The 576716-nt window shown below is 37.3% G+C and overlaps 2 protein-coding genes across 8 annotated transcripts; one reads left to right on the top strand and one right to left on the bottom strand.

The window, feature by feature from the left end:
- Window positions 1-118178: 118178 nt before the first annotated feature.
- DIAPH3 (diaphanous related formin 3) lies at window positions 118179-368118 on the bottom strand. 4 transcript variants are annotated; one of them, XM_072850118.1, is made up of 29 exons: window positions 367599-368118; window positions 358146-358178; window positions 344320-344493; window positions 337493-337597; window positions 329635-329765; window positions 324082-324156; window positions 323929-323998; window positions 323407-323543; window positions 322844-322949; window positions 306869-306979; window positions 306321-306439; window positions 306054-306170; window positions 304702-304820; window positions 304502-304566; window positions 303777-303881; window positions 301132-301467; window positions 300059-300173; window positions 259511-259606; window positions 258468-258562; window positions 251961-252062; window positions 230561-230800; window positions 224997-225126; window positions 211707-211831; window positions 202264-202428; window positions 196092-196227; window positions 178045-178140; window positions 177565-177624; window positions 124739-124784; window positions 120737-120964 (listed from the first exon to the last, which is right to left on the bottom strand). In XM_072850118.1, the coding sequence occupies exons 1-29, from the start codon at window positions 367752-367754 to the stop codon at window positions 120871-120873; spliced, it is 3459 nt and encodes a 1152-aa protein (XP_072706219.1). In that variant the 5' UTR covers window positions 367755-368118; the 3' UTR covers window positions 120737-120870. The 4 variants fall into 4 exon arrangements, with proteins under 4 accessions (XP_072706218.1, XP_072706217.1, XP_072706219.1 ...); XM_072850116.1 differs by lacking the exon at window positions 124739-124784 and having other exon boundaries at window positions 118180-120964; window positions 367599-368116; XM_072850119.1 differs by lacking the exons at window positions 120737-120964; window positions 124739-124784 and adding an exon at window positions 157799-157821 and having other exon boundaries at window positions 367599-368117.
- An 86565-nt stretch (window positions 368119-454683) lies between these two features.
- Window positions 454684-573793, top strand: TDRD3 (tudor domain containing 3). Of its 4 annotated transcripts, none has more exons than XM_072850111.1 (14): window positions 454684-454943; window positions 499320-499404; window positions 502638-502703; window positions 512067-512227; window positions 514380-514521; window positions 520261-520332; window positions 520887-521036; window positions 521736-521876; window positions 532489-532645; window positions 532997-533122; window positions 545665-546503; window positions 548463-548588; window positions 567046-567182; window positions 573549-573793. In XM_072850111.1, the coding sequence occupies exons 1-13, from the start codon at window positions 454903-454905 to the stop codon at window positions 567163-567165; spliced, it is 2226 nt and encodes a 741-aa protein (XP_072706212.1). In that variant the 5' UTR covers window positions 454684-454902; the 3' UTR covers window positions 567166-567182; window positions 573549-573793. The 4 variants fall into 4 exon arrangements, with proteins under 4 accessions (XP_072706212.1, XP_072706214.1, XP_072706213.1 ...); XM_072850113.1 differs by lacking the exon at window positions 454684-454943 and adding an exon at window positions 454957-455066; XM_072850112.1 differs by lacking the exon at window positions 454684-454943 and adding an exon at window positions 454960-455084.
- Window positions 573794-576716: the final 2923 nt, after the last annotated feature.

Here is a 576716-nt window from a genome sequence, read left to right as displayed (position 1 = left end):
TGGAAATGTTTGCTGTTTTTATACTTGTCTCTGTGAACAATCTTGAGTGTGCTCTCCGGTCACTGTCATGTGCCACACCATGCAATAGTTTCCTTGTGTTTTTTCGTTGAGATCACCACATACATGAGCCCAAACCCACTTTTTCTTGCAGTTTAAGCACTTGACAGACTATAGCTTTAAACAGTAGCCTTTCTGTACAAAGCACAATTTCTGATTTCTCCAAAAGGTACAATGCATATAGAACAATGGCAAAAATATATGCTTAGATTTTCTCTTACTTGCTTTATAAGTTCTCAGCAGAAAAGTAGCTTTAGCTGGAAAAAACACACTATCTACATGCCTGGATTTTAGAAATAGGAAGGCATTCAGAAACATGCCTTTCTTCCTTGTTTCTTTATGGACTGCCTCTAAGACAGCATCTGCACACTATGCTACTTACTGTGAATGCATTCTTCAGGTGTTTGTCTCTCCCTACACATTGCACAAAGTGCAGGTACCTCAGAAAATCCTGGATTGCAATCCAGGGTCTGAGACATAAAAGTTAGGCATTGTAAAGCTCAACTAGCCCCAGGCATGTTCAGTCTGCATCAACACCTAACATGTAAGCCATTGCAGCATCTCAAGCAAGATCCTTACAGCATTTCCCCTCCACTACTTTTATTTCTTGCCTGCAGCATCCCTATTCTGTAACCGATCACGTAACCGTACGCAGAGTACTGCCTGACCTCGGACAGCAGGAATTCAGCCGGACTTTTGCACTTCACTCTGCAACACCCTTTTGACTTGCTTCTTGTGCTATTGAAAGATAAAAGATTGCAGATTATAGAATCATAGAATCACAGAATCATTAAGGTTGGAAAAGACCTCTAAGATCATCTAGTCCAACCGTCACTCCAACAACTCCATGCCTACTAAGAGATAAAGCCACAAAAATTAAAACCTGGTAGGCATTTTTTTCCCCTCTCTAAACCTTTCAGTAGCAATGGGACAGAATTTCACCTTTCACTTCTGAACTTGCTGTTACTTGCACTTAAAGAATTACATGTAGGGATGTCATTACCAAACCTCTTTGTCAGTGTTGTTTCCCAGGACTGTGAAATTGATACATACTTTCTGAGGCAATAGTACTGAAACTTAAAATGTGAATTTCTTAGTTTGTAATTTTTCCCAGGTTTCACATTTTCTTTTGCCTATGCTTCTGTTGTTCTGTATGTTGTTAAAAGGAAACAAACAAATGAATCTTCAGATTGTTGATAGCAATAGATCATAATAATTCATATGTGTTATTATTAAGGAGAAACTACGGGAGTTTTAATCTACAGTGTATCAATATCATACATCAAACTACCACCTTCAGAGCAGTTGCAGTCTATCATCACAAAATAATCTACAATCAGTATCATACACCATGCACAGGCAAGAAACCTGCATATTAAAGCTTCTATTAATGCAGTCACATTGTATGCAAGGAGGCTGCTTGATAGGTCTCAGTATCCAATGCATTTACTTTTCCAATAAAAATATTCAAACTTTCATCATATGTTCTAGTACAGGGAATGCTTTGTCTTAAGACAAAAATCTGAGCTGTAAAAATACATGAAAATAATGTTTCACTTCTGTACAGCTTCTGTACACTTTTCAGACAAGGATATTAATGCTATTTACAAGCACTAATGAAAACTTTCAACACCTCTGTTGTTGTAAGACTGTAAGACAGTAAGATAAATTATTGTTAATGCATGGACAGGGACTGTGAGCTGCAAGACCAGCAAGCACAGTAGATCTTGAATTATTATCAAATCCAGATCTGGATTATGGCATTATCCAGATCCAGATTATTACCCAATTATTACTGAATCCAGATCCAGATTGGTCCAGATTATTGAATTATTACTATTGAATCCAGATCTTGGATTCATACTTCTTTTTGTTAAGATAAATAGCTTCCTGACAGGGTGGCTCTATACTGTGATCAGTAAGACCTTACAGAACTCTTGTTCCAGGAGGTTATTGGTAGGAAACTACAGCTTAAGTAAAGGAAGAAATAAGATCTGGAGGCATCACTGGCTTTCTGCTTTGCTCGTCTCTTTCCCCCCGCCTCCTCTCTTCCTCTTTCCTCCTTGATCACTTTGTACCAGAAATGAATTCCAACAGAAGTGTAAAATCAGATACAAAAAGAACAAGAAAAAAAAAAGGAAAGAAACTAGGAGAAATAAAAGGTCACAAGTCAGCTGCATAAGGAAATGAGCATGAGAACTTCCCTGACTAAGTAAGCAATCTTTATAGCCCATACAGGGAAAACTGCAAAGTAATCCGTTTAAAAAGGATACAAACTAAAACTTTCCCTAGATTGGAGGCCAAGACTATGCCACCTTGTCCTTTCCCTTGATTGCTCAAGCTGGAAGACAAAACCAAACCACACCATGACCCTCTTGCAAATGCAGATTTCTTTCATATGGGAGCAAGGGCATGGAGAAGGGGAGAAGACAATGTCATCTCAAACTGGAATGCCAGTGCAGCAGACAGATTCATCAGGGCCCAGACCTGAGAAGCACTGTTATACTCCTCAGTGTAGACAAGCCTGAGAAGATATTCTATAAATTGCAATGCACACCCCAAGCTCTAATGGAATTTACATATTTCAGTGAAAATCCCAAACAATCAAATAAATCCTCTCAAAAAGCTTTATGTGGACACAAAGATGTTATATGCATTTTCTCAATAGTTTAAAATGAAGACTGATGAAATAAAAAAATATATTGCTAAACTAAACAGGATGGCTGGTGTGTGATTCACAAATTTTAAGAATGTCCTGGGTCTGGTTGGGATGGAGTTAATTTTCTTCATAGCAGCCCATACAGTGCTGTGTTTTAGATCTGTAATCAATACAGCGTTGATAAAACACCGATGTTTCATCTATTGCTGAAAAGTGCTTGCATAATGTCAAGGTCTGCTCTGTTTCTCACTCTGATGCCCCCCAGCAAGTAAGCTGGGGTGTGGGCAAGACGTTGGGAGGGCACACAGCTGACTCAAACTGACCAAGGAGGTATTGCATAACATATGATGTCATGCTCCGCAATAAAACTGAGGAGGGAGGGAGTTTTTCCAATGTAGCCATTGCTCAGAGACTAACTGGGCACCAAACTGCTGGTGGGAGGTGGTGAGTGATTGCCTTTGCGTCACCTGGAGTTTTTCTTGGTTTTTTTCCCTTCACTTATTAAACTGCCTTTATCTTTACCCACAAGTTTTTCTCACTTTTGCCCTCTGTTTCTCTCCCCCGTTCCGTTGGGGGAGGGGGTGAGTGAATGACTAGGTGGGGACTTACCTGCCAGCTGGGGTCAACTCAACACAAGGAGATAAATTTACCTGTGATAAATCAGTAATAAAGAGGAAAGATACAGCAGCTGAAATGTAAATGCTCAGGAATCCCAAAGAAGCTCTACAGAAAGCAACAGGTATGTGCAATCCAAAAGATTAGGCACAACCAAGTGCAGAGCTTTAGTGGAGCAGACAGATAGATAATTTACTGATCAGCATTGAGAAAACACGGAAATAGAAATAAGGAAGAAACACCAAAATCCTCCCAAAATAATAAAAAAAAAATAAAACTCAAAGAAATATTAAGGCTACAAGGAAGACTTGAAAGCTCAATGGTGGAAACGCTTTGCATATGAGGACATATACAACTGTTGTAGTAAAGACAAATCAGCCTGCTAAATCAAAAAAGCAAGTATTGATTCAAAGGATCATCTTTCTGCACATATATCACACTAATGCAGTGGAAATTAGCAAAACTAAATGGTTTGCATAGTGTGGACTACCATCAACTACAGAGACAAGATAGTAGAAGATATAGGAGATTTAAGGGCAGATAGCAAGTTCACTTTGTGAAGAGTTCCTCAGCATTACATAAGCAAAAAGAACTGCAATGAGGCTAACCTATTTTAAAATCACATGATGATATTTGCAATAACAACTGCAAGCACAAAACCAAAGAAAATTATAAATGTTGGGATTTCAGGCGTCTTGTTTAACAGAGGAACAATGCTTTCAGATAAAAGAAGTTAACTGGTAAATTTAGTAGAGTTCAGGCGGGGAGCAATGATTCACACTCTAATAAAAATTAAAAAAAAAAAAACAACCAACACATAGAGCAGGGAACCCACTGTGGTACCTGTCTGCTAAAGGTTACCATGATGTTTTTGAAAATCTGAAATGGCTTCTTCTGTGTTGCATATGTAGATAGCAGAAGCAATGTTGCTGGAACAGTACCTGCCTTTCAAAGTGTCCAGCGTGTTAGAAGAAAAAAATATATGAAGAAGAGAAGCAAATAAGCACATGATAGATAAAGATGTCTTTGTGAAAGTCACACAGCATACATGTTGGCTAAGTAGTGTGGGAGATATTGAAATGTCAGGCAAGAAGCGCATTTGTATAGACTCAAGCTATTTAAATAAAACACAAAAAATGCTCACTGCCAAATGTCTACAGTCATGAAATATTACCTGACTTGGCAAAAGCAAAAATTAAAAATTACAGGAAAAAGACTAGTGCCAAATTCCAAAATGCAAAAGATAGATATTGGCAAGTATTCCTGAGTAGCAAAAGGGGTTACCTCACCACATTCTGAACAACAGAAGTGTATCCAAATTGTCTGAGGATGTTCCCTGGAATGAAAGTTAGTCCAACTATATCATAGCAGATGTTGGACAGACACACTATGGTAGAGAGTATAGCAGACCTCAATCATAGCTTCCTTTGCATGATACAGGAATCGGAGAAATCAGTCACAAACTGTGTAAGTACAAGATGACTTCATGATGAGCAATACTCACTGCTGTACAGGTCACATATAACAGTCCTCTTTTTTCCCAATACCTTAAATCTAAGAAAGTAAACACAAAGTGAGAAATGTCCATAGTTGAGATAGATACTAATTACTCAGAGGCTACTAGTAATTACAAAATACATTTATGGGAAGGGGGAAACCAACCTGTGTGCGCAAATTTTTGAAGCTACTGCTGAATGAAGATGTCATAGGACAATTAGTTCAATAAAACATAGCCATCTATAATACAGGGATGTGAATAAAGAAACTGCTGTCAGTGTGATGCTAGTGAGATGGGACACAGGGCAGTACTCTTACAGAAGAGTCAGCCTGAAGTTGTCATGTCTAGGATTACTAGCATCACCCAAATCCGAATAAGTCAAAATTGAAAAACAGTTTCTTATAACAGTGTTTGCATGCAAAAAGATTGAACAATATGGTCAAAGATAGGAAAACTATCCCAGTAGAAAGTACCCATAAATCACTTGGGAGTGCTTTTTAAAAAACAGTCAGTCACAGAAAGCCTTTAGTGTATGCTACTGAAACTGCAAAGTGTAAGCATGAAAGAGACTGACAAATACATTGCTGATTTCTTATCCAGAGCAGCCTTGCAGTGCACAACTACAGCAACTTAACAAGAATGTGAAATCTGTAGCCTGATATTAATGCAGAAAATGCAGAGAGACAGTAGCATCAGCTAAGTCTGTTATGTGCCAGTTTCAAGGTAGGGGCTACAACATATCTGAGAACAAATGATACAAGACATAGATTTACAAGTGCTTGCATCTATCATTCTGTCACACTCTGTCAAGACAGCCAGACGCCGTGGGAGAAGCCTTGTCTGCTTCCCAAGAATACTGGAACTGCCCAGATGAGCTGAGAATCCAAGATAGCAGCATATATAAAGTCAACTGAATCATAAACCCAAGGTCAGTAAAAATAAATTCTTCCAGGTATACACTGAAGCCACATAGGAATAGTGTCCCGTTCATCCAGAACGCAGTGACATTGCATACTCTGCAGCAGTGTTGCACCAAGCCAAGATATTTAAGACCTCAAGAGTAGCTTTGTGATGCCTATGATGAAACAGAAGCTAGGCTATAGGACACCATGCTTGCTAAAGGTTTTTATTCTAATGACAATAGTTGATAAAGGGCAATGAAATTACATAAAACCCCAACAGGCTTTGGAAGAGCCCACAGTCATAATTATAACTGGGCTTTTTGTTTGCACGCCAACACAGATTATTTCTTCATTGCAGTGTGCTATTTGGGCATCAGTGGCAAAATTCAGATTCTTTAAATTCTGTTGTCTGCAAATGTAAGCATCTACATGTGAGTTAGAAGTGTAATATCCTATTACAGTAACTGGAAATATAGCCAACACAGCCAATGAAGTCCTTAGGACTGTTCAGATGACCAAACATATATGCGTACTTTACAGGGGATAACTACTCTCCAGGCTGATGCATTGACAGGCCACTACCTACTATGGTGGAAATGTAGATAACTGGTGCACATATAGATGTATAGATATATTACACACAACTAAATTTAGATATTTTAACCTTGAGCTGAATCCCACTCTAGTGACATCATTCACGTCACTTAATTTCAGTCATCTAGAATTTAGTATTCAGCCAAAGCATGTTGTGAGCTTCTTTCTGTAGTCAGCAGAAGCTTGAGAGCTAAGCCTTTCCAGAGGATGACTCATCACACCTGCTAAGGCACCTCTCAAGATATCATATGCCCATTAAGAGGCTTATTTCTCTCCACTGACTACAGAGGCAGTCTACTGAAGGAGACTACGGAGAAATAGTGTGCAGTGAGACAAATCCCACCCCAAGACAGTACCATAGTCACTATCAATGCTGTAGTGAAGTATTTTAACAGGCATTGCATCTTATATCATATCTAAATACATCAGAGGAGGAGCAGAGCAATTTTGGTTCCCTGCCATCCTCTGTGCCCACGTGCTCTCAGGTGGGACATGAGGGCTTTGCCCCATGCGTTACATTTTTCTAAGCAGCAGAAGGAGAAGAGGACCCATAAAAGGTTCCTAGGAAAGAAACAAATGAAGGCAGAAAAACGAGAGGAGATTATGTTATTGAGCCTTGATGGCATGAATTGTCAAACTCACTAGGGAGAGAGGTTCAGAGCAAAATTTTCAGGGAAACAACATCAAAGAGAACCTAACATTCCACTCTGGGAATCAGACACTTAGAATATACTAATTGCAACATTCTTTCATTCATTAAAAATGGATAAATAGTTTGCAAAGGTTTATTAACTAAAATGTTTAGTAATTTTTTAAAGAATCTAACAGAATAGTAGAGAGCTTGTATCTATCAATAATAACTTCTAATGAACAGATTATTGCCATCTACAAAGTATTTATTAATAGTTTGCCAGTATATTATGGACATTAGTACCATCTGTTGCAGATAGTTATAACCATGTTGATAGGTGTTTGAACTGATTATAAGACACATATGACTCAGTTAGACTTTATTATAAATGATTAACCATTTTAAAGAATCATTTTGTAAATTCAGTATAAACTATTCATAAATGAATCTTTAAAGGATCACAAGCTTCATTTGTTTTTCACGATCAGATGATATACATCTAAATGCATGTTTTGCAGTTAAGAAAGGCTGCCAGGTTAAATGATAGCCATTTAAAATATATATTAGGGTAACACATTGAATAAAAATTGCCACAAATACACATAAAAAGACTGAATTATGGAGTAGCTTTTCATGATATGTGCAATCTGGTATGCCGCTCATTTAAGTGATTGCCATGACTAATTTATGTTCACATTTAGCTTTTGTTGGCATTCTGGAAAATATGCTATTAAAAAATTACACAAACCAAGGGCATAAAAAAATGCCTAGGCTGAAAATATTTATGCCAAGCTTTGTTCTGGATTAAAAAAAAAAACAAACCTCAAATTAGAATCTTCAGTTCAATTACATCACGAAAGCAGTAAAAAAATAAGGTTTTATGATAAAAACACTGACAACAATGGCAGGGTAAGTGAGCACCTCTAAAATATCCCCATCTATGGAAGAAAATGTTCATATACAATACATGCTTGTACTACAGATGGACACAGCTTAGCAGAGACATGCTCGGTGCTTTAGCTGTTTACTTAGGCAGCAACAGAGTTCTAAGAAATAGTTGCTATGCCAACCCATCACAGGACTATATATATACATTCATGACCAGGGCTTATTTGGAGAGCTCTGTTACCCTTTCTTTCAAAAGTTTAAATACACTACTGCTATATTGTTTCCATTAAGGCAAAACTCTGTAGTCTGTGGACAATTCTCAGCCCTGATTTTTTAAAGGTATGGTGTGGAGTACATAGAATAACACGATGAGATTTCAAATAAGGAGCAGAACAGCCTTTTGACGTCACATTTCTACAGTCACTGAACAGACTGTTCTATTTGCAAGCCTCTAAAGATTTGGTGTTTAGATGATAAAGGGCACTGCTTTTTATAATCTGTTATTAACTGTCATGTGTGTATTACCGCAGGAGTTCTTCAAAGAGAAAGCAAAGCATGTTTTGGTGGTGCTATGATGAAGTACTTTCTTGTACTATTTACTAGAACAATTTTCCATATAAACTCCATCTAGTTAGTCTTCTTTTTGTAATACAGGAACAATGCATAGTAATCTACCTCTGGAACTTAGAAGTGACGTCTTCAGATAAATATGCATTTAAAAAAAATAAAAAATCATAGAGAGAGCTCTTTAATTACCTTTTTCTGTTTATGTTACTTTAGGGGCTGTTTTTTCAAATGCATTTGAATTTTCAGTCTATTTGTTTCATAATTATTGGATGACTACATGCAGCACTGCCATTTCAATTAGATTTTGATGGCTGATAAAACCATTGTTGACAGCAAGTGCGCAAACAAATGAAGGGAAACCAGATTAGCAATGTTTGTGTCATTGCATTTAAATAAAACTAAATGTTCTGGCAGCAATGTGATCAAATCTGTAATCTGAAGAGAGAAGAAAAACAGTAAATGGGATGGGAGGGAAGGGATCAGGTCAGAGATAATCATCTATCTTTAGACAGGGTTTTCTGAAGAAGAGCTATTTCCTTTTGAGACATAAGTTTAATTCCTGGAGAGTGTAGCCACTTCATTTTCAAACAGATCAGAAACCCAAAAACATTTATATAATGTCTTCTAACAAGAGTTTTGCAACTAGACAGACTTTTTGAAATGTGAGAAAAGCAAGAAGATAGGAAAGATCTCAATGCAGATACAGAGAGCTCAACCCACTAGAATTGATAAGGCAAGAAAAGCCATTGTGATAAATTCCAAAGGTTAAGACTTTCTGTCTATTCTAAAGATCAATGTGAAGGGGAGAGGAGAGGATGAGTGTGATAACACCTTAATTTCCATTTAAGAATGACGATATACATGCCAGATGAGAACCTGCAACAGACAGTTGTTCTTTTTAAGAATAAAACAGAGCATCACTGAAGCACCTGTCTCTTGTGTCTCCCAGATTGAAATGAATGACATATTTTGTATTCATTCAAATGTCTACAGAGAAGATACATGAAAGTGAGGGCAAGCAAAAAACCCCCATATTAAATGTTCTGAATTAAATTTGATACAATGGGGCTGCCACGGGCTGAATGCAGTTCTCTGCTCAGTCTCAGATTCAGTCAATCTCAGTCTCAGATTCAGTTCAGTGTTTTTAGTTGCTACAGCTCTTTTTAGAATATTTCTCTAGGAAGCAACAAATTAAGCCCTTTTTTCAGTGAACTAACTTCATTTTAAAGGTTAGTATATTTTGATTATCAGAGAAATCTTACATTTCTTGCTGAAAGTCTATATAAAAATCTAAAATGTCTTAGAATTAATTTGCTTTGTTTACATCTCATACAATTTCATTAATTTCTTGGCTTTTGGACTTTTTTCTTCACATATTTTCTACACAGCATTGTTCTGTTTCTTGCCCTCCTTCCATGAGGCCATACAGACTCTTTGCAATATGGATCCAAAAGGGACCTTACTCATTGTCTAACCTAGGTCCATCCTGTATTTCACATCCAAACCCAGTTCCCAGTCACAATCTGTAGATGTGCCTCCTCACTTAGAAAAGGACATAACACAACTTTGAGGAGCATTAAAGAGAAAATATACAGAATCTCTCGCATAAAGTGTGGCACATCTCACTAGCATAAAGTGTGAGCTTATTTGCACGGTAAAAGGACAAAAACTCTTGAAGGTTACTGAAATTGACTGCAGCACCACCACAAAATCCAGTCTTCATTTGAGATCCACGGATGTAGTCTGTCAAAGGGCAAATAGAAAGGACCATTGAAGGCTTGCTGTTCAAAATGAACATGCCAGGGCTATTGCAGCTACAGATGTTCCAACAGTAGCAATACAGAGAGAGAGGAGCTAGCTCAAGGAGCACATCACACCTCTCATCTGGCCTGCTAGAGCCCGTTCAGACTGTGCCATAGTAACCAGCCATTGTCCAAACATGCTAACCAACACATACCTTTGGCTGTCAACAGCATCGTGGTACTTGGGTTCAGAGCAGAGCAGCCAGTGAGAATTTCTGTTGCAGAAGTGTTATATATCTTTGAGGTGAGGAACAGACAGTTTAGATATTGAAGTAGTGAAGAGGGATACGGTGTTTTTGTGATTAGCCTTGACCTTGAAAAGAATCCTAAAGTCTGGATGACTCCCAGGGTAACTGCAGAGCAGGGGAGGAAAAGAGGGGTGACCAGTTCTGAAGGACATCATAATCCTCTTTACAAGATAACAACAGAATAGATTTTAGACGATGTCATCAAAATGTATATATCCATCCTTAGTTTCTACTTGACCTTTGCATTGCTATTAAAGACACAAACTTCTAAATAAATTTGTAAATTTCAAATGTGGTCTTAAAGAAATGATATCTTTTAAGGTTACCACTATTATTTTATTAGATAAAAAGTAATGAAAATTTTCTGTGCATTTTTTTTAAATGCAAAAGAAAAAAATTCCTCCCTACAGTACATTCCATCAAATGGTCAAATTCAAAACAGTGTGCAGGACCTCATCCTAAAGCCAGAATACAGTAAATCAACAATGGAGCAGAATTACTGCAACACAGGAAGTGGGTTTTTTTGTTCCTCCTTTTTAAACTTAATATAGCTGACTTTCCTAAATGATTTATGGGGCTGGGAGTCCTGCCTCTCTTATCCTTTCAAGAACAATCACGGTAGGCTGGAATGGTTTGAAAGGCTGAGCTAAGGGAGAATCTACACCCTTTTCCCTATAACACTCTGGTGCTCACAGATCTGTTTTCTCAGACTTCTATTCGCAACAAAACTGCTGATCTCAAACCAGCTGCATTATTTCTGTTTTAGTGCTCAATCTGTAAAAAGAGAAAAACATGAGAGATTAATGAGATCTTTTTCTTCTCATGTTGCTCCATTTATCTCATAAACTATTTCTTGAGTCTTTCTTTCAAGATCTGCCTGATATCTCTTTGTATCCTCCAGCACACCTCTCCAATTTCTCATTTTCTTTTCCAGTGCTTCCTCGGCAACTTCTCAAATTACCATGTGTCCTGGTTTTGGCTGGGATAGAGTTAATTTTCTTCCTAGTAGCTGGTATAGTGCTGTGTTTTGGATTTAGCATGAGAATAATGTGATAACACACTGATGTTTTAGTTGTTCCTAAGCAGTGTTTATACTAAGTCAAGGATGTTTCAGCTTCCCATGCTCTGCCAGGTGTACAAGAAGCTGGGAGGGGACACAGCCAGGACAGCTGACCCAAACTGGCCAAAGGGCTATTCCATACCATATGGCGTCATGCTCAGTATATAAACTGCGGGGAGTTGGCCAGGGGACAGCAATCACTGCTTGGTGACAGGCTGGGCATCAGTCAGCGGGTGGTGAGCAGTTGTATCACTTGGGGTTTTTTCCCTGGGTTTTGTTTCTCTCTCTCTCTCATTGTTTTCCTTTTCATTAAAATATTATTATTATTGTTGTTGTTGTTGTTCTTGTTGTGATTATTATAATTAGATTTTATTTCAATTATTAAACTGTTCTTATCTCAACCCATGAGTTTTCTTACTTTTGCTCGTCTGATTCTCTCCCCCATCCCACCGGGGGGAGGAGGGTGAGTGAGCGGCTGCGTGGTGTTTAGTTGCTGGCTGGGGTTAGACCATGACACCATGTTATGGGAGAAAAGGTAATAATCTTACATTTCCTGATAGATTCTGGAGTCACAAATATCTAACTATGAACTAAAGATGAAGTAAAAAAAAATTCTGCTGGCCACATACACCAAGAAAACTCTTACAATTAACCATTCTATGTCAGTAATTTGGGTTTTTTAGTTACTCATAAAAGCAGTGGAAGTCAATATGGTTGAATATGAAAGTCTCCTGAAAAACTCATAGATGTGTAAAGGACATCCTAAAATGAACCTAAAAATAAAGAAATATAGTAATATACAGTCATTCTATTCCCTTTTTTTTATTATTCTGTTATACTGAAAAATCGATAGCATTGCTGAATTCTACTAACCACTGTGATTATCCATAGTTCATATATTCCTATGAAGTAAATACCAGTGAAGCTTATTGCATTATTGCACAGTGAAACTCCTGTGCTACTGTAAATAAGGGAACAATACTTAAAAACAATACACACACACACATACACACAAAACAAACAAACACAAAACCAAAAACAAACAAACAAGCAAAAAAACCAGCAGGTCTACTCTGGAAGACAATATGTTTGAGTAAAGCTGTCTGTGGTCCCCTCTCAAAGTACAGAAGGAATTCCCAGATACTATGATCATTACATGAATTTCAGCAGCTGCCATTTCAAATCCAGTAAGTGTTTACTTGATCTTACTTTCAATCACAGATATCCATAGTATCTCAGGCACTAATTATATAAATATATGCATCTTCCTAGATCAAAAAACTTCAGAAAATTTTCCACTTGAAGGAAAGGAGTTAGAATAAGATGTGACAAATGCTAGTCACATCAGTTAATGATCTTGTGGGTTATACTCACATATTACACTGGTGAGGGCTGTATAAGAACCTGGGTAAAAGAAAGCAGAAAATTCCAATGTAAGTAATTACATTCAAACCAGATTCCCTGTTACAGCTTTTCAATTAGATACAACAATCTTCGCTACTCCCCACTATGCATTTTTGTAGTGGTGTTGTGTGTTGTTAGCATTTACTGAATTTGTAATACAGATGTGACTATGTGTCTGCAGTTAGTCAAGCTATTTTATATATTCATTTTATTGAATTCATTTTTAATCTTTCTGGATCAAAAGTATGTTTATACATGTAAGTCATTTTTATTCCATCTATCTTTAGAATGCCTAAAAGTAAAAATAGTGTGCAATATGTTATCTGTATAGATTTTCTTGTAAAGCTGAGAAATTGCATAAGCTATTTAATAGAGCTGTCACAAACTGCATCCTGTTTTCCATCCCAACACAGTTTTGGGGCCATTTTGGTAAATTAAAACTGGCTTCCAATGGCTTAAATGGTTCAATGCATAAAATCCAAGCAGGACTTTGATTTTAATTACAGTGCAGCAAATCACAAAAAAGAATGGGGTTTTTTTTGTAGAATAATTCTAGATTTTAAGTGAGATAGCCTCGGTATGGTTAGAATCTGCCTCTGTGCTTTTCCACCCAAATATGTGTCAATGCTGTTTTATTTCAACAGTCAAATGAAATTACTCTCACATTTCAGCTGTGCATCTTCTAAAATTGCTGCTGTGAAGTCTTCCCTCAAAAGCAAATTAAGGGGAGTTTGAGGTGTGGGGAAACCTCAGTTGCCACTATTTGAGTTTCATATGAATTAGTGTATTTCACTTATTTGATTCACTGAAACAAAATGGATTTGTTTTCTTTAGTGTCACTCAGAAGCCTAGAATTCAATTTTAAAGAAATACTGAGATAGAAACTGTGTTAGCCTGCTCTAAAATACTTACTGAAGATACTTCTTTGGTAAGCTATGCTCATGTCAACAAAAAAAGATGCACTAGAGATCACACACACAGCAACAGGAGCAGAAGAAGGATGGAAACCTGTGGTTCAACTGTCCCTGTAGGTGAGTAAAATTTTATTACAGATATCTCACACAGCAACTGTACAGCTAGCCCCACTTGGCACCAGCAAAATCTTGGCTTGTAAGGCATATAATTCCTGTCTTCTATAGAAGTATGGGCAGCTTTAGCAGCCTACAAAGCCTTTGAATGTCAACACAAAAGCTTCTGGGAGTTGCTTCTGATAGCTGATTAGGAGACAAGTAAAATGAAAATCCTTGTTTTATTACTAAAAGTGTGATGTTTAAAAATATATGAACTCAGAGGAGATATTTTTAGGTACAATTTTTTTTTTTCCTGCTTCTTTTTTCTGTATTTGAGCATGCAAACTTAATAGTTATATGTTTTCCATACATGGCAACTATTATATAGGGGCAAATTTGTCTTGGTCTCCATGCCAAAGACTGGAAAAGGCAGTATTATATTTTCGTCTATCTTATGATGGATGGCAAGGGAATCTTTGGCAGCAAGCTGGCCTTGTTGAGGGAGGCTTTAAACTGACAGCCTCGGGGGGCAGAGTCCAAAGTGGCAACACTCACGCCATTGCAACCAACTGGGGAATAAGCCAGCCCAACCAGAGCAGGGACAAACGTTCCTTAGCTGCCTCCCAAGATGAGAACCAGAAGACCAATCACCTCAAGTGTATGTATACCAATGCCCACAGCCTGGGGAACAAATAGGAGGAACTGGAGCTCCGCGCCCAGTCAGAAAGTTATGATATCTTAGGAATAACGGAAACATAGTGGGACAACTCACATGATGGGAGGATGGTGATGGATGGCTCTAGGCTGTTTCGTAAAGACAGGCAGGGAAGAAGAGGAGGAGGAGTTGCACTCTATGTTAAGGAGAACCTTGAATGTATAGAAGTCAACTACAGCGATCATGGAAGCACTATCGAATGCCTCTGGGTCAAGATCAGAGGAGTCATCTCTCAGGGGGACCTTAAAGTAGGCATCTGCTACCGACCTCCAAATCAAGATGATAAGGCCAACCAAGCAATACTTGGGTCACTTAAGCAAGCTTCAGGTCAACAGAACCTGGTTCTCACAGGTGACTTCAACTACCCAGACATTTGTTGGAAGAACAATACAGCAGCTCACATGCCATCTATCAAGTTCCTGGAATGTATAGAGGACTGCTCCCTCATACAAATGTCAGATGTGCCAACCAGGAATGAGAAACTGTTGGACTTGCTACTTACAAACCAAGAAAACCTGCTTTGTAATATCTCGGTTAGTGATGGCCTTGGCTGCAGTGATCACAATATTGTGGAGTTTGGGATCCTGCTGAGCGCACTGAAGATTAATACCAGGACAAAGGTTTTAGATTTTAGAAGAGCAAACTTAGCTCACTCAGAGCTCAACTGGGGAGGGTTTCCGTGGGAAGCTTCCATGGAGGATAAAGGAGCTAGCAAGTGCTGGGAGTTTTTCAAGAATGCTCTCCTGGAAGCAAAAAAACTGTTCATCCCCTTTAAAGGTAAGGGAAGTAGGTGGAGCAAGAGACCCCCTTGGCTTAACTGCAAGCTTCTGAGTCTGCTCAAAACCAAAAGAGAAGTGTACCAGAGATGGAAAAGTGGATGAATACCCATTGAGAACTACAAGGGCATTGACAGGGCATGCAGAGATGCAGTTAGAAAAACAAAAGCTCAGCTTTAATTGAAATTGGCCAGAGATGTCAAAAACTACAAGAAAGGGTTCTTCAGGTACGTAAACAACAAGCAGAAACAGAAGGAAAATACTGGCCCACTGTTAAACAGGAGAAGTGAATTAGTCACCAACAATGCTGAAAAGGCAGAGGTTCTCAACACTTTCTTCACCTCTGTCTTTACCAACACTGTTGGGCCCCAGGCCTTGGGAACAAAAATCCAGGTTGATGCAAACACAGACCCACTGTCAGTGAAGGAAGAGTTGGTATATGAACTATTACAGGAGCTTGATCCCTACAAATTGATGAGCTCTGACATTATCTACCCAAGGGTGTTAAGAGAGCTGGCTGACATCATTGCAAGGCCACTCTCCACAATCTTTGAGAAGTCACGGAGATCAGAGGACATCCCAGAAGACTGGAAGAAGGCTAATGTCACCTTCACCTACAAGAAGGGCTTAAAGGAGGATCCAGGAAATTATAGGCCCGTCAGTCTTACTTCAGTCCCTGGGAGAGTTATGGAATGAATCCTCCTGGAGGCTATCACAAGTCAAACAAAGCACGTGATTGGGAAAAGCCAGCACGGATTCACCAAGGGCAAATCGTGCTTGACAAACCTGATTGATTGCCTTCTATGACAAAGTAACCTGCTCAGTTGATGTGGGGTGAGTGGTGGACATTGTCTACCTGGATTTCTCCAAGGCTTTAGATATGGTTTCCCACAGCGTCCTCCTAGAGAAACTGATGTGTTACGCTCTAGACAAGTGGTCTGTGCGGTGGGTGGCTGACAAGCCGCACCGAGAGAATGGTGATAAATAGCTCCTTTTCAAACTGGCAACCTGTCACAAGTGGGCTCCCCCAGGGATCAGTATTGGGCCCAACACTGTTTAATATCTTCATAAGTGATCTGGATGATGGGATCAAGTGTACCCTGATGAAGTTTGACAATGATACCAAACTGAGTGGGGAAGTGGACATTTCGGAAGGGAGAACCACCCTGCAGGAAGACCTGGATAGGCTGGAAGAGTGGGCTAACAAGAACCTTATGAAGTTCAACAAAAATAAATGTAAGGTCTTGCACCTGGGAAAACATAATCCAGGAGTGCAGCACAGGCTAGGATCTACCCGGCTGGGGAGCAGCTCTGTGGAAAGGGACCTGGGGGTCCTGGTGGACAACAAGCTCAATATGAGCAAACAGTGTGCTGCTGCAGCAAAGAAAGCCAACAGGATGCTGGGTTGCATCAACTAGGGCATCACCAGCAGAGATAAAGTCATTATTCCACTCTGCTCAGCTCTTGTCAGGCCACACCTGGAATACTGTGTTCAGTTTTGGTCCTCACTATACAAAAAAGATGTGGAGAGGCTGGAGAGGGTCCAGAGAAGGGCCACAAAGATGATCAAAGGACTGGGAAGCCTGCCATATGAGGAAAGGCTGAGAGAACTGGGTTTGTTCAGCCTTGAGAAAAGAAGGCTTAGGGGAGACTTTATCACCATGTTCCAGTATTTAAAGGGTGGCTACAAAGAAGATGGAGACTCCCTTTTTACAAGGAGTCACATGGAAAAGACAAGGGGTAACGGGTACAATCTCCTGGGGAGATTCCAACTGGACACAAGACGAAAATTTTTCACAATGAGAACAATCAGCCATTGGAATAATCTCCCCAGGGAACTGGTGGATTTCCCAATATTGCACACTTTTAAGATTCAGCTGGACAGGGTGCTGGGCCATCTTGTCTAGACTGTGCTTTTGCCAAGAAAGGTTGGACCAGATGATCCTTGAGGTTCCTTCCAACCTGGTATTCTATAATTCTATGATTGTATTATTATCCTGCATAAATAAAAAACAATCAATCAGAATTGTTAGGTGTATGGACTATCCCTTCTTTGCTCCTCCAGGAGCCCCAGTGCTCTTAAAGGAAGAGATATGAAGACAGGGATATAGCTAACTCCCCCCACAAAATGAATCCTATCTAAGTGAAGGCAATAGTCACTTTCAAAGATGTTGCAGTTACAACCACATATTCTATGCACACACCGAAAATTTTGAAGAGTTTTGCAGAAAACCTTAAAGCATTTCTCCTGAGGTGGTGTGGGTCAGTGTTTTTTTCAGCGTCGGTTAAAACAGAGTCACAGTGACATTAGCAGAAATTACAAAGAGGTAAGAGTGAATTAATGGGAGAGTGGGAGGAAAGAATTTCATCATGCTCCTGAAGAGAATGCCTTTGGCATTGTACAATAATTAGCCCTAATTTGCTATATTGCCAAAAAATGTCCTGACTCAAATTTTGAAGCTTTGGCAGATTTTGCTTGGGTCTTTCTTTTCATGTTATTTTCTTGATAACAGACAAATGTAAGTAATATTATAAAGACAAATTTAAATAATATTATAATCTGTATTGTGGCCCTAGTCCCTCATGCTCAGACAGGATGCTTATTGAAGGAATGAATGAGTGAGCCCTTAGTATCAGCACACCAGTGGTACTAGACAAGCAGAAGATGGTCATTCATTAGAAAGGCACAAATTCTGCTAGCAGGCACTCTATCTTACCCAGTTTGATTTCAAGATTATTACTGAAAGTAATATTCAGCTTACTGTCTTGTTCTAATAATTTTTTACAGTACTTTCAATGCTACCTTAGAATCTCTTGAATGCAATTTATTATAAAAATCTAAAGGGACTGAAACTCACAATTTCCATTGAAAAGTAATAGGACTCTAAGGTGCTGTGAGGTGCTCCTTAGCATTCTATCTCTGGCTGATAAATTTGATGAAACTTTTCCTGCACCAATTGTAACACTGGGAGAAAAGCTCCTGACTGGGAAATTACGAGGAATCTTAGCCTCGGCAATATTGATACTTTATGGTGGATATGTGCTCAAAGAGGAGTCAAATTCTTCCTGAGGGACAGGATTTCTCACTAAGCTGTAACTGGCTAGTAATTACACATCTAACTGAAGTTTGATTTCAGAGTCAAAGAATAGATATAAGCATTATTAAAGAGGTGAAATTCACTATTAAAAATGAAATTCAGGACAACTAGCCTAAACCTGTTAGGATGGAAGAAGATGCTCCAGAGATAAAGTGTGTTGGCTACAGAGGATGGCATCTAGTTCAGACAAAATATTTAATTTTTCCCTGTCTGAAGTATATGAGATGAGTAACAGCTCTTTGCAAGACTTTTGATTTTTGTCTTTGTTTTTGTGTCTAAAGAACATTGGGGTAGAAGTCCTAAGCAGCTTGAGGTGAACTGCAGTGAGGTTGAAGATCACAGAAAGATCTGAAGATTTAATGATTTGCAGTTTTCAGGTATATGAAGTTTGAGACTAACTTTACTTTCATAGGAGTCAACAAAAGCCCTTTTGTTTTCAATAAAAGCACAATCATGACAACTATATCCACTTTGGAAAATTACATGATAGGAGTAAAACTGTTGTTGAAAGAAAATACAGATAAATTGGATCAAAAAAATAAAAAGGATGAGGACTGACTGAATTAGGACTGTTGACTACAAGCTTATGTGTCCAGGCAAGGTTACAGGACTGCTAGAGCAACCAGACCATGGTGCTGTTACAATGGGACAAGTGTGCACATTTACACTACTGTATTATTGATCTGATGGGTAGTTCTCAGAGATAAGTTTGGTAGCTATTTTAATAAAGCATTTCTGAAAGAAACCATTTGGCAGCTTGTTTTTCTCTCTTACCTTTTAGGGAGCTTTAGTCAACATTACCACCTCAAGATAACAATGCTATTGTCTGCCTTTTTTTTTTTCTTTTTTCCCTGATCAGTAAAAATGCTCTGCTTAGGATAAACAAAGAGGAGGAACCAAATAACAGAAATTCTTTCAGTATGTCCTCTGAAAAGAAATGGAAATCCAGCCTTTTTTCTAGTATTCCCTACCTTTCTTCTATTGCTCTATCAATCTTCTGTGTTCCAATTTTGCCACTTCTACCTTCTTTGCACTTTCATTTCATAGTAAAATCGATGCTGAACCTACAGAAGAAGATTTGTCTGCAACAGATTGGCAAAAATAAAAACAAACAAACAAAAAAAGCAAACATTTTAAAAAGCCTAGGGACCCTGGCATGGTAGCAGTGGTCTTGTCACATCCTTGCAGTCTCTTAGCAAATTAATTGACATACATCTTCAGAATCTACTTTCTTCTTATCTTCTCCTATTTTCTTCTCTCTCCATCTGTGTATATATCTTGTTTTCTCCTAAGAGGAAATGTCAGATTTCAAAACAAAAAAGCTAGGAACAACCAATTTAAATTAACTCTATTCTTTTCTTCAAAATGGGGGTCAAAAAAGACCATTTTTCCCTAAGCACGCACTAGACAGAGATTATATGTACTAAAACAAAGCAATATAATGAAGATATCTTCATTTCTTATGTCTGCAATATAGTATTAATAATAACTTTGTATGTTCAGTATAATTTTTTCCTTGATAACAAGTCAGAGAATGTCACTGCTGCTTGATATAGACCACTAACAATCCACAAACAAAAGCAACTTTAGAAGCAAAGATGTAGAATAGCCTCTGTAATATTAGAAACTACTTCACACAGAGGTTTATCAACAGATAGAGTATGACATTTTCATTAATTGAATGATCACTCGGTCAGTCCAAATCTGCTGAGGTTTATGGAAATAGCTGAGTTACAAGAAGTTGGCTTAGAGCTTAATGCAAGTCACAGCACAATGACTCTTACATTATCATTACATCACTTCATTTACACAGTCACTTTAATTGACTTTAATAGGTTTGGGATCAGAGCAAACACACAGACAAAAAGATTGATTATACAAAACCAGAATGTTTTTATTAAACTTTCCTCAAGAATATACAATCTCACAAAAATCTCTAAATCAGCAGCTAGAGGCTTTAGGAATTTGTGACAGCCAGCACAGAGACATTTTGTCAGCTCTAATTTAATTTTGAAAAGATAAGGCTTCCAGAAACTTCTTCATGGGATGTGTTTAAACATAGAATCTGTCTCATGGACTACCCTCTGCTCACACTGACCACTCACAACTAACCAATGTTTACACACAGTAGCAATTATTTGCATGAAAACATAATGTTATGAAATTATCTGAACACCCTTTTTACTTTTTTTTTAAAATATGACTTTATAAGAAGAGAAGAAAAATAAAAGGGCTGGACTATGTGATCAGCAACAACCTATATACAAAGCAAGTTTTTTTTGCAAATCATAGGAATTCTACAAGCTACAGTTTATGAAACTGTTCAAGCTGATCCTCTGCTACAAAGCATCATTTCATTGCTCCGTTAGGGGAAGCAGATGTAAATCATAGGAAAAGCAATACAGTCTGTTTTGTGAAAAAAAAAAAAATGTTGTAGCCCATGCTGTGAATCAAAAATCACCATGTGTGTATTTTTGCCACAAAACGCTAAAAAAGTGTGTGTGGGGAAATTTAGATCTTCATAGCCTAATTTTCACATTGGTCTCTGCTTGTATCTAAAAGACTTTGCATCTATGGACACCTGCCTGGATGTTTTTCCAGTATCAGTTCTGCGGAGGCCCAAGGACTAAATTTGCATGCATATGCCCATATATGTAGATATGTTTTACAGGTGGAAATTCTAATTCCAGCAACTGTCAGTGTTAGCATTTATCCATCATGCAAAAATACTTATTCCGGAAATATGAGAGTACAAAATTCTAGGTGCATGAGTGAGTGCTACACTGAAATTTTCTTTCAGTCATAGTCTTAATTTCTGCATATTGTAGTCCTCTTTTATCTAACCATGCAAGCATATTGTTCTTGTACAGTTAATATGTAAGTGAAAAAGAAAAACGTATTTGTAGAATTAACTACTTTGTAGAATAAATTGGTTCTTGTTAGTTGTACCTGTACATGTGACAGCAGTTGATCTTGGAACAACCATTCCTCTTTTGTTTTTGACATAAATTTCTCAAGGCCTATTCTGCTTGTGCAAACTCATCTAATGTATTGGTAGACTCAGAATATATTCCTCTCTCACCCTCTGCTCCACCTTTTCCCTCCTCTTTCCATAACCATTTTCTGCCTGTCAAGGATTTTTCTCCTATTTCTTAAGATGTTGTGTTGTTTTTCTTTTTTTTATTGGGCTCTGCAACTTCTCTGATTTTTAAAGACATGAGAAATGAAATGAGATATATAATCAAGACAGTTTTCACTTCGCTTGTTTCTCTACGAGACATTTAAAAAGAGATTTTGATGAAGGGGAAAAACAACTCTACTATGTAATGATCTTTTCTATGGTAATACACCCACAGGGGCATTTTAATATGTAAATCACGTTATTGTCTCACACATGACAATCTGATGGATTTTAAATTCCTCATTTGTTAAAGTATAATGAACAGCGCTTTTGCTGTTTTTATTGATGCAGTAGCACTTTGTTCACACAAGAAGGTAGAGTTGTGCCAAGTTACATAAGGTGATACTATTAATGAATCATTTGAGAGCCAGTAAATATAAATAGTAAAGAGCTCATTTCCATAGAAATATGCTCTAACCCCATGCTGGCAGCAAAGAGGTACAGACACATTTTCCTGTCAGCAAGTAGGTGTCCTCTGGCCTGCCCAGGCAAAATAATCCCCTTACTAAAATATACACACGTAAGTAAATATGCACAAACACATATATTCTTATTGTATAATGACTTCTAGAAGCCCAAAAAATAAAACCAAAACCAGGCAAAGCTCTATGGACTGATGAATAGGTATCAAAGCTGTGGCAATAGAAACAAACTCTTCTTACACACTGCTCTCCCTTAACAACTCCCAGGTATATAAGCAAACAGAAACAGAATGAATCTAAAGAGGAGATAAAAATAACTGGAGTATCTCTTAGAAAGATGCTGCAAATATACTTTGGCATGTATTTATTTGGATGGCATTTTCTTTGCCCTCTCTGTGTCTTTTGGATAGTATACAACATATTCTTTTTTAAAGATGTAAACATGAAAAACACAGGCTCAAAAATTGTGTGCATGTTATATTGTGATCTTAAAAACCCAGCTCTATTTTCTATAAAGGGCAGAAGTCTCAATACTGCTAATATCAGCAGAAATGAAGGGGTATAGAGTCAGAACAAGTCCATTATTGACCTTATATTGTCTAAAACTTATATTGTCTAAAACACTAGAAACCAAAACAAAACAAAACAAAACAAAACAAAACAAAACCCTTCCACCAGATCACTGAAACTGTGAGACTTATTTTAGAAATATCAAGAGCATTTAAAGATCATGAATAAAGGTCACTTCTTTGTACTGTCACCACCTTTTCATACACTACAATTGACCTACAAAAGATCCTTTAAATTATTTCAAAAGCTATACCATTTCTTTCAGGTTCCTTTATGGGCAACTAGAATTTGCCTAGAAGTTGATGGAATGATAATTCACCCCTGCTTTTGTATTTTTCACTCTCATTTTGGAGACTTAGAAGTGTGAACATTTCTGCAAGAAAACTGAAGATGTGCATAGACAATTTTTCAGGGTAGTTAAAAAAGCCATAATGGATTTAAGAAGAAACGGATATCCTAATAAAGTCGAACTCTAAAGAACTCTAATGGAAGGCAAAAAAATATCATTCTCGGATGGTTTATCAAATCTTTTGCAGCTTTGTCTTACAGCAGAAGGGAAACCACTAAACAACTGTGGAAAAATGGTGGTTTACTAATATTATGACTTTGCCATAAGTATCAGGGAAAAGGGCACAAAATATAATTTTATTGTGTTCTTAGGCAGCACCTAGCAAAACAGAATTGGTCGTCACCAGAGTAGTACCATACAAATGCTAAATGAAGAAACTAACGTACAACACAAGAGTTGGATGGCACATTAAATAGTACTACATATTTAAGATTACTATCTGCAGCTAGTGATTCTCAAACATTTCAGAATACTTCATCACCACCAAAGCTTAAATTTCCACTGGATGTTGCACTTATCCTCAAGCTGTTTATTTGAAAATGCTATGCATTTTATTGTTTAATTGTAGCTGTACATAAACTGGTATGTTAAAGAGAGGGAAAAATGTCATGCCAGGAGCAGCCAAAACTTGGCAACTGTGAATTTATTTGTACCCTAACAATCATATTTTCAGGTTATTCCCTAATCACACGTTGCACATACAACAACCACTCTATGCCATTAAATGTCTTCTGCTTTATTGCAGTCTTGCATTTCTTTCTGGTTTTCCCCGTGCTTGCAATTAATGAGGTGAAGAAAGGTCTGTTTCTTAATAGATGTCATATTTTCAGATAGGCTCCGTCTAGAAAGTAAGTAGTGCCAACTGTGCTGTATGAATTAAGGATACCAGAAAAAAAATTCCCTACAGACTGGACTGAGTGAATTGATTTTTTTTTCTGCTCTGGGAAGCTAAGCAATTTTGACATTGCCCTGTTCTCCAAGATACTATAAATACAAGGAAAAACCTTAGGTGGGATTCATTTGACTAAATGCAGGCATCTAGGATATAAACATTTATGGGTATGTCAAGGTAAGAAACTGTGGCCTGGCCCCCAAGACTAATCGACACTGCCTATTCAGCTATGTACAGATAATTACTTCTCTGGCAAGAGAGCACTAGCTGGAAGAGTCCAAAACAGAGCCAAGAACTGAGATGGCAACTAATTGGTGTTCAAAGGTTTGTTCCTTGGATCACTTATGGTGAGCAATGTAGAGTTGCCTTATGACTGAGACTGGCATACTAAGTTTCTTTCTAATGAATGACAGTAGGTACTTCTCAGGAGTCATTCATCTAATAGGAATTTAATATTTAATGTTAATCATGCCTTGAAACACCTATTTCTCACCACTGATTACAAAGGAAGGCTATAGCAACTAGCTGAGCTACAGAAAATTGCAGTGGTGACACCTACAGTTAGATAAGTCTCACCTCTGTGGATGCTAGACCACAGAAGAAAAGGTTCTTTGAAGATTCTGTTTGCTCCCATTCATGTGGGTAAAGCTGCTACTTGGAGAAAAGGAGGAGGAGGTAAAAATTCAAACAAATTTCTTCTAAAAGTAAAAAAACATAGGGATGCCCTGTCAAACGTGTGTGCAAGTTCAACCAATTTCAGAAAGAGTACTATGGTATATATACATGTAAGTTCTACATTTGGTCTTTAGCCAAATGTGGGAACAAGTCTTTGTACCATAGCAGCCTTTAGAGAATGATTAATATAATAATTCACCTAACCTAATAATTTACAATTTTATTATTTTAAATAATAATTTTTAAATATGTTATATTTTTAGCCTAACAGAAAGATGTTACATATACTTTGATATACTTGTATGACAAGTATGAGATGATAATGCAACTTCAGCTTCATAAAAGTATTTTTCAAATGAGTCATTTCACAAAAATCATTTTGGGCAATATACATTTCACCTCATTTTAAACATCTGTGGTGCAGACAACTACAGTTGAATCAGTCACCTGAAATTGCCTTTTCAGTCAAAGAAGAAAAAAGGGCATTTGAAGGCACAAGTCTTTTGACCTATTTTAGAAAGAGATGATTCATACCCTACAAATGCCTATTTCCCTTCCTAAAGGGAGATTAAGATGACTAACTTGGATGTAGTCCTTCACATTCTATACTTATATTCAGTGAGCTGGCTCCCATTCCTTGAAGTGTTTCTGCAAAACTTCGTGTTGTTTTCTTAACGTGGAGAATTAGAGGAGTTCTGAAAATTAAGTATTGTGGTTTTGGTTACATATGACTAACAGGTGAGAGGAACTATTTCTGTATTTCCAGGGAGGACAGGGCACAGGGGCAATGGTGCATATGTATACATATATAATTCCAAAGATTATTTGGATTTTAGTTTTACCTGGACTTAATTTCCTTCTCAGATGGTTTGAGCACAGAGATTCTCAGAAACTGGTATATATTTTTAATTCTTCTGGCCTGCCAAGCATGTCAGGTCAGATTCTTTTCACTCATAAATTGTTTACTGATCTCCTAAACAGCACTGCACCACATTTTTGTCTTTAGAAAAAGGAAGACTTCAGAAAAGGCATGTTGTTGATTTTGATAGGCATTTTTTAAAAGGAAGTTCTTCCAGTGCTGAAAGAACTTCTTTAAGTGATGAAAGAAGTTACCTTACAATTTTGTACTGTAGAATAGTTATATTGTACTGTAATCATTAAAACTATAGGCTTAAGTATGTTCTTTACAACCAACCAAAAGCATCTAGACCTGTCATATTTCTAAAAAACAACCTCTGTCATGTGTCATTCTTTAGCGTAAACAGACACTGCATACAGAATAAAGTACAAATTTAGGTGGAAATTAATGTGATGAACTTTTTTATTATAAGAACCATACAGTCAGTACGTTACACTGCAGACAAAGAATATGGCTAGAACCAAGTGTGCAGAATTCTACCATTTTATCATGTGTTTCTTTAGGTTAAATTTCAGTTTTCTGCTTAAACCAAATAAATAAAATCAAAACAAACCCTCTATTTTCATGGTAAAGACAACAGTCTACCCTTTCCAGAATAACACATTCATATTGATACAGCCACATGCATAGGATCAATTGTCTGTGAGCTTTCTCTGACAAGTACAGTCCTCAGGACTTCATTATCTTTTGATATCAGTTTGAATATCAGTTGTTTTTTCCCTTGCAAACCCACACATTCTCCTGCTTGAATTTTCACAAAAATTTTGGGTGAAATAATTCTGCTAATTCCTTTTATACACCAGGATGCATATTATTCAGAATCAATAATTTCTATCTGTTGAAATTTCACAAGTATTCCTTTATCTAATTTTCTCCTATTTAGCTTGTCCAACTCTTTTTATATGTCTGGTTTTGTACATATATTTTCATTTGGCGAATCTGTTCTCTTCTGACTTGAGAAATTTTATATTTTTTCTTTTTTAATGTGAAATGTCTTGGATTCAGTTAAAAATATTCAGTAATGTTTTCTCACAGTAGTTAGCATTCATTCCACAATGAAAGAATAGTATCATATTCTCAGTCAAGATCCTAGACCACTGAATGTTTTATCAGGATTATTACTTTTGGTACATAAAAGACGAAAAGAAATCTTTATCATAGATTTTTGGTCCTTCTCTCTTGTACTCCTAAAAATATGAATGCTGTATTAGACTTGGTACAGCACTGCCACTAGGTACTGGAGATGCACCTAGTGTAGTAGTATATGTTAAATAAGTACCATTCATTACTTCCCCACAGACAAGGAATTTAAAATCCATCAATTCCTCACATGTGAGGCAGATTGCGATTTACATGTTAAAGTGCCCCTGTGAATTGATTTGCATAGGAAAGACTTCTGGGGCACTGAAACAAAGGATTAGTGAGCATGACAAGAGTGCTATTAGCATAGAGAATACAGATTTTCCTACAACGCACCCTTCAAACAATGTAAATATATTCATCATGAATATATAGATCTTGGTGGGTTTCCCAGCCAGGAACAAAACAAAGGTTTTGTTTCAAAAGCAGCAAGTCTAAAAATGTAAACAGTGGGAGACCCTCTAAGCAGAGTCAGAGACAGGGATCTGTGGACAGGCCTTCCTTACACCAAACTCAGCCAGGCTTTTGGGTTTGCTTGAAGTGGTAAAATGTAAACATTTACGTCTGAGCTAATTTGCTAGATTTCCTTTTATTGACAGTGTTTGGAAACAGGAACTTAGTGGTGTGTTTCATCTTATCCTAGGGCAGACCTCTAAAATAATCAGAAGAATTTCCTCTTACTGTAATTGCATATTTCTCTTCACTACTTTTTGTAATAGAAAACAACTTAAGAGACAGTTACCGAAGCTTATATTATAGACAATGTAGAACTCATTAACACAGTCACTGGAGCCTTTTGGGTTATTCACCCTAAGACAGCTACTTGTAGGAACCTGCAGTCCAAACCTGAACCCCTGTGTTGTAGATACCTCCAATAAAACTCAACTGCCTAAACAAAAACTTGTGGCTTTATATGGCTCTGTGGAGTATCCTTCCTCCCTTACTGCTAACTCCAGCAGGGAGCAGGTTTCCTGCATGTCATATCTGCCTGTCTTGGATGCCTGGGGAATCTCACATGGCACTAGGTGCCTGTGTTTCAGTACCTAACTCAAAAGGTAGAGTCACACTTTGCAGTGAAGTAATACTGAGAAAGTCTTTAAACTATTTAAACTGTTCTAGTTCACCCAAGGAATGGAATCTAGTATATAGTGTGCAGTAAGGCTTTCTTATTATTTGTAGAGTTCAGTGAAGTCTGTGAAGGAAACCTAGAGGAAAAACACAGCCAACTTCTAAAGTACACAACAATTCCGAAGGTGTGAATATTTTCCTACAGTTCCACATGGCTGCTAAGTTCAATGGACAGTTCCTGGCTGTGTGAAATAATCTATGAAATATATAGGTGATTTCTTCTAGGCAACAGAACTGCTGATCAGGAATGTTTCTCCTTCCCTTTTTTGCCTTTATGTATGTGAAATAAAATACTACTTATATAATTCTTCTCAATTAGGTCCCATTTTAATACAACTTTAGTGATATCCACTTGACTTTCTTTCTAACTGATTTTATATTTTATTTTTATGCGATGGGAATATTCTAATATAATGTTCTATTAAAGTGGACCTCTTGTGTACTTCACAGAGGAGTTACAGTGCCCAGTGTAATGGTTGTAAATTTTTATATGTGTCATTCTAGTCTTGCTCATTCCACAATCCTTCTTGATGCAAATGTGTACTGCTTATTTTTATTTCAAATGTATGAAACATCTGGCCTGAAAAGCCTTTATAGATCAAGTATTTCAAGCGTTTAAAATTTGAAATTATTTTCAAGGCCTTCAACAGCACAATGAGCACTTTCCTGTAAGAGATAATACACCAGCACAGAGTAAATAAAACCCAGTCCTACAGCCAAGACATCCAAATTATAAGTCTTAAAGAGGAGAGGAGACCGTGCAGAGTATTCACAAAGTCTATCTTTAGCGTTATCAAGAGTAGTTTGTGTAGGCTTTGTCTACAGTCAGTAAAAGGGGAGGTTTCTCCTGTAGTTGATTCAGAGCAAAAACCTAATTTTAGATGCTCATAAGCAGCCCCATCAAAACTGCTCCACTCCACTGTCTGTACAGGCAGCCTTGGTAAAATAGTCTCACTCAGCTAAATCTAACCTTTGCAAATATTTCCATTTATCTTACCTCAGATGATTTGAAGCATTATACATAAGTGATAATGAACACCTATGCCAAAACGCTAGCAACTCAATGCCACTAGACCAGATTCCAGTTCTGGAGTGTCTCCTGCAAGGTCTAGTCCCACCTTTCACTGCTGTGGTCCCTGTTGTATATGATGGGCAACCATTTAAACCACAGGGCTAGGAATATGCTATAGCTAAGGTAAAGGAATCTCAGTTGTGGTCCCTCCTTGGTGACTTAGCCCCGTGATATCTACTGGATCACTCACATTTACAAGAGAGGTGCTTTCCGGCTAATTTATTACTTCTAGCCGGAGTGGCATGGGTGGTAAATACAGGACTATGCAGGAGCGGGGAAGACACTGGACTGTTACACATGTCTTTTGAGGAAAAGGTGGGCAGAGAAAAGTAACCTTCAGGCTGTAGGCTTCCAGCTGTGGGGAGGCAGAAATTAATTCAGGGTCTTTGTACACATGTTATGCTGATTGAAAGTTCATTCTGGACTTTACCTAACCCATCTTCTGCTGTTTCCCCTCCAGGAGGTCTGAGTATTAAATGGCATTGATTCTTCCTATGGAGATAAAAGACTGCAAATAAATTAACATTAAAAGGGATATGCCCTTGAGAAAGCCATTGTCAAAACACTGAGCTAAAGAACATTGGCTTTAAAAGATTTGGCTGAGGTTAGTGTTCTTGATGTCTTAGTATTGTGGCACTGACTGCAAAAGTGAAATTCTTTGTCTTCTGTAACATATTGCCAAAGGCACTAACGCTAACAGGATTTAGAACAGAAGTATCTTTATACACAGGCACAGTCCCACTAAAGTCAGGTTATTTCAGGGTTAGGTCCCAGTTTTCTCCTTTTTGAAACGATGCTGCATATCCTTACATGTGCTGTTGTTCTCTTTAACTACAAAAATATTTTTTTTTAAAAAGCCCCAAATATAGTTATCTAATGGACATTTGCAGATGCTTCATAGCAAATCTTTTGACTCTTAAAGATTCTGCTATTGAATGTGCAAGAAGAATTGAGGGAAAACTTTATATTCATTAAGTTATATTAATTGCCTATTGTATATGGAAGACTGTTAGCATACTTATTTGTATTTTAAAATAATAAAAAGCTGCTCTGTATTGCTCTTCCTCTATTTAGAACACAAATTAATTGAGGTCATGTTTCTGTTAGGGGAACACAGTCATATTTCTAGCGAAAACACCATGAAAATTTAATCTGTGTCTGAGAGACTTTTGACCTTTCAAACTTGCAGGGTATTTATTATTCCTATTTTATTTTATGTTGGGAGTCCTCACATTCATCTGTTCTCTTTAAATATTTACATTGTAACTTCTCCGGGTAAAGTACCAGGTGCTTAGCTTATACATAATGCTCATTATTTGTGCTGCTGCTCTCCTTGACCATTTTCCATTTTGTCAAGGGGTCTTCCAAAATTACGAGTAAAAAAAAAGTTCATCTTGACTACTGTTTATTAATTATATATTATAAATTATCTTTAATAATTACTTCAATGAAGTATGAAAAATATCTTATCGAATGCAATTGCAACCTTCCATTTTTAATATATTAGTCTCACCTTCCCACTTTTGCCTCTATGATCATTCACTTTCCCCTTTCTCAGGAAATAAATCTAAGTCTTCCAACCTCATTTATACTTTATATTTCATATTTTATTTATAATCTTTGTTTCAATTGCCTTTACTGGCAATTTATTCCACTTGTTCATTTATCTTTTTATGAAATACATAAATTCTGGCCAAGTTCCCTGATTTTCCTGGTTTGTTTATTATGTCTTGTTATATCTTCTAGATTTTAACCCCTTCATAGCATAAAGACATATGTCCATGTTCTGCATTGTTCCTTTCTTCCCTACACACAATTTGTATTTCCCTTTCACTGTTTTGTATTTTATATTCAACTATCTTCCAATGCTTATTAGATCACACTGAGCAACAGTGCTGTAGTGTTACAAAAAGGGCTAGTTATGTTAATCATGTAGGGGATGATTTGAACAGATTTCTTACCAATGACTTTTAAAAGACTTAAAGTTCTAGAACAGAATATTGTTCAAGGTCTGATTATTTAAGTAGACAACCTCTTTAAAGCACTGGAATCATATGTACAGTACAGTTACTGACATGAACCATTATATTCCAGATTATTGTTTTTGAGATGCTGTCTTTATTCAATAAATAAAATTATCATATAAGAGTTTTCCTTCATTTGTTTTCTCTTACTACGTATTCTCTGATTCTTTTCTAGGTTTCCTAGCTGGCCCAACAGAGATCATATAGGAACAGGTTTTCACATCAGTTTATCTAAAAGATTCTTGTTCTCCTTTTTGAGGTCCTGTGTGGATCTTTTGTGCTAAAGAAGTATAAGATAACATCTGAAGAATATATTTTAAACACAATAGATATCTGTAGGAATTATATTCAGATCCTCTGGATTCAGCCCTCTAAAATATAGGCAAGTGGTCCTAACTGGTCATTTATACTCCTTCATTAAGGAGTGGAAAAAGACAGGAATGTCCACACAGGGACAGGATTCTTCCTGTCCTACGACAGGAAGGCTAAGTTGGGGATAGGTATGTGCTAATAAGGTAAGCAATGCACAGGAACCCTTTTGGGCACTGGCACCAGACCACTGGTGGTGTTAACCTGCTCAGACTTTACCTGGCATGATTTTGGGCAATGTCAATTACCACTTTCCCAAATAGCTCCTGTACACAGTTCAGGAACTAGAGTGTACTAGGGTCTATTCACAACAGGTATATCACATGTGGACACATGGTCTTGGGGCCACAACAGTTTACTAGCAAAGGTGCGGGGCATTATGAACCAGCCTGCCCTGCCCTACTTCCTCAATTCTGATGAATGTTCTGACAAATATAGCCTAGATGTCTAAACTTTAAATTATGAGCAAAAGGTTATCTCATGGGCACATTTTGCATTACAATTACAATCACACAGAGTCCGCTCTTCATGAAAGCAATTGCTAAAGTGACAGCAGGACTTTATTTTAAACATTTGTATTTTCTTTAATGAAATTTAATGAATAAAAACAAAAGTACCAGCAGCCAAGGCTCAGATGCACCATGTCTGGCTTCAGTTACTAACTGAGCCATCCAAGGTAGAAGATGACTCTCTACAGCTAACAAGAAAAGGTGTGCTAAATTATTTTCAGTGACTGACTCTGTGTTCAACTTTAGCCCATAGACCACCATTTCAAAATATTTCTAATATGGTAGTTTTCTATTTTTAATAACTGAACAAAAGGAAAAAATGTACCAAGCATAGTTTCTTCTCTTTGGGGACATCTTAGAGCTGGCTGTAATGTCCTTTCATCATTTAACAATCGGTAATAATATTCAAATGGCAAGAAATCCTCTTTAACTTTCTTATTTTGTTATCTTTGCGAAAATGTCATCAGCTGTGGAAAGCAAATGTATCAAAATTCTTTACTGGCTTTTTTCTTTGTATTATACTGTAGCAAGATGATAACTCATAGCAAAAGCTGAAATGCATAGAAAGTATTATTGAATTTAAATAATAGCAATTCTACCCTGTCTGTGTAATTTTTCAGACTCTTTTTGCTATGTCTTACTAATGGCTCAAAGTCTGGGGTTTTTTTACCACTTTGCCAATACAAATATCACAATAACACATTTTCAAAGTGGGGGGGAAAGAAAAAATATACTTTTAAGACAAAAATATATTTCACTTTTTATAATACACAAAGAAGTAAAATCTATAAAAAAGTCAGGCAAAGGGCCAGACTTTCAAAGGGTTCAATACACAGCAGGTCTACCTGAGAAAAAGCTTTCTGAAAATTCACTTATTTAGGTGTTGTAGTAGGAGATGCCAGGTTTGAAGTATTTTGAAACTCTGGACATTATTTATGCTTACTGTAAGAACATGAGAAATGCCCTAACACACCAAAGGCTCACCTTACCCAGTACTGTCTCTAACTGTGGCCAACAGAGTTGCTTAGGGACTATTATAAGAAACAGGCTATATATGACGAGTGATCTCATCTTAGCTAGGACTTCCTAAATGTCAATGATTTAGGGCATTCCTTATAGGGGTGCTATTCCATGGGTCCTGTAGCATGAACCAAAGCTCACTTATACACTCAGACATATATAGTGCAATTGTTAATACAGCAAGAGCAGTGTATCCTGCAGCAGTAAGAAGCTGTCCAGAAAAGGAGGATTCTGAGGAGAAATATGGTATTGGTGTTGGCTGCAAATGCACAAATATCTAGATTAGCTGCACTGTTACACAGAAATCACATGATTTTGGTGGCATTTTCTCTATTTTGATTTATTTTACAAGGAAATATATTATGAGTTTGTCTTCTCATTTTATAAATGTAATGGAATCTTTATATAGTTCCAGGTCTGCATGTTAATCCTTTTTTATTATTATTATTCTACTGGAATATTTATGAAGCAAATTCTGGTGTTTTTTTAGACAGGGAAGGAAATAGGAAGAAATTCATTCATCCCAAATTAATTAACACAATAAAGAACAGATCCTTCTGCACAATGAGGGAGATTATGAGGTAACTGCCTTATCAGGCAATTATTACCAAACCTTCTTTGTCAAGAATTAGATTTATAGAGGAGAGTTAAGGGAGTGTCCATGTAAATATGGACACCTTTACAATATTCTTCTTTTAAAAAAGAGGAAAAGCAAATACATGCACTCCAAGCACAGCTCCCTCGATGACTCAAGGGACTGACTTTGTTTTCCTTTTACTTGCTCCTCTGGGGTACTTTATGGACCAGTTCTCTCATCTCAAGTGTCTGATCCCAAGACATAAATTAATTTTAGATGCACCTTTTATTCTTTGTGGCTGCTAAGGTAATATTCACTATTTGTTTTGGTTGCCATGGAGATAATTGACTTCCTGTGGTGGCAAGAGCCTTGTTTGGGGTATTAAAGGGGCTTGGGTCCAGGGATTCTTTAATTTTCATGCAGTGAAGAAAGTAATTTCATCAAAAAAAACCTTTGTAAGATTTCTCTCCCTCATAATTTGAGTCATTCTTATTATAATCTTGTGAATATTTGGGTTTTTTTTTCCTTCCACGTTCCTTTTGTAGCTCAGTCTGCACATTCCACAATGCTGACTCAAACCACAGGAAAGGGCAGATAGATAGCCTATTTATTAGTGTTGTACATTGGTCAGGCACAAGCTCCCAACAGCATATTATCTGATAGAACATCAACAGAAACAAAAATAATAAAACATTTGATTATAACACAGCCTTCAAGATGAACTGTTTAGGATTCAGAGACAGAAGTTTCAGACAAACAATCCTGTACTGAGGCTGTCAGTAAAGAACAAAAAGCAAAGGCCATTCAGTTTATATTAGCTGTCTTACACAGCACTAAAATTTGGTCACCTCGTATCAGATCTTCAAGCTAGACACCTCAGCATCTGTATACTCAGCAAACAGAGTAAGGCATATTCCAAAAGTACAGTCTGGTAACTAAAAAAATGCTCAAAAGTACCTTCTAAGAAGTTCCAAAGGTAGACGTATGTGTGTAAATCCTTGAACCAAGTGCTTCCAACCAGAAAGGACGGCAAAGAACTTTACGAAACACTCAGTTGAGTTTGGGATATTTTTTTGTTTGTTTAGTATTTGAAAAAAGATACTTCAGCAATCTGGCTCTGGCCATAAAGGTACAAAGTTGGAATGGTTAACTTTGGTGAAATTATTGTATGTACTATCCACCCCTTTCCTCACGTCATTTACAACAGTTACCATCCTGTCTTCAGAGTACATGCATTACCATGTTAACTATGAACAAAAACCTTAAATGAGCGAAAAGAAGCTGGGGCTAATGTTAGGTGTCCTGTTCAAATAGTATTGAGCCTATGTATGCCTGATCAGGATTTATACACTCTTCAGAGTAATTTGGTGCAGCTCAGCATAACTCTGTGACAATGGTCAGGAGCCAGGATGGATGGCAGCATGGGACTGGTGGCAAGCACTGCTCTCCACATCCATGTATTCAGCTATGGTCTTATCTGTATCAGAACAGAATGCAATGTGATGTGACGTATCAACAGATGTGCTCCCACCATGCCTATCTTGAACTTGAGATGGTACTGCAAGTCCTTGAGGAATAATACCTCTAAGTCCTCCAGCTGCAATGGTAAGCTTATGCATTTCCCCAGCACAAGGCTTCTACTGAAGGCACAATAAAGCCTTTGGACAAATCTTCATTAATAACAAGAATTAAAAGGGGATTTGTCCTGTTTCCACACTAACAGTGGATAAAAGCATATAAACACAGGAGGGATTATAAATGAAATCTACATTAATCCCACGATTAGCTCTCTGCCCTCCAACCCCCACCTCCTTTGTTGAGGGTTATGCCCTTTAAAGCAGCAGATCTGTTACAGTTAACAAAAAAACACACAATAGCCATTGCAGTTCTTTCCTAATGCATTGGGGGTTTTGGTCTGGTTTGTTTTAAATTTGGTGTACAACACCAAAATACTCACAGGTATTACATTCAGGAGTATACTTTTGCTCCATGGAAATGATGTCATTTGTTCCTAAAGCACCTCACAGCAAAGAAAAAAAAATTAAAATCAATAATAAAAATGGAAATCTTTCAGAACAAGTAATAGTAAAACAAAACTTTAGAAATCTCCTTTTAAGTGTACAACACAAAATCAATTTGCCATGACCCTGAAAGTCAGCTATTCTTGCCCTTGTGACAGCAGAAGAAAAAAGAAAAGAAACAAATTAAAGCAGTACATAAAAGTCTTTTGCTTCCCAAAGACTTTGGAGTGCTTTTGAGCTAGGAGAGCATTTAAAGCAAGCTTTTGAATTTTTATCAATATCATCTTATAATATTTTTTTAGTGTCTGACATAGCATTAACCCTCTAGTGTATCTGTTACTTTTCTCTTCTTTTCTTTGCAGGAACATTGTTCTTTAGGTAGACTGTAATCTGAGAATCACTATTGCTCCTGCAGTTATCCCGCCGCCTGTGTTTATAGTCTGTCCACCTATCCATTATTGTTTGCTTATTAAGGTTCCTTTTTTATATTTATCAAAATCTGCATCTGAATAATAACTTAAGATATAAATTTGAAGATATCCAGAAAATATTAAAATACTCATACTGGACAAGAGGATTGATCATACTAGAGCAACACAAAACACAAAATAGCAAGGTAGTCTTCAGCAATCATGAAAAAGCAATTTTTAAGCAACTGTCTCAAGGTTTCTAGGCTGCTTTTGTGTTCAGCTGAAATTTCTATTAATCTCTTTCCTTAAATTAACTGAACTGAAGCATTCAGGGATTCTTTCACAAAATGTTCATTCCTCTGCAATATTTCCAAAAGAAGAGCCTAATACAATGCACATGTGAGAGATATGAAGAGGAGACAACAATAGGAGTACTTAATTTTGATTTCCTAAAAGAAAAACTTAAATACAGCTTCCTTACCAGTACTGCAAATGTAGTTACTGTAAGAAGTGTTTAAAACACTATGATGTCTTTCTCCCCACATCTGCACTGATACTGCATTTAGAAATCCTGAATAGAAAAATCCTGTTTTCTTATTATAAGGTCGAGTTATATCAAGTAACTTGCTAGTAGAAAACGATCTTTAGCATTCTATTGGAATGTTAATATATCTAAAACCTCTGAGACTCAATATTGTGATCTTTCATGATGATTTACTGCAGATAAAACTCCTGTGCAGCTCCAGCAGCACTTTAAAACACAAGATTTTACTAAGTAGAAAAAGATTTTCAAGTTAAAGTAACCATATGAAAAGATTCAATCTAATGTTACTGAGTTTGGAAACCTGTGTTCTAAAAATCCAACATGCAGAGAGTGTTCAAATATAATATCAGCTCTTTCCCACACAGATATGGTAAACGTGAACTCCTTGCATCTTAATATAGTTCAAGAGCACAGTACAAATTTTATAGTTGCAAATAAGGTACCCAATAAAAGAAATTGCTAAAGTCTCTAACCCTTTTTTCCATCTTACCCACTTCATATTTATTCATCATCTGCTCTGAACTGTGAACACAAATATCAGGTTTACAAACTGCAATCAGAGTTCCAATAAAGGTATGGGATTCCCATATTTTTGACCAAATAAAATATGTGCATAATTTCTGCAGGGAAAGATGAAATTGCCCTACCAACAATGTAAAGTTTGAGCTTGGTAAGGGACTAAACTCGAAGCAGTAGCAGGTGTTTGCAATCCTGAATTTGTTAATACTGAGGGTTAATAACCACAGGTGGCAAATACATTAAAAAAACAATAAACAAACAGCCTTTCAAAATTGAACATTTCCAGTTCTTTCACTGAAATATTTTGAAAAAAATGCATCTTTCAGATATCAAAAATATACTATTTTAGGCTTACAGTACAAACACAGGGAACCTGACACTTTTCTGATGAATAGTGATGTTATAGCTTGGTGGATTTTGGAAAACTAGGGATTGGATTTTCTAAAACAAACCTCATTTGTGAGTAACCTTAAGCATGCATCACTTTGCAAAACTACCTAGTTAAGGTCTGCTACTTCTCTTACTCTATCTCATTAAAAGCTTTATTAACTCAATGGATGTTGGAATAAATTCTTTAGGATTGTTTCCAAATTACTTCTACTCCAGCTAGTACTGTATTGCCACACAGAACCATGGTAATAAATCAGCACAGTGGAGTAAAATCTTGGTAGTCAGTGATATGTTGGGGCTTTAAGTGTCAAAATTTTAGATTTAGTTTTAAAAGTATTTCTGAAGTATATTTTTTCAGACATACCATATCAAAATCATGTTTCCCCTGTTTCCCTTCCTATGCATTCAAATAATACTGAGCCCCAGAATAGGCAATTCTCTCTATCCCATAAGTAACACATTTAAGGGCCAATATCTTACAACCACATAAGGCTATAAATGTGAGCTTTACACCACTGAAAAGGGGACTCAACTTTTCATAATGGAAGGTCAGGCAACATCAAGCCATAAAACAGTGACATTATTATGTATAGAAAAGCTATTTTACAGAAGGTAATTTTTAGAGGCTTCAAAAATTTATTAGCTATCATTTTCCTCTCCCTCTGTATCCCATGCTCTGGAGGGCAAGGTAAAGAAGCCAACCTGACTCATAGTAGAAGGGCATGAAAAATAGTAATAATAATAAAAAAAAGAACTAAAATATTTCTAAAACTTTCTTCTTTTTTTTTCTAACAAATGCACAGCATAAACAACATGTATAATAGTATAGTGTGGTCTGTAGGATTTATGGCATATGATAATGGAGTAATAAGAGCAACTAAATTCTCAGCTGGTAAAAACAGTTGTAACCGTTGTAGCCAAGCTATACCTACCATCTCAGGATCCTTCTCTCTTTTCTGCTCCCCCCAGATATTCAAGCTATCAAAACTGTCAGGATATGCTAGCCCCCTGATATGCATAGATTAAGTCACATTAGTTATTTATGTGCTTATACACACTGATTCTTTTTTTATTGTTATTAAATTCCTACCTCCTTCAGTTAACCAGAAGGACACAAGGAATTGGCAAGCTAACTACTCACAAAGATCCACAATGGGACTTCTACTGGACATGGGATTTAGCTCTAAACTCATAACTATTGAATGCTATTTTATATTTGAGTCTTTACGTATGAATCCCCAAATCACATTTATCATGCATGATTCTTTTTAATTTTCTTTTGGACATTGCTCTTGTGTTTCAGGTATTTGAAATAATGTATCTCCAAAATACAGATTATGCCGTTGACCAACTGGACCATTAAGCTAAAATGAGATTTAAGACTTGCCTACACATATCCTACACTGCACTACTGGGAATGTCACCTGGTGCAGAGGCTCTTGAGCTGATGCCAGTCCAAGCCAATGAGCTGTCATGTTTATTGAAGAGTGTATGGAGGCTTGAAATTGCAAAGATTCCTTCTTTTGCATGCATAAATTGTTTCCAGAACTAAGCTGACACTTCCACACAGCACAACACAAGTGTCCATTAATATTTTGTGCCACATATGAAACATCTAGAAACTGATTTTCTATGATCAAAATGCAGCTGCTTTTGATTTCACTTGCAATTTCTAGGTATTAGGATTTCTCCAGTCATTCTCAAGATGGAGAACAAGAGAGGTGAGGGGGATGACAATCTAGTAACGTCTATTCGTTTCCATTGTCCCTAAAGGAAGATGAGTTCAGTCATTCAAAGTAAATTAGAAGAATTCCATTCCAAATACTCTGAATAGGCAATGATGAGAAACATTTATTGCATCATTTTTCATTTAAGGGCACTTGTGGCAGAGGTATGTCCAGGGTGACATTTGACTACATTAACAAGAAAAAACCTCTTATGCTCCTCAATTCCCTGCTGAATTCACTACCAACACACCAGTCTCTGCAGTAAACAAGGTAGGGGGCTTACAGGCAAAACCTCATTAATTTTACCAGTCTGATTCTTTCAGGTAGTCTCAACAATATCTAGCTCTGTAACAAATGAAGCAAGGGAACCACCTGAAAAATATAATGTGATCTCATATCAAAAGGGTACACTGAAAGAGAGGCAGATTTAAGACTGCTTAGGCACCTTAGATAATACATTTGATAATTTAAGTGCTTGACTTTGCAGCTCTGATAATCTGGTAGTTTAAGAACATAAAAACTGTAAAAACAACTCTGTAAGATCAGATTTTCAAATCCATAATAACCATTTTCTAGTAGAATCAAACTGAAAATAAGGTCTATTTTCTGCTACAGAGAACTGCACAGACCACTCAGAGGAGCCATCAGGAGAGGTGGAATCTGCAGCTCTGCAGTGCAGGTCTCTGTCCCTTGAGATAATGGAATAACCACAGATGCTGCCGCACAGAGCCATCCTTCATTTGGGACACATATCCGAAGGGGAGAAGGCACACATTTTGTGTGCTTGTACACAACCCCAGGGGGGTTTCACAGAAATTGGCTGACAGTATGATACCGCAATTTTGTAGTCCTGCCTCCTATTCTCAGCAACATCTGCTATAAGCAAAGCTAGCAGAAAAGTGACAAGGTTCAATTGAAATATATGGAGAGAAAAGTTTATTTTAAAACTTATAAATTGTTCACACAAGTAAAGACCAAGCATACACTCTTCAATCAGACAAAACTGAAGTCAAAAAGACTGAACCTCGCAGAGAAATTCATGATAAGGCCTTAATGGCAAATTGTAGGGAAATAAGTGAAGAGACCTGCTCATGGCATGTGTAAGATTGATGCATATGATGGGATTACTCACTGGTCTTTCTAAATAACCCTTTGTTACCAGCTTGCCCGTCGTAGCTATTAAAAATATTTATATTTATAAAGGTTATTCACCCTGAAAACAACTTAAGGCTAATGTACTCTGTCCAGATCAAGCTTTTCATGAGATTAAAGCTTTTAAATATGTCTGCGTATTTCCTTACTGAACAATATGTTTATATTCCTGAAAAAGAAAGATAATCTTTCCAAACACTATTAATATGCTTTATTACACTGGTTTTTTACACACATTTTAAACAAATTTTACTTATACCTAAAGTGCAAAATATTTGCAAGAATGTTTGTGTTTCAGTTCCATCATCCTTTTAGGTGAAAAATTCTTACTAAACAAGCTGACTAGAACATCATTAGAATTTCTTCACTTTTTAAGTGAAGTGCATAATTATTACATGTATTATTTTTTTGCAATACATTAAAAAAAAAAATCTACAAATGTCTTCAGTATAATTCCATGAAGAGTGACCATCTGTTTGCTGTCATTATTTTTAATCATGTCTATATAATGCTTGGTGCTGAAATAAAATGTATCGCCAAGCTTCAAACCAGCTGGCTTAACATGTTATTTAGAAATTCTCCTGCTTGCATTGTCTGTCTTCGTCAGGCTTCTTGAAGAAACATGGCCAGTGCACTTTTGGACTGATGCAGCACCCCACTACTATAATGGTTCCCCAGGGCTTTCTGAAGCTGTTTTGCAGGACTGGCCTGATGCCTCACAACATTTACAAACATATGTGCACATAAAGAAAGTAGAGATAGGATTCATTTCCATTTCCAGTAGAGAATTTTTGGCATGAAGAACTGACACTTCAAAAGGCATGTAATGATCAGATAAGAAAAATATTGGGAAAGCTATCTGAACATGACTGATCTAGTTTGTTGGAAAGTGTAAAACTGTTAACTTAGCCGTGCACACATGCTAGCGAAAGGATTGATAGCAGAGGTTGATCTATATTGTCAGCTTCAAAAACACAAACATTGAAACTAAAAATAAAAATTCCTTTAGTTAGGAACACAGGACTGAAAAGGACCCCTTGACCCTCTGAATTTATTCTCAGGCAAGCGACGGTTACTCCAGAAGACTTTACTAAAGGTCTCTTTTACATATTCTTTTACCATAGTCTATAAAATGCTCCACACATCTAGAAATAAAACTAAACCCAAAATAAAGTTAAACTCTATAATATAGTTTCACCACAGCTGTGTAACATTGGCAGTGAGCTAAACACAGACCCTGGGGTATTCCCTCTGGCTTCTAGATGCTAGCCCAGAAAAGTGTGGGTCTCGTGTTTCTTCTGGTCCAAGTCTCCCAGCCTCAGGTATCTCCCAGATATCCTAGAAAATTTTGAATGGCATTCAATAATTATGTTTAGGCAGCTGAACAGAACCTAATGAGACAAAGTAAGTGGGATTTAGCTTACACGTTGAGAAGACCAAAGGTAGGTGTCTATAGGTAGAGGTGTACGTGTAAACTAGCTGTCTAAGTTTCCACTATACTCCATGGTAATCTGTGGCTTGATTCAACAATCCATACACAACATCCAGTGCCATTTAAGCTTCTCTATTATTTCCTTCCTGGCCTTTCAGAAGGACACAGGTCTACCATAGGTCTTACATCATATCTGTCAGCCCCATGTGGATATCTTAGATACCCTAGGGCACCTCAGAGATTGAGATATTTATCCTGCTTCTGGTCAATACAGTCAGAGGAGTCTGGAGAGCCATCCAGATAACAAAATGTACATGACTAGTGTAGGATAAACTTGTGTGTCACAAGATAGCTACAGACTGAAGTCTTTCACCTTAATTCTCCATACAGAGTCAAACACAGCTATATTAGTGGCTGTATTAGTGGCAACTGTGGTCCTAAGCCAGGTGGCCCAGGTGGACAGAAGAACAGCAGAAGCTTTAGTCCACTTTATGACTATGTGCTCTCTCTTGTGGAGATTATGTATAACAGGTTTTGGTTCCACTGTGCTCTTTCCTCCCTCTACAGAAAATCTCAGCATCCTTGACATCTACTCCTTTCACCCTTTGACACTAAGAAGAGAGACTATAGCTTGATCAGTGGAAGCATGAATGTTCCTTTTCACAAAGGATGATCTTTGTTCACTATCTTTTAAAGTCAGGAAATGCAGGATGCAGTAGACCTAGTGAAGTGGAAAATCCATTTCTATAGGTTCTGTAGAATGAAATATAGTTATAAAAAAACTCCTTTAAAAAGTTAAGGAATTTAGCAAGAAATTAGGTTCTTTCTGTTCAAGGTTTAATCCAGTCTATAGAACTTAATAGAGAATTACATCCTTGCTATACGGAAGTTTACAGTTCCTGGAGAAAGGTGATTATTCTCTATTTAATTCTCCAGATCTTTTTCTATAAGGGTAATTTCAGATTCATTCAACGGTTACGCTTCTTCTGCCACCTTGGAAATTCTCCTGCTTTCATGAATTTGGCATGGATCCATTAACAGAACCAGAAACATGAAATTTCCATTCCTAATATAAAAATGCAATGCTATACTGTTTCATAAGTTCCCACTTGATAATTCATATGTAGCAGTACCATCATCTTCCATTAGATTTAGACTGTAATTTTTAAGTTTTATTCAGAGAAAGGGCTAAAATGATTTGGAAAAAATCATGCTAGAACTCTGGTATTTCAGGCTGCGGTACCGCTATGCTAGTATCTTACTTTATTCAGCCAACGTACATTCCATTTTAGTCCTAACTTAGCCTTCCAGAATATATGAGGCACGTCATCTCTTACACAGCAAGTGAAATATTTGAATTATTTTTGTGTTGCAGGTAAAAATCTTATTTAATTCATAAATGTATATGGATTGCAAGGTCATTAGGACAGAAACATTCCCTCCTTATGTTTCGGTAAAATGCTGTATTGAGTTTGTGTGGCAAGATTTTGGTAGCAGGGGGGACTACAAGCGTAGTTTCTGTGAGGAGCTGCTAGAAGCTTCCTCTATGTCCGATAAAGCCAATGCCAGCCAGCTCCAAGACAGACCCACCGCTGGCCAAGGCCAAGCCAATCAGTGACAGTGGTAGCACCTCTGGTAACATATTTAAGGGGAAAAAATTGTTGCACAACGGCAACTGCAGCCAGAGAGAGGAGTGAGAATATGTGAGAGAAACAACTCTGCAGACACCAAGGTCAGTGAAGAAGGAGGGGGAGGAGGTGCTCCAGGCACCAGAGCAGAGATTCCCCTGCACCCTGTGGTGAAGACCATGGTGAGGCAGGCTGTCCCCCTGCAGCCCATGGAGGTCCATGGTGGAGCAGATATCCACCTGCAGCCCCTGGAGGACCCCACGCTGGAGCAGGTGGATGCTTGAAGGAGGCTCTGACTCCGAGGGAAGCCCGTGCTGGAGCAGGCTCCTGGCAGGACCTGTGGACCCGTGGAGAGAGGAGCCCACGCTGAAGCAGGTCTGCTGGCAGGACTTGTGACCCCGTGGGGGACCCACACTGGAGCAGTCTGCTCCTGAAGGACTGCACCCTGTGGAAGGGACCCACGCTGGAGCAGTTCGTGAAGAACTGCAGCTCATGGGAAAGATCCACACTGGAGAAGTTAATGGAAGACTGTCTCCCGTGGGAGGGACCCCACGCTGGAGCAGGGGAAGAGTGTGAGGAGTCCTCCCCCTGAGGAGGAAGAAGCAGCAGAGACAACGTGTGATGAACTGACCGCAACCCCCATTCCCCGTCCCCCTGCGTTGCTGGTGGAGGAGGAGGTAGAGAATTCTGGAGTAAAGTTAAGCCTGGGAAGAAGGGAGGGGTGGGGTGAAGGTGTTTTAAGATTTAGTTCCTATTTTTCTCATTATCTTACTCTGATTTTGATTGGTAGTAAATTAAACGAATTTCCCCGAGTTGAGTCTGTTTTGCCAGTGACAGTAATTGGTGAGTGATCTCTCCCTGTCCTTATCTCAATCCATGGGCCTTTCATTATATTTTCTCTCCCCTGTCCAGCTGAGGAGGAGAATGATAGAGTGGCTTTGGTGGGCACCTGGCATCCAGACAGGGTCAACCCACCACAAATGCCATGCACATAGAAACACATAAATAGTAAGTAACAATTCCCTGTGTGTTTTGTTCCATACACAATGGCTTTTATGAAGACCAATGTGTATCAGTCAGTGAAATGCAGTACAAAGCAGGGGGGAATTACATTTGGACAATCATTAATAATTTTTCACTAGCATTATGAAAGTCTTGTTCATATAAAAAATATTCACATGTATCTTCTGTATATTTCAAAATCAGGTAATCCCAATATAAGTCACTAAATATATTCTACATTCTGTAACCTGAGAAGTATGAAAACATTGAAAAATAAATAAGCGAGGGGCCACTGGATTAGTACACAGTTTTAACTGAGTAGACTGTAACTGTAATACAGAGGTGCAAATGTAACTCAAACAGGACAAAAGTTATATAAACAAAGGTAAATAAACAATGAAGTGCAATTATATCATGTAACATTAAGTGTTTCTGCTGGGGAATCCACCCCTGAGCTAATGACCTTACTTTTTTTTATTCAGAAGAGACAAATGTACATGTTAAGGTTTACATCGGAGTCATTTGGCCTAATTAGGATGAGAGTGCATGTCCTATGTACACCTGTGTCTCTCGACTGATTATAAAGACAGTCTGTGGCAACTGGTTCACCAATACTGTAGAGGTCAGCCTCTAGACAGATGAATAACACCCTCTGTGTCTGATTGTTGTAAAAAGAAACAAAATAGCCATCACCAACTATCCATTTCTTTAAACCTATGTCCCTAAAAATATTTTGTGAGGAATCCAGAAGAGCTGATCATTTGTGTCATAAAGCATTGCTTTATATTAATGTAAAGGAGATGCGGTAAAGCTGGTGCTTACTAGCTCCAGTGAACTGTATGCTGTTAACCACAATTTTTCTGCCAGTGTTCTGCCAATGTTTGGGAGATTGCACTCTTAATGAATTAATAGACAGACATGCTGTGTAGTTTCTTGAGCAAATATTTCAGACTCTGCCATATCAAATTCAATTTGGATAGCAATTAATAATAGCTTTCTGTAAAGTTAGCTCTGATTCTAATAATACTCACTCACTTCTGCTAGAGATGGTTGATTTCTTCACAAATTGGTCTCCAATAATCTCAACAGATTTGTTGTTATACCTGTATGTAAAAATTTCTGTGAACTTGCAATACATTTAGTTCTAGGTTCCCCTTCTTTCTCAAGGCATATGTGAAACATACATCTTTCCAGTACTGTGTTCCTTTTTTTTTTAGGTTTCAAATTGTTCATTTAAGGTGAATCCGAGGTAACTATAAAATTGCCCTTGAGGAGAAGCATTGTGTAAATACTTCTAAACAAAAAACTCAGTGAAAGTTTTGTTAAGATCATTATGGAGTCACCAAGTGTCAAAGCTTACCTGCCTTCACCTAAACTTGTGCTAAATTCAGTTTTTAAGGTGCTACTTGAAATTTAAAGTCTGAGTACAGATTTTGATATTTCCAAGATACCTTATGGTTTTAAAAAAATAGTTTTAAAAGTTGTTAAATTACATGGTTTCAATCTGTACTTTAAAAATTTCTTATACTTAAAAATTTACACACTGCAAGAAATTCACATTAATTGAGCAAAACAGAGTACTGCTGACACCATAACCACACAGAATTGACTGCTGTAGATGCTAGTGAATGAAAATAAGTTTAAAAAAAAAACAAAACAGAGAAAAGATTAAAAATAGCAATAAAGCTAAAATTTAAAATACAGCACTACAGCATTCTCCAGAACTATATAAGAAGAAAAACAAGCAAAACAAGATAGAGAAACTAAAAAAAAAAAAAACAACAGAAAGGGAAAGACTGAATTCACCTTCTCCTTAACATATATGACAACCAAACACTGGAAAAATTCAGTGCTTTTGACTTAGCTGATAGAAAACTCAATATTGTCAGAAGAAAGAAATTAAAGAAATACAGGGGAGAAAAAAGTCACCTAGACTTGCCAGCTGCAGTCCAAAATTATTTTAAGAAAAACTGAGTATAAGAGACTACTAAGTGTGACTGTTACCTAACATGTCTATATGTGACATTTTTCTTCAAGCAACAAACTTCTGTAATAGTATGTGCGTGTATATGTTTGTGTACACTTCCGGGGGGAAAAAAAAAAAAGAAAAATAGAAAAGGGAAAAAGAAAAAAGGCTTCCTATAAGAAGAAAATCAGTATGTTTTTTTTTTTAATTCTTGAAAGTTGAAACATGTAAAGAAAACCAGAAGCTGGTTTTACTGTTAACTAAGTGCTAGAGGTTCACTTTGCTGAGACAGATATGAAGACAATAATGCTAGTGCTCATGAAGGATACAATCCATACCTGAAATATTTACTTCAGAGAAATTCACGTTGGTAGAAACTGTAAACAAGCCCTGGGAAGCCAAAGCCTTCATAAAGGCTGGATTTTGCCTTTAGGTTCACATATGGGCAAAGCAAAATTTAGTATAAATGAAAAATATTTCATTTTGTTTCCATTTAATAGACCTGAGGAATTATTTTAAGAACAGCCTTAAAACAAATACACAATTTGTGTCAGCATTTTAATAGAGTCTATTTTTTTTCCTGGACATTGCACTTTGAATGTGTCCTGATATCCTGCACAACTCCTCATCGAGATGCTAAAATCTCAGTGTGAACATTTATCATGAACAGATTTCCCTATTTCAGTACAGAACTCTTTTTTTCTGCTGTAATGATATTTTCTGTATTATCAGTCTTAGTTTATAAACTAATCAAGTCCATCTTAAAATGAAAAACATTTTAGGGGTTTTTTTTTACACAGCCTCTGGATGAAATTTTGTTTGATATATCCTTTTTATTTACATTAATACTGTACTCTATGGTTTTTAAAAGTGTATTCTTCTCTAGTATTAAAACACCCTGGCTCCTGGTGTAGTTCTCTGTGCCCACAAGTAGTCTCACTGAATCTCCCAAAAGGAGGGATTCCAGGCCTGCAAATAATTGAAAAAAACAGATTCATAGTCTGCATGTTAGGATATTAATTCAAGGGTGAGGAAAAAAAGTGTAACAAGTATTGCCTGCCACAGAAATAAACTCAAAGGAAACTGAATAAAACAGTCCTGCTAAGTCACCAGATAATAGCTCTATATCCTCCGATTTTAACACAATTTCTCACTTGGTGGGGAAAAAAAAGAAAAAAAAAAAAACAACTAGAACTCCCAAACCAACCACTATTTAATTTTCCTAAACCTGGGAGAAATTGGTAAGTTTTAAACTGCTTCCTAAATTTTAAAAAATTATAAATCAACTTAAAAATTTATGTGTCTTTCCCTTATCTTATTTAGCAATTTCAAATATGTTTGCTTTTCATTTCTTGTAATGTGCAGTTATTGTGTTATTTTTATGGTGTCTTAGTTGGTTTATGCTTTGTAACACAAATAAGAAGCTTATGTGGACATATGTGATATTTAATGTATACATTAAGTCTGAGTTGATTTATCTGCTCTACCTTTGTTTTCAAATTACTGTTCTGCAGAGTAAGAGGATAGGGTGTGTGCTGCTTGTTTGCAGTAAGTATTTGAGAAGGAAGCCTTAATTTAGAATAGCTTCATTTGCATTAAAATCTAACTAAACTTATTGCTATTTAAAAAAGTTTCAATGAATCAAGACTGAGGTTTTGGCAACTGAAAATGGTAAATCTCCATGAATAGTTTACACAGATTTTGTTTATGCTAATGAAACCTCTCATTTATCTCTATTTTGTGCAATTATTACACAATTGCAAAGATTCAAAGACAATAAAAACTAAAGGAGAGGATCTGGAACAGTTTTGTTGAGTAGTGTTTGGCAGGTCTACAGAGTTCAAGGTTATCTTTTTAGCAAATGTTACAACTCAGCTGCGGATTAGATTTGGGTACCCTTCACAGATGGAAAGACTGCATTATGACCCCAAGAAACACTGTCAGAGAGAGAGTGGCAGGGCAGAAGAACATCTCTGTGTATTCTGGAATTCAAAAGGTGGGAGTGCTGAGAGCAAATAGGACAAAGAGTTATATCTATACATACAATTTTCTTTTAAAATGGGCTGACATACTTTAGGCTCTTCTGTATCATATGTATTACACCTTTAATTAGATTTCTCTGTGTTAAAAGCTAAACACTGAAGCAAATCAAAATGCATACATGATTTCTTTTTGGATTAAATTTAGGAAAATATATGATTGGTAAACAGAGCAGCAAGTTATTGCTGCTTCTCCTATTCTTGCTAAAATGCTGTGAAGAGAATGGAGGACATGTGAATCAACAAGCTAATTTCTCAGTATGGACTTTTGCTACAACGTTCAGATCCAGACCTGATCTTATCAAGTTTCATGTACAGGCTATACTAGTAATAGTTTTTCAATGGAAAAAAATGGTTCCATCTTTGTGGTCACAGAACCCCCCTAAAAATACAAATTAAGTATCATGATGACTCAAAAATCAGTACATCATCTCAATAGAATCTAAATGTATTCTATTTTTTAAAATGTACATTTAAAATTCACATTTAATTATTTTTTTTTAAGGTATGAAAATGTAACTTTTGAAAACTTGGGTGATAGATAAGCCTGGACACACAGATTTGATTTTCAGTAGGAACAAAACCTAAAATAAATCTATTTTAATAGAGGTTACATGTTTAGACAGCAGGGATTTGGCACAGCTGCTTTTGAATGTCAAAAGCAAGTTTCTGGGGCATTTCCATTCCTCCTTTTATCTTCTGCCACATAGATCGGAATAAAAAATTATCAGGAGGACCCAGCGCCATATAGGTCTAAACACAAATGAGACAAGTGAAGTCTAAAACAATTCTTCCAATTTCAGCTTTCCCTCTGGCTTTATTCTTACTACTCCAGGAATATTAAAAAGAAATAGGATGTTTTTAATGGATTGTCGGCAGCATTGTTTTCATTAACAAAAGGGAACTCAATCAACTGCTCTGCCAAACCTCTCTGTCTGTTCTTTGATGGGCTTGATAAATGGTGCCAAGCATTGTCAGATCCTGCCAGATTAAATTAAAATGATAGGTGTTCAAAATCTTTTAGGACTAAGCCTAATGTAATTTTGATCGTATTTCATCTTGAAAGAAAAAGAATAGTAAAAAAGTAAGCAAGAAAGACAATAAAAGTTTAGAGATAAAGTAGATTAACGGAAACATTCTATCATTAAAAGTTTCTTTCCAAGGCATTGATAGAGATTGACTGAATCCAAAATATGTCTATTTACTCATGACTGCCAGCATTAGTAAGAACAAGATGAAAAATGGTAACTCACAATGGCATCACAGAAATAAATTTTAAAGAAGTGACATAGAACCAAAGTGTGTTTAGTGAATGCTTTAAAACACCCCAAAGTTTATCAGAATTTTAACCAACTATGTTAAAACAGTAAGATTCTGCCTGGGATTATTGTCAATCCTAGCAAATAAGGGAAAAATGCAAAGCGTTTTTTAGGAGACAAGAGGTTAGCGTTTACAGATACAGGGTTAAACAGCAGTAATAGTTCTATTTGTACTAACATGAAATAGTCAACTAGTTTTAAAATGTAATGTGTTTAAAAAGGCAAATTCCATTGAATCTTTCAAACCAGTAAACTGGTTCTTCACACAGCCACAAGTTAAACCCCCTGGATTCAACGTATTCACTCCCCGCCTCTTTAAATTTAGAAGCCTGCCCTGCTGTCCCACTTCATTTTCAGAAGAGTAAGCATCCTTACAAGTTTCAGTGTGAGTGGTATATTACCTGAATTTGCAGGTAGTATAATCCAGACTGTAAAAAAACCCAAACCACTGTTACCACAGTAGTGATGTTTTCCAATACAAATTTCAATGACAGAAATGATAGTTTCAGATAATGACTTTGCATGGCTGCTGTTCTTGGCAATGAGGGAAAAGCTCTGGGCAAGTGGTACACCCTGAAAGTGGCTCTTATACCAAACAAAACATTAACACAATGTGCAGGATTATATTTTGCTTAGAACTAAAGGTTGGCAGGAGCTTTATAATAAGTCTTCAGGAAGTGCTGTATGATTTACCACTATTATATTTATTGTTGGTGGTCTTGTGGGCCAGCGCTGGATAATATTGAAGACATTTATGAAATATTCTTTACCTTTATAACTCTATTTTATGTCAGTAGTTCAGACAATTTACAACTGCTGTTATGTGTACAACTGTACAGTGAAATGGAGCCCATTGCAGGAGCTCCAGGTCTCATGTCTCCTCCTATATAGTATGTGTCTTTTTAATTTGCAGCGCTGTTGACACAGTATGCTTGATTAGGGACTAGTGTTGAAGATAACTCTGTAGGATAAAATGCTTGCTCTCTTAGCCGTGTTGTTATATAAATTCTGCCGTGTGTACATGCCGAGAGAGAACTCGAGAGATATAAAATGTAGCTTGGTGCAAGTAGGAATACCTCTATTGCTTTTAGTAGAGTTGCACAAAAAAAAACCCTCTCAAGACTTTGACCCAAGGCATTAATGAAATTAATATGGCAGGACGATGGGGGGGTGTTATATATCCTCCGTTACTGATTATGTGACAAATCACTGTTTTATTTTACGCTAGGACTGAGGCCTTTGTAGATAAAGGGAGCAGTCCCATAGCTGGACCGAAATGCAGGATTTCCAACATCTGCTCTAGTGAAGTAAACAAAGACATTTTGAGAACTGGGGGCGGGTGGTGTTAGGGCTAAAAGAGGTGTATATTTTAAGACAGATGCAATATAGATTATTCTACAGCATGCTCTTTAGAGACAGAAGAGATCAATTATAGCTAAATTGAGATGTGATAGAAGGAGATTTAGTGATATGAGGAAGCTTAAATTAATCCCTCCTAAGGTAATATCGACAAACGTTACTTGTTGGTGTTGTCAGTCTAGTGCTTTCAGCAGTCTGTGACAAAGGCAAGAGTACTGCATCGTGTGAAAGGAACAAAACGGTTCATTGGCAAACAAAACCACTTCACCAGATTCTCAAAATCTAGAAGAAAAACCACCGATTAAAAAACCCTAAATGCTGATTGGCCTTAAGGACTGAATTTTTGCTTGTCTTGTCTGATTGCCCTTGAACTCCATGCCTTGCTTTCATTCAAGGCCAAACCAGAGTGGCCTGCCACAGCACAAGCCCCTCTCAGTGACACTCTCCTCAGAGACCTGACACATGGTGGAACAGCTGAAGCTCAAGCCCACCTAGACCCACAACCATGCCTAGAGAACTGCCTGGATAGCTCAAACAGCATCAAGCCCAAGAAGCCATCTTGGCTTCTACCAGCACTCAGCCTCTTTGCACACACCCCCTACCATGGAGGGTTTCCAGGTGACCCAAATCCGCCTAACAACCAGTGATGACATACCCTGCACTGACTGCAGCCAATCGCTCGTTGCCAGGTAAGCCTCTTGCACGGGGCACGCCCATCCTCTTAGCACTACACCTCAGCAGCCCCTGGCCTGTGGAGCTCCATTCCCTCGTCCTCCAGTCTCTCCTCGGAGCTGGAGGTTACCAGTAAGAAAAGGTCAGACAGGAGCAGTCTTTTGTTTTCCTGTCCCCTGTTTCACTCCTGGCCCAGGGTGGCTGCGGTGGGGAGGAACAAGATGGCTGCAGGTCCCCATGGGGTGTCCCCAGCCAGTGCAGCACAGGTGGCAGCTGCTGCTACACCCAGCCCTCCTCCAAGAGCACCTTCATCATCTGTACCTTTGCTCCAGATACTGCTATCTGAGGGCTAAAACTTAAAAACAGACATTTTCTTTTATTTTTCCACAGGGAAAAGAAACTATGGAAGCTGCCCATCCTACCCTATGTGAAGGACCATTCTGCTTTTCACATATACCATGATTAAACACTTGTTCTGATATCACTGTGGTTCAGTTCCTTATGTGATCTTCAAAAGTGAAACCTAAACTCCCCCAAGCCCTCTAAATACAATGGAACTCTTCATCCTTTGATGGTACTCCACATAAAACACTTTGAATATGTGGGACTTTAATTTGATCTGATCCTAAAAGCCATCATACTAGAGCAGACCAAAGGTTCGTGTAGTCCCCACAGCGGCTGAAGGCTTCATGGCTCTCAGTGGATTTCTCTTCCACTTGAAGTCTCCCCTTGAACCCGCTCACTGTCTAGATAACCTGGCAGGTTGGCACTGAAATCTGCCTGTCCACAGAATAAACAGTGCATTAATGAGGCAGGATACTTTTTGAGAGAGGAAACAGAGGGAGAATGCAGAAATGATAGGTTGTGGAACATCAGATATTGTCTGGAAAACATCTGAAACTGCATTAATGAAAGTTGCTGATACAGTTTTGGGGTGGATTGAGGGAAGGGAGGAGAGAAAGGAGCTGCTGGTCATAAACTTCAGGGAGAGTTCTAAAATTAGAAAAATCCTGTTTAAACAGCAGCTTTGAAAATTATAAATTGAGCTACCTTTTAAGGGCAGTTAAATGCTAATCTCAGGGGACTGTGGGCAGAACCTGACAGACTTCAAATGGCTAAAGCAACATTTTCTTGAAAGAAGCAATAAAGCTCGTATGCTGCTAGCTTACAGCCTCAGACAGGGAAAGGAAAAAAAAAAAGATGTATTTTAGCAATTAGGAACTGTATTGAAGCTATGAAATATAAAACAAAAGAAATTTGTGAACTCTTTGAAGATTTCTATTAACGCCTTTTTACTTGCAAGAAACAGGTCTCTGGAGATAAAAGGTCAGATTGTGAAGGCTAATATGTCTAGTTACTCAGCAGAATAAAAGGCCAGGTTGGACTGTCCTTTTGAAGCTAAGGAAATTCAAAAGTAATTTAAAAAATATGCCAGCAGGAAAAACTTCAGGGCTTTTCCAATTCCCTTGTGATTTTTCTTTTTATATTTTCAGAATATACTGGGTAACACACATAGCTTAGAGGATGAATTTGCCTTTCCATTATGATGGAGGAAAATTTCATGCATTCCTATAATTCATAAACACATTATAAAATGTAGATATTATGGATCCACTTTTCTGTTTGTCTAGTAGAGTATTTCCCATTACTACAGCCACAAGAAATAGAAATTGAGTTTCTGCATAGATGTTTGTTGAGACGTGCTTCAAATTTGGTAAATGCAGTCAATTAGGTAAAAGTGGTGAATTAGGAGAATGAAGGTAGAAAGGAAACTGGATATTGCACGGCTGAGCTCAGTTTGAAGATGGGTTTCATTTTTTATTTGGAGAGACTGAAGCCACTGACTGCAATAAATTCAAAGCTGAATTTATTGCTTTTGAATGTTGTGGTACCTTGGTTCATCCAGGCGTACATTACATTGTTCTTGAACTCAAAAGAAGCACTGAAATTGTTCCAACTACTGTCTTCCACAGTGGAAGGCTTTGCCTTAGCAGGCAAGATCGAGCAGACTCCAGATTGCCGGGCTTGTGAGCTTGTGTAGTGGGCACCCACCTATCAGCTATTTGATGTCTGACAAAGCCATTCAGTAGAAGCTCTGCTTCCTCATCTTGCTCTTTCTTCCTGCCTCCTGAATTCTGCATTAAAACCTTGCTGCTGATCTTCAGCAGACTTTTGGCTACAGTGTGATCTTGCCCAGTGGTTTTGGATTTTCCAGATTCTGCTCTCAGCTTATCCTGATCATGGTACATGGATCTAGCTCCAACCCCTGACTCCGCTGAACCTTAGCAGTTACGTATGAGTGCTCACATCCAGACATACATACAAGTTCAAATCTTGCATATGCCTTTATTAATATTCTTGTTTCAGATAAGCAGCAGAACTATTATACTGGGGCTGGAAAGTTATTAGTGTAAGGCATAAAGACTTCCACAACACACTAATGATAAGATCAATTCTAACTTTGCTTATAGGGCAGGGACATTATAATGATGTCACAGAATCACAGAATAAACCACAGAATGGTTGATGATGGAAGGGACCTCTGGAGGTCATCTTGTCCAGCCTCCCTACGCAAGCAGGGCCACCTAGAGCAGGCTGCCCAGGATCATGTCCAGGCGGCTTTTGAATATCTCCAAGGATGGAGACTCCACAACCTCCCTGAGCAGCCTGTGCCAGTGCTCAGTCACCCTCACAGTAAAAAAAGTGTTTCCTGATGTTCACATGAAGCCTCCTGTGATTCAGTTTGAGCCCATTGCCTCTGGTCCTGTCATTGGGCATGACTGAAAAGAGCCTGGCTCCATCTTCTTTGCAGTCTCCCCTCAGGTATTTGTATACATTGATAAGATCCCCTGTGCCTTCTCTCCTCTAGGCTAAACAGTCTCAGCTCCCTCAGCCTTTCCTCATAAGAGAGATACTCCAGTCCCTTAATCATCCTTGTGGCCCTTTGCAGGACTCTCTCCAGTATGTCCATGTCTCTCTTGTACTGGGGAGCCCCCAACAGGACACAGTACTCCCGGTGTGGCCTCACCAGGGCTGAATAGGGGGGAAGGATCACCTCCCTTCACCTGCTGGCAACACTCCTCCGAATGCAGCCCAGGATGCTGACAGCCAACTTTACTGCAAGGTCACATTGCTGGATCATGTTCAACCTGATGTCCCCCAGGACCACTAGCTCCTTTTCTGCCAAGCAGCTTTCCAGCTGAGCAGCCCCCAGCATGTATTGGTGCCTGGGGTTGTTCCTCCCCAAGTGCAGGACTTTGCACTTTCCTCTGTTGAGGATCTTATGGGAGATGGTATTGATAACCTGTCAGTGGAATTCCTTCACAAGCATCTTCTCTGGAGGCCTGTAATGTGATATTTGACTACTGCTGGCCCCATGACAGAATTAAAATATGGTCCCTGCTTGGTTCTCAACATTCTTTATATATTGCTATATAATCTTCATATATTTGTGTTGGTCACTTCACGATTATCTTAGAAAATTAATCTTATTTCATTGTTGCATGACTTTAAAAGACCATATTAGGTTGGCAAAGATTGAAAGATTGACTGTGTTTGCTCTAATGAAAGCATCTCTTTCATACCTTTAAAAAATAATTTATTACTGTTTGGAGTTCTGCACTGATTGCTCTCTAAATACTGCTAGCGTTAATAAAAATCTTTCTGGCACAACCCTAATAAATGTTTTATCAACTTGGGAACTTCTCAGAACAGATGACTTTGAGACTGACATGAATAAAATTCAACTAGCGAGATATTAGCTGTAACAGAAAGAAGCAAAGTACTTTTTGGAGGACTTGCTAATAACCTGTTTGCCTTACCAGAGGTAGCAGCTCTTCTACAAATTAAAACTACTCAAAATAACTGAATTTTAATATAGATCTTTACTTCCATTTTATTTTGCATGTATACCCTCCCCATTCATTTTCTGTCAGTTCCGTCCAAGGATATTAAGGTTTATGTAAAGTACAGTAATGTCAAAGTGGAGCAATAGTCATGAGAGGTAAACTCAGATGTCTTCCCCTCCACAGAAGTGCTCTCATTACAGGGCTACAAAGTCAAGCTTCTTCCTTTTTCTCTCCCTAATGCACAAGTTGACATTCCTTTTTATGCATTAGTGATGCAAAATGATTTGGAAATCACAGAATCATAAAATAATTCAGATTGGAAGGAGACTCAGGAGGCCATCTAGTCCACATTCCTGTTCAAAGCAGGGTTAAGTACAAAGTAAGGTCAGGTCGCTTGGGCCCTTGTCCAGCTCAGTTTTGAAAATCTTCCAGGAGAAAGTACCCAACAGCTTTTCTGGGCTCCTTTTCCAGTGCTCAACAGACCTCACTGTGAAGAATTTTATCCAGCTTATCCAGCCAGAATTTCCCTTGCTGCAGCCTGTGACTATTGCCTCTTGTCCTTGACTGTGCACTTCTGAGAAGAGTCTAGCTCTGTCTTCTCCGTAACTGCCCTTTTAGAAGTTGAAAGCGGGAACTGGATTCATACTTAGCCTTCACTTCTCCAGGCTAAACAAACATAGCTTCCTGTGTCTCTTTCTGTATATGAAGTGCTCTACACACCTAGTCACTAGGTGACCTAGACAGGCATCTTACTAACTCTGGACTGGATCGTTTCCAGTTTGTCAATGCTTCTTTTGTACTGGGGAGCTCAAAGCTGAACATAGTGCTCCAAACCTCAGAAGGGTGGAGTAGAAGGAAATAAGCACTTCCCTTCCCTTGACCTGCTGTCTATCCTCTTGCTAATGCACCTAGTATGTAGTTAGCCTTCATCTGCAGGAAGCCTTGCTGCTGATTTATGTTCCATTTGTTCACAAGGATTGTGCATCCTCGACCAGTGCTATTCTGCATAGCTGCTGCCTGTCCACTCAGGCCCAGCCTATACTACATGAGCTTATTCCATCCCAGGTGAAGGACTTCTAATTTGCCTTTGCTGAGTTTCCTGAGGTTCCTGTTTGCTCATTCCTCCAGGCTGTGGAAGTATCGAAGCCCTGCCCTCCAGTGTATCAACTGCTTCACCTTGCCTAGTGTCATCTGAGAATCTGACAAAGATGCTTTCTGTCCCATTGCCCGAGTCATTGATGAAGACATTAAACAGTATTGAGAAGGTCGCTAGTGGCTCAGCTGTATAAAAAGCTTGCAGAGGTAAAGTGGAGGATGGTTAACTGCTCATTTCTGAAGCATTCAGATACAATAATAATAGATGCCATAGGGAATACCCATGCGGAAAGTAATAATTCAATCGTCAGAATGACATTTGAATAGTGTGCAGCAAATAGGGCCTGAGGCCACACATCAAATACTAAGGATAAAAGAAAAAAACTAGCATCTGCTCATTCTTCGAGCATTATCTATCTATTGCATTGAAAGGGCCAGGGGTTCAGTGAAAAATAACCAGTGATCATGTGATCATGAATAATAATCGGTGGTCATTTACTTATGTGCACAAGGGGGCTGAATCCAATATTTCCTATTTTATGCATGCTTATCATTGCAATCTGAAAAATAATATTTTGACAAAGACATGCATGTTTGTACTTGGGATGGATTAAAAGGCTGTATCCTGGAGCAGAGAGCTCCAGTGAAGGGACACATGTTCCTGCAGCTTGGTCAGGTCTTGCCAGTGGTATCCTACATGAAACTACTGCTCTGAACAATCTTCATTTTAGTTGATCACTTCTACAATATCGTAAAAGGAGAGGAGGAGGAGATTTAGTTAAGCTGAGAAATAAGAGGAAGAGGAATAGTATGGCAGAAGAGAACTAGGTATGCTGGTTTTCATATTTTGTGGAGAAACTGAGCTATACTCAAATGTATTAAGCTACTGCAAATTTATTAATATATCGTCATCTTCTCTTGCAAGGTGTGTACACTGCTGCTATCATCGGTGTGTTCTTCATTTTGCACATTAGCTGTCTAGGAATTTGGACCAAATTTCAAACCCACATCTGTCTTTAATCATGGCTCTTACTGAAACCAGTACCAAATGTATCTTTGGTTATTGTATAAATATCTAGGTGTTGAAATGGGCTGCTGATATCGCACACCAACAAATCAAATATTTATTTGCACTGTCTGCCAAGGGGAATGGTGTGAAGAAAGTAATGTTTAAGATACTTTAAAGAATTCCCTTTCAAACACTGTTAGTGTGTTAGTGTCCTGCACACGCAAATGTGTATACACAAGCACTGGGCTGAAACTGGAAGGTAAATAAATTATTGCTACTTGTATTTTATTACACTTAATTATAGTTTTATTTATCAACTATTTTAAAATCCTAGTTGAAAAAGAACAGCAAATCGTATTGCATAGGTGTAAAAATACCGCCCTTTAATGATATGTCTCTGATGCATGCTGCATAGTTTATGATTTTCCTCTAGCCGGCAGATACTTAACGGTTATTAAAAAACTGCACATGATAGGGGAAGTGCAGAAATCTGGAATGTATTCAGATGCTGAAAAATACACGGCTGCTCTTAGTTGAGTGAAAATATGATTTATACTGTTATGATTTCTTCTAAAAGAGGAAATTCACTAACTTGCTTGAAGAAATAGGACCTGCAAAGTTCCTATTTGTTTGCTTTTCGAGCAGATTAGTGGTTTTTCTCTTTTACAAGAGAATATGAAGGGCACAATAAAGAATGTCAAAAGGAAATTTGTTCAATTTGAAAGGTGCTGAAACAATTAATTGGAATGTCACCATTATAATGAGGCAATCGTATTAACAACTATTACTTTTATTAATGATCTGCAGAAAGCTTGTATTTGCAGCTAGCTCAGGTGGACTTTTTACTCCTGAAACTTTGCATATCTCCCTGTCTCTTTTTAAATAGTGCTGTAACTTGCTTGGAAATTTAATTTTCACCTGAGCAGTAGAAAAATCATTATGTTAATGACAAATATATTAATAAAATCTTTGAAGAATCATGAAGTTGCTTGAACAGCTGCATAGATTTCTTTTACTGTGCAGTCCCCAATCAGGGGGACTTTAATTCTGTTCTCTTTTATATGAAAAGATGTGCATTTCTTTTCACTGGACATTGTAATTGCCTATATAGGTGGCTATGGCTTCATAAAAGTGCCAAACCTATAAATAGTTTTTTCCAGCTATCATATCTATCTAGATGTACAAATTTTTTTTTTACTACTACATCTCACTTCCAGAAGAGCGTTAGTGTTAAATAATGCATTTTAAACAACCGGAAACTGTAAATTCTAATAGAAGGATTTTTAATCTCTTTCAAAAGACAAATCTGTTACTGCTGACTTTAAGATAACAGTGGGGAGATGCTCAGTGTTGACACTGAAGAACACTTTTAGCTATGTAAAAGTAAATGTCATATTTTGAGGTTATATCCTGAAGGAGTGGGAGATTTTTTTTTTTATTTAAAAAAAATGAAATGCCTATAGTCTTTTTATTCTTTGTTTCCATGTAATCAGCTTCAATGCTTCACAGATCCTCTTGCCCAGCTCTTTAGGAATTGACCTCTGTGCCTCTGCTCTGTTAAGAGATAATGTAATGTAGTGTGCCACTTCTTGACCTACTGACCAGTGCCACTGGTTGGCACAGGCTCTTGACAATGGCAGACAAATTGGCTTTTCCCCAAGGAAGCTCATAAAAAAATGGAAACTAATTCTAAAGTTTTAGTTTTTAAAGTTGGATTTCAGTGTCTTCTGCATAAAGCGTCTCAGAAAGGTTTACTTTTACTCCTGTTGCACTGCTGTACAGCTCTGATGTGAAGTGGGACTGTGGAAGCTTGACTTAAAAGATGCAGAAATCCTTGGCTAGCTTCTTTGAATCCAGAGATGTACAATGCCAAAGTTCAACTAAGGTGTGGACAAAAAGTTTCATATGTGATGAACAAGTAAAATGTATAGGATATAATATGCAAAAGCATTTTCCAAAATTCCTGTGAAAGGGGTTTATATTCTTCTTTTCAATTTTTAACTAAGCATATTATTTATCACACAAGTGGTTTCATGTCAAGTAGGCAGAGGAATTATGTGAGCTCTAGTGATTAAACACAGACATGTTAAACCTTGTCATAGCCTTGTGTTTGTCTCTGGGGCTGTCACTATAGGAGGTACCCAGCTACTGAGGCCTGTCAAAATCCATTAAATGTGATCTGCTGCTTAATGCCCTGCATATGAAGACAGGATAGGGAATCTGACAATACAAGAGGAGCAGGTAAACAAAACAGCGCACATAAGAGAATCCCTGCTGAAGTGCGGAGAAATTTTCATCACCAGTTTCTGAAGACTTTTTTTGAATAAAAAACAGTGGGGAATTTTAGAAAAGGAGTGGTTCATAACTGGAGAGGAGACACTGGTGAGATTCTTCTTTTTTCTCCAAGAAACAAATAGGAAATACCTATCTGGGTCAAGCTAAGCAAGCATTGGTCTTCTGGTGATCAGAAGAATCTGAATATTTTATCTAACTGGGAGGGTCCTAGCAGTCCAGACCATGAAGGTTATGGATAAAAATACACTTCCCAGTGAGGGCACAGAGATGGCACTAGAAGCTGGGACACAACAAGGAACAAACTCTGCATCAGATTGTCATTCACTGCTGCTATATGTAAAAAAAAGAGGAAAAAAATACTTTTTCCAGTAATTTCTTGGTGTTGATTACGCACATCAGTGCACAAAAAGAATTTGAGCCATAGCTTTCTGTTTTTCTGTTCATTCACTTGCATTCATATGTGTGTGGGCAGAAAAAGTACTGTGAATTACACAACGCCAGGGTCCTGGGGGCCTGCCTCTCCCTGCCCACCCCACGGGGCTCCCCCAACTCTGCCCATGACCCAGGACCCCATGTCAGCCCCCAGGGCCATCAACCCCTGCCCCAGCGATGACACAGCAGGGTCGGTCTCCAGCTCCCCACAGCCCTGCCCTGCCCAGCTATGGACCCCCCCATGCATAAGCCCATGTCCCAGCCCAGCCTCAGCCTGTCTGTGTCCCCGTGGAGGTGCCTGATTCCAGGGGCTGGGGCTGCCCTGGTGGCCCCCAGCTGCCCTGCTCCTGCCTGGGGCAGTGGGATGGGCCCATGGGGAGTCCCTGCATGTTCCTGTCCCTTAGCAAGCCACAAGCCCTTGCTGTACCCCTGATTTTGAGAACCTGAGGCATAAGGAGCTGTCTTCTTGAATTTGCTATGAGTTGATGAGTCTCCAGTATTAAGTAATCTAGTGCCTGTTTCTGTTACTTCTGTGGGGAGATTCTCCCCAGTCAAATGAGTCTTCACTAGTAAGATCACTGAAATGAAGCCTTCCTGGTTTGCAGAGCTTTGTCATTTGACTGAGAAAAGCCTTACCCTTTATTTGGTCGAAACCAAGCAACACATTTAAAATTCATCACATACACCCAAACACGATAAGAGGGGACATACAGTAGATTTGAACCGGAGTGGCACCTTTACTATACTGAATGTTTGCTCGGTGGCTGAAACATGAAATGTTTTTCAGTGCTCACAAAACAATTATGCATCTTGCGTCTTTCTTGGGGAATTTTTTATAATCTTGCCAAAAAAATTCTAGCTTCAGAACTGCTATAGCTTTTTTGATACTTACTGGACTATTAAATCTGTCCCACATCCTGAATTGATAAATGTACAGGCAAATACACAAGAATATTAAAACCCAGGGAAATCTGTCCCTCAGGGACATATTTTTATAGCCATGAGATGCTTGTGTTTTACACAGGTCTGAAAAGAATCTCCCAGGTCATAAATCAAGAGTTCTCGTTTTGCAAGCAACCACATTACATGACTATAAATTTATCAAGTGCCATATTAGAGACTGGGATTTTAATCCCATTACTACTACTCGATGGCTGTTCAAAACCTCATTTCTGTAAAAGTTAGAAACCCTTGCCTAATTCACAGCTTAATTATGTTTACACAGTTTTTGTGCCAGCCTCATGCTTTAATTTAAATAGTTTTTACTTCCCATTTTTTGCAATGCACTTTTAGAAACAGGTGACATTGCCTCACAGCTTTCATCTTGCTGGGCTAAAGAGAGCCAGCCTTCATTGGAAGGGTTTGCATTTTCAGTCCTTATCCTAACACCTTATGTCTAAACCAGACGCAGTTTTTCTTGATTACAAATGACCAGAATAATTTACTGTGTTCTAGGTAATAACTTACAGATCAAATCACTGTTGAAGTATATTCTGTTTTGGTAATACAGTACCTTGCCCTTTTAGAAGATGCAGAAAGTGCTCCGCTCTCATTAGGTGGAAACGTGGTCCTCTTCATGGTAGTTCAGGTGCTGACTTCAGTAAGGTCAGTATTTCAGCTATTCTTTTTAGCAGATTTAGGAGTCACGGACACATCTCGACATTTTGTGAGTAAAATAAATCCCTTTAATTATAACAAAATGTTAAAGCTCCACAAATGTTCTATGGATATTACACAACTGGGAAATGAGGCAATGCTCAGAAAAAAACCCCTAAATATTTAAACTGAAGAAGAGATGGACTGGGGAATACTATTGCTCTCTTCATAAAAGTGATAGTGGAGTTATATATATAGTTTTTCCTTTCCACTACCTCCAGCAACTGGGGGAGCTATCTGGTTTTAATGACAGCTGTTTCTTTGGTCAGTGCATGCATCCTCTAAGCACACAGTTTGGACTAAGAAAGGCTGTGTATGTCTAGACATGTGGCTCAGGTAATAATTAGTGGCTTATAGTGTTAATCTAGGCTGAATCAAAGGTGACTCTTATTTGCTGTATAGCAAGTTCAAGTTCATCTTTCCATCCGTTCCAGTATTTTCAACTGTTGTATTGTTAGGTATCAGTCCGTACCATCTCAACAGAGCTGTTGTACCTCCAGCACAGTGGTAACCTTTCTCTTACTTGTTTTACTAACAGGCTGCTGGCATGAATAATAAAGAACTGTCCTGAGACACAGACTCCAGGATCTGATAAAAATTAGCATTATATCCTGATGGCATCCTATTGTATGTCTTTTCTTCAGTAACCTCAATATCAAATTTAATTAAGTAGGTCAAGCTTTTTAGACTTGTCTCAGGATATAAAATTAATTCCTATAAATCTCATGGTCTCCTCATTCTGCTCTGTGCAGAGGTTAGTGAACAAATGTCCCCCTTCCTTGCTGTTCAAGTGGGCTTTCAAAAGAGCCGTAGTCTTAGGCATAAATATTATTGAAAGACTGACAGACTTCTGCAAAACTAATTTTCCCATCCTCTTATCAAGGATTTGTAGACAAGCAGGCACCTAGAAACTGCTGTTTAAAAGCTGGACAGTGCAGGCTAATGCTTCTAAATGGAATTGGCTGCCTTAGGTATATTTATTTTTTATTTTGCCTATTCCTATCCAGATTCATTCTCCCTCCTCTCCTCCCCTGGAGTCTTAATGAATAGTTATTAACTTTCAATTGGTTGAAAAATAAACCAGCAGAGAAGATGAAAGCTCACCTCAGAAGCATAAGGAGGAATTGCATTGCTCAAGTTTTCTGCAGACTACCAGGTCAGTTCTTCACTGTGTTGGAGACTTGTCCCTCAAAAAGGTATCGAGAGAAGGACAGTGTGTTGCAAGTGTTAATCTGAGAGTTAACTGTCCCCAAGACAGACTGTGAGTGTGTCTTTCAGGGAATTGTTATCACAATTCTATATGTTTTACAGCATTTGCAGGGCCTTCATGCACTCAAATTTTTAAAAGACTACAGCAATTGTGTTATACCACAAGGATATACTCAATGGCACTTTCAAGTATTGTCTATAGGAACACAAAGAAATACAGAAGGCATTTGTGGTATAACATGAGAACAGAATGCATATCCAATAGCATCACCAGGGCATTTTAGTAGCATCTTGTAAGCAATGTACTTAACTCAGCACTTATGTGCAGTATATGTATAATTCGTCAGCACAGTGGTAGTCTGTTTAAAATATAAAGCAGTGAGGTTATAGTTGTCATAAATAGAACTGGCCAGGATTTTTCCAACAGGAAACTTTATTTGATGGAAAAAGTTATTTTGCAGGTAATAATTTAAAAAATGCAGTAATACATACCTTAGTTTCAACAATGGTGGAGTTTACGATCAAAACAGGAAAGACCTTTATCCACCAGAACAGCTGGTAGCCCTGAGCTCTTGAGGATGAGGTGGGAGATCAGCATGAAGATGCTGTTCTGTGTGATTCAGAAGAAGGATTTAATCTGCAGACTTTCCATTCTTAGATGAGTGGCCTGATCATCACACATTTCAACTACTATGGATGTATCTTTCCTTTTGGAGATGTTCCGCTTTGTATTAATAATGCATTGAGGGAGAATGAAAGAGACGAGTTTCAGCATTGCTTTTGGGTATGGGAGATGAAAGATCAGATACCTGTTCTGAAGGATATTTATTTATAGAGCAAGTAGCAGCTCCAGCAAGAGATACTAGAAAACTCTTCAATTTCCTCAACTGCTTAGTAGCCTAGTGGTTTAGACATTCATCTGGGATGTCAGACTGAAGTTTCAATTTCTGGACTGGATCATCTAGAATAAGTACTTGAATTTTAGTCCTTCTTGTCTTAGGTGAACACACAAATATGAGTGTGTGAGGGTCTCCATATTTTCTGGTCTTAGCCTCAACCTCATATGTCCTGCGAAATTTCATGGAGCATAAGGGATCCACAGCACTCTGCACTTTGCACATCCTCACTCTAGCGTTTGAACCCACAGTACCTATCAATAGCAGGGTAGAAGGGGTTTCCTTCTCAGTGGTACCATCATGTGGCTGTATCAAGTGATCAAGCAATTCCCTTTCTCTAATAGTACACCAATTGTAACTGACAGCTCCCAGGACATATTTTGTAGTGATAAAGAGATAACTGTAGTAGCCTTGCAAGAATTCACCTCTCATTCTATCCTTCAGACATACGTATGCTCTCTAATATCCATAAGTTCTCCAATATTGTCAAATAAATTACCCATCTAGAGCATGAGCTACTAGATATAACTTTTACAAACAGCTTTAGGAAACCTGGGCATTAAAAGATGTGACACAAAACCAATTTTCATTCCTTTCCACATTAGGAGGGGTTTATGCTGTTAGTAACGGGAAAAGCATAGTTTTGTTAGTTAGGTTTTCCAAAGATAGGTGTCTTTTTTTTTCTTTATAATAATCTCAAAGTGACAAAAAAGATTTACACTTCTAACAGAAAGAAAAAATTTGCACACACCTAAAGCCATTTAATCTGAATCATCTCTATTTTCTTCTCCTTTCTGCTTTCATCCTACTACATTTATTGTTGTTTTTGTTGTCAGTGGATAGACATAAATGCTGTTGCAGGAACAATTGGAAAACAGGAACATATATTTATGTAAACTCGTATTGATTCAACTTTAAAAAAAATAAGGAAAAAGCAACTAAGGCTTTCAGTGCTGTGCTGCAAATCATTATGACCAGGGCTGCCTGTGTGCAAAGAATGCATGAATGAGTTCTGCTGATGTTGCTTAGGTCTACTATGAACTTAGCGAGTTAAAAATTAAAATTGTTATATGTAGTTAAAAATCTCTGCACAATACTCATCATCAGATGTAGGTCCTTGTGTTGTTTTATCTTGGTCTCACAACAATAATGGCTGTTTTATTTGTTTATGCAGCTCTGTGCTCTGTGGTTGACAGTTCCACATTTGGGAACATCTGAAAAAGAGGTCACATGACCTTTCCAAACACGGGAAAACTCTGTTCTTCTCAAGATGACCTGAAATGTTCTAATTATTGGTTATTCCCTCTAGTTGGTGATGCAGCCAACAAGCACGTAAAGTTCAGTGAACCCACAAGTGTACAGCTGTTATCTTTGACTTGTGGCCAAAATAAAAATTGGGACAAAATTTACCCAGACAAGTATAAAGTCTCCTGTTTAAAGTAATTATTTTCTAAGCCAAATAATCAGATTGAAACTAAGAAGGAATGAATCCTTTTTCTAGAAATCTTGATTCAAACCAGGGTCAACATTTCAGAGATGAGATGTTAACACGGATTACTGACTTGACTGCACAAGTCTCCCAAAGAATGCCCAAGTCTCAAATCTATTGATATGTGTGCAGTTTTACCTTGTAATCTAATTGGTTCCAATTTCATCATATATGCCATCTTTTCTTACAGATGTGAAAATAAGTTAGTTTTATTTGTCTTCTGCATAATCAAGGTGAAGGTTGAAAGATGCCAGTGATAAATAAGTAGGCTGCTTTAACCTTTGACACACACCAGTGATATCTGCTCTGATATACCCGTTTGGAGCAGCCAGAAATGAGAAAGCAATAGTTCCCTACTATTTTTGCAATTAGTGTTTCTTAGGAAATTTCTGTAATTAACTAATCTGAGCCTTCTTATGCGAGGTCAAAAAGGTCTAACGGAGATCAGAAACATAATAGAAATTGTACACACTTCCTCTTCCTACTGCTTATCCAGACACTGCTGTCTGATCTGTTCTTCAGATCAATTTTGTATTACCCAAGACTATAGGGAAGGGAGACAATGTAATCAGAAATAAAGTTTCACGGTGCTTTTCATAGCTGTGCTTGCCTGTGTTGTACAGCAAGTAGATATAAAAAAGCTGATTCCTGACCGTATGTAAGTCACATCCATAGTAAGCCAGAGGAGAGAGGTCTTTCCACTACAGTGAATGTGCATATCAACTCATCCGAATGGATATTTGATTTCTGTTGAACTATATCATGAGTTGCAAATCAGCTTCTACTTTCCAGGTAGTATAGTCTGCTTGACTGATAACAAGGCTTAATTAATGTGCATCTGAAAAGCTCCTTCCTCTCTCTTTATTTTGAGATGAGGCACATTTGTACAGGAAAGAGTACAGGTCTTACTAGCAGGTGTAATTCTATCCAGAATTCTCCCTGCACTATCTGTTTGCAACTATAACAGAAATGCAGCAGTTCACTGAGATAAGACTTTTTTGGAATAGAAAGCACCTTGTTACACTGGATGGCAAAAACAATTGTAACTACAACTTCTTACAGTAAATTCTAAAATAGTTCACATTCAGCTTTCATCAGGCAGTCAGCTCAGTAATCTGTGATCAAGGACAGTTTTCAGAAGTCTGTTGAACAAATGAATGGATTTTCTCAAACTTACATGCATTGTACACCTCAAAAAAAACAGTAGCTGACTGTTCAAGTAATACTTTAAAAGGACAGGTTTAAATGTGAAGTGGTTTTAAAGGAGCACTGGTTTTGTATTGGTGGGAAATTGGACTTTTCATCAAACAAAAAGGAGATATTTCAAGGTAATGTTTGATAGACCGAGAAATAAGTGGCAACTAATCAGCGGTTGGACAAATCTGTCTATAAAGGCAGTGTTGCAGTCAAAAGTTTCTACAAGCATAGGATACCATCAAAACATTTCATTACATCTGTTGTGCATTTTAGGGAGAAAAGTGCTAGCAAAATGCATCCCCTCCTAAACTGTCTGTTTCCTGTCTCTAAGTAGCCAATAACTTCTTAGCCAGGAAATGGATTTTCTCTTGTCTTTCTCCTTTGAATAAACATTTATTTGAAAGTATTAAGCAATCTTTCTACCTCATTAAGTTCTTACTAAGATGTGTCCCCACTCTGCGACCCAGCCATTCAACAAATAAATTGCTGGATAGAGTAATATATAAGCAGTCATCTCCAAGCTGTAGGTAGTGAAGTGGACCTGGTTCTTATCAGTGTTCCAGGTATTAAATGCTTTCTTTCCTGTTTGACTGTTCGATTGCTTGTCTCTTGGATTTTGGGGTGGTTTTTTTCCCTCCCTCCAATGGGTGCTCTTTGTTGTCTTATCTATCTGATGTTTTACTTGTGTTATTTAAAGTACATTTTTCCTAGAAGACAAATGGATAGGAAAGCTGTTACCAGAAGGCAAACACGATGGATTAATCTCTATGTGATAAAGTAATCAGATTTCAAGATAAAAACAGAAGAATTACCACAGAATGTTATGAGAGACAGACAGACATACACTACACGAAGGGAGGAAAGAGTATCACACCAGATTATATATATTTAAATAAATTTGCCACACAAGTCATTTGTCCTTTTTAAAGTACACATTATAAGTAAAAAATATACCAATAGATTATTTTAAGATCAATTACAAAAAAAGTCTTGTATCATGAACTCATTTTTTACCATCAGGGTTGACTGATGTTTCTTGCTCCTCAGATCCTTCTGTGCCTTTCTGGTGCAGTTTCTCTCTTCAGCAGGAGGACTGAGGCAGAGTCAAGTGCTTGGGTTAGGGAATGAAGGCATTTCTTGCTGCTTCATCAGAAGTCAGTACTAGTGGGAAGGATATCCAGATGGGGAAGCTTGGTCTGTTGCCCAGAAACCCTGCTTGTGCATGACATGAGTGAGAGTTTGACAGCCACAGAGAATATCAGGTTGCAGCTCAGGTAGGTATGTGTGGCACGGTCCCACCTGATGAGCCATTCAAGCGACCCTGCTGGATACTTTGAATCTTCCTGCATCCTATGGAGCTGATAAGATTTGTTATGTTTTGAGAGCAGAGAAGGAAAGAGATGCCCATCAGGCAGATTAACAAGGAGCTTAAACATTAGCTGGAAGGAATGCTGGAGAAGAAATATTAATGAAAGGAGACAAAGACAGCATGGTCTTAAGAATTTGATGTGACATGGTGGGAGCCATAGAGGAAAAGCAGGCATAGGAAATGTGTGGATAACCATCAGTGAGGGGATGGCAGAGGAGAATGCTTTGAGTATATAAGAAAGGCTAATATGCTAAGGAGAGGGTTGGGTGGGGGCAATACCAGATATTTATGGCAAAGGAGAATGAGATGGGGGGGTTGTGAATAATAAAAAAAAGTAGTTCATTCAGTGTGCAGGAAGAAGCCAGGCTGTTAGAATGGCTGCAGAAAGATAAGTGCAGTGATGTTGGATAAGAGGAGGAAAGGGGAGAGGCAGGAAGCAGACACAAATATTGGTGGAGGATAATGAAGCGATGCTTTTGGGGGTCAGAAATTATATAGTACAGTTACAAATCAGGAAAAATGGAGTGAGGTGGTAGCTGGCACAGAAATGAGTGAAGGATTTATGGAATAATCTAGTTCAGGTAGCTGGTGACTTGCAAGACAAAATGGTGATACTGAGTGGGGTGCATGCAGTGTGTGTGCTCAACTGAGGTAGACTTGATGCTGCTGTCTTATGGCTACTGAGAGTCTTGCTGCCCGCACACTTAGACCTCTGACTGTTAGAGAAGGAGATTCACTAATAAGAGCCAAACAGGGAGATCCTGTCTTCTGCTCTTTTCTTTATTGTGCCATACCAGCCTTAGCTAAACAAGTTTAAAGAGCGTTTGCTGCAGTCTGAGAAGTAAAGTGATTTTAAACATTTAGTGTCCTAGATTTGCAGTTACCCTCTGCAACAGTACAGAGCATCATTAAGGTTCATGACATCAGACTGTAAAATACAGAACAGTAGAACTGCATGTACAAGAGGTTGCAAAGTTTATGATTTTAAAAAAAGGATTATAAGCAGATTGAGGGGCTCTTCTGCTATAAACTATGGTAAAAACAAGATTGTTGGTTATATGGTATAGTTGTTCTGTTAGTCAGTTAAACTGTAGTCTTGTTTACACTACCTACAGGTAAATTATTCTGTATTTTAAAGAAAAAATATCCATAAATGCATTAAGGAGAATATCTATCACCATTTATCATCTGAACAGGGGGACAAGGTCTACTGTACTTGTGACATGAGCACAAAAAGATCGTGTTAGATTTATGAAAATCTCTGCTAGAAAATGAAACTCCTCTATCTCCTGTCCTGCAGAGCCCCCTATCTATGGGCTTATTCTGTGCAACTTAATTAATTTGGGGCTGTCTTGTAAACTCTTTTGATTTCCCCTCACATAGTGAGATTTTCCTTGCCAGAAAACAATGTTTTGTCTTCCTTATAGAGCAGCTTGTTAAGATTTCTTTGTTTTGCTATTAAATAGAAGGTTTTATTTGAACATCATAGAACTCTGCAATTTGTAAATTGATGCAGTTGCCATGTCAAGGGAGGGAACTTAAAATATATAGAAACGTAATGCAACAGGTCCTTTTGAATAGTTAGGCACTGACATGAACTTAAGCCAGATAGTGTTCACTGCTGCAGTTCTATAAGATGAGAATGATTTTTAATGAAGCTGGGAATCAATGTCTATTAGTCTTGAGATGGAGTGAGTCTATTTCTTCTAAATGTGACTGCTCCTAGTTGTTGGCAAATCATTTGCCAGCAAATGTGACACAAATTTGTGCCAGGAAAAGCACCAACAAAGAACTTCAGGGAAAAGTTAGTCTCCTGGCTGAAATGATAAAGTGATATTTTCCCCTTCCTATCTACATTTTAAAGTGTGTGTAAGGAAAAGGGGACATACACGGTAAATTACAGACCTAGTGAGTGACCTCAGTGGTATTTTACCTCCTTTTCTGGTTCAGTTTTTATGATGTGCTATTTTACCTCCTTTTCTGGTTCACTTTTTATGATGTGCTTACGCTGAAGCCAAAAATGCAGTGCAACTGTTGTAGGCTGCCAGCTCTGCTACAACAAAATGTAGTAACAAACAACACAGAGCTTAGATCTTGCAGAAGAAACCTATATGTAGACCGCAGGTATGTAACCATGCTGAGCTCCCATCTGCCCTCATGACACTGCTAGCAGGACCCAGCTTAGCTAGTGGTAAAGCAGTCTCTGATACATCAATGTGAGCCACTCATAATTTTGTAGTTACAAATATAGCGACTAGGGCAAAGTCATTCTTTGTCTGGCCCCATTTCAGTGGGTCTGATGAAACAATCCAGCACCAGTGGATGCATGTCTGTTGTTATGCATCCACAAAAGTGGGCCAAGGAGCAAGCTTGAGGACTAGACCTTGATCATCATTGTGTTAATTATTAGCTTTGTCCTTTTCTGTGCATTGGACTGCTCCTACTAGCTCTATCCAAGATGGACCTTACATGATCATTTGTAGACAGTTGAAATGCAGTTTTACTTGTAGTCCGAGTCAGACAAGCATGGGCCAGTGTCAGTATAAAAGCCATGCTGTGCTTTAACTCAGTTCTGTGCTGGTACCACTCAACATCACCAGCATTAGCTGTATTTGTTTTCAATTAACTAAATTCTGTCAGCATCTGTTAGATGTTTTTCAGCTCGGGCATCTATGATTGTATATGAAACTTAACCATCTCTGCCTGGGGCTTTGGGACTTTGGCAAGAGATGGGCACCTGTCTCCCAAGACAGGATACCTCTGAGCGGTATCTAACTTCTGTGCGCCAAGAGAATGTGTAGAAGGACCAGTATTCTGTTTCTGAGAGTGGTAAAAAAGGATACTTTCTAGGGAGAGCACAAGGTCCTGGCTTCTTTCTGTGTTCCTTCCCTTTATGCTCCCCTGGCATCTACAACAGTTGTATTAGAGTTGTTAAAGAGTGCATCCCTGTCTAGTCCTTTTAGTACCCCTTAACAGATGTGCTGTCTATGAATTTATCTAACCTCTTTTAAATGCTGCTGATACTGTCTGCTTCCACAGCCTCTGTGGTCAGAACACTGTCTGCTGCATAAAAAAAATACCTTATTTTATTCAGTTTAAACTTAACTCCTACAGTTCAATCCAGGTTTAGTATGTGAGATTTGGTAAATAACAGTTCTGCATTCAGCTTATCTATTGCCTTCATTATTTTGCAAACCTTGGTCATATCCCCTCTCCTGCTTATCCTCTCCAACCTGAAGAGTCTCAGCCTCTGCTACTTATAAAGCAGCTGCTCCTCACCTTAGACCATTTTAACTGTCCTTTTCTGTAGTCTCCAACTCCACTACACCCTTCTTTGAGATGCAGAGAACAAAATGACACACAGGACTCAGTATGTGCACAGCGGAGCTTTTGTATAGCAGCAGTGACACCCTTTCTGTCTTGTCCGCAGCACCCATCCTGGTGATGACCAAGATTTTGCAGGCTTTTTTGGCTGCCACTGCACACTGACCCAATGATTCAGAGACCTGTCAACTCTGTTACTTTAAAATCTCTTTCATTAGTTTCAATATCAGTTCTGAAGTCAGCACCATATAGATAGGGTTTAGATTCTTTTCTTCTAGATGCATTACTTCATGTCTATCTACACTGAAGCTCACCTGCCAACCTTTTTGTCTTAGGTGGCCTTGCTTTCTGCAGACTAGGAAATGTCACTGTTTATTCCCTTCTCCAGAACTGCTGAAGATTAAAAATAGTTAAAAGTGAAGTGAAGGTAAAAATAGTTCCCATGCTGATCTCTGGGAGACTCCACTGATGATTCTTCATTTAGAAAAGTGACCATTAACCCCTCTGTATAGCACCTATTCTTTAACCAGCTTTCAGTCCATAAAAGAGCTTTTCCACCACTTCCAGTGACAACTTAGTTTCTTTCATAATCTTTGACGTAGAATCTCATCAAAGACTTTAAAAAAAACCAAATATATTATGTAAACAGATTCCTTTTGTCCAGGTACCTCCTGACACTCTGTTCAAGTAGCAGCAGATTAGTGTTGCAAGATTCCACTTTACAGAAGCTGTGCTGACTCTTTTCACAGTAGTCCATGTTCATCTGGGCTCTCAGTGACCTTATTCTCTATTATAAACACTACTGTCTTAACAGCAATGGAAGCCAGAATCGCCAGTCCAGTCTGTAGCTCTCAGGATCTCTGCTAGTGCCATTTCTGTAGGTGGGGTTTACATTGTTCATCCACCTGTACCTTGGCACAATGACTGTAAAATAGACTTAATGACTTGGCCAGCATCTCTACAATTTCACATTTGAACAAATAAAATATGTACTGGTGGAGGGTCAATTAAGTATTTTGGTACCTGGCTAGACATCCAGCTTTGCATATACAGTCTGTTTCTCCAGTAACACACATAGTGCACATCCTGCAAGCCTTAGAGTCTCTGTGTAAAGCTGATATTGCCTTTGGCAACTACAGAATGTCTCTCACTCTCAGCTTCCAGGAGAATGGAAGATGCTAATACACTCATGCTGTTCTTCACCTTGTACTTGCTGTTTCACTCAGTATGTCAGTACTTGAAAAGTGCCAGGCATATGTTGGTTGCTGCATGTCACTCTTGCTGTCTTGGAGTCTCGAGACACATACATTAGATATGTGACATATGCTAAGAGTGAACTGTTAATGTTTGAAAAGTATTTCCATTGCTTAACATCAACTTTGTTAGTGTTAGCCCTCCAGCTTCTCATACCTAATTCTGTTTGTGTCCCCTGACTAGTTAACTCTGTGCTCTTATGAGGCTGCAGAGTATGTGGAATTTGCAACATAACTATTCAGTGAATTTAATCAGTTGCTTATCAACCCTTTCTTCAAGCTCTGCTTTCGAGGGATGAATTGGCAAATCCAAAATGTTTCCATCCACTGCCCTACCATGCATTCTTTCATCTTTCATCTGCTTATTTTCCTCTTACCATTTAATTCCCTTTTAAAATTCTTGTTTAGTTCTTTTGTCCTTATTTCCCCTCTTCTCTGTATTTAAATAATATGTTTTAATGTATCTATTGACTCCTTCCTGTTTGATTCTTTTCTCTTTGCTGTCTTTCACTCTTTCCTTTCTCCAACTCATTTATTCAGTCCCTCACTCTACAGAGTTTGGCAAGCTAATACTTCAGAACCAAATGAATTAATGACTTGGATCAGAAGGACTTTAGCCTTATATAATCAAGGAGAGATGGATTAGAACTCTCTGGCACACAAGGATACAGTCCAATTTATTGTTAATAGGTCAAAATCCTGGATATCATCTCTTCAGATGTTCTAAACTAAGCTTCATTTGGACTGTATGGTTCAATGGCATTTATACCAGTGGAGAATTTGGCCCTTGAATATTCTTTAGTGAATGCCAGTTGTGCTGTGTGCTGTGCTTTTTGTCCACTCAAGCAAGTAAGAAATCTAAATAATTATGTAATGGCTGTATCACAATGAAAATAATTTTTTACAGGTACTGCACATACCAATTCAGACTTAAGCATAATCTTAATCAAGCCTCAATAAAGATCAGAGAACTCCTTGCTAGCATGAACATAGTTGAACATAGAGTCATTTAACTTAATTTAAAGTGTTGTAACTGGGCTTTTTACTTCATCAAATAGAACTTCAAAACACATTGGAGATGTAGTAGCGTCGTGGTTTAGCCCCAGCCGGCAACTAAGCACCACGCAGCCGCTCGCTCACTCCCCCCTGGTGGGATGGGGGAGAGAATTGGAAGAGTAAAAGTAAGAAAACTCAAGGGTTGAGATAAAAACAGTTTAATAGTTAAAGCAAAAGCTGCGCATGCAAGCAAAGCAAAGCAAGGAATTCATTCACTGCTTCCCATGGGCAGGCAGGTGTTCAGCCATCTCCAGGAAAGCAGGGCTCCATCACGCGTAATGGTTACTTGGGAAGACAAACGCCATCACTCTGAATGTCCCCCCTTCCTTCTTCTTCCCCAGCTTTATATACTGAGCATGACGTCATGTGGTATGGAATAGCCCTTTGGTCAGTTTGGATCAACTATCCTGGCTGTGTCCCCTCCCAGCTTCTTCTGCACCTGGCAGAGCACGGGAAGCTGACAAGTCCTTGACTAGTGCAGCAACAACTAAAACATCTTTGTATTATCAACACTATTTTCAGCACAAATCCAAAACATAGCCCCATACCAGCCACTATAAAGAAAATTAACTCTATCTCAGCTGAAACCAGGACAAGTAGGAAGGACATACCAGCTGTCTGCTATCTTTTATCCAGGAGGACCAAAAATGCCTGGCTTGCATGTAGAAATAACCCTGTAGCTGTGATTATTCAAGGGTTATAAATGAGTTAAGTTTTGCAAGGAGATGTGGCAGGTTTGATTAAACTTACTGATATAGCTTGGGAAAAAAAAAAAAAAGGCCAGCTTGACGAGTATTTTAGGGTGATTTAGAACAATTTGCATAGAGGCTGAGTATGATCCAGTTTTGCTTTCTTTCAGTCACTTGAAGTATATATTTGTTTCTGGTCCTAGTGTATTTTGGGGGGAGATGAACAGATGAAGTGAAGAAGGTGGTTTTTTGCTGATTCTGTTTTGCATGTAATGTCATTGTAATAGTCTGATAATCAGGATTATGCATTATATCTTTTCTGAGGATGATGTCATATTTCATAAGCCTCCAACAGAGATGATACAATCATTTCACAGAGGGAGCTATATGATGTAATTGCCAGCAACACCACATGGATCAGTGGCCCAGCAGGTTACATTCAATTCACATTTCATATGATGCTAATATGTCTTTTTTTAGGTGTTTTTCCATCTGAAGATGTCACAGTGAATAAAATTCTTTTTATGTTCAGATGTTTTATTTCAAGTCTGATTTTTTGTTTGTTTTTTAAATAGAGTCTTTAAAAATGTCATAATACTTTTTACCTCTTGGGGTTTCTACCTGCTTTACTGACTTTATAAGCTGATACTACTTGGGTTTGCATGGCACGGGTTTGGTAGCAGGGGGACTACAAGGGTAGTTTCTGTGAGAAGCTGCTAGAAGCTTCCCCTGTGTCCGATAAAGCCAATGCCAGCCAGCTCCAAGACAGACCCACTGCTGGCCAAGGCTGAGCCCATCAGTGACAGTGGTAGCATCTCTGGGATAACATATTTAAGAAGGGGAAAAAAAAAGGCGCAAAGGCAGCCAGAGAGAGGAGTGAGAATATGTGAGAGAAACAACTCTGCAGACACCAAGGTCAGTGAAGAAGGAGGGGGAGGAGGTGCTCCAGGCGCCGGAGCAGAGATTCTCCTGCACCCTGTGGTGAAGACCATGGTGAGGCAGGCTGTCCCCCTGCAGCCCATGGAGGTCCATGGTGGAGCAGATATCCACCTGCAGCCCGTGGAGGACCCCACGCTGGAGCAGGTGGATGCTTGAAGGAGGCTCTGACTCCGAGGGAAGCCCGTGCTGGAGCAGGCTCCTGGCAGGACCTGTGGACCCGTGGAGAGAGGAGCCCACGCTGAAGCAGGTCTGCTGGCAGGACTTGTGACCCCGTGGGGGACCCACACTGGAGCAGTCTGCTCCTGAAGGACTGCACCCTGTGGAAGGGACCCACGCTGGAGCAGTTCGTGAAGAACTGCAGCTCATGGGAAAGATCCACACTGGAGAAGTTAATGGAAGACTGTCTCCCGTGGGAGGGACCCCACGCTGGAGCAGGGGAAGAGTGTGAGGAGTCCTCCCCCTGAGGAGGAAGAAGCAGCAGAGACAACGTGTGATGAACTGACCGCAACCCCCATTCCCCGTCCCCCTGCGTTGCTGGTGGAGGAGGAGGTAGAGAATTCTGGAGTAAAGTTAAGCCCGGGAAGAAGGGAGGGGTGGGGGGAAGGTGTTTTAAGATTTAGTTCTTATTTTCTCATTATCCTACGCTGACTTGATCGGTAATAAATTAAACTGATTTCCCCAAGTCGGTTCTGTTTTGCCAGTGACAGTAATTGGTGAGTGATCTCCCTGTCCTTATCTCGACCCACAAGTCTTTCGGTATATTTTCTCTCCCCTGTCCAGCTGAGGAGCGGGAGAGGTAAAGCAGCTTTGGTGGGCACCTGGCATCCAGCCAGGGTCAACCCACCACAATGTTATAATACTTTTTAGATTTTGAGGTATCTACCTGCTTTCCCCACTTTATAATCTGATACTACATTGGAAAAGTTCTAGGTATAAAGATTTTTTTTTCTCCCTTTTCCGAATTGTTAGTAGAACCTTTGGCTTTTCCTCAGTTACATTTTTCTACTGATCAATCTAATAGGTAAAGCATGGACATCTACTCTGAAGAGTGAAACATTCAAAGTATTTGAAGGATAAGGAAGAAACCCAGATACTCAATCGATAAACATAGAGCCCACCTGGCATGTCGTATTAGCATTGCCTTCTGCTGTGTTGTATCTCCACTATCCAAAAGGCTGCACTGTTTCAGTCTCATAATGTAATTTTGGTAGGAATACAATTCCAAGTCACTGGGACATGAGCACCTAAGAAATTTATAACTCATTCAAGTGCTTTAGAAAAACCCATTCTGAAATGGGAAGGTGCCCTGCCGGGAATGCCACAGACCCTCCTGGCAAATGGTGTCTTCCTACAGGTTTCCAAGTCATTCTGTCAGCAAATAACATATCTAGTCTTTGTGAAAATAAACTATTGCAAATGTTAGTCTACCTTAACTTCAGCATGGTATCAGGAGAATGAGTGAGAACCAAAGAGTGAGGAGAGGATATAAATGAATCATGGAAAAAACATTAAAAACTTTTTTTTTTTTAAAGAAAGGTTTCTAAAACAGAGACAGAAAATGTATAACAGTACTCCTAAGGTTCTCAGCTGGGTGTGACAGTTTTCCTGATTTTGTATTCAGGTTTCTTTTCTTCTGATAACAGATTAGGTTTTTGAAAAGAAGGGTGTTGGTAAAATGATATTACCTTTTATCCAGATATCTTAATATTTAAATTTTTTTCTTAAGTCTGGAAATTTTGCTTTAAAATGGTTAGTGGATGCTTGATGTCTGACCAGTGGGGGCAAGTATAGAGAGATACAATATTATACGGAAAAGGAGTTCAGTAATACTGAAGGATCCTTCAGCTGGAAGACGAAATAGGAGGACATGCCAGTTATTTCTTTGCTATCTTTGTAAATGCTGTCTGTCCATTTATTTTTCAAGGATAAAAGGCAATCCATTGCAGGAGTCTACCTGGGTTTAGTGAAATAATTATTAATTGTGGTCTCAGCAGGTTCAGCATTCATTGGGAGAGAAAACAGTCTCATCCTTAGTCTGCTTGAGCTGAAATATCAGATGGTGCCCTGTCCTATCACCACTAGCCAATTTTGTGTGTGCATTGCTCAGTGAAACCATCTTTCCATTGTATTAAACTTTTATTGCTTAATTATCACAGAACCTCTCACCTATTGTTCTTTTCTTTTCCTGTCTAACTTTTGGGTTAATTCAGTGCTCATGAATGTGAAAAGCTACTAATACTTCTCTGTGCCAGATGTGGGGCAAATAAATACCATGAAAACATCCCCACACATCTCTGCTAATGCATGGCCGTTCTGTTCCATTGCCTTCCTTCTGTCAATTAGCCACTACTAACTAGTAACTAGTCGTAGGATGTAAGCAAACATAAGATCACATCATTATTCCATCGCTCAGTTTTTACTGAGGCTAATTGCTCTTTGAAGTCTTTAATGGTTTTGCCTAAAGATTAGGTTAAATAAGATTCGATCCTCTGGAACTAAGAACAATGGAACTAAAATTGCTTCCACATGCAAACAAAGTAGAGATTGAATTTAGACTTTTACAAAATTGTGTTGGAACTTTTATTTTCTCGTCCTTCCTTACAGTCTTGCCTCATGAAGGATTGTCGAACAAATTCAGTTCTGCCCTTCCAACTGATCCCTCATTACAGACTCTTCTCTTATTACCAGCACCCTCTTCTTCGCGTGTACATTCAGAGGACACCAACACCTCTTCTCTGTACATGTTCAGTTGCACTGATCTGTTCTTTTTGCCCTCTTTTCTTTCTCTGGGTATTTCCCCCCCTATCCCCTGTCTCGTTTATTTTCATGCTTCCAAGCTGCCCTGTTTCTAAGATTCTGCAAACAAAAATATAAATCATTCAGGCTCTTTCTCTGAGATGATTGCTGTTGTGATCCTCTGCATATTCTTCTTCAGGTTCCAAACCACAGAGGCCTAGAAAACAAAAATTTTATTTCACATTTAGCATGTGATCATAAAAGAGGGTACCTGTGCTGTGTGGGCTTTAGAAGTAGATGGATGCCCATTTTAACTTCTCATTACATTAAGAAAAAGATCAGCAGCATGTCTCAGTGCCACATTTCAGTGTTGTGCATTCTTCTTAAGTGCCCAATCTCAGATTAAGAGGCTTTGCAAGTGTGGAGTATTTCCAAATTACTTAATCCCCGATGTCCACCAAGGTTTACTTCTTTTAGTGACTAAACAAAAAATGGAGTCCTCCCCTAATAGGCATCTTCCTGTTAGACTACATGTGCATCACGAGACAGGTCCCAACTTCTATAGCCCTCATTAAAGCTTCAACGGCAATGGCTAATGCCAACACCCATTTTCCTAGCAAGCCATTTTACCATAAACATGGGAGTAATGCTGCTCTTGTTGCATTCTTGCTCTCCAGCAATACACGGTCTGAGTACACAATCTGGTTCCAGTTTGGTAGACTGGTATGTGCAGCTTTCTGTAAAGTCCCCTTAGATAACACATGTATTCTCTGAGCCCTGAGATTACCGTCCAGTAGATATTGCTCATGCATTTTGGGTATGAGAATGGGATATATGTTTGGCAGGAGTTCATACTCTAACATATGAAAATCAGCACAAGTTTTGATGAAGTGGCCATTGCTTTGCCACTCAAGTTTAAATGCAAAATGCCATAGGAACAGCTGTGGACACAATCATACCGATTAAAATACAGATGCAAGTTTTTTCTTCTTCTCACTTACAGGAAGAGAAAGATTGGTTTTCTGCTTCTATTTGTATACACTGGAAAGATACTAGTATTACTCTGGTCAGATTATATATGTATTTAAAAGATACAGATCACATTATTGGATGTTGAATCAAGATTAAGGAAATTCCAAAGATACAACAATTAAAAATTAAATTTAAAAATAAAAATATAGAAAAAAAGTGGAAAAGTAGTCAGTTTTTTTAAAGTACTCTCATCAGAAGCACAAGTTGTGAAGAAACTCAATTTTAAAAATGTCATCAGTCCAAATGATTTTGAAACACAAATATTAATCCAGCTATTTTAGTGCCCACAGTATCATCCTGTTATTCAAACTGTACTTACTGTTTAGTAAACTTGTTCAGTTATACTCAGATGTGAAATAGATTTGACATCCATGTTTCAAAATTGCCTCTCCAATTTCATATATTTGTTTTAGTTGTTTAAAATTGGGACCAGTTTGACACTTTTCACTTGTGAGCATATTTACTCAGAAGTAGATTCATTTTCTTATTTGTTATTCATCTTTGATTGCTCAAATTTAGGTGGTCACAGTCCTTTATGAAGTAGCTGGTTTTCCTGGATAATATATGTAAAAATATTGGAAAAAGCTGACATTCAGATCTGTCTTCATCAATATTTATTTATGATATTTCTGGATATAAATGTGTTTCTTTGTTATTTTTACCCAATGGTCCTTCAGGCAGTCACTGTCCATTACCTTGAACAGAGCTGGACCCTAACCACTGTTGCTTTAGAAACTGATGGTTAATCAACTGCTTTAAAATGCAATTAATTTGTTTCCACATTGAATAAAGAATTATCCTGTTCATTTCTTTCCCATTTTGGCCTTGTCCAAACTTTTGTGTTCATTTAGATAGCCCTCTTTTCTTGCCCATGGTCTGTCTTGCCCAGTTGTAGTGAATTTTCTCTTTAATGATAAGAAATAAAAATGGCTTACTCCAGAGCAAGGGGCAAGAACAGAAATTAGAGGAATGTAAGGATGTTGTATTCCATTTGATTTTTATGATGAAGTCTCTGATTTCTTTAGGGGTGATTGCTCAATTTATGCTTTTACAAGAACTGAAATCAAGTGATTACTTTGAAAATATGTCTTGACAGATACGGCTGTGCAAAATGCAGTCTCCATCATTTCCTCACACCTATTATCTGTAGTTTGTTCTCTTCAGAAGACAAAAAGGCTATCTGCTGTTTAGATAATGATATTTTTTTTACCTCTGATCTTTTTTTCAAGCAGAGACCATCAAATAGAGAAAATGGATCTACCTATAACTACAGACCTCCACTTCATGAAGCTCAACGATACAGAGCAGTGTATACGGTATGAAATTTTCTAGTCGGGCCTGAACGTAACAGCTAATATAAGCCACTTAACAACTTCTGAGACATTTTTGAAATTTCTTAAAATAGTTTTATTATTTGCTTACAATTAGCAATTTTAATACTACTTCCTTCTCCTTTTATTGTGACATACTTTCCTTTAAAGCCTTATTATTGCCATCTTGTTGATGTTTTCTGGTCAGGGCACTAATTATAAGGTAGAGGTATTCTTCCTTCATTCAATAACTTACAAGAAAATGTGATTTAAAGAGACAAACATTTAGCATAGAAAACTCATAAACTTCCACCTAAATAAGCAGTTAGAGAACAGCAGATGGTTTTAGATTGCATTGGTAAATGGTGCAGTGTTATAGACCAATCAATACAGTTAATGCTAATTGTAATGCACTTTTGTCAAAATGATGCTTTTTCTTAAAGTTAATTTCTGATTTATTTCATTTTCCATAGAGTAATTCTGCAAACCTGGTGTCTTTTGCATTTCATGCCTGCTAATGGAAAGCTGGATTCCTTTGGGTATTAATCTGTCTCAAGTATATTAAAACAGACTTTAACATGCTTGATGGAAAAGCATATCAGATATTTACGGAAGACTTGTTTTTTACTTTTTCATGGTATTATGTTAAGTTACTTGGCTTGGTATAAACCAAGCAATGTTCAAGAACTTTCAAAGTCTGAAGTTCTTGAAATTCTAATCTCATGCACTTCATAATCTCATGCACACATCTCATGGTCACATAATGCTGTTGGCTTTGGAAGCTTAACTGTTGAATTAGAAAGCAAATTGGATTTTTTGCTATAGAAAATAGCATGAATTTTTTGCCATTTGATTTCTGAAATGCTTTAATTTAAAATATGTGTTTCTAATGTGTTGTTTAAGCTTTCTCATAAGATCTTTGGGACAGAAGCAGTGCTGTATTTTCATTGTGTACAGTACCAGGGAGAGTGGAACATTTTTCAACATGAGAGTGCTGCTGCAATATCAATTGTAGCTGTTCTGTGAAGGAAAATGGTTGCTTTTTAAATAGGTCAGTTTATCCTACTCTGCTCTTCTGGTGTCTTAAATGCCGTTTTGTAGGCCATTTTTTGTTCATAATACAATACAGTACAAAATGCGGTAATATAATAAAGGGGCTCATATGAAAGACCAAAAAAAGGCACCAAAAAATGCCTGAAACAACTGTGATAATGAAAGCAAAATGTAATTAACTCATTTAAAATATTAAAGAGCTACTATGCTTATGAAGTATCAATATTTTCCTCCATCCACAACACTGAATGTATACCTATGCCACACATACAGAAAGCAAGTTTCTCATGCCAGCTGCTCAAATTTAAAAGAAACCCAAATGCATTTAGTCTGGGCCTACATCAGTCTAATGCTTCGCCCATTGATTTAGCACACCTGTATTTTATACACACACTTTTATTTACATCTGTTCAGACAGGTCTCCCACTATTAAAGTCTAACATTTCACAACCTGTACAACAGGACATTTATTTTTTTCTGATAAATACTTGTTCAGAACACTTCCTTTTCTGTCCTCTTTTCTTGGAAGAAAATAGTATTATGCAAGTGCCTACATCCATACAGCAGTGACAGAAATAGAGAATATTGCTGTGACTTCAACATACTCCCTGAAAAATGAACTGAAAATATTCTCTTTGTGAGACTGCCAGTCTGACTTTTTACTGTTGCTTGTACAAACACTGGCTCTGACCGAGGAAGGCTCTTTCTCATACCCCCGTCATCAGTCTGAAATCATCTCATTAGCCTAATGAGGGCAAAGATGGGCAAGAGTTAACAGAGCTGATTTGATCAGCACGCATTAGAGTTGTTCTTGCCTGGACAGTGGTCGACAAATACAGACTGTGTACTGACAGGCAGGTCATCTCCAAATTTCAAGATGAAGGAAAAGAAAGGTTCAGTTCAGATTTTCACCTGACTTTTTAACACTGCGGCTCTCTGTGTTCCCTTCTGAAATCTTTCTTAATACATTCTGATACTATTTAGATTAAAAATGTCATTCACATTTGGATACAGCTAAACCTCCAGCGTCCCTTTCTGCCAAGTGTTCAGTTATCACAAACATGGCTCTATTGACTAGGATGAAAAAGGGCTTTCTTATATTACTAGGATTATTGGTAAAATGACCCTCTGCTATTACTGGAATTGCTTCCCTTTGAAGTACTGAGAGATACAGTATAAAAATTTTTGAATAGTTGAAATCTACAATACATTGATAGGTAAATTTTCTCTCCCTTGGGCTATACCAGGCACTTTAAGCCAGAAAGGGGCTATTTTGTCCCACACCAGGACTTGTGGGCAGGTGAAGATGTAGGGAATGACAGATGCCGAGTGAGGTGCAATAATCCTGGGACAGTGTTTGCTTGGAAAGCTTCCAGATTAGTCTTACTTTTTTTAAAGCCTGAGATCATCAAACTTGAGACCAGGGCTAAACAGAGCTCCCTTCTCTCTCAGACAGTAAGTACAAGTTGTTCTTCTTTTCTGTCAAGACAGTGACTGGAGCCAGACTGCCCTTTAGACTCTGGCAGCTGGGGAACGTGGCATGAAACTGTTATGTCTCCCTGACGTGGCCTCCGACGTAGGAAAGGAGTGAGTACCCCTGAGCCTCTCCACCTCCCTGCAAGGAGAGACACGGTGTGGGAAGGGGAGGTGGGGAAGGAGCTGGGTATGAAAACTTGCTCCAAGTGCTCTATATTTGAAAGGCTTTGCTGAAAATCTGAGTGGGTCTGGGAGGAAGGAGATTAAGGGCCAGGTTTGAAAAGCTGGGTCAGAACTGTGTCTACAAATCTCACTTTTTTTTATTACTTCAGACCTGATTTTACTGTAGGTAGGGAGGGAAATGGGGTTGTCAGGCTTTTGGTTGCAGAGCATGTTATCGGTTATACAGCTGTACACCCATTCCCATTCTGCCAGCTACATATTTTCTGCTTACCCATCCATGTACATGTCACAACTAGTGAGTCAACGGCACAGATCAAAACTCTTTACAGAGATGTTGATTCCAATCTCAGTTTTCACATAAAGTTAGATATTCACAGGCCACTCTATACCAGTATATTCCTAAGTATATATTTGCCATGATCTTTTCTGGAATGGGGTCAGATCCAGGGCACACCTCCTTGAAGTCAGAGAGACAATGTTACCATCAAGAATTTATCATTTCCTAATAACAAAGTTGATTTCTGTGCTTTTCCTCAAGAAGATACTTTCTGAAGTATTTCAGGATTCAACAGAGATTAAATTAATCTAAAAATAATAGAATGTAATAGAGTATTACACTATCTCAGTGATGCAACTTCACAGCAGTCACTTCTTTTCAGACTCTAGGATTTTTCAAAAACCCTGAAATGTCTGCATTTTAAAATAGTTTTCTGAAAGGAGTAAAGAAAACACACAGGACATCAATGACCTTAAATCTTCATATGAATCTTTGTCTACTGTCTGATCGTGGCGGTGTGGTGACAAGCTGCTTCATTTTTGCCCAAGTAATTAAATATTATTCCAGCCTTTTTGAGCTCAACCTAATGATAGAGGATTGCATCCAGGAAGAGAGCTTGTGTGGGAGCCTGTCAGAGATGCTTTGCTTGCTTCAAGAGTATACAAGCGCTCAGTTCACAGAAACAAGATAACTAACCCTTTTTTCCCAGCAGCAGCTTGTTAAAGAGAAGTTTTGCCCACAGTGCAGAAGCGCTCACATGGTGCTCATACCCGCTAGTGTTCCTATTCTGGCCAGACTGGTCCAGGACTGCAAAATCCTCATGAAGATGCTTTCTATGAAGGTTCCCTGAGGAAAGTGGGTAGGGAAACTTTTGACAGCATCAGCCTTCTCTGTTGTTCCTTCACAGATATATGTCTCTCACAGCTGGAATTTCGGAGTTAAAAAATAAAGTAATAGTAGGAGAAACTGATGTTAATCTCCATAGGCCCCATTAGCTCAACAACTTGCTTAGTCTCTAATGTGTGATAGCAGGGTGCAAGAGAGGTTGCTGTAGTGTTAGCTTGGCTTCCTGTGTATCTTTTAGTCTTAGCAGCTATGCAGAAATGCCAACATAACTCAAAAGTAATTGTTGTGCTGTGATAATCAGAATTGCTGCACTTTGTCAGCTCATTAGGAAGGCAAATATATCTCATTTACAAAGGAACTTTTTGGCTGATGATTAAAGTACAGGACTGAAAGTCAGTTCCCTAAGATCATGTTTCCATATCTGTTGTGTTTGGGGTTTTTTCTATGTCTTCTTTTTTTATTTCTGTGAAAACTTTGATTAATCATACTGTGCCTCAGTTTCCTTTCAGGTACCAGGAAGATAATATGTTGGAAAATTTTGACTGACAAATTTAATGTTTTTCAGGTGCTTTGCAGTGTTTAGATAAAAGGGTCTCTTGAAGTGCAAATTACAGAGGTAAGCATGGCTGAGGTGGAAGTGCCCTATTCCTATTTTAGTGTCAGCAGCTGCCAGTCTTTTAACTGATTTTTTTGTGAAAGCCTGTCTGGCAGCACCTGCTAATGTTCTGTTTCATTTCATTTATGGGCAGAGAGCCTTGTTTTGCTAGGAAGCCATTGATTTGTCTCCTTTTCCCCATAGGAAACTTATTTTTATGGAGTGTTTAAGGAACTCTATAAGTGGGACATATAATACATAGTGTATATGAGTAGTCTGGGTAAAGTATTGATATTTATTGAGGTAACTTTGCTACATGGAGGTACATTTCAGCTGATAAGGGTCAACTGGTTAATGTTTAAGCTCAAGTGCTTAAAGCTCTAAGTATGCTAAGTCTATACCTAGCTATACTTCAGTCAAAAGTCATTGTAAAGATGACCTCAAGATGTATAGTTAAGGTGTCTTTGCCCCTCTTAAGCCATTCCCTTTCTCAGGTTGTCAGCTGTCGCCTTTGTTGGGTGGATCCTCTTTCTCCCTTCGCAAGAGAGGTCTAGGAAGGAAGTTGTTCAGTGATTCCTTCTTTCTGACTTGGCCATTGTGAGTTTAGCTTGCTGTTTGCAGCTCTGCACACACACTGCAGCAATAACAAAAGTGTATCAATCAGGGCGCTTGGTAGTTAGAGACTTCACATTATCCTCTGCCCTCATACTAGCTTCTGTTTCATGGGTAGATTCCTTTGGCATTACCCCAACACAAATGAAAATGAATATACCTACAGTAACTCTTGGAAAACTGAAAAAGGCAGATATTTTAAGGGGAAGGTCTTCATAGGCTTCATGAATGAACTCTTCATTTTTAGAGTTTACACAGCATTAGAGAGAAAAAAGACTTTATCAACCAAAAGGGATTTCACATCAGGGCAGAGGAGATATAAATTAGTCTTAGCCTGCTTTATCAGAGGCTTTTTCATCATATCTGCATGATATTGGGAGAGGTTGGCAACTGGGGTAAGCTATTAATCTTGCGTTGTTTTCACTGTACCATGTCTATTTTTGAAAAATTACCTTTGATTTAGGTGCAATACTTTGAAGAAATAATTATAATTTATTCACCAAAACCTTTTCCAACAATCTACAGTGATGAGCATATCCGTGTGCATGTTTGTGTGTACCCATACAGTCTTCTATTTATAAACCAAACAGGCTTATAGCTTCTGCAGGATAAGTTCAACTTTGTGGACATCATCTGCCTTCTAGCTAGAGGTCAGCACCTTGTAGGAGTAAGTCAGCAGGCCATCCCCCCAAGTTCACAGGTCATATTGACTTTTCACTGTCATATTTGAAAGGTGATAAGTAATATTTATAGTATTAACTTTAAACTGTCTATTTAATATCACTGTCTATAATAATTACTGTCAGTTAGCAATATCTCATGGAATGCAACTAGTGATTTCCTATTAATTATCATAAAACCTTGCACTCTTCTACTTTTGTACCCCTAGAATTTATCAGGGAGGTGTTCAAGTCTCAGGAATCTGCCTTAACCTCTAAAAATGAGGCAGGCTAGGGGTCCAAGGACACTTGAAGACCACTGTATTTCAAAGCAAGCAAGGAAAAAAGTAGCTTTATCAGCAGCAGAGATAAGGAAGCCTGGTATCCAAAGGAATTTGGTTTTCTCATTGAATTATTTGATCTAATTCACCTGAAGCTTTTAGCTAGTTGAAACATTCCTAATATGCTTTTTTCACTGCAGAAATTTGTTGTTGAGTAATATCTGCAGCTTTTCCCTTGGAGGAGAGGGGACAGTAATGGAGATCCTTCTTTACTTAGTCACTTAATTTTGTAAGTAAGATTTTGCTGAAATGCATCTCTATATTCAAAAAATGTAAGGGGGAGGACAGAAAGATGTGCATGCATACTTACACTTGCACACATTTTTATCCTAAACACCCCATAACCTAAGGAATCCAGGCTAAAAATTAAACCTGCAGCATTAACAAAAAGTGTTCTAAAGCAACAATAAGGTCATTTTGATGGGAATATGCCTAACATGTTTCTTGCAATCTCTGCTTGAAAAGCTTTAAGTTGGTGTGAAGATAGGAAGTGCTTCCACCTTCCATTGTCCTTCCTTGCCTTGAGAGCACACAAGACCACAGAATAGAAGATTTGGTCAAGTACTCCTATTTCACCTATTTGCCTTGTTCAGAGGCAAAAAGCGTAAGAGTCTGTTGTTATTCTATTTTGCTTTTGCAAACTCTAGTAGGAAAAGTCAGCACTGTTATGAAATTCATTATAATCGCAAGTGTCAGTGTGTCTGGAGTAGCTGTGGAAACTGTTGAGTCCTCTAGGGGATGTTTATTTCAGTTGTTTCATTTGTTCTAGCTATTTAGATTGTCCCTTGTCTGGATTTCTTTCTCTATTTGCTGCACCTTCAAAGCAAATACATATCTCAGAGTCTTAACAGCTGACAGCTCTCTTGGGCTTAACAGAAGAAACACATTTTTCTCCCCCACCCCCACCCTGTGCATAACTTAAATGCAGTGATACGCTCTCTTGGGCTTTTGTGTTTCTAACTATGTATAAATAAACCAGATGCAAGTTCTTTAGAGCAGGGTTCCTGTCATTTTGCATTTGTCTCTAAAGTACCTTAGTATCTATCTTTGGAATTAAACAGTCTTATATCTGATAAAGCACAGCAAATAATAATGATTAATCAAAAAAATTGTAATCTTCAGTCTAGCTTTAAGAAACATCTCCAGCTGTCTCAGGATTTCTAAAATCTGTTTCTTCTTTCCATGTAAATGAGTTGTTTACAGATACTAATTTTAAATCACCAGATTTTCACACAATTTTTGTAGGGTTTTTTAATGTCCTGCTTTAAAATGATCCCAGCTATTCTTGTAACCCTGGTGAGTAGGTGGATTTTTTATTTTTGTCAGTGAGATATTTATTTCAGTGGTGTATTCTGATATCTTTCTGGGATTTGTAGGATTTTATGTTTAGTTGTACTATTCAGTTACAAGGATTTCCTTGAGGACTTGTATCTTCAGGCAATAAACAGAGTCCTTCAGTGTTTCCTTACCAGCCCCTGAAAGTGTTAAGAAAGAGTGCTACCTGATTTTTATTTTTACCAAGCTGGTACATGACTGTATTTCCCTCCAATACATCAGCAAAAGGTTACAAGGATTGCAGGATGCTGAAATTCATACATCTAAAAAGGGAATTTAGCTCAGTTTGTAAGGGAAAACTTGATTTTGCTCTTATATTCCCTAGTAAAAATGCCATGCTCTTCTGAGCATGAAAGTGATGCAACCAGAGACAAAATTTGCATTTATAAAGCTTTATTTGAGTATCATTTCCACCTTTTGCCTGATAGCTTCATATCATACGAGTATGTCCTTACAGGTGAATACATTAACGCTACTCACAGTCCGATATGTATCTGTGATAAGCTGAGAACAAGGCTACTGCTGCCAGTCCAAAACCTGAGGGTAGAACTGAATCTCCCAGTGACTGGTACCAAACAACACCATATATCCTCAAGGTCAAGCATCCTGACTGCAAAGGGTAAATTTCAAATTTCATTTCCAGCTAGTAGACTCAAAATCAGCCTTGTAATGTATATAATTCTTGAGATATTGTCTCTTTTGTTAGACATTTCTTCCAGACAGATCCAAGTACTGTTCTAAAATACATGGCCCTCAAAAATGCAGTCTTTCTGTAAGTAAAATCAGGGAAGATTCCTCTGTTGGTTAAACATCCAAATCCAGTCCTTAGGAAGAAAGGCAGTGGTAGTCATAACTTCTCATTTATTGACAAATGCTGAGCAGCATAGCTCATAGCATATTCTCATCAATATGGGAATCCATCAAGTTATATATTTTGAATGTTTTTTTCTTAGCCAATTCCATTTTTAAGCAGAAGTTTTAATTTACTTTAATACCCAGAGCATTTGGTAATTTTTTTTTATATTGAACACTATTTCATCCTGGTATCTGCCTTGACAAGTAAAAATGACTGCTACGAAATGGCCAGTTTACCTACTTTAGAGAGAAGAGTGGGAAAATACATCCAAGTTTACCTGTAAACTTTCATTTTTTAAGTATTAATATCCCCTGATTCAGGTGACATTAAGATAAAAAATGATCTAGAAATAAAAATGGAGATTGATATCCAAGGAATTGTGTTTGCTCTTATTAGGTGAAGTTTGTCAGGCTCCATCATATTTTACCTGTATAGAGCATTGCTTGACTGAAGGCAGAAAATTCGAATGAACCTGGACCTACAGATTAAAAGGAGATGGTTATTTTTTTGCTCTCAGTGGCTGGCAAAGCTGGCTGCATTCCAGCATGCGAGCAGATTTCAATGTGCATTATCAAACACAGGAATTTAGTTATTTTTCAGGTAACAATGTTTAATTTTCTGCTTGAGGACAGAGCTTCAGTTTTCAAGTTGGCGTTCACTGGTTTAGCATGACAGCTCCTGCCTAAACATGTGAGCTCTGCATTTGCTGTTCAAGTCTACATTGCCTATAGAGTTATTAGGCCAGGCTATAGCTACGTAGGTGGTTGTCCAGTCTGGCAGCCCTGGGAGAACCCATGGACTACCCTGATGGACCTGGGAGTTGCCACATCCCTCTCTCATCAGCCTGCCCTCCTTATGATGGGAACACATGAGCTTTCTTGTACCAAGCCCAATCCTGTGCCCACCTCCCCCACTGCCTCCTGCCAGCCCCAAGGTGTGAGGTGCAACTAAAGCAGCGTGGCAAAACAAGTTGAGATGTGCAGAGGCTGGTTCTCACTCTCTTGCTCTCTCTCTCAGTATCTAAGGACCTAGTGCTGACCCTGAGGTTAAGTACCACTAATGGGGTCCCTAGCCCTTTCCATCACAGCGTTGTCTTGGTGACACCTAACTGAAGAAGTGTAAGGCAGAAGCATGGCAGGAACAAAGAGTGGGATGATGAGGGGCCCACTGCTGTGCCTTGCTCCTTAGACATCTTTTTATTCCTCTATTTTTATTTGAGTCCGTTAGCTGGAATTTTGTGTACGCTCCTGGGAAGAAGAAAGGGAGGGTATAGATGGTAGCATTTTAGGTAGTGGCCTTTCCAGAAACACTTTTTAAAGTATTTTTTTGAGACCCCCAAGGTGGCAAAATTCAGCTTTGCCTACAGAGATGAGAAGTCTTGAACCAAGCATGCTGACTGATAAAATCCATAGTTTCTTGCAAGCAAGCAGAATAGGTTAGTTAGTATTTACATTTCTTTTCAAGCTTTTCAGTTTGCTCCTGGAGGTCATAGGAAAAAAATCCTTATAACAATCATCTCATTGATTTTCACTTATAAATCCTGTTCTCAGAAGTAATTTAAGAGCAAAACGACATTAGCTGTCAAGGAGACTTCTGATCCAAAATGTCTGCCCCTTTTGAAAATGGGCTTTAGCTTCTAAACCTGTTACTTTTTGGAAATCTAAACTAGGAAAAACAGACTACAAGACATTTTTGGATAAAGACCAGATTTTTAAAACTACAAGACAAATGTATTGATAATTATGTATATATGTTGGTAAATATCCAAAAACATTTTAGTTTTTCTTACAACTGTCTGTGGAAATTATTTCATTTTTTGAAAAAGAACATAAAGTAACTGTTCGTCAAGTAATAATAACCAATGCTTAGCACCCTTATATGTTGAAAGGGAAAAAATCCTCTGTTACTGAAAATGTTTATCAGCAATTAGTTCTGAGCACTTTTTCTGCTCTATGTATGTCTTTGCTACAGTTATCAAAATGATACCCACCCAGGGTCTATGGGAATAACAACTTACCATCCGCTGCAGAGAGGGCTTTTTTAAGGAAAAAAAAGGCTTCTTTTTATTCTTTTCCTTTAACTCAAAGACTCTGGATAAATATAGGAGAGAGATAATTCTTCATCTTCTCTGTATACTTCTTAACAGTTTCCCCCATTTTTTGAGACTTTTCATGAAAAAATGGCATTACCAACCAAAGTCTCTGTTTTTCATAACAAATTCAGCAACAAAGACTCACAAGGCAAAATCCTTCTTTGTCCTGCATAACCTATAGTGTGTGCACTAGCGTGTCTGTTATCAGTGCAGTGCACTATGCGACTGCAAACAGTAATACAATCAGGTTTTCATTTATATTAATGTGACTAAGCTCTGTGTTTGATCATGTTAAAAGATACGCACTTTCTAAATGTAATTCCCATATATTAATATATTACCAACAAAAGGCCATTGTTTATGTAGCGTGACTCATATGAGGATTCTGAATGAAAATTTATCAGTGAGATTGGTAAATACTCTCATTTAGGTTTAGATTAGAAGAATTTTTTTTTTTTGAATAGAATTCACATGAAATCTGTAAATTACCATCAGCAGCAGATTTACCATCAGCATTGCAAGACAAAAGTCATTATTATGTATAAAGCCAAATTCTACAGTCCTGGTCAGGAATACATCCATTATTATTGAGTTAAAACTGAACTTTGCATTCCTGCTACGGAGAAATCACCCTCATTATGCACAGGGAACTTTGGCAAAATAAAACATAGATCTCAGTGCTGTGGCCCATCTTTATATTGCAGTTAGGGCTGTGCCAGTAATTGATTTTCCAACAGCTGATATTCATAAAGCTGAAAGTAACCAACAGCCTTTTCCTGGGTAAAGCAGTGGTTAGAGAACATTCTCGAAATGCAAAAAACCTGGCTCAGTTCCTTCCTTTCCTTGAAGGGACTTGAGCTCTCATTTCCCAAAGGGAAATGTTAATTGACCATGAACTGGAACAAAGACTTAGATGCAAGTATTCAGGTGCTGAGATATCCTATTCTCTGTTATCATAATCTTGCGCTTTTCCTCACCGGACAATTTTTTGTAAGGTACCGGCATTGGCTTCAAACCCCTTCAAAGAAAGGGAGGAATTTAACCTGAGCCTAACCACATCCTAAATAAGTGCGGTCCCCACTGAGGTATGAAGTAAAAGGGGATTATATGCACATACTTATAGTCATCTAGCTCTCCTGACAACATAGGAAATTGCATTCTTCTGGATACTTCCTTATGATTTCTTTTCACACAGCACAGATGCTAAATAATGTAGTAACTGGAGCCCTGTTAGTAAATTGAAACTCCGTTCCCATTTACTTCAAAAATTTATGTGAACAGCATTTTATATTAATGTCACTTGGCAGAGAATGAAAAGATACCAATATCTGATTGCTTATCAGTACCCTATACACTTCCATTTACAGGTAGAGATTATCCTGCCTGCCTAGACAGAGTTAAAGGGTTTAAGAGGTAAAACCAGGAGAATAAGGAAAGCTATGGGAGATGGACAAGATACAGCATTACACTATGGGGTTTCCCTCTGGAGAAGTTAGTTATTGAGGAGTGGTTTAGCTAGGCTGGGAAGTTTTAGTCTGCCAGGCTAGACCTAGTTTCAGAGGAGATAATGAAGCCTTAAAGATGGCAGGGTTTACTGGGAATGAATATTAATAATAAGTTGTTAGCTGGATAAGAGTCTCTGACAAAGAAGGGGGTGCATAAACTGAAGGAAGCAGACTGCATGTACTGGGGTGACTGGATTATATCAAAGCTTCAAGGAAAATTTACTTTGAGGGAGGAAGGGAGTATCCAAAGAAGGTTATTTTATTTTTAACTCTGCTCTGCATGTGTGCACCTTTGAGAAAGGGAGTGCTTTGTTCTGAAAAAGCCATTCTGAAAAAGCTTCAGTCAGCTCAGTAGTCACAGATCCCTGAAGGAACAAGGGTTCACAGATGCCAGATGCACTTGTCATGCTACTAGAGTGGAGAAATGGGAATGTCTGGCCAGTGATCCATTTCAGGTTTCATCTTTTGAGAGAGTGGCCTGGTCACTGACTACATGGAAGAAAGACAGAAACAGTCCAAAGGGAAGCTCTCCCAAACACGATGATGTTTGGTGACCATTTTTAGCTGGTAACAAAGACAGCTGAAGAAATCTCTGTCCCCAGGCGCTTGTTCTACAGCTTACTAGCCCATCAGCTTTGCAAACATTACTTTTACTGGGGCTGCACTGTAACCTGGAGCAGCAAAACCATCAGGCTGAAAAGAAACCAACCAACCTGGACTGGGAACTTCTTTGAATCTTAGCTGGTGGTCTCCTGACCACCACGTCAGCATGGCCACTCGGATAGATACATTTTGTCATTACAAAGAGGGAGACAGAGTGCAGTGTTATGCTCTGAGGGAACAGCTACAGATGGGGAACAGTGTGGGCACACTTTCAGCCCGCTCAGCCAGTGTGGTTTATGCACCCCTATGATGCTCACGTTGCTCACAGTGTGCAATGGGGCTGGCTATGTAGTGCAAATTGTTGCATATGTTTCTAAGTTACAGTATATACTGGTTTATGGTTTGTCATAGTTGTGGGAAGATACGGTTAAATGAGCATGGGATCAATGTGGACACAGCTTAGATTTGTCAGGAGAGCAGAGAAGTTTTCTTTTTCTGAAAGCATATAATACTCCTGATTTTTTGCTTGCATACCACAAATCAGCATTTGTTTACAGAAAAGCTCAGAATAAGAGAGCCGACTAGCTTGGAGGTAATTAAAATCTTATTCTTATCCATGGGTAGGGGAATGACCTGGATGTACCTTTTACATTATATGAAATACAACATAAAACCACTGAAGCAATATCAGACGACTCTTTGACAACATATTATGTGGTGCCACCGCATTACTGAAAAACTACTGACATTTTTTAAAGGGAATGCTGAGGTGCAGTTTTCCATGACATACTGATTAATATGCTGTTGAGTCTATAAATAAGGTGCCAACCAATGACAGTTGTGACAGCATTTCTGCACTTTGCTAGGATGGGACTGAGATCAGTAACTCAGTTCACATAGGCCAGTTAGCTACTATCTAACAGTAATGAATGGTGGAAGGCAGGATATGAGTTGCTATTTAGAGAGAAAGTGTTCAGAAAAATGGACAAGATGAGAATTTCCTCATACAACTTTAGCCATATTACAAACATACTCAGACAGAAAAATGAGAGAAGTGTCTAAGTGCAAAACAAGCAATAAATCCAAAGATAATAAAAAGCAGTGACTGACAGTCCAAGGCCACACACTGCATTTCACCATGTGTGCAAAAAAAAACCAGAGAAAAAAAACCCAGACAGCCCTCTGGTCTTTGGTTTAGGCTTAAGGTAGTTAGTCCTGTAGGCCTGTGTCTTTTCTTATTCACATCCCTTTTTGATACAGCCTCAACTGATTTTCAACTGAGCACATAAATAACAGCATAACCTTTTTTTTCTGTGTTCTGGACCAGATTCTAATTTTGAAATATCTTTATGGACCTCTTGGAGGTTTGTACTGTGGAAATAGTGAGGCTGCAGCAGAAATGTTGGTGTAATGAGAGGAACCATTTAATGAATGAGGTCCCTGGGATGCTCTGCTTTGGGGAGAACTCAAACACATGGGTTTGAGTAGGCATCTCTCTGTGTGTGCGGTTTGAAATTTCTAAACTCCGTTTTTCCTAGGAGACTAACGAAAGTCCATGCAGTCATTTTGTCTCCATTAGAAGTAATGAAATGGGGTAGTTTCCTTAATATTACAGCATATAGTAGGAAATCTAAAGCCAATGGAGACTATAAGCAAAACAAATCTCACACAAAGTATTGATATAGACTATTGAAATAATATCTTCAGTATCCCAGACAGTGGTTTGTAACTACTCATACATGTTAAGTTTTTTATGGCAGTTGTATGTCCTAACCAACACTAGTTTATAAAAAGACTTATTCATATTGCAACAGTCTATATCAATAATTTGTGTGAGGTTTATTTTGCTTAAAGTTTTGCCCTGAGCCTTCTCTTCTTCAGGCTGATCTTCCTCAGCTCTCCCAGCCTCTCCTCATATGACAGATGCTCCAGTCCCTTAATTACCTCCATGGCCCTTCACTGGACTCGCTCCAGCATGTCAATGTCAGTCTTGTACTGGGGAGCCCACCACTGGACCCCACACTCCAGATATGTCTCACAAGGGCTGGACAGAGGGAAGGATCACCTCCCTCCATCTGCTGCCAATGCTCTTCTTGCTGCGAGGGCTGCCTTTGGTTTCCTTGTTACTTAAAAACCCCCACCCTTTCCTTTGACGGATCTTTCAGAAAAATTACATTTTTTTTCAACTATCAGGAACAATAAATTGTAAACTGTAACGGAATGTAGATGCAGAATACTAATTTAGGAATTGTCATACTGAAGGTATTGACACTGATTGATTTTGGACACCTGTGTGTGTTTGGAGGATAGTCTGCATTACATAGCAGCTAGTACCAAGTGCTTGTAGGATACCAAATGCTGGTAGGATATCATATGGTTCCTAATATGTTTTGTCCTTACAGGTCAGCCCTGAAACTTTAAATTCCACATTTTTATTTTTGTTTGGTTTTGCTGCTTGGCATTATAGCTGGACAATTTTATTAATAGGATTATGTGTAGACTTCCTTTAATTTTGCTGGTTTATTAATCTCAAGAGCATCCTGTGACAATCCGTTCCACAGGCTGGTCACACTTTTTTGTTTTGCCTACTCAATCAATCTGTTCTTCTTTATTCATATTTGGATTTTCTGTCTTTCAGTGTATCTGTATGTCATTTTAGTCTTATCCTGAGAAAAGAAGAAAGAAGATAGCAATTATCTTTCTTTACACTATTCATTATTTATGCTGTTTATTATTTCTTGCATCCCTTGTGATTTAAATGCTTTTACATGAAAAATCCTATTCTCTTTTTGATATTTTTTTCCTGTACGAATCATTCTTTTTGCCGTAAGGGCTTTGTTTTTGCAAATTATGTCAACAGAATATGGCATTTTAGCTTTGTGCTTAATGGTTGCATAGTAAAGTATATAATCACTTATGTCTGATGATTGACTGATTACTGTTTTCTGCTGTAAACATGCACACAGGTATCTCTCTTTGTATTTCACCTCGCCAGTAAAATTGGGGGAGATTTTTCCTTTGGTTAAAGAAATACAAAAAACTGTTTGCCTGCTTTTTTTATTTCTTACCTTTCCTAAGCAAAAATCCCATTCTGCTCTTCATGATTTCCTTGCTGTTTACCAGAGGGACGTCAATTAAAAAGATCAGGCATTATGAAAAGTCATTATTGCTTAAAGACTTTAAAATCCATGCTTTTGTGACTCCCTTGTTACCTATATTCATATAACCTCTTCCAAATTCACTAAGATGATACGAATTGAGATAAATTAGATCATTTGTAGCCTAGTCTTTACTGCCAAATTCAGATCAGTAGTCTGTGTGCTTCACTGTGCAGAGCATGGCATTGTACGCTGGGTTCTCTTGGAGGATGAAATCTCAGATTTAGTCTCAGTCCAGACAGTTATTTTGCTTCCCCAGAATAGGTAGTAGTCATTGCTTTCCACATTTTCTTTCCACAATTGTCAACACTTACCTCCCGTGTGCTGGTTCTGTCCAATGCTTTCTATGCCACAGAAAATGCCAGCAGGTTTGATTACAGTGCCCCATACCTCTTTCCATCATTTTAAAAATACATAGTTGAGAATACCCCTGCAGATGCTGCTAGCTAGCATTCTCTATTTCATAATGACGACAAGTTACTTCATTATGCTCACGTTTCTTGTTTACAAGGAAGGTGGGAATTCATTCATCTTCAATTACAATCTTGTTGAAATCTTACTGAAACATTACCTTGACTTATTTTGCGCCAAATAATAGTAATTTCCAATTTGAGCATCTAATGAGACTCACACAGGGAGAACATTTGTACTTGTGTGAACTGTGGCTGACTCAGTAATGAAATAAGTGTTTGATTCTGCAGTCTTTAGACCTTAGTTTTGGACTTAATTTACAACTCTTAAGAAATATGTATATTGTAGAGTTCAGTTCTGCCTATAGTACTCTTTGGAAGAGTGGCATTTCTGCAATGAAAAGCGGAGCTTCAGTAGATCAAAATTCATTTGAATCTTTATCTGAATTTCCGAAACTACAGTGGTTTTGAATAGAATCTGCCTTCAAAAATGCCCCCAAGTTTGGCTTTGTAACAGTTGACAAGATTTTGAACAGGAGAAAAAAGCTGTTGTAGATCAAATTGTCCCTCTGAAACCTAGCAAATGTAGATTTGGAGAGCAAGGTTGGGATTACATTAGGAGTCCTGGCAAGCTGCTGGGCATACTTGTTAACTCTGGAAAATCGGATACCTTCCATCTCAGTTAAGAATTCGGGAGACTGACAAAGTTGCGATTGTTTAGAGACCTGGTCCTAGGCTCTGTTTGCCCAAGACTTCATTGACCTGCTTAAAATGGTAAGTCTGGTTTTACTTACAAGACCCCTGTCTGCTTCTAAACACCAGAGGTGCTCCAGGGAATAGGTGTGAATGGATCATCTGTGGTTTGAAAGGATGTTAAAACTTAATTGATAGAAACTCTTCCATGAGTTGTCTTGCAGCATGTGTGTTGAGCAGCTGTTTTAAGGTAGGTGGATCATGGCTGCAGAGGCCACTGTTTGGAGGTGGGTCACATTTGAGGGAGTAAAGTGCTGCTACTAATAGGCTTCTATATTAAGGATTGGTCCACACACAAAAAATGAAGGATTTAAGAACAGGATTAGGAATCATAAAATGTACAAGAATGATCATGCAGACCAGCTGTTCCACCAAAAGCCAGCTGTAGTTCACTGGCCACATAAGCAGAGTCACTGAAGGAGGTGGAGGAGGTATTCACATTGTGCTGGAGCTAACCTGGTTTACAAAAGTGTTAGCACAGCTACAGTACTGAAGCCTTACTATGTGGCTGTATTCATATAAATAATAAACAAAATAAAATTTTATTTTAAAATAATTTTTAAAATAAAATTATTATTGTGGTTTTGTGTATTTCTATTTTTTTTCAGCCTTTGGAGTGTGTTTAGGACATGATTCAAGCTTGTCTTCACACACACAGACTGTGAACCTGCTCTCTACTTAAGTTAGGGCTGAAGCACTGAAAAATCACCAAGAGTGATTCAGGACGGCGTAGCCCTGTACAGATCAGAGTCATAAAATGCCACCCTATGTGATGTAAATTCTCAGAATTACCTTTCCTGGGAATAGGAGTATGCAGTTGTCATTTGTTTATTGTCATGAATTCAGGGGAAGATGGATAAGCACCTCAACCAAGTCACCTCAAAAAAACCCTCCAAAAGTTAGGCACGGTTGATATTACACCTAACTTCAGCTGAGGAGGCAGTGCACAATTTATGCCTTCAGAAATGACCAAATAGGACGTATCCAGGAAATAGGTAAACCTCATTCTAACCTTCATTCAGCCAAAAATGGCTTGCACACTAGTCTCTGATAAACTATGAGAATGCTCTGCATCAAGACTGTGGGAGCATTTTGGGTAAGAAGACTTAAAATCACTCCTTTGAATGTGGGCAACTGTATAGCCAGGCATGCAAGAGTCTGTGGATAGCTGGCAAAAAAACCTAACCAACCAAAGCAACAAAACCCAAAAAACAACAAAAAAAAACCCCAAACCAAAACCAAAACAAAAAAACCCCACCCATAACATGGAGAAGCCCTTCTGTAGCCTTGTGCCTAGGGCACCTAGCTAAAGCGTTAAAAATCAGCTCAGGGGTTTATGTGTTACACTTATGTTAGACCATAGCTAGGTAAAATGAAACAAGGAGCAGACCCCAAAATCTCCCTGTCTAGTGGAGTGCCCTGAGTTAACACTGGATTGCCTTTCCATATCCACCAGCAGATCTAATGCCTTTTGCAATCCTGACCGCACAGAAGTCCAGCTCCAAGAGGTGCTGAGAACACCCTGCTAGTGACTAAACCTCTGGGGGGAACTACATTTCTTCATGTTAAGTGGAGTCTAGAGTCTGAGGGCCTCACCATCTCCTTGGAAGTGAGACCTTGGTGCAGAAGCTTTGTACTCCCGTCACACTGCTCTCCTCCCCTGCCTGCAGAGAGGGCTGCTGACACTGAATCCTGACCAAGGAGGGTATGGAAACTTGCTCTGCACTGGACTCACAGACACAGTGTCTCACCCCATCACCTCTTCTCTCTCCCATCCCTTTACTCTACTTTTTCCAGTAGTTGCTGTGGACCGAGCAGTGGGTGACAGCACTCTGTCTCTCTCTTTTCCTCTCCCTGTCCTTTACTTTCTGTGGCTGACAACCCACAGCAGGCAACAGAGCTGATGGGCTGGAGGATGCTGTGAGGACTAACGGGAAGGAGAGGTGGGGCTGTGCTACCAGCGGCAGCAGAGGAACATCCAGTGAGACTCAGAAAATACCGAAAAGGTAATAGCCTAGATTGTTATAGTTTCTGCATTATGCTGGCTGCAGCATTCAGAGAATTTCAGTGAGATAATTTCTTCTGTGAAATGTGGGATTTCACAGAAGAAATGTGGGATCCTCCTCCAGCATGTCAGCTATCACCACAGATGCACCAGCTCCACTCTGAAGTATAGTGTACTGTGCTGAACAGACCTCACCAGTGACATGGTGGTCGATAGGGAAAAGCAGTATGAAAATCATTGGCATAAAGGAAATATTGTAAAATAGATTCATCTGTGCTATTCAGAAATAAGACTATTCTTGCACAGTAGCTGCTAGAGGGGAATGTGATCTGTGCAGTTCTGCTTTGGTAGCAACACTGGAACGGAAGCAGCATTGGAAGACTTAAGCTTTACAATGTCTGTTCACAGCATGTCAAACTGATGCAAATAGACAAAATGGGAATATTGGCTGACAAGAATTCTTGCTTCTGAGGAGATCATCCACCACAGATTTTGAAACCAAAATTACTGGCCAAAATGCCTAAAAACTGGACACTTTGGGGAGGGGGAAAAAAAAAGCAAAAATATCTTTTGAACACTTTCTGGAGCCAGATTGGAAGAGGAATAAATCAGATGGCTCTGAGGAAAATGAAATGCACATGTTGCGTTGCTCAGAGAAGATGGAACTGAGGCATTACCATGTACCAGTGGAGCTGAACGATCTCCACAGCAGATGTGAGCTGCTATGATCTGTGAAGATGCACTGTAACAGGGCAGAGCAGGACTGAAAACTCTAGTAAATAGGCACACCCTTCATTCTTTGCGTATATGTTAGAAGAGCTGGTGATACATGCTTTCTCCTGTGTAATAAAAAAAGGCAACATAAAAGCATATCTATCTTGCTATTACAAGGGGAAAGGCAGAGATTGGTTGCCAGAATGAGAATTGAACTGGGATCCTGTTTGCACCCACAGTCTGGAAAGTCAGTGCCAGCTCATCCATTTGTTCAAGCAGGGTTATGGATCTCACAGGGTGTAAAATGTAGAGTGTATATTGAGGAGGGGATCTAGCGACAAGACCAATTCTTTTTGTCCTCAGGGTAAAATCAACCTAAAGACCAATTTAGACCATCTGGGAAACAGGATATGGCTTCCTTAGTGTGGTTGAGTGGATGGCACTTTAGTATAATAATGTGTATATTGTTAATTGGCCGTGAGTTCCTTCATTTAACAAGAACCCTCTCAGGGTACAAAATGTAATAAATCGGTCAGGCAGGACCACAGAGGAAGCTGGGGGACTGCTGGAAGGATTGGACTGGTACAAGCTCCTGGAAGTGTTTTTGTCAGTCCTGTGCAGTGCCACATGGTAAATTAGTGAGATAAATATAAGTCAGGAAGTGTGTTCATCCTCCTGCTCTGAAGAAGGGTCCACCATACCCAGACTACCTTGCACTGATGTTTGTTTAACCTTTTCCTTGAAAATCCTTGATGATGGGTGTCATGCCTGGGGGTGAAAGTGTAGCTGTTGCCTGCTCATTGTCTGATATTTTTCATCTCCGAGGGTGAAACTTGCAGCACAGGCATCCTGTGCTGGCTCCCTGCAATGTGTATTCGCCAGCCTCTGAAACTCTTCAGGGACTCAGATCTCTGCAAACTGCCTTAGACTGATCTGTCATTTCCACAGAGGCAGTGCATCCCAGTTTATCAGCTCCACCCTGGTTCGTCCCATGACTTCTGGCTCGTCCCATGAAACTAGGCTGTCTTTTTAATGAAACAAGTTACAAGCTTAAGTACCCAGGCTTTGTATGTCAAAGGAATAGACACAAAGGCTGAAAGAAAAAAGCTTGCAAGTGAAGTAAAATTCAGCTTAACAATGGGATACATCCCTTGTTGCACTACTGGCCTGGGATGCAGACTGCCTCCTGTTTCCCCTCTTTTTAGCAGAAGACCACTACGTTGCAGGATTAGCTGCTTCTCTGCTCAGGAGAGTCATACTTGTCTTTAAAATGTCTTAGATTTACAGCACCCCGTGCATGGTGCATTGCCAAAGTGTTTGTTGTACGTATGTTCGGTTGTGTCAGTGCCCTGCAGCATATTCTCAGGTTTCCATTATTAAAAAGGTACCACAGGAACAGATACTGTCCCTTGACTTGTCTCTAAAGGAAGGCTGTTCCCTCACCTCCTCTGGTGTGGGGGCACATTGGGAACTCCACCACTTCCATCATAACCTAATAATTTGGTGATACTCAAATCCACTTTTTCTGTGCCGTGAACTGAGTGGATTGCACCCTGTCTTTCCTTTTAGTGAATTTGGACAATGACTGGCATTTCTCCCTTTGTGTGTGTGCATGTGTGTATGTATAAGAAAGCATAAATTATATACATACATAACGTGTGTGTGTGTGTGTGTGTGTGTGTATAAATATATACATATATATATGTATATGTTATTTCCCCTCAATCTATTCTCTTGGACAGAGAGTCCATTAACCACTCCTCACAGATCTTATGTTTCCGAAAGTGTTGTCTCTGTTGTTTCAACTGTCTGTTTTCCACTGACTATTCTGCATTCTTTCCAGCTCTCTACTGAAGTGTGCTGCATGAAGCTGGACGCAGCAACCTAGGTGGAGTGCAGTCACCTATGGTACAATAGTTTGTGTATGGTTACGTAAAGGTTACTGTGAATACATCCCAAAATGCAAAAAAGGGCAAATTACAATGGTAATTTGTTGTCTCAAATTAGGATTGCTTGACAGTACACTACTGGATTAATAAAGCTCTCCACATTTTTATTGTTATATTAATTCTTTTAAGTATTACCCTTTGTTGTTTATTGAATAGCATCATGCTTATTTCATACTATGTCTCCAATTTACAGAGTAATTTAAGACTTTAATCCTATTATCCCACATGCTTGCAAGGCCTCATGGCCAGGTACCATCTGTACATTTTCCAAATGTAATCTCTTCTGTAATCCAACCAGTTCAGAGTAAACCTGGCATAGAACTGGATCCATGATCAGTCTCTCAGAATATGGTGCAAAATGTTCTCCCCATTTTATCAATGAATTACTTACAGCTACTCACTGGCTGAGGCCTTTTTGAACAGCTATGACAATTTCTTTTAGATAAAATTACACGGAGTTTGGTAAAAAAAAAAGTCATCTGGGTTAATGTCAGAAGCCCTAGTAAAGTCAGAGTGTCTCAAGAGATCTGGCTACCCCTTCTGATCCACCAGATCCCATCAGAGAAATGAGATAGATCTGCCACAGTTTATTCTTCACAGCTCTATGTTGGCTGTCCATCCCAGCCTCAACCCTTAGGCCAGTGTCTGTCAAACTGCTCGTGGTCCAGGAGGCTGTTGTAAGTGGCCTGGAGCTGGTCCGTGGTTGGCATCTACTCCTAAAGGGACCACATCAGTTTGCTGTCCTCTTCCCACCATCCAGCCTGCCAGGTGTCACCTCAGACCTGCCTGCTGCATGAATATGTCTAAGGAGGTAACAAGGGTCAGGAATGCTACTTTCAGTGCTTGTAAGTTGCTATGTAGTAATTTGTTCTTGTGTGTCACCATGTATAAAAATTAAACTAATTAATCTTGGTTCCCCATGCTCTCTTCGTTTAATCAGATGGAGGGTATATTTCCCGTCCTCTTGATCACTTGGACCTTCCTTGTATCCACAAGTTCTTGAAGACCATTAAGACTCCAGAACTTATAGTTTAGAGTCTGCTTTGACTCACTTCTTCAGTACCTCAGGAGGCATTTCTTGGAGGAATACTGACAAGAATTTGTCTAAACTGTTTAGGCATTATTTCTTTATTCTATCCCTCTCCTAGTCCATGTTTCTATCTCCTTGTAAAACCATTGCTCTAAGTAGCTGATCACACATAATCATTTTTATAAAGACTGATACAAAAAAGAGATTAAATTTTTCAGACGTCTCTGTACCATTAGTTATTGCTCTCCTCTGATTTGAATAATCAGCCTATATTTTCCTTTGTCTTTTTCACACTTCTATTTTATTTGTAAAACCTTTTCTAGTTTCCTTTTACTTCCTTTGCTACTTGTAAACAATTTTGGAAACTACTTTTTCTGATTTTATCCCTGCATGACTTGCTGCTTCCTTAATATCAGTGTGATCAAATAAAGTGGTAGCTTCTTGCCTGTAGTACAAGAACTAGGGTGTTACTTCTTATTACCATAGGCAAATGTGGAAGTCCACATCTAAAATCCCATCTCTGTAAGATGTTGAGATGGAAGTCTTCAACCCTGACCTTTTCTCAAGAAGCACCGAATGTCACGATAAGTGTGATCTTTAATGCGTAAAGAAAATTGTTTTGGATCACCTGGAATTTTTTTATTTCCTACTGATACGATGTGGACTTAATATACTGTAGCAAAAAAAAAAAAAAAAAAAAAAAGCTTCCTGAGTAATCTTGGAAAGTCAGCTATTAAATATCAAATGGAATAATCTTTACATTATAATTTTCTTAGAGTTGCTGTGAGTTTACACATTACCTTTCCAAAGCATAAAAGTATAGCACAACTGAAATGCAGCCAACTCTGCAGTGAAGGGCAATAGTCAGGCAGGCTGTTGATGAGGCAGAGAAAATGTTGGTGAAGGACAATGGGGCAATCTTTCTTTTCATGAGAAAAGTGTCACTCATTCTTTAATGTCCTTGCAGAGCAGACAGGGCCTCATTTTTTACAGTCTCATATTATCATAATGCCTCTCTGTTATACACTGAGTCGTCACTAACAAGGCTACCCCCTGCCCTTTCTTTTTAATTACTTCCAGGTTAATGCATCATGTTTCATTCAGGTTCATTTGCCCAGGCCACATTTTTCCCTTCTGGATGCCCATTCTGGCCTCTCTGTGCCTCAAACACTGACAATATGAATATCAGTCTCAAAGCAAAAAATATCTCTGCCTATCAGACAACTCTGTAATTTACATTTAGATTTATTTCATTTCTCAGACTCTGCAAGTTACAGAGCTGGGAACATTTTGGCCTGCAAAACCTTTTTCAAATAGCTGAAGCTGCATTCTCATCCTCTTTTCAAACTATCAGACACCAGGTGCTGACCCAGTCCCATTAACCAATTACTCACACGTCACACAATTAATCTTTCATTACAATTCGATCAAGTTCATTCCCATCTCCATATTATTCTTTACAATCCCACTGTGTAAAACCTGCACATTTTTGTCACTGTTCATTTTGCCCTGGTCTGCACTGCTTCAGGCTGGGAAATGAAGTGACTGTAAATGTAATTTATAGAATCATTGGCTGTATGGCAACTTTTCAGGCTGACCTGATACGACACGTTGTAATCGTTTCTTTGGAACCACTCTGGTTTGTCAAGTAGACAGGCTTTTTTCTTAAAATATCCAAAAAACCAGATTTGTTTGAGCAGGATTAGGTGGCATTCAGAGCTCTATTGCTGTCTTATCCTTTGTCTCTTTTGTTTCACACAAACCCTTTTTCTTGCAGACTTCCGCTCATACTGAGCTTTGGAAAGAAAAGGAAGGCAACACTAGCAGGCAAAAATTAGGTATGGAAATTGAAAGCTCCACCCTCACCTTCAGGTATTTGAACTGAATTCAGTAAAAGCCTTTGCCATAGCTCGGGTGTAGAAGCATGTGCTGCCTCTTCTGACAGAAATAAACCTCCCTGTTCCCATTTCCCTCCCAGGATTCACATACCATGGGCAGGGCTCTGCATTAGCATTACATCTGCTCAGCGCAGGGCGGTCAAATATCATGGGTTGGTTCCAGAGAAAGAAGAGCATGTGGGCCACACATCTTGGTGTCAGCACTGGCAGATTGGCTTAGGTGTCAGAGGATTACTCTGACTATCGTATCACGAAGGAGGAGGATAAAAGTCCTGTTTTCTCAGACGGACAAAAAATTAGAGGGCAAGAAGGGATCTTAAGAGATTGCTTACTTAAGCCATCACCCTGCCATAAGGCAGGTTCAACTCTAATTATGGAAATCCTGATAGATACTTGACTGAGCAGTTAAAAGACGTGCAATGTGGGGACTGCACATACTCTGCCAAGGAGGGGTGCATACGGTGGAAGCAGGATATACAGTGGAATCACTGCCCTTCTCCATATGGCTAGAAAGGTTTATTTTCTGTCTGAGTCACTGTCACTTCAGTATGACTGTGATTTTCATCCTGACCATCAAAGGCATCAAGAACAGAGTATTCCCCTTCTCTTTGTGATCCTTTTCCCTACTTTATTTTGTGTCCCTCCTCATTTTTCTTTAGGTAAACAACCCCAAATCTTTCAGTCTTTCCTTCTAGGTCACATTTTCTAGATCTCTGATTATTCTCCTTGCTTTTCTCAGGATTTGTGCCTGGATTTATTATTGAAATGCAGTGCTGGAAAACTGGACAAAGATTTCCAGGGATGTCTTACCAGGGCTGAATAAAAAGATTTGATTACTTTAAGGGTGTGTCAAGCTGTACTTTAAGCCCCAGTATGATGATTACCTTTTTTTGAGACAGTGTGCTGTTGTTCACTTGTGTTTGCTTCATTTCTACAAAAATCCTCACTACTTTTTTCAACGTAGCTACTTACAGTTGTATCTTTTTTTCTGTTTGCACAACAGATTATTTCTGCCTACAACAGAATACATTCTTCTAACCAGTTTCATAACCGTTTGGGACTGGTTTTGTGTAGTCCATGTTTTCCTGCAAGAAAGTTAGGGAGCATGGTGTGAAATGCCACATGGATGCCAGGGTATATGACATTATAAGGCATTGCTCTATGGCTTCTCCCTCTTTTACATTAGGCACCATGATCGCTGTTCCCTAGCCTTTTCACACCTCCTGAACCCTTAGGGGTTCTCAAGGATGGTCACTGAATGAACTGGAATAAAACTGCTGAGACTCAGCTGATCCAAAATTTTTTATCTTTATGCCTTTAAAGCTCCCTAGCCTATGTTTCCCTATTAAAAAATGAGGTCTTGTCCCTTAACCACATCTATGAACTGTGACAGTCAGTTGATTATAGAATCATAGAATCATTAAGGTTGGAAAAGACCTCTAAGATCATCTAGTCCAACCGTTCAGAAAAAGACAAACAATCAGTTTCTCTTTTTAGTGAAGGCATGCAAGAAAGTTATTAAAGAGCTTTTCCCGAAGCTGTCCTTGATAGCTTTCCTTCTCCACTGAATAGCAGACCAACACTTTTCTTAATCTTTGTGTTAACTCCAATAATCTTACCAACCAATTTTCTGAATTTCTTGCTATCTATCTTCTATGTTCCTTGCTAGTTGAATCTCATGTTGCACTTCTTTTTGGTTTTTTTTTTGGTGCCTTCAGTGTGTATTGGATTTGTGTGGCAAGGTTTTGGTAGTGGAGAGGCTACAGGGGTGGTTTCTGTGAGAAGCTTCTGCTAAAAGCTTCCCCTATGTCCGATAGAGCCAATGCCAGCTGGCTCCAAGACGGACCCACCGCTGGTCAAGGCCAAGCCAATCAGCGATGGTGGTAGCGCCTCTGGGATAACATATTTAAGAAATGGAAAAAAAAAAACCCTGTGCAACAGTAATTCTAGCAGAAGAGAGGAGTGAGAATATGTGAGAGAAACAGCTCTGCAGACACCAAGGTCAGCGAAGAAGGAGGGGGAGGAGGTGCTCCAGGCACCAGAGCAGAGATTCCCCTGCACCCCGTGGTGAAGACCATGGTGAGGCAGGCTGTCCCCCTGCAGCCCATGGAGGTCCACGGTGGAGCAGATATCCACCTGCAGCCCATGGAGGACCCCACGCCGGAGCAGGTGGATGCCTAAAGGTGGCTGTGACCCCGTGGGAAGCCCACACTGGAGGAGGCTCCTGGCAGGACCTGTGGACCCATGGAGAGAGGAGCCCATGCTGGAGCAGGTTTGCTGGCAGGACTTGTGACCCCGTGGGGGACCCACACTGGAGCAGTCTGCTCCTGAAAGACTGCACCCTGTGGAAGGGACCCATGCTGAAGCAGTTTGTGAAGAACTGCAGCCCATGGGAAGGATTCATGTTGGAGAAGTTCGTGCAGGACTGTCTCCCGTGGGAGGGACCCCACGCTGGAGCAGGGGAAGAGTGTGAGGAGTCCTCCCCCTGAGGAGGAAGAAGCAGCAGAGACAACGTGTGATGAACTGACCGCAACCCCCATTCCCCGTCCCCCTGCGTTGCTGGTGGAGGAGGAGGTAGAGAACTCAGGAATAAAGTTAAGCCCGGGAAGAAGGGAGGGGTGGGGGGAAGGTGTTTTAAGATTTAGTTCTTAATTTCTCATCATCCTACTCTGATTTCATTGGTAATAAATTAAACTGATTTCCCCAAGTCGAGTCTGTTTTGCCCATGATAATAATTGGTGAGTGATCTCCCTGTCCTTATCTTGATCCACAAGCATTTCATTATATTTTCTCTCCCCTGTCCAGATGATGAGGGGAGTGATAGAGTGGCTTTGGTGGGCACTTGGCATCCAGCCAGGGTCAACCCACCATGCAATGTTTTTCCTTTTATCCTTAGAAGCCTGACTTAAATTTGTCTCATTGTGAAATCTTTCTGGCTCTCAAATCCAACTTACTCATATTTGTATCGGACAACCTTTTCCTCTACAGATTTGTACCTGTCCCCATGGTTTGTTTGGTTTAGTTGTTTGTTTTGTTTTGGTGGGGTATTTTTTGGGGAAATGCCATCTTTAACTCCTATTTTCTTTGGGTCAGACCCACAAATGATTTCACCATGCAAATCTCTGAATTCATTGAAGTGTCCCTTCCTGAACTCTAATATTTTGTTTTGTTATTAATCTTCTGCTGGTAAGCATTATCCACCTGATTTTGTTATGCCAATTCAGTTATGAACTTGATCATGTATCCAGCTTTCCGTTGTCTCCTGTTTACTTGCATTAGGATGCACTAACTGAATTGTTCTGGGGTCTGTTTTAGCATCCTCCTCTATGGGAGTATCCTGATCTTCCCTCATTTTTAGGGCAGTCTGTTTATAGAATCATAGAATCACAGAATCATAGAATAGTTTGGGTTGGAAGGGACCTTGAAAGGTCATCTAGTCCAATGCCCCTGCAACGAGCAGGGACATCTTCAACTAGGTCAGGTTGCTCAGCGCCTGGTCCAGCCTGACCTTGAATGTTTCCAGGGATGGGGCATCTACCACTCCTCTGGGCAACCTGTGCCAGTGTTTCACCACCCTCGTCGTAAAAAATTTCTTCCTCATATCTAGTCTGAATCTACCCTCTTTTAGTTCAAAATCATTACCCCTTGTCCTATTGCAACAGGCCCTACTAAAAAGTCTGTCCCCATCTTTCTTATAAGCCCCCTTTAAGTAATGAAAGGCTGCAATAAGGTCTCTGCAGAGCCTTCCCTTCTTGAGGCTGAACAACCCCAACTCTCTCAGCCTTTCCTCATAGGAGAGGTGTTCCAGCCCTCTGATCATCTTCATTGCCCTCCTCTGGACACGGTCCAACAGGTCACTGTACTGGGGACTCCAGAGCTGGGTGCAGTACTCCAGGTGGGGTTTCCCTCCTTTCACTATCCTCTATTAAATGCAGACACACTCCTAAAGTTAACTTAGTCCTCTCCCAGCTGCTCATTAAACAACAGCCCACAGATGAGAAAGCCAATACTCCAGTGCCACCTCCAAAAGCCTACTCAGTTTTTACCCGAAACACGATTCTTGTTAGGGACAATTGGCACATGCAAGTTTTTCCACCCATGCTCTAGTTCCTTATAGTCACTATTGGTCTGCCATGGTCATTTCTGTCAGTATTATTAATACCATATGGATGAGCAGTAGAGGGTAGCAGTTGGTGCTAACTTCCACTGGATGCCATGTCTGGTTGACTGTTGCCCTTAGGAAAGAGGCAGCAATCACCACCAGTGCTCTTCTGCTTTTTTCTGGAAATGATGATGAATTGCTGAGCCTTTGGAGTGTGCAGCTCTTCCTAAACTGCCAGTGAGGTTGGCGTTTTACCTACAACACGAGAATTAGGGCCAGCACATGGCATGGGTAGGAATCAGGTTCAAAATAAACAAAAGGAGATGCAGTGGGGGAGTAAAAGAGCTTAGTTCCTTGCCTAAGGATGCTGTGTACAAGAGATGTTAACATGACTGTTCAAACAGCAGAAAGAGAGATCAGCTGTGTGGTAGACATGTTTACAGAACTGAATAGTTTCCATAGTACGTAACTCTTCCTGCACTGGAGTATGTAGCCTGCTAGATACAGGTAAGTCCCTGCATTCCCCTCCAGGGATCAGGGGTGGTTTGTTGTTGCTGCTATGTTCCCTTTACAGTATTCCAGTTGTCTCTGGAAAATCTCATGGGGCTTTTTGTGAGCTGCTGGAATAAAGGTTTTCTGCCTTCACTAATACAAAGATCTTTGCTTTGTCTCATTGCTTTTTGTCTTGATGCCATGGTCTGCAGCAATCTTGGAGAATTTTACTTTTCCCATTATTGTGGGGGGGAAAAAAAAAAAAAAAGCATATCTACACTAGGTATTTTGCTGTCTGATAGCAGCTGTGCCTTTTGGAAGCCCCCTGCACAACAGGGACACTCTTCAGCCTTTTGGAACATAACACTAGACAATTCCCCTTTGCTCTCTCTGAGACAGTGCAAATCTGCCGCAAAGCCAGAGGCTTTCGGTGTGTTGCTGCACCTGTGATCTACGAAGCATCTTGGAATACTGTGGCAGGGGATTATGCAGTTCTGCACATTGATATAATTAGGTGAGATAAAGGTGAATTCTGGGAGGTCAACATTCTGAAATGTCCTTGTTTTTGCAAGCTTAAGTAATTCATCCTGTTATGTTCACAGGGTTTTCTGAGATAACGTCTCTAAAAAACACAGATAGCAAGTCCTTTGCTATGTAACACTTAAGCTGTATCTTCTTTTTATTTTTATAAAGAACCTAGAGTCATATTATAAACCTGCAAGATGAAGTTCAAGGAGTTGTTCTTGTCATCAAAAGCCTGAGGTGAAAATACAGCCTTGCATTGTACATTTTATATATATTATTTTTAAGAGAGAATTTTCATAGCTGTAGAATATGAGATGGCAAACAGGTTTTACAGGTGACTGCATGCAGGTGTTGCCAAAGTTGCATTTGCATTTGCATTCTGCATTTGCAGAAGTTGCTTATTACAAATTGTCGTGGTTTAACCCCAGCCGGCAACTAAGCCCCACACAGCTGCTCACTCACTCCCCCCCAGTGGGATGGGGGAGAGAATCAGAAGAGTAAAAGTGAGAAAACTCATGGGTTGAGATAAAGACAGTTTAATAGGGAAAGCAAAAGCCACACACACAAGCAAAGCAAGGAATTAATTCACTACTTCCCATGGGCAGGCAGGTGTTCAGCCATCTCCAGGAAAGCAGGGCTCCATCACGCGTAGTGGTTACTTGGGAAGACAAACACCATCACTCCAAATGTCCCCTCCTTCCTTCTTCTTCCCCGGCTTTATGTACTGAGCATGATGTCATATGGTACGGAATAGCCCTTTGGTCAGTTGGGGTCAGCTGTCCTGGCTGTGTCCCCTCCCAACTTCTTGTGCACCTGGCAGAGCATGGGAAGCTGAAAAGTCCGTGATTTAGTATAAGCACTACTTAGCAACAATTACAACATCTCTGTATTATCAACACTGTTTTCAGCACAAATCCAAAACATAGCTACTATAAAGAAAATTAACTATCCAAAACATACTAGCTAGTATAAAGAAAATTGACTCTATACCAGCCAAAACCAGCACACAAATATAATCCAGGCCGTGAATAGCTTCTGTACCTGACAAAGGCTGATTCAAGGCACAGACACATACAGGAGAAAGAGCAAAAGAAGACACCTCCTTGCCATGTAATTGCTTCAAAGTTTATGCTGCTGTTTTCTTCAACCTGCAGTGCCTGCTGCTTTTTTTTAAGTGAACTGTTGTTTTGCCATAGGCTTAACGAGTGAATGTTGGAGGACAGGTCGAAGGTAGGCATTTAATTTCAAGGGCTACACTGAACAGAAAATCCACGAGACAACAGACAACACATAGTGCTAAGGTCCAGATTAAAATGTACTCTCTATTGGATCGTGGTTAGGGTTTCATCCTTCGGGTTGTATATCCAGCATATCGTCAACTGCAAAGCAGATAGAAGGGCCCTGGGGAAGAGAATTGTCCAGGTATTTTTTTTTTTTAGGTTCTGGAAGGAAAAAAGTTCTGCTAATAACATTCAAGGAGAGAATTTTCTGGCAAGAGGACTCATTTCACCTCGTTCTTTTGAGAGCAGGAGAGACAGCTGCCGTTTCAAGTCTGGTAAGAAAGAACAAAGCACGTGAAGTTCGTGACACAATGCTGAGCAGGGCTCCATCTTCCCTTTATTCTAGATTTAGGTATCACACTGGTTTCTCTAATCATTTGCAAATATTCAGATTCATCTGCCCACATCTGAGCTGGTCCCCTCAGGCTCTCTTTCTAGTCAAAAGAGGGAATAGGCATGGCTGCAGACTGGTTTCTCTCTTCCTGACGTTCGCAGTTGAAAGAGTTCAAATCGGCCTATTCTATACAGGAGGAAAGTCAGGATGAGTGATAAAGAAAAGCCGGGATGAATGATAATCTCTGTTGGGGATTTTTACATCAGCAACATCTGAAGTTAGGTGAGATGAAGCCTGCACAAGAGATTGTGTATTATTGCAGGGAAAAAAAGAGCTTCCTTTCAGTTTTGTTATTAGCAAGAGCAATTTGTATAAAATGCATTTTGCTCTCTGTTATAGCTGGACTGTGTGCAGGGACCCTAGATTTCAGTGGCAGTGCCCTCCTGCAGCCCTCAGTCTGATGTTGCTAACAATAAGCAACTTCTTTGTGCATGACATCTCCCAGGGAATCAGAGAGGTGTCATATCACAGACTTCTGGGCCTCATTTTTATACAATTAACTGGTTTGCCACCTGAAATGTTGTAATTAAGCTTTCATGTGTAAAGCAGGAGCATATGCCACTGTCAAACAAATGTGAATGAGACAAGTCAGGCATTTCATGTTAATTTAACTTTACTGTGATTAACTTTCTTCCACTTGTTAGTGGTGACCGTATGCACAAACTACTGGTGGTGACTATTGCTTGCAAACAAACTTGACAGGTTTCTTGGTAAGGTTATGTACTGCGTGGTGCACTAATAATTTGACATATGTTAAAGGTAGGAGTTAGTTCTGTCCAGCATGACTAATCTCAGTGATACAGAGAAAATTTCACTCGGAGATTTCTTACTCCTAGTCAGTAATGTACGTCTGAGCTTTGGATGGACAGAAGCGATGTGTTAACATACTTTGTTTTTATAAGAATGCTAGAACAGTGTCAGAGTGTGTTTTTACAAAATTTATCAAAGTATCTGACCATAATAGTGCTCTATGAGGGGTCATGGCATGGGCTGAGGGATTAGCCCATGATCACCCATACTATATAATTGTTAAACTGTCCCCAGCACAAGTTTGACCCATGCCAACATGCCCATGCACAGTTTGTGGGGTAACATAACAGGCAAACATGGAAAACCACATGTTCTGGGACATGGCCTTCAAAACTACTTGCCCATTGCTTTGTCCCTCAATTGGTTCAGCCACTAACTGGAATACTGCCTTGTAGACCATGTGTCTTCTGTTGAGTGGACTTAATGGCTGTGGCTCATTTAAGGAAAATGACACACAAGATCCATCCTGACTCTTGCTTGACATCCTTTCTTTTCTTTCCTTGAGAAACCAGTGTGATGGCAAGACATAACTGTTAAGTGAAATCTGATTGCAGGATCATTTTTGCTCGTTAAAATTTCAGGCAGGAACTCAATTCGCCTATTCAGCATCATATTTACTGGGCTGGCGACTAGAAAATAATAATTATACTTACAAACTGCACAGATTGGAGCTGGAAGCAATGAGACAATAAAGCCCCACAATACCAGCTGTATAGCTGCCTCCAGGCTAGAGCCGCACTTTGAGTCATCCCATTTAGGAGCTGTCTCCAGCAGTCACTGAAGTCAACAGGAGCCTTTGATTTCTTCTCAGAGGGTGCTGGATCAGATTGCTATAGTCTCCTTTTAAAGTCTACGAACAACGGGGCAAAAGGCAAGTTTAGTGAGCTACACTGTATGGATAAAATAATATCACTTTAAGAAGAACCATTGCCTTTGGAGGAACATTAAATCTGCAGGGGGATAAAAGTTCAAGGTACTGCAATTACTACATAATAGTAAAATTTCATCAGCGAGCAAGAACAAAGCTGATTTCTGGGGTAATGCTTGATGTGCAGCATAGGGGACATTTGTAAAAAACAAATCCATGGTTGGAAAATGGACATAATTTAGCAATAAAAACATAACAATTAACAGTGCAGTTTGCATGCAAGATGCTTGAAGTTAAAAAGGTATTATACACTCATCTAAAACTTTACAGTGATATGAGATATATCTGCTGTATATATGGACAATGTTTATTTTGTACTGGTGACCTGTGCAACACACCAATCATTTGGCAAAAAATTGCCCAAAAGTTCAGTTGGATGAATTGGTTAGTTAAAGCATTATCCATTCCTTTCTCAAGGCCAGTCACACAGGGGTCAGGTTGTTCTGCCAGGAAAATGTCCTAAGAGGAATATTTTATTTTACCTTTGTCAGCACACTGGAGAGGATTTTACTTAAGTCACCTTTGTATATTTTATTCATTAGGGCATGATCCTGAAAGGCTATAGTAACCCTCTGCTTGGAATGATTTTGTGCAGTCTGAGGATGATGAGTACTTGCGAGGACATGCAGGGGACCTCATAGGATTAGGTCCTCATTTTGGCCATCTGTGTTCATATATTGGACTTCTGTTCTGAGTTGAAAAATGAGACAGGCTAATTCTTTGAGACAAGGTGCTGAAACTGTGCTAATCAAAGCATCCTAGTAAAAGGTGCAGAATGAATGCTGAATCTTCTTGGTTTTATCTAATTAAAAGCAATTCTAATTTTATTTTAATATAGATTTGTGTATTTAATATTACAGATATCGAAGAGGGAAAGGGAAACAATGATCCCGCACAGCCTTTCTCAGGAAGGGCTTAATTTATTCTTGCCTGCTGATTTTGATGCTCTACCTAGGTGCTATTGAATTAAAACTGTTTATTAGTTTGTGGAAACATTTACTGTATGCAGTCCTTCTGAGAAAAATAAAAACTTCTCATCCCTCTTTGGGGATTTGGTAATCAAGGAATAGAAAATTGTATTCTGGAGCTGAAGTTAATGAGAGCTCATTCTGTTCCTCATGGACCAGAGTGCCCCATGTTCCCTGCAGAGGGGACAGGGAGAAAGCTGGCTCTTCTCCCTTGTCATCCTGAGGCTTCAGCAGTTAATCTGTAGCATAGGTTTGCAAGTTGGAACCCGTTACACCTCAGGTGAAAAAAAATTCTGTTTCTACTTTAGTTAATCTTCCCTCTGATTCTCCACAATTTCAGGGGATTCAAGGACAGATATGACGATAGGACTCTAGTTATCTTACCATGATGCTGCAGCATGAAATGGCGAGGTGCCACCAACTATGTGGCGGGATCATATTTTTTTCTGTCTAAGCATTTTTAATGCAGTGCCCAGGCACCTTGGAGATAAATTCATCATAATGAATTCCACTTCTAAAGGAGTGGAAAGCTCTTATCCCTTTTTTTCATTTCAAACCACTTTTTGTGGTTCCTCTACCTCAGTGGTTGTCTTTCAGGAGCAATGTTGATGGGTTGTGCTCCAAGATTCACTACTGAAGAAGTTGTATGCAAAATTGATGGGTCTTGCATTATACTATCAAGGTGACTTGTTTGACTGGACTGCTTTGCTTTCCTATCCATTAGCAGAAAGTACCCTTCATTAGTAAAGAATCCGATCAACAGACTGCATAATTGCCATTTCTATCTTACTTAATGGAAAGAATCTTGTTGCACTGCATGTTTTCAACTACGTGCAACAACCTTCACATTAAAATGCAACAAATTAAGCAGAGCTTTTAGAAAAGCCATTTATTTTGCTAACAGTTATAGACTGCAAAGTTTATATGGCTTGCTTGGGACTGAAAATTTCAATTAGAGGTTGAACTATATATAACAAAAGAAGCCTAAACAATTGAGAATTAAAGCTCCCTCTGAATGTGTAGCTTGCATGGAGTCATCAGACTTGGAGAGTTGATGTAATAGCTGTCTTTAGGAGACATCAGGAGTATACACACATTCTGCTGCCATTTTGATACCTGAACATTTTAGAAGACAGTCTTTTTTATGATACTTAATGTGTGGCTGTAGAACTAGGTTTTTTATTGTGATCCCGTGATTTGAGCCCACATTTCCTGGACATGGCCCTTGTGGCTTTCTCCAGTCTGAAACACTAGGAGGGCAGACTGCCGTCTGCTCTACCTTCTCTGTGTCAGCCACTGTAGCTACCAAGAGCAGTATTGTCCAGCATGGCAGCAGAGGTATGACCATTATGTGGACTCCTCTCTCTCCTCATACTCTTCCTTTAGCTATCAAAGTGAATGGGAGCAGGACTGCTGCTTGGATTTAAGACGAAAAATATTCTTAGGTTTTATGGGGGCTCATATTTATCTCTGTCAGACTTTTGCTTCCCTTTATTCATTTGAGGGATTTGAGAACTAACAGCTCAACAGCATTGCTATTCTAAGGATGTTCTGATATACGTCTTCAAATAGACAAGACACCTGTGGCCATACCAACTCTGGATCACCCACCATCATTTCCTTCATGACCTTTAAAGATGCCAAATGAGACTGTTTTTTTTTTCCCCAGTTGCTTCATTCTGCACCAGATGCAATTTCAGGTCCCAGAAGTGAAATCAGGCAGCACATTAATCAACTCTGCTTCCCAGTCTCTGCACTTCTGTCTTTCTGTAGTTTATTTTTCTGGCTAACATAACACAGATTTAAAAATAGGGGTATGTTACCCTCTCAAAATACATACAGTTCTGGTACCAGCAGTGGAATAAGCTTATTTAGATGAAAGGAACTATTTTCTTTTGATGGAGTGAAATACCTTATCTGCCTCTGTTTGCATTACATTCAAGTGTTATGCCTCCTGCAGTATATAGGACTGGTGTTGCATGCAGGTCATCTGCTTAGTGTATTTTTGGTATGTTGCTGGAAAATATTTCCCTTAATAATTCTTCAGTGTATGCCATTGCATGGATCACAAAAAGAAAAAGCTGCATTACTGAAATAAAAGTACAGAGGGTTTTAAAATGTACTCAGCTAACATATGAAACTTAATGGCTATCTCTGTAACTGGGAGGGAGAGAAGAACTGTATCAGGACCACCTCTTGTTTATTCTTCACTGGTGTCAGAGTGACCAGAATGCTTTATCAGCATGGTTTTACAGTGAGATGTATAGCCCCGATCTGAATACTATACTTCAGGTAAAACACACAATAGTGCAATGTAGAAAGTGTATTTGGAAAGGAAGAAAATGTGCTCGTTTCATGTTGCAAAATAATTTAAAACAAACTGATTAATCAGTGGCATAGTTAATTTAATAGCAGATGGTAATTTTAGAATTTCTTACATATAGGAATGTTGGCATAAAATTAGACTGAAAACTGATAAAATCTGCAATTCATCGAATTCTTTTTATTTCATAAACTAGACAAACAGTGCCTCAAACTTTTAAGTGAAGTTATTTTTCTACTGCAGTTCAGTTGTGTAAAACCCACACATCACATTAAAAAAATAGAAAATGGTACAGTAACGCTTTATTTTGTTCTGGAGAAAACAACATTGTCATGTAATTGCTTTTTTCTGAGCTCTTTCACTTGACCCTGGTTGCTTATTATAATTTTTTAGGTGCCATAGCTTAGGGTTTATCGACCTCTGCTTGTTGCCCATTTGTTTTATAGTTACCGAGTATTGTAAGGCTTGGAAAGATTACTGTAAAAATTATAATTTGGTCCTGTTCATTAGAAATGGATGTGGAAAAAGCATTAGTAGGAAATGTCTTTTTTTCAGCTTTTATTTTAAAAGCCTAAAGGGCTGTAGTACCTCAAGCTGCTCAGCATTAACTTGTTCAGTTCTGGAAAGTGTGACTTTGGATAGGCTAGGCTAAGGATTGGTCGCATGAGGTTAAAACAAGGAAAATTGTGTGTTGGAGGAAAGCTGTTTATAACAACTGCACCTGAGATTTTTTTTCAACGTGTGGTCTTTTCAGTCTCCTAAGCAGCAGCATTGCCATAATTAATGGGGAACCAAAAGGAACTACAATTTCTTCAGGTTGCTGGTCCATGCTCCTTTAACAACATGCCTGATTCAGAGCAGTATCACTGCTCATGGCAGCCACCACATCCTGGTGCTGTTGTACTATTTTGTAATGAAGTTGCTACCATCATTTTTCCTTCTGGTTTTACACTGACTAGTATATTACCTACGGTCTATAAGCCAGGTGTCAAGCTTGGTTGCATGCAGCTTGAAGAGACTGATAGCAAACATTCATATCTTGATAAGGTCAAAACTTTAGACTATACATATGAATTTAGACCACTGCCATGAATAATGTGGTGTATATATAAAGTAAAAATTGATGTAGTAATCAAAATTCTTTTACTGAGTGAAATGAAAAGTCATCCAAAATGAATGTGAAGAATCAAAAAGATGTGTTAGACCTTTACAGTTTTACTGGTAAGAAAAGCCATGGGTGTTTGTGCCTTCTGTCTGCTGCTGAGGTAGAGAAGGAACAGTGGAATGTACCTCGCAAGATTACTTCAAATGCTTTTATCTGAACAGTCATGTTTGAAGAAATCTGGAAGCTCTTTTTATAAAGATTTAATTTTCAGGTGTGAATTACAGAAAGAGCGGGTTTTGCACGGTATGTGAAACCTTCTTCAATATCTAGCACAAGTGGTATATAGCTCAATCCCTCAGTTCAAGGAATAGACTTGATACTTACTAAAAAATGGCTTACTAAAAATAACTAGCACACACCATTAAAGGTCTACCCTAAGTTTTTTTAGATTGAATTAACTTTACATTTTAAATTGAACAAATGAATTAATTTTAAAATTTAATTAAAGCAATTTACTTCATATAATTTAGAAGCTGAGTTTTATACTTTAATAAAACATAAAAGCATAGAAATAGAAAACAGATATAATACTTTCAAAATTATTTTTACCCAAACTCATCAGGCAATACAAGCATTTTTTCCTATCAAAAATGTCCTGTGTATTTGTTTGCTTCTAAGGGAAGTTAAAGAATGATGAAATGTAGAACGAAAACTTACTGTGTACTTCAACTGGACTGTGCACTTGAACTCTGAATACATCAAATTATGATGGTACAAAGAAATACCGAAGGGGAAAAAAATTACATACTGTATTTACATGGATTCTAAGAAGCTGTATAGCTTTTTTTATTCTCCTAGTTATACAAAAGAAACTGTGAATTAACTTGATGGCTGCTTGAAAGGATTAATTCAGAAACACAATATCCTAGAAGGACTAAAAGCCCTGGAATACATTTCTAAAAGCTTCTCAAACTGTAAGAAAAGGTAGCTTAAGATCTATAATTTTAAATATAAATATTTGTTTTTAAATCAGAAGATGCTAGGCTGCTAGTAGCATTTTGGTTCATTGAAAATTTCAGTAGACAGATAGTTTTGTAACTTTTCTTTGCTTGATAAACTACACAGTAGTGTCCTGAAATGTCAGTTTTCTGCTGTGGACTATTACCCACTAATTCAAATGAAGAAGTTTACTGTGTTCAGGAAAATGAATTTGTACTTCCACTTTCACTTGGTAGGTCATCCTGCTAATATTTCAGAGCCAGTTCTCTACTCCTAGCCCTTTTATTTTAGCACATCCTCAGCAACTGAAGACATCCAGTGAATGGTTGATTTTTTTTTTTCTTCAACATGCATTTTCTTTGTGTTTGAAACACCGTTTTATTTAGTCAAACATATTGTACTTTGCAGATACTAATTTTTACTGCACCCTGTAAACAGCGGTAGTAAGGTAGTGGAGGTGCAGAAGACCTTAGTGGAACAACTAGTAGTAGTTGTATTTCTAGCTAAAGATGAATTAAGCCCCAATTCTATGGCTATTCTATGCAACTTCAGGTTACCCAAGGCGGCCTTGTATGACAGTTTTGCCCGTTGTTTGCAAGGAGAGCTGAAGAAATTACTGTCTGATAGGCTTTCTCTGTATCTTTCCCTGACTTCTGTTTATACCTTTTATTTTTTTCAGCTAAGGTGGGAAATGTAATTAGAGTGCATAATGACGGTTACAACAGCCCCAGAAACATGAGATTGATTCCCACGATGGCTGAAAAACCCTCCACGCAGTATGTATAAACAGGACCAGTTTCCAAGTTCTAATTAACTTTATTAATGTTTAGTGCAGGAAGTACGAAGGCAACTTAAACAAGGATATAAAAAGCACTGGAGCATTGAAACACTGGTTTCATGTAACTGACTCTTATTGAAAGACATATTTTTCAGCATTTTGTAATGAAAAATAGAGTAATTTAGAAGAAAGATATTAGATACCTAATACACTCTTATAACAAGGAAGCTTTAAATAATGCAGCCAAGATACTAATAGTAGCTTCCTACTTGGTAACATAGGTAGCGATTCTTTATGATGTGCAATTAATAAATACGATAGCGAACATGTAACAATGTACAATGACAGTGAGATAAAAGAGATGCAATTATGTGCAAGATTCCTATTGTGCCAGCAAATAAGACTTTACGGGCTACTGGAAAATGAGTTTGTGAAAAACCAATTGTAAAAACCTTTTCCATTACATGTTCCTTTTATAGAAACATATTAACTCACATGTGAAAAGATAAAAAATTACACTGGTAAATAACTGTGAAGATATTTTCCCCCACTATGGACACAATTGCAAAACCTTGCAATCACAGAAATTGTATATATTATTTTGATATAATAATCATAACTAAGCTTAACAGTAGTGATATATTGATCATACACAAAGTACATTATTTGCATAGATTTTTTGTTTATTGTCCATGGATTTCCGTTTTGTAAATACATATATAATTCAGCAAGCTTTATGAACTTGAACTGGAATATGGCTGATTTATACGATACATATTTCCTATTACTATAATTGCAAAGGATGCTATAATAATACTTTTTAGGTGCTAAAACCTCTTAAGTATAGCAATTGCAGTAGAAAATGTAAGAATACCTTTTCTGTTATTTACTGACCCTTATTCCCAGGCATTATTAATGATACTTAAAAGATATTCCTATTTTGAGAAGCTCTCAAAACATGTGGTCTGCAGTTTGTCCACTAAAAGGATTGTGCCTTGGAATAATTTAGTATATCTGTTTCTTCTGATATTTTTTGTATGCTCAGTAGGTAAAAACATATAATAAAAATCATCTTGCAGTTATGCAAAACTATAGTATCATTTTGTACAGTCTTGCAAACGAACAGTTTAGAAGTAGAGTATTCATCCATAGAAAAGTTGGGAACTCAAGAGTATGTAATGTCAATAATAGAAAAGTAGTGTATCTTTAAAGATGTAGGCTATTATAGATTGTTTTTAAGCTTTGATTTAATCCTTTATGTGACTATTCTATAGTGCTCGCAGTCTTGTCAGGAGAGCTTCTACTTCTGGAATGGCTTCTCCCTTAGAAGGAGACCTGATACGATCTATTTTCTTTTCTTTGTTGCCTTCTCCATGACAGGCTTCCTTTCTCCCAACAGCCTTGTTCCACGCCATAGAACTTTTTTCCACATCATAAGTAGCCTCTTTGGTGACTGGGCTTCTTGTCAAGTTTAAACTGATACTGTGGTGCGAACATGACTTCTCTAGTTGTCCTTTCTGGTTCTCTGCAGAAGATAAAACAAATAATCCTCATTTCACTATTAAAATACTCAGTTTCAATATTTTGTAATATAAAAAGACCTCTTGATCAAACAAAATTTTACATGCAGATGATGTACTAGAAGGAGTAACGATTGCCAAGGAGGCAAGACAAAAAATATTATCACTTCAAAAGCAGTGGGCTTGGTCCCCTGGAGGTGATACAGACTTTACATGACTTCATTAGATTAGCATTTGTATTTCCTACAAAATCACAGACAGAGCCTGACAGGATCTTCCTTTCTTACTGGAGTCAAAGAGAAGACAGAGTACTCAGCACTTCTCAGTGTCTTCTCAAGTTTTATCTGGTTAATTACCTTCTCTACATATGTTTTTTAATTGTTCAAATTTTAAAATGTATTTTAAAACATCTATTTCATTTAATTTTCCATTGTAATAATTTTTCTTTCCTTTGTGGTCTTTTAGGCAGGTAAGTAATCTTCAGAATTTGCATAACTTGCTACTTTTTGCTGAACATCACTGGCATTGACTGTCACAAGAAGTTCCACTCAGTTAATATCCAGGAGCTTTGGTGGATTGACATGTATTAATAGACAGATTTCTTTTTTTGTCTCATTCCCCCCCCCCGCCCCAATCAAGTGACTGTTCTCCAAACCAGCATATGAGTGGTCCCTCTCATAGATCTCAAACTTTTTAAAAACAGGCATACTCAATATTCATGTAGCCTTGAGCAAGGCTTGAAAATGGCTTCAACAAACTTGACATGACATTTAAAGTTTTTTGCTTATTCGCTGAAAGATGTTCCATCATCCCAATAGTAATGACTTTGGAGCACAGGCAGTCACTCATGACAGTGTGTTTTATGTGAGTGCTGAAAATTCCTACCGAAAACAGCTTGTACATTAAAAGGCAGCTGCTGAAGATATTTACTGCACTGTCATTCCCTGACCAGGGGCTCTTGGTGATGGATGAGGATTTTACACACTTTCTTGGACAATCTCAGCAAATTTTGTAAGTACGATCACCTTTTGGCAAGTGGAGGAAAATAAATACCTTCTTTCTATCATCCTCTAAATCAGATAAACAATTCTTAATTAAAATTCGATAATAGCTGAATTTTGCACTTAGTTGAAAAATGTAATTTCTATTTTATACTATGGAAAATAATTTGATCCTGAAGATGCGGCAGCACACATTTCAGTTTTTCTGAATTACAGGAAGCCAGAGATTTGGTATGAACACATCTTTATAATTACATATAATAAACCCATAATATATAATTAAAATATCCCTTTTATGTACACTCTTAAATATTCAGTTCCATTTAAATGTTTATATTTATTGCTTCTGAACACATATTTGCAGGCTGATAAAAGCATGCTACCTGCATCTATATACAAAATACGAGCTGCATCATAGCCCTTTTTATTTACATTCAGGCTACGGGCAGTGAGAAAAATACTTGGTGTTTTAAAAATCCATATTTTTTTTAAAATAGAAAAAAAAATACTGTCATATAATCAGAGGTTAAGTATAGGTGTTGGACTTTTTAAAAAGGCAACCATAAATTAGGCACTGAAAGTAAACTTCTCAAGCATACCAACACCCAAATTCTAACTACTTTGCAGTTCAGCTAAGTCTTCACTCCAAAATACTCAAGCATGAGGATCAGTTAGGTATGATGAACTAGACTGAATAACAAAGGTGGTGAACACTTATGAACTGAGGCCTCAAAGGAAAATCCAGCAATATTTTCCCCAATTTGTCATAGTGTGTGAGGGGCAGAGGAAGGTGCCATAGAGTGAGATTTAGAACAGCAAATAGTCTAAGCAGGGAACTGCTGCAAGTTAGCTATTAAGAATTAGATGTTGGGATCTATCTAAACTCTTGTCCCGCTTTGAAACTCAGTAACTGATTTAGCCTTGCAGAGAGGTGTGTCCCATAACTTGCTGCCTACAATCTGGAATTGTTGTGCGGGGATAGGGACTGAGTAAAGCTGAGTACAGCTGTGTCTTTTTTTTTCCCCTTAAAACAGCAATTGTATTGATATTTGTGACTTTCTAGGCATAGACTAATGAGTGGAGCATTCAACTTCAAGGACCAGAGTCCTTCCCTTCAGTCTGAGGGGTCCTGCAACAACGGGAAATAGCAGTAGGAAAGTGCCTTAATCACTGGCCAGTTTATGTGAGTTGTCTTTGTTTCATCTGTTGTAACTCCTGTGCAGTGAAAATGCCACAATTCACTGGAAAAATCACCAAGTGTCATGGTCTTAACACATGACACTTTACGCTAGTGATTAGCAGCATTTCCTAAATACTGAGAATACTTTGGTCTCAGCCATGCTACAAAAAATACAGAGCAGCTAGTGTCAATTAAAAAAAAAAAAAAAAGATTTGGAAACACATATTTTATCTAAATCCAGTTTTATAATCTCGAAGTTGTTATTTCAGCTGCTTCCTAAATCAGGCAACATCTTTACTGTGTATGTTCTTTCAATCAAGGGGGAACTTCTCCATATAGCATTGCTATGCCTAAGTGCATGTCCGGTATTAACAGATGTGCAGGTAGGCAGTTCCCTGCTCAGTAAACTGGCTGTTGTGAATCTCATTCAGAAACACTGAACTTTGCTAGGCCTGGCTCAGAAAGCATACATATTTACTTACAGTCCTAGATTTCACTTTGGTAAATATGCACCTAAAGAACTAACTGCTATAATACTTGATTTATATATGCTGCTGGTGGCATTCTTCTTATCAGAGTGAAAGTTCATTTCCATTTAAGTCAGAGTTTAAAATTAGTTAGGTACTAGCAAGGTAAAAAGTCTCACTAATTCTTCAGAAATACTAATGTCTACCCTGTCATTTTTTATTTTAATCAAGCAGGAATGAATTTGTGTTAACCCCAAACTCTTAAACACCCTGTACTGCTCACATACTGATTCAAAGCTGGCATGCACTGGTGATTTGGTACCCCATCCATTCCACAGTCATGACTTTGGATTGTTACCACACCTCTCTCGAATCCTATGGTATAGTGGTAAAACCAAAGAAGTGCATTTTCAACCTGTAACTGTTGAGGTGGGTGGTTTAAAAAAGCCAATGCACCTTGCATATGAATTTAAAAATACAAGGCTGCAAGGTTAGCATGTAGCTTTGATCAGGACAGTAGAAGAGCTGGACTTCCTTAGTTTAGTGCGATAAGGGCTATAAAGGATATAGTTATTTAGTTTCAAGAAAAGCCCCAAGTCAAGATTGACTGACAAAGTAAGCACAAGAATAAACAGCCATAATATATCTCTATTAGAAGTTAAAACCTTTTGAACCATCAGAGTAATGAAGTTTTGGAATGTACATATATAGAAGTGAGAGCAAAAAACCATAACCAGTTACAAGGAGGAATTTGATCTGTTTCTGAAGACAATATTTGATATGGCTGCTTGTAACAGCAAGGAGATGGCTTAATGACATTGGGTCACCATTTTAATCCTACATTTCTAGAACAGGGGTGCCCACAGAAAATCCATAAACCATACAGATATTAACAGCCTTTTCTAAACTACTTTGAACCATTACATCATGGACGTACATAAATTTGGTTTGTGCTTTTGGCAGTAAACTATATTTGAGAAAAGCTGCAGAATAAAATAAATATATTTACACACACACTTTGGTTCAAATACACTTCTAGAGTATTGAATATAATACAGTTATAGAAGGTTTAAAGAAAACTACTCATGGAAACGCACTTCTACATGAAGTCTTGTTAAGAAGAAAGCTTACATTTCTGGAGATGCACTATTTGTCCACCTACTGTAGCAAGGTGTACCTTCCGGCAGTAACAAGACAAAAAGAAATCAGACATTAAAAATCACTAGATAAAGACAGAACTTATTGATTTGCTGTATATATTGGAAGTAGTTGAGACAAGTTTCTAATATTTGGTCACTTTTAGGAATCAAAAACTGCCGTTCACCTGTACCATAACAATCACTATCCAGATGAAAAAAAAGATATCAAAAACTTTGAATTCACATTTAAGTTTTCTAAATGCTGGGGTGAGAAGACACTTACCCATAATAGTTTTGAGTTTACTGCTACTGAATGCTTCCAGGCACAGGTTAGGCAGAGATTGCATTGTACACTACCAAAGTCTTAGTGTCCAGATTCCATGACATTTAAATCTTTTTCTTTCTCTTGTTCAATATCTAACTCTTGTGGGTCCTTCAGACCTATTAAAATTCAGTTTTTGCAGATATTAATTTCCTGAACATTGCTGTTAACCAAAAACATTTCAAAATCATTCACATAACCTAGAGCCAAATAGCTACTATCATCTAGATACAAGTCTTTTAAAATTACTTTGATTAACAGCAATGCTCAGGAAATTCAGTTGACAGAAAATTGTGCTTAATAGCTTTCCATAGTTAAAACGGCGTCCTAGCATAGAATAACTTATAATGATATGCTTATAATTTATTAAAGGCTACATACTTTATATTCAGAAAAAGGAAATTGTGCACTAGGATGTGAACAAAAAAATCAGTAGTATGAGACCTGCTTACTGTGCACTTGGGGAAGCAAAATATGATCAGTTGGAGATTTTTAAATCCTGCATCATACTGTCATATATTACCTTTAATAGAGAAGAAAAATGATTGCAGGAGACTCACTAAAGTAGATACACGGATTTTTTAAAAACTACTAATAAATATTTAAAATTAAAAAAAGGACTTTGAAAAGCTTTATTTCATTGCATAGTTTCTCAATAAAAGTCTTGATACTAAGGACGTATTTAGTTTCTATGTAAATACTTGTACACCGATCGAAAAATAAAGTTGCAAATACAATAAGGAGAACTGCATTATGTGGCATTATATGCTTGTATTACAGTCATACATCTCAATGTGTAGCATGACAAAATTGTAACATAAGAAAGAACAATTGCAGTTACAACCTCATTACATTTTTTACCAAGTTAACAGGGAAAAATGCTCAAAAACCCAGTGGAATATTTCTGATCTCTCTGGCTTGTGCTCCACATGCTACATCATATTCCTGAAGCTATGCCTATGCCGAGATTTTCTAAAGCCCACACATACCAACCTTACCACCAATACAAATTATTTTTACATTTTAAGTCATTACTCGCCTGTGCTAGAAGATACTCTGAGGGCATGCCCCCATGACAAATGGCTTTGGCTTGGACAAAGTAACAGCCCTCATCAGTGGCTCCCCAGTGTGGTTCCTTGTCCCTGATGCGTGGAACTGAAAGTCAGGGAAAAGCTCAACACCGTGTTGGTGCTGCATGCACGTGTTTTCTCAGCAAAACAGCAGGGGAAAAGAGCATGTGTTTTTGACAGCGGTGTGATGTGCTGATTCTTCATGTAGCTGTACAGCATTCCCACAAGCCGGAATGCTTGCAGGAGTCCAGCCTCCATCTGGAAGTCCTGTCCATCTTCCACAAATTACACTGACCACATCATCACGCATGTCCTAATGCAACCTTACCGAGTGTATTTAGACAATGGTCACATACCATAGGCCTTAGGTATAGGAGGATATCAGTGTGTGATAGGAGGATATCAGTGTGTACCCTCATATGCTCCATCTAAATGAAGAGAAGCCCTTAAGAAGTTAGTCTGGAGATGTTCCTAAAGGGTTCCCTTGCCGATACCAAAGTATAAAGCATCCCTGGTGCTTTGCTGAAGATATGAGGAAAACAGCAAAACAGTTTCTAAGCGTGAACTACTTTTTCTGATATAAACTGGGCAATACTGGCTTATGTTTCAGATGGTAGAGATTTACTTATATAGTCTCTTATTTTGAAAGGCTGAATATGAACACCACTGGCAGACATTTTGAGGACCTCTGATTTTAAGTTCAGGACAAGGTAGAGGTTCTGAATTCCCACTTCAGCTGCATCTAGCTTCAGCTCTAAAGTAGAGTATTGGGTGTAGGTAGCAAAGTTTTGGTAGTGGCGGGGCTTCAGGGGTGGCCTCTGTGAGGAGAGGCCAGGGGTTGCCCCATGCTGGACACAGCTGGTCCCAGATGGCTCCAAAGGACCCACCGCAGGGCACAGCTGAACCTGTCACCCCTTTGTGCCCTTAGTTGCCTCACTGACAGGACCGAGTGTAACCTGAGGTGATAATAAGGGGTGTAAGAGAGGGGTCTGGAGTAAAGCCCAGCCTGAGAAAGCAAGAGGAGTGTTTTCCCTAAGGCTTTTGATTCTTTTTTTGTTTTTGTTTCCCAATACCCAAATCAGTAGTTTTTTATATATATGTGCATATATATATATATATATGAAAATTGGCAATAAATTAATTTTCCCCAAGTTGAGACTGTTTTGCTCATGACAGTAAGTGGTAAGTGATTTCCCTGTCTTTATCCTGACCCATGAGCTTTCCTGCTCCTGTTTTTCCTATACCCCTCCCCATCCACCCCACTAAAGGGGGGACTGAAATGAGCGGCTGGGTGGGAGTTTGGCTGCCACCCAAGACCAACCCATCACAATAACTTAGAGATAAGATGACTCCATCTGTCTTTTATCATTCCCTATTTTAAATTTTCCAATCAAAAAACCCCACCACTTCTGAAAATTGTCATTTTGAACTTCCAGATTCCAAACTCTTGGCTTTTTACTATCAGAAATGCCAACAAGAAAATCATTAATTCTTGCTTTCCTCTCAAGTATGAAATGAGGGTCTTGTTTCCTGCACTGACCCCCTATTCCTACTAGAGCCTAAGATACTTGACAGTTGCAAACCCTGAGTTTTATCAGGCATCCATCTTTCCTTTATGTCATTTATACAGCCCCAAACTGGCCTTCTGAAATCCATTCCCAGACCTTGGCATTGGTGTTAGAACATAACAAGACCTAATTTTCTTTCTTAAAAGCCTGCCCTACCACCCAGAAGCAGAATGTAGACATAATATGAAAGACTGCTATAGCTAGAAGGTCCATGCCTATTACATAATATAATTCATAAAAAATGGGATAGCTCCTTGCTGGATAGTATAATGTAAAATACTTTAAATACTTTTTATTGCCACTTTTTATTAGTTTCATATTTTTTCAACAATTTCTGTGACTGACAATGGTAGGATTGGAGAATGTCCCTGAAATGTTAAAGGAGTGCTGTGTGTTGTTATGGCTTATTTCAGATATACCCTGCAGCTCCAGTCCTAACACCTAAAGGAGTGGTAGCTGTACTCAAATGATCTTTGCTTGATAAGTAATTTCTCACACCGTAGTATTTCATGCTAAATGCTCACAACTTGACTAATCTAAAGCAGACAATAATTAATGAGGCATGGAAAAGTGTTACTGATTTTTGGAACATTTAAAAAAAAAATGCATATTTCATTTAATAGTTGCTGCTGTTCTAGTGTTGAGTTAAAAAGGTGTGAAACACAAAGAATAAACACTAATCAGTAAGTTCAATTTAGATGAGCAAAGTTTTCAGAAACAGTGAATATAGGTTTTTTTGTTCATTTTGAAGGCAAGAATAGAGTATGTCAGCACTAAGTGAGGCTAGCATAGAGGATTTATAGAAACTAAATTTCAAAGAATTACAAACTGAGAACAAACTAATTTGTGATGAAAGGAACTATGCTGGACTAGCTCCCTTTTACTTGGCCCTAAAGCAAAGCCTTTAAAAATTCTTTTAACCCCTTACCTACCTACATCTTCTCAAAGACTACTTTAAGTTCCTGTTGATCAATCCATTCAATCTTTTTCCTATCTTTTTCAAACGCACTTTGCATTTGCATTGAGTTGGGACCAATTTCTCTGTTTAAACTAATATATTCTCACTTCTAATATGGCAATGACTTTTGTTACAAGAAATGCACCTTTAAGTTACTGGGATTTAAATGAAAGTCTTGAGTGCCTGTCAAGTTGAAAAGACAACAAAAGTGTGGATCAGACTACTGACAGAAATCACCCAAGGTTTTTATGTAAGTGAGAGAAGAAACCTCTGAAGGTGTCTGACAACTAATTCAGACTTAGGAGTCTGGCATCCGCCCTATTTCACTCTGAATTACAGTGGATCTTCTGTGTCTTCTTCTGTGCATCTTTCCCCAAATGAAGGCACATTTGGGAGTTTCTAGGAAACTGCAGAAAGGAAACTTCCAAAATAGAAACCTACTTTGTGGTCATTATTCATTTTTAGAGCACATGGTTTGAATCATTCCTAATAAAACTAAATGTCTAAGTCTCTTAATTTCAAAATGGATAAATAATTTGGCATAACTTTAGTATTAAAAAATATTAAATTAATCTTCTTATTTATGTTGGGATGAAGAGGGTAAAAAGATAAGTATTGATCTACATGGATACCCAGTGGCAGTGAGTCTTCAGGAAGTGGACAGAAATGTTATGCAGCCTAGGTGTTTATGGGATTTCTCCCAAGGTACAAATAGGATAAACATCAACTTTTTCTCTTAAGTCAAGAAATGATCAGGAAATCACAATGATAAAACTGGAAGTTAACGTATTTAGATTATTTTAAATTCTTGAAATCCGTTTTATTACTTGTTTTTTTACTTTGTTCACAAGTATATTGTATCTTGCCATTTCAAGCCCTCTTTAGAGTTAACAGAGAGTCAAAAATGATGGCTGTGTAAGTTAGTGATCTGTGACAAGATACATAGAGGTTCATAGTCTAAAGCTATTCTCTGTTCAGCTGACAATAATTTATGTAAGTCCCACATACTAAACTGCCACTGATGCCTTTGAGCAGTAGAGACATTTAGTCTCCAAACCTGCCTGCGTAGCATCTACCTATACATGAATACTGTTTTCAAGATACACTTTGATAAAGAATTTCAGGAATATGCCTAAAGACTGCTGCCATTAAAGGAAAGCCACTGGCAGCTGCAATGGGTAATGATAAGTAATATGCTCATGAAAATAACCAAAATGGAAAAGAAACACACAATTTGTGTCATCTTTTACCAATTGCTGTGGAAAAAACCACAGTAGGAAGCCTCCTACCTCGTGAAAATAAAACCCCCAACAAATCCCAACAACAGAGCAAGTCTTAAAGACTGACCTGATATTTATGAGATTCTACTCACTACAGTTCTAAATAATGCTGTTGTTTCTGTTACGTATTTAGTATTTAGCACAAATATTTTAAAAAAACTATATAAGTGTGTTGTAATATAAATAATAATATAAATATATAATATAAATATAAATATAAATAAATAATATAAATAATAAAAACCCCTATATAACTGCCTTAACACCTTAACAGTTTAACACTAAATTATTTCTTGTCCACTGTTCTTGATATTAAATGCTTACAAGCTATTCCCTAACTATTCTAATAACTGCTACAAACCCATACAATTTGTATTTCCTATTTTTAGCCCAAACTTCCATTCCCAGGTTTATATTAGCAATCAGAGTATTGGTAGGTTGCTCTGGCTGAAGGTAGAGCACAAATATTTTGTAATGTCACATCAACCTATGGGAAAAATTGTCTTTCCCTCATCACCTGTTGAACTTATCTCCTAAGGAATTAATCTGCTTCTAAGGGAAAGGGGGATCTACAGAGTCCTGCAAATGTTTTTGGGAGCAGCATAAAGATGAAAAGCTAGAGCTAAAAGTAAATTAGGTGGGTGTTAGTTTTAACATTGAGTAGAAACATAATTTTCTCACGTTCCTGTAACAGGTGCCAGACCAATGTCCTGGGGCAGTTCTTGCCCACCCAGGTCACAGTCACAGTAGGCTGTCATTCACTATTATCCAAAAGATTGCAATAATAGCATACGGCTCTCAGGCTGCTCTCATTTTAAAACATTTTTAAAACAAGTCTCTGGAGGGAAGTAGGGCAACAGAGCGCGCTGCGTGCTGTTGTTGGTATGACAGCTGAGAGTTTAGTGATTTACTAACCTGGAAAAGTATTTATGAGAACTCCAAATCCTAAGTAGATAGAAAAAAGATTTACACAACATTGATGTCAGCTTAAAGATATCTGTGCTTCTTTATAGCATGGGTGCTTCTCAATAGGACAGAAGCAGACCTGATGTGAAATTTAACCTGTGTAAACTGACATTCAAGATTGCCTTCATGAATACACTGGAGATGGGATGAAGCCGAATCATCTTAGTTCATGTAACTTTAATTGTTCAAGCATTATTATTATGGTCCTTTCTTTCCTTGACAAAGCTCTGCAGAAAACAGTCAAAAGCATGCTATCAAGGAGACTGAAACTGTGTAGCAGGAAATAGTACATTTTCAAGAAGATCCTCACACAAAACTAGATATTGGGAAATAAAGGCATTGGAAAAGTGATTCATCTTCCCCTTGCTCTGCAAGATTGCCTATATATTCCTTTGACAATTCTTCTCTCTCTCTTTATATGAAGCTCTAATTAATACTATGTGCTTTCACTTAATTATTTCCTCTCTTTGGGATGGACTGTAATTGGGCCTTGCTCATGTGTGGAGAGACATGGGATATAAAAAAATGTTTCTACTCCACACATGATCCAGCCATATGTGTATTTGACACCAACAACTGTATTTTGCAAGTGTGACAAATTGCTTTGAAAAGGGACCAGGATTTCAACAGAGTCTAAAAGACAAATTATTTTTTAAAGATGGCTTTTACTGACTCTTCCAAATATCACTGAATTATCATATGAGACAAATTTGAGACACATTATCATGGGTAATTAATCCAGTCATTGTGAATTCAAAATGCTGTGTTTAACATCATTAATGGTATGCATTTTTCATGTGATGAACATATTTACTACCCTATATTCTAGCAATTAGACTCTTAGCAACCACTTTGGTATGTAAAAAACATCAGAAGTCAACTGTAGCATTTCCAGTTTCCTCTTTTCCTAATCAATTGCACGCGATTACTGTTTAGTGATAACCAGCTAACAGAAGTTGATCTTGCTATGTAAGAAAGGATTTTTTCAATTTCAAGAAATCTAAGACACAACAAATACATCTTTGCACTTACAGAAGAAACCTCTCTCTCACTTACAGAGGAAAATTTTACAGCGAAAAATTACAGCGAAAATTTTAAATAGAAAATGAAAAAATAAGAGACTGAAAAATGGAACCCTTTATACTTGCTGAGAAATCAAGGCAGAAGGCAGTAAGACCTCCCAAGCCACTGAAACAAAGGATTCTTACACATAGACTTGGTTTTCCTTTGTCTCTTCTAACTTATGAAGCAGCCTTGCAAATGTGTTTAGCTCAAAAGGTGATATTAAAAACAAATGGTTATATATCATAATGGTATATTAATTATGCAAAAGAAGCCAAACCTAATTTAATCGGAAACAGCAGACTCTAAACAGGAAAAATCTTCTCTTTTTTTTGACAGAGAAGGTTAAGAAAACATTTATGGTAACGCCAGAGCATCTGCTGATTACAGTCAAAGCTGCAGGATGCCAACATTAAATCACTGAACCATCTTGACAGCTTCTGCGTACTTGAGTTTCATTCTAATAATAATTTGCTGTGAAATTTACCCAAATCTGAAAATTAGCCAGAAAATGTTTACAAAGAATACGGGTAAGAGTAAATAAAGCAGATACAAAATTGATTTGTGTCTGAAAAAAACATATCTAAAGTAGATGTTCAGCACTCGGACATTTCAGAGCTGCATGTAAACTAGTAAATCTCTAAAAAAGACTAAGCACTTTAAGAACAGAATATAATTTTAACATGCATTTCCTATTGATTGTGACCTATCACTTTTTTTGTTTAGAATTGTTAGCATGCTTGTTTGTTTAATATAAACACAGATTAGCCATTTGAAGAAGGCCTGCACCATTTAAAATCAATTTTTAATTCCTGACACCTGAGGATTCTACACAGAACAATATACTTCATTGTAAAGCTTTAATTGATGCATCTATGTGCTGCAGAGTGTGATTACTTGAATAATAAGTATAAGAGACATGTGATTTGGTTGCTAAGCAAATGTGAGTAAGAAAAAGCCCAAGAAACGATATAACAATGAATCAAGGTGTGATGACAGAATAATTATTCTATGAACTGTCATGTTGAAGGACTTGCAGAACATTGACCTGCACATGATCGCACATCAGAAGATTGCCTGAGGGGTAATTAAAATTATAATACACAAGTCCAGTCAGTCACAAAGAGAAAAATATATGCTTAACTTATTTCTCTGTAGCATGCATGGTCAAATGCATTCTCACATTAAATGTAAATGCTTGAACAGTGCAAGAATTCAGAGGACAACAGATTACAGCAAAGACCACTGAAGTTTATCTGAATTAGCATTAATGCTTTTCTTTCTTCAGTTACTGTAGGCATTCAACTAAATATTATTCATACTATGACACATTAGAGCATAAAACCTGTGAACTGACTTTCTGAAGGAAGTTGGAAAAACACGTAATCCTTTCAAAATATGTTTAAGGTTGTAATGTAATACGTTAAAAAAGAATTACTGTTGTGGTGGGTTGACCCTGGCCAACAGCCAAACATCCACCCGGCCTCTTGCTCACTCCCCTTTTCCATGGTGTGAGGAGAAAATAGAAGGAAGGCAAGAAGACTCGTGGATTGAGATAATGACAGTTTAATACAGATAGCAAAAGCTGTGCATGCTAGCAAAGCAAAATAAGGAGTTCATTCACTATTTTCCATTGGCAGGCAGATGTCCATCCACCTCCTGGAAAGAAGGGCCTCAGTTGCTTGGGAAGACAAACGCCATAATCACAAACATTCCCCCCTTCCTCCTCCTTCCCTTGAGTTTTTATTGCTGAGCATGACATCATATGGTATGGAGTATCAGTTGGGGTCAGCTGTGCTGGTTATGTCCCCTCCCAACCTCTTACCCACCCCCAGCCTCCTTGCTGTGTGCGTTTTGGGGATGGAGGGAGAGAAAGCCTTTATGCCATGCAAGCACTGCTCAGCAATAGCCAAAACACTGGTGTGGTATCACCATTGCTTTAGTCACTAATACAAAGCACAGCAGCATACAGGATGCCATGAAGAAAGTTAACTCCACCCCAGTAAAACTGTAGATATTGGAACAACTCTGTACTCACTCAGCTGCCATTGTATATCTAAATTTAATGAAAGCTGTTCACATGACAGTTTTAAGACTTTCAAGGCAGACTTTAACACAATTCCATTTTTTTCTCTTTAGGCTTTTGTGCAGTTGTTTACTGTATCAGTTTATATTGGCATACACACCTCTACAAGCCTAGACTTTAGCTCCAAGCACATAACCCATGATCACATCCAAGCAACGTATTCTGCATTTCCTTCTCACTTGTAAATGTGCAGACACACTTGAACTGCCTTTAAACCAGCCATCGTCAGTCTTGTTCAAGGCAGAAACATTCTTTGCACTCTGTGCTCTTCAACCTGCTTTTTGGGTGAGCTTTGCCAATTGTGTGGAATCACTGATGGTTACTACTTTGCAACTATACTGATTATAGATTCCTACACAGCGTAGACAAAAAACCCCACAAAACAACCTATTTCCAGAACGAAGCTAGTCTGTGATGGAAACCACTTCATTGCTCAGAAGAAGAATAAATTCAGAAATCTCCTCATTCCCCCCCACCCCCACCCCATTATTCCCCATGTAACTGAAGATGCTGGAAGACAGCCAATTAGGAGAAGTTCTGTGGATAATCTTCAACAATTTAAGACCACTGAGAATACCTGAAAAGAGTTTTTGGAACACAAGGTAAGCATACAGTATACAAGTACATAAATTCATAGAGACCAGGATGTCCATAGGTTACTCTCATGTCATATATAGGCGTGATCATTGCACAATTCTAAAAAAGAAAATTCTGTTTCTCCCACCATATTCTAAAGAGACACTAAAAACACCTTTTAGAAAACACACTACATATAATAATTATCATAATGACACTTCTTTCTAGAACGAATCTGTTCTGTAAACACATAGCTAGCTCATCAATTAAGTTACTCATACTAATGCTAGAGTTATATTCTCAAATCTTTTCTAGCATCTTCATTAGTGCTCATTTCAAAAGAGTAAGGCTATACCCAAATAGCTTTAAATGCTACGAAAGAAAACAAATGCTATTGAAATATCTCCCAATGTTCAGCAGCTCACTGTGGTCTAAGTAAAATTTATTAAAATGCAAATCTCAAGCACATTAGTATTAATTTCAAAGTAACATCCTATAGATGAAATATAATTTTCAGTTTTGTGTAATAAAATAATACCACTTACAAATCCAGATTCTCAACATTAGCCAGCAGTATTAAGAATAACAATTCAGCAGACTCCAAAGACATTTGTAAAAAATTTGGAGCAAAAATAGTAGGCCAGATATTTATATATTTTTACTCCAGAAACATCTTAACTGAGGAAAACTATGGGGAAGGGAGTGGGGAAGGGAGAATATCCTCTAAGAATTCAGCTACTGCAATTGAGAATTTATCTGACATATTTTCTTAAAAATGTTTGCTTTTTCTGAGCTTACTAACCATGCAGATTTTTTCCATAAGTTAAGCTTAAAATCGGGACAGTTTCAATAAGCTGAAGCGGATGTATAAGTTTAACTCTTTTGTTATCTAAGAATATACAGATTAACCCAAAAGTTTGATTACATTTATGTAGATGCATTTCCCTTTTCTTTAAATTAACAAACAAGTTTTTTGCAGTAATGAATATTTTAAAATATTCTCAGTTAATTTTCAAACCAGAAACCACAAATATAACTGAGCTTATTACAACTATGAAATACATATAGTTTGTTGACTACGGATACATACGTATTGCAGCTACAGAAACAAACCCAGCTCTTTTCTTCAGTGTTCTATAAAATTATTTGAAACAAGAGCATGCTTAGTCCTGTGTGTCCTTGTGCTTGACCAAAGGCCGTTGATCCCAGTGTGAGATTCACTGGGCCGAATGAATTTGTGCCAGTTGCCTTAGGCTCCCTTCACTGTCAATGAGGAGAAACAAGTACTTCTAAACTGTGCTTCATTTCACCCTAATGTAGATACTTTAAACAGGTAAAGAGAGCTTATGGTAACTAACTCAGATGTGAATGCCCGCACTCCAGGCATCTAAAGGTAACTTCTGTATCTGGAAGCTTCCGACTTTTGACTGCAGCAAAGTCTGCATAAAAGGTGGACTTCCTAGTCTGGACAGTGACAGCAGATTGTAGAGAACATACGTTCCCTATGAGGGAGGACAGGGTACAGGTTCAGTGATTTTAAGGCCTGGTAGAACATTATGGGTATCGATCTTACCACCTATTTAACACAAGCTATAGAATTTCACAAAGCTTTTTCTGGCTTCATAAAGAATAGAAATGAAATAAATTATATTCTGGTTGCTACATTCACTGCTTTAAATTGAAGTTGGCTTAGATTTAGTCCTGGCCATACAAAACTTATAAACTCCAGTAGTGTACATTCAAACTTAAGAATCTCACATCCACAGAGGACTAGGTGTTTAGGTTTAGCCTTTAGGGATGAAGATATAAACATGATGCTTTGTATGGCAAGGCAACTCTGTGATTTTTAGGTATTATTCACTCCTGTGTGTTTGAATTTTTGTTAATAAGATAGCTAGCTTAACAGATGAAAGAATTAAAGGAAAAATTATTTGAGTCCCATGGAAATACTTTATGAACTGACAAAAAAAAAAAAAAATCCCATAACAGTGCTTATGTAGAATATGCAGCAAGTTAAAAAAAGGATAAAAATAGTATGCAGTGATAAAAACTGTAACAGCACCTGTTATTCAACACTACTTTAATTCATATAGTCTCATTGCCATTCAAAATAAGCAGTAAACAAAATATTTTCATTGGATCTTATAATCATATTTTATGCATATATGAATGATTATTTGCCTCTCGCTTGTAAACATAGTACATATGATGTTAAATTTGAATTATTCCATAAAACATAAAGCTAAAGAATTAGTAAAGAAAAGCATCAAGGTTTCAACATGGGAAAGGCAATAATAATAATAAAAAAACAACACACAAAGGTATTTTTGGTATGAAAACAAACACATGCAGTTAGTTAGGACTCAATCTTTTAAAAAAACTATTTTGATTAGTCTTTTCGTTATATTTAATAGACTTTAACACTATCTTCCATCTTTCATTCAGAAACAAATCCAAATGACCTATGTCCATCAGAATTAAAACAGAAATGCCATTTCCCTTACCAGATTATGCACAGTTCCATATTCTTTCATGCATGTAGGAATGACTGTGATACACAAAGATCCATCTGAAATGTATTTCAAATTTGAGAGACACCTTTTTTTATAGGCAAGTACATAAACTATTTGTAGGTGGCTGAGGTTGTTTTGTATTGTACTACTTAGACAAACGACATAATTTTTGAGTGTAACACAAAGTGTGGGATGTGGTCTACAGATCCTATGCACCCACTAGTGCTGTATTTCACTAAAATAAAATCGTTGTAGAGTATGGTAGCCCCGGTGCAGAATCATTATGCCTGACTCTGCAGGACAATAATGGCAAAGAGATTGCACTGTCAAGGGACTAGTCAAGGGAAAAAGGCAATCTTCAGAGCACAATTAAAAGCACATACTTTAGATATCTCTTGCCTTCTTTCGATTAGAGAGAGAGCCTAGCTTAGATTAGTTTTAAATAGATAGTGAGGGCAAGCAAATCAGATCCCATGTAATTAAGCGGAATATACCTACATCAGACTGTGAACTGTATTTATCTGCTTTACATGTGTCTAAACTTGCCTGAGAACTGCCAGCTTGGAATGGAAATTTCTGACTGGTATTCTTTAAAAAATGTTTTTTCAAACAGAAGTGGTGTAAGTTGGATAGAGAAGTGGGCTGAAGTAGCTAAATGGAGTATATTGCAGACAGACGCTGTTGAGAGTAGCATTGTGGATGATAGCTGGCTGTCTGTAGAGGATGCACGGACACGACTTCCCAGCCAGAAAGACTGGTAAATCTTGGACTGGGAATCCTCACCTGCCATGGGAACACATTTCTGCTATTCAGAGAATAAAGATTCTTGACTGCTTTAAGGGCAACGTGAACGTCATTAGGAGGAGACTGTACTCCTTGTGTTAGTTCAGTAACAACAGACTAGTTTCAAATGCAATTCTTTTTGTGAGGATTTCATGCTAAATCAGGTCATAATGAGAGGATAGCATGCCTTCTAACCCTGGGACCTTCACCAGTTCTAGTTTCAATCAACTTTTTTCATTTGTAGTTTCACTCGGTTTTAAATGGTGTTTAAGACTTCTTTAAAAAGATAGATTAGTGAGATAGCTAATGGTAATAAAATTACTGTGAGATACAGTTAATTATATATATTTATATAAAATATTTTCTATATATGAATCTGCATTAGATGATAAAACATCTTGGAAAGAATTAAACACTTATGATAGATGAGGGAGTTTTGGAAGATCATTTTCAGCTGCACCTGATAGCATATAGGGAAAGGAAGGATAGAGAAAGGCAAGATATTCAAATTGATGATTATATAAATCTAGGGCTCAGAACAGCACTTAAATTTTGTGCAAACTTATTTGACTTGGAGACATGAAATCCACTAAGTAGGAGCATTTAACAATAGGAAGTTACAATACAGTAATATGCTGGGTCCGATTTAAGAAAGCACTCAATCACCTGCATTGTCTACATTTGAAAAAATATTGTAGAAAAAACAGAAGTGAAGAAATGACACAACTATGAAAAAATCTCTTTGGTGTTGTATATTTTTTGCCTGATGCTTCATATTACTTCTCTTTGAGTCTAATTAAATGTCCTTTATTATTACCAAAGTATGTGATTTTTTTTTATTGGGTTGAAATAATATAAATCTAGATATAGCATCAGTTAAGTATTTTATTCTCAAAAATACATTAATTACAGCTTCTTGCTGTATTTATTAAAATATAAATAAAATATAAAAAAAATAGCAATTACAGGTCAAAACAGAATGTTCATTAATGTGAAATCACCATTCCTGGAACTTTTTTTGTTTAACTGTAAATATTTGAAGGTTAGAAGCTACAATTATACATGGGTTATCAAAGAAAATATACAAACTCTGTGGAGAAAACCATTAGCTTTCTCGGACAAAATTTAAAGTCTTTTTAGTAAAGTCTTCACATAAAACATTTCATTGAATAATTGCTATAATATTTCAAAAAATAACAATGAAATGCAACAGCTGATTGAAGATAAATATTGTCATATTTTATCCTCACAATTTGAAGGAAATCATATTTTTATCTTTGTAACTGCTTTACTTTACTAACAGGTTTTACTCCCATGAATAGGAAACATTACTTTTGTCCTAAGTTGAAAATTTGGTCTTCAGTGTTTTATATCCTGTGTTTGATAATTTGGAACTCAAATATACAGTATTGTCCTTTTTACTACAGAGAAACACTGGTTTATAGTAGGATGCATACCGTTGCAGGTAAGACTATGGTATCTGTATCACAATTTATTGGTAGCCAGAGTTTTCTAACAAAAGCAATTGAGTAGTAGGAGAGAAAATGTCCTTATTTAAGACTATAACGAATACTCTAATAGACAGAGCAATTAAAAAGATATGCACTAGTACACCTTTTAGAAACAGGCGTTGGGAAATGTCTAGTGTCCACTGTTAGTTAAAGACATTAGACATCATCTTGTGGAAAATAACCCTCCGGGGAGAAATAAAAAAAATGCAAAACACACCCTGCTCTGGATGATACTGCATATGAAGAATCTTCAGTTCTTTGAAGATCAACTTTCATCACTGGCCATAAATCAGTTTATTGTAATTATCACTGCGCTTACCTGATGACTTCCTATTTGGAAAAACAATAGTATTCTTTTCATTATCACTGCATTTATTGCTTTTAAGCAGTGGTAAGAAAAAATAGTTTTCTAAACTAAACAAAACCATGCATAACTGCTTGCTTTCTTTCCCCCCGAAACAACATTAATGTTGTTTAAATAACTGCTCATTTAAAAATACTTGATTTTTTTATATATATATAGCTTTCAGTTGATTTCAGTTAAAAGAAATACCAGACACTTATTAATGGTGCATTACTATAATATAAAATTAGGGGCAGTTTAAAAACCTGTTGCTTGATGCAGTTACTGTTTCACAATGGGAGGAATAAATTCTTGTAGAGTGACATGTTCCCTTATGTCACAACTATTCTTCCTTTACAAAAGCTGTTACTTTGATGGGGAGGACAAATGCCTGCCATATATTACTATGCAGTCCATTACAATGGGTTCATTCATATTTATAATACAATCTGTGATGTTGATGCAATCACTTTAGACTTCACTGTTATTTCAAACAAATCCATAACTGAGAAAAAGGCAGGCTGTTGACAGGAGTTAATGTGGGTTTTACTCTGTTTACAATTGCTTTCTAATCTACTAAATAGCTGTGAAAATTGATGCACTGTCAGAAGTGCTTTTATACACTACTACAGATAAAGGGCTGTTATACTGCAGTAATCTCTGTAATGCTAAATTGAATTTTCGACAGTGTTTTTTTTTGTTTTTCCAATTTGAATGTGACAAGGTAGGCTAGTCAATTTATGGGAAGCTTAATTCCATCAATGCAAAGCATTTTTCCATCTTTATTAATTGAGATGCCTATTATTGCTAGGAAAAAAAAGTTAAGAGATAAAACTTCTAACTATCACAATATGTACTTTAGGGAAAATCTCTTAGTGGCCAAAGCATAGGTCAGAGTCGCTAAATTTTGCGAGCAAATTTCTGATCTGTTGAAGCTACACAAGTGAATCCTCATCAGCAGGTAAAACATAGTAGTACAGCTTGCAGAACTGCTCAGCTTGCCATGAAGGTAAACAGATTCTCCTTAAACATCACAAAATAAAATTTAGGAATAGATGATTTGCTAATAAATAACTTTCCAATGGGATTTTAGGGAGATATGTAAAGGTAGTGTTTTAGTTACATGACCAATGAAATCACAGTCATAAAGGAGTCCAAAGAACGTATACTTTAGCTTACCACTCTGAAAAGGAAGGCAGTCAGAAAAAAATAATGAGGCCTTTTAGGCTTCAAATTTCCCTGACAAAGAAGGTGCAAAGAAATACCAAGCCTGCTGCTGATACGAAACACAAGTACAGAAGACTCTGGTACTGTAGAATAGGTGCCCTAAAAAAATTCCTGACACACTTCTCTGAAATGCCTGGTGTCTCATTAAAACCTGAACCTGAGGAATGCAAGACAAAATGTCTTTTTATGTTAATCAAGGAGCTGCTAATTTTCTATATGAACATGAAATATTACTAAAAATTAATGAACAGAACTTTTACATGGCTTCCGATGGAAATAAAGCCTTTATATTCAAGACATTTGCATGTCTAGTAACTTTAAGACTTGCTTATGTGTTTTAATTCTACAAGATTTAATAAAGAGGCACAGTTCTCTCAGATAATGGAATAATTTAGGTTGGAGGTAGACCTCTCCCGAGGTCATCTGGTTCAAACCCAGCTTCAAAGTGAGATACAGTTGTTAAGTTGGATCATAAAATTTTTTTAAAATAGGCTGATATAAAGATTCAAACTTCATAATTCAACCTTGGTGACATTTAATCACATCAGCTAAATTCAGTAGTCAAACATAACACAAAAAATGCCCACGCATTTCATGCAGCACAGTGTGATTAGTCTATGCAGAGTAGTAAAATTCACTTAAACAGTCTATCAACTAAGGGACACAAATGTGTAGTAAGCAGGCTTCATGAACAATAAAGCTCACAGAGCATTTTATTTCTCTTGTGTTTTTTTCCTATATAACTTATTTCTTTTCTTGAATGCTCACTTTTTCTCCTCTCCATTTTCAAAAGAAAAAAGGCTTAAGAGCTAAATCCTGTAATTCTTACTGACTCAGATGAAGAACTATTAAAGTTAAGTGCTACTGAATAAGTCTTATGGATTCTGCAACATAAAGAATACATGAAAGTTTGGTATGTAAAGACCGAATGATTTTAGAAGATGACAGAATCATAAGAAGGTACTTCTGGAGTTGCTTTAAAATGTATTGGGAACAGCGATCACTTATAAGCTATCACCAATATTTAAAACTACAGTATTGATTGCAGTTGCAAATGGAATTTCTTCCCCTACCAAATTAAGTAAAATATTACACAAAGGGGTTCTATAGAAAAGTGATTATTTTGCTTGAGCAGCGTTAAGAAAAAGGAAAATCTGCTGCACATCTGTCATTCTCCAATATTATTTTCTTATATTAGATCAGCTAATGCAATCTCTTAAAAACAAAAATGTTTCTTCAGATAATTAGTGGGCATCTTCTAAACGCTGTTAAGTATCATTTAATCCCAACTTGCAGCTATTTGTGAAACACAACCAAAGAAGCCATCTAGTTTAGCAGCCCTCCTAACTCCAAATACTGTCATTCTTCACAGCAATACCACAAAAGCTGTTTACGTTCAAGTCTATCATTTCAGTAGAGGTTCTGCTCTGCACCACTGCATTATACAATGTTGCTTTCAAATTTTCAAACATCTAAAACATTCCTCTAAAACTATATTAGAACAAAAAATGAACTTATTTTAAAAGGTAGTTTTATAATTTGTCAAAATTACAGAAAATCAGTAATCATATTATTTGGGACACTAATTCAGATTAAACTTAACCTTCCTTATCCTAGAGAGTGATATCTCCTTCGTTTAGTCACAAAGTTGAAAAAGTTGATATAGGAAGCATCCCCTTTGGTGTACTATAATATATTTACCACATAGCACGTCAAAAAATGGCTAATGAGCTAATCCTAAATATGACCGAAAGGCTTCTTGATGTGCAACCCAGTCCAAGCTAATGTGTATATTGCATCCTTTAGATATTTCAAGAATCATGTTTCTTTTTTCTCCCTACAATTAAAATTGAAATCAGATTTCTAACTTGGAATTGTTCTGCTTATAAAAACATTTGAAAAAAACTCAACAATTACAATTACAGGCATGCTAAGATATAATTTAGTAGATCACAGGTTTCCAATAAGCACAGCGGCCATGAACATCCCAGTTACAAAGACATGCTAACATTTTGGAAGGCTGACTCATGGCAGAAGAGCAGAAAGTAAGTAATAAGAACATCCTGCACAACCTAAGGGAAAAGAGATGATGGAGAATGAACAACTATATGCCTGTAAAGACAACACGCACTTTGGACAGCAGGCATAATGAAAGTGGTAACAACTGAAGATGGAGTTATTACTAGTATGGAAAACTATACGGGGTGTCAGGATTAGGTGGTCATTTAATGCATTACAACTTGCAGCATGATTCTGGAAGGCTGGATTCCTTATTTAAGAACAAAAGTGAGGATGACTTAATAGAAAATGTGGCTTCTGTGAAAGTGTAAGCATCTCCACTCTAGCAGGCTGATGTGTGTTTGACAGACCATACATGCTTCTGCAGAACTAGACTTACAGAAGCTCTACCTTACCACGCACTAGAAAGAGACTCCTTACTAGTAAACTGTCTTAAGCTGTAATAAACCTGGCTGACTTTCAATTTGTGGAAATTAAAATGACCTACTTTGAGTAATGCATGTAACACAAAGGATTTACTCATCTGGAGCAGAATTTGAACATATGTAACAAAAATAGCCATGGACAATTAGAGAGAAGTTTGACAGAGTACTTCATAAATATACCTACTTGTATATCATAGAAATAGAACAGATTATAAATGAACTGTAGTTGGCAATAAGTTTTGAATTTTCAGTAAACCTGTCAACAAGAAAAGAGCCTTTTCTTGAAGAGCAGTTTCATATAACTGTAAGATCCTGCTTTGTCTAGGAGAAGAAGAGATGGAAGTATGTCAGTCAGGCCATTTGATGCTTATCTTATTCCTTCTCCTGTATAAGCAAACTATAGTTTTGCTGTTTATCCAAACTGGAATCAATCTGAAATACTAATGACATTTTTCTTTAAACATTCATATGAACGCACCGTAGTTAAGAAATAAGTTTGTCCTCCAAATGGCACTAAGATAACATAGCTTCATGACTGTTGCCATAATTATTCACTGCGAATAAGTTCCCAAAGTACTCTGTAATAGGCAGTAGATATGAAGATTTACTTTCACAGAAATGAACACTTAAATTTTACCTGTCGCCTAGATTTGTTACATCATCTACAAATCATCTACATTTGTTACCTCATCTAAGAATAATCTACAGAATATGAAACTGGAGATGGGTGTAGACAATCATCTCCCATCCCTCTTAAGAGCCTGTACAGGTACATTCACTAAGGAAAGGCTTGCTAATTAGGGACAGGGAATGATAAAAAATAACTGGGACAATTAAACAATTGTAGGTGTATACATCTTTAAGGAATTTTAAAATAAAGTTAAATTGAGAAGGCATCTTCTGAATCCTAAACTTGGGAAAGCACCTGCAGATGGCACCATGTCTACTTCATACCAGTAAGCAGAGGAATGACATTCTTATATAGTGATGTTCCCATATAGGAAACACCATGCAACAGATGAGAAATCTCAGTAAATGTTCCATAAAGCTTTTCTCTAAGACTTAACATTGACTTTGGTCCATCTATACAAGCAGTATTGCAATATGAGGAGTTATTTTTTGAAAGGCCTGATCAGATTTTAGAGAATGACAAAACATTTGGATGGTGACAGCCCAACTCCGATGCTACCTCTTTGCTCTGCTGCATGAATAACTCCCACTTGAAATTGCAGTCACTGGCCAAAATTCTACCATCTTTCCCTATCCTAGCACCTTTAATTCACTATGGAAGCTCAATTATCTTCCTTCTTTTAACGTACTATTTTTACTTGGCTGCATATTCCCTGTATTTTTATTCTAACGTGAAAATGTTAGTAAGAACATAAAATACACTGCTAGCAAACTGATTATCTCATGCAACCAATCAGACTGGAACCTAATCTAAATTTTGCTGTAATCCAGTATAAGTGGAAGTGTCCTGTAAGTACCTGGTTTTCATACCACTCAAGTTGCCTTTGGTATGTTTTGTAGCCAAAACCTGCAACTGTTACCTTACTATTTTTTGTGAAGATCTGAGCTTTGGTAGCACAGCTTTGATAGCTAAATCTGTTTCACCTTTTAATAAATTACATTTCCTGAAATGCTATTCAATGCAAATGTAAAGGAAATGATGATGTATGGGCAAAAATAATTAAAATCACAGTAAGATTTCAGTATGTAATATTTTTAATGTTTAAAATTAATGACATTTAGAGTTTTGTCACTAGCATTGGGTAAAATGACTTTGTACAAAATACTGTTTCAAAAATAAATAAAAAGAGTTGCTTTGTAAGTACTTATATCTCTCTGAATTCCTTCTTTGTAGGAAGGGTGCTTCTCAAGAGAATATTTTATACCAGTCAACTCAGCTTCTTAAAAGTATTATTTTTTATTTTAGTTTTACTATTTCCAAAATGAAATATCAGATGAAGCCTGTCTTCAAAAGTATAAAGCTTATCATTTAGCTTCTGTGACAGTTGTCTTTTTCCCTATATGTCTTGCTTATACAAAAGAGAAAAAGAAATTAAATACAACTTTTATAATTCCTATTTCTTGTAATCATGTCTTAAAGATAGAAAAACAGAAAGAAAAAATCCATCACAAATGTCAGCACTGTTTTTTTAGATATACATTGGTAATATTACAGAAGCCGTAGTTTAGAAGCATATAATTTAAGTCCACATTGCCTGATTTACATTACTGACTCCCTGATCTAGCTTAGTTGAACACTGAATTTAAATAGAGGTGCTTGAAGTCAGGAGGGACTTATGTAGGTGCTTATATGCTGTGCTGAATCAACATCCCATTGCAGCAAATCACAAGTACAGTATGTTTAACAAGCGTAACATGGCAAGCATATTTATCTATCCATAACAAAGCCAAAAATGACATCGCCTCTATGCATTTTTGTGTTAGCAGAAATCAGCAGGCAACAATAAGCTTACTCACTACCTACTTTTCCTTAGAAAGAATTATTTAGCATGATAAACCAAAACCAGAGTATATATTTTGAAGTTGAAAGGAAAAGGTCCAAACTGGCATGCTTTAGCTGTTTGTTAACTGTTTTTCTCCTAATGAATTGCCCTGTTGCTCTGCTTCACTCTGATTGCAGTATAACAGCTTTCATTAGTCATTATAAATACAGCTTTGTGCCACGTCATTTACATTCTTATTGCAAATAGCTAGAACTCCACATTATAATAATTCAGGGTATTTCTGCACTTGCTGAAAAATAATCTGGTAATGCCTAATACACGATTTTACCTTAAAGAACATTAAACCCAAATCTTTAAGTTTTTGGGTTTGTGTTGTTTTGATACAACTTTGCCATCAGCATAATTCCACCATGGCCAAAATTCTTGCCAATAACAAGGCTAAGGGAATCAGAATTTTACTGTAATTAGACTTTGCAAACTGGGCTTCTCTTCTGGTAGAACTGTCAGAAGGGGAAACTGATATTCAAAGCTTAAAATATGATTATTGCTTGAAAATGAACTAGCACTGTAAATATGCATAAAAATGAGCTTAGGAAAAATCTGAATCACAAATATGAACAATAATAAATATTAATCAGTAATAGGATGGTTTTCATAATATACAACTATTTTCTAGATATTTTCAGTAACATTTCATTAAAAGGCTTCATTTTCCTCTTAACACTTTAGCAAGTCAAAAAAGAGGACAATTTTTATCTAAAATACTGTTTGATGGTAGAGATTCTTTGTAAAATACTTTTTTATCGACTACATTGTTTTACCCAGGTCAATCTAAAGTCAATGAATTTCAGACATAACTGACCTGCTCTGAATTCTAGTGAATGATTTAGGTACAAAAGTCAGTGTGTTTATCATCCAAAAGTGAAAAATTTCACAATAAATTTCATTTCCTTTTTCTTTTTTTTTTTTTTAAATCAAACTGTTTTCCTAAAGTTGAAAAACAAAAGTAACAAAATCCATATCTACATTGAACAATAACTATTACAGAGAATATTTGTCACTACTAGTATTCTTCAAACCTATGACTTTGGTACTACTGAAAAATGAACGCCCGACACTAACAAATATATATGTACATGCATATAAAAATAATGATGTCTATACACATTTTATACACACACAGATATTACGTGTGCATATACATTACGTTCAGCTTTTTTGACTCAACAGGCTTTAGTATAACTATTAATGCCAACACAATTTTTATTAATAATCTACACCAAAGCTTTGAAACAGTGAGTTCGCAAAATCCCAGCTGGCAATCTAAACTCAGTTACAAAAAGGCATTTCACCTTTTAACTAACTTATTCTGCCAAAGAAAGATTTATCAAGTGCATTACAAGGATTCTAAAATATAATATTTACATAATATAATGGGAAAAAGTACAAAGACATGAAAAGATGTCTATAAACGAGGCTTAGTCAACAAAAAGGAAAAATAAAAGATAATAGAGTCCTTTGAAAGAAGAACAATGGTATTTTTAAAATTCATTTTTAACCTTCCTAAAATAAGGAATTAAACTTCTTTTGTTCAAATATTAAGATCTTTCCAATGAACAGATAAACAAATTATCTTGTATTTAGCGTGTTCCTTTCTGTCTACCTAAGTTTATATTAATCTCCTCAAATTCAGGCTGTATTCAACATCTCCTGACCCACGCTGCTGCTGAAGATAAACCTTGTACTGTGGTTTTCCAGGCTATAAGCTTTCAGCAAGTAGAAAACAATTTTAATTTGATGGATGTGATATTACATATATTTACTTTGTCATCTGGCTGCTTTTCTTCCCAATTACATGTTGGCAACACAATCCTCAAAGGGGCTTCTCTCCCCTCGTAACTGATTATGAACCATACAACACAAATACGGCACCTACGATACATCTATGTAACATCTTTGGCAACATAACTACTTAATTCCATGGCAGAACTTGTTTTTAGTGCTGTATTTATATTCTTTTAAATATTTGAAATGTTTTTCTAACATTAAACTTCTAGACACAGCCTACAGACTTTCTCTTGAATACTAGAATCATTTTCCACCCAGTGAAGATGAAGAACACAGTGTTAAAGCTGGTCAGCTTGCTGTGGCTGTGAAGCTAGTTAACTGCTCATTTATCAAACTCTCATATGGTAATTTTAATGGAAAATATTAGGTCTTAATCTCTAATGAAATTATTGTGTAGTTATTGCATAACAGATTCCAATACTTTGTACTAACAATGAGACCTATTTGGCATCACTATACTTATTCTCTAGCATCAGAGGATTACTTATAGCTCAGAAAAATACTGGCAAACAACCTCCACCCACCAATGTACTGCATACATTCTAGAATACATAGGACAATAAGTGTAGAAAGGTAGAAAAAACATAGGGATGGGAAAGTTCTTCACTATATTCAATAAATATGTTGAATTTGATATGCTGAAGAGCATGCTGAAGATAGGTTTATAATATGTCAAAATCAAGGAGAGCTTAGTGTCTTTTGGTGTGCACATTAATCATTAACTATCAAGTGGTCTCAGACTCAAGTCAGCTGAACTGTTCCGAATTTCCCAAATGCCACTAAAAATGCATTTTTTCTCCACTTTTGCTATTTGAAATCTTTTTAAAATAATTTCGAAGTATACTATCCATCTTCAATGCTGGTCTAGCTGAAGACCAAACAGATTAGCAGGAACAGCTACCTTATCCACTGTGAACAACTATCTTAACCGCTTAACGTGGGAGACTGGAAATTTTATCAACCAGAAATCTTACCAGAAAATGGATTTAGAAATACTCCAGAAATCTGAACTTGTGCCAGATGACCTATATATTCTCTTTTCTTAGATGTAATTAAGGAATAAAATAAAAACTAGTTTTCTCCAGAAGAGTATATTTTTCTTTTTTAAAAAAGAACATTTTCAAGTCATTGGATATAGCACTTTACTCAATCTTTAAGAAGGAAATTATTACTTAGTGCTACTTATTAATAAAAATAGGTTGGAACACCAACATTTTAATTTATATTAATGCTAGAAATATTTTATATTCTAAAAAAAATGCTTTAGAAAAGGAGAAATAAATACAGTTTTTATTAGCTTCATTGTAAACAGAGCCCACATTATTTTTTCCACAGAAGGAAGTTGCCATAGCAAGAAATACTAGGAAGAAGGGGGCTCAAAAATATTGTCACTTTTTTAAGAATGCGATACAAAAGTAATGAAATCCCATTATCTCAATGCAGAGAAAGTACAGAAAAGGTAGTAAGAAGTCAACTTGATTAATTCACAAAGCCTTCTATGACTTGAAATTCAGAAAGGAAAAGCACAAACCATGGTAATTAGATAGAATTAGTAAGGATGGATATACAAAGAATAATGCAATTGTGTAAGGACAAAATAACAACATCGGTGCACAGAATGAGATACAACTAGCAAAAAAAAGAAAAAAAAACACACTAAGTATACCGATAAGGAGGAGGAGACCAAATAAAAACTTAGTTCATTATTCAAAAGGGAAGGAAAGCTTTGAGTGGATGAGGCCACCAAAGCCGAAATGTTTAATGACTTCTTTTACTTCAGTGTTCACTAAAATTGTATTTTGAACATAGTTAATACCAGTGACAGAGCACTAATGCACAGTTAGCTCTGATATTTTCTAAGAAGCCCCCCCAAAAAACTGAGTCAGATAAAAATAAACCTGAGTCAGACCCAGGGCATTAGTTAAAGTAATCTCAAAGCAAATTGCAGCTATACTTGATAACTTTTTTAGAAGAGATTTGATTTAAGAAAAGTAGAAGAATGCAAAAGTCATGACTCTAATAATAACAAAGGAGAGAAGTGTCAGAGAATTGCTCTACACAAGTCAAAAAATGTCAAGCTGTTTCTAGGAGGTATGAACAGGAGCATCATCTTTTAAGATACGTGAAATCATGCTTTAGTGATCCCGTTCATCACCTTCAGCTCTTTGTCCAGTTTTAGACACTGAACTACAAGAAAGAGGTTGACTTTTTCCTTTTAGGTATCAAGACACTAATAAAAATCATGAACGTCTGAAAATCTTAATCTACAAGGACAGAAAAAAAAAAAATTGTGCTGTTTACTCTACAGACAACAAAATACTAAGCAAAACACAGGATGAAAAAGGTACTTCAAAAGGCCACCTAAGCCTCTTTCTTATTCCCAAGATCAATGCTCTCTGTCGTCTTCTACAGTGAGATACTCCATTCAGTAATAATTTTTCAAATATATACAAAGAAGCAAAAAAAGGGAACAAATATGCAAAAAAGAAACAAATATGTTATTCTTTTTATCCAATGTGGATGTATTTGTCTCATTTTTTCTTAGAAAGCTCCGTCAAGAATGGTATCTGTATCCTCAAACTCACTGTGTGAAAGGGAAATAGATTAAACAAACTCTTACTTATCCATAAGTTTTATGATTGTTAACTATAGTGAAAGGAAGAAGAGATATCCACCATGAGAAAAAGTGAATTTATTATTTCTCCCGAGTAATATAACCGTATTTTGTTTTACTCAAAATCAAGGAAAATACAGTAGTACAGCAAGATCACTAATAAGGTATATATGGATTTGTTGAAAAAAAAAAGAACCTGTGGCTCATCTGTCACACAGAACATGAAACTTCACTTAATTCTTGTTAAAGCATCAATGAGAAGATGACAATGTGCTACCAGTTAAATTATGTTTGTGAACCAGCATTTTTTAAAGTAAATTTCCTCTGGCATTCATTAACAGAAATTCCACAGTGAGAATAAATAGAGCTAAGAGAGTCAACTCTAAATTTAATTGCTTAAGTATCTAAAATAGTCAAATAACTCTTACTTACTACTCATTTTTCTGGGAAGTTGGACAGATATAAAAAGAATCATTGAACTTCCCTTAAGCCTTATAGTCAATGCAGTCTACATTGAAGCATTTGTATTTGTCTATTTCTTCCTACAGCGTCAAAATTTTATTTTTTTTTTTGTATGGGGTTTTTTAATTGTAGAACAGACATACACAGTGATATTTTAAGAATTTATAAATACTCCAAATCAACTTGAGCTACACATGAACAAAATAATATATTAATTTCATTTGGAAATGATTGCTACAGTCATATGAGGAGTCTGAATGAGCTTAAAAGCAAGGAAACAAATTAAAACTATGTAAGAATTTTTATCAGAACAAGCATACAATGTATTTATACGCAAAATGAAGTACAAAATGTACTACTGTGCCAGTCACGGTCTACCAGAGCTGATGATAACTCTTCTCCCTTTTTTCCGTGCAGTTTTCTTCCTGGCTACTGAATTTCCTTCTAAGTGATATATTTAACAACTTGTTTCATTAGATTTCTAAAATGTAAAGTTCTGTAGTGATGAATATGAAAATTATGAAGAAGTAACTCAGTGAATGAGCTGGTAAGCTATGCAATAAGCAAATATTCACATAACATTTGGTAGAAGTACAGACTTTAATATTAGAATGGTAGCTAAACACCCAGGTGTTTATACCTGCAGATCAGGCCACATACTTATTTCCATTCCCAACTATAATACTTCAATGTTTAGTTTCCCAGACAGTTATTCTTTAAACCTCTAAGACTGAGCCATAATTTAGGATTACCCATCCTAGATTAGAATTACCAGTCTCAAACTAAAATGACAGATTATTTTCTTAACTCCCCAGTATTCCCAAGAGAACGATTTGGAATAATTATTGTCCCTTTCTGGTAGGTTTTCCCTTAGCTTTTCTCCCTGAATTGGAATAAGACTCTTAATTTTACATTATCCATAGATCAGGTGCCTGAGTACCAGCCTACTAAGAAACAGCCCTTCTCTCTTTTTTACTATCCATACAGTACATTCAGACCCTTTTCTAGCAACACATGAATACACATTATATACATTAATATCATAGCAGTATTAAGTACCACAACCTACAATACTTTTCTAAAGCTAGTTCTTTTCATTTGGAATATATCTTCACACAGAGATAACATGCATTACATTAACATACTGAAACTGATGTGGAAGCAGATAATGAATATTATAGTCACACACTTGAAATATTCATTAGGAGACATCTCAAGCTACAGAAAATTTGGCATGGCTAGGGCAGATTTTGAGATATATACACTTTTATAATGCAATAATATATATTTTGAAGTGCTACAGGTCTTAACACATTATAAGCATACACACATATGTGTGCATGCATACAAATGATGAGTGGATGAGTAAAAGTCCATTGGCTGTCCTAGTAAAATGTCTTCATATGAAACTGCTATGAAACTGCAAACCTAAAAATTACAACACCATGTTGTAATTTTTAGGTTTGCAAAGCTTCAGAACATAGAATCTTAAATAACATATTAAGAATGGAGAGGCATTGTTTATGTTCTCCTCTCTGTTCAAGAAAACAGAAAAAATATGATGAAAGGGAAAATCAGAAGGTTTTCAGAAGATAAAGAATGATGGAGATTGTTCAGTACCTTGGTAGGATTTAGTTAGGCATCAGTATCTAGTTAAATGTTTTCAAGTGCTTTAGAAAAAGGACACAGCCAACTTAGAAATCACATTTGCCCAACTGCAATTCAAAGAAATAAAATAAAGGAAATAATTTCCCCTCTATAAGGGAACACTCTGCATTATTTACCTCGCTTAGCTTACCAATTTTCTCTTTTGCATTGGTCTTTCACAAAGCAATAATGGACAGAAAACCGTGAAAAATATAATAATAAAGCCACAGAAAGTAGAAGTGGAATACATGGATTAGGTATAAATGCATACAATTAAAATTTCAAGCTAAAATGTATCCCCTGAAAACTCCTAACACAAAGTATTAAGCTGTAAATATATAATCTACTGCAATGTAGCATGGCCTTACCCTTCAAGGTAGGAGAAGGGGGAGTAAAATTAAAAAAAATAAAGCAGCAGCTAAAAATAAAAATCTTTTATATGAAAGAAATAAAATTTAACCTAAAGATTCATGGACAATGTTGCAGAGGCAAACACTGAAAGCTTTCTTTGCTCCCCTCCCCACCAAGGCGTTAGATAACTTTTAAACACCCTAAAGTGATTCAATTTATCTCAACTTACTGCTAGGTAACAGCATTATATAGAAAATAGGTGTAAAGTTTGTTTGTTCACAGTTCGCTGCATGGGTTCAGTAACGTCCATTTTGTGAAAAGACCATACCAGCAGGACGGAAGGTTGCCTGTTTACCATCTCCTGACCATTGCAGAGCAGGTGAATTTGAACCTTCAGGGGATGGGGCAGTTTGCTTCTTGCTTGAGGAAATGATCATGAGGAAACTTGGCTTTAGCCAAGTTTCTTAATGCAGGATGGAAGGGGATGAAGGAGCGATGCACTTTTTCAGAGGACACTGAGGGCGGGATACAAATGGATTCTGAAGTTTTTAAGGTCATCCGGCTCACCCACCAGTTTTGATTTTTCACTACATACACAATTATTTTATTCTTTTTTATATTCTTATATAACAGCAAGATAAATAGGGAGCCTTTGGTGTCTTTTGGTGCAATTCCTTCAAAGCTCTGCCTGAATCGCAGTCCCATCATTATATTCTAATCAAAAAACATGCAAGTTTCTAGGGCTTTTGACATGCCAGCTTCAGAGGCAAGAAGCACCTTGGGAAATCTCAGAGGTGATTTGGTCTCAAGCTATATCAAGTCAAAGAACAGTCTGATGAGATACTATATAAATGTTAATGAAATGCCAAATGTTAAAAAATGTTAATGGTCTAACGCAGGTGACCAGAAGGAGAGTCTCTGAATAAGTACACTAAGCAAAATCAGTAGCTACACATTAGATTCATAATAAGTTGCCAAAGTAGTGAAATTACATTATTGAAAACAAGCTATTCATTTTATCCATCTGTAACTAAGCTCAAATGCCATACCTTATTTAGCTTACAGGACATGTAAATTTAGATTTTACCTTTTAATGTTTTCATATGTATTTAGTATAAATACTGGTTTTGGAAATGATTACTACTGTATGGCTCATTTAAATAGTTGTACCCAAAGAAGAGGGGGCTCACAATATCTAAGGAAAGATGAGGAATTTCTAGAATTTGTACCCTTAAGGTTAGAAGCTGGAGTATCAATGTTGCATTCTAGTGACTTGCTTCAAATTTTGTTAAGAGGACATAGGAGTTTAAAACAGCAAGCAGAAGACAAAAATTGCGGATTAGTGGTGGAGGAAAACACCTGTTTAATAACTGAAGTGATTTTTCAGAATTTTTTCTGGGGGAAGGCGGGAGGTAAGGATTAGAAACTGATAGCATAATGAGCGCAGAGCAGCCAGTTTTAGCTCTAAGTCTCAGTAAGAGTTCCCAGTGCAGTGCCAGCTCCATAATGAGCAAGCATTCTACTCAACTGGGGAACTTAGTGTATTAAACAAATCACAGGATATAAAAATACACTGCTTGTGGAAACAAGCATAAAGAGATCAGCATTAATGATGAAGTGTAGCAGATAAAAATAGTGAGACAAGGACAGAGAAGCACCACTAGTTTAGATACATCATTAAGCACAATCACCTTTGACACAAGCAGTTTTGATATTTCAGTACTCCACCTATGTCAAAACCCATGAACTTCAGCATGTTGGAATGGTGTCTTAGAGGTTGCAGATAATTAACCCGGGTTGTCTTCTGCAAGTTCCAGACCTGTTTCTTGTAAGACAGACCTTCAGGGTTTTTTTACAGCTTAAATTGACTGCATTTACAGTGTTGCTCTTTAATGTAGACGTGGCATAAAAGTAGAGAAACCAAATGCATAATTTTCTATGAGTGAGTTGTGTAGGGTTTTCAGTCAGTATTTCTAGATTTATTGCAGTTGCTCAGTAATCTGCAGCAGCGTATTACACCTGTGCTCTGATGCCTTGTGGTGGTTGCATCTAGGTAAAATGTAAGATGATAAACAGACTGTATGAAGTCCAAATAATTTAGACCTCATTTCTTCAGAAAATCTTTCTTCTCACAGGGTTTTTTGGGTATCTGTTCCTAGAGTAACATATTTAGGAGCTGGAACAGTGATCTCACTACAAGTTTTTTCAGTTGTAGAAAATCAAGTTCTTCAAGATTATACCCATAATATTGCCTTTACCTACATCTTTAATCCTAGTTGTTTCAATTTTCTGGCTCTCTCCAGGTTCCTTGCAGACTTCAATACTCCTTTTGTGTCTTCTTTAAATCTTAGCTTCAAGTGTTTTATCAAAACACCCTGTAATTGAAGCAGATTTCCACTTCTTATCCACATAGCAACCTCTTTAAACTGGATTTTTTTTAGAAGCAGTATGAAATATGATCCCTCTCTATCTCCATCAGTTGTCTTTTCTTTCTTCATCCTATCTATAATGTTACTCTGAAATGAATATCCATCAGCATAAAACAAAATGAACTTTTTTTTTTTTTTAACACGGAGATGTTAATAAAATTGAAAGAATTTAGGGAAGCTATATATATTTAAAAGAGAGTGCAAAAAACTTACAAACAATGTTATTTTCTGTAATACAAGCTTAACAAATGACCATCCCTTTTTGAGAGAGTATTTTATCTAAAAAAGATGAGCCTTGTAAGCTTACAGGCATAGACTGGGAAAGATTACAAATGAGTGTGGAAGAATCGCAGTTAAAAATACAAGATATAAGTCTTAAGAGATTCCAGTTCCCTATTATATTCAACAGTGATGCTAGTATACTTTCACTCGTTGATTAATAGATGTAATTTTAAAACATTTGACTGACCACCCATCCTACTAGAATGCTATTTTCAAAACTTCACTTGTTACTAATCTCCCCTTGCTCTTGTGTTTATGCTGTCTGCTAACTCAATGTTTCTTCTCCCACATTTACCCTCCAATCATATACAATATAACACATTTATATTGTAATTGTATACAATTATATTCTATATAATAGCTATGTGTGTATTTTATACGCACACACATGTATATATGTACACATACACTTTCTTCTTGCCTTTGTTCTGCTGGACTAAACAAACCAGGCTGTTTCAATCACTTCATTTTAAACAGTCTCTATTTTTCTGTGTTATCCTAGCAGCCCTGCTCTACATTTACTCTAGTTGAATTACTTATTTTTTAACGCTGGTGAATGGCATCAATATTTCACTTTTTTTATTGCAAAAATACTTTCCTTCCTCCAGTCAGAGAATTGCTGACTTTTCTTACAGATACACTGCAGTGGAATTAAAAAATAAGTCTGATCTTTCCACCTACTTACCTGTCTGAGTCCTTCCTAGCTCATGAATCCCCAGTTTATAGAAAGTATATGATGCTTTCTCATCTTTCAAGTTCTCACATACATAAAATAATTATTGAAATGTAGTTCTGTTTGGGAATAAAGTCTGTATCTAATTGGTATACTTCATACTTATAAATGAGGAAGACGGGGAATGTATCCATGACTTCCATGCAATTATACCAAAATATGTTTTGAATATTTCTTAAGATAATTCTCTGCAGGGTGTTTTCTAATTCTATAATCCTTACCCTTGTAGGGAATGGTGAAGAAGACAATCTGTCTTTGTTAATTAACTCAGCTGGAACCTCAAACTTCAAAATTGTTCAGGAATCAAAAATTCACAGAGAAACAAGTAAAGTTTTCTGGACATTACAATACAGAATAATTTGGGGTTGCCTCAGAATTAAGTCCCAAAAGCTTTATCGAGTAGTCCTCTTAAGTCTCCAATAGCCACCTTTTTTTTTTTTCTTTTAAAAAACACAAAAGCAAGCCTATTACAGAGGATCAAAGTGTCATAGTGATACTCTACAGTCACAGTAGGCATAACTGGGACAGATACTATATCAGGGGAAAAGCTTCATCAAAAGATTAAACTGAATGAAATCATGTAAGCTGCTGTTCAAGGCAAAGAAAAGAGAAAAAAAGGTCTCTTCACCCATGCAAATCCTTTTAGGTCATAATACATCTATTAAATTAATGCCACAATATATGATAAACCCATTTACAGACTAACCTCAAAACTGTATGCTATCAATAAATTGCATCTCAGTCTGAAAATTCTGATTTATAAAATGTTTTGACAAACATACCCCTTTAAATCATACAACTTTGCCTCTGAGGAGTCATGTCACTTCCTTTTCATGTCAATTCTCTGCTGCTACATTGCCACAATCTGTGGTGGCCACTAGAGCTCAAGTCAGACGGAGCTATCAAATCAATTATAACAGCCTGCCACTGTCTTACACCGACAACAAATGATTGATAACAAAACCTGCCTACTTTTAGTTCTCATCTGACAGCAACAAAACAGTCCCTGCCTGCTTTTACTGGCATTTGTCATAAATCAATAGCAATTTCATCACTCAGAAAGGTGCTGTCAACTCTACTCAGTCCATCTGGTTTCACTTTACTATTATAATTTTTACCGCATAAACTATTCAGGAAGGTTAATGTATAAAACTGGTTTCTTTTAGAATTTCCTATACATTGGCACCAGAGCAACACTTATAAAATATAAAGCATTGATCATTTTTAAAGATGGGAGGAGGAACAAAGAGAATCATGCTCTGTAATCTTAACAATATATCTACACCTATCTTTGCTGGGAATTCTCTCTTTATTAGGTAATACTATCATCTGATGCAAAAAGAAATTGCTTTTTCTGACCTGTTAGTATGGCCTTACAGTAATTATACGTGCAAGTTAGAACAGTGAATCATTTAAATGAAATTCAGACTTTTCAAGCATGAGGTGATAGATAAGCTCTGTATTCTTCCTACCTTGCTCAGCTAGGATATCGATACTATAAAAGAAAGAAGTAGCTCTTCAATATTCTACAAACATGAAAAAAAAATATATTTTAAACATCATGAATAGTTACAAATATAAATTTGTATTATATTACAGAATTCACCAATCTACCGAGTGGCACAATGAATTGCATGGCAACAGAGAAGCTATATATCTTAACACATGGATCTGCTTCACATCAAAGTTTCCAGGGCTGATCTGAAAAGAATTGTATCACTAAATGAATTGCAATCTTCATTTGCTTAAATCAGTTGGTAAAAGTTTCAACTTTATTGCAGTGTGTGAAGCTCTGAACCATGGTACTTATCAGGTTATAGGGTATGCTTAAGAAATAAAGGTCTTTCACACTCAGTTTTCCAGCAAACCACCATTCAGGTGTTGCTGGGGGAGGAATGCTGTTTTAATGGCTTATATTTGCACTTTGGGACACAAGCCATGTTATATTTCCACTTGGAATAACAATTATACTTCTATAGTGGTATTTTATAGAAATGTTACTATTTGGATTAGTAATACTTGCATTGACTAAAATAAGTCCTTATTTAAATCACTTGGAAAGTCTATTTCTGATCCATAATATTAATATTAGGTAGTTAAATCAGCAGAAAATAGCTCCATTAACACCTAACTCTTCTATAAGAGAACACTACAGTACTTACTCACAGTATTGATTGATCAACGGATAATTCTGTTCTTCCTTCTGTAAAAAACCCCAACACTATCACAGATATTCACAGGATTCCCTATGCTAACCTCTAAAGGATTCATGAAAGAACACAGAAAAATATGTCCAAGTAACTCAAACTGATTACTGGCAGTTTTGGGACATCCAACTTTACCAAAACAACACCAAAACAACCAAAACCAAGTCATGTGCACAGGCTGACTGAAACTGCCTTTCTGATGTTCCCGAGTGCTGCCACTTTTTTTTTTTTTTTTTTAAAATAAAAGCTTTCTCAAATATTTTGTATTTAACAGGTAGACTAAGACATCAGAGAACCCATGGGTTTTAAAGAAACAAATGATATACAAATTTAGAATGCCACAGGTGAATTAAACAAGAGGCTGCGCTCTTACATTATGGAAAGTCAGAAAACTTCACCTGCTATCCAAATGAACACTTATGCCTAAAGTGTTATCTTACCACTGCCAACCAATTACTTGAATCTTTAATGTGTAGCTAGTGCAAAAGAGTAGGGGTTTTTTCCCTTATGTTTCACTTTGACAGATGTATCAAGATCTGAGAATTTGTTTCAAGAAATGAGTGGGCTGATGAGGTAATGGAAGATGCTAGCATTACAATGTAAAACCCAAGAAAGAATGAATTCATTTTTTTCATAAAATATATAGAACAGGAAGGACATTTTCATTTGGGATCAAAGCCTAACCTAAATGGTACCTTATATCCTTCTGTTAGTGTAGGAAAATATGGTAGGAACATTAGAAACACATGCTGTGCTCTTCAATGCTTATCTTCACCATAACTAATGGTTAAAAAAGAAGATTAAAAAAAATACAAATAAATAAAATATCCAGGAAATGACTGGTTAGTACTTGCACACCAGAGCTTAATCCATATTGATGATTATTTGAAAGAAAAATACAAGAGACATTTTCCTGAAACTGTGGAAGAATTTATCTTGCTACTGCCTAAACTGATGCATCATCTTTTTAAAACAATTTCTCCCATGAAGGACCCAGAAAAGGGCAATGAGGGAGATGATCTGGAAAAATATGAAGTGAAATTAGAACAGTAACTTTCCTCAGAAGTCACTATGTTCATTTGAATCCTGTAGCAAAACATGAACCTCCAAAAGAAAAGAAAGAAAAGAAAGAAAGAAAAAAACCATAAAGTAGTAGTATTGGTCCTATGATCTACAGAACTATGTCAAACACAGTATCTTTTATTCCCAAGGAATTCAGGGAAGGTTCCTTGGGATTGCGTTTCTCCAAAGACAGATTAAAAATTTGCCATTTATTGTGGCATGTTTTCATGGGTTATTACAAAAACAAGGGTTGTATGAAAGTTGTAGAAAGAAAGGCTGCAGGCATGTTCTCTTTTGAGTTTACTAGTGCATCATCCACATAGCAAATCCTGTACCTCACAAAACAGGCCCACAGATCAATCTAAATCTTCTTACATTTTATGTCCCAACCTAAGGATTATCTAAATTGTAATAACTGAGGCCATAAACCTTGCAAGTTCACCTAAAAAGTTAGTTGAAGATCCAATGCAGTGGCTGGATGTCTTGATTAACTCTGTCAAACCCGCTTCTCATTGAGACTTAAGTTAGACTGTCAGCCCATCGGGACTGTTCCACTACTCGTAGATATTCAGAGCATGCAAAGATTGGAAAAGAGTATCAACGCTGGTGGGTAGGTGACTTGTTTATTTCTAGTAAATTCACAAATATTGTCAAGCAAAGGAAAGAAACTGAATCTGTGTTTCTCATATTCTGGCTAAATGATGAAGTAATCTGGGTGTTGAGCAAAGGCAGTAACATCCATCTCCTTTCTCTATTGCTTTTCTTCCTTTCTTTCAGAAAAGCAAATATTTCATGCCAAATGAAAAGAAATTTCAGTTTTCATTACAATGCAGAAGAATGTACTTTTTTGGTAAAATTTATTTTTTCTCTTTGTCTTCCCACCAGAAAAAGAACAGTATGTATGCACAGCTCTGCTCCAGACATTTCTGTCAGGTAATACGTTCACAAACTTCTCACCAAGTAACCCATTCTATAACTCCTCCCTTTCCCCAAACACATCTACAGTGGCAGAAGTGCTTCTTCTTGACAGCAGTCAGCCTGCTGTTCAATGACAGACTCACTTAAGGAAGAGCTACCACATTTATATTCAGCCTAGGATTTCTCCTAAATCTTTCTGGGTATCCCATTACAACTTTAACAACAATGCCTCCTCCCCCCCAGAAAAAAAAAACCCAACCCAAACGGAAACAACAAACCCCTCATTGTACAGGCAGTTTCAATCATTTTCCTGGAGCTGAAGGAAAGAATTGAGTGAGAGGATTGGATGTTATAAATAGATATATGTGCACAGACAGGAAAGAAAAGCAGAAAGACAAACATTCTGCCTTTTAAGCCAGTTTATGTGGTACAAAGGTAATACAAATCTCAGTCACCTGAAAATACAGTGACCAGTTTTAACTGTCAACCAATTTTCACCTTTCAGAAACAAACACAAATGATGTCCTCCTCTGATGAAATTTTTAAGGTTGAATGTAATTGGCTATTTTAAGGATTCTTTCTGGTATGTAAAGACACATGGCTTAAAAACTCAATTTAAAGCTGAATAAGTACAACACACATTTGAACCTCCAGATAATGCCCACTTGTGCAAGAAATAATATGTGACTCTGTTCCTACTGTCAAAGCTCATTGCTATGCATTAGCAAATAAGAGGGATAATTTCATTTTTATGCCATTTTCATGGAAGGTAACTAGAGTGCCTGTGCTACTAGTAATCATGTGCACTCCTACATAAATACTAAAAAAACCAAATTTAATTGTGTCATCACTAGTTTCCCTGGAGTAGTACCAGTGATAGTTTGTTTTCCAAATTTGCCTTTTTAGCTGTGCGTATCACTTCTTTTCACCAGCCAGCAGAAAGAAACACCCACGACGATGAGAAAGTTTTGCTAAACGTGCAACAGCTTTTGAAACCCAGCAGCAGCCTTTGGCTGGGCCCCTCTTCAGCCGGGAATGAATGCGTTTTGCCAGCCAAAGGTCTGGAGGGTGGCTAACACCCGGCTGGCATCCGCAGCCCCGGGAGGGCCCGGGCAGCGGCGAGCGGTACCCAGCCCCGCGGTTGCCATGGCAACCCAGGTTGCCCAGACGAGGCAGGGGCATCTCACATCTCACAGCTGATGCTCTCCAACACAGTGGCTGCGGCTCGGGCTAATACACTCGTTCATCCGCGCTTCGCATCCCTCCCCCTTTATTTCCCACCTCAGTTCATAAGAATCTGGTTTTCTTCATCTTTTGTTTGTCCCCCTCCTGGCCCATGGTACATCCAGGACAATTTTAATAACCAGGACCAGTGAAATACCTTTCTTACTCCTTCCCTTACACAGCCATAAAAACACCTGGAATACAGCCAGACAAGCAAATGCAAGAAGTCTGTCCAAATATGCTAATTTTTTTCATAGGTGGTTTACATTCACAACAACTGATGGGGAGAAGAAAAGATTTATTCCTAAATAACAAAGCTGCTATAGCAGTGGAGTAAAGGCAGCTATAGGGGTGGGCAATAGTCTGCATGGTGAGCCAAGATAAGAGAAGACTGTAATTTAATTATCCCAAAGCACATGGAGTTGTTAATTTGAGCTGAATTTGAATTAACTGAAAATATTGTACCAGAAAACAAAACATGTAAATAAAGTGTTTCAGAAACACTCTTCAAAACTTTTAACCCAAACAAAACAGAGAACTTCATGCTGCTTTTTCCTGTTGGGCCACACATTTAAGTCAGGAAACTGCTGTGAATTTTTAAACCTTTTAAAGCATCTTAGACTTACTACTTTTTTGATAATGCTTATGGATTTATCAAATGCAAACTCCACTCTGAATAATGGCTATGAATGGTCCTTCAGCTGACTCATGTTAATGCAGCTGGGCCAATGAACTGGCTAGTAATTAAATACTTCCCACAAGAAACTAGTACATTTGAAGTCTCCAGGAGTCAGTTTGGCTATGATGTCAGCTGCCACATTTTTTTGACAGATTCCTATATGCAGGGAAAGAATAAAAATGAAGATACTTTACTGATTTCTTTCTGCAAAATAAGTGCTTTCTTTTCTCTCTCTCTTTTTTAACATGTAGAGAATGGCTATTACCAGAGTAGACTAAAAAAAGTGACTATCAAAACATAAAACACAATCTCATTTCTAGCACCATTGTTTCTGTGAAATAATTTATTTCCCTATTTCCTTTCATATTCAAAAGTAGCAGAGAAATGGGCACAACCAATCAATTTCTAAAAACAAGTAAAAAACTATAAACATTTTTTCTTTAATATCCCCCCTGTCCCAAGTTGTACTTATAATTATTTCTACTTATAACTATTCCTCTTAGGTAAACTCTGATTTTGATAAAGAAATATGCAAATTTTTATCATAAGTGCCAGTGATGGCACTTGGATAATTTATATATTATCTTGTTGCTGCTTTGGAAGGTAGTCTTATTAACTTGCTTTAAGCTTTAATTTAGTTTGACAAACAATATTGGTTAGACCATCATATTTCTTGTTTCCTTAAACTGCTGAAAATATAATTTGTCAACAGGAAAGAAATAAGTAATAATAATTGGGAACCTAACTTTGAAATAAAGAGTATCCCAGAAAAATCACTGCTTCTGTTTGATTGTTACACTGTGATCCAGTGAGTTGCAAGGTTCACTCAATTTTTGGTTAATAATTAATGGAATTTTATTTACAAAAATGTAAAACGAAAACTAGTACAGACACTTCCCAGGAATACAAATTACAACAGAACATCTCTTGCGCATTGATCACTAATGAGGTATTATATGCACTGCAATCATAAATCCCAGTGGAAAGTTTAACTGATAGAAGTTCTATTCTTAGGTTGACTTAATAAGACTGGACTGATTTACTGAGTAAACTGAAAGATTTTTCAACTTTCTTTGTGTGAATTTGTTCACTTCCACACACCACTTCTATACAAGTATTAAGAACTAACATTAAATCCAACACTGCACTACTCAGCTCATATACCTCAAAGATAAGAAACTCCTCAAAAGCGACAAGTAAAACTTCCATTAAAGTATACATTACTTTCATTAAAAGGAGGAAAGATTTCAACATGTACTGAAAATGGCATAAGTGCAAAGCTCAACTTTAATTTCTTTGATACACCACACACGAACATGTTAAAAGGACTTGAAATACCAGTTATGATACTTTTAATATTACATGGTGTGAGAAACACCAAACTCTTTTTGTCCCGAAGAGACGCAACAGAATTTGATACTACAGAGAAGCACTGCGCTTCAACGGAACGAAACAATTCAAGGGCAATCTATATTTTTTTTAGTTTTTCTAGTTCTTGCCAGTACACCTCATGCAAGTGTACCAAGTATACCATTAGCTCCAAAATCTGAAAATCTTGTTTAGGGCAGCAATGCTGCAGTGTTTTCTGAATACAAAAAGCACCTTGAAGTGGACTTCTCCAATAGCATGTTCATCATACTCCAAGAAAACTAACAGATTATAAAATTTTACTGCACTCAATTTCGTTTTTGAAGGTGGACAATTTGATGTAAAGAGAATTCCACATTAATAACTAAAAAAAAAATTAAGGCTGAAATCTGCAACTGAAGCCAAGAGCATAAGGCAGTGGAGTGTGCCCTTTACTAACATACACTGGCAGCTTAAAAATAGCTTTCCAATTTCTCATATTTTGCTATTGTTCTCCCTAACATGTTCAGTTTAGCTTCAACAAAACTAGACCTTAGAAGACTAATTTTAGTCAAACTTTATTTCCATATAAAATGCAGTTGGTGTTCTTGTTAAAAAGTGTTCTTGACCAAATAAGTTTTCTTATCACTTGCAGAAATGTATTACTTATTGCAAACATTTAAATAACTTCCACTATGTCAATGCAGGCTAAGGGAATAAAGATTTGCAAACTAAAAATAAGTAGTAACTCCTGTTTTTTTTTTTTAAAAAAGGGCTAAATTAAAAGCAGAGAAGTGCTAAGTATAGGAGAAAATACCTTGCAACTACTCAATGTACTAGCATTGTAGAAGCACAGATGAAGAAAACCTTGTTGGATTGTATGGTGCACTACCAGAGCTAGCGGTTCTTAAAGTGCATCTTACAGCAATTTCTGAGCAAATCCAGATTCTGAGTTACACACAGTTTTGGATAGGAGATCTGAGTGTATGTTTGAACCCTGCCCCCTCACCTTTCCCCCAGATCTTTAAAAGGACGTAAACAGTATGGCTATTTAATTTAAAAATATTTTACGAAGTTTGGACAGTACATTAAGTTATTGCTGACCTGCCTCTCATTTAGCTTTCTCTTAAGCAAGCTAAACCATAATTTTTTAATGTATCCCTTTGTACTTTCAGTTATTAGAAAAATAACAATCAAAAGTATACTGTATTTTGTGTTACTATAAAAGATTAGCTGGAGATCCCTTTGCAGCCTTTCTGGTTGCTTAGTTCCTTCAACATGCACAATTTCACCAAAGCTTTATGACTAATGTGAGTGTAGAAGATTTCTGTAAGTAATATTCTCATTTAGGCCACAGTGCATTTTATAGTTTATTGGTACAGGTCAAAAATGCCCTTTTTATTAGGCTAAATCTGCCGTTACAGACTGAAGCAGGAGTAAAATGTTTTATATACTACAGTTAAGTGGTACTGTTGAATGTTCTAATGTACTATAGCACTGATAGATGAGTAAGAAAGATGGGCTTAGAATAAGGAAGCGACAAGATGTGGTTGGGAACAAGAAAAACTATCATTAGGTATCACTCATACAGCTTCAGAAACAACTAGAAAGGAAGAAAAAAAGATCCATGAAGGAAGATCAGACCTCAGACTAAGAAATTAGGATATAGCTAGTAGTATCCTCAATCAAAGACACAGTCATTACCAGTATACTTTTTAACTTTTAATAATGAAGACAAATCTCTTCCTGACTGTCATTGGAACATGGAAAAAGAAGAAAATAATTCCACTTTCGCATGCTTTATTTTCTGTCCCATAGGAAGCAGCTATTCCAAATAATGTAATATCCGGTCTTAGACTGGAAGATTCATATATTTTTGACCCCACTGAAACAAACCCAACATTTTATAATAGGAGATCTCACTACATAACAAGTTTTCAACAAAATGATCTCAGAGCAACTGCTGTTAGGTGGATAAACAGAGACTGGGTAAACTCAGCAGAGAGTAATTGGCTGTGTCCTGTTTTCAGTCAGTGGTTGGCAACAGAGAAAGAACAGACTTAAAGCACCAGGGTAAGCTTGGAGACTGATTAGTCAGGAAGCTATTGCTAAAGGCAGCAAGAGTAGGAGCTATCCCAAGAGCTCTCTCACAGCAGTTTTCTCTGCCCTGTGAGACACAACTGGAAATCCCTTAATGCACTCTGCCCTTCATTTATTTTTGCTACTGGACATTTGAGAGCATTTAAGAATGTTACTTTTTTGAGTAGTTGCCTGATGATGGATCACACAGAATTAAAACAATTTTATATTTCTTAGGGAAAGGGGAAGACTACCATCTACAGTACAATTATAAAACTAGGGATTACCTGATAGCAAAGTACTTTTTATCCTGTGCTGTATAGCCAGAACAGAGTTTGCAACTACTCATGCATCAATCCTGATTTACTCTTTATGCTGAAATTATGAACTTATCTGGCATACCAGGAAGGCTACATAACTTAAAGCCACGGTACTGATTCATTTACTTTTAATCCAGCTAGTCTAATGAAACATTAGTACACTCAAAAATATTGTCATTGCAGCTAGCAGTATAATATAAATTACACAAATACACTCTATAGTAAAGGGACAGAGCTGAGTATCAAAGTACTAGAATTTGGAAGCACGAGAAAGTTGGCAGCCAAATTTAATGCAAATATTTATATATATGCACTGTAAGAGAATTACTCCCCCCTGCGCAAGAACTTGTATCATTCATTGCCTAGGACAGAATATACTAACCTAAAGAGCAGCTATTCAAGATATTGTTTTCTCTTCAGTATTGAGTGTGCTGTGCCATGTTTTATTAACTTTATTATAGATGGAGAATTAAAACTTGGAGAAACCTCTTCAGGTCTCTCAGCCTCAAGCACTTTAAATTAGAGGCCTGAACTCATTGACTACTAGCAATTTATATAAGCTAACTCCTGTGTAAGATGGGTATGTCCCTCTCTCTAGCCAGTATAAGGAGCCTAAGCTCCCTAAATTGTGTATCTATATTTATGAGGTATTTTATTTCTTCAAGAGATTAAATACATACATTAATTTTGGGAGATCAGTTAAAAATGCTTAATACCTGATATCCCAGAGCAGTTAACATTATAAAGCACTTTATGTGTGGAGTGCTTTGATCCTACTGTTTTCACTGCAGATGTTTGTCACATCTGTAAAGCAGACCCTGTAGACCTCAGCTTAAGAACCAAACAATGTAATCTGGGAAAAAAACCAAACAACCCAAAACTAAAGCCAACAAACCCCTCCTTCCCAGAATGGTTTATGACCAGATGAAAGGATAGGGCACTCTACCAGCTTCTAGCATTTTTTTTGATGTAGGTCTCATTTAATCTCATCTCATTTTTTAAACACTGACCAAAATTTAACAGAGTCGTCCCCAGGCTCCTCCATCAGCCTAATTGCCTAATTTGGCATTGTGTTCATATGGGTTATCAGCAGGTTTGGAATCATTAGATTGACTCACCCAGTTCTTGAGCTAACGATGGTGGAGTCAAAGATTAGATATCATAAAGTATACTTTCTCACGGAAAAGATGGATCAACAAAAATATTCATTTCTTAGAACATAGTAGGAAAAAGTATATTAAGTTTCCTTTCTCTAGTAATGACAGCACTGAAATGCACCCACTGAAATAAGAAGTGGTACTCACATAAATTTCTCAAGAGACAGTTCTTATGGGAAGAGAAAGCAATTTTGGCAAGGAATTGAAGTAAAGTATTTGAGGAATAATCTCTACTTTTGAAACTAAGGAAACATAAAAAAAATTAAAAATCACCAAATGTAATTATGACTACAGTAAAAACCAAACAAAACCCCAACCTTATACAAAGCTATAAAAGCAACAGAAGCCTTTATGTATTAATAGAGTATATATTCTGATCCCTTCTCCAGAGGCTAGAGAAAACAATTGGAAGATCAATGTAGCCCATCAGTCTCTACCTTGAAGGCTTATTTCTCTTACACATCTGTAGTACCTCAAACCGCTGCCTCTCAGTTGAGGTACACAATTCTGATACTATTTTTTTCTGCTGTTAATAAATTCAGTTACCAAACTAAAAGACCAGTAAAACTTAGGTGTCAAAGTCAACCTGGGTAATGAAAACTCTCACTCAGTTGTGTTTAACCCTGGTTCATCCAGAGTCAATTATTCCTTCAGGGAGAGGATTTAAACTGTGTTTTCCATATCCCTGGAAAGTTCCCTTCTGTTCATTAGCCCCTCTGCTCACAGAGTTTCACTATAAATAACAAATGTTACTGAGTCTAGTGATTCAAATATTCATATTGAATGGGGAAGGCTGATGATGATTCCTGCCACAAAAATCCAGTGACTGAAGTAAAATGCGTACCATGACCTGGAAGCTCTAACCATGAAAATACCAGCCTATCAACTTGTGTTGCAAGTTTAGGCAGGCATTTGCCAACAAATAATTTACCTGTGGTTCTAATTAAGCTCTTTTATCCAAGATGTTTATACCAAAACAGTGGTGATCTCATTCCATTCCATGTGACAAGTATCTATAATATTAATACAATCTTCTCCATTTCCACTATTACAACTTATTTTTTGGTGAAGAAGAAATTAATCTCGTATTTTAAATAAAACAAACTGTCAGTAAATCGAGCAAAACAGGACGCATATCCTGTTTTCAGATTATTTAAAATGGTTTCCCTCTTTCTGTTTATGAAAAGCGGTTATCAGAAAATGCTGCCTTTCTAGCCAGTATAGGTTCCCAAATGGCAGGGAAGAACCCGAGTGACAAAGTGATTCTAGATATGAAAATATATAACCTATTAAATTAGTTAATTCAGATTTCAGAAATAGAAAAGAAACCTATGAAAAGATTGTACATTATGGCAGTCCATCCTACTTTTCCGTGGTTCAAGGCTTGTTAAAATTCTTGGACAGCTCCTGAAACGCATAGCTCAATTAGGTGCTGTACACAGATACCCAAATTTGTTTTGAAACCCCCAAACTGGGTTGTGATACCCAAATTTGTTCCTGGCCTAAAAGCTATCCTGCTTTGAGTAGACAAAGTAGTCTGTCCAGAGCTAATTCAAGTATCTGTATGTGCACTGTACTGTAACATACTGTGTACACTCATCTCTTTTCAAATACAAAGAAACAGGCTTAAAGCCTAAGAAAACAGATAAGAAGAAAAAACTCTGGAATAATTATTTGCCCATGCTGAAAATCTGCTGAGATTTCATTCCATTTCCCTGTTTATGACACCAAGTATTCTCGATGTTATCTTTTCAATTTCTTATCATTTCGCTATGCCACAAGGAGAGAGAAAAATCAAGGACTGCAAGTTTGAATACAATGTAGAATAAATTCAGTCTTAGTTTTCTAAACCTCAGCTTTTAGATTTTTGAAAACCTAAGGCAAATATGGTCAAACTTGTAGGGTCAGATAATAGTTCTTTGATTTCTCTATATGGAGTTAGATAAATATTATGAGATAATAAAGCATGAGAAAAACTCTTTTGCCAGATAAAATAAACCCCTCACCATTACAAAAAAGTCTTAATTTTAAGATATCATGACAAAATATTGTAATAGAAGGACCACGCTCCTAACAAGGCATTGTTATAGTCTTTCAAAGAAAGAAAGAGTATATGTTAGCAATCCTGATTTTTGCAAATCTTGAGGAAGTAAAATCTGCTAGGAAATTGCATGGATTTCAAGTAATTTTTCTGTTTCATTAAAATGATCTTGCTTTAAAAAGTTGGGTTTTTTTAAAAAAAAACACATTACCATGCCAAGAACAAGGGTCAAACTTCTTTACAGTGTATGCTGGAAGTGAATAGATTCTTGATTAGCCCAATATCCTCCAAAATCCAAATATTCTTTCCTGAAATCACTTAAACTATAGATTTTCATATTGGATTTGTAAGCTACATCAACATAAGAAAAGAAGAGTTACAGTCCAACCACCTCACACTACTCCAGATCATTCAGTGTAAGTCTGGCTATCAACTTTCCTTCTGCCATTCCTGTGAAAGCTGCATTTGCCCCCTATATTTCCTTCCTTTACCACTTATGATCTCTAAGTTTGAGCCACCAGAAGTCTCTTGAGGCTTCTGATTATTTTGCTGGGTGATTGATGTAGATTTTGCCTTAGGCATGTATGATGGAAATACAGAAGACTCATCTATTTTTGGAATGAAACAAAGATGATACTGCATTTATCAAGCAACTTACAGACACAACCACCTGTTCTGGTTCAACTTAAGTGCCAATTTCCCTTTAGAGTATTCCACAACTTGAAAGTAAAGCTTCCAAGTGTTCCTACCCCAACAAAGGGAAGAAGCTGCAGGATACCCTTGTTTTCCCTGCATCTATTAAATGACCTTTATTTGTACCTTTGCAGAGCATTGGCTTATAATGAAAAAAAATCAGGCAGAAACATAACTCCAGTATTTCTTTTGCACTGTGCATTTTTGCTCTGTTGCAACAACCACTTAGGAAAAAAACGAAACTAAATTATCCCAAAGGAGGAAAAAAACCCCAGAACATTAAGGGAAGATGTTCACTTACATGGCAAAGAAAGATGAATTAAGAAGTGTGCTTAAAGAATTTCATGAGTAATGTTTTGTGCTTTGTCTGCATCTTTTGAATTACTGACTAAACAACATTCCATTAACCAGACATCACTTGAGTCACAAAACAGACTCAGGTCAAGGATGATACACTGTTTGTTTCCATCTCAGATTTTGTCCCCAGTGGAGTCTTTTAACCAGAGAAAACTCACTTCCAATGCCTAGCTGATGAAATTTCCCTACCCAATATTTCACTTTTGTTTTTTAAAGAAAGATAACCCCTTTAAGAAGATTTATGTATATATATATATATATATATATGCATGTATAAAACAATGTAAAGAGCATTATGGCTGTTGTTCAGTCAATAGATACATCATTTATTCTATTTGGATCAGAGTTCTTAAAGACATTGAAGAAAGAGGCAGAAATTTAGATACTACTTGTTCTTAAAATAGAAAACATTCAGAAAACAGAAGTGAGAGAGTCCGGTAAATTTATACCTAAAATCTTGTTTAACAAACACAGAAAAGACTTGAAAAGTACTCTGAGAAGTGACAGAACCTCTTTGCTATATGGATCAACTCAGTAATTGTCTTCGAATAGGAAGTTCTGCGTGACTAAACAATGAAAAGACAAATATGGGTAAATTGTTAGTAATTTACAGTTCCCTTTGCAGATTTAAGATTGTCCACTGATGCATATTCAGAAGACTGCTTTGAATATATAACTTGCTTGCCGTAGCTTTTGGAAATCTGGTTACCTAGCTAGACGATTATGAAGCTGACATTTACTGTATGTGCAATTATGGAATATACAGTGTCACTGCTTTCAAATGTCACCTCTTTGCCACAGTTCTTATCTTGCAGAAAATGTCCTTGCTTCCCTTGAGAGAAGTGGTCTTATTCAACTAGTACCAATGAACACTGGCAAGATATTTACAAAAGCAATTAGCTCTTCTGAGTGCCTAATTTGACATCTTCAAAGGGTCTCACTTTAGGAATGAAGTTGTCAAACCTCTGGAGAATAAACCCCATTATAAGGTCCACCTTGTCTCAAGGTGGCACCTAAAATTTTTACTCTTAAAAAGCTTTGGTTCTCTTTCTTGCTTATATTATGTTCACATATAATTCTTTATGATAAGACACAGAATGGAGGATATGTGTGTCACCTTACTCATGGGAGTTGATATGGGAAATCTCACAAGACTTTGTAAGAGGAGTAATAAAATAGACACAGATATTTTTTGTAGGATTACAATTCCTCCTCTCCTTTTCTAAATATGGGCAATGCTAAGGTTGATACTGTGTGTTTGGCTTATATTAAGGGCAAGTTAACAAAATTTGTTTTTTTTTTCTCTCTATACCACTATTTTCACAGTACTAATGCATTTACTACTAATTTGAAGTACCCTTTTCCATTCTTAATAGAGCTTGAATCCATTTTGCAGTATTTGGCATTTAAAAATAAATAAATAAATAAATAAATAAATGTTTTATACCTCTCTTTATGTCAGTCTTTATTATAAAGGTTGATTTTATTAACTTTGTTGGAAAGGCTCTGGGGGGAAAAAAAAATAAAATCAAAATTTGTCATTTTTGCATCCAAAACTCTTCTCGCTGGCTGTCATCCCTTCTGACTTGAATAGTTTCTCCACTCCAACATTAAATTACAAGAGGGAGATTACTAGAAAAAGATCGTAAAAACTTCATGTCAAAATTAATCTTATTCATAGATATTTTGGAATGTAAATTCTTCAGGGCCATCTCTGTGAGAGACTGTATGTGTATGCAACTATGGCAATGCAGAAATAGTTCTAAAAAAAACAAATAAAAATGTGCAATTTTTATATTATTTTTTCCACACATGCAAAATTGACTGGATATTATTTTTTCCACATGTGCAAAATTGACTCTTACGGTCACAGTTTCTTTGAACTCTGCTGTCTGCTCTAGGAAAAAAACCTTTATTATAAACAGTGCAGATGGATTCAGGGGAATTATTTCTGTTCGAATAAGCAGCAATTTTACTTGACCTATGAAATCAGTATTGAAGTGAAGCTTTAGTCTTAAAATGGGAACAACTGAGAACTATGTTTTGTTTTTTTTAATAGAAATCCTATTAAATGTTTTTATTTCATAACAGTGCCCACAGATATTCTAAGTCTTCTGCTGAGGAAATTTGTCTATTGAGTAAAACTTCACAAAGCCTTACAAAAATTTTCTCCACCACAGGTACAGACACTGATATTTATAGAACATATACAGAAAGAAGAATAGGCTAACATGCATAGTGCCTTCAAAACAGTACCTATCATGAAGAACTGGTAGTGCTCAAGAACGCATCTTTACTACTAACATGTACTGGATAAAAGGTTATCTTCACAGGTTTCATTTTTTTCTCCAGTGTTAGGTACTTCCTAATGTTCACTACATACGGTTGTGGAAAAGACAGCAACATACACAGACTTAAGAAAAAAATAAGGAAAAATTACGTTGAAATGTCAATCATAGTTTGCTGTCATATACAGCAATGATGAAATAAAATAGTGACCTCTAAGTGGCTGCACTGTCAGTTTCAAGAATTAAGATGAGCCTGAGCTCATTGTCAGCTATGATTGTCAAAAATTACGTAGCAGAGACACTAATATGAACCTCAGATGACAGTTCTATTACGAATGAGAGATGAAAAAAGCCCAAGGAACATGAAAAAAGGGTTTTCTTCTGCTTAATTGGGGCCAGAATGACATTGCTTGACAAGGATTTTATTTAACAGAGGTGTTTAAAATACTTCAGACTAAATGTGACGCAAAAATTTTTCTATTGTTTATAGATTTACTGAACAAACAGCTATAGTAATTACGACTATCTCTTACCATGGAAGTTTGATTTGAATATAGAAACAAGACCTTATTGTTACCTTTGGAAGTATAGTCCACAACCCAATTACTGATTGCAACAGAAAGATTTCTTTCAACCTTTGCAGTACCAAAAAGCAATCTGTATCTTTTTTACTTCCATTTTATTATAGCTTTTCTTTACTCACAGCATTTTGAATACAATCTACTTATAAAGAAAAATGCTGTCTGCTGCATTTGAGGTATATAAACATGCAATCAAAGATGCATCTCGAATTTGTATTCATGCATTTCAGATAACATTACCTTGGCTAATGTTACTGCAAATAAATGCGTAGCCATAGCAGCAGAGAACTTGATGCAGGCTGCAAAGCCTGACCGAAAACTTAGGGAATAATGCAGCTTTCTGTGCTGCAGTGGGCTCTGTGTTGCCTTGGATATGCTTCTATGTGTATTTGAACTTAACTAGCTTGAAATAAATGTGCAAGCTGCAAATATGCCTTGACTGTTGTTGTAAAGAACTGATAAACTCAGATCAGCCATAGCTATTAGCTGCTTGAAATGATTTTCTAATGTGCAAAATCCCGATGATTGAAAATTAAGTGCTTTCTTCTGCTCCCTAAATAACATAAAAAAAGCTCCCGTTAGATGCTACTGAACCAAAACCTTACTAAAGTACAACACTAAAACTATACTAATACTCTACTTGTGTCATACAGTGCTCTGAATGGGAATTACAGCAAAAGCATATACCACAATACTTACTGCAGTTTATGGCTCTTTGAAGTTAAAGAAAACTGTAACATTAACAGGTAGTTTTGAACATATATGTAATCCAGTTGTTAATTTGAAAAAACAAGGCACCATGAATGGAAACAAAGGAAATAAATATACCAATCATACTGATGTCAACAAAAATCTAGTTAAAATTACTTGTATTCTTCAGGTGTTAGAACATTTCCAAGATCTAGCAATTCCAAATGTGTATTATTTCTATTAGTTATGCAGCAGGGCTTTTCCTCAGCAATAAATTATCTGACCTGATGGGCCTTATCACAAGCAGAAAAAATACGATTGGTAATTCTGATCACAGAAAGAGAGTAGATTTAAACTTGACAAAAACCACATAAAAAGTTAGAAAGAGGCAATCTGTTCAATGAAAGAAGGGTGCAGTAGGACTGAAAATAAAATAACACACCCAAAAGGCTACCCTGGGATGCAGCATGAGAACCAGCACTCCTTTTTAATCAGAAATATCAGCTGAACATTACCAGAGCTTTCTGGGGAGCTCAACAGATGATGAAGAGAAAAATGGCGAACCAATGGCTAGCATTCCCCTAAATTTACTATTTCTTCTTGTTTTTCTTAAGCAGTCCATTTAGTTAAAGGAAACAATTTCAGTTCTCAGTTCTAGAGCTAAGTAGTGTTGGCTCGCTCCTCTGTATTACTTTGTTTTATAGGGCTTGGCTCAGCCTCATGAGCAAGGGATAGTTTGGTACGTTGAGCGGTATCATACTGAGGATGACAATGGCAATGGCCAAAGAGATTTCCTTCCTTCTTCCATTTATATTACAGCTATGGAGAAAGTGTGCATTCTGGCTGTATTTCTCTCATTTGCCATCGCCTGTGAGACATGGAGCCACTACTTTCTAGTTCCGTCTATGCTGGGGTCTGATTTCTATTCCAGCTTTTTAGAGAAATATCTTTAATCATAAAGACTAAAACAGTTTTTATTCATTTGTTTGGTTTTGTTTTGAAACAGAAGAGATTAGCTAGAATTCGACAGCATCTGCCCAACAGAGATTGCTACATTCTGAATGATTCAGAGGGCAGACGTTTCAAGTCATGGCCTGTAATTCTTCTTGACTGTCTGATGAGTCAAAGAAGTTCATCCTAGGTATGAATCTGCAGTGTGTATTAATAAAGTATATCTACTAGAAGTGAATCTGTTAGTTTCATCAGAAGAAGCAGTAACCAAACCAGTTACCAGTTAACACAAACAGCCAAAAGCAGTACAGAAGCAAAGGAAAGTGCTTGAATTGCTGCTTAAGGACTTTATTGGTCTCCACATATTTTAAGCTTGGAGTAAGTCACTGGCTTTTTTGCCATGATACAAAATTTTGTATCCATCTGAAATTTTAGGTTGGGAAAAACAGCAAATCAATGAAGGACAAAGCCAATACTTCTGTCTGATGACATATCCCAATTTTTCTGAAGTGGGCTGAAATCACAGACTTCTTGTTTATACAGTGTATATGTAATAAACCATTATATACAGTATTCATCACCTATTACACACATATACATAGAAAGAATAGGTTATTGCATATGTATCTATATTAGATATAAAGTGCAAGAAAAAATTATATAGAGGATAATACTGAAAAAACCCTGACATTATACATTGTTGAACTCAGAAACAGAAAATTAAATAAACTTTATCATTATAATTCTTGCTTTGACTGGCCACATCATTAACTTCAGTGAGGTTATTATTATCTAAAAATAAACATTGATACTCAGAGTCTAGTATTCATTCTAGATAGTATGCAGCCTATATAATTTCTGATTTCCCAATAACAAAATAAATTATTAAAAGTAAATTCTCAACTTACCTACACAGACTTTGAATAGCAAAAAAAAAAAAATTCACCTCACGGATTAACTTGGAGCAACCAATGACCATGTATTTCTATCACCATTCACCATTGGTATCCTTATGGTATCACCATACTAATGAATTCCTTAAAAGCAAGCTTAGATATGTATTATCCTGTTCCTGAGCTAACAAGACAGGTGAAAGAAAAGATGAATTCATTTTAAAATGTCTTAGAATCAGATTGTCTCAAAGTGCTCTACGGAAAAACTGACTTTGATAAAAACAATAACAAATCCAAGAGTTTACTTTTACTCTTCTCTCCAAATCAAATGTCTGAACTTCAAACTTCAGTACCAAATTATATCCATCTGATGTACAAGTCAGTCCCCGGGTTAGACTAAGATTTTGCAGAATTAAAATCTTGGGGGGATTTTTGGTTTGTTTTTGGTGTTTTGTTTTTAACCTTAAACATAAAACATGGTCCTAATGTTTGTCCAAATGCAGTTAGTTTGAAAACTGGAAACTACACTGTCTGTCCACAGACAGATAGCTAGCTAGCTAGAATAGGTTGAAAAGAAACAGAATTCAACATAATTGTTCTTACAAGCAGAAACACTTATAGCATAAATTCAGATATGCTCTGTAGTCATTATTCAAATATCAATGTTATGTGCTAGACAAGCACCTGTCAAATATACTTGATTCTTCTTTGAGCCAATTCCTCTAACTGAATTAATTATCTTTCAACTGTCCTTCCAGCTCTATTTTCTTCAGTTTCGTGTTTAATAATGCCAAATTCTGTATGCTCTTTTTTTGCTATAGCCACTTAAGAAATAAACACTTAAACATGAGGTATAATTAATATCATCAAATTGATGGCATCTGCTTTATAAACTCTGCAGTGCATTTAAATATCAAAGGATAATGCACTGGCTTACAAAACTAAGAAAGGAGATTTTTTTTCTTTAAGTTTCAATGAAATTTTTTCTTTAACACAAGTATTACATATATAAACTTTTTCCTGAGACCACTAGTTATGATCCACTGAAAACAGTCACTCTCGTCTCCTCAAGCTTAATTAAAACATAGCTAATGTATAATATTCTATAGATTGTCTAACAAACAAAGCTAAAAAGCACACACACCCTCATTGTAACTTTTCACATATGAGCAAGTCTTACTGATTTCAGTGAGATAGTTCAGGAGTTTCTGAATAAACATACGCATGAGACTCATGCTCAAACTTTGGATAAATATTTTTTCATGAAGTAACTGATTAATTTACTATTACCTTGCTGATACAACATCCCTTTTGAATTATACTGGTAAATGATAGCTTAAACCATTCCAGCTATAGTATCAAGAAAACCAAGACAAAGAAAAACAGAATGAATGGAAAAAGTTCTCTGAGTTGGTATGATAAACACTTAGTAACATTTAAAATGTTCCGCAATCTCTGCTTTCTATTATAGTTCCATAATCCATTAAAAAATCCTTGCATAATTGTTCTTAAAGATTATGAAAGTACTACATTTAAAAACATAACCAAATTTTAAATAAAGAAAAAACCCACAAAGTAATCAATTTTGCTTTGCAAAGTAATCAATAAGTATAGTTTCAGGATGTAATATTCAGGTGATTCTTAAAAAGCAGGTTCCAATACGGTTTCAGTATTCCACTAATGTAGAAAACTGAAAAAAAAGAAATCACAGCAGTCTTTTGAAAGCACAGATCAACTACATAAGCTAAGAAGAGCATGCAATTCATGAATACGGTTCATTACCATGGTTACAAGCTTTCAGCAAAGGTCTCTGTGTGGTTGGACTGAGATTTTGTGGTATGTCTGGAAAAGCAAGGAAACAATGGAAATAAAACACATCTCTCAAAGTTACTGGAGTATTGTAACAACATTACTAAGCAGAATTATTTAAAAGTTAGATATTTCTAGCAGTAAAGTGGCAGCTATATACCGGTGAAATAATGATTCACTTATGGGGCAAAATGACTTTTCCTTCCCCCATTCAAGTATAAACCCTAAAAAGTTAAAGTACATGTGGCTGTATCAAAAAGTCTTGTCATAATAATCAGGCCAGGCTAAGTTCAGTAAATTAATCTCCAAAGTGGTAATGACTTCAGCAAAACAGCCTGAACATCCCTGCAAGTTGTCACTGAAGAAAGAATAAAACTTGATAGCGCTTAAGTTCTAGAGCACTGGACCCAAAATGCTTTTAACTGTCTCTGGAAAATAAAAGGGAATATTCACCTTTAGACCTTGGTGTCCTTTTCCTTCGGTCTCGAAAAGCTGCACCTGATTGCAAGGCCTCCAAGAGGCTATCCATCACTCCAGTCTCCTCACCTTCTGTAAAGGAGAGAAGGAAACCTCTAGGTTACCATAGCAATATCAAAGCATAAATAATAATAACAATAAACAACAACAATAAAAGATATTAATGGTATTATTAAAACTATTTATTTCAAACTTAGACCAGGGTTTTAACATTCAGAAATTGCTCTCTTGCAATTAATCACAACAGATCTGGTCTTCTATACACTGAACTAGGCCAAATTTTATTCCATTCATTTCACATTCCTCTTTCTCTATACTGAGAGTCAAGGATAGTTTTAAGTGAAATGTCATTTCACTCATATTTTCATTTCAGTACCCTTTTGCAACTGCAAATAATCAGTTTCATGTCAGTTTTCAAGAGCTGTACCTTAAATGATTTGCTATATTAGACAAGAGATGATTTCAGTTATTGTTATAAAAAGTTGAAATTGTTTCTCAGCAGGAAGCTGAGTGAACAGTATTGGACTGGATAGGATACAGAGTAATGTCCGTAGGTAGCTTTAATCAAAAGCCATTTTCCCTTCGTATTTAATAACCTCTGGCCAATATTAAATAATTGATGTAGTTCAGGAAAATTCTACTCATCATATTACACATGTATGTATAATATCCCCTGAAAGAATTATGAATATTACTGTGAGATTATAATTAAATGCAAGCATTAAATGCCCTACTTTTATTTCCTCAAATAAACACATCAGAAAATATTAGATTTTTGAACCTTGTTAACCCCTTGCATCTATGCCTAGGAGGACAAAGAACACAACTCCAGGGATTTACTTATACGATGAAAAATCACCACAGAGGAATAAAGAATTACATGATAGAAATCTCATTATGCCTCACTGGGCAAAACTCCCTAGGTCGACACACACCTTGGATACAGTCAGACACATCATACGATTTTGCAGTTATTGCTAACAGTGAATATTCAAATCAGGATCTAAACTAGCTGATCGGTAAAATGAGATGCCACGCTACTAATTCAAAGAATTCTGAAAGTGCTGGACTACAAGTAAGGAAGCAAGGCAATCTTCTAGACCTGAATATGGGGGAAAATTATTATGAGAAATGTTGCTTTCTAACACTATTTCTATTTGTTTCCCCCCTTTAAAGAAATTCCATCTTTGAATAAGGTTTTAAGAATTCTAGCATTTTTCTAAGGTAAGTGGTTTCAAGGGCAATAAAAATAATTCAGACAAAAAAAGCTTCAAGTTACAGAGAGGAAGGTCTGGCAAAGTACTGTCAAATCAGCAAGGACCAAATAATGAATATGATGTTCTAGAAACAACATTTTTACTTTCATTATTCTACTGCTAAGCCAAGAGTTGAATCTAATTTACCTTCTGAGAACCCTAAGCCTGGATATCATTTAAAAGCAGAAGAGAAAAGCATACCAAAAAGAAGCACAAGATTTTGGGAACTGAGATATGCAAATCATTATCTAACAACAACAGCAAAAAATTATTGCCTCAAAACTAGAGTTTTCCTGTCCACAAATTAAAGAAAAATGTCCTTCAAATATGACTTAAAGTCACTTAGTGGTAATCTCCTCATAAAATAGTAAGAGTTTATATATGCAAAAATTCTATAGAAATATACATATAAAACATACGTAAAGCTCAAAACAGATGTTCGCTAACTTTAACTCAAATTCAAATTAGATTTTCATAAACATTTTGGTCATTTTCTCTATTACACCAGCAACTACTTTATTATTTACAGAAGGACCAAAATCTTTTATTTTAAAATCTGGTTTTGTGCAATTCTATTACAAATTGCATTTAGTTAACACTTCTGTTCCTTTTGCTTGCATTTTTACCCATTCTTTAATTTCTGATAATTCTACATGTATATTTGTTTTTAGAAAGTGATTTTGTTTTAATTTTTGGAATTTCCTAAATATATCCTCTAAGGAGAACCCTTTTCCTTCCCTGTAGTATTTGATTTGCTGCTCTCCCAAGATGCTGGTCCTTAAAACCACAAAACTGTAATCTGAGAACACCCTTAGAATCATAGAATCATTTAGGTTGGAAAAGACCCTTAAGATCATTGAGTCCAACCATTAACCTAGCACTGCCAAATCCACCACTAAACCATGTCCCTAAGCACCACATCTACACATCTTTTAAATACCTCCAGGGATGGTGACTCAACCACTTCCCTAAGCAGCCCCTTCCAATGCTTGATAACCCTTTCAGTGAAGAAATTCTTCCTAATATCCAGTCTAATCTTCCCCTGGCACAACTTGAGGCCATTTCCTCTCGTCCTATGGCTTGTTACTTAGGAAAAGAGACGGACCCCCACCTTGCTACAACCTCCTTTCAGGTAGTTGTAGAGAGTGATAAGGTGTCCCCTCAAGCCTCCTTTTCTCCAGGCTAAACAACCCCAGTTCCCTCAGCCGCTCCTCATAAGACTTCTGCTCCAGACACTTCACCAGCTTCATTGCCCTTCTCTGGACACACTCCAGCACCTCAATGTCTCTCTTGTAGTGAGGGGCCCAAAACTGAACACAGGATTCGAGGTGCAGCCTCACCAGTGCCGAGTACAGGGGCACGATCACTTCTCTACTCCTCCTGGCCACACCGTTTCTGATACAAGCCAGGATGCTGTTGGCCTTCTGGGCCACCTGGGCACACTGCTGGCTCATATTCAGCCAGCTGTCAACCAACACCCCCAGGTCCTTTTCCACCAGCCAGTTTTCCGGCCACTCTGCCCCAAGCCTGTAGCGTTGCATGGGGTTGTTGTGGCCCAAGTGCAGGACTTTGCACTTGGCCTTGTTGAATCTCATACAATTGGCCCCAGCCCATTGATCCAGCCTGTCCAGGTCCCTCTGTAGAGCCTTCCTCCCCTCAAGCAGATCGACACTCCCACACAACTTGGTGTCGTCTGCAAACTTACTGAGGGTGCACTCGACACCCTCATCCAGATTGTTGATAAAGATATTAAACAGGACTGGCCCCAATACTGAGCCCTGGGGGACACCACTTGTGACCGGCCACCAGCTGGATTTACCTCCATTCACCACCACTCTTGGGGCCCGGCCATCCAGCCAGTTTTTTACCCAGTGAACCCTTAGTTCTTCTCTTTTCTCTATATTCTGTATTACCAGATTAGTTAACTTAACAACCTTACACAAAAGAGCTATACACAAAAAGAAATAATGGAAAATTAGCAAATATTTTATAAATTTTCATAACATTTAAGTACATTTCTTTTCTGTACAATACATGGCAAATATAGAAGAAACATGAAGACTGAAATACAGATTTTTCTCTTGCTTTGCATTTGGTATAACATGCTTTATTATGCTGAAGTTTGCCTTCTTATGACTAAGGGACTATCACAGGTGTATTAATACAGCTTGGAACGTGCCTTACAAAAAATTACTCAGATTATGTATTCAGCTTCCTGTTTGGCTTGGTTTGGTTGTTGGTTTGTTTTTTGTTTGTTTTTTGGTGGTTTTTTTGTGGTGGTGGGATTTTTTGTTGTTGTTGTTTTGGTTTGGGTTTTTTTAGCTTTCCTTTCTTCATCTGATGTCATGCTATTCTCTAAAATACTCATGTCTGGAATGAAAACACTCAGTGAATAGTTTCAAACCAAACTGATGCTTGAAGAAATTTTGAGGCCAAGCCATTAGTTACAGTAAGGTACATGAATGTTGGAGGAAAGTTTATAAGCATTTTGGGTTATAGTAATGCAAAAAAGACTGAATAATATCACAGTCCCCAAAATGATTCCATAAATGTTTACGGAAAACAGTTCATAAGCTTTGTTTTAGGAAGTAGGAATAACAGAAGAAAAATTTAAATCCTCTTTCAGCATGTCATCTCTTTCCTTTTAAGCCTATCCAAGACTACTATGGATTTCATAGTTACTTCAAAAACTTAACTGTTTTCAGTAGAAAAAAATCCTGGTGCATAATCTGCTATACTATAAAATGACCTATCAAATAAATAAAAAAAAGATTTTAAATAATGGAATAGAAATACTGCAAACTCACAACTTTTTGTAGCATAGCTGTAACATATTTATGGGTACTATCTGTTTTTCATACTTATCTGAAATATACTGTAGTCACAAACTGGATTATAGATTAATGCTTCCATTGACATGCAAAACAGTTAACAGAAGAATAAATGGAGTCTATAGAAACTTGAATTAAAAAACTCCTCTAGTAGTTCTTCTGTATGCATGGATGTATTGAAGAAAGTTAGCCACTGCAAATAAAAACATTCGTAGTTAATGATGTATCTACCCAAAACATGCAGAAAGCCTGTTTTTCAAACTTCTACACTTTCAGTTAGGCTCCAAAGTCTGTTTTTTGATGCCTACACCAACAGTTGTCTGTGACACCTACTATGAAGTTACACCACTAGCTATTAATACCCACACTATCTATAATATTATCCAGGTTTATATGATGGAAAGTTTAAGAAATGAAAGTGCACCATGCAGTATTTTAGAAATCTTTTCAATTGCCCTGGGAGAACTGCATACAACATTGCTACAGTGATAGTGTAAGAGCCGCAAATATTGTTCAATATTAACACTTCCTATGGGACCTTTAAATCGGCTTTCACAAGCTGCTGCAGATTGCTGTCACCAGTCCCAGCTGGCTTCCTAATTAGTCAAGTGTATCAATCTTTTGACATCCTAGAACTAGTAATTCCAGTTGGCTTGCAGATAGCTACATAGCCCACAATAATTCCTTTGAGAAATATACCCTTTTATGATCTAAATGATCTCTTTTTCTTCAATTGCAGAATAGGAGATTTAATACGCTTTAATATCATACCTAATTAAAACTCATACAACTGTCTTTCTTTTAAATACCATCTAAAGCAGAAGTAAACTTGCCAAAATAGCTGGTAAGTTTTGCCCTTGACATTTCAGTGCCAAGTCAGATATAAACTGCCTAATTTTATAATTACATCTTTAAAAATGTTAAGAATATTAGAGCCCCTTCTCCTTTAGTGTGCAGAGTATCATAAGCTTTACAGTACAACTTTAACATGTCTTATGATGATAGCAAGAGATACTGCAGTTTAGTAACGACTCCTGCATTTTATGTACTTATTAAGGAACAAATGATATATATCATAATTCCAGGAGCAGTAGTCCACTGACATGACAGAATCACAAATATCATTAGCAATATGGTTTTAAAATAAGAGTGGTGCAATAAGATTACTTTGGATGAAAAATGTTTCACTTTTACAGTTCCCCTGCATCTGTCAAATATAAACTAAAACATCACACTCAACACTAGGACTCCAGAAGTTCACTTTACCAGGAAAAAAACATATAATAATATGTCTATTGCCTCTTTCAAGGAATCAAAGCTTTATTCAGCTATTCCTCTAAAAAAAAAATCTGCTTTTTTTTATGAAGGAAATACTAAGGAGCTTCAGAAAAACCAAACCAAGAATTCTTTAGGATGGATTCTGTTGATGTTGCCTACTCAGTTTGAATCCTTAAGAGATTTATCTACAGGGACTTTGACTGTCATTTTCCACTGAGATCTATTTATGGCATTGCAGTTACATACAGCTTTTTGTTACACTGTAAGTAACGGAAAGGACCAGCTCCTAAAGCCAGCCTCTGAATACTAAGCCTCATCTGAAATTAAAACTGCACAATTTGGACTAATGTAGACATTAAAAACAGACCTTAATATTTCATAGCTAGAACAGAAGGAAAAGGGTGCAAAAACTCGAGGGCTACTCATCAAGTTATCCGAATTAGCAAAGACTTTATCTTTATATCATCTTAGAAGTAACTCCATGGCAGCGCTCAAGCTTTTATATAATGAAAAACAAACTTGGAGTGCTGAAGATATTGGATTTGTTTTTCTTGTCTGAAGAATTAAGTCCTGATCTCACAACTCAGTAATTACCAGAATGAATAATTTTTTATTCTTTTTTGACTAGAATACAAACTGCTTTTTTTCTCTTCAGTTCAGGAATATAATTCAGGTCTGATATACTGTACCCAGTTTTTGATCAAGTGAAATTTAATCCCTTCACAGCCTTCTTTCAGGTGTAGCTACATCATGTCTTGTGCCTTAATGTAAAAAAATGTCTGAAGCAAGTGAATACCAGGGTTGGGACAATAACAGCAGAGATTTTTCCAGACTATTGATACCAGGCGAAGAAGGAGAAAAAGAAAGATACATCTTTTAACTTCGTTAATGTTGTACCTATACTTTCAAGACATCATAAAAAGTCCTGTATGTTTGTTTGTATAATGATTGATTTTGACCAGTACAGCCTACAAAGTAATGCCCAGCTGACTAAAGGTCTCCATCTGAATAAAAATTGAAGGACCATTCTCTGAACAACGTCACAAGAGGAAAGCTTTAGCAATGGTATAGTGCTGAGTGATTTAAACTCCAGGGAGCAGAACAGCAGATCACAGAGAGGGACATAATTTAAGCCATCAACGCAGGAGCGAGTTCCAATGTTTTGGAAGTGGCTCCATCTTTTCAGTCTCAGAGTCTCAGGCAGCCAGATTCTGTGAAGTATTCATAGTGCTGACACATAACAACTTCGAGACCTCTCAGTCTTATATATGAACAGGTCAAGAGACTTTTTGAAGGCTCTTATATTGTCAATATAAAAATACAAAGCAATCTCAATGTCCACAGAAGGGAAGGTTTCAACATGTTTAACAACGTGACTGCCCAAACTCAGACTCTTCACTCCAATGAAATTCAGATACAATCTTACAAAGAAATTCTGGGTGGATGTTAAGGGTATCTTTGTCCAGAAAATGCACAGCATATACAGACTTCAACTTGAACTTGCTCTAAGGCTTTGAACTTTTTCTGGTAAAAGCCATAGCACCAATAAGATAATCTTCATTGACAGGTGAGTGAAGGAATACATGGCTATCAGTTAGAGTTTCAATAACAGTGCATGGACGAGAGCCGTGACTCATAAGAGAACACAAGAGTTCCTTTGACCCTGATCAAGTCTTGCAAGAACCTTGTCACATTACAGTGAGGAAAAGAAAATTTCCAATGCACAGATGCAAAGCAGAAATAGCTGTCAAGTGTGCCTTGGATCGACTGGCTGAAAGGATAGTTCCTTTTAGATTTAAAAAGTGTTAAATCCAACTTCAGACAGAAATATCACTATTCACTTGTCTTTCCTCAGCGGTGACTTCAGGCGAAAGACACATACCAGCCCTTCCCAAAAGCAAAACACATGTATATACCTCACAGGAATCACATAAACAGTCCAGTCCAGAAGCAGAAGAGTTACATTTCTTACTGGTGCCCAACACAAAGTAGTAAGCCTTTGCTAGTGCTTCAGAGCCCCAGGCAAGCGTACTATAAAAAGGTATGATTTCCCCTAATGACTGATGCACCTATTCCATAAATCTTCTAGCTGAGGGAAGTGGGTTTCATGCCATCTTGTATGCTCTTGCTGAAATTGTTCCATCGTTGAGTTGTCATAAAGTGCTTTTATGGTACAGAAATAGACTTTGACTCTGAGCATATGAATGAAAGTGTGCCCCAAGATCCAAAGAGCTCAAAACAAGGGAAATGAAAACTAAGCATCCATCCTTCACGAACTCTGAAAGACAGCTCTCCCTTTCAAATCAGCTGTTGAAATTAAGGTTGGTAACTACACCAATCTAACTTCCATAGGATAACTCATACCATGAAAACCAAAAGGTAAACTGTGGTTTTAGAGGTGGTTCTGTGCCACAGAGATACAAAAATACTTCAGTGACGTAAGGTACCTATTTCTGCATCTCAACTGGATCACAATTTCCCATTTAAGTAACGGGACTGATAGTGAATTAATCTTTATATTGAACTTTTTAATAAAAATGTATAATTTTCTGATGTTTATTGTGAGTCTATAAATCCCATTCTTCCTGTGACAACAGAACAAAGCCATTGTAAACTCACTTTCCACAGAGATTATCCAGGATCATTTATATGGATTCCAGATCCAGTAAAGAGTTTGCCAGAGCAAGCTTTTCTGAGAGAGATCCCCAAAAAGTTTTCCTGAGGTAAATTTGACTTACAGAAGAATAAACAGAATGCCAAGCCTTTGAAGTGTTGTACCCCAGCACTTGATACTGGGGCCAATATTTGTAACATCTTTCTTCCTGACCTGGGTGATGGGACAGAACGCACCCTGAGCAAGTTTGCATATGGTGCAAAATTCAGAGTAACAGTTGACACACCAGATGGTTGTGCTGCCATTCAGAAGGACCTTGACAAGTTGGAGAAATGGGCAGACAGAAATCTTAATGAAATTCAACAAAAGATCTGCATGTGGTGAGGCGTAACCCCATACACCAGCGCAGGTGGGGGCCAACTGGCTGGAAAGCAGGTCTTCAAAAAAAAAAAAAAAAGGGGGGGGGTGGATTCTGGTGGACAACATACTGACCACAAGTCAGTATTGTGCCTTTGTTGCAAAGACGACCAAAGAAAAGCATTGCCAGCAGGCCAAGAGAGGTCATCCTTCCCCTCTACTCAGCACTGGTGAGACACATCTGCAGTGCTGGGTACAAAGGGGACACAAACATACCCAAGCAAAGTCAGTCAGGGACCAAGAAGATGATCAAAGGACTGGAGCATCTCGCATAGGAGAACATGCTGAGAGAGCTGGGATTGTTCAGCCTAGAGAAGAGAAGGCTCAGGGGGATCTTATCAATATATATAAATACCTGATGGGGCACTGGGTGGGGTGTAAAGATGACTGAGACAGACTCATCTCAGAGGTACCCAGGGACAAGACAGAAGGCAATGAACACAAACTGAATTACAGGAAATTGCATTCAAATGTAAGACTTCCCCTCCTCTTCCTCCCCACATTGAGAGTGGTCAGACACTACAGCAGGTTGTCCATCTACAATGGAAACTCTAAACATGGCTACAATAAAAAAGAGGTTAGCTTTCCACTAAGTCCACAGAAACAGTAACTAACAGTCTGAAAATAAAATTACTTATCTGCATACACACCTACTCTCTCACCAACTCAACAATACAGGATATTCTAGTAATGCATTATATATTGCATTACCTGACAATATTTTTAAAAAGCCAGTTTAAAAACACAATCTTATAGCCTTTTTTCTATTCACTAGGGATACTCTGCCATTTTAGTGGAAAAATAAAACTGCTAAATTAAGCAAAATGCTAAGTTTTAGTTACTTATATTTAATCACTCATAACTAAAACAGACCAACCTTATGCACTGTTATCTAAAATTAAGATTTGATAGGACAGCTAATAGTGTGAACCATCAGCTACATATGAAGTGAGTCAAGTTTTACTGTTAATGAATGATTTTTCTGTTTTCTTTACACATCACAGCTCCAACTCCAACACTGACAAGAATGCAACCAATCTGTTTTTCAGACTAGCCAAAAACTAGTATTTTCATTAGTGTTGTTTCACAGAGGGGGAAAAAAAAAAAAAAAAAGATCATCTGTTATTGAGACATAACAATTACAATTTTATTTAGAAAGCAGTTAGAACCACTATAGTAGCATTCTTAACTGAATGTAGCTTCTTACAAGAATATATGTAGCTGAATGTATGTGTGTGGGTATGTATGAACATCTTGCCTCTTGGTTACCGTGTGCCTCTGAAGGAGTTCATTGAGCACAGGGAAAGACATTACTATTTCCATTCAAATTTATAAACAACCAATAAATCTGAGAATATACACAATGATCACTCATACTGACACTTGTGCTACAGAGATGAGGAGCTGAAGGAATGTAAAAGTTATATACTTTCTCACTCGTGGAGTGAGAAAGTTCTGACTGGATTACATGACCAAGCTTAGTCAAATGAAAGCTTCTGGACAGCTTTGGGTGGGCAAGACCCTTTTTGTTTGGGTGACTATAAATGCACAAGAATACCCAGGAGGATCCCATCAAAGGTCCACCTAGCCCCGCATCTTCCATGCACCAGTAGCCAACAGCAAACATCTAGAAAAAGGGCAGGATAAATATGTAATGACATTTCTAGAGTGGTCTCTTGGTCTCCAGCAGTTTGTGATTCAAAGACTTTGTATTTGCATTTAATAGCTTTCAATGGGTAGAAGCTGCCAGAGAAATCAAGTGACTTTTGTCAGCAAGCTTCAGAGCAAGAATATTTTGGTATGCAGTAACAAGACTGTACTTCTGTACAGCCACTGAGGTATTGCCGAGTGAAGATAAGCGTCATAGTGAACAGCATAGAAACAAGCAGCAGCAGACTCAGTTTGAAGGAAGAATCAGAGACATGACCTTCTCTCCTGCTAGCTTTCCAACAATGACAGAGGAGGTTCTTGGCTCTTTTACAACCTTGCACTAAGTAAAGTAAAAATAAAGCATACCCTCCAATGCTTTGGTAAGGATATTTATTCCTCCCCTCCTCTGCAACTTGAGAGAAGAAACTTTTGATGATTCAGAAAAAACAGAAAGAATAAAAGCATTTACACATAGCAGGAGTGAGAGTTTAAAGAGGACTCTGATGTCTACCTCCTTTATGGAGTAGATGTGAGGTAGTATTTGGAGTAGGAAATGCTTACTCAAACCAAAACCTACTATCTGCATGAATGTTAGAGCTCTTAATCCCAAAGATGGCTCCAGAGATTGTAATTTTTTTTCATGGTAATGCCATTTTAAGTTTGCAGCATTCTTTTCACATTTGTTTAGAAATTCTACAGCTACAACATAAATGACAAGTCTTATGAGAATATTTATCTACAGACATTACTTTAATGATCCTTAATTTTTTCAACAGTTCTGTTTTGACTATTTCTCTCTCTCCCAAATACAGCTCCTATTTATTTTTCAGGGGCTTTGTGTAAACCTCAGTTTCACAAACACCTTTCAGCTACTATCTCCAAAGGTTCCACTTCTAAGTAAAATTTTCAGAAAGAAAAATAATTGTTTCTTCCAAATCTCTTGTTCTTTTAGAGGTACTACTTAGTACAAACAAATAGCAGCTGCTGCATTCTGAGCCCATGGGCTGCCAAGAAGTGCATGAACTACACCTCCATGCTTCAGAAGATTTAGCACCTTTGAGATCTTGTTAGAACATGACTTGTGACTATTAGTTGTTGGGTTTTAATTAATATACATTCAGATCAGTTCTACTTTTTTTACACTAAAAACATCTAATTCCCTGAACAACCTACAGTGTGAGACTTGATGAGGTTTTGCTGTGTCTCATCTTTTGCTGTGGCTTCTGCAGATGTATCACACATTGTTTTCCAGACCAGATTTTTTTTCAGTTGAGCATACCTGTATTTTATCATTCTCTGTATCATTTTCAAGTACAAATGTGATAATTATTCTTGAGGGAACATCTGTTCTCAGTAAGTTACCCAGATTTATACTTCACTGTCAAAACAATACAATTGCAGCTGAAAAACAACCTCCATACTTAGTGACATATCAGGTGATACCTCCTTTCCAGTAGATTTGTGGTCAATGTCTGTCACAACTTGTTCCTCATATATAGGACTTTTTTTTTTTTTAATGTGCGTATAGCAAAATTAGATCTACTCTCCAAGCTTGTCATGAGCTTACTGTCAACTGCCCACTAAGTATTAACATGAGTAAGCACTGAGTAGGCAACTCTATAAGGTCGCACAGTTCTTTCTGCTCATTGTTACTTAACATAAGAGGAAGAAGTTACACTCCTCATAGTTACGGAACAGATTTATTCCCCACTGGCCTCATAATAAAAGTGATCGTTAAGAATAAATTTAAATAACAAAAAGTGGCCTCAGGAATCCTCTTGGTGAAGAGTGTCCAATTTGAGGATAAGTGGAGGCAGTCATGGAACAACTGGGAAGAGTTATCATCACCAGGGAGGAACCGAGATGAACAGAGCACTTGAAATTCCAAAAGGGGAAACTCCCTAGAGAAGAGAGCCCTTACACAAAACACTTGTTGGGTATTAATATTGTACCCTCAGGATTTCTTCATATATAGCATTATCAGTTCTTTTGTCTCCTTCATGGTAAATTTAGTTGCACAAAACATATACCTAAATGCTCAAAATCTAGCAATAAACCTATTATTGTCCAAAACTTGTGTTTTTCAGGAAAGTAGCCCAGCAGGCATTTTCAAACAACAAATTATCAACATATGTTAGAAGCTGCTGATGTCATCTCAGTTCTAATGGAACATGAACAGATTTTTATAATCTGCAACATTTACAGTCCTTCACTCCCCCCAGAGGAAAGGAATACTGTTAAGAGGTATTGATTGTCTTCTTCCAGTGAGAAGAAATAAATCAAATGGAGGCCTCACAAACTTGAGCTAGGCAGGGAAAACAGGGCCTTTGGGGGTACCTACTAGTATAAGTAGGTTTGGGGAATTTTTACTTTATTTCAAAGGCAAGCATTTTATCTGTTGGAATCTGAATTTTAATTACCTAATTATGTTTACCCTTTCCATTGCTTAAACTGTCAGTGCTGGGATCCATGGTGTCCTTTTGGTTTGCAGAACAATAGAGAACTAATGAAAATATTCATATTGCACAACTTAGCAGACAGTAATAGAGTAGTAAATGAAGAACCAAAACCTAAAACATTCTTAGCAAGTTTGTGAGACATGAATGTTTTTTTTCCAAAACCAGATAAACAATATAAAACCTCTGCAAAAATAAATGCTGCAAAATTGACTGCAAATAAGGTCATAACTGTCTAAATGAACTGGAACATGGATTTTAAACCAGTTAGTTGTGATAAAACTGAAACTGAGTAACACAACTGAAAACAAACTAATACTCTAGATTGGAAATCAGATGTTTTAAGACATCATTTTGGCATCACTTCACTGCTTTTGCATAAGAAAGGGCAGCCTTTGTAAATAACCACTGATTAAAGTGGCCTGTTATTTATCGGACTTATATAAAATGATACATGTTCCTTTTCCGGGTTAAGTAAAGTTGGCCTGTCCTAAATAAAGACCAGTAATTAATGTCTTTTGGCAGGATAGATGACGCATCATGATTCCGAGCCCATAACATCCCTACATACTATCAATAACCTAACACAAGCTTTTGTCACCCTCGGCAGCTTTTGTCACCATTGGCACTCCTGAGGAGGTCTGGCTCCTGCCTTAGATAGATAGATGGATAGAAAGACTCAGTTTATTAACAATTCATTAAATGATACAATTACAGTTCAATAATTCATTAAGTTCTTAAAATAGTCTATTCTTGACTAGCAAATATATGTACAATGTCCACTGAACAAAATAGCGCCCGATTCAATAAACGATGAGCGACCTTTTCCTGTTGGCTTGTTACTTAAATAGTATTCAAAGTAAGACACAATGAAGATGCCACAATGATGGAGTTCTCAATTATATTACAATAAATTTAGCTAGTGTTATCACAGTTATAGAATTCTTTACACTGTGATAAGATCAAAATAATTGATTGGTGTGCTTTCTACTGAGAATCTGAACAGCATGAGAAAGTATGTGTCTGAATGTTAATAACATGCAGACAAGTGGCATTTACATAAAGATCCCCTTCCACTGGCTATTTACCTTTGGAACAATAGTATGTGATAGTTTGAACTGGCTTCATAAAAACATGTAAAGCAATCTTATTGACAAAGCATCTCATGATGAATATCACTTTGTATCCCAGAGAGTATTTAGAGGACAGATTTTATTATCATAAATTTCAAAATAGCAAATATCATTCACTACTTAGACATTCACAATTTTAATGAATTCCACATACTTTTCAAGCTAGGATGGAGCTAAAAGGAAAATATGTAGCTGATATTTTTATTATGTAAACTTAAGACCCTCATCCTTTTATATCAGCAAACCATTCGAGCTGTGATCATTAGGACACACAAGTGTCACTGTCTGAGATGTAAAGTAGAGATTGAGAATTTTAGCAAATTACAATTTACAGAGATCTAAATCTGACATTGGTTTCAGGTCCAAATCTCAAAATACTTGGAAGAGAATAAGTCAAATGGTTCCATATGAATAACAAAAATCTATGGTCTTATTAGGAGAGGTCCAAATTTATATTATGAAGCTTACCTAAAATGTTGTTTATCTAAAAAGATGCTGTACTACTTATTCATAAAACACTACACATTTTACAATCCACAAACTATTGATACAATTATTTATATCTGAAATATAAAAAATTCCAACTGAAAACTTTATGAAGATTTATCACACACTATACATATTTATCTAATTTTAGAAAATGACCCTATCAACACTCATTTTGGTGTAACAGTATTTCAAAAGCAGTCTGATGCAGAGGTATGGATGACAGAGTGTAAACTGTGATCTAGATGGTTGTCACCTGTATATCAAAGGCACAACATAGGCTAAGGAAGACTATTACAGTTCGTGAGAAGGCTGATATACTGAAGGACCACCTCGGATCTCATGTTTGCAGTAAATGTCAGGTACTAGTGATGAAATTATTGTATTCAACCAGAAGGATTTTTTGTCCCCCCCCCAAGTAATTTAAGGTAAAAATCAGGACTTACCTTTAATTCGGGATCATTTTCCTTTTGTTTTAATACATCTGTGTAGTGCTACACAAACCTGGCATGATACAGTCCTAATGTGCTATACGCAACTTATTGGCTATACACAACTTATTGGCTCAACTCACATATTTGGTAGATATTCATAAAATCTATGGGTTTGTACATATTTCTTCAAGATCTTAGAGTTTTGTGAATGCAAAAAAAGTCAGTAATACCCCCCAAAAAGCTAAAAAGTTTGCAGCATTATATAGGTCACTTTTATGTGAAGAAATGAATCCAGCTTATGCAGCAGAAGGTGGTACCGTAGGCAGATGAAAGCTGAAGAAATACAAAAAAAAGGACTTCAAGAACAAAGGAGAATCTAGGACAGGTTAACAAAGCGAGCTTAGGATGATGATATAAATCCTGTTTAAGCAGTGGATAGCAGCTCAGGCCTTGGACATTATGGACACAGGCTGAAAGCAGAAGCTCCAAAACTGTAAATAAGTCACTAATGGCCAATTAAGGGTCACTGAAAAAAAGCACAACCTCAAGTGTTGTGAAAAGACTGCTTTTATATTAAGAACAGAAGCAGCAAAGGAAAAAAAAACAGCTGAAAGCACTGCTGCGCCCTAGGGAATTAACACCCCCTGAAGGATTTTGCATTGTGTAATCTAGGGATAGACAAGAGCCTCGGAACTGTCTAGAAACTAAACCATCTTATAATACAGTAAGATCCCAAACTGGGCATGCGGACAGGAAGAGAAGATGGTAGAGCAGAAAAAAAAAAATACCCACTTCAGTTCTAGCTTCCCCTGCAGAAGAGCTCTCGAGTTTGTCCATGTCATCTTGTCAACTAAGACCATCACTGGTAGCCATCATTGCCAACTCAACAGCATCAGCTCCATGGATTTTTATATTCACACCAAATTTAGGACATAGACGTTAAGGACTGACTGCTTTGAATATGTAGTGGTAGTGATTGATAGTAAGAACTAATTTGTAGCGTTAATGACAAAAAATGCGTAAGAATAAGTTATTAGCACAACCAGTGCTGTTAATGATTGTCAGTCCAGTAAAGTGGGGTGGTTTTATTTTTAAAGTTTAAGAGAAACAGTTAAGAAACTCTGAAGTGGCATATAGCACAGTGATACCCAGGCATCCCTAACCTTCAGGTCATTTTCAGTTAAAAAGCAATGTTACTGAAAAATTAGAGTGGAGATGTAGAGTACACTATGATCTCTTCGCTGAAGAGAAAAAATATTGAAGAACCAGTTAGTACATATAATTTATACTTTTCTCTTCTTCAGGTATGCACCTGTTTGAACCCCAGAAAATATTTTATAGGATGGTGACATCAATGAGTTTTCAGCTACTTCTTCAAGCAATAATTGAAATAATGTTCCTACAAATCCAAGTAGACTAGATAAAGAAATGATATGCAGCAAAAGACTATGGACTACTCCACAGTCACACTCCAGGTAAGAGTGTTTTGGTATTTTGACAGGGGGAGGACCTGGTTAGAAATTTGTCAGCAGGTCACATGTAAACATTTTTACTGATTTACAGATTCTTAATGAGAAGACAACTGTTCAATGGACTTTCCTAGCTTAGTTATGGCTAGGAAAAAAAATGAGGGAAATAAAGGAAAAAATAATTTTTGAATGTCTATGTTATTCTTCCATCAGAATCAGAGCAAAATTATGCCTCTTCAGTTAGTAAATACAGTTTTGATAAGACTGCCAAAATAAAAAAGAAAACAATCCCCACTTTTCATATTGTTGTTGCTGTCCTTCCTGACAAACAAATCTACCACAAGTGCTTTCCACTGTCAGAATTTGGGTTTTCTAATAGACTTTTAAAATGATGTTGCAAACAAGCACAAGAAACCTTACAAGGAGCTCTGCAGAACAAAAACCAACTCATTAGTGGCCAATTTAGTGAATATCAGACTGAAGACATTTATAGCTTCAGGTGATCCTAACATCATCTTTTCCCATCTGCTGTTGTTTAGATTAGTCATTCCAGACTGAACCTTAAGTGGCTGCTAACAAGAGCAAGAAGCCTCTTTCTGTACACTTACATGATTTAATAAAAAACCCCGAGCTACTAAGAGACAAAGCAGCTATTTACACAATGACCTAGCTGATCTGTAAATGACAAGTACATAGTTGCCCCCTACATTAGCTAAGTAGTAGGTTTAACTACCGGAGGCCTACATACACGTGCAGGTATATGACTCAGAACTCTGTAACATTGGCACCTGTATTCTGGAAAGCCTGAACATGACATTATGAAGAACAGGACTTCAGAGAAGCTTTAATATTCCCAGAAAGACTATCAGTTTTCCATCCAAAAGCACTATCAGTCACACATAAAACACGTCTGAGAGAAGAATATCTAACCTCTTTTGAAACACTTCCAATCATGCATGAATATAGATATCAGTTTTACCCTTTCTTAGTCTTCTGCAGCCTCCTCTATCTTCTGTGAGCTTTAAAAAGATTGTCACTGGTACTTTTCTGATTGGGTCTTGAATTCACTTTTTAAGAATTAGAAATTCTGTGTTCAGAGGGCAACCGCCTCATTTCCCATCTTAAGAGAAAGCTTTAGTCTCGCACCTCAAGACATGGATGTTCTTATGAAAATAAATCAAAGACTTTTGGTTTGAAGAATCTCTGAAACTAAACACACCTACTCTGGCTATTAGCGAAACGTGGAAGAGACAGATAATCATTTATGCCAAAGGTGCCGACCAGGGTTTGAGTGGGGAACTGTTTAACAAGATCTGCTCAGAAAAAAAATGAGAGTAGCTCATGATAATTTACACAGTAAGTCATGTATCATTCTGAAGGATTCCAGAAGCTCAGTCTTGGATAAAATATAGCAGTATAGAGGATCATCAGACATCTTTTTTAGTAACAGAGAACTCACAGTGCCTGCTGTCTCTCTTGGTACAAAAGACAACACAGCATAAACGAGTAACTTTAAAAATGCATGGCTGAGGTTTCTTTTAAGGTGTTTCAATAGGGACCTATTGAAATAACAATTAACACACTCAAAGAAAAACCCAGAGTACTTCAGGAAGGGCTTATTCTCATAAAAGAACAAAAATAAATATGTAACCTTAGTTAAAAGAAATAAAACGGCTTTGTAATTTGGAAAGTATCTGTTCTCAGGTAATGTAAGGGGTTCTGAGCATAACTGAACTTATATTTGGTCACACAAGGTTCAATAAATTCTAATGGAAAAATACAAAGCAGCATTATGAGGTCTGAAATAGCTTGAGGAAAACAGGTAATTAGAGAAGCTCATTAAACAAAACAAAATTTAAGAACCTCTTTGCTGTAAACTGCAATTGATGAAAATCATTCATTTATTTTGTCTTTTCTCATAGCACATTCAGACAATGAAAAAATAGCAGCTTTATTTCCAGTAAAATGCTAGATAAAATGCGTTTTCTACATTACTTACCTGTTTTCATTTCTAACAAGCGCTTTTTCTTTTGTTGCCTGTCTTGTTTTTCTTTTTCGGCTTTCTCCTTAGCTATTTTAGCACGCCTCTGTTTTTCTTCTGCTTCCCTTCTTCTCATATTCTCCTTTACTGCTTGCTATGAAAAAAAGTAATATAGAATTCCATTAAAACAGAAGTCTTAGCAAACACAAAGCCGAACCTTAAAAACAAAGAAAAAAGCTTTAAAAATCACATCTCCTAACTAACCTTAATTTCTCAAGTCAAATAAATATTTTACATTGCATATTTAGTACATTTTTATTCAGAAGAGTAAGCAAGTTCAGAATAAATACATTAAAAGCATACTAACTGGCCCCAAATGGGAATTATAAATTCAGCAAGAAATAAAGCTTAAGAACACACATGTCAATGTAGGAAGAAGTCAAAATATCTAAACCACCTGGTTTTACAAAACTGTAAGTATGTTACTATCTGTATTTCTAGAATAGTTTCAACATTTATTCTTTCTCATGCTGCCACTATACCAAGCAAAACAAGGCTGCTTGGATGACTTAGCTGTGCATTTTTCTTATTCTTATCCACATATGCATTAATTCACTGAGTTTATAAATTCTTGTCCTCTGGTTAATACCTGTACAACATTGTTTATTTTGAATTATAAGTAAGTACTCCAAAGCTTCCAGTGAAGCCAAAAGAGAACTAAGAGTTTCAGAGTTTTTAAATCATTATTTTGCATATTCAGACATTAAGCAAAAAACCTGTGTCACATTCAATAATTTTTTAACAAAGCTATTTTAGGATTACCTTTTCATTATTTTAATGTTAGCTACGTACACTGGTAAATTCTCAGTGCTCTGCTGTGGCTTGCATTAAATGTAAAGTGCACTTATTCTTCATTGCAGAAAGTTTCTCTTTTCAAAATGCAGTTACACACAAAATCTCATCTTTCGCAATAATAGATCAAAGTGTCCCCTCCTACAAAATGGCTAACATCTTCATAAGGTCTGAGGCAGAGGCTGTACGTTTGCAAGGATAATTAATGTCTCATATTGTTTTTAGTGGGAAAACATCCAGCCTGCACTCAGAAAAAAAAAAAATAAGAATGGACTGAAGAGTACTATAAAGCACAGATGAATGTGGATTATAGCAATATTTGCACGGGCACTGTTTGTAGCATCACTGCAATAGATAGTGACCAAAGGAAGGAAAAAAAAATCACATAAATCTTGTGAGGAAATACCTGTCTTTGATAACTGAAGAAGAATAAGCTTTCAATCATGAAAAATGACAATGAAATGGACTTTTTAAACAAAGCAAAGCTGTACTTCCACGGTGCCTTCTCCAGAGTCACCTCTGTCGATTTTCTTGATACTGGGGGAGGAGGGGAGAAGCCTACTACAAAACGCTAAAATTCTGGATTTAATTAATTTTAACAAATTATTTGCTGATTTTCAGACTGGGCATTCTGTAAAATAAACTGCTAGGCAAAACTCAAATGGGACTCGAGCACAAGAACAATTTTGGCAGAAATTACACACTTTCCTAACAGAGTCACCAAGGAAATTTCTCCTTTGCATCTACTTTTTCCCAAAAAATAATACCAGCAGGACTCAGCCTCAGACTGCGGTCATCCAAATGTAGGTGTCTATTCCTTTCTAGTCACACTGATCAACTGCACTTGATTTAGTAGCTCACACTTTCATATCCAGTGTAAATTGGATGCTTTGGTGTATCACACCTTGCCTCCAGCCTTTCTCTAGAAGGATGCTGGTCTTCCTTAAGTTCTGTGTCATTACTTAAAATTTCAGGCTGATGATGTCTTGGATACCATTTAAGACACCTCTTCAGGATACTAGGCACTTCTGTTGTTAGGTCTCCTTTGAGACATCAGGTAGACAACTCTCCAAATTCCACTAACTGTGCTGAGTATGCCTCTCCTTTGACTAGAACATGAGATTAGACACTCAAGCTCACATACAGATGTACATGTTTAGAGGTCTATGCCCTAAAGTCAAATCCTATCCTACGTGTTCTGTGTGTTTTCCACACAAAACATAGGTGTCTAAAATTCTGCAAAATGTTTAAACCAAGAATTGTCACAAACTTGACTGAGACGAATACATATTTGTCTCTCACATTGCTTGGATTTCAAAGATTAAATGTCTTAACGCTTCCTTGCTCAAAAGGCCTAAAAAGTTAGACATGGTCTGACCACATGCTATATACAAGCAGCATTGCATTCAGCATACAGCACAGTATGCAAAGTTAACTTTCAGAAGAATTACCAAAGTGTATGCCTTTTGCATACCATGCCAAGGCCTAGAGTTTCTGAGATGGAGGCATTCTTGGGTTCTCTCTTGTGCTTTCCAGGATCGTTTCTGATTTTTATTCAAGTATTTGCATAATATAAAAGAAAAATACTCTAGAGTCTAGGAAACAAACTGTTATTTGGTTGTTCTTCTTCTGGTTCTTTAAGTCATGTTTCTGCTGCAGAGCAACCTAGTGTCGATAGGAGCAAGGGGTTTCTATAGCCCTGTGATTAGCGTACTGTCTTGGACATAAGAGTTGTTGACGCAAGGCCTCTTCCCTCCCTCTCCTACAACTGCAGGAAAATTTTAACCATTAGGCAAACACAAGAAAAAGAAATACTACAATTGCTTCATCTTATTTCAGAAAGCTATCCTTCCACGGAAAGCAATAAGCTTGTTAACAGTACCTCTGATGCTATGAAACCATAGAAGGAGGTTAACAGAGATGTCCAATACCTAAGATGTTCCACTGACTGTACCAGGAATTTAGGTTTGGGAGTTAAATCACTGAAGGTAAGGTCCTTCACCCATTTTTTGGATCTGGCCAACTAACTGTGCTCCAGACTTGATGCTCCCAAAGTGTGAATAATAGCTGTCCCAGTCGACAAATAACACCGAAGTACAAAGTGCAGTCCAAAGTTAGCTATGAACCTGAAGTCTTTGGCTCCAGATTTAAACATGTTTTTTTAAAACTTTTTAAACATTTTCATTAATTAAGAACAAAAAAAGTATTATAAGTAGGTAAGTACTGTATGTAAATGATCAACTTTGTTTGACAACAAGGATGACAACTTCACTTTCACACATCTACTGGTGACTTAAGTAGTCTTTTAGTTTTGGACTTTTTAAGAATCCAATGATTTTTAAGCACTAAATTTAAAAGTCTTTTGAGCTAAGTTTTCTAGGATGCCAACCACCCCCAGTTTCTGTCAGTAATCAAGACCAATGCTAAACAATTCTGAAAATCAGACCGCAGGTATCTCAAGCTAGGCATCTCAAAAATGTTTTCCAAAAAGTCTCAACACTGAGCAGCTACTCAATATTTTCTTTGGTGTCATTGAATGATAAGTGGTTTCATGCCTTATCTACACACCTTTTTCATATAGCCTTAAAACTGTGCTCTGTAAGACAGAATTATTAATTTTCCTCAAGGTTCCTTCTATCATGCTCATCAATAACACCTAACCATTTTGAAGCATTAATTAATCTATCTTTATAACACTGCTGTGAAGCAGGGGTTAGTATCAGTGCTAATTTTACAGACACAGAAAAGAAATATGGGGAAATTAAGGTAAAGCACAAACACTTCTTTGAGTCTCCAATTCAAGATGAAGCTAAGCATTTAGAATTCTTATTCTAGAGCATTTCAATGGGAGGTGTGGTTTAAACATCAGAAATCAAAGTAATACAACTATTTCATAATATTTAGCAATTTTGAAATTAGATTCCTGAGTTTCAAATTAGGCACTAATCAAGTTAGGAAAACATAATCAATGTCCATGTTGAAAAATCTGGCATATGTACCTTGCCAAGCAAAGTTATTCTGATTGCAGACTGTGCCTTCTAGGTTTTTAGCTGTTAAACTCTGAAGTAGTAGAGGCTTGGTAATCTTTACATGTTCCAATATGATTGGTAAATATAGGTTCCATTTTAAGTCCTTTCCTCAAAATAAAGGGATATAGGAATTTCAAACCCTTTCTCAATATCTACGAAAGAAGTATTTTTACCTATCTACACCCTCAGACATGTCTGAAATCATTAAAAAAAAAAACAACCAACCAAGCAAAACCAAACAAGACTGGGAAACATGCAAGCAACTTAAGTAAGCGTGTTGTAACGATAAGTGTCAAGCTGCAATGAGGAGTAGATGGTAAGATGACTAATCGAATCTTTCTACAGATCAATAGGCATGAGTTGGATAACTGCTCCAGACTTTGTCACAAAGCTCATGCTCAGATAACATTCCTGAAGGAGTGTAGGCAGTAAATTAAGCTATGTAATCATAGGTAGCCAGATGTGACACGAGTCACCTTTTCCAAATTATCCAAATTAATAAATTCATACACAACTGGGGACTTGCCTTTTTATTCTTCCATTTCTTCACTGAGAAAGAGTTGCTTACCAGCCAAGTGTTCAGAATCCAAGAGAAAAAAAACCCTATTTTTGCAAAAAAAGCTTAAAAAAACCAACCGAAAACAACCACAACCTCCACACAAAATCCACAACCTCTCCCTGCCCCCCTAACTTTACCAAATCTGAACATAGTTATAAATCATAGAATCAGAGAATAGTTTGGGTTGGAAGGGATCTTAAAGATCATCTAGTTCCAGCCCCCCTGCCATGGTCAGGGACACCTTCCACTAGACCAGGTTGCTCAAAGCCCCATCCAGCCTGGCCTTGAACACTTCCAGGGATGGGGCATCCACAAATCACAAAGGTAGCGATCCCCACTAATCCTAAATAAGAGCTCTATAAAACTATTTTGAACTTATATAGCCATCAGCTTTCCTGAAGTTTAATTGTTTTAAGTTGAGGCATATACCAGTCTTGAGTATGTATTCTGAAGTATATCATCAAGTTAATCATCCTTCTTCCAGAAGAAATACATTGACAATGGTAAAAGAACCTGCAATATTTTGAAGAACATCTGATTATCCTGAAATTTGCCAAAAAGACTCTTTATAGTCATATATAATCAGCTCCAAACATATAAATAAATACCCTGGTGAGAAATTTCTACCTCACTTTTCAGAAAGGTCTTTTGTTAAAACTCTTAAATCCCATTTTAGTAGAGTTAAAAAAAAGAAAAAAGAACCCCTATTATTAAAATTTGTAAGGGTAATGAAAATGCATTTGGACTAAAAAAAATACCTAAAGAAAAATAAAATTAGATTTCCAAAATAGCTCAAGCTTTTATGATGAGCTACGATGTGCAAACGTTTGTATACATAATGCAGATGCTGCCTTGTGATACAAGGACAGAGCTAACTTCCACATCTCTGACTATTTTAGATAACTAAAGGCAAAGCTCTCCTAACTAACAGTGAGTCTGAATTACGCTTATAACTATGTTCTGAGGTCTACACAAAAGGAGCTACTCAACAATAACCTAGATCAGCCTAATGTCTGTTTCTCAAATATAATTCTAATATTTCCAATAATAATAAAATAACCATTTTTAGCCCCTCCCCCCAAAGATCATCCTTTTTATAGGGAAAAGAAGAAAGTAAGCATTTAAAATGCATAAAACTTAAAATCCTAGACAATCTATTGTCACAAAAATTAAAGGTCTTTAGAAACAGACCGAGTTTGAGGAAAATATGCTATTTTTTAAAGCCAGAATAAGGAGCTCTGAGTTTCCATAGCAGGGAACCTGCTTACAGACACAAAACTTGACACTGATCAAGTGCTGCAGGCAAATGAAAAATTAAACAAAATGAAAACTCTGGATTTTGCATAAGAAAAGCATGCATTATAAATATAGAATAATTGTTAGAATATTTATTTTCAAGTAAATAACAAGCATCCTTTAAACAGAAAATGCAGTTGTATTTAAAAAAACGTAAAGTTTCAGATTTTTACCCTTCAGGTTATACATGCATGTAAGAGGCTCAGTTTTAAATTATAAACATTGTTATTAGGAATTTTTGATTCTTTCAGAAAAAAATAATCCACAAATAATATTTCAAAACTTCATTATCCTTAGGTTATCCTAAGAATTTAGGATGTGCAAACTAAAATTTCTGATATGAGTATCAGCTACCATCTGAGGAGGAAGAAAATTATTTTTAGTTTGTTCAGTAACTGAAAGATTACAAAAATAATTTCTAAGAAACATTAGGCATAAAATAAACAGATTGTACCATGAACATTGTCCTGAAGTTGTTTAAGTCTGTCAAAAACTCCTCCACCGAAACTTTCTTCAGATCAATGGCATAATATCCCATCACATTCTGATAGAGTTTTTCCATGTTCTCATGCATCCGTGAAAGTTTCTGAAAATCTTCTTTGGCATGAACTAGAAAGCTGTACGCTGCTGTTAAGGCTGCAAGAATACTCAGTAAATCAGTCAAATCCACACTTTTTACTTAACATTGATCTGTATTTCGTACATGTTTTTCATTTGCATCAAATGAAGTATCAAAAGAATTCCTTCCATATCATATATGCTTCCTAGTATTTAGTGTGTGTATTAGGCCTATGAATAAATCAGGGTGCTTTCATCAAATTTTCTCAGCCACTTTAAACTTAAAAGATTATTCCATTAGCATATAATTTTGTATGAAATGAAATGTATGGGACTAATCGAACTTCAGGCACCTATGTAGTTTATTTAGTATCACTGTCTCCTTATTGAAGCTAAGGGCTTAGTTATATAATTTACAATTTATATGGAATTTAGGTACAGATACCAATAACTAACCTAAATACTTCAATATATCAAGAAATAGTATAGTTCCTACTAAAATTAGAGTAAAAATAGAAATATTAATAAACAACAGTATTAAAAGTAAAAACCATGAAAGATCAAAAACTTCATAACTGCTTTTTTTTAAATGCTGTTGTAGCAACAGCAATGAATTCATTTCTATTCCTGGTGGCTGCATCGGGTATTTATGCTTTTTCTAAGGCTATTTGCAATGTCAATACAACTTAATTAGAGGTGAAAACCACAGAACTACTACAAGAGACAGACAATTTATAAACAGCACCAAAATACTGCATAACATAAATGAAATTAAAAAACTATGTTTATTCAAGAATTTTGATAATATAGTTTGTCAAAGAAGCTCAAAGAAGAAATATTGTGTGCAGTCATTTCCTTATGTAGGACAACTTCATAAAGTGTTTGCTTTAATGGAATGGTAGCTAAACAAACATTTATGTTCCATTATTTTCCTGCTGCAGGAAAGACTACAAAAGATAAGAAATGATAATTTTACCTTTACTCCCAATTGCCCACCCCAACTATTGCAAAAGAGAATTTACTGTATTTGTATACTTCATACTACAGATACATACACTATGGTCACTTTATTTTATGAAACACAGGATTTTTAATCAAGTGCATTAAAATGTAGACAAATAGAATTTTTGTCCACCACGCTGTTTTAAATACACAGTAACAACTTACTGCTGGGTGAGTGCTTTCGCCCTTTGGGGTTTTTGCAATGCACTCTTCTTTTAGTTTTCCTGTTTGAATTGCACTATTAAATGCCCTTCTGGTTTATTAAAGTTGCTTTTAAAACACCAAGTAAGCAGTTAATGGTTTTCTTTTTGTGATTTAGAATCCGTGCCAGAAAGTCATACAATAATGTTCTCGGACACAAGCAGGAAGGAAGAAATAATGCACTTTCACAACATTCAGATTAGTCACTATGATGGCTATTAGCTGGGTCTGTAAGGGCAGTACAGTCTCCACTACGAAAGTCTAGTAGAAAAGGACTAACAAAGCCTCCATTTCGATGATTTTAAATGATACATCTCCCATCACCCCCCAACCACTTGATTTCAGACTTTCTCTTCCTCTGACAAGGCTCCTTAGCCAGTATGAGCTTCTTTTCATGTTTCTATTGACTTCACAAGATGCAGCTTGTGAGCAGCTTCAGACTGCCTGTGTTGGCTAGCAACAGCTCAAAGAGAATTGATGTTGCTGGCCCGCTTTTTCTTCCGTATCAATTTGAATGTCTCTCCTCTACTTACATCCCAAGATGCACAAAGCTTACAGGAATGCACCCTTCAGAGTTGAGTTTCTTTAAAATTATTAAGGATGTTAAAAAGCTATTGGTGGGACAGTGAGGAAAGTTGATGAGAGGTTAGTATGTAACAGCTGCCCAAATATTAAATAAAAAAAAGAATTATGAGAAACAAGACATGACAAAACACAAGTTAGGACCATCAAAAGAAATGTCAGCAGTTAAAAAAAACCCAACCAAAGCAAAACAACAAACAACTGTAATAAAGGAAAACAGTAAAATTAATGCTGAGTGAAACTAGAAACAAGCATTTCTTCATCCTGTTCATTTTTGATCCTACAATTTAGGATACTTATTATTCGTGATTCTTAGATCATTAACAGAACTTAGGGGAAATGACACTATTTTTTGGAATTATGAGGCTGCTTTTTTCCACAGAGTGAAAGGGTAAAGGAAAATTAAATACATTCGTTTTGTTGTCACTATGTATAAATGTCATACATCAAACATTTCAGTAACTTTCTTCAGTTTTCTAGGAAGGAAAAAAGCTGAGGAAAAAAAGTTAAAATTATCAATAAAATGTATACTTCATCTTGTAAATGAATGACATGCCAGAGTATATCCTGAAAAGGAAATTTGAGGGGGTGGGGAGGTGAGAGAGATGAAATTTCTGTGATATTCTGCAAGACATAGCTAAAGTTACAGCTATGTTAATAGAGCCCATACAGGCTGCTTAGCTTATACTGTTAAAACTGACTCCCCTTGAATACGTGATGCACAATTTTAAACTCAAAATACAGCACTCTGGAAAGATGTTTTACTATCCAGTATTTCGATGCCAGACACGATGAATCCTGAAGATTTTTATTTTCCGTCTGGTGCATTATGGGATACCTTAACCTCTTGGCATTCTACTGAGGCTGTGCTTCAATTTAGGTATTTTTAATAAGTCCCATTCCTTTTTTCCTTAAACATGGCTTTTGTTAGCCAGCACTAGCTGAACTGGAGGCAACAGGGAATATGACTGAGTACATCAATCCCAACTGTAATTATTATGAACAGGTTGATATATATGCATTATCAGCTACACAATTCATTGACTTGGATGAATGAAGACAGAAGTACAGCAGAGCTGCAACACAGGTGGGAGAAAAAGGAAATCAAGAAGTTAGGTATTTGTTAACTTTTTCTGGAGTGGCTTCACTTCACGGACTGCCTTTTTGCACTCATGGGACAACCGATCATCATTCTGCTCATTAATGCAACAGGAAAGCAATGCAGGGCTGAGACAAGTAATATCTGTGGCAAAATTTCTAACTGCTGTATGTTTGGTGTTGCATATTCATGGAAGATCTTTTCAGAGTGAATTGCTTGCCTGAAGTTTATACTGATTTTAATATATTGTGCTATATAAAATACGAATATCGTGCAGGGTATCAAGGCAGGTAAAAGCAGCTGTTACCCTAGAGCAGATAATGAATGACGTTAATCCATACCAAACATTTCCTTAAAAGACCCCATATTCACTGCTTGCGATTTTTTCACAAACTAACCTGCGTATTAAGTGTAGACAATCCAAAAAAGGAATCCGATTCTGCATAAGAACAAAAGATTAACAGGTGCACAGATGCTGCATATATTTTAGCAGAATCTTCAAAATGGAACTGAGACTGTCACTACACTAGCCAGCAACAGTCTCTGTAAAAACATGGCAAACTTTTTGAAGACTAGTGCAAAAAGATTTTGAGGTCACTTCAAACCAGAATTTCAACAAATTATTTTCTTCTAAGGCCAAAGGGTATGAATGTTGTAGGACTCTGTTGAGGATTTCCCACATCAAGTTCTTGGGAAAATAGTTGCAATTGTCTGAAAAATGTGTGTCATAGAGACTTCCTTTTATATCCATATAGCAGGTTCAACAGTAAAATTCCATATCTGAATATAATAGTTCAAGAAACACACAGAAATGTTTAGATTTTTAAATTAGTACCTTCTGAAGAGTATTTGTCAAATAATACCTTTTCCTTGACTCACTCACTCCTACTTATCTCTATGTTACAATACTAAAACAAACCTACATGTATTTGTATCACACAGAGCTGCTGCATCCAGTGCGTATATCCCATACAGTATCAGCAAAACCAGTGCTAGCTGTAACACACACCTGAAGTCCAGACCAGATATTAAAAATCTGTCTAAAGGAATTATATACTTTAGTTAAATTTACATTATTTGCCAAAGCCATATCTCATTACCTGTCCACATAGTCAACATCTTGACCCTATCCCAAAGAGCAACATACAATCTTTTTTCACCAAATGAGCTCAGGTCCTGTAATCTTCCAAAGTCCTTAGGACGCTAGGACATCTTACAGACTTCAGTTTGTTTATGCTGCACAGAGGGAAGTTCAAACTATGAGGCCGATTAAGTAGCCGACAGTTTAGAGACAGCAACAAGCTGTCTCTCCTAGCTGAAAGGCAGCAACAAACTCGTTGTCTCTCAAGTATTAGTTCCATAAGCTTCTCTGAAAATCGCCACCAACGCTATGTCCAGTGGTAGGCTGAAACTTGTCAAGAATTTCTCAGCTGTTACTTAGAAAGTCATGAGATGCAAGCTGGACCGATAAAGACCATGTTGACTAAATTAATTAAGTTTTTAATATGCAATTTAAATACTCTCCATAAACTCACTAAATTTTTATTTTGAACATACAAGTGTATTTTGTTCATTTTGCTTTTTGTTGAACATTTCACTCAATGGATTTAAGACTATAGATCAATATCAATTCAATATTCTTTGACTTTCCTAATTAAAGCAAACAGAACTGCAATAATAACTATAATTTCTTTTTAGCTTGTATACATAAAATGACTGACATACTAGCACAATCTAATATATGGCAGAAATATTCATAATTATAGACTTTGTCAATAAAAGAGTGCACCAACTGTGCACATATCTGACTTCCTAAAGAAACAAGAATGCTAATCAGTTCATTAGGGGCCTTTGGGTTGTGATATTTAGCGACAGGATGTAATAGCCTGCTTGTCCATGGAGCCTAATTGTACTCAGGATGAAAAATTATTTCCAACAAAGCACCATCCTTCCTTTTTCAGATTTCCTGCTGGTTTCTTTTTATGAGCTGCATGCCTTCCAAGACATCAGCATCATTCAGCTTTCCTTGTCATAGGAATAAAAGTAAAGACAGGTCCAGGCTTCATCATGCTGTGCAGGATTATCTAACCTTTACATCAAACCTTTTTTGCTTTGTAATTTATTGAAGTTCCTGTTTTTCTAAAAGTGATGTTCTTTAGTTAGTTATTAGTTAGTAATTAGTGTGTTCACAGACATTACTGGAAACCATATGCAACTTTACTGTTTTGAAAGTACTGCCTGTCTGCTGGGAGAGGAAGTAGGTGAGGACAAACTATTTCTGTTCATAATATTTACTGTTCAAAATATTGTATTTCAATAGTCTAATACAATGAAATATTTAGTATGGCTGGTATTACCTGCACTGATTTATTCTGAGTAAGACTAAATATTCATCTATCTCACCTGTTTCTGACAGCAGTCAATACTCAATGATTAGGGAAAACAAGAAGGAAACTTGGTAAGTATAGCATGATAATTCAACTGATGAAGTATTTAGATTCTAACAGTCTGCACGCTAGTGATTTTTCTGAGCTAAAGCTACCTCTGGAATACTGTGTTTAATAGCTCCAGACATACTATCTTTAGCTAACTATCTGAGCCTTATATGAAATTCATTTACATTTTCAGCCTCTACAACATCCTAAAAGTAAATGCTACAGTTTAATTGTTTGTTGTGCAAGAAAACATTTCCGTTAATATGTTTTAACCTGCTGGACAGTATTTTACATGAGATGAACCCTAGTTATTTATAAGACACAATGAATATGTTCCTAACTTTCCTCCTGTATGGCATACAAAATGACAAGTATTTTTACTATATTTTCCTAACTTTTTTGATTTTCCACCTTCAGAGTCCTAATTTATTAAAACATCCCTGATGCAGAAACTATTGCATACTGCTGATCATTGTCACCATTCTCTGCCACATCTGTAGCTATACAGAACACTTTTTGAAATGGGGTGATGGAAGCACTCAAGATATGAGTACTACTGATTTTTATAGCAACTTATTTGTTTTCTGCTTGCTCTTAACTACAATTTTTCTCAATTGTTTTAATATAATGTTTTTCCTCCATATCTATTACTCTATAACTGTTGAAGTTCACTTGCTCTTTTGTCAGCATCTGCCAGTATCTCCCTTTTGACATGAGGGGTTTTGGTCCTTTCAGGGTTTTATTAGATATTAATCCAGAAAAAAATAATCATTCCACTTTTGACCTAAGAAATTTCTTTCCTTGGAAGTCTTTGTTAATATACCTTGTTGAAAAGTGCATGGAAATTCAGTTATGCACTAGCAACTGTCCTACCTTTATCTGCATGCTGTAATAAATCTGCAAGGAATGGTTTCTCATCACAAAATCTACGCTGACTCTCCCCCATCATAGTATATCTTTTATATATACACATCTGTTTTTATTTAGTTATGCTGGTTTTGGCTGGGATAGAGTTAATTTTCTTTATAATAGCTAGTATGGGGCTATGTTTTGGATCTGTGCTGAAAACAGTGTTGATAACACACTGATGTTTTAGCTGTTGCTAAGTAGTCCTTACACTAAATCAAGGACTTTTCAGCTTCCCATGCTCTGCCAGATGCACAAGAAGTTGGAACTGGACAAAGCTGGGACAGCTGACCCCAACTGACCAAAGGGATATTCCACACCATATGACATCATGCTCAGTATATAAAGCTGGAGTAAGAAGAAGAAGGGGGGGGGACATTAAGGGCATTTGTCTTCCCAAGTAACCATTATGCGTGATGGAGCCCTGCTTTCCTGGAGATGGCTGAACACCTGCCTGCCATGGGAAGTAGTGAATGAATTCCTTGTTTTGCTTTGCTTGTGTGCATGGCTTTTTCTTTACCTATTAAACTGTCTTTTATCTCAATCCTCGAGTTTTCTTACTTTTACTCTTCTGATTCTCTCTCCCATCCCACTGTGGGGAGAGTGAGTGAGTGGCTGTGTGGGGCTTAGTTGCCAGCTGGGGTTAAACCACGACATTAGTCGTCATCAGTTTTCTTGGTAGAGAAGCCAGACTTGCAGATCCTCTTTGTAGCCCTTCTAAAAAACTCAGGTGCTTCTTTTCAGCTTTGATTCCTCTGGTGTCTTGGGCTAACTTAGTTCACGTAAGAATCTGTAGTCCAATAGGTTTATATTTGAGTTAGTTTTAAAATCTTTTAAAGTCTTTTGTGACCACTGGTTATTCCTGGGGATTTATTGCTATTTATTTTATATTTTCCTTTAAAAAAACTTCTACTGACTCCATTTGAGATCATCCTTCCATTCAAAATATTGCACAGTGAAGTCAACCAAAGCTCTCCCTAGAGAAAACTGATGCAAAGAACAAATTTAGCTTTATGGCTATGGTTTGCCTTCTCTGGCAGGATTACAGCTTTTGAGGTGCCTGAAAAAGATGACATATAGATCCTCCTTTGCATTTCCTGAGATGATCACCACCCTTTTTAAGTAATCAGTAAACTGCTCTAACACTCTTCAGATATGGGGATGGAATTTCAACCCCTAGAAAAGTTATGGTATTTATTGACAAAGTGCGCCTATTTACCCTATCTGACTTATTATATTTTAACTATTCACACTGTTTCACTGTTTCACTGTTTCTCTACAACTGTTACTTATTCTGTCTTAAATACAATCTATAACCTTTTATCACAGTATTCCACTTACTTCCTGCCATCAAGTTTCAGAAATGCCTAATATGTCAGTAACATAAAGGGAAATGAGGCATCCTACATAATAATTTTTGTATTTTAAATGTTTGATATTAGCATAAAAGTACATATTTATTCCTCAACTTACTTTTCCCATGCTCTCCTTCTTAAGTGAAGCTAATTTTTTCAGGGTATTCTTCACTCATTCTCGACTGAATTTTGCTAATTTCTTTTATAACTGTTTTATAGGTATGGAAGTTTTATAACCACATCTCCAAAGAAAGCTGTATACTAAATTATCTGTTACTTCAAACCCTAGTCCTCAGCTTAAAAATGCAAAAGGTTATAGGGTATTTTAAGTGCCAGCCTCATGACTATTTTGGATTAGATGATCATTGTAGGTCCCTTCCAACTGAAATACTCTATTCTATTCTAATGGATTAAGAAGAGGCTGTCCTTTTTTCATAGGTTAGATTTCTTAATAAGTGCTTCCCATTCCTAACTTCCTAGACTACACATCATTGTCTTAACCAAGAACAGACTTTGCATAGTCCTAGCAATATTTCTGAGAAAGCTATCATGGATATATTTTCCTCTAACTTCCTAGCAATAGTTTATCTCTTGTCTTCAGGACCCCTCTCCTAGTTCTCCTGTTATGCTATTGGCTCCTTCAGGGACAAAGCTTATGTTTCGTACTATAGAGACACCATGCTGGTGGGCTGCAACATATCTCTCAAAAACACATTGAGCTGGAAAAAGCAGCCAGCAAAAACAACAACAAAAAGAACAACCTCACCAACAATATCCGACCTTACAAAAAAATTAGTAGCAACACTGAAAGGTTACAGATAAGCCACAGAGTCCAGAGAAGGCCTAAAGCTAAGTTGTAAAGACTTTGGTTGCAGCTAGTCTACTGAAGAGGTAACTGGCCCAAATGCAGCAAGAACCAGCATATCCACTTGGCCTCAGGGTCCCTTGCCATCTTTTATTTAATAGTATGAGATTAAATCAAGAGGACTGTCTCCTGAGTCCCCCTGCCTTTGTGCATAACCAAGTAGTCTTCCAGCTAGGTAATAACCTAACCATACCTGCAGAGGAAATGTCAACCTGTCTCTCTATCTGCTGATATTTCTGCTTCCAGATTAGTCTCAGTGCCAAGCATATATGACCATCATCTGGTAGGGAGGTATAAGTGGAAGAAAGTTTTTTTTCTGCTTTAATGAAGTATCTTCATGTCACAACGCTTTCTTATGAGAGAGACAGGCAGTGAAGTTGGCTGCAGGATTTGGAATAAATAGTGAGAAAAGGAATTTTGGCAAAAATAAGACCAGAAACCAGTTTTCACATGCTATGAATCTAATTTCTGAAATAAGAGAAGTTTTTGGTTCTGTGGTTGCATGTACAAAAACATTCACAGTGGTAATGCATACACTAGAAAACAAATAAACACAGGGTAACAGACATCTTTTTCTAAGATATTCTCATGTAAAAAATCATTTCACACTGAAGTGCTTAACATTCCTATTATAACTACTTTTCACTAAGTTAAGAAACTTATACACAGTGTAAAACCTGACAGTAAGCATTTTTCTCCTCATTCTATCCACTACAGATCAATCCTTTAATTGGACTGTTCATGTATTTAGTTTTTGAGGGGGAAAAAAGAGTTATTTTTTGAAAATAAATGCTACAGACTAGACAGAATTTATGCAAAAAAATTTAAAGTTTAAGGTAATGCAGTTAAATCACTTCTCTTTTTTTTAAAAAAAAAGAATACTCCAAAGGATATTGACATTTTTGCTACAAACTTATCGTGCTTATCTTCAGGAACTGGAAAAGTCTGCAAATCCTTCTCAAGCTGTTGGAGTTGCCTCTCCATATGCTTCAGGCTCTTCTCCAGGTTTTCTGCTGAGACTAAAATACAGAACATTCATTCTGTTAACACCTTAAACAAGAAACATTGTTTGTAAAATACATGAGTTAAAACCTTACCAAAATCAGCATACTACGTTTTTAATTCTGAAATAAAAGCACATTGAACAAATTACAATACAAGATGAGGGGGTCACTCTAAAATGTTCAGTTCCCCTCACTTATGCAGTTGCCTTATTCCGATTAGATGTATGCTGTTTGAACACTGCATTTTGTTATTATTATGCCTAAGGTTTTGCACTGCAATTAACAGTTTGTTTTAAATAACCTGAGATACACATATGCCAGTCTGTCTCTTCTGATTAACCAAAGGACAAGTTTTGAAGCTACTCCAAGAACCACAAAGCTTTCTTCAATCTCATTCTGTTAAAACAGAAAATATGAACATTTGTATGGAAGATCATGAAAAACATAAGACCCTCAAAACATAGAGAAAATGAGGCTATTAAACACCTATACATGGAACCTAAGACTCAATTCCCTAGTTTGAAAGCACAATGCCTGGTAAAAAACACAACAGAATTTGTCAGAGTGAAAGTGCTTGACAAGCTGGAGGGAAGTGCAAGCACTTGAGAGGGTGCAGCAGAGCAAAACAGGGACTTAGGAAAAAGAAAAGATTTAGAGATGAAACATCAGGGATTTATAGAAGGATGTAGAATAAGTGCAAATTTTCTTTGTCAGAAAAAGAGAACTACAACCTTCATCCATTTGAAGCAATGCATGAAAGTTGAACACTTGATCTGTAAATAGTTGATTAAAATACCAAGACCATAAGAGTAACCTGAGGATAACTCCTGTTAGCATGTATTCTATCTTGGATTTAAATTATTGAAATCAGTTAAAACTTATTTCCTGATTGTTTATGAAGCAAACTTAACATGTAAATATGTTCCATAGGAACAGTATATATAGATAAGAACATACTCTGATATTATAGTCTAAAGACCTGACTTCTTTCTTTTTTTTCATTATTTATTTAATTCATAATATGCTGTACCTATAAAGGCAAAGCTACCTTAAACTTCATCTGAAAAATCCCTGGAGAAAGTTTGTGGCCCTATGATGTTACTAGGATCTGTAGTGGATCCATTATTTCATCCACAGAGTACAGTTATGTGAAGGAAAATATAAGATACACACACCGAACACATCTTTCTCTCATAAAAGCCTGACAGAGTCCCCAGATGACTCGAGTAAAATGTTGCAGAGCAACTACAATCTCATTCATAGCAGAAAGGTTAACACAACTATAAAATGATCAATGGTAACCCCTTAAAATGCTAATGTAACCTAAAAAAAGGCAAGCCAAACAATTTGGAGACAATCAACTTTTTAGAAAAGAATAAGATAATATAAATTAATGTTCATATTATAATTTATAACTCATCATTTGGTTTATAATCACAATTTCTAAAAACCTCTGTTTACTTAAAAACACTGTTTTCTAATTGTATGTTAGACTTGGCAGATTTTCACTCAGCAATTGGTAAGCCCAAATCATCACCAGGTAGGTCAGTTGGCTTCGGTAGTTAAAAAACTGCCTTGTTTGGGAAGCAGAGATAAAATTAGAAGCTGACAAAGTTGACTACAGATGTGTTTCAATCTTCACAGGTTCCAGAAGCAAACCTGATTTTAATATAAAGTCATACTTCTGCTGTCATAAGAAGCCTTTGAAGGTAGGCACACACACAATTTTAAGACACTGATTTATTTAGAAAGCTGCTAAGAAAGAAACACAGAATACCCTGTGCTTAATATAACTATCGATAGGACTCTTCACAATATAGTTTGTCTTGCATAAAAAGAGTTCAGAGCATGAAATTAAAGTGACATACTTACAAAATGTCAGAATTATGAGAATCAGCAAGTACACAGGCTTTAAAACAAAACAAAACAAAAAACCAAAACCCCAACCCACCAAAAAACCCTCTACATCAATTGCAGGTAGCAGCTGAGTCATAGCCACATTTGTTTACCCAGATTAAAAAAAAAACAACAAACCACCAAACAAAACCTCAGAGCCTAGAGCTGATTAACAGGTTGTATACAGGAGATTTTTGAATTCTTCCTTCCAGCAAAGCCAATTTTTTATTTCTATTACCTCAGTTCTTTTGACCTTGAACAGTTACAGATTTGATCAAGAATCTTTACATCTCTATCTTGTTCTGAAGGTTTTTTTTTCCTCTGTCATGATCTTAAGTTGTTCCTGAATATAAAAATTCAGCATTCCTTTGATTTCAGCAGTGCACAACTATTAGATATATTTTCCTTTAAGACTATACTTCTGGTGACAATCTCAAGCAGAGGCTAGCTCACAAAACGCTGATATTAGTTTTGTACTATTGTCTTTGCAACTTCCAATTTAGTGAAAACAGATGAAAAAAATCAAATCTGTAAATATAAGTAGCTCTTCAACAAAAAGATTACGTGAAACACCTGCCAACCTTCCCTCGTGCCTCTCTAGAAGACATGGTATAAAATCTGAAGGGACACAGAAGAATGGCAGAAGTGAAAAAAAAAAATCCCTAACTTTGACCCCTAATTCTGCGAGGATTCAGATGTAAACCCAAGCCAGATTGATGGAAGCAACTCATATGATAGTTTGGAAACAAAGTCAAAGACTGGAGTTTTGAATGTTAGTGAGGCCACAAAACTAAGTTGTTCATTGAATACAATGCATGTGTGCCTGAAAACTCTCTCACTTATACGCTCTGAACTCTCATACAACTTTTTCAAAAAGGCTTCTGATATTTTTATAGGTAATAATTAGACTTCCTCACCTTCTGCCTTTCAGGGTTAAAAGCACTTTGTTCTTAAAGTTTCCTCTCTTGATTCAGGTTCTCTAATAACATGATTATTCCAGAAGCCTCTTCACCTGCTTCTGTTTTAACACCTTTCTGCATAGTATTTCAGGTGATGACTCATCAGCCCTTTTAATGTTTGCATTACTATTTCTACGGACCTACTGGAAATACGTTATCTGATTACCTTATGATAAAATATCCTTTTTTCTTGACCAAAGCTCTTATTACAGTATCAAGATCTATGATCTTGTAGTTCATACTATCGAATTTCATTTATTTTACTCTGCTTCCTCAGGATCATTCAGTGATGACAACCCAATCCTCCTCTCAGCTGGCAAAGCTGTCTAACTCTTTGTCAGATACACTCATTGGTTCAATAGCACAATTTTATTTTTTTGCCATAGTCCTTTTGGACAGTACTTATGTTTCTTCCACTTTTTATTCTAATTAATATTCTCCCATTTTACATAATATCAAATGCTTTCCTGAAGTCAACATAGATTTCCTGTGTCAAAAAAAAAAAAAAATTAAAAAAAAATCATATAATCAAAGCTAGCAATTACAGAATCACAGAATCGTATAGGTTGGAAAAGACCTTTAAGATCAAGTCCAACCGTAAACCAAATTAGTCTACTACCAATACATTCATTTTATGCTACTCTCATTAACCTCCATGTTTGTTTATTCTTTCCTCTATAAACTTTGATATCATTAAGGTCAGATAAAGAGATGTGTAATTGCCCAAATCATTCTTTTCTCCTCAGTTTCTTAATATTCTGTAGTCACACAACATTACTATAGCCACAGCAAAACTTGGTAAAAAATGTACTTACTAAACTTTTAGTTCCATATCTCACTTATCTCAGAAAACAGAAATAGAAACTGGTATTTACAGTATGAGAATACGGTACTCTGATTTTTTCTTTCAACAAATTTATATGGACACATTTTGCTCCCCTCTTCACCATCCTCAGATCATTATTCCTGCTTAAAATTAAAGCAATATTTCATCTAGTTTTGAGACTACACCTGTTTTATCTTAAATCCTAGAAATAATTCTCCAAAGCAAAGCAATACTTCTTGTGTGCTCTCTCATTTATATTGCTGTAAACTTTCTGGTACTTTTTGCACAGATATTTCAACTGATATTTCAGAAATCCTGCGTGCTGCCCAACCTGTATGACAATTTTCTTGGATGGTTGCAATCTCAATATCAAGATAATCTTCCTCTTGCCTACAGATTTTTCACTTCCCTTGTGCTATTCTGGCCCCTATGTTCTGCGGGGAGAGAGTGACAGTGACAAGCTGATCTCTAGCCTGATGCAGAAAACTATACCATATTATATATTAAAAAAAAAATTCTGAAAACATACTATTGCTTTTGCCATTTGAACTTCATACTGCACTGATGGACAGAGTTTACTGAATAATTCTCTAAAATTGCCAATGTATTATTGATGCAGCACTTAAAAGTAAAGTTAAATGACAAAATATAGCCTAAAAAACCCCAAAAAATCCAACCAAAAAACCCTCTGTATTGTCAGATGGTTTAGAGCACTAACAAAGAAATATGCCAGAGGCAAAATATTAGAAGGTTTCTGTAAACACCAGCAAAAGCCTGAAATATCTATTAACAGTGGAATAAGATCCAGTTGGATATACTCACTCAGTGTCACAGAAGACTGAAAATACAATATTTATGCTTTATTTCTCCCAAGATGACATTTTCTCTTGTCTTCTACAGCCATTTTCTGACTTTCTTGCCTTTTTTTTAGTGTGTGTGTGTGTGTAACAGGCATATACAATACACTTGTTGAAATACTTTTTTCCCCAAACCTCTTACAATGCCCTTGCCTCTTGAGCCCTCGGACTTTCCCATCTATAGCCAAAGCAGACTACAGTTGCACACATGAAAGAAGCAGCTCTCTAAGCAGTATTTAATTAATTTTCTCCTATTTTGAATTCAAATATGAGCACACTAATGTAGTGTAATTGGTAAACAATGCATAAGCATTTTTGTACCCAGTTCCCTAGTAATAATAGTACTATCATCAGTAGGAATAGGTCTCAGACCTTATACTAACTGTGCCCTATACTACCTACACATGAGCCCTGGCCTGCCAGACATGTTATATACTTCTTTTGAGAACCTCCTGGGTGAAATGCAGCCTGACACCACATGTCTCTTTTTACGATGTACAGTTTAAGCTCAGAACTTGAAAATATGGGCAAAAGATGAAAACAGAAAGCCCTGAATGACAAACAATTCACTGATGGTCAGTTATTCATCACTGGATTGCTACTGAAAGGAAGAAGCAGCTTCTAAGGCAAGGGGAAAAAAATGGCCAAGCAACAGTATATGGCACCTGCCACAGCACAGGGAAGTAATATCCCCCAGTGTTGCACACTACACAGTGATACGGTGCAATGGTAGACTAAGAGCTGCCAAGAGACAGAATCATCTCATAAAAGATCAAATTTGGAGGAGGGAAGAGAAAGAAGACCCTCGCATCACTTGCGGCTGCCCTCACTGATGCGTACACTCCAGTACACTGCAGCGTACTGGATATTCACAGCTAATTTACAATATGATTGTTAATAACCACCTGCTTTGAATACGCAGTGATAGTGATTAATAATAATTAAGACTGAACCATTATCATTAAATGTTAATGAATATCAGTCTAGTAAAGTTTAAAATCAAAGTTTAAAACCAGCCAGATTTATCAGTCTTCTAAACAATCCCATCACTGCAATCTCTAACTCCCTGAGACAGGTATATGGGTAGCAAGATACACAAGCCCACACATACATATATATGCACTTGCAACACTTCCGTGCTCATTAAAATTGAGCGTTCTTACCTTCAAGGGTCTATACATCTGCACAATGTATTCAGCTTTTCTATTCCATTGCCCTTTCCACCATTTTAAGGTTCCTCTTGCGACTGATTTCTGCATAACCCATTTGATATTTTTTCTTTGTCTTTTAGCAGATATCTACATTATTCCCCTATAAAGTATCAAGAATATTCTATTTGTCTTAATCTCACTATCACTTAAAACACTATACAGCAATGAAATCTCTCAGTAACATCCAAATACTTATACCCAGTTGAATAAATATGAAATTAAAAGTATTGAACAGCTTTATCTGAATCCTGATCTGCCTACAGACCAAACTGTCTACATGTTTAAATAACTGCCATCTCAAGGACTGCACCAGGGATTGGCCATGATATTTAACTGTTGGATCACTGGAAGATGTTAGAGAAAGCAAGCTACTTTAATGGACTACTGACATACTTCAATATCAAATTAGAAATTGAAGTGCTGTTTTGGTAAAAATGTGCAAATACTCAAAATCTTGCTTAATATTTGATTTGCTAATTCATGCTTGTAAGAGATGCATATATTTTTATGCCCTAAAGGAAATAGAATATTTCACTCTAGATTTTAGTAGTTCATTGCATAATTCTATCTTAAAATTACTCACCAGATAACAGTACCGTGCACAACTTAAGGCCACAAACATTAAAAGAAATAATTATTAAAGTATTTAAATTTTTATAATAAAATAATTTTATATTAAACTTTAAAATAATAATTAAAAGAAATAACAGTATTGCATTTTCCATCAGCTTTTAAAATCAAAACTTTTATATTGTGAAATGCACTCAGACAAAAAAAAACAAAACAAACAAACAAAAACACACAAAAAAATCCCACAACAACAAAACCACCAAATTACAAGAAGGTGTGTTCAATTACTTATTTTCAACCAGGCTCAATTCATTATAAAATGGTTCAGAAAGGAATATGGCAAGTCTGTAGCGTGCTGATGTAGGACTTGTGGCCCAATAAAGCAAGAGGTGTTGATCCATTACAGCTATAGACAGGGTGCAAAAAACATCAATAAACACAAAATCGTAGAAATATTTAAAGGTGTACTTAAACCACATCACCATGAAATTCCCATAAATTTCCCCTTTCAAATATTTAATGCCCCTGGTATGGTATCTTAAAAGCTGGAGTAGCACCTTTTTATGTCTTAAATGGTACATTTCTGGTAAATAGACATATATATTTTAGCCTAAGATTTTCAAGATTAAAAAACAAGTTCTCTTCAAATAATTTCAAAAAACAGTAGCCACAAAATAACATGCTTTTTCAGTCTTGTATAAGAATCTCTTTCACACATTTTAGAGCTTAAAATAGTCTTCTAAACTAAGTACTGCATTCATGGACAAATATTTACTTTATAACTTTCTCTATTGCTTGGTGCTCTATAATATTGTAAAATTAATTGCTAAAAACATAACATGTTTTCTCAGTCTTGACAACAAAAAGCAAGAAAAAAATATGTCTTTTAAAAATTTTTTATTCTTTTTAAACAATGGTATCTCAAAACCCTTTTTCCATATGGAATTCTTTGTCTGTCATTACTTTGTTACACTTCAGTATTTATTTTAAGGCCATTACTTTACAGTTAATAGCAGTCTTGTTTGAAAGCCAAATCAAACCAAAACTAATTCCCATTACTGTTTATCTCTTGAGCCATAAAATTTAGTATTTACTATTTTGAGCACCACATTTATATAATCATTGTTATAATCAATCTAAGTTCATCTTAAAACATAGTTGTTTTTTTCAACCAAGGAAAATACATCCCAGGAAGGCAATTCTGCCATCTTACTCTTTTGATAGTTAGGCACGTTGATCTAATTTCTAAACTAATTTCTACTTGTGGTAATGTAATTAAGTGAAATATTTTTCTCTTCTTTATTACCCTCACACCCACACTTTAGTCCTTTTCCTGATTGTGATATTCTAACCCTCCTCTAACAACAGCTCGTGATTTTTCTCATCACCTCATTTCACTAGGACATTTCTACTCCTAGTAACAGTAAATCTTTAGAAATCACAATAGGTACAACTTCTCCCCAAACAAGCAAGTTCCTTTACAAAATTAAGTATTACATTCTTGTTCGTACGCTTATTTCACTAATTCTCATTTTGTCCAACTTTTATAGCAATTTTCCATGGGTCGTAAAATCAAATTCTTTAATATGATAAAATTCCTGAAATTAAGTCCACATTTCTTTTAAGATTTTTTTTCACTTGATATAACGAATGCTTAGTTTGTTTAGTTGCCTCTCGACTAACTTACAAGAGTATTCAATAGCTCTAGTAAAGCATACATTGGCTTCTTTCCATATAAACTAAGGCATAAGATGTCTGATACCTCCCTTGGGTCCTGTCTCAATATGCAACCAACAGCATCACAGACTGAGAAACTAGAAGTTCTTATAGGTGTAGTAATAGAGTGATTTTCACTTAGAGGGTAAACCCTGTGTTTTCACTGTAAGGTTGATTCCTGAAATTTTGTGACTACTACCGCTAGATTTTGAGTTACAGCCCTGTGTGTAACAGAAAGTTGCAATATAAGCCATTTGTCACATTGTTCTCTACCACTCATGGAAATCTCTGAATAGATATTTTCAATTGTATTTCATAAACCTACATATAAAAAAACCTAACAAAAACACAGATGAATTGTATATCATAAGTGAAGTTACCTACCTCATAGCTGAATTAATCAAATTAACATGTGAGAATGAACAAGTATACTGTTCCTTTTTCAGTACTCTAAATAACTATTTTCACTCTCTTTCTGAAGAGCCACCAAAAAAGAAAATTCAGGTAACAGATACTGAATAAAAAAATGGACTTCTAAAAATGGACCTCTGGTTGGTAGCAAGTCTCCTGGTTATTCTTCATAGCCATCTTTCCTGAAAACTATCATTTAAGGCAGAGAAACATCCCATACATAACATAAAAAAAAGAAAATTAACTTTGCATTTAAAAAAAAAGAATTCTCAAAAAAAAGACACAATTAAGATAATTTTTACCATGTTAGTTACAAACATTTTTCAAAGTAAATCTCTGAATGAGCTACCATTCCACACTATGAGTCTCCTACAATAACTTAGAAACTTGCGTAATCTGCAAGATAGTGGAACCATCTATTGATTTTAGTACTGAATATGATACAGTATGGAGTAACTCATGAAGTTTGTAATGTTTTCTGAAAGCACAAAAACCCCCACTCAAGCAAACACAACAAACTTGACTACCTGAAAACACACCCTGTGAATTTGTGACCTAAGACAAAACAAAAGCCAAAAAAATGCATAGCAGAAAGTATGTTGTTTAATAGTACTGAGAAATTTGCCATAGACTTTTAGAAAATCTGTAATAGGAAAAAAACCCTTTCCTTTTGACATATAGGTTACTTATAGTATATATATTGGTATTGTTCTCTCATGCTATCCTAATGTTTTTAAATGTTGTAGGTGGGGGTGTTCTGTTTTTTAATGAATATACATTAAACTAGGCATTTATAATTTGGTTCCTAGATTTAAAAAAAATAAAGTTAATTATCTATGAAAAAAGCTGAATAAAGTTTTAGAAATGAGAAAATGGATAAGTTACTAGTAAAGAGACAATGAGTTAATGACTTTTAGAGGAAGGAAAACCTACAGCTTTATATTGTTATTACAATATGAAAGGAAGACTCTATACACTGTTACCTGTAAGGTCTGTGTAAATTAGAGTCCATCAAATAAAACAGCAGCCTGGATAAATGCAATATAAATCTTTAAAATACCATAAAATAAGAAATCAGTAAAGTGTACTAAATTAGCAAAATATTTCTTGTCTGGAATACTAATAGAAAAGCAGGAAAGTCATTAGGCTTAAAAGAAGAAACAGCTTTAATTATATGAATCCTCAGGAACTGTCATGTCAGTAAGCTCATTAGCTGCAATGAAAGTTCCTCCTGCTGATCTAAGAGTACTTGAAAACCAGGATTTGTTATACTTCAAAGCAAAAAGGTATCTTTAATTCATGTACTGTAACAGTGAATTAAGCCTACTTCTAGTATTACAAAAGTAGAAACTAAAACTTTAGCACATAATAGAAAAAACCAAACTAAATACCCTGAGGTAAACTACAATTGCATAGGTCACATGTCCCTTGCTGCTTGCCTGTCAAAGTTATATTTTAAATTATTTTTTTTCTAATGCAATAATTAATTTACATATTGCAAATGTTTTATCATTTATAAAATACCATAAAATACATGTTAGCTTCACAACTAACAGACCTTGTCACTGCTCTTAAAGTCTTGCAAGCTATGTTAACAGCTTATTGTACAACAATTACTGGACAATATTTAATGAAATGAACAGAGCAAGAATGTTTCTTCTAAAAAGGATAAAAAGAAAATGAGTTGCTAAACATTGTAATGTTCTAACATTCTCCGTTTTGAATCAGAAATAACTTGAGAGAGAAGTTTTAAGAATGAGCAAGTACAAAATAAAAAAAGATATAAGGTATGCTACAAATGGGCTGGCTGATACAAGGATAGTCATGTCAAGGAATTATTCTAAGAAGCGTCTTTTAAGTAACTTGTTTTAAGAAACTTATAGAAAATTCAACAATCACTTGATGGTGATCAAACCAAAACTGATAAATGCATAGTATAGTTCCATTTTTATACAGTGTGTTCAACTTAAAGTTTTCTGTTAATATTGTTCAAATGGCATTTACACATCTTTCTGCTACATTAATTTTGATTTGTAGTCTAAAGAGCACTTGCAAATAATACCTTTATGCCACACATAAGATGTGAAGTTATTATATTTGCAGAAATTAATATGCAGACAGGAAATAAAAACAGCCCAATTAAAAAAAAAAATAGCTTACAACAAAGGTATGGGAGAAAAGAATATTCTTATCAAGCTTCATTGATTTATTCTTGGGAATTACTTTTCAAAATTACTTCAGAGCACAAAGTTCAGTGAAACCATGAAAGGAACGGCATTCCACCACCTCTACAAGGCCCTAACCTTTGCTAGGACAAAAGGTAGAGAAAAGGATTTAGAAACAAATACTAGAACAAAATACAACCAATGTGGTTCACAGAAAAATGGAACGTTATATTAGTATTATACAAAACCAGAAAAGAATGATGTATCTCCACACTCAACAACTTTGACCGAAGCAGCATGTATGTAAACAGAACCTTCCTATCGGATGACAGGAAAAACCCAGGCTGACTTCCTTCCTTCTGTACTATTAGCAGCCTGTAACCCTTAGATCCAGTGTAACCTTTGGATCCAGTGATTTTCCAAATTTACTGGAAGTCTGAACTACCTCCAATAAATACAACCCAGGACAGATTATTCTTGTTAAGCACTAAGTACAGTTTCTTGGAATGGAGGAGATGCTGTAAGCCCTCAATACCCAAATTCTGTTCTAACACAACCAGTATTTCTTCTGGAGTAACCATATCTGACTAGATTATCATAAAAGATTTTTGATGACTTCCCCTCTCTATCACTCTTCCTAGCAGTCATGATGCCCTGTAATATCTGCTGTGTTTCCCAGCTCACTGTAGAAGCCTCAATGGAAATCATTCTTGGTCAACTTCTTAGTCTTCATCAGCATATCAATAAGTTACATCAGACCAGGTCAGTCCATTATGCTGGATATGGCTGATCACAACCATAGATTCACAGATTTTTTTTAAACTGATCTTTTGGTAAGCTCAAGGAAAAATAGCCACCTCATTAAAAATTTACTGTGCAAAAGTTAGTGCATATTAAATCAACTTACTTCATAAAAATATACTTCTGCAAAAGTACTAAAAGGTTTAAAAAAAATTCCATGAGCTGCAGTCTTTGGGATCTGCTGGATTTTCCAAAATTCCAGTGCAGGAGTCTTTCAAAACAAAATGGAATTTTGCAGGTAGGGAAACAAGTATAAACAAACACACTGATATACTAATCTGTTAAAGACATCCTAAGCCTTTGTCTTTTTCATACACTAAAACTCAAATGCAAAATACATGTCATAATACACTGAAGTAAATTCAGTATATAAACTTGAAAACATGATCATTGATTTCCATCCTACACCATACTGAGTGAGATCAAAGATTCGTCTAGTCAATAGCAGATACCTAAAAAAGAACAGAAAACCTGGACTAACTGATCTTTTTACTGGCTACTCTTTGAATGATCAGTGTTTTATATCTCAGAAGCCTTCCAGAAGATAATCAGCAGCTTCATATAAGATGACTGTCTACATTGAAATAAGAGCTTCTAATAAGGAACATTTTAGTTTCTCTGGATGATACACAAAATTCAGCCACAACAGAGCCAATAACATGCTAGTAATGAAAAAAACAAAACAAACCAATGCAAAACAAAAAAACCAACAATGGCCAGTTAACACTGGGTTCTATGAAAATAATGCATAAAATACTGAATTTATATACAGCAGAAACTCCTTCTATTACCAGTACAAACAGTTAGATGAAGGGCTTGAAGCATTTGACAGCTATTTAAGAATATTTGAACTTCTAAGTGGTTATAATGCACCAACTAAAATTGGAAACTTTAAGAACCATGATAACAGAAAGCAAACTCTATGTGAGTGACCACTATCTCAAGTTCTCTATCAGGAGCAGGTTTTGCAAAGCTGTAGTTTGTGGCAGGGAGAGAGTGAGGCGTAAGAGTGACACTGTACAAAGCAATACAGATAAACAGTGATATTCTCCAAACTGACATAAACTAAAAAATGATTAACTGAGTCCATCCAATCTTCTTTTCCTGCAAAAGTATGACAGTGCTAAGGTGGCATCAATTTCTAACTCCATGCTTGCGTCAGTTTAAAATACTGAAACTGTGATAAAATATGGAGAATGCACTCTTTATTAAGAAATTAACTGCAAAAAATCTGCTGCTGCTTATATTGAGATTTACCATATTCTATGCTGCATGATGAACCATTAAAAAGAGGAATTTATTTTTCCAGACTTCCAATGCTACTGTTGCATGAAAACATACACAAAGGGAAGACAAAACTGTTCTGATTCAAGTTTAGGAAAAAAAAAAAAAATTAACTGATGGTATGACAGCCTTCCTGCATTTCTGAATTAAAAGACACTGAGTGATTCTACTACACTTACCATATAAAAGATTGAAAGTTGGAAATAGTTTAAGATCTGTTAATAGAAAAGACCTTTTAAAAGAAATCTATCTTGGACAATGATTCTAGAAGATACATTAGAAGAAATGTAATGGGAAATTCTGTACTAAGTATTAGAGGACCAAACAATAAATACCTTCAAGATGACCTGCAGCAGCTCAAATTACTGACCTATGATATAGACTATTAGTGTCTATTTTTTAAATAATGTTAGTAAAAAATAAACGTCATCTTACATAAAAGGCTCCGTAATGCAATCAGAATCAAACTTTTATTTATACAAACCTTTACTAGCTTTATCTAAATGCTGAAAATCCTCAACAAAATGCAGGACATCCTGATAGCTTTCTTCACACACTTCTACAAGAAAATGAAGCAATGTTGTTTTTTGATCTGTCGACTTCGTATCCTTCAGCTAGAGAGAAAAAAAGAAATGTTAAAACATGAGAATAAGATTACTTCTGACTATTTTGATAATTAATATATATTACTAATTGTGAAGCCAAGAAAGGCACGAACAAACTGTTGAACTGATACAGCTATTTTAAAGAAAACCCTAAGTAATGGGCTGTTTCATTTCCCCCCTTGCTAAAAATCCCTAGAAAGTTCACATTAAATATTTTTTTAATTTTATACAATATTTGAGTTCTGTACTCAAAACCAGTACACATTTCTCTTTTAAAAGTATAATTATTTAAGCAATATAGGAATATTTGCAAAACTGTGAATAGACTCATGAAAGTGTAAAAAAATAAAAATAAAAATCAGAGCTAAATCAGCAAAATCTAACAATACCTGATGCACATATCCACTCCATGACATGATTTCCTTATGTGTGATGCTAACTCTAGCCTAACAATATTTATGCAGTGGAAGCTACAACCTCAGCCTGCACAAAATCTTGTTGTTATCAATTCTCAATAGGGTAAACAAGAGTTCATAGGCTTCATTGTTTAAAAACTTCGACTTCAAAAATTCTTAATCACAAACTTTTCTTTCTGAACCCTTTATATATACAATATTATTTTAAGCCTAGACATTTTAAAACTTGCATCTACTTGTGCAAAAACACTAATAATTGACAATTGGCAAACATCGTTTTACGTTTCTGTTGTAGTCTCCCGTTTGAGCTAACATTTTATATCACTAGAGAGATTTTTTAGAAATAGAAAATGACATAAAATGTCATTTTAAAATGACATCTCATATCAAAGTGTTTCTTCACTACTTAAAACAAACTATTTCTGCGTAAAATAATTTAACAGAAAAAGTATACATGTACATAGGTACATACGAAGTATGCACACATACTAAAGGGCTGCCACAATTGCACACAGACTTGCACATCTGAATATCAATGGGAAAAAGTCTTTATCGCAGTATTACAACTAGAACTAAACAAGTAGAAAACTCATGTTAGTTTGTTTCAACTTCAAGACTGTTCTTTAGTTTTGGTTACCATACAAGTGCTCAGCAATGCTCAATGGCATAAGAGTAACTACAGCAATAAGGTAGAAAGGAAAAATTACCTTCCTTTCTAAAGAGGGTTCAAAACCAGACACAGAACTACATGGGGATTACTTCTCAATAAGGAACTGAGAGCAAGATCAATCCCAATTTAAATGTAGATGCACATTTATTAAGTTATTTATATATATAACCACAGTTTTCCCATGGTTGCAAATTGCTTATAAAGAGATTTTTTTTTCACATTTCTTGTGCTTCCCAATATCCTCAGAGATCACTTAAAGGGCATTTTATTGATCTGATTTAAAAAATAAATTAGAGTATATTGTTTGCTTTTCCCATACTGTATGTAAATTAAAATGGAGAATTTGGGATGGTGGTTATCACTGAGGTTGATATTTCATACTTCACTGTAAAAAGTCAGTGATTATTTTCAAAGATCAAAATGATATTAACTTAATAAATATGATGAGATATACTCTTCCATAATGTATATGTTCTCCTTGAGACGAGTGGATTAATAATAATGTGAGACATAATTTTCAAAATAAACAGAAAATTCAATACACATATATCAAAACAAAAAAATATATTCTAGGTCATTATTGTATGCAGTGTTATAAAATAAGTTACTTATACTGTACTGGGAATCTCAGTGAGAAATGTCTCAATAATTGAAACATCACACAAAATTTCTAAAATGTGACACTCCTTAAAATACATGTAGTTAACAAAAGTTAGTTTTAAAAATAAACCAGTGTTATAAACATGCATATAATTTTAATATATCAGTATTTAATAAATGATTGAGTATTAGCATACCAATATCATATCTCTCTTCTGAGAATACACACGCATGTTCTCTGATGCAGAAAAACTATTACAGTTCAATTCTACATGATGCAGGGAGAAGGCAAGATATGGAATTGTCTTTTGCAAAGTAGGTAGTTCAAGTAGGTCCCTGTGCATAGTTGGGCACCAATGAAGAAGAGCAGATAAATTGTATATTCTTCAAATATTACAGAAACCAACATCTTTGAAGGACAGAAGCCACTGCAAATTTCTTAAGTTCTTGGAACTCCTACTGAAAACTGCTGTGCATACCACCAAGCAGTCTGCAATTTGCAGCTTTCTAGTTTTGGGCCTTGAAGGAATATTGGTTTGGGTGGGTTTTTTCCTGTTTTAATACTAATATTTTTAATAGTTGAACCAGTTTATTATTCTCAGAACAGAGGAGATTAAGCATTAACCAAGACACTACTCATAGTTAAGAAAATCCCCAAAATTACACATACATAGTTTTACCTCTGTGTTTCCAGACAAAGTGATCTGTCTGTGTAAGACACAATTTCATAACCAGTGAAGGCTTGGCACTCACGGACTTCCTAAATGAGGCCACAATTGGATGAGGTGAATTAGGAATTGGTGACTAGAACCCTGATACACGTTGGACTGGATAGTCCAGAGTTACCTCTAAAACCCAGCTGTTCAAAACTGAAGCAAGCAAGAAAAAATGTAATAGAAATCAGTTCTCAATTATCCATCAAATCTGCTGATATATTGGAATGTCACCACATATCATGGAGAAATAAAACTGTGGCTGATGTGCTGAATACCTGGGTCTTTTTCAGTATTTCTCTGGGATGATATAAAAATATAACATTTGCAGATTATACTGGTAGTATTAATTCACTACAAAAGTAGGATAGTAAATGCATGATTCTAGTGATTCTCTCTCTGAAAATCTGTTAAACTTCAAGAGAAAAAGTAGTTGACTGTAGGTTGTCCTGGGTTATCTAGTGGCAGAGATCTGAAATTTTACAGACTATCTCTAAGGTAGTTGCTCTGCCTCCCAGCAAAATCTATAATAGTTGGTCTTTCTTTCCTAATCATAGATTAGTTTGGCTTAGAAGGGACCTTTAAAGATCATCTATAGTCTAACCCCTCCGTGCCATGGGCAGGGACATCAATATATTCATATTCAACTACCATTAAGGTTGCATTATCTTCCCCCTAGAAAAGTTTTTAAGCACCATGGTCTGGTATTTACAAACTAGCAATTTGAAGTGATGCCAAATCAAATATATATGAAATCTTTGTTATCGGAACTTCGGTGTTTTACTTGCACATTTCTTATATAAACCAAACATATTGAGTACTATGATATATTTTTATGTATAAATTAATGAAGTCCTGAAAGGAGTAAACCAGTACCACCATTTCGAATCATATAACATGATACAATGTCAAATTTACGCTGTACTACGCATTTTGATAATAGGGAGCAAATTACCTTTTTTGGTCCTTATAGCTTTGTATCTACTTCACCTACAGACTATTGGTAGTGATCAGCCTTTCTCTTGAGCAGAAGATGGGACTAGATGCCTACTGACGTCCCTTCCCACCTGAATTATTCCACGATTCTAAGAAACATGCACACACTTCCCAAATAGTTAACTACTCTATTCAAAATATTATTTATTTTAGCTCTTAATTTGGCCTCATAGCGACTCTGAGAATTATTAGTATACCTGGATTTCAAAAGCTTTCCATAATCTTCTTCACTATCAAGTTCTTAACTATTTTTGCAGTTAGAAAGCTTTCTTAACTTTTAAGCAAACTTATTTTGTTACCAAAGGCCACTATTCCATCTCCTACCTTAGCTACATAGAAAACAAATATTCAAATGCCTTCTTTATCACAAATTAATAACAAAAGGACACTGTTAAGTCCTCACGTTCCTTTCCTTTCTTTTCTAAACTAAATATACCCAAATACTTTTTTCTCAGTTTAGAAGTGTTACATGTTACTATCATCTGGATTCTCACCAGTCAGTCTATATATTTTCTGCAGTAATTCAGACAAGACTTCACTTAAAACCTTATCAGCACCAAGTAAGCAGTAGATAATTACCATCTCTATAATACGTAGGAGATCCACTAAGAGACATTTTTTTCTAACAGAACATTGTAACCTCCCGTAAAGCTAAATAACCTGTAAGCATGCAAATCTAAGTAAGTAGGAGATCCTAGATTATTAAATGCATTTAACGCCAGAGCACTGTAGAGTTAGCCAGGACTTAAAGCCCATTTTCTGGAATTCTGCCTAGCCATTCACTCCTTACTGTCATTATCTGCACACATCAGTTCACTTTCCTATGTGTAGTGCTTCACCGCAGTCTTCAAAATTTTCATCTCCTGGATCTTAAATGATTTCTCCAAGATAATTTTTGAATTTTGATCCTGTTCTGCAAAGTGTCTGTAACAATTACCTTCATACTGTTTTCGTAAGTGTATTTCTTTTATTGTTGCCTTGTGCATTAAAAATACAGACCTAGGACAGATTCTTGCACCCAATTGGAAAGAGAACCTTTACTATCTTCCTTCTGAATATGTTTCTCAACAAATTGTACATTTAACTCAATAATTTTATCTACACTGTATTTCTCTAAGTGGCTGATGCATGCTTAAATGTCTACTTTAGACTAGAGAAGTTATATAACTTATTCTCTATGAATATTTAAGTTATAGGTATCGCATTCAACACTTGAGAACCATAGTGAAAGAATTCTTCTGAAACATGGCAGAATAAAGATTATTATTTTAAAGAATGTATTGTACATATTGTATTTTCTCCATTGTGTAAAAAGACAAAGAAGCTGAGAGAGGACAAAGAGTACGTACAAACTTCCAAATCATTCCTTTCTCATAGGGACTATTACATCATGCACGCTCTGTGCAGAATTGAAGTGACCTCCCAGACGGCACAGGAGAAAAAAAAAACCAACACTAAATAAGGGGATGACAATTCGGATTGGAATTGATTATAAATTAACACTTAGGAAAGTATAGATGTCTTGTTGTATATACCTTATATAAATGTTGAAAGAGTGAAAATCTAAGGAAAATTAGAAGAAACAGAGAACTGATGAAACGGAGAAAGAACAAAAGACAATCAGATAAGGAGAAAATTTATGTAAAAGAGAAAACATAACTGTATTAAAACAGATTAAAATGTGACAGTCTTAGAAGTGCTCAGACATGTAAGACTACAACACTACTATAATCACAGTGATATGATCCTTACATTACCTTATTTAGTTTAGGGGGTTTTTTTATTATTCCCTCAATATGGAATCTTCTGAAAGTTTAAATGCAAGCCAGCCTTAAGATGGCTGTACACAGATTAGCTGTGGTGTTCAAACCACCAATGAGTGCTAACAATTATGAAAAAAAAACCAAACCAAACCAAAAAAACCCAACAAAACAAACCAACAACCAAAGAATTAACTGCAGGAAAAACAAAACAAGGTATTTAAGTAGCGTAATAAAAACAAATGAAAAAGTGAATGTAATACTCAACACGGACATTTCAAAACTCACTTTACACAGGGAGCTGAGATTATATCCAAAGGTTTGTGCATTCCGAGAACCTGCATTCATGTAGTTTCCCATTAACAATACTAGTTCCAGTAGTTTGCTAAAGCTTTTACTCTTCTTTATCTCTTCACAGGCAGCACTGACAGCCATGATGTCAGGTTTGATGTTGTTCACCTGCTCCTCAAACTGAAGCTTAAAAAGAATAGCACTGAGCCGTGGCCGTAGTCTCTTCACGTTGCTCATCTGATTGAAAAGAAAATGGGATATTTCCTTTAAAATTCATGCTACACTTTGGCACTGTACAAATGCATACAATCTGTAATGATTTATTGGTGTGACAGGCTTGAAGAAGCAATATATCTGCTATAACTGATAGCAAATGAACAAATGAATGAGAGACACTTGGGTAAGCAACTGAAATACCATCTTGTGGTTAATACAAACTGCCCCCATCCTTTCCCAATAACTAGTATGTGTAAGCAATAAAAGATAAAGTGTCATCATATATCACATCTGTCAACTCATATACCAAATCCTATAAAATTAATCCAAGTTTATGACCCAGTAGTTGCAAAATAATAAAAGTAGTTCACAAATTTTGTATAACTCACTATGTACCAAAACAAGGCAAATCTCATTTTCTGGTGCAAATATTTAAAAGCTGATTTCAATAAAAGCTTACTATAAACCTGCAGGAAAATAACAGTTTTGAAAAATTTCAGCTATGAAACACCTAATATAGCATATGTTAATATATACCAGTATTCATACTCCACTATACTACTGGACCATATACAGTTAATTAGGTAAAGGAGAGTGCTCCCAGAAAAACAGTAGCTTCTGTAGATCATATGCAAAAGACTTGACTTTTTCTATGGTTTACTGGACAGGGATTTTCAACAGAAGTTTCAATCTTCCCATATAACTTAGGTCACTGAATTCCCACCCCAGAGATACTTTGCACATTATTTACTATACCCAAACAACAAGACTCCAACTTTTATTGCTTCTTTAAATCAAGGAACATTGAATGCATTCAATAAATTAAATTCCTCCATCTCCCAAGTTTCCAAAGTACTACTCATCCTTCCAACTCTATCACAGATATTGTCAAACATTTTTTAGGTTTGGCATCACATACAATCCCAGAAGCTTTCTGTCTTCCATTCTTGCTCTTTTTCTCCCTACCAGGCATTATATGTTCCTTGCTTTTTCCTTCTTCCACAGCAGAAATCCTGTTTTTTTCCTCCTTGGTCTTTGGTTCTGTTTGCACATGAGAAACACTAGTCTCAAATTTTTCCATGAGCTTCTTCCCTAATTTTTCGCTATGGCTGTTTTCTCACCAATTTGATGAATTTTGTAAGACCTTCTTCCCCATACTTGTATTTTCCCTTCTCAAGGCAACGTTCAAGCCAATAATGCCTTGACAATTCCTGAAATCCTAAACTAGGTTTTGTTTTGTTGTTTGGTTGGGTTTTTTAAATAAAACCCACATGTTATGGTTTCCAGCTATCAGTACTTCTCTATGCAAGAAAAAAAGCAATAATATTGGCACTTCTTGTACAAAGTAATAGGTTTCATATAGTGGTCTTAAAAGTTTGCCTTTAAATTGGAAATATCGCCCTCCAAACCACAGCAATACCTAAGGTTTTACAGAATGTTTCTCAACCCATATCTAGTCTATCAATGCGAAAATAGCTCTGACAGTGCAATGTTCACAAGTCCTTTAGCATTGATTATCCCACAATAGACTCAGTGAAAAGGATAATGGTGACACTCTTCATCCATTTCAGTGTAAAGTCAAACAAGTTATCTTAAACGGATACTGAAGGCTGTCTAATCCAGAGGGTTTTATATAGAAGCAGAAGAGGATGGAATTTACAGTCTATTTTATTGGTTTTACTGTGACAGTAGCAGAAAATAAAGTCAGGTAGAGTTAACATTTTATGCTACTAAGCCACTTCTGCAATGCCTGCCTGGCAGTGCAACCACCTGATGATGTCCCATTGAAGCAAACATACCATTTGCATTTTAGTTCAGATAAATCTTGAAGTAAAATAAGCAATCCTTTCTACTAACCACACTTTGGCTTGCATCACAGAGCAGAGCACACAAACAGGATGTCTTTCAGATGAAACTAGGTTGAAAATCAACTCCACTACTGAGTTTTAGTCCGCAGACTGCCTCCAGCCTGGTCCTAAAGTAAAATACTAAAACGTATATAGTTTGAATGTTAGCTCACTACCAACTGTAGGCAGATATTCTATACTCATCATACACTAAACAGCATCCAATAGTGTGGTAGAATTCCTACTTAAGAACAGGTAAGCAAGGATAATGGAATCTGAATTTAAATAGGACATTTCACAGTGAAATAGAAATAGAAATTCCTAAAACCTACCTAAAATGAACGTAGTGCTCTTACAACTTTACACCTAATTTAGGAATGAATACCTAAAAGAATATTAAGGCACTGGACAGAGGCAAGTGTCACAAAGTCATTCTCCCAGCTTCATCAGGAAGAATCAGTATTAATTCTTTTTCCTCAAACAATTAACTTAGTAGATTTATATGTGTACTACTACTACTCAGCATATTGAGATGAATATTCTTAATTTTAATTTTTTTTCTCCATTCAGGAAAAATTTGAGACTAGACTAGAAAAAACAGAAAACTCTATTGAAATTATCCAGATTTTTAATATTTGTCCCTACTCAGGGTGCAATAGGGACGATCATTAATACCAAACCATGGGAACTAACAAAATAAAGTGTAAGTTGTATTGATTTTAAGTGGTACCAAACTCAGGATACTACAGAACAAACAGATGATGCATCATTTATTGACTCTTGGTTTCTCAGACAGGCAGATTCTTGAAACTGAAATAATCAGGTAGTTTAAATCACAAAGGTATGTTGCACAAACATGAGCAAGCACATAAGCATGAAAGATGTTTTCATCAGAACCAGGTGAACTACAACAAATTAAGAAGTTCTGTACTTAAGTCTTAAGGATGAATGCAGAAATGTGTAATCTAAGAAATCAGAAACAGAAGCACATACCAGAAACACAACAGAAATACCACTGGGCTTTTTTTATTATTGTTTTTTAAACACTCTGAAATCCGTAGTTCATGTACGACGCATGTTTTGGTACTATCTGTTTACCTGTTTGCTAAGTCAATAATTAAGAAGTGAGGAGATCAAGTTCCCTTAGCAATATATGCTTTCTTTGTGACATGTAGTCTACAAATATATTCAAACTGTAGAATCCATACACCTTATGATAAGAGATGCGAAGAATTCAAATGTCACAATGTTGAGAGGCTTATGTTCATGCCCTATACGTGTACATAAGTCTAACTTATGTCCTTATAGTGGAATCCTGAAAACAGACAATCCAAATAACTAAAAAGGGAAGTTGAAGTAGAAAGCTAAAAAATGAGTAGACTACACATGTCAGAGAACTCAGTGTACGGGTAACGAATTGTTCTATTTTTCAAGTAAAGTCCACAAGAATATTCTCACTATGTGCAAGTCCAAAGGGAAATTGACATCTGAGTTGAGCTATCCAGTAGTAGCTCTCACAGCCCTTTATCCAACAGCAAAGAGAGGTTTTTCTCTCAAATACAGCATAAATCAGAAGGCACCTGCAAGAGTGTGCCATCTGGTGAACGTGTACTTTCACTGTCTGCTTTGTTGATGTCAAGTAAAGGAACGTGTCCCAGAAGTTACACTGACATTACATTTTGATCACTGAATGTGATTCATTCTTACCACAAGCTCATAGAGAAAAACACTACAAGGGTTCAAGTTTCACAATATACCTTCTTTAAAGGATCAACAGTGTCGAGGCTGTCAGACCACCTGAAAGTGTTCCCATCCAAAAAGTAAAATATCATTTACAGCCAAGCCGACTAAAAGAGTAAACTGAAAGGGCATCCCCTGTGGAAAATCTATGATTTTCATCGCTGCAGTATCAGTAAACCCTACAGAGTGCACAGGTAAAAAGCGTGAATTCCTAACACTTATCTTTAGACTCAGGCATTTGAAAAACAGAAAAAAATTTCAAGTAAGGAAGAACTGATACCTTAACAGACTTTTTATCACATGTTTTAAGAAGAAAAAAGAACACCCTGCTCAATTTGAAATGGGCAGTCAACATGCCCAAATGTTAGTGAAGACCACCAGCATTCTGGAAAGACCAAACATTATTTAAGTGTATAGGAAGTCAATCCACTACAGTGGAACAGTATTTTTGTTGAGGTGTTTTTATGCTTATGTGGAAATAGCCACACTCTTTTTCCCAAATAAATGATTATAAAGTCAAGAACTGCAAACTCAAAATTAAAATTACTTACGAGAAATCAGAAAGTTTTTACACTTACAATGTGGATATGTGTACATGCAAACAATTGAACTGATGACTTTTCAGCCTTACTAGCACTGATAGAAGGCACATCCTGCTACTCTGTTTCTCCAGCTTGAACTATAAACAGCTTGAATTTGCACCACTGACTCAATTTCTTGCAAATCAAAGATTTTCCTAAAGGATATTCAGGACAGAAGAGAAAGGGGTGTACTGTAAGTGACACAGGGACACCACCTATCAGTTACCTCCTAGCTGCACACATAAAGCCTTCTCTTGTCTTGTGGATGACAGTGCACTGATGTACAGTGCAGAAAATCCCTGGTACTGTTTTTGATGGCATTATGTTCAACAAAGATGGGGTGGCAAGGCCAGTCTAGAGATCTCAGAAATTGGGGCATTTCTTTTGAATACTCCAAAGTCACCTGTCTTATGAAATACATCCAAATTGCCAATGGGGGCTACAACACAGCTGTCAAAACAAGCTGACTTTACAGTCTTCATGCTGAAATTCACAGATAGGCATGTTCTACTATGAAAAGAAAGAGGCGATTTTTTTGTCTTATCCCAAAAATACAATTAGATTTACTGACATCTTGATCAGAATGGAACACAGAGACAGCTTTTGTTTCTCCAAGTTGAGTTTAGACAATGGTATTTTCCTAAAAAGGAATCATCCAAGAGTGAGAGGGTCTGAATTTCCCAAATTCTTCTATTTTTAGCAGACCTAACAGATGTCAGAAAAGCTATTTTCATTAAAAGGTACATATGGAGCAGATGCCACTAGACTGAAAAGCTTTCCTCATGGGAAACCAAGTCAAGAGTTTAATACAGGTAAAAATCCTCTGGAAAACCTCTAATTCAGCCAGATAGCAAAAATACATAAATTTATACCAGAAGTCAAGGGCAGAAGTCATTGAGGAATTTGAAATAGAATAATATAATATCAAATGAAATGAAGAAAAGTTTCTAAAATTAAAACAGATCTAGCTGTATTTCAGATGGAAAAATCTGATCAGCTTAGCTCTAAAATAAAGGTCTCATTTTCTGTGTGGCTACTACCAGAAATTCACCTCCTAATGAAAAGTAAATCTACACTATTACTTTGAGCTTCCTGACATACAGGCCATGAAGGTACAGGCAGATGATCAAAGTCTGGATGGGAATGTCTGAAAACCACGACAGCAGGCTTAGTACTTTCCATCATGTTTAACCACCATAACTCCAACATAAAAGTGTAATTATTTAAGCAATACACAGTGATATCAGACCACAACAGCAGCTGATTACGATGTCTTTGATGTGACAGACAGGACCTGTTTCAAAAAAGCTCAGATCTCTAGCACATTCATATTTAGTATAGTCTTCTCTACTGACCCAAGAAGGTGTCCAAGTTAATTACCTAAGCAGGAAGGTATATGTCTATGATGATGACAGTACTAGTAAGGAAAAAGCATTCCTCTGTAGATCTTCACTAGTCCTGTCAATGGAGAATTCAATAATGACTATGGAATTTTTATCCATGTGGTTATTTAGCGTATTTGGAACCACAGAAAATCTGTGGCAAAAACAGTCTGACATGAAGTGTCATGTAAGTGAATGCTGTGGAAGACAGCTTGCATATCTTGGAGAAAGTTCCCCAGTTCTACAAAATGATCACACGGAAAGTAAATCCTAAAGCACTTGGGCTCCATAGGAGCTCCACTGAGCTCTAAAGTCTGAAGCTGGAACAGATGAAATATCTGCATAGTCATTTCAAGCTCCAGGGATCTAAGAGGTACTGACTAGCCTCAAGATTCTTTCAGCACAGCTGAACATCGAGCTATTTGGATGCTTCGTTCAATTTAAGTGGCTAAATTCCAAGAAACCCTTGAAGTTGCTGAAAGTCAAAATGGCAGGATCCTGTTCTGATCACGGTCCTTCCTCAAAACAGAAGTGTTTCTCTTAAGGCGTTCAAATCACAACATGAACACTAGAGGATTGCTTACATTTCTAGTGAAGCAAAAGCATCAAATCAGATTCAGGACAGGCTCTTGAGACATTTAGAGGAATTTGCAAAGTGAATGGCTGGAGGCAAAAGATGAGGATCCTTCAGAAAAACAACCTCATTGATCTGAAGTTGTAGAGATATCTGCCAAGAAGAAAATTGAAAGAGAGAGCCTATGTGTGTGCTAGAAGAAACAACAACCATCCACTTCCAGCCATGTGAATTAACATCAGACAACAATAAGACAAATATTTTAACCTATTCTTTAGACTAGTTACCCAAAATAGTTTTACCGGAACAAGAGTGAGACCTGCTGGTACTGAATCTTTTAAAGGAACATTCCTCTATGATTCAGCATCACAATCTTCCAGTGATACAGAGGAAGTAACATAATCCAATCCCATCCAATGGCAATTGCAAACACTCAGATCACTGCAAATAATGATGGCCGCTTTCAGAAGATCTTTCTGGAGCCTGGTTCTCCACCCTATCCAGGTTCAAAGTTTGAAAGACACCAACATTACAGGCATTAAGGATGTTCTTCCTCTAAACAACATAAGTAACTTGACTCAACTTGTCATAAAGATTTTTTAACTGTCACAGGTGGCATGTAGTAGAAAGTTAATCTTTGGCAACGCTCCTGGAAAGGCTGGAATTACTGATGGAGAACACTGACAAGGCACAGCAGCAGATACACATGACTTCTGGAAGACAATAGAAGAAGGTATGGTTTACAGACAGAAATTAACACCATCAAAATATCTCTCAGCACAGATGCACCTCCACTTCAGGATTTTAAACAAACTGAAATGTCCCTAGGTATGGCTGTGCCCAAGCATCAAGTATTAGGAAGGGCAGAGTACACCTCTTCAGGTACAGTGATAGTACGATATTTTCCAGACAACAGTGAAAAACATTAATGCATTTTGAGTTATCTTCAATGAGGACATACAGGTGAAACCATCAGCTGAATATGGAATTAATCATTTTAAGTGTCTACTGAATTATTTAAGACAAACTAGCCTTCATCAGGCCTCACTCTAATCTTCAATTTACTCTAGTGAAATCTTTTCCTTTGGTACGAACTCATTAAAAACACATCCATCAAAGAACAAGCTGTGAAACCACGTGAGGATTGCTTGCCAAATTCTATTTGGGTTAGCTATCAGTGTATTTCACAAGGTCTGGGCATTAATTATTTCTGAAACAATATTTCATAATTCCCTCAATTTTATCTTTGAGTAAATACAAGTGATCAAGGAAAAATATTTTTCTTTTCTTTCACTCCCGGACAATATGGGAACATATTTCCAAATATATCAAGTTTTAAGAAAAGAAATAAAGCAGGAGCTATCACACATGGTTCTTGAGACACTATTCTCAGGTGTGAGACTGCTAATACAGTTGCCTACACCCAAGGTCAAATGTCCACTAATAGCATCCCGACAAGTATTAGCATCTCCTAAATAAAAAATGTTTATGAAGAACATAAAAATTATATTTTTTTCAAATGGAATTGCTTTTATGGATTTAAAACCATATTAATAAATTAAATATATCTAGGACTATTTTACACCACTAAGGATTGCACAGGCACTGAAGAGTCTACATGCTTACTGCTGGATTCAGCTCCCTCCATACAGCATAACCAAATCAGAACTACTTTGGGGAACAATTCCTGGTGCAACAGGCAGTTAACATACATGGGAATGGATAGGCCTGGAGCCTTAGCATTGCTGTGCGGGCAAGAGGGTGGGGAGAGGTGGATGTGTACTGCTGCGGAGTTGGTGGGGAACTATAGTTACAGAACATTCTTAGGTGGAGCAGCAACAAAGCTTAACCTATCATAACAACATGCAGTTTTCTAAAGAATCAATTATATTTTAAGTATTCCGGCACTCATCTATATAAACTGTATCCCAAAATAACTTGGGGAGGTTGGGGGCAAAGATCTGGAGCCACCTGATATGGGACCAAACATTGCCATGCACCTCTGCGCCTCCAAAAGTGCCCTGAGATGTCAGGCCCAAGAGGTGCAGGGATGCCTGCAAGACATTCAGGTTCTGAACACCTGGAACATGCTTGTACCTAACTTCCCTATGATGTGCTTCTCCGTCTTCCTCATGATGAAAAAGGGAAGATGTGCTTTGTAACCCTTAAAATTTGCCTTAATAAACCTATCTGTCTCTGTCTTATTCTTGAGTCCTCAACTATCTGACTGGATGCTCAGCTCATGAGATCTCTTGCTATCTCCCAAACTGTGCCCACAAATTATTTGGGAAAGTGCAATTCTGCTCAGGCCAAAAACATACCCGTGCCTATTCTAACAAATTAGAACTATGGACAAGTAAGGTTCAATGCCCAAAAGCATTCTCTGGTGCTTTTTAGTTGATTAGTATACACACAGCCTTAAAATGTCATCTAGTGATTTATCATACCCACAACTGCTAAAAATAGTGGGATACAAGATGGTTCAGAAAGTTGCTTTCAAAATATTGAATAATATTCAAAACCGATATAAAAATTGATGAGAACTGTATTTGGATGGTTTGGTCACTATTATTCCCTGAATGATTTCAGTACAAATAAAGGAAAGGCTACCAAGGACATGAAGGACTGCATATGCGAAATAACACTTACTGATTAAAAAAAAAAAGTATTTCAGGACCTCATACAAAATGTAAAAGGTATGCGGATTCTCTGAAACATCACCTGCAATAAGCTATTTTAATCAACCACTATTTTGCTTCCTCTCAAATACAAATATATTGAAGAGTAAAAAAAAAACAAAAACAAATCCATCCAACATTTGCCTCAAGTATTTTCAGCATAAAACAGCAATGCAGATGAATTCAGTAAACCTTTGTCATTCCAGAATCTCTTTTTCTGAATGTGAAATTATAACTTGTGTGCACAAAACCTGGGGTAAGCATAACTCAAAAAATGGATATCATTCTGTGTTACCAAGTCCTTAACATTGATCCCCTAATAAAATCCAGCCTACCAGTTTCAGCCAAATTTTCCAGAGGCTCGCTTGGTAAAGGCAGAGATCAGATAATCACGCTATGACCTAGGATTTAACTGAGATTTATGATAGGATATCCTAGGTGCAAAGTGTTTATTTTCCTTAGAAAGGTGTTCTTAAAAATATGTACTTAAGTAGTGATATCATACTAATTGCAATGTTTGGACATTTTAGTCAGCATATACACAGAATAAGCAGGGAAATATCCTTCACTCCATTCTGCTTTCCTATGGGAGAATCAACTACGTCACCCAAAGAGGTTATTAGCTTTGCCTGCTCAAAAAGATGTCTGATTACAGACTCCATAGTCTCCCTAATCAGTCAATTTTATTGTTTTGTTATTCCCACTATTAAAATTTTCCCATTACCTGTATCTTTTCTGTAAAAAATGTAAGCCTACTACCTACTGCCGTACTAACTACCAGTGTTCATGATAAATTATTCCCTTCTTTTTTCCAGTCTTCCTACACATATTTTGAGATAATACCCTGCTTTGGTCTTAAGTTAAAGAACTTACAAACAACTTTTCTTCATATCATATGTTTCTATAACTATCTTCATTAGCTATCTCCAGACATCTCTGGAGTCTCTGTTTTGGTCCACCTACTGATGTACTAAACACCTCCAAAGTGGATGTAATATTCTAGCTGAGGCTTCAGCAGTGGTGAATAGAGGAAAATTCACAAGTTTTACAGGCTGTATTTGTACTTCTACATTTCAGTTTCATGTATGTTTGTTGGCTGCAAAATGAGGACGTGACTGATTCACGTCTGACATGATCCATTATAATTCACATTCTTCATCAAAACTGCACCTGTTAACTATAGACTTTAACTCCACAATCACTATCATTTAAATCTTGATTCACTGATGTTCCTAAAATATTTTTCACTGTCATTAAGCAACCTATAGTTCTCAAAAACTCTTTAGTAAAAAGAAGTACCCAGAAAAAAGGAAATTATTCAAGGGTCAGTCACAACAGAGCAATGTAACAAAAGGATGGTTACTGTAACCCGGATTATGATGCTTCCAACACAAAGAAAGCATAGTGTACCTAACTACTCCCCCCCAAAAAAAGTATTGTTTGAAATGTAAATTATGTCAATATATCTGAAATACTTAGATGTATATTTATCATTCCTACATTCATTTAAACACCATATTTACTTCACAAATAAAAAAGGAGAGTTGACTGTCAACAAGCTCTTTTTCAAGTGCATGTTTTCTTGCTGTACAGATTTATAGAAGTGAGTAAAGAGTTCAACATCTTTTTCTCAGTGGCACTTCCCATCTGCAGGATAGACATTCACAAAAGACCTTTTTACTCTGGCTACATCATTAGGTCAATATGATTTCTTCCTGCTGTATAGTTCTTTAACAGAAATATTAAGATTAGTACAAATAGAAATGTGTGCATGCAAGCAGCAGAAGACACAGCAGCACAAGGGTCAACAGAATGAGCTCTATTTGTTCTCAGGACACCATTCCCATCAGGCTGCAGCATATTATATACATTATTCTTTTTCTTATTAGCCTGCCAGCAAACTGTAAGTATGTATTTTAAACATAGATTCCAAACAAGGGAAAGAAAACAGTGGGAAGCAACCTGGCCTAAGATTTACAGGAGGCTGAAGTCAGGAGATTCTGAGATAAAGACAACCTCATAGCAACTAATGACTCCTGATCATATAAAAGATCTGTCCAAAAACTAGCTTGCTGTCACCAATCAAGAATCATAGAGACATAATATGGTGCTGAGAAAGTCCCTTGTCCTCTGTGCTGCACGTCAGCGATCCTGGCCAGACTGCTTGGACATGCAGACCATGATACTCAGAAGAATGGAGGTATGAAAGAATGAGTGAATTAAATCTGTAAGAGACTGAGCAGGTAAAAATCAATTTACATCAGGATTTTGTAAGTAAAAATCACTTTTCCCTCTCCCTAAGATCTCACACTGAGAGATTTCTTTGTATGCTCATTTTTCCATGCAGGCCTGAAATTTAAAAACTTTAGGTTTTTGTAAACGTCTCCTTTGTATTTATCCTTCAACTTAGAAGAAAGTTCAGAAAGTTTACTTCAAACAAGCAAGCAATAAGATGGCCTTATCAGTTGCTTCACGACCCTTACACTTTTAATATATCAGAAAAAAAACCTCAGAGTCAGATCTAATTAATACAAATGAACAATAATAGAAGATAATCTTTAGTACTTGAATATTTTACACTCAAAAAGCATTGAACAAATGTTGACTCACACATATCTATTATAGCTTTATTAAAAACAATTAGAATGAACAATGGTTTTTTTTTCAGCTCTCCAGTAGTCTCTCAAATAAGCACATATTATTTCTTTTCTCACACTATGTTTCTTAAAAGGCTCTAACCTTGCTTGCCTCAAATTAATACCACTGTATTATTGGATCACATTCCTAATTATGCTGCATTTGAGAAAGGAATATCCATTACTTCTTTTTGTTCTTATTTTCAAAAAGTTCTACACAACTGTTAACCATGACTTAGAATAGCATTTAACTTGGACTTCCTATTTATTTACAAGAGTATTTGTTGTTAAAAAAGGGTTCATAAAAGTTCTTCTTGAAAAACTACTCTGCAAGTCACATTTCCCAATAAACCAGCTGATCTAGAAACTTTCATGTTTTGCTTTCTTCAACATACCTATATTTTTCTTCTATTTTGTCATCCCTAAGTTCTTTTCCTGTGAACTTTAATTGCACCCCCATGGTCCAAATCCCTTTATTTTACCTGTTCTTTATACTTAAGATTACCCATGGTGGTGTTTCTCCTTTTAAGTTTTCCTCAAGAGAATATCTAAATGAACATTATTTTTTTTGAAGTCATCAGCATCTTCACTTGGCAGCTAAATGGGGGTTTTAGATGGCCTAAGCAAGAGATAAGAAATGTAGGGCTGTCCCAGGTGAGTCAACAGTGGACTCATGCCAGAACACTTGTTAGTGCCTGGAGTACCAAGAAAAAACATACTCCAATGGAGTGCAACTGAAGCAATGTTAGATGTTATATTAGCTTACATAGCCACGGAAAGGCCCCGTTGCTCCTCGAAAGCCACATGGTACCCTGAGACTTATACTAAGAGGGGAAAAAAACCAAACAAAAAACAAACAACCAACCACACAGCTAAAACAGCTATGCATATTGGTTTCTGTCTCAGCTGTAACTGGACACGTTGCATGGACGTCAATGTTCAAGACAGACATCGTGCTATGCCACCCAGACAAAACCATTAAAGCCAAAAGGAAGCTGAAACTTGAGAGGACCAAATAATAGCTAGAAGAGGGAACAATATAAATTATGTGCAGGTAAATATGAGAAACTCTTCAACTTCTGGCAGGAAATTGTCCAGTATTTCATGGAACTATGAGAGAAAACAGAGTGAAGCTATCAGGGCTTCAGTAAAAGGACACAACACCACAGCTGATAAATATAGTGAAAGTTAGTAGGCCTTGGCCTTTGGAAGAAGCAATTGAGAATTTCATACACAGACAGGACCACTTCTTTGTACAACATAGTTTTGAAAGAGACCAACCTTTAAGAATTTCACACAATCAAGATAAGGAACTTTTAGTAGCTAGAGAGTAAGGGTGAGAAGGAAATTGAAATAGAAAAAAATGCAGAAAATTTGTTTACATGAGGAAGATAGAAGGACAAAGCCCCGCAATGAGCTCTTTATCAACAGTGGAATACAAGGAAAAGATAAACCATCAATGCTGTAACAGGAATGAAGATAAGTAAGAACATAGTTAAACTTACATTTGGATAAGAGTCATTGGATATATTGATACAGCAGAGTGAATGTCTAAATGACAGGTGAGATGTCTTCTAAAGAATATGCAATGGACCGAGTTTTGAAGTGAAAAATTCAGAGAGAAAGAAGTTACTGTAAGCATGAATAGAGATAACAGTACATGGACAAGTGTTTCTACTTGTCAAAAAAATTGAGGAGACAAAGATAAATATTTGGCAAAGACAGACAAACTGAATGCCAAACTGTTTGCATTAAGAAGAAAACAAGAGTTAAAAACTTTAAATCTGTCTGACAACAAAATCTAGGATCATCAAAAAAGTGAAGATGACAAGAAGTAAAAGAAAAGCAACTGCTATATATGAATCAATGGACATTAAGTGTCGATTATTATTCTCCTGCAGAAAATTTCCTCCTCAATCTTTGTCATACAAACAAAAGAATTACCTTACACTGCTCTAACAGTGCACAAAATTCTTTATACATATGCCTAATCCTCTTTTACAAACCTTTTGCAAAAAAAGATATACAGCATAGTTCAGCACAAAAAGTGCAGTCAGGTAAATATTAGTTTTGTAGCTAACATACAATTTCCCAGGCCTGATTTAGAAATGTCAAACAAAAAATGTGAGGTTAAAAAAAGGCTTTATTTGTAACAATGATTTCCAAACTCCAGTTATTTATTTCTCACTTGTTATTTAGTTAAAATATGTTCTTAAACTGGGATAAATCACCATTTAGTTAATACTTTTTATTTTTCTTCTAAGAAAATTCTAAACTATTGCCTGACATTCCAACATTTATTTCTAACTTATTATTTCTGTGATTCCAACTCTTCTTTCACTAGAATACTCAAAAAACTTATAAGGTATGTGATGTGAGTTTAATTATCGTATTCTTACAATATTCAAAACCTTACCAGTGGTTTCTGATTCACTCCTTGACTGTGAGGACCAAAAAAAGGAAGAATGACAGACAAATTTGAAAAGGAATACAACAGTTCTCCAGTATTTTGTCACCTTGTTTGTGGGGTAGAAAGATACTTAAATCACTGTACTTCAAGAACTCAATTTCTTCTTTGCCCAATAAATTTAAGCAAAATAGTTCAGTGTTTCAGTGCCTTTATCATCTCTTATGCAAAAGACTCAAAGAAAGAGGCTATATGGTATACCTTAGGTATAATGAAATCTTCTAGAGCAGGACAAGATTACATAAGAACATAAGCCTTTGGAGAAAGATGTCTGAAATGCAAAGCGTCATTGTTGATGGCAAACATATTGGGTTTTGTTTCAGATGAAAGCCAAATATACACCTGTACTCAGGAGCAAGGCTTGAACAGTGGTATAGCAATAGTTTGTCAATGAAAATCCATTAAACAGACTACTGCATTTAAAGTATTACTCATGATTAATAAATCTAACTAGTAACTATTATACCAACTTCACTGAAAACAAATAAGACTGCCATTACTAAATGATCTAATTTGGGGGTTGTAAGAGATGATCTTTGGAGGTCCCTTCCAACCCAAACCATTCTATGATTCTCGTTAAACACTGTTGATTTGATACGATGACAGAGACTACACCCAAAATTAGAAAAAAAAATAATTCTGTGAGCCAATACTTTTTTCTCAGTAGGAAAGAACTACCTGCAAAACAAATCAACATTGCTAAATGTTTTATGTTCTAAAGCAACATAATACTTATACTGCCCACTGGAGACAGTGTCGGGGGACGGGGGGGGGAAGAAAAAAAAAACCCACCACCAAAAAAACCAACCTTTGTCGATAGTCACCTACCAAGATGATCATCTAGCTGAAACCCCATTCACGTCAGATGGGTCTCACATTGCAAGTGTGTTATCATATGACTACTCATTTCTAAACACAAAGATAGTCTTCATCATTAAAAAGCTTTATAGAATATATCGCTCAATATCAGTCACAATCAGTGAAACCTCCAAGAAAATAATATGAAGGTTAAATTACTTTAGGAGGAAGCTTAGTGCACTGACTAAACCAAGTACAAAACATGAACTATAGTAAAACAAAATGCAATTGAATATTTACATTTTGGCAAGCACAAGCATACTTCATCAAGAATTTGAGCAACAAAATACAGCATTTAAAACAACATAAACTTAAGATAATACTGCGAAGTTAAGTTAAAGCGCTTAATGAGATGAACAGATTTAACACAATTTTCATAAAATAGTTCATGACTGCGCGCAAGCAAAAAATAAAACCCAAAAAACCAAACTCCACAGTAATAGGTGATAATATCTGTGTTCTGAGACATCAGCCTGGAGTAAGTGAAAGAAGGAACATACAGGAAAATAAAGTAGTTTATCTAAAGAAAACGTAAAGTCTGGAAGAGAAGATAAGGGTAATAAAGGATTTATTTTGTACTTATTGCTGAATGAACAAAAAACATAAAAGTGCAAAGTAACTTAAAAAGAAGAGGATAATTGCAGAAACCACAAAAGCAACCCATAGAGTCACCAAAAAAAAAAACCCAAGCCACACTCACGACGGGAACCTGAAGTGTTGAGAGTCAAGCCCTCAATGTCTTTAAGCCAACAACAAAAGTTAATTAACTTTGGTTGAAGTAAAACATACAATACTGTAACAGTCACAGCATGACAGTATCTCAGTAAGTGTCTAGCTGTTTCTTTCAGAGTATCAAATCTTGACTTTGAATTCAAAGCCGGAAGGATAAAAGAAGGTTTCCATTATAATTTTTTTTATTATCACACAAGTAGTAATTATCAGTTTATTCACTACTTAGGCTCTTCCTTGGGAGTCAAATAGTTTAGTCTTTCCCTTAAGCAAAAGTTTAGAGCAAATTAACATGGGATCTCCAAATTCTCTGAAATACCATTGTTATAAGACACTGCTCACCTAAAAGATAAACCTGAAAGTCTTGTATTGCATGTTTAAGTTTAATTCTCTTCATTGAAAAGAATAGCAAAAAATGAGGCATAAAACAGCAATTTTAAGGAAAAAAACCCTACAGCTATACTGAGAAGATTCATATTTGTGTCAACAACAGTTCTTAAAGAAATGAGTAGAAATTCTGAGCCCCCTCCCCAGCCAGAATAAAACAAAAGATACAAGAGTGCCTGATGGAGATTGAAGAACCTTGATGAAAAGCAAATGTATAAGATTCCATATTCAAAGAGTAAAAAAGTGAGTTATTCAAAACTTCCCTCCTCCAAGAGAAATGAAAAAGGTTTTCATGTTAAAAACTGATTGTAGCTTGTTTTCTGAAGTCAGCTCTACTAGATGCATAGAAGGTGTGACACTAGAAAAATTGTGCCTAATGATGGGGTCTGGCTTTGTTGAGGTTTTTTTAGTGCTTTGCGTGGAAAACTAGGGAAAGCACACACTTGCACTATTCAGTGGGAATCTGGTTGTTCCTTCAGAAAAGAAACTCCACCAACTTTTGACATGTAAGAACTCTTATTTAATACAATGTTTTTCTGAGTTATCATATTGCTTCAATTTTTTAAGACAAATTTATTAAATCAGTTGGACCACATCCAGCAAAACTTGACCTATAGTGCTACTGGTCTAACTCTTCTCATCAGACTGACAGTCCCATCTAACTGAATTGGTACATCTGAAATAAATAACTACCAGTTAAAAATGTCTACCAACCATGTTGCATCTTGTCCATCGATACGAGTCAATTGATGTCTTAAAACAGATCATTTCAAATTTATTTATACTTGAATACTACCAGGTTTCAAAAAGCACAGCAAAAAGACAGTGGAATTAAATGAATTATTGCTTAAGATTTAAGAAAATTGTGAATTAACTTGTAGGAGTGCTTTAAAATATATCCTCATTTACAAAATAACAAATAGGTAGTGCTGAAAGGGAAGTTATTAAAGGATTAATGTGACTGAACTAAGTAACATAAATGTGTGCAAGAGTGTGTTCAGAAATTTTATTACTCATAACAACACATGCAGCAGAACAGAGTTAGACCATAGAATACTATATTGATACCAGGAAGGTTTGCTGGTTATTAAGCAGACACCTTTTTGCTTGCCTACCAAAGTACCTTTTAGACAAAACTGATCAGAATAGCCAATTCTATAGTTGTACAATACTGAGGATACTGTTAGCATTACAGAAACAATAATATGGTATTAAAACCACTGCCAATAAATACTGAAATACTACAGGAGTCTTTCTGAAATAATTAAAACTATAGATTAGTCTTCAAAATACAAAATAACACTTGTTATGATGGTCTGATGACAGCAAAAATGAAAAGATAAACACTTTTTTCCCCCAGAAGCCAAGTTTCTTTCCGAAGACTTCTGATATTAACTATTAGAGGGCTCCTGATCGATTAGAAAACGTTGACACTCTAACTTTCAAATTTTTTACTGTTGTTAGTATGTCCAATTGTAGTAAGATTGACATTTTTAAAGAGCAAAAGGCAGACTTGTCAGTTGAGTGAGGCTCAAATATGAAATAAAAATAGCAAAGCAAGCTTTAACCTATGTGGAATTAATTTTTAAATGTCTTTTTTCAAATCAATGTTTATTCTTGATAATAAAGTACAAAATGTTTACTACTTAACTTTATATTTTACTAATTCAATTAAAATGCATAAGCCTGCATGTAATTGTCCTTTATAAGTATTTCCCCAACAACTCAGTTATATACTTATTACTGTTGGAATGATTTGGCATGGTCAAATAGGTGTCTACTCCTCAGCCAGTCCAGTTCATGGTCAAATTTACTGGTGTAAATCCATCTTTACTGGAATTTTGCCATAATTTGTCAGACTCAAATGAAGCTGCTGAAGTTTAGACATAGGCTTATCTCAGTCATCGTGGCAGACACAGTTTGAAACAAGGTTATCACGGACAAGCATCGTGTTCAGTCTACTTTATTCAGCACAGGACACTTGAATTTTTCTCAGTAAGACTGATACATATGAACCTCTCCTCTACATCAAAAATCTACCTTTTCAGTTTTATAATATTACATTTTCTGGAAACCCATGAATTTTATTATTATTGAACACAAGTGCAGCACTTATAGAGCTCAATTCCAGAACAGACTAGATTAATTTTTCTTTTGAAAATAATTACAAAAAAAATGTTTGATGTTTACATAAAATTTAAACATAAAACCCAAAATTGTTTACATAAAAAGGGTCCAATTCTGACAAGCACAGAAAGACTTGTCATCTGTGGCACCAAATAGCACAAGCAAAAAAACAAAAAAAAAACCCAAAACCAAACAACAACAACCACCAAAAAAAAAAAAAAAAACAACAGAAAATGGAGCTCGAATAAGTCTTTGTAAAATATTCCATTACTAGCTTTCTCCTCTTTTCCTGTGTTGCTTATCACAGTGTCATCTAAATGTCCGGGTCAGCCAGATTTATATTAAAAGACTATGGTAGAGGTAAAAATGCAAGAGACTGTTCTGCTTTCTTTATCGTACTCACTCTTCCTAACCAGTTTTTCTTTTGCCCTTCCTGTTGTCCTTTCTGAACTCCTCTCCAAACATTTCAACTTCTAGGTCAAATGAGCCAGGAACTCCACCAACAGCTTTTATTCATTACATAAGGAAATTTCATTCCTGGGGCACCACCCATCTCATATACTGATTGAGATATGGGCCTATGAAGAAACATTCTTAGGAAATGTATGTATTACAATATACTACTAAAATTTTGAACATGTGAGACTCCAGACTAAACTTAGTACATCTGATTTCTAATTTAATCAGATTCTTTAATGGCATTTAAGATGAAGACTTACTTCAAGAACAAGGAAGAAGTTTGGAGAATCTAACATAGCTGTTTCACCCTACAGGATTTGAAGAAATTTGTGGAGGGAAGATGAAAGTGAGACGAAGGACCTAACTCTTATATCAGATAAGAAGCCTCCCATACCATAGATCTGGCTATATATTCCAAGGATGCCCAGTTAGCATCTACTGTATATCAGTTGCAGTAGAAGTCCATGTTCAAGAAAGAGAAACAATACGTAAGTGAGAAAAATAAAACTTTCAAAGTCCAGAACTACGGAAATCTAAAGACAATTTGACAAATCAGAAGGTACAATTTAAGTAAATGTAAATTATTTTTAAAAATTATTGAAGTGATTCTTCAGGTGTTTGGAGGTTTTTTTTTTGGTCGTGGTTTGTGGTTTTGGTTTTTTTTTTAAGACACATTAATATATTGATGCATCTTGACTTTACGTTGAATACCACAACTGAGTAAACAAATATAGGAACTCACATCTATAAAATTACAGAATTAAACCAAAATTTCCACCTGGAGAACTGATTCAAACATAATAATCATTATCACAGCTTCCTCCCAATTCTCATCACCAAAAGGTTAAATTCTGTTGGTCATAGTAGATTTCACTGCTAACCTGTTTCTCTCTTTCTAAAGCTCTGTAACATAAACTAGGCTGAAAACAAACCTAAAACTTACCATTGTGAAACCTACCTTTGTGAAACTACTACTATTTTCTGAACTGAATAAACAAATACTATAAGAAAACAAATGAAAAAGTAATAATTTCTCTGCCTTTAGACCTTTTATGTTCTTTGCAAGCAACAGAGGTGCTGAAAGCATTAGTTTAACATCTCATAAAACAATAAAATATGTTTTGACTGGATTTTTTTTGTTGATGGAGGATACTTCTTTTAAAGAATCTGAGAGACCTATTCAATGACCTTTTAGGTAAGTGGTGATAATGTAATCATATAAAGTAAGGTTAAGATAGGGATGAACTACAAATAGATCCCTTGAATGTCTGATAAAACCTCAACAAGAAATAAAAAGCAAAAGATTTCATTAGTTTTTGTAACTAAGAAATTTGGACCAAGAGAAATTGATAATTTGGCTTCAATCAGAAAACTACATATGAAAATCTTGGAAAATAAATAAAAGTGTTAAAAACACTGGTGTTCTCCCTCTTTTTTTTCTTGCTCCCAGAGTGTAGTTAGAAGACTCCCAAGAACACAGAAGTCAGCATTACATTAGATGTACAATGACTGTTACTCTTGTTAAAGATGGATCGAAAATGAACAGCAGCAGCAGCTTTCAGCAAAAGCACCACTTCAGAACTAGTTTTGTTTTACAAGTACCTATACTCAAAGAAGACTGCCTGTGTCGCATCTGTAACTGGCACCAATTCAATGCAGTGGTGTTTCCTGACCAGACCAACATTCTTCAGTTGATTCAGAATAGTGATATCTGCTCTTATGTTCCACATCTGTACTCCAGCTATTCCAGTATTCAGTACAGGTATTTGATATCCACACAGATAACAACCAACAGCAAGTGCCTACTGTTACAAAGACATGATACTCCTTTTCCTCAAGCCCACAGATACATCTAAAAAATTATTTCCTCCCAGGGAAATCCTCCCAGATGAAACTAACAATGACCATCTTAGCTTGAAACGCTCGGAGTGGGCAAAAAATAAAAAATCAGATGCTTACATAGATATATGCACCCAGGAGAAGAAATAGCCTTATTCTGTGTTTGTGTGGATGAAATCATTAACAATTATGAATTATGAGCTATGTAGAAATTATATCCAAACTATATTTCTACAAAAAGCATCAACTGCCAGCACTGCACTAGCAGTATTTTCTTTTCTCTCTTCCAGTCCTCCTTTGCTAATTCAACCTGGGAAATATTATCAACATATCTTCCCGTTGGGAATGCAAAAAGTGATGACAATTAGTGTTGACAGAACATACTATAAAACATAGGAGGAAGGAGGCAGAATAGGTTAACATAGTGATAACTACAGTATTTTCTTCTCATTTACATGGAGAATAGAAAGAAAAACATAAGTGTAGAAAACTTAACTGAAAAAGTTAAGGTTTATTAATGCAAACAGAAGTAAAGCAAAACCATTTTAGCTATGGAAATTCAGCAATAGCTCCATATGTCCCAGTGAAACTTTGCCACAGAAAATACCACCTTTTTTTTTTTTTTTGTAAACTAAATTACTTTTTTACAGAAGGAGAATCCCAAATCATTCCAACAGTAATATTCCAACAATCAGGCCTTCCACATCCATGGATATGTCCACTAAAAGTCTAATTAAAAGGCAGCACTTGTACTCTTCTTCCAGTCTGGAACCTCTTCACATTTAGGAAGCAGCAGCTGGTATTGTTTCTATAATATTAAATTAAAACTATGTTTCATGAAAGGACAAAAACAAAGTGATAACAAAACAGAACTCACCACAACTCCAAACTGTTCCGGCTCAGACAAATTATTATACTCACTCTTGAACTTGGACAATGCATTCAGTTGTTCTTGTTCAGGAAGATGTTTGATTAAATTCTATCAAGAAAAATAAGATAGGCTTAAAAATCTCAGATTCCATGTTGCTTGTATTATTATAGGCAAATGGTATGCATCATTACCATACACTCCAAAGACAACACACCTCCCTGAAGACAACAGAACATAAATAGGCAACACACAAATTAACGAAACTGAGAGTGTAAAAAGCAAGTGATTAAATACTGCTAGCTATCATCTTTTGCTGATTCTACAAACATTTTTGTAGTCTTCTTTTAAACATCATTTTTAAAGAAAGAATATGCTTGACAGGCACTATGCAAACAGAACAGTAAGCAGCAAACAGAATAAAAACTTCAAGTGTAACATATCCAACTAAAGGATGGCAAGAATTATTAATGCTAGACAAAAAGGTTTTTTTTTAAATGGGTAATTCATTTTCTAGAGTTTCAAAACAAAAGCTTAAACCCATTAGACACTACTTATCCTGAAAACTTGCCAGAAGTAGGAATTCAGAGGTGGGACTCAGGTTCAACCGAATTCAGGAGTCCCTATGGGGAGCATGGACACTTACACAAGTGAATGTCTTGTGAACACCGGTAAGGGAATCTAAACATGTCACCTTCATCTGATCATCTCTCTTCTGATCATCTGAAGACTCTGAATAGTCTTCAGATGTTCCCTAGGGTCCCTCTATAGCCTGCTCTCTTTCTCAACTTACGACTCTTGTGTTCCTAGTTACACAGTGGCTAAGCTTCCATCATAGTAAGAAAACAAGAGAGAGATGGTGTTCTTTCTTAAAACACTCTCTGGTCTACTGATAAGATCACTCTTCTGAACTGAAATAAAGATTCAATCCTTCTAACACTGAATCAGGTCTAGCAAACACAGCTATCCCACTACCTACTACCATATTTCAAGAAAGGATCAGAAAGACTAACTCTAGCATTTCCCCATTACTCAACAGAAAATGCAGACACTTCGGTTAAGTCAAAGTCTGTTTTATTACTCTGCAAGTAAATAGCTTTGATGATATACAACCAACTGAAAGGAATTTACTTAAGTTAGTGAACAGGATCTCCATCTGAAAGTCTTAAGAAAAACCTTAATTTTATCCACAAAAGATCCTAATTTCTTCTTCTACAGGAAATTCAGCTAGTTAGGATATACAAAATATCTCTCGGGGGCCAGAGAGATAAACAGTCATAGCTATGCTTTTTGTAACATACTTCCCTAATTTAAGAAAAAAGAATTCAACTCTTGAACTAGTACCCCAAAAATATCCCTAAACCAGTAGCTCTATGCTATCTTCAGAACCTGTATTAGCCAGTTCAAAGCTAGCCCCAGGTGTTTATTCAAGTTGCAAACCCTTGGACTGCAGTATAGATATTCTTCTTGTTAAGGTATGAAAATACTAGATCTGTAACTAAAGAACAGATGTATCCAAAGTGTTGAAGTTTTTAAAAAGCAGCTTGAATATTTTGTTTAATACTACTTCTTTGAATTTTTTATAACTCAGTCTCTTAGCTCTTGTAACAATTGTCATTTTATGGTAATTTAGCATTTATCAATCCTTTTTTCTAATGGATAAAAAGACCTAGATAGTCCTTTATCACTGTTTTGTTTTAGTGTAAAAATGGTTACTATTTTAAGAACTGAAACCCTACTTTGATTTTAAGGACTACAATAAGTAATTTGTTTTACAATGTTTTGTGATATCCAAAGTAAGGACAAAATAGTTTATCAAGAAAGCAAAGTCAGCAAATAAGAAAAGCTAGACTTACAAGCAAAGGTCTAAATAAACCAAAGGAAGAGTAAATTATAGTTAAAGAGTAGACTGCTTCAACAGACTGTCCATGCTCAGACAAGGATTTTGGTAGGAAAAAAAGAGAACTATTAAAAATGCATGAATGATGATGCTTAAAATAATAACGCAAACTTAAATACTATGGACCTTGATTTGGACATGGTCAGACTGACTTTCAGCATGAAGAATTTACAACAGTAGTCATATATATCCTTAACATTATTACATTTGGAAAACATTTTTGTAAAAAAACTACATTTATTAATTATGGATGAAGATATCCAGCACTAAATCAGTAACACTGAGCAAAAATGAAAGGGTAGGGAGTGTAAAAAGGATACATTTTAAAATAGAAATTCTTAACCCACTTATTTCTTGTTGTGATATACAACATCTATATATAATCAGCTCTAGATATACTACAATTCCTTAATCTTTACTGAGATTATAATGTTATTGTGTGATGCTAAAATAATTTTCACATGTAGAAAAACTGACTGCAAAACTTTTGAAAAAGAGAAACAGTCAAGCGTTGTATGAATGTTTTCAATATTGAGCATCAGAAAAAAAAATGAAGCAGCAGCTGATATCAAAGCAGCTTTATGGTATTCAGATAAAAGAGATGAAACACATTTTGAATACCAAACAGAGAATAAGCAGGAGGAAGAATTTTGTCACAAGAAACAAGTCACAAGAAACATTCCAATAATTAGTCAATGACTATTTGGATTACAACATGACTTTTGGAGTTTTTACGTCTTTAAGAACTAGGTTTAATTTCTAACTGGAGAAGGGGGAGGGAGGGGAAGAGAGAGAGACAGGGGGAGAGAGAGGGGCAAGTGGGGGATAAATTTTACTTCTTAAGCATAACAAAAAAGTAGGATTAAGGACAAATTTCCAACTTCAGGAACTGTGACATTAGGATACACTGAACAATATTTACAGCTAGACAGAAAAAATTGATGAATGCAAGAAATTTCTAGAAAGAAGTACCATAATATCTAGGGTACCTTATATAAATGAATAAAAATAGCCACATGCTTGGAAATCTTTGTATGCTTTTGCTCTTCTCAGAATCATGAAATAACAAAGGACTACATTTTCATAGCATGACCATAACCCATACTTGTGAGGTTTTTAAAGGTAGAAAGAGAGACATAGCCGGATAGTTAAATTTATTTAGTAACCTAAGCATACATGAAGGCAGGTACCAAATTTTTAAAGCAATGAGGCACATTATTCTACCACTTCCAAAGGAAGATGAGTGTCTTAAGCACTTTTTCAAGTTTAAACTCAGATGGTCCCCTTTTCAAAGTTATTACAGGGTTGTTTTACCCAGAAACAAGAAACTTGGATGAAACCACTCGATAAAAATGATTACATACAAACTTGCAAAGTAAATTTGGAGCCTAAGTTCTACTGAAATTTCCATTTGATTTAGGCCTGCAAGTGTTTAATCACTTTGCAAAAAAATGCAATCTATACTCCTGAATCATTTATATGCTTAAAAAACTCCCATATGTGGGACCTGCCATCCTCTAGCAATATGCCTTGTTATATATATCACTGTGTTCATACAGGATACTGTGAGCATTATCACTTGTATTCTACTACACTGACTTTCACTCAATCACAGCAGCTGCTAACATCACGGTCCTCTTGTAGTACATTATTTCTCACCTCACATTTGGCTCTTCAACTTCTCTTATCCTTTTCTTAAATAAAATTGTTCCCTGCTCTCCAAAAGCAAAACACAAAAAGACTCAAACGTTGTCAAAAATACTTTAGACTCAGTTCTGATGCCAAGAACTATATAGAGAGGTTACTGGATACACTGACTTTCAATATACTCTACTGTTAATGCCAATGAAAAGAGTCACAAGATTATCAGCATAGTATCAAAAAAGCATCTCCTATTATTGTTAACTATGCCTATCGCATACAGAATAAAGTGGGGCTAGGTTGTGTTAGCTGTTTTCAATACACAGAAAAGTAGGCATTCTTTTCTGGTATATACCAAGGTATATACCACTGAAATGGAAATAATAGTCCACAGAAGACATTAAAAAGAAAAAAAAAAAAGTAAACAATTCTAAATGAAAGTAAAGTTTTTCTTCTTAGCTTATTGCAACTGATGGACTGTTTACCACATCTTCACATAAAAGTATGCCATTAATTAATTACCCTTAGTGGTTTGATGACCTTCTTCCCCAGAGTCTAGATCCAAAAAAATGTTTTGCCTTAAGTAATACATATAGAAATTATGAAGATGACAGTTTTTCATAATTTTGATACATAATATGTATTTAGTATATAAAGGTTGCTTCATGATATTGTTGAGGACCTAATTTCATTAACAAGATAAATTTTCACTGTTGAAAAACAGTGCTAAGGTCAAATAGCATGAGAGTGAGTCTCAGAACAAGCATGGACTGAGACAGAGTTCAAGCTGAACATAACAGCATAGCATATTCCATCTCTCAGCTTTTCATGCTGTTTTAGAGAATTTCAACTATTATTCCAAATAAAATAAAATGAAGATACACTTCATGCATCTTTTGAGCGTGAAGAAAACCTTGGGGAAAAAATAAGTTATGTAAGTGCAAACTAGAATCAACAAACAGCTTAGAGGTGTAAACTGCTCTGTTCATCCTAATAACCTTAAAGTAATAGTTTCAGTGCCAATATTAACTGCATCATTGAACAAAAGAAAGAGAATTATACAATGATTATATATACTGGAGATTGATTATATATACTGATTATATATACTGTCACTGGAGATGACAACTCATGTTTGTTCCTTCAAATATTTCTTAAGAGAAACATCTAATTCTTCAAATCAATCAGTAGACAAGCTCATTTTAAGGGAAAGTGAGGTCCAAATAGCTCAACAGAGTCTAGAGATCTTTGAAATCCAAGTGACAAGAAGTGAGGGCCAAACTGCATGCGACAAGAAAAGGAGCATGCTGAACATTGTACAGCCTCCTCAGTAGGACCTTATTTTGACATTTCAGTATGGTGGAAATTTATTTTGCAAGCAAAGCACACAAATATAAATTTGCCTTGTTTTGACCTTTGAATACAAATTGCTATGTGTTGCAGTACAAGTCACAGATTTGAATCTCAAAGAATCTTAATGATACAACTCTATTACCTGTATTATTTCTTCACTAATCAATATTCCTGCAAAAAGCATAAGTTTCTAAAAATCTAACTTTACCTTTCTTGGATGTTTCAGCAGGGACTTGTACCCATGTCTCTAACATACTGTCAGGTATGCTGTAGAGATCAGCTATCTAAATCCTCTGTAAGTGAAACCTATGCCACATTACTAGTAGATTGATAATAACTATGATTTGACATTTATGAGCCATAACAGCAAAAATTTGAAGTTCATCACAGTATGTAGGAATCCTGCCCAAAAGACAGACAATCTTGGTCTAAGGACATATCTTTGCAAATCTAATGGATGCCCATCAAGGTGACTGGGGAACACGGCACACAACAGGCAAGGAGCGGTTGAGAGAAGTGGGTTTGTTGAACTGTAAGAAAACAAGCCTCAAGGGAACTTAATGTGGTCTTCAGGTAACCAACTGGAGGGTACAGAGAAGATGCAATTAGGTTCTTCTTGGAGGTGTGCAGCAGAAAGCCAAGGTCAAGAGTTGCAACAATGAAAATTCCAGTTAGATAAACAAGAAAAAGTTTTTCACCACAAGGGTAGTTCAACACTGGAAAAGGTGTCCAGAAAGGCTATGGAGTCTCCAGCCTTGGAGACATTAAAAATTTAATGGGAAAAGGCTCTGAGCAACCTGCTGTAGTTGACCTGGCTTTCAGCAGAGGCTTGGATCAAATTACCTCCAGACATCCCTTCCAAATTATTTTTCCCGTGGTTCTAAAATGAAGTATTTGTATTAAATTATTTTATGAAATCCTTCAACTTATCAACCTTTAAATAATACTGTGCATAGAAGAACAGGAGGAACTTCCAGTTTCTTTTGTCTCCACACAGAATCATACTGATCTTGTGCTTTGAATAAAATAATACGGAAAGGGAAAACACTATCCAAATAAATTCTAGGGAAGAAAAGTGGTCACTGTGGATGCCCTAAGGCAAGATCCTGGATTCTATCAGCTCTAACAGGACAGGGAAAAAAAGAACCCAAACAAACAGGAAAAAAAAAAAAAAAAAACAACAAAAAAACCAAACAAAGAAACAAAGAAACAACAACAAAAAAACAAAACAAAAAAACCCCAAACTTTTTTCCATCTAGTTTTTGACCAGAACAACAGATCTGTGCATATAAGACAGAGGTAGAAACAAATTAAAGAAAAAATTAGTAACTAGGGCAGAAACAGAATATCATATGCTGTTTGAATACATACCAAAGAAAAATCTCAATTTAGGTGTGGACAATATGAACGCAGAAAATAGAGCATATAAGTTCAGCTGCTTTCATAAAAAAAATTAGCTTTACAAATATAAAAAACCTACAGTTCACAGAAAAAAAAAAAAAAAGATTCTTGCAGTGATTTATGAGCCAAAAGCTTATGTTAAGAGGCTTTTTAGCTACAGGTTGCTATTTAATGAGAAGCTTACCCTGAAATATTGGGATTTAAAGTATCATTTTCCTTACCTGAATCATGGACTCTGACAGCTGTGTTTCATCTACTTCCAATATCATCATTTTGATTTCCTCATAAGGCACTCGAAAAGAGCCAAGGAAAATTGCTAAAACAAAGATTCAACACATAATGAAAACAGCAAGACAACAACAATCTTTTATTTACTTACAAAACACCAGTTAAACAGGCTATAACATCTACAAGTTAACAAACACTATGCAAAGTAATATAGATAAGAGGTAACAATTTCAAGTGTATTTTTAATTACTGTTCTCCTACAGTTCCAGCTTTCTCCATCCATTTGTTATGCACAACATCCAGCATCAGAGAAGACCTCCATAAGCAGCCAGTGACAAGTCTACTCTGCAGGATAATCATTGCTGTTACAGTATTTAGTACTGAGGTGACAACTACAATCTCTTTTCAATGGTCTTGTCACAGCTTTCTCATAAAAAAGCACCGTGAGAAACCAAAACCATATAAACAGTTAAAAAACAAGATGCTTTTATAAAAACTGTTTATTCATTTACCATAATCCAATCATTTCCTATTTTCTCTCTGCCAGCATTTAGGAATCTATTATTTATAGAATTCCTCTCCACCAAAACTTTATCATCTTTATTTGCATATTATTGCATAATACTGAGTATTGCCTATTTCTATAAAGTACATGAGAGATGACCAGACATCTTGTAGACATGATTGTCTTTTTTGCTGGGGGGGAAGGGGGCAGGCAGTATTCCTTAATGAACATGTTAAAAATACAGATAGATAATTAGATATATAGCTATATGCTTGTACTTCAATATATACAGAAGAGAATAATTTCAGTCTTAAACAAGGGATAACCTTGACCTGTTTTCTGGGTCTTTTTAAACATGTTTCAGTTGCATCAACTCACATGTTTGGGCTTAACACCCATTACTGCACATATGCACATGTTCTCACATGCTTTAAACTAAAAGTGGTTACGAGGCAGTCAGACAAGAGAGAAAGACACTTCTATGGAATATTTATACAACATTACTTTGTCATAAAAACAGAATCTACTTACACAGATTCTGTGCAATCTTTGGGTCCAAAACTTTTAATTCTTTGATTCGTTTTTTAATGGATTTCTTTTCTTCAAAATCCTCCTCCTCTTTTTTTACTGCCAAAGTAAGCACAAATACACTCATTGTTAACTCTTAATATTTACAGAAATCATTAATGAATTCAGAAAACATATTTGCTATCAAGCATAGTCAGTTCACAAAGAACATATCATAGAACATACAGACAAAAAAATACAGAGATTTTGCATTTATTGCTTGTATTCTCAAAATTTTTGCTCTTCAGTCAAATTTGTCAGCATGCTAGCCTTCTAGAACAAGATTATTTTTTTAATGTATAGAAACTGAGTAAAGATGCTAATGTCAATTGAACAAATGGTCTGAGGTCATGAAATTCATACTTAAAATACCATGCAACATACTTCAGTCAGCCTGGCCAGGTTAATATTCTGAATTGGATTTTAACAATAACAAATCTTAAAGAAGATATGTCAATATGTCTCAACATTGAGCAATAAAGAACCAACCCAAAATTTAAGTATTTTTGTGACAGCTTTTGCCTAAATATATGCACCAAAATTATCAAAGACCACTGGGTCATTAAAAAATTAACATTACCTTAGAACATAAATGAGTATATACCTACTTTCCTTATCTCCTCCAAAAAGATGTATTTTTAAATATATGATGTAATCACCTTAATATAAAATACCACAAAGACAAAGTGATTATGTAAATGTACATTAACATTGCTGGAATTTTTGGCTTATTCTTTCTTTTCAGAAAATAATTCATACAAATAGGATCTCCCGAATGCATTATGTAAGCTGAATTTGTTTCTCATTATTCACACATTGTCATAAGAATTTCACTTAAAGTAACAGCATAGGCTTGATAATGTATTAGTAGGAACCATTCCAATTATTATTCAAACAAACAAAAAAGACCAAAACCACACAAATCTTTCCTTAAATCCAATCTGGTTGCCCTTTTTTATTTTCTTCCCTTTATTTTTTTTCCTTCTCTCCCCCCCCCAGCACAAATCTTCACCGTCAAATGTTATCCACCCAATGTATTACTGTTGTTTATCTAATTCTCTATTTCAAAAATGAAATTAGTTTCCAGGCTTTTACAGAATGATTGTTCCAAATTTAGGTATATGTTTCAAATATTTGAGAGTAGAAAATATGTTGTAATAAAAGTATATGATACTGACTTCAGAAGGAGATGGATATAGATGAGAAGTCTTGTCAAGAAGATATAGGATTAAAATTTCTAGCTCATTGATGATTCTTGACAAAACTTGATGTAACATGAATTATCAGGAGGCTTTCCTTAAGTTGAAATTACTTCCGTAAATTTTGATAGAGATCTTTGAGAGCTATGTCAGGCTGGACAGGCTCTGAGCAATGTGATCTAGTTGAAGATGTCCCTGCTCATTGCAGGGGGAGTTGGACTAGATGACCTTGAAAGGTCCCTTCCAACCCAAACTATTCTATGATTCTTAAAAAATGTTTTTCTAAGCACAATAAATTTTGCCTAGGATTGGGACACGGACTAAATGACCTCTTGAGGTCTTTGAGCTTTGTTGTCTAGGATACTGCCAAAGAGGTAAGGACTGAAAAACCTCACATAGGGATTGAAGGAACTGGATTCTAGTCCCTTCCGAGTTGGTGGAGACACAAATTTGAATCATCTCCCAAACCACTTTTAATACTCTACACTTGCTAGGCAGTATGATGCTCCTCTTGAGGACAAGCCACAGTGCAGAAAAGAACCTGGTATTCCGAAAAATGAAATTACCGAGCTAAGACATAAAGCAGTCCTTGGAAGAAGGACCAATATCCAGGGTCCCGGCAAACGGGTTACAAAGCCACAATCCTCTTCTTTTGCCTTTCTCACCACACTACCCACAACAACCAGCTGGCCTTGCATTTCTTTTAGCACAGATTTAACAGAGTTTAGAATTCTCCTGTCCCAGGAAAAATGACACATTCCACTTACTACGCATGTGAAAGCAAAAGAAGTAGGTTTTAACCACCAATGTGAGACCTCAATACCCCATGTTCAAAAGGAACACAATGACATTTGAGCTGCTGGATAAAAAGCAGGTTACCACTAAAGCTTCACTTTTTTCTGGTTATGCTTTAAGAGGAGCCCCTACTGAACCCAGAAGGGCATGTCAGGATCTCAGGATCATGTAACTGTTTTCTCCTGCAGTTACACACCTTAACAGACCTCTCAAATTTTTTATTGGCTACATGCTGAAAACAGTCATTCTTAAAAGATCGTTTTGAGTTGCCTGTCTTATCAGCACTAGAATTGCAGATTCCACTAGAAGACCTGGGCATCTCTGTAGCACAGGTTCCATGCCACCTTCATGCCTTACTCATCTGAATCACAGTGAAAATACAGTAATGGCTGTATTTATGGCTACCTTGGAACTCTGCAAATCACCATTTTACAGGAAACAAAGTAATTTCCTTAACAGTCACAATAAAAAAAGTGAAATTATCTGAATTTATTAATTTACTTAAACTTGCCCTGACAGCCTTGAACTAGATACTAATAGGGGCTGAAATGGAAAAAAAATACAAATATGTTTGCCTTTTCCAGCACTAGAAAGCAATATTTATGCATTACAAGTCTTACAACAGAGATAATACACAGATACACAAAGATTAAAAAAAAAATCAGCAGTTAAACATGCACTATTTTAACTCCCAACTTTCAAATCAATAAATAAATCTGCAAATGAACTGGCTAATTCCCTCTGGGATTTTCACCCAGGAGAGGGTTACGCACAATGTTACAGCAATACTTAAAGCATCGCAACCCTAAGGAAAAATGTATAAGCACAGAACATACTTACTCTAGGAACTCATGCAGGAATTGTATGCAGAGTTATACAATTATGCGACTAACTAAATTACTGCAAACTTACGTGATACTTCTTCAGGAGAATTCAGGTCACATCCTTATGTAGTTGGCAGCAATAAGAAGCAGACGATACATATTACTCATATTCCCCATTGGAAATGTTGCACTTTCCAACAAAAACTCTGATACCTACTACCGCCTCTAGAAATTTTTACCTCATTTGCTGATTAACTTATAAGGGAGCAAAAAAACCCAAGAGACAAAACTATTATCTATTTCCAACAAGAAAAAAGGGGAAAAGTCCACTGGGGGGCAGGGGGAGAAATGAATAGAAAGGTCTGAACAGGTGAAGTAAATATCTAGACTTACAGGAAATCAAAGATAATAAGCAATTAGATTTTTATTTGGGGAGGTCACTGGAGCAGGGAGCAAAGTATACAGAGGATAGAAAATGGGAAACATCTGCTTACACTGGAAAAAGAGAAAGCAGCCCAAGTGAGAGTGGGGACCTGCTGTAGAAAGGAGGTGACTATGAAGGGAAATAGAGGTAAGATGCTGTCACGCTAACTAGAGAAGAATGAAACCAGGGGATCTCAAAATGCACAGACAGATCTCACAGCTCCAGAATTTGGACCATCATGTTAAACCATTAACTTATTCAAAATCACGTGTCTTATTTCAGGTATTATACAACTAAAAAGGGATGTTACATATGAAGAACCACACATCCTTTTAAGTTCTGTCTACATGCTACATCTATCACATGAGGGGCATATACATGGCCCCAGCATGTGAACCAGATAATTTTTACTCAGTAGTACTGCATCTGATGCTCCAACTGCTCTGCCCTCTCAGGCTAGGAAACAAAGTGCTAGGGCACTTTGAAATAGACAGAATTCATCTCACACCCTTCACAGTTCCTCTTATTTCCCCAATCCCACATCCTTATTAACATGACTCCAAAATTAACAGATGTGGTTGCCAGTGTACAGATGGACAAATACCTCAAAGGAGTTTCAGCTATTGGAAAGACTGCTTTTACTGTCTCCTTCAAACGTGCATCCATATACAAATTCAACTGTAGTCAACTACCTCCACCTGTGGCAATGATCTAACTGAAATCAGAGACCTGAAGGGAGTGGTGACAGGACTGTTGTACAAATATAACATCACATTTGGAAGCCCACAGAAGAGCATTTCATAAAAATGTGGATTGGATCCTATGTAGCTACTCTGCAGATCTCTGAAGAACAACATTCTTGATAGGCACCACTGAAATAACCTGTACATTCATGAATTGCTATCCACTATTTCCATTTCTGCCACGGGTCTTGATACAATCTGCTACCCACAATCTTTGTGTAAGAAAAATCATGTCTGTGCATCTGTATGCTAAAGAAAAAAAAAAAATCTTGTAAAATACATCATCCTACTGAATAAAAACAAAATACCCTTGAAATACAGGCTTCAAAAGGAACATGCAGATCTGAACATTTATTTTTAAAAGTCTGAATTCCTAGTTCAGATGAAACTTCAAAACTACATTACACAGAAATCTACAGAACACTCAATGGAGTTATTTGTCACTAAGTAACAGAGCGTACAGAAAATTATACAAGACCTTACACCTTTCCTACCCTCTTAGCTAAGGCAACAGTCACCTTGCAGTCTGTCTTCACCGAAAAATGAAAGAACAAGCCTGGGGTCACAGGCTCAAAGGATGTACCCATACCGAGTCTCATTATGAAAGTAGATGCCTACCTCATCTGTTTAGAAGTCTAACTCTTAGAAGTAAATGATAGCTTGTGCCCAATATAGTAGGACATTCAACTGAAAGACCTGCATTCTTTATCTCCAAAAAGTTTTCTGGAATCAAAGGAATAGATCTTTAATAGAAGATGAAGTTGTAGCTAAATAACAAATGCTGCAAAAGTTCTTAGTTATTCAAAGCAAAAATGTGGAATAACTTGCTACAAATCACAGAATGATTGAGGTTGGGAGGGACCTCTGGAGGTCATCTGGTTCAGCCCCGCCTTGCTCAATCAGGGCCACCTAGAGGCAGGTGCCCAGGACTGTGTTCAGGTGGCTTTTGAATATGTCCAAGGATGGAGAGAGAGAGTCCACAGCCTCTGTGGGCAACCTGTGCCAGTGCTCAGTCACCCTCACAGGAAAAAAAAAGTGTTAACTGATGTTCAGGGGAACTTCCTGTGTTTCCATTTGTGCCCATTGCCTCTGGCCCTGTCACTGGTCACCACTGAAAAGCATTTGGCTCCATCCTCTTTGCACTCTCCCTTCAAGTGTTTATATACACTGAGAAGATCCCCCGAGTCTTCTCTTCTGCATGTTAAACAGTCCCATCTCTCTCAGCCTTTCCTTATAGAAGAGATGTTCCCATCCCTTCATCATCTTCACGACCCTTTGTTGGACTTTCCCTAGTACGTTCACGTCTCTCTTTTGCTGGGGAGCCCCAAACTGGACACAGTACTCCAGGTGTGTCCTCACCAGTGTTGAAATCAAAGGCCTGACAAGGAATACATGTCTTTTGGCTGACAGAACACAGTCTTTTGAAGACTTGGATTGTTTTAACAGCTCCACAACTACTGTCCCACAATATGACATGCAACAAAGCAAAGCAAAGTTTAGTCTCCAAAAAAGGACACTGACAAGCCTATTTCCTAGATTGTGATGCTACACAGGTGCCATCAGCTCCATTTGCAGATTCCACACTGAGTTGCAGGGTTTACCAGCACAGTTATTTGTGACAATCTGCTTCGAAATAGCAAAGAAATTATGAACTAGATCTAAAACATTCTGCAATATCATTGAAGACACCTATTTGCTTTTTTATAAAAAACAAGGATAAAATGAGGATACCAGGCACAGCCCACAGCAGTAGGAAGAATGCCTGAATGCTGAGAGGCCAGGAAGCCGGTAAACGTTCTTCTTTTCAAACAGAGCAACCAACTTTAAGGTTGTAAGAACAAAAATGTTAGCTTCAGGGACTGCTCATCACTCCTAATAACCTAATCCAGCCCTTTTATGGGGTACAGACTATATTTCAAATACTGTGACAAAGCTTTCATGCTCCATCTTATTTAACAACTACTTATATCTAAAACTTGAAAAATCAGTATGAAGCTATTAACTATAGTAGTAATATAAATAACATTTCACAGTTTTACCTGTCAGCTTTGAAACTGAAAACGTTTCCATTACTTTACATCAAGTTGGATTGCAAACTCCTAGAAAGTATGGGTACTTGCTATTCTTCTTCGTGTTCACTACAATAGATACGTGGCAAATATAATGCAAAGGTGCTGATGTATTCCAAATCCCTGTTTATTCAGGCCTCTGTCCTTTTTGACAATCTGTATTCATTGGTAACTCATATCTTTGGAACAGTAGTTGCTGTAATAGTGAATATTTCTTAAGTTTTAATGTTTATTTTCTGAGCAGTTTGTAAGAGATTGTCACTTCTTACCTCACTCAAACACATCTTCAGTCATCCACACATACACTGTTGTTCCTGTATTGACAACGCTGCTGTTGAATTGGCGCAATTCATGCATACATCATGGTAACTCAGTCATGTTTCATGATAACTTAAGCACATACATCATGATATCTCACTCAAAATAGAGTATTTTATCACTTATAATTTCTCAAGGGTACATAAGAACTGGCATCATTGATAACAGCAACGGTACAAATGTAATCAGGCATTTTATCTCTGACAGGTTATTGCAAGGTAATTCAGAAGAATATGCCTCTATAATCAGCTATTATTAAATACATCCAATGAGTGACTTTATAGATACTTTCACACAAAGCTTCTCTATGAATCAGGCTATTTTTTAAATACTTTAATTTACCACAAAATACCCATCCTATAAAACTTGTGTAATTACATAATCTGCATGAGAAAACACTCTACAAGAGTTGGAGAGTAATTATAAGCGTAATATACTGATACTTTTTATTATAGCTCTGTAAAAAATTAAAAAAAAAAATTTGGAACATCTTTTCAGATAGTTTTAGCACTTAGCACCTTTTATATTACTTAATACAGTCTTTAATTTTCTGTATGTGCATCACATTACATGCATAAAAATAAGTACCTCAGCTTGGAATCTTTACAGTTGCTAGTACCTGCTCATTGAAGCACTGTACAATCATGGCATGAATAGGTGGTCCAAGATAAAAAAAACCAACAGGTAATTAAGATGGACATATAAAGTCCTTTTTGCAGGAAGACGTAGTGATAACAGGCATAGACCGACCGATCATGTAACAGGAACTAGTACACTGGCAAGTGATTAACCAAACGGACTTGCGTTTGTGCTTCCACCCTTTTCCTCCTCTTTTCTAACTATGAACACAGGAGTTTACAGTTAAAGGGTACTGCTTTTGGGAAATTAGCTAAGTAGCTGAACTAAGTCACTAAGTTTGTTAAAGCAGAAATACCGTCTTCATTTTATTTTGAAAACCTAAGTGTTACCATACTGACTAAATAGTTTCTAAATAATGTTACCTCATTCATAAACCAAAGCCATTAAGCTCTCATGTTTTTTAATGGCAGCTGACAAAATTCTGAAGAAAAAAAAAAATCAACTCTGAAACCCTATTTCATAGGAAGGAACTATTTAAAATACTCTCAGAAATATGGCATATACAAATCAGAAGAATCTTCTTCTTAGTTACAATCTGAACACCTGCTTGGCTGCACACTAGAACTGAAAGTTTTAACCAAGACTGATTCAACTCCTGGAAGGATTTAAAACTTCACTTATTTTCCTGGGAGGGGAAAGGAAAAAAAAAAACAAGGGGGGGGGGGGGGAGGTGCGGCGGGGTTTGAGATGAGATCTCTGCTACAATGGAGTTTGCTGTACAGGGAAAAGCAAAACATACTGATGTTCCCAGTAGTAAAGTTATTTAGAATATACTTCCAGTAGACACACAATTCCGCAGTTTTCAGATCTCCCCATTTTAAGATATATTCCTACCATCAAGATTTAGCTGCTTGGGCTTACAAGGCTGATCTGTCACTTGACAGAAGCTATCAAAAGCAGAATAACAGGACCCAAGTGCAGTTGCACCCGAGGTTAGCACAGTTGATTCAAGAAGCACTATAATGTTACTTATTACCCTGTGAAATGGAATGACAACTGTTCAACTCCACTTTTTTGCATCCAATATGTGAATGGAGCTAGAGAACCACACAAAAGTATTGGACAAGGAGCCAGCATAGGTCAGATTAAGTGGGACAAGGCAACAGAATGAGGAAGATTCAGTTAAAAAAGCAGTTAGAATCATAACTACACTGCTGCCTGCAGAAAGCTCTTCATAGGAATAACTATGCCTTGTTGGATCAAAAAGTAAACCTCTTCCAGGTATCAATTAGATGCATAGGAAAAAGTACAAGAATGAACCAAACATACACTTCTTTACAAGTTTCCATATATTTGCCTTTCAGAGGTTGTCCAATTCCAGAGCAAAATCTCTTCATTTAATAATCCTCGACAGATTGTTCTTCCATGCGTTTGTGTAATTGCTTTTTAGACCTAGTAAATTTTAAGCATTGATGAAGTCCTTCAGCACAGAGTTCCATTCTTAATTATGCATCGTACAAAGAAAGACTTCCTTTTATTTGTTTTGATAATCTTGATCAGTTTTGCTGTACCTCTACTATGCTTTTTATTAGCGAGAGGAAACACAACCACACAAAGTATGCAGGATGTGGGCACAGCTTGAACTTTTACTCTGATGCTTTTTTAAATTATTATTTTGTTTTTCTTTCTTAACAGTTCCCAATATCCTATTTGCTTTAAACCATTACTGAGACAGAGAAGATTTTGCCAGTATATCAGTAATTATTATATTGTTAACTAATTCTACCCTTTATTAATGATTATCTACAATACATCCACCACGGGTATCAACTTTGCTAATTGTAGATCCTCAAACCTCAGAAACCTTTTCAAAAACTGTCACCACATTTGTCAAGTCGCTTCCTTTCCTCTGATGCCAGCACAAGTTAAAATAATAGTTTACACAGCATAGTTCATAGCTCATCTGTTTCATCCTTCAGTTCCCTTAGAAGTCTGGGGTGAATATCAACTGGTCTTAGCAATCTGTTACTGTCCACTTTACTGACCTATTCTAAAACTTCCTCTACTGACCATGCAAGTTGCAATTCATCTCCAGCACAGTGCTCCCCCCAAAGACTGGTTTGGAGGCAACTTCACTATTGGACAAACAGAAATAATTCTAAGCTTCAGCATTTGGAAATAAGACAGAGGGGTGTTACTCAAATTTTCTTTTTTTCTTGAAAAGACAGATAAGAAGCAGTAAATCATACTTTTTTATTGCATTTTTATTATGTCTTTATTCATGCTGAAAATTCACTAGTATGAAAATTTTAACACCTTAGCTCTAACTCAGCAAAGCAGTAAGAATCAGAACACAATTTGAGACATACTGAAGTCCCTGGAATTTAAATACAACCATATACCCTTAAGTAAAATCTGAATCAAAGAGAGACACTCCAAGATGTGGCTTCTGCTGCTTACAGGTTTTATGTAGTATATGTTAAATATCATTAATATGCTGCAGTATTTGTATTTCCCTAACTATGCTCTGTTGTTGTTTACAAGTAAGACTACTAGTTAAACTTTTTTTTTTAAATCTTCTAATGAACAATTAATTACTTCACTTAAGATCAAAACTCTTTCAACCTCACTAAATAGCCTCTAGAAGTTGGACAATGACTTGTTTCTAGATCAAAGCCCAAGGTACAAGCTAATTTTAGATCTTCTTACTGTGCAATTTTTCAAACTGTTAGTATTTATGGTTATTTATTTACATAAATAAGAAAAAATAACTTTTTCCCATTTATACCTTAAATCACTACAGTGTCAAAATTGTTTCATCATAATCTTTACTTTCAATTTAATACATATGTTTCTAGCCCTTGAGTTTCAAAGACTGAAAGTCTGGACCGAATGTAAAGCAATTCAAGTTTTTTTGCTTTCAGTTTCTCATACAACCACCTTCGTTCAAGTTAGGCTTTTAATTCAAAAACACACACTTGAACAAGGTTGACTTGATGACTACAGTTCCCTTTAAGCAGACCTTAGGACTTGCACTTCATAAAATAACTTTCAGTGCCTTACAGACGAAAGTATTAGCTTATGCATTGTAGATTCTTAAAAACACAGAGGCTGATAAAAAGTAGGGCTTGTTTTTCAAACACCCCTATTATTACCCATTTCTGTTAACACTCCAATAGAAAACATGCCATAACTAGTAACTTCATGAGAGGAAAGCAAGAGCACACTTACAGACTCATTGGACAAACTTACTTAAGTTACTTGCAAATTATTACCTTATCGCTGTCATTACTGCTTTATCACTGCCTGATCAATAAGACCCTTGAGGTCATTTTCTCCAGTCAAACAGGATTTTGAAAACAGAGAATCTCCAGGGCACTTCCTATGGCCAGAAAACAATTCCCCATACAGAAAAAGACATATAGTGCAATGTATTTTAAAGCTCTAGTTCCTTTTCCCGAGTTCTGCAAACGCCTTCTCTATTCTGCTTAACTGTCTTGTAAGAGCAATTAACACCTTGCCATAGCCTCTTTTGCTCATTCCCCATAAAGTCAGTGTCAAGTTTTCCACTACAAAAATTTCAAATAATACAAGAATTCAAGTGCCTAAAGTCTACAATATTACAAGTTTTCATCTATGGACCACACAAAACAGAATGTAAAGGATATGGGTCAGGCAAAGAGTAAAGTCAGGACCCTGAATTTTAGGAAAGCAAACTTCCAGCTGTTCAAGGACTAAGTCAATGGGAACCCCTGGCAAACTGCCCTCAGGGACAAGGGGGCAGAGCAGAGCTGGCAGATCTTTAAGGATGCTTTCCATAGAGCACAAGAGCTCTCAATCCCCAGGTGTAAGAAATCAGGAAAGGAAGGCAAGACACTGGCATGGATGAGGCAAGACCTGCTGGTCAAACTAAAGGGCAAGAAGGAAATGCACAGGCAGTGGAAGCAGGGACAGGTATCCTGGGAAGAGTACCGAGGATGCTGCCTGTTTGTATATGGACAGGGTCAAGAAGGCCAAGGCACAGCTGGAGATGAACTTGGCAAGGGATGCAAAGAATAATAAGAAAGGCTTCTATTGCTATGTCAGCCAGAAAAGGAAGGTCAAAAAAAGTGTACCCATCCAATGAACAGGACTGGCAAACTGGTAACAATGGACAAGAAGGCTGAGGTACTCAACAACTTTTTGACTCACTCTTCACTAGCAACCTCTCTTCCCAAACCTCTTGAGTGGATGGACTGCAAGGCAGGGACTGGAAGAGCAAAAGCCCTCCCACTGTAAGAGAAGATCAGGTTCATGACGACCTGAGGAACCTGAACATGCATTAAGTCTATGGGACGTGATGAGATGCATCCCAGAGTCTTGGGGATACTGGTGAATGAAAAGCTGGACATGAGCCAGCAATGTGTGCTTGCAGCCCAGAAAGCCAACAATATTCTGGGCTCCATCAAAAGAAGCGTGGCCAGCAGGTCGAGGGAGGTGGTTCTGCCACTCTACTCCACTCTGGTGAGACCCCACCTGGAGTACTGCCTCCAGCTCTGGAGTCCTCAGCACAGAAAAGACATGGACCTGTTGGAGCAGGTCCAGAGGAGGGCCACAAAAATGATCAGAGGGCTGGAACACCTCTCCTGTGAAGAAAGGCTGAGAGAGTTGGAGTTGTTCAGCCTGGAGAAGAGAAGGCTCTGGGGAGACCTTATTGCAGCCTTTCAATAGTTGAAGGGGGCTTATAAGAAAGATGGGGACAGACTTTTTAGTAGGGCCTGTTGCAATAGGACAAGGGGTAATGGTTTTAAACTAAAAGAGGGTAGATTCAGACTAGATATGAGGAAGAAATTTTTTACAATGAGGGTGGTGAAACACTGGAACAGGTTGCCCGGAGAGGTGGTAGATGCCCCATCCCTGGAAACATTCAAGGTCAGGCTGGATGGGGCTCTGAGCAGCCTGATCTAGCTGAAGATGTTCCTGCTCATTGCAGGGGGGTTGGACTAGGTGACCTTTCAAGGTCCCTTCCAACCCAAACTATTCTATGGTTTTGTGATTCCACAAATCACAGTATGCAGACATAGCAGAGCACTGCTGGTAATTGATGGGAGTCTATTCCTCCCCTCACACACTCAGCTTTTCTCTTGGCTGCATATTCCTACCATTTCTGAAAAAGGCAGCACAATAATCAGGCTGCTCCAAAAACTTCTTCAACTCACTAAAATGGCAGAAAAAATATCAAGCAAAAAAACAAAATAGTGGGTAGTTTTCTATCAAAGTACCAAGTTTGATCAGCTTGTGAAGTAATCTAACAAGCACCAGAGTGGGGCAGGCCACATAACCAGGAGCAGGGCAGAAGACATCAGTCAGGCCTCTTCCCCTCAGCATCAAGGAACAGATACATCTGCTCAGTTGCTCACAGAGCACAACTCCGTGATCCCAGTTGAGTGGAAGCTGGCACTGGATCTGAAAGAGGATGTTCTACCCTTTTTCCTGATACTTTATACTGACCAGCATACTTTTATCTGTATAGTGAATGCCAGAAGCTAGTTTTCAGTTGTGCCAGTTCCCTGCACCAGTTCACTGCACAGCCACATAAACACTCATGTCAAACAAGAAAGAGAATTGGACCCCCCCATCTAGCAGCACCAGCTTCACCTGTCACTGAAATATGGCACAGAATAAATTCACTAGATTGGGTACCACATTAAATTATAACAAAAAGTTACACATTTTCAATTAAACTTTTCTTTTTACTTAAGGGTTGTTTCTCTCAGACCGGTACACTGTAACACCTTTAATAAGATAAAATTTTTTTCATAATTGATTTGATCTTTATTATTATAAGATTTAAAGTTAACAAGTACCATCTATATCTACAGCTAAGGTGAAGACATACTTATGACAGAAAAATGATTCCATTAAAATCTCATCTCCTTCCTTTAAACTACGGTTTTAATTTCCCTTCATAAATTCATGCAGTGTTGTATAGTCTTACCAGCACTCAGCTCTCAAAATCAGTGTTTTACTACATATCCTTATAGATGAATAATAATTCAAGATACTCACAAAAAAGACAATTTATACTAGTTATTATGTAAAAGTCATTTCATCACGGAACACGTATTGCACTATACAGTCTGCTTTTGCAAGTACTTTCACTGAACACAGATTTTCAGAGGGTACTCTATGCATTCTGATGTTATTTTTAATTCTTTTATTAACCTCTGATCTCAACTTAAAACAATTTAAGATTTTTCCAGCAGGGAAACACTGATCAGGCTTTCAATCTAATTCATCAAGTGACTGCACAAAAAAAGGACATGGCAGCAAAGGAGACAGGGGAGTGCAAGGGCAGGAACGAATGATCTGACATAAGAGGGACAAAAAACTTCCTAAGCTACCACTGTCACCTCATAGCACTGTCGTAGCACTTTTGGTGCTATGACAAAAAGGTGAGGGCAGTACTAACCTGACAGAGGACTGATGATTAATCTGTGGGAAGAAACGGCAATACATGGGACTCCAGACTGAAAGGGCAGAGGGGAGAGAACATCAAACTGGGATTACTAGGGAGGAGCTGGCATATCCTGAATGAAACTGAATGAGGAAGCTATGGTCAGCAGTGGACTGCCAAGTTACACAGGCAGCAGGAGACCAAGAACATCAGAGATAATAGCACTTCCTCACACCAGTCCCTGAAGTACCTCAAAGCACCTGAAGCATGCCTGGAGATCTGGATGGGTCGCTTCTACCAACCTAAGACATCAGACACCAGTACAAAACCAGGCAGTGCAGTATCTCTAGATGCTCACGATGATGGCATTATGTTGAATGGCAACCTGAAAAGTAGCAGTGGACTTGCAGGTCAAATGCTTGGGTTTGAGCCTTCAGACCAAGACTGCTTACTCATTGTTACAACCCCTGGAAGCTGGAAACACTGGAAGGCAAGCCAAGAAACAGCCAAATCACTGGGGATTTCCCATCCTGCAGTCTGCAGCCCAACCTCCTCCTCACACACTGCTGCTGCACCTGCTGCTCATAAACATTTTCCTTATGTGGTGTATGGGGACAGGGGAGAGAAGATGAAGGGAAGCAAGTCTATCCCTTACTTGCAAATTTTTGCAACAGTAATACTAACTATGGTGTCATCTAATAAATGTAAAATAGGAACTGTCATGGTCCAAAGACCAGGTCACTGCTATATGAAAGCACAATAAAAATATGAAAAATGTATATGTTAAGTCTGCCTTCAAAATATTGAGCTCCTTTTCTTAAAGATGCATTCACAAGATAAGTGTGCCTGAACCTCTCTGATCTAGTGGATTGGAAACAATCTGCAGTTTAAATTTATTCATGACTAGTTTATACCTATTTCTCTTGGTTTAAACAGTTCTTCTCCATTCCTAATGCTCTTCTAAAAGAATAAGAAAACATCTTAGCGCTACAACATGATCTTTGCTTTTTCTTAATTAAAAATTTCAAATCCATTTAATCTCTTCACCTGATGATACCAGCAGCTTCTATGCATCTGTGATTTAATCTGCCTTGAGTCTGGGACAGTAGAACTGAAAGTCACATTACAAAGCATGACTTGTAAACATATTAATGACAATGCTTCCCTACTGGAAACACTTCTGTGAAATCCAGGATTTGTTCTGCTCTTAGTTTTTTCTTTTTTTGTAAACAACTGATACATACATATACATACATACATGTACATAAACCCAAGTAAAAATTACAGATCCTAGTGCTAACCTAAAGTTTGTGTTCACACTGTTAAATTTTGGGCATAATCACCTTGTAGTTTAGGCTCTGATACCCTGACCACAAGGAAAGGCAAGTGCTATGCTATGCTCTTATACGATATAAAATGCATTTGAATGGACTGAAGAAGTGTTAGTTTATTTCAGACAGTTTCTTTGTCAGATGATTTATTACCAGGTTTTTTGCTTTCTTGTGACACAGGTACACTTGCATTCACACTCTCTGTTCTCAAACACCACCAGTACTCTGCCACTTTTTAAGTAGTCAGTCAGCTCCTATAGGTCGCCGTAATAAAGTATTAGCAGATGAATGCTAGCAAGTCTACACGAAGATAGTAAGAAACATTCTAATGAATGCTACAAAACTTTAACATAAAGGTTACTAATTGCTCTTCCTATCCTGCTGCATTTACCCCCCATCCTCCTACTTCCTCCCAACATCAGACACAGACCCTTTGGACTAAACTAGCATGCTGTTAAATACCAGTTAGGCAAATACAGTAGTATTTAGCAACATGAACAGGAAAGGAATTGAACATATTGAAATTTCTTTGTTATGTGCCAAAAGTTCTGTTTAAATACAGACAAGTGAGGTTACAGGTTAAGGTTTGTACAAAAAAGTCCTATGGGTCTTATTTTGTAGATCATATATGTAGTATAGATTTGTGTTAAAAGTAACAGCAAAATTTGCCACTCATACTTAAGTATTTGGCTTTGTTCCCAAATTTAATTTAATTGTGTTTCTAATTGTGTTTCTAGTACTCATCCAGCTTCTTACCTGTGACATCCTAACCTCCTTCAACTTGAGAACGCCTCCAAACTCTGCCATTACAATGTTCAGCCTTCTCGTGTAATGAATCATTAAGACTATTTAATAAATAATTATTCCCAAAACCGATCCTTCAGAAACTCTACTAATAGACTCATAGTCCAATGCATCCTTTTTCGATATTCCACACCTCCTCTTGAACTTACCTATTTTACAAACCTGCAGCTAATCCCGCTTTTCATTAACATTGGCACAGTGGCAATCCTGCTGCAGTCCAGAGGTTAAATTTATCACATTTACTTTGCTTAGAAAAATTATAATCTTCTGAAAAGCAATCAAATTTTACCAACTGTCTGGCACAATTTACTTTTCATATGCGGACTCTGACACACGCACCTTTTTTTTTTAAATCTACCTCTATATCTTTGATTATAATTTTGTAGAAAAACTGTTCAGTATTTCTGCACATCATTGATATGGGACTAATGAATCTACAACACAAAGTCCTCTGTGATTTTTGAAATTAACTTGTAAGAAAAGGTACTAAGACTTTTTTCCCAGCAAAAATAAATATAAAAACCCCTCAGTATTCCCTTGCTATAACCACTAAATGATGCATGATTCTTTTGCAAGTATCACTAAAAATTATATACACTGTTCCTAATAAAAGCAATGAAATGGATTTATATATAATTGAATAAAGAAAAAAAAAATAACGCTCCATAGTATAAGTTAAATTCAAGGTCCTTATGTGAACAAGCAATCCAAGTATTAGGCTGAAACAAAATACAGCTTCAGCCAACATTTTCCATTGCTAAATCAAGAGCTGTCAATCAGCATATTTGTTTGTGTGGTCTCATTAGAGTACATTGCCTCAATCTCAACAGTCATAGTAAAGAATGCGGAGAGCGTAACTGTATCTACTTAACCTTCATCAACCAGCATTCATGCACCCTCATTAATTTTTTTCATCTCACTTTCAAGCATGACATGGCTCATACCAGAACAATAACTTGCTGATAATTGTTCAAGACAACAGCTGGACAGGAACAGTGCAGAGGTGAACTTTCTTATAGATTACAGGGTGCCTCAGTGAATTACAATTAGTTGAAAAAGTCATCTGTCCTGTTCAGCAGCTTTGAAAAGAAGACATTTCATTAGCAACTAAAGAAATCCTAACATATTTTAGGCCTTAATGATCCGATTGCATTGTATTTTCTCAGATAGGCATTTCTCCAGATCACATGACAAATATTGAAATGTGCTCACAGCTCAGTAGAAGATGTAATATATATGAAATTGTCATGTGATATGAACTGATGCTTAGCTTGCCATTCATTATTATCTAATTTAAATGGTAATAAAATAACAAGAATAATTTCTACAACTCCCAAATTACAAACCATCTTTACAAAACTCTCTGATGGTAACTTTACTGTACTCCTTTGAAAGAAAATGTGTCATATTTAAGAATATAACAAAAGAATTCAGATCAAGTACACAATGCTAAAACAAACCACAAAGGAAAGCAACTGTATATATAGTTGTATAGTCGCACTGCATAACAAACTAAAGGAAGATAGAGCTCTTGGTTTTCTTAATATTGTTCTTTCTCTGGGGCAAGAAAAAAGCTATCTTCCAATCTCCCAGTCTCGCCCAAAACTCCAAATATAATTTGCTATAATTGAAAAAAGGATATATCAGTGGCAAATCCAACATATATCTGCCTTTCTGTGACAAAATACTATATCCACCTAGTCCAGATTATGGTTATTATAATGTACTGATAGTAAAAAACAACTAACAAGATTACTTATGAAAAAAATGTTTAAAAAATCTTTCTGATGTCTATCTCTGTTTACAAACTGTTGTGTGCTGATAATATTCCCTGTCTCTTCTACAAGAATCATTTCAGTGCTGCATTCTCTCTTGCCTTTCCTGCCCCAAAAATCAACCTTTTGAAAGTCAGAGGATGACTTTCTCTACATTTATCTATAGCTTCTGAGGAAGTTGTTGAAATGGAAGTGCTCCATTTCAGGAACAGAAAAATCTCCCTATCTAGAGAAACATTATTTCTTAAAAACTATTCATAGTTAGAAGGCTGCCTTCATGATTAAAATGTATGTTTTCTTTTTATTATTGTTAAGTGACAGATATCTGCAGAAATTACTATATTTTTTTTTTCTACTATGATAGACAAATAAAGAAGTTTGGTGATGAAAGAGGAGCTATAAAAATGAAAGCAAATTTTCAATAGCAACTCTGGCTTCAGATGCTGAAAAAAAATTGCAGCTGAAGGTCTATTAGAAACCTCTATCCTGCCCAAATTCTTCACTTTGGAATAAGTTAATACATGGGACTGAAGCAACAGACAGTGACGTGAATTTAAACAAAAGGTAATTATCTAAGGAAAAAAAAAAAAAGTAAAATAAGAGATTTAAATGAAAATTTCCCACTGCCATAGGAAAGAGCATACATAATGACAATATGGGAGATGGAGCAGAGTCTATTCCAAACAGAATGTTGGACAAGTATCATTAAAAACAAGCAAAAATGAAGAGAGAGAACATAAGACCTAATTTTCCTCTCCGCATCAAACAACCAGTAGTAAGCATCCTTCAGGAGGCAGGAAAGATTTCTGGTACACTTTAAGACAAGTTGTTTATCAATTAATTGTTTTCTGTAGCATCCACCTCCCAAAGGCAGCACCAAATAAAAAAGCACATCAATACAGTGATGCCAGTATTACTTTGAGGGGGGAAAAAAAAAAAAGTTATTTGTCAGTAATGGAAATTCTTTGAGATCTGTGATCCAGACATACATGTGCAGTTATAGTTTCTAGCATAAGAGCACAAGTATACCATGGAATTTTTGCCACTGCCATTTCTCAAGGTGCATAGTAAATCACCATGTTCCTTTCTACATGTTCTTCCCCAAAGCTGGGCATGTTGCCATACAATCATGATCTTTACTTTCATCCTCACAAACTCAGAAATAGAAAGGTTACATACGTAACCATACATATATAGATAACATACCTTAATTAATTCCAATTACTGACAAGTAAGTCTCTCTCTTGAATATTTGTTTATATAGGTGTTCATACTATTGGCAATGGTTCTACTCATACACCGTCATTTACCTGGAGTAACATCCTGGAGTTAAACTGCATGAATATCGCTCTTTGAAAAGCAATATGATGCTTAGACATACCAGCAACAGAGTAGCTGATAAAAGCATAAATGCACTTGAAGCACCTGACAACCACATTATTATCATAACGATCTCTCCTTGTGGCAGTCAATACTTATTCATCCTAAATCCCACCAGTTCCCTTGTAACACTGCCTGATTGTGCTGGTTTTGGCTGGGATAGAGTTAATTTTCTTTATAGTAACTAGTATGGGGCTATGGTTTGGATTTGTGCTGAAAACAGTGTTGATAACACACTGATGTTTTAGTTGTTGCTAAGTAGTGCTTAGACTAAATCAAGGACTTCTCAGCTTCTCATGCTCTCCCAGGTGCACAAGAAGTTGGGAGGGGACACAGCTAGGACAGCTGACCCAAACTGGCCAAAGGGCTATTCCATACCATATGATGTCATGCTCAGTATATAAAGCTGGGGAAGAAGAAGGAAGGAGGGGGACATTAGGAGTGATGGTGTTTGTCTTCCTAAGTAACTGTTACGCGTGATGGAGCCCTGCTTTCCTGGAGATGGCTGAACACCTGCCTGCCCATGGGAAGTAGTGAATGAATTCCTTGCCTTGCTTTCCTTGCATGAGTGGCTTTTGCTTTCCCTATTAAACTGTCTTTATCTCAAGCCATGAGTTTTCTCACTTTTACTCTTCCTATTCTCTCCCCGATCCCACTGGGGGGCAGTGAGCAAGCGGCTGTGTGGTGCTTAGTTGCTGGCTGGGGTTAAACCATGACACTGATGCATCTGTAAATGAAGCCTTCTGGGACCTCTACGGTCCAGAACTTGACACACTCATGACGGATGGGGTTGAAAGTGTGCTGTTTTGTTTTAGTTTAACCTGACCAATGTAAGGCAAGAAGAGACAGGTATTTAGAAATCTTCATTTTAGTTGTTGTTGGTGTTTTTCTTGGGTTTAGGGGTTTTTTTCACCTTTGCCCTTTGCTGTCTACTTGGGCATTATTTATCCATAGTTCTCATGCTTCCCTTGCTTACTCTGGAAAAATTAAGTTCAAGAGGTTCTTGGACTTCCCATACTTACTCTGGAAAATGGGACTGTGAACAGGTCAATGCTAACAGTGTTTTATGGAAAAAGGAACATAGATGCAATACCATCTACCCATTATAATCATTAATTATTCTCTGTTAGGGTTCCATCTGACTTGAACTGTGTCCAGAGATGCAAAGACATATACCTACCACGATTTTACCTGCACAGACTTTGGAGAGGGAATTTCAGCAAGAAAGCACACCAAAAAAAAAAACCCAAAACACTGGGGCGGGGGGGGGAGGTATCTGTGCATTCTGGATGGATGAACCTCTCTCCAAGTAAGAAAGAAAAACTCCTGCACATGTAAAAACAAGTGTTGTGGCAGCATCTATACAATGGCTCAATGTTACTTAAAATCAAGTGCAAGAAGAATGGGAGAATACCATGATACCACTTATTCATTTGGAGAATTTTCTGTTTTCTGCCTTCAGAGATCAAGACTTCTAAACATTATGCGACCATCAGTGAAGGTTGTCAGCTCTTCTCCTGCCCTCCCTTCCCGCTTTTCCGCTAGCACAGAGGCACAAAACACTGAACAGCTCCAGGAAAGAAAGTGGCCTGAAGTCTGCCCACAGCCAAATACACTGGTCTGCCTCCATTAGACAGGACAGAGATGCTCATAGTTCAGACCATGAATCTCTGAAAAGTTTTCTTTTTCATTTGTTTTTTGAGAACAAGCTTCAGAGAACTTGACCTATTGATGTTAAATTCAGGCTAAGAACAGAAGAAGAGATACTGTGTCGTAACAAAATATTTATCATGTCACATTTTATAATTGGGGTGGGGGGCTTTATAATAACAGGTTTGATTGATATTCAAAATCAGGACGGTAATTCCAACTTGTACCTTTTCTATCCAGTTAAAAAATTAAGTCTTTGTTTCTCAGAAAGAAAATAGGGAGCTACTGCCTTTTCAAACTTAATCCACAGTTGGATCCATAATACCTTTTGCCCAGTCAACCTGAATGGAAACACAGCTGTGTTTAGCCTGTCCTATAACAGGAAGGAGGGAGGCTATACAGCAGTTTCCCACTTCAAAGTAGAGCCTTCATTTTTTTATGACTACTATGAAACAGTTCACACGAACATAGTAGATAACCAGGACTGTACTGTATTACACAATAATATTCTACTTCTAAAGCTTTCCAGTTCTTTTAGCTGTGTTTCTTTCCATAAAGCTTCAAGTATCTGAAATAGCCACTAGGTTATAAGTCAAAAAGATAGACTAATGTTTCAAAAGTTAGGTCCCCAAACATCGGACAGTTTGTACCATTGCAATTTCCCAAACAAACTATATTCAGTACCATCTCAAACCAAAAATTGAGAAGGTATGTTTTTCTACGCTATCTACTTGCAAAAATAGGACATTGAGACTAGAAATCCACGAGCTTATTCTAGCTCTATAATGTTGATCTTTTTGTCGGTGTTGATCATCAGTACCAACACAATTCATTCATTAGCATGTGGCTGGGACACACACTTGAAATCTAGAATTTGCCTTACTATCAATCCAGTTTTTCAGTTTGAATGACATCTAGAATATACTGAGACTTCACATGATAATTCTACTTGTTAAAGCAATCTCACCATAAAAATGATCCACAGAGTTGCTTTCTTGCATCTACTTTCTGAAAACAGATGCAATTGCTCAAGCTACAAATAATAAACAAACAACAACATGGCTGTTCAATGTTTAAAATATTCTTTTTTTTTTTTTGTCCAATTAACTTTAAATCAACATACAGATTTAGACTGACCATACATGGCACTCTCAGACAGAATTTATGCTTTTGTCAATGGATATTTAAAGCTATTAGTGTAAATGTAAACAACGAAATACTATACTATATATAGAAACAGAATTATTTCTAAACTATGACCCTATCTGAAGGTTGGTAGAAAAAAAAAATCCTTTTTTATGCATTAGAGATATCTACAAAATACTACCTTATAATTTTATTCTAAGAACTACCACGATAAAAGCCTTTTCTGAGAAGAACCGATACTCTGGTTTAAGATGACATTGCTTCATTAAAAAGTATAAAGATAGTATTTCTGTAATTCTCTACAGGTATATTTAAAACCACAAGTTAACTATAATAGAAAATACTTTTTAAAAAAATGTTACTGTTGCAGACACTTCGAGAAAAAAAAATCCACACCTAAAGCTGCATAGCCATTACCTTCAATACACACTAAACATTAGATTTTTAACCAAATATTTCAAACAGGTCTGAAATCACAGTTCTAAACTGCAACACAAAGGAGGAGGAAAAAAAAAGGATTCTTAGCTTCACAGTCTCTTAAACCATAGCATACATATCTATATACCAAAAAAGCAGAGGTTGCAAGGTTTACAGAGAAGCATGAATTAGTAAGTTATTCAATATGATGCTAAGATCTGTTTCTAGTAAGAATGTAAGATGAGTAAAGTTTGGAATCTTTTTTAAATATACAAAGGTCAAAGTAATATAAGACATAATACAGGCTGAAAAAAAGATCCAAGAATCTGGTTGCTATGGTGAAGACAGGAGGAAGCAGAAAGTCAAAACGGCATGCATAAATAGTTTAAAAAAAGTATTTGGATACAGAACAAAAAGATGTGATGCAAGAATGCAAAGTGAGATATTAAATTGATTTCACATAATATATGTGAAATTAAAGAATAATATATGCAAAGACAGAAATATACACCAAAAACTTACTGAGAAATCTGAAGTAGTGCAGAGCCAGAGACATTTAATTGAGTATTAGTATTTCTATTAGAAAATGACAGTGCAAACTATAATTCCTGATCTTCATTAAGTTTTTGTTAGGAGAGTAATATTGTTGACTACAAAAGGAGTGCTTACATAAAATTTACAAAATCTTTTTACATTGATAAGACATAATCACTAATCAATTTGCATTTCATTTACTTTGAACCCCTTAAGATCTAAAGTGAGAAAATGCTTTATTGTTTTATTTTAGGATTTAACTTAAATGATGTCAGCCATTAAATGATCAGGCAGATTTAAACAAATGCTAAAACCCAGAAAATTTACCATCTTAGACTTAAGTAACTGAACTATTGTGTTTATATATTAGTTTCAGATAAAATAGCAACAGTAATAGCAACAGTTATAATTTTGATCTACCTATTCTTACAAGTATATATAATCTCCTCATAGTAAGAGACTGAGGTTTAAAATAAGCTAGAATTAAGAAAACAAACATGAACAATAGAAGTTACAATTATAATAGTTCAAATTTAGTAAATATATAAGTACTGAGATTTATTCTAGCACACAGAACATGGTTTCATAAAGCATAAACTTTGTTTCAGGAAATTTCCCTCTCCTCCCCACTATAAACTGAAAATAGCAATAGAAAAATATAAACATGACTAAGGCAAATTTAAAAGCAAAAAAAGTTGGGTTTGCTCTAATAAGGGAATGTTCATATTTCACATATCTACCTCCCTAAAAGAAAGCTATAGCCCACCTTAATTAAACTACACTACTTAGCACTGTGGAAGTAGATACCACACAAACTGGAGAAAGCAGACAGTTTGCAATGGGAACGCACTAAGTGCATAGCTATTGTACCATGAGCAGCTTATAGATTTAGTCGTGAATGTAGAAGAAAGAGGGGAGTATCTTTTCTCTCTGAAACCCAGATTATATTTGCATGCACATACAGTTTTCTGAGAAAAATCTCTGTGAAGAAACTTGACCTGTGAAGAAACTTGACTTGGCATATGAAGCTTAATATATATGTAGCAATCACATTACAGGTGAGCTCCCAGTTGCACAAGGGAACATTACAGTTGATAAAAATCTGACAAAATAGTTTCTGAGAAAAAGCTGAACAAACCAGAATCATTACTTACTGAAAGCAGCATTAATACATCTTTCAAACTAGCTAGAAACCAACAAATAACAAATTAATTCATTTTTAAGTGTAATAAACAAATCTTAATGAACATCAAATCTCTAGAGCACAATGGAGTACTTGTAGGATAAACAAATTATACAGCTCTATAACTAAAGCCAGTGTCAATCAAGGTCACATAAAATCCCCATGTGGATAGAGTTGCCATATTTAATAAATAAATCCAGCTATTATCAACATTAACTTGCTGATAGGTGAATATAAACAACATAGCCATGTTCTCCAGAAAAAAGGTTAATTAAGAATAAAGAAATGCTTTGCACAAGTCTATACTGTGACTCTTCAATAAGCCAGATTAATAGCTTCACATATTTTGCAATGGGAATTTATTAACTATCACAAATACTAGGCTTTCAGTCATACACTGCGTATTAAAAGTAACTTTCTGACAACAGCTTGAGGACTTCAGACCAAACACTAACAATTAATTTCTGAGATGTTCTTTAAATTGAAGGGGTCATTCATGCTAAACTTTTTTTTTTTTTAATAGGAAGCTATATTTTTCTCCCAAATTTCAGTACCCCCTTTTGACATTAAATTTTGGTGCCTGTATGGTGGTGAACCAGTCTCTACTCTGTTAAAAAGCATAGCAACATTACCTTGACACCAAAAACCAAATCAAATGAAGAAAGAAGCAAGATACTATTGAAAAGAAGACAGGACTCAAGCTGATCTCAAACCACGATGTCCTGACATCAAAATAGGATCCAGCAGCAAAAATGAAAACAATTACTACAACAGTTCATACATGAAAACAAAAGCTAAAAGGGAACAATACAAAAGTAATAAATGAAGAGTCTAAATTTAGACTATTTTATTTAGAGATAAAAGTCAAATATTGACCACAATGCACAAGATGTTCGGAAAAAAAAAAAGAGCAAGAAAATTCTTGGTCTTAGTAGCTACCACAAAACCTCTTCATGACCTAGCAGTTATTTATATAGTAGCATTTAAGTAGACTTAATAATTATTTAGGTATTTAAAATCATTTACTAGCTAAAAGCAATAATTAGCACTTTAATAACTAATCAGGTAGTTATTGGGAGAGGGGGGCTGGGAGTATTACTTTGTTTTTAATTAAAGTATATTACAGAATTCAGCAAAAGAAGTTAAGTTAGGCATTCACACAAGAAGCGCCTGTACTTCAAAAGTGAGAAGAACAAGGCCGTCACCTAACATACAGAAAGAATTCGAGATTTGATGTTTCACACCCCAAACACATGCCACAACTTTTGGGCCTAGCATAATCACCAGTATTATACTCTTAAGTCAGTTTTGTCAATATGTTCCGATTTAAGTCATCAGTTTTGAATGACCAAAACTGTCTCAAAGACTTGAAAAGTATGTCAAATCTCAGTAGAAAACTACAAGAAGGTAGTTCAGTCACCCAAAACTGTCTTCCAACCTTGACCTCCTCACTCTTCCTGATGTGCTGAGTAATATTGCCACAAACATTTAAATAACCAAATGTTTTTAAAATTAGATGCCAGTTCACACAATTTAGGCTGGCTTAAACTCGTAAACATCACAAATTAATCTTAAGGACTTCTGTCTTAATTTTTGCTATAATGTTTGATAAATAATTTCAGCTTACTTCCAAAGTACATCTTTAAATAATGTTAGAAAATTAACGTGAAAGAGATGAAATATTCCAGAAAGCAAGGGAAGGCAGGTTGTTTTGTTGGGGGGAAGTGGTGGTGTTTGTTTTCCTTGCGGAGTTGGAGGTGTTAAACAGCTCAGAAAAGGTAAGTATTACCTTGAGCCTTCTATAGGTCAAGGGATCTGTTTGACCTCATACACTCAAGCTGGAAACAACTGGATTTACCAAACATATTCTAGTTTAGGATGTTTCTACTTAACACGCTACCGTTTACATCAAATTGTAAGATCAATTTAGACACATTTAAAGGTTGCCTAGCCCATTACCAGTGGTTGAAATAGGACATTAGGAATATTTAATGAGGTTTTAGAAGTTTTAATGCATTGTGTGTCAAGCAAAAGATTATACTATTATACAGTATACTGTCAAAGCATGTGAGTTACACTGTTAAGACTCAGTGTGCTCATCATGTTAAACACTAAACTCTCATAGTCTCAAGCCATAACGAGACTGCAGGTAAAGGTAAATGGAGAATACCTTCATTTAGATTATATGCTTTAATATACCCTGTAATAAGCCCATTATTCAAAGCTGTTCAGAAGAGTGCCCATTTTAACTATTGATTTTGGACAGGTCTAATACAGAAAAAAACTAATCACAAGTACTAGGAAAAATATACAAAATGAGTCAATGGTCATTTATTTAATTTTATTACCATATGGAATGTCTATGAAAGTTCTGCTTCTCTTGAAGAAAGCCTTGAAAGAGAAGAAAACTAACAAAGCAAAAAAGAAAGCAAGTACCATGTAGTAACTCTAGCCACAAGTTCATCTATCAGAAAAATAATTAAACTACAGACTATAACAGGTAAAACTTCTGTATTCATAGTACACTCATGAAGGTGTGTACAGTATGAGGAAATTGCATCACATACCTCTAGACACCAGATTATTCCAGTACCAAATTGTTTTGTTTTCTTTGGGCTACAGGGACTCTCACATACAAAGCTCAGTACATAAGAGCTATAGCTTCTTATTGTTAGACTTATTAAATAGCAGAAAAAAATATTTTTCAATAGCAATCTATAGGGGAAACAAAGCATTAGAACGCCCCTGACTGATTGATATTAATACCTTTATCAATGTATATCTGAACATAACAGAGAGACGGGTTTAGGTTGATATGGTTAATTACAGAAAATGCCAACATCTCTTTTAAATCCAGAAATGTAAAAAAAAAATAAAAAATTTAAAAAAGGAAAAGTAAGATACAGTGTTCTCAGTGCTGCTCCTGACAGTAGTGCACCTTTCTAACTTTTTGAAAGATGCAAGCAGCTTAGATCTTTTTTCTCTCCAGCAAAATCCATGTGAGAAATTGGTTATATACTAAAAGCATAACTAAAAGGTTATATACAAAAGTTGCTTAATTACTGCAACTCTGATATACTGTAGTACCAGAACTAAGATATTGAAACAAAAAGCATATATTTCATTCTCAAAGGAAGTTTATCCTAGCATTGCTCTCATACATCCAGAGGCTGATTTTGTGCAAATAGTCCTTGCCTCCTCCTGTCTCTTTCAGAAATCTACATTAAAATACTTTATAATCTAAATTAAATACTATCTTCATGTGATTTTTCTAACTACTGCTTATCTTCACTTGTATTCAGAAATACAAAACCACATGGTAAAAATGTTTCCAAGAAACTTCATTGTTTTCCATGTTTGCATTTGTACTGGACTTTCCCTTTGCATCAGTTGCCCTATATTTTAGAGCCTATATTTATGCCCTATATTTTATGATTGCTCACAAAATCACAGGTATGAGCAACAGCTGGAGTCAAGAGCAAGTTTTCTGGGAAAACTGAAAGTCAATTAAATAACCAATAACACTAAAATGCCTTACATACCTTAATGAAACACTATCTAACTATAGCCTTTCAAAATAACAAATAAATTTACTTACCTTATTCGAAACAGTTAGAGCACGATAAACCCCACAAAAAAAGGTACATGCTATTTATTTGTACTCAGTGGCATGAGATGTCCAGTAAATTTAAAAATAATGAGGGTTGTAGTTCCCAACCGTGAAATTTTAAATAAATCCTGAAATCCTAATCTGAAATAAAACCCATTGTTTAGTTAATACACAAACATTTTAATTTTTTTTTTTTTAAAAAGACAAGAAAATTCCAACTTCGGTAAGCCAATAAACAGGATGCACACTAAACGTGTGTAAATCACCTTAACTTTTTCCTCAGAACTGGAGAGTATAACTGGAGACTATATCGGAATTCGCAGCACAATTTTTCAAGAACACATCAGTGTTCTGATCTTAGAACAGTATTTCATAATTTGCACATTAAAAGCTTTTAATCACTACCATAAAAAAAAACCAAAAGAGTGAAAGAAATTTAGTAATTTAGGTACATTATTTCTAATCCACAAAAGAACCTTTTCCATTAATTCACAGCCTAAGTACTTAAAAATATTTAAATATACTCAAAGATTTAATATTCTGTGTACTATTCTACATAAATAGCTAATAAAACGCTATGATTTTCTTTAAATAAAAATATTCTGTTAAAAGTTTTCCCTAATATGAAAGACAAATATAAAAAACTGACACAAACAGAAATCAACTAGGAAACTAGGTTCCGGGTCACAAGATGCCACTTACTAATTTCACTGCAAATACAAACTTGCAGGAAATAACATTGACCTCACTTTTCCAAAAAAAGTGCAAAAAGTCTTCTAGTTGAAAGTATGCCTATGCATCTTCCAATTACAGAACCACATTTCTTCAGCATTATTACAGAAGTACAACAGATGTTACTTTCAAAATTTGTATTTCTTAGGGTTTTCTCTCATCTTTCACCAAATCTGTAATAGATATTCAGTAATACAGATCATTTACTGTACTATGACACACTCTTGTGGTACATTAAGGAATGAAGTGATCAGCCAATCGTAAACAGAGAAAGAGATTCAAACTGAGAAAGCATCCATGGCAAGCAAGCTTTAAGATACAGCATTTCAGAATATAATATTAAAAAGCAAGAGGGAGAGAACTGTAGCATTTATTCTCACTAAAACGCTGTTGTTTCTCACGTACTACGGTGACAGACACTAAAGGATGGTGTTGATGGAATTGCAAGTGAATTCTCATCTTCTCATCTTGGCTAGAGAACACATAAATACCACACCATACTATAAAACTGAGTGTAACTTCACCACAAATTCTAATCTCTTACATTGAAAAAGGATACATATTTCTGCATTAGAAATAGTTAACAGGAAATCTAACGTACCTACCAAAGTTAGCATATCAGACAAATACTGTGAATATAGTTTTAGGCTAAATATTAAAAGACTTTCTAATTAGCATGCATTTAAAACTCTGTCCAGAAAACTTCTCATTCCTTCAGCAACTCAGGCAAACAAAATTAATATCATTAAAGCTTCTTGAATTCCTGCTCTTCAAAGTCTGTGCTATACTTTTGTGAGACTGAAGATGATGTAGATTCTATTATAGAGATTCAGAATAATCAGTCTAGTATGCAAATTCATTTATTGTACACGTCTTTTACAAAGAAAAATACAATTTATCATACAACAACAATAATAGTATTTCTTTATTATCTGGTCACACATCTTTGTATTAGCCTCAAATTTTTAAATGCTGGAGAAAGATAAGAAAGGAAAAATAAGTCTGGTTTCATCAGTTTTAGTCCTTTCAGTACTGATTACATTAACATCTCTAAATGCTGTAGAATAGGAATTTATCTCTCTCTTCCTGTTAGGTTTACATATGCTTAACAGTTGACTACCAAGTTCTAGCAAAATGAATCACAGTATTTTCTTGACAAATCAGAGGCACGATAGCCCCTTGACACAAGAAACCTTTGTCCTTAATTTCTCTTACTCTTTTCATACTGACTTATTTTTGCCACTGCTGTTTCAGGAAGGCTTTTATTTAGTCCCAAATATGCTTCATACTTTGAGTTTTCGTCTACTCCCAGGTTCTCTCAGCAACAGTAATCTGAAGATCAGAACTGTCTGCTTCCAGTGAATACGGGTATTCTGTTCTCAAAAAAAATATTTTTGTTCAAGTGGCTCAGATTCTTTATATTTATTGTAAAGCATGCACTGCACAGCATAGCTTAACTCGCCATTTGTCCCCACTTGCTCACTACCTCTTCCATTATTTTGCTGAATAAGGCAGACTCACAGGTGCATTCTGAGAGTCAACTGATAGCAGCGAATGGATTCTATCTTCCCCTTTTTCAAGTTTGACCGAGTCCAATCCTCCACTTACCACTACTGTTTCTCTTCTATAGAGCATTAAAAGAGCAATTTAGTTCATACAGCTACATTGCTACTGACAATAAACTTTCTCTCTTGGATTTTTGCAGTTAGGATGATCTAACCCGTTTTTTTTTTTAGCTATATCTATCCAGGTTTGTTTCTTTTCACAACAGCATTATAGATCTGTTGAACTCCACATGCCAAGATTTCTCCTGCAATGTGCAACTAAGCCTTGAATCCCAGTTTCTCTTCACACATTCCAGTTACATCTACCCTCCATTTTGCCAGCTTTGATAGCAGCTTTCATTCCAACAATCTTGCTGAACATTTAGTTGCTTTTTCCATCTTCCCACTGTTTCGAATAGATGACCCAATACTTTGAGATCTTACACTGAAAACAACATTCTGCTGCATGCATATCAAGTACATTGCAGCCAAATTTTAAGTGCCACAAGGCATTACACCGCACGATCAAGGAACTGCAAAGATAAGCAGTCACCCTAAGTAGTCTCTTTCTAGCTTGTTACCCTTGCCAGCTATACATATGCATTTACAATTTTAGAAACAGGCATTTCTATATCAAAGGACAAGTCAGATTGCACAGCAGGAAACATTTAGTCTTTACAACTGTTAAGCTGAATAATAGAGCAGATAAGGTTTCTAAGTTTCATTACTCAGGTGCTGTTAGAGGTGAATAAGGTTGTAGAAGAACTACCTTGCAAGTTAAAAAGAAAAGTAGAGCCCCACTAACTTGTAAAAATAGGAAGACTGGGGAAGCAAAGCCATAAAACAGAAATACAAGGTTGTTAAAAGCTACAGAATATGTTGTCCAGTGTCTTCATTCTCTTAATTTAAATGAAACTGAAAGGAACAAACTGATCCAGAAGAAGAATGTATCTGAAAACACAACTACTGTTTCCCTGTAAATATTTAACTATTGTGCCAGACAATAATAATAATAATAATAATAATAATAATAATAAATCATGCAAACATGTCCTGTCCTATTAGGAAAGTTTTCAGAATGCTGAACTAGATTGTATCCTATGTAAAAGACTATTTTGTTGAAACTCTGATTTAACCTCCCAAACAAAATCCTCCCGTTTCAGACCAATTAAATTCTCTCCATTCTTACATAACCTGCAGAACCTGATGGCTACTAATGGGGGGGGAACCCCATCTACAGGACATTTACAAAATACACATCCTTTATGGTGATATTTGTTTCATAAAACATATTGAAAGAGCCCTGTTAAAAAGTCTGTTAGGAAACTATCAAGGCAAGCTATTTACAGACTAGAAGAATCTATTTAGAATGAAGAAACTGTATGAGAAATTTATCACGTAGAGATTACATAGAGGAGAACAGCAGCCTACAATATAAGTCTGTTTCTCAAACGTTCACATGAAGTAATCAACTTACTGGTTTTTATCTAAGACCGCACTTGAATTAATAAAAGTAATGTATTAGATAAAGTCAGATCATATTTACACAGAGACAGTAGGTAAAAAACAATATGTAATATTGGTGGGTAAGGAAAGAAGACACCTATAACCACTTTTTGCATATGAATAAATTAAAATATTGTTCCAGCAGAACCAGATCAAATGCAAACAGAACCAAAGGCTCTGCCAAATATACTGCTATATTCTGCATGGCATACCAGTGTCTACACAAGTACTGTGTAACAGCTGCCTAACTGGAAGTCACTGTTCCATTAACACATAATCTCCTTGTTTAATTTTTTTGTTTTTTAAAAATGAATTGTCCTTGAAATGAATTTTCTCTGAATCAAGCTGTTCACTGAGAAGCTAAATGGTAGATTTTTCTAAAGGACGAAAAGTAGTACTCATGGAAATGTAAATGTTAATTATTTTCATCAACAGTGATTTTGAAGGTTTACCATATAAGGTTTGCTAAACATTTCTTTTCTTGCATTTAAATTATTTTTCTCAGCTCACAATGAAAAAAGGCTACAATAAAAGCACTTTTGTAATGAAGATTTTATTGCACTCAAATATAGTGTTACCTTTAGTCAGATATAAATGCTTGTAACATTAGGTTAGAAATTCATCAAAATCCCTTAGCGCATAACCATGTAACAAAACTAAAAAGGACATAAAACACAGGAAAATAGGTTTGTAGTAGGTGTATAGAGTTTTAAACCTCATGTGCGATACAAACACTAGCAAATCAATTCTTGCAAGATCCTTGCTGGTATAGGGACAAACATACAAGTTGTTAAAGTGAGCATTTTCAAACAAAAAACCAAAATTATCAGATTGAGCAGGGTCACTGCGATGACCTCCTTTAACTTGCATTTTAAGTTCCAAACCTGTTTTTCCATTCCATTGGTATTTATGGTTTAGGACTTATGATACTGAGCAGACTTTTTCCCCTCTCTGGATACATGAAAATAATATCTATCTCCTCTAACATTTTACTTGTTCACATTGTAAAAACATTCTCTACTAGAAATCAATAAGGGAACACTCTTGTTCCTTCTAAAACATCAAGCCCTCCAAGGCTTTTCCTACCATAGTGTTTGCAAAATGGGAGTGGAGTGCTTTTGTTACCCTGAATAAACTGTCATATTTTCACCAAACATGAGTTGACTGCAGACTAATATTGCATTTTGGGGAGAAATCAGCTATGAAAAAAAAGAATCGCTTGTTTGAAAGAAAAAGGTAAAGGTGAACTACAGGAACTACTCCTTCAAGGCACTTAACTGAGGAGAAAGGAAAGCACTCACTCTGTTTCGAAGCTGCCAGAGAATAATAAACAGACCGTGTGTAGAAGGTAAGAACCAATCACCAAACACATACTGTAACTCTGCCATAAAGCTAAAAAATTAAGCTAAAGTAAGTTAAAAGAAATTAAAATTAAGGTAAAATTTATACTTTGCTTAAGTGGTTACTTACAAGTGCTGTAACAAACTCTTCAACAATACCCTTTCACTACCTGATTTACTGATGATTCTGATGTACTCAGATTAGGGTACTAAGGAGGGGAGAATTCATCCTAAGAAACTGCCATAGAAAGAGATTAAAGGGAAAAAGGTGCCACAATTTATAGCTCAAAAAAGAAACAAGCTACAAAATAAATGCTATTGTCAGATTATTCCAACCATTAGTATGTTAATGTCCTCTTCAGGTTTTCCATTTTTTGTTTGCCGCATATTTGTGGGGTTATCTCAATATGAAAGTCACATTTTAGGAGTTATTCACATCCCACTTCCTTAAGTACATTTAACAGTCTGAACAACTGAAGGTTTCTCCTATCTGTGGTAGGACATTAAAAAAACAAACAAACAAAAAATCAAATAAATTAAATTAAATTAATTTTCCCAATTCAGTCTGCTTTGCCTGTGTTGGTAATTGGCAAGAGATCTTCCCTGTCTTTAACTCGATGCACAAGCTTTTTCATTTTATGAGAGAGTGGCTGGGTGGGCATCTGGCTGCCAGCCAATGTCAACACACCACAAGAATATATTTATTCATGGATTCTCATATATCAATCTCTACATAACAAATATATTTGATACAGATACCTAACTAAGATAAGAGCAGAGATAATTTTATCTGTTAAGAACAGAAGCAACTAATAAATTTACCACTGATGCAATAATAAATATACCATCTCTTCCCTTGATGGAAAGATGACATATTAAAATTGCAAGATACCATTGACATTTCAGTGCTTTATAAAAGTGATTGGTTGCTGTCCCCCATAAATGCCTATAACTTACTCCTGCATTCTTCAGAAAGCAACTTTTTTTCCTTTTTCATTTTATATGCAAAAATCTTTTAGAATAATTTTGGCTTAAAGGGTAGTTAGAGTGATACTGCAAGGCAGCCAAACTTAAACACATAGCAGGCTTTACTTCTACTTGTACACAGTTCGTAATGATAACATTGAAAGGTGACTCAAGTTACTCAGTGCTATATTATTAGCAGAAGTTACTAGACTATATTCTTGGCAGTCTTACAGGTTTATAATAATAAGATTCTGTAAGAAGCACAGTTTGAAGCAACGTCTGTGTAAATCCTCCTTCAACTTCTGTGTAAATCCTCCTCTAGAGGAGGAAAGTATGAGGACACTGGGCTCCACCTAATCCTTCAGGTGGCTGACCACAAGTTCTATTGCTTATGCTGGGTAGGCTGTGGCATGTCAAATACAGGACTAAACTAATTCCAATTGCTGATGTGACCTTCTTGCTAGCATTTACTCTCTTTTCTGGTTTAAAATGTTTGAGATTTGGTTGGCACCATAGCAGTTTAGGCCTTGACGGTTTTTCTTACAGAGTATACAGGAGAGAAAAAAAAAGTAAAAGAAAAAAAATTTCAGAGAACTATATTGACCTTTTCAAGACAAGTGCCAACAGAGGTAGCACTTCTGTAGAAGTGCTTTATTTCTAAATAATCAAGTATGGCAGGAGCTCTGGTGTGATGGGATCAGACACTGCCACCTCCAATAAGATTAGGAAGAAAATCTGTCCCAGTTGATTTTTTAAAAAGAGAGACAGAGAGAGAGAGAGACAGAGAGAGAGATCATGCAATCTTTCTTTCTTGAGTTTACAGGTCAGTTCCCTTTAGTATCTAGAAAAGAAAGAAGAGTAAATTTCTAATTTTCCATGCCATCTCACTTTAACTGCAGCTATCTGCATATTGTTAAAAATAATGAAAAATGTAGGAGTGGTTTCTTGTATGTTTGATCTGCAATTTCTGATCCTCATTTGGACTTTAACACTTTAAACATAACAGTTATGTAAAAAAAAAATTCATTGGATCAAGTCAAATCAACTTATAGGATATTTATAAACCCAGCACACTAATTGTAAAGCATGTATTTCAGAAAACTACTACCTTATATTTTGCATACATGAAACAAACTGTCATTTTGTATTTAAATGCTTCCAAAGATTTCTTTTTGGTTAGAGGTTGCTTTCTTGTACACTCTATACAACCTCCTAAGTCTTGGAATCACCTTTGACAAACCACTTCAAGCACCCAAAGGATGACTTCTAGCAACATGTAGCTGGCTCTCTCTTGAGTTATCCTGATCACATATCCCACTTTAAGCCTAATTACTATAGTCTCACTACGTTAATTACACTTATTCACAGACTACCACCAACTTATTGCTGTATCTTTTCCACAACAGTACTACTCTTCAAAGTATCCCCACAAACAAAGTACATTTCTTATTGGTGTTTCCTTACTTTTCTCCTTTCTATAAGTGACAAGGCCAAACTTACCTTATTTCAGCATTGTAAGTCTTGAATATAGTAGCTGGAAGCTACTTCAAGCAAACAGGCACTCTTATATCCATGACTAAGAACCTAATACATGCTCTACTGGGTCTGACCAGTGATCCCCCTAGCTCAGCATTCTCTCTCCAAGAGCTGCAGTAAGAGGTGTTACTTAAAGACACTACACCAGCCTTATCACTACTTATAATCCATTCTCCTCACTTCCCAGAAGAGGAAGCTCTTTTTCCTACAAACGCTAGACTAGGAACGTTACATCCTTTCCTATTTCTTTTGGACCTATTACCCCTGAATTTGTCTAACGTTCTTTGAAACTGCTGAACTTTTCAAGTTGTCACCAAGTGGTCCCACCAATTCCCTAGCTAACTTCATTTTCAAAAAATTAAATACATTTTTCAATAGCAGCTGAAGTATCCTTTCAGGAAATTCAGAATTCTAAAAGAGTATGTGAAGAATGTCCTGTTTACATTTATCTAGCTACATTTAATGAGTTTTCCTGTTATCTTCATTTGGGCAGACCTTCCACATTTTTAATGCTATCCTTTTCCCTGAGATACTGTCTTTAACTTTCCTATCGAGTCACATGCATTTTTTACCCCATAGCTTTAATTGGGCTTTTTCTCAATCACAATTACTCAAATCTTTAAGATGGCATTTTCAGAATAGCCTCTGGGTTGCTAGTAGGTGTGGGTATCTTATTTGCTTGACCATCTGCCTCTTTCATTCAGTTCCTTGTTCTGAAGTTGAATACCTGTATAATACATTTTATTTGGATGGTTCTCTCCTGGTACAACATTAAGATAGTGATCATTCCCTCCTCCTCTGACCTCCTAGGTCCTGTGCGTGACTCCAGCCCATTCCCAGAACAGCTCCCTTTCGCATTGGTTACAGGAATATTGGAAACAGTAATTTGTTGCATCCAAAGCTTTTATCTTCTTGTAACATCCTGATGACGAATCAATTCAACCCATATGCACGTAGTTAAATCTCCCACTTTATTGCCACAAAATTTGCAGCTTCTCTAATCTCACTTAACATTTTCTCATCACAAACATCATCTGATCCAAGAGCTACTACTACAGTATAATATTATATTATTAGAAGGAATTTCCATTCACAAGGTTTCGCACGGTAGGCTTCCCCCCCCCCCCCCCAAGATTTTCATGCTGCTACACTTCATGCTACCTTTATGCAAACTGCCACTCCCCTGCATGTCTGATCATTCCAGCAAAGTTGGCAGCATATTAACATCGTATACCAGTGATTATTCTCCTTCCATCAGGCTTCCAACACATCTATTATAAAGCAGTTGTCATTCGATAATGAGCATTTTTGTTTGTTCATCTTATCTTTTAGGCTTAAGATAATATAAAAGCACATATAAGGTTGGCTGCAGCTCTGCTGCTCAGTATTTCACATACAAGTTAATTTTAAGTCATATATTCAGTTTAATGTTTTCAAAGAATTATAGTAAGAGATTCCTTTGATACCATTGTTGCCAAAAAGGCTTTTCACAGATTTTCTTCATTGATCTGCAACCATGAGTATAATCCTGATAAATCTTATAACACTTGATATTTCTTATTATTTCTTTCTCTTTCAAGTCTCTAACTACCCTTCCTACCAATCCTTCTTTTTGCCTTTAAAAAGAAAAGTTATCAGAAAACCAAAGATCATTCATGCACACCATTCACATTCATCATCTTATTTTCAGAACTCCTCAAATATTTTTTCTCCCCGCCCCCGCCCCCCGCCAGGGAGAGAGACATGAACCATACCGTACTTCCACACTGAAGTCTTTAAGGCTGTGATTTCACTCCTTACTGTTATTCTTTTAGATGCTGACACAATGCTAATGATTTGAGGGTTCCAGAAAGTTTTGTTTGTTTGTTTCTTGGGGCATCTCACAATAAACTGTCATGCTTTCTTGCAAATATTTAAATGTATGTACACTTTTCTGTCACAGTCAAATCTTTTCTCAAGTATTCACACTGAAAATATTCCAACCACACACTGACCTGTATTTCCAGATTCTGAACTAATATTGTCCTCCCACATTCCCTGTGTAGCAAATCTATATGGTTTTATGACAAAGGAGTTGGTTTTCCATTACACCCTTGCCTACTTCTTTCATATATATAAACTTACATTTCTTTAAGATTACAAATTTGTACTGAGACAAGAATAAATTCTGAGTCAATAAATAAATTGCACTTTGTCTTCAGTAAGTTGCTACAAGAATACCATCTGCAACTGATGCTTCGATACTTCTCATTGTTCCAGCTCAAAGTTTTAATTTTTATAAAACACGTTGCTTTCACAAAAAGGTTCAATTTCTGGAAAGTGACAATAAACAGCTTTATAACAAGTAAAAGAATGAAGAGAAAATACCCTATACCACCCTAGCCCTTTACATGGACTCATAGGTATTACCATCACCATCATAATTATTAAACAAGCAGCACAGTGAAAACATTTCCTCCAGTAAGTTACCAAGACTGTTGTCAGCAGGTCAAAGAATTGATTATTTCTCTCTACTCCCCTTCTCTCTCAGGGAGAAGTATCTGGAGTACTTCTTCAGTTTGGGGCTCCCCACTTCAAGAAAAATATAGATATAAAGGAACGAGTACAGCAGAAAACCATCAAGATGATTAGAGGGCTGAAACATAAGATGCAGACAGAAAGGCTGAGAGCTGTCAGTCTTGAGAAGGATAAAGGGCAAGGGAACTCTTACTGCTGTCTCAAACTACCTAACAGAAGGCTACAAATAAGAGGGAACCAGATTCTTCTTGGAGGTGCAGAACGAGCAAGAGTCAACAGATGCAAGTTGTAACAAGAGATATTCCAAGAAGATGTTATGAAAAAAAAATTCACCACAATGGTGACAAACACAGGAACAGGTTGTCCATCCATACATCTCCATCTTTAGGTGTATCTCAAACTAACTGAACAAAGCCCCAAGCAACTTGAACTAAGCTGACTTGCCTTTTATGAAGGTGATTGGACCAGATGACCTCCAGAGGTCCCTTCCAAACTAAATAATTCCATGATTCAAGAACATGTCTCTGACATGTCTCCAGACATCCTCAACAAGAGTGATTTTTTTTTCTCCATGTATAGTCTTTACTCCATATTACTACTCACTATTTTTCCTACATTCTCAAGCTAGACTCTTTTACTTTTTTATTCTTGCAGTAATGTTTCTTTCATACCTCCCTAACATCTTCAGTTATTTTGATTGCTTCAATACCCATTCAGAATCAACATCATTTATAACTTCTATACAAACATCTGCTAAAGCTTCAGATCTATTCTATACTGTTCTGTATTCCTTTTTCTAGTAGAAATTCCTCAGTGGATTATTTACGTACACATAAGACTTCCTCTTCTGGATCAACACTGAAATACTTTCGGCACATCAGCTAGCAAAATGTAGCAACTGAACATTTGAGTACTTCAATCTGATTTTACTTAATCAGAATAAAATTCACTTAAAGCATCATTAAACATTCTGGTCCCTGTTTCCACAACTAGATACCTCCTCTTACACAATTACTTCAGTGAAAAGAGTGCATAAGCAGACCCTTCAGCAGAGTGGAAACAAGCTCATTCTTTGCATGCTGTCATTTGGCTACAGAATCATTTTCAGCTTCTCATCTTTCTGGGTTTAGAGACAAAGCTTTAGAAATAGTCAAGGACTATTCCCAGATTGAGCCTAGTGAATAGCTTCCTGATTCTACTTTAGAAAGCACAGTGTTAAATCTCTTCAAGACTGAGAAGTGAAGAAAACTGTATGTCTCCAATTTCTTCGGCAAGTTTTGTTATAATCAACAAGTTACGTATAAGCTACGAAGAAGCATCCCCTCTCTCCATGGTCTTGAGAACAAAAGCAGTTACCTTGCTGTCTTTTGTACTAGAATTCATGCTCTTAATAAGAGACACTGAGATGCTGGTGCTGCCTACTTATGTGTTTAAGCATTCATGCAAATTTCTGTAAACTACTCACTTGAACAGAGATGAAATTTAGTTCCATGTTGCCCTTTAGACACCTATTTGCTGTTCTAAATAAAATCTTTAGTGTCTCCACTTCCTTTGAAAAATTAAGATGTTGGCACACTTATATCACCCATGTGAGATGAGAGAGATTTCAAAACTTAAAAAAAAAAAAAAAAAAAGATTAAGCAGTAAACTTCACCTGTAAAAAAAAAAAATCAAATTTGTCCCTGCAGGCTATAGCCTTTTAATCGCTCCCCCTTCCTGCCCTTTGGTATAAGAGTGTACTTCACTGATTTTTCAACTGATTTTTTTTCAAAAAATTTTGAAAAATTTTTCAAATTTTTCAATCCAATAATTCTCTTCTATTAAGTTTTGTCAAAACAATGTATTCAGGCCATCCAGTTAAACTTTGAAGGGATGTTAATCTTGTTAACTCTAATGTTCTTGCTGTCTGTGGAATTCACAATCCTCTTCTGAGCCATTAACATGTTTGGCCTGAACATCATCTTGTCTCCCAAATTTTACTGTTTAATTACACATAGGAAACAGTATTTCCTCCTGTGACTTCTAAACTTTCCAACCTATTAATTCAGGGAACATTCTTGGGAATTCTCCTAACATTATAAAGGCACCACAATTATCTTTTAGACTTATTCTAATAGATTCAAGCAAAAATGTCTGTGGTCTGTGAGGTTTTCTTGCCTCTTTATCTTTTGTACAACATTCTTAATATTATTAAGTATCAACAGTAATAAACTGTAATAGTCAACTCAGTAGAAATACTGCTAGAACATAAAAAGCCTGCTTTGACAAAAGCAGAATAAAGTTCTTGGTTACGGTAAACAAAAAAGAAAAAAAATGGTAATACACACCAAAGCATATAAAAAAAAAAAGAGAAGAAACTTGAGAATGCCATGCACTATATTAAATAAAAATATCAAAGTGAAATTTGTAAAACAAACTAAAAATATAATAATGCCTTTTCAATTTGAAAAGGAATTAATCATTGCAACCCTTTGCCCCAAGGTATTAAGTCTCTGCTACCAATCAAGGAGCGGGGGCAAGAAAAATGTGTCAAGAAATAACAGTGGAAATATAGACATTTTATATATGGGGCAGAATAACCTAAACTACTAGTGAGACAACTTACTTCCAAGAAAGGGAGAAAAGCCTTAAAGCCAGAAATACTTTCAAATATTTTGCCACAAGGCTTTAAAAGCTGAAGAAGCCAAGCAAAATATCAAAGATTATCAATGTTGCTACAGGTTTATCAGAAAGTAAAAAATGTCATTAAAAGACTCTCCTCCTTCATGGAACCAAAACACATCAATTATCATATGCATTCTGAGGGTAAACACATCATCTTCTGGACTCTAGATTAGGTCACAGTATTTTATTAGGGTATTCTGACAAAATTTTATAAATATTTTTTTCAAACATGACTGAATAAAAGTCTGTATTATCCGGAAGCATTTCTTCGGTTTTTTCGGTAAGGTTTTCCTTTTGTCACTCTAAGTAAAATAGTTCAATATTACTGCTTTAAGCAGTCTAGGATTTTCAAAGTTTTTTCTTCACACATTCCACTTAAAAAACAGAACATTAATGTTGCATTCTGAATTTTTTCATATAGTATTTAAGCCCCAAGAATTTTGCTGAAAGCTGAAAAAAAAGCTGAAAATTAAAGCAATCAATTACTTACCCCTTTTTTGACAACAAAAGGTAAGTTCCAATTTGCAAAGCATATCAGCATTCTCATACTTCTCCTCTTCCGCTTTAACCCAAAAACAGGATTCTGTCATTTCCTGAGGCCTGATCTACAAGCAAGAGACAAAACAAAATTTTATTAATTAAATTATTTTGATACTATGCAGAGACTGTGCTCTGTAGAGTCTAAAGCAAATTGAATACTTAAGAGCTCTGTAAAACACATGAACTTTTGGTATTTAACTCATCTTTAGATTTGTTAAGATATATTTCTGATTGAAGATAATAATGTTTACAGTAAATGCTTTTGGACAAACTGATTCTAACAATACAAAGCAATACAGACAACATACTCTGTTATCCAAGGTCTAAATGTAGCAAATTATATTTGCTCTAGATTTAAAACTTGGGTAAACTTTAACTAATCTCTGAACACAGCTGGTTTAACTAGATATTAAATACCTTACTTTTTAGATTGTAGCTTTGATTACTTCATAAAACTCTGAAAATCTTTTTACTGGCTTATTTTGGTCTAAATAATTATATTTTTCAAAACTCAGTAGATTGATAGTCCTGGTATACTTGATCCTGTCACAATGGAGAGGAAAAAAAATAAACAGACTCAATATTTTTTCAACCATTAAATTTACATAAGTACATTTACACTAAGGACAAATGGAGAGACCTGCAATGTTTCTTCCCCCAGTCCAGGCTAGATAGATGCAAGACACTTGTTTGGAAACTGTATAGCTATCAGTACAGTGCAGTGACTGATCCAGTGCAAACATTTTGCTAAAAGTCAAGGCACAGTAGGACCCAGGAAGCATGCCGGTATGAAGGTTGTATTATTCTAGACCAGAAATTACTTTTCCAGTCATCTCAGAAAGTCAACAGATACTTGCCCAGATGATTCATGAGTTAGTGAAACACAGGTTTTGGAAAACAGTGAAAACTAAAGCCAGAAAGTATTCATATCTGACATAATTTTAACTAATGTATAAATTACTCTATATAGTCTTACTCCTGACAGTCTATTCACATCAAGTGTTTGCCTTTAATCAGTACTACCTTGGACCAGTTGAGTCTTTTCATGGTAACCTCAGGTCTGAATTCTTTTTTAGGCTTCATTCCAAATGGCAAAGTACATGACGGTGGAGACCGTTGTGCTCCAGGCAGGCCTGGTAGAGGTGGTGGTGGTGGAGCACCACCAAAAGCCAGAGGAATTCCCAAGCCGTTTAAAAGTGGTGGAGGAGGAGGGGGAGGCGGTGGTGGTGGATTTGCTCCGTTAGAAGGCAGCGGTGGAGGAGGAGGAGGTGGCAGTTGATGTGGTCCTGCAGCTTCCAGTGGAATGACAGATGCATCTCCACGTGTTGATGGTAGAAAACCAGGTGGCAAGGAGCCATACTGATAAGGAAAATAAGAATATTCAATTTCACATTTTTTATCAACAAAATGCCATAACAATCATAGTTTACAGATTAAATCTAGCAAGCCAATTGAAAGTCAGTGCCATTTTTCTTGTATAGGAAAATCAAATATGAATTATGTTCGTTGAGGCCAACGTGCTTTTGATTTCATAGTTGGAACTCACAACATTTGAAGCAGACATTCAGACCGGGGGTACACTCCAAAAATGACAAACTGAAATGCTATATCCCACTTCTCATATTTCATTGATCATCATCTAAGAAGGGTCTGATAGGTATCTTGACAAAAATTTATCTAGACTACCACAGTTTAGCTCAAATTAAAAAAATAACATGCTATTCTCTAGTGTTCTTACTTATCCTACAGATTACAGAGAAACATTCCAAGGACATAATAGCAAAATCTGAAGAGATCGGTAATTCAGTTGAAAAACAGATATTTTCCAATATAGGAGCATTCTCATTTTACAGAATTGAAAGCACAAAGTAATTATGAAAAAAAAATATTTCAAAATAATACAGCTGCCTTACACACTGACTTCTTATTCTATAGTAAGGACATCTATACTGTATCAATATAGGCTTATTAGCACTTCAGTAAGTCTAAAAAAAAAAAAAATATTTCTACTATTTGAAGAACTTCTATCATAGGCCTTCAAACATTAATAAATACGTACCTGACAAAAACAACAAAAGAATAAATAAGAAACATTTATCTACGGGTGATAGTATAAATCAATTTTTCAACTTAAAATTATAAGCTGAAACAGTTTATTTTCTTTTTAAAAAAATGGAGGGAAATACAACAAGCAAAGGATTTAATATTTTTAAAATGAAATAGCTGAGTATCAATAAATACAAATAAATGCACGCACAACACTATTGTTTTGAATTTCTGAACATACACATTGTTTACACTGACAAGTAGACACTGAACAGTTAGGCTCTAATAAGGAAAGAAATACATGAACAAATACCAAATACAACAAAAGAGTAAATAAATGAGACCAGGAGAAAAATAGCCATAAGAGGTGGAAGTAGCCATGCTAAGTAGCAACTGATGCCATATGGAAACCAAAGATTCATCCTCTTAACACAGATTTAAGAGTACTAAGTTGCAGTAACCAATTACTTAATATTTACAAAACATTCCAAGTATCCCATTAACAGTGGGATAACTCATGGTATGATAATTAGTGAGCATAAGCATATGTTATGCTCACTGTCTGCACATTAAAAAAAAGTTATATTTAATACTGTGAAGAAGAGAAAAAGATTCCTACTTTAAGGAGAGAAAACCTATTTCACTCACAAAAAGTATTTTAAGTATGTTTTCAACATACACACATAAAAATACTTTCTTAATGAATGATATAGAGCTCTCACTAAAATTATATTTCTAGAATGCAACAATTTTTGTAATTCCTTCTTTTAAAGCCTGTTTGACTTTGACATTAACAGTTAATTCTGACCAAAAACCTGAATTAGAATGACATTTTTAAACAAACCAAAACAGAGCTTAACTAATTTTCCTAAGAAAATTAAACAATCTCAAAAGTATAAAAAAACCTCTATAATCAAAACAAATATTTTATCACCTTCCTATATGCATGTCTTCCCAATCTTGCCTTTCTTAAGCCGTTTTTAAACTGTGCTTCTTATTCCAGGAAATAAGACACAGGAAAAATCACTTGGTCACACAGTCTCCTTACACAGATTTTAGAGCTGAAGCAGTTACAAGTTAACTCAAGTATTACTCTCAAAAATCTGCACTATTCCTCTCCATCACATTTTAAAATATCTATTTATGCTTCAAAATTAAAAAATTATCAGGAAGTGTTCTTATCCAGCCACAGGTTCTTTCTTTCACTGCTGGATATCTATGGTAAGGCTTCAGCAAAGCAAACTGCATAATGAATAATTTCCTGTGGAGGGATAAAGATCACAGTGATGAATGCTAATCTAAAAGCATAAGACTTATTACCCTATGTGGTTAATTACTTTGGAAATATATGACACTGAAAGCAAAACCCAAATGAAACATAAGAAACTAGTTTAATTAACAGAGCTCAGGCACAAAAAAGATCATCTGGGAACACAAACAGCTAACTAATGTCACACTACAATTCTTTGTATAAAACAGAAATAAAGGAAACTAACAGTCAATAATAATCGATAACAAGGATTCCTTGAAAAAACCTTCAACTGTACTAACAGAATGTGCAAAAGATGCAAAATGAAGTCCCTTTCAAAAACAATACTTCATACATTTAAACTGTCTTATACCTGTGATTTAAAAGCTTGTAATTCTGCTTCAAGTTCATTGATTCTTTCTTCTTTTTTTTGCAGTAGGGCCTGGGTCTCCTGATGAGCTACAAAATCTTTTTCAAACTAAAAAAAAATAAAAATTAAAAAAAAAAAAGTTGATACTAATCAGTTCTGCATAGTTTCTTTAGATTCCAAATTTTCCTTTTGTGTTTGTTAAAACTCATGTGTTAACAATACTAAGGACACATACAATGTATCTGCTATTCTAACTTCTTATATCCACTGAGTTGAAGCACCATCTCTATTACCATTACAAGTCTTTACTATATGAAATGGCATAAAGTACTTAATGTATTTTAGGTTGGAATTAGACAGTGTCTTAAAAAAATGATGTACAGTAATACAGAGTCTGTAGATACAAATGAGTCAATTCTTATTCTCCCACTGTTTATCTTGTTGAAGAAACTGATAATTGTTCAAATAAAGTATTCAGTTGATTTTTGGGAGATTTGTACATGAAACCTTAAATTAAATAGTAGAAATACTCTCAGTTAAGGTTAACTACTTTACATCACTTTTCTCTGCTTCCTAGTCCACCAGAAACATCCAAATTCCCAGTTAAATATAGATCTAAATAGTAATTTGAAGTTAAAAACTATGCCACATTCAGTTACACCATTCATAAAGCTATTAAGTAATCCCCTGTGTCCATCTTATGATCACATAACTGAAAAATTACTTACTTTTCTGGAAAGTTCAGAAGCCCTCTCTTCACATTCTTCTAATCTTGCTTTATCTACACAAATATCTTGAAAAAATAAACAAACACACTTGCACATATACAGGGAACACAAGATTATTAATCATATGTACAACTTCAACTTGGTTTTTGGAACATATAAAGAAGTATGATACTGTAATCATTACCAAACATAGTACTTACCTACTAAGTGGCTGAAATTTATATCTAATCTTTTACGATACGTGAAATCTGGGTCCGTTCCACTTCGATGTAGCACTATCTGGGACACACATTCTTCAATTAATTTGAAATACTGTGGACTAAAGACAGAGATGAGTTCTTTTACAGCATATTTATTTATTAACATATGCTTAAAATCTTGTCTATGAGCACAGTAAGGTCCAAAGATTTGGGCTGATTTATTTCCATGGAAAGGTAGGTGCAAACCCCAAAAGTCTTAAAGGACAAATACATCTGGCAGTTTATTACACAAGAACAGTTTACACAAAGCCTGAAAAAAACAGTGGACCTAAAGATAAACGATTCTTATATTATAAACTCTACATCTCTTCCCCCTATGGAAATACAGGAAGGAAGGATTCCCTCCTGCTTCCTCCCAGTAAAGAGAATGCTCTTCCTTCAGCTTGATCTCTTCTGGTTTTGTGACTTTTGTAACTATGGATGCATTGCAGCCCTGCTTCAGTAAGAGGAATTAAAAGCACCTTGCTCTAAAACACCAGAGGGTATGACAGCTGGGTCACTTGCCCAGAACATGCAAGCTGTGAATTCAAACCCTTTCAGGTGGAAGAGGTGTACCCATGTTAGGCAAGCACTCTTAACCTTTAAGGGTACATTTGTGCTAGACCTTGCCTGAAATGCAAGGTTATGCAGAACACTGCAGAAAATAGACAGCTTTCCTTCCCTGTTCAGTTCATATCTGGTTCCTCCAGTGTTTCCTCAAAAACAACACAAGCAGATTTTAGAAAGGAAAGTATTTGGCAGCTTCAAACATCTAAGATTTTATTAACTATTTCCCTGTAATTTATCTGACGAATTTTCCAACAGACACTAACATGTTCACACTGATCTATAGTGCATATTGAAAATACTCAATTCCCAACCAAAAGTTACTCTAAATTAAGCATATGTTCAGCTTTCTGTATAAAGTGCACTTCTGTGCATACTTTGTTTTGTCCTTTGACTCAAATACGCCACAAAATTACAATGCTACTACCATGATTTATGACCCGTTAAGAGACCTGTCCTGATCACTTATACTTGCAGTCAATAAGGTTCTCATCTCAACGAAAGTACTTTTCTATATTTATATGTAAAATTGTATCCTAAGCAGAAAAGACAACAACATATACGTGGCATTCTTATTCAAAGCTAATACTTTTGAACACGAGTTCACAAAGGAATACTTACGAATTGCAATCTTTACAGAAAAAGACTAAACTGTATTTATCATTAAATTTATGGAAGAAATATTATATTAATAACTAAATGACAACAAAATCCATAATTAACATTTAACATAGCATTAAACATACCGTATAAAATAGTCATTTCTTATCAGCAAAAGATGTTGGAGAATAGAAAGAAAATATCCTTCAGCGCTAGTGTCCTTAACTGTATTCCACACCATGTTGTAAACATCATTTACTTCAGTAAAAGAGTTAAGGAGAGTAATAGCAAAGAAAAAAAATATTTCAGTCAACTGTTGACTGATAACTTTTTTAAACAGAAATTATACAAGAAAAATGTCAATTATACACTTTATTTTGTTCATGTTTCTCTTGCTGATATCAAAAGGATATTCTAGTTCAGATCTAATATCTTCTAAACGATGAGAGAATTCAATCATGTCTTCTTCCTTATGCTCATTGAACACTTTCAGCTGAATATCTAGTGCTTCATTCTTTATACATTTCAATTGCTGCAAAGAAGAAACAGTAGAAAGGCTTGCAAAATTAGCATTTCCATATGTAAACAAATCTTATCTTTTTAATAACTTCCATAAGTCTATATTATCTTAAAGTTTAAATTACAAGAACACATGAGTTAAGTTACATGTTCAAAAGGTAAATATGGCTTCAGCCGGCTTAACAAGTGTCTGCACAACAGTCTGTCACGTGTTCTAAATCAAAGTCCTAAAATGCTGAGGAACCAGCAAAAAGTTCAGAGAGCACACTTCACCTTTTCATTCTTATTTTAAGACTGATTCTCATATCTAACTGCTCATGCCCAGGCTTAATAAAATGCCTTTGAGAATAATTTATTAGAACTTGTTCTCCCATTCCCCCTCTCAAGCTCAAATAGTCCAATAATTATATAGTAATGCAAAGAGAGACTACAAGACTCTTACTGGCAGTATCTCTTTCAATCCACTGCGCATAAATTCATTTCTGATGTGAAGCCTAAAGTCCAAGTCATCAGGAGATGTAACGAGAGCATTGATGAGCTGCATGCAAGCTACCTATAACAGAGGAAATATTAAACTACTTTATTTCTTCAATTTCAATATGCATCACAGTCAAAAAGACATAATGAACTACTAATCAGACATTACATCATGTCTAACTATCAATCTACTGTAATCTTATAATTAAGATACTTAAATTTCTTATCAGTCACATGAGCTATAAATACCAAACACTAGTTCACAAATCTCCATAAAAATGAAATATCTTCTCACTCAATTGAATTTTGTCTTTTTATACAAATAGCAAGTTCCTTTAGCAAATTAACTTTAGCAGATAGTAAATACCTTAATAAGCATAATTCCAAACATATAAAAATCAATGTAAATATACATTTATCTCTACATATATATAAAAAGTTAGTGACGTAATAGAAATTGTAAAGGCTAAAGTTTGTGTGAACAGAGGAAAATGTACTAGAAGACAAAACGCTGATTAAACTAAACTGAGCCTGAAGAACAGAATGGGCTTTTTTCTGTTCTTTTTCAAAATCTTCCCTCTTTAAACATACTGACTGTCATAGAATACTTCATGGGAACCAGTACTTCAGCTCAAAAGCAAGCATCAGCTATATCAGCCTGTGGTTAACTAGTGAGTACTCTCTCTTCTGAAGAATCAAGAGATTCATATTGAAAACCCATAGCCAGGAGCAGCAGGAATTCACTGTCCAGATTCACAAGCCTTTAGAACAATGGCAACTTATTAAACATAAATAAGGATGACAACAGTCATTATTTCCTTTTTTACCCTCTTTATTGTTTGCACATCTTGCTTCAACGCACAGGAAATATGTTATTCCTGTATTTCCAGCATTTTAAGGGGTTTTTAAAAACACAAGTCAATTAGAATATGTCTTCTGGCCTAATATACTAGGTAAACAAGTAAAGCAATCTGGTTCAAATACTTTCTCTGTTGTAAAGCCTTTTATCGTCTAGAAAATGATGATGTATTATGCTGTGGTCAGGCAAAAGGTGATACCGGGAATATAACTGTATCAGTCATCTTCAAAGTACATATAATTCCTAGTACATTTACATGTGGTCACCAGAACTGGATGGCCAAGCTACTTTGATATAGACTGTAAGAAACAACAGCACTCACTAGGTCTCCAATAGGAACATGCTAAGATTAAATGATAACACAGACTACAACCATGATCCTACATTTATCCTACTGCAAGAAATATAAGTATGAAAGTAGTTTTATATATTATTTTAGCTGAACTGTTATGGGGGTGCATGGCAGTCAGCATAATTTAGGCTTACTTGACAACAATAGTAGCATATGTAGATGAACTTTAGTTAACACTATAAGAGAAGGGAATAGCTTAGTTATAAGAACAGACATGTAACAAGTGTGAACAACCTGTTAATCAACATGCGAGCTGTGAACCTGTTGAGAAAATCAAGTCAAGCAGACTGTGAGCTCCAGCAGGTTGTTAGGGACCAAGTGTTAGAATGACCCAATTAAGCATCAGGCATTCTCCACCCAGTCCCGTAAATGATGGTATTTGGAGTCATCTGGAGAGACAACCCCAAGGGCCCCACAACTCTGTGCCAGGAGTTGGGAACATCTCTCCAACTTCCAGAGGTGCCTGAGAGAACAAGGATGCTCAAGGGAGGATGCTGTGGCATGGCGTGGTTGGAACCACTGTACTAACCCATCCGACACCTCTCCTGGAGAAAAGCTGCCATGACAGCATCTATTCTTATATTACTCTGTCATACAACATATCTTGTGTCAACAATAGCTTTAAAACAGTAATAGGAGGAAGGAACAAGCTTTGCTCCTTCCTCTTACTTGAATAAAGAGCTGAAATTAAATTCTATTCCCTCAGAACTTCTATGAAACTCAGTACATGCAAATACCTAGATTTACATAATAATAAAAAAGAAATCTACCGCTTTTACTTTATTTACATCAATAGGACAAAGCACACTAAATTCAATTATTTAAATCAACTGCATAAAAAAGTTAAGATAGAATTCTGTAACTTACTCCAGTCTTAGACAATAATTATTCAAGTTACAACATCTAAACAAAATAAAACAACATGATGGGGCGGGGGGGGGGGGGGGGGAGGAGGTTTGAGGGACAACTTGCAAAAAGCATCTATGATTAACACATCTTTTCCTCAAAGACAACAAAAGGAAGAAGACAACCAGAGAATCTGTAGGGTCAGTAAAAGATCATGATGAAAAGGAGTACCCAAAGAAAACAAAGGCCACAGGAACACTTCATCAAATGTTCTACTGGTGTGCAAAAGGAGTGCCCAAAGTAGAACAGAGACACAAACAGCTTCAGGGGTTGGCAGAAGAACTTACAAAACAAAGCCAATAATGAGAATTCACAAAACAGTATTCACCCAAAAGTTTTGAGGAAAATTGAGGACAAAATAACTTTAGTACTTGCTACTGCAGTTAAGTTCTTACTGAAAAGCATGTGGACATCCAAAAAAAGGAAGATGGCAGAGATGTTATTGATATTTACAAGGACATTTTGGGAAAGATCTGGACAACTACAGACTGGTAAGCTTGACTTTTCTACAGTGCAAATATATTGAAAGTATACTAGAGAACAAAATTAATGAGTAACATGAAAAAATGCAACATGAATAAATTAACAATATGAATAAATGCAACATGGCTTTATAAAGCCAAATCCTTTTTCACAAACCCATGAAAGTTGTTTGAAAAGTTCAAAGAGCAGGCAAGAATGCTCTGATTGGCCTAAGTCTGTACTTCAAAAAATAAAAAGTTTGTAAAATGTCAAAACCATTTAGAAAAATTTAGAAAACAGTATGTTAAGTAGCCAAATTCCAAAATACTACAAAATAGTATTAAATTTGATGTTTAGGAGTTTCTTTTTTAAAAAAAGCTTTTAGGGCTTAAAAATTATTTGGCTGTATTAAGGTTTGTTGAAGTAATGTTTCCTTGCTAGTTTTTTTCTCGCTGTAAGTCCATCTTTTTCTTTTATGCTAGCAAAATGTGTAACAAAAAATTAATAAAAATATTAATAAAATAAAAAATAAACCACACAAGGCTAGAAACTGCAAGGCAGTGAAAGCCTATTCATGTCCTTTCTCCATATTCTTTATAGTCAGATCAATTACACCATTACCTAATGAGTAACAATAAAAAACCTACACATATTAAAGAGGCATATACCTATGGTGTGTTTTCTTTCAGAAAGGTGCTGGCACTACATTACTAGCAGTCAATTTTAAAAAAACTTAGTTAAATAGGAGTATAGGTAAGAACACCACAACCTTGACCATTCTGTCTTAAATAAAATATGTTCCCTTGAGAAAGATCTTTCAGATTTGGGGCTTCTTTAAAGTTACAAATAAGAAACAATCCTCAGTTATTCTTCTCTGAACAACCCACTTGGAAAGCTGCTAAAGTGATAACAATTTGGGGCTTTAACTGTCATGGTGGATTCTTCATCTTTGTAGTGCCTGTCAGAACTATTCTTATGACACTTCTCCTCCCTGAAATCTGTTATTTCCCTAATTTTATGCAATATGATTCTGTACATATGTCTACAGTACTTTAGAAACCTAAAGGAAAATATGACTTAGTTAACTTATCATTTATTTTCTTCAAATAAATTTAAAAAAAACCTTTGTATTACTCCTGAAGCCTGTTTCTGTGCATGTACTGTTTCTAAAAGTTATTGTAATATCTGTTTATTTGTTACTGCCAAAGCATCACTCTACACTAGATAACAAGAAGTGGTGCTAACCCCGAAAAAGGAAACTACAAATACCAAAAGATAAATAAAAATAAAATCCTTAGACTTACATACATCCAAATCCCACACAGCAATTAAAAAAAAATATTTAAAAACCACCTCAGGTGCCCAGTCCATTTTTCAAAAGTGGACTGAATAAAACCTTCCAGTAATTGTTTTAACAGCACCCAACGGAGAAGACATTAGGAGTCTCCTGTTGCACAACCAAGTATTTCTGGACACTGAAAAAGCTCCTTATGCTCAATATTTGCCTGTCATGCCCTTTAAAATCTAGTTCCGAACATGTGGCCTTGTAGCACAGTTATTTTTGCTAGTAACAGGCTACAGGCTTTGCATTAAGCTAACACCACATGCTTCCAGACTTGTCAGGCTTTACTGAGACTTGGCTTGCCTGCCTGGAGCTCTGTTTTGGCTTATTGAGCTGCAACAGGATTTGTCTAGTAAAAATGACTACCACCCCACTAGTTTTAGATTTTGCTTAGCCTTGTACAAGTTTGTGGCACAAAGTTTACTGTTACATACATTTCTATAACTAGCAGATAGCAATATGATCCTAATTAAAGTGTGGCATAGAAAAGCAGAGGCATGGGATGCGAGCAGACACACGTGTTAGCACAATTGACAGTAATTTGATTAGACCATTAAGACTTCATTTAGACTAACAACAAATTCTTGGCTTTGAAGATAAGGTGTACTCCTTAGGCCCACAAACTGCAGAAGTTACAGTATCACAATGTGGTGGAGAATCTGATCAGCCTTGTCTGTAATTTGGACGCAACAAATGGTAGAAAATGCAGGCAACCAAAACGGTTAAAATTTATTGCAACAGTACCTTACAGAATATATTATCTTATTATCTAAGTATGGGCTGTATTCTTTATTCTTAAATCTTTTTGTATTTGTTTTGGTATGGGTCCACTTTATCAAACTATCCACTTTATCAGTATTTGTATTTTTTTTCAGCAGTCGTGATGAAAATTTTTACTTCCTCTAATTATGAGCTTATTTAGTTGAAACCTGTTATATCATCACCAATTTATCTCTCTGGAGTACTAAGTCTTTCAATTCAATTGCATTTTCTTGATTCAATTAGCTCTGCCATTCAAAACCAGTAATTCAGTACACTGACAGATGCCACCAACACCTGCACTCCTGTTAACATCAGTGAGGCATTTCAATGACTGTAGACTTCATTGGACAATACTATCATACAGTCAGTAATAAAGTACAGCACTGCAAGGTTACATTTACATTTCAAATAAAGTCAAACTCCATGTTGTTTGATTACATCAGAATTGGAACCTTTGTCATTGTTATCAGAAGTTTAAAACACAGTATATTTTCATGCAAAACTTTATGTGAATGGACTGCTAAGCAAGGAATCAGCATTTATCACACTCGATTTAAACTATCAATGAAGAGGCAATCAGAGACTGAACTGTATGCTACTGTGAAAATCCTGATCAAGAGCAAACTACAGTTTTATCTTCGAGATAGCAATGCAATTTAGATGAAAGAATGTCTACGGATGTAATTGCTGCCAAAAAAATTGTATTTTCTTTTAATTTGCCAAATCAACAAGGTATATGTACACATGTGTTATTCAAACAGAACAGAGACAAGACAAGACAATGAAAAGCAAGAAACACATCAGTAAAAAGTATTGTTATTCTAGTACTTTAGACAAATTTGATCAAGTGGGAATTCGATTGCGGTTCATAACCAGAACATACTTTAGCTTTCCCGGAATAAACAAGACAAAGATCTACTGGATTATGTTAGCAAACTATTTCTATAGGAACACAAAGACAAAGTAACAGTGAAAGTTCCAAACAGAAGTCTACAAAAAGCAGAATGAGAAAAGGTTATACAAGAGGAAGCAAATACAAATCTAAGCAAGGTATTGCTTAGACATCTACTTTTGAGCGATTTGCTTCATGAAAACATAAAAAAAAAATTTAAAAATTTTAAAAAGACTAATGATAAAGACAACAACAAGAATCTGTTACTAGATCACAAACATTTAAAACATGTTCCAAATGAAACTATCATTCAATATCTAGCAGTTAGCATATAATACTTAAATCATATATGATAGCAATAATTTGAAATTTTTTCATTCACTTACAGAATCACAGAATCGTATAAGTTGGAAAAGACCTTTAAGATCATCGATTCCAACCGTAAACCTAACACTACCAAGACCACCACTATTCCATGTCCCTAAGCACCTCATCCAAACGTCTTTTAAATACCTCCAGGGATGGCGACTCAACCACTTCCCTGGGCAGCCCCTTCCAATGCTTGATAACCTTTTCAGTGAAGTAAAATTTCCTAATATCCAGTCTAAACCTCCCCTGGTGCAACTTGAGGCCATTTCCTCTCGTCCTATCATTAGTTACCTGGGAGAAGAGACCGACCCCCACCTCTCTACAACCTCCTTTCAGGTAGTTGTAGAGAGCAATAAGGTCTCCCCTCAGACTCCTTTTCTCCAGGCTTAAACAACCCCAGTTCCCTCAGCCGCTCCTCATAAGACTTCTGCTCTAGACCCTTCACCAGCTTCGTTGCCCTTCTCTGGACACGCTCCAGCACCTCAATGTCTCTCTTGTAGTGAGGGGCCCAAAACTGAACACAGGATTCGAGGTGTGGCCTCACCAGTGGCAAGTACAGGGGCACGATCACTTCCCTAGTCCTGCTGGCCACGCTATTTCTGATACAAGCCAGGATGCTATTGGCTTTCTTGGCCACCTGGGCACACTGCCGGCTCATATTCAGGCGGCTGTCAATCAACACGCCCAGGTCCTTTTCTGCCTGACAGCTTTCCAGCCACTCTTCCCCAAGCCTGTAGCATTGCATGGGGTTGCTGTGGCCCAAGTGCAGGACCTTGCACTTGGCCTTGTTAAACCTCATACAATTGACCTCAGCCCATCGATCCAGCCTGTCCAGATCCCTCTGCAGGGCCTTCCTCCCCTCCAGCAGACCAACACTCCTGTCCAACTTGGTGTCATCTGCAAACTTACTGAGGGCGCACTCGATCCCTTCATCCAGATCATTGATAAAGATATTAAACAGAACTGGCCCCAACACAGAGCCCTGGGGAACACCGCTCGTGACCGGCCGCCAACTGGAGTAAACTCTATTCACCACCACTCTTTGGGCCCGGCCATCCAGCCAGTTCTTAACCCAGTGAAGAGGACACTGGTCCAAGCCATGAGCAGCCAGTTTCTCCAGGAGAATGCTGTGGGAAACCATGTCAAAGGCTTTACTGAAGTCTAGATAGACAACATCCACAGCCTTTCCCTCATCCACTAGGCGGGTCACCTTGTCATAGAAGGAGATCAGGTTGGTCAAACAGGACCTGCCTTTCATGAACCCATGCTGGCTGGGCTTGATCCCTTGGTTATTCTCTACATGCCATGTGATGGCACTCAGGATGATCTGCTCCATCAGCTTCCCCGGTACCGAGGTCAGGATGACAGGCCTATAGTTCCCCAGGTCCTTCTTCCGGCCCTTCTTGAAGATGGGTGTCACATTTGCTAATCTCCAGTCAGCTGGGACCTCCCCAGTTAGCCAGGACTGCTGGTACATGATGGAAAGGGGCTTGGTGAGCACGTCTGCCAGTTCCTTCAGTACTCTCGGGTGGATCTCATCAGGCCCCATAGACTTGTGAGTGTCTAAGTGGTGCAGCAGGTCACTAACCATTTCCCCCCGGATTATGGGGGCTCCATTCTGGTCCCCGTCCCTATCTTCCAACTCAGGGGGCTGGGTACCCAGAGAACAATTGGCCCTACTATTAAAGACTGAGGCAAAGAAGGCATTAAGTACCTCAGCCTTTTCCTCATCCTTGGTCACTGTGTTCCCTCCCCCATCTACTAGGGGCTGGAGATTCTCCTTAGCTCTCCTTTTGCTGCTAATGTATTTGAAGAAGTATTTTTTGTTGTCTTTTACAGCAGCAAACAGATTGAGCTCTAGCTCAGCTTTGGCCCTTCTAATTTTCTCCCTGCACAGCCTCGCTACACCTTTGTAGTCCTCCTGAGTTGTCTGCCCCTTCTTCCAGAGGTCGTAGACTCTCCTCTTTTTCCTGAGCTCAAGCCAGAGCTCTCTAGTCAGCCAGGCCGGTCTGGTTCCCCACCGGCTCATCTTTTGGCACCTGGGGACAGCCTGCTCTTGTGCCTTCAGGACTTCCTCCTTAAAGAATGTCCAGCCTTCCTGGACTCCTTTGCCCATTAGGGCTGCCTCCCAGGGGACTCTGTCGACCAGTCTCCTAAACAGGCCGAAGTCTGCCCTCTACTTAGAAGTAGATTGCAGCAAAATAGATCTGTTTAGTGAGCCTAAAACCTGTAAGGAAAAAATGCATTAAATTCTATCAAGAAGAGAAATAAGCTTTTGAACGTTTTAGTAACACTGCAGTCTGGAAAGTTAAATTTGGGGGAATATGCCAAAACCAAGAGAAAGAGAAAAATACCCCTCTTAAAGCTTGATGAACAGCATCTGAGTGGCTTATTAAAAGGCAGTTTTAACCAATAATCCAGGGAAGATTCAAGAACAAAGAAAAGTTTTGCTATCCTAAACTTTGCAGTTGGAAAAACAATGTATTAATATTACCATATGTTTGACAGTAAGTCAATTTTAAAAAGTAGCAAGCTTATTTCAATTACTGTATGTGTAAGGCACAGGAATAAACTCAAACAGAATTCTCAAGTTTTCCAGGACAACACATTTCAAGATTCAGATACCTGCATTTAGATGCCTATATGTCGACAGATATCTATATGTACCTATATGATAGCTAAACTTCCCATTCTTGTTAATCAGTAGCCTTCTATATTCTTCTTTAAAGTTCTTCTTTAAGATTCTAGATTCTAAAAAATCTTCTTTATGACACCCATGGAGTGACCAAGGCACTCTAGGATCCATTGTCTTTACTGACTAGGGATCCAATTCATCAAGTTAAACATGAACACATAGTATACAGAGTACCATTATAGCTGCTTCAGTGTGTCCCATCTGGTTTACAAATGCCAATCCAGAAGGGTGGGAATCTCCTAAAGGAACCGCGTCATATCTACAATGTCATTTGAAGTTCATGTGTGGGCTACTAAATTGCGCCTTGGATTTCCATTGGTTACAGGAGAATTTAGACATCAAATGCTTGATGGGTTGGCTTACTTGCAGACTAAATACTATTCAGCGTCTTACATTGCTAAAGAGAAAGATCTGCCACTTGCTTAGAAAGCTCATTTGTTCCCAACCTACAAAGTTTTAAATAAGTCTGATATTTTACCTCCATCTGTGTCTATTTGTTTAGGAAGCAAGTCTCAACCATAAAAATGCCTCAGAAAAACAAAAAGTAAAGTCTGTCATGATTTTATTTTAAATTACAAAGGTACATGACTTGTTTAAAGGTACATGTTTAAAGGTACATGACTTGTTTAAAAATACCAGATTATGACTTCCTCATCTTAAAGTAGTGCTAAAGCTGTTTAACAACATGCGTAGAAAATTCTGAGCATTCAAATATAGATTGGTATTTAGTACTATTAAATTACCAGAAAGCACGATCTAACAATAGTCAAACAATGAGTTTGTTCCCTGCTTCTAGACTGTGGCTGCTAATCAAAGAAATGCAGTAGAAATAACAGTTATGGTAATTTATTCCACAAAAAGAGACGTCCAGTCTCTAATGCTGCTTATAAAGGGTTAGACCAAGGAGAAAACAGAGTCCAAAGAGTTGAAAGAACTTCTTAAGGGAGAAAGGAAGCTACAGATAAGTAATTCTTTTCTTCAAGTGCTTGTCTCTACGTGTATTCACACTACACACAATTCCAAGGAGTATCCACTCATAATTATTTGTCTTCAATGTTCCTAAATAAGCAAAAATTGAAGAACAATTATCTCAAATGTAACATCATTCCTTGGCAATTCTCAAAGTACATAACACATAAGTAAAATGCCTGTGATGCTCCAGTTGACAGCTCTATAAATGGCAATTCTTGGGACACAGAACAATCAGTCACTGTTTGAACTCCAGATGAGTGGGCCCTAACTGCATTCTTTTATACTCAATTAGATTCAATTAGGATAAGATTCTGTAAATAGACTGACACCCCTTTTGAATTTTCAGCCATGAAGACAAGGTGGGAAAGTTGTGTCCATATCAAAAAAGATGTCTCATCTTCAATAAATGAAGATGTACTTTTGCTGAGGTAGTATGAGGTTTAATGAAGATAGGTAAATTAGCTTCCTAGGAAGGCAGAAGTCATTGTGCACAAAACATTCTGGGCAAATGGTCTATATCTAAAACTAATTCATGAAGAGTTGTAGATTCTGTAGGTGTAGGTATTTTGTCAGTCTACCCTTGAGAAGATGCCTGAAGAAGTGAAATTATTTTAGGCTCTAACAGCAAAAGGCATATGGTAATACACAGCTCTCTGGTGTACCTTCTAAAATTTTGTTGCGGTGCTGAGGACTGCAATTTCTAAGTACTCTTTCCTGAAGGGCACCTCTAACCCAAACAGTAATTACATCTTGAGAGTATCCTGCTGTTTACAACAGGCATGCAGTGAAGGCATGTAGAAGCACTTTCCTTTCTTCAGGGAAAAGCCAAGAGCAAATCTTTCACTTCTCCTGGCAGTCTGGTTAGATGCTTCCTTCCCTCCTTCATCTCTAAAGAACTACAGCTAAGTATAGTTCACCATGTTAGTTTTCAGAGGGCTTTCGGGTCTCCGAGTATATTCCATCTGGAATGCTTTTAACACCTTGCTGCCACATGGTAGGGAAATCTACAATACTTGACTTTGCATGTTTATCTAAGAGATGGGCATATATTGATATATGCACACACTTTATTTTTGGTAGGAAAGAACTTTGCATGGGTGATGATACAGTTCACCTGGAATTGACAAAATTTTGAATGCTTTCCTCCATGAGAAACTAGACCAATGAGATCAGATATATTATGCTAAGTGAGAAGTTACAGCTTGAAATTCTAATCCTCTGTGATTCTAACCAGTGATGTCTATCAAGTTACAGGATGCATTTTCTGAGAATTCCAGTCTGTACTTTAAACTTGCATTTTCCCCAGTTGAAGACCAGACAGAATATACCTGGTCTTTTTCTGGTGGATAATGCCAGGTACATCTCAGTAGCTCAGAGCAGCTTTTTCCTTGCATAGAGAGGACAATCAATACTCACTATGTGGTAAGTATCATCTTATGTCATGTGTTGCCCATTTGAATAAGAGGAACTGCAGTAAGATTTTCTGCTTCGCTTATCTCTCTTACTGCAAGTATGCATTTGTAAAAAAGTCTGTAAAGATGATGCATATTTAGTTAAATTCTGCTTGCCAGTATTAAACTGGCTGTAGATTTGGCTTTGGTACAGACACTATATTGATGTTCATCAATTATTCAGCCTTGCTAAAGACAAAAAATTCTTAGTAATTACTTTGAGATTTACCATCCACATGCATGTACATTTACATGGATCTTAAATAAGTATTATCAGTCTCCACATTTAGATAAGGTGAGCTTTGCTCTGATTCATCCTATTACATATGCAGTTACAGAAGGGATCTCATTAGCACAGAACAACCAAGAATCATCAAGTGATTCAGCTAACCAAAATATCACAGACCATACCATCTCACATTCTCATATTATTAGACAAAGAAAAAAAGATGAAATGGTATTCCCTGACAACTAAAAATAGTGAGAGGCTAATGCTACTGATGAATAGATAAGACCTTTTACTTTGTCCCAAAAACACTTCTAGGACAGGCATGAAGCACCTGCAGGTTTCCACAGGGATGATAGGTGCTCATTTTTCAATAACTTAATTGGAAAAGGAAGAATTGCACCTTTGCTTCAACATTGTAGCTCTTCTCAGCTCTAACTGGAAAACTAGAAGGAGCTGGCATCTGCAACTAGAACTGTACAGAAGAACAGCAGCATTCTTCCATTAGTTAAACTGCCTGCTTGAGGAACAATGACGAAAGATGATTAGAGAGTAGAAGCATTCATTTGATTCTACAAGAAGAATGAGAAGAACTGGGCAACACACAATTTGTTGTTGTTATTGTCATCGTCTTAAATACATAAAAATGCATTGTGTCAAAAGAGCTGTATTTCCTGCTTCCATGAATTGAACAACCAAAGTATTAGACTTTTTCAGTTGTCATCACAAGTATACAAGGTACCAGATTGCCTTGTATGCATTTTCTTGAGCACAGGCTTAAGATGTTAAACTACATTTATTTCAACAAAACCAGAAACTCAGTATTACTCCTGGCTGTACTTATACTCTCAAACTATGACCGCCAATCTTGTCTTGAACCAAGACAAGTATGCTTTCCATAATTTTGGATTTTATGAAAGATAAAAGGGAGAATATCCTTTGCTTTCAACAAATGCAAAAAGTAGATACATAGAGCTTTCACTGAAAATACAAAAATCATCATACTGAGGCTTTTTATGTATTCAGCCTTCAAGTAACAGAAAAGTTAGTCAATTCAAAATTGAAAAGGTCAGTTGTTAGTGTCAAACTGAACTGACACAAAGCAAGCCTACATATATCAAGCAGATAATCGAGGTAAGTATGCCAAGTAACTGACAACTGTAAACTTTTGTCTCATTAAAACACTATCAAATTAACCACCAGGTCAATGTCATTGTTATAAAAGTTTACAACTGATTCCCATGAGGAACCTTGATGTTTCTGGTCTAAAAAAAAAGCAATTTAGCAACCATTTGTGGAGTCTGAAAAAGAAAAAAAAAGCCTTTTAGCAGAAAGAATCTGTTCAAACGGAAGTTTAACTCAAAAAAAAAAAAAGAGAAGAGAACTTTCATTAAAAGTTTCCATGTCTACATAAGATACAGCAAAATGTTGCCTATTTTCAGGAACTTTAGGGTAACACTCTCAGTAAAGCCAAAATAATATATTAAGCTTAAGTACTGCAATTGTAACATTTAGAGTAAATTCTGTTTTAAAAATGCTGCTATCTTCTATATCAGAGGATAACAAAATAGCAAATGGAGGTATAGCACAATCATGAAAAAGCATAACTAGTAGAAAAATACTTGTTTAATACTGAAGAGCAGTCCTAGAAAAATAAAAGTTGTTGTTCCTGAACAGTTAACAACTTAACGGAATTAGTGCAGAAAACTTCCACCATCTCATCAGTGGTATCTCACTAACGGAGTTGAGCATCGCTGTAAACAGTGAGGATGAAAGTGGTCATGTTTATAAGAAAGATCTAACTGGTTAGAGATAATCAGCTAAGACCTTTTTTCCCTGCATATCAACTGCCTCAACTGCCATTAATATTGGTATCTACCTGTTTCTTAAAGGGGCTGCTTACCAACAACTGTTCACAAGGGATTATAATTTCTGAAACCTATTCCCAAATGTTGACCCAAAAGACCTACTATCTCTTCACCTTCAGATTAATCTGCAAGACATCTTTATAGATTTAGAGAGGCCCTTATAAATTTACTTAATTTTTAAAAAGGGGGAAATGGGCAAAAAGCCCATTTGGGTACCCATCATGGGTAAAGGCAGAAGTACATAGGATTAATTTAATTTACCTGCTGCTTCAAATAAAGTAAGGGACTGCTTTTAAGGCAGTTTTCATGTGCTTTTTGAACTGTATAGAAAAAAGTAGTTATAGATAGCTTTTTTTCCCTTATTAAATCTACACACATGCAAATATATGCAGCTCCTGAAAATTCAGGATCACATTTGGAAGCCTAACACTCAAAACAAAATGTTAATTTTAGGACTCTGAATACCTATAAGCTAGTAAAGAATAGTCAGAGTAGTACTGCTCTTCATACTATTAAAATTTAGGCACCTCATAAGTGCTGTGATGGACCTGGAAGTTTTCAAATGCTTATATGCTCCATAGAGAATACAGTCTCTTAAATTCTCTTAAGTTAGGTACAATAACCTGAAATTGGAAAATATAATTTCCATGATCTAAAGCATTTCTCCCTACTGAATCAAAATATTTTTTAAATTTTCATTGATATCCATATTCATGCCAAAAGAAAGAACAAAGCTGCTCTACCAATATAAAGAGACACTGAACTACCACTATTCAACACTAAAACTAATTCCTGCATTTGAATTTTTTTATTCTTTGATTATATTTGTGAATAAAATTTTCTTAATATATAATTTTTTTACATTATTCATCATACTAAAACAATAGAAATAAGCATAACAGAAAATAATCAAACTTTTCATATTTTTGTTTTTCAGGTCGATCAAATAAAAAAAAAATTTTTTACTTATATAATGATCCAATATCAAAGTAAACCAAGCAGTAAAACAAGTAAACCAAGAAGGACTAAAAAAAAGTGCAAACAAAAAAAGCCCCAGATGAAGGCTACAACAAAAACAAACAAACAAAAGAAACGGAAAGCAACCATTTCTTTGTCAAATCAAAGTAACTGAATTTAACTGACTTTATGCTGCATAGTAATTTTCTGTCTCCTTCATCTTTTGTATGATATTCCCTTGACCTCAGTTTAGCATTCCTAGAATGTATATTCAGAATGCACTTCAGAAAACAAAGTATTTTGGCAGTGATTTTCATAATACTGGGTAAAAAAGAAAGTTTGTTTACTCAACAAGTTATACTACAAATCAATATCTAGACTACTAAAAAGGAAAGCAACTTATTCAGAGACTACGAATAAAAAAGGTAAATAAGTAATTGTACCTGTGAAAAGCTCTATTCTAGAATGAAGAGGCATGAAATCACATAATAGGAAGGTGAAGATGGGAGTATCAAGGGATGCTATTCAGAGGGACCTTGACAAGCTGGGGAAGTGAGCCCATGTGAACCTCATGAAGTTCAACAAGGCCAAGTGCAACATCCTGCATCTGGGTTGGGGCTATCACCAGTATCAGTGCAGGCTGAGTGATGAACAGATTGAGAGCAGCCCTTTGGAGAAAGACTTGGGGATATTAATAGATGAAAGATTAGACATGAGCTGGCAATGTGCGCTTGCAGCCCAGAGAGCCAATCATATCCTGAGAAGTTGCATATGCCCCATCCCTGGAAGTGTTCAAGGTCAAGTTGGATGGGGCTTTGAGCAGCCTGATCTAGTGAAAGATGCCTCCCTCATGGTAGGGGGGTTGGTACTAGATGATCTTTAAAGATCCCTTCCAACCCAAACCATTCTATGATTATAAGATAGAAAGAGTAAGAAAGGAGGGACAATTTTTCAAAAGAGAATCCCATTGGTACCAGCATAATTCAACTACAAATGGTCCTCCACCTTCAAATATTTCTTTATGGTTAGCTTTTCTGTGAGACAGATGAAACAAACAGCAATCTTTACTGTCAGACATGGACTATTTAACACAAAAGGTGACAGTGGAGTAACAATCATTTCTTTCAAACTTCAGCTTAATCTTTTACCACTTTTGTAATATTTACAAAGAATGACAATTATGAACAGCATTCAGTTTAACTGAATTACATGAAAATCAATATGAGTTAATATTTACACTCTTAGACTACTGATTTATAATGATCATTCAAATGTACATGATCATTCAAATATTTTGTGTCTTTCTGCGGTAAACTCTATATCCAACTGAAGCAAATTGAAAATAAGGTAAAAGATTTCTTTTCTCAGACTTTCTGGGTGCAATTTTATGAAATCATAAAGTTAGCATGAGGGACAGATTTCCTGCTGATTTAAACATTAATTATAAAAAGCAGTTGCCTAAAATCTTGCTTTTTTACTATTATTAATCTTTAAGTTTCAGCAAATATTGCCAGAAGCAAGATAATCTTTTTGCATCTGAATATATGACTCATGCTTTATTTTAAAAAGCAGTATAAATTTAACTCCCAAAGTCTGTAAGATTTCGGTGAATAGAAATCAACAAGTTAACCTGCAACACTCCTGTGTTTCTCAACACTGAATCTTCCCACAACGCATTTTAAAAGCTAACATTATAAACAACATTCCAAAATTTGACCCTTATTTGAAACAGTATCCCTCCTCCTTTTTATTGTAATTACTTGTTCAATACAGAAAAATAAGTTTATTTGTACTTCTTGAAGAGCTTTATGAAAAACATTTGCTTACTTGCAGCTGAACTGAGTTATCCTGAAGACCTTCTACAATAGGAGAGAATCTATCAACATTTCTTTCCTCTGCTGCTGCTGTTACAGCTTCCAAAATTTTTTCAAGGCTGTAAGAAAATAAAAGTATTTAACTCAGGAGAGATATTTAACCTTGGTGTTCATTTGTTATCTTAAGAGCCATGTTGCCAAAGTATTCACCTGCCTCAATTTCTTGCGTACAAATTTAGGAGGTTTAAGCATTACTTGTTTCCTTTGGAGACTTTTGTAGCCAAAGAATGACTTACTGGATTATAATGGTTAAGATACCTTAAAAGTAATACTAAAAAATTTTAAGCAAAAGAATGGCTGCATAACTACTTCCATCTAACCAGTACATGTCAAAAAGAAAACTTATTCATATGACCATAATAAAAATCACAGACAAAGGTATTCTGAAAACTGACAATATAGTACAGATATTATTTTCAAACCTAAATTGAAAATTTTACCATTTCATTCAGGTATTACTATAATTTTGGATATCATAAAATTACCTTCCTATTTCTGGCTAAATACAATACTTACATGTTTTCCTCTCCAACAATGCACATTGCAGAAAGGAGTTTAACTATATCTGTCATCATGTTAGTTTGCTTGGGATCAATTGCTTTGATCAGCAACAAAAGGCTTCTCTCTTCTCCCAAAATTCTTTCCAAGCCATACTAAACAACAGAAAAACAGTTGTCAGGAGAATTGGAGGGAATCCAAATGACTGTATTGAATATCTAGCAAAAGACAGCAACAGTTCCCTCAAGTAAATATTTCAAATGACATTTAAGTCCGTCAAATACTTAATTAAAAAAATTAAATGAGAGAAAAGTAAAAAATGGGTCACATTCTGTAATAAGGGCATACATCAGCATCTAAAGTTCACCCTATTCTCTGAGTATATTTCCACAGAGAGGAAGTGGCAGCAGAAAGAACTTCAAACCACACCTGACCAACACAGCACTTCTCCAAATTGCACAGGCTTATACCCATTGATCACGTACAGTATCTGATTGAACTGTAGTAATTTAGACTTCCAGATTTTTAAAAATCCCGTACCTTATTATTCATGAAGGCTCGCAAACACTGTATAACCTTATGCTGACTCCTCTTCACAACTTTGTCCTGGCTGAATAAATAAAAAATTTAGTGTAATTAAATGCTGTTTACATATTAAGAAAAGCTGGCAATTTTATATGAAATCATCCTTACTTTTTTGCCTCAACCAATCTTTCCAAAACATCCAACAGCAGCCCCAGACCTTCCCGGCCAAAGTTTTCAACCCAGCTAGGGAGAAAGAAAAAAGACATTAAAAAAATTGACATTTCAAAGAGTAATTAGAATGAATGAAAATTGTCAGCATAAATAAAAGCAGTATAACTGGATCATTTTAAAACCCAAAATCAACTTTTTACTCAATAGAAGATCAAGAGGCATTCCATTCACTCATTGACACAATTAGATAACCTTAAATTAAAAAAAGATTTAAAAATTACAGTAGCTATTAAATTCAGTAATTAATTTTTAAATTAACAATTATACATTCTTTGGCATAGAACTGTAATTTAAAAACCCTCACAAAGGAAGGGAAGAAAAACAACAATTTCTACTACACACTGTTCTAGGGTGTCCTGGAAAGATCAGAAACTAACTGTAAATGGCAGAGAAGGAAGGAAAAGCCTAAAGGAATTACAGAAGTGGCTGCCTGAGATATTAATCCATACAAATATCTCCAAGTGAACACAACAAAAATTTAAAATTTCAGCTATTGCCAAAGCTATCTTTTGGTGAGGTTAAACCTGGGCATGTTGTTTCTACGTGAGACAGCTGCTTCACAGTCCTGTTTACTATTGCTCAAAACCCCTTGATATCAAATACAAGTAACTGCATGACTGACAGCAGTACTGCAGCCATCCCTTTGATAGCAGCTGTTGGTCTTGCTGAAACTATGTTTGATCAATTACCTAACCCTAAAGTTCATGGACAACACTGTCATTCATAGTCACAACAGAAGGAATATTTTGCTCTTTAGACTTCGTTGTCTGTGTAAGGCACAGATATTTTAAACTTCAAACTTCTAACAAAATCCCCCTGGAGGAAGGAGAAGTTGGCTGCAGAGGCAACTAAAAAATACATACAAGCAGAGAAACTGTAGAGACTATTTGCTCAGGAAATTCCTTTTGTAAAGGGTGAAGTTATAATATTCAGTTATGGAATTAATTCATAAGTACTTGAATACTCTTCTCTTTCCATGAGAGGCAGGAATATTTCCTGACACCGTTAGTCAACTTTCCATGCTACTGCAATAAGACAAGTCCTTGGATCTCTTATTATTGTCATTGGCCAACAAGACAGAATATTATTTCATAATTAATAACTCTTCCATACTTTTTCCACTTTTAAATTAGTGTATTACTTTTACCTATTAACTGATTACAAAACCATCCCTATCTAGAACAGATACAGTTAGCATGATGAAGACGTAATACTTTTCACCATCTTCATCAACAAAACATGGATTCTGTTGCAGGTGTAGTTACCAAGTTTCTGTGAATTCTTTAAATTATTACTTAAAAAAAAGCTTAAGCTGAGGAAATTCCTTGTAAACGTATTAACAAAAAAAACTCTTACATAAAAAGGAAGCATCCATTCTGCAATATCAGCAGTTCAACATCAAGACATTGATCAGAATTAGTAAAAAAATTACAACATTCACTTTACTTGCATTATAGCTTCTCCATTGCTTTCTTTGTTTTGTCTATTTACACACCATTGTGCACATTGGGTAAAATTTACTTATCATCACTTTTGAATAGTAACCAGAATATTTAGATACTCCTATAATGGTGGGACCTTACTAGTGACAAATAATAAGCTATTCTGATGGAATTAACACAAGGGAGATGCAATAACTCTTTTAAAATACATAGTACTTCCAATCCCATCATAGGATGGGATTAAACAGTTCTTCCTATCTACTAGATACAGAACTGTAATGGACTTAAAATTATAGGAAGAGAGAACCAGTTCAGATGCTTTTATATGTTTTTCCCCTAAAAGTAAATATATATGAAAATAGATTTTCTCCTTCCTGGATGAGTGTTTCATTCTGAAACAGATTAGGCAAATAATTGTCAATTATTTTTGGTATAAGTGGCCATATCTGACCTAAAGATGATCCTGCTAGACTTTTCTTAGCACATTTTGTATTAGACAGAATTGTGCGCAGCCACTTTGTTATACATCCAGCAGCTGAGGATGCTGAGAATGATCAAGTGCCTAAAGTACTGTTGCATTATTACTGCCCTTTCCTCTGCTTCCACAAAAGAATAAAGATTACTTACACTATCCAGAGCAAACACTCAGCTTTTCATCAGTCTGACAAAATACCAAGCTACTAGTGCCCTTATTTTCAATTTATTAAAAACTTCCTCTTAATGAAAAGAGCTAAATCTGTTGCACTATTATACAAAAGAAGAAATAGTTGTGGATAACTAGTTATCTGTAATACTATATACAGCTAGATCACTGAACCAGTTTTGATGAATTGTGTTGGCAACTGTGAGGTAAAGACACCCCATTTATTTACCTGAAGAATAGTGACCAAGATCAGTGGATACATTTTCCTTTTGAGGCTTTATTTTTATACTGATGGAAAATAAATAATACTTTTTGCAGTAAGGCATAGATTTCAATATATTTTCCTAAGTACCAGCATCAAACTACTCAGGATCACTTGATTCCGATTTTCTCTGTGAACTAAAAATACATTTTACAAAAATGACTAATTGAAAACAATGTCGTAGAAGCAGTTCTTGCATTAGAAACTGAAATGTCAACAAGATTAAAAAGTTGATTAAAGTACAGTAATTGGAAAAACAGCAAAAAAACCTAAATTATATATTGTCAAAAATATGACAGCACACAAACATGAAGATTGTCAGGCTAGATCAAATCTAAATTTACTTCTCATCTTGTTAAAAAAGCATAAATTTATTCCTAGGTATTATACACACACAAAATAAAATCCCAAAGTTTCATCAGTTACCTCTCGTTGTCCATATCATATGAAGGAGGAGTTAAAAATAATCATGGATTTATAGCAGCTGGACTGGAGTTCAGTACTTATGTGTCAAAGCAAGTTCTTACTCAAAGAGCTAGCTGCTGATAGGAAAATCAAGGTCACCAATATTTGCATCCAATGAATATCAACTGTTGTTACTCATTAGAAAGAAGGGTACATGATTTAAAAATGTTTACTCCACAAATTTTTAGTATGAAGAACAGTGTGCCGCTGTTACATATTTGCTATTTTTGTATATAAGTTCTACGGAAGAACTTAGTTTTTTCCTAAGACTATTTTAAAATGCTCTGTTTAAGCCTAGTGAGGTCTGTCTTAACAGTCTTTTTCAACACCACTCAATACACCAGAAGACTGTTTCAGAACCTGTTATGTTTTATTGATTGTGACCCTTCTTTTGATTCGTAGACTAAAATGCATTCATGGACAAGTAGTAGAGCTTTTTTTAATGAAACTGCTGCCTATTTAAATACCTCTTCTCTGGTGTTTTTGCAAGCCACAGTGACTCTCCTTCCAATTCAAACTTCTAAATTCAGACCTATTCTTAGGCCATATATCCATTAACTTAATAAGTTTCACTCCAATCCAAGTTCTTTTATGTTGTTTCTTATATTCTGCTTAATGCTTCAAATTGAAGTTAAATTTTAATAAATTATGATCAAGTTAGCACTTAGATTCAACCGTCAAATTTTCTACCTACCATAGTTTATATTTGACTGAACAAAGTTAAAGCCAGTGTTGCAATCTAGAACTATTTGTACCAATAAATTAAATAAACTAATCTCTCAAAAGTATCAATGCAATACTTGGATATCAACAATGCATCACACCCTTCTAGCATGCTTTGAAGGACTGACATGAAATACTCTAAGCTTATGAAAATGAAAACATTCATTTTTCCATTTGTCCGTGCACAAAAGCACTTGCTCTTTTCCCTGTACTCATAACATATACCTACAGATTGCTAATCCTTTCCTTACTCAAAGTGAAACATTTGTCAAAAATCTACTTAGTCCAAAAATTTCGTAATATTTAGTTGCTGTAAAACTTCTAAGTTTCTGTACTTCGTTCTTCCAGATAATACTGATCACCAGACTTTTGGTATTGATCAGATGCTCTATTACAACACCATAGTCCAACTTGCATTCTCTATCAAATGTCTCAAGTATAGACCAACACTATTCTCTCATAGCTGGCCTCCACATTCCTTATTCTGATACCATTTCTCCATCTTCTTCACCCTTTCATGTGCTGTCACATTGTATTGTGCTGTCAGGCAGAACTAGCACCTCACCAAGATCATGGGGTTTGGTTTGGTTTGTTTTTTTGGGGGAGGGGGATTAACTTTTCTCTTGGTGTGTGGGAAAGGGGCAGCAAAGGGGTTCACATACAAAAAGACAAAACTATCCAGTCGTACCAAGAACAGAGAGGAGAGATTGCTCTAAACTTAAGTTGTCACACATTTCATACATTTTGTGTTTCTACTTCCAGACGCATACTAACAAGCAAAGTTTTCTTTGTTAAATCAACATAAGTGCAAATAAAAAAACCTCTGGGGTTGTCAGTTGGTTTTTTTGGGTGGTTTGTTTTTTTTTTTAATATAAAGAAGGGGAGGAAGCAATACTATATCAAAAAGTAGCTTCACATTCATGGAGGAACTATAACTTCTCTAAAACCCTCTGTCAGAAGAACTCAGGTTAACATAACGCATGTTTCTTCCCATGTGAACCATTACTTATTCTAAATAAGACAATCCAATTCAAAAACAAATTAATAGAAAGAAAGAAGCAAAAGCCCATACAGAAGACCCACATCAACAACTCTGCCAAGCCAGATGCAGAAAGAAGAAAGTTGTCTAATTCTTTTTAATCATGTCCCATCATAATCATCCCCAACATTTCTTTTGCATTATTTCAAACTAAACCCAAAATGGTTATCCAAAATCATGTATTCAACCATTGGCTTAAATAGGAACTCTGAAACAAGAGGTTATAAATAGAGTTTGATAGAAAAAAAATTAATTTAATAAAATAAAGCCAGCATACTCAAATCAAGCTGCATGGATCAAATCAAAATTAAACATAAAGACTGATATCAGTGTTAGAGTTATGATTACTGAAGAGTTAGCCTTTTTGAAAAAAAGCACAGGTAAACTAATGTTGTGCTCTCTTCTGTATAGATAAACCCCACAGATAAAGCAAAAAATCATTAGAAGGCAGCAAGGAAGAAAGCCTAAAGCACAATGGACAGAAGAAGGACCACACAATTAAAAATATGTATGTTTTCTGGCTAACAGACTTACACCAAGGTGTCTATCTCCCCTTACTGATCACCATGACAAAGTAAGTTAAAAGATTAAAGAGTTAAGAGAATATTTCAAAAATAAAAATGACAAAAACTTTTGACTATTTAGCACTAGAAAACAAAGCAAACTGCTCTGCACTACACTTGCCTTACATTCTCTTAGCATTACCTTGTACAGATCAGTGAAATCTACTGAAAACTAGATGTACAGAAGATACATAATCAGTGAGAAAAAAGAAAAAAGGTACAATCATTCACTAATGCATACACATTCATTAACTGGAAAACCTTGAAACATGCACATCTACAGATCCATTAATTTTAATCCATTAAGAAATAAGAATATGATTAATCTTTGCAATATGTGTTAATGATGTTACCTGACAGGATTACTAGTCAAGGACACACGGAGAGATTCTAAGCAAGTGACTAGTCTTTCATCTGTTGACCCAGATTTTAATTCCTGAATAAACTCTTGGGGTGAAATCTTCCGACTGTTCTTGAGACTTCCCTGAAATACAGAAAATACATTCATTTTTTTATTTGGCACATATAGAACTTGAATAGATTATTAATGGCTAACCTTAATTTCTGTTCCTTGAAAAAACAGGGGAAAAAAATATATAATTTAGTCCTAAATCTGTAGCTGTTTGTTGTCCATCTACTATATATGCTAAATGCTGACTAAATTTTTGTCAGTTTATGAACAGATTTATAATCAGTAGTCAAAAGCAGCAGGCATCAAATGTAGAAATGTATCATGCACACTCGGTGAAATACAATTTTTGTAATGAATAGATCCTGTTTATGCATTGCAAACATCATAATTTTCAATACTCAACAGAAGAAAAAAAAAAATTCTGAGGTGCTCTAAAGAGATCACAGGGCACGTGTCTAGAAAGGTGACTGTAGTCGTATGAGAATAAACAGGGAAGAACCAGCACACCAGAAGAGTACTCAGGATGTTATTGCAGTCACTGGAGTTCTTGCAGATAATGTAAAACGCTTTTCCCTTAAAGGTCCTTCAGATGAGGAGTATATGAGACTGGGATTATAAAAACAGACTAGCTTTGGCTCTAAGGGCTAAAGCAAAAGAGCTTTAAAAAAAATAATAAAAGAAAAAGAAAAAATACTTCTTTAGAACCACTGAAGTTCTAAAGATAAATCCCAGCTGCTCATTTGTTGTATTTGTCACCTGTAAGAATGCAGTGCAACACAAATATGACTATTGATGCAATAATATAAGGACACTTACTCAACCTTCAGGTTTGGATTTTGCCTTGCTTTTTGGGTTTTGCTCTTTTTGGCAGGTGGGGAGGCAAATGGGGACACGGAAAACAGGGAGATAGAAAGGAAAATACAATGGCAAGTTAATGCAGCACTGCAAAAGTAGTTTAGTGCAAACAAAATATTTTCTGTTCCAAGCAATATAGGTTAAAAGACACTGACTTTGACTCATCATTGTATCTGTAGTGTCAAATGTTACTTAAAATAAATTCAATATATTAATGACTCTTCTGAAGGTTATATAGTATCCATTGTTTTAAACAAAGCAATGGTTACACTGAAGTAATGAAGCTCTACAATTTGCAATTAAAACAGCAAATCTAAGAGGCATTGACCTTATTCTTAAGAGTATCCTCCTCCCCTTTTTTTAAGTAGCTGCAAAGACAAAATTTGTAGGCGGTGGAAAATAAGAAGTCTACTCCACCTAATATCCATTTATGACATGAGGAAGGATAGATTTATTTTCTACAGAACATATCTAAATTCCAGAAAAGACGCATACAATGGGGTATATAACATATATTTGACTTCATCCATTGGAAAGACTCCTTTTTTTGAGAGCAGAAACACAACTATTCTTTCATGTAGCACTAAAGAGAGTTACTAAATAATACCCGATTATCTAGTGGCTTGCAGTGCAATAATAGCCTGGAATTATCCACTGTAAATGGTGAGGCAGTCTCATTATGTTATTATACAGAGCTTCATACAGAAGTTGTTTTCTCACTTTGGTAGATCCTCAAGAAGTGTTGAAAAATACACTTTTCTCCCCCTGAAGTAGAAGATGATGAAATAGTTTCTAGCAGAGAGTTGAAGTTAAAAACTGGGAAGAGTGGTTGACAGACCAGACTGCTGTGCTGTCATTCAGAGGGACCTCAACAAACAGGAAAAGAGGAGTTCCACAACAGGAAATGCTAAATCCTGAACCTGGGGAGGAATAATCCTATTCACCAACACATGTTGGGGCCAACCAGATGGAAAGTAGGTTTGTAGGAAAAAAAATGGGTGTCCTGGTGGATGACAAGTTGACCATAGGGAAGTGCATCACCAACTGGTCAAGGGAAGTAATCCTTCCCCTCAGCTCAGCAGTGGTGAGACACATGTGGAGTACTGTGTCCAGTTCTGGGCTCCCCAGCATGAGACAGACATGAACATATTGGAATGAGTCCAGAAAGGACTGTGGACACAATTAAAGGAGCATCTGTTGTACAGGGAGAAGCTGATAGAACTGGGATTGTTTAGCCCCAAGAAGAGAAGGCTCAGGGGAACCTTATCAGTGAAAGGGCAAGAGGTACAAATTGAAATACAGGAAATTGGTTAAACATAAGACATGAACACAAACTTCCCCCCTCCTGCCTTGTTTTGTTTTTTTTAACCATGAGACTGGTCAAGCACTGGAACAGGTTGCCCAGGCAGACTGTACAGTCTTGTCTATCAGAGATATTAAAAAATAGACTAGATAAGGGGTTGGACAAGACGATCGCCAGAGGCCTCTTCCAGCCTCAACCATTCTATTCTATGACTCTGTTATAAGGGAACATTGGGGGGCTATTTGGGGCTATACTACCTCTCTGCTCCAACTATATTTCCTCAGGCTTGAGAAACAGATGTTCCAGATGCCAAAAAAAAGACTACTGCCAGGAACCACACTGAAAATATAGCATTTCATGCTGTATTTTGGTACACCACATATAGTACATGGAATGTCATTCCAAACATGCCTCTGAATTGATGGAGATCACTATTTGCTTAAATATGAGAGTCACTTTCAATAACTATGTTCCACAAAAAAAGTAGATGAGATGGCCAGACAGAGATGAAGGTTGAGGGGAAGCCTTAGAATTAGAGATCTAGGAAACCCAGAGAAAAAAAAAATCCATAACAATAAATATTCCCACAGACAACAATAAACTGAGTGTTTTCAGTTTTCTTGCATGTTCTGTGTTTAGTTCATAGCCACGTAATACTCAAGTCAGAAAGGCCCTACAGCAAGGGGACTTACTTTAATCTCTTCAGATATTATCTGAGTCCAAGACTTAACTGTATGCATTGGTAATGCCAGGAACAGAACACCACCTCCTCAAAAAACATCTAGTTGGCAAACTTATTCCATAAACAATTTATGCTCCTCACCAAGATGGTATATGTGCTTGCACTTCCACAAGACAAGAAAGCTGAGCTCCCCTACAGCTTTGACACAGCTATATCTAAACAGGAATGAAAAAACAACTGGAGAGAATCTCCAAGCCAAATGTAGAAGATCCTAAACAAAATAAAAAAGCATTCATAACATTAAGAACTAAATATCAGACTTGATAAAACATGAAAAGTAAAAGCTACTACGCCATGAGTTGCCCAAGACCCTACAAATTCACTGGATAAGGGGAATTGATGACAAGGGTTTCTGTCTGGTTATTCAAGAGCTTATGTACTGCGCACATACATCCTGTTACAATAATCCCCAAATATTTTAAGACTAGACAATATATACCTTTGAGGCACAATCAGGGGAATTTGAGTTATGGCTGCGATATACGGAGGAAATTGTTACAACAGTGGTGTAACAGGGGATCAGGGCCGTGCCTGTATGCATATGCAGCATATACAGTTCCTCATGAGATCCTGGATCTTCCCAGCTGGTCTCCACATAGATGAGATAATGGACTGCCTACAGACAAGATGACCAAACTCCTAGCAGCCTTCATGACAAAGTATTTAACTAAATGTTACAGGAGCTCTCTAGTTGGAAATTTCAAAAAGTCCCAGAAATTCTCCTGGCAGCTTCTGCTGTGCCTAGACTAGTTGATAAGCACTACTTGTATGCCTAAGCATATGGATTAATATCCTGGGTGAAGAATCTGTCATTTCCAGTGACTTCCCCCAGCAGTTCCTCCTGTAAAATTGACCAAGCTGGATATAACTAAGATACTTATAGTCAGTAAAATTGCTTTCTTTTGATGCAGAAACAGTCATACAGGATAGTCATATGGATAGGACATAACATAGTTAAGATGGTTAGAAGACATTTTGGAAGCAATTTAATATAATCAATAGCAATGTGTGCAGTGGAAAGGTCACATGGGACAAGAGCCCAGGCAGACTATAAGAATTCACTAGAAAGACATTTCAGAGGGTGTCATCTGACCTATCTGAAGACAGCATCACAAGCAATGGAGACTCGCATCAACATCCAGACAGTAACCAGCCACCCTGTTTCAGATTGGGTTCCCCACCTGAACACTACCCTATGCAAAAGACGCCAATAAACTGTGAATGTCTGTACAACATACCCACAGTACCAAGTACCACTTATTCATCATTATGCCAAGGTTCTGCAACATAATAAGAATATGATACATCTGCCAGTGCTTAAATAAAATGAGAGCTACATTTGGTACCAATTGTGAAACTGATTATATTAGCCATATTTCTGCATGGGAAAAGCTGCTTAAGTTCAAAATGCTCGAGTTAACTGAGAAACAGGAAATATCTTGAGGCATCAGTGCCTCTAGAAATTTAATTGCTCAACTGAAGAACAACTGGTTTGTGAGCAGATGCAGTATGAAGTCAGCATTAATTAATTCAGTTAAAACATTACAAGGGAGTAAGCTGCACAACAAAAACGAAATCTTGTGAAGAAAACTCACTTTAAAAACCCAGTTTGTGTGTGTTCAACATACAGAACAGCAAAAGTTATGGTAGAGTAACTTTATAGCAATGCTGCTTTTATTTTCCACTTGAGTATTAACTCCATAATATGGAAATAGATTTTTTAAACTTTTCTAGGCTGGAACACCTTTGTATGTGTTTATAATAGCACTTAAAAATGTGACACTGTTTCTAACCTCAAATAATCCTAATACATACAAACAGCTACAAAAACACAGAAAATACATCAGACATAACAATCTCTAACAACAAACAGAACTACACTGGTTTTGGTAGATGAGAATTCACACTCACATAATAGCCTTTAAACACAACTGTTGTTCCCTTCTCCAACTGTTTCCTGATAAATAAGACATGACCCCACAGCAGACACAAATTTCATTCAAGATTTCCAAGCCATGATGGTTTAAACAACATGCGATATACATCTCTAAGATAACGTTTTTAAGGGAAGAAATCAGGCTTCATCTAAACACTATACATCACAAAAAAACCAAGAAAGTACTAGCAGAATACTGAAGTACTTGAGCAGAATTTTTCCAAGCATACAATTTTTGCTATAATTCAAATTTTCAGTAAGTAGTACTAGTATCCCATACCTCAAGACTGTTTATTCTTAGCAATTCTTCTACAGGGAGCCCCTGAACACGTCCTAGAGAGTGATAGTAAGAGCATACTTACAGACGAATATACAGACAGAAGCATGCTTTCGGCCAACTGTTTAAGAAGTCTCTAAGCAAAGTGGAGTGAAATGAATGAGTATTGAATGATGCATGTCAATAGAACTCTGGTTACTTTTAAGTAACTTTGAGTCCTGAAGTGATGGATTCATTCTAAACATCTCATGACCTACCTCATACGGAGGTAGGTCACGGTATTCTATACATAAATAAGCACCTGAGCATAGCCCCACCAAACCCAGCATAATTTCTAGATGCATCAGTAACAGATATGTACTTTGTGAATATTGGAAAGGAGTTCTGCATTTCTAAGAAACAGAAACCCTGATACTGAGGTCAACGATGAAGCTTTGACTATAGTGGAGTCCACTTTGATCACCAAAGGCTGCTTCATTTTCAGTGATTCATTAGAGGCGCAGCCCCTGTTCTTCATTTTAATCATTTTTATAACGATAACTGCTTTAAATGAAACCTGCTCGGTACTCTGCATAGCAGTTGCAAGTGAGGATATTTGTCCCAACACTATATAGCTTAGTACCTGTATCCTTAAAGTTTGAGAAGTATGAAATATCAAAAGATGTTACAGCAGTATCACTTGTAGAAAGAGAGACCTGACATGGGGTTAGTTGTAATATTCAGGAGCTATATGGCACTTCAGCTTTTCTGAAACAGTATGATGCTCATCAAGTCAAGGTACACCAAAATTTAGCCAAGTACCCTGGGCATGCAGTGCACTATTGTCTCTAGATTGAGAAGGCACTTGGACAGTCCAATGCGCTTGAAGCATGGAAGAGCATGCCAGGAACAAAGAGTTTGCAAGGGCGAGGGAAGGAGTTTCCCATCCCAGTAGCTCCAGCACTAAGCTGAATTCGTCTGCAGAACTACTGTATCAAACAGCTGAATCTACGCATCACAGAAACAGCTCTTCCCAGTTATACAATGAGTGAATGCCATTTCCACTAAGGACACAACAGTAGGAACAGAGTTCAGTAAAGACAAGAGTTTCCCTGCGTGAATTAGTCTTCAGAGATCTCTCACAGCAGAAAGGGGGATAGGTGGGCTGGCAGCAGAGGGATGGAAGGAAAGGAAAAAGTGTTGTTGGGGGCTTTATGAAAACATGCAAGACAACAGTGTGTGGGAACAAATCACTACCCTGGGGGAGGAAACAGACCTGTCCTCTTCAACAGAGTACCTTGTATGGCTGCTTTGGGCATAGTGCAAGAAGCTCCACTGCCAAAAAACAAGGGTGATGACAACCAAAGACAAAAAAAATATTTATTGCAATGGCACTCAGAAAGAAGGATCGATGAAACCTACTCTGCTATAGGCTTCAGTTCTTTGCAAGCATTAAGTGCCAGGAATTAAAGAGCTAACATGAAAACCTTTCTCTTGAGAAAGAGAGTCTTAACATCACCATCATCATGATGCTAAGATTCCAGCAATAGATGTGGATGCAGCAACTTTGCACAGCCAGCCATGTCCTATTATCACATTACTTTTTACATCAAACAATTTATGTCTTAGAATGCATGTGGAGGCTAGGGGTGTCAACATAATATAAACCTTGACATGCTGTTTTGGGCTGAGAAACTTCAAGAATGTTGTGAGATTTACTAGCCTGAAGTTTCCTGATTTCCAATGAAATATATCTAAAAAAGAAAAACAGGCTAGACTTCCTAATCTTCTGGTACTAAGGAACTTTTATGCTATAGAAGGACTAGTATCTTTGATAAGCTCATCTTAAATAAAACAATCTCCAGACAGTTCAGTCCTGCAATGGGCATCTACCTTCCTAAAAGTGCTAGAGCATTACACTAAAAAGGCACATCATTTAAAATAGACAATACGATAAATACCTCATTTAAGTGACTATGTTTAATGTCTTCTTTTCTCAGTATTTAGTTATAATTACATACGGGCAATTTTTACTGATATCTCTACATGCATGGAACAGTGAGAGTCAAAGAATCAAATTATGAATTCTAAAACAATTAAAAGGTCTGAGGACAATATTAGCACTGCAGCATTTAGCACTGGAGTCAGTCACCACTTTGCAAAAACTAGAGTAGTTTTTCTTATGCCAATTTAATCCTTAAACTGCCCAGTACACAACTCCTTGCACTTCTCTAAAACAACCAGTAATTATCACAATAAGTAAAAAACAGACACTAACTGGGTTCATGTGCAACACTTTCGTTATCAACTATTACACAGCATTACAACATGAATTCTGTACTGAAGGCAAGTATGAAAAAGACTAATCAGTTAAGGAATTCTTTTTAAACAGTGCTAGAAAAGAAAAAAGGTTCACATCAAACTTTTCCAAGTAGTGTTCTGCAGAATCTTTCCGTCTCCACTAATAGCCGAACCTTTACCAAAAAGAAATGCTGTTCTGTGTACAGAAGACACATCTCAAGTACAAGTGAATATCTTTCATTGCAGCTTGCAAAATAATGAGATAGTGCCCTTTAAAAATGTTTGCGACTTTGAGAAACAAAAGTTAGTCAAAAGAATGTAAAATGCATGCTTCACTTTTTCTCTCCAATAGGAAATAATGTAAACATTAAGTAATTTTTTGTGTACTTCAGAGAAATTTACTTACAGACTTGGAAGCAGTGCTAATATATTGCATCACCATTTCTTTTTTGGTATTAAAATCCTTCTCTCTCAATGGCATCTTCTTGTCTTCATTTAAATTCATATCTTCCTAGAATAGGAGGAAAAAAAAAAAGTTTTAAATGTCATCCAGCAACATACTTGTTTAGCTATAAGAGAATGATTTTAAAAAATTAAGACACAAAAATATGAACTTGAGCAACTGAAAGCTGTTATACAAACAACTCTTCATAAGTTAGATGTTACTCAAAACCATAAAAATCTTTATCCATCTTCCCTAGCAACTCAGACCAAAAAAAAAATCAACTATGCCAGGATAAACAAGCGCATCACAACCATTACTAGCATAATCTCTTCTTAGAAATCACCTACAGTTTCTCACACACACACACTAAACTACAGAAAAGCATTATTTAACACTTCCTAAAATGTTTATACATGTACTCAAAATGGTCTCTTTGAAAGATCTTTTTAATGATATATTCATTTGTTCTATAATTCTGTTCCTCAGTTCCCAAATACTTAACCCTGTGCAGCAGAATCTGGTTTGCCATGAGAGTCTATTCACCTTTGCCATAGGTAAGGCCCAAATTCTTGACGATTTGATCATTAAATCAACATCTTGAACTGTTATCAAAACCTCATCACTATTCATTCATTCCAACATAAACCCAGAGATGAAAAACAGCAGATGCAGAACCACATTCAAAGCCACACAGCAGCTATTCATTGACAGGTCTGACACAGGGACTTCTACTATTCCAGCCTAGAAATGCTCTGATCCTTGTAATCAGTTCCACATCTGTGAGAAATGACATTTCCTATCATGCTGGAGGTAAAAAAACAGATAAATAAATAAATAAATTTAAAAAGAGCTTTAAGAAACAATTTAGGCACACACACACGTACGAGCACATACAGCATTACTATGGTCACCCAAGCTTAGCAAGAATTACTGCAGTTATTTTCAGCTGAGACTCATGAGGTGAATCCCCACCAGCTTTGGCAGGAGCAATGCTACAAAATCAGTGGGTAACCATCTTGATACCAAAGCTATTTCACCTAGTCAGAAATCAAAGACAAACAGCAAGTAAACTTATAGCCTTAGAATTTTAAGAAAAAAAACCCTAAAGACCAAAATTTTATACTACACTGAAACTTAAGTTTCCTTGTCTTTCACTAGTTTTCATACTGAATAAGATAGAATCAAGAGCTGTTCCTAGAAACATTTGAAGTTTTGTATAAATCCAAGGTGTGAGAAGACACTGCAGAAAATGCTTGTCCCCTTAAGTTGAACTTCCTCAAAGTGCAATTAGGGCAATTTTTTGTAGATTCTGGATTTTTCCCCCCACAAATGTTATTGTTTCCTTCCCTTAAGGACTAGAAAAAGTTCCTTACTTCAGGCTAGTATGCATTTGAATTATTACTCATTAATTAAATTATTGCTAAATTAGTATTTTTATTATTTATTTGATACTATATAGTGTATTTATAGTATCAGATTTGTATATACAATATACACTATATTATTATTATTTGATGTTTTTAGTATCAAATAAGTACAGGGTGCATGTTGTAAAAAGTTATTTCATTCAAGCAATAATAATATAGTCTTTTGCCTCCTTGGCAGCTAGCTTGCATATTGGTATTACTTCCTACATCTGAGAGTAAATGCAAAACAATTTTTTCTAAACCATCTGGAAGAAAGGAGGCCACACATACTTCAGTATTTTCTCATAGTTCTGTTCTTCAAAATACTGCATTCCTTTGATCAAAAAATTCATAGAGAAATTATTTGCTTATGCCCATACCAAAATTCTAGCATTGCATAAGGACACACATATTCCTGAATATTTTGCAAGTTGCCTCATACTGAATCAAATGTCAGGGACATTATCTTGAAAGGGTATGCTGCATTTTCTAACTTTTCTTGGATGAAAGCAAAACAAGAAACTACTATGATTTACTTCATGATGGGAAACCTGGTGTGATCCAAAAATGCTGTATGGACTCAAATATCCACACTAAAATATAAAAAATAAAGTTAAAAAACAGGCTTAAATACACATACATTAAAAACACTGTTGGGATCATATATTGTATGCAAAGAGATGATTTTCTTCCAAGACACACAAAAAAGTGGAAAATTTTTTGTGTATGTATACACCATTTGGAAAAAAAGTGAAAGATAAAGTTACCTGTCTCTATCAAAGCTTACAAAAGTCACTGCAGCTTTTTTAAGATGAGAAAGAACACATAATCAACCACAAAAAGTAGTCTTTAGTATTTCAAAATCAAAAACCTAGAGTAATCATCTGCTCAAAGGAAGGGTACATGAAGACTGTTAAGCATGCTGTTAAATCATCAGGTGGAAACCTAAAAATTTAAACCAGTTGCACAACAAATCAATCTAAATATTTTAATTTACTGGTCAAGCATTTAGCAGTTAATACATAACTAGCCAGGACTTCTACAATTCATCAGTGAATTCTGATATTGATATATGGTTTTGGACATAAAGATTTCGGGACTGCTAAAAGGCATTTAAATAAGAACAGATAAGGAAGTTCTTTTCAATTTACTTCTTTAAACATTTTTTCAATATCTAATTCTTTCAAAGCCAGAAAAATACTACAACTTTAAATTCTCAACAACTGCTCAAAAATCTTTATGCCTTATCTAAGACATTTCCCTAGCTTAAAAATGGGGGGGAGGGAAGAGGGGAAATTGAAATCAAGTCAGATTGCCAAAAATACTACGTTAGTATTCCCTCTAGCCTTTCATTTGTTATCTTACCTTGTTACAGGTATTTCTCATTTTATCTCATATTTCAGTTTAATTAATTACCTTATATTAAATGCACAACAATGTATTTATGACTATTCTTATTACCAGGCAGCACATCTGTTGAGATACATGCATGACAACCCATACTATAAATTACTAAAATCAAGTCCAGCTTGACATTATGTGACAGATGCACTGGACCTCTTAACCAAATTAGCAGCAGTTTGGTACAGGCTCCAAAGGAGGTAAAGGCCTGAGCCATGGCCAGGCCAAGAACTCCTCTGGTTCCGATCTGTTCTCTGAGAGCCCACAAAGAAGCTGAGTGGCACAGTGAGCATCGATGCATATGACCTTGGAACACCGATCATGTAATTGACACATGAATAGCAGGTGGCTTTTCCAAGAGTAATTTATCAAGGAACAAATAAAGTTGTGGGTACAAGGAGCCTCCCGCATATCTTTCCTGTCGCATGTAATTTGACTACGAGCCAACCACTTTATCTATAAATATGACAGCCAAAGTGAGCCTTTTTTGAGGTCTCCCTGCTGGGCAGCGTGGCTGCATGGCGGTGATCTCCCCTTGAGCTGGGACACCTCTCAAAGTTGCTCCTCAAGGCAGAGACACCTTTTACCAACAGCAGATCTTTGGTAAGAGACTGATATCGCGTGCAACCTTGTAGTATGGTACCTTTGATTTTGTCTTGGTAACTTTGATTGTGTACTGAATCAATAAATTTTGCATATATAATCCCTTAGACATAAACTATTGTCCACGTCTGAGACTAAGACTGGACCTAGCTGCACCTAACCTCCATCAGGGGTTTAGAAAGCAAAGGGGTCTACTCTGAATCTCGTGACTCAACGGGAGGGTCTTCCTTCCTCTTTATATTCCTTCCATTAGACATAAACCATTGTCCAAGTCTGAGGCTAAGACTGGACCTAGCCACACCTAAGTTCTATCAGGAGTTTAGGAAGCAAGGGGGTCTATTCTGAACCTCGAGACGTTAACCTCGAGATTCAACGTGAGGGTCCTCCATGCCCTTTTGTATCCTCGGTCTCTCTGCAAATCATTTTAACCCAAGTGTAACCCAATTTTCCTGTGTATGTTTCTTCCATGCAGTAATTAATAAAGTGAACCTTGCCATCGAACTTTGTTAAGTTGCACTTTTATAAATCATATTAAAACCACTTTTGCTAATAACTTTGATGGTGACTTTTTAAGCCATCTAAATCACTCATTCGCAACACATTAACAGATAAATTTGGTTTTTTCTGCAAGTTCCAATAAATGTCTTTGGAATGCTGTGCTTCAAGATTCCTTTTGTCAAGGATACAATTGTATAGCAATACTGGCTTCAAATGAAAATACACTTTACATGTATATTTAATAAGGGTAGTTGTATTTTATTTAATACTTCAATTGTATTTTTTAAACTTACATAAACAGAAATGTAAGAACACTGAAAACAAAGTATTCCATTTTACATTTCACAAAAATGTATGGCTAGGTCTTTCTCGATGTTTTCAAGAGTTATCGTGTCTTCAGTAGCTTGCCTGCAATATGCCACAGGTTTTTTTTCCATAACAACACTGAAATGCATGTATATCCTACCTAAGGGGGAAGGAAAAGAAACAAACAAAAAAAGTTTTTCACATTAGCCTGTAGCTACTGCAAAGTTCCTTGTTCTGCTTAAAGCAGTTTTGTACTTCCTTCAGACTTGCTCTTTTAAGTTTTTTGAAAAATAACTTCTGAACTTAAATAACAAAGAGAAAACAAAGTGCTTGTTTTTCCTGCAAAAAATATCTAACTTCTAATCACATTTAAAAAAAAAAAAAAAAAAAGAGAAGAAACCTATCAGTACAAACTCTATTCCATAATTCTAGATGTAACGGCAGGTTTATTTATAGGAGGTATTCTGTCTGTGTGTGCAGTAAAAAGCAATTTCTTTGTTGTTGTTTTTAACAAATGAAACATCATTAAAGCAATTGATTTATACAGATTAGAAGTATTCAGCAGTACAAGGGGCATGTCAGATGTGGCTTAGTTTATAAAATACTTCAACTCTATTCTTTTATTTCTTCTTAAATCATTTAAAGTTATTCTACAGGTCAGCAATACCTCTTTGGAAAATAAGAATAAGTCATTTCACATGGATATTTTCCTAATAGCACTAACAGAAATGAAGAAAGTTAAATGACAGTTAATTATTAGCTTTAACTGTCTGGGTTTATGAGCTCTTTCATAATTTTTGCCATCAAAACCACACAGGATGGCACTGCATAAAAGACTGGGAGAAGAAAGCAGTATGCATCTAGGAAAAGCCAAGGTATAATGTAACACATTCAGTGAAACTTCAGAATTTAGAAACTGCTCCCTTCAGTACTAACCAATTGACTATTTTTATTTTGTGCAAAATCAGATCTAAAAGCCTGGCTACAACATCCAAATCGTTCACTACCCCCCCAAATCACTTAATTTGATCAGAACAGCAAACTAGAGGCTACAATATGTAATTAGCTATGTAATCTACTGTGACTAAACTAGCTGTATTCCAGTTCATTCAAGTGTGGATAATCTGAAGAATCCTTTCTGTATTACATGTTATAGTTAAAATAACACTGATAAAGTAGTTTATCAAAGACAGTTTAAGTGCTTTGTTATTCAATGAAACTAGGAAAGCATTCAAATTATCCAGGATGTCATCATTACTTTAACATATTTTTGCAAAGAAGTTATAAAATTGGAATGAATTGCTTCAGGATCCATGGATATAAGCATTTCTGTTTAACTAGACACACAGTAGTAGGTTTTATTGAAAGTTTCCATTTTATATGGCATACTCTCAACATCAGGCACTATCCTCCTATACCAGAATCTCTGTGAGATGGTAGAGAAATACAACCTACACTTATGTAGCAGGGAGTGTGCGCAGGGAGGCATACCTTCAAGTTTTATTAAAACAAACTCTCCCACTTCCTAACATTTGAGCAACTACCATTCACAGTAAAACTTCTTAACAGAAGTAAAATATCTATACACTGAGTTATACCAAGAAAAATGGATCATGTGAGAACAACAAGTACAAATACAAAAGTTGTTAACACAGTAAATTAGTCCTCCTCTTCATCAGCTTAACCGTGAAAATCCTGAATCCTATCTCTCAGTCATAGCTCTCAACAGTTCTACAAAAGCATCTTCAAATGTCAACTAACATTGAGTACTAGGAGTTACAAATTCCATAAAGGTACTTCTCTCATAGCACATTTAATTTCCTCCACATCCCAGCCCCTGGTATTCCCTTTGTGTTTCAAGAGTTAGTTGTTACTTGCTGTGAGGCAGAGAAAGAAATAATAATCCAGGCATCACTCTCCTTTTAATGTCCTCTTGTGCTCTTCAGGTTGCAGTCACTCTCTTCTCTCATGGCCATTCCATGTTTAGTTTTCAATTGCCCAAAATGTCATAATCATCATGACAAAAAACCTCAACCTATTGAGGTGGTACCAATGCTACATGATCTTTGCAGCAAGTGACTGCTCTTTTGTAGCACAGTAATGATGACAGCCAAGGAAGCAAGCAAATTTCAGACTGCGTGTGCAGACAAATGCTGCTTTGGAGGCAAGAACCTTAAGTCTTTTTTGTGCAAGAGTGACATGGAAAAGAAGTTCAGAACAACACCCTGCTGTGACATTTAAAGGTGTAAAATCCCTTTGTAAAAGTTTCAGGTTGTTTTGAAATCAAGCAGGATTCCCCATTTCTTGTTCGTCCTCAAAATCTGTTGCATAATCTCACTTTTAATAATCAGAAACTTTTAGTTTCCATTTTAAATATATTTGGAGCAAATCTTGTCAAAATAACTCAAAGACTTCATCCCCTGAGAAACACCCTAAAAACCACATAATTACAACACACAACAACAACAATATTAATAATTCAGGTAAAGATCAGAACACATGCACAAAAGAAGGCTCTGCCTGTCATTTAGCCATGTTGTCATTCTTTAAAAGAAATCCGCTTAAGACTCTTACCATCATTTTTTCAAACAGTGCTATGATTTCTCTTTCCGACAAGGGTTTTGGAGCAAAATCCTCTGTATCCATAGGTGTGGATGACCAATCTGTAGAATGTGACTGCTTCATATGTGGCAGAGGAGGTCTTTCCTTTTTACTTCCTGGAATTCTTATACTGGCAAATCTATCCAACTGAAAACAGAAAAGGTATAACATATCACATACTGTTTCCATTCTATGCAATCCTAATTAAGATGGGTGTCCTAGGAAGCTAAACATCCTCATTTTTCTGTGGTAACTTGCCTGTTATTTAACTGTCTTATTTTAAAGGGTTTTACTACAGATAAAGTATAACGGTCAGTTGCCTTAGCACTTGAGTTAACAGACCACAATCCCATTACATTACGGAGAAATCATGCAGAACATGAGAATTTTATGGAAAGTTTGGAGGAAAAGATATCTACAGAACCAATTTATGAAGATTTCTTCCCAACCATTATACGTAGAATGTGGAAAAGCAGGCTTATTTACCAAAAGCATAGTTTTAAAATGTTTTTTTTTAGTCTGAAACAGCTGTACTCCTGACATTGTAATAGAATGTACAGATATGCAAAGAAACTACTTTTTATTAAATGACAAGTTAGCATAACTAAGACACTGTTCTATTTATTTTTTATTTGGATTATGTTATCCAATACTTAGTGGCTTTCTGTGCTCCAATTATTTAGAAATTCATTTAGGAGAAGCATAAAAACCATCAGCTCCTTTATTAAAGTTAAGTAGGATACACTCATGGTTTCATGAATAATCCTTAGGACTTATCACCAACACAAGACAATCGCTCTGACTTTACCCTTTCAGAAGCCAAAATAATTTCTTTGGAAAAGTGGTTTGGATTGTGGGGTTTTTTACTGGTTAGAAATTTATCAGCTTTGCAACAAAGACTTACTAAGTGAAATTTTAAACATTTTCATTGTTAGAGCTTGTGTGTTTTAATGTATATGGGCAAGGACCAACAGAACAAAAAAGCAGCTGACATAATGAGATGCGATAAATCTTAATCATCTTTGTAGCAGCCTTTTGAACAGATGTGAACAGCAATATTACACTTGTCAACACAGAAGAAAGTTACGGTAGCATTTGATGCATAAGAGATTTTGGACAAGATTTCAACCATGTCAATAGGCTTACATCTTTGAAATGCTATGCAAAAATATTCTGAGGCTTCAATATATCTTGAAGATAAGTATCTTGAGATATCAATTAATAAGACATCAAAGTTACCAAACTAAATGACAAGTGAAGTTATTATAGCATCTGTGGAATCAAGATCAGAGAGAGCAAAGAAAATTAGTAGCAAAAATTGGGTACAAGTGTTCCACTCTAGTCAGAGCAAGAATTGACTATTAGATATCCATGAAGAGAGGTTTAGAGGAAAAACAAAAAGACTTTAATCCTTCCTGTTCAAAATTGAAAAGGAACAGTTTTTGGAATGTAGAAATAGATTGTAAGCCACTCACATACAGATGGTTGTAGAACATCCAAAGCAGAAAATTAATATGGCATAAACATAAAAGAGCTCAGCATGGATGATGGGGCCCTTCAGTGTCACATCAAACCAGCAGGCAATGAGGAAAGCACACTCTACAGGAATAATTACATAGGCAAGACCCAGGAAGAAAGAGAATGCAACAAAAGCAAAAGGGAGGGTAACATAATTGGAAGTGAAGTAGAGAGTCATCAGTGGCAAAAACCATCTTGCATCTTGACCAGACAGCAATTTCCCTTCCTGTCTTTAAAATCAGAAGTCTATGGCAAGCATGGGGGTGATGAAGCCAGATTGCAAACTGAAATGACTAGACTGGAATCTTAAAAAAAAATCATATTATATTAGATTTTTCTCCTCAAACAATGGCTTTCACAGAGCACTGATGAAAGGCAGCACACCTGCTCCAAAGAATGTACTAGCCAGTAGGTTCTCCATCCCCCGCTGTTCACTATCAAGGGTATAACCTGAGAAACAAACCATTATATTTGAAGATTCTTCATACACAGACTTGAAGCAAGGGTAGAGGGAAGACACTTTGGCTGAAATAACAGTTTTCAGCCCATGGTTCAGTCAGCAGAGAATTTACTATATTAGGTTTAAGAGAAGTGTACCCTACACCCCTTACCCACTCTCCCAAAAAATCTCAGCCCCTTCCTTACAGTCTGTGTTCTCCAAGTGTCCCTTCTTCCTTCCCTTGCTCCACACAGCACCAGCAATAGCAGTTCTGGCCAGGCAGAACCACCCCAGTCTCTGCCATGAAATACCCCATGAAGTCCTGGAGCTACTCTTGCTCCACTAGGAAGAGGCAGCACCAGTTCAGGGATGAGAGCCAGTTCATCCTGGAAAAGGGGTATTTCACTTCTGTTCACTTCTTCACATTTTTAGTTTATGCTTTGTTTTTAAGCTCCTCTTAAATATTAGACCGTGTGATAACTGTTTTGCAACATTACAGATTAGACCATAACATTCATAGTCCCCTTGTTCACCAAATCCTATACCACTTGTCCCAGAGGAGAGAAGCACACTCTTGGAATACATTTGATCAGGCAGAATATGTAAGACAAAGTGAGATGTTATGATTAGAAACACATTTAAGCATGTGTCAAACAAATTACTTAATATAATTTAAAATAATGCAACCTAAAAAAAAGATTTCCATAGATTTAAAAAAAGGAAATTCACAACAAGACCTGCACAGCAGTACAGTGTGGGTATTCTACATACACTTCTCTGTTGAATTATGCATTGATAGTGCTTCAAAAAAGTTAATACCTCTCAATATTCCATACATGCGAATAATTTCATGGTCCACAGAAAGCACTATACAGAAAGAATAGAAATTTCATTGCTTGCTTGTAATGAAATCTACCACTGATGCTGCTGGCGATCCAAGTGCATAGAGGAGGAAACAGCAAAAATATAGTTCAATAATCTTCCATGTTACATCAAAAACATTTTAAATTATGTTTAAGACTAACCAATGGGGAATATCTAAAGTTAGCTATGATACCAAGCATCACTACAGTTTAAAGGTGGTTTGACCTTCTGTCTTTTCTGAAAATGTGTGCCTTTTTTTTTATTTATTTTACCAATAAATACATACAGACCCATACAGGAACAGTGCTTTAGGGCAATAATTTTCTGAAAGGGACACACTTTTCCCTTAAGGTCTTTGTAGGGCCAACATTAAAATTAACCAAAGAATAAACAGTGTTTCATATGGTCTTGATACAAAGTATTTCCACAGTAAAGTCTCTGCAGAATTCTCCAAACTAGTATCTGTTTTGATGCACTGATGGAACTCAGAGTAGGTTATCCAGAGTTAAGCACTCAAAGGCATTAAGGAGTGACAAGAAAATAAGAGTGCAATTAAATACTTCTGGGCACTCAAAAGAGAAAGTCAGAATTTTTTTAATACACTATAGAAAAACATAACAGGGAATCTCTAACCAGTTCATTAATTCAAACAACAATGTATTCCTATCATCACAGCACAGTGTTACTGAAGATGAGGAAAACTGTATTTCAGATACATAATCTAAAAAGAAACAATTGTAAAATAATTAAATACTGAGTACAAAAAGACTGCAGAAATGTTCATTAAAAACCATTCTCTTCTAAATTCTAAAAAAAAATGAACTGCCCATGTCACCACAATATAGGCTGCACAGTGGTCTTAAGTTTAAAAATTATGTGACATTGAAAGGAGAAGTGAAAGTAACTAAAAAGAAAAGTTAATTCTGGAAAGGAAAAAACATTGAAGGTAGGAAGAGCTTCCTATCCAAAGGGTAAGCATAATTCTAGAAATAACACAGATACACCACTATTTTGTTAGTAAAAACTAACCAAGACTGTCCTAAGTCTTTTCTGGTCAAAAGGCAGGGGTTTTGGACTGGTTGGTTTTGAGTTTTTTGTTTGGTTTGTTGTTTTGTTTTGTTTTTTAAGGTGGGAGAAAAGAGGAGAGAAAAGATGAGAAAAGATAACCAAAAATTAACTAGGACAGCAGAGAATCCATTGAAGATATAATTCACACAGTTCTCATTCCTAAGACTAGATCCCCCAGCATGAAAGGCATGAAGAGTCTTTTCTCATAAACTTGAACTTAAAGCAATGGGTTGTTTGCATATATTTTAGCTTTTATGTCTTTATGCCTCCTTCCGCCAGAGGCTGGAACATCTATACAGCCATGTACTTTATTCTGCCAGTTCGTATTCTCCACAAGACAAAAACGGCAAGGCAACTGGAACAAAATCTTAAAGTCAGAACTGAAACACAGTGAAAAGTAAACCATGGTCAACAAGTGAACACTGAGTTACCATGAGACTGCTTTTCAGTAGCATTTTATATTTACCAGTCTGAATATTCTCAGGGAGCCTTGGTAGAAACTCTATTATTATAGCCCCCTTGCACTGTAGTAGAGTTTAAAACTTTCTTACAGTAGTGTTTTTTCTACTACTCTGCTCCATCACAAAGCTCTGCAAAACTACAGCTTGAGAAGTACAGCAACCAAACCCTACTGACAAGCTCTAGCAGTGTATGAGGTGCAAAGCAAGTTACTATACATACACAGTAACAGTGCTGACAGCATCTGCACAGGGAAAGGTTGTCTCAATAATCACTTGGCAGACAAGATATGTGAGTGAATGATGAAGTTGTCACATGACTTTAAATACAAAAAAACTGTGCACGCAGTGCCAAAAAGATCTGACCTGTGCTTTTTTATTACTAGTAGTCCAAGAAAATATGATTGCTTATTTCAAAGGTGGTATCGTCAGAACAATATTCAAATCCCATAGGAATTTAATTTCTAATTAATATTTTTAAACACAGCCACACTAAAGAAATTACTTGAAAGAAAGGAACTGACACAGGTAGGACATATCAAAAGTTGTCTTCAATGTCCATTACCTGTATGAAGGACAAGAGGAAAGGAGATGCATGCAGTGGCATCAAGACTAAAAGAAAGGACTGTCTTTTAAGGCTATGTGCTAAAAAGTCCATCTGCACACAAACAAAAGAGCACAGAAAGACAATGGTGAGTGGTGGAATCCAAATAATACTTTCACCTGTCTCTTCCCAAACTCATCACAGGAACCATTAGCCCATCAAAGGCTCAACTCCACAAGCTCAGATGAACACAGAGGCACAATAGCAGCTGGGAGTGTTGTGGTTTAACCCCAGCCAGCAACTAAGCCCCACACAGCTGCTCGCTCACTCCCCTCACAGTGGGATGGGGGAGAGAATAGGAAGAGTAAAAGTGAGAAAACTCATGGCTTGAGATAAAGACAGTTTAATAGGTAAAGCAAAAGCCACGCACACAAGCAAAGCAAAACAAGGAATTCATTCACTACTTCCCATCTGCAGGCAGATGTTCAGCCATCTCCAGGAAAGCAGGGCTCCATCACACGTAACGGTTACTTGGGAAGACAAACGCCATCACTCCAAATGTCCTCCCCTTCCTTCTTCTTCCCCAGCTTTATATACTGAGCATGACATCATATGGTATGGAATAGCCCTTTGGCCAGTTTGGATCAACTATCTTGGCTGTGCCCCGTCTTAACTTCCCATGCACCTGGCAGAGCATGGGAAGCTGAAAAGTCCTTGACTAGTGTAAGCATTACTTAGCAACAACTAAAACATCAGTGTGTTATCAACACTGTTTTCAGCACAAATCCAAAACATAGCCCCATACTAGCTACTATAAAGAAAATTAACTCTATCCCAGACAAAACCAGCTCAGGGAAGAACCCAAATTATTGATTCAAAGGAAGGGACATGCTGTCCAGGCTCCTCCCAAGGCTATCCCAGCAAAGCCTCAGCCCTGTGGTCCAGGTCTGATACCCACCCCATGAATCAACATGACCAGCTCTCCAGAGCACCTTTCAGACTGAGGGGTGTTACTTCTTAGGAGTATAAGACACATTATGGGATGAAGGGGAAAAACATTTTGGGATTGTGCAAGACTTATTTTGCGATGTTTAAGGGAAGAACCAAAGGTAGAGAAAAGGACGGATCTGAGTGATTTGGAGAGGAACAAGCATGGGAAAATGATAAGATAACGGGATAAATAGGGCCAGCTGTGTGTAAACAGTTTGCTAGTTGGTACACCTGTCTGGCCATGCCCTGTACTCAACAGGCACAGTCAGTTCTACCTAATTAAATTTTATTTCCAACTATTTTCCTGGGTGAGACACTCTACTTTGTGTGCACATGTGTGTATGGAGGCCCATGTGTCAGCAACAGGATCAGACCATGAGTCAGAGGGACCACAGACCAGCAACTGGAGAGACCAGAGTGAGTGAACATAAATACCAGCAACCTGAGTAGGGCCTCAGTTGTGTATATGATGCCAGCAACTAGAATGAGTGAGGGTGGTGAGTGAATGACTGCTAGCAACTATCAAGCTGGACTAGCCAGTGAGAAGGTAAAGTGGCCTGAGAGCAGTGGAATGTGTATCTGCAAGAGCAAGAGGACAGGAAGAGCTGGCTAGAGGAGGGATAAGGGACGTTCTGGACAGCTGCCAGAGACCATAACCTCACAGGTGGCTGGGGGGGTTAACTGCACCTGCATCTGTGCACAAGAGCCTCTAAGGGGTGGCTACTGGGGGAGTTTGCTTCTGCAGGGGTGAGGGAATCCTGGCAAACTGATGGAGATTTTTGTCTGTGTGTGCATGTCTGTGTTTCTAAAGACAAGGCCACAAGGGGAGCTGCCCATCAGAGGGACCAGGGGAGCCACACCAACTGCCCAAGAGCTCTGTGTGTGTATGTGCACACGCACACGTGTGTCTCTCCATGAGTGAAGAGGTCTTTATCAGCAACTGGAGTGAGCCTGCAGCCTCAGGGTCTCATGTGATCCAGGTGCCAGCCACAGAGAAGTCTGGGATCTGGGGACCAGCAACCAGGTAGTGAGCTTGTGAGCTCACCTACTGGAGGGATTCACACTGTATGTTTTCCACTAATGGATCTTCCTCCTTATCAGCCAAAGAGTGTAAGAGGATGACACCCATGGTGCTGTTTGTGTTGATCTGTGTGGCCTGCCATGCATACACATACATGTTGCATGCATGTGTTTCTGCAGGTGCCTAGTGGGAGTACACACTCAGCCTCAGTACTTGTTGGACCTGCAGGGCATGAAGCTACAGCAGCCTCGCGTCTGTTGTGTTAGAGGATTCGTTTTCCCCCTTACATTTTCCATCCCTCACAAGACAAAGGATTTATTTTATCCAACAGGGCTTACACATTCATAGTGACCTTGCCAGTAAGATCAGATAGTCTTAGCATAGGAACAATTTTCACTACTTAAAATAATAGCATCATTGATAGAATCATTTAAGTTGGAAAAGATCCTTAAGATCATTGAGTCTAAATGGGCTTAAAGCCCACAAATCTGCTATCAACCATTATACGATGATCTTCTTCACTGTTTGAAACTATTAACGGTATTCTAGACATTCTCAAAATATATAGAAAGCCACAATATATAGTACTAAGGAAAGAGATAAAATAACGACTAAAGCTAGGCAGCATTCACCCCCTCAGAGTTGATTTCGGACTGACTGCAAATTGGGTATCTGAATCTGAATCACTGATAGCAAGAATAATAGCTGCAAGAGCCAAAATGAAGCAACCATCACAAGATGAATGGCAAAGTTTTATTTGGTTCTTATTTCATATGCTCTCTATTATTCCACTGAGAGCCTATGAAATAATAAAGTGATTTTATGCACACACCATGGATCTGAAAAATCAAAGTTACAAAGAGATCCACAATACAAACCTTCTGGCTCATCACACTTTCTGATCAGGTTCCTAGAACGTACACCTATTTGTGCTCTCATTTTGATCTTAGTGAAGACTTCTTATACCATTCTCTGTAAGACAATAGTGCCTATTGAACTTCCACACTTATAATGCAGGAATCAATGGATTAGTTATTGCTAGACTAATTGGTGGCTCAACAGCTTATCAAGACATCACCTCCTGACATGCTATGCATGCAGGAATTAAAGGTATTACTTCCCTGCCATCCTGCCTCCCTCATCTTCTCCCACCCCCTTAATTAACACATCAGATCATCTATTGCTATATTAAGAAAATCCTCAAAAATGAAATCTAACACATGCATGTGTAACCACATTCATGATCACTGAAAGTCGTCCCTAGTTCTGCCAGTGCTTCACTCCAGCCTTGATTCAACGCCTTTCTCAGGAACCACGGACAGCCAGTCAGATGAGAATGGGGCACCCATGGAAAAACCTGATGACAGCAGCTACTATTGAGGGAACAAGACTTGCCAACAGAATTCTCATAGGACTATCCATCTTTGAGGCTGTTAACAACTGGAACTCATGTTTAACACAAATTGACATATGCAGGATGCCTTGTCAGGCAGTAAGTTCAGTATCATTCTTATAAACACAGATACTCTATTTAAAAGCAGAGTTCTAATTGCTTTATATTGTTGAATTTGAACTAAACATAAAAAAACACAATAGATTCTCAATCATAATTTACTTCAAGTTATTGTTGTAACTCTCAAAACTGTGGTGCTAACACTCAGTTTCCAGTTAACCAAACAATTTAGGCTGAAGATGATTAACCATTTGCAGACAGTAACTCCTAGAATAACACAAACAGGAGAAAACATTTATTTTCTGGAGGAATGCTACTAACACTTCTGCTTTGTGAATGTTCTGGGAACCAACAAATGAAGCTGAATAGACTGGCATGGCTGGTCTTATTTACGATCACAGAGAGGAATTGGGTAGGGAACAAGGGAAATGATTTAGCAGCAGAGTTTGCCTACATCAAGGACAGAATTTTACATCAACTGCGTCTTACTTTTCTTCTTATCCAGACTGAAGCCCTCAGACCCAAACAGGCAATGGAACAATAAGCACAACACCAGGGAAAAAGAATAAATACTAGGAGGTTTTTGTAGAACAACTTCCAACAGTGTTTAATGAGACTTTTACTGAGATAATTTGGACTATGAATGTTGGTATCAATGCAACTTGACTAACAACAGCTGTTTATTGTATATAGATCAGATTCATAAAATGAGACTAAAAATTTATTTTTGACTTTGCATATAAAATGTTTCCTATTGCGCATATTTGGAGCAAAAGCTTGCGTGCAACATCTTGTAGGTCTCCAAAGTTAAAAGTTACTATGCACACTGTCCACATATCTAGCCAGGAGGATTTTAGCTAAAAAAGGATGTTACTCATACTTAAAGTGGCGGGCCTAATCCAATATCTCATCACTGGCTGAGCAACCTAAATTTTGTTAAATACACAAACACTATGAACATGAGCTGTATTTCTTTATAAACACTGTTTAGACTGTGTTTACCGCAGTGATTGGACCCCAGCATTTAGGAAAAAATAGCAGCTGTACCAAATTAGCAGGTAGCAGATGGAAGAATTAGTTAGGTTTATGCAGGATATGAAAGTTATGAAAGTGGGTTTGTCATAACCAACAGTAAAAAGAGTTTACAGCTGAAACATCATCTGAAGTCATGAAAAGAATTCTTCGAAGAATTCACAAAAAAGCTATCCTTTTTCAAGGTAAGCAGTAGCACAGTACAGTGGCTTTGCCATGGAAGATACACTTCATAATATACTGAAAAAAAACCCAGAGGACTAAAGTTCCTTCAATCCTTCAATCACATCCTTCAATTCCTTGACTTTTCCTTTCTTTTTCATTCTTGGAGACAGGGCTTACCAGATTAGACATGATGTGCGTCAGTCTGGACCCAAGCTAACGTATCAACTCAACAGCTGCACCATACCGTATGGATCTGAGGTTTCTGGCACTAGCTCTGTGATCCCTGCACTGTGGTTTAGCACAAAGAACAGTGATGCCTGGAACACGTAAAGCATTTAAATCAAGTCATGCAAAATCCTCTCACATTAAGGTTGAGCCCAACAGATTTGATGCCCTTGAAACAAGAATAAGAACAACTACTGTATCTCTTCATATTCTGTTTCTCTAGCTGTACAAAGCATATCAATCTACACCAATTTTGTAAGACAGAAACAGTAAAATACTATCTTCTGCTATCATCCCAAATCCCTGTGCAAAGCTCTGGGATGTTCCTAGAGAAGAAAATTAACCTAAAGGCTCCAGATCAAAATGCTACAAAGTAACAATTGGCTTGGATCTTTGTTTTCTTCACCACATGAACAGCAAACCTTCCATCCAAGACAAGTTTACAGAGTATGTATTACTAGAGGATGTCACTGCACTACAGGAAAATCTTTATTCTAAAATAGTAGGCAACCCAGTATCAGAAAAAAGTCCTGACTACATGAAATGTGTTCTTTGCCACAAATGAGGTATCACTACTTCTGATACCTTATTATGAAGAGACAGGATTATAGAATTGTTCTGTTTTAGCCTAAACTATGTTACTAGAAGTACTGAACAGTGTTCTTTCTTCCCCTCCCCACTCCCATTCTCGTGAAGAAACACACACACACATATATGCACCATCAAGACACCAATGATGATCACTAGGCACAATTTATTAGGAGAGTTCTGATATGAAATATACAGGTATGCAATCTTCATTTCCTGGCTGCAGGCAGAAAGACAAGAGTATTGCTTATAGCTTTGCTCATTCTCTAGGTGTCCTTCTCACTCTGCCTTATAGATCTGTAGGACAAAAAGTACTGCCACCCTCAATTTTCAAGTTCACATGTTTTTGACTGCCCACTATTTATATATTTAGTAAAAACAATTTCACATGGAAAGCCTGCTCAAGTACTACAGCATAGCTCAATCTCCCAGACATTTTGCTAGTCATTTCAGTCACAGAAGCCAACAGCTCAATCATGAAAGTCTGCTGTAACACCCTGATGTAGAGACATGACAAAGAATTAGTAGAACATTAACAACATAGGAAGGAGAATACAAAGTTGAACAAATCCTATGTCTTCCTTGGAAATAATTATTATTCTTAGTGGATGGGGAACACACAGGAGAATACGGGTTGCATCAATATATTTCAGTATCTTTGGAAGTAAAAGCAAATCACTATTTTCCCTTACTTCACATAAGATCAAAGAAGTTATTTCCATGATTCTGAGTCAAAGACCTCTTAACATCTTTTTCCTCCTTGAAGCTCTGGAAGATTAAAAAAAGTATATTCTTTCTTTGACAGTCAAATTGCTCTACAAGATTAACTTCTTACTATATGAGACATTGCAATGGTAGCAGTACAGCTTTTAGTAAGAGAAAGACTTGCATAAACCAAGATACACAGAATAATTCCTTTCATTAGATGACTTCGTATTCCTAATATTCTCAGTCTCCCAGAGATGATTTTCCTTTCTTGAGAGCAAATAATTTAACTAATGGCAGAAAATTAAAAGTTACAAAGTTTAGGCCTCTGCACAGCCACATCTTGAATACGTAGAATGTATTTCACTCTGAATCTTGTTTCTCTATATACCGGAAATTATAAAGCCTTTCTTATCTTTACAGAGTTGCTGTGAAATCAGTCAACATAAATTTATAAGGAATTTTAGTATACATTTCCTTTTTGTCTACATAAGATATCTTTTTAATAAAATTCTGTTAATATGCAGGTTTTTTCATCTTTGAGCCTTACAAACCATTTGTTGGAATGTGGAGCACTTGAGATGATAGAAAACAGGCTTGCTTCTACAGTGATCTTGCAGGTAGATAATTTCTCAGATACCTACTTGCGACTCCTCCGTGGAATAAGAATAAAAGTCTTGTCTTCATAGTTCGTAAACAAAAAAGCTAAAAGAAGCATGTGTTGATTGTGTAAAAAACAAGGTGTTTCTGAACTTAACGGGCATTCATCACTAAAAGTAGACAATTAATCAGCATCTCAGGAATAATCCAATACAATTCGAATATTGAAAAGCAGTCTGCATTTTAGACTCTCAAAATGTTGCTAACTTACCTAAATTAAAAAAAAAAGTTCCTGGTCATCATTATACAACACAGTATTTGTACGAAACAGACTGGGAGTAATAAAATATAAATATTTTATAAAGCATAATGCAGCAGAGAGCAAGTTAACATGCAAATGACTGCCCATGAGAAGAAAGGAAATATATTATTTCATTGAAAGCTACAAAATCAAGTAATCTTAAACCTTTAATTTCTTAATCTTCTCTTACTGCAATTTTCCCCATTGTTGCAAAAGGAATTTGAAGAAAATACCTTTGCCAGTTTTTGTGCTTGGTACGAAATGTCAAAAAAACTCTGCTCTGAGCCATGTTTAAGTTGCCTAGGACTCGGATACTTAGCATTATTAGCTGTTTCCCAGAATCAGACACAGAAAGATACAAAATACCCACCTTTGAAAGCCTATGCTATTGCAACATTTGAGGGGTTTTTTTTTTACTGTTAGACTTTTACTAAAGAGCTGTCATTTCCCTTTAAAAAAAAAAATATGGACAATTTGGTACTACTTTGCAGGTGACGTTTGTTTAATCTGTGAAGTGGCCTTCAGTATGCTCTGAGAAATTTGAGAAGTGGGGAAGAACATTGCTTATTACAGAGCTATCAGGCTCTTTGTCCTTATTTCAACAAACACAATAAACCTGCTGACTTATGGTGGCTACTGTTACAAGTTAGACGAGTCCAATAGGCTAAGGAAAGGACAAGTACAATAAGGCAGCAAGCTAGCCTCTTCAACAAACAAGCAAACAAAAAACACACACACAAAACCAAACAAACAGCAAGATCTAGTGCATCCAGACTATACCACTTACATGACACTACCAAAATAAAGGTCTGGTTACCAAAAAATACTTTTGCTTTAAGACAACTGTGAACATTTCCTCAGCTCTCGAAGGTAAAGCACAAGTTTATAGAATCAAGGTTGTATTATCAACCCGTCAGACTCATTTTTCTTAATAACCATTTCCAGCATATGAAATACTGCTAAAGAAATAGCAACAGGTGATTTAAGTCAGTCTAGGAATGATAGATGTAGGCAATATGCTCAACACGAATAAATTTGCACACCTAATCAACAAAAACAAGACCATTGGTTCCTAAGCTAGGAAACAGCAGTGTTCCTCAGCACAAGTGTATTGCACACCGTCCAGCATAAAACTCTCTCCATTTCTGCTCTTAGTTATGCACAGGAGTACTTCAGTAAGAACTCTGTATAGCACTGAAGTAATATCAGCTGATCTTTAGATGCCTACAGAACATTACTTCCTAGGTAAAATCAAAGACTTTGCAGAGGGATCCACTTAAAGAAAAACTGTTCTTACCTACAAAAGAATAGTTACAGACAATGAAATAGGTAACTTCAATAGCAAGAAAAAAAATCTGCTTTGTGATACAGAACCTCATCTGCTATTCAAGAAACAGGTGAAGTTTGAGAAACACAGTGTTAGCATGACACTGAATATACCTAACATCGTTTGAAGCAAGCATTAATGAGTTTTACAAGCAACTGTTAGTTTGTTAAGCATGGTATTTTAAGCTAGCCATGAAGCCTAAGTAACTTGAATATTAAACATGCAATCACAGATATCTTCACTATACCGCATGTAAACTGTCACAATTACCTGTGTCAAGCTCATTTAGCCGTGATTAAAGCATACTTCAAAGCCATTCACAGATTTTTGCTCCTTGCACTGAGTGTGTTACAGATAATTTACAGTTTAGTGAGAGTTTGCCAATTAACTAAATTAACTTCACAATTACAACAATTTATTGTATCAATAAGGTTATTTCTATTTCATTAGTGATAAGGTTATTAGCTTAGCAAAGCCAAAGCAAAACTTAAGTTGTCTTACCACATCATCTGTCAGTGTCTTGATATTTAAGTGCTGTAAATCAAACAGGAAACCAGTCATGTCACAATTGTGCAGTAAAAAAACAACAAAAAACCCCCAAAAAAACAAAATAGCAAGTGTCAGTTATAGTTACTGTTATTCAAACTAAGATGCAAGTTAACAGGTATTGAATCATGGCACTTGAAATGAAGTAATATTTTTTGGCAAGTTGTGCTTTGTTGGCTTACAGCACAGTCAGTTATACAGAGAATACAGTGTAGATTCAAAAAAAAAAAAGTCTGTAATCTGATCCTTAGACAGAATAATACCAGGAGAATACAAACCAAGCACAGCTTGAAACAAGTTACGTTGTATTATCTTTTACAGCTAAACATACTATAACAGAAGACCTGCTCATAATTCAGATACTAGAATTGTATCTTCTCAAAATGGCTGTGGGGACACCACCAAGGAAATGGTCCAGAGATTTTAAACTCAACAGAAGAACATGGAGTTCCTCAACAGTTCAAAACTATCTGCCAAGCTGCAACACTCAAACAACTAAGACTGTTGACTACTCTCATGCAATACCTATATGGCAAGCAGAGCATGACGTTATGAGTGGAAACTGACATAAGCATTTATTAGTAGTAACATCCAAAAATCTATAGAAGATCACTCACTGCTATGTGAAGCAACAGTTCCTGAACCAACTCTTTTGCTCTCCGCTGCCCATTGACAAACACAACAGGTGCTAGGACGCACAGCTCTTGCACAAAACTGAAGAGCAGCATTAAAGAACATTGCCAATTGATGAGTAAGTGTTGCAGGGATCCCATTTATAGTTTTTATGAAGAGGCTGAGAACAGACTTGGCAGGGAAATGGGAAAAAAGTGAAGTCGCATACTTAGTGAGACAGGCTCTTACCCTATTCTTAGACTCCCCTCACTGCCTAGTATACAAAACTCAGCAGCAGCTACAGCAATTGTAAATGGCTATATTCAAATTAATGAGATTTGGAAACTCTTGCTTTGTCTTCACCAAGTCAACAATACTTAGGCATCATTACTTGTGACATCTTCTCTGGCTCTTCCCTCAGAATTTAAGAACAATTTGTGTTAAGGCAAATATTATCCCATGATAGCTCTACTCTCAGAATTGTCAAGAAGCTGAGCAAGAAGCATCTGACGAATGGCTATGAAGTTAACACTCAGTACTCAGTGATATAGTTTAAGTTCTACCATCAATAATAAAAAAAGTTGGAGCTAGGTCAGTACTGAACTTTTATGACAATCCCATTCCATGTTCTAATAGATAAGGATTTCTAATAAATGAAAACAACAAAGTGAAAATATTTCACTCCAGTCAGGAGATTGAAGATCTGTATCCCAGTCTTCCCATTGGTGTTCTCCTGCTGAAAGGATACATCAGACTTCTGCCCCACACACTGCTATGGAGCTGGGGTTTATGACTTTTTCTTCCCATTCTGCTAAATAGCTACAGAAGACAGCATGAGCGTTAATTTCTGTCACTTGTAAGACCTCACAACTTTACATTTAGCAATTTGTTGGTGTAATACCCCTATCATTAAATGATCAAAACTGCAGGAGAAAACACTAACATGGTCTTACACTGCAACTTGGTAGCAAAGAACATACAAATTTATTCCTTTTTCATACACACAACTTAATCCCTAAGCCTTAAGCAATGTACAGATACCATTGTGAAGCTCCTCTAACATGGTAGGAGACTGAGTAATCTGCTTAGAATGAAAATCTTCTGCATTATATGCTTTGAGGTGAAAGTTTGAGATCCATGTCAAAATCATGTACATTCCACTAAACAGACACAGGAAGCACAACATTAGGTTCACCTCCACTTAGGAACAGTGGATGGATGTTGGATGTTCTTGGATGTTCTGCAACTGCTCTGGACAAGATACCTTCATCATCCATGGAATCAAGGCAATATTTTTCAGATTCAGGTTTTGTTCTTTGAAAAAGGCAAAAGTTAATGGGATAGTTCAAGCCAGCACTGTACCTTTCAATTAAGCTGTGAAATTCAGCAATGAAATTTTCTGTGATAAAAGAGTGAAATGTTCCCCATTTTGTATATCAGAACACCTCACTGACCCAGGTCATCTGTCTGATTAGTGAAAAAAAAAGACTACCATGCAACCAATTAAGGACACCATAATGGTATAAGAAACTCAATATACAGATATGAGTCTAAGTCTTCAGCTTACTGGCTACCTACAGTACAGGAGTCTAAAAATACCAGCATAAGACTTCTTTCAGACAACGTTGTGGGGTCTGGTTCAAAAGTAACTGCTACAAGGAAGTGAACCTACTTAACCAGCACTCACCTATCAACACTGGTGACATTGTATTTGGAGATTTCTTTATAAAGGAGGAGAAACACCATGCAAACTACAACCTAATGTTCTGATCTTATAGCGCTCTAGTATTAAAGGGCTGAATGACTTGCAGGTAAGACATCTCAAAAGACTTATTTTGTGAATTTTATGTTATAATGCTTCTCAGTCAGATGAGCTCATTAAAACATGAGAACTGGGGTGATCTTTTTCCCCTCTCCCTCACCAAAGTCCTTCTCTTCTGGCAAGGCTGTACAAAGTAAAACCAGTTGCCAGCTTTCTAGGTCTTCTGTAGCATTCAAGGATACAGACATGTGGAACATTACATGTGGTCTTAACAAAAAATAAAAATCTTACCACACTGGATCTTTTAATAGCATTAAATTTAGAGGAGTGCTGTGACTCAAGAACAAAAGTATATTTTTATTCTTGCCAGGCCAAACAAACAAAAAACCCACATTGCTAATAAGGGGAAAAAAGTAACTAGACCACAGTCAGGTAGAGGTTGGAGTGCTTTACAACCACAGGAACATATTTTTATTTTCAGGCCTGGATATATCAGTTCACAGAAGTATGACATATTCTGCTCAAGTGAACAGGTTGCCTTAAACATAGGCCTGCAAGTAAATAAATCTGGCTTAAGTAATATTCCTGTAATATTCAGTTACTGCTAAAAACACGATATAAGTTTACAGAATACTGCTTTGCTATGCGTGAAAATACTAATATGCTATTCTGTGCCTTCCATGAACTACTCAAGAATATTAAATTATTGCTTTTGAGAACATAGGAGCTATGTACGAGTATTCCTCTAGTCTGTTCATCATGTAGAAAGTAGATATGCAAAACTGAAAAACAAATTAACAATATTTTAAGTACTTTGACATCCTGTTTCCTAGTCAAAGAGATTAAGGAGTTAATTAGGTGTCGTGGTTTAACCCCAGCTGAAAACTAAGCACCACACAGCCACTCACTCACTCCCCCACGCAGTGGGACAGAAGAGAAGTCAGAAGAGTAAAAGTGAGAAAACTCATGGGTTGAAGTAAAGACAATTTAATAGGTAAAGTAAAAGCCACACGCACAAGCAAAGAAAAACAAGGAATTCATTCACTACTTCCCCTCAGCAGGCAGGTGTTCAGCCATCTCCAGGAAAGCAGGGCTCCATCACACATAACAGTTACTTGGGAAGACAAACGCCATCACTCTGAATGACCCCCCCCCCCCCCCTTCCTTCTTCTTCCCCAGCTTTATATACTGAGCATGACACCATATGGTATGGAATAGCCCTTTGGTCAGCTGGGGTCAGCTGTCCCAGCTGTGTCCCCTCCCAGCTTCTTGTGCACCCCCAGCCTCCTCACTGGTAGGGTGGGGTGAGAAGCAGAAAAGGCCTTGACTCTGTGTAAGCACTGCTCAGCAGTAACTAAAATATCTCTGTGTTATCAACACTGTTTTCAGCACAACTCCAAAACATAGCCCCACACCAGCTACTGTGAAGAAAATTAACTCTATCCCAGCCAAAACCAGCACATTAGGATACTTCAGAAGTCCAGATTTATCCGTAGCACCTACAGTTGGAAAAGCAGAAGTATCACCATTGCTTAGTCTTTAGCTATACAAACACATTTATAAACAACTAATGCCTTGAAATTACATTTTCCAGGGTAACTTAGTTGTTAGTCTGGGACATAGAGGAAGAGGTCATTTTGTTTTGCAATTGAGTAGAAGCAGTTTAGTTAAAGCAAGGAGGCTTTAAGCAACATGCAATGAGTTTTAGAAGAACTGGCCAACTTAAGCCTGAGTGCTGAAACTAGATAAACAAAGACTAAGGATGTACATATAATCACACAACCCCCTCTGTACTGTTTTAAATTAGAAAGTGAGAAAGAACTCATCACACACTGCTCACTAATTCTATCCCCAAAAAGATTCAATACTAGCTGTTTTTTCCCCAAAGGCTATTCTCCAGCAGAAACACAACCAGAAGACTGAAGCAGGGATTGCAAGGAAACCTGTAGACTCAGTTAGAGAGATGTAAATCAGATCATTACAGTAGATGCTATTACTTTAGGATCTCCTTTGTCACAATACTTCCTCAGTAACTTTGCTACCTCAGTCTGTAAGTGCAACTTAGAAACCGCTGTATAACCTCACAGCATTTCCTACTTTTAATTTCCAGTATACTACAGCATTTACTTAATAGCTTTATCACACACTCTCTCTCTGTTGCTTGGAAAGCAGTCTGAAAAGCAATCAGGGGCAAAATTATCTTAACAAGACAGTTTCTATACAGTGATATTCTTTAGACATTGATGAGTTAAACTCAAAATTAGTGCTTACAGGCAAGATTATATAACAAAGTGCTAGAACACAGCACTAAAATTTAATATCATAACCCACAGTGTTAATTCATGCCAACAAAAATAACAGCATGAGGAATTCACAATTTTGCAAAGCTGCAATAAAGTGCTTTAGGTAACATCTGTTCAGCAATCATTTCTTTAAAAGACTAATTTAGATTCAAGGTCTTACACTGCAGCATAACTGCCGCAATAATTCAGTCACTTCGTAATTAAAGATATTGACACAGATCCATCTTACCTTTCTTCTCTAAGCCAGAGAAATGGAAGTGCTTTTGCTCTTAACTACATCTTTCTTTGATTTACAGACACTGTTAAATGCAAGTGTTAATATATCTATTTTTAACAGATTGGTGCAAACAAGAAAGCCTTCTTGACTCATATAAATTTCATAAAGAACTTAATCAAAAACATAACCTGAAAGTCATTGAAGACACATCAATGGTATACTGAAATTAACAGAACCATCTCTAACTTGAGCTAGAAATTGAAGTTGATCTTTTGAGGACTAGTGTCTACAAGATGTAGTCCCAGTAAAGTGCAATTGGAAGTTACATAATCTAGCACTCACTTTTATGATTTCCAAACATTTCTAATGGAAACGGGAAAAAAAAAAAATCAAGGAGAGGAAGTGGCAAGCAACTGCTTTTCACCCCATCCCCCAGCAGATTTCAAGTTTCCTGCTCAGTCAATGTATACACAGAAAACAGGTATAAACTCTGCCATCCTTCAATTCATTTCCTCTTTTTACCAAGCCCTAACTCCCAAGGGTGAATGTAAGAGCTTTCGATAAGCTGAAGTACCACAGTATCACAGAATATCTTTTACCCTTTTAACAGTCCCACCCTTCCAAAACCTTGGTCCTGCTGAACAAAGCCAAGCTGGTATGTGCTGCAAAATTAACCGCCACTCCTTAAATTTTTTTTAAACGATTCTGTAAAAGAACAGAGGGAACTGAGGACTTACAACTCATTCACTTCTTCTGAGAAGCTAGTTTATTCAGAAAGGCAGTACTTCAAGATGACATTTGATTGGAATCAACCACTACAATTGTTTAGCCCAAAGACTCTTTCTCCCCCCTTCAAATGAAGTGTTTTTTAAAACAGATTTTCCTCCTGCTAAACAAGAATTTATTGTGGGAGGGGGGCAGGGGTAGGAAGGAGGTACATGCTAACAATGTCAGCTTTGTCAACCAGCAACCCAATTTCACCTCATGTTTGTCAGGGAATCAAATTATTTTTCAGATTAGCATATCTGCTGTGACAGATCAATATGTTGCATTGATTGGAAGGGTCCACCCTGGAACTTATTTTCAAGCCCTTCGCACTGAGGAAAATTAAACTAACACAATCTGGATGACTTAAGTTCACTGAATCTAACAGCCAATTTCATCCACATTTGACAAACGTACAAGAGATCAGAAACATAATTCAGGTGACATGGAGAAGTATGGCCCTGTCAAGTATCTCAAACACAGAAAAGGCTACAGTCTATATCTAAGACTGGATTACAGAGAATTCAAAGGGGTGAGAGAAGTTTCTGCCACAGAACTAATTTAACTAATAGAAATATATTGAAGATGTATTACCAAAGAGTTAGATGTGAAAAAGTCAACACAGATATACCATCTCCCCCCAAAAAAAAACAAACCAGTCTTGTAAGACAACAGGTGGCAGACAGGAAAGAGTTTACCAATTTTAGATTTAACAGCCAAATGATAAATATTCTGTATTGCAATATCTCAGGGCAGAAATTTATGAAGCGATAGAAAGAAAAGCCTATCTCATAGCACCCTTCAAGTGAACTACCCCAACCAAAGAAGCTGGTTGATATCTACAACTATTACAGTAATCCTAACTGTACCACTGTGTATGTTTCTCCACCAGAAATTATCAGCCAGGACAAACCAGGGATGAGAGACTACATTTCAAAGGTTATAGTAGCAGCTCCTTAGGTTTTGAGGCATGGTGCAGCCTGCTGCTCTTTAGTAACCGTTAAATTCCACAGATCACATTTGTAAACTATACCCCTCACAACAGTTTACACAAAGACAGAGACACTAAACTCTATTCAAGAAATATTCACCTCTGACTCTTTTTAAGGTCACCCAATGAGCCAATGGCATACGTAGAACACAATCCAGGTTCGGAGAACTATCATTCTTCAGTGCCCTATCAACACCCCAGGGCAGAATAGAATAGAACAGGCTATTTCAGTTGGAAGGGACCTACAGCGATCATCTAGTCCAACTGCCTGACCACTTCAGGGCTGACCAAGTTAAAGCATGTTATTAAGGGCATTGTCCAAATGCCTTTTAAACACTGACAGGCTTGGGGCATTGACCACCTCTCTAGGAAGCCTGTTCCAGTGTTTGACCACCCTCTCGGTAAAGAAATACTTCCTAATGTCCAGTCTAAACCTCCCCTGGTGCAGCTTTGAACCATTCCCACACGTCCTGTCACTGGATACCAGGGAGAAGAGATCAGCACCTCCCTCTCCACTTCCCCTCCTCAGGAAGCTGTAGAGAGCAATGAGTTTGCCCCTCAGCCTCCTTTTCTCCAAACGAGACAAGCCCAAAGTCCTTAGCCGCTCCTCATAGCACATTCCTTCCAGCCCTTTCACCAGCTTTGTTGCCCTCCTCTGGACACATTTGAGGACCTTCACATCCTTCTTAAATTGTGGGGCCCAGAACTGCACACAGTATTCAAGGTGAGGCTGCATCAACACTGAATACAGTGGGATAATCACCTTTTTTGACCATTTTTCAAATGCTTTTGTAAGTTGCAGTTTGACAAGGCATTCTCATGAATTAAGGATATTCCCAGACATCCCTGCTTAAAGAGTTTCAGAAACTGGGCAGGGGGAACAGGGACAGGACAAAATAAAAAAAAAAAAACACACCACCAAACACCACCACCCACATGATGACCACCCAAATTCAACTCCCTTTATTTTCTGTAGCTGGGTCAAAAATCAACACTGTGACCTCAAAAAGCCAGTAAGCTGATACCCATATCTCCACATGCTCAAAACCACCCTTGCCTAGCCTGGGAAGTCTAGACATATATCAAGCAAGCTCATTTGCGCCAAAGAGAAGGCCTTCTTTCACTAAAAAGCCAATCAGACCATGTAAGAAAAAAATCTCAATAGCTTGTATTACTTATCTGGCAGGTTTATACTCCCTATAAATTATTGTATTTCTATGTTAACACATGGTTAGAAAAAAAAAAAGTGAACATGATGGCAACACCCTATTTCTGTTTTAACACATGGTTAGAGAAAAAAGTGGAAAATGACTGCAATATCCTGTCTGCATAAGAACTTAGCAGTTAAAGTATCAATAAGAAGTAAAACCTCTTGACTCAGTGCTCTTGTCAGTCTCAAACACACACAAATCCATGTCTCCCACACCACAGCAACAATCCGGCCATCAAGTCATATACAGTAACCCTACCCAACCTTTTAGCCTGAGCAGACCATATAGGTTTTTACTCAGGGATCCTATGCTAAGGCATATCCAACCATGTCACCTCCATGACTAAAATGCATGCACCACCAGTAGATACATAGCCAATTATGAAGACAAGCAAACAGCTCTTGGTCACACTGTTTCATACATGCCTATTCTAACATGCAAAAACAGGCACAAGAACTTGGTTCAAACAGCAGTCTGTGCAGCCACAATATGCAAAGGATTCCAGAAAACAGGAATGCTAGGAGCAAGCTGTGACCTTCCAGAACAGGTTTGGCCAGCCTACAGTTTGATATTGCTTATTGGCTGACTTCAACTAGCTGCATACGAAATATGGTATACCTTTTTGAACCTGTTCTCAAGTGCCAGACACTCAACTACTGAATATAGCACACAGAAGCCTTAGAATCAAGAATCTACTGTATGTTATTTATTATAGTATCTATTCTGTAAGTGCATAATACAGCTCAGAGCAAGTGAGCTCAGAACCAGCTAAACAAAGACTAACATATGCATCACCTAAATATGAGCATGGTGTGCATCTGCTCTGCATGTGGTGGATACAAGACCTGTAGAATATGTTTGTCACAGCTTTAATACTTGCAAATTTCATAACATCCAAACAAAAATGGCTATTCCTGGGTGGTTTTTAGTTAGAGCACATCTTACAGACACATTATCTTGTGGACATTTATTAGCCATTTCAAGTTTCCCAATTTCTTGGTGTGCTAGCCAAAATTTTGTAAAAGCAGGGCTAGGGAGGAGAAGCTTACTATGTCCCTTCAACTGAAAGACTCAGGTTTTCACTGTATAGTTTACATTACTAAAATAAATAAATTTTTAAAAATCCAATTCTGATAAAAGTAACATCATTTAAGAGCTGAAGGTCTGTTCTGTTCCCCTTACACCTATAGTTGTCAAACAGCGAGTAAAAAAATAAAGCTTTACGATGAAGAGGAGAGACCTCTGCTGCAAAATAACAGCAGGTCCTTTCAGGCAGGCAAGGAAGAGGCGAGCTGGAGCGGGCGGGCTCACACTTTGAATCCCTGTTGAAGTCGACGGCGCCGTTTCATAGCCCCTCGATTCCCACCCGACCCCCCGTTTCTCCAGGAGGACAGGCCCGCCGCAGGGTCGGGCTCCCTCGACACATGCCCGGCGGGGAGGCGCCCCGCAGAGCCGGGCAGGGCCGCGACAAGCCCACACTTCAGGCAGCCCCGCCGCGGTCGGCCCCAGCCGGGATGGAGGGCGGCTTGGGATCGACTCGTACTTACGAATTTGGGCTTCCTGCCGTCCGCCGCCTCCTCGGGGCCGCCGGCGCTCCCGGACCCCGGTGGGCCCTTCCGACGGAGCCCCTTGTTCTCCCGCCCGCCGCGACCCGGCGGCGAGGACGGGGCGCAGTAACGCGGCCGCGGTCGCCGCGGCTCCATGGCCGCGCCCGGGAGAGAAGAGGAGGGGAGACGATGAGGGGAGACCCCTGCCCGCGATCGGGCCCAGGCCCGGCGGCCCTGGCCGAGCTGGGTGCCAGCGATTAGCGCGGCTTAGCTGGGCTCGGCCGGGCAGGGCGCCGCAGGGGGAGGAGGGGGGGCTCAGGGCTAAAGCCGCCGCCGCAGCCTCCACGCAGCAAAGGATTTAGCGAGGAGCCCCTAATCCCGGCAGCGGCCGCCCCCGCCCGCGGCACCGCCACGCCGCTGCACGGGGAGGGGAAGGAAGGCAGGGGCGCGCGCTGCCAACGGCCGCTCCCCGGCGCCTGTCAGAGCCCAGGAATGTCCCGCCGTCCGAATCGTCCCGCCACTGCCGGTCCCGCCCCCGGCCTCCCCGCACTAGCCAATCCACGCCGGCAGTTTGGAAATGTCGTTTCCCGGTTGGCTGGCCTTCTGCCAATCTCCGGTGAATCAGCTGTTCTCAGCGCAGCGCCGGCAGCGAGGCCCGGTGACCGCACCTGCCTACTCGCGCTCCCCCCGTCCCTCCGGACTACATCTCCCAGAGAGCAGCGCGGCCCGCGCCCGCGGAGGGAGGCGGCGCTGCGCGGAGGGATGCGCGGCCGAGTGGTAGTCCCGAGCGGGCTGGGTGGGGACCGCTGGGATCAGTCCGGGAATGGCGTCAGTGTAGGTGCGGAGTTTGTGGGCGTCCTGTCTTGTTTTGGCCTCCAGGAAGTTTTATCCTGCCACGTAACCGCGGCGGCCGCCGTCCGCCCTGACAGGGCGGTTCCCGGTCAGCGACCAGCGGGTGCGGAGCCGAATTCACGTCCCTTGGTGGGGGGATGTCATTCCCCTCTGGCAGAGAGAGTGAGGTGTGTCCCCACACACACCCCCACCCCATCAGCTCTATTTTCATACCGGCAGAAGATGGGGAAAATCCCCGTGTTTTGAGGTACAGTCGCCTCCATCTAAGGGGTTAAGATACACCTTTACCCCCTCAGGAAGGTTTTATTTCGTTGCCTCCCAGGTCCTGCCTTTTCATCTAAAGGATCTGATCACCCCCAGCCAAAGGACGGGACGGTTTGGCCCAGGATGCCGACTTCCAAAACCTGGTTTTGCTAAAAATTCTGATTTCATAGGTAGAGCCACAGTTTGACAGGTGAAAACTGGTTCATCTATTTCTATATAACTTTTTAATATATTTAGAGCCTTGATTTTTTAATATGTAAATATGCATCTTTATATATTTTATATTTATATGTATTTAATATTTTTATAATACATATTTTATACCAGTTTGCAGGTACTGGGTTAAGAAAGCAGAATAACACAGGAGAGAGATGTAGGCCCTATTCAAAACAATGGCATTATTTCCATCCACCTCTTTAGGCCAGGATTTTGTTTTGTGACCAACAGTTTTTTGTGGAGGAACTGTTAACTGTACTAGCAAGGCCAAAAGAACAGGCGTACCTACGTTCTGTATTTGTTTAATGCAATCTGTTGTTTTCTGTCACAGAAAGGCCTCCAAGACTCTGTGGTTTATGGGGAAATACACAAGTAAATAGAGATTTTATTATGGTATAGACTAGCAAATTGTATATGCTTTAGTACCTTGCATTTATCTTTATCTTCAATTAACAGTAGTTAGAATAATGATGCAAACTGGAGACTTACATAGGAGAAAATCTATTTCCAAATCTCGGGTATCATTAAGAAAAAGAAGGATAACACTCAGCATTCATATCTCTAGAGTATTTTCTAAAACAGGTTTCCTTTTTCGTCTGTCATTCAGTAAGAAAGATGCTCAGGTTTCCATATTATTTTTATCATTTTGTGTTGTCTTGAATGCAGTGAAAATAAAATGCTCCCTCCAATGATTGCATTCACTTTTTCTACATAATTTGACAGGCATTCATTCCAATGCAATGACACAGAAAGAATAAAGATCTCAATCCTTCAGCGTGAGTTACACAGGCAGTGACCTACAAAATGTAATGGCTGCCACTGCATGGACCTCTGGTGAAATGTAGCACAATTCAGGCCTAAACTGGACCTTTGCAGGACTTGGGTTTAATGCTAGGGAGCTGTGGGGCTCTGTAGAGTAGATGCTAGAATTATTTGTATACATTAAACTGTTTGTCCTTTGGCACATTTCTATAGATGTTTTGTAAATTTATATTGGAATTCTTTGTGGAGAGTATAATTAGCACAACACTGTTTAATGTCATGGTTAATGATTTCCTGGAACGTTTGATTAGAAAATTAATCAGCCTATGTATGCCTATGATAAAGCTGTTTAAATGGACCTCCTAATTGCACTGTGGCAGAACACAATGGCTTGTGCCAATATATCACTTCCAAGGTACTGTATTGCAATAATAGAGAAACACTAAAGGGAATAATTTATCAGACAGTTTTACTAAGCCAAAAGTAAATGTTAGTACTTTTGATCAATTATTTTATACTACCCCTCTTGTGCTTGTTAGGTGCTTCACAGAACAAATATGCTCTTCCAACAGCTTAGCTGGCCAAGATTAATCATGACTGAGGAAAAAATTGTGAGAAAGAAACTAATCAGCAATACTGTAATTGTGCAGAAATTATACTTAGTCATAGCATGCTATTGTCTGGGTGCCATATAGGTTGGCAATTTTGCATTATTTTTGTTCTGGAATGAGAATTTTTCAATTCCAAAAGTCTGAGACAAAGTGAGTGCGTTAAGTTAAACATACAGATATTTGCAAAACTGGTCCTTTGGAGTGATGTATTTAATTAGACTTGTCCCATTCTGTTCCATCTCTTTTTTTCTATTTATATACTATGACTCAAGTCTTAAACAAACAAAAAAAAAGAATACCCTCCTACTATTTGTTGTTCCAGGGAGGCAGTTTTTCAAATAAATCCCTGTGCACAGTGTTTGCAAGCTGGCTTTTGACTGAGTTTAAGCAGTTCTCCATATTTCATTTGGAGACGCCTAGTTCTTGCCTATAAGAAGAAGATAAAACAGTTAATTAACTGTTCTTTAATTAGGTTCATCCTCTTAAACTGTCACATAAAAGTTATGAAGGATTTTGTGAGCAATGTTGTTGTTTTTATACAGCAAGCGTACGAGTTTAACTGTCTTTATTACTAACACTATTTAAGTATTCTAACAAGCAAAACCTTCCAGAGCCACAGTTCCCATGGCTTGGCAGAAGCAAAGCGAATGGCAGCTAGACATGTCCTTTCAGGAAGATGGTTTCTTCTTTCTCTCATGAAAAACACCAAACAGGCCATTCTATCCCAAATCCCTCAAACTTGCATAGCTATTTGTAAGTAAGTCATACCAATTGAATATGTATCTTACACCTTTCCTAACATTTTATTCAAACAGTTAATAAAGTAGTTACACCATGTTATAGGACTGTGAAACTCATAATGCCTATAAAAATTAATGTGGAAAAACACAGACAATTGATGCTGTTTATTATCTAAGGAACTCTTTAACAGTTGCATTTTCCTATTACAACAGCAGTCATTAATAATTTAAACGTATTACAATCTAATATCCCTAAACGTAACCTATGGATAAGATGTTACTTAATTTTCACAGCATGGGTGTTCTGCGAAGCCTATTATTCCATTATTAAGATAATGTACCCAGTAAAAACTCAAATTGTTCATCTATTCTATTCTAATCTATTCTATTAAATTTGCTAAGGAACCTGTCTGTTAACAAGTTTATCATACTAATAAATTAACAAATTTATCTTACAGTTATAAGAAAATTCATGCTCTGTTCAAATAATAAAGTTTTACTGAAGAAAATTTACTGTTTTTTCCTGTAAAACAAACAGCTGGAATTCTTGCAGCTTTTTGGACGTCATTTGATTGCCATTGAGTCAGTGTCACTGCCACTATACTAGTATATGTCATCTCCGCTATCTGCTTCAGGCATAGACTGGGAAAAATGAAAATCCACAGCTAGAACTCTGTGCTGGAAGATCATGGTTATCAATCAGAAAAAGGAAGCAACTAGAAATTTGCAGCCTAATAAGACACTAGCCTGAAGTTCTTAAAGGGAAAAAGCTATTAGACATTTTGTGATGTACAGTTATAGTTATGAACTTAGTTATGAACAGTTACACAGTTATCAGTCTACTAAAATGTGACAAAAAGGAGTTTTGGGTTTAATAGTCTTTTCATAAAGGATTGAATTTTTCCTTCGCTTAAGCTTGTCATTGAGAAAAGTTCTGTTTGTTATGAAAAAGCTTAAAGGAAATCTGAGAACAGAGTTCAAGCTAAACCCTAAAAAATAGTCATGTTCTTTGAGATTCCTTGGGTTCTTTTTTGGAGACAAGGTCATTTTACTCACGCGATGCTTTAAGAATGTATGATGTTACTTGTCTTATGATGCTTCTTTTTTGAAATCCTGCTCTTACTCTTACCTGTCTGACTGCCCAGTGTGCTACATACAGTTGGAAGTACCCAAAACACTTGTTTACCATCATTCGCTGCCACCCTGGCAGACAAGTATGTCTGTGCTAGTTATTATTTGTCTAATGTTTTAGGTGGAAGTAGGGCACTATGACAGGACAGGTAATTAAAGAAAATGCTGTCTTCCCTGGTATGTTGAATTGTCTGTAGAGACAGGCAGCTTTGAGCCATTTGGATCACACACTTGGTGAAGCTGAACTAGTCAGACCTCTTGGCACATGTATTTCTTGTCTCTTCAAAATCTCTGAACTAGTGTCTTCTGCAAACAGTTGTTTTCTTCCCTTTCTCATAAAAAAAAAAAAAAGAAAGAAAAGAACATTATGGTCCTATTTCTTGTAATTCATTTCTGCTACCAACGGAAATACTTTTGGAAACCAGAAACTTGTTGACTTTGATCCTGATTCTTTATTGCTAGGCATCTTGGTCAGTCACATCTGCACAATGGTAAGTATCAGTGTTAAGTATCAATGCAATATGTATCTTGCACCAGTTATAAAAAATATTCAGGCTTTAGAGAAACACAAAGGACATCAGGGCTCTTTTTCAGTTATGCACGGCAGTAAATTCCAGGCACTTAAAAAAGATGTAATTAAAGGACTTAAGCTGAAATTAAGCTTTCACTGAGATTTGTCTTTAAAGTACTTTTCTACGTTTTTAATTATTACATGGGAGTTGTTACTGAAGAAAACAACAAAGCAAATGGTTTTAGCAGATTCTGAAGGTATAGCTGTATAGCTGTCTTTACTCAAGAAGGTACAGATGAGAAAGGCATCCCTGAGGACAGCATATGTCACAATCCTGTTATTGATTTTATATCAGTCATAGCTTTTTGAAAAGTCAAACAAAATTTTACATGCAATGGATTTATTCTCTGTCTTTTCTAGCTAGCATTTAAATTAAGCACTGTCAGAAGTAGTTGTAGTCTGAATAGCACCATTCTCCTTTTCAAAGCTTTCAAAGTCACGCTATTAAAGATGAGGATATAAGAAGTAGGAAGGTAGTTTGCTTCATCAATTTATTGTGGATTACATGTTGCTAATAATTTCTCACAAAATATCTTAGGCTAGGCTCTCATTCAACTGAGGAAATTTAATATACCTCCTTCAAGATACTGCCTAGATGGGAAAAAAATCAGTAAAGAAGTCCATTATACAGTTCATCAAATGGATCTTTATGAGGGTATTGGAGATGTGATTTGTGGCACTATTTAGGATACATTGCATACTACATTATTATAAAGTTCAGGTTTGTAATTTAATTATGGGCCAAATTATCTTCAGTTCTAACTCTACTCGAAGTGACTAGGCCAAGCCTGACAGCTGATATAAATTATAAATTGTAAGTGGTCTGAGTGTCATGGGCCGCAATAAAGGCTATGTTACATAATTTTATACTTCGTGTGGGATTTTCAGAGCCGCCTAAAGAATTAAATGAGCTGCTCAAACCTCGTCTATCCTACCGTTATGCTATTAAATGTTCCTAGTACAATTATTGCAAATAGTTAATTTTTCTCAAAAGAAAATAAATATGTTACGAGAGGAGAAAACTGTGATGAAGTTTTCTGTGAATATAAGAGTCCGTCATAGTGTGATCAAGCATAGAGATTTTTCAGGGCATTTACTATAAAGTTTTTAAGGCTTATGTCAGAACACTGGGATGTAATTATCTTCCATTACTTCTTGATAACTTTCTGAATTCCTCATAGCTTTCCTTTTTTAATATACTTCTGTCTTTTTTTATGATTCACTTTCCAAATTTCCTTCTAAGATTGTGTCTTTCATTTTCACTCATGATAATTTATATTACTTTCTACTAGGGCGTGATACCATCTGCTTTCAAAAATCCCTTATTTTCTTTTGACAGATGTATCATTTTGAGAGAGACATATATATAAACACATATATGTATGTGCATATATAATGCTTTTTATGAGTTAGTTATGTATTGAGGAAGTCTCAAAATTGACTATACCTTGTTTATATAGCTTTTATTTCTCTCTGACTGATTTTCTTATTCTAATCCATCTTTAAGTTTCTCATTCTAGTTTTTACTTTCACAAGAATAATGGATATAATCATATCATGGTTACTGCAACTTAATATTGAGCTACACTAAGTACTGTACATGTACATTAAGAAAAATGCTTCCTCTCATTTAAAAAAAAAAATATATATCATTTTGGGAAATTCCTGAAAGATATTCTATATGAAACACAATTAGCAATTTTGTGGGTAACAGCAGTCACTCTGTTGCTATCCAATCTGCATATTACTTTTTGATCCTCTTGTTCCTCAGCATGTTTCAGTGAACAACCTGTTTTTTAATGGCTCTTTAGCACACGTAGTCGTACACTTCTACAAACAGAGTGCCCTATGCTACTTTTCTTACGTTATATAGAAGCTTCATCTCTTGTCATAGGAAGATGAAGAACGTACTTGGAGGGTGTACTTTGTATCACAAGTACTCCTCCAGTGCAGCATAGCTACTAAGCTAAGTTTCTTCTACGAAGTTTCTTGAGTGGCACTTTTATGGCAGGTGTGAATCAGAATAAACTTCACACGTTTCCATTTTCCTTCACCTATGTTATAATAAATGAAAGCTGTTGATTAAGAAAAATGAATGCTTTCCCTTATTTTTACAAAATATTTCTGCAGAAACGAGGGAGATGAGATGATTATGTTGAATTGTGATACAGAGGTTAACCTGTAGGACCTAGAGATGTAACTAACTCTCAGGACTTTGGGGGGAAGACAGACAAGAGAAATTGTTATTGTAATCATTACAGGAGTGCCTCTCAGCTGGCAGTAGTTGACAATAGCCGCTCAGGATGTTTTCGGTTCGTTGTACCATGACCTGACAAAATGAAGACTTCTGAAACAAGAATGTATTTGCCAGGAAAAACACAGGTCAGTTGAAATGGTTTCTGTTACTCTATAAATGGAAAATTTAGAGAGAGCAAAATCTCAACCTCTGTGTAAGTGTCAGGGCATGATGAGAGCCTGCTCTCCCGAAGGGATGGGGAGCTGAGGGAGATCCGTCTCTCTAAATTGGAGAGATATGGATTTGGTGGGTGTACTGTTCAGTGAATAAGGAATTGGTTGGATGGTCACATCCAGAGAGTAGTGGTCAACAGCTTAATGTCTGAATGGAGATCAGTGACGAGTGGTGTCCCTCAGGGGTCCGTATTGGGACCAGTACTGTTTAATATCTTCATCAAGGACATAGACAGTGGGATCGAGTGCACCCTCAGCAAGTTTGCAGACAACACCAAGCTGAGTAGTGCAGTTGACACACCTGAGGGACGGGATGCCATCCAGAGGGACCTGGACAAGCTCGAGAAGTGGGCCCATGTGAACCTCATGAGGTTCAACAAAGCCAAGTGCAAGGTCCTGCACCTGAGTCAGGGCAACCCCCAGTATCAATACAGGCTGGGGGATGAAGGGATTGAGAGCAGCCCTGTGGAGAAGGACTTGGGGGTACTGGTGGATGAAAAGCTGGACATGAGCCAGCAATGTGTGCTTGCAGCCCAGAAAGCCAACAATATTCTGGGCTCCATCAAAAGAAGCGTGGCCAGCAGGTCGAGGGAGGTGGTTCTGCCCCTCTTCTCCACTCTCGTGAGACCTCACCTGGAGTACTGCGTCCAGCTCTGGAGTCCTCAGCACAGGAAAGACATGGACCTCTTGGAGTGGGTCCAGAGGAGGGCCACAAAAATGATCAAAGGGATGGAACACCTCTCCTACGAGGAAAGGCTGAGAGAGTTGGAGTTGTTCAGCCTGGAGAAGAGAAGGCTCTGCAGAGACCTTATTGCAGCCTTTCAATAGTTGAAGGGGGCTTATAAGAAAGATGGGGACAGACTTTTTAGTAGGGCCTGTTGCGATAGGACAAGGGGTAATGGTTTTAAACTAAAAGAGGGTAGATTTAGACAAGATATAAGGAAGAAATTTTTTACAATGAGGGTGGTGAAACACTGGAACAGGTTGCCCAGAGAGGTGGTAGATGTCCCATCCCTGGAAACATTCAAGTTCAGGTTGGACGGGACTCTGAGCAACCTGATCTAGCTGAAGATGTCCCTGCTCATTGCAGCGGGGGTTGGACTAGGTGATCTTTCAAGGTCCCTTCAAACCCAAACTATTCTATGATTTTATGATTCAACAAGATACCACGGCCAGCAGGGCAAGGGGCCTCACTAGCCAGGGCCCATACCACCACTCCCAAGGGAGGTGAGCAAGACCAGCCCAGGGATAGTAGCTGGGTTCAACCAGTAGTCCAGACCATTAGGCAACTATGTGATGATGAGGCAGATCTGAGGTCAAGCCAGGAAGTCAGGCCAAAGGCCAGGGTTAGAATCAGGTCCAGTGAAGGTAACGAGGGTCAGACACAGTCTAGTGATGAGTGGGCATGTCCACAGTGATGAGACAGGTGAATATTGGAAGTCACACTGCAAATCAGGATCAACAGGGTTCATATCTGGCAGAGTAAAGGTCTGTCCTGTTTTCTGTGGTGTGATATGATACATGCTGGAATCCATCCTGTTTGTGTATCCCACGTGCAGCCTCATGAAGCTCAAGATCTTTGTTTGTTACTTCTACAACCACCATTATTCTAAAAGAAAAAAATCTATGATTATGTGTCTGTCAGTCTCTGAAAAAAAATGTAATTTCTTATCCCCATCTGTCTACAAAACTGCATTTCTTTTCAGTCATGAGTTTATTCCCCTTGTTTTGAACAACCATGCTGGTACCAATGAAGAGGAAATCTCCTTAAAGAAGTTAGGATAACCTTTGACAGTATTAAAAATCAAGTAGGGAGTCACCAGGGAATCAATCACTATACCCTACTAAGTGCTCATAAAGTTGTTATTTACCATTATCTTGTGTGAGTTTCAAGTCTGGACATCAGATAGATGCATGTTTTCCAGCTAGAAAAGCATCATCAAAGATCTCTTTTAGTCCCATTAAAAGAGAGGGAATACAAAGACCTGCACAGGCTTGCAGAATGAAGGCAGTCAAGCTGCGATAGTCCAGATACATGATTTGGATGGATGATGCTTACTTTCAAACAGATTTCTTTATGTGAACTACAACATGAAAAACAGAACAATGTTGTCCCAAAAGTAGTTCAAAGGATACATGGTTAAGAGCAGTACACTGATCAACTCTTTGGCATTCTTCACTGCAAATAAGAATAGAGCACCAAGATACATGATTCTCGGAAGAACAGCATGCACAGAAGCAAGAGCAGTGTGCAGGGCAGAGCGCAGCCGCAAGAGCAGCAGGCAGGCTTACATATGGAATGATGCTGAGAACTGAGTGTTGAAAGGTGCTCATCCCAAACAAAGCTGCATTGATTATGCAGCTTATATCATGAGCTTGACTCACCTACCCTCTGCCCCCTGACAGCAGTGTCATTCGCTGTAAGGCTCTTGGTCCCTGTAATGATTAATCCTAGCTGTACTTAGGTGATACGACTTTCCTGTGGCCCTGCATGTGACAAGTCATAGGAACGTAATGACATGGGGGATGAGTGTCAGTATACATGAAATGAGAAAGTATTTCCAAATACTATGGTTCCATAAAACAAATAAAATATGGGGGGGGGGGTTGTAGCATTTATATGTAAGGGAGATTCTTATTCTTCAGCTTAGGGCAATCTAAAAGGTAAATAACTAAGCTAAGCTCTTTCTATGATTAATAAAGTAACACTTAACTGAAGCTCTCACTTTAGCTAGTGAAGAGAAACTAGCACCTACAAAAGGTAGTTCATCCACTTTTAAAATATGAATCTAAAACAAATGGAAAGAAGAACCTCTGGAGATCCTTCTCTGTCTTGACTGACTGCAGAAGATACTTCAATACCTGGCTTAGACTAGATGAGTACCTTTCATATGCTGAAGGTAAGTGAGGTAAATGTCATTTTCTCAAAGTTCTCTGGGGACTTCAGCAATTTGCACTCAATAAATTCACTCCCTTTCACTAGATCTTATTAGGTATATTCATATTAATTCAGAAAACATAGAAATATTTAAATAGCAATGTTAATAACTCCTTGGAATTAACAAGAACATTCTCTTGTGATCCTCGGAGAATAAAACTTTGAATAATCATACTTCCAAGATAATCTGCACATCTCTGGCAATAGTTTTTGATAGTCTGAAAATGGACGACAAATTTTTTTCAACAAAAGGATTAATGACTACTTCCCTTACTCCTTCTGCTGCAGTCTGTTATCATTATGGATATTAAACTACTTCAAAAACTGCGGGAAGTGTTATGTTGCAAATATACTCTCCTGTTACGTGGACTTACTTGGACAGTGATTAAAATGATCGATGCTGCTACCAACCTAAATGTTCTAGCACCTTTTCTTGACAAAATCTATTCCATCTTTCTGTTTCATCTTTCCTCCCCTTCCCCCCCTCCCCGCTTTTCTGTTACAATATACTGTTTTTTCTCACTTTCAAAACTTGCCCTTCAACCCTGGGACCTTTTGGAATATGAAGAAATTAACTCTCTTCTCTAATCAGTTCATGACATCAGTCCCATCACAAATTTGTTAGATTTCTAAACAGGTACCTTTGTGCATTCTCCCCAGATGGCATTCAATCTATGAAGAAGTCATCTGTAAGCATGCACAAGCAACTTAATTATTCCTTTTTCAATCTTTCTTTAAAATTCTCCTTTGCCAGTATGCCCACAGAAATGTAGATTTTAATTACAGCCTCTCTCACGGTTAGGTGTTGCTTCTGATTCGATCTCTATCTCCTGTCTCTGTTCTACAAAGAGACAGCAAGCTTTTGGGGCATTGCCTTGTTTTCATTCAAAACACTTACAGCTCTAGGACCCTGGCATTTTACAATAATAAACATCTTGATTAATACACAAAGCTTGATATTTGTGTTACATGCAAAAACTAGAACACATAAACTCTATTTTATTTCTAGACTTTCTGAGTTTCTGCCTGCATTTACATGGGAAAATTCACCAGAACAGATATATCAGAATAAAAAATACTTGCTTTCCAAACTTAATGTTCCACTTTTCAAATAGGACAAAAAGTCACTAAGTACCTGTTGTAATTTGTCAATGTTCACCATATTTACTAAATAATCCATATTTTATAGTTGACATTGTTCAATAAAGCTTTCAGACTTGTGGTGTTTTATAGCTCTGAACTATACATGTGCACAATCTCAGAACTGACTGTTTTATCCCCATGTCTATTAGTATGGCTTGTGAGAGGAGTTGGGGATAGATATAATTATCCGTTTATGTTTTAGGTAGAAACAGAGGAAAACTTGGCCTGTGTATCTAGAACTGAATTCTGTTATTGTACAACCATTTCTTTTAAACTGGGAGATTATACAAGCTATATTCATTCAGATTCAGTCTTATGTAAATCATGGCTTTGCAATCACTTAGGAGTTGTATCACATTAATCTACAGTGACAGTGTTCAACAGAGTCTACGAAGTTGTTTGATTTTACACTTTGTAAATGACAGTTCTTGATTTCCTGTAATATTTTGGATCGCAGACAAAACCTTGTTTTGTCTAACTACATATTAGCTGGACAGTTACAGATGAAACGCAGAATTGTTGTGGTTGGGTGAGATGATCAACATTCATCACACACTAATAACGATGATTTTGAACATCTTAATTGGAGATCATACAACTCTGTGTAGTGTGAAATAAGATGTCTGGATGATTGCAAAGATTTTGACTGGTCCTTGTGCTGATAGCCTGCAGGAGATTTTAATATTCTGAAGTCACACCAGATGGGCAATCTGCTGCAGTATATACCTTGGCTCAGTTTTAAGCTGCAAGGGTTTGATATCTGATGTCACCTCAAGGGAAAAATAATAAATAGCTGCACTAATGACATTTTTTGATCTCTCTACTCTTGATTTACCTAGGCTTTGACTGATGCAATAGTCAGCTTAGGATAACTGTAGAAAGGCACAGACCTTCTACAATACCAACATATAAAAATGCACAAGGGGATCAGAAATGGAACTGGAAAAAAATAGGTAACTATTATTTAACTGCTCTATGCACGCCTTCTAATCCTATGTGCAAAATTTAACTTGTTGCAAAATAGGTTTGGAAAAGCATACAGATATAAGAAAAAATGGCAGAGGAATCACAATTTTAAAATTAGTATTGTGAAAGCGTACAGATAAGATTTTGATTAATTTATATAGCTGCAAGAAATGTAGTCAGTTTTCTGGACCAATGGAGTTATTTATTCTGGGAGTGAGTAGATAGCAGCACCAGCACTCCCCTATTCCCAAGGTTTTGCTGGATAAATTCTTTCATAAAATATTCCATGGAAACAATCTGAGCCAATGTGACTTCTGTAGCCCTTGATTGCAGTCCCCAGAAATGGTCTTTCATCCATTTTAATACTGGACAACTCATAGCTTCAGGTATTTAATGGTGTTGCGTATCTCTTCCAGTGTGGACTTTTAGCACAAAAAAGACTTGTAATTTACAGTTCATCAGCTGGGTGAGTCTGAGCAGTAGGTTATGCAATTAATATGAAATAGAGGATATATCCAACTTTTTGAAGTGACCTGTGAATTCAGGTTGGTTTTTTTGGTTTTGTTTGTTTGGTTTTTTTTAATCAATTGCTGCTTCAGACTATAGCAAATATGTCATGTTAAAAGAGAGAGAAAAACGTGAGGAATTATGATCTGTGATTATAAATGGCTGGTTTTGAATTAGGGAGCCGAAGAAGGAACTGCAATAACTTGTATTCTATTATGCAGAAGCATTTAGAACTGGTTACTGAATAAACAAGATGTCATCTGAGTGCTTTGCCCTACTGTAGCTGCTGAACACAAGTACAATGAGTAAATGGTAGAGGAAATAGTCTGAGTTGAAAAATAGGACATGTAAAAGATCACTAGAACTTTCACCTAGATTGTGAAAGGAAAACAAAAAATTCAAGGAGCAATAAGGTCCCTTATTTCTGACTATATCTAGTTCTGTGTCACTTGTTATGCTTCATAGTTTTTAATTAACTCAAGCTAATTGTTAAATAACTTCATCATGATAATACACTATGAAGTCTGACTGAGAATGGGGCCTTCCACACAAGTGTGAAATGCATGAAGGATGTATTTTAAAAAAATCTGAAAATACATAAGAGTCTGTGAGTGATGCAGGAGCCAAATGTATAATGCCAGGAAAGAAAGGACATCTGATAAAAGTCCAGATTGAAATTGGAAACTGGAATACACAACTGAAGATACAGAATTAACACATAAAAGCATGATGTAGTTAGCATTTGCCTGGGAACTGAATTCAGGAGGGCCAAAAGAGGCTTAAGGAGGGTCAACAGTGCTCTGACCCTACAGACTTGAAGGAAAAAAAGATGATGGGCATATGATAGAGAGACACATGGGTTCAAATTTGGATACAGATCTGTTCATGCTTTGGTAACGAGGACAATTACCAGCATGTTAGGTAAAAACCAAAATTGACCCCACTACTCTGCAGAAGTTACAAGTGATGACAGTGTGCGTACATCACAGAAGAAGATTGTGCCAGTCCCATCACTGATCCTGGTTAGTCCCTCGGTACAGCAATATATAAAATTCCCTAGAGCAATGGGGCATTCAGGTTGGCCTTTTTGCTTTTCCAGAGAGTCGCACTGTATCAAAACCTGACACTGGGACAGGCTGGGAATTGCTGGAGAGCCACTGTGTAGTTCCAGTCTATTTAATATACGCCAGGTTAGGAGACTAAACTCCCAACATTTTCCACAGTCAGGACAAGATGCTGACAGAGCTTGATACCATTTGCAGTCTTCAGACAAAATTCTTCCACCTTCTATCTCTCTCATTCCTTGTTGGTTTGACTTTTCTTCTTTGAGAATCCTAGAAAATTAGATAGAAGTAAGAGGGAAAATTACACGGGACTCTACTCCAGCACAGTATGGGATAACTTACATTTGACTTGCCATGAACAGGCTGAAAAGCCAGGCAGGTGGAGTGATTTGTTTTTAAAGTGTGATTTGCTGAAATATGCTTCTTGGGTTTGAAAGACCACAGATAAACCAATTCCACTAATTCTGAAGAAGATGACTTCATATTGTTCAACTCAAAGACAACATATCCAAAGTGGATTATGATAGAGAAGGTTGCCTTATGCCTGAGGTCTGCTCAAGAACAAGTGATGCCATGTGCTACGCACCTCTGAAGTACTGATTCCTGAACAAAACCCTGAACAAATTCCTGAACAAAACTGATTCCTAGAAAAAAGGGTCTAAATGTCTCCTTTTCTAAGTGAGGATTTATTTTTTCATTGAGAGGCACAGTACAGTACAGTGAATTAAAGGCATTTTGGAGTTTTGTAGCTGAATGTCATTCCCTTTAAATGAGATACTGGCAGTTAGATGGCTTTGATTGCTGCCAGCTGTCAATACCCCTGAGGAAAGCAGAGATACTTCTATGATGGAACATGAACAAGAAGCCTGCTGATCAAACACATCACGAGTTGTGTCAGAGGATTACTGAGCTAAATAAAATAGATGCGTGTTTACACTCTTCTAGTCATAAACAAGCTGTCTGTGAATTTTCTTTTTCCTACAGAGCACATTTCATAGTCCAGTATATTAACCGGTTTTTGTAGCCTCTGTTCTTGAATTTATGGAATACATGGCCATAGATGGAGAGCAAAGCAGCTAAAACAGCCATTTAAAAATGTCTGTCCATTTTCCTTGGGTAAGTACCATTTAAACAGACAAGAGTAAAAATGGTTTACTTGTTACTGTTACTTGTAGTAAATGGATATATGGGCTAGAATTTCAAAACTAGATACTCACAACTTGAAATATGCAGTTAATTCATGAATCCAATACCTGCTGTGCAGTGCAAGACACGTATTGGTGTTGCACACAGTCAGTTACCTACTATTAGTATCTATATGCGTAATTTAGAAATACACACTAGATTATACCTAATTTTGAAAAATGGAGTCCATATGTTTTATGAGTCTTCTTCTGTTTCTTCTCGTTACACCTGCTTGCTCTCAGTGTTCAGCAGAAAATTAGCTGAAGGCAATAAAAGAGGAAGTGAAGACTAGCAATGCAGTTTAAAAAGTCTAAAAAAAGTCTTAAAAAGTTTAAATCTGTCTTTACACCTCTGCATTACCAAATGGTTGAGAATATAAAGTGGTTTTTTTGAGTTGGTATGTTCCCTTTAAAGCCTTCAATGTTAGCCAAGTGACACATTTTAAAAGTCTGTGGAGCTGGTAAGTGTTGGGTGTAGGTAAATAATCTTAATAGAGATACCTAAGTGGGAGGACATGTCCAACCTTAACAATCTTAATAAAGAAACAAAAAATATATTATATTACATAATTATATTACATGGTAAGGGAATGTGAAATTTCTGTATATTTTATTCCTCAAATAAAAAATAATTTTCTATTTTTTTCTTGATAAAAGGCTAGATTTGATGGACATTAACCTAAATCAATATGAGAATATATCTGAGTGTTGTATGAACACCAAGGTGTCCAAAGTTTGCAAAAATTCTGTATAAAACTGATTGGGCCTTCTGGAGTACCGACCATTGCAAACAATTTCTGAGTTCTACCTGAGTTCTACCTGAGTTCTTCATACTACCAAAGGTAGGAGGCTAATCACCAAGGCCCCCTTTGCATTCATGTCCTTAAATCTCTTTCAGGAGGAAGAGAAATCCTAGACAACTCATCAACTGAAAAATGGAGACCAGACTGAAGTCAGACAACAGTGATCATATCAGAAGGGAACTTGAGAAGGGTTAAGAGCCAGGGGTGATAGTGTGAGTATCTCATATTCTTCAGAGGCAGGTAGTCTGCATGCTTTTCTCAGTGATCCTAACTTAGGCTTACCTATGTGCACAGACCAAGGTAACCTACACTAAGAACAGAAGTTCTTAGAAGTTTTTTGTTTTCTCAGGTTTTCATGGTGTGAAGGATATGAATACATTACTGGAATGGGATTTAGGACCCAAGGTCAGTTTTTGCTCAGATACAGATCCATGGTGACTATGAAAAAGCAAGTGGAGGCTGTAAAAACCAGTCACAAAGGCTGTGTTTACACTTCTCTAGTGTGGTTCATTCTAATATCGTTCCCAGCTGTCTATATAGGGGAACAACTGCAATGTCCTGTGGCTGTCCTCCCCAAATGTGCATTCCTTTTCCGTGAGTGCCCCGTGGTAGATGAGAGGTTGGTATGTGCATTAAGTCTAACCCTGATAGAGGGTCAGCGTATGCCTGGACCAGGGAAGGCTTCTTACTGTAGATGTGGCCGAAGAAGTGCCTCTAACAAGTAATGACATGTAACATAAATTGCTTTCTGAACATTATGTAGGTTGATTCTCTTTTACCTCTGTGATAGTCTGCTAATGTGGGCACCTGACTGAGGCTGGGTAAAAGGAATTCCCTCCTTCTCTTTTGTGCTTTGAACCTCTTAGGCGAGGTGCCTTTTTTAATCTTCCTTATTCCTTCCTTTTGCTTTGAAGGGAGCTTTTATTCAGTATCTTCATCAAGGTATTCTCTTTTTTTTTTAGGCCTTACAACTTGAATGTCAGACCACCTCAAAACTTGAGTGCACTGATCTTTAGAACAGCAACTGCGAAGCGGGCAGGCTCACCGCCGTCTCAGAGAAAAAGGAACCGAGGACTAGAGTAGTTCAAATGACTTCTCAGCAGCCACACGCTGAATCTGTGGCTGAGCAAAAACTCCAGTCCTAAAAGCTGTACCTTCCCCAAACCAGGTGTGCGTGGGGTGTGCATGTGGATTCGCTGGCAAACTCCAAGCGGGGCTACCCCATGAGCAGGAGGCCCTGGGTCCAGGCAGGGGTACCAGGCAGGTAGAGGGTCTGTGCTGGTATTCGGGGGGACCCGTGAGTCTGGGTGCCTGTGGGACAAGTGTCTGAGTGCTGCGTGTGTGCAGCGAGCACCCAGCTGGACCAGCCAGCAGCCGGGGACCCGTGGGATGGGTAAGGGGGGCCGGGATCTGGGCAGGGGGGCCAGGCAGGCAGAGGGGCCATGCTGGTGCTCGGGGGATCTGCAAATGTGCGTGTGCTTGTGAACCTGGAGAGTGTGGTGTGTGTGTTGCACCAGTGACCTTCTGCCTCTGCCAGCCCAAGAGGAGGAGGGGACATGGCTGCCTGTGCCTGTGTCTGGTGTGAGTCCTCAATGTGGGTGCTGCCGGAGGCAGTGCCTTGTCTGTGGCTGTTTGCGTGACCAGCCATGTCTGTGTCCTCTCTGTGTGTGTGTGCGTGTCCATGGGTGTGTCTGTGTGTATGCGTCTGTGTGTCTCTGGGATACGTGCTCAGCTTTGCTACTAGTTGAACCTGCAAAGGAGAAAGCATCAGCCGCATCCCTCAGCCTGGGCAGAGACCCCGGGTTCCCAGGCACCGCGCTGGGCTCCAGCAGCTGGGCAGGAGGAGTCCCCAGGCCTGGAGCTGGTGGAGGTGGCAGCCGCTTGCAACAGCTCTTACAATTGTGCTTTTGTATCACTGTGTTATCTGGGTACTTCCCAAAAACAACATTTTTTTTTCTCCTGCTGTCCGTTAAAGTTACAAAGGTCTTATGCTTATGGAGACATGTACCACAGTGATTAAGAGCAATATTTTCAGTGACTAGTCCTTTTAGGTTCCTCCATTTAGAGAAAAAAAAATGTTCAGCTTAAATCACTTTCAGTGGGTTTGAACCTTGTCATAATGTTGAAGTTAATAAAGCTAGAGCCCCTCAAGGGCAGATGAGGCCCTTAGTGCCCTGTAAATAAGGAATTCAGAAAAATGAGGGATGAAAAATTGTTTGACATTTTTGAAAATTTGGCTTGTGACATGGTTAATATCACACAGCAGATGTAACATGCCACAGAGGCCACAGCTCACCAGCTGAGGTGAGCTAACTGAGCAGAAACACAAGGAGAGATTATAACCATAGAAACAGTTTATTACAAGAGAGCTGAAGGGCATTGGCTGTGTTTAAGCTAGAGAAATTTATGCCGTAGTTTAACCATCACTTTAAACTCCTGAAGCTGCCAAAAGAGGCATTTCAGCCTTCCCCAGATTACTTTTTCTGCTGCTGTGCTCACACAAACAGTTGTGCTGGACAAAGGGAGGTGATGGCAGAGGGGCAGGCAAAATAAATATTCCATTTTTAACTTGGATCAGTTCCTCTGCCTAGTTTACCACCTGGAAGCACAAGCTTTTGTGTTGGCACAAGTGAGGAGTTAATATAAAGATGGGAATGAATGGCTGAGCAAGGGAATAGGAATGGATCTTTTTATTCAGCTGGTCTATGCTGCATAAAAATGACTACAGAGTTTTGGCATTGTAATTGCTCTGTGGATAAGTAGGAAAATGGATTTCCTCATAGTTCATAGCATAATTCAGGTTGGAAGAGACCTCTGAAGGTTACCTACTCCCACCTCCCGATCAGAATAGGGCTTGCTTCAATGGTAGTTGAAGTTGCTCAGGGCCTTCCTCAGTGGGGTGCTGAATGTTTCCGTGGTGGAGATGACACAACCCCTTTGGGCAGCCTGTTCCAATTCTTAACTCCTCTTTGGAAATAGTGTTTTCCTTATGTCCAATTGGAGTTTATTTTGTTGAAGCTAGTGACAGTTGTCTCGTCTTTTTTGCTGTGCAGGTCTAAGAAACTGGCTCTGTCTTCTCTATAGCTCCTCTTTAAATAATGAAATAAAAAGAATAAAGTGAAAGAAATAAAGTAGATCCCCCAGTAGCCTTCTCTTCTGCCAGCTGAACAAGTCCACCTCCTCTCAGCCTCTGTTCCTATGTCCTGTGCTCCAGCCCCCTAAACATCCGAGTGGCTCTCTGCTGTATTCTCTCCAGTTTGACAACATCTCTCATCTTGGGGAGCCCTGACCTGATCACTGTATTTCAAATGCAGCCTCCATAGTGCTGAATAAAGGGAAATAATCGACTTTCTTGACCTGCTGGCTAAGCTTTTGCTAATGCAGCCTGGTACATGGTTAACCTTTGTCACAACAGGGTACATTGCTGACTCATGTTGAACTTATGGGCCATCAAGATAGCTTTCTCGCTGGTCCTTTTCAGCAAAGCTGTTTTCTAGCCCTGCCTGTACTGTTGCATGGAGTTTTTCCTCTTACCTTGCAGATCACTAGCATGTGATTATGTGAGATGAAATAGCAAAGTGATTCAGAAAACTCTGAAACAAGCCCATGTTGAAACTATTCCTTAGAATGGTGTATCATCAGCCTTTTTGGGTCCTCGGAAATCTGCAGTTTGTTGTCTTTCCATACCTCCCACTCAGTCTACTGAGGTTCACCTTCCCACTCTTGCTTTCTACCCATCCATAATTCTTCTCTTTGGAAGTTAAGAGTAAACATAGTTAAGAGCAAAATATTTAAAAATTGAGAATATAGATGAAAAAGGAAAAGGATAAGAATGGAGAAACATGATACTTAGTTTTGCACTTATTAGGACTGTGACACAGACAGTAGATTGTATAAACAAACAAAACAGAGACTATGAAACTAGCATATGTTACTAACATTAGGAATAGTGTTATCATGTCAGATAAAGCTCCTGTAAAAGTACATTTTGTTCCCTTTGTAACGATTTTGCTTTTGAAATTACTCTGCATGAAACTGTGTTTAATCGTTACAAGTGTGACTATCCCTATACTGTTCAAATGCCTTCTCCTACTTCACTTTATTTCTTATCAGGAACAGCACTCCAAACAGTTGTCTCAGTATTCATATCAAAGCAGACAAAATTCAAACCTCTAAAGGACCGAATTGCCTTATGCATTTTTGTTCATCACAGAGAACAAAACCCATACTTTCAAGTGCACTAGGTGTATTTGTAGTGCCTTGCCCATTGCAAGGAAATTTTTCTACTCTAATATTCTGCTTTGCTCATTCTTTCCTTCATTGTTATAATTGAATTCATAAAACAGTTCTTTATTTTTTTGTCTCATAAATGGAACATTCTTCAGGAACAGAGCAAGAATACGTGCACAGAAATCACTGAAGAGTCACCTCTATTGGAAAAAAAACTCTTACTTTCAATAGTGAAATAAGTAGGTTTAATAAATGATGACATTATATGAAAAAGATAAATTTATTGTTTGCTCACCTTAAAACCACCAAGTTGCGCCAAGCAAAGTAATTTGGGAATAATTTTTTTCATATTCTTTTTCTTCTATGATAATTTAAAGATAGAGACACACCTAATTAAGGTATCATTTTAAGGGGGGAAGAAAGTCTCATGATAAGATTCAAGCATGAAGGTTAGATTCAGTAGATACTCTATATTCTACAATACAGTAGCTCTGAGAAAAAGATCTATTGTGTCCCTTTTTTCAAGCTCTTGCAGATGCTAAGAGTTTATTTTGCTATTATATCCATCTCAGACATGCTAAGAGACTACTTTGTCATTATATCCATCCCAAACAACAGCAGATTATTAGACCTGAATTTGACAGGGTGAGATTGAGCTGCACCAATTTAAGAAATGGTGACAGAAAAGTTCATGTGGTTTGGGTTATTTGTCTGTGAAGATTTCCCACCCATTTTGTTCCCAGTTTTTCTTTCCAGTTCTGTAGAATAATATGTGAAAAATAATACATGCAAAATTTTTCAGAATAAGTATGCCCAGTTTCATGAATAATTCATTTCTGTCTTGTATGACTTCATTATGTCATGTATAACTAGCACTTTGTACTGTCAGACTGAAAAGCTACAAAAAATGTTTAACCTTGCAGTATAAATTCATAACTTGTAATTTGAAAAGTTACATGATATTGCACAAGTTCTAGCATTCTCAGATGTGCTTTCCCAGATACCTTATTTAAGATAAAAGAATACAAGACTTAGAGCTATTTTTTCCACTCATAGAGGTCTGCTTTTTATGGAAACAAATCATATACTTAGTAATCTTCACTAGCCTAACAGCTCTCATAAAGGAATTACTTTCAGCTGTTGGTCTTAATTGTGCAGGATAGCTAAAGCCATAGCTAAATATTTCATCAGTTATGTCAGATAAGAGAGCATAATATTACATCCATCTTCTAAGAGAGGAATCTCTGGCACTACTTGGAAACTAATGAGTATTGCTCCCTAATTGCCTAAAGAACCAGTCAACAACACAGCTGTGAGTTTGCTGTGGTTTGAAGCCCGGAGAGTGACAAGGCTCATCTGGTACCTGCACAATTGGTTAGTCGGTTGTTCAGTGGGAAGAGGATAAAGCTTTAATTCAAGAGTGTATTTGTAACCACAACTATTTGGCTTTGTTTGTATTAATATTCTTTCATACAGTTTCATAGGTGCCGACCAGAGAATGTGTTTCTGGAGAAAATGTTCCTAGAAGGATGGTAAGTTGCATATGAGTCGATTTGCCTTGGGATGTCCTCCTGCAGAAAAAGGAATGAAAGAAAGCCAGCTTTCCTCTTCTTGCATCATGCAAACTATGCAAAATGAGTTACAAGGTCCTACCTTCAATAATAATGTAATCCACACATAGTGAGGAAATACTCCTAAGCACTTAGTTTTAGACACCAAAATTAGGTGCCTGAAATTTCCCTTTAGAGGTGTTTTGAAGCCCACGCTTCTCTCCATTGAATATAGAAGGAACCTGAGCACTTACATTAGTATTGCTTCCTTCTAACTTTAATGTTGTGACAGGTGCAAAGTAAATCTCATACTTAGGGTTTTTTCACAGTGTGAAATACGGTTTTCTAAAATTACTATTCATGGTTACTAACAGTTGCTCCTCAGTGGTATTTAGAAGAAGCTGCATTCAGGGTCAACAATTTCATTACCTGCTCATAAATTCAGTTAAGAGCTGTGTGTACAGATCCTCACTGACTTGCCAGTGTGTCCATTAAGGAACAGAATCAGGATTAATTGGTAAGTCTTACCACTCTAGTGCCCTTCAGTCTCAGTGCTCCAAGCAGGCTTAAAAAACTTCCTGTTTTTGTTTTAATTGCTTCATTTTTCCATCACAATCTGGAGGCGAGGAGAATCATAGGGATTGATATGGATTTTTTTGGGGGGGTAAATAAGCTTTGTTTTGCATTTTAAACTGTTGAACAGGGGTTTTTTTTCTTTCAAATACATATTTTTCCCTTTAAGCATAACATTATGTATATATCTCATGTATGCAGAGAAAAGATCACTACTCAGAAACGGAACATGAATGACATTTTGCTATCGTGTATCATCGTGGTTTTAAAAATAATATGTTTGTTCAGATTTCTCTCTTCACAAACTGTGATCCAAGAGCAAGGCGACCTCATGACAACTAACAATTACAGGCAAAACATCTCAGAAATAGTCTTTAAAGAATGAAGCCTCAGGCAAATTCTGTTTCCTGTAATGTCAGAAGAAAAGTTAATACAAAGTGAGTCTTCAAATGAACAGAAACTAATTTGATACTTGGCAGTAGCTAAGGAAAAACTTCTTTCGTCTTTAACTTTTTATTTTGTTTTGCTTTTCCTCTTCATGCAGAGAGATTTTGTAGTTTTTCATAGTTCTTCATTAAACCTTTAAGGCAGAAAAGTCTAGATAAGACAAGTGATTCATTGGGCCAGACTTCCCAGGTGAAAAGTATATGTTAAAATTACATATGAAGAATGCAGGTAGGAATTTTATATTCACCTATTCCCCCTATTCACAACAGCTTGGCATGTGAGATTATGTGGGGATGCAAATTTGTTCACTAAATTCAATTTTCACAGTCTTTGAACCAGCAGTAATACTGGGATTGCAACTACTCCTCCATTCAGTATGCAGGTCACTGTAAAATTGCTGGTTCAGAAGCTCCTCCTCTGGCCTGCCATCACCTTTTCATGTCAAAAAAAGTTGCTAAAGACATCAGTTCTAAACCCGAAGAGGACAAATAGATGACTCTGCCGTCATCCCTTTGTTGGAGGGCTTAGTACAACCCTTCCTTAGAACACCTGACCTTGCAATGTCATTGTAACAAATTAATTCTGGCCTATAGGTAACTTATTTGTGTAGAAGTTGGCAGAAATTGGATGATTTATCAATCTCATCCTTCATTTGCAATTGTAAATAGAGTATTGAGTAGGCAAGTTCTATTTTCATCATACAAATTGACTGTCTGGTACAGAATTATTCAAATACTAATCCTAATTTGCACCCAGTGCAATACTGTTAAAGTCAAAGGGTAAAGCAGGTTTTTTGACCTTACACAGCAATTGGCCCATTTAATTTTCATTGTGTTCTGTTTGATGCTTTATTTATTAGAGAGTAAGAGCTGTTTGTAGTCTGCAATTATATTCCCACAGATGAGGAAGAAAATTTGAAGCCCTTTTCTGAGGCAGTGTTATGCAACTGAGTACTGTGATCTTCATTGCTGAGGCATGGTTGTCACCAATTCATTAATCTTCCTCCTAGCCCAAGTTTTAAAGCAGTGGTAATTTCACATGGTCAATACAGATCTTAGAGCCTCCTTCCCCATACTGCTGGAAGGATTTCTGGCATTAAGGCTGTACTTGCATAAAAGAGAAAGAGTTTGGAATTGGACTACTCATTTTTTTTGCAGAAAATGTATTTAACTTGTTATTGCACTTCTTTTCTATCACCTTGGTTATTCTCCCTCAGAGTTGCCTTCTAATCTTGAATGATACCTGTATTCATTATTTACTTTAAAGGTTTTCAAACAAGCACCTTTGTGTTTTCTCTCATGCTGTCATCTCATCTAGGGATATCTTCTGAGTAACACTTGCAAATACAGCTCATTATCATTTTTTAATTCCTCCAAAGACTTATTTCTTTTACTGTGAAGTCTACACATTTTTGAAAATTGGTGGACAGCTTGTATTTTAGAACCCCACTGGTTTGGTTGACAAACATTGTTTCATTAGTGACAAAGTTTTAATGCAACAAACTGCCCATACCCACTCATGTCTCTTTTTTTAAAGCTTTTGATGACATTTTCTTCAGGAATTTTTTTTGTTTAATATTTTTCTGTAGTGCCTTTTCCAGTATGATACCATGATAATCTGTGTCTGTGTAATGATGAATTAGAAAAACAGAATTCCAGGTAGCTGTTTTTTATAATGTAAGCAACATGATTGACTAATCCTGCTCTGTATGTATGCTTTTTACATGCAAGAATAAGTAATAAAAATAATTCGTGGATTTTAGATATAGTTCAAAGAGTAATCCTTACCCCAACAGCTAAATACAAGTTGATAGGATGAGGGGAGACATACAAGCAAAATGACCAAGGTGAAGCCTGACACCTTAATTCCATTTTTTTCTTTTTCCTCACTTTATCTGGTCCCTCTTACAGCCTGTCCTCTAAAGCAGTGTCCTGCTCCCCCACCTTCTTCCTCTCTGTCTCCATTATGGATTTTGATTTGAACTATAGTATACAGGGACTTACTGTCATGAAGCAAATAAATGGAATCCTATAGAGCACTTGTCTGCACACTTTACAACTTTTCTTGTTCATGAATTTGTATCTTAAATTTATTGTTTTAATATCTCAAAGTCCAACAGCTTATTAACTGCTCAGACACTCAGAATACACTTTTTCTGATCATGTGCCACTCATTCTAATGGCTTTGTTTTTTGAAGGACCACTAAATCTTATAAGCAGAGGTTTAATTTCCTCCTTTGAAAGAAAAAGGAAAAAATGATGAAAGTACTTGATGTTGGCTGTATAGTAATGAGGTATTCATCTCTATGTCTGTCTATTGAGATGCTTTTCAGGCTAATAATTGGGAATTGATCATTGTAAAAAGCTATATTGCAGCAACAAAAAGTGACATATGCATTGCACTGATAGGATTTTAATATTGAAATCAATTTTTCATAATAATATTGTATGGGGAAGTATGAACTTTTCACTCTTAAAATGTATTTTGAGAGTTTCAGGAATACTTAGTATCTCTAATTATTTCATGTAAATTTCAATTCCCCCACTTGCATTGTTTAGTTAATAAGTACTGGAATTTTAAATTCATGTTCTCTCACATTTTTTCATTATTATGATGAGCATTTTATCTTCTTTGGGCATTTATATTTCCATAGGTAATAAGCATAGACAGTTGCAAATCTCCTAATTCTGAACTGTCTTCTGCAGTTTTTCTTTCTGTAAAATTAATTACAGCAGTTCACTAATAGAATAGTTGGTGAGCATCAGGTGTGGGGCAGAAGGAAGATGGGGAAACTCTAAGTGTGGAGAATTACTTCAGGAGGAAGAACCTGAAGGAGGACCAGAGCCACACAGATTGAAAAGCTATTCCCTGTAGTCCCAGGTATAAAAGCGTTTCATATTCAGCAGGAGAACATGACAGAGTGGAATTTTTGGTAAGGTGGTCTTCATCAGAGGGAGCTCTTACCTTTGGGGTACGAGGGTCCATCTCCACCAAAACTTTTATCAAAACTAGGAAAAACTTTCTAAGGCTTAATTTTCTCCTGAAGTAAGCATGGTAGCAGACAGGCTAGCACCAGCCCTGGCAAAGCATCACACTAGAAGAGGGCATACACATGGGGAGAAGTATAGGTCTACAGCGTAGTCCTCAGCGGAGGCAGGAGCACCCTCACCAGCAGAAAAGCATTAGAGATGGCTCTGCTCTCCACAGGACAGAACCGGTCTGGGCTGTACGTGCTTCCAAATCGACTCTTGCCACACGTGGACCTCTGGGATCAGCACGGAGCAGCTGCTGCTCCTCAATTTGTGTGAACCAAAGCTGTGTTTCTATCTCAGTTTAGCTAGAGGTTTTGAAATGGGAAAGTAAATTCATTCCTCCCTTAAGTTGTGGTGCTCAAGAAAAAGAAGATGACTCTCTGAGAAGGGTGTTTTGAGGAGCAGGTTCTGAATCTAGCTGGGACAGGCTTTGCATTTTCAATTTCTGTTCTGTTTTTCTCGTACCTGTACATTTGGATACCGTGGATCACAGCAAGGAATGGGAGTCGGGAGACTGATTCTCTCCCTTTCCACTTGAGCAGAGATGCTCAGCACATATGCTGGTGTCATTCTGTACCAGGTGCAGGTGCCCAGGTCCTGGCAGCGGGGGCTGCAGGAGAGGCCGGGGCTGCCCCGTGCCGGACACAGCCGGTTCCGGCCGGCTCCAACGGACCCACCGCAGGGCACGGCTGAGCCCAGCAGCCAAGGTGGTGGCACCTTGGGGAAACATATTTTTAAAAGAGCAAAACACTGCACAGACAGTGAGCAGTGAAGGAAAAATGTGAGAGAAAGAGCCCTGCAGACACCAAGGTGAGAGAAGAAGGAGGGGAGGAGGTGCCCCAGAGCAGAGACTCCCCTGCAGCCCCCGGGGGAGACTGCGATGGAGCAGGGGGAAAGTGTGAGGAGGAAGGAGCAGCAGAGAGGAGCTGTTATGGACTGACCCCAGCCCCTATTCCCCATCCTTTGCACCGCTGATGGGGGAGGAGGTGGAGGAGTTGGGAATGAAGGAGTGACGTGGAGCCTGGGAAAAAGGTGGGGATGGGTGAGGGGCAGGTGGTTTTAGTTTTTGTCTTTGTTTCTCACCATCCTACTCTATTTTAACTGTCAACAAATTAAATTTTCCCCAAGTCAAATCTGTTTTGCTTGTGACAGTAATTAGTGAGCGATCTCCCTGTCCTCATCTCAACCCACAAGCCTTTTCATCCTACTTTCTCCCCCATCCCGCTGAGGATGGAGGTGAGTGAGCGGCAGGGTGGGAGTTTGGCTGTTAGCCACAGCTAACCACCATACCTACAACACAGAATTATACATGGCCTCTAGTTCTGTCACTGACTGACTACCCATAACTTTTTCCTCTGAGTGAAGAGGGCAGAATGATACTTCTCTTGTAGTAGTACCACAGGCATTAAGTGGCTATTGTCTATAAAGTGATGCCTCCTTGTTACTCTTCATAATTATGCAGTGAATAAATACTATGTAGTGAGTGTAACAGATAGTGAGTTTAATGTATTTTGTTAAACAACCAGCAATACAGACTTCAGGAATAAAATATTTCAAGTTAAAATATGCCGGGATATGCCCCTTGGTTAATGTCTTTTATTTGAATAATGACAAAATCATTAGCGACTTAAGAGCAGTATGATTATTTATTAACAAGAATTAATACCAGATATTGATACTAATTAATGATGCCATTACAATTCTGACCATCCCACTTCCTTTTTAATGATCAGCCTAGCCATTATTTCCAGGACATTTTAAGACACAAGTTTAATTGTATTGAGGTACAACTGCTGTTTGTTCTGGCTGGTAATGGCCTATTGACTTTCTGAGATAATGATATGAGATCAATGGGGATTTGGAGAAGATGAGTAGAGTATGTCCACAAACAGTGATGTCTTGCGGGACGTAAATATCTTCACCTTTGCTACTTTGCTTTATGTAGTCAGAATTAGGCAAAAGCAGTTACCGGTCAGTGTTGTCTTATTAGCCTCTGTGAAACAGAAGGGGAAAGCTCAGTCTACTTTGAAGACAGTACTAACCCACTACTTGATTAGTATCAGGTTAACCTTTTTTATTGACACTTTCTGAAAAAAGAGTGGGGATAGGTTAATAATGAAGGCAGCAGCTTTAGTCTTTTATTCATGCCACTGGAAGAAGCATAGGCAGATGAAGGCTGCTATGCCAGGGCAACATACCTCCTCTTCCAGTACATATTTCTGGTCTTAGTGTATATGGTGTGTCCTGTTCCGATGTGGGTCTTGCTTCTGGCACACGTGCTCTCTGCACTTAGTGCAGCAAGGAAATAAGCCTCGAAGATTTTACAGAAGGTTTTAATGTTCTGGTGGAGATAGATCCTTCTCCCCAAGGTAAAAGGCACTCTTGCATAGAAGTGATTTCTTCTGTAGTCACTAATATGTATGATGTACTACATGGACCCAATGTGTCTGCACGGTTGATAGATTCCTTTTTTCTTTATTTCTTTTTTACTCTGAGGCTTACTCAACTATAAAATTCCTCCAAGTTAGAGTTCTTCTGAAAAAAAAAGTAGATTAAAAACTTGAAAAATTTAAATTGTATATTTTCAAATTTACTTAATTTTTTAATATATTTTTCTGAAATAATCTATCTCAAAATATCTCAGTACAAAAAATAATTCGGAATATTTTCTCATGCACAATGAGTTCTGCCTTTCTCTCTTATTTAAGTAACAAATACTTGATTTTTTTCATTTACTGACTTTTGAATTTAAGTGTTTTGTAAGTTTGCAGAGGATATTACATGTAGCTTTATGATAGGGTATTACATGTAGCTTTATGGTTCTGCAAGTGGTGCTGTGGTTTCTGTGTCTCCTGTAAACTCTTGTTCAACAACTGTGATTTTTTTTTCTCTCAGATACATAGAAAAGCTTCTGGTTTCAAGTGACATTGAGTTATGCAGCAGCTCTGCTTGCTTACATTTTGAAATTTATTAACTGCATGTACCCAAACAGATCTGGAAAAGGGAGCTGAGAAGCAAGCCAACTAGAAATCCCAGTAGATTTTTTAAGTTCTGTCAGCTAGTTAACCAAGGTCTGATGAATATGGAAATCTAGGTATGTGGTTATGCCTGAAAGTATAGTTCTCATTATTTTGCTGGAAATTACTGACTAGAGTGATTTAGTTTATGTAAGTAACTTCTCTGTTCTCCAGAAAACCTATGGAAAAAAGGAAAGCTCAGCTTTCAGATCTGTTTGTAAAATGCTTCTCATCATTTGATGTATGTACATAGTGACATTATTTGTAGATCAAGTATTTATTTACTTATAAAAGTAAGTTTTTTGCACATTAAAAATGCCCATATCTTTCAGTGGGCCTATTCATATCATTACAGTTATTTACGTGAACTTTTTATAGAACTGAGGCCTTGTGATCTCACCTATATCCATATGCAGAACAGTCACAGGTTCCACCGTGAAGGGCTTTCAGGTGAATGAGTATGTGACAAAGGAAAATATCTCCCTTTAAGACAATCATATGTGTTTTCCATAACATGCTGCATTAACTGTGTTTCACAAAGCAGCAGCTGCCCTTGTCATCAGTTGAACCATACAGTTTTATAGTGTGCCGTACGTAGAAGTACATGCCTTGGTGACCTACTGAGTTTGCTAGTCTATCCTGAAACTTGGGACACTGGCACTAATACCGGCAGCATTAACAAAAATGTCATTAAGAGTGTCTTTGTTTCAAACCTGCCTTCATTTTTCTGTACAAATACCTGAGAATTCCTTCATTTACTATCTGAGATTTAAACTAAAGGGTAATACAGGACTAAGAGCAAGTTGTTTCTTGTGTGAGACCTTTTTTTCAATATCTGCCTTTAGTTTCTCTGAAGTTCTGTGACAAAGAATAGAAAATATTCCTTGGGATTCTTTCTGTCTTTCCACCATCCCTTGCACCCTATACCTTAACAAGCAGAACTGTGTACTCCTTCAGTGTGAAGAAATATTGCCTATTAGCCATGACTGTAATGAAGGTTTCTGACTCTGACTACAGGAAAGTGATATTGCTGACAGAATGCAGTCTACAAATTTGGGAGTCCTCCCAGGATCAAGCTTTCCAATATTTCTCTCTATCTTTACACAAGATCAGTTACATTTGAAAAGCCATCATGTTTCCCTATAATTGTGTAAATTAGTCAGCTGCTCCAGTACATAGGTGTGGTTTGGGGTATGTAAAATGGAGTTATTTATTAAAACCAAAGGAATTTTGGACATCAAATACGGAAATGGATGTGTTCTTATTGATGTGGGGTTTTGGTAAGTATAGGAAGTAGCAGCATAGGAAATGTGCTCCCTTTTTTTGGAAATAGAGAGTACATCTGAGGAGGACATGTTATTGGGGAGCCTGTAAAAGCAGCACAGTGAAGGCACCCAAAAGACAAATGACAAGGATGGGGGATAGCATGGTGCTGAGAAGCCGGTGGTTGAAGGTAGGGAGATAGAGCAAAAAGAAGCCCATGGCTCACAACTGTGACAGTTTCACATCTAAGAATTCTCCAGAAAGGCTAAAAGGATTCCTAGGACCCATGCATTTCTTCTGCATCACCTGCTTGCACAACTTGCCCCTCTCCTCTGCCGCTCCATTCCCCTGGCCACAGCCCTACAGAAACCCTTGCTCTGCCACCCATAGCTCCCTGGCAAAGCACTCCTTCTCTATCTCTTCTACCTACATTTTCCAGGATGTGCCTCTCAGTGTGAGAACCATCAGGTAGGTGATATGAGAGGTGCTGGAAGATGCTCTGAGTGGAAAAACGGGAACAGGGAGGGGGTAGAGTTCCCCTAGCTGCTTATTTAAAGCAGTGCAGTTGTATTAGCAAGTTACTTGCCCTCATCTTGTTTCGAGCTAGCTTGGGAATCTCGCTGTGCTGCTGCACTGTATTATCTAGCCATACTCTGTCTAGTCCCTCAACTGAGCACAGGGAGAGTGTCAGTGTGCTGTATACACACTGTGCAATAGCAATGATTAGCCCAATCCTGGTATTATCAAGCGGTTCTTCCTTGTTATGTTAGTTGAATGAAAAGGAAGAGAGACAACAACAAAGTGTTTGAATTTGTTTAGCTCCCTTCTAGGCATAAAATGTATTTGTCATGTCTGTTAACAACAGGGTTCAAACCTATTTGATATTTGTCTAGTCCAGTATTTGGCATGTGGACAAAGAAAGCAAAGGCAAAAAGGAAACATGAAATTTTGTCTGAAGCAAAGTTGTCCCCTTAATCACCTGTAATTATGTACCTAACAAATAAGTCAAACAATAATAGGCTGAGATCTGAGAGCTGCGTAAAGGTTATTTGTAAATAAAAATATTTATAAATATTATGGTTTTTAAAGTGTGAATGTATTTAAGTAAAAGATATGCACTTATAGTCTCAATGCCATTAAAGTTTGCCATGTAAGAATAAATCTGCAGTTGCAGTATGTCAAGCACATAAATGAGAAGGATTGTCATGCATGTGAAAAAACTCCATTGTTCTGCTGGTTCTGAAGTAAATGACAAAAATCACAGAGTAATTTGCATAACTTGGAGATTAGAAATGTATCCCTTTATCCTTATTAATATATTTGCCCTTCTTAATTATAAAGATTTGAATCTTATTTTAAAATAATTTCCTACAAAATATTCTTGGGGATAGAAGCTGCATGTTAATTCTGAATGGATTATTTGCCTAACCTCACAAAAGAGATAAATTGCTTCTATTTGATAATAGCCAATTTTTAAAAAAGGGATTTAGGATATCTGGCAAAAAAATTGACACCTACATAGGAAAAGGGTTCTCACCATAAGTTTAGTTGTTTTTATCTGTCATAGACCTTTACCCACAAAAGGTGCATTTCTGTTTATGTCAGTTACAATTTCCTGTATATATATAAAAAATACACAATATAGAATTTCAGATAAACTTTGGCTTATGTTTGTAAAACTTTTAATTTAACTCAATGTTAGTTCTCCTGTATGTCAGTCTGTAACACAAGGATCTTGACTGATTCAGCCACAGAATCGTTTGGGTAGGAAGGGACCTCTGGAGATCGTCTAGTCCAACCCCCAGCTTAGGGCAGGGGCAGGTTGCCCTGGGCCATGTCCAGTAACAGTGTTAATATCTCCCCAGACGGAGACCTCACAACCTCTTTGGGCCACCTGTGCCAGTGTTTCATCACCCTCACAGTAAAAAAAGTGTTGTCTTGTGTTCAGATGGAATTTCATGTGTTTCAGCTTGTGCCCATTGCCTCTTGTCCTGGTCACTACTGAGAAGAATCTGTGTCTCTCTTCTTCATTCCCTCCCATCAAGTATTTATATACACTAATAAGACCCCGCTGATCCTTCTCTTCTCTGGGCTGAACAGTCCCACCTCTCCCAGCATCTCCTCATATGAAAGATGCTCCAGTCCCTTAATCATATTTGTGGCCCTTTGCTGGACTTGCTCCAGGAAATTAATATCTTGCACTGGGGATCCCAGAACAGGACTCAATACTACAGATGTGGCCTCACCACTGTTGAGTAGCAGGTACAGCAGATTCATCAGCAGATTCATCTGATGAATTTGAGGAGGTTGCAAATAACTGGGGACAGCATCCTTGATTTGAGAGGAAATCTGAATACTGAAAGGAAAAGAGTGATGCATTTCTTTAAAATATGTATTGTATAACTGTCTGTAAAGGAGAGAAGTGGTTAATGACTTTCATTCATGCCTTCCAACCTATCTAGCTCTTACTTTTGTTCATTCTCCCCAAAGTGTTTAATATCTTGATGCCTTCAGATACTTGTTTCCAAGATGATATAAATATTAATAATGAGGGAGCATGGAACAGCTAAAGAATTGTGGCATAAGACTGTCAGAGGCATTGTGCAGTGGAAAAATATACGCTGATACTGACAGGAGGGAGGAAGGAATGAAGGGACAACACACAAACTCAGTGGTGGATATAAGGAGCAGAATGCGAAACAAACTCCTGGCAGGCAGAGGAGAGGAAGAGAAGGAATCAGAACAATGGAAGTATACGCACTGTAAAAGCTCTTGCTTTGAGAGAAGAAAGTTCCTGCTTTGAAGGGGTGAAAGCAGGACACATTGAAAAACAGATGGAACAAAATAGGCTGAACATGACCACACAAGCAAGGGAAATGAGTGGCAAAAAAAGCTTCTGTGGAGGACTCCCTGCTTCCATGCCGTGGCTTCCACACAAAGAAAGAAATTTTGTCAGCCTAGATGATCAATAAAAAGGGGACATGTGGTGTGTCACAGCATGTATCAACAGGTAAGTGTTGCCACAGTGTAGAAGACAGTCTGTTCCTCCAATAGCAGTTTCTGCTCCATTCCCCACACAGAGCTTTGTGAACATCGCACTCTAACTAAATTATTTTCTCTATGTGCCTTGATAACATTAAAAAAACCCACAGATGTTCTTTATATTTTTGAGACCTTGTCTTGAAGGTCAGCTCAGTGCTTTCCATCAGGATAACTGCATGACTCGAGTCATAGAATCCTAGAATCCTAGAATAGTTTGGGTTGGAAGGGACCTTTAAAGGTCATCTAGTCCAACCCCCCTGCCATGAGCAGGGACAACTTCAGCGAGATCAGGTTGCTCAGAACCCCATCCAGCCTGACCTTGAATGCTTCCAGGGATGAGGCATCTACCACCTCTCTGGGCAACCTGTCTAAATCTACCCTCTTTTAGTTTAAAACCATTACCTCTTGTCCTATCACAACAGGCCCTACTAAAAAGTCTGTCCCCATCTTTCTTATAAGCCCCCTTTAACTATTGAAAGGCTGCAATAAGGTCTCCCCAGAACCTTCTCTTCTCCAGGCTGAACAACCCCAACTCTCTCAGCCTTTCTTCATCGGAGAGGTGTTCCAGCCCTCTGATCATTTTTGTGGTCCTCCTCTGGACCTGCTCCAACAGGTCCATGTATTTCCTGTGCTGAGGACTCCAGAGCTGGACGCAGTACTCCAGGTGGGGTCTCACCAGAGCAGAGTAGAGGGGCAAAATCACCTCCCTTGACCTCCTGGTCACGCTTTGATGTAGCCCAGGATATGGTTGGCTTTCTGGACTGCAAGCACACATTGCCGGCTCATGTCCAGCTTTTCATCCACCAGTACCCCCAAGTCCTTCTCCACAGGGCTGCTCCAAATCCCTTCATCCCCCAGCCTGTATTGATACTGGGGGGTTGCCCTGACTCAGGTGCAGGACCCTGCACTTGGCCTTGTTGAATCTCATGAAGTTCACATGGACCCACTTCTTAAGATTGAGTCATGACGGTGTCTCTGAATTCCGGTGTCTCCTACTAGGGTAGAAGATACTTCATTTGCTTCATTATCAGGGAGAGCTCGTTGCACATGTAGAGTGCTCTAGTAGATGGAAGGTAGTTATAAGAAACCTAACCAAACATAAAAAAAATGCAGACCAGAAATAAAAATGAGTAACTACTTAATTTGTCATTCTTAGGAAAAAAAAAATCAAGTACACATTTGCAAGCAGCAATTTTATTCAGAGTCCTCAAGGTACAGTAGTACTATTGAAAGTGTCTCACTTAGGCAAGCTTCACTGCCTTGAAAAGGCAGAAAAAGTTAGTGAACATCTGGTTGAGATCTATTATCAACATAATCCTAACACTGCTTTTGTCCTGTCATTCAGTTATCTGGAGGCTCCATCTTCTTAGCAGCATCTCTTTATCTTTGGTCTCCACAGAATTTTTCATCTTCCGGTGACAAAAAAGACCTGGCTTCAAATGCCGCCATTCAATGATAAGAACTAAGTGTGGGTGCCATCTAGATATCTTCTGAATTTCCGTGTGAGTGACAGAAATTTGAATATCAGAAATAACTATGGGAATTGGAAGATTAGTAGTAATATAATTTAATTGATTTTATGATCTTAATTTACCCAGGATTTACAGAGACCTCTATATGCCAATGATTAAATGGATCTCTTTGCTGTTTTGTAAAAATATTTGCTTTGTATTTACAGACAGTGTTTACTTAGTATGGACATTGGGGTTTTGTATCTGATAAGTCTTCATATTTTTCTTTAAAATAATCCTTCCTTTGCAAAACAATGTACTTACGATCTAGTGGTGCCTGCACGATCCAATTTCAATCTAGTTAGTTTTGCTTCTTCAGCTATTATAGAGTACCAAAATGAGATCATGAACAGAGCAATTATTATGAAGGAAGGGGGTGTAGGTTTTAGAAACTGATATTGCATATATTCTACTTGTTATTCAGACTTTCTACGAGCTTTGGCATCTGCCTGGACTTGACAAGCACAAACATTAATCAGATGACATAAGAAATAATATTCCTATTTGAGGGAGATAAGAAAAACAGAGTAGCTGTAATTAAGTCCTAAAGAACAATAATAACAATTTGTAGTCTTTTTCCCTGGGGGTGAAAGGAGGTAAAATGCTCCCCTCCTGCAATTATTTGTATTCACAGTTTGAAATTATTAGGGATTACCAGGTAGCACGGATTGAGAATGAGCCAATATGGTGGCACACGTTGTTTGAGTTAGCTAACCTCCTCTCTGCTCTCCGTGCCTCGTGCTGCCAGGCGCTTCCTAGCCGTGCTTGCCTGGTGCTGCCAAGGCTAGCTGCTAGCATCCTGTACTTGCCACTTTTTGTCAACAGCTGCTCTCAGCCAACCTTACCTTGCTCGGCGCGCTGCTCCCCCTGCCTGTTCTCTCCATTGCTCCTCAGCCCTTCAGCTATGGCCTTCAGCTGTGCCCAGCACCACTGCCCAGTCCAGCCTTTCCCACAGCCATGCCCTGGGCTGCTCCTCTCCCCACAAGCCCCCAAAGCCCCTTTATCTACCTAGGAAATTATTTCCTTGGAACAATGCTTTCCATGACAACTGTGTCCACTGCAGCGAGACTTGAACATACATGAGGAGGCAAAACATTTATGTGATCATCAGTGGCACCTAGGCTGAGACTAACCATGGAGATTACTGTGTTTAGAGCAGAACATTTACAAAAAAAGTCCTTTACATAATTTTTCTGTTATAATCTTTCATACATGTAGGTGCATAAAACAGTCAAGCTATTTCTACAAGCTGGGAAATAAAAAAAAAAGATTTTAAGTGTTTAGGAGGTTGTTGGATACAGTGATGGTAGAAGCCACATAATTATACAGACGCATAAAGCAAAATGAAATGAATGTAAAAAACAGGCAATGGACAACAGTTTGAATTTTGGGTCTTTCACTTCCAGACTTTGACTTTCACAATTTTTCTTCAGTAAGGTCATTGGATAAATTTACCCTGTATTTGCATTCCTAATGATGATGAAGTTTTTTTGTTGACTGCTCCTGCTTTTCTGCAGAAATAAAATTTCTTTCTAGTCCTTTAGGAAAACAAATCCTGGGTAATGGTATCTGCCAAGTCTTAAAGTTTTTACATTATTGGCAAAATGCTGTATGGCTTAAGATTTGAAACACTTTTATTTGAACTCTTTTCCTCTGCTGGATTCTGTCACTCATCACTCCTCACTGCATCACTATTTTGTGTGATATATAACAGCATTGCTTTCCCTGACAAAGCAAAAGAAATCGAAAACTGAGAAAAAAACAGCAAATATGTCACATCCTTGAGGCAGAGCTGAAGGAAACCTTTCAGAAACAAGTTGGTCGCATTTAATTATTCGAGGTCCTTCAAGATAAAATCCATCATATTGTTATGTTCTGAGGTTATCAATGTCTATTTGTTGAGTGCACATGGAAAGGGAACTTTTGGATTTAGCATCAACGTACAGAGGTTTAAGAACGTCCTGATTGATGCGCTGAGGTTGTTTGATGCAAGTTCAGAAAAAACATCAGCTGTACAACTGACAGAGCCCATACAGTGACTCATGAGACAAATTGTTCCACTGGCAAAGGAGAAGTTTGGGTCAGAAAGGTCTACCCCAGACATTTTTTCTTATGGTATTTCATTTTCAGCTTTACCAGCCACTTGACAAGTTAAATTCCGTTTGTGCTGTTATAAAATAGAGAGTTCAAAATTAAGATCTGGAATCACAGGCAAATCTGGGCAATTATGTAAAGTATTAAAAACTTGCAGTTTCATAGCCTGTTGTAACATATTGAGGTCAAATGGTTTTCATGAAGACAAATGGTCATCCCCGTAACATATGCGAGAGAGAGCCTTGCATACTGGCCATGGGTAGGTGCCACAATTTCCAGTTCTAGATGACATCTATAAAATACTTTGTACCGTAATGTATTGTTTGGGTGAATCCCAGTTGGAAAAGATTGAAGTCAGCTGAAAGCAGTTACAATATAATTGCAAATAGACTTTGTACTTTGTGGTAAATATTTTTTGTGTGCTCTCTGGATGCTATCTCTCCTGTCTGTTTATCCGATAGAAGTTATGGGAGGACAGAGACCTCTTCTCCCACATCACAGGATGACTACATGGGTCCTTCTGTCTCCTTGTATCTGTGGGTGAAAATTGTTTTACCTTCTGAGCTGCATTTTGTTACCTTTCCTTTCCACGTGGGAAACAGAGAAGAGATTGCAGCTGATTGGTCCTCCTCCAAACGGGATCGTCTATACTGTTAGTATTTAAGCAAGGTAAATTGGTTCCTGCTGATCTTCAGCCTCTTAGGGTTTGCTTAATTATCATGATATCTGACACTTGACTGCACTAGACTTTGGCATCAAGTTTAGATTTCCTGTCTGCACGTTCAGAGACCTTCATACCTTTCTATGCATATATTTATTGGCTCTTACGTTACTTTTTTCCCTCTGGCTTTGCTATTTGCAGTATCCATTTTCCTACTTCGCTCTTAGCCTACCTTCACACCAAATCCCATATCATTCACAGCATACAGAATAACCCTTTTTTGAAATGGGTCAGAAGGGTATGATGACCTTCTCTTCCTCCTGCTCAGTTCTCTCATGGGTCATACCAAAAATTAGCAGATATCTAATGCCTAGACAAAACAGCAATTAGGGAAATATCTTATTCATTAATTTAAGCTAAGAAAAGTGACAGGAAATAGTTTTTTCCACCGCTCACTTTTGCCTGTTAATTTTTGGTTCTTCATCTTTGCTGCAGAGATACGTCCTGGCCTCCGTCTGGTGCCTACTGCACGTTGAGGTCTCTTGTGACCTTCCAAATGGCAGAGCTGCCCAGAGCTCTTCCCTGTGTGCCTACCTCCACACTGACACAGCAGTGAGAGATGTGGCAGCTCAGCTCTTGGGGAGAGTGTCCCTGGCTCTCAGTACCTTGCAATTTAAAACCGTTTCAGAATTAACTTGCACTGAACAGTGGAGCATCCTCCTTTCCCTTCTAGGTCCCTATGTGAAAATTGCCTCGTCGGGCAGTACACTTATTGAACTCGGGTGCTTCCTGCTCTTTTTGCTGTGTATGGTCCAACAAGGTCCAAAAATCATGAATTGTGGATGGATGAGCCACTTCTTTTTGTGTGTATGCTATTTCTGCAGTAGAGTTTAGGTAATAGGTTGTTGAGCGGCAGGGAAATGTGACATTACTATGGACCTGTTACCAGAATTAACTTCATTTTAAGCTGAGGAGGCTTTAAACATGTTCACCTGCTGGAAATCAGAGAGTGGAAGAGGGAGTAATATTCCCATGTTAGCTGCACATAAGACAGCATCAAAAAAATATTCTAATTATTTTGCAGTAGGGGCAGGTAGAAGGAAAGTTGTCAAGCTTAGGTGCCTGCCGCAGGATGAGTTCAATAGATCAGCTATCACTGACTGGATTGATTGATTCATTTGCTTACATGTAGGCATACAGTGTCATTTGAGACACTGTAGGGTACTGCTCTAATACCAGTTGCCATTCCTAATACCAGTTGCAATTGAGGAGCTCCTGTAAGTTCTGTATTACATCTGCTAACCTTTGGCTGATGTCTTTGAGACCTTAGGGCATCCATCTAAAATTAAATTTAGCAGCTATGTGTGGGCACTGAATTAACCTTTGTTGACTGAAGTGAGACCTTGTGTATCTAGTGCATAGGTAGTCACCTGTATTTAGATATCTATGGTCTGGACCTAAATCCTGCCCCATATGTCTCATAGCTAACTTATACGTCAATGGAGTGATTGCCTTTAAAAATTATACTGTCTAAATCTGTGTTGCACATCCAGAAGGCTCAATATAAGACTGAAGCCAAGGGAGAGAAGCAGGAGCAAGAACAGTCATGAGCTCTTACCATGGACCTGCCCATTCCAGCTGGCTTGCCTCCATGCTGCTGTGCGAAAGCTGAGTCCAGGGACAGAGCAATGCTGGTCTACATAGAGGCAGGCACTGGTGTAAACAAGTGACAGTTCATGTGTCCTGGAGCTACAAAAACCCTAAACACTTTGGAAGGTATGGGGATGGTTCTGCCTTCCTCCAATACAACAATTTTCACCTCTTGATAGGACTTCAACAGGATATTTGGCTAATTCTTCCCACTCTCCACTGGGGCAAGCAAATGTGCTGTTGCATCTACTGAAACAATCACACTTTCAGTAAGACAGCCAAATAATTAGAAATAGAGGGGTTATTTGGGTTGTTTGGGGCTTTTTTCTTGTTTAACAGTGTATAATAGACATGCAAGGGCAGACAGTATCTTTAATTGCCAATTTGAACTGTACAACATAGTGTCTGCTAGTCCTACCATGGGTTTCTTCGGGCTGCCATTTCCAGGTGATTGTCTACTACCCACCCTGCTGCCACCAGACCACTAGCTGTATTTCAATATTTAATGTTTTTCTTATATATAACACTGAGATTTAATGAATACAACACTGCATTTATTTCCATGGTGCTTATAGGTTGCTGAATTCTTCTGCATGAACTCTGATCATTCTTCTAGACAGTACGTTTTCAGATGCCATCTTTAATTTGTGATATTAATACTGAACTTGATCACTGTTCAGTGGTTTTACTGAAGTATTTACATATAGATTAGTGAAGTATTTTTTTCTAGAGTATTGAAAGCTCTCCAGGCCTAATTGGAAGAATAAACTTAACCACAGTATCTGTATGACATGAATATGATTTTTGCTTATGAAATGGCCTTGGAGGTTTACTTTCAAAACAAATTGAGTGTATTTCCTCTGCCTCATACATTTAGCTCTGACTACTTGGGGAGTGATTCGGCAAGTGAGTGTTTTGAATGAGCAGCGGTGAGTGTATTCTGAGAATTGTTTTTTTCCACATCAGCACCCTTTTAAGGAAGATGAACTATCTCAGTGAGTTTTACCAAAAATTACATTTTAAAATAATGAGCTAATTAGTTAAGACATATATTACTTTATTATGTAAAAAGAAGCCTTTCCCAGAGTGATAGCTTAGTTACATAAAGTGCCCTTTCATTTTTATATTAAAATGGAAAGATGGACCTGTTATAGAACACTTGGACCACTACTATTAATTATCTGATTTGAAGATCACCTCTGGCTGTTAAAAAGATTTATATTAATCTGTACTTGATAGATTCAGAAGGATTAAAGGAGTGAAGGAGAGCGAATAAAAAGAGAACATCTTCCTGGCTTCATTGTTAGATGACCTTGTGCCATGGTACGTTTAAATAGCTTACTTCCTATAACTCTATAAAGTTCTGTGTTTTCATTTTCTGGATTAGATTAAAGTGTCAACTGTTTTTGATGAATCACACTAGTAATATATGTTCATGTTCTTCTTTGCTCTTTTCTTTTTTATTTATATATGTCCAGTATAATTTAGTTCACCTAAAAAAGCTTTCCGGAAAAAGATTTTTTTTTAATTACAGTTTTAGCAAAGTATTTTTTTTTCAAATGCCTTTAACTTTGTTCTGAAGAAATAAAATATATGTTCAGCTGTTTAAAAAAAAAAACTCAAGTGAAAAGTTTATGCCAAATGTCCTGGTTTTCCATGTCCTGAAATTCAGCATACTTCGTAGAAAAAAGAGTTATGCAAATAAAATGGACAAATTATTACAATTAGTGATTTAAACCTATATCCTTTAACTTGGTCTGTGTGAAACACTAATGAAATCGGAAGGTCTCCTTGCAAGAGCAAGGGTTTAGCCTTACCTTCAGGATTGGGGTCTTCTTTATATATTGCTGAAAGGTGCAGAGGGGAGCAGAAGGCTTTAAGTGCTTTAACTTCTGTTATTGAAGATTCTCACTGATGCAGAACTTGAAAGAACGGCAAATAAAATCAAGACACTTTTATATACAGGATGTGTGCTACTGACTGGAATTATAAAGGACTGTACATACATACATTGGTTTATAGCCTCATATCAGAAGGGAGTAAAAAAAGAGATATCTTTAGTCGAGAGTATTTTGTGCTGATTAAGTGAGATCAATAGATTTAAGTTATACTATTAAATCTATATTTTTTCAGATTAAAGTAGTGTAAAGGGCAACAGCTTCTTTGTACATTAGATAGCCCTGATGTGTTAAACTGCAGTGAACATGTTTTATGTGTAAGCAAATGAACAGTCATTTAGTGTAACCATCCATAAAGTACAAGTTTGGATTTCTTCTTAACATTGCAATTTAAAATTAAGAGATCTGGGTTGTTTTCAGCTTTTGTTTTGTCTTAAAGAAAACTCTAATCTGAGACAAACGCTTATTTTTCTGAATGAACAGGGTGAACTTGGAGATATCTGAGCACAGAAATTCTGTTGTTGCAACTTTGACCAGTGTGACAAATACTAAACAAAACTGATAAAATACATCCAAATATTTTATACATATTTTATGTATTTCCTCATTTCAGAAGCTGTCATGAGGGAATTAATTGCACTATACTGTACAGGGGAAGTGGTACATTATAATACCTGATGGTTCTCATCTTTTTCCCCAGTGGATGTTTCCACTAGCTCTGTTCCACACAAGAGTGTGTGCGTATACTACAGTGAGAATAAAAACCACCTGAAGTTATAAAGGGTTAAGCATCAGAAGAAGTTTTTTATCAGCGCTTACTGAATCTCATGAATATCAGGGCTTTTTGTGTCTTTGTTTGCTAAACCAATCCATGATTTCTCTTGTGGCTTTAAGCGGCATCTCTGACTATTATTTTTCTGTATCCCACTGTGTGCTGCACCATCTCTAACAGAACTGGAGCTGCAGTTGTACTTCCATTACGAATGGTGATAAGCAAGTACCTGCCCTTCTATCTGTTGTTTCCAAATGCAATATTTGATTGAGTGAAACAGTTTCTCAAATTATACAACCTTGCTCCTATTGCCACCTGTCATTTAACATTGCTGTTGCTATGGCTTTGGCTATGTTGTATTTTGCTTTCCAAAACAGTACAGATTCTTGAATGAAAAAACTCAGAGAAAATCTGGCTCAACAAAACGAAACATCTAAACAGAAGTCATTAAAGTAATAACACTGTCCTACACAGTTTATTACTGAGGTATTTGAATACAGGAGTAAATTCAGAGATGCAGCCTTCTGCTCTTAGCCAAAGATTTTCTGTTGCTGACTTCACTGATTAATATTGGGGCAGTGTGATTTTGCTGGCTATTTCTCTGTTGTTTTGATGCTTCTTCCAATTGTTTTTAAATTACAACTGTAGTTTCGGGGCAGAAATATGTTGCCATGGAGAAAACATATTTACATAGGAAGGGTTGGCTCTAGGAACATCACTTTAGGCAGCTCAAAAGTGCTCTGTTCCTAGGAATTGAGTTAATGAAGTCCTATAAGACTTACCAAGTAGATGTGAAAGACTGTAGATCTTAATGCTGTAAGCTATAATACTTCCAAGAAATTACTCTGACCTGAGCCATCCTGCCTTGCCTTATTTTGGTAGTATGAGCTTAGATTGTTAGCTGGGGGATGAAGAAGGGAAGAGGCCAAAGACTGGCTTTGGGAGGAAGGTCTCCATAAATTTCCTCAGTTGTTAGTGGAAAGACAGAAAGAGAAGCGTCTGTAGAAGGAAGTTCTTCGCAAGGGCCCATGTCAACAGTCTCAAGTAATACTGGGGAACACTCCCTGGCATGGCATCTTAACTGTAGATATTTATCATTTTTCAGGATGCTTCTTGGAATGTTTTTGGCCCAGGAAAACTAACTGTCTCTCAAAAAATCCCCAGGCACAGTTCAGAAGCTATGGGGCCATTTTCAATAGAGAGTTCGCATGCAGCTGTCCTGTTTTTGAGGGTCAAAGAGTTTAACAGCATGGAGGTGGGCCCTTCTGCACTAGGTCTCAGTGTCAAAAAATGTTCTCAGGATAAATTATATATTCATATAGATGTAGCCTAAGTTGCCTCCTGGACAAAATAAAAGGCATCTGAAAGCTGAAGTGTTAAATCACTGAAGTAATACTGCTTAGCTATGGTAATGGCAGCACAGGGCAAGAACAAGCCTCTAGAGTCATCTTCATCCCAGGATTTCTGTCAAATTGATTGAGAGCTCATGAGTAGAAGCCAACAATGTGAATTTTAGGAGTGATGAAGGCTGTAAGTTGATAGGACAGATCCACCAATGGAAGTAAGGCAGTAAAATGTCACCCATAGTAAAGAAACAAACCCAGTGGAAATACAATTTAAATGGCACAAATGCAATGAGTTGAGATCCACAACAAACCAAGCATAATTACATCCATAGTACGTTTCCCATTTTACTGACAATTGTAATGCCTGAACTGGCCTGAAAATGCAAATATATCCTGTCTAGAACTGTAAATACCTCTTCAAACCCAGTGCTTCCTACATTTTCCAATTTCCAGCTTGTGCAAAATGGAGGTGGAATGGCAGTGGAAGAGGCAACTGCCTGAGCATCTTGCAGTGTCTGCTAAGGATGATATGTAGTTACTTCTAAGGATGATATGTAGTTACTTTTCATTCACCTGGGTCACTCTGGAAAAGGGAAAGGTGGAAGGATGTGGGAAAACTGTGAACTTACCTGTCTTCATGTCGGCTGGGCTGTGAGACGGGGAAAGCAGGATTGTCTTTTTCCCAGTATGTTGTAAATGGAGAAAACTTTGTCTAAACCCAAGTGTTGCCAATTGCTTTATTGTTTTAAACCTTTCAGTAATAGCAAAATCGGCCATGAGGAACGAGGCTTGAACAAACTCATAGTATCATGCTGCCTTGGTTTCACCCTGAGAACATGCTGCTTTCTTTGCAGAGTTTTTCTTACCTATGCTAGGGATATACTCTGATATTGGTCTATTTCTATCATCTTCTACCATCTTCATTTCATTATCTGCTTGCACTTTTTGTATCTTTGCTTTCTTTTATCTTAAATTAATCGTATACATTTTCTGTTCTCCCTCTGCACCTGAAATTTTACGCTGCTTTATGTATCTTTTTTATTTATCTCTCAATATCTTTTTCAATTCTGTGTTTATTTGCTATGTTTTTTTTCTAGTGTACATATTCTTGGATAATACGCATCACCCTTGGATATGCAGTAATTGCTTTCTGAACAGTTTCCTTTTCCTCTGTGTCCTTCCCTCCTCCCACTCCTCCCATTAGACACTTAACCCACTGGATCCTCTCCAGCACTTCCCCATTCTTCTATGTTCAAAGTCCTTGGGGGTTTTTTATTCCTCTTGCAGGTTCAGTCTGCAGTAATGAATCCAACTGGATTATGGTCATTAGTGAGTCCTCCACCTCTATCTCCCAACAGCTGCACTGTTGAAAGTCAGAACTTTTGTCTTTCTTGCCACCTTTTAATACATTGAGGATATAGTACATGACTGTTGCTTGATTTATTTCTCTCATTGTGTCCCTGTTCCTGTGTGTCTGGGTAGCTGAAATCTCCTCTTATTAGTTTTGACATTTTGCTGTATCTCGTAATCTTCTTGTTCTTTCTGATGCTATTTTTTCTGGTTTATATCCAGTCCGTACTACCACCTCCCTCCCCCTATTGTCTCGAATTTTGAGCCATGATGATCCTTTCAAACAACCACAAAAACTTTTGGCTTCTTCAAAGTTTCGACCTGTTGGAAAGAGAGAGTTTTGAACTAAGCCATTACGACCTGAACGGTGTCTGGCTTAGCAGAGTGCATTCCCCCACCCGCAGCTCCCTCCCGCAGCGTTCTCAGTGCTCTGGCCCCAAATCAAGCAATTAAGTATGTGCTTAAGTTCAATCATGTGAGGAGCACCGTTAACTCAACAGGACTACTTACATGCTTAAAATTGGCACAGGATTAAACGCTTTGCTAAATCAAAATATTGGAGCTGTGATTTTAATGCAGCTTGGTTAATGAAGACTATACATCCCCGTGATATGAAAGGTGCACAGTAACTCATTCTGGTAGACATTCAAGTGTGAAGGCAGAGAATTCAATCCCACATCTAGGTCTTAATAGTGTGTGTGTCTGTGTGCATTTGCATACACACACACAATTGTAGGGAGGACAGCACCGTATTTGAGAATATCAAGTAGATTGTAAAAGCAAATGTAAAGAATCTAGGCCTTATTCATTGCCTGTAGATGCAATAAGACATTCGCATTGACTTTACTATGCACGGTTTGGGCACTAAGACAAATACTGCAACAGCATTTATCAAACAGCTCCATACCATGGACACATCTCTCACTGCAGTTTAACTTTACCATGTCTTATACCTTATGTACAAACTTTACAGAGAGCAGTAGGTTGAGTTAGTGTCCTTCTTCTGGATTGTGTTAATGCCTGAAAAAATATTTAATGAAACACATATAAATCATCTAATTTTCCTACCTTTATCCTATCTCCTGCTCAGAGTCTTTAAACATTAGAGTGATAATCCTACTGAGCATTTAAATAATTATGTATCAAGCTCTTCCATCATAGATGACTTAGCAAATAGTGGATTTGTCTAGTGTATTTCAGTTGTAGGGTGAACATTGTCAAAATTAATATCCATATGAGACAAGGATATTTATTCTCATCTGTGTCTTGTAGTTTTCAATAATGTTTTAAAGAAAATTAAATCACCTCTGAAAACTGAATTCTCAGGGGGAAATTACATATCGTCATAGCCATGATGTGTCACATTCATTTTGTTACAAATGAATATATCAGCTTAGATTTATTTTAGCATGGCTTATGCTTTCCAAATTCAGGTTTTAAAGGTTCACTCTGAATAGTATTTCAGCAAAATGCATCTGGAGAGACAGTTGGATCTCATTTATAAGCATCTCTCACTTTCTGCCTTATGCCATAATAAATGCTCTTGACTGTAAGATTTTAGATGAGATCAATTGTACTTCCCACTTATCCCCTTCTCTACTGGCAAGTCTGAAAAAAGACGATTTCTTTTTCACAGCCTTTAAAAAGGGAGGACTCACTTGACTCATTTTTTAAAGTAGATCATTTAATATTTTTGGAATTACTGCTTGAATTCCATCTGTAGGATGGCATTTATTATAACAAGCAAAATAAGAGAACTGCTCACATCACAGCTTCTTTCTTTCACTGCCAAGAACTATTTGCCATATCAAAGAAATTTGTCTCCAAAGTTTTCTTTTTAAATATGTTATAGTTTTTAATGGTTATCTTTGACAGGTGATTGTAAAAACTGAATTCCTAAAATGCATGAAGAGCTCTAGATACAAAGTATCCTTTTATGATATTTGCAAACAATTATGGCTTGGGAAAAAAATTTAAATCTTTGTCTTTAGAGGAAATTGCTTAAAATATATGCCATTCTTTTTAAAGTGAAGTAATTTACACCTCATGGCACACTGAATAAGAAAATCCAGATGCAGACATTTAATGTTCGCCAGCCTTAGTAAACTTGTAATAGAGTGAAGGAACCATCAGATCTTTTGGGAAGTACCGAAAGAGATTTCATGTCCACAGAGGTCAGGAAGAAGCTCACTGTAGTGGGTCTGGCTGAGATGGAGTTAACTTTCTTCATAGCAGCCTGTATAGCTCTGTGCTTTGCATCTGTGGCTAAAATAGTGTGATAACATACCAGTGTGTTGGCTATTGCTGAGCAGTGATCTTGCAGCATCAAAACTGTTTCTTGTCTCTTGTCTCTCACCTCCTTCCCATTCCCCCAAAGGCCAGTAGGTTGAGGGTGGGCAAGAGGTTGGGAGGGGACACAGCTGGGACAGCTGACCCAAACTCACCAAAACAAAATGGAAAATAATGAAAGACCACGTTTTTCTGTGATACTCATGTAATCCCATGGAAACTCATGGAAGTGTTGTAACAAAAGAAAATAATCTTTGAATGGAAGGCGGCATAAAAGGCAGACAGAGATTCACAATCTTTGCTTTCTTATTCAAATACCAATACACTATATATGTTCCTCAACTTACAATATTGCCACTAGGTGATAAGACTTATCAATAAAGTATGAAATGCTAATGAAGTGATAAAAGTGAGAGATTTTATAAATCAGATCCAAAAATATGTCCTCCAATGACAGAAAAGTGTCTATGTGATGCCATCACTGACAGATTATACTTTTTTAATTAGAAGTCATATACCAAGAGATATATAAATTAAACAACACATTTTGTAAAAGAAAACTGGGGGGGAAAAAACCTATTATATGACCACAGGGTTCATTTTCACAGGCCATCAGCAGAGTTTGAATTCTCCTCAGCCCTCCTAGCGAATATCCAAATTCCTGTTTGCGACGTTCATTCCAGGAGGACTCTGCCTGAGCAGGTGAAGCTCCAGTTTGCCGCAAAAGAGAAAGGGATTTTGTCCAGCTCTGCCAAAATGTTAGCTAAGAGTTAGTGTGCAGTGCCACTTTATGATGAATTAGGGGATGATAGTTGCCAGCTTTCTAAGGAAAAGTCTGAGGTCTTGGTGCCCAGTAAGCTTCCCAAGATACACAGACATAACATATCAATGTGAAGAGGGGACAATCAAGTTTCTTCATTCCTAGGTCAAAGCACTTTCCCTCTGCTCATACATAAATAAGGAATCTCACTCTTGCAGATGAGTACCATAATGGAAAAACGTTTCACAGTATTTTTCCCTAATCAGATAAACCAGTATAACAGACATCTCTCTTGGCTGAAATGTCAACTTTCAGCAAAATCAAATCTATTCCATGTTTCTGATCATAATACAAAATTAATTGAATTTCATGTCAGTGAGACTGCAAATATGGAACCATAGTCACAGTTTTTAAGGAAGATTCATCAGAAATAAATGTCATAAATGTAATGGTGGAGTTGTAATAACCTCCAGCAGGTGGTCTAGAGAAGGAACTGCAAGGCATGGAGGAAGCTACTAAATTCATATCCCCTTAAATAAGAAAAAAACAGAAAGGAAATGGGGAAGAGGTATCTTGTAGGCAAGTATCTTTCTGTTGAAAAACTGCTGCCAGCATTTCTATTAAAATTGCTACCAGCAGTTGCAGTAAATGCAAGTGCTAGAGAGACCATGAGGAATGGGGAAAGAGCTGTCTGTTAAAGAAATACCTTACATTTAAGTGGAATTATCTAATGTTAAATAGAATTTAGTGTAAGAAGGTGTAGAAGCAATTTCTGCTTAGATTAAAAATTACTGAGCAGATCATGAAAATATCCCTTGATAAGATCTTACAACACATTTCCCTAATTTCCCTTCATGCAAGGATATATGACCTGGCATCTGCTGGTAAAAAGATGAATGAGTGTGAGTGTAGGGTGTTCACAAGGTCATTAGTCATTTTTAAAGGATGATTCAAATATGGCTTATTTGTTAAGAGAAGGTAGAAAGACTTACGCCACCTCTTCTGCCTGGGGTTTGCATGCAACCGATATATTTAACCCTTGGTTATTATGGCTAAGTATCCAGCTGGTGGGTTACCCTGACAGGGAGAGAGGGGCACGGTGGCTGGTTCCGTGCAGGTCTCGGTCAGATCTGCAGAGCCCATCGGGTCAGGCACAGCGCTGCATGATCACAACTGCACTGATCCCAGGGTCAGCACTAGTAAGTCAGAAGCAGTTTTAGCGACTTCTCCATGGCTGATTGATCAATTAATGACTCCTACAAGCCTGAGCCTGCTCCTTACAGTGAACCATGAGTCCTGGGGTACATGTTTCAGAGGCAATTAACTGTTCCTCAGCAGAATCAGCTAGGCTCATTTGCTCTGGCTCGGTCCCAGCACCCCGCTGAGCACTGCAGAGCTACCCTCAGGGCTTCGCATTATTCCTCCCAGGGCTGTGAATTCTGGGAGGTTTATTAACTTCCCCAGCAGCACTTTGGGAGCAGACAGAGCCAGCTCGGATCTGGGGCTGCGTGTCAGAAATGGTTGATCAGAGGGTGCTAGAGAGCACAGTGAGAAGACTGAATCTGTTCTGTTCTCAGCTCCATCTCAAGCTGAACGCTGGCTGAGTCCTGTGGTGCTTCTTCAGTATCTCTGCACTGTATTCCCTACTGGTCATGTTTCAGGGGATTGACATTAGTTTGGCTTGTTATACCCCAGATAATGGAGAATTTAGCTGTAACATTTTGGGAGTTTACCTCATTGGCAGATGGAAAAGTGAATTTTTCCAAAGGTGGTTCCTGTGTGGCTTAGTGACCCCACAGTGATCTCAGCCCTAAAGCCTATCAACTGGGAAACGACTGGATTATGTTAACTCTATGTAGGGCATACAACCCAGTATTAAGGTTGAGATATTTAATCCGATATTTAAGAAGCCCAGTGCTTTTATCAAAGACTGCATACAAGAGAATCACTTCCAGAGGTGATCAAAGGCACACATAAGATGGATATGTAGCCTGTTAACTAAAGCAGATAAAAGAAGTGTCCCTCCCTCCTCTTGGATACTGCACCCTCTACAAGAGGAGGTGAGAACTGGCTGACCTGGCCATGGCAGCTAGACAAATCTGCTGCTTTCTATTAGATGCATGCAGGTGTCAAAAAATTTAAGCAAGCTATTGTATCAGCTATTCTATGCAGCACCTGCATAAATCAAAGATCTCAAGACCAAGAAGTGAAAGCGTATCCTTCTATTTCTTTTTTTCCTGCTTCATGTTAAGGAATACTGCTTTCTTGTTCTGCCAGTGCATGAAAGCACAAAGAATGAATTTATGTGCTTGTGAAAAAACAGTTCTGGTAACAGTTCCTGAAACCTTAAAATGAGCTCCCAAATTGGTCTTTTATGTTAATAAGTGTTGCCAAAGTTACAGAAGTGTTTTTTGGAGGAACTATTGTGTGTAGAAACCTGTTGCAGTAAACACTCTTCTGTTTTATTTCTGTTGCTTAGTTTTTATGTTGTTATGTGCAATAGGGAAGGTAATAAGAATGGCAAAAGAATAGCTACTAGAACAATTACGACATTTAAGGAAAGGGAAAACAGCAGTGAAACTGTAGCTAAGGAAGCCTGTTTGGTCTCTGTACTTCCTTGAGAATATCCAGCCTATGTATAACTCCGTGAAAGCAGTCACAGCAGTTGAATCACTGTCAGAATAAAATCCCTATTACTCTGGCAAAAATGGGAACAAAAGAGTTGTATTAGACTGAGATACAACAACAATTTCTTTCACAATACAGGACTAGAAAAAAGCATTTTTTTCTTGTCTCCGTCTCATAACTGGGCTTGATTCCTAGTTGGATTAATTTGATAATCTAAATCAAACCACCATCAACTTGCTGATTTTATTCGCAACAGTATTTTTTATTTGATTATTGTATTATCTCACGTTTATTTTAATAAGAAATGGTCTTTCAGTCTTAATGCGTTTGTTAAATCTTTATATTTTCTGTCTAAATTTCTTTTAATATGCAATAAGGAAAACTGTAGAGCTAATTTGTTCTTTCAAACTGTATCTGTTTCAGCACGTCAAGAGTGAAAGTGATATCAGATACAGTATTTGTGTACCAGTTATTTCTCATCCTTCTAATCAAAATGTTCAAAAAGAAAGGAACTGAGAGGAAGTAAACCTCCATCTGTCGAGAAGAGAAAAAGTTTCCAGTGAAAATGAAGAGATCAGCAGACAGAAATAGTTAATACAGATGGCTTTGGGGGGAAATTCCCTCTCATGGAAAATAGACAATATATAGAGAGCTGGTGGGATGACAGTGCTTAATTTGCCACGGTGCAGAATGAAGACTGAATTCACCCCACAACTTTCATGTCTTAGTTTTGAAAAGTTACTGCTCTGATGGCTTCATTCTTCTACTTCTCTAGACCCTGAAATATTGCTGTGAACAGAATTAGCCCCTGATCATTCACAGCCGTCAATGTGACTGCTCCAGTAGTCAAGACTATTAATGCCTTTTCCTCCCCTCTTCCTCCTCTCCATGATTCGGGAAGCAACATATATTGAATGTTTTATTTTCCTGAACAGCTACTTTCCAGTTTACTGTTGTTGTGGTTTAGCCCCAGTCAGCAATTAAGTACCACACAGCTCCTCGCTCACCCTCCCCCCCGGTGGGATGGGGGAGAGAATCGGAAGAGCAAAAGTAAGAAAACTCGTGGGTTGAGATAAGAACAATTTAATAATTGGAACAAAAAAAAATAATAATAATAAATTGTAATGAGAAAGAAAACAACAAGAGAGTGAGAGAGGAACAGAACCCGGGGAGGGGGGAAACAAGTGATACAACTGCTCACCACTCACCGACCGACACCCAACCAGTCCCCGAGCAGCAATTGCTGCCCCCCAGCCAACTCCCCCAGTTTATATACTGGGCATGACGTCATATGGTATGGAATAGCCCTTTGGCCAGTTTGGCTGTGCCCCCTCCCAGCTTCTTGTGCACCTGGCAGAGCATGGGAAGCTGAAAAGTCCTTGACCAGTGCAAACATTACTTAGCAACAGCTAAAACATCAGTGTGTTATCAACATTATTCTCATCCTAAATCCAAAACACAGCACTATACCAGCTACTAGGAACAAAATTAACTCTATCCCAGCCATAACCAGGACAACTGTGTTTTTATACAAAGGAAGATTCTGATTAACCAGGTCTCTGAAGATGCACCAGAATCTGACAGGTTTCAGTGCTGTGTGCAGTTCAGACATTTAAGCTGAGGTGCACTGAAAACTTAAAAGTGGAAATGGACTTTTCTTAAATAGTCAGCATGAGTTTGTTGGCATTAACCTAGGCAGTAAGTATTAATGACAGTTATTGTTGGTGGATATCTCTGAGGAATGAGCCTTTATTTATTGTTTGCAAGGGGTTGCACATGTGCGATTCCTTGCAGTTAGTGCCAGTTAATTGACAGCTTTGTGCATGCTGCTGCTGTCATGAATTATATCTCACATTTTGGATTATAACCCAGGTTTTGGAGAATTGCCCCCAGGCTTTCCAGTGACTCTCCTTATTACTAACACAAGTGAATCAGCTGTTAGCCGAGCTTTGCTAATTTGGACTGATAATTGGTACAACAGTGCTGCTCAGTACTTACTGGCACCTCCCGCAGTTCTGCCTTTGGTCATTTAGCAGCCCATGCATAAGTCATGGAAATGGTAGAAAACTATTACTGAGCATAGCTGCCATCAGTTCTCATGATGAAGCGTTCCCTCCAAAAGTAACTTCAATTTCCTTCAGCAATGGTACTTTGCTTTATTTTTTTTTGTACTTTAGGCACTGCTGGTGCTAAAAGAAATAACATCCATGGCTGTCTGGTATTAGAGAGTATCAGACTTATTTCAAAACTGGAGATCTGAGTAGGTTGAAGAAGGGTTTGAAAAGCCAAGGAGAATAACTGAATGAAGGGAAAGTCAGGAGAGGGTCGTTCAAGAAATGACCAGAAGGAAACCTCTTACCTTTTCTGAAGATGTATTTTAAAAACCTGTTTCTCTGTACAGCTGAGGTTTTTGGTTTGTTTTCTCTCATCTAGGCTAAAGGTCGGTCATTTAATGATCTCTGCAGAAGCTTTATCTGCCTTCATTTATCTGCCTTCACCTTCCTCTAAACCCAGACTATTAAAATGATGTATCTGATAGTAGTTTCTTTGTATATAGAAGTGGTTAGATCAGTTGCTATTATATACCAAAGAATTGTAATTAAAGTCAAGTTGAAACAAAGGAAAAGCAGAAAGTTGAGAGTGCTACATTAACCTGCCTTGCTAGCCCAGATCCAGAATGCAATCTTAAAAAAAAAAAAAAAAGAAAAAAAGGCAGCATTTGTCTGGCTGTAATTATATATGACTAATAGCAGAAATTTATTTTAGGTCTCATTCATTTTGGATTATCCCTATTTGCAAGATGACCAATTGAAAGGACCTTGATCAAGGAGTATATTTAAATTGTTTGCTGTTTAATGGAAGAGAGAACAGAGATCAAATGATAAACTAGTTGTATCAAAGAGAAATGAATCAGTTAAGGGAGTGCAATGATTAGTGAGATTTTTATCTGTGGAGAGGAGAGAAATCTAAACCTGTTCATTCAGATCCCAGTCTACTTTACCTGAGCCACTTAGTGAGACAAAAGCTTAATTTTAAATTTGTACACAGGAGAAAATCTGCATTAATTTAGCATGGGCCACATTTCCAAATGCAAACTGAAGTCCCTCTGTTGGGCAGCAGGTTCACAGCAATGTTTAGCTGGAGACTTGGGAATGGCAAGGCTGATACATTCACAGGAGCAGTAACCCCTTGTGAGTGACAGCAGAAAAGACCCTGAATGCATACTAAGGCATTGCTGCCTGTCCTGTCCTTAAGACTTGTTCAATATTTTTCTGAACAAAACCAGCTTGAAGGCAAAGTTAGTGAAAAGTTTTTCCATACATATATATAAAAAGGTATAAGTTTATACACACACACACTTTGTATACACACAAACACTTCTGTGATTACAAGAATAAATGTCTCATTCCTGCATTCTCCTGTTGCACCTGATGACACTTCAACACAATTGGTTTTGTAGATACCCTTTGCCACTTGCTAGAATTCACTTTGATAACCATAGTCAATTTTTTCCAATAAAGGCACTGTAGCAATTTAGAAGGTAGTAGTAGAAGCTACAGCTGAATAGTGGCTGTTGTAAAATGGGCCCCATTAGGAGTTCTACATTTAGTACTCAAAAAACTTGATTTAAAATGAAAGTTTTATCAAAACAAACAAACAAACCAACCCCCAAACCCTCGCATAGGCTCTCAGACTGGTGGCAAGTTTGTTGTTGTTAAATTTGAAGAAAATTAATCAAGTCAATGTGGCATTTTGAGGTAATGTGTGTGCGCCAAAAAGTCTTACTTATTTGGATATCTATAGCTCAAACTTAAGTAAAAAATTGGGTTTCTAAGCCTCTCTTAATTGAGTTAAATAAGCAGCAGTAGCTAAAGACCAGCTGGAACAGCAAAATGGGAGAAAAGATGGTGTTTACTCTACTGAGAAGCTGTAGTTTACTGACTTAGCTTCCCAGGGTGAAAAAAAGGGATTTGGTCATTAGATCCAAATGTGGTAGGTGAGAGGATGTGACATATTCAATATGCCTTATATCCAAATGCTGTTGCCAAATCCTCTCTTCTCCAAACCCATGTCTCCTATGGGCCGTGTCGGGAAAGTTGAGCTAAGGCAGTAGTAATGGTGAGTCTATTCCACCTCAAAACCCCCTTGCACTGAGTTAGGTCACTGCACTATTTGAGCATCTAGAGAGCAGCCCAGGATTGGGGTGAATATTTTTCCTAGACCATGGAAAAAAATGGAAAAGAGAGTCTGGAAATACCACCACTTGCTTATAGCCCGGATCTGAGTTAGGATCTGTATCAAGAAGCATCTCACACAAGGCTGTTCACTTAACTCATCAGATATCCAGCCCACTCTAAATATGATTTTTAAATTAATTATCTCACCTTTTCTTTGTGTGATAGAACACCCAAATTACTGATTGGTTAGTCAAGTTTCTTGTTTTCATTGATAGTCTGAAAAAAATGTTAATCTTCTGCCACCTCCCACCCCAAATCAATGGGGTTTTTTTGAAGGGTCAGGAGTATTATCCAATCTTCAATTAATAGCTACAGAATGCATTGTATTTTTCCTTCCTTTGCATGCATGGAATGGGAAAAGTCTGTAACAATATACCTTTAGGAGACATAGGCAAGAAAATATCCTTATAAGATCATGGTTCTAGCAACTGAGTTGGCTAAGCTAACTGAAAGTCCACACTGGGGAAATTTTCTGTTTTCTTTATTGTTTATTTTAAATTCGTGATTGGGTTAGATCTACTCAGTTATGTCTGGGCAAATGATCGATAAATATGTTCAGATAAAAAGAACAGAATAGTCTCAGTCTTTTGCCTGCACATGCAGATAGGTGGCCCATTAGTACTGTTGTCATGTGGGTGGCTGCCTCACAGGAACTAAATGGATTAACCCAACTCATTTAATCAAAGTAAATGAACAATCATCAAATGGTGAAATCTGTATTTTGACCTAACATGGCTTTGAGCCACTAACCTAGAGATAGAGCTCTGTATTCCCCTGAACCACTCTTGCATATATCTTTAATATCATTCCTCTCTATAATACACTTCTACTGTTATGTTTTATGAGTAAATCTTCCAGCCATGGGAATTTACAATTAAAATAACCTTCATGTTGAGGACATTTCTGGTATTAGCTCTGTCCCTTATTATCCTACTTCTGTTTAAGCCTCTTAGATGTGAAATTGAAATGCTTAGTTGTACATGGTAAAACAAGGAAAATCTATTTCCATTTCCAAAAGATGAAACTTTCTGGTGCATTGGCTGGGACTAAACTCGAGGGCGGTAAATTTTCAGTATGGTATGTAGGGAGTTAGCTACACGACTCATTAACATTAATTCCCATCTGTAAATAATTTTGAAATACTTTAACTAGCAGGGGTGCTATTTCATCTTTTATACTTAGCTGATTGTAAAAATGTATGCTGAAACCATCTGGCCTTAGTGTTTTGTTGGACTTCAGACTTTTAATAGCCAGTCTGATTTCCTTCACTGAATTGGGGTTTTCTAATCCCTGGCTCAATTCTCCTTCCAAACTAGGTAATACCATGTTGGTATTTGCTTGTCAATCAATCCCTATCTCACCAATTGAGATGAATAACAGAGTTGCTATAAAAACTTAGGAAGGCTTTAGGCCTAATTCTCATTCATGCTAAAGTTACTTTACACTACTCCAGTTGCTCATTTACTGGGTGTAAATGCAATTTACTGCCTGAGCAATATAAAGCGACTGTAACATAAATAAGAATCAGATCCCCTATGTTCAGAGCAGCTAACAACTTCAAATTGCTGAGTGCTATTTTCCCACAGGAGCTAGCGTAGTAGGATTTCAATGCATATAAAGAATGCAAGAAGCCAATTAAAAATGAAGATATTAAATGAGAAACTGAATGGTTATTTCTAAGGTCTGTTTAGAGCTGATTTTTCCAAACAATGGGACTGATTAAGCCTGGCTGTTACAAACATGCCGACTTCATCTAAAGTTCAACCCTGCGTGAAGCTTGGATATTTGCCACAGTACATGTACATGCAATGAACTCTCCATATTACTTGGAGAAGGAGGACTATATTTCGGAGGTGCATGCAGGACTCCCTGACTCACCTGATGGCGCTTCCCTCCCAGGGACTGTCACTGAGATTCAACAATTATTAAGTAGCGATGCACAACAGCATGTTTTGATAATGGATGAGTGGGGGGGATAATGCCAAAAGTAACTTGAAACTGTAGTTACCACAAATGCCAAAGCAGACACTGCTACCTCACACCTTTTCCCATTTCTGAAGTCATGTTTTTTATTGCCTAAAGACTTAAAAAACAGTTTTCACTATAATGCCCCATAATGACTGTGAAGATCTAAGCTGATGCTGGTCTCTACTAAGGAAGACATTTGATGGCAAGTAGACTGTGGAGTGGGCTATTCCAGATTAGACAGAGGTCAGTCATCCCCATGTTCTTCTTACACCTCTGTTATACCAGCATGAATACCCACTTTGACATGAAGGCCACATTCCTGCCCCCCTCCTCCTTTTCTTTTGGTCTGCCAAAGACACTTCAACAACCCACATGCTAATAAAGAATTGTTCTATCGTGGAAACCACAGACACAAGAAGACTGATTTGCTAACACATGAATCCTTATATGCCATAAGTAAATCGCCCTCTGTGCTCTGTTTGCTACTTCAGACCTATAAATCTTGTGCCTAGTCTTCTCTCACCAGCTGCTAGTCAGCTGATTTCAATCCTACCTTCACCTTGCTGAAGAACATAGGGAATGTAGTGTATATATCATCTTATACAAAGATTAATAGCTTTCCGTGGTTGTTAAATAACAGCCTGGTTGTCTAACCTAGGGCTGTGTTAAGGTGTGCATGTCATAGTCCAGTTCCCTCATCGGCTATAGCAGCATTCTTAGGCAGTGTGGTGTTTTTGCAGTACTCCTCATGCTAACTAGCTCTTGAAGCTGGATTCTGTAAAGGAAAACCCATATGGTTCCTCTCCTGAAGGAGCAGGTATGTTCCTGTTGCACAGAAGACATCAGCAAGCTTTGTGTCCACCTAAAAGTGACTTTTGCATTGTTCTAAGGCAGACCTATGTCTAAAAGTACTTCGCTAATTTTTAAGTGAAAGGTAAAAATAATCATACTGCTTCTATATAAGTACACAACAAGCTTTATGGGTGCTAATAAACAGAATCCTCTTCTTATTCTTTGGCATTGAACATTGTGATTTACACCAATGTAGTTGGGAGTGGAATATTTTCCTACTTCCCAGTTCAGATAAATCATGGTAAGTAGTAAAATATTTTTGAGATGTTGCTCCTACTATCATAACTGTCTGTTTTGCTATAAGAAAAAAATCTATATAAATGTTTTAAAGCAGAGTTGATCATCGTATATTACTTAGGCAGTTATGATTAATTTTGCATACGTTAAAACACTATAACATTATTTAATGTTGTGGTGAATGCAGGAATTACTAGTGCCATCTATTGTTGGAAAATGTTAATTTGCATATTCTATGGTATAGTAGCATTAAAAATTTAATATTTTACTGAGTTTTATTGCAAAATGAAATAGTTTATGTAATTGCATTTTTGGAATGTTTGTATTTTGCATTTTTCAAAATTTGTCTGTCTTCAGAAAGAATATCCCTGGGTTTTATTTTCATTACAATCTTGCATCTGAAATCAAACTCTATTTTAGTTTTGGATCCTGAAATAAAGCTTGTAGTGATTTACTGTACAATAGGAGAGAAACCAAATTTTTGCTTGCTAGACACAGTTAATTTTGAGTTGAAGCCTCTTAAAAAGTGCACAGCAATTTGAGCCTCAGCGTCATATTTCAAAGCAGTGCTGTGATGCAGAAGTCTCCGTTTCACTGACCGAGAAACTTAGGGCCAGATTTAGACTGTTTCTTTTACATCTCTGTGTTGTTCGAAAAGTAGAGGCCCAGCCTGTACTTACAGCAGAGTGATGCGAGGCATGCGAGACGGCTGTGCTGCCGATACAGGGAGGAGGTGGGTGGCTCCAAATAGACCTCAGAAGACCTAAATGTGGTTCCTACCTTTCACCGTTGATAAAAAAGGAAACCTCTGATGGGCAAAGCTGATAAAGCAGAAGTAGAGACATGAATTTTCTCAGTTTCAGCATGCCTGGGAGCTGTCGCCTTGGGAGTCGCAGTGGTAAATTTTTTCCAGAGGGAAAGGGGAGAGCTGTTCTCCTGACACCAGGGGAAGCACAAAAATATTGCGACAGCATATCCAGAGCTCTGTGGTCTCCGGATGCCAAACCAGGTGACATTTGACTTGGTGACATTTGAACGATGATGTCTCAGTACTATTTTCCTGTATTGCAACCGTTCGCTGTGGCTGCTGCGTCGCCACACTCCATAGGAAAAATCTTTGTCAAAAGATGGGTCAGTTGTACTCCAGGAGTGTTAATCTGTCTCGGCAACACCTTTAAGCCACAGAGCTCATCACCCGGCTTTTGGGGGCACTCTTGCTTTTTGGCTGCTGCTATCATACAACAAATCATAAAAAGATTGTAACTATGGGAAGAGGGCAGTGGCTGCCTACATCAGCAGGTACATTTGAAGGACGATGACATGATCAGAAGGAATCCAGTCTAGCTAAATCCTTTTAAAATGAGGCTAAAACTCAGCTACATCCCCCACAGCGATCTGTTCCACCTTGGTCTAATCCTTTAGGCACTTTAATTTGGTGGTGGTGGGTTCCTGCCTGTCACTTCATGTTCCATTGCAATCCCCATGTAGGGAGGCATTCCTTTGACTCAACCCAAATCCCCTAAATATACCCCGACTCTCAGACATGGTCAAGTCACAACTAATGCACCACTGTATAGATAGGCATACAAGGATCATGTGGAAGAACAGACAAGCAAAGCCTAAATAAAGGTTTGTGGTTAAGGCAATCATCCAAGAGGGAACAGTTCTCTAATTTCCAGACCAGGATTCACAAACACGTGCACTTTACATTAGACCATCTTTGATTAAAAATACCAGCAACCTTGAGAGCAAGGACCAAGGCTTCCCCCCCCATATTCTAGCAGAGCGCCCTGCACACTTCATGCTTTATCATTAGGAGCTGGCGTGGTTTGTGTTTTTTCTTTTTCAACATGTTCACTTGATAAGAAGGGAAATGTAAACTTTGAAAAGTTATTCTATTCCTTTACCTCTGACAGGAGTAATTTCAACAATTAAAAATTAATCATGTAAGAAGGAATGGCTATATCGTAAAATAATCAAGATAATACTAAATGAAAAATATTCCATTTCTGCATGGCAAAATGACTTCCTTATAACAAATCAGCATTGCTGTTTTGCTTGGGCTAAATCACTCCATAAGAAAAATATAACGTTTAAGTATAGAATGATATACTTTAAAGTTACAAACTGTATGTTTTGGCTTTAAATGAAATGTGAAATAATCCCTCACTGCCTCACGAATATATATTTTTTTCCTTCAGTTTGTAACACACAAACTATAACATTTTGGAAATGATACACTTTTTTTTCTTACGGGTCTATAATAAGAATAGCAAGACACAATTCCATATAGGTATAGCTTGAGAAGTTAAGCAGTTTGAGACTTTTCAGATTGTTTTATTTTCCCCTGAAATTGATTTTGCAATCAGGTATGTCTTTGCTGTAATCTTGTTTGTTTTAGAAAAATGTACATGAAATCCTGTTTTCCTGAATATGGTGGAAAATAAGAAACAGGAGACATATCTTTCACCTGGTAACATTTTACTCTGAGTTCTCTGGTTTGGATCGCTCTCTGACGTATACAACAATTAATTCTCTTGCTGTTTCCTGTGTTTTCCTTCCGGTACACCATCATGGTTTAACCCCAGCCGGCAACTACGTCCCACACAGCCACTCGCTCACTCTGCCCCAGTCAGATAGGGGAGAGAATCAGAAGAGTAAAAGCGAGAAAACTCGTAGGTTGAGATAAAGACAGTTTAATAGGTAAAGCAAAAGCCGCACATGCAAGCAAAGCAAAACAGGGAATTAATTCACTACTTCCCATGGGCAGGCAGGTGTTCAGCCATCTCCAGGAAAGCAGGGCTCCATCACGTGTAATGGTTACTTGGGAAGACAAATGCCATCACTCTGAACATCCCCCTTCCTTCCTTGTCCTTCCCCAGCTTTATATACTGAGCATGACATCATATGGTATGGAATAGCCCTTTGGTCAGCTGGGGTCAGCTGTCCCAGCTGTGTCCCCTCCCAACTTCTTGTGCACCCCCAGCCTCCTCACTGGTAGGGTGGGGTGAGAAGCAGAAAAGGCCTTGACTGTGTGTAAGCACTGCTCAGCAATAACTAAAACATCCCTGTGTTATCAACACTGTTTTCAGCACAACTCCAAAACATAGCCCCACACTAACTACTGTGAAGAAAATTAACTCTATCCCAGCCAAAACCAGCACATATACACACATGCATACATAGTAATTTCAGCTCAGGTGATGTATTACCACTTAAGCTAAACTCTGAACACAAGTCCTGTGAGGAGTGGCTAAGGACTTTGGGCTTGTCTCATTTGGAGAAGAGAAGGCTGAAGGGCAAACTCATTGCTCTCTACAGCTTCCTGAGGAGGGGAAGTGGAGAGGGAGGTGCTGATCTCTTCTCCCTGGTATCCAGTGACAGGACACGTGGGAATGGTCCAAAGCTGCACCAGGGGAGGTTTAGACTGGACATTAGGAAGCATTTCTTTACCGAGAGGGTGGTCAAACACTGGAACAGGCTTCCTAGAGAGGTGGTCGACGCCCCAAGCCTGTCAGTGTTTAAGAGACATTTGGACAATGCCCTTAATAACGTGCTTTAGCTTTTGGTCAGCCCTGAACTGGTCAGGCAGTTGGACTAGACGATCATTGTAGGTCCCTTCCAACTGGAATATTCTATTCTAAGTTTCCATTGCTGTCTGTGATTAGTAAAACAATCAGAAATGTAACTGTTTCCTTGTTTGGTGTGAATGAAATAGCTGGCCTTGCTAACCACATCAGCTTTTGAAAATCTGTGATCCTGATCAGTTAAAGACCAATCAGTTATAAGCCATTCAGCTACCTGCATAATAGCTGAATTGTGAACAAAACATTTAATTTAAGCTTTTCAGTTGAGATATTTACCTCCCCTATGTTTTTAAGGTACTTGGGGCAATGGAAAAGGTAAAGACTTCAGTGTGTACAGTGCAGATTAATAATATCATAGTTATGCTTTCAGCTGGGATATAGAGCATAGTTATGCTTTCAGCTGGGATATAGAGTTAATTTTCTTCCTAGTAGCTGTATACTGCTGTGTTTTGGATTTGTGCTGAAAACAGTGTTGATAACGCACTGATGTTTTAGTTGTTGCTAAGTAATGTTTACACTGGTCAAGGACTTTTCAGCTTCCCATGCTCTGCCAGGCGCACAAGAAGCTGGGAGGGGGCACAGCCCAGATAGTTGATCCAAACTGGCCAAAGGGCTATTCCATACCATGTGATGTCATGCTCAGTATAGAAACTGGTGGGAGTTGGCCGGGGGGCAGTGATCGCTGCTTGGGGACTGGCTGGGTGTCGGTCAGCAGGTGGTGAGTGGTTCTATCATTTGGTTTTCTTCCTGGGTTTTGTTCCTTTCTCGCTCTCTTGTTGTTTTCCTTCTCATTACAATTTATTATTATTTTGTTGTTGTTGTTCCAATTATTAAACTGTTCTTATCTCAACCTACGAGTTTTCTTACTTTTGCTCTTTTTGATTCTTTCCCATCCCACCAGGTGTGGGGAGGGTGAGCGAGCGGCTGTATGGTACTTAATTGCCGACGGGGGTTAAACCACAACTTATGTCATGCCAAGTTTCAGAAAGAAAAGACTCTCACAGGCAAAAATGAATTCTTAAACCTGAAATATAAAGACATGAGGAGTGCTCTAATCAAAAAATCAGAACCTTTTTGAAGAAGCTCAGCTACAAACTGTAACTTCATTTTTACCATCGTGTTGAACTTTTTGGCTTTGGTTGATATCAATAGATGAGCCACTATCATAAATACAGAAGAACTGTTTTTCAAAAAAATCTTATAAATGGCCACAGGCAATTTCAAAAGTATAAACCCCAACTGTTTTAATAAAAACATCTTGGCAGATTTTCAGTTGCCATATTTGTTTAATCCTATTCTGAAATTAGATAAGAGTGTGATGGAGCTGATTCTTCACTCAAGATAAAATTAAAAATCTATTAAGCTGCTCTATAGATCTAATAGCTGAAATAATTAGGTGTCACTAGGCAAAACACAGGTCAAATATAAGGTCAGTTAGGAATCTGAGTTTTATGGATCAGATGTGTTCATAACCACTACGTGGGCAATCCACTTGACTGAACACTGCATGTGCCTCAGATCCATTAGAATCACTTCCAGATACTTTAAGTATTTTTGGAAGGTTTAAAGATAGTTAAGCTGGATGTTGTTGAAATGTCTTATACCACTTGCGGTATTCCTTGTGTTATCTTATAGTGATACAGCTTATATTAGCTCCAAAGTTCAACCATATTACCTTTTATATATTGATTCCTATACCTAAGAGCACTGTTTAAATTTATCACTATCTGATGTTTTGAATTGTCAGAATGCCAGATGAAGCTGTGTTTGTAATCATGCTCAATTGGAGGAGATAATGGCAGAGAGCCTGAGCTGCAGAAAGCTACAGGAAGATACAGAGGACTGCCTTAGCTCTGCTTGGCAAGTGTGAAGCTCCAGCAACGTTTCAGGGACTCATGGACAAGATATTAATGTCATTGTGGTTATGTATTCACATCTTGATAAATGCTACCTTATGCATACATCTTACGGATGAACATGTACGAAGAACAAGAACTATTTTTCAAAAGTTATTCAGGGTAATGGGATTCATTTCCCCCCCCAGCCCTGTAATGAAATATGAGAAATGAGGAAAACTACTGAGGATAACTTTTGAGAAATTAAAAAATTATAAGGCTTATAGATGTGTCTTTTGCTGGAGTGTCCAGTTTTACCCACAAAATGGGAAGTGAAACCTTTGATGGGCTTAGCTAGAGAACACTAAGTTGCATGCACAGATTTTTTATAATTGTGACTTTTTGAATGAATTCATGTGATAGAGATCAAATTAGACATGATACACTGGTATGGTGGGTTAGCCATAGCTAACAGTCAAACTCCCACCCAGCTGCTCTCTCACTGCCCTGCCTCACTGGGACAAGAGGAAAAAATAAGATGAAAAAAATCATGGGTCAAGATGAGGACAAGGAGATTGCTCACCAGTAACTGTCATGGGCAAAACAGACTTGACTTGGGGAAAATTAATTAATATTGACAATTAAAATACAGAAGGATGATAAGAAAAAAAGACAAAAACTAAAACACCTTCCCCCCACCCTCACACCCCTTCTTCCCAGGGTCTACATAATTCCTTCATTCCCAGCTCCTCTACCTCCTGCCCCCACTCCTGAGTGGTGCAGGAAGAATGGAGGTTGGGGTCAGTCCATAACAGCTCCTCTCTGCTGCTCCTTCCTCCTCACACTTTCCCCCTGCTCCAGCATGGGTCCTTCCACAGGCTGCAGTCCTTCAGGGTAAACCTGCTTTTGCGTGGGCTCTCCAGCAGCTGCAGTTCCTGTCAGGAGCCTGCTCCACCATGGTCTCCTCCAGGGGCTGCAGGGGAATCTCTGCTCCAGCACCTGGAGCAGCTCCTCTCACTCCTTCTTCTCTTATCTTGGTGTCTGCAGGGCTGTTTCTCTCTTTTGTACCCTCCTCCTCTGCCTGTCTGGCATATTCTGGCCTTTCATAAATATGTTTTCATGGAGATGAGGCCACCCTTGCATCTCCTGGCTACCAAAACCTTGACACCTGCACCTAATACCATCTGGTCCATGTGGGTCACCATTCTATGCACATGGGCCAGAGAAGATAAAGCATAATCCTATGTAAGCCCAGTAATTAAAAGCTTGGACTCTACAGGGAATAGGATCTCAGGTTAATAATTCTGCAAGAGTTTGGAGATGGAAACTCTCATATAACTTTTTACATGAGTGAAGCTACAAGATGACAGTGCCATTTTGTGGCCATCTGTGTGGTTCTAGTTCTCAAAAAACTTATGAACTAATGAGGCTGCGGGGATTTGGACACATTGACTCACCAGTAGTTGGCACTTCTTATACTACAGTACTATGGTCTTACTCACACAGATGAGGTTTGGGTTTTTTTTTTAAATAAATGAAGACAGAAATTATAGATGAGTGAGTGTCTACCTCTAGTCTTGAGTGGACCTGTAATAAGGATGGGTACTATGGAGACCCAGGAGGAAAGACACCTCAGTCTGTGAGAAAAAAAAGATGAAGATATTGGAAATTGGATAGGGAGATGATTACCAGCTGAAGGACTTGCATAAATGCCCATGAGTAAACAATTATTCATGGCCTTCAAGGACGGCCAAAGTCAGAGGTTTGAAAGAGTATGTTGTTCATTGGAAGAGGATGTTTCTGCCAGAAATGTGGGACGGTTGTGATTATGCTGTTATTTTGCCTATTGACTTAAAACAAAATCAGTTTGGAAAATTATTTTAACCAGAAATGTGGTGATGTATAAATGCCTAAGAGTCAGAATCAGACTGAGGTTTCTTTACCTGCCAGGACGGATTGTCTTTGTTGCTTCTTTGTTGCTTGACCATTCGTTTCTTTTCTTAAGTGACAGTGACTCATGAAATCCATGCAATGGCCCTTGCAGAATTATCAGTGTTATACTCACCTTCTTGTGTTTCAGAGTATGCAGCAATAATGTTGCCCTCACTACGCATGTGGCAATGGATATCTGCCATAGTTATATTCTACAGAACACAAGATAAGATGATTTTAAATTTGTAAGCTATCTGCCAGGTTTTAATTTGCAAGCCCAAACTTCTGCAATATTGTGTTTATGTTGCAGTGTCATTTACTGTTTAATAGAAACATTCACAATGCCCTAGTTCCATCTGTTATAAATAGTGAAGGCTGATAAACACTATGCAAACACAAGATGCAGCTTTCTGGCAAATTATGTTTAGTACAGCCCCCAAACATAAAGCAAGATTTATAACATTTGCATGTCTCCTTTTTTTTTTTTCTTTTACTCTACAGTAATTACCTTAGAGCTTTGAGTAGATATATAAATAATACTTGAAGTTTTACATTAAATTATTTTTTGAGAAGACAGTGACAAGTATATGCACACACACATACAGGTTTCACACCTTCAGTTGTACTGCAGTTACAAATCTTGTTATGGATGCAGAATTTTTGAAATAACTCCTTGCAAATAACTCCTTGCAATTTTTATCAGATAAATACAGTTGAAAAGCAAGCCCACTCACTATTATGTATTGTAGGAACAAAACTCTCAGTTTTTGATTAAGAAAACGGAGATGAATCACCTGAGTAGCAACAGACTTGCAAAGGGCTTTCTAATGAATAACCAAAGATGAAACTACTGCTGTTCCCTGCTCTCAGGAGAAAGGGAGAAATTGTGTAGCAATAGGGTGACTGAGTCACTGAACAAGACTGTTAGAAGGTGTGGGTGAGGTGTGGTAGCAAAAGAAGGTTCCTGGTAATGCTGTTTGGGTGTGATCACTTCATCATCTGCCAAGACTGAAAAACAAATTATTCTACACAGTTAAAGAAAAACAAACTTGCAATCTGAAACACCTGAGACAGTCTACAGAAACACTTGAAAAGGCAGAGTTTAAGCAAGTTCATGTCTTCTTTTGCTCAAGGTGGATGCCAGCAGGTGAATCACACATCCATGCAAAAAGTGGAAGAAAGATTTTTTCATGTTTTATTTTTGAAGCAGATGTATTTCAAAGGAATTAACTTGACAAACCTCACCATAGTCACTGTGGACAGTCTTTAAGGTTAGTGGATATTTCTTCCTCTGCAGAAAATGTTTGTTTGTTTTTCCAGTCGAGTTGCCTGACTGACTTAACCGTACCCTTTCCAGGACGTGTCTACACTATTTAAATCTTCCTGGTTGTGCAAGCAGATCATGTTATAGACTAGACTTTTTAAAAGCCAAGCTAACTTGCTGTTGGAAAGAGAAGGTGTAAAAAGCTTTGAGATGAGTTTTGCACCTCCGTCTCCTCAATTATATTTGATCTTGGAGTAATTAGCAGAAGGAGATACACTCTTTAAGGTAAAAGGTGTATTACAGAAAACAACTGCTTCCCAGGCCATCACCCCAGTGCAAGACACTTCTTCCATATCCGCAGCCTTAGCTGAGTAACTCGCAGTGCTCGTACCTTCTGGTTTCATCTTCTGTTTTTCCCAATATTTTAAGTACTGACTTCTAAAGTCTTTTTCTGCTGTCAATATAGGGATGTGACTTTGATGTGAGCCTCAAACTGGAGAGGAAAATGGGGGGGAAGATGTGTATATTTACAACACACTGGCCAATGTAGCTGTAGTTTAACCCATTAACATGTTTATTTCTGACTTTTTCTGCAATACAGTGTGTTTGGTTTATCTGCAATAAAAGTGCAGTATTTTAGGTTCAAATCAGAATACATAACCAGAAAGTGATCTTAATCTGGAATACAGTAAAGTGTGAAGTAAAAAAATTTCTGTCAGAAAGACAGAAATTTACGGAATATGCAGGTCCTTTATCCCTCTGGCCATTATTTCCTTATATTCTGGAAATTTTAAATGGGTACACTTCCCATTCTTTGTTTGTGACCTTTCTTGTAAGGACAGGCATTTTCTTATCTTTTTCTTCCCGGAGTCAAGTTAATTTAATTTACTGATCATATCAAAGGCCTAATTCTTATGTACGTGTATTTCACTGGATTAGTTTAACTGAGTGTAAAAGAATGTTAAGTAAAGATAATAGGATGATTCGTTTGAACACAACAGGTACAAATTAAGTTGTTAACTGTATTATATACGTTGCATTGCTTATCATGTCTGATAAGCAAGCTCAATAACATTTAGCTTTGGCACGTCCTGTAGTTGTGTCAAGAACATAACTTTTTGTACCATTTTTAAGTGGCAATGAAAGCAAAAAAGAAGGCTTTTGATTCAGAAATTGATTTTGCCCATGCTTCCTTTCCTCTCAACCATCTGCCCTCCACCTGCTGTGGGGAGAAGTCAGTGTTTTATGCAGCAGCTACTACTACATTGCTGGAAATTACAGTATGGTCTAGCATGAGGAACTAAAACTGGTCTATTGTGAAGAGCTGAAACTGATGCTACTTCACTATACCAGCTTGTGCTGTAAAGTGGTTTAGTTCATATTGGAGAGGCAGGGAGGCCCAAGAGAAGTACGATGGATGGATGAGATGGACATTCAGCTCTTGTCCCCAGAATAGCCTTTTGTTTGTAAGAATCAGCACCCTGATAAAAATCCCTGTTCCTACTGTCAGGTATTACGTAAGGCCTATGGAGAAAGGTCTGCATTTTGAGCCCCAATTGCAGCATCACTTCAGTTCCACCACTGAATAAGGCCAGCAGAGCTAATTAATTAGTCATAGAGTCAGAGTCATTTAGACTGGAAGGAACCTCTCTCTGGAAGCAACCTGGTCCAGTCCACCATTCAGAGTAAGTCTGGCAGGTTGCTCAGGTCGTCCAGTCGAGTTTTGAGTACTTCTAAGGGTGGAGATTCCTCAGCCTCCCTGGGCAACCTGTGGCTGCCTACCCTTAAAAGGAGTAATTTTTTCCTCTTAATATTTTATCAGAATTTCCTTTGTAGCAGTTTGTGCTCACTGCATCTCACGCTTTCACTGTGCACCCTGAAGGGGAGTCCAGCTTCATGTTCCCTACACCTCCCAATAGGCATTAGTAGACAACAACTCCCCCCAGCCTTCTCAAGACTAAACAAACTCAGTTCTTTTAAGCTTCTCCTCATAAGTCATGTACTTCAGGTCCTAATCACCCAGAGCAGATAAACAGTTTATCTAAACTTGTACATTAAACACCGTGTGGTGTTCAGCTCTTGGAATTCAAGTCCTAGACATATAGCAAACTTATCTTTCTGTTCAGGAGACAGAGGAGCCAAAACAAATTACAAGATTTATCCTAGATGCATGTAAATTGCCAGGATAACCTAATATCTAAAGTGTCTGAATTAATTGCTGTGATCCTTAGCTAAATTAACAAGGAAACTGAAAGGTGTACTTGTATGCTTATATATGGCATTAGTGCAGAGATGAGTAAGAAATAACGCTATTTTCTCTTGTCTAGTCTTTAAAAATATACAGCAAATACTTGTAGCTTTCTTCTGAATCTTTTTTAATTTGGCAAAGTTTGGAAATCATACCTTAAAGCCAGAAGATAAGTTAATGAGTTTCATTTAATAAGTTTAGCCAACATGAAAGTCAGTGGTTACTTGATCATAGTCTATCAGTATGTACACTGGGATGAGACTTAGATCAGAGAACTGTGGAATCAGTAAGACAACATATAAAAGTTCTGTAGTTGGAAGACAAACATATCAATTCAAGCTAAAATAATGTACATCATTTTAGCATGATGGCAATTTACAATCAAAACAACCTACCTGGGGAATTAATGAATTTATGACTATGTGAAGCCTTTAAATTACAATTGCCTGTCTTTCTAAGAGTTGTCCTCCAGCCCAGTCAGAAATTATAGGCCAGGAATTACTGGGTGAGGTATTGTGACTTCTATTATGCAAAAGCTCAGAGTAAATTGTCTGCATAGCTATTGCAGTTTTTAACTCTGTGGATCTATAAAGTAGAACCAGAGTGATGTGCTACATGGTTAATCCCCAATGGCTGTCTGGACTGGAAGGCATACCTTACTTGTGTCAGATACTACCACATTCTTCATTTTCCAAATTTCTAATCACCTGCATTCATTTTTGCAACACCATGCCAAAAGATGGCAGGAGGAAAATATGTTCTTTTTTTTGGACATAAGTTAGACTGCCTTCATTTTATATTTAAAGTAACTCGGGTTGTATCTCCTATTGTGAATAACTAGATTTCTTAGGACAATTTCTGACCACTAAGCATAATGAAGATGAAACCCATTAAATAATCAAGTGGATTAAAATCTCTAATAACATTTCATTTTCAGATCCTTTGAACTTACATTTTATTTCTTGAATCTACTGCATATGAAATTCTATAAAACAAACAAAACCCAAACAAAACGGATGCATATAACTTCAGAAGACAACAGAGAAGAGTGTTCCAAACCTAGGAAATAATTTGTCTCTCTCCTTTTGGCTATATGTGGAAGCAGAGAAACATTTAAATCACCCAAGGAAAGCTATTAAGATAATTATGAGCTAAAATCTCTGCACTTCACCTTTCTGCAAGGTTCCTAGTCAGAAAAGCATTAGGCTTCAATTTTCTGTTATTTCCTCTAGAAAGCCCTCTCTTCTTCACTGGGACTCCTCCTGGTTTGCAGGACTGGGCTTTTCGTCCCTGGAGCTATTCCATCACTTCTGTAGTAGCATACCACGTGCATCCCTCAGCCTCCTTACACAACAGATTGCAGTAAATCTTCAATTTAATATCCTAAAACCTTTTTTATGAGGCATAGAAATAAGCTTTCCTTCAGTAAGTGATACTTCCTCAGCTTTCGAAAAGCACAACCTAACTTGAGAAACCTAAAATAAATTGTATGCGTGTTCTATAGAAATTCTCTAAACAAATAAAACTGAGAGACATTTTATAGCAGTAATAATTTCTTATTTGCAAGTGTTTCAAAAGACTCCCACAGCAGCAGGTGTTAAGGAAGTATCCATCTGTTCTTGTTTCTCTGCACAGAAGTATATTGAATAGATAGAGTTTCTAAATGTTCAGGGTTGTCATTAAAATGGGTTAGCTGTGATCGTCACTTAAGGCATTCCTGATATTGAAATTAAAATGAAGACTATCTCTGGTTCTGTTGCAGTTTGAGAATGCGATCAATGGTTCCCTGAAGAAACATCTTGTCAACTGAGTACTTTTTAAATTATCTTCTGAAAACCACTTCAGTATTCCTGTGACTGAACTGGAAATGCTGTATCAGCAGCATTACTGTTCTCTGAAAATACGGATCAAAACCAGCTGTTGCAGATATGCTAACTGATGAACAAGGTTAAGAGTCCTGAAGCCCTTATACTACACTTGAAACTTATGTTTCTATTTAAATATTGAAGGCTTTTCAGCTTTCTCCTCCATTGCAAAAAGTTATTTAAGTCACTTCTAAGCAAGGCTTCAGAGTCTCTAAACTTGAGTGCTATGGTATAAAGACCAGAGGACTCGAGCTTCATCGACGCAGCAGAGAAATCAGCATGAGAAAGGAGAGATGCACACAAGCTGAGAAACACAACACATCAGTGTTTTCCCAGGTGAAACAGAAAATATATGGGGCAATGATTTGAATGAATCTATGAAACATCTATGAAACTTCTACACACCTGAAGGTGTTTTTATACCTTAAGTATTTAAGCTACTACATTGTCGTATATTCAGATCAGAAAATGCATCTTGGCAAGCAGTGTGAAAGTGTTAAGAATGAAAATTCCCTCTCTGCTCTTTAGCATTGTACCCCACTAAACAGGAAGGAACAAAAAAAGGTTTTTGCATGTAGCACATATAACAATTATAATATCTTTAGAATTAAAGCTAAAATAATACCAACTGAGGTATTAAGGCTTTGTATTAGTTTGTGATTTGTAATGGCTGGTAGCTTCCATCCAAAAAACTGCTAGCAGTACCCTGCTCAAATGCCAAAGTTTGATCTGTCCATTATGTTTTCACTTTTATTTCTATATTTCTCTAATTCTTTGTCCTCTCATGAAGGCACGTTGCTTTAAGTCCTAAGGAACATTTTGCTATTAGTATGTGAATGACTTGGTCTGGATGCCTGGTAGCCAAATATTCTCATTCCATGATGGAGTAATTCTGGTATTGTCAACCACAACTGTTTAAAGCTGAATCTATCTGCAAAGCCTCAGGATCTTAGCTTTGAAACCATCAGTTAAAAAATAATACAGAGCTTTGCATCTTCCAAAGAATCCTCTCAAACAAGTAAAAGCTGGCCAGCTACCAGCTGGTATGGGATCTTTCCAGATTTAAAGTCCAGCCTTAAATGCAGTTATAGATATAAACCTTACATTGGCTTTTTGTGGTTTATGGAAAGCTTTTTTTTTTTTTCTGGTTGTTAGCTGATGTTTTTAGATCTACAAAAATGGGAGTAGAGGAAACTGGGGTTTTTTAGCAATTTTGCAGTTGGTAAGCGGTAAAATTACAAGAATAGCATTTTTACCCAGGAAAATAAACCCACAACCCACAACAAATAAACAAATTTACCCACAACAAATAAAAAACCCACCCTACAAAGATCTGGACAACTGTCCTGGTTTTGGCTGGGATAGGGTTAATTTTCCTCCTAGTAGCTGGTATAGTGCTGTGTTTTGGATTTAGCATGAGAATAATGTGATAACACACTGATGTTTTAGTTGTTGCTAAGCAGTGCTTATACTAAGTCAAGGACTTTTCAGCTTCCCATACTCCGCCAGCGAGGAGGTGCACAAGAAGCTGGGAGGGGACACAGCCAGGACAGGCATTGCGGCTACTCCAACCCCCACGACAGGCGCTGCAGCTACTGCAACCCCGGGCAGGCACTGTGCATACTCCAACCTCCCTGAGAGGTACTGCAGCTGAACCAGAGAACCAACTGATGCCGTCATCAGTTGCTCCTATACACAAGAAAAAATACACAAGAAAATCAGCTCACTTAGTAAGGGATGAAGATGAACCAGAGCCACAACGAAAAGAGGAGGATGAAGAGGCAGAACCCATAAATGAGATGGTAACCACCCGATCCCTATCCCTGCGGGAGCTGTGGGATATGTGAAAAGATTTCAGTCGTCATCCAGGTGAGCACATTGTCACCTGGCTGCTCCGATGCTGGGATAATGGGGCCAGTAGCCTGGAATTAGAGGGTAGGGAAGCCAAGCAGCTGGGATCCCTTTCTAGGGAAGGGGGCATTGACAAAGCGATTGGAAAAGGGGCACAAGTCCTCAGCCTCTGGAGGCGACTCCTGTCAGGTATGAAGGAAAGGTATCTCTTCAAGGAAGATGTTATATATCGCCCAGGCAAGTGGACCACCATGGAGAGAGGTATCCAGTACCTGAGGGAATTAGCCGTGCTGGAGGTGATTTATGGTGACCTGGACAACGAGCAGTTATCCAAAGATCCAGATGAAGTCCAGTGCACAAGACCCATGTGGCGGAAATTTGTATGGAGCGCACCATTGTTGCATGCAAACCCATTGGCAGGAATGACCTGGAAAGACAGAGAGGGACAAACGGTGGATGAATTGGCTGGCCAACTCCGACAATACAAAGAAAGTCTGTCTTCCTCCCTATGGGCCTGCATCTTGGCTGTGGAGAAAGTGACAGACATGCTAGCCGAGAAACTGTCCTGGGAGTTCCAGCAACTCGAAGAGGATATGTCCTGCTCCCCACCTGTACAGACCAGTATCTCAGCCATTAGGAGTCAGCATCCCTCTGCTCAAGAGAGAGGATATAGTGGGTACAGGCCACAGGGCACCCTGTGGTTTTACCTATGTGACCACAGAGAGGGCATGAGGAAGTGGGATGGAAAACCTGCCTTGACCTTAGAGGCACAGGTACATGAGTTGCAAGGAAAAACAATCACCAAAGGGGATTCTTCCAGGAAAATTGCTGCTCCAGTTTCCAATGGGCAGTTCCCCAGACAGAGTAGAAGGGCCGGTCCTACTTCCAATCTTAATAAAGGGACTTTTGATTCGCGTTTACACAAATGTAACAAATACCATGACCAGGACTAGAGGGGCCCTGCCTCCAGCCAGGTGGAGGAAAGGGACAACTGGGTTTACTGCATTGTATGGATTCAATGGCCTGGCACATCAGACCCACAGGAGTATAAGGCTCTAGCGGACACCAGTGCACAGTGTACCCCAAAGCCATCAAGCTATAAAGGGGCAGAACCCATCTGTATTTCTAGAGTGACAGGGGGATCCCAACAGCTAACTGTACTGGAGGATGAAGTGAGCCTAACTGGGAATGAGTGGCAAAAGCATCCCATTGTGACTGGCCCAGAGGCTCCGTGCATCCTTGGCACAGACTGCCTCAGGAGAGGGTATTTCAAGGACCCAGACGGGTACCGGTGGGCTTTTGCTATAGCTGCCTTGGAGAGGGAGAAAATTAAACAGCTGTCTACCTTGCCCGGTCTCTCGAAGGGCTCTTCTGGCAGAAAGCACCAGGGGAGACTCGAGGTGCATCCCTAGGCTTTTGGAGTTGGAGATACAGAAGATCCAAGACCCATTATAGTCCAACTGAAAAAGATATTGGGAGCATATGAAGGGGTTGGAGCTGCTTCGGAAGTGGTTGCCACTGAAGCACGGCTCCTCCTGGCACCCCGACTGCCGGTGCTGGGCTGGATGTTCCAAGGGAGGGTCCCCTCTACACATCATGCAACTGATGCTATGTGGAGTAAGTGGGTCGCACTGATCACACAATGGGCTCGAACAGGAAACCCCAGTCGCCCAGGAATCTTGGAAGTGATCATGGACTGTCCAGAAAGCAAAGATTTCGGAATATCACCAGAGGAGGTGACACGGGCTGAAGAAGCCCCACTGTATAATAAACTGCCAAAAAATGAGAAGCAATATGCCCCATTCACTGGTGGGTCCTGTCGTATTGTGGGAAAGCATTGGAGGTGGAAGGCTGCTGTATGGAGTTCTACAGGACAAGTCGCAGAAACCGCTGAAGGAGAAGGTGAATTGAGTCAGTTTGCAGAGGTGAAAGCCATCCAGCTGGCTTTGGATATTGCTGAATGAGAAAAGTGGCCAGTGCTCGCTCTCTATACTGATTCATGGATGGTGGCAAATGCCCTGTGGGGGTGGTTGCAGGAATGGAAGCAGAGCAACTGGCAGCGCAGGGGCAAACCCACCTGGGCTGCAGCATTGTGGCAAGATATTGCTGCCTGGGTAGAGAACCTGGCTGTAAAAGTACATCATGTAGATAGATGCTTACGTACCCAAGAGTCTGGCCACTGAAGAACATCAAAACAACCATCATGGGGATCAGGCTGCTGAGATTGAAGTGGCTCAGGTGGATCTGGACTGGCAACATAAGGGTGAATTATTTATAGCTCCATGGGCCCATGACACCTCAGGCCATCAAGGAAGAGATGCAACATATAGATGGGCTTGTGATTGAGGGGTGGACTTGGCCATGGACACTATTGCACAGGTTATCCATGGATGTGAAACATGCGCTGCAGTTAAACAGGCCAAGCAGTTAAAGCCTTTGTAGTATGGAGGATGATGGCTGAAATATAAATATGGGGAAGCCTGGCAGATTGATTAGATCACACTCCCACAAACCCACCAAGGCAAGCGCCATGTGCTCATCACGGTGGAAGCAACAACCGGATGGCTGGAAACATATCCTGCACCCCAAGCCACTGCCCGGAACACTATCCTGGGCCTTGAAAAGCAAGTCCTATGGTGACATGGCATCGTGAAAGAACTGAGTGAGACAACAGGACTCATTTCTGAAACAACCTCATAGACACCTGGGCCAAAGAGCATGGCATTGAGTGGGTATATCACATTCCCTATCATGCACCAGCCTCTGGGAATATCAAACGATACGATGGACTGTTACAGACTATGCTGAGAGCAATGGGTGCTGGGACATTCAAACATTGGGATACACATTTAGCAAAAGCCACCTGGTTAGTCAGCACTAGGGGATCTGTCAATCGAGCTGGCCCTGCCCAATCAAAACATTTATGTACTGTAGAGGGGGAGAAAGTCCCTGTAGTGCACATAAAAATTATGCTGGGGAAGGCAGTCTGGGTTATTCCTGTGTCGGGCAAAGGTAAACCCATTTGTGGGATTGCTTTTACTCAAGGACCTGGGTGCACTTGGTGGGTAATGCGGAAGGATGGGGCAGTCTGCTGTGTACCTCAAGGGGATTTGATTTTGGGTGAGAATAGCCAATGATTCAAACTGTATGATATTAATTGCTATGTAATATTGTATATCATTATTACTATAGTTTTTATATGCCATATCAGTGGTATTACATCATTGTATACATTACATTCAGCAAGAATCACCCAGATTAATGAAGAATGAACTTTGATGAAACTGAGCAAAATGCAGTGGTGATGGAATCCGAACTGGCTTCAGCATGCAACAATCCAACACCACACACCATCTCTCCTGCCCTGAAGGACTGTTATGGCAGAGGGAACCCAAAGCCATGGACTAAATGCACTCAATTGACATTTTAGAGGGGTGGCCTGTAGACCAAGGGAATATCTGTGTGTATATATCAAAAGACAGGAAAAGTGGTGATGATTAATTGGAATGTATTGGAAAGTGTGGGACCTGGGCATGAAGTAGATGGTATAGAATAAGGGGTGGATATTGTCCTGGTTTCAGCTGGGATCGAGTTAATTTTTTTCCTAGTAGCTGCTATAGTGCTGTGTTTTGGATTTAGCATGAGAATAATGTGATAACACAGTGATCTTTTAGTTGCTGCTAAGCTGTGTTTATAATAAGTCAACGACTTTTCAGCCTCCCATAATCTGACAGTGAGGAGGTGCCCAAGAAGGTGGGAGGGGATACAGCCCGGAGAGCTGACCCAAACTGGCCAAAGGGCTATTCCATACCATATGATGTCATGCTCAGTATATAAACTGGGGGGAGTTGGCTGTGGGGTAGCGATCCCTGCTCGGGGACTGGCTGGGTGTCGGTCAGTGGGTGGTGAGAGGTTGCATCATTTGTTTTTTTCCTGGGTTTTGTTCCTCTCTCTCTCTTGTTGTTTTCCTTTTCATTACAAATTATTATTATTATTATTATTATCATCATTATATTTTATTTCAGTTATTAAACTGTTCTTATCTCAACCCACGAGTCTTCTTACTCTTGCCCTTCAGATTCTCTCCCCCATCCCACCAGGGGAGGAGGGTGAGCGAGCAACTGTGTGGTTCTTGGTTGCCGGCTGTGGTTAAACCACGACAACAACAAAGCATGCGATATACTAATTGGTTTGATGGAAAAGTATAGATTGTGTGCTAGGATTGTTTCGGCACTAGGCTTTTTGCTAAACCACCTGCCAGGTTAAGCCACTCTAATAATGTAACCATGGTAATACTGCTGGCGTCAGTGCGAAAGACTGATTTGTGCAGCCAGTAAGGATTGGGCACGTTAATGCATTAACTGGAGTTATTAGGAAATGTTTGGAAATAAATATGTAAAATAGGTATAAAAGGTTCTTTTAGATTGTTTAGTGTTTTCCTTTGGGCAATATTTGTTAACAGCAGGCCGCCCTGTTCATAGGGCTAAGCGAACGTGGTTGTGAGCACTGAAATAGATAACAAACTGCGAGTAGATTCTGCTCTGCTGCTTTGCTTTTTGTGCTTTGATGGGAAACAACTGTTCCATTTTTAGCAGTAAAAGTGTGTTAGCCCATGCTTGTGTATCTGCTGATGTAAACCTGAGACTTACAGCATAATTAGTCTATAATTAATCTATAATTAATAGGAAATCTGAAAATAGACAAACCCAGCAAAACTTGAAAGTTTTAATTAGGCTCTATAAAAATGGTCAAGGTATTGCTACCACATTTTATCCCTCTTCTCCCCATCCCTCTGTTGTTTCCCATATGCTTTTTCCACACACACATTTCCTGTCCATCTCACATTTGCCTTTCATATGCCCCTCAGTTATGTGTTCTCCTCACACCTCTAATTTGCAGCTACACTGCTCCACAAATAATGGGTTTGTTTTTTTCCAGAGAGGTAATGATCTGATGATATATTGTCTGCAGCATCAGTGCTGACTTAATTAATTTCTAGCCCTGTATCAACACAAGTGGTGCAGGACTGTAATGTGAATCAGATATGAAAAGAGATCCACTTTAAAGTAAAAACCTCGGCACCTCTTCTTCCAATTTCCCTTTTTTCAGCTAGGCGCCTGGTCCACACAGTAGCCCCACAAGCATAAGCATATGTAAACATAATTAAAGGAATGCCTCAGTGAATTTTATAGAGGGTGGAACAGAGTACTGATTATTTCTGATTTTGTGGCCACAAAAGGGAAAAATATGAACTTACAAAATTTGTATTCACCCTCGGTTCCAAAGGCAATTTGTATGAGAAGAAAAAAGGGAGTCCTTAATGACCTCTATATTTATATATTGTGTTTACTTTGGTTTGCTTTCTAGCGGCATTACTTGACATAGTATTGTTTCATGATACTAAATGCTTTTAATTCATTGCATCTTATTTTACTGGTCTGACACAGGTAGCCCAAATTGTTGCTCTAGGCTGTTTCCCAGTTGTTGCTAACTTTTCTGTATTCTCTCAATTTTTTGTTGTCTTCCTCTAGAACTTTTTCTTCTGATTTCTCATTTCTCTCTTTTTTCCTCTTTTGCTCACTTTTCATGGTGAGTGCTAGTTCTCAACAGTTCACTAATTTGCCAGACAGCACTGTGCTTTCTGGAGCGTATTTGTGTCCCCCAGGCTGTCAACTGTTGGATTCTATATAGAGTAGTTGCTGAATTAGCACGTATATTTGCTTCTGAACTTAATCAGGATTTTTTTGTAGGCTATGGAAAAAGTGAGCTTATGCTTTTGTACTGAATTAAGGGAGTTACAGCTTTTAAAACAAGTGCGGCAACAGGTGGCCACTTGTGGATTTGGGGCTATGCAGCTTTTCCAGTCTCTGAAGCTCTTCCCTTTGCTCTTATGCCCTGTTATTGTATGGACTCCATTTGAAATATCTTAGGCACTCAGAATAAATATCCAAGCCAGGGAAGTTCAAAGTGTATACTTTCAAATAATGAGAAGTTGCTCAGGGCTCTAGCATTTCTGTTTCTTTTCATCCTTCATCTTTGAGAACAGCAGAATTTAACCTAAAAGTTAGCTGAAACTTACAGTTGGAAAAAGAATATTTTGCTTTTAATACTTAAAATATGTAAGGCTGCTGTAAGGATGATTCTATAATTCCCTTCATAATTCTGCACTTACTCAGAATATACGGCCCAATTCTCTATTGAAAGAAGATTAAAAATCTACTATGAAGAGCTGCCGATTTTTTCACATTCTTTTGGTTTCTTGTGTTTTGCTAACAGGCAGGAAACAGGGAGCACTGAGGACAGAATAATAACTAAAATCAACAGAGAAAGAAAAGATGCATAAATAAAAGCAGAATCAGAAAAGAAAGGAACTGAATCATTCATAAGTGAAGGTCAGCAAACAGCATGCCTAGTTATTGCATTCGATTGTTAGAAGTGTTGATTTTGCTGCTTCTTGAAGGCTCTTCAGAAATTTCGTTATTTTTCCATACTGCACTGGTTTGGGCCTGCAGACTACAGGGGAAAAGCAGTGGCAGGTAAAAGCTTCCACATCTGAATAGGAAAGATGCATGACACAGTATATTTTCACTGCCAGGAAATAACACAGAAACATTCTTGTCTGTTTAGTGTGTATTCAATCATGGATAGAAAGTCAACTGCTTAGCTGGAGCCTGGCATAGATTTCCAATAACTTGCTTTTCCTCAAGCACAAACATATGACAGCACTTGAGGAAAACCACAGAGTGAATCTTTTATGATCCGAAAATAAACTTTTTAGATTTCCATGAGAAAACAGTATTTATTTATTTGGTCTTTTTCTCCCACCTTGCAATTAAGTCAAGTGCTGACACAGATTGCTGGATCATTTATGCCCCAAACTGCTCGTACAGAGGTGATGTCTTCTGGTATTGTGGATACACAAAATTAAAACTTTATGGTTTTAATAGTAATAATAGCAAAACCAATATACAGAGTTACTACACAGACATGTATATTGCTGCATAATAGGTAGTCACTGTTTTGTTGCGCAGCTGTGCTCTCGAATCTAATCTACATTTATAGTTAAGGTCATATTCTGTTTGTGTACTAGGCAGGATGATGGTGTCTATACCGGCATTGTTCTGATGGGTTGATCTATGGGCTTCTGTCATTTGCAGCGTCTTGGGTGTTGCTGCCCTGCCCTAGAGGAATGGGCTTAGCTTTAACAGGGACATCAGTGGGCCTGGACAGGCAACTCTAAGGTGTTGCATCCATGCCCACGCTACAGGTATTTTATATCACCCTGAGAGCTACCTGACGCTGTGTGAGGTGCTCTCTTGCACAACACCTATCCCACAAGGCCTTTAGCACATCTGGGAAGACCCTGCAAGTGCTCTCCCTAACTTGTCTACTCCATATATATGCCGCGATTTCACCATGCAGCCCGCCATGAGCAGTTCTGCCCAGCAGTATCCATTAGTATCGACCTTAATTTCACTGAGACAAACTATGACAAATTCAACTTGAAAGGCAGGAGAAGCATGAGGGAAGCAGAAGTCTGCAGAGCACACCAGGCATTCCCTACCTGCTCTCCTTCTATGTGAGGGCACTGTTGCTGTCTTGTACATTGAGTGACTGTACGGATAGCAAGTGGCCTTCAGCAGTGTCTCCACTGTTATTGATTTTGTTCAGTTACATCATGTGTATCGATTTCGGACATGAACTGACTAATTTCTCGACGTAACAGACCACGTTCATAGCTCTGGAGTAGGAGCTCTCAGGAAGCAGCAAGCATGGGCTGCCCCACAAGGGAAGGGAGCCAGGCGCTGAGGGCAACAGCAAGGCAGGTAGGGCAATGATCCCACCCAGGCAGGCACAATCCCACAGCACCTGAGCAGGTACTATGCTGGTGAGCAGGGTCAGCCAATATTCAAGATTACTAGATATGCAGTGTCTGCAATCTGCAGTGATGAAGCAGCTGCAAGGTCAAGCCAGCAAGTCACATCAGTGGTTCAGGATCAGCAAGGCACAGGGCCAGGCACAGGCATACCTCAGGCAAGTCTCAAGGATGGAGGCCTGAGCTTCAGCGCAGTTCCCAAGCAAAGGGCAGGAAGCCCCCGTGAGGCTTCCCGTAGCTCCTTCTCACAGCTCTTTCCCCAGCAGCCTGATCCAAGGCTACAGCTGCACCAAATCAGAGCTGGACTGGAGCACTGGCAGCCAAACCCCAAGGAGGGGGGAAAAGACTGCAGAGACTCTTGGTGCACTCCAAGCCCTGACAGCAGCATGCTTATTTCCAGATTTCCATCCAGTCCAGAAGGTATCAGTCTCTTAAAAGTAATCTTGTTAGAGACGAGGCACAGCTGTTCAGGGCTGGGATGTTTACTGCAGCCTGGTGAAAGTCTGCAAAGCCATATGCCGTTTGATCCTCTGCTCCCTGGCTATTTACCAATTCAGTGTCCAGAGGACCAGTAGGTTGAGCTGTGCCAGAATCACTGACAAACACCAGCCCTTCTGCTGGCCCTCAAGGGGGCCCGCCAGCATCATAATTATAACGAGATTACATTCTGCTGTAGTTTGTGATCCATCGTACCCTAGCAATCATTGCAGTTGTTCATCCACACTAACTTTCAGATCTGAACTACCCACCTTTTGACAAGCAGCCACACAGACCTGGCAATAGCATCATCATGCCATATATAAATGCCCTTATCCTGACAACCACAGTGCCTTGGTAATTGTCTTTTGACAGCAGTGATACTGTCTTCGAGACTGATGTAATGCCAGCATGAACTATACCTTCAAGATCACCATGGCCTGCCACGTGTTTTGTGATTTGCAGGAGAAAGTGGTCACCTGAAGGGTTCCAGAAGTGGGCAGTTGTATGACAAAATCAATTAGAGCAGCCTGAGAAAAATGTTAGCCTTGGCCTTAGTGGAAGTTACTTCTCCTTGCAACATCACCTTAACTACACAGTCGGTGGCTATAGGTGGTGCTATTATGTCCAAGACTTCATAATTCTTAATAATTTCCAGGCTTCAAAATGTGTCTCCTGTCTCTTTCCTTCATCCTGCTCCTTTCCAAGCTCCTCTCCTTCTTCCCCCCCATTAAAAATTAATTACTTCTATAATTTTCCCTTCTTCTCTTTACTCTGTGAAAAGTCAATTCCTTCTCCAGATGCCATAACAGATGACAGCTGCTTGATTGCCTTGAGACAGAATAGGTCAGGGTCTGTCCCTCACCCCCAGCAAACAACTCCCTAGTGTGAAACACTTGTAGTAACCAGCCCTCCTTGCTCTTTGTCTACAGTTTGGGGAAGTTCGTGATAGAAGAAGGATAAGGAGAAAGACTGAGTGTCCTCCCACTTCAGATAAAACAGAGAAAACATTTATAAGCAGACCTGCATATTTTGGTTGAAGTGCAGCAATAATACATGCAGTAAAGCTGATCCTTCTGACTGCAGCCAAATCAGATCAGGATCTGACCCATCACAGGACACTGAGAGATAGCCACTTTTGTTGAAACCCCAGCACACTCCCAGAAATACAGCGACCAGAAGTGAAGGCCCTTTACCTTTAGTGGCTAATTACTCTGGGCTACAGATCCAGGGTAGGAATCATCCGCTCTTGCATTCGGCGACAGGACCTGTTATCTTCAGAGAATGTAAAGAAGAAAGTGTATTCTACAAAAGGTGACATAAAAAGTGAGACCAAAACAGCATTCTTGTCCTTGCGGGGGCCTCCCATTGAACCCGGTGTTCAGGGTCTCCATCCCGCTGTTATTGGTTTCAACACACCGAGTTGAGGGGGCATGACGCCATAACCCAAGACGAGTGTTACCGGTTTCTGCTATTGCCCATTTCAGGCAGATGCAGTCAACAGTTTCAGCTCCCCAGTTCTGCAAGTCCACTGCTGAACCAAGGTGACTGGAGCTGGAGTTGGCAGGAGATCAAGGCAACCAGGATGAATCAAGGCACGCGGCCGAACCTGTAGGGCTGCTGCAAAAAACTGGCTGTCCAGCTTTTCCTGTCTTGCCCTGTGCACTAGTTCTGTCTGTTCTCTGCCTCACCAGTGCCCTAATGGAGGTATTCAAATAGACCAAACATATTAGGTACTTACAATAACAGAGCATTGTGGAAATAAACTCTTTGTCATAGATTAAGTTGTCCCATGTCACACAGGCAGCAGTCAAGAACAACTGCATTTTAGGCACATCTTTACATGCCTATCATTACCTGGTACTCCAGAGGAGGGGCTGCCTCCCTCAGCCACTGGATTACATGGTGTACACATTGTAGATTTTGTGAAGAAATCACAGGATCTAGTGTGATTATTTTTTTTTCTAAAATAAACAACAGGAGCTAGTTTCTACCTATATACAATTTCTGCTCTTAGCCTCTTACATTTCTAATAAATAAGGCAGATAAATACAGGATATGCAAGCAAAGTGATAGTCATACAGAATTAAACAGTAATATTTTAAACTTTGTTGGTTAATAATCTGAATGTAATAGAAAAACAAGTTGTATTACATAATTAAATATGGCTTAGAAGCAGAGCACAGCACAGATGAGGGGTCCTTACTGCTTGCTTTGGTCTTACATTACATTTTTGGACACTGTTGTATACTTGCAGTTAGTGTGGCTAAGATGACATATTAAGCAATCTTTCCCCATTTACCCCCTCCACCTTTTTAAATAGCCATGTCATACTTTGAACATATAGAATATCTAAAAGGTAAATTTAATAGATCTAAAACTTAATGAAACAATTGTATTCATTTAAGATCTTACTAAAACTTAAAAAGCTCCATGTATAGCACTTTGAAGATATAAAGTACTAGATACATTTTATTTTCTTTGAAGGAGAAGATCAATACAGATAGATAATTCTCCAGTTTTCCTTGAAAGCTGAAATTCTTTGTAAAAGACGTACCAGAGTAAGCTGTTAAGTCTCATGCCCTGTTTTTAGGTGATTCAGAATGCTGTTACTACTAAGCCTGTTTCTGCTTAAAAAACTGAGAAACCCATCTTCAGAGACAAATCATGGATAAATGAGTATGTTGCTCATCAGACCTACTCACACATTAATACAGCAGCAGAACTGTCTTGTTCTCAGGACCTGGAGCACATCCCCTTCCAGGAGATTAGACGGCTGAGTGAAGGAGTTCAGCTGGCCAAGTCCAAGGTCATCTTCATTGCCAGTAAGAGCTGTTGCAAAGGAGGTAAAAGCAAGGCCCTGACTTTCCTTTCCCATGGGAGTTACTTTTTAGCAGTGGCTGTACCACCAGCCCCTGCCTGGGCTACATGACAGCCATGTCACAGCTACGTCTGTGCTCAGGCTTGTACCTCCTCCATCCTGACCTGTACTCAGACCTGGCTTCCTGGCTGAGCTCGGACCTGTCTCATCCCAGTGGCCATGCTGGGTGATTACCAGGCTGTGTCTGACCCTGGCCACCATCTCTGGCCCTGATCTTGACCAGGACTTGCTGCTCCACATCCTGGCTCCTTATGCTGAGGAGACTGCTCCTGCCTGCCATGTTACCATGCTCCACTTCCCTCGAGAAGTAGCGGGCCCTTGTTGCTCCATGACATTTCTCTGTTTCATTTGGAGAATAACTGGTTGAGGCCTTTCTTAAAATGTAACATAGCTGATTTACACATGGAACATTTTTAAATAGGACTGTCAACCAGTCACACATGGGGTTCATTTGGGCAAACCATCACAATGACTAAAAATTACTCTTTTTTTTGGCTGGTACTGACATCCTTCAAAGGTATTACAAAAAGTGATTTTGTATCACAAATTATCCTGAAGCTACATATGAAACTTAGCAGTGTTAGTTGTTCCTCACAGACCTTGTTTTTTAACCTCATACTTTTCCATGGGTAACATTTTGAAAAAGATGCTTGGAAAGAGAAATTGGAACGAGCCTTTCAACTTCAGTGATCAAACTAGATTATGGTTTGGACAGAAGGAGACCATGTAAATTTTGTGAACAGTGATGCACTGATTCATCTTGAGTAACATACATTTTTCAGAGAAAGCTAGGGAGGCACAGAGCCCCTTACAGGTGTGCTGGAGTCTAGGCTCAGTCCCTGGATAGCCCCAGGTACTCTGATGCTCAATAGCTTCAGCAATGTTGTTTATTCTAAAGGCAATGGACATGGAGATCTGCTCTAAGAATGTTTTATCGTGAACAGTTGGTACAGAGGGTCTTACCCCTCCAATTTGTGGTTTTCTGACTGCCTGGCAGGCATTGTATCACATTCTGTTTTACAGTGGAGCTAATTATTTACCTCACTGCAGCACAGCTAACAGCAGCTAGAAACAGCAAAGATCAGGCAGTGCCCTCTGTGAGCAGAGAAACATGTACTAATGGGGACTTCTCATGTACAAAAGGATGTGTGTGTGTGTGTATATATATATATCTATCTCAGCTTGCATATAATGAATTTCTTAGAACAGATGCCTGCAGACCTTTAAGAAGGACAGCGCTGGGTACTACATTTTCTTTATAGATGGTGTTTTGTACCATGAGGTGCAACAGCTAGCCATATGCTGGCGTAAATTGCTGGTATAATTGCCTGGTGATTTCAATGAAGATTTCAGTAAGCAAAAGCTTCCATGTCTTAAACTAACATAAGGTAATGCATAAAGTCTATAATTCTCATTATCTTCTCCTAGGTCATGCTCCATCCCTTACTAATTGGCTCTATGGGCACCCCTTGTTGAGTTACAATAATGTTTACAACCTTTTCTTGATAATCTAATGTGCAGCCAGGTCAGACTCCAAATGCAAGGTGCTTTTATTCCCACTTCGTTTCAATAATAAGTGTCTGAACTAGCACTACACTTCCACCTATCTGCTGGTGCTTTTCCATGTCAGCAGCTGCTACAGTTGATAAGGGTGCAATGAGGGTGTGACTTGGCCACTAACATTTCAGCGTGGCTTTTCTGCTTAACTTTAGGGTATTCCTCAGCGCTAATTTAAGCGCTTCGTTACAGATATACAATCGCTGTATTTCAGGGCTCTTACATTAGTTCTCCTTGACGTTACTCCTTTGGAAACTCATATTCACCCAGAGTCTTGTCATGATACGGGACTGTACAACCTTTGAAAACCCAAACAAGTGATATGGTTTTTCAGTCCATGAACTACACGGCTGGCTGGGTTGGCTCAGTTTACTGAACTCTGTGTAGATGGCTCTGGTGATTGCTCTCTATGAGCTTGCATCGAAAATGCGTTGTTGCACTTTCCCAGGTAATAATGCTCCCTCTGCTTATTTTTTTTATTTTAATGACCAGCAGGTGGATTAAAACTTCCCTGAGTGCGATACGCATTGTTTTGATTTCGCTGGCAGAGATTGCATGTATCAGTCTTCTATTTTAAGTGGAAATCTATAATTTTAGGGCTAGAGTATATTCTTTCTGTTAAGACTCCAGATCAGAAAAGCTTCAAGGGTTATTATAAGTGTAATGCAAGAGATTGCTCAGATTAATCTGAATAATATAGATTTTGTTTCCTTCTTCCGTGTCAAGCTTTTTATAATTATTGATTTAATAAAAGATGTGTAACTTCTTGAAAAACTGCAGCCACGCAAGACACCATACAGACTGGTGATAAAACCTTTGTCCTAGAGTATATAATCCATATGATACGAAAGAGAATACAAAGAATGAACAGGTCATAGTAAAAAAAAAAAAAAAAAAGTGAATAGTGCTGATCAGCACAGCAGAAGTCACAGCTTGTTGTGTGTAAAACTTCTGAGCGATTTCCACTCAGTATAGCAAAGTCAGGTTTTCAGGCAGATAAAAAAAAAAGAGAAACAAGAACCTGTTTTGAAGATGCTGCACGAAAATTGAAACATCCCAAGGATGAGAATGACCCACAAAGAAAAGCGCATCTTTAACAGATGAACAGGGTGGGTAGCTAGGTTTTGAAACCTTAGTGCAGTAAAAAAGAATTAACATTTGGCACCGATGGGTTACAGAAGTCACTGGACACGACTGACTAATGTGAATTGCCAGTGTCTTCTGGAAGGTAGCTGCCCTCACCTGCAGGCAGAAACCCTGAGTGCCAAGACTCGAGCAGGCACTGTCTTAACTCCTGACCCGCTCATGTTCACCTTCTGGCAGCTTCTCTGAAGGCCGGAGCACAGAGGAAACGGGAGGACAGCACTCCCACCCGGTCCACTACTGGCACCTGAGGTAACAGGGCACTTACAACAGCAATAATGAAATAGTGCCATTCTTTTTAAGTATAATCCCCATTAAAAAGGCAGATCACAGAACCGAATGTTCATGTCAGTGCCCAGCATTCTTGGGCAAAGCATTAAAAAAAAAAAAAGACATCAAAGAAACACAGGAACAGCCTTTTACATCTTGTCAGCCTAACTGCTAAAACTGCTTCTCATCCCCGACACTGGCTTTGAGGGCATCGAGGAGACTCTTTTCCTACACAATGTTACTAGCAATAATATTATTTATAGATGAAATGCGTTTAAACTAAACTCTTCCCGCTACTACAAGGAGGCAGGCCACCGGCCACCGCCACCGCTCCTGGGCGGCAGAGGCCCATCAGAGGGCTGTGCGAGGCCCTCCGCAGCGAGGCCGGGGCGGGCCCGGCCTGAGGGAGCCCGGGGGCCTCAGGCAGGCAGTAGGCAGGGCCCGCGCTCCGCTGCTTACCCAGCCCCGCGGCGCCTCCTCCTACTCTGCCCTCACCCCTTCCCTTCTCCGCCATGGCGACAGCGGCTTCCAGGCAGGCAGCGGGACCTCCTCCCCCGCCGCATCCCTCATCCCCGTAGCAGCCGGTCGCGGACTTTGTTCGTCTCTCCCTGCGCCGCCTCCGCTCCTTCCTTCCTTCCTTCCTTCCTTCCTTCCTTCCCTCCCTCCCTCCCTCCCTCCGCTCCCCTCCCCTCCCCACCCTCCCCCGCTAGAGAGTTGGCCGGGCTGAGCGCCCGGAGAGGGCCGAGGGGCGGGGGAACGAGCGGGCCCCGCGTCCCTCCTCCGTGCGCCGGGGCTCCCCGCAGCGCCCGGCGGCCCCGCGCCGGCCCGGCCCCGCCTCCCCATCTTCGGCGGCCCCAAGTTCTGTGGGTGCGCGGCGGCAGGAGGCGCCATGGCCGACAGGACGAGGGCGGCGCTCTCCGAGTCGGGCTGGTAAGTGGGGGCGTCCTCAGCCGCACCGCGGCCTGCCCTGTCGCCGGGCCGGGCCGGGCCGCCAGGCCTCGCCGGAGTCTGATCGCCACCCCCTGGGGAGCAGGCCACCGGCCATGGCTAGGGGCAAGTGCATCTTTGCGGGTAACTCCGAGCAGCGGTGTGGGGTTTGGGGGGTTCTCCTGTTTTTGAAGCGTGCAGCTGTGAGGGAACACCCCTCGTCCTCCCCCCCGGTCCCCCGAGCTCCGGGTCGGAGCCAGTCGCGATGTCTACGGGAAGGGGGTGCCGCGGCCCGGGGCGCTTGGGGCCTGTCGCTGGAGCGGCTTGTGCTCGTCGCGGGGAGCAGCTCTCGGCCTCTCTCGGTCGCCCTGCGGAGAGGGGCGCTCCCCTACCCCGCTCCCGGGGCCAGCCGCCCGCCGGCCGGGCCGTGAGCCTCCCCGGGGCCTGCGGGGACGGGGGGCCTGAGCAGCGGCAGGGTCCGGCGGAGGCTGCGCTGCGGCCTGCCTGCCTCTCCTGCTGACTGCCTTTCCCCGAGGCCTGCCTCGGCTGGGTGTCGGCTATAGCAAATACCAGGAGGCCTGACGCTTGGCGATAGTTTTATTCTTTTTAATTACACTGTGCTTCCTTTCAGCAAGGGAGGTAAGAGGGGAAGGAGTGGAGTTAAAGTAGGGTAAATACACACGTGAGGCTTGAACACAGGTATTCGTGTGTTGTAGTCAGTCCTAATCGTTGGGCACGCATATCTGTTTTGGAACAATGTGTTTCAATGAGTTGTGCTTTTTCAAATACCTAGTGCAAACTCTGCATCTGCTTTGCTAGCCTAGATGTGTTTTGGCACTGTTGGCTGGAAGTTGTTTGTTTTTTTTTTTATAATTGATCAAAGTAATTTGTTTATTAGTCAACACTTAACTCTTTTTTCCTTAACTACTTACAAGTCTTTCACCAAAACAAAAGCTCAATGCTAACTACCAAAACACAAAGCAGCTTACTTTGGTTGTAATAGAGAGAAACTGCTCAAATTATAAGAAGCATCATTATTTCCAGTGGCATTTTGGGGATATTTCTATTCTGCTGTTTAACTTAGTGGTACTCCTGGATTGTGATTTCATGTCTGGCTAAGTCATAAAAGATTAAAACGAATGTCATACGGTTTAGAGTAGAATAGACTATTTCAGTTGAAAGGGACCTACAATGATTATCTAGTCCCACTGCCTGACCGCTTCAGGGCAGACCAAAAGCTAAAGCATGTTATTAAGGGCATTGTCCAAATGCCTCTTAAACACTGACAGGCTTGGGGCGTTGACCACCTCTCTAGGAAGCCTGTTCCAGTGTTCGACCACCCTCTCGGTAAAGAAATGCTTCCTAATGTCCAGTCTAAACCTCCCCTGGCGCAGCTTTGAACCATTCCCATGTGTCCTGTCACTGGATACCAGGGAGAAGAGATCAGCACCTCCCTCTCCACTTTCCCTCCTCAGGAAGCTGTAGAGAGCAATGAGTTTGCCCCTCAGCCTCCTTTCCTCCAAACGAGACAAGCCCAGAGTCCTTAGCTGTTCCTCATAGCACATTCCTTCCAGCCCTTTCACCAGCTTTGTTGCTGTCCTCTGGATGCATTCAAGGACCTTCACATCCTTCTTAAATTGTAGGACCCAGAACTGCACACAGTACTCAAGGTGAGGCCGCACCAATGCTAAATGCAGCGGCATAATCGCGTGTTTTGACAAGCTGGTTATATTGTGTTTATGTAGCTTTTACAGCGTCACTGTGTGATAATACTAAGCAAATTGAGAAAATAAGTGTCTTTAGGTCCACTTCTTGGATAAGTGTATCATATGTTTCAAAAATACTGTTCTAAGTGGTTCTAGAATGCACAATCCTGTGATTCCAGCTATCAGTGAAGTCAAAGAATCATAACTATTTATGCTAATTTGCATAACATTAGCTTTTTAAGGGAAGTTTAAAGGGAAGTTTCAACTGTAACTTGAAACTCATCCCCCTCCTCTTCCATACTTATTCCTCTATGAAAAGGAGAAAGCTTTCCATAAAAGTATTTTTTTTTCATAGTTTTCTTGCTTTCTGTTGCCTATTCAAAATTTTATCACACAGTTTTCAATTCTTAGTTGTTTTACTCCTTTGTCAGTTGAATGAGTGCCATTGGTAAATGGCTTTCAGGTTTTGGCAGTACAAATATGAGGTGCCTCTGAAACGATCTGTTATTCTGCAGTGTTTGGCTCTCTCCTTGGGGGCATATATTCTTGAATGGCTATAAACACTTGTTATTCTTGCAGTACTGCAGGGTGTGAGCCAAAGACAGAGACTGAAAGATGATCGGGCAAGTAGTGGGCTGATTATCAGGTCCACTGAAATTATGCCTTGACCTAGTTGCATTGGGAAGGATAGTATGAAAGAGGGGGAAATGAATGCATATACTTTTGAAGAATGTGAGGTGGAGTGGAAAAAGAAATAATGCTTCAGAAATCTTGTTTAGCTAAATGTTAATGCACTTTAAAAAAAAAATAACCTAGACATCCATGCTTTTAACTGATTTGCTGTTGCTTTTATGCTTATGACTTTTCTCATATTATTGGTGGATCTTGAAGTTATTTAACACACATATGAGTAAGCTTTCAGTGGTATTTAATGTATATTTCTGACTACGCTTGCCTACACTGGTGGTTAAATAATGTTCTATACCAAATTGGTTGCCACTGTTGCTGTCACCTCATGTCAAAATGGTATGTTTTCTAGTACAGAAATGAAGATGAGTTATACGTTAAAATCTGTCCCCACTTAAACTGTAGAAGCACCACTTGGTGTTTCAAACCAAGGAAGAAACTTGTTCTTCATAGTTGTAAATCTGCTAGCTTGTAAGAAATTGCCTGTACTGATTGGATTTTAGTGTAACTTTCTTAAATCTTTAAAGGTAAGAAGAGTTAATATAGACACTCGTTTATATGAATTTCTGCAATTAGTTTTTATTTTTTATGATTCTCAATACAAAGTAAAGTTATTTTTCAAGTAAAGCAGTATAATAGTAATATATATATATATTTTTCCAACTAGGTATTGTAAGAGAGTCATCTGTTGTAAAATTGCCTGGAAATTTGTAATGTTTGCTTTTTAAGCTTGTTTCCGTATATCAATTACATTTTTATCAGCTCTTGAAAGATGAAGTTGCCCTACCTAGTAAATATAACACTGGTAGCTAAAGCTGAAAGCTTTAGCTTTCTGGTAGCTAAAGCTAAAGTAGCTGGTAGCTAAAGCTAAAGCTGGTAGCTAAAGCTAAAGCTTTTTTTGGTGGTGGTGTTTCATGAAAATGGTTAAAAGACCCCTGTAGGTTGTGTGCAGAATTGTAGTTTTTCTGAATAGATGTCCTTGCAGCTGTCTTTAAAAGTATGCATTTTTTGAGGCTAGTTCTTTTCATTACACACTACACTGTGCCTTGGAATGAGATATTGGGTCCCACTTTAGAGATGAGATAAGGTGTGTTTGTATTACGTTGCAGTAAAAAAGGTATTCTGTCTTGTAACAGAAGTTCTATATTAACTTTTTATTTAATTACCAGACACTTACGAGGAGGAAGGCTAAGGGGCAGAGAGAATTACCTTTTTGTATTGTTATAGTTACATTCATGAATTTTGGAACCAATTTTTCATTGTTCCCATTAAAATATAGACCTTAATGGAACCTGAGTTATTGAATCCAGTTTTCTTACTAGAAGTGAAGTCCAGAAGGACTGCAGAATACGTCCTCCTTATGTAAACAATGAATCTCAGAACACTTTTCACATTCTTGCAACAGAATTTTTTGTTTGTTTTTTTTTTTTTGGAAGTCTCCCAGGTGGCATTTCACAAGAGAATATGACAAGCCAGGACCTCGTCAGTGTCCTAGATCTTTGCAGAACTTGGGTGTTTATTACATGGAAATGCCTATACGTTGTCAAAAATGAACAAAATGCCATGTCCTACAGCAGGTTTAGCCTATGGTCCCACAGATCTCAGGTCTGGTGACTGATTGATCTCTGAATGTGGGAAAGCAAGACATGCAAATTGGATAACTAAAGAATTTCTTAGTACAACTAAACATACATGTGAGTTCCTTGTCAAGTAGTACAGGTGTTTTTATTGCAGTATGTGATGCCATAAAAATTAGTAAGTCTAAGGCAAAAATATATAGTCTTGTAAAACTTCACATATTTTGAGGATTATGTAAACAATGTTCCAACTATGAAAAGCTATTCCCAGAGATGAAGAGGAATTGGAATTGTACCGATGGTTTGGAAACAAAAGAGTACTGCTTAGTAATCCATGAGAAAACCCTTGTATCAATGCAATTTTGGTTTTATGTAATTTGTAAGTGAAAACTATATAGTTGGTGTATACCAAGGTTTTAAACTGAATTTTAGGTATTTCAGCAAGTAGTGCACTGCATACTGGATAACTTTAGGTTTAAGACTGGTTTGTTCAAACTTGTTCTCTTCAAGGACTAATCATGTGATGTGATCCAAGCTTTAAAGCAAAAGCAGGTGCATGCCTGGAAACACAGGGAAGTGCTCACAGGGGTGAATCTAACACCTCTTTTGAAGAGTGCAGCAGGAATTTGGCAAAGTAGTCAGTTCCAGGATCCTGCAAGATGATCTGCTTTTCCTACATGTTCTTTTGCTGTTCCACTGAAACGTCTTTGGAAAGCTCAGCTTAAATTGGTCCCTGCATAAGGACCAAGCCCAGGGTGGATACAAGATGTTCCTTAGACACAGTGATTCACAGGAGACATGCATATGTTTTGAGGTTCTTGACGCTCCTTTTGTGATGTACGTAATTCTGTCAAGTTTGGTTGGTACTGTGGAATCTCAAAGCACCAGTACAAAACAAAATGCTATATCATTGCATCTTTTGTTTGTTCAGGTGTATCCCTTACTGGGTGGTCTGATTGGTTTCCATTCTTGCTGGATCATGAATAATGGGTAGCTAGAACCTGAATTCTTTATGTCATTTTCACTCTGGAGGAGCAGAAAAGGTCCAGTGTTTTACCTTCTGTTAAGGGAAACAAGCCCAAGAAACTAATACAGATTTTTTGTAATTTGTTTTTTTTAGTGGTTTTTTTTAGTTTTTTTGAAGAAGATGCTAGGTGGTAACAAATTACTGGTATCAGATGGAATCATCCCACCTTTTACAAGAAACTGATTTAGGGCTATAATTAGTAGTTAAAAAGGTGCAAAGAAGGATGGCTAAAATAAGGAGATGGAAGGATGTAGGACGTTTGAAACCCCTCAATTTGCAGATGAGAAAACTGAAGGGAGAACTTAATGAGGTTTATGTAATCTGCAGGCAGTACATAAGATGAAAGTAGAACTCTTACTCACCAAATCCTGCAAGATTATTGCTCACTGAATGCTGCAACACTAGGATTAGAGAGCACTTATCAAAGCTAGTAGCAGACTGGTTTGAAAATAGGTAAAATATTTGACCAAGGACCTCAGCCAAATCCTTATTTGTCAAGGATAAAAGGTTATCCTGTGGATTAGTGCAGTTGGTTAAAAGATGAGAAACTAGATAAATCAGTGATTGCTTCATGATGGAAAAACATTATGAGTAGATTTCTGCTGGGATCTAGGAGTTCATCATATTAAAAATTGTCTTAAGGAATTATAGTGTTGTGGCACCATAGCAGTTTGTTGATATATGAGGATTGGTAAAATCTAAACTGATAGGGTAGTTGCAGCAAAATTTTATGATACCATTGCCAGGTGCTTTCACATACAAATGTAGTTGAGTTTTGGTGAAAGCCAAACGATGCTCATGCAGGGGAAAATAATGCAAACCTACACAGTGGTGAGCTCTAAATTTGCCAGTGTTACTCAGAAAAGGGCAGTGGTTGGAAAGCTGTTGGGAATTGTTCACAAAGAATAAAATAATTGTTAGGTCATTATGTATATCAATGGTGTGTCCAAATCTTTAACAGTCTGCATTGATGTAATCACCCCGGCACAGCAAAGGTTTCATAGACAGTGGAAAAGTGGATGAGAGGTGTGGAAGATCCTCTGCGCTGGGAAGATGAAGAGTCTGGAAAACAGAACGAGGAGAGGTGATAGAGGTCTGTAAAATCCATAGATCGTACAGAAATGACTAAAAAGCAAGAATAGCTGCCTTTTTTTTTTTTTAAGACAAGAGTTAGGCTACCCAGTGAATTAAACCTGCTACCTGATAAAAACTAAAGGAGCTTTTCAAGCAATGTGTAATTAAATTGTGGAACTTAATTGCCACATGATATTGTGGAGCATAAAAATATAAGTGGATTAAAATTGCAATTAGACAAAGTCAGATAGGGATAGATGCACTGAATACTTAACTTTACAGTGGAGTTGGACTAATAGCTCTAAAATGGCTGAAAGCTAGGAATTATTCCAGATACTTCTACATATTTGCTGTGTTTTACATTCTTTACCTGAATCATCTGCTTCTGGCTACCCTTGAAAAAAGAGAACTGTGTTACAGACCTACACTGCATAAGTAAAAGCACCATTCATGTTCTTATTTTTAAGTTGTAGGTAAGTGTCTTCACAGTGTAGTTCTGCTGAAGAAAGGATTTTCTCCTCTTGATTGGAGATGGGGGAAGAGGGAGTGGGAATTTGGAGAGAAATGATCAGGACTGATGGAAACAGGACAGAGAGAAAAGACAAAGCAAGTGTGACAGTCCCCTATGCACTCAGTCTCAGCTGTGATTTTCGCTGCCTTACTCAGCCTCCAGGTTTTCATTAGTTGCTGGGAGAGACTTTCTTTCTTTAATCTTGTTATGCCAGATCTCAGATTGATTTATGCATTATCTTTGGGGACACAGACTTCATCTGCTGTTTTCTCTGAATAATATGTTAGGAAGCTGAAGCACTAGTGTAAGATGTCCTTGATTTATAGAATTGTTGCAACTTAGAGTGAGATGTTGCTACTCTGAACCCTTTACTCAACAAAGAAGAAAAGGAAAAAAAAAAAAGAAAAAAAAGCATAGTCTACTTGCAGCGCATCTAAAGCTGAAAGTCCTTTAAATTGTTACAGACCTTTTTTTAACACCCACCTTTTCAGTGGCCTTACTTTTCTTGATATAGTGTGTCTCAGGTTGATTCTCTCCAATCAATAAGTTCTGTAGGAGTGTGTAGGCTTTCCATAGCTAGTCTCCTTTTTGGAGTCCTTGGAGATTTCAAATGTATTTAGTCTTGTTTCAGAAGTTATTTCCTTAGCCTTATAAGTCATAGGCTTTGGCATCTTTTTGAGATGCAAATTCTTTATTAGGACAAGTATCACTTAATGTGTTTGACTCAGGGACATAGTAGCTTCCTTTTTTCTGCCTCTTGTCCCCATGGTCTTTGACTGACCTCATGTTGAACAGTGCACGTTATCTCTGAGATGGAGATGTCTGTTGAGTTTCATAATATTTTCTATCAGTTTGTTGGTAAACTAATTGATATCATCACCTAAACAAGGTGAATGGGTGGAGCTTGTTACATGATTGTGATTGACCACTTTGGGCTGATTTACTTTGTCCCTCACAAATTTTGCTTCTAAGTATGCTGTAAGTGGCATGTAAAAAGGTGGTTTTGGTAGGGATTTTAGAGAAGGACTTGGGCAGGATGGAATTGCAGCATGCTTGATTATTATTGCCTTTTCCAACAAAGCCAAATGAACTTCCCAATGGAAGAGTGAGTTAATAAAAGCAGCAGTGTGTTTAGGGAGTCTACATTTTCCTGATGGCCAGTACCTCTTACAGTTTGAGCAAAAGTAAAAGTAGGTGTGTTTTAAACTTGTGTGTTCCTGGAGATGTAAATTATTACTTAGAAAACCTGTACCATCTAGAAAGTGGAAATTTGAGGCATTTGGAGTAGATGTTGGATATAGATGAACCAGGTCTCAGGAAAAAGCCCTTTGCAAAGATTTTGCATTCTGAAATCATGTTATGAGACTTGAGACAGATAGTATTTTCTCTCTTCAGTCTCTGCGTGCTCACTCCACAGACCAGACAGCAAGATGGTGAGAGGGTAGCTGGTGATTTTGGAGTGAGGTGGTGTTGTCATTCATACTGATAACAAACTGATATTCAGTAGGTTTTTATATGTGCATATTTTATGTGTTACTGCTGGATAAAATACAGCTGAAGGTAAATAATACATATAGGAGTATGTAGAAGTATGAAGCTGTCCTGAAGCTTAACTTAGATAGAATTACACTTAGAAATGCTGGGTTGTAAATATCCTATACATTGGTTAATTTTTTATAGATTGCTTATTCTATGATAGTCATAACAATATAATTAAAATAAATTTAAGACTGATTCTCCAAGCTGTGCCTATTGTTCATATTTTCAGGAGAAGTACATTTTCTACTACTTTAGAGCAAAAGGAGGATATTTAATTCCAATAACAATAATTCTAATACAGCTGGCAGAAAGAAGGAAAGGCTCTCTGGGGGATGAATGGTATGTGAATGTTTCTAGTCACATTTTAAGTACTTAATGTAGTGCATAATTTTGAGTCAGAATTTAGGAAGACTGGACAACTCTAGAACTGATGTACAACCTTTGAGAGAGCTGTTTCGCACATTTAAGGAAAAAGAAAGTTACTGTTTTAAATAATCTTTGTAAGACTAGCCATTAATTGAAGCATGATGGCCATTCTCGCATTGGCATCATTTTGCGCCCTTTACTTGGAGAAATGTAGTGTAGGTATTAGAAATGGGAGTGATGGCATTAACTGACAGCAAGTGAAGACTTACTCTGAGTTAAGAGAACAGACTGCTGAAATCACTTATTTGACAGAGCATGCTGTCTGGGGAGCGTGGTCAAGACTGGCTTTTTCTTTCCTGTTGTTTGTCTCATAGTGCTCCAGGAACAGCTAGGAGCTTCTTGTGCTGTGTCATGTCTGAAAAAGAGCTGTTGAGGAAAGCCAGAGGAGAAAAAGCCATGTGTGTTCAGACAGCTTCAGGATACTCTCAGTGGCGTGGCAGCTGTGTCTTTGGCAGGGCCCCAGCCTTAGAGTATTTGTGTTCAGTTTAACGCTTTAGGGTGGCTGCCAACATTTTGCTGGGGAAATGCGAGTGAGAAACATTATTCACAGCTTGTATATGAGAAGAAAAATAATGAATTTCATTAGACGAAGAAAGAAAACCCTCCTCATTGTTATGACTTTTGTATGTCTAATTGCTGTGGCCTGTTACTAATCATGGAGCGGCAAATCTTCCCAAGGAGCAAAGCATGCAAGAGCTCTTGTCCAGTGCTTTCTGACTGCAGGGGCTGTTTCTAGCATCTGCTGTATTACAGCAGTGCTGCTTGCTGAAAGCTTGTCTTATCAAAGTTTGGAGTGAGTGAGGTTATCTTGGGCACATCTCTGTTACCTGGAAAAGTTTGACATTTTCTCATTGCAGCTATTACTGGTGGATAACAGTGTGTGTACGTATCACTAAATCTCTTCTATTAAGTAGTTGTAGGGACTCATGTTAAGATCTCTTTGCAATCTGCTGAAGTTTCACTCTGTTATATTATTTTACTGCTGTAAAATACAGTGTGTTGTTATCTCAATATTTAAAGACTTATGTAGATATAAATCAGGATATACCATTAAAACATGGGCTAAAAGTGTATGCTATCTAGGACCCTTACCAGGTGCGTTAATAACATTATTTCCTCATTTTATGAGGATGTAAAGTGACTTATTTAGCTCTGATATTGATGGCAGTATACTGAATGGGGAACTTCCAACAGCTAGATCATCTTGTTACGTAGTATTGCTTGATAAAACAATAGAAATAGAAATTACCATTTATTATGGAAGCACATTTACACTTCTTTCTTTTGGTTGATGTTACCATAATTGCTGCTAGGGTCATTGTACAGTGGGAGTGGGGGAGACTTTAAAAGGCATCAGGGCAGTTAAGTTTACTAGGAAGTTCCAAGTACATACTTTTTTTTATTTGTTAAACTGTGATCCTGTATCCAAGAAAGCTTTAAATACAAAGCAGAGATGCTGAATTCTAAATTACTTTTTAGAATGGTAACACTAATGAAGCATTACATTTTTCAACTTCTTAGAACACTTTCTGTTTTATAGTTGAATACTTGCAAATGCTAAGGTTTTCATTTAACTGTTATTTGGAGGAGAGTGTGAGGGGAAAAAAGTCACTGAAGGAGCTGAAGAGAAGGTGGGTGATTTTCAAGGGTCTGGTTCTGACTGCAGAGTAATGATTTTTGAATGAGACATATTTTATGTTGAAGCGATGAGCTGCTCAGGAATGTTGAGAGCATCCTTATGAAAAAAAAATGATCCATCAAGCTGCTTTTCTTTCAAAACAGATTGTATAATGAGCACAGTCATGATTCTTGGTTTTAAAAACTTTATTCAAGGTTGTGTTTTTTAATGAAGATATAACATATGTATACATCTGTGTAATACACGTGTAGTTATTGATAGACTTGAGAGTTGCTGTTCAACTAGTCTTAAGAAACATCTTGGAGTTCTGCCTTGTGGCAAGTACTTGCCAAATTCCTCTGCAACTTTTCACTTGAGTGCTATCAGCAATGTTTTTTATCTGTTTTTGATACAAAGTAATATCTAATTTGTTTGTAACTATGAAAATCAGAGTAAATGAAGGAAGTGAATGCATCAATGTGTATACTTAATATTTTAAGCTAAACCAGTTTGGGTTTGTTTAATAGTTAAAATTGGTTTTGAATATGTAGCATATCATGATTTCAAACCATTTTTGTGTCATTAAATAAAGTTAAGTATGTAACAATTTTTAATTTACTTGTTTTTAATGGCTGATGAAGTCTCTCACTGTCAAATTGACTGAAACTTTTCTTGCATACATTTCGGAATTTCCTTTTGAAGGATTGGCTAAACTGGAGAAAATCCCTGTGGAATGAGCAAATGAGGAAACAAGAACTTGGAGTGGTTTTTATGCTTGAGGTGTTGAGTTTTGTTAATCCACCAAGTTTTGAACCTTGATACATACCTATTACAGAAATTCATGATTAATGCTCATTATGATCTTGGACACTTAGGCAAAAAGATTCTCTATTGCATGGTTTTTGAGATGGAAAGATACTTCCTTGGACAATGCTGCTAAGGGTTTACCAGTGTGTTAATTTTGGGATTAAAAAATTCGGGAATGGGGAAGAGAAAGGAAGAGGAAACATCCTTCTAATAATTTCATTACTCACTCTCTCTTCTGTTTCCTTAGTTTACATTTCAGTTCCTAACCTAACCATGTCGCCATATGATAATAACACGAAGAAATGGAAAAAGCTTAATTTAGCCTAGAATAGTAACTGCTGTTGTGTTCTAGCTTTGATCATATTTTCTTCATGCTATAGCACTAGAGAGGTGAACTTAGTGCTTTATAACTGCAGAATTCCATGCTTAAATGTTTTCCATTTTCTTCTTTAGGTTTGAGTTTGTAATTTATTTTTTGTTTCTTTTCTGTGCAGAATAATTACTGTGTTCCATTGTTGTTTGATTCCTAAACTAGTGGCATAATTTTTATCTTTCAATAACATTTAGTAATAACTGACTTCCCCCTTTTTCCCAGTATTGGCTGACCAGAAAAAAAGTAATTTTCTGTTAGATGAAATGTTTTTGTGACAGACTTAGGAAGGAAAGGATGTGAAAGCTTGAGTTAGAGCACCATTCAAAAAAAGCAGGAAGAATAAAGACCATGTGTTGCTCTCCTCTTACGCATCGGCTGGCTGGGAGGTTAGGTGAATCTCTTGAGTGTTAGAGCCCTTAATTTAAATCCTTTCTCTTCCTGAGCTCGCAATGCTAAAATACTAAATTGAAAATATTAATTAAAACCAGAGAATATGAAAATAAAGCCCAGTAGTGAATGAACAACTTGGACACCTGATTTTTACCTGTTATTTCAAAGAATGTTTAAGTGAACCATACGAAACGGAACATCATTTGGTGGCTTACCATTTTCTTTTTTGTGCTTTTTTTTATAGCAGTAGCAGTGAAGTGTGCTGCAGGTTTTCTCTTGTGCAAACTGATCTTTTAATTCTTACGAACTTTGAAAAAGTCATTGCTCTAGTAAAACTTTGCTGCTATAGCTACAAGCATTTTAATAAAAAATACTATCAGTTGGGAAAAGTATGCTCCTGGTTGCATGTTCAAACTGCACTTATGGATACGTAACTTTATTTTGCAGTAGTTTGGCTGATCACCTTCATATTTTTTACAGACTTACACTTGTCTGTAGGTCAGTGGTTGAATGAGACTTCTGTAGCTCATGTGCAGCTGATGAACTGCAACTTGGAAATAATTCTTGGAAGCTCTTTAACAGGTGCAGTAGTATGTTTTAGAAATATATGAATCTCTGTAGCTGTAGAGCTTTTCAGATTAATTGTAAACATGTCTTAGTGTATGTTCTTTTACATTGCACAACTGTGCATGCCTTTACACTTCTTGAGTGATTTTTTGTAAATATGCTATAAATCTAGTTTTAAATATCTGTAAGAAATGGCTATTTTTAGCATAAAGTAGAATAAAAAGAAACCTGCCACTTCTGCAGGGTTGAAAATAACTTCTCCCTATGCAGAAAAATTTGCTATGCTGAGTTAAAATTATGCAATAATAGTAATAGAGAAGTGTGTATTTTAAGCATTGGTGACCACAGCTGTAAAAGAAATTTTCTGCTTGGCATTTTCAGTTATAACATATGCTTCTTTGTTTCAGTAGTAAGTACTCATCTTTCATCCTTGTCTTCTGAGCAGGTTGTAACTTCTTCGTTTGTTTTTGTCAATTTTGATATGTAGGAGGGAGGGATGTGCATGGGGTGTCTTCAAAAGTTATGGTATTTTTAGTTAGGGTGCTAGAACCAATTCTGTAAAAACAGTACCCACTGCATCAGCTATTCTTGGAGACTTCGTGTTGGTGATAAAATTCTAGTTTAAATATTTCAAATAAAACTGAAAGCATTAGCATCTTGTTTTGTGAATCAGCAGACACTGGGGATGTTAAGCTTCTGTTATTTCTGAAATTAATACGAAGTGTTGTGAAGCAGAAGTAGTCCAGGTCTTTGACGCTGATATGGAAGACATACGTTAATAACAAAATACCAATTAATAATGTTTCCAAGTTTCATTTTGTAGTTTTATGGTTCAGTGCTGTTTCTGTGTGGTAATAAAGTGAGATTTTACAGCTTGAATTGAGAAATACTAATAGTCTCCTTCATAAGTACAGTTGATAAGCTAAATAAGGTGATTAAAAAAGATCAAATTTATACTTGATCTACTAAAGATATATAGCCTTTTGTTACTTATATGTATGAATATTATATGTTAGGTATTCCAGTCTCAATAAGCCAACTTCTAAGTATCCTTACTGGAAAACATGCACAAAATGTTCCTTTGAGAAAGCATTTTTGGGAATTAATTCTTATAAACATGCCAGGTTTTGCTTTGTTTTGAGATACTCAAAATATCATTTTAAAAGAAGTCTGCTTGGACAACTTCTGGAGAGGCCATCCAAGTCCCAGCCCTTGCTCAAAGCAGGGCTAACTCCGAAGTTAGATCAGCTTGCTGAAGGCCTTGTCTAGTTGAGCTTTGAATATCCCCAAGGTGGCCTGCTCCAGGGCTTAGCCCCTCTTTGGGAAAATTTTTCTCTCCCTTATGTCCATTTGAGATTTCCCATGTTCAGCTTGTGTCTCTTGCACTTCATCATTTCACTCCACACCTCTCGGAGTTGTCTTTGTCTTCTTAAACCACCTTCAGGTAGTGGGGGTGGGGAATGAGTCCTTCTTTGGCCTGCTCTTCTTCAGGCTGAACAAACTGGACAAACCAAATGGTGCTTGCAGCTTCTCCTCCTATGACATGGGCTCCAGCCCCCAAAACATCTTTGTGGCCTGTCTTCAGTTTGTGGGTCTTCTCTTGTAATGGGGACCCCTGAAACTGGACACGGTATTTTAGACGCAGCTTTGCACTTGGGAGGAGGGGAAAAATAATTTCTCTTGGTTTGCTGGCTACAGTCTTGCTAATGCAGCCCAATATGTCGTTAGTGTTTACCACTATACGGGCACACTGCTTTGTGTTCAAATTGTTCTTCACCATGAACCCACAGAGCTGCTTTTTGTCCAGCCACTTCCCAGTGTCAGCGGTTGCAAAGGGTATGGCTCAGCGCTTATCTTTGAGCTCCGTGATGTTCCTTTTGGCCGAGGAACTGCTATGCTGGTGCTTCTTATGTAGTTCAGTTTTTACTAGTATGTTATCTCCTGCACCCTCCCTCCCCGAAAGAAAAATGAAAATTAGTTCTGTTACACAACTTTTCATCAAGAAAAATAATCTCCGTTAAACTATAACATGGTTATGTTAATATAATTTTGATATGCTTATGCTAGCACAAGCTATGCTGATGTGTAGTGAAAAAAATAATGTGCTACTTATAGAAAATGTGATATATAGAAAGTAAGTACTTAATATGAACCATTACCAGAATGCCTTTTTTGATCTGGCAGCTACTTAAACTTTTGATTTCTCGAAGTTATGAACTGGAGACTAACACGAAAGATGAAAGATCTCTTCATTTTATGCGGAAGTGGTATTTTGAGTTAACTTTGTTACAGATCCAAGAAACTTAAATCATTCTGTTCCCCATGCACATCTTTGCTTGCTCAGTCTCTACAGTGGATGATCTTGCACTCTCCTTTGCTGTGTCGATCAAAGTTTCTGTCCCAGTCCTGTGTCTCTAATCAAGTCTAATAATGAATGTCTGCAGAGAAGCCTGAGAGTGTGACAAATGTGCAGAGATGATGTCTCAGAATGTTTCTCTGGCTTTTAACTGTTGTTTTTTCAGCAGTTTCCTCAGCTGGACATTTCCTTTCTATTAAATAGACTTTTGATGAATTTCTTCTGCATGGATCTGTGCAGTTGTTTTTTGAACCTGTGTAAAATTTTAGCAGCCACAGAATAGTGAATAACAACTTTATATGCTGTATGAAGCACCCTTTTCCTAAGTTTGCTGAATTTTCCACTTGCTAACTTAGAGACAGTGAATAACCAAACCCTTTTTATCTCTTTAACGTCACTTGCAATCATATAGATATGTTAAATCCCTTCTTCACTCTTTTTCATGGTGAAGAAGCCCATTCTGTGTAGTTAACCTTCAAAAGAAAGGTGTTTTGTATGTTCGATCCACTCTGTTACTGTCAAATGAAGAAGGGCAGACAGAAGACAGAGGATCCTGAAAGGAGGGATAGTTTAGGAAAGGAAGTGATCTGAGGAGGACAAGGAGAAAGGAAAATGAAGGGAGATATCTTGTAGATACATATCATTCCATCTCTGTCATTACAGAGGAAAGTACCAAATGACTGAGAAAATGTGATGTGATGCAGATGTGGTATTATTCAACCCCCTACACCCCCACTCCCCCCAAGGTAATTAACAGCTTGTTAAGCTAAATGTAATGTATGATAAATTACATGCAAGTTTCAAAATGGCAAGAGTGTGGCCTTTGGCTGGTGCCTTTTAGCCCCTCACGGACTTGTGAGTTTGGGTAGAAGAGTGAGTGTAAGAGTGGGAACAGTCATTTGCAGTTACAAGAGGTAGAGCTTGGCTTGCACAGGCTTCTGTGAGACTTGGTGACTGGATGTGGGTGTGTTCCTATGTTGTTAAACATGCAGAATAAAAAGGTTTAGCTTTATCATGCCACCTCTCTCTGTGAAGATGGTATACCTGTTTTACTATTTGGCAGTTGAAGAGTGTCATCAGTTACTACTTCTCAGCTGAGAGGTGGTTATTTCTTGAGATGTCTTACCTCAGCTGGTTCTTGCTTGTCTGCTTGCATCCATTGGAGTCCTGACCCCGCCATATACTGTGAATTATATTTTTCTATGGAATGCAGATGTATATTTCACTCTGTACTGTTTAGCTTAATATTACTTCCTAAATGTTGTGACACACACTTGGTTGCACTGTTTCTTAATTGGAATATTAGGGCATAAACTTTAACTTGCATTCAAGAAAGCAAGTAGTCCAGTTTTGAGTCATAGCATCGTATTATTACTTTATTGACAAAATGAAAAACAAGCTGAAAATAAGCTTTTGAGAGCTATGGAAATCTGAAAAGTGTGGTTGTCTTCAGGCTTGTGCCCTCCACTCCTAAAACTAAGCTCATTATCGTAAACTTTCTGCTTTGACTCCGGTGACGGCCTGCTGCAGGTGCCCTTGGTGCTCTCTAATGCCTGTGTACTATCATGCCTTCATTTCCTTCTCATGGTCTGTCCTACCCCAGAACACATTTGGCTTCCTCTCACATCCGTCTCCGTTTGGCAAGCACCAGCATGTGTTATGGCTGGTTTGGAGCTAGGCGAGTGCTTCAATTGACCAGTTGATTGCTTCTGCTTGAAATGGGTGAGAGCCAAGTTCTGTTTCCCTTTTCCACAATGCAACTGCTAATTTGTATGTCTTGCTTCTACCCAGCAGCTGATTTCTGTGAAACTTAGGGGTACTCAGCATCTTTGAGACCTCTGTTTCTCTGTCAAATTTGGCTGAAATTGGTGTGCGTGATCAGAATTCATTGATGTGACAGGGCTGCTGGACAGACTGCATAATATATAATCATTGTTTTCTAAGGGTAATTGAATTACACTGCATTTTAAAAACTTTTGGATTTGTTTGCTAAAACAAAAATGAAGAAACTAGACTTCATGTGAAATGCTTTATCTATTTAATCTGTGAAGTGTTTGCTTTTTCCAAGTATTGAATACAAAAGGAGGGAGGAGAAATTTGGCAAAAGTGTCTGTCTCTGCCTCATGCTTGTTAGTTCAGCAGCTAGAGTGTTTCAGTATAGGTGAAATGGATACCAGCTCAGACTCTGGGGATTTGAACCATGTACTCTGCCTCCTGTGGGAGAGTGCTTTGTCTGTGAATCCATAATATATGCTGTGGTGAAATAGTCTTTCTTCTTTGACGCCATTCAGTGTTTTATAAATAATCAAGCTTCCTTTAGAGTTGCTTCAGCATCTCAGGCAAATTACCTCTTAGGCTTAGCGAGTCAGACTGGTGTGTTGTGGTTTGGTTTTTTTTTTTTTTTTTTTTTCCTCCTTTGCCTCTGTGTGTATTTTAACATTTGGAGCAACTTCAACAGAAGAAATCAACAAAGGCTCAGATACCTAGCACTGAAACTGTGAAGAGATGCTAATGTTCATGCAGTGCTATGATTTGAATTCTAATTTTTGTGCACAATGTTATTCGTTGTACAATTATCCACTGCAGTTATTCTTTGCTAGGAAAATGTGCAGCTGTGGTAAAGTGTTTTTAATCACTTCATCTTTTTAGAAGCAGAAACTAAGCTCATCATTCAAGACAGGTTGGAGGTGACCATTTCCTGAAAGACATGTGAGGTAGATAAAATTTTTCAACAGATGCAGAAAGGATTTTATGAGAATTTGTCCAAAATAAAAATGGCTGAGAGGTATGGTCTTCTCTTACAATTTAGTTTATAGGGCTTATACGGTTATTGGCAGATAATTATTCTACAAAGCATAAGAGAATAATTTTTGAAGGAGATTCTCTTCATAGAAAATGGAGATTTCAGTGCATCTTATCTTGATTTGAGGCAATGTCTTAAAAATAAGGAAGGTGATGGTTCTAAGCATTGCTTTGGAAATTTTACTTTCTCCCCACTCTATGATGAGGTACCATGACTTGTCCTAACCCTGTTAGTCATATTGTTTTCTTCTCCCTGGGAAAAAGAAAGGGTAAGTTGTGAATTTAACTTCTCTTTTTATCCTGATGCATTAGTTTTGCTTGCTACCACCTCCTCCCTTACCTGGCAGAGATGAAGAGCAGGTGCGTACTAAGGTGTTTAGCTTTTAATACCTCAATGGAAGTAGACTGGAATTTAACTGTCTGTGAAACTTGTAAGGAAAACAGAACCTGAAGTAGCTGGGGGGGATATTAATGAAGGATGACAGAATTGCAGGTACTTCTAAGTTTCAGTTAATCTGCAATACACTGAATAGATAACAAGAACATGGTTCTCTTGTTACCATGTTTCCACGTTTGCTAATACATTAACTCCAGTCAAATAACTCTAAAGCAAGAAGAGGAAAAAAAAAAAAGAGGAGAAAAGGAGAGAAAAGCGTTTAAAAAAAGCAGCAAGTTACCTGACAAGATGGCTGTCATACTGGTTACCTGTTTACGACAATAAAGACGGGCTTCATGGTGCTCCATTCTTTCTGGATATCCTTTCAGAATACTGCTGAAAGAATATCAGACTGCAGAAAACTGAGTGCTCTCGGTTGAAGTGATATAAAAAAAACCAACCCCAAAACCAGAGACAAGTGTGCTTATTTTGTAATTTTTTCTAGCTTTGTTCTTCATCCTAGTATTTCACTTCCGTCAACCTTTTTTGTCTGGGTCCTTTGCGTTTCTTCGTACCGAAGCTTGCAGTTTTCAGTCATATGAGCAGTTTAAAGAGATTTTTTTTTTTTTGGTCAAGGGAAAGCTGCAGTGTGTAAATGCTGCTGATGGCTAGAGCTGAACACCTAATGTCTTAGTCCCTGTGCAACACCCCTCTACACCCCATGGCTTCCTCACAAATTACCCCATCTTGCCTCGCTAGGAAACATAGGTGGAGCTGTGAATACACTCGTACTTATGTATGTATATGTATGTATAAGTTTTGATGATATATTGTCATGTTGCCTCTAGAAGGTGGAGCTGGATTTCAGTTGATTCAGACCCATTAGAATTTTCAGACTTACAAGCAGAATGCATCCATTTAATTCATATCAATAATACTTTGTGACATGTGTGTTACTATACAGTTTATTGTGAGTGAGACTCACTGAAGTTTGTGATTGCTGTTGTTAGCATGGAGATTAGGAATTATATCTATCCATCAATCAATCTTCAGAGGAGATACGGGTGTATGATTACACATGCAAAGTTAGGCAAAACACATAGTAAAGCATTTGTACTGGCTGTGGAAGAACGAGATGATGCCTGGTTCAGGAAAGAGTCTGTGAGCAAAAAGGGAGTTCTCTGATCAAATTTGTATGGACAAAGCAACTTTATGAGATCAGCACTGTGAGTCATATGGCTGTTTGACCAGTCTTCCTGAAAGCTGAATTTTCTGTTGTCAAACCACTAACTTCTCTTAACTTCTCAGTAGTAAATAGCATAATAGTCTTGCCAAGTGCAGGCAATGACTCTTGATCTTTTGAAGAGTTATTAGTAATGCCAAAGAGATGGGAACACTCATGTTTGTGGAGAGGGATGTGAAAATGGTCTCATGAGGAACATATTTTTTTAATTTTATTTTTGAGCAGACATTGGCTAGATCCTTAAATCTGTAAAGGCAAAATAAATAGTTGGCCATAAAGGGCAAGCAGAGCCTGAGTGTACAGCAAGAAAGAAGCCCTTGCTGAGTTGTTTAGGTAGGCATTTACAGCTTGTCAATGGAATATAGAGAGGGGAAAAGGGAAATGCCTTCTATTTAATCTCTTAGTTGATTATATAAAAAATATTTTCCCATGTTCAGTGTGAATTAAAGAGCTCTGGTGTATCAAAAATATTTCTGAACCTTTAAGGTCATGAAGAAATTTTGTAGCATGTATATCTGACATCATGACATTAGTAAAAAACATGCTGCCAGAATAGAAAAATGGCAAGCCAGATGCCAAGTTGCTTTGTCTGAGCATACTTACCAAAGTACTCTTTACCTGCCTCCCTGTAGATGTTGAGTCTCTCTGTAACACTTTGCTGATGATCTCCTTATTTTTGGACAGTGATTGAGAGAAGACTGCTTTGCATCAGATACAGAAAGCTGAGAAATGAAAGGGTGGGAATTCTGACTAGGGATGGAAGCAGAGCGATGAGGAAAGCTGCAATCGGGATTTTCAGAAGTGCTTATGACTATTGTATACCTATGACTTCAGTGCATACCTCTAAATTAGTATTAAAATGCTAACAGACAAAAACAGTGTAGTTGTTTCAAGCAGGGCTTTCAGAGTTAATGCTTGTCTTTTTGACACTTTTAACTAAAATTTAACTGTGCTTAATTCCATATTGTGAAAGGAAGGTAATGCCATCTCACCTTACAGAGGCTCTTGAAGGCAGGTTTAATTATTTCCTATTGTTCACTTGGCTTCTCTCATGACAATACCCCAACAATGATAACAAAAAAAATCTTAAAGCTGGCATAATTTTGTATGTAGTGTGGACTGCAAATAGTAGGTATTGAAAATAAGAGTGACTGCGTATTATGGTATTGCCTATGCCTGAAGTGGTGTGTGTAAATGCACATAAAAAGACTGTTTATGAAACCTCAGTTTGACCTTTAATGTTTGTATTTTCTCTCTCTTCTGGTATTCTCTTTGAAACCTTAGTGTGTCTTTAATATAATTTTTGTGTAGTAATACATAGGTTTTGAAAGCAACCTGTAGATTTTCAATATATCCCATCGGATAAGTTATTGAGAGCTTTGTTTTTCTATTCCTGAATTTTCTATCTACATGTGAAAGTATGGTTATAAAATCAACTTGAGAAAATGGGCAGAGGCAGTGCAAGATGGAATATTTTTTTTGTGGTGCTCGTAGGATGAAACAGTAGAGATTGTAAGTTTTTGCATTATCGCTACAGTTAACTGGCTGCATACCATTTGTGGCAAGTTTGAGTTACACAAAATAGAAATTTAGGTTGGTGACTCTTCAGTGAAAAGATAATAGTGTTTTTTGTCTGAAAACAGACACCTTCATTAGCAGATGTTCAGAGGTATTAAAATTATGTGCATTATTTGCTTGTCATGGGTTTCTTTCTTTAATGTTGAGGCAGTCATTTACTTTCTGGTGGTAAAATATTCTAGACGGGACTCTGCAAGCAGTTTATGGCTATAGCTGTGCTGTTGGCTGTGAGAGTTGCGGTGCTGTGTGTGCTTGGAGATGGTGATTTCCAGAAGGGATGTCATTCAGTCATCCCGACTTACACTGTCTCCCTTCTGCACGCTTCCGGAATCTATTGCAGCTGTTGGTGTAAAAGTAACTTAGTGTTCAAAGTAGCGGTTTCCCTGAAATAATCCAGATCAATCTATATAATTTTTGTGAGCCAACAAGTTCAGTCATCAGTGGAGGACGGTAAAATGATTTGTTAACTTCTTGGGCAAGGCCTCTACAGGACTGTTTGTGTAGTAGCTGTTTCTGTCTTCCTATTAGAGAAAAGAGTGGGTAGCACAAGTGTAGTTCCTCCTAAGAAGGACTTTTTCTTCGATATTCAGGAAGCTAGGGGATTTCTTGGGATTCTCAGAAGACCTTGATTATGATTTTAGTTGTTATTTCTGAGGAGATAATTTCCTTTTTCTTAGTGTTATGTTTCTGCCCATTTTGTAGAGGCTTTATCTTGTTTTCTGACATACTGAAAGGCTATCTTGCAGTTATATTCAAATATTGGGTAAATCTTAGCCCGTGCTTTGGAAAGTATAGCTCTTGTCTTGATGCCTGTTGTCAAGAATGTGTAGTCTAGGAGTCATGATCCAACAGTAGACACAAGTTTAATTCTCTGTCCAAATGTAGTTGTCTAAAATCTAGATGCAAGATGTCTTACTCTTAAGTCTCCATTAAATTTACAGAAATAATTACCTCCAGAAGGCCATTCATCTCTTTCTAAGCTAGGTGTCCAAGATAAGAAAGATAAATTGCTGTGGTGATTACAAATGGAGCAGAAAGTGACTCATTCAGATTCAAATATCCAGCTTAGCATCTGCAGTGAGGGTCACTGCATCTCATCAGAACTGTTTAGATGGCAGTAGTTCAGTCACAGATTGCTTCTTCCTGTTTCTAGCTGCAGAGATGGGTATATATGTATTAAGTGTAAGTCAGCCCTTGCTGTGTGCCTTTGAGGCTCTGGAGGTTTGGATGAGTTACTACTGTTTGCTTCACCTTTTGGTTCTGGAGGCCCAGTTTAGAGGGTCAGTGGTAGTTCGTAGCATGTTCCTTGTCACCTGAGCCATTTTTAAAGGAGTATTTGTTTTCTGGGTTGTTTAGCCATGGTTAAGATGGATGTATAATACAGTCCAGTGATTTTTTCTTTTTTTTTTTTTTTTTACCATGGTAGACAATATTAATTGGTTTTGCTTTTAAATTATGTTTTTAATTATAGCAACAGATGTAATAAATCACTGTATATAAAATAAGTGTGCTTATTCTTGTGCCTTTTCCTTGGAGGATTTGGAGGGAGATAACAGAGGAAGGAGTGTGTTTGTGTGTGTGTGATCTTTGCAGTATTTCTGAACACGAGGTATAATAACCATGTTGCTTCAAATTTTAGTTGCTGGTTAAAAAGACTCCAAATTTGCTCATCAAAATACTCACTTTTTATCTCTGGATGCTTCCTGCCTCAAATTCAATTTTCGCTTCGGTACTTTTGTGAGGTAGAGAAATGTTGTTATCGGTCTTTTATGGATGGCAGCTGTGGCAGAGGCTTTGCTTTTTCATTGTAAGCGAAGAGGGCAGTGTGGCTGTGTGAGCCAAGTGCCAAGTCCCATGGGCGCGAGGGCTCAGTTACGTTACCTGAACAGGCAGGCGTCTGATGCTGGTTGAGACGAAGGGCTGGCAGGTATGACACACAACTTACAGGAGTCTGGTATGCATCAGAGCTGGAAGCTGATGGTGTCTCAGATAGTACTACTAGGTACCTTAATAGAGAGTTCTTTAAATTGACCACATGAAGATTTCCAGATTCCTGTTACTGGAATACCTTAACTTTTGGCATATTCTTGTAGCGTTTGACTGCTTCAGTTCGCTGGGGAAAATAAACTCTTCAGTCTGAACTGAAAATTTTTGCATGATTTCTTCATTACCATTAGCTGGTAAATGAATTTCTTTTTAAAGTAGAAAACTTCTAAAACTCAAGCTATTTATAGAAAGAAAGCATAACTTTTTTTGCAAGCATAAGCTTTTCTCATTTGTAAAAACCACGCAACATGCCCTGTTACAATTCTTCTGTGTTTTGACTTAAAGTATGACAGCTTGGTGCCGAATTTTTTGTAGCTCACTATGCTGTGAGTTGTCATGAGTGATGTTACACTATTAATACAGTAGCAGATACGTAGGAATATTTAATTTTAAATTAAATAAATACTTGTGTTAGTGTATTGCAGTTCACTTTCACTGCTTAGATTTTGATACTTTTGTTGCTTTCCTGCAGTTATAGAAGACAATATAAGACTAAACTAAATATGAAAGCTTCACTTCTAATTAAGCAGGCATAATTGTACTGATAAACCTTCTGGATGTGGTTACACTCTCAAATTTTGTAGAGGAAAGGTATGCTGTGGTCGTGACTACCTCAATAAATTCTAATGAGGCTAGGAATGATGCTATAAAACCTTGAATTCATAAATCCTGAGAAATTCTAAGTCATTTGTATTATATTGCAGCAAGTACTTTGACAGTGTAGTTCCTATTTTAACCTCTATATGGGAAAATATAGAACAACAATTCCAAAACTTAGGGTTGTTACCTGAACTGGGTTGTGACAGGTGGAAGCAGGGTCACAATAAAGAGCAAAAATCTTTTTTTGTCAATTCTGTAATAGTTTTCAACCAGTGCTCTGAATTGTCTCAGGTGTAATTGTATAAAAATGAATTGGATTTCATATTGAGTACTGGATGTGAAGCTGGAAGTTATAGCTAGTGATATTAAAATATCAGAGAAGCATTAGAGTCTGAGAAACGTAGTTGTTCAGGGCTTTTGAAAGCTGCTGTGGTGCTGAGACGCCCATTTGTCTCTCTTCCCCATACCCCAGAATATTTCCAGAGGAACTCAGGTGAAGATAAGAGCTGACTTTAATTAAATTTCCAAAAAAGTTTCATTTTCTTGCTAAGAAGTGTCTAAGGTTTTACAGTCTCTGCATTTAGAGGCATCAGGTTTGTTGTATACTGTACATCCCTTCCTAAAGAGGGGACTATTTCTTATGTGCTGTCATTGAAAACTCTTCTTCCTGGCTGTCAATAACAGTAAGGGCCTTTTGCTACCTAAGAGTTTCTCCTGGTTTTGGATCCATCTCAGTGTAAGTTCTGAGCAGAAAGGAGCTCTTTTTTTTTTTCTTTTTCCTTCATCCTGTGTAGTTTTTACTTTTTTAATGCTCTGTAACCTTATATTTTGTTATCATCCAGATATACATATTTTTTTCCACTTTACTCTTTCATCTGTAATAATGGTAGCCATCACAGATGTGTTTTCTCATCAAGAGCTATGAACTGTAGGAAGGAACGAAGTTTCTTCAACAACAGTTACAGTAACCTGTAAATGGTTGGAGTGGATCATCTGTTTGTACTGTTGGCTTCCAATTCAAGGATCAGCATGTTACTGTCAATCCAGAGACATTTTTGCAGATTATGAAGGAACCTACTAGCTGCTTAATTTAATTGCTCGTTGTGACTTAACTTATTTGCAGTAGCCATTAACTGTTGTTTCATTAGTCGTTCGTAGTTTGCAGCTAGTGTATGCGAAACAACGTTATAGGAGGATAAAGGTAAGATACCTTTAGAAGTACAGTGAGAATCTTTTTTTGGAAAGAGGTGATCCATGTAAAAACAAATGCTACAACGTATGCATCACTGTGAAGTGTACTCTTTGAAAGTGTAGGGTGTGTGGTTTTTTTTTTTTAATCTACAGTAGTGGTGTTACTGTAGCTGATGGGCCAAGGATAAAGGAAGCAAGGTTCGTAGGAAGAGGTAATGAATTTGGAAAAAGTGAACAACCTTTTGGGCTCAAAAACTTTTCAGTTTTAAACAATGAGTGAAATGTAAGGTAAACACAGATCAACATAGATACAGTCTTTCTGGATCAGAAGCTAAACTTTTATATTTCAGACCTCGGGGGGGGGGTGTGGGGTGGGGTGGGGGGTGGGGAGGGAATTTTGCACCCAGTAGACAGAGGGAGGAAAACGTGGGAGCCGGGCACTCTTTCCTTGAAGATCGTGCCTGAGACACTGAGGTATGTTATTTGATTTATGAAAAAGCTTTTTCTTGGTGCCTAGGAGTTTTGCTTATTGGTTGCTTGAATTCCTTCTGTAGTGCAGTAGCTTAGTTCTGTCTGGTAAGTTTTTCTCTAGACGTTGAGCCTCTCAAATGTGAATACTCCTATGCTTAGTGTGCCTTGGCTTTAGGAATCTGATAAATCTTCATGAATGCTGCATCTGCATGTAAAATTGGGAAATTGTGTTCTGAAGTGTTTTGCCATGGCACGACGTTATCTTGTATTTATCAGAAGGAGGTGAACATTAATATACAGGTGCATATCTCCAGCAATGCAAAGCTGTTGCAGTATGCTGAAAATTAACTTGCTTTTAGTTTATTCCTTACCTGGTTTAGTAGGATGAGAATAGGAATAGCCCTTTGCTCTAACACAGCTTGGGCTAACAAGTGAGCATTTTTCTTCATGGGCTGTAAGAGTGCAGGTAGAACCAGCATATTTCACACATCTTGATAAAAAGCTTGTCAAATGTACTTTAAGAAGGTTGTGAAGCCCCTGTACTTCCAGTAAAAAACAGTCTCGTCCTGGGAGTTTGTAGGGACTGGGATTGGGGAAATGTGCTGAATTGCCTAACAAGCTTACAAAAGTTTTTTTACAAGCTAAGATATTTTATAGCACAAATACACTGCTTTGTTAAATGAAGGAAGGGAATGGATTTACCTTTTGTAGCTAAAGGTGGTTATAGCTGCTTGAACTAACTGCAAGATGCTCTTTTGATGGCAAAGCATGCCATGTCTCCATAGAAAGGATTGGGACTGCCACTGAGAGTTTCCAGATAATCTTTGCCCTGAATTTCACTGCTACAGATAGGCATAGTTTCCTTTTTTTTTCCCCCCCTAGGAAAGATGTATTCATTCTTCTCTGTTGTACTGGCGCAGCTACCTGAATTCATCATAGCAAAAAATTGTTGTTGTAAGATGCTGCCAGCAACTACTTGGCTGCCATCCCACAACAAGAATAGCCCGCATCCAAGTTCTGATGCCAAATCATGTGCAGGTTAACCTTTGTAACCCATCTCAAATCAGCGCGCGCTGTCTCTGTGGGACAAATCTGGTCTATTTGTAGGAATACTCTGCCTCTATTAGATAGCTTGCATGCAAACTATGCAATTAATGCCTTTAGCAGTTGTTGCTGAGAAGCTTCCCCGCTGTGAGGCAATGTCTCTGAGAAACTACCCTTGTAGAAAGTAAATCCTCTTTTCACCTTAAGATTCCACATGACTGAGTCATTGAATGTGGAAGTATCAGTAAAGTGTCTACCATTGAAATAGTGTCTTGCGCAGCAACAAGTTACATTTCATGTCTGTTTACTTTCATCAAACATATGATGTGAGTGGCAACTAGCAACATTGAAGTGAAAGACACTGTGACCTGTGATCCAGGATGTCATGCAAGGACCGAAAACATGGCAAAGCATACTGTAAGCTGACATCAGTTAAATTTCAGATGCCATCCTTGAATGCTAGTACTTAACATAGTGTAATGGTCCAGCCACTAGCAATGAGCACAGAAGGAAAGCTTAAATGACCAACCGTTCTCCAAAATCTGAACAGTAGGACAAATCTTTTGAGAGAAAAGTTGGTGAGTGTTTTGTGGTCTGTTTTTTTTTTTTTTTTTCTTTCTCTGAACTCGTTTTAATTAGGGGTGAGAAATAGGCTTTTCTTTCCAGAAGATAATTCTTTATCTCCCCCTATAATAAAGAAATACCACAAGGAACAGGTTAAGGTTAGGGGTCTTATTGTATGAAGTACTCATCCTTTCTCACTTTATGTCTTTGATCTATTCATCCGGATTATCTCCATCCAGGATTAGGTTAAAATTGTTGGTCTGTAGTTGGGTAACAAGATTACCTCCAAAATGCCTGCTTTTCGCTATATGCAAAATTGAATGATTCACACTTCACACTTTTGTAAATGTGGCAGCAGAAAAACACTGGTAGAAAAGACTCGTGGGCTTTAGCCGTTGTTAGTGCTCCTTTAGGTTTTTTTCCTGTAAAAATGAGAATCTTAAAACACTCAGGCTAACCTTGTGTTCTGTAAACAGTTTAATAATTTTTCAGTGTTTTTGTAAAAAAACATAATAGGATGACAAGCAACCACAAACAAACTTAAGAAACAAGGCATGACAAGTTCTGGCAAGGAAAAAGCAGTACTATCTTGTATCTTTAATGAAGCTTTTGGGTTTTTTTAAGTACTTAAGAGAAAATACAGTTTATATACAGCAGACAGTTGCTTTTAAGATGGGGGATTACTTACAGTATGAGACAGTATCTAACCTGAAGGTTGCAAGCACTTCAGCAGCAAGTCTTTAGAATTTAAAATGAACTTTGAAAAGAGTGCAGAATGGAAGGGAAACAAAGGCAATGTGTTTCAATAGGTTTAATGCACATTATTTTGTGTGTGTAGGTAGGATTAGTCACCTGCATATTGTAGGGTTCATAAAAAGCAGTTCTGCAGAAAAATATTTTGAGTGTTTTTTTTTCTATTTTGTTACATACTATATAGAGTATGATGCGGTATCGTGCTGTTGAATGGGGTATAGAAAGCAACTGTTCTGGTTGTTTATTAAGCACAGTGTTTGTGAGATACCTGAAAATGTTCTTTCACTTTGGTCAGTGCTGTAAGGCGTTAGCTGGAGTTAGTGTCCATTTTGGGTACAGCACTATATGAAAGGTGTGTGGGTGGGGAGAAGGGAAGAGAGAAAAAGAAGTCTAAGTAGAGGGCTAGAAAACAACATGACCTTTTAGGGAAAGGCTAAAAGAGTTGGGGTAGTTTAAAAAGAGAAGCCTAGGAAATTCAAGTCTTCAAATACTTAAACTCTTCTCTCCTCTCATAGTTGTCTGTAATACTTTAAGGGCAGTAATGATCAAGGTGTGGTCAAGGAATGTACACCTGACTTCTACATCTACTTCTGCACCTGCCTCTACAAAGTATATTTGGGTAAATTTAATTGCTTGTAAGATTAATGTGTGACCACACTGAAAATAAAAATAGTGTTGAGTGGATAAATTACTGTATGATTTATAGTGTCGCACATAAATCATATGCGAGTGCAGTAATACTGCAGTAACATGGAGAACAGTGTAGTTTCAACAAAATGTATTTATATTGCGGATCTTTTCTCCTCTCTGAGAACATTGTGAACTGCCCATTTGAAAGCTGTCTTGTCATATCTCAGTAGTGAAGCCCTGGCATCTTACATGCCTTGTTGCATATTATTACATGAGATCACCTTACTTTTTTCTGCTGTCCTTCAGTTTGAGAGTAAGAACTGATTAGATCCGTGGGGAGGAGGAAGATAGGGAAGGGAAAGAAATAGAAATTACTCCCTCCCCCATTAAAAGTGCTATGTATGCTTATCTTACAGCTTCAGTTACTTTAGATAAATAAGGAAACACATCATCCTTGTGGATTAATTAAAAATATCGACAAATAATGGGTATACTTATAATGTCACTATCTGAAGACAAAATGAACAAAACAGAGGCAGGCTAGAAAGGAGAGCATTTGCAGAGATCCCTGCCTTTGTAAGTGTCATTGGTAAGGTGAAATCTCAAAACATATAATAAAGGTTTTCAGAAGTTTTTATCCAGTGTTGATAATAAACTTGGTTACTTTCCCAGTATTAGCTTTGAGGTTCAGAAGACTAAAATAAAAAAGTTGATTTTGGTCATTACGAAGTATTGCTAAAAACAGTTCATGGACCTCAGCAATAACAAATGCTTTAATGATTATTTTATGAGGAAGAAAAAATGGTGATTAACTCATGTTTGTATTTATGTTGGAGCTGCTTTTCCTTTGTCTGAATTTTGGTATGGTTAATGGAATTTACTTTTTGCTGCCATTCTTCATGTTTGAAGTTTTTAAATGTTTTCTTTCGTTTTGACAGAGAACTAGTTGTCTGATGGTAGACTTGCCTTTTCTATGCAGTGAAATGCCAGAAGCATCATAGCCTCACTTTGTACCTTGCAATAATAATTTAGCATAAACACTATAATTGCTGTATTTACGTTCATTTTATAAGCTGGATAAACATAGTTATAAATTACATGAATTTAGGAGGCAGTAACATCAGTTTGAGTGCAGGAGGAAAAGAGAAACAGTACTAAATTGATTAAAAAACGAACTAACCAAGGTGGTTCTGGAACTACATGTTGACAAATGTATGCTTATGAAGATGCAACCCAAAATTTGACAGCAAGATAATGACTTAAAATTCATGCTATTTTACGCCCAATCAGGTCTTTTTTTTTTTTTTGGTCATCATTTTTATGTCATCAGGTTACTGCTGGTAATACTTCATTACTTGACAGCCTTACTATCATCTTTCTCTGCATTCTAATTCTAACCCTACCTTTCTTTTGTGCCTGTCTTGAATAAGAGTATGGTTTCTGTGGATGAAGGGTTTGTGTCTGGTCAAGTTTTTCAGTGCTGACGTCCAATTAGAGCCATCAAAGATGGTGATTTTAGGGGTGCTCTGTGTCACCAAACTGCAGATTTCTCTATCATTTAGTCAACTGAGTGGTGGTGGGATCTTAACTTTGGATGACTGATGGTGTTGGTAGACTGGAATGAATTGTCAGATATTAAGCAAAGGGACCTTAAAAAAATCCAGCCAAATAAAATCTCTAAATGTTAATTGCAAAATTGCATTAAGATTCTTTGAAGTGGTTATATAACACTTAGAATTTGTAGTTGTGACTGATTTGGGGGGAAGAAAACCAAATCAATATCAGTAACACAAAGACTCAATTGCCTGCATTTATCTATGTGATAGTTTCTTACGGATCTGTTTCAGTATTGGAGGCATTATTGATTCTCAACTCCTTCCCAAGTCATTAGTTGATGAAAATATGTAGTAAGTTCCTGTACAGTAAATTACCACTTCATTAGTTGTGTTGTATACACTCAGAGCTGGTCTCAGTTAATTCCTGTCTGGCTTTTTATAGAAAGCTGAGCTCTGTAATTCTGTCATGTAATCGGCTTGGTTACACAGAGGCCGCATACGTATCGACTGTTTGCTGTATGTCTTACAAATGTTAGTAAATTAGGACGTTATGGTACAACTCTCTTATAATTTTTGAAGGCATATACCTTGAACCTATGCTGAGGCAGCAGTACCAAGTGGAGCACTGCATGCCCTCAGAAAGATGGAAAACCTACCACATAGAAGTATTAGATGTATTCTGAACTGGGATTTATTTGGTATCTTTATCTCTCTTTACCAGTATCAGCAACTGACTTTAAATTTCTCTTGTATTTAAATGTAAAATGTGTATGTTAATTAAGTTATTTGCTAAAGGATTACCAAATCAATTTATAGAAGCTAAATAGTTTTTGCTCCAAAGTGTGAAAGAAAACAAATAAACAGACAAAACACTGACCTAAAGGGCTGACAACAACATCTGTGAAATTGTGCCATAATTCCAGTTAAATTTAAAACCATGGAAATAGAAGTAAATATATATATATGTGTGTGTGTATAAAACTAACATGGAATTATGAGTAAAATGCCTTAACTGAAAGCAGCATAATTTTAGTTTATTTAAAACTAAGCCTATATGTTTGTATGTTAAAATGTAATGTTCAGGTGCAGACGTAAATTGGATTGAGTTCTTGAAATAACAGAAAACAGACATCTCTGTAAGTCATCTTAATTCAAGCTTTTGCTCCAAGAAGGGACTCTAGATCAGTTCAGCTGTGTCTTGAAGAAGTCCAAGGTTGGAGGTTCCGCAGCTGCTCGGGGGAACCTGTTCCTCTGCTGCACTGTGACCTGTGGTAGAAGTCTGCATTAAAAATTAATCAACTTGTAATTTTCAGCTTTTATAACTGAAAGTTACGTACAGTAGTGCTGTTGCTTAGTAATTCTGATTAGATTTGCATGGTTTTATAACCTGTTTTTTCAAAAACAGGTCCTAGTATTCTTTGTGTGTGTTGGACTGCTACTGAGCCATGAATTAGTGTTCAGAAAATAACCACGTGACTGCACATTTTTCGTGAATGGTAACTAAGTTAGAGCTCAGTACTGTGCATGTTGCATTACTGTTGTTTTCTTCTCCTTGTGCAGTACTTTGTGTTTATTAATGTTGAAATTCACCTGATGTCTTATCCTATGGTCACAGAGGACAAGTGAGCTCTAGTTTTTGGTGTCATCTAGAACTATGTATCATCATCGCCAATTGCCATCTTGCTATCTAGTCCTTTGTCTTAACATTTGTGATATGCAGTGCAGACCAGTGGAATATATCCACTGTTAACTAATCCTCTAGAAGAGGGACCGTTGTATTCATACTCTTCCTTTCCCATGTTTTAGTATGTGAGAGGCTTTTTCTTTCTTCGTGTGCCTTAATGGTTCAGTTTCTTTAAGAATCTTTGGTGAAGGATCTTACCAAAGCTATTTCAACAACAATCTTTCCACCCCCTCCTCCCTGCCTTTTCTTCATCTTTCAGAGAAGTCTAATAGCTGTGGGTGGGACATCTTCTACGTGCCAGAAATATCATCTTTACCCAAAAGCTCGCAGGGTTCTCACGAGCCTCTCTGTTGTAGCTTATATGAGTTTGCTCATAAGGGTCTATATAACTACTAGGATTTCATGTGATTGCTCCTTTTAAAAATACTGTGTGGTGTTTTACTGTTTTCCATTCTTCTGGTACAGGTGTTGATTTAAAGCATGTCAGCAGTTTCGTATTTTGATTCTTGTAGAGTTCTTGGGTGAATATTTGCTGGTTCCAGTAGGTTTTGTTGTCATTGCTGTATTTATTCTAAGATCTTTTATATTGTAATGTCAGTCTGAGAAACTTGCTTAGGCAAGTATTTTGACAATAACTTTAGTTTGGAAACCTTCCAAATCTCTGTTGTAGAGATTTAGTTTAGAAATAAATTAAAACAAACAAAAAAAAGCTTACATATTATAGCTTTTTCTTTCTTTATCAATCCTTTTGCATCTCAGTCATTTATCAGCCTTGTCATGTGTCAGGTTTCTTGCATCTGCTTTGGAATGTCTTTATTATTAGCTTCTATCAAATTAATCCTCCAGAATATTTTTGGTCAGTCTTTCTTTTGACTTCTTTTTTGTTTGGTTGGTATAATTAACCTCCTTTTTTCCTTTGAAGCATGTCCATTAATTTTTGGGTTTTAAATATAAAATTCACTACCCGTTTACCGTTTTGCCTAAGCCATCAGTAATAATGGCCTTGGTATAAAGTTCTCTGGGAAGACACAAAAACATGAAACTTCTTTTTTATCATGAAATAGTTAATTCCTCACAGTTTAAAAATAATTTTTATAGTATCTTAAGTATCTAATTTTTCCAGAGCTTTTGGCTGTTTTCTTGAACTTGATAGCAACTCAATCTCTCTAAGATTCTGTATGTAACTATGTACATGGTGAAGCGAGAGCTATATACGTTTTTAATCTTCACAATAACAAGATAGTATGCAGCCACTGAAGCAGAATAGAGTTCTCAGTTTGACTCAGACACTCTTAGTCTTACATACGTGGTGGTGAAATAAGAAAATTCTGTGTCTGCGTTTCAGTGTGATTGATAATTACCTCTGGGTTATGGAACTTGCTTGGTTACTTCGAGTAGAGAAATTTACACTCTTTGTCTCCTGTGTTCATGCAGGACTGAAGAAGTGGAAATACAGTCATGGATGAGGCGGGCAGAATTTCCTTCTAGACTGATGCTAAGCAGCTGGTGATCTTTTATTTGTGGAAAATTCTGTTCTCTTTCATCCTTTCAATCCACTTAACTTCCTACTTCCTAACAAGTGCTTCAGGTTTTGACATTTTGAATATGAAGAATTTATACTTTGTTAGATACTTTTTGAATGTAAACTACCTGTCAAAGTATTTATCAGTAGCTTTTGCAATTGTTTTAAAGCTGAAAATAAAACGGCTGTTTACTTTTATTTATATAAGCCTTGAGGGTAGTTACCTTTGCAAATACTGACAGTGCTCTTAATGCAATTTAAAAGTATATCAGAAACAATACCCTAAAAGTGCAGCTGTACAATTTATTAAAACCTACCACAGGCAGATTTGACAACTTAATTTGTGGCTTTTATCCTGTCCTTCTGAGATTTCTTACCCTGTTTACAGATGCCAATGAGAAGAGATGAACATTACAGCATTCAGTGAAGGCCGTATAATTTGAGCTTTTTGAAAGCATAAGGAAGTAAATTTAACAGCTGCACAGCCCTTTCAGAGAGTACCCTGCTTAGTAGTTTCTTTTTTATTCAACTGAGGCTTCTCCACATGCATTTCTCCCTTTCCCAGTCGCTTGCTTAGAGAACAGTGGGTGACCTGAAACCAGCCTCTTGTCTCATCACACAGTTCTACATTCTCTAATTTCTAGGATTTCCAACTATCATTCAGGGCTTTACAAGTGATTGTTTTATGTTCTGTTGGGAACTGAGATTATAAAGGAAAGTGGATTCTAGTTTTTAGTTTTGCTTACATAGTTTAGATAAAGCATTTGGTGAGTGAAATAAATTACATTTAATATATTTATGTTATATAAATATGTTATATATCTGAGGTTTTTGATGGTTGTATTATTGGAGATGAGTAACGTGGCTGTAAAGGTGGTGTTAACTTTTATGTTTGGTTCAGGCACAAAGTTTTTCTTAATTTTTCTGTTGTGAAAGATGTGAAAGATGCTTGTGAAGGATGTGCTGCCAGTCTCATAATATAGTTTTAAATCTTTTTGTGTTTTAAAAAAAAAAAAAAAATTGCATTCCCAGCAGTAGGAATTTCATAGAAGAAAACAGACTTGCAAAAAGCATACGTCACGCTGCATATCACAGTGGGAGGTACTACTATGAACACCTTACTAATGCAAGTGTTAAAATGTCTTAAAATGCATGTTTTCTGTGTAAGAACTTGATAAAGACTGTGCTGAAAACTTGCTTTTGATACTTAATTTTTGGAACAGAGTAATTTCAGGGAGGCTGGAGGGGAAAAAAAAATGATACATGTGCCAGTAATTAAAAACAGAAGAGTGGTGTGTGGGTCTGGGGAGGTGTGAGGGAGAATGATGGACTGTCAGGCTAACCTAATAATAGTCTAATACTTCTGTTTCCATGTCAAATGTATTCACGAATAATTCTAGATCTATCACTGGTTACTCAAGCTTTTGTATAAAAATAGTCCTTGTCTTTTGGAAATTGATGAGAAGCTGGGTTAGCAAAGGTGACTAAAAAAAGACTTTGAAGCACTTGAAGTATTACAGGGAGTTCTGGGGTGCCCTCTGCCTTTGGTGAACCCTAGCAGAAACCTCCTTACTGCCAAGTCCCATCTCAGGACCTACTGACACCAGGTATAAGGCAGCTCTCTTCTCTCCCGTATTGTTGTAGGAGAGGGAAAAAGTGCTGCTAGCTAGGGAGAGCAGTTACATCCAGACCCTTCACCTCTCTGGTGTTGGTAGGAGGGGAAGGGACTGTCTCTGCAGCAAGATCAGAGGGGCTGGGTGGGGAGCAGGAGGTTCCTGAAGGAGCAGCACGGTGGGTGCTTGCATTGGGCCTCACTGTCAGATGCCAGACTAGTATTGCTTATACAATGAAATGATTTTTGTAGTGTTGGGTATCACATATGTTTAGGACTGTAATGCTCCTAAATATTGGGGCCAGTTCTGTTTAATATCTTTATCAATGATCTGGATGAGGGGATCGAGTGCACCCTCAATAAGTTTGCAGATGACACCAAGTTGTGCGGGAGTGTTGATCTGCTGGAGGGTAGGAAGGCTCTGCAGAGGGACCTGGACAGGCTGGATTGATGGGCCGAGGTCAGTTGTTTGGGGTTTAACAAGGCCAAGTGCAAGGTCCTGCACTTGGGCCACAGCAACCCCATGCAACGCTACAGGCTTGGGGAAGAGTGGCTGGAAAGCTGCCTGGCGGAAAAGGACCTGGGGGTGTTGGTTGACAGCTGGCTGAATGTAAGCCAGCAGTGTGCCCAGGTGGCCAAGAAGGCCCACAGCTTCCTGGCTTGTATTGTAGAAATAGTCTGGCCAGCAGGAGTAGGGAAGTGATCGTGCCCCTGTACTCGGCACTGGTGAGGCCGCACCTCGAATCCTGTGTTCAGTTTTGGGCCCCTCACTACAGGAAAGACATTGAGGTGCTGGGGGGTGTCCAGAGAAGGGCAACGAAGCTGGTGAAGGGTCTGGAGAACAAGCCTGATGAGGACCGTCTGAGGGAACTGGGGTTGTTTAGCCTGGAGAAAAGGAGGCTGAGGGGAGACCTTATTGCTCTCTACAACTACCTGAAAGGAGGTTGTAGCGAGGTGGGTGTTGGTCTCTTCTCCCAAGTAACAAGCCAAGAGGACAAGGACAAGAGGAAATGGCCTCAAGTTGCTCCAGGGGAGGTTTAGGTTGGATATTAGGAAAAATTTCTTCACCGAAACAGGAACGGGCTGCCCAGGGAAGTGGTGGAGTCACTATCCCTGGAGGTATTTAAAAGACGTGTAGATGTGGCACTTGGGGACATGGTTTAGTGGTGGACTTGGCAATGCTAGGTTAACAACTGTTAACAAACGGACTCGATCTTAAGGGACTTTTCCAACCTAAATGATTCTATGATTCTAAATTACTGGTCTTTATCCCATTCCTACTGAAAGTTTCAGGTAGAAGTAACCTAGGAAGAAGCTAATGCATTGTTTTTTGTTTAAAGCACTGCACTTTTGTCTTTTTTTTTCTTCTTCTTTTTTTCTTTTTTCCTTTGGCTCTGAGCATTTGCTATGCTTTCCTTAGGTCATGATTTCACTGACAAAATAGATTTTACTGGTAGATAATTAACTTGTGTTTGCTTCCCCACATTTAAAGAAAGTGGAGGGGGCAGGAATGACAGACATTCTTTTACTATGTAATGTAAAAAACCCACCATTTTTGTTTTGTTCTAAAAATACAATCACTTTCTTAGCTGGTATTTTTATTTAAAGTCAAGTGTCATAGACATCTGAGAGAGGTTTAGGCCTTAAATTTTGTCACCTAAATGTGTGAGAAGTTGAGCTTGGGAATGCCTCTTTTATTAATTCCTTTCCTGGTTTCAGCTTGAGCTGAGTTGGAGACTGCACTTAAGGAAGTGGTGTATCTCCAGGAGTGAAAAGTTAGGTAGCTGGGATGCAAGTTTTAACTGCCGGCACAACTGAGGTGCTGTAGTGGCTGTGCAGCAGTTTTAAGAATGTCAGTAATATTTTAAGGATAGGCTTAAGTACCTTGGTGTCTGCTCATCTAAATGCTTACCTAGTCGCAACCAAGATTTTGTAATTCTGTGTGCCTTCTGGATGGTGCAAATAGGTTTTTACTAGCATAATTCCACTTAAGACTTAGTGAGTTTTTAATAGTGATATAATATAGTACATTCTGTTATTTTAACTTTTTGGTTTTGCATCTTTAAGGAGTGAAATAGGGAAATGGTTTAGATTAAGTTCCTGTAAGGCCATTCTTAAACTGGTTTGACTGTACTAGAAAGAATGGCTACAGATGGTTCACTGTCAAAATTTGAGGCTATATGAAGGCATCTTCTAGGTCAAGTTTTATTTGATACTGTCATTAAACACCTGGACAATGGAACATGAAGTACTAATCTTAAACACAAGATAAAGCTCCTTAGGAATGCAAAGCTGTTAGAGTGCTCAGGGTCAGAGTTCAAACTCATGTTAACAAATTGGAGAAGCGATAGGAGAACAAAAATGCACTTGGATAGCAATAATCATTGGTATAAGTACAAGATACAGAGGAAGTATACCAGATGCACAAGATACAGAGCAAGATGTACAAGATGTAGGAAGTATGTCTTTACATGTGATTGTAAAAAGGAAAGGCACAGTCTCTTCTCTATAGATGTGCAGAAAACAAGAGGCAACCGAAGGCAGTGCAGTGAGGTTAAACGTTAGGAAAAACTTCACTTTTCTGGGTGTAAGAATACTAATATTAAAATTGCCAAGAATGCCACTGAATCTGCATTTGTCATTCCTTACAGATGTTTGCCTTGTGGGTAGAAGAACAGTTGGCCCTAATTTTGTCAGGGCTTTTGAATCTTTCTAAAGATCTTCTCTGTTCTTTTTCACCCTTAAGTTCAATTTTTACTTTGTCTGGTAGTTTATATAATACTACATTATTCTTCAAATAAAAAGCTCAGAAGTTGAAGGGAAGAACAGTGTCAGTTGCCTTCCTAGTATTGTTATGCAGGTTATAGGGTATGAAGAAACCTTCTTTAAAATCTGATTTTCATATTTAGCATAATAATGTCTTAAAATGTGTTGGGGTTTTTTTTTTAAACAGCTCTAATGATAGCCCCTCAATAAAATTGGTACCATTGCAGTGTAATTCCTTTATACAACTGAAATTCAGCAGAACATTTTGAAACCCTATTAAGAGAACTCCCGAGTTTTTAAAATAGCTAATATAGGAGATACAGTTCTTCTGGTATGGAACAATACTGGCACCCAGTGGTGGTCTTGTAGTAGTGTGTTATTTGCAGTTGCACTTTATTGCTAAAATTGTTCTCTCTGTTTTTGTGGTGTTACCAAGTATGAGAAATTTGAAAGCTCTGTGAATTTTTTTTTACCTTTAAAACCTTGTCTTTTGTGTGGCATGATTGTATAAATCTGCTTTCTTAGTGAAGTAATGGAAGGAACATTCTGATTTCTGCATACACATATTGAAAATAGCTATATAAAATTCACTATAAAACTTCAACATTGTTTCATATAGCTGGCGTTGAATTACAAGAAGTACTCTTAGCACAGTTTGTGTTTTCTGCTAATATCACTGTTTCTGTGAAGAGTTGTGAATCTGAAATATGTAAATTTTATAGAACATATTTATTAATACTAATTTCCCTTATTTAATTCGTTCCTTAAAGAAAGCTTCTCCTTAATAAAATGTTAACTGTAGAGATGATAGGAGAAAATTACAGAGGATTTCTAGAAAAATGTAATATGGGATAGAAAAAGGATGGAAGATTGAAGATTTGTGTTTGTGCATGAACTGTTAATTACAAATAGAGAAAACATGTTTTTCAAGAAAGCTGCTTGTGAAAAATAAATATTATTAGGAAAGTTGTTTACCTGGTGGATTTAATTCTAGAATAAAGCTCTTACTTTAAAAGGTTTAAAGTGTGTATCTGTGTGTACATGTGCATGTTTGTCTGCAGATCAAGTATTTGATCCAGCAGTATAGAGCACACAAGCAAAAATGCATCTTTGATACTGTCGATTCCTTCAGTGTTTCAGACATTGGTGGTAATAGTGTAGCAGTACAAAAATCTGTCTATTTAGGCCGCGTCAGGTATAGTCTGTTCTTGATGAAGTAAAGCGGAAGATAAAATGAGATAAGTAGAGGCGCAAGTGGGACTGGTACTACAGAGTTATAGCCCTTAGCAATGGGAAATACTGAAAAGGAGAATGTGCACACCTATAATGTGCAAAAGTGGGTTATTAAATTTATATCATACTTGAGATGAAGGAGCAGTGGGAAAACAGCTCTGCCTGTCACTGGTGTAATATGTTTTTCTGTGTATTTCAAAGGAAGAATTACTGAAATCTGTTTTTCATAGAAGTTTATTGGGAACATTTTGACAGAAAAATTGCAGATTTGGATTTATATGTGAATGGTTCACATAGAAAATGCTGATTCATTACTAATGGCTTTGTTTTAGTGTTTCATTTGAAGGTAAGCTAAGAATCTAGGAGGCGTTCTTTTGACAAAAGCTGTTGCTAAGCGGATTGTACTGCTACATGTCTCAGATGAGCGGAGCTGGCGGGGGGAATAGGTGAGAGATTCCTCAGGTTTCAGCAAGCAAAATGTGGAAGAATTGCAGTAGAAGCATTTATTTTTCTTTCTCTTCTGGTCTCCTCTCTCAAGAGAATGCTCCACAAATAACCATCTCAAGCATTTGTGGCAGCTTTGTGCCCATTTGGTTGTAAACTGATTTTCTTTCTTTTTTTAAAATTTGTATTAATGTTCCAAAGCCACAAAATCCCCGTGTGACTTATGCAGCATTACATGCTATAATTCTTTTGAAATCAATTGAATTGTCTGCATTACCTCAATTTATAACTTTTGAGATTGTTTTAAAACAATGTGCAAGAAAGAAGTCTAGTGAGTACATTTTCCCTTGGAAACCAGAGGTGGTTGCAATGTACATTATTCTAGTTACCAGTCCTCATAGAGAAAATTTTAATGTGGTTTTGTGTGTGTGTGTTGGGGTTTTTTTGTGGTGGTTTTAAATCTTATTTTATTTTTAAAATTTCCTCAAATATAAACATCTCTTTAGGACGCTTAAGATTTTGGTGGATAAAGCCAAAAATTGAGCTGCCAGTTGGAACCTAGTTGCCTCCTTTTAAGTCTTTCAGGCTCATCTTCCAGGGTGGTGTTATCTGTATTGTATCTTAAGGAAGTAATTTGTCTTGTTGCTGTCGGTGTAAGATGTCAGTGGTCAGCTACTGGCTAGCCCTTGACTTAGAGAGCTTTGTGGAGCCGAGCTGCTTCTCGCTCTACACTTCTCACCCATTTGTTTTATGACTTATTTATTTGCTCTTTCACCTTAAGCAAAAGTGTGTAACACTGAAATGCTTGTTGTTGTGTCCCTCAGGGGTCCTTATTGGGACCAGTAATGTTTAATATCTTCATCAACGACACAGTGGGATTGAGTGCGCCCTCAGCAAGTTTGCAGATGACACCAAGCTGAGTGCTGCGGTTGACGCGCCTGAGGGATGGTGGGGTACCATTCAGAGGGACCTGGACAAGCTGGAGAAGGGGGCCCGTGAACCTCATGAGGTTCAACAAGGCCAAGTGCAGAGTCCTGCACCTGAGTCAGAGCAACCGCCAGTATCAATACAGGCTGGGGGATGAAGGGATTGAGAGCAGCCCTGCAGAGAAGGACTTGGGGGTACTGGTGCATGAAAAGCTGGACATGAGCCAGCAATGTGCTCTTGCAGCCCCAAGAGCAAACCGTATCCTGGGCTCCATCAAAAGAAGTGTGGCCAGCAGGTCGAGGGAGGTGGTTCTGCCCCTCTTCTCCACTCTCGTGAGACCTCACCTGAAGTACTGCCTCCAGCTCTGGAGTCTTCAGCACAGGAAAGACATGGACCTGTTGGAGCAGGTCCAGAGGAGGGCCACGAAAATGATCAGAGGGCTGGAACACCTCTCCTGTGAAGAAAGGTTGAGCGAGTTGGGGTTGTTCAGCCTGGAGAAGAGAAGGCTCTTACTGTGGCCTTTAAGTAGTTAAAAGGGGGTTTATAAGAAAGATGAGGACAGACTTTTTAGCAGGGTCTGTTGTGATAGGGGTAATGGTTTAAACTAAAAGAGGGTAGATTGAGACTAGATATGAGGAGGAAATTTTTTACAATGAGGGTGGTGAAACACTGGAACAGGTTGCCCAGAAAGGTGGTAGATGCCCCATCCCTGGAAGCATTCAAGGTCAGGCTGGATGGGGCTCTGAGCAACCTGATCTAGTTGAAGATGTCCCTGCTCATTGCAGGGGGGGGTTGGACTAGATGACCTTTAAAAGTCCCTTCCAACTCAAACTATTCTATGATTCTATGAAATGTGTTGATTATGGCAGCAATGTTTCTGTGCCAGGTTATTCCCCATGCCCCCTTGACTTTTAAAGAATAAGTAGGGACAGCTTGGGGTGGAGGTATGGAGAGCAAGAATTAACGAGCTTGTATGGCACTGTCAGGTACTTCTTGGGGATTGGGAGCTCGTGAGCTGCTTCCAGCAGTGTGGTCTGTTTCATGGGTTGTTTTGGATTGCTTCCTACCCCTTGGCAACAGGAAATGTGTTCGATTAATGTAATAGGATCACACTGTAGTTCATCTTTCATTATCTAAGGTTGTGGTAGGTCATGGTATTTTACAAAATGTGCAGAAGGGGTAATGTGGATGTTGTGAGGCACTCGAGTGAATATGAGAGACACAGAGCTCCAGGGCTGTTCTCTTTGACTCTAGAGGAGGTTTTTGTAGTCTTAGGTTTTGTTCAGGGTCAGATTTTTTTCCTTCATCTAATACAGAGAACAAAAAGTTTGAGTGGCCTTATGCTGTAAAGGTCCTACCATCAGCATATCGCATACCCTTATTAAGAACGGACAGAAAAGGGGACTGTTTCCTTCAGAGCTTGGAAAAAGAATTTCAGACTTTATAACCTGTATGTTGCAGGGGGAAGGATTATGCCAGTTGAAGAGTTAATTTTGCCTGTTGTAACTCCTCTTTCATACTTGAGAGATGTAGATACTTGTTTTTCAGTATAAATACATGTATTAAAACAAATTTTTAAAATAAGAACTTTCTGTAAGGTTGTGAAGAAAAATATAAACATTTATTTGGAGTACTCATTGCTGTATAGTCTGTATAAGAGTATTATTAGGGCAAAATAGAAAAGACTGACTTGATATATACTAGTTCCAAGCTTCTGTTAAGGAAGGAGAAATCTCTGTTTTGGCTACTTCTGGTGTACAGTGTTTTGTGGTTGTGGTTTTTTCCCCAACCAATTCCTGACCATTTCTGATGAAATCTGTGCTTTTACATCCTGTTGCACAGAAGCAACACCTCACACATTATTGGAAAACTCTGCTATTTTTTTTTTCTCTTTTGAAGTTCTTCAGTGTAGTTTTGCTGAGATAGTTGTTGATTTGATCCTTCTTCTTGAAAGTAATTTTGATCCTGAGATTTGTTCTTACAGATTTAAGTAATTTATGCTTTCATGTAATAAATAAAAACCAAACCAACCAACCCCAAACTATAAAATATCCCCCCACTTTGATGTTCACAGATTTTTCTTTTTTGAAGACTGTTTTAATAATCATGTTAATCAATCTTTTGCTGAAAAGCTTTAGTGTTTGCTTAAATCAAGCTAACAGATGTCCCTGATGGCATTTCATGATTGGTGCCTCTGTTACGTTGGCAAATATTTCAGTCAGGTGGGCAATGTTTCTGCGAAGTGCTGTTGCTTAAATTAACACAAGTCAAAAATGAATAGTCTTTTCCAGTGGGTTTTTTTATCCTTCTGTCTCAAAAACCTCCAAAGTAATGAGACAAGCTAAACTGAAAAGTTATATATAAATTTATACATAACAAGTTATAAACTGAAAATTTTGACTAAAGCAGAGTGGGATTTTGACACCTGTGATGCAGTCTTCACTTTGAAGTGAGAAAGTAAAACATGACTCAGCAGTGAATTTGGTGATAGCAGAATTAATCAATTTTGTCCTATCTAGGGAAAGTTTAATTCTAGGTCAGATTCTTGTTTACTCATTGTGCAAAAATATTTTTTTCTTGCTAGAAAGTGGTAGTGCTTACGTCTAAATACTAGACTTAAAAACTCTGTAAGAGAATTGCTGTCCTGCTAGCTTCAGTAGAACTGAAGAATGACTTCATTTACGTTAGGAGCAGAAGAGGAGGAATCTTTCCATGACCTGCCCGACAGTCTGAAACTCAGCTTATGGATTTTGTACTCCCCTCCCTACCCCCACCCCCCCACCCCCTGGTATTGAATTTGTGTTCAATTTTATGTTGAAGACAACAGAAGATACACTTGTAGAGTTTATGATATTGCTCTTTCTAGGAAGTCTATTGGTGTAATTAAACCACAGTTGAAGCCCTGAGAGTAGGGTGGTGCCTGTAGGATGTATCTGTTCTGGTTTTCTCTGGCACAGAGTGGGAATGCTGTTCTATTTTACCTTCTGACTCCAGCTAATGAGATCTCTTTGCTAATTCCACAGTAGTTACCTGAATCTTCACAGGTCATAGTACTCAAGCTCAGAGTCTCTCAGCTGGGAAATCCTGCATTCCCATGCAAGCCACCAAATCTTGCCACCTTATTCTTCTCAAGCGTTTGCCTTTTATATAAAAAAATAGGATTGTTTCTTCTTATGTTTTTATATACGCATTTTTTTTCCTATTCAATGCATCTGGGTTTTGGGTTGTTTTGGTTTTGTTTCGTTGGTTTTTTTTTTTTTTTCTTTTCTTTTGTGGTGGTGGTCTGGTCCCTCAGGATTTGCTAGATGTCAGTGTCCGACTTGAACATTTAGATCCCATCAAGTGTCTGGGTTAGAGCCCAACTGGTATCATTGATTTGTCTGGGAACACTGGCAGGGCTGGAGAAGGTGATATTAATGTTACCTGGGCTGGAGTCAAAAAGGCCTATCAAATGTACTTTCCTTCAAATGTTTTGCCTTGTTTATATGTTACACTGTGGATGTTATTTTCTTTAAAAGGAAGTATTTCTTGAAGCACTCAGGAATATTTAATATTTCCCAACGTATATTAAGCTTTCTTTCTTAAATCATTCTTTTATTCTTTGGGGAATGGTGATTTCTTGGTAGGTAGTTATTTAAAAGTTATTTGGGCAAGTACTGTGTTTCAGACTGAGTATCTAGCAAATATCAATTATTTAATGATTGCTGTGATGTCTTTAAATAAAATGAAGAGCTGTGCAGAGAAGGCAGATGGCCAGCTACAGAAAAATGAAAACTGGGGCTTTGCATAGGAAATATTAGGCAAAGTGAATAACAGATGTCACAATTTCTTACCACTCAAGTTAAATTTATCTTTTTTTTTAAAGTGTTTTTGGAGGTTCGAATAGATCAGCCCTTTTCAATTGATTAGCTGAAGCCATTTAAAACTTCCTTAGTTTTCAGATGAACAAATTTATTGTATGTTCACAGAATTTTTGCAGAAAGGTACTGATCCTGGACTATCACCATGAAGGTCACAAATGCCATTTCGAAATGTGATTGTGGAGGAGGTTTTCTATTCTTAGTTAAACTTTTTCACCGTATTTGACTATTGGTACACTGTAATGCACTTCGACTTTTATCAGTTGCCTTGTAGCCCAGGCAAACAAGACTATATTTTATAGGATGGCAGCGTTATGTGCCCAGCCCTTTGGGGCTTAACCGTACAGTCTTGCTCTGTAGAAACAGATGTGGTTGTGTTTTGTGTTATGTGTGGGATGGGTTTTGTTTGGTTTTGTTTTGTTTTTTTCATTGCAGGTGCATGAGTGAAAGTATGCCATTTACACCAAGTAAAGCCCAAATGGTTGATTTTGAAACCAGGTTCTTATAATTTAGGGTGGGTGGAAGGAGGTGGGCATGAGGAGGGTAGTGTTACCCTCTTTGACATAATCAGAATGATGGCTGTTGTTCCTTTCTAAGTAGACCTTTTTTTTTAATTGTTTAGAAATTATGGAAGAAGAAATCTCTTAATCTCATCTCAGTGTAAGGAAACTGATTAAATGAAGTAATCTTCCAAGTAATTTTAAATCTGTGCTTCACCGGCACAAAAGATACAAACTAAATACAATAATCTTATATACAAAAAAAGTTTGCATAATAGATACATCATGTGATATTCTATTTTTTTATTTTCTTTAACAGGTATCTTTCAGATGAAGGAATTGAAGCTTGCATGAGTTCTTCCGAAAAAGTCAATACAAATGACATTATCTTAGTTGCCCTTAATGTAAGTTTTGATTGTGAAAACTTTTTTCTAACAAATCATGCTAAAAATGATATATCTAATGGCTCAAGTATAGGTTTGTGTGGCTAATAAAGTGTACTTTTGTCTGTGTGATTTACATAAATGACAGAGTACCTACCCCTCTCCTTGTGTGTATAAGCTCTGAGCTTCATTTGGAAATGATACCTATTCCAAACTGTGAAACCTGGGGGAGAAAAATGAACATAACTTGCAGTAGGAAAATATTTTTATATTTATGAAATGTAAATCTGATGTCAAAGTACAAGCAGTAATAAAATCAGAAGTGTTGTGTACTGACATGGGTATAAAATTGTAGTACAAAATATTAGTTTGTTGGGATGAATAAAACACCCTTACTTAGTTTAACTTCTGGATGTGATACCCCTTAAAGCATGTTCAAACTAATGGTGAATTTTCCGCTGAGGTGTATGTACTTACATAATTACAAACAGATTTTTTGATTTACTGTAAAAATCTGGATTAGTAATCGTTATTCCTGCCAACAAATAAGCATAAAAATATAGAAGATAGAGAAACAACTTGGAAGCAATAAACTTTAATACTTTTAAGGACTCGAGAAAAGTGTGCATGTGAATTCCTTTTTTTTCAGAATTTTAGTATATACATTGTTGGTAAACATTAATAAGTCTGCTCCCTTTCAGTAACAATGAAAAGAGGGTAGCTACTTAATCCATCTATTTGTTACTTACTTTTAATTTATTCTACCAAAATCCTGAGGAAGAGTTTTGAGAATTTTACATTTTCTTTGTTTATAACTTCTCAGTCATCCATACTCAGAAGTTTTAAAGCTTCTTTGCACTGTACATGGATTTATATAAATTTCTTCCTTTGTAATAACTATATGTAGTTCAAAAGGGAAAAACAATGTAGCAGAATGCTTAAGAGAAAAATATTCTTTTTTTAATCAAGTTGTGAATGAGAATTGTTAGGGATATTTTGTCCATCTTCGAGATTCAACCACTGTTGGTTTAAGATGGTAATCTGAAAAGAATATCTCCTCTGCTCCTTTCATTTGTTCTTTGAAGCAGTTGTTCGATCACTCATGTATGCATGCACCAATTGATGTAATGAATTTGAGAAGAAGAAAGGCAAAATTATAATGCAAAAGTGTAAAAAATGTAATGCAAAACATGCAGAGGGAAGCATTTCGTTTCTGGACTGTAGTAGCATGCCTATATGTATCTGAGAAAACATTACAGCTTTATAAAAACCCAAATATAATACTTCCAAATTGCTGGGTATTACCCTGAATGTAATTATATGTTGGAACAAGTGCTAACGTGATCACTTGTGCATGTATGTGTTGTATTTTCCACTTGTTTGATAGATAATAAAAATAAAATAAACCAGAAATGTTATGCGAGTACTCCAAAGCCACTTTTAATTGCTTATCAATATTTTTGTCATTAAGTCAGTTGTTTTGATGCCCAGAAGATTAAATTGCCTGTTGGTAATTTGATCTTGACATGGTATCAGAAGTTCATTCCCCCTCCCCCCCCGCCTTTATTCTTACAAGGGTAAGTAGGGAATAGCAGTGTGGCTTGAACGACAGGATAACAGTGAATTTACATTCCAGCTCTTACAAATTCACAAATTCTTTCCTTGACTGCTAGAGACATGTTTCAGGCAGAAAAAAAACAAGAAGTCAGCTGACCTTTTTTGTGTGTGTGTGTGTGAATTGCTTAAATAAGTATGAAATAGACATAAATGTATGCTCAGTCCTTCAAATGTTTTTATTTTGTATAAGATCTTGTAAAGAGTTTGTAAAAGTTCTGTCCCCTTCCTGCTGCTGTGATTGCAAAGTACCTTGCTGGAGACTTGTCAATTATATGGATATGGAACATGTGGGAACAGTTTATAGGAGCCTGTGTGCTATTCAGAAATTAATAACTGACAGATGACAGATCAGTTCCCTCAGGTGGGCTCACATGGAAAACCAAATGTGCTTTCTTATCACTATCTATGGCTATCTTGTGCAACAGAAAGTGGGTTAAGCATTCATCCACTCTATAGATACTCAGACTAAAAGAGCATCTCTACACTTAGTTTTCTATTTATAGGGTGCTAGTGTTTCTCACTGAAAAACAGGATAAACCACTTGTTTACAATGTTTTAGATACTAAAATATAGTGCTGCTCAGTTCTAGATTAGGATGCTGCAACAATAGTTCATTGGCATGTATTAATGGCAAGTTAGTGTACAAGTTCTAGTAGTAGTTACATTTACCCCTTCTTCTTTTGGAAGTGTTTATGATCATAATAAATAAGGAGGGTTTTCAGCTTCAGTACAGTAATCTGCACCAGCATGTTGTATTTGAAACAACAGGCTTATTTCAAGCAATGGAGTTTAGAAAACATAGGTGTTATAGGCTGCACTGCTGTGCTTTATTTTTTTTTCTTAACACATATAAATGCACTAAAAACCTAATGTGTCAAGTTTAATCAGTTTTTATTCTATATCCTATTTTCACATGCTGCACCTTTTAGCTATCCAATCCATCCTTTTGTCACACATCACCCTGATCGATACGCTTGTCCAAACAGTGTTAGGTGAGGAAAGTGCTTTTGTGGAGATTTGTTCCTTTGATTATATGAATTCTTTAGTTTAATGTTGTAATTGGCCATGTTGCACAGTTGCTGAATAATGTCGTGCAGCTATCTACCTCACTTCCAAAAGAAGTTATCAGACATTTAAGTTAACTGTCCAAAACCAGGACAGTTAAAAAGCATTTAATGGAAATAAGATGTAAGCTTTTACTCCAGGTATAATTGCAAAAATCATCCCAACCTTTTATGAAGGATTTGTGCATGTAAAAACACACAAACTAAAACCGCTTTTTTCTAAGTGCCAGCTGGAGAGTGAAGAAAGGAGTTTACCTCTGTTAAACGTCAGAGTTAAATCTAATAATTAAACATTGCTTAGTCATTTTTTTCATCTATTAAAAGCATTTTAATCATCTTTGAAAATGTGCTTAAAACAAGAATATAATTTAAAAAGCCAAAGGATTTCTTTTGTAAACTTTTTTAGTTGTTGAATTTTTTTCATCATATGCAGTTAGAGGGATGTTTTTTATAGTCTGTAAATATTCGGCATTATGGAAGAAATACCCTTCTTTTTCCTATCTTATGATGATAATTTTTTTTGAAACAGGATATTTTAGGTTAATATTCTCTTGTCTTCTGTATTAATTTCAGACAGATTTAAGAACGATTGGCAAGAAATTCCTCCCCGGTGACATCAATGGTGGAAAGGTGGAAAAGGTAGACAATATTTTTCCTTCACTTCTTCTGTGTTCTGTGATTTCTGTGTGATGACAGCCTTCTATGGTGCATTAATCTGGTTTTGTCATTGTTGCACATACAAAAGAACCCAATATTTGAGTATATTTTAGATAAATATATGAACATATTAGTTTGCCCACTAGACTTACTAAAGAGAGGACTCTTTCTTCTTTATTTCTCAACTTTGAAATGCTTAACTAAATGTAAACAATCCTAGCAACTTAATTTATCACTCAAAAGTCATTTAACCTGTTTGATCTTGACATGGTATCAGAAGTTCATTTCCCCCCCCCCCCCCTCCTTTATTCTTGCAAGGGTAACAAAGCAGGTTATGAATAAAGCAGCTGTATGATTATGATACATAGTGATACATGTTGATGCTGTATTCCTTGACTTACTGATATACATGATTGTAGCTATACACTTTACGTAATTTACCTATCACTGTGTATCCTATAGGTTATGTGGATAAACCATGTTAGATGTATAACACTTTATATGCTACAGAATAGTATTATACTCGAAACTTGGATGTCCTAGATTTTTAACAAATGCTGTATGTTTAGATAAAAATTAAATTTGGCCCCTTCAGTACCCCCTTCCTGTTTTCTTCCTTACATGCAGTTAAGAGGGTGGATAAATGAAGGAATTTTATTTTAAACCTAGTAGTAGTTCTCAATTCAAATCGTTATCCCTAACTTCCAAATATTGACAGTCTATATCACTGATGTGAAAGTTCTGGGGAAACATTTCATTACTGTTGAAATTCAATAGTGATAAATCAAAGCGGGTTTGTTTAAAGAAAGCAAGATTGATGAGAGAGGCTGTTAAGAGCTGTTCAGATTTGGTTTTTCTGCTGATGCTGTTGTCTAAATGGAGTGGTGACTGCTGTAAACACTGGCTTCTACAAGAACAACAGCAGGAACATTACTGTCAGATACGAAGAGCCCACTTGAGAGTGAGTGTATTGCAGGATCATAGTTTTTAGCCAGGCAGCAGTCTGTGCATGCAACATATTACTTATTAAACTAACTTTCTGGGAAAAGTTTTACTAACTTTATTTCTTACTATGTGGAGCTATGTTTTTTGCAGGTAATACTTTAAAAAAAAAACAACAAAACCAAAACATCTGATTGTTTACCTGTTTAGGTTTCTGAATAACATGCTGTTCAAGATACTTCAATGCTTAAATAATTTTTTGCCACCTAAAAGAATTTGATTTAGCTGTTTCTTACATCTATGATTTTAATATTTTTCTTCCTCTTCAGTATCGTGTTTTTGAAATACAGAAAACAAGCAAAATAACTGCTTTTTATGGCATCGCTTTTTGTACTGTTCATATCTCAGTTGCTTAATTGGAGTATTACTGAATTTTTCTTTTCAGATCATGTAATATTCACAAGGTCTAAATGTAATTCTCCAGACTATTAAGGTTGTATGTGTGGTAATGCTTGCCTTATTTAGTTTTGCTGTTGAAACATGATTTCAGTTCAAAGTGACTTTAGTTGTACTGTTTTTTCATAGTTTTGTTGCATTATGGTTGGATTTCTTTAGAGGTAGTTGTTCAGTTTTCATTCATCACTTGAGAATATACCTGGTAACTTGTCCATTTCCTTTAGAGAGAATGTTTTCTAAATTTCTGTTGTCATTACGTAGTACAAGTGGATAATTAAAGGTAGAAGCGTCATTAATTTCCTCGAAGCTTTGATGGACGTTATATATGAGAATGTACTCACATGCTTTAAAATGCTTCCTTCTAGTTTAGCTGCTCAAGTCACCACTTGGGTTGTTCATGTTTCTCAGCTCAAACTGGAGAAGGTGCAATTGTGCCGTTTGTTTCCACAAAATACAAGACCTCTGCACAAAAATGAGGGATGTGTGCTTGAAAACTGTGGTGGTTAGTGCTTTGAAATACCTGTGAGATAACCGCTACCTTTTAATAGTAAAAACCTTCTGCACCTGTACACACACAAATACATCTATATTTTGTAAAACTGAACATCTCAGAAAATGAAAAGGTGAGAAAAATCTATTTTTAGTTTAATTTTCAAGGATCCCTATTAAACTTGCTGCTCTCCCCTCAGTGTATGTTCTGCTTTGTGTTACTCTGTGTCCTTTCGAGGGTTCTAATTTTTGTTACTGTCAGTAAAAAAAAAAAAAAAAAAGAGTTGTTACGGAATGGAGCTTGATAAACTTCCACATGAGGTTGTCTTACAGTTGATGGAGATGAAGGAGTGGATAATAGGATTGAATGCTGCAGGAATTTAGTCCAATCCAAACTTTCGTTTTGAAAGTTTGTTTAATTCAAAGTATTTCTGTTTCCCAGATTGTCGGATTGTTGAGAGAGATCAGTGCTTACAGACTCCTTCAGTTTTTAATGGTTAAATAGTGAAAATACAGAGGAAAAGGGTATTTTTTTTTTCTCTTAGGTAATAACTTCTGACAACAGCAGCAGGAATTTCGAGAAGCTGGAGGAATCAGGCAGGACAGAAGAAAACTATGGTCCCTAGTGGTCTTTAACAAAGGAAAGTGTTTGTGTAATAAATGGTATTTGTTAAATCCTAGGGACGTACATACTACTATAAGTCTTGTTAAGGAGCCAGGATTTTTTACATGTGAACTTCTAGTAAAATTTAGTTTGGTCTTTATTTGGATCATACTGGATCAACAGTATGATCCAAATGTATGATCCAAAAGTATGATCCAAACAGTATGATCCAAAGACAGTTTGGATCAACTGTCTTTATTTGGATCATAGATCTTAGAAAATTATTCCAAAAAACCGCAAACCAAACAGCTACAAGCTGTTTGCTGGAGGATGATAATCTTTCAGATTTTGAAAAGCAGTAATGATTGCACAGAAAAAGCCTGTTTGAGAATGACTCCTATTTATAGTTTTTAGCCCAGGCTATTACATAGTGTACTGAGTCTTTGCTTTCTGATCTGTAGTGTTTCCTTTTTTTTGAGTAACATAAAGCAAATCTGACTACTTAATAAGTGCTGCTGTTTAGCTTGCAATGTATACAAATACTTTGTTACAGAACTATGTGTTTATAAAGGAGAGTATTTGCTTTAAGCAAGTAAAGGATACAGCTGGGACAGGAGTGACTTCTTAATATAATCTCTCAGTGGAAAGTAGTCATTTATGGTTCAGAAATGCTTCAGGAAACAATAGAAATTATATGCTTCTACTGTTCCTCTCATCCAAGACTAGGATCAGTGTTATTTATCTGTATCGTGAGAACATGTGATGTATTTGTATCTTGCATAGAGAATAACTTCATTTTGTAGTATTAGTGTAATAGGCAAATATTTGCATAAAAGCTGGGATGGAGTCCTAGTGTGAAACAACATGGGTATTTGACTATTATAGGTGGTTATCAACTTCAGTCATTAATACACAGAAATGTTTTATTCACTCATTTATACCCGTTTTGTATGGATTTAAAAAAATCAATATTACCAGCGTTAACCACAAGATGGCCACATTTGCACAGGATTTGAAAAAGCAGAACCCTCCCATTTCCATCTAGATGACTATATACCATAAATATACATTAAGTATTTTTAATGGAATAAAAATGCAAAGAAGACTATAAAGTTATAATGTATAATTTAGTAATGATGTTATGTTTAAGGCATAACTGGTTTTCTTTTGAGTATTTATGTTCCATTACAATGGAAACATTCATTCCAGAAGAAGTATTCAGAAAGGATTTAGTTTCTGAGCTCAGAGAGATGCTTTCTGAGTACCGACAGATTGATGGTAAGCAGTTAAAACAAGCTGCCAGCGATTCTAATTCCTGTTTAAGGTTACTCATACACTTCTCAATTTCTGTCTCATTACTTTAGTACAACTAACTGTGCTTTGTTGCCTTTTAGTGTCTTTTTGATTGTGGAATTGTGGATTTTGGTTTCCTGCAGGCTTTTTTTTTTTTTTAATTATTTAAAGGATGATCAGATTTGCTGTTCCAGTTACAACTGATCTGCATTTAAGAAATAAAACAAAACCCAAAACAACCCTCCAGTCTTGAGGTGCTCATCTTTACCTTCCAGTGAGAGTGATTGCTACGTCAGATCTCTTGATATAACTGTATTTGAAACTGCATGTGTCAGAAATTTTCCTATGTATTTTTAGTTGTTTGTTTGGTTTTTTTCTAGTTGAGATGATTTTGACAAGACTATGTGTGTGGTAATGCTGACAGATTGAACTGACTCGTAGTCTTTTTAGAAAATAGCTGTTTGGCAGCCTTAGGTAAGCTCTGGGCCCTGAGCTCTTCACCTTGATCAGTGTTGTGATTGTCATCTTAGCTCCTCATGCCTTTTTCAGGAGCTCTTGAAAAGGCATGTTTACTTCCATGTTTTTGAGATAAAGTATATAATGTTAGATATAATAAGCTAAATCTTTGTAAGAGACTGACTAGTTTTTGGTTTCAGACCAGTTTGAGTGTGTCAAAGCAATGCTCCTAGGAAGACAGTGCAATAACAGTCTTGACAAGAGTAGAATATAGTCTAGTTGCTATATTGCAAAACTTGTTGAAAATTATTAGCCAGCTATTGGGCATTGTTTGAAACTTTGTCTCTGTAACTTAGGGATCTGAAGAGATTGATTTATTAGAACATTATTTTCTACCTTGATGACATGGGCAAGTATGCGTGTAGATATTTTGTGACCCTAGCTTGATCTGGAGCATCTCCTCTCATTCTAAGGATGGCAGTAGTGGTTTAATCCCTATTTGTGAACAATAATGTCTTAATTGGCAGACATTGAGGCAGGTGTAAGCACTGTTTGAAGAGCACTGATACAAAATAGTTTTACTGACTTTCAGGATTTGCTGGAGAGGCTATTGATTTGTGGTAGATAGAGGTGGTATTTCCAACTGTTGATCAGTTAGTCTCCTCCAGTCAGTGTGTGTCGTTAATATTTCAGATTTTTTTTCCTGAACATGCCGTGATGTAAGTACATAGTTTCATTTCTTCGTATTGAAGAAGCCTATAAATTAAATACATATGAGTGAATGATGTTTTAATTAATTTAAACTATGTCCAGAAAGACCTGTGCATATTCTGTCATATGATAGTGTGTCTTCTATCATATGATCTATCATATAATTCTATCATATGATTTGTTTACTTTGGTTTTTTGTTTGTTTGGGTTTTTATTTGTGGTTTTTTTTTTTCCCCTTTCCAAGAGTCATGTGTGTTCTTGAATTAACACTGATGGGTTTTGTGGATAAAGAGGAAGGAGTGGGATGTGGTATGTCTCAATGACTTTTTATTAAACTTCCATTTCCAGTCATTCCTCTTATGCCTCTTTCTGCTATTTCAGATTTCAGATTCTGACTTACCCAGTAGTTTTCCCATACATTAATGTAAAACCTACAGTATGAACATTATAGTGGCATTATATAGTACAAGATATTATTATTTTATTTTTCACCTTGAAAAAGTAGGCAGAGCATTAATTATGGGATCAATGATGGATAAAGCCAGTCTTCATTCCTCAACTCATTTAGCCTATGTTCTGTAGTCTTAACTTATTTGCATCCTTTAGACTCTAATCACTGAAAGCTGTTTATACTACTACTATGGCACATAAAATGCAATTTCTTTATTTTTCTACTTAGTCTTTTAGGTTTTTTTAAGTCATCTGAACCGCTTTTCATAGCATTCCAGCCTTAACATGTGTGCAGTTGCTTGTCCAGTTTGTAAATACTTCTGGATAGAGCAAGCTACAACTGTATTATTTGGAACTTAAGAATGAAGGCATTACCTAAATAATAATATGGGATTTTATACAAGAAAACAGTCACAGGATCACAGAGTGGTTGAGGTTGGAAGGTACCTGATGAGGTAATCTGGTCCATTGCCTCTGCTCAAGCAGGGCCACCTAGAGCCAGGTGCCCAGGACCATGTCCAGATGGCTTTTCAGTGTCTTCTAAGATGGAGACTCTACAACCTCCCTGGGCAGCCTGTTCTAGTGCTTGATCACCCTCACAGTAAAAAAGTGTTTCCTGATGTTAAGACGGAGCCTCCTATGTTTCACTTTGTGCCCCTTGTCATTCTCCAGGCTGAACAGTCCCAGTTCTCTCAGCCTTTCCTCATAGGAGAGGTGTTCCAGTCCCTTAATCAACTCTGTGGCCCTTCGTGTCCAGCTTTGCTGTCCATCCTGTAATAAGTTTTAGTCTTTTCCACAAGATCCATGGAAAAGTTAGACTTGATGGGCCATTGAGCTACACTACAGTGGTCCGTCAGTTAGTGTTTTAAGAGTGCTGGAATTCACTGCTGTCTCCATTATGGGCTGTTTGTTAGGGCTTCTGTATTTGTGTATTTAATTTATTACTTTTTCACCCTCTCATCTGTTTTTAATAGCCATTAACCTTTACAAAGCATTGTAAAATGTACAAACCTCTACAAAGCCATTAATCTTTACAAAACACGTATCCTTTCATTCCAGATATTATTACTGTTTTGTCAAATTGCAATCCCTTTTTTTTAAAGGGCAGAGGTTGTAGAAGTGTTGAAAGAAAGAACTTGCTTTAATCACAAGCCTATTGCCCATTTTTAGAAATAATTAAATTGATCTATCTGATATCTTGAAATGTTTTCTCTTTCTTCCCCCTCCTGGAGGGTGGGGGTGGAACCCTAGGTGATGTTGAAATTGTCTGATATATTTAGCATTACTGTACAAAGTGTTCAAAGTGTTAGTAAGGGAACCAAAAGCTGCATTTTTATAATGGAAAGGAACTCGCAACCTTAATAGTCAAGATATAACCAGCCTTACTACTTAGGATGCTTGATAATTTACTAAAAATTTTTGTTTAATAAAGAAAAAATTGTCTCAGCTTTTTGTATATGACATTCAGCACCTGAGTGCTGAAGAGGTTTCAGATTGGCTGACTCTGATTAAATGTGTAAGTGTACCTGTTGATCATAAGTTATATGATTTTTGTTTATTACAATATTTTTTTTTTTCTGGTCTTGGTTCTCACAATGAGACTTAAAAATAGTCCACACAAGGAGTACTCACATAGGTCTTCTGGATTCACCTGGAATCCAGTGGTGGTTGTCCTTGTTCTGCAGTAAGACTGACTTTCTTTTCTGTCACTATGTGCTCATTTTATGTGATGAGAGGGCAAATGAGCTGAACTGGGACTGGGAGATCTGGATGCTCTGAGGTCCTGATTAAGTCCATAAAAATAATTGTGGTGTTAATGTGGTGTATATTTGGGAAAACTACACTCTTCCATTCCTCTTTTGCACCTGTTTTCTGAAGTGACATGTAATTTTCTTCGTTAAAGAAACAGACACTATTGTCCAAGCTCAAAAAATGTGCAGCTCTGCTTTATTGTACTGTATGCTTGACACTTTAGACACAATACCCTGAAGATATTGGCATGTATATTCATAGTTAGCCTAGCCCTCGTTTCTTTGCACTCCAGATTTTTTAAGGGATCTACCAAACAATTGTTTAAAACCAAAAGCAAATACCTAGAACTAGAATTTGCTCAACATTTGTGAAAGAAATTGTCATTATAGTAAAGCTACTATTCAGCTGAGTGACCAACCTAGCTGTGGTTAACTACAAATGCTTCTCAGTTGCCTAGTGCTTTTTGTCTTTACTTTGAAAACATTGTGTAATGTTAAAATAGTAGCACTGGTTTATGACAAATGTGGACTTTTGAAGCAACCCCTAAGTGCGGCACTGTGGTTCATTCATTACTATAGAAAGAATCATTCTGTACAAAAAATCTAGAAGAGAAATTTTTTTTTGTGGCTTCTTTGCTGTAGTTAACCAATAGAGGAGGGTAACTTGTTTTCATACTATACATTAGATTATCCAGTTTTTCTTCTGTTGAAATAAAGGCAAAAAGATTTCCATTTTTATGAGAAACAGTATTAGTCTTTTAATTGTTATTGAAAGAGATAAGATTTAGTCAGCATTTACTAAAAATACTGTTGTTCTTCTTCATGCTCTTTTCTTCAAATATTCAGTATTGAAAAAAGATATGGAAGCTTCTAAGTTTCAGTAGCTTCCAAATAAACATAACTTCTTCAGCTTTTGAGAAATCCTCCATCCCAAATACTGTATTTTCCATGGTTCAATTTGAAGTCATAGATGATGCAGGTGCCTTCAAATTTTAAATTTATTTGAAAGTGTCAAGAATAGGAAAATTACGTAGAAATTTTCATTTATATTATTGACTATTGTCTCAAGATCACAAAACCATTTAAGAAGTGAGCTCTGCGGGGTGCTGCTTTTGCTCCTTTTAGTGACTGTTTTCCTCCTCTTTGTAGTACAATTTCATGCTTTAATGATGTTCCAAAGCATTTTCCTGTCTCTTTTGTTCTCATCCTAAATAAAGTTCCTGTATCCTCATCTTCTAATTTATGTAGTTTCACTGCTTCTATTATTTTATTTATTCATTTCTATTTTCTTAATATATAATCACCTCCTGGTTATCTGCTCTCATTTTGTGTTCTTCTGGGCTACTTATTCTGCTTCTCAAAGGGAAGAAGCTGATGAAATGTGCACTTTTTCCTCTTTTCTGCTGTCTCTCAGGTGCTAGAGATTAGTTGAGCGGCAACAGATTATTCATTTGTATTTCTCAGAGGGGTCAGAATTACTGTGTACTCAGCTATAGCCCAAATGTGATGAAGTGGTTTGGTTGGTTTTGATTTGGTTTTATGGTGGTGGGGGTTTTTGTTTGTTTGGGTTTTTTTTTTGTTTTGGGGTTTGTGTTGTTTTGGTGGGTTTTTTTTTTGGGGGGGGGGTAACATAAACTGTAGTGTGTATAGAAGGATATGCTGCATTTTTAGGTAACCAACAGATAGTGATGTCCCTTGAGGTTGTTATGTTCTGATTTTATCTCTGTTTGAAGAAGCTGTGTTTCTAGTTAGTGTTTGCAGAGTGGTTGTACTTGAAATGTACTCTTGATACAACCAGATAGTCTTCAAAGCTGGTTGTTTCTTTCTTTAGAACACTTTGTCAATGAGACCCTGCGGTGCAGCATGTGAAATCTTATCTGGACTTCATAGTACGTTGGAAGTGACAATATTTGTGGTTTTGTTTGTTTGTTTGCCCCCCCCCAACTCTTTTCATTCACTTCTTTTCCATAACTGGTATCACAGGGATGTATGAAGAATCACAACTGTTTCTCTAAAAAAGCCATTTTTATCATGCTTTAGAACATATAGTACATGAGTGACAGAAATTGAACATGACTGCTTGTTAAAATTAGACTTTCCTTTGCCTGGGGGCATCTGTTAGTGTGTCTAGATATTACAGTGTGTTTGCTTCATGGTGTTAACAGTTTTGTCTTTTCTGTTTTGCATATATAGCTGGAAGGGCCATGTGTTCTGCAAATACAGAAAATACGCAATGTTGCTGCACCAAAGGATAACGAAGAATCTCAGGCTGCTCCCAGAATGTTACGTTTACAGATGACTGATGGACACACAAGCTGTACAGCTATAGAATACAGTAGCATGTCAAAAATAAGGTGAACAACTTTCTTTCCAAAGTTTTGCTTTGATACTTAAATATCCTTAAAATAATGGAATTGTCCTTAGTAATACATGGAAAAATTGCTTGACAAAACAGGTTTTCTTCTCAAAATTTGTATGTCAAGGAGAACCTTAAATTCAGCATGCATGAATTCAGTAACATGAATGTAATTTACAATACCATTTATGCTGAAGTACGTAATGGAAGAAAGTGAATTTTTGCAGCCATCTGCTGAGTCAGAGTTGATACGGCACACAGTATTTTGGATGTGTACAAACTTGAACCAAATTCCAATTTTTGGTAGTAGCAGATCTTTTATCTGACTTTGGTAGCAGGAATGTCACAGGCCTGACACACCTAACTTAATGCAACTAGTGCTGTTTTACCATGGGCAAGGCTTTAACTTGGATTGAATTAGTAAATATTTCTTCAGTTAAAAATGAAGAGTAAGAGAGCTAATTACTGTTGAACGTGGGGATTTTTTGTGTGTTTGGTTATGAAGATGCTGAAAAGTATCTCTAGTGTTTAGTCTCTGGAGTCATGGTGTGCTTTGCTCTTCACTCTAGTTCAGATTACTTTGATTAAAAAAAAAATAAAATTCTTCCTCTCTCTTTCTCTGCTAGCTGCAACAGTTAGATACTTCATTTTTAAATGTCATCTTTTACTGTTAAACTGCTCCTTCTGAGCAGGAGCCAGCTTGCAGTTTAGAGTGATGCTGTTTTAAAAGGTAGAAAGCTTAATGATATTTTAATTTTAACTTGAGCCAGCAGAACTTGGAATATCATATTCCAACATGAATATAAGGAGAGCAGAAAAGGAAGGCTCCTGTGTAAGTAGATTCTAGATCACAAAATACTTATAAAGTAAGAACAGCCAGCAGAAGACACAATTTGAAAGCTTTTAGGTAAAATCTCAAAAATGTCAGAGAACTTATCACTCTGTAGTAATGATGTGAGCTCTTCTTTTCAGGTAACTTTGTATGAAAATGTAATTTATGTTGTATGTGGTTCTTTCAGGTTTGAAGTTGGACTATTAACCTGGAATAATATGCTGTTTCAGTACATAGTGTTTCTTCAGATAAATAAAGATCACAGTTTTCTTTTAATTTAGAAGTTCTTCATGACTAGGGTTTCCATTTAGCTCTCCCCGCCTTTGCATAATTTTCTTTTTTTTTTTTTTTTAAATTTCTTTCTTTCTTGCCTATTTTTTCTGATCTCTTTTTCTTTGCTTTTATCAGAACAATACTGAAAATTCATTAATATTGCTAAGGTTAATGCCACTAATGCTGAAATTGGCTGACTCCACTGTGAATGTTCCTCACCGTGTGATATGGTCCTGTGATTGCAACGATAGCTTTAGCATATTTTAAAGAGGTTATTAACAATCAGTTACAAGGTTATAACTGACTGTGTCCTGTTTCTCACAAGAAAAATCATAGTTTCCATATTGTGCTGCTTGTCATATCTTTCAATTACGGGTTTGAGATGCGTAATTCTTTTATGCATCTGCTGTTGTTTTTCATAGGGTAGATTCACATGAAAAGAAGTTAAGGTACCTCCTTGTGGGAGTTGACCACAGAGAGCATCCATATGTTCTTTAAATGGTAGAGTGATGAGAGAAGCAGCACTACAACATGCATGTTTTTTGTATTTATTCTAGTACAGTCCTGGCTGTTAGTAATATACAGAAAGCTGCTTTTCTAACAGCTCTTTATTTTTTCCTAAGTTAAATGTCTAAAACAAATGAGATGACTAACCATCTGGAGATCCTCTATTAACTATAAATGCATCCTAGGATGAGGAACTTAGACAACTGACTTTGAGATGTTTTCTGTTAGTCTAAACAAATCTCATCCTTAGTTTAGGCATTGTTAAATTGGATTTTAACCAAACAGACAATTTGCAAACATTCATCTCTGTTAGATTCTAATTTGCAATGTGGCATTTTTATGTAATGAATGGGAAGTGTTCCAATAAAGCTATTGAAAAGTGCTGTGCATAGTGAAGGAATTATTGCAAAGGTTTTTGATGCTAATTTGTTATTATGAAATATGACAACGGTAGAAGAATAAGAGTAGAATTTTATGGTTTTGGTGGCAGAATATTAATAAACGTATTTGAAATATTTGGCTTTGTTTCTACTTCTAGCCTGAACACTCCTCCTGGAACAAAAATTAAGCTTTCAGGAATTGTTGAAGTGAGAAACGGATTCTTGCTGTTGGATGACAGTAACACAGCAGTTCTTGGAGGTGAAGTGGAGCATCTTATAGAAAAGTGGGAATTACAAAGGGTGAGGTAACACCACTGGAAATGCTTGTCTTACAGGATGCATATTACATTTAATGACATAAAGCTTTATGTGTTGACTGTGAACTTTCATGTGATAAGCTTTTAGAACTTTACTGTCCCAATATTTTTAGGGATGCAGCCAAATATATATAAATAGATCTTATGTAAAATGTTGCAAATGAAGAAATTATAAGCGATCTTTGCCTGAGAACTGATTCTTTTTGTAGCCTGCAAAGATTGAAAACTTTCATCAAATGTATTAAATTTATTTTAGTGCAGTCATGGGTGGTTGCTTTCCTAAACAGTGTGTTTGGTACCAAAATATTGAAGAATGATGCCTTTTACAGTTACCGTCTGCAGACTATATTTTTGAGGCAAAAAAAATATAGTAAGTGTATGGAAAGCGCTGAAGTCGGTAACCTTAAGTATGAATTCTGTATTGCAGATTTCATCAGTGCTTTAAGTAAATTTGTAATTATAAAGACAAATTGGAGGTTTTAAAATCTATCAACAAGTCATAAATGCTTGTAAGCCCCTTTACTCTGTTTAAGCCTGGTTCCTATCTCAATAGAACAAAAGTTGGTGCAGGAAGAATTTTTCATACACTTGCTCACAAATGAGTGGAAGTTCCTAGGGCAGGAAGTTGTGACACTACTACAAACTCAATACTTACCAGATTGACCCTACTCAAATACTTACCAGATCAACTATCACTACTACTACACACACATCTCTCTATATTTTTACATCCATGTCTCTGAAACAGATTAGCTGCTTATGAACGCAATGGTCACTTCTGTGTAAAGTACTTCTTTTACTGTTGCTGATGCTAAGTTTTCCACAGCCATTTTTGTTACGGCTAGCCTTCTTCAGTGTTGTTTTACATTTTATAGATCTGAGCAAACTGGGCCAAAATTTATTTGAACGTTCGAGTTACACAGTGTCCACTCTAGTAGATTCTGTTTGGCATCCTTTTTGTGCTTCTGCAGTTGAAAATAGTTTCTTAAAAACATTCCTGGTTTTAAATGAAGCTGCCTGTTTGATTAAAAAGAAGGTTCTGGGACCAAAAGCAGAAACATCCCATTTTATCATTTTTATTCATATTTAGTATAAAGTCTTGTGAGTTCTCTCTCCACTTAAAACCCACGAAGTTTTAAGAGTGATGGTGACAGAAGAGAGACACATACAAGTAATGCATTCTTAAGAATGCCACCTAATTGGTAAGAGAAGGGTCAATAGAATCAGTTAGCTTTTATTGGTGATATTTTCGACAGTCTGTTTTCATGTTTCTTCTACCTGGGCTTCAACAAATAAATGTTGCTTTATAAAAATTAGTTTGTTTTTGAGGTCAATGTCAAGAAATAACTAGGAACACATTCTGTTTACAAGAAAGCAAACCATTTAATAACCATTGGTGTGCTGCTGACTACAACAACTTTGACCACTTGTTGTTAGCCAGTTCTGTTGGCTTTATGCGATATGTTTAAAAGATAGGTAATTAAGTTTTCACTGATTTACTAAAGATAAAGTATAGAAAGTTAACTATTGCATATTGCTATCTGCTTAATTCTCTGGTTCCGTCTTGCAATTTGCTGGAATATAATTTTCTTTTTCTCGTTGACCAGCTCACAGCACATGATCAGGTTCCCAGCATGAATGTAGCCATGTCAGAAAAGCTGTGGGTGATGAGAAATCGGTTTGGACAGGTGAACCATGATGACTGGAAATCATAGTTCCAGTTCTATATCTGAACTGACAGCTAGACAGATAGGGCTCAAACAAGTCTATAGAAGGCAGATGCTACTTTGATAGCAGTTTCCTCATGAACTCGATGTTTCTGTCCTGTTCAGAAAGCTTTACAGAAGAGAACAGTTGACAAATAAGCAAGATTGTCAACTCTCAAAGATATTTGAGCAAGGACATTGCCACTCCTTGTCTAATCTTGCCACTGAAGCTTAAATGAAATGCTGAACTGCGTTTGCATGGAAAGACAGAAAACTTGTATTTGTGTGACTATTTCAAATTACTTGTTTTGAAGCCAGGATTTTTTTCTCTCCACTACAATATCTGAGAAGTGTTAATTGGGCTTCTTGTGTAGATGATAAAATAAGTTTCTTTTACACTTATTAAAAAAGTTAGTGCTATTAAGTCAAATAATATTACAAAACTTTAGAAATGAAGTTGTTTGTCCAGTCTTAAATTATTGCCCTTGCACCTACCTGTCAGCTTCTAGTTGTGTAGTTGCATTACCATTTTGTTCCATTCAGAACAATGTTTGAAATTACTAAAACTTGATTCCTCCCGAAAGCAATGAAAAACTCGCACTACAAATATAGAGTGTGCGGAATGAATGCATTATTACCGTACTGCATGTGGAATAAATGTGGAATTCCTTGTAGCATTCAATTTTATCATAAGGTAATTCTTGCCTAGAAATTTCGATTTTTTTTTTTTTAAGTGTCACTGTTTAAGTGACGGTAAATAAATAAGGAGTAAATGAGAATGTTACTCTGTGATCTTTTTTCTAGACTATTTGGAAATATAAGGTAATGTGTCATGGCCTTCTTTAGGTGAGAATACAGTTCCAAATAATTATTGCTTCATAGTGTTCCTAGTGTTCTGGTGGTGGCTGGTGTTTCAACCAGTGAGGATCAGTATCTGCAAGATATTGCTGGTACCCTTCTTATGAAAGAAGACTACTTTGTATTGCTCTTAATCAAAATATCGGATGATATGTAAGTGAAGGCTGAAACAAATTTTGCTGAGGTGATTGGTAAGACTGGTAGGCCCTTGTATTTTTAAAACATTGAATCTGTCAAATTACGGATTAGGTAAAAGTAAAGATCACTAGTATACTTAATGATTCTTCTATTTTGGTGAAGGTGAGGCTAAATATTGAGGTTACCTGATGGGAAAAGGGAGTAGTTTTATGTATACTTCAAAATTCATATTAGAAAGAAGTATGAGGGTATAGTGGTATATAATATCTAGGAGTTCAGTCTCATATTGTGAACTTTGGTTGCTTAAAAGATTCCCTAGGAAATATTTTTTTAATGTCACAATCCAAATACAGCAGAAAGGGTAAAAGCAGCATACTGAATGTATTTATAACAAAGTTTATTGTAAATGATAATTACTGCTGTGCTACAAGCAAATTTAATTGTAAGTTAAAAAATATTGTTCTTGTTGACAGTTTGCTTTTTATTTGGTGCAAAGTGAAATTTAATTTCCAAAGCAATTGTTCTCACTTCTAAGCAGACAGTGCTACCTGAGAAGAAAGTGTCAAGGCTGTTATTTACCATTAGGCAGAGTTCTTTCATTCTGGATAACAACTTTATGCAATAAATTTTTATGATTCAAAATCCATGTAGTTAAATGTTAGTAAATATGCAGTCAATTTTTAAGTGCTTTTTTGCTATTTGCCAGATTACATGTTTGAGCAGTAGTTTGGAACAGTCTTTTTCTTGTATGTGTTTCCTTGATTCTGATTTGGGAAAGAAAAAAAGTGTGACCTTAAACTTAAGCATGTTCTTCCTGATTATAGAACATGAGGAATTAACTATGATCAAATGCTCGAGTTCTTAGGCTATCATATAAATATTTTTATTATAATTTGATTCAGTGCTGGAGTTCATTTCAGAATTGCCTACATATCTCTAGATCCAAACAAAAAAAAAGTGTAAGGTTTATTGGAGCTAGAGTGCCTACCCTGGGGAAGCGAGGCGCCTTGGCCATCAAATGACTGTTGTACTGTGCTGCTTCAGTTAATAGATATGGGAAGGTATGAGCGTGCTACAGTGATCAGCCCTTGGTTAGCTCATAATTCTAAGGCAGCACTTTAAGTGAACTGATTGAAACTAAAGCAGAAAAATTTTATGATTTCTGTACTTCTGAGTGCTTTGTTTTGAATAATTTATTGAATACTTTATCAGTGTTTTTTGCTCCAAGGCATGAGAAAAAGGATTTTGAATTTTATTTTTTTTTAACCTTGAAAGGAATAAATAACCATAAATGATTTAGAAAATGGTCTTTGGTTCCTGAATAAAAGTAGTTAACTTGAAAAGAGTGGACCAAAAGTTTTGATTTGGGTATTAGCTGAATTAATCTCTTATTTTAAGAAATTCTCTGATAGTATAATGGTTTAAAGCATAGTCACATATATACTACAGTTCTCACATGATGGAATTAAATCAATTTTACATCAGGGTAATAAATATGTAGGTGAATGTCATATATAGGCTTAAGTAATTAAAACTCTCTCTGCTAACGGGGAGTAGTAAATGGTGTATGTAAACATGCATAACTGTCCCAGTGGGAAAAAAGGGACAATAAGAAATGAAGATGATAAAACAGATGCATTATAGCAAATGCAGTTTTGAAGCATTTTAACAGCATTAAGGACCTGTTCCTCCTTTTTCCACTTCTGAAACCAAATATTTCTGTGTAGCACGGAATAATTAACACATAACCAAATGTCAATTCCAGTGAATTTCATTCTCTTGCAGGTTGCTGCTGTTGTAACAATTTGTAAAGAAAGAGAAAAAGTGTATCAACAATGAACAGATATTTTAATGCAGTGTTTTACAAATCCATCTTTTTACTGTTGTTGGTGACTAGTAATTTGTATTATTTGAGAATGCTTTGATTTTAGGCCTAGGTCACTGATTGCCTGATTGTGGCAAAGTGTTTAGAGCACTTGTATTCTATAGATATTACCTATCAGTAATCATTATGCTTATTGATATGGTCTTTGCGATCTGCTGATCAATTTAGTGTATGTACCATACTCTTCATAAGGCCATAGGGGAAATTTCCTAGTGGCACAGTATTTTTTTTCAAACAGTGGCAAAAAGAGATGTTTTTTAGGGAGAGCACACAGCTTGAACTCTTATACAGCCTTGGCATCCGGAATTGTTGTATTATGTTTGTCAGGGGATACAGTCCTGACTAATTCTTTCAGTATTTGCTTATGCATGGGTTAATGAATTTCACAGAATGGTTGAGGTTGGAGGAGACCTGGAGGTCATCTGGTCCAAACCCACTGCTCAAGAAGGGCCACCTAGAGCTGGTTGCCCAGGATAATGTCCAGGCAGCTTTTGAATGTCTCCAAGGATGGAGACTCCACAACCCACCAGGGCAACCTGTGCCAGTGCTCAGTCACCCTCACAGTAAAAAAATCATTTTCTGATGTTCAAAGGGAACCTCCTGTGTTTCAATTTGGTTCCATTGTCTCTGGTCCTGTCACTGGGCACCGCTGAAAAGAGCCTGGCTCCATCTTCTTTACAGTCTCCCTGCAGGTGTTTGTGTAGATTGGTAAGATCGCCCTGAACCTTACCTTCTCCAGGCTGAAATGATCCAATCCCTTTTTAAACATGCTGAAACTGTATGTGTTTTACAACCTCTGGCGGCAGCAAGTTCACTGGGGACTATGTAAAGAAACATCTGCTGCCTATTTGTGTGCTGCTTTGTTCTGTTAGTGTAGATTTTGGTATATAACTGAATTTTCTGTATTTCCTGTGTGTGTTGCCTTCATGATTTTGCAAATTTTCATTATTTTCTTTGTCTCCCTGCCCTTCATCCAACTTTCTCAAGTTAAGCACCCAAGGATTTTAAGCGTATCCTTATTTTTTATGCTTAAAATGTTCATCTTGCAAGTTTCATATACTTTCTGAAATAGAGACATTTATCATAAAAGCTGTTTTCTGTTTGCAATTTATTAATCAACAATTTTCTTTTACAGAGTTTAGCAAAACACAATAGGAGTAACATTGGAACGGAAGGTGGCCCTCCCCCTTTTGTACCTTTTGGGCAGGTATAAGTGTACTTCTCTTTGTCATTTTGTAAAAAAACCCCCTATATCGTGATATCTAGGGGACCTGGTTCCAGTTAAACAAAAGCTATCAAAACACCTTAGATCATGATGACTTGGATCTAAAAAATTTGCCTGTTTTTAAAAAATTGCATTGATCCTGTCACTTTGTCGTATCAATTTATATTTAACATTTTTCCCCTTAATTTCAAACTTAAAATTTTATTTAGTATGTGGAGCCTTTGATTCTTCTGGTTAGATCTTGTAGGTGCTAGCATAGTCCTTTCTTAAACGCCAAAGGTATTTCTTAAACGCCAAAAATCATATTAGCTACATCATGAACTAAGCTTAAAATGTAAAAGTCACTCTTTTTGGCCTTTCTAGTGGACCAGAGGAGCGTGCTTTTCAGCAAAGACATCTAGATGTCCTAGGTGTACATTTTTGCGATCATGTTCTTTATCTTAAGTTGTGCTACTCTAATGGAATAATACCTTTTTTTTTTTTTTTGGATGAGACTAGGCAGAAGAGTTAATTAAAACTTTCTTTTGCATTCTCAGAAATGTGCATCTCACGTGCAAGTGGATAGCAGAGAGCTTGATCGCAGAAAGACTCTGCAAATGACAAATACAGTAAAAACTGTTGTGGACAATGATGAATTTGAAAAGCAGAGGACGGCTGCTATTGCAGAAGTAGCAAAGAGCAAGGAGGTTAGAATGCATGTGTTGCAGCATTTTATTTACTGTGATTGATCTTTTCTTGTTATTTTAAGTATTTCTCTCTTAAATGACAAATGCTTTCTGATGTTTGCCTGCTTATAGTTCTACTCATGTATCTTTAAAAAGGTGAATCAAAAATAGAGTCCTTTTGGATTGATGGGTATGTTCTTATTTTAATAAAGCTAATAAATGTATCTTAATGTTTTATTGTAGATATGATTTTGATTTGATACCACTATTAAAAAATGTGGTTTTCACAATTTAGCTAATGAATTTAAGTAATAAGTACAGGTTATCAATTTTCATCTGCTTTTTTAAATTCTCAAAAACCCATGATTCCCTGGATTCAGTCTGAATGAATAGCTAGGAAGTTTAGTTCTCACGTGTCAGGTTTTTATGTCCTCCCTCGGTTTTCCTTTTAGTTTATTTTTCAAATTTGCTTGATAAATCATAAAAACTAGAATTATATACCCTTTTTACAGCCTCATTTGGGCATAGGGGAAAAAAATACCTACATAATAAAGTCATCTTTTTTGTGTGTGTAAACTAGTGCTTTATTTGTTGATGCAAAGCATAATCATAAAAAATACAGCTGCATCAAATTTACTGCACTTTTTCTACTAGCTAAATATTAAGGCTTATTTTCCTAAGTTCTGTTTACTGAAATGTTGTTTTTGTGCTTATCTAAAGACCAAGACGTTTGGAGGAGGTGGTGGCAGTAGCAGAAGTAATCTCAGTGTGAGTGCTGGAGGGAATCGAAACAGGGAACTGTTCCAGAAAGAGAAGATAACAAAACCTGATGGAAAGAATGAAGGTGTCTACCGAGAACTGGTAAGGTGGAAGACTTAAATGGAACCTTAAATGTGTAGTATGAAAAAACAAATGTAACAAAAATAAAACCAAAAGACCTTGAGGAATAAGGGCTTTACTTTCAATTTATTTTGAAGTCTGTTTAGAATACTTAGGGTGCTTTTGTACCTTACTGAGATAGTTATGAGTTTCAATGTGACTTTTGTTTAAAAAAAAAAAAAATAATAGTCTTATCCAGTAAAATTTAAAATCAAGTCCTCACAAGTAGTGTATGTGGTATAGGATATTACAGTATAGTTATATTTTCTTGTTTAAATAAGCTTAACAGTTTTGCATGTTAACATCTATTAATTAATTTTAGGCAGGAAGGGTTTCATCCTTCAATTTCAACACATCAAATAATATTTTAAGGTAGCTTTTCTTCTGAATTAATTTAATATTTATTTTAAGAATCTGTTTTAAACCCTTTCTTTGACATGAAGAAAACTTAAGTGATACTCTGATTTTTAAAATAACAAAATAGAAATACTTTTTTGTGACATGGAAATGTCATGCTTACATAGTCAGAAGTAATGTTTCATTTTGAGTAAGGTGGGTTGTCGTTGGAGAATCTGAACTGTGCCCCTTAATCCAAAACATCACCTTCCAATGTATTTCATAAATTTATAGTTACTGAGAAGTGTTCTTTGGGATCACGGCATTGAATTAAGTGGGTATAAGGTGAGCAGTCATTGAAGTTTCTGTTTTGATTACTTCAGTAATGTAAAAGTTTATGATGGAGGAAGTATTTGTTATCAAAACAACTCCGGAGCGGAATTTCCAAGTATGCAAAACAATTGATGATTCTGATTTGAGTGATGAAAGCAAACTGAAAGAAGCATCGCAACAATGTAGTAACTCAGTAAACCAGTATTAAAATATTAATTATAAATGTAACTTATTTATTTTTGAATATTTTCCACCTTATTTACTTTTACCAAAGGTTTAACAATGAGAAGAAAAGACATTTAGGAACAACACTTAGGAAACCGCGTGTTAGAATTTTGCTTGTATAGTGTGTGTCATCATCTTGCAGCAAGGAGAGCCTCCAGCAGTGCTGCCTTCAGCACTGTGCTCACAAATGTCAATACAGAATTGTAGAAAAACAGGCTGAAAGGATCTCAAGAGGTCATTTAGTCATCCCTCTGCCCAGTGTAGCACCAGTGGTACACCTTGTCATTCTTGACAACTGTGTCTCGGCCTAAATAGACTTTAAAAAAAAAAAACCCCAAACAGACAACAAACACACACCCACACTCCCTCCCCGCCCCCAAGTTTAAATTGGGTAATTGTTTAAAGTATTGTGTTTTCTGTTTTTTCTATGAACTGCAATAAATTTGTCTTACCTTGCACTGTAAAATGGCAGTACTTCCAACTAATCGAAACTTAGTATTATCTAATTTAGTATATCTAGATGCTGTTTAGAAGAAGCAAATATAAACACACTAAGCCTATACAGAAAGCCTTCTTTGGTTATAAGTAATGATTTTTAGATCTTAATGCAATGGATAATGAATTTGTTCTGTCTTCTCAGAAATGTGACATCAAGTAGGTTTGATTGTTGACTTTCATGTATATTGTTGACTTGTATGTATATTTAGAAATAGTTAAAGATTTTTCATCCATCTGGTGTGTTAACTTCCAAGAAACCTGAAGCACTGTATCTTTACGTACAAAACAAGAAACAAAGAAGTAATTTTTCCTGTTTATTCATAGACAGACGGTGGATTGCGGAGGTCAATCATCTTCCTCTTGTAATAGACCTTATAGGATACGTCCTACAATTTTCTTTGTCTTTCCAGTTTTGTATAGGAGAAGCAAGATTTGTGCTGTGTAAATGAAGTTGAAGGGAGAGTTTTTGACATCCAAAGACACTTAAGATACTAACTCCTTTCTCAAACAGTCTTTGTATCTGGGATATCACCGTTCCCTTGAGTCTCAAATTGTGACCTATCCAAGATTTTTTTTTATCTGTAGCTGAGAGGACAGGTACTGTATATACGAGTCTTTATTTCCTACCGGTCTTTGAACGTAGGTGTCGTGCACAGAATTTCCACTGTTGAAAGAAGGTGATGCAGCAGTAATGGCTGGAAGTTCTCTTCTCATCCAAACCAACTACTTAACTACAAAGGGGAGAAAGGTGAAGCAGATTTGCTGAGGAAGTACTTCCCTCTGTTGGCCCCCTGTTGCCATGCAGAAGAATCTAGGAGAATGGCCCAGAGGAGGAACTATTATATTCTGTCATTAAAAATAAGACATTATTTAGACAACCTGAAGTCAAACTCAAGCGGGATGATGATTGCCTGTAGACACTGAGGTCATGTTTCTGCCCCGCTGGATTTCAAAGACCTTTTAAATTCTATTCCTTTACTTAGTGAGTCTTTGGACAGTTAAATTAGGAGTGTTGTTGAGTTTGGGAATGAAGAAGGCTACATGAAAGCATTGGAGTTAACGTTGCTGAGCATGTGGGAGTTGTAGCCAAGCGCTGCCAAGTGTCATGTCTTACACATGTCCTGGTTTCAGCTGAGGTAGAGTTAATTTTCTTCCTAGTAGCTGATACAGTGCTGTGTTTGGATTTAGGATGAGAATAATGTTGATAACACACTGATGTTTTAGTTGGTGCTAAGCAGTGCTTACACTAAGTCAAGGACTTATCAGCTTCTCATGCTCTACTGACTGAGAAGGCTGGAGATGCCCAAGAAGCTGGGATGGGGCACAGCCAGGACAGCTGACCCAAACTGGCCAAAGGAATATTCCATACTGTATGACGTCATGCTCAGTATATAAACTAGGGAAAAGCTGGCCAGGGGTCTGCTGCTCAGGAACTGGCTGGACATCAGTCAGCAGGTGGTAAGCAATCGCATCGTGCATCACTTGCTTTGCATATTCTTTTAGTAGTATTATTATTATATTTCATTTCAATTATTAAACTGTCTTTATCTCAACCCATGAGTTTTCTCACTTTTACTCTTCCAGTTCTCTCCCCCATCCCACCAGGGGAGAGGGTGAGCGAGCAGCTGTGTGCTGCTCAGTTGCTGGCTGGGGTTAAACCGTGACAGTACTTTTGGCACCCAACATGGTGCTTGATGGGTTGAGATAACGACAGATCCGACTAGAGCACGTTAGAACAAATTTGTTATAAACATTAATTATACTAGTTCGATAGTCGCTGGTCACAATGTTGATTTATTTGCTCTCAGAATTCTTGTGCTTGTTCTCAGAGATGAGTTACGTAACACCTTACTTGCTGTATATGTTCCCTCTTGTGCTGTTTATCACTGCTGGGAGCTGGGTCAAGGTTATTGTTTTGCTGTACTTCGTAATACTGGCTTATAATATGATAAAATGGCTGGTTGTGAGACTAATCTGGTATTTGTACTCAGCATTTCTGTCTTCTCCATACTTTGGGAGCCATCTCTCAGAAACTATTAATAATTACACTTTGCACCTTTTCTCCTCGGAGAGCCTATTTATGGGGGAGACGCCTGCCTTCGCCTTCCCCTTCTCCAGGCTAGTTACAATAGCTCTTGAGAATTTAGAATATCCTTGGGATGTTCAAACCAGCATGTTCCTGTTGCTGCTACTCCTGAATGTGTTTCAGGTCTTTTTAATAATATTTAAGAATACCACCGAGAGATCTACCCCGAGGCTGGATAGTTATGAGTGGCAGGGTGTGTGGAATAGTATGGACAAGTACCTAGGACAGTGGGCACCTACAGTGTTTTGGAACTTCACCCCTTGAACAAGTGCAGAATCCTGAAAAACTAGTAGAATATTTGGAAAAATTATGCTGTCACCCTGACAATTCTAAGGACATAGACATCACTGCAATGTGCTGGGGCCTGGCCTGTGCCTACTGAGCCTGTTCAACACTATTCAGTACCCTCAAGGGGAAGAGAAGGTCTCTGGATCTGATGACAAAATGACAGGAACTGCAGCTACTCACCACGCAGTGACAGGCGCTGTGGCTACTCCAGCCCTGGCAACAGGCACTGCACCTGAACCAGAGAACCAACCGATGCTGGTATCTGTCACCCCTATACACAAGAAGAGATCTTGGAAGAAAAAGTCAGCTTGTTTAGTAAGGGATGATGAAAAAGCAGGGCCATCACGAGGAGAGGAAGAGGAAGAACTCAAAAACGAGGCAGTAACCACCTGATCCCTGTCCCTGAGTGAGCTGGGAGATATGTGAAAGGATTTCAGCAGTCGCCCAGGCAAGCACATTGTCACCTGGCTGCTTGGATGCTGGGATAATGGGGCCAGTAGCCTCGAATTAGAGGGTAGGGAAGCCATGCACCTGGGATCCCTTTCTAGGGAAGGGGACATTGACAAAGCAATTGGAAAAGGGGCACAAGTCCTCAACCTCTGGAGACCACTCCTGTCAAGTATGAAGGAAAGGTATCCCTTCAAGGAAGATGTTATATATCGCCCAGGCAAATGGACCACCATGGAGAGAGGTATCCAGTACCTGAGGGAATTAGCCGAGCTGGAGGTGATTTATGATGACCTGGAAAACAAAGCAGTTAACCAAAGATCCAGATGAAGTCCAGTGTACACGACCCATGTGGCAGAAGTTTGTACAGAGCGCACCATTGTTGCATGCAAACTCATTGGCAATAAAGAGCTGGAAAGACAGAGAGGGACAAACGGTGGATGAATTGGCTGGCCAACTCTGGCAATATGAAGAAAGTCTCTCTTCCTCCCTACGGGCCTGTGTCTCGGCTGTGAAGAAACTGTCCCAGGAAGTCCACCAACTCAAAGAGGGTATGTCCTACTCCCCACCTGTACAGACCAGTATCTCAGCTATTAGGAGTAAGTGTTCCTCTGCTCAAGAGAGAGGATACAGAGACATGTAAAACCATAGGGTGCCCTGTGGTTTTACCTGTGTAACCACAGAGAGGACATGAGGAAGTGGGATGGAAAACCTGCCTCAACCCTAGGGGCATGGGTATGTGAGTTGCAAGGAAAAACAATCACCAAAGGGGGTCCTTCCAGCAAAATTGCTGCTACAGTCTCCAGTGAGCAGTTCCTCAGGCAGAGTAGCAGAGCTGATCTTGTATCTTAACAAAGGGACTTTTGATTCGCATTTACAAGAAGTGGGTAATGAATACTATGACCAGGACTAGAGGGGCCCTGCCTCCAGCCAGGTGGAGGAAAGGGACAGCCGAGTTCACTGGATGGTGTGGATTCGATGGCCTGGCACATCAGACCCACAGGAGTATAAGGCTCTAGCAGACACCGGAGCACAGTGTACCCCAAAGCCATCAAGCTATAAAGGGGCAGAACCCATCTGTATTTCTGGAGTGACAGGGGGATCCCAACAGCTAACTGTACTGGAGACTGAAGTGAGCCTAACTGGGAATGAGTGGCAAAAGCACCCCCTTGTGACTGGCCCAGAGGCTCCGTGCATCCTTGGCATAGACTGCCTCAGGAGAGGGTATTTCAAGGACCCAGAAGGGTACTGGTGGGCTTTTGGTATAGCTGCCTTGGAGATGGAGAAAATTAAACAGCTGTCCACCTTGCCTGGTCTCTCAGAAGACCCTTCTGGCTGCTGAGGGTTGAACAACAACAGGTGCCCATCACTACCAGAATGGTGCACCAGCGGCAATATTGTACCAAAGGAGACTCCGTGATTCCCATCCATAAGCTGATTCATCTACTGGAGAGCCAAGGAGTGATCAGAAGGACTTGCTCACCCTTTTAACATATGGCCAGGGCAAAAGTCTAATGGAGAGTGGAGAGTAACAGTAGACTATCAGTAGACTATTGTGGCCTGAATGAAGTCATGCCACCACTGAGTGCTGCCACGATGGACATGCTGGAACTTCAATATGAACTGGAGTCAAAGGCAGCCAAGTGATATGCCATATCTGATATCGCTAATGAGTTTTTCTCAATCCCTTTGGCAGTGGAGTGCAGGCCACAGTTTGCTTTCACTTGGAGGGGCATCCAGTACACTGGGAATCGATTGCCCCAGGGGTGGAAACACAGCCCCACCATTTGCCATGGACTGATCCAGACTGCACTGGAACAGAGTGAGGCTCCGGAACACCTGCAATACATTGATGACATCATCGTGTGGGGCAATACAGCAGAAGAATTTTTTGAGAAAGGGAAGAAAATAGTCCAAATCCTCCTGAAAGCTGGTTTTGCCATAAAACAAAGTAAGGTCAAGGGACCTGCAGAGGAGATCCATTTTTTAAGAATAAAATGGCAAGATGGATGTTGCCAGATCCCAATGGATGTGATCAACAAAATAACAGCCATGTCTCCACCATCTAGGAAAAAGGAAACACAAGGTTTCTTAGGCGTTGTGGGTTTTTGGAGAATGCATATTCCAAATTACAGTCTGATCATAAGCCCTCTCTATCAAGTGACCTGGAAGAAGAACAATTTCAAATGGGACCCTGAGCAATGACAAGCCTTTGAACAAATTAAATGGGAGATAGTTCATGCAGTAGCCCTTGGGCCAGTCCAGGCAGGGCAAGATGTAAAGAATGTGTTTTACACCTCAGCCGGGGAGAATGGCCCTACCTGGAGCCTCTGGCAGAAAGCACCAGGGGAGACTCGAGGTGCATCCCTAGGGTTTTGGAGTCAGGGATACAGAGGATCTGAGGCCCACTATACTCCAACAGAAGAAGAGATAATGGCAACACATGAAGGGGTTGGAGCTGCTTCAGAAGTGGTTGGTACTGAAGCACAGCTCCTCCTGGCACCTTGACTGCTGGTGCTGGGCTGGATGTTCCAAGGGAAGGTCCCCTCTACACATCATGCAACTGATGCTACGTGGAGTAAGTGGGTCGCACTGATCACACAATGGGCTCGAATAGGAAACCCCAGTCGCCCAGGAATCTTGGAAGTGATCATGGACTGTCCAGAAAGCAAAGATTTCGGAATATCACCAGAGGAAGAAGTGATGCGTGCTGAAGAAGCCCCACTGTATAATAGACTGCCAAAAAATGAGAAGCAGTGTGCCCCATTCACTGGTGGGTCCTGTCGTATTGTGGGAAAGCATTGGAGGTGGAAGGCTGCTGTATGGAGTTCTACAGGACAAGTCGCAGAAACCGCTGAAGGAGAAGGTGAATCGAGTCAGTTTGCAGAGGTGAAAGCCATCCAGCTGGCTTTGGATATTGCTGAATGAGAAAAGTGGCCAGTGCTCGCTCTCTATACTGATTCATGGATGGTGGCAAATGCCCTGTGGGGGTGGTTGCAGCAATGGAAGCAGAGCAACTGGCAGCACAGGGGCAAACCCACCTGGGCTGCAGCATTGTGGCAAGATATTGCTGCCTGAGTAGAGAACCTGGCTGTAAAAGTACATCATGTAGATAGATGCTTACGTACCCAAGATTCTGGCCACTGAAGAACATCAAAACAACCATCATGGGGATCAGGCTGCTGAGATTGAAGTGGCTCAGGTGGATCTGGACTGGCAACATAAGGGTGAATTATTTATAGCTCCATGGGCCCATGACACCTCAGGCCATCAAGGAAGAGATGCAACATATAGATGGGCTTGTGATTGAGGGGTGGACTTGGCCATGGACACTATTGCACAGGTTATCCATGAAGTGAAACGTGCTGCAGTTAAACAGGCCAAGTGGTTAAAGCCTCTCTGGTATGGATGACGATAGCTGAAATATAAATATGGGGAGGCCTGGCAGATTGATTAGATCACACTTCCACAAACCCACCAAGGCAAGCTCCATGTGCTCACTATGGTGGAAGCAACCACGAGATGGCTGGAAACATATCCTGTGCCCCATGCCACCACCCGGAACACTATCCTGGGCCTTGAAAAGCAAGTCTTGTGGCGACGTGGCACCCCATAAAGAATTGGGTCAGACAAGACTCATTTTCGAAACAACCTCATAGACACCTGCGCCAAAGAGCACGGCATTGGGTGAATATCTCACATCCCCTACGATGTACCAGCCTCCGGGAAAATTGAACGATACTATGGAGTGTTAAAGACTACACTGAGAGCAATGGGTGCTGGGACATTTAAACACTGGTATATACATTTAGCAAAGACCACCTGGTTAGTCAGCACTAGGGGATCTGCCAATATAGCTGGTACTACCCAATGAAACCTTCTACGTACTGTAGAAGGAGATAAAGTCCCTGTAGTGCACATAAAAAATTATGCTGGGGAAGGCAGTCTGGGTTATTCCTTCCTCGGGCAAAGGCAAAGGCATCTGTGGGATTGCTTTTGCTCAAGTACTTGGGTGTACTTGGTGCATAATGCAGAAGGATGGGGAATTCCCATGTGTACCTCAAGGGGATTTGATTTTGGGTGAGAATAGCCAATGATTCTAATTGTATTATGTTAATTGCTATATTACATTGTATATCATTGTTTCTATGGTTGCTATATGCCATATCAATGGTATTACAGTAAGAGTCACCCAGATCAATGAAGAATGAACTTTGATGAAACCGAGCAAAGTGCAGCAGTGATGGAACCAGAAGTGGCTTCAGCATGCAACAGTCCAACACCACACACCATCTTTCCTGCCCTGAAGGACTGTTATGACAGAGGGAGACCCAAGTCATGGACTAAATTAACTCAACAGGCATTTTGGAGGCATGGCCCATAGACTAAGGGAATGATATCTGTGTGTATATGTTAAAAGACAGGAGAAGTGGTGGTGATGAACTGGAGCATATTGGAAAGTGTGGGACCTGGGTATGATGTAGGTGGTATAGAATAAGGGGTGTATGCTGTCCTGGTTTTGGCTGGGTTAGAGTTAATTTTCTTCCTAGTAGCTGGTATAGTGCTGTGTTTTGGATTTAGGATGAGAACAGTGTTGATAACACACTGATGTTTTAGTTATTGTGAAGTACTGCTTACACTAAGTCAGGGACTTTTCAGCTTCTCGTGCTCTAATGACTGAGAAGGCTGGAGATGCCCAAGAAGCTGGGAGGGGGCACAGCCAGGACAGCTGACCCAAACTGGCCAAAGGGATATTCCATACCATACGATGTCGATGCTCAGTATATAAACTGGGGGAAAGCTGGCCAGGGGTCTGCTGCTCAGGAACTGGCTGGGCATCGGTCAGTGGGTGGTGAGCAATTGCATCGTGCATCACTTGCTCTGTATATTATTTTATTATTATTAATTATTTCATTTTATTTCAGTTATTAAACTGTTCTTATCTCAACCCATGAGTTTTCTCACTTTTACTTTTTGGATTCTCTCCCCCAGCTCACTGGGGCGGGGGGCAGGTGAGCAAGTGGGTGCGTGGTGCTCGGTTGCCAGCTGGAGTTAAACCACAACAGCCCATTACAGTGATTTTTGCATAGCTAAGAGCAGTTACGAAAGTTATTTGAGGTGTTATATCTTCTGGCTTACAGTATTGATATATCTCTTTATTGAGATAGCGACTACAAACACTGATTTTGTGTGTCTGCCCCCAAAAGGAGTGGCGCTCATATCTGTTGTCCCAGAGCACAGTGTGTAGCTGGAATTAAGACCAAAAGTGAGTGTATTAGAACATCAGGAGAAATTACATCATAATACATTGTGAAACAGGGGAGAGGAAGGGTTAAATGTTATTTGTCATACAACTCTCATACAGTTTTAATTTAAATCATTATAGGAATAAAAGTTCACGTTCTTTTAAGCAGTGGGAGAAAGAAGGGGTTGTATATCTTAGAGGTTAGATTCCCTTGGTGGTTTGTGGTTTGTTTGTTTGGGGGTTTTGGGGGGTGGTTTTTTTTTGTTTGTTTGTTTGTTTTTGTCACAATGTGGTTATTTTGGAACGTGCAGACAAAATGTTATGTTCTTGGGACTCCAGTTAAGAATGTATTTGGTTACAGCTGTTGCAGTAGATGGGTAAGTGGCATCATTTTGGTTGGGTGTGGGATGAGCAAGGACAGAGGGCCTAGTCCCATTTCGTGTTTAGTGCATGTAGGTGTGTCCGCACTGGAAGAGTCAGTTTTCACTTCAGTGCTTTAAAGCACAGTGCAGATGTAAGGTTATTTTCTGTAATTAATGCTCTGTGATTCCTGCTTTGCCTTTTTGTCATCGTGCTCTATACAGTTTAGAGTAAGAAAGCCTGTATTTCTGCGTAAGTAAATTGTTTGTATTTCTTTGCTTTCTTCTACAGAATCTTTAGTGATTCTATTTTCTGTGTTTTAAGAAGTGTATAATTGGGTATTGTAATGTCTGTAAAAGTTGTGAAAGGGTTCAAACAGAAACAAATGACTTGTTTTTATACCAGTATTACTTTGAGAGATTCCTTTTAGTTTTCATCTCAGAGAAAGTATATTACAATCCATCATACTATTCCAGCGTACAGTGAAGGAAGAGGTAGACTAGGGGAATTTGTGCTTGAAACCACACAATATTAGAACTGAAAACTGATGTGTTAAAAATCATAATAATGAAAATTAAAAAACCCTCTAGTAGCCAATTGTTTGGACCTAAGAGAGATCATATGTGAAGATTTTATATAAAACTGAAATATTTATCGTCAATGAAATATAAAATAGTGTTTCAATTAAAAATCAATGAAAAATTAGTTTCAAATCTGGTGTTTTTATAGAGTGTCTTGTATCTTATGATTAGTTCTGTGCGTACATTTTATTTCAGGTTGATGAAAAGGCTCTAAAACACATAACAGAGATGGGTTTCAGCAAAGAAGCAGCAAGACAGGCACTTATGGATAACAGTAACAGCCTAGAGGCGGCATTAAATTTTCTTCTGAACAGCAGTAAACAGAAACCCATTCAGGGACCACCACCTAGAGGTAAAACTTGCAAAGAAATGCTTTAGAACAGTATTTATGAGCAAAGGAATTTGTGTATGGTAGATTACTAATGTAGTTATAGAAGGGCATATCTGCATGTTTTTTTCCTGCAAGTTAGAATGCATTGCAAACCTGAAAGCAAATACTTAGAAAAAGCCTCTGTGTATTGTGTTCTTGTCAGAATTTTTGAATTTGAAGTCACGGATTTGAATATCCTTGTCTGTATCTATTTTGTCTATGATATAGTTTTTTAAAGATAGATAATGCAAACATTTTATAAATCAAATAAAAAAGTGTGTACACTTCTTTGTTATTTATTCTCCACTCATAAATAACTTCTACTGTTTACAGGTAAAGGAAAGGGCCGAGGCCGAATAAGACCTGAAGATGAAGAAGAGCTAGGAAATGCCAGACCATCTGCACCAAGCACGCTGTTTGATTTTTTGGAATCCAAAATGGGTACTCTAACAGTAGAGGGTAAGTTATTGAAATTAATGTATCTGGAACCACTCAGCCAGTGTTGGTGGAATTCTTTTTCCTAATTTTGTTATCTAAAAGGTGGTTCCTATAACTTCCTCCACAGTCAGCTGTAAAAAAAAAAAAACAAGGAGTGCTACAGAGCTATTCCTCTCCTTTGAAGAAAGGTCAAATAAATCACGCTATGGTGGTTTGTACTTCTGTATTGATCATAGAAGAGCTTAGGGTGTTTCTTTCAGATTTAGATGTCTAAAAATCAGTAATTTTGAAATAAGGTGACACAGGTCTCAGGTTTTTAATCTGATTTGATAAAGGCTCTTGCAACTTCAGTGGACTTCTGTGTCGTTCAGAAGTAAATAAAGAAAAAAGCCATAATTTCAGTCTTCCATCCTCAGTTTATAAACAGCCCATTTTGTGTGCTGCCCAGTTAAGAGTTTAGTAATTGTGGTAAGTGTAATTGTTTTTGTAGTCCCTCTGTCTGGAGGCGGGGGGAAAAAAAAATCTTTTTGGCTGCTGTAAAGTATTAAACAACTATTTTCTCCTGGTTTTCCCATTTAAGAAATGTAGGGACTGAGGGAACGGTAGTATTTTGGAAAGAGGGAAGCCAAATATTCCCTCAGATTTAATGCAAAATATCTGAGGTTTTTCTTTAATGTCCTTTTATTTTTCTTTCTTAAGAAGCCATACAAGAATGTAGTGTATGCATCAGGATGCCTGTTTAGGTCTAAATCATTCAGTGCTTTGGAAACTTTGACAGACAGATGCATTAAGAGAAAAAAGAAGAAACTTCACACATCCTGAGGTCTCTAGAGGCTGCTGTAATATTAAAGTAAAACTCGTGGTAAGCTGAGTAATAAACGGAGATCGTTTTTGGTATGGCCTTGGAGGTGTTTCAGTAGCCAACATGAAATGAAAATACCTGCTTCCATTATTTAACATGAAGGTTTTGTGATGGAGGTGTAATTTTTTTTTCTCCCTATAAAATGATACTTTTCATAAAGGGTGAAAAAAGGGTCATACTAGTTTATATGAACTGTTTGATATTTTGGAGTTTTCTAAGGAATGAGTGCATTTAAGGAGTGACTGCATTTATGTGTAATTATTTTTTTAACTTAAGTTCCAAAATAGTCTTTGACTGTTAATAACGGACTCTTGCTTTGTGTATTTTCACTGGATTTGGGATTTTAAAAAAAAACCAAAAAGTGTGTGTGTGTGGAAATAATGTGGAAAAAGTGGAAAACAAGCTTGTAGTAAATGACAGGGAACAGGTTGCCCTGTTGGGAAAGGTATGAATGGCTGTATTGTCAGTAGGCACCTGCATCTGAAATACAAGTAGAACATCCCCATTACTCTGGTTAGTTGAGTGAGAGATATTTTATTGAATGTATTTTTTTTGTTTGTAGCTTATATGTATTAAAAATGTGTAAATATTTGTCTTTTTTTGCTTTAGCAGGGAATTTAAGGTTAGTTGTGTTTTGAGAGTCATTATTGAATTAGAAATGAAAACATGTAGCCATGTATACTCTGTCAGTGCATCAAAACCCCAGTTTTCTGTGAGAATCATTAGGACTATCTGCTTTCCATTAAATGAATGGCATATTTTTTTCAAGAGTAGTTATTGTTAGATCTTTTGGACGTTTGAAGCTGCACATTTGGAGTTGCTACTTGCATAAGCAGTGTAGCATTTTGCGTGAATGTGTTGGGATTTTTTTTGCAGCCTGTAACAACTAAAAGTCAGCATATTCGGGTGGATGGAAACACAGCAGTCTAGAAATTCGGTTCTTGGAGCTGTATGGAGAATGCCTTTATCCAAAAAAGAGGAAGCAGCAGCAAAGAAAAAGGACACGTGTGTTTTCATAGAAAACATGCCTCAACAGATGGGCTCAGGAGTTAGTGAAGCTGCTAGCAAACCCAGGGGTCTCTTGCTGCTGCTAGTAGAATTAGATGCGCTGTTGAGCCATTTTAGAGTTCACTAAACATTTTTATGATGTGATAAGTTTTAACTATGAACAGAAAGGCATATGCTTAAAATGTGATAGCTTATAGTTCTTTTGATAGCAAATACTGTATTGTTGCTGTATCGAGGTTGAATTTCATTGCAACAGTGTCTTTTTTTGGCCTGCAAAACAAGTGATTTTAAATAGCTAAATATTGTTTTATATTTTAGTTGTGTCTAGGTATTACTAAAACAGTTTGTAGAAAGTGAACAAAAAAGTTATTACGGAGTTCCTTTTCTTATGTATGTTTTTATAGTTTGTTTATGGTGAGTAGCCACAAGTTCATGGCTTTTTTTTAATGAAACAAAGCTAGTTGCAGATCGAAAATTTATATAATTTTTATATTATATAAAATTTATATAATAACAGTCTTCACTGTTTTTGTCAGAAATTTAAAATATTTAAAGAAAATACCTTTGAAATACACAAGCATTCTGCATTAGCTGATACAATTTTGTAAACTGTTCAGGTAATGAATATAATCACATTTTCAAAAACATGTGTAGGGAATTATGCTTGAGATGACACATATTTTGGCAACTCATTTTGTTTACCAAAGATGAGTTAGATTTTTAAGTGAAAAGAAATAAAAATAGTAGTAGTGTTTTTCTCTCGTATTACAAACAATGATTTTTCTTTGGATAAGTTTTGTGCTGATACTGAGAGATTAGAGAAAGCTTTCACCTTCAGTGTGACTGAAAGACATTTAAAGGAAAATAATAGAAATAATCCCTGTGGGATATATGTGTTTCTTATTGTCAGTAATTTTATATTAAGTAATAGTAATTTACCAATAAATGTGGAAGGAGCGAATTGCTTCTTTTAAAATGATATTTCTGATTGATAGCGTTTGCTTAGGGGGAGTTTTGTGTTCCTTTGGGTTTAGTACGTGAATGTAGCCAGCATAGTAGTGTAATAAAGCATAGTGTTATGTGAGTAAAAAAAAATAAATATGGTTATATTAGCATATATACTTCAGTTTATAATCTTCAATATTGTGTTTTAAAGATAAATACACTTTGCTTTTGTGTATTTTTTCCCTCTCAAATAAAGGTTAAAAGATTCCAGAAATGGTATAAGAAGAAAAACATCATTCTATGAAAACTTGGTAAACACTTTTTACTTCTTCAGTTGCCAATAGTTCTGGCATATTTCCTAACGTGACACACAGGTTTTTTTCTGTGTTTTAACACTATGCTGTATGCGTATTGAGCATTCTTTGAATGATCAATACGCAATCTGATGTACTATTCCTGAGTCATGCTTTTCTGAAAAAAAACTTGTTAGCATTTTTGAAGAGTTCAGAAAGTGTTCTGATTATTTTTTTTATTTTTTATTTTTTTAATATTACTGCCTTTTTTCCTTCTGAAGAAATAGTAATACATGTTCTTGTATTTTCTGTTATTTGGAAGTTAGTGGGCTTTACAGTGGTTGCTCAGTTGCATTTTGTTAGTTTTTATTTTCCTTACTGAATGTGTCTAGCCCATAGGATTGTGCGTCTCTTTCTATGACAGGTTTTATTTTTATCTTGCGGAGTCTACTTCAAATGGATTTTTCAAGAAATACATAGGTATATGCTGAATTGCAGGCTTTTTGTCTCTTAAAAGTGCTTTTTTTTCTTTGCCAAGTTTAAGAGAACTTGTTCAGTGCGATGAATTCCAACACATCTTCAAAATCATCTCTTGAAAGTGTTAATTTTCTGCCATTTTTATGCCTCTGTGGTTGAAAATAATCTTATTTAAATTCTTAATGATTAGTTGTTTTAAGTTCTATGCAAACTGAGATGATGTGAGTGTTAACAGTGTTTGCAGGGTGATTATGTATCTGCAGTGTACTTACCACTGTGAACTCTTTCGTCATGAAGTCTGCATCCAAGTGTTTGCAGAAAACAGGACATATATTACTAGCACTTTTTAAATTTCATTTGATCCTGTTAGTTGTTAGCACTAGAGACATGTAGTTTCTCTCTTAGTATTAAAAAAGTAGCGGTCAGAAATGAAAGGCACATCAGGGAAACAGCTAGAAACAACTCAAATATGTAATGCTATATAGCCAAGAATAAGGTCTCTTCATTGATTTTTCTGCATAGTAACTGTACTAAGGAGGGCCCAGGCAGGCAGGTGTTTCTGCAATTATATGTAGCATAGTACAGCCTCCATTCAATATAAAAGATGATTGATTGTGCTGCAGTGTTTCTGACCCCTTGCTGTCCCATATGGTCTCTAAAATTCCAGTTTGTTTTGGGGATATTCAGAGAGATGGCCTTTGTATAGGGATAGTGGTTTTGAATAAATGAGCACATCCCTGCTATTACACTAATGCACATGATCAGGAGCCTTCGATTACCTGGAATGGCCATATTTATAATTATTGCAAGCATTAGGCTTCTATACCCTTCAGACAGATTGTAATTTCTTCTAAACGACTGAGAGTCTATGTAGAAGCAAAAACAAAAGGCACTTTTGCTGAACTGAGATAAATATTTTTTTAATTCTGTACCACTCCACATTTTTTTTTTCAAAAACTGCTTATGTGATCTGGAGAGGAAGTGTCTGGAAAAGAAGAATTGTTTCTTTTCAAGCACACAGAATATTAATTTGCTTTTCTCTGTGCATCCCTCCTTGTTTTTTTATCTAGTGTTTCTAGGTGCACCCTAAACATCAGTACCGTTGAAAATTTCTGAATTCACTTCTGGATTTGCAGTAATCAGGCTAGGTGGTTCCATTTGTGAACAGGAACTGTAGAACAGTTGTTTAATTTGTTATCTTTGATTTGGTACCTTTTCATAGTCGGATTTAGACCAAGTAGAAAAATATTTATGAATTGAAATACCTTTGTGTTTTGTTTAGGAGGTACTTCTATTCCTTTTTAGAGATAAGACAGTACATTAAGCTTTTCGTATGTTTGTTTTTTAAAGAAGTACAAATTAGTTATAAGAAAGTAAGGTGTTAGTCTTTTACCCTGTAAGTGGTGTCTTGTGAGGTTTTTTTACGTGTCGTTTCCTTTTTTCAGAGTTAGTGAAAAATTGTTTTAAGTAATTACAGCTCTCAAAAGTATTAAATACCTGACTCAATGATCTGCTAGTTTTTTAGTTGTAAAACATAGCATATAGTAAACATACTTTGTTGAAATGAAATGTAAAGAATTAAAACAAACAAACCCATAGTTTTATACTGCAGATTTATTTATTTGTTTTTAACTGTGAATGGTTGGTGACACCTATGAAAATATTTCTGTGTTGAAATTAAGTAGTTTGAGTTTTGGTTGGAGAGAAAAACCTGCTGACTGTGAGAGATAACAAAAATAGTAGACAAAGTTGCTGTCCATTAGCTGCCTTTGCTTGCACTTGGATTATTTCTGCTACTGAGCACAAAAGATTTTTTTCCATTAATCTTCTTATTTTTCTTTTGTTATGAGGAACAATTCATCCATCTTTGCCAGCTTAAATAAGTAAACACAAGGATTATCAGTGCCAAAGAGCTGAGAACAAAACAGTGCCAAAAGCTCTGACTATAGACTTAAGGAATAATGGACAAAATGCTGAGAACCAGGCATGTTTCAGATATTTTCTCTCTCTTCAGTTCTTAGGGACTTAGAGCAGGCTGGTGCTTCCATTTGCTCTGGATCCAAAGCCACAAAAGCTTTTGGCAGACATCTGTGTCTTTGAAAGACTCAAGCAAAGACCAACTTTTAAATAATTATTTATTTATTTGTTATTTAATGGGGTTAGTGGTAAGAAACATAACAATGACTTTGGTTAGAGCATTGACCCAGGATGTAGAAGGTGAAAACCTTTTCCGTTTCAGGTTGTGCAGAGTTGCCCCTTCAGTCCTCCCAAGAGACAGGCTGTGCTTGGGGTGGACGTTTCATGCTCTTCCTGTTAAAATGAACCTCCTGTGCAACAAACTACAACATGAATAGGATCACAGAAAAAGCAAGTGAGAGGTAGCATATTAATAGGGCCACTTCAGAAGAGGGAAAGTCATAGTCTCTGTTTCTTGCTCCAGTAGTTAGGCTTTGACTGAAATACAAATTCAGACATGCACTTTTGATTTAAAGGTGGTGAATTAAGTCTACTCCAAGGTTAATTGTTTCAGCAATTAAAGATCAGCATTTAAAAAAACAAAAACCAAACATTTTTTCATTTCTAATCTAAATTTTCTATACTCAGCTTCTAACTGCTGTATTAAATTATGCCTTTCTTGCCATACAGAGAGCTATCAAAATTTGCTTTCATGGTAGCTATTTATAAGACATAATGAACCTGTATTTTACCCATCAGCTGTGTTAGCTGTGTGGACTGAGCTTTTCCAGTCTATTGTCAAAGACTTTTTTTCCAGACTGTTTTCTCTCTTTTCTAAACAAACTCATTTATCAGTTTTCTTCTCAAATATGCATCCCATAAGTACAGACCATACTCTTGTAGTGGTTTGAATGATGCTATACAACATCAGTATCACATGGACTCTTGCCTGCGCCCACTCTGCATCTTGAGCATTCCACCGAATTTAGCTGCAGTTACCCTTATGTTCTATGTTCTCTGCCACCAGTGTTGTCTGCAGGAGATAAGTAACAAAAGAGGTGCTGACTGTGTAGGAGGGTTTGCAAACAATTGCCTTTGGCAGAGGTTTTTACTGTCTCATATTAACTCTTCACCCAACTGTCCCTCAGAAGAAATAGGACTTCAGTGGAGAGTAAGCATTTATTGCAAGCAGAAGGACACACACCCAAACTCTTAGGGACCCAGCCCCAGAGATCTCCAAAGGAACAGGGCATTTCTGTGTTTCTGTCCTTGAATTTCTGTCCTTCTCCTACTTAACTGTTTATGCTTGAGGTAAACCAGGATGTGTGATGTGTGGGATTTTTTTTTGTTTTGTTTTTTATACGGTAACATATTGTTTGGACTATTTGGGGATAGTACATCTTGTCTAGTTTCAAGTGTCTTTTTCTTGTTTTAGTCCATTATTTTGTGAATATATAAATCATAAGTTAAAAGTTTGAAATAAGTTGGTAATGCAATAAATATAATTAAAAATTTGTTTCATTTCTTGGTCACACAATTTATTTGAATACCTGGGGGCAAGGGAACTTGAGGGGAAAAAAAAGTCTGAGCTTTTAGAGTTAAAGGGAATTTTAACATTTGGAATTTACCATTTAGTAGCCATATTTTCAACAAGTACAATGCCCTATTGACAGTAAGGGATCCAAGTTATGAAATAGTCACATTTATTATGCAGCTTTACTTCTAAAAATTGAATTTCAATGTTAATTGTGAATATCAAGAAAATGAAACTCAGTTTTGTTGTAGTATTACGTTAGCATTGGTGACGTGTTAGGAGACTTTTGCATTTTTATTTTGCCAGTAACTTCTCTTTAAATATATGAGATAAAAATATAGTAAATTTCATACATTTAAAGAGTAATAAAAATTACCAATTTTTGTTTCAGCCCTTTAATCCTGTTAATTCAAGTTTGTAGGGAATGCAACGGCAGAATGTTTTGGGTTTTTTTTGCCACTTCTTTATTAATATCATCATCCTTCTCAGCTTGTATTTATTTTGTTTCAACAGAAGCATGAACTCACGATCCAGTTCCTCTGTGTTACTACATTTCAGAAAGAATGATATTGATATTTATGTAACTTGACAAAGATCTTGAGTAACTGGAATTTCACTCCGTGACATGAAGTGTGTGCCAATGTGTTATTAATTTCCTTCTAATTTTTTAATCTTTTGGCCAATACGAGATGGAACATGCCCTGGGGGTAGCTGTCTCAAAGACACACTTTCATAAAGTTGCATAAAAATATAATTCAAATTGGAAGAAGAAACCCAAATCATTGCCACCAGCGTGGGAAGGGCTGCTGTCTTTGAGTTTAACCACATTATTAAACATGATAAAATCCATGGGAGAGAGCTACAGGAAACTGTGCTACTTAAATTCCATTGTACATGGAGCAGTGCTTTTTAAATTGCATTGGCTGGGATTTCCAACTGCAGCAGGTCCTGCTGGTTTCTTGTAAGCAGGGGGATGTGATTGGTTCTGTACAGTCTTCTTGGGTCATCCCATACAAAAACTAAAATGAGTAAAATAACTGAGTGATGGTTTCAAACTGAGAAACGCTAGTTGTAATCTTAAAACTACCCAGCAGATGACAAAAGCCTTGTCATTAATTTTGAAATAGAATTTTTTTTCTAGACCATGTTCCCAAACATCCAGTTACAATGATGATGATTGGGCTGATGCGTCTTGCTGTTTGACAGAATAGGGTACCAAATCGTCTTGTTAAATGCCGAATTAATATTAGCTTGTTACTGCCCTGTAGGAACTATTACTTTTCAAGGAACATTAGCTAATGGTTTGTTGGAGGTGGGGCAAGAAGAAGTAGAAGCAAGGGACAGCAGCTGCAATAGACAATCTGTGAATAACATCCCTCATCGCTTAACTTTTTCTATTGAAGAAGCTTTAGATTCCCTTCAGTTTTTTGGTGATCAGGCCAGACAGCACAAATTCATGAAGAATTTGTAATATTCTCATCTCTAGGTTTTTTTCGTTGACTACTGTTGACAAAGTAACGTATACTGTTATTTGGCAGTTTCCATTTGTGAATGGGTTGTGCTTGAAGGTTAAACAATCAGTTAACATTTCCTGCTCATTCAAGGCTGTTGCGTGTGATGTAGTCCCCTGGGAAGCTTTTAGCGCAATAACTGCATCTTCGTAGAAGACATCAGTTTACTAGATTTCACATCTCTTAAGATTAGAGTAGAAAAATGTCAGGTGTTTCGTGAGCAGCTTTTGCATGTCGCAGTATAGATCTAGAAAAAGGATGCTTATGCTCACTGTTTTGAAATTCTGTAGTCTTTCCATGCTGTCTAACATTTAGTAGTATTTGAATTTTCCCACACTATTTAAAAAAAAAATTCTGTAACTGAAAGTTCCAACACACTTTAAAGTCAGCTTGTTGCTTTTGTATCACGATCACATTATGTCGTGTAGAAATAATTTATTTGATCATCCAATAGTCCTGCTTTTGCAACTGATATATTAGAAATTTGTTGTTGTTAAATAGGTCTGCAACAGATGGCCTTTTCTGTTAACATACTGCTAAAATTTCTGTTGCTTGAAAAAAGGAGATAATAGGTGTTCTTCCTAAGTACTTAGTTCTGAGTGGAGCTATTCATGCCAATGTTTAAATGAGTTGCTATTTAGCAGTTACTCTGTTTTAAATCTCCATGCTTCTTTGTGGAACAGTGGGTTATAACTCTAAATGAAACTTCTTAAAGTCCTATTTTACAGGTAATTCTTGTTAAGTAGGTGAATAGCATTTGAATTCTGAGTTATTTATTTCTAGATTTTAAAGATTAATATTGCCTTTCTAAAGACAGAAAATAAAAGCATTCTCACATGAGACAATAACTTTTTATTGGAAAGCAGGTCAAAGAGGTGGAAGAAAGGTAGAAAGAAGATCTCTGCAGCTGTGTGACAGAAGTAGGTTGCTCGGAGATCTATTGTATCCAGATTTTTTTGGTGTCCAGTAAAACTAGCTATTTTCATGAAGGTGCCTACACAATAGCTAAAATTACTTATTACATGCTATGAAATTGAATAGAAATTTCAGTAAACTTTTTCCAATTATATTCCAAAATATATTATATCCATGTATATATTTCAGTATTTCTGCAGTATTAATTAAATTGTTTCACTGAATTATTTCAATTAATTAACTGAAGTATTGTAACTGCTCGGCGTGCTTTGGGGATAAGTCTCTCAGTTGTACAGAGTCCTTGTATGTACTAGATGTGGTCTGAAGTGACTACCCATCTCAGCTCAGAAAATGTTTCTTCATTTAGAAAAAGGTCAAAGGACAGCCCTCGAGAGGAAATATTTAAATTCTAAGTCAATCCTAAAATCCTACCAAATAGGAAAATATTAACATGCCCAATCTAGTCTTTAGCCCATTTCTATTTTCACTGTTGGAACAACTTTCCCCTGTGCGACTGACTTGGTTTAATGCATTTCATTTAAAAAATACTAAATAACATTATTTATAATGAGGTATTTTACAATTTTATACACATCTTTCTTTAATGGTGTATACAAGGCAGTAAACATTCAGAGGCCATCAGACAGTTCAATCATTTCATGTGTAGTTAACATTAGGAATAGACATGAGAGTTTAGGTTGGGAATAGGAAGAGTGGAAGCCCAAGCATTTTACTGCCAGAGGAGAAGAGGTATAAATTAAGAACGTCATGAAGGAAGACTGTTAATTAATTAGGATGATAAACTTTTCTAGACGATAAGAAATCTAGAAGATTGGTGTGTATTATACAGAAGTGGGAAAGCGTAATGAAGATACTTACAGAAAAGTTACAGATATAAAATGAAGAAAATCAGTATTTTCATGTTCCATTTGTAAAGGAGATAAAGAGGTATTTTTAAATTTGAAGGATTTTGTCTAAAAACCATGAAATTTTAAATCTTACAAGATTTAAAAAGTCATCTTTTCATTTTAAAAAAGAAAATGGATGTTTATGAAACTCTTGGTTCTTTCTGAGCAATATATATTTACTTATGCATGCATTAAAAACGTTATTGGTTTCAAAGTCATAAATTTTGCAGTAAGATGTATTTTTATCAAGAATGTGATCATACTAAGCGTCATGTATGCTTATGTCACTTCAAAAAAAAAAAAACCTAAGTCATTTTAGTCAAACCTTGAATTTTAGAAGTTTACATACATAAATCAAATGTATGTAAAAATCAGATTCTTAGTAGCCAATTAGTCAAATTTATTAAAAACTCTGTGAGCTATTAATAATAATGTTATGCTTGGAAGTATTTATTTTTTAAAAAGCTAAAATATACATTTTAATTTTAAGTTCCCATGTAGCAAGTAATTATGAAAATTGATACATTTGTTGTCAGGTATCAGCATTCATTGTTTCTAGTGGTAACATGTAAACTGAAGTTCTTAGTTTTTCCTTCCCATAGGAGTGTACTCGGGGCCAGGCGGCAGAGAGCCTGAATGCATATTCCCACCAGGCCTGTGCACACACGCCAGACTCATGCACACAGTACATACATGGCCAACTGTCATGGATGGACACAGGCAAGAGAATGACACCTTTGCAGGCACCCACATGACACAAAATTGCTCATATAAACATGAATCACTCTAATGGGTTTATGCTTTCCTTTTCAATCAGGTTCAAAGTCTGCTAGCAGATCTCATACCCAGCCACCCACATGCACACACTCACGTGGGTCTCTCCTGGCCCCTAGCCCCTTGACCTCTGGTACCCAGCTCAAACACCTCTTGTCCAACTTGCTGGCTAGTACAACCTGAAGTTTTTGCAGGAGGGTTACACGAGCGTACTTACGTAGGTCTGTCCAGTATCTGAGCCCAGACCTGTGATCTCTCTGGTAGATGGTCTTCAGACCCATGGTCTCTCCAGTATTCAGCTGCCAGGTCTGTCTTGTCCCACTTAACAGCTTATCCTGTCTCAAGTTCACCAGCAGGTTTAAAAACATGTTCCCTCACACACACAATAGAGAACTTAGTCATACAGAAGATTTTTAGAAACAGAATTTAATGAGGAGATGAGACAGGCTACAGTGATCACGTGCAGGAGTTGGCCCAGCAAGTGTATTGACCAGGAGCCTGCTTACTTGCAACTGTCCCGTTTAATCTCATTCCTCTTTTTTTTTTTTTTTTTCTCATGCTTATTCCTCCTGGATTAATCTTGATCTTTCCCCTCCTTTGGCTCTTCACCTAAACATCCCATTAAAAATTCCATATTTGCCTAAAAAAAAATTTAATTCCATAAAAAGTTTCACAGATCCCCACAATTCTCCTCCTGCCCACCATCCCATAGCAAGTTTGCTCTTTCTCATGAGATCCATGATAATCTTGTTTTTCTTCTCATCAGTTAGAGTTCTGGTTGAATCTCTTGAAGTTAATGCTTGAGTGGTTCCTGTTACGGCTCATTGATGAGGGTCTCCAGAGTTCTGGGCTTTGTTACTCTTCCTGTTGTCTATGGTTTGTCAGCTGTGTTCATTTTATGACTTCTATTTCTTGCCTGTGTCTTTTATGCTGAATAGCTGTTAGCAAGCTATTTTTACAGAAGTTTCAATTCAGATTAAAAGTATTCCTTTTTTCTTCTCATTTTCCTCCCTCTTCCTTTCTCCCATGTTGGAACTCTATTTTTCTGTCTTAAATGGCTGTTATTCAAGGGAGTTATTGATGTCTATAGGGAGAAATGAGTAACCTCCTGGAAATTTATGCCCGGCTTTTCTCATACTGGTAGGTGGTTTGGTTCTAAGTACAGCCCAGAGTACTGTATGTTTTCCAGTAACTAGGAATTACAGTTCAAATGTCTCTGCTAAATTTTCTGTGTACCATTCAATTTCTGTATCAGAAAGATAAATACTGCATATTTTTCCAAATAATACTGTTGCTTTATCAGTTAGTGTCTGAAACACTATTTCTAAAATACGTTTTTGTGAAATATGTTAATAATGGTCATAATTTTTTTCTTTGTAGAACCAAAATTGCAATTTCAGCCACCACATCAAGTACAGCACAAAGTTATGAATACAGAACAGAACGGCATCAAAGAGAATTATTCAAGACACATTTCTCGCAATGACATGAGACAACCAAGGAATGAGAAACCCCCTCGTTTCCAAAGGGATATTCAAAATTCAAGGCAGGCTTTGGAAAGTGGTGGGTTACCAAGAAACAGAGGTCCTGAAAGGCACAACTCTTTAGAACATTGGACAGATGAAAAAAATAAAAGTGACAGACACTATCCTAGAAATGATAGGCCAAAGGATTTGGGTTATCCCATAGCCACTCACCAGAGTGATATTACTTTCAAAAAAAGGGATAACAATATGCAAAACAGAATAGGAAAAGGGGTGTCGTTCACAGAATTCAAGGAGAACTCTGCTGCTCAAGATACTACAGACAACAATAACCAGAAACGTGGGAAAAGGGAAAACCAAATACACAATTCTGAATTTTTTTGTGATAGGAAGGCACGAACAATGAGTAGTGAAGCCTTTATGGTAAAAAGTGAGCAACATTTTGGTGTTAATAATGATTACCAAAATCCTGGTAGAACTGATAATTTTAATGCTGTACCAAATGGAGATACTGAGCATCATCAGAAAGGAAGACGAGTAGGACCTATCAAATCATCAGGATCCACTACGATCCCATCTTTTGACGATAAAATGTTGTATTACAACACCGGTCCCAAAAGGAGATCTGGACCCATCAAACCAGAGAAAATACTAGAACCATCGATTCACGTGGAGTATGGAAAAAGTTGGAGACCAGGGGATGAATGTTTTGCTCTTTATTGGGAAGATAACAAGGTATGCCTTTGCAAAATGAGAATTACCTGAAATTGTACCTTTAATGTTTTCTTACATACATATGGGAGATTTAGCATGCTAGCACAGAGACATGGGGCTTTGTTCATAACTGTGTAGTGTGTTTCCTGGCTAGCTTCGTGTTCTTTTTTTTTTTCTTTTTTATTTATGAGATGTGTGGCTTCATTGTGTGAAACTTTAAGTGCTTAAATTAAGTAATCTTGAAGGTGATTGTTTTTCTCACTTACGTGGAGTTTAGGATGACTAAGCTCCTAACTGAAACATTTGACTTAAGTGCCGGAAATCTGAAGGGATGAAGATGGATCTAGGTGCTTGTATTCTTTTCCAAGGAACAAGAAACGGGATGCTGTGCTATCTAGAATAGTCCATAATGGTAGATGTGTAATGCCCTTTTCTAGAATAAGTCAGTATGCAACCTTTACTAGTGCAGGGGAAGACCAGAGCCTGCAGGAACAGGGGTGTTAAAAAACTCCCTCTTCTATTTCAATCATCAAAGAAAGGAAACAGCAACAGGCTTGGGTTTTTTATTATCACTAGTAGACTATTAGCTGAAGAATTTATGGAACAAATGAGTTATGGTGCATGATAGCTTTGTTTTACTGATTTTTAAAAGTTTAAATACTTCCTCTTCAGCTGTTTTTCCTATTAATAAGATTTCTCTTGCAGCAAGACACTTTCCTTTCATCATCTTCTCCTTTCCTAAAAAAGTTTTAGGATATTTCCTTTGATTTATTATTATCTGTTCAGGAGTTCTCTGTCACTCTTCTTGGGTAGTTTCTTCAGTTTTTGACCCTTTCTGATAATCTGAGAACTAGCTTAAATATTATCATTCTTCAAATAGGTTTTATTCCCACCATTTTCTGTCTCTTTTTGTTGTCTATTTTATGTTATTTATTTAAGGTTTTTTCCTTTTTTTCCTGTTTTTTACAGGAAGTAGATAGTGTTAGCTCAGCAGCATGACTTAATTTTTCTCTCTTTTGTTTGTGTGACTAAAACATGATAAGACATGCAAAATTTTTGGTAGTAGCAACATACAGTGATTTGACTCTCTGAAATAGGAATATGTAGGTTGGGTGGATGGATTATTGTGAAAAATAATGGCATATTACGGAATAATTTCCTGTTTTGAGAAGTACATTTGCATTACTGTGAGATGAGGTTTTGAAATTCTGGAAAGTACGAAACTTGAAAAAAAAAGTAGACACGAGGTAATCCCAGACTGTTACCTGAAAAGTATTCATCACATTAGAAGAGGGTTTTTTGAGGGTTATTGGTTTTCTGGTAGTCGTAATAAATGCTTCTGCTCACATCTAGGACAATTTTGAAATGTGATGATAAAACACAGTACTGAGCTTAACCATGTTAGGAGGCAGTGATTTCTTTGTGTTCAGTAAGATAAAAGTGATTGAATATCTTCAAGAAAGCTGATCTGTGTTTGCATAAATGTCAAAAAATTAAGTTTTGTGTTTAGAAAAAGGACTTTTTGAAGGAGCAGTTTTATCATATTTTTATCGTATCTTATTATGTGTTAAAATAGGAATATATTAGTATGTACAGTGTATATGGCTGATAGGCACTTACTGATACATGTATTTTAAGAAGTAGTCTTACAGTAATGCTTCTCTATATACAACAGCATTTGTGTTAGTGATGAATTTGTTCTGCTTTCAGAAAACTGAAAACAAGTCGAATTTCATAAGCTGCATATTTTCTCAATGAGTATTCTAAATACATTCTACTGTGTCCTTGTGGTCTACCATGTGGAAGGTTAATACATCCGGTTTAATATCCGGTACAAATCTTATTCAAAATATAATACTGACTAAGACTAAATACACACGCATGCGCACACACACACACACACACACGAAAAGGTAGTTGTTGAGCTGTTTGTGGTATTTCAGGTAGTATTTTATGACCTTTGAAAATTTCTGTTTTCAGTTCTACCGGGCAGAAATCGAAGCTCTCCATTCTTCTGGGACAACTGCAGTTGTTAAATTCTGTGATTATGGAAATTATGAAGAGGTGCTTCTCAGCAACATCAGGCCTGTTCATGCAGACACATGGGTATGTGATAATAAATTGTATTAAAAAATATAAACTAAATAGTCTGTACAAACTATGTAACCCTTCAGAAATTAATGCCTGCTTATGCAAAGAGTGCTAATTGCATGTGTAGAAAAATAGTTAAGCAAATACAGGAGCAAAATCTCAACTTTTAGTTGTCTATATGAAATTTCATAAAAGTGTATTATCATGTGGTATTCTTCCTGTATAATAAATTTCAATTGTATTGTTTGAAAATGAGTAATTGACCTGTCAGCCAAACAGTTTTATGCATATTTTCTTTCTAAAACTTGTTGCTTACTCTATTAAATACAGTTTTCTGTTTTATTTCATGTACATTGTATGTTGTTCTGTAAAGGTTAGGAAACAGTCTTTTAAAATATATATTCTGAAGGTTTTTACTATGAGTGTATGTATGGCAAAAAATAGACATCTGTATCACTTTATTTTGTATCATGATTTTATTATTGTTTCAGTGGTTTCAATGATTTCTTCTTTGCCAAATATTGTGGTGGAGGTGTATGCCTCAATCTGTTTTATGAGGTTTAGAATGTATTAGCCTTATGGAAGTACGAAATTTCAAAAGGCTTTATTTGTGAATGTCATGGAAATAGAGGTACATTTTGATTTATTTTTTTTTTTAATATCAGGAGTGCACAATTCTTTGCTGTTTACTCTTACTATAAAAAGCTGCACAAAAAGTATTCGTATTTGTATATGGATTCCTTAATGATTAGTTGACTGTACTTATTTACATTACTTACCTCTGGGTCATATAGCCATATTACTACTGCTGCAGAGGCTGAACAGTTAACTACCGTTTCCTGCCAGTGGTCTTTTAACTTGTGTTCTTGCTGCTGTTCTCAGATGCCCCTATGGCCTCTGAGATGGCCTTTTTGTAATTAGAAAAATATCTGAAGCTCTTCCCAGCTGATGCATTGCTGTTTCTATGAAAATTTACTTTTTTTTTTCCCCTTCTTTTTATCCTAATAGCTGAGCTGTAAGGTGCTAACTTCTTACTGTATGATTGTACTTATTTTGATGCTTTTTCTGGGTTAATAATCAGCCTTTTCTTCACACTTTTGATTACAATCTTGAGGATTGGCTTTTATTTTACTTTAACCCTCTGAAAGTTAGCTCTCACAGTCTAAGAACTTGAGCTGGTCTTAAGACTAAGTTGATCTAGTCGTGAGGTGCCAACCTGAAGCACTGGTCCTTCTTCCTGCCTCTTCTGCCTATCTCTGACCACATGTTCCTCCTGTTCCCTCTCATCCCATGTTTGATCATCAGTCACGTAGCCACAGGATGAGTTGAATGAGGTGGACCACTTCCCCCCCCCTCATGTTTCATTTGTTTTATTTCAGAGTTAGTTAAAGCTGACACAAGATGGTGGGACAATGTATGGAGAGGGGATTCTGCCGCTGAAGTAACATAGTTTTAACATCATGCTGCTTCCTGACCTAGTCATTGAGGCCTCCTCAGCTGTTACAGGGGAGAAATTAGGATTTTTCCAAAAATGGACCCTTCAGTCCATTCAGAAATGAAACATACCTTTCTCAAGGTTCTTTTTTTCTCTCAAGGGAGCCTAGGTGAATAGTGTAAATTCAAACAAATAAACATAGATCATTGTAGTTACATAAGATAAATGCCAACATCTTCACAGTAAACAAAATTTTTATGGTTTGTTTCCGAAGTTTTACTGTTTTGTTGCTAAAAGGTCCTTGCAGCTATAGGATTTTTGCATGAGAAGGTTGATTAGCACCTCACTCTTGACTTTTTTGTGTTTGAATGATAACTCTAGTCCTCGTTACGCATTTGCAGTTCTTAATCCCCCATTGGAGTCATACTCTGATACTCAGGTTTGTCTTTTAAGCTGAACACTGGTCACTTTTCTTTGTCTCAGTGTTTGTATTAATATATAAATCTAGATAGCACACACAAATGCAAAATGAAATTCTCATGCTGCTTAATACTTAATTCTTTGTCACAAGATTTAAGTAACTTTGTGATACTTCCTCTTTACAAGAGAACAAAACCGATTTTAAACTGACTTGAGTAATTACTTTTCTTTCACTGATCAACGTTATCAGCAACAATGAACTTGTTTTATTAGAAGTGTTAAGCTGAGTTTTATTTCAGTCCTTCCAGGTGACTTCCAGATAGCTAAGTTTTTCTTAGCTGTCTGTACTGAAGCCTTGTTACTAATGTAGAAATACACTGTATGTGAGTTCTGATGTCCTAATATTGCCCATTTTTCAGACTCCTTTTTGAAAGAGTTGTTGATATTAAGAAAAAATTTAGTGAATTGACTTAAAGGCATAAATCTAGTTTATGTGTTAGAATGTATTATTCTTTACTGTGTTCTCCAGCACACTTTTTGATACTCATTTGTTGAATTTAAATTTTTTTTCCAACAAATATAAACTGGTGTAAGTATACCACTGGGAGGAAGGGGAAAAAAAAAAAAAAGGAAAAGCAAAAAGTTGCTCAACTAGTCACTTGAAAAAACAGCCAAAATATCACAGTGACCTTATTTTGATGACATGACCTATTGTTTAAGCACCTGAGCTTCTGGTCTACTTTTGGCAACCTTTATCAAAAATAGTAAATTAATGAAGATTATTTACATTGTTAGTAGGTTTAATATAATTTCATTTTCTCTTCACCCCCTGCTGGTTAACATTCTGCTGTCTATTCCTGCTGACTCTCTAATACTGAACTGCACTGCATTAGTACAAGTTTTGTGGGTTTTGTTTGTTGTTTTGTTGTTTTGTTTTGTTTTCCCCCTGTTCTTGACTGTAGATCGAATCTGCCTGATATTCTCAGGATATATTGTGCTTTCCACTTTAATGGAAAAAGTGTTACTAGATGATCTCAAGACTCCTTGATAATTGATTGTATACTGTCCATTACCCAGTTTGCCCTGAGTCCTTGTAAGTTTTCAGTCCCTCTGACACCTAACATGCTGCTATTTATCTTTCTGATGGCTAGAAGTATAGAAGATAAAGCTGTGTTTTACGTAAGGTAAATCAAAAAGCTAGTGGGGAATTTTTTTTTTTCAGTAATCAGGTACAATACACATATAAATTTATGTGAGAACACTAAAACCTTTTTTTCTTAGTACTTGCAAAATATGTCTTAGGAATGCAATTCATAAATAATTTAAAAAATAATTACATATGGATTCCACTGTTTTAGAGTTCTTCTAAGTATCTTGTATGTAACACTACAATACTGTATCCTTTTATTTCCCTCGATGTAGCAGGGGTCACTTAATGAAAATACTGTAATCCCAATGAAAAAATTCACTGAAAAGCCATTGTAGAAATAAGAACTGCTTGTTTTTTCTTGTAAAATATGTAAGATTATACTAACAACTGAAAAACATGGAACGTTAAGGGCCTTCCTGACTCACTTAATAGTTTGTTCTGTGGAAAAAAAATTAAATAAAGTCAAGATAATACTTTAAACTTTAAGTCTTAATTTTATTCTCTAACTTGCAGGATTTTCTTTCCTTAATAAATTATGAAAATATGTAGCCTAAGTACTTATCTTGTGACATTTTTCCCCAACGCCAAGTCCTTGCTTTCCCTTTTCCATTCTGCATTTACTTAGTCACATGATAGGCCTTGTTCCACCATTTACACTGTGATTACCCTTCTTTTTTAAGTTTTCTATTATTACATGAAGGAAATAAAGATTGTAGTTTTCCCACCTGTATATGTTATGGCCTTATTCTGATTGCTTTCAAAACAAGCTAGAATTCATATGAACTCTTTGCTTACAGTAATTCACTTAAAAATGCTAATTATGAAGTGAAGTCTGTAGTTTAGCCTAGTTTCCTCTTCCTGTATCTTGCACTGTATTTCTGCCTAAAGAAGTAAGAAGGCAAAAATTATTATTAAGGTATGTATAATCCTAGTTCTTCTATGATCTGTTTTTTTTCTGTGGAGATTGAAAATCCACTTTGCAGTTTTCCTTAACTTATTCCTCCAGTAAGGAGTGAGTTGAGGAAAGAAAATAGCAAAGGGTCTTGGATTACAGTTAATTCATGCTGGCAGACATTTGAGAGCTCAAATTGGGTAATGTTGTGTCTTGTACCTCACAGAGCTCTAAGAGCTTCTATAGGTGTTGAGTTATCTTAAATCAAACTATAATTCAGGGCTTTCTTATACCTGTCTGTTTCAGGTAAGTAAAGAAGTAAACTCCTGTGATTTTTCTGAAGGTGTTCGAACCTCTCTCCAGCAATGTAGAGAGCAACATTGAAAACCACTAAATGGTAAAGGCTTACAGCTGCCTTCTAAGCTAGAGAAGACTTTTGCCTGTTTTATGGAGGTTTTGAACCCATGCCAGTGTCCTGATTTACAACAGGCAAATACATACTTGAAGGATTGGGTGGCATTTCATTATGGCTCTTTCGGTCTGGACGGTCTTGGCATCACACTATGATCTTTTTGTGTTGTGTGTCAAGCAGGAGGTCTGTCCCATTGAATAATTAAGTAGGTGCAGTAGATAAATGTGTCTTGGTTGGATCTCTTACCTAGCTTCTGTCCTCATTGACTATATTAAAAACAAGGCTGTTAAGAGAATCGTACAGTCTACTTAACCAGTTCTGTAGAACACCGTTACTTAACCATTACCTTAACCATTACTGTAGAAAAAATGTCCCTAAATAGTTGAATCAGACAAGAATTTGATGTCTTTAGTTCTTTGGCTTCTGTACTGTTAGGAAAATCTCTAGAATACTTTTACAGTTCATAATTACTCATTGACTAAATGAATTAAATGAAGGCTGAGTATTTTGGACTACCCTTCTTCCAGAGTAGTGGTGCATATTTATTAATTCATTTTAATCTAACAAGTTACTAGTGTGGATTTAGTTTCCACAAAAGGCCATCTTTCTGCTTTATTAAAACACTTCAGATTTAGGCAGTTACTTAGTTGGCATGTGCTTCATTTTCCATCTTGCCAGTGTGTGGTGATTTCAGTGTCCTGCCAGGCTGAAAAATTACTTTTCATAGTCTGTCCTAAACTTTTTTTTTTAAATTTTCTTACCAGAGACTTTTTTTACTTACTGGAAATGTTGCCTTAAATTCCATCACATCTTTTGCAGAGCGTTGTCATACATGCCTTTACACAGAATTAACTTTCAGATTCTGTGTAAGGATAATTCTTTATGTAAGTTATTTATTTCCCCAGCATGCGTTGTGGAAGGCATTTATCCTTATAAACTACTAGTAAGTATTTCTCTTTAGCACCTCTATCCTCTGAGAAACTACATAGTTTTTCAGACTTTAGCTTGGTGTATCCATGTTGGAATATAGACAGATGATCGCAACTTAAGTTAACTGTTCCTCTGAAAGTTACTGGCCCTTAGCTGAAATGTAATAACTGACATTTAAAGGTGGTTAAGGAATTGCATTTTACTTTTTAATAAACTAAAAGCAGGCAAATTTCAGTTGAGAGGAGGTAATTTATACTAAGTGGGCATAAAAGAATGGATTTCAATTTTCTGTCTGTATCATTAGGCATTGCAAAATATGTTTGAGTCTTCCACTTGAGCATTTCATATTCATCAGACTATGAAATAACGTTCCAAATTATTGCTAGCTGTACAAATCAGATTAAGAACACATTCTTCTTGGAGTTTGTAGTTACTGAAAAAAGTTGTGACAAAGCAGAATACTTGGAGCATTAACACTGTCGTCCCGTCCCCCCCGCCTTGTTGTTAAATGTAATTGCATACGATGATGATTCATTATTTGGAGACTGCCCATGGGCTCCTTAGGTTGTTTGAGACACTCTGTTCCTCCCTAAACACCTTCCTTTAAAAGTGCCTTGCAATTTTGTTTTGAGATAGCATAGCTTAACCTGTTTTAAGTATTGTGTTTGATCCTGTTGTCATCTGATGAAAGCTCTTCAGATTCTCGTTTTGAGACTTCTGAAGGATTTTATGCTCTGATTTCTCCGTACTGCATGTGTTGAGGTTGAACATGTTGAGTACGTAGAAAGTTTGATGTGTAAAAATGTCTAGACTATTCCTGCCATCACTATTTTTCTTCTGATTTCCCTATCTCCTTCACATTTCAGTGTTCTGAGTTTGTCCACATTCAATAGATTAATTCAAAGGATTTTAATTTAAGAGGAAACTGGACGAATTGGCGTAGTATTCCTGACTGATTGCTTTCTAGGGAAGACAGACATCATACTGTTGGCGTGGTATTGCAGAAGAGAAGCTGTGACAAACCTAATTTGTAGTGGGGTATGTGTCTATGATTTCAGATCTTACTCCCTCTTATGTATACAGCGCACGTTGAATAGACACATTATTTAATGTACTGAAGTTTTCTTGTACAGGGATGGTTAATGTCTGCAATGCTTGGGTTTTTTTTTCCTTGTTTGGTGACTTGCGAGTGAAAAAATGGTTAAGCTGGCACTGATTATGTTTGCTCATATAGGACTTCCACTGTGGGTAAATGGCATATAGGAGAAAATGAAAACAGTGGTGTTTAGCTAGTGCAGTAATCTTTGTTCCTTTCCTGATGGAGCTCCCTCAGTGTGGCTTTTCAGTCTAGGACAGAGATGATGAACCTTTTTGAGTGCTAGGGCTGAAAGTAAAATTTTACAAGATATTGGATGCAGACTTGATGGGCCTTCTCTTCCTTGCTTTCCTTCTTGGCCCATTCCAATCTCACTATGTTTCCCTGTGCAAGTCATCGGCCTCCTTTTGATGTCTGACACCTGTTAGGTTATGTTAGCAGTCCTCACTGCTGGGCATTGCAAGGCCTAGCCATTGGAAATTGCATCATAAGTCATAGTTTCATCATTGCTGTCCAGGGAGAGGAGAGGAGTTGAGTCCCCAGTGAGAGAGCTGAGTCTCCCACGAGTTTCAGGCCAGTTAAGGAGGGAGCTACTCAACAAAGGTTGATCTCTCGACCTGGAAAAGGACTTCTCTCCGTAACAAGGGGGGGAGGGAAGTACTGTGAATGTGAGTAAATTGGTGTGTGTGGGGTTGTTATGTAGTGCTTTTGCTTTTCTCACATATGGAAAAGTTTGTGGTTTGGGCCTTTTTTTTTTTTTACTTTTGTTCCTAACTTACAGACTAATTATGTGTAGACATAAAAATTTGTTGAAGATTAGATTTTAGAGCTTATGAATCATAGAATCGTTTAGGTTGGAAAAGACCTTTCAGATCATCAAGTCCAACCGTTAACCTAGCACTGCCAAGTCCAGCACTAAACCATGTTCCTAAGCATGACATCTGTATGTCTTTTAAATACCTCTGGTGACGGTGACTCTACCACTTCCCTGAGCAGCCTGTTCCAATGCTTGATAGCCCTTTCAGTGAAGAAATTTTTCGTAATATCCAATCTAAACCTCCCCTGGCACAACTTGAGGCCATTTCCTCTTGTCCTATCACTTGTTACCTGGGAGAAGAGACTGACCCCCACCTCTCTACAACCTCCTTTCAGGTAGTTGTAGAAAGTGATAAGGTCTCCCCTCAGCCTCCTTTTCTCCAGGCTAAACAACCCCAGTTCCCTCAGCCGCTCCTCATAAGATTTGTTCTCCAGACCCTTCAGCACCTTCGTTGCCCTTCTCTGGACACGCTCCAGCACCTCAATGTCTCTCTTGTAGTGAGGGGTCCAAAACTGAACACAGGATTCAAGGTGCGGCCTCACCAGTGCCGAGTACAGGGGCACGATCACTTCCCTAGTCCTGCTGGCCACACTATTCCTGATACAAGCCAGGATGTTGTTGGCTTTCCTGGCCACCTGGGCACACTGCTGGCTCATATTCAGCCAGCTGTCGACCAACACCCCCAGGTCCTTTTCTGCCTGTCAGCTTTTCCAGCCACTCTTCCCCAAGCCTGTAGCGTTGCATTGGGGTTGTTGCGACCCAGGTGCAGGACCTGGCACTTGGCCTTGTTGAACCTCATACAGTTGGCCTCAGCCCATCAATCCAGCCTGTCCAGATCCCTCTGTAGAGCCTTCCTTCCCTCAAGCAGATCAACACTCCCACCCGACTTGGTGTCATCTGCAAACTTACTGAGGGTGCATGCGATCCCCTCATCCAGATCATTGATAAAGATATTAAACAGAACTGGCCCCAATACTGAGCCCAGTTCTGGAACACCACTTGTGACTGGCTGCCAAGTGTTCTATCCTGTAGCATTTAAAAAGTTCCTAATGTTTATAAGCATATTTTTTCCATCATATTTTTTTGATCCTGCTGTAGAACTTGCCGGATGACATGGTCTATTTATTTTTTTAAATTAGTGGTTAATAATTAAAAAATAGGTGCAATTCACCATATTTTATTTAAAAATGCAAGTATATGGCATACACGTAATGTAGAGGTCCTAACTTTCAAGTGAATATACTCTCTCTTTTTTATAGGACTATTCTGAGTTGCTTCATGGGCAGTTTCACTTTTAAAACTTTAAATTGCTGGTCCCTGCACCACCTGTAAGCAGTTTTGTTTGTTTGTTTTTATTAGGAGTTGGGATATATTTGTTTGTTTAAAATTTTTCTGTATATTTACTTAAATACCTTTTGCCAGGTTTTACTTTTTAAATTTTTTTTGTGCAGTTAGACATTCACAAGTAAAATCACATAGGCATTTGTTTGCTGGATATACACGTGTTTGACATTGGGGATTTGTATGCCGAATTTTGTCATGGGTGAGTGTGTGCACACAGCATTCTGTTACACCTAAAATGTGACCAAAACTCACTGCTTCCCTGTTTAGATTTTGATAATGGTTTTGTGCCCAAACGGCAAAGCATTAGATAATTTCTCATAGTATTGCTTAGTGTTTTCTTTCTGAAATTTTTGTTGGCAGAATTTTCTGATTACATACTAAAATAAGTCCAGCAATACAGCAAATACTTTTTTTCCCCCGTATGGAATTGTATGGTTTTGCTTTTGAGTGCACTTAGGGCAAAGGAACTGAATGCTGATTTTTTTTTTTTTCCAGGTCTATGCAAGTATTCTTTTTTGCTATATGTTTAGGACTGTGTCTGTATTACCAGTGTAAACTAGACCTTTCCAGAGGTCTTAATTCAACTTGATGTTCTGAAAAACTGGATGAATACTTTATTTATTCAAAAATAAAGCGCTGGGGAGAGGGAAGGGCTGACAGTTGTATGTGGGAGGAGAGATGGAGATGGACCCTTAATTTGCTGCTCTTTTCCGAAAACTGGTTCAATTACTCCTTATAGTAACAGTACTCCTTATGGCACATAAGGAGTAATGTGGTTACTGTTACTTATTTCATGTTGTTAGATTTATCTGTTTTGTTGAAAACATTTCCATTTCCTATTTGTGGCTTGCTTTCTGCTGAATTGAGAAAACTCAGTTTGTCTGCTGGTTGCATGTTATTTATATAGCAGATCTCACTTCAGTGTATCTACTTTTCTTTTAGAAATTATTGAAAATAAACCTTTAAATATTTATAGTTTGATATTGATACTACTCAATGTGAAGAAGTTTTTAGAAGGAATAGAAGGAAGATAGAAGTTAATAGAAGGAATATGGTGTGAATAGCTTAAATATGTATTTCTAAGGAATTTTTAAAATGCATTACTTTTTTCTATATTGAGAACGTAGTGACGACTTGCAGGAGAATATGTTTGTTTCAAGCACAAACCTCACAAGAAGAGTTGCACATTTATTTTAATATGTGCCACAGGGAATGACTGCAAGTATGAATAACCTGTGCAATACCCTTAAGGGGAACATATAAGCTAGCAAAATGTCTGTGGGATAATCATGCCCCAGGCTTACATTATCCTAGTTTTATGGAAAAGTAATTGGAATGCAGTCTGTTTAGAAAACAAATAAGTGCTTTGTTTTCAGAGCTGAAGAAAAGCAATGAAGTACAAAGAAATGTCTGATTCCAAGTTAACTGTTGTGTGGCTTTTAGCGATCTAAAATTTTAAGTATAATAATTCTTTCCTTGTCCATCCATCCATTTTCCATTTCTTGACACTCCCCTTATGTAATAAGGCTTTAGTTAATAAATTGCTGGCCTTGAAGAATGTGTTGCAGAATTTTACAAAAGCTGGCCAAGAAAATGTAAAATTATTTGATTTCTGATGTTTGGTTAGTGAAAGTCAACAGAAAAGATTTATTATCATAAATTTATTTCTGATTCTAAAGAAAAGACTGCTCAGGGGAAGGGTCATCTTGAAATTTTTATTTTGAAAACGAAAAAGCAACATGTTGTGGCATAGCTCCATGCCACCTAGTTTTAGGTACCATAGTTAGGAACATACTTGTGGCCCGTGTGTGTTCAGTGGAGACAAAGAAATAACCTCACAAGGATCAATTCCTTTTTCTAAGTGCAAATAAGGGAAACAAATGGTTTGTATATGTTTTGTTTGTTTGGGGGGTTTTTTAATGACATAACAGCAAGCTTATTTTAGTGAATTGTTAGTAACTTTTGAATTTGACTACTCCTGCATTAGGGAAACCATTAACTGAATTTCTCTGTTGCATAAAAGGCTTTGTACAGAGCTTGAAAGTAGAATGTAGTGTTTTACTTGTACAGTATATAAAAATCTCCTATGATTTGAGAGACAGTAGAAGAGAGAAAGTACTAGTATGGTACTAGTATAGTAGGTTAAAACATTGTATAAATGGGTAGGAATTATTCTGATTGCATATAGAATGGCAACAAGCAATAATTGTGTAGTTGCAGTTCAGAGTCTCAGGAGGTTTTTCGTAGATCGTACAGTTCCATAAAGCAAGTCAATTGTATCCCTTTAAGGACCATTAAAGTAAATCTCAGTAGGTTCTGTAATACATTTAACATTGCTATTTCTGTTACCACTGTCTTATGTTGGATAGTATAATATATTTTGCTATAGTGAAGCTAAAGCTAAAAGCTTCAGCAAAGCTATTGATGGTTTTGATGTAAAAGTCAAATCAGAGTTACATATGGAGTACAATACTTGTAGTATATATGCGTTTATACACATGTATGTCATCTGTACTAATTAATGCTTGTAATGTCCCATATGTAGCTAGATGCTTATGGGGTTGTGACTTTCAAGTAGGAGAAGAATGTGTATACTCTATAAGTCCTTTACAGTTGTTTATCCTGTATATCCTTTACAGACAGAAAATAATGCCAATGTATCAATACAGTCAGTAAGAAATATCTTTGAAGTCCTATGTAGTCCCTACTGCTGATGGAGTTGAGCTTCCTTATTGGAAGTGGCCAAAGTCAGTTTTCCTCAGGCATGTGCTATTTAGAAGAAATTTAAAATTAGGTTGAATTAAAAGTTCTTCATAAAATTTATTTTAAAATGAAAATTATTTGGGTTTGAGCAGACCTTACAGATACTTACCAATTCAGGATGGAAGTCTATTGCTTTTAAAAAAATCCATTTAGACAATAAGGCCAAATATTTCCAATGTATGTGATCCTTTAATTTTCTTCCTGGTTTTTTTGTTGTGTTGTTGTTGTTTTAGAACAATGCAACTGTTTCCATATGTTACAGTAGATCCTGGTTAGTCTATTGATTAAATATCCTGTAGTTCACCAGCTTGATGGTTGTATCCAGAAGTCAACACTAAAACAGTACTTTCTCAATGTGAGAGAGAAAAATTTGAAAGCATGTGTAAACATTTTCTTTATATTTTGGGATTTTTGTTTTGCATTTATTTGAATAATGTAAAGATGTAGTCATGGTGTTCTATAGGTTTTCTATATGCTTTTCTAAGAATAGTCTAAATATCAAAAATTTTCTCATCCAAAACAGAAGATAAAGTCCTTATTTTACCTCTGTCACCTCAGTAAAATATATCTGGATACCTAGAAACATGTACAGGGAGAAAGACAGAGATCGAGACAATGGGGAAGGATGAAAGAATGAATGTAGCTTGAATTTTTTGTGAGTTAGAAAATGCATATTGCCTTTCATGTGTCTTGTCATTTTTTCCCTTTCATTTGTGATTCAAGAGTGAAGAAATATCTGATTCTTTATTTATTAATTGTCTTTGCCTTTCTCTCACTTTATTTTTACAAGTCCCATGTAAAGTTACCAGTTTTATTAGAAGTTAATGGTTTTGGTCTTTAGGATAATTTAAAGTTAATTAGAAATCTGGACAATCAGTTTTAAGTTCTAAATTTGCTTACAAGGCGTTGCAATTATTTTACATTTTAAAAAATATGCTGTTTAAGTTTTAAAAAATTGGAGCAGGTCATGTTTACTAAGAGAAGTAAAACCTTAAAATGTAGAACCAGTGAACTCTATACTATAAAAATGATGCTGCATTAGAAGGACATGGGTGATAGAGGGGGTTAACTAAAAAATGAAAAAGTCCTGAGTAGGTTTTGTTTTAACTCATCGTGTTGAAATAGTAACTTTGAGACTGTTCTCTCTGACATGCGTGCACACAAACATGCACACACTGTAATAAGGAGGTGCATGTTCCACTTCAGCTCATAAGTCATTATCCTCCTCAGATACTTTTATTTGTTCTTAATGAATTGCTTCTAATGGTGAAACCTGTTGCACACACCCATACAGTTTGAATAAGGGCAGACTAATTGCACATTCCATAAGATTATTTTAATGGGGAAATAATTTAAGAGTGACTAGGAGTATGATTTCATGGACTGAGCTGATGACCAGCTATCTATCAGCTCTGAGAGAAGGGAGCAGTTCTTCCTCCCTAATCCTGACCATTCTGCCTTTTGAACCTGCATTAGTTAAAGGTTGCAACTGTACACCTCAGCAAGAAAGGGAAAGGAAAAGTGGAAAGAAGAGTGATGAAAAAGGTGCAGGAGTAGAGAAAGGAAAACAGTTTCAGCAGTAGCAATATATTACATTGGTGCAATTGTCTATGGCACTACAGCCTACATGTCAGAATTAGGTTGTAAATTTAAGGGTGTTACCATGTAGCTGATTCCTTAGTGTAGTTATAAAAGATTTAATTGTACTGTGATGATACACTTTAAAAGATCCAGGCAAGAGTTAAGTAACAATAATAATTGTATCATTAATGTCCTAAAAGGTATATTAAAAGGTTAATTAAAAAAAAAAACTTCATCATGTAATTACTACATTATAACATTTTTAAAGTAACATTTTTGATTTTAACACAGCCGTATCCTTAAAATTAGTTATCTGTACTTTTAGTCATCAGTGATACATTACTGCAATGTCTTACATGATATGTGTGAGCATACTAAATGTATATTTTTCTAAAAATGTAATGCTACCTTAACTCCTTTAAAGGCACATTAATAGGGCTAAGAGTTTATAGTCATTATTTGACAGCAGGGAGGGGTCAGCTCTCTGCAGGTCTAGCAGTACAACCTTGGATCCCACTTGTCCTTCTCATAATTTAACTCAAATTTATATGGCCATAGGCCCAATCTAATACAGATATGTTATGTACTGTGAAAAAAAATTGTGAGCATCTGCAGATGCACAAAGATTACTCTGTGAGAAGATTACTTGCTGAGAGGAACTGATATTTCAAGTAACAAGCATAACTTGCAAAGAAAATTGTTCAGGAGCAAATGTGTTGAATTATTCTGTAATAGAATAAAAATGCTCTTGTCACAAAGTCAGTACTTGGTTAAGATCCTTGAAAAATCTACATTAGTGGTAATTTATTTTTTACTTGACATTTTCACACCTCATATGATAGTAATTTTTTAAATTATGCCCTAAAGCCTTTCTTAACATTGTATAACTTAAAACTTGTGCTTTTATTAAATGACAAAAACTTTTTTCAGAAAGTCCTGTTTTCATTCTTAGTTGTTACGGAGTTCTAAGAATCCATTTAAGTATTCAGATAAAGTAAAAGTTTAAGGGAATACTGTAGACACTTTAGCCAATGATCTTCCTTACAAATACAGGATATATACCATATTGCAATTTAAATATTTAAGTTTGGCTGATACAAGCATGGCTTTGTATTTGGCTGTAGTGTGGTTGTGTTTTGTTTAGTTTCTTTTTTTGATATGTCTGGAAAATCTTACCATCTATTTTTGACTGATACAAGCATGGGTAAGTGGAAACTGCAAAAATCAAAGATTAAAGTACTCGAGATCAACACTGGATGATTGGGCAATAGAAGCAAGTTGTAAGGAAGGAATTTAACTAGGAGAACAAGAGATCACTTGGTGTGTTAACAGCAGGAGACACTTGTTGCCAGCATAGCGGGCACTGCAAAGAGGCATTAAATCTGGACTGGGAAATGGGAGTTGAAATGCACATGAAAGAAAAGTTCATTTTGCAAGGAAGCCACTCTTTCTTTGTACTGAGTCCAGCAAGTTTTCCATGCATTGAGTATGTGGGTGAAGTTACAGCTTAAACTGAAACAGTGGTTTGACATTACTGAAATGGAAAATGTCTTCTGCTTGCTTTGCCTTCTGTCTCTTCTTCGTCGCATGGTTCCTGGCCCCATGCTGCTCCTTCATGCCTCCTTGTACAAGCTCTGGTGCTCATCCCTTAATAGCCCACAGAGAGCTATAATAGAAAAGCCTTAGCAGAAGGGCCTAGTAAATAGAGCAGAATTTTCTGTTCATAAGCAGGAATAGACAGAGGTAACTAGTTTGTAGGTGGCAAACTGTTGGAGCTGCTCAGCTGTGACTTGCAACTGCATCCTAAATATGTGAGCAGAACATTCAGCAAAGCTTTTGTAGTAATGCGTAACTTCTCTCCTGCTCTTACTGTCATCCACCTGTTCGTTGTTCTCAGAAGTTACACAGTAAGTATTCACTTCAAGGACTGTATTTAAAAAAAAAAAAAATTCTGAACAGTACTTTTGAATGCACTGAAAGAAGTCTTGCAATTGAAATTGAGTGAGAAAGCTTTTAATGAAATATACATTTACTCTGCTCTAATATTGTTAATTTTAAGAGTAAATTGGTTGTTAAAGTATTTTAAATGCTGGATTTATAACTTTATTCTGCAGCTATGAAATCCATTGAATGTTTTATGTAAAAGCATGCTGGTAGTCACTTGGCTGGACTGAAGTTACTTGCTGATTCACTAAGCTCAGCTGGTAAAGTATGGTGGTGGTACAAGCTCTTCAGAATATATGGATCCAAAATAAATGCACTGAGTATGCATATATTGCCATTTGACACTTGGCTAGTTCTTGTCTGTCTTACGAGATGGAACGAAAATATCAAAAGTAACAGCAGATTTTTCTGGCAAAATTTTGAATAGAAGCTGAAATTCCCAATGACTTATGCTTCCGTTTGCCATCTTGTTTTAAATACCTAAAGAATGCTGACATTTTCTGCCCTCTTTCTCATGTCATTCTAACCTGTTACTGCAATAATTTCTTTGTGCATTTCGTTGTTTGCATCGTAAACCTTTCTTTGCTTTTTCCTATGGATCTGCCAGTTCTTGCCATCTTTTGCAGTTTTGCTTAGTAGTATCATTTAATCTCAGGGTACATAGCCCTAGGCAGGCATTGTGCAAGTACTAGAAAACTCAGTCCTGGATCCTGGAATGTCAGATAAATAATGAATAATAAGCTGAAGGATGGAGATAATAAAATATATAAGTTTTTGGAGTAGTGTACTAATATGAAACCTCTACTGGTAATAGAAAGAGAATGAAAATGCTCTAAGAGAGATTTGTGGCCACCTTTGATTTATAAAATGTAATCTAGATCTTACATGGATAAGGAAGTAGGAAATGGAATGATTTAGAATGAGTCACAAGCAACTGATAAATTGAAAGCAAGCAGCAAGAAAGATTGGAAGAATAGAGTTGGTGGCAAGATGTGTGACCTAATTGACTGCAGAGTTATAATGGAAGAAATTTAGACAGCTGAAGTTCTTATGTTGAAGAACAGAAAAAGCAAGGAAGTAAAAGTTAGAGATACTAAGTTTTGCGTACAAAGGGTGGATACTGTTCCAGAAGAGGGATGACAGTTTTGAGCATGGGGTGGAGAGATTTTAAAGTAAATTGAGATAAAGATGAACCCAGATAAAAAATCTTTAAGATGAAAATAAAACAATAGAAAAAGGGTGAAATATCAGCAGTGGTGGATTGAGGGTCAGTGATCAAGAAATGGTGGAAGAAAAGAAATACAATTACTTTCAAAACAAGAAACAATGTTTAATAAAGATATGGCTTGGCAAATTGTTATTTTGGAGGATGTTAAATCCAATTAAGATCAAATGTGAATAGGTAAGACCTGAGAAACAAATGACAACATCATGTGATGTCAAGATGGCAGACTTCAGCAAGACAATCAGTAACTCTGTGTGGGGAGCCACTGTGCATAGAGGAGAATGAGGGAACAGTTGAAAGGTGTTCTGTTGCTCATTCGCTCTTATTGTCATGTGCTGCATTGCTTGCTTTCATTTCATTCAGAGCCTCAAGAAAGTAAATGTGATTTCACATTTCACTCTTGCCTATTGTAGTAAAAAGACTTGAATTGGAATGCATGCATCTGAAGCCTTTCTTTCTATGTGTAAAGACAACTACACCAAAATAGAAATGTGTAAGACAAATTCTAGTTTTGATTTGATTTAACTGAATTCAAAGGATCAACAACATTAACTTCGAGATTTGATGAAGATTTGCTGCTCTAGAAATTTACTCTGATATACTTATCCTCAGAAAGAGGTTGGCTATTACAGGTGAGATGCGATGCACTAAACTGTTTAATTTCTGTTCTTTTTGAGCAAAGACTACCAAGGTTACAAAGAAAAGATTCGTGTCTAATTCACTACAGTCTCTTGAAAACACCAGTGTGCATTGCTAAATTTTCAGTCATAGTTTTCCAGTTTTGGAGAAATAAAAATATTGAGCACATGAAAGTTCACCAATTTATTCTTGAAGAGTGAGCATAAGTTTTACAGCAGAATTCCATGGTTCTCAGCCTTTGGCTACAGTGAAACTAAAAGATATAAATCAGTTATGCTGTATTAATTGTGTTGAAAATCTGTTTTCTTCTACAGTTATTGCAGACTCTCGGTAGTAGAGCTTAATCTGTTGTTCTGGAAATATAGCTATGACCACAGCTGTGCCCTGTAAATATGAGACCTTACCATGAAGAATGTGATTGTCTGTAACTGTTATTTAAGAAATGCATGTTTATTGATATCCAAGCTGATTCAGAAAGAGATGTTTCTTGAGTAAGATCTGACTTTTCACAACAGAAAGAAACTTAGGCTGTAGATTTTCCTTTCTGTATCTTGTAGTGAAATATTTTACTGCTGTGACTTGCTTACTCTGTTTTATGCATGCTGCACTCTAAGATGGTTCCTGGGTGTTGGAATTCTTGGTGAACTTTTAATGAATCATTCAATGTTCTTGGTTTGTGTTCCTGTATGTTTCTATGTTGTGAATGAAAGGGAATTAAGAGTTATATATTCAGTACTTTTTCCCAAAAGTGGATTTCTTACAGCAAGTTCCCTCTAGACCTGGTGTCTGCTACAGTGTGGTGTTAGGATGTTAAAGAAACGAAATTATAACTGTTTCCCTGAGATACCATTTGACAATCATACTCATATTCAGAAGCTTTTTTTTTTCAGCCTATAATTTTTTCTTCTATTTCTCTTTGTTATCAACTCTAATGCTCTTAAAATTCTTCTCTATCTTTACTGTGTACCACCTTCAAATACTCCATCATATGAATGTTTTTCCTTCAGTATTTCTTGACCAAAGTAAATATGTAGCTATTTTAATCTTCATTTGTAAATCATTCTCCAGTCTCTTATTATTTTTGTTGGTTTTTTTCTCTGAATTCCATGTAATTTGTCAATATCTTTCTGGTATTGAGATGCCTAGGAGTGAATGCAATATTGCGAATATGTAATTACCTCCCCTCTCATTATTCAGAGGTTATATTTCTTATTGCTGCACATAACAAATTCATATCTAAATTGCTGTCCACTGTACTTGTAGGCTTTTTTCATTACTTCTGCATCACAGGTTTTTATCTACTATTTCAGATCTGTGTTTCTAGTATGCATATTGCAAGATGCTGTTCCTTGCATTTCCATTTCCTAATTCTTTTATTTCATTCCACACACGATTTCTAAACTCCCAAAAGCTCATATTTCTCTTGCTCTGGCAGGTTATTGAGGTTATCTTGCTTCTTGAGTTTGTTGCCTGTACAACTTAGAAAATAATTTTACTTTAACATATATGCTTTTTTTCCTGCAAATATTTAATAACTGCTGCTGCTGCCTTGGGGTTGAGTGTTGAGATTCTCCATCTTGTTTTTGTTAGCTTTCTTAGGTTTGAAGAACCCACTCCCATTATCTCACTTATTTTATTAAGTGGTCATCAGCACAGAAGCAGCAGTTGCTATGTGTGCATTATTAATATGTTTATTATTCATTAATTCACAATTCATTAATATGTGTGTGTGTGTGTGGTGTGTCTGTGTATGTACACATATACCTACTCATGGATAATGCATTTACCTACTCTTCCATTTAAAACAATGCTATTTACCTGCAGGAGGAGGAGGAAGAAACATATGAGCAAACTCTAGAATTCCGCAGAGGAGGTGATGGTCAGCCAAGACGGTCCACACGACCTACTCAACAATTTTATCAACCCCCAAGAGCTAGAAACTGATTAATAAGAAATAAAAGGTAAATATATGATATTGACATGTTATTTATGGGTTTAGTTTTCAAGAAAAGTACATCTGGATTGTTCTGTACTTCAGTGTTCTTCAGTCTTTGTGAAGTTCACAAGAGAATTTTCTACAACTTTGCCAGTAGTTGGTTGTGTAAGAACCCTCAGCACTGGGTTGCAGATAATGAATATTTAGAAAAAATAAATTATTGTAATCACCATTTTACAAGCAAACATACAACTTAAAATTTCTAGAAGAACCTTGTTTCTTATTAAAAAAAAAAAAGTATTAAGCAGTAGAACATGTATGACCTACTTTATATAATAGTGGTAATCTGTTTATAAGGAGCAAGCACAGAGCAGTGATTCCTACACATATGGAAAACTGTTGATATTAAATCAGTGTCTTATAATTTAAGTGAAAGTTTTATCGTTGTGTCTTTTTAGTTTAGAAACCACTTCTTGCAGTCATCTCTATGGAAGATATGTTTGGCGTATTGCTTCTGAGGTTTTTTAGGAGTATTGGTATATATATGAAAAAAGTTGGATATCTCGGTTTCTCTGGATTTTGTGGCTGTAGGAAGAGACAATATACCTGTGGGAAGAGGGAAGGCAATAAAAACACTTTGGCAAATAGCTTTTTGAACTTTGCTTTATGTAAGGACTCAAGTCATCTGAGCAAGCTTTTACTTGATACTTATTTACCTCAGAGCAGCAGCAAGTTTCTCTCATTCACTTATATTGGACCAGCTGCTTCTCTGAAATAAGTGGCTGCAGTCCCTGCTGAACTCAGTACTCTTTGTCTCTGTCCAAGGTTCCATATTCTACTTTTTATGAGCCATTTATGTGAATAAATATTCTTTATATTGTTTTGCTTAGCATGGAAAGAGAATTTGAAATTGTAAAATCTAAAATCTGTGAGTTCACCATTGAATGGGGAGGTACAAGGCCTAAGAATATTTACCATACTCTGAATCTTGAGGATGTACTTGCACCTATGCTTTATTAATTAGCAGAAATTAAGGGATTCTATATCATCCTCAGAAAATACACCTGATATGTACATTCAGAAACCTAAAAAGGCCAGCCAGATAAAACAGCTATAATTCTACTAAATTAATCAAGTATGCTGTACTGCTTTCATTTTACTTGTGGCTCTTCTAAATCCTTAATTTTCAAACGTTGATTAAAATTCTATACTGAATAAAGAAAGCTTTGTAAAATCGCATGCTATTTGATGTACATGTACAATGTGTCTTTGTCTTGAAACTGATTTTTTTCCCCCCTACCAGCCAGTGTATTTTTACCAAGCTCTTTTTAATTCCTTTCCTTGTTCCAGTCCTCCACTTTCAGTTGGCTTAATAGGTGCTGCTGATCTCTGCAGCTTTTGATATTTCTGACATGCAATAACATGTGATTTTACTTTTTTGATCATATGCTAAAATACCTTTTTCATTTGGGGGAGTACTGGCAATACAAGAGCAAAATTTACTCCTGACTCTTGCCAGGGTGATAATTATTCTATTTTTGCCCATATCATTCAATTTTCTATTTTAAGTAAGTGTATGAATCACTATCAATAAACATGTCATGAGATAATTTATGCAGAAATAATTATGGCATATGTACTGAGCTGAGTTCTAAACCAGCTCAGTTGGCTCAGAGGAGTGTCAGTGTGATCAGCCGAATGAAATGTGCTCAGTGTAGACAGCAGTCAAAACCAGGGAGGTGGTTTTGTGTCTTTAGGTAATATTTTTGGTATTTCTCTAATTTTACAGTATAAATCTGGAAAACTGTGTTTGGCTTTGGTGATCTGGGAGAGGGGGGAAAACAGACATCTAGAGAGGGTGACTCCTGTATCTCAAGAAGAGCGAATTAATTGTTGGCAAGTAAGAAACAACCTTTCTAAGGCACGGGTGGCTGTTCCTTGCAGGTTTTCTTACACCTTTCTTTGAAGATTCTAACAGGATCCTGATTTAAATGGACAGCAGACAGGGTATCAAAACCTACTTACCGTAAAAAACAAACAGTTACTGCCCTTCCCCTGCCTCAGTTCAAATACTATTGCTTTCTGTCAGACATCTCTAAATAAAGGGGTTAGATTCAGGTGGCAAATAGTGTCAGTTAAACCTAAAAGCATTTGTCAACAAGTAGCAATGGACTCTTCTCATCCAGGAAAAAAAAAATAAAATCAAGATATATTTTAGAAAATGTGTCATGAAGCTGAATATAATTTTTCAGCAACTACTTACTTTGCTTTAAAAAGTACATTTTTTTTTTATTGACACTACTTCCAGATATATCCTTCTTTTTCTTTATCATAATTTAACACTCTCTTCCTCAGTTGATGAAATGAGGTATTTCCTGTGTCCTCTTTTGGCCCAGCACTGTTTACTTCAACATCTGCCCAAGTTAGATAGGTAGGGCCAATTTGTCATCCCAAATTGAATTTATTAACCCAGTGCAATGTACAATCAGTGGCAGCTTAAACATGGTAAATTTTGGCTACTTTTGTAAGTCTAACTCTGTTGGAATATTATGCACTTTATCTTCTACAATACAAATAGAAAATATTGTAGGAGTTATACATACCTTAAATAGTCATCACTGTAAACAGCAATTCATGATGAGAAAATACAACTTACTGCTTGATAGGAAGATTCATTCCCTCTAGATCAAAACGTTCAATGCCATCTTCATTGGCTGCTGTAACTGAATTGTATTGAACTTTAATTAAGTGGCAACTATCTCTAAATGACTAAAATGTAGTCAATTAGAATATTTGTGTGTTTTTATATTAAAATTATTTTCTAAATCTAGCTATTTTAATTACCTGCTTTATCAGAGTTAGGTTTGTATTTGGAAAATTTCCAGTATTAAGCTCAACTACATTTCAACATAAAATCATATAACAGCTGTTGGATATTAACACCAGAAAGAAGTTGTCATGATATGAAATTAGTCTTAGATTCTTGAAACACTAGGATCACTCAGGTAGAAAAAGAAAATAGAGGCAAGAGATGCCTTCTGTATAGAGGCTGGTTGGTGCTACTTAAGCATAGTTAGCTCCTGTATTAGCTCCAGTCAAAACAATCCTTTATTTTGTCTAGAATTTGTAATATGGATTTTTTTCCTCTGCCACTGTGTTCTAGTGAGTATTTGGAAAACTGATCTTGTTCCTTTCTCTTCAAGAGTGTGGCATTTGCAGTCATCTCTGAATAGTGTCAAATAGTGGAAACTCTTCCTCTCTTTAAGAACACTCTACTGCCAATCTTTTTGAGGATAAAAATACTGCAGTGCTGTATCCAGAAGCTTTTTCTGTGTGGTATAGACAAGCTTTCGCATGCTAGATTTGCTTTCTGAAGCTCGTGTAGAATCCAGTGTAGCTGCCCTCGTTTGTCTTGTTTGATAGGTAAAGTGATGTGAGGAGGTGTTTACTGTGATACTGTGGTAGACGTATTTATCAGGTATGACTTACAGCTCCCCATAGTACATCTCAAGCTACCATATATCTTATACTTAGGTTGCATTTTGAAACACATTACAATTGACCTAATGAGGTACTGGTTGAAGACAGTGGAATTAGAGAGAAACCAGTAATGAAAATCTATTAAGCTTTTCCAAAAATAAGTGGTGGATGTAATGAGTTCTTCTCTGATTTTTAATGTAGGCAGAAAATCAAACATAGTCCTTTTCTAAATTGCTTTCAGCTTACCCAGACATGTACAACAGTGTAGCTTTAATGACTTGACATGTAAAAGTTCAGGAATATTGAATGTCAGTTCCTAGAAGTGGATTTCTCTATGGTTTTTTCCTGCTTTTTATTCCTTAGAGCTTTTGAGAGAATGGCATATTGTTCTTATTTTAAGTTTTTGATAACCTGTTAGATTAAGACATGATTTATCAGGGGAATTTTTAAGTGATCCAGTGAGACATAATTTTACCACAACTTTCCACTGAAGGATGCTTTATTCTTCACCAGATCATTGATTAATGACACCTTTACTCCATGAGAGGGAGCACCTCTGTATTATGTGAAGTAACTTATTTTTTTTCCTGAAAAGAGATAGACAGCCTGTGTTGATGATTATTTTATATTATAAATTGGTAAATTCTGTAGAATTTTAATATTGTAGTATTTAACATTTAAAATGTCAAGGTGCCTTGTTTTCAAAGGTGTTTTCAAGGTGCCTTGTTTTCCCCCTGTACTCAGTACTTGGCACTGGTGAGGCCGCGCCTCGAATTCTGTGTTCAGTTTTGGGCCCCTCACTACAAGAGAGACATTGAGGTGCTGGAGCGTGTCCAGAGAAGGGCAACAAAGCTGGTGAAGGGTCTGGAGCAGAAGTCTTATGAGGAGCAGCTGAGGGAACTGGGGTTGTTTAGCCTGGAGAAAAGGAGGCTGAGGGGAGACCTTATTACTCTCTACAACTACCTGAAAGGAGGCTGTAGAGAGGTGGGGGGTCAGTCTCTTCTCCCAGGTAACAAGTGATAGGACAAGAGGAAATGGCCTCAAGTTGCGCCAGGGGAGGTTTAGACTGGATATTAGGAAATTTTGCTTCACTGAAAGGGTTATCAAGCACAGGAACAGGCTGCCCAGGGAAGTGGTGGAGTCGCCACCCCTGGAAGTATTTAAAAGACGTTTGGATGAGGTGCTTATGGACATGGTATAGTGGTGGTCTTGGTAGTGTTAGGTTTACAGTTGGACTCGATGATCTTAAAGGTCTTTTCCAACCTATACGATTCTGTGAAAAGTAAAGTTTGCTAGCCATGTTTGTATTGAGTATGATAAGGACGTATCAAAAATGAAACATCAGGTCCATACAGTAGACATATCACCTCAGACCCAAAAGCTCTTAGACCTACCTGTATAATGTTACATCACTTGACAGGAGGACTTACTAAGCACGAGTACAACAATGCAGAAATTAAGCTATACTGCTTCCTGGATTAATTTGCAGCATACTCATTTAGGTGTTGAAGTTGCCCTTGCAAATCTAGAATTAGTATTGACAAATGTCAGCTCATAATCTACAGTGTAATGGGGTCTTAAGTGTGAGGAGGCTTAAGTTTTTAAAATCCTGAGCTGTTTTTTTAAAAGTGGAATTTGGATCCATGGGGTTGTTTAGCTTGGAGAAAAGAAGGCTACAGAGGGGCCTTATTGCAGCCTTTCAATATTTAAAGGAGGGCTTATAAGAAAGATGAGGTCAGACTTTTTAGCAGGGCCTGTTGTGATAGGACAAGACGTAATGGTTTTAAACTAAAAGAGGTAGATTTAGACTAGATATAAGGAAGAAATTTTTTACAATGAGGGTGGTGAAACAGTGGAAAAGATTGCCCAGAGAGGTGGTAGATGCCGCATCCCTGGAAACATTCAAGGTCAGGTTGGACGGGGCTCTGAGCAACCTGATCTAGTTGAAGATGTCCCTGCTCATTGCATGGGCGTTGGACTAGATGACCTGTAAAGGTCCCTTCCAACACAAACCGTTCTGTGATTCTATCCTGCTGAAGACCTTCTTGCCACACTGTTCTATGCTTCAGGTATTAAGAACAATTGTTGCAGACTTGCAGGAAGTCTTGACTCGGTGTTTTTTATGAAGACAGGGCAATAGAGTAGTCATGTTAAGGTGAAGTAACAGAAGTATTGGGTAGTCAGTACTGCACTGTGGTTGCAGTTGACCTAGAAATGATCCTTTATTAATATCCATCAGTGTGAGGTAGAGAACACAAACTCAGAATTTTATCAGAGCACTGCATTGAGAGCTCTTGAACCCACTCTAGGTTGTTCAGGGTATGAGCCAAATACTAGCTTTAACAGGTCTGTAAAATAAGATACTCCTCCTAGAGAATCAAGATATAAAAATTAGAATCTAACAATAATAAAAATACATCCTGAGCTTACACTTTCTGTATAGAATGTCATGATAGTATGAAAAAGAAGGGGAACAAGTAATCAGAAATGCGTGTTTCGAAGGATCATAGATTTGGAGGACCTTGAAAGAACCTAAGAGTGTGAACCTATGAGTGCCTGGTCATTATCTGTTTCTTGGGTCTTCCTTTGCTCCATGACAGAATTAATCTACACCTTGTCACACTTGCTATAAAAATCTGTATTGAAGTCCTTACCAATGGAGAAACTGCATTTTTGTGAGAAGTCATTGCCAGAAAGTGTTCTTTCCTTGTATTATACCAATCATATTTATTGCATTGAAATGCAACCTCCTGATTTATTATTTTAAAGACATACCTCTGTAAGTACTGAAAAGCAGATATCCACTCTTTTGGAGGAAGAAAATGAAATAACAGTAAAGCATATGTTGCAGAAAGAGCAGAGAGTTTTTATGCTTATCTATTGTTTGTTGGTTTTTTTTTTTTTCATCTAGAAACCTTCTCGGGGTGGGGGGAAATTCACTGGCAGCTCTAACTTGCTGAAGACTTCTAGAAGAAATTCTGGCTTTTTCCAAGCAACAGGATGGAACAAAGAAAGCTCATGCGAGCAGAAGAAATTTGGACCTGACACCACAAGAGACTTTTTTAAAGTTCTTAGTTATATGAAGCTAAATACTTTTTACATATGAAAGAGGCAAATTGTCATTGCTGCCATCAATAAAACCACAGTGCACTATTCTATTCTTTGCCTTGTATTCTTTTTACTGAACCTCCATTGTTAGTTAACATAATACGAATGTATCATGACTTTTATTCATTTTGAATTGATTTTGGTTCTAATATTGCTTCTAGTAAAGTCAAACTTACAGTTTCTCAAAAGCAGACAGGATTGGGCCTTTAATTTACCTTTTAGGCTAGCATTAGTGAATAGTTAAAAATTTTCAGCTAATTATTGTACAGTGAAATTCTGAATAGGTTTTGACTGTGTTTTCTGTGTTTATTTTCCAAAGTTGCTGAAAGCCAAATTACAAATTTGCCTATTATGTTTTTCATTATCTGTGACTAAAAGATTGAAGGGGAGAAAAAAAAAAAAAATTATCAGTTTCAACAGTCATTTTCTAAATAATTTTAGGTAAATATTTTCTTTTTAGGGATATTTATATTACAGAAATAGGAACATTCCTAGAAGGTACAGGAAAGTAGTTTAAACAAAAAGTACTGAAAGATGCATATGAGTATTTTAAACGTAAATATATGTATACCTGCACACATGTGCAACCTGTTGAATAGCAGGTTCTGCCTTTCTTGTAGCTTTAAACTCTGCTTTTATTGCTTCATATTATTAGAATTTTTCAATTATCGTTGATGCTTGAAAGAATTTTATGTCAAACTACTTTTCATTCTAAGCTGTATCTTTGGATCTTATGTGATTATGACAAATAGCTGAAATTTCACTATTTGTTTAGCTGAGAAGCACTCAAGATCTATGTACCATGCAAATCCCTTCTGAGCTTTATTCTGATCATTTAATTAAGTTTGAAATAGCACATATGTTTTGAGGTAGTTCTGTAAAGACAGAATTTTACCTGAGATATGTACTGATGGTATAAGTTGTACAATTAGTTCTACTGAATTTCTCTCTGAGTGCTCATACAAAACTCTGTTTGGATAGAACCTGGTTTATTTGGATAAAAAGAAGTTTTATATTGATGATGTAATTGAATGTATTTGCAGTACATAATGTGGATTACTGTCCGAATGCAGTCAAATCTTACCAAGCACATAAATATTTGCAGAATAGTAAGGAACCAAATGTTTTGCTGCCTTAATGGATCTTAAGTAGCTTCTTGAGAATTATAATGCAATTCACTAATAATTCTAAAGAAATTTGGAAGCTTAAAATGTGAGCTGTACAATGTTGAAGTTCTTCACTATCAACTGACACACAACAAATTTTATGAAGTTTGTTAGATTTAAGTTAGAAACCACTTTCCAAATACTATGAATCATTCTGGTCAGTTCTGCTAAATTGTACCAGCAAATAAATAAATTGTAGATCTAATACATTGGATGTTGGATGCTTTACTTCCAGAATTATCACTAAGACCACTGATAGAAGCTATTCAGCTTCATAAAGTGATGCAGCCATAGCATCGTTTTAAAAAGCAGGTTTGATTTTTCTTTACAAATAGACTGTGCCCTACAGTCTATGAGATTGTATTAAATGAGAGCCCTACAATCAGTGTACCAAAGCAATTTCTGAAATTAAAATAAGTTTTATATTCTTTTGAGCTTTCATTCTTGCTGTGAGCTAAATCATAAAATTCAGAAAACTGCAGTCTGATTTAGTGAACTGTAAAAAATAAAGCATACTTATGAAAACTTGAAGACTGTAGAAATACAATGCAGCATTTCTCTGTAGTGGTTGTGGCATTCTGAAATTACCACATGTATGTGCAGCTGTCTGTAGGCAAATGAAGTACACTTGAGAATGTTGGTTTTGTTTGTAAAACAGTAAAGACGATGTCCTGGTCTTTTCACTGGTGCTGAGGAACTGTAAGAGTATGCAAACAGCTGGAGAGTCTCCTTGAAAAGACATGTTGTCTTTGTGTGTTTTATGGTTCTTTTCTGTTTTGGTTTCGACCGAAATAACTTCTTTTGAAAGTTCTGCCTGTTTAGGATCTGAAGAACCAGTGATTTGGGTAGATGAAAACTATTTGCATCGACCTGTTCTGAAAAGCAAGAATTCATATGTTCATGCTCATTGAATCCTATATCTGGAAGCAACATGATGATAAATTAGGTGTGTATATAAATTATTTTCTTGATTTGCATAATCCATCAAAACCACGAATATAATAATTTGCCAGTCATAATGTAGTGAAGTTTATGTACACAGAACAACATTAATTTATTTAGCTTTTATGTTCAGAAAAAGTTATCATGACTAGGTAGGTCTTCAAAACTGATGTAAAAGTTAACTTCTAATGTGTCAAAAGCAAGCTCCTGAACTTTGCAGGGCTAGTTAAGCAAAAAAGGCTGATAAGGAGCACTGGATCCTGATCATCAACACTATTTATTTACTAGCTTGATTTCTGACTCTATTTTGGAGTGTTCTTGACTAACTGTTTCTAAGACAAACCTGTCACAAAGAAACTTTCCCCTTTGCAAGCTGGACATGAGCCAATCTGTGCCTCTTGACCTGTGAACCAGTAGGTCCCTGGTCCGTGGCCCTCCTTTACTAGGGTTATAGATATAGCTTATGAGAATTTCTGTCTTGAATTTTAGGAATGAAGTTCTAATGAGATGTTTTCCTTGCCATGGACTTGTATATAACATTTTTACCTAAAAGAAATTAAAAAAAATCCTTAGAATTTCTGATTCAAATTATCCTAAAAGTTATGTGCCAAGTTGGTAATACTATCATTGAATATTTTTTCCCCCCCTTTATATTGTTGAGATATAAATTCATTTTGAAACAAAGAGTGCAAATGTTCTGGTTTTATATCGCATGTTTTCAGAGTTTTGTAACAAAGTCTGATGGAAGTTGTCATGTTTTCATTTAAAATTCTGCTTTGGACGAACATCTTCTGATAGATATTCATATATATTTTTTGATTTATATTTCATTTATATTTATATATATATATAAATATAGCTTT

Source organism: Ciconia boyciana, chromosome 1 (assembly GCF_034638445.1).
Source record: "Ciconia boyciana chromosome 1, ASM3463844v1, whole genome shotgun sequence".
NCBI lineage: Eukaryota > Metazoa > Chordata > Aves > Ciconiiformes > Ciconiidae > Ciconia > Ciconia boyciana.
The sequence above is the reverse complement of the archived record's forward strand: the minus strand, read 5'-3'. Positions and strand labels throughout refer to the sequence as shown.

Excerpts from the sequence above, each read along its gene's own strand:
- DIAPH3 (XM_072850116.1), bottom strand. The coding sequence starts at position 367,754 with ATGGAGCCGCGGCGACCGCGGCCGCGTTACTGCGCCCCGTCCTCGCCG. Across the intron at positions 344,494-358,145 it reads AGACACTGACAGATGATGTG|TTGGATAGATTTGCCAGTAT; the intron begins GTAAGACAACTT and ends TTCTGTTTTCAG. Across the intron at positions 258,563-259,510 it reads AAAGATTGCACAGAATCTGT|CAATTTTCCTTGGCTCTTTT; the intron begins GTAAGTAGATTC and ends TCTTTGTTTTAG.
- TDRD3 (XM_072850111.1), top strand. The coding sequence starts at position 454,903 with ATGGCCGACAGGACGAGGGCGGCGCTCTCCGAGTCGGGCTG. Across the intron at positions 512,228-514,379 it reads AGTAGCATGTCAAAAATAAG|CCTGAACACTCCTCCTGGAA; the intron begins GTGAACAACTTT and ends TTCTACTTCTAG. Across the intron at positions 514,522-520,260 it reads AAAAGTGGGAATTACAAAGG|AGTTTAGCAAAACACAATAG; the intron begins GTGAGGTAACAC and ends TTTCTTTTACAG.